Source organism: Ciconia boyciana, chromosome 3, assembly GCF_034638445.1.
Source record: "Ciconia boyciana chromosome 3, ASM3463844v1, whole genome shotgun sequence".
In the NCBI taxonomy this organism is placed as follows: Eukaryota; Metazoa; Chordata; class Aves; order Ciconiiformes; family Ciconiidae; genus Ciconia; species Ciconia boyciana.
In genome coordinates this window covers 6,118,347-6,695,062 of record NC_132936.1, presented here as the reverse complement: position 1 = coordinate 6,695,062, position 576,716 = coordinate 6,118,347, and the positions used below count along the sequence as shown (strand labels likewise).

Genomic DNA, 576,716 nt, shown 5'->3' with positions numbered 1-576,716 from the left:
TCAATGTCATCATCAAAGAATTTTTGGCTACTGATTTTCCTTTAATAATAGTTGAGAAGTTTAATGAAAGGAAAGGTCTGCATAGATTTCTTCCTAAATTGGATTAAATCCTGCCTTTTTACTTTTTTTTTTTTTTTTTTTTTTTGTAATACTTCTGCTCAGAGAAAATTATAGCCTCTGGTGCCAGTGATGTGCTCTGTATGTTTTGTTTATTACAGCGGTTTTAAGTGGAACCATGGGTGAGGGAGTATCATTATAAAATTCTTGATACCCCTGATATATTTGTGCAAACATAGTTGTGGGCACCAAAGGCAGTGGAGGAGATGACATTTTTCAAAGCATTTTCTCCTTATTTTAAGCATCTGCTCAGTCACTCAAATGTGGTACATGCCCACATGCTCTCTAGGCAGAGAGGGACCAAGGTCCTGGCTCAGCCCAGACATCTGACCTCGCTTGTCATACCCCACCTGAGTTGAAGCTGGTCTTCTGCAGCTGCCTCTCCAGCCAAGCCATGGCTCAGTGATGGTACTCAGGTGGCCAACCCCTTCCTGGTGTTTGCCGTCACCGCGGCAGGAGCATTGGGAGAAGATGTCTGGCTTCTCAGCCTGGAGTTGTACAAACCAGGAGTGATTGCAGTTTGTATTAAAAACCTCCCGGGCTCCCATGTAGGTTACACACTGGCAGTGGTTGGGGGGATCAAGTGGTTGTCCCACATTTGTGAATAGCAAGTGTTGGGTCCCAGAGAGCTGCAAATTCATGCCATGTCTGCAGTACCTGTGAAGATGAGCTCTGGAAATCAGGCCTGCTGGTGCTGTCTTCGCAATTATGTATATTTATTTATTTACTGTTTTCTAGCACTGAATTGCTTCTGTCTCCTTGTAGGACTGCAAGAGGTGACAGCTGTGGAGGAGATAAACAAGGAACCGTTCGAAATGCAAGGGGTCAGGTTTTCTATAAAGAGCCAGGAGATGGATTTCTTCCATTTGGTGTCTATAGGCTGGGCCAGCTTTTCCAATGAATTCAGCCAGCAGCACTGGGTGACTCCCACTGGGACACTGTTACCCCACTCTGCAAAAAGCTTCACTCACAAAGATGTTAAACCCTCTTAGAAACCTGGCTGCTGCGAATCACAGGTCTGCTTATTTATTTATATTACTCTGAACCACGAGGATCAATTAGCTAATGGCGATGCAGAGGGGGAGGGAGCTGAGATTTTTACTTATCTTCAGGAACTGCTGTATCAGTAAGGGCTGCGTGTTGCCTCTGCAGAGCCCAGTGCACCTTGGTGTGACCCTGCAAAGTCAGGGGCTCACACCAAACCCTTCAGTGGGCTTGTCCTCATCTAACTTTGGCCACATCAGGCCAAGGTGCCTCTGCCACCAGCGACGTGAGATGAACACCTCCGCGAAGCTGTTTACCTTGCTGGCTGTAGGCACCTCTCTTAGGATGGGAGGAACCACATTCTCTTCCAGAGGACCATCTCAGACTACACATTTAGCTTCAGAATGGCTGAAGATAGGTGAGAATAATATCATGGGGAGATGAATGGGACTACAGGTGGCCAGAACTGAAGCATTGGGCTTGCACACTTCGCTGGATTGGGCAATCAGCAGCTGCTATAACCAACCCTCAAGATCGTCTGTGGTTACGTTCACTGAACCACACCTCTGAAAGGGACAAATTCTGCTCCAGTCCAAGAAAGGCTCCTCTCATTGCAGTGCCATAGGTCAGTGATTAGGAGATATATAACTGAGAACACATTTGTCCTTCCAACGGTAGAGGTAGCTGCCAGCAAAATGTGATGAGTAGGAAGCAAAACAGGCAAGAGCCGTGGGCATCCACCACCGGAGCAAGGGGAAAAGCTCTTCTTGACATCTCTGCAAATCAGGGCTGAGCCAGATGAGGGCTGTGAAGAGAGAGCCCTGTGCACCGTAAGGTTGTGTTGGTCTACAACCAAGGAGGGGAATATTCTGTAGCCTACAAGATCCCTGCTGGGCAGCACAAAGACAAATTTCTCTTTCATCAGCACAACTGGAATTAATCTGGATTTGTTCTAGTGCAAAAAAAGAACTAAATTCACTCTGTACGTTTCCCCTCCTCTCTCCTTTCCCTGCCCGCTGAATATGCATTAAGAATGAGTCCTGACTCCTGCTCTGAAGAAGTGACAACTTGAGGTCCACATGCTGGGAGTGTTTGGGAAATGTTTATATGACAGGGTCATCATCTGAGATAGAGAAGAGGAGGCAGGGGGAAGGAACAAAACTCTCAAGAAAGGAAGGAAATCAATAAAAGACTAGTTACTCAACCCTGGGATAAATTTAGAATAAATAAGTAAGTAAATACCTTGTTGACTCAAGGCATCTTGTTAGGAGGGGCTCTGAAAGTGAAATGTGAATGGAGAATGCAGTGACTTGGGAGAGCCATAGTGGTTTTGACTACTTCAGCTGAACCGTGTCTTTATGTTGCTGCTGCTGCTGCTGCTGGTTTTTTTTTTTTGACCAGAGACACCATGTCTTCGCCTATGCTGATAGATTAAACAGTGTCAAGGAGCACTTTTCAGGTGCAGCCCCTTGGCTGTCTCTGCTGTTAAATTGCCTGAATTTTCCCCAGCATGCTCTGGCCTGATCCCAGCAGGGCCCAGTTGCGAGCTGGGAGCTAGCAGAGAATGGGGACTGTTCCCAGTAGCAGTTTGGATGCAGCTGCCCAGTTTTGGGAGAGTAGTTAGCAGTGTGGACATGGACATTCAGCGAAGGGTTGCTCCCATGTTTAATGTACTGGTATAGATACAGTGTGTGTGTTTATGGTTTAAATAAAGTAAAATATTTAAATATATATCCATCATAAACAACTAGAGGCAGATTTCTGGAAGGTGTTGGGGTGGGAATTCATTGGACAGCTGAGCACCAGGGTCCTGCAGTCCTGCCCCTCCGCTGGGCTGGCTCTACTGCGTGTGACCTCTATGTGAGCCGAGTCACCTCTGTAAAATGGCAGCAAATGGTGCACTTCCACACTTTTTTTTGTTGGATAAATCTTTTGTCACTTTAATGAGCTGAATTAACTCAGCAAAGGGTCAACGAAGAAGGCCTAGGGCAAGAGCTGCAAGGCTGGGACAGAAAGAGAGGAACTGGGGATCCAGCACCACAAAAGGTAACAGGAGGGATCTCCAAGGGTCTCAGTGGGACTCAAGCCTGGTCCACGAATATCCCATTGGTGCTGGTGGGATCCTGCAAACAAGCTTACACACCTTCCTCACCTGGGACTCCCCATTCAGCAGGTCCATTTGTTGTGTATTGCCTTTTCTCTTTCCTCTCACAGTCTATAAAGTATTCTCGTCTCCCCTTTCTCTTCCCTATTGTATCTTGGCCTGTGTTTTCATAGGGAACACGTGTATTTCATGAATGCTCAGTCTTGCACATATGTTGCTCATGCCAAGTATGAGCCCATTCTGTATCAGAAACAGTCATTTATGGGGTAGGGAGTAGTCAAAAGCTTAGTATTAATAGTAACTCCTGGCATTTGGCAGTGAGCGTTCAAAATCTTTGGATGCTGGGAACATATAATTCATTGCAACAGACTCAGACTAGCCCACATGAAGAAATCAAGCTTTAGTACGATACAAAAAAACCTATTCTGAGGTTGCATCCTACTTATCTAAAGGCATTTTTCTGTTCTGAAAGTCCAGTTATGAAAAAAGATAGGAAAAATGCCTATTTTCAGTAGTTTCATAGCCATTTCTTATCACAATGAGGATAGTGCAAGATCAGTGCTTCCCATGAGAAGTAACCAATTCAACAAAAAAATACTAGAGAGGGAAAACCAAACCAAAACAAAAAAAGTCAACCCAATATGTGAGCAATATTCAATACAAAAAAATAGGAATGAAAAAAACAGGAAAATTACTAGGAAATTATAAAAGGTCGGAAAAAGAAGATTAAAAATCAAAGGGAAAAGAAGAAAATAATTTTCTTTAATTCCTTTTTGAGCAACCCCCAGCCAACAATTTTGCAGAACTTTACTCTTTCAGGGCAGTCTTGAAAATTAAATTAAACTTATAAGCATATTTACTAATATTGTATATCACTTCTGTTTCAGAATGTCCTAAATAAACAAGACTGGTTAGTTTTACTGTACTACCTTGCATCTATAGTACTTCAGGATATATTAACGGTCTTTTAAGGGTAAGGGAGCTGAGGCAGAGGGAGACATTAATAAGACAAGCACTGGAATACAGAATATCTAGAGTATATCTCCAGCTTCTTCACTAATGAGTTATCTATGGGACAATACCACCTACTTAAATTTAGACTGTGTTTAAAGATACATCATGGAAATGGAAGTAGATTGAAGGTCACTGGTCTCCTGTTGTGCACTGGTGTTAAGGATCTGACTACTGGCAGAAGCTGAACAAGTTTAAATAAACTAGTACAACTGTGCACAGCGGGTACAGCAAAGCAGTGCATTTGTTTCCATAAGCCATGCAGTGCTGTCACTTATGGATTCAGTTGAAAAAGAGGTATTTTTCTTTGTCCCAGATTTAATGGAAAATGAATAGTCTTCTAGAAATTTTTTAAGAATTTGAAATGTGGACAACGTCAAACCTGTCAGCCAGTCCAAATGTGGAGAAACAGTTTAGAAGGACTTGGTGGCTTAGGAAGCCCAAAATGTCATTCAGTCTTTCACTGTCACTTGGTAGATCTTACTCTACCCCAGGCTGATAGTTTCTACCACACCAGGCATGTTTGCCTGATTTTTATTAAATAAATGCTTTTAAGGAACCTAATGCCTTTACACCATGAACCCTCCAAAAGAAGGTTGTACATCTTGGTTTTCTCTGTGTGTTTTGAAGAAACAAGAACCATGAATTGATGTTCATGCTGGGAACAAATGCCCTGGCCCCATACATTACTTCATCTCCCCCCCCCTCTGCTCCTGCTGCTGTTCCCAAGTGTGGTCACTTTGGCAGGTATGGTAATGCTCCTTGGATTGCTTTGGGTAAAATAAACCCTCATTTTTAATAGCCCTTTAGAAACCCCTTCTTGATATACAATTTCAAGGGCTTTCAATTTCTTCTGGGTGTCGTATCTGTAAAAGTTTCTCTTCAGGGTGCATCTTTGCTAGGAGCAGTTCTTTCAAGGACTGCTTTTTTTTTTGTAGAAAGAAAACATTTCATTGGCAAGGTCTGAGTTAAAAGGGATATTTTTTTCACCCTCCTGGTATCAGGGAATTGATTTGAATAAACATGTTCTGCCTTGAAAGCCAAACCACATGAAAAAGAGGGCAGCATGGGGAAGCAGGAGTTCCACAAACAGCACTGGTGGAACTGGCAGTGATGGGGCCAGGCACGATCGTTCCCAGCTGCCACCCTGCCTCTCTGTTGTGGGTCACTGCCCTGTGCCCTTCTACTCACAGTCTGGTGTCTTCATGCAAACACCAGCAGGATCAGTTCATACACGGGGACGTGATAGAGCTGAGGAGGCAGAAAGTTCATTGGACAATAGCTGTTAGGTGGAGGCTAAGGTGGAAGTGATACAGACCACAGGAGGCGGCATTCCCACTAGCATGTCTCTTTGAGCCCTAGTTTTCCAGCTCTTTCTACCTGCCTTGCTCACTTGCACCAGTGAAAAGAGTCAAAACACGCCTGAATCATTCAGTCAGCTCAGGAGGACATAGCCACACGACATGCGTGTCGATTGCCTCTTGGACATTAAATGTGGTGTTAAAGCTATCTATGAATATGTCATAACAATTTGGCTCAGATCCTTGATGGTCCACTCTCCTCTCAGCGGCTTTATATTCACACCCCTCAAAAATGTGGGGAACTAAAAAATTAGGGAGGTGCGTTGCCTCCAGAGAGAAAGTGTAATGCTCTAGCAATGCACAGCGCTTGTGGTTCTGGCACCAGCAGAGCTGACTGCCGCACTTTCACCAGCGGATCACTCAAGGCAATGGAGAACTCAATTCAGGGAGAATTCAGGGAAATTGCTTTTTTAATAACAGGGCAGGAGTTTTCACCCACCTCTTTCACCCTAGCCTGAATGCTACAGAGAGTAGTTATCTGTATGAATTGGCTTCCTCAGCCAGTCTGAGTCATTTTTCTGAGTCTTAAGTTTTAAGGGATTTTTTGTGGCTACACATTGACTCTGGTTTTGTCCCTGGCATCCCTACAGGAAATTCAGCTCCACAGTTTTGGTGTCAGACTCAGCAAAACAGCCCTAGACTGAGTGGGAAGAGTTAGACCCTCTGGGAGAACAGAGACAGCATGAAGAAGCAGGGTGAGGAGAGGTTGCCCCGTTGCCCTTGTTATTCTAGTTTTGTGGATAACCAGAAGGTTACAGCCTTCAGCACTTCTGCCAGTCAGAGCTATTTTTAATTAAAAATAAAACTAGGAAGTTTTTAATATGGACAAACCAATAACGGGTTGTGTCACTGGCAAGTTCTAAAAATTATACTGCTGAGTCTTTATTAAAAGACAAGACCATTTTGCTTACTTTCTTTTTCTTTTTTTTTTCTTTTTTAAATTTTTACATGTTCAGCCATGGGCCCAAATGTTAAAAAGAACTTTTCTTGCTAAAGACATTACCTATAAACTTGGGCAGAAGCTGACAACCCAGTCTGGGACACTGATACAATACAAACTTTAACTGAGAAGCATATGGTCAGCAGAATGTTCTACACTAAATGACATTGCCCTGTTATTATAGTGTATTTTTATCTTGCTCTACCCTCCAAAAGCCTCACAAGATATCAGAATATATGTGGTAGCCCATCAGTGATCAAATATGAATTAACTGGAAGTTGTGTAAAGAAACAGCTCAATAGAAAGCAAAAATGCATGTGATAAAAGAAATTATGTATGTGGCTGGAAGGAGGTACTAGATAAGTTTTTTTCAAGAATTATGCTTGTCATTAACCATTTCTTAAGAATGAGCATATTTAATATGGTCATTAGTCACTCTAGCACAAAAGGCTGTTGAGATTTGCTGATGACACAAAGAGAAGGACTGGGGTATCGTGCAGGGAAAACTGATGTCCTGAGGGTGAGAAAAGCAGAAATAGGATGATGTTGACTAGATACTGAATAGAGAAAATACAAGGATTTCACTTTAGAATTAATAATGGGAATTTTTGCTGGAGTATCAGAGCCATCAACTGGAAGCAACTGAGGTGGGAAGGGCATTAGTTTATTAGCTGGTAATACATTTATTCGGTGCCACCAATGTAATGGAACCAGAATAACACAAAAATCTTCCCAGGATGGAAGATGTTCGCAGCAAGGAAGATGTTTTAACACTGTTGTAAAAGATCTGCAATATTGCCTACTTTCTGGGTACCCATTGTCATGTGGACAAGCCTGAGCAAATCAGCCCTGTAAGAGCAGACTAAGGGGTACCACTAAATGGGCTAGATTAGGGTGCAGAAACAGCCTCACCATGTTTGCAGAAAATTTTCCTGAAGACAAATTAGCTTTCACCTGGAAGATGACTGGATCTGAAGTACCTCCTGCAGAACTGTGAAAACAAATCTCTTTGTAGGCTCCTCTCCATTAACACCTTTTGCTGGAAACACAGCAGCACCTTTCCAGTGCTGCTGCCCTGCAGTTGTCCACTTCAATGTGCCAGCAACCTCTTCTGAAGCATCTAATACCAGTCACGCTCAGAGACGTGACCATGGTAAGATGAGCAGCTATTTCCAGTTTGGCAGCCTGGCAATTTTTGTTTCCCTGGGAACTGGCAACTGCCCACATACACTCAGCCACTGTGTAGGAATCCATAATTAATGTCACATTTGCTCTACCATCAGTCTAGACACATTTGTCTAAACTATTGTTTTTAAAAAAGAAATAAAAATATAAAAAATGTCAATCCCCAACAGTCAGGGAGTAGAGAGTAAATAAAGCCTGGCAGGCTCTTTTGCCTTTGATCACTTTTGCTACATTCCTAGTTGTCTTTTGAAAGGGTCTGGCACAGATTTGCAAAAAGTTATTTCCTTTACCCTCTTTGGCTTTAGAGTTGCCCTGCATTAGCTGGCATCACACAACTGAAATGCTGTTAGAGTTAAATAAAGTAGCCACCACGTTTAGGGTTTAGCAGGGCTATGTTGTATGTTACTTGGGCACCTTTTGCTGTTGTGTTATTCTGATGCGATTTTCCTCAGCCTGCAAATGTCCAGAAGGTTCAGAAATAGCTTCACTTACCTTTGAAGTTTAGTCATTTGTGAAGTGTCCTACCGAAGGAATATGAGAGAGACTTTTGGATGAGAAGTATATAATCAGATGTATATTAAACATCCAGATGAAAGTACAGGGAAAATTTCAGTTGGTAGGATCCTGATTTGATATCTTGCTTTACAGCAAGTCAGGATTTGTTCTTTAAAAATGCCAGTAAAGAGGACCATATAGTTTCTCAATAAATGATGCTATTTTCTAACAAAAAAGAGAAATCATTCTTCTTTCTCTTTTGTTCTTTCCTTCTTTCCTTCTTATTTCCTTCTTTCCTTCTTTTTCTTTCTTTCTCTCTCTACCCCCCACCCTTCTCCCCTCTCTCTTTCTTTCTCCTTCTCTTTCTCTCATCTTATTGAATTTCAGTCCTCTAAAGCTCTGTGGGTAGCTTAAATCACTCATCTAGGGTTCCTTAGAAGGTAATGGAGTATGACATCCCACCCATTATTTTACAGTTGTCTCTTAGGATGGAATAAGGAACATTGTGAGGGTTCCCACTCCTCTCTATCATTTATACAGGGAACCTAGGCAAGTAACTTAGATGTCACCTTAATTCATAACTTCAAGTGTGTATGGATGTAGATATCTACCTGTGAACTAGTTATCTTGACTCCCATTATAGTTAAAATCGTATTGGTACAGTTAGTGGAGCCTGGGGCACAGATCATCTGACCAGATGTAGGTGTCTACAGCAAGATGAACCTCAGTCTAAATGTCACTAGCTGTTTGGATTAAATCTCCACTGACTATAACATGGGTCTGGATGCCCAGCACACATGTAGACGTGTCCTGAAAGCACTTTGGGCATGATTCATCCCAGCCTTCATGTCTAACTTATAAATAAACCATTTAGGTGAGGACTCCCAACTGTAATATGGATCTGTAAGCTCCCAAGTCACTCTGGAGAAATGACCAACTCTCACTGTTATAACTGTCTATCACACTTTATGTAATCTGTAAAAGTTGCCTGCAGTGAAGTTTTCCTTGAGATGGATGAGTTAGAATGACCTCAAACACATTCTTTAGAGATCATATCTACCTATTTATAACATTTCAAAGTTATTATCAACATATCACCACAAAAGCCTTTTAACTGGAGACAGAGAAGAGCTGGCTTTTGGTTTTAATGCATCCAAGCATTTATGCCACCCTCATTCACATAGCTTCTGAGCATTAGCAAAGGATGCAAACAGTGAACTATGATAGTCTGTGGCTTTACTTTCTCCACTTTTTACTTTCTCTGATAAGAAATATAGCTCTAGAAAGCTACTCTTCTAACTATACTCTTATAAATAAATGGTAAAATTGTTATTAGATTTAAGGAGAAAGATAAACCAACATCAAGTGTCTTGCAAAAACTTGTCTTGAAGTGACTCTAATGCAAATAATGTAAAATTAGGGGGAAATCTATCATAAGCAAAGCTTGTGCACAGTTCGTGTGAGCCATTTTTTTTATTTATTTTGTTGTGTGGTGACAGCCTTTATATATTTCTGTCTGAGTGCATGGGATTTTAGAAAATAAGTGAGCGTAAGAGAAATTTTAATGAATGGAGAGGTGAAGGAAGAAAGTCAGAAGAGTGAGTGAATGGCGAGAAGCACAGTGTATAGAGATAGCATTTTCCCAATGCAAGTAGCCTAGATCATACTAAAAATGAGGCTCAGTTGGAATAAATTAAGTTTTCCCTATTAAAGTAGACATTTTAATAAAAGTAGTGATTCAGTTCTGTTCAAAATTTATATTTTGACTGAAGAGCTCAGAATATTTCTTTAAGGACTGTTTGTAGACTTTGGGGGCATTTTGGGGGAAAAAAGCACCTTCAGTGTGGGCTCAGTTTTGTATAACTGTTGCAAGCAAGTGTTTGGCATCCCTTTCATACCATCTGTCCAAGAGCAAAGCTCAGGGAGTGTACTGAAAGGCCAGGGTCTATCTTCTAAAGTTCAGTACAACACAGGCCTACAAATGTACACAACTTTCATCCAGGCATTTAAATATCTCCCCACTCTTCTACCTTGTGCACACACATGTGCGCTGGACTCCCATTCCCTTTCCCTGAGTGAACATCAGCAAGGAAACAATGACCTGCAAGTCAGTTGAGGAATGAGACATACAATTAGCAGCGAAATAAAAAACAGCTGGTGCAACTGAATAGCTGTTATTCTGAGCACATGAACCTGAAAAGATACTGTTTATTTTATAAGACAAACAAAATTTCCTTTCTGTTTGATCTAGGAGAGCATCTACTATTGGGAGCTGTCCATTTTCATTTTAGTCTTCCTGGTTCCAGGGCCAACTGTGCAGAGTTATAAACAAAGAGCAGAAAGTATCACTTTCCTTGTTAATTTGACAGTAAACAGTACTAATTTGACTGTGCAGCTGTTTATTGATATCACCCCCCCAACAACTTAATATACAAAACAGTAGCCAGTGTACTGGGACGGCACCATTTATAAAATGCCAGGAGCCAGAGTGGCCACAATCTCTTGCTGTAAAGCAAATATCAGTAGGTACTGCGATTTGTGCCTTTTGCCTCGCACCAGGGCTAGCTATGGAAATGCATTACTGAGATCAAGATGAGCAACTTTTTCTTCATAGGTCTCTCAACCATTTCTTATTAGACTTTCTCTGATTTCTGTGAGGTCAATGAGAGCATTACCATCTACTTCCGTAGCGTCTGCTCAACTAGCTTGCAATATCTCGACACTGAAAATAAATAGGTCTTATGTGTTTAATTATAACACATTCTTAGTACTAAAATAGATGAAATGCTGTATTGTATAAAACAGTGACTGGCAATATTTGTGCTGAAAAAAATGAAGCTGACTTTGAAGTTGTTCCAATGTTGTTGTGAGATAAAAATGGAGGAGAGGAATCATGCAGAGGCACATTGATTTGCTTAAATAAACACGTACATCTGGGTTGGTAGGGGCCAGACTGCAGTCTTCACCATCAGCTCCTAAGATGAATGTCCTTAGACCATCCATCATTGAGGGACCATGAAGGCAATCCCTTCACTCATCAGTTGTTTTCTTGCTAAATACCTTCTGTGTAACAAACTCCTTTTGGTAGGATTTTAATCTTGTGCTGAGATGCTGAATCTTCTACTCCATACAATACTCCCAGGTTTCTCATCTGAAGTCTAATAAAATGGTGGCATTAGGCTTGCAGTCAGCAAAAACCTTCTCTTTAGTTTTTCAACATTTCTCCAAGGTTTTATTACTTTACACTTCACACCTGCTGAGTCCAAAGGGTTGTCTGAAAGGTGCTGAGAGATGGATTTGGGAGCCAGCACTATACTAACTACTACGACTCTATGATACTTTATCTGCATTACAGTACCACTTCCCTGAGCCTATCAATTTATAAACAACTCTACATGCTCTTATGTACTAGTAAAAGCTGAGTGCTCTTTGCAGCCTCTCTTCTGTATTTTTAAGGGTAAAAATAAGAGAATCACAGAAAGATTTGTAGTTCCACAGAGAACAAATAGAGGTGAATGATTGTACTGTCTCCCCTTGGTCCAGACCGGTGAGGGACATTGGTCATTATTCCCAGTGCGCTTGCAATTTGCGGACTTAGTTGGAACATATGGATCATGTAGGAGTAACAGATAGTTACTCTTATAAATTTCAAGAGGTCAAGCTCTGCAGGTTTAATTCAGATGACAGAGACAGTGAATGGGGCAGAGAAGTCCTAAAGCAGCAGTTGTCCTTTAATTCTGTGCCTCACTTTCTGGTTTTGAAGATACGAGTGGATCGAGCTGGACTCACAGGGCAATCCTGGATGTAATGCTTTGACTTTAGTAATCAACAGCAATGGTTCTGGGGCCCGTAGTTCACTCCAGCCATCTCTCTTTCCTAGTAAAGTAAACAAGATGTTTATGTGCATAAACCCACAAAACCTTTTTTTTTAATAGGTAGGTGGGCATTTGCCGTTGGTTAATTGGCAACCTTTCTGAAGCAGAAATACTCCAACAGGCTGACTATGTTATAATGTCTTCTTGATAGAGAATGTTTTGTTCCTTGAAGACTGTGGAGAGAGGACAGGAGGATCATAGTGCATTGAGCCAGGGTTGGACTGCCATGACAGACTGGTGGGGCAGAAGAAGTGTGTCTTGGAGAAAGCAAGGAGCCTGCAAGTGTCTATTTGTGTTCCAGGAGAAGACTCAGGCGGCTGGCTCTTCTTGGGGTGTGTCAGTAGGTTGAGGCTCACTTTTCCGTCGGCAGCAGTGGCCATATTAACCACAGGGCCAGGCTGCCACCAAAGGGCATGATGGCAAGGTGGTTGGTCTTGCAGAAAGGCATGTTGGGAGGGTGGGGCTGGCACCAAGGATGCCTTTCCCTCATAGTGGTGGAGGCTGTAGAGGCTCTCCCCAGCCAAGGATAACTTCCACCTTTTCTTCATTTGTGCTTGTGGTTTTGGCCTAGAGCTACCAGATGCTGGCAGAGATCTTCAGCCTCCCCAGGGCAGTAAGGGAGAAATTCCACAGAGATGCCATCTTGCTGGTCTTATTTTCTTAAAAATAATGTAGACATGGCCTTTTTTTTGTGTGGCCATAGCCCTGTGACACACCGCTAGGCTGTAAAGTATTCTGGAGAAAAGTTGATGTCCCCATCCAGAGAATACCCAACCTACATAGATGACGTGCAAAAGTAGACAACATGGGCTGTCATATTTGAGAAGCGAGTGTAATAAAAACAAAGTTAAGACATTCCTTGCCCAATTTGCATGATTTTTAATAAGAGCTTTTTGCTTTTGCCTTTTCTTTTCTCTTACTTACTTTGTTAATGCTTCCTTGGAGTGATGACTGATGCTGTATCAGCCTTTTGGACAAAGGATTGTTTTAAAGATTGTAATGAATGCTTGGAAGAATTCGTACCACTTGATTATGCCAAGTTTTGATTGGAACACTCTCACTTGGCAGAGATGGTGATATCAGCTTTGATTTTTTTTTAAATCACTGTTGCCCAATATTCAAAGTCAACAGTTTGATAATTAAAAATATGTGTATGGTTTTCATTGGGCTGAAAGGGAATTTAAGTGTACACATAATACCCTTATGTGCATTGATGATTTAAGGTGTAGCAGAGAGAGCGAGCTGAAAACTGCTTGCCACCAAATACACAGAATTCAGAAGAACAGTATGGGTGTACCAGCAGAAATACTATGACTCCATTTGCTTCGAGATTTTTCAAAGAAATTGAAATAAAAAAGTATTTAACATCCATATTTTCCCCCCAAAAAAATAAATAAAGAGCCAAATACTTGAAATAACACCCTGACACTCTTCTTGATTCTCACTGCATGCAAAATCAAGAACTGCTCAAATCTGATCTGTGGTGCTCATGGTTGCCTCATGACAGGTAGCTGCTAAGATGGTGCTGAGTTCTGGCAGGTCAGGATATTAAAATGTCACCCCTTGTTGTACAGCTGAGGAGCACTGCCAGTTCTCAGGATGGTGGTATGTTTGCAAACAGGTAGGGATGTACCTCGTATTATACACACCCTGGATATGGTTGAAATAGTGGTTTAAAATCTACAAGCTTTACTGAGAATTGTTCTTCCAAGTGAGCCTGAAAGATGTCTTCTCCTTGCTAAGCTCGGCCAAGCTTATCTTAGCTGGAAAATGTACTTTCCCTCCTCTTCTGGGGTTTGTATTTGGGTGGCACCAATAATGTCCAGTGACAAATCCCATGTCCAGATGGATCCTGAAGTGGCATCACTGAGTTAATTTTGTGGTTTTGTGTTTTCCCTACATGATACCACAACTTCAACAAGGGAGCTTATGTCTGAAAGGCAGAAAGTTGCCTACAGCCAAAAGCTTGCTCCATACTGCTTATTTGCTCTTTTATACCACTTTGCATATTGTTTTGTATCTGCTGGACTGAGATAAGGAGCAGTACCAGGAAAGCCAATGAGTGGTTGTAGCAGTGGTCTGGTAGCGTATCTAACTAAATCACTTGTGGAGCCCAATTAATAACAGTAGGCCAGAAAGAGCAGTCTAGCCCTTCTCTTCAGCAGTCACAGAGCACCCCTTGCACATCACTTTCCACTCATTTTTCTTCTGTGTACATTGGCCTGACTGTTGGCTCCAGATATGAAGACCAGTGCTTGGACTTGGTGAACCTGGCTTTGGTTTCGCTCTCTTTCCAAGCTTTCACAGGAGCCAAGGCCTGTTGAACATTTACATGACCAGGCTCTTAAAGATCTTTGCAAATGATAAATTACATACTTTTCAATACTTTTCTTTTGTTGTTTTGGCCTCAGAACCCAGTTTGCAGGTTTCTTGAGTTCCTGCAGATGGCAACTGCAGGAGAGTTGTCCCTAACTCTAAATTAACATCTAAACTGTGAGATTTAAGCTTCAGGGAGCCAAAAACAGGAAGGGTCCTCCCAGTTGAAACTAATTGGATCCATGCTCTGATATCCGTGCCTGTTTCCAAAAGGGTATAATGATTCCAACCAGACTGTTTGCTCAATGTCAGCCTGAATTTAACTTCATGCTACTTTGCTTTATTTTAATTTGACATTATTTTCATGTTTATTTTACCTAATAAGTGAATCATTTAACTATAAAAGACTCATTTTGGAGGGTTAAGGGTGGAATCTGGAATGGGTGAAGCTTGGAATAACTACTGACCTGCTCGATTATGCTGGAGCAGGCCATGAGCAATGATGTCACGTCAGGGAGGCAAGCCAGACACGTAGGGGTGAACAGGCCTGCCATTCTCCCTTCCTCATCATTGGAAATGTCAGTAGACTTGCTTGAAGGACAGATGCGGTTGAGTTTGTGATAAAGACACCCTGAAGTCTCCACCAATCAGAATGCATTGATATTATTGTTGAATTTCACTTTGAAGAATGGATTTTAAGAGAAAAATAATGGCATTAATACCACAAAAACAGCGTTTCACTCATTCTGTAATATCATGATATAAATGAAATATGAGACTTTGAAGGTCCTACTGATTAAGTAAACCTCACCTGAGGGGCACACAGTCTGTGATTCAAAAATTGCACTGTGAAATGAGGACAAACTGTTTCTGAAAACTGGGCCCTTTCATCATTTCTCAGACTATCTTCCAAAATAAGATGTCAGTTGAATCTGAGATTCTTTAACAGTGAATTGAGTTATTCCTGATATATGCTGTTCTGAAGGTATAATTTAGTAAGAGATATGTTAATGTCTCCTGACTTAAGGGAATTTGTTTCCTTTGTTGTCACTTGAGGTGGGATTCATCTTGTATAACTTTAGAAAGCTACAGTGAGGATATCTACATCTAGGATAGTCACCCCAGGCATCTTCTATAAGTAAAGGAAAGAAATAGGATCTCTTGGGGATTGCTTCATCTAGCTTATTTTTGTTATCTGTATTTGGAAGCGATATATCATGACTTTAAAATGCATTTCTCCTTATTGACTATTGAGAGAGTTGGGGTTGTTCAGCCAGGAGAAGAGAAGGCTCCAGGGAGACCTTATTGTGGCCTTTCAATATATAAAAAGGGCTTATAAGAAAGGTGGAGAAAGACTTTTCACCAGTGCCTGTAGTGACAGGACAAGGGTCAATGGTTTTAAACTGAAAGAGGGTAGATTTAGATTGGACATAAAGAAGAAATTCTTTACTGTGAGGGTGGTGAGACACTGGAACAGGTTGCCCAGAGAAGTTGTGGATGCCCCATCATTGGAAGCATGAAGGATCAGGTTGGACGGGGCTCCGAGCAACCTGATCTTAGTGAAAGATGTCCCTGCCCATGGCAGGGGGATTGGATGGGATGATCATTGAAAGTCACTTCCAACCCAAACCATTCCATGATTCTATGATTCTGTGACTATAAAGAGAGTCCAGAGTGACCATTTCTATGCAGAGGTCTGTATTTTAAGTGTATACCTGTGGTCAGGGGAACTTGGTCCATGTGGTCTAAAACTGAAAACTTTGAAATAATGTGATCTTACCCACTGTACATAACAGACTGCTACAGTTTACTTCACTACCCCTGTCCTGGGTCATGTCTTGCCTGGCCAAAGCATAACTTTCATGTAACTACCCATATTTTCCAGAAAAGCATCTTTTGCTGGTCTGAAGATCTTGTGCACAGTCTGCATTACTTATTTCTAGAGCTATACTTACATCTGTATCTGCTAAAACATCTTTTGTTTGACTGGGATGAGGTTACTGAATGATCCAAATCACTCACTATTGAGGTTCTGTCTTCATTTATTATTTAGCCACCTGGAAAACTTTGTGTAATCTGAAAATTTTATGAGCAGTAATTTTTATACTTGTTTTCAGAACAATGATCAAAGCACTGAATGACATGACACATTACACCAATCCCTGTAGGGGCCCAGTGGATGCATCATATTCAAAACTAATTTCCTGTTGACATTCCTATTTCTGAGATCTGTTAGCTAATAATTTCTTAATCCATTTCACATATGTGCTGTTGAGACTGCAGTGCTCATGGTTGAAGGAGAATGGTGGCACAGTCAACTGACCTTACAAAAACCTATATACCTCATGTATCTCAGAAGATATTATTATAGACCAAATGTGTTGTTTCAAAAGAGAATCAGGTTAATTTGAACTTACCGAGTGGCCCCAATTACACCTTATTTCTAAATTGTTTACTTATTGAATCACTTTTCTGCATTCCTTTAATTTTTTAACTGAAATCATATCAGTCTTAGCAATGTGGTTAGCTATCTGCATCATCTCACTTTTCTGCCTTGAAAACTTGCACATCAGTTTTGATCTTACTTCTGGTATTCTCCTGAGCTTCTATGGTTATTAAAAATGGTTATCAACTCACCAAAATCTCTTTCAGGTAGTTCTTAGGTACAAATTACCAAGATTTGTTGAATTAAAAATTGTTCATTCCTCACAGATTACCAGAGCATGTTTCCTGAAGGCAGTGAGGCTGGAAGCCAAACAGTGTCCCCACCTACAGACCACAGCCACCTGAGTTCAAGGAGAACCTCTTTATATGGGCTTCATACAAGCCTTGACTGAAACATCAGACTACACATGAATTGCTGTTAACAATATGCAGCACTTGTTATCCTGAAAAAAGTTGATGCAAGACCAATATATTTGAGAAACGGCTGACCATGAGATTGTACTACCTGAAAAAAACCTGAAAAAAAAGACCAAGTAGCTGACTTGCACAAATCCATACATTGACCATCTTTCTCCCCTTATCCATACCTCTCAAGCATTGCATACTGAAATCCTTTTGCAGGTCAAGTAATAGAAGGGCAAATCCTGCCTCATTAATACCAATTCAAGCTCACAGAAGCCATTAGCATTGGAATAGTCCAGTTGACTGCTACTTTTAGTCCAACGCTGGTGCTTTTCTGCTTATGCAAAACCTCGTCAATGAGATTTTGGATAACCAAAACCAAATGTGACTAATTTAAGAGAAGGATGGTGTTGTGGTCAAAGCACTGGAGTTGGGTATAGGATACATAAACTCAGTTTCTGGTCATCTCACAGTCTTCCTGTTTGACCATGGGTAAATAGCACTGTAAGGGTAATATACTAATGGATGCTACACATGGGTTTTGGCTAGCTCTGGATCATATTTTACTTGAGCCAATGAGGATCTAAGCGAGCTAATTTTCATTGCACAACCATAACAGACCTGGAAGAGTCTTTCTTTCCACAGAAAGGGAGTTACTCAAAGGACAAAGAGGTTAAAGAGGTAAAGGATAAAAAGCATTAGAGCACAAGCCATGATGTCTTGTCAGTACATGATATCTGAGTAATAAATAGTTGATGGACATTTAGTCATTCATAAAGCATCATTCAAGATTTTTTTACACTGTACCTTCATATCAATAGAAAATTACTATCTCAAGGGAACAAAAGGATTTTGCTACAAGGTCCATTCTGTTGAGCTGGAATACAGCCATATAATTGTCTTGCTATTAAGCGGCAATATTTTCTTATTGACAGGGAAATAAGGCTTTGCGCAATCAGACAACCTGTATCAAATAAACTGAGTTAGACAGATTTGTCTAAAGTTGTCTTGGACTCTCACCCTCTCTCCACCACAGTAATCTGATCCTGCAAAATTTCATAACGAGTTTTTGGCAGTTGTTCCCCTAAGGTCCATGACTCTTCCGATAAAATCCTAGACACTGATCGGAAAAAAAACTTCAAAGCTAGAGAGAGAGCACATTATTACAGTGGTTGACATAATGACATCTGGAGGAAGACATTACCACTCAAAAATTGACCATGGCGGTGTGGTGAGCACTGTGGCTTCTCCTAACTTCAAAGCTCAACATGGTAGTTAACAGATGACAATACCCACTTCCTTGGGCCTTACTGAATTTACTTACTGTGCTTCTTGAAAATTATCTTCTCCACCACATGAGTGACCAAAAAGAAAACCTCTACAGAAAAAAAAGTCATTAGCATCTGTACTATGGAGTCAAATGTGCCCATGTTTATATGGGGCTTTGATGTGTGTGAACAAGTGCTGACTCTAGATTTTGCAAATTTAGTATAACGTGTCCCTAAATGTTTTTAATGTAGTTTTTGAACATCATGAAAATATGAAATCTGTTATCAGATATTTAGCAGGTGAAAGAGAAGCATACCTCTGCTTGTGCTGGTCCACCTATTTAGGAGCTTTTATCTATCTGTCTGTCTTGTTCTTCAGTCTGTCCATCCAGGGAAGCATTAAATGCCCACATGCATAATTTGACACCAGATTTTTTTCTGCTGTGTGTTGAGCAGCTGTATTCGAGACTGTCTAGGGGAGAAGGATGGGATTAGGTAAAGTGTCAGAAGTAGGAAAAAAGACTGGGAGAAGTCAGAGAGGAAGGGGAAGAAGGAATGAGCCCTGGTTTTGTGCCCATTGCAGTCTGGATGACTCCCAGCATTTCTATTGCTCATTATTCCTTTGAAGTTAGTAAATGTCTGTGAAAATTCCTGGTGAAGTTTTCTCACCTCTACCTAGCTCCAGTAGAAGATGACAGTTTACTCCCACTGCTGCTTTCTCTTTTAGCTTTAATAGTGGTTGGTCCATAGTCCGCATCAATAGAGTCCAGTCCTTCCCCTGACCCAGGTGAATGTCAGCATGATGGCACCTGATGAACCATGGAGGGGGTAGGGAGAGTGGGGTGGTTTTTTTGACCTAAGATATTACATTTAAAAATAAATAAATAAATAATCCATCCAACCTGAAAGAACATTTTATAGTTGTAGAATCAAGCATTTAAAAGCTGATAAATGCCAGAGTTAAGGATGTCAATCAACTTCAAAACATTGCCTTCTGGCACTGTAAATTATTATACAGTCTTTAGTTATCTCATCACATACAGTTTTTTCCTCAAGGCTCCTGTCTCTATTAATGCACATGTAACGATGAGGAGCAGAAAAAGAAATGGAAGAGTTGCCTATTAAGTTTGCATCAAATGAAGCAGAGCTGAGTGTAAAAATGAAGCTGCAAAAAAGGAGCTAATAGCTGCAAAATGGGAGTTAAACCACTAATTTTGAGATCATAAATTTTTGACAATTATTGTAGTGTCTTCTTCATCTCTGTATCTGGGGAATTGTTGAATCAGATTATAACCAATCATCTAAGCAGTCATCACTTTGACAAAGTGGTTCCTCTGAGACGTTGCAGATTCTATCTGGTTGTGAAACCATAGATACAGTCTTCACACCCATACAAATTTAGAAAATGTATAGAGACGTACCAGAATTGCTATTGCATCTTTAGTGTTTTGACTGAAACAATACTGATACATGATTAAATCTTTCAAAGATCTTGCCCAGCAAACTGAGCAGTCCTTCTAGTTTCCGTAATCTCATTCATTCCTCTGTTGCTGGTAGAAAAGGCAATTAAAAGTTCTTCTATTTCAGAGGTAATTTTTGTTACAGACAATCAAGCAAAGCTGTGTACTTACACATACAAGTCATGGACATATGCGGTCTTCTTGATCTGTCACAAGGCAAGCACATCCATGGTAGAACTGATGGTCTTCATGCAAGCTCTGCAGAAGGAGACCCAAATCAAAGATCACTTCAGCAAAAGGTCTACAGCCTCTCTTCAATCTCTTTGTATCATTCAAACGCCTTTACTTTCACCATTAGCAGCAAGGAGGTGAAACATGATTACATTTGTATCTACTCCAAAACTGGTCTTAAATCCATCCCACTGTAACAGCTAGCAGAACAAACCTGAGACTGATAGACAAATTAATCTGTTTTGGTAGCAGATCCAGACCAGTCATTGAAAATGCATTGCAAAGGTCAGTTTACCCTTTGATCATCACTCAGGTCTGGAGTAGAAAGAGAGCTGGTATTTAGCTCCCATGTCTGTACACTGTGCTATTATTGCATTATATGTTGCATACAGACAACACCATGCCTGTATCCTGTGTGGATCTGAATTTCAGACACTCACGTATTATCAAAGACAGACAGCTTGGATAGTCCCACCACTGTTACCTACACCAGATTCTGGGTGTGAATTTGTAGTTCTGTATAGAAAAGCTCAGGCTGTATCCTGCAGCAGCCTCCCCAACTCCAAAGTCCTCCTGATAGTTCTCCTCTGTGGACACACTGCTGGGATGGGTGATGCTGGGATGTCTAAGCAGACCTGCTTGCCACAGGAGAATGTCTAAGCCCGAAATATGGACATTCAGGACAAGCTGAGTGCCTCCTTGTAAGACCGTCTGATGAATATTAGTAAAGGACAGAAAAAAGACAAACCAGCCCTGATGCTACTGCTACTACTGAAAATGGCAGACAGGCAATAATAATACTGGCTGTCTCATCATGCACATGTGCAGGGGGCTAAAGACAGGAAAATTACACAGAGAAGCGTAAAGTCTGTTTTTTACGAACATTTTGAAGCCTATAATCTTACTGATGCCTTTCTGACGTAGTTTTATGTGTGTGTGTGACATCTCAGAATTAGAGGAATGTAAGTCTGGAAGTCTGGAAAAGACTTAAAGAAGATATTGAAGACAAGGCTGAACGTCATCTGTGTTGTTCTTGAGATGTTTGCCTGTTCTAAAAAACACCTCGCGATGACAAACTCAAATTCCCAAGCAATATGTTGTCTTAGCTTTAAAAAATTTGTCCTCTTGTCAAACCAAAATTGTTCTTGTTGAATTTTAAGCTCATTACTTCTTGTTTATCTTCCCTTGCTCTTTGTGTGCACCTTGTGTGTCTAAGCCCATAAAAATTCTGCTGTCCAAAGCAGAGTTTTGAATCCCTCTGTCTCCCAAAGGAAGTTTTAACTTCAGTTATGTATTACTGTCTACGAAGACATGGTTAAAGGAATAGAATTTTCAGTTTGATCTTTGAGTGGTTTTTTTTAACCCTGGTTTTCTTGGTTTGAGGCAGCTCTAGGGGAAACTCTGGTATTCTCCGGCTCTGGAGAAGCTTGTCCTCACCAGCATCTCAAAGAGCAGCCACCCACAGCACAGTGAAGAGTTGCTCTTGTGGTGAGGGAGCTGTGCTTTAGTCCTCTCCCATTTACCAGGAGTAATTTCTGAACACCTTTTTTCACCAAGGATCTCAACAGGCAAGTCTTTCTCACACAGTGTCCAAAATAAAAGCTTTTGTCTTTACAATTAGAAAGTACTTCAGACATTGACTGCTTCTTGTGGTGAGAGATACTTGCCTAGAAAACTGCTGTAGTGGAATTCAAAGTGAATATCCAGCACCTACCCCCCTCTGTCACAACTACATTTAATAATTGTGTTCCCTTCCATATTCACTGAGAAATTTCAAGTATGTCCTTATCAAATTTAATGCCATCTCAGAGACAGCTATTTTTGATTCTGTCTGCTGTCTCCATTTCTAAAAATGCTTTTCTATTGCTTGATGGATTTTCATTTTTTTTTATTTTCCATCTAATAACATTACTGAAAAGTGATGTGAAATAGATAAATCTGTCAGTTTCCTCTTTCATTCTCAGACTCGCACACATACAAACCAGAAGGTGTGCATGAAGTGCAGGAAAGAGAAAAAAAATCAGAAAATTCAGGCACATGCCTTTTTACTTCTGCAGTGAATGAAAACTGAATGTCCTGAAGTACCAGAGTCCTACAAGACTTGCAAAGCCGGCATGCTGCTGCCAAGAACATGCTGTCATTTGTGGCTCCTCACACTTCCTTGACCACAAGAGAGCCTGGAGACAGGAATCCACCACTGAGGCTTTGAAAAAGCTGCATTAGGTTATTGAGCAACTGGATTCATGAAACTCTCCTTGTTATCCTATTTGTGGTGTCTCTCAACTTTGCAACCCATAGCAAAATGGTAGTTTCTGAATGCATTTTTACCTAGTATATTGTATATTTTCACACTAGACAGTCTGATGTCTGTGTTAACCCAGACACAAATTAGCTGGGGAAAAAATGTATATTACATACATATGCATGCACACACCCCTCTATGCTTCAAGAACTTTAGGTCACAAAGTCAAGCAAGAAATTAGGAAAAGCCACAGTTTAGGTAGCCTTTGCAACCTCAGTTTTCTTTCCATGTGCAGAAGGTCCATGATAACGTCTCAAATGAAACAATCAGATCCTATCTCTTCCATACATTCTTATCCAATGCTCAGGATCATTAGTCCTGAGGGTGAACGAGAAGTGTAGAGACTGAGGATCTGCTGTATGACAGTACCATACCTGATGTGAGGATGTGGGAACATGGATTAGGGGACTACAGGGGGAGAAAAGAGTGGTGTAAGAGACCCCATCTGCCTTCTTGCTGTGATTCCCACTCTTGGTGCTGCGAACACTTGTGCTCCCCTGGTAATTAGAATTACTTCTTTTCTTCACACTGACAGCACGTAAAACTTGCACAGAAAGTTCATTTTTCATTTAAAAACTATATCAATTACCAACTCCAGTAATTGTGGGAAAAGCCTTAACAGACAGCCCCAGCAGCAACGACCGTCAAAACCCATATTCGAGGGGCTGACTTTTCCCTTGCCCTGCTTATACCCGTCTCCCACCTGCCTGCCGGGTTGCCCATCTCCCTCATGCTGCTCGACTCCAGCAGGAGGAGCAATGGGAGCACACGAGAGGCGTCCCCATCTCCCAGCTCCCCCAGCATTACCAGCACCCCTTCCACAGCCAAGAGCAGCAAATTAGCTGGAAACTCGTATTTGGCTCAGGGCTGGAGGAAACTCCAAAGCTGTTAAACTTGAAAAAAAGTCTCTATGGATTGTGTGCGACCTCAGAGTTCCCAAAGGCTCATTTCATAGGATAATTTCACCGGGTAATTTCAGCGGAGAAGGTTTTCGCAGGAAAAGGCATGTCTCTGACATTAGGGTAAGCCCCTTGCTGAATTCCAAAAACCTGCTCCAGAGAAGAGGGATAGTAGAATTTTTTAATGAAACACCTATTTGGGTTTTGTTGTGTTTTATACTGTAAAACAATGGATTTTTTTTTTCTTGGGCTCTGTTTTGGAAACAAGTGAACCACTTTTGTAAAATTTCAGCCCAAATGTTTAAATTTACAAAGTTATGAAGACCTATAAAAAGAGTGTCATAGTGGGAGGAAGTACAGGCTTCCTTTACTATAGGCCAGGATATGAAAGCCAAGTATATGCTGTAGGACAATGTCCTATAAATAATGGTATAGAGCTAAGGGCTCGTGCATTTCTTCTGCAGGTTAGGATCTGTGCTGCTGCCAGCTTCTTCCCAGTGCTGTCACAGAGAGTATGTGCCACACCAAGCGGTGTTAAAGGAGAGCTAGAGTTTCCTTAACCTCTTCTCCTCCCCACTGGTACGTGTATTCCTGGGTGGATACAGGCGTACACTTAAAAGAGGATTGGAAGGATTTAGAGATGTAGCATGGGTTAAGCTCTTCGCTCTTTAGCAGTGTCAGGAGCAAGGATTTGTGGCAAACTTAGGGAATACAGCTGGTGATGCCTTGGAGGCATCGCCAAGGTTATGTGGGAGGTAAGGCAGGGATTTGGATTTCATAGGAGCTTAGAGGGATAGTGAGGACAAGCTAAGCACCCAAGACCTTTGGTGGCTCTTGCCCTTCCTGTCTGATCACTAATCCCCCAACAGCTGTGCAATGAAGGATATTGTTAAAAATGGGACGTTTGAGCTGGAAACCACTTTTAACAAAGCCAAGAGTAAGGTCTCAAAAAACTCTAGAGAAAGCCAAGCTGTCAGAAAGGAAGAACAAACACTGGTGTAGTCCTCCTGGATTTCTAGCGGTGTGTTTCAAAGATGGAGCAGTGCCATGCAGACGACACGTCCACCTGCAAACTCGGCACCAAGCACTCCAAGAGATCTGTGCATCCGTGATGGAGGGTGATCCGAAGTGCACAGCTCTGACCCTGTAGCAAGTCCTCTCCGGTACACTGCTAATTACCTAGGTGGCCGCAGAGGCGGAGGGCAGCTGGTCATAAATTACCCTGAGATTCCTGAGGCTGGAAAGGGCTGACGGGGCTGAGGTCAAAGTGCAGCACGCTGTGACTCTTCTGGTCTGCTCCACTGGGACAACAGGGAGACCAGCTTGGTACAAGCCACTGTGAAATGGCAGGACATTCTTGTGGTTGGCTCCATTATAATTTGCTTTGGAAATATTTTGGACATCTCTCTTCTTTGTTGGGCAAGGGAGGAGGAAGTGTTTGAACCTTTAAACCCAAGATGTCTGTCTCTGTTCCTACTTACTGCTATGTGAGAGGGTGAAAGCAACATTTGAGCTTAGAGGAAGAGCAGAGCTGGTTGAGTGTTTCATACCTACTAACTGCTTTTGTTAATTTATCTAAGGGGTTTATACCAATGTGTTGTGTTTTCCTGTTTCACTATCTCTGAAGAACAACAGTTCTTGGGACAGCTGGACAGTTTAGAAAAGGTAAATTGACCTCACAAGTGATATTGCTGCATTCAAAATGCTATCCTGCTTTCTTTTCACCTTCTTTCTTTTCTCACAGGGCGTTGGAAGTAAAACAATATTCCAATAACAACAAATTGGTTTTTTTAGCAACCAGCCTAAGTCCTTTATAGACAGATATCATACATACAATATTGAAAGGGCACTGGGGTAGAAAAAGACATGAATTCAGAACCTGATGGTCCAAAATGTGGATTTAACATCATCGGAAAAGCAGTCTGGTGTGCAGGGCATGCAAAACTCAGACTGTGAGTCCTAATACCAGAAATTTCACTTCTCTGTGCCTTGAATTATTAACCTATAAACTAGAGTTAATTATACTTGTCAGCTTTGTAAAATACTTTGAGGATTATTGGCAAAAATGACCATCTAGGAAAAAAGTGTTATTAATATTATTAGGACTGATGACACAAAGTTAAGCTGTTCCAATTTTATCCAACAGCCAAACATGCGCTCCAGTTTTACAAATTATAGTGTGGGCTATCCAATTTCACGAGCACACTTGCCACTCGGTGCCACAGCTTTATACCTCTGGCTCCACAGTTAAGGTGAACAGAGTATAATCACCACAGAATTTATGTCAATTTTGTGGAAATGTTATGATTATTCACAGCTGAGACTTCAAAGACATCTTAAAGCACTTGATAGCCATAGTTTCCTGTCATGAGTCTCATGAGATCTACCTGCTGCACTCGCCACTGAGCCTGGAAATCTGTCCACCGAGCTGAAACCTGCGCCCACACAGGGAGCCCAGCTCCTGTGTTTATGGCAGTGAGCCTGGGACAGCAATATTCACCTTTGTTTCCATTAATTGGCTCAAAATTGATATTTTCTGGGTCTGTGCAGAGGTGAACAGGGGATCGTCCATAGTCAAAGTATAAAAAAGGAGGCTCTCCGGATTATCTCTCTAGGATTATATTTTATTCAATAATATAAACAAGCACAAATCTTCAAAAGCTGGAAAGCTAACCTCTGCTAAACCTCTGCACTCAAGCTCAGCCTGCGTCAGGTATATGTTACTGCAAATATTAGATCAGATTGGTCATTTTTTTAAAAAAAAAGATAAGCACAGCTTAGTGGAAGTATGATGGAGCAACTCTTCCTTAAAATTCCGTCCATAAAAAATATTATTAAGATGAGAAAACAAGGTCATTAACATCATGGGGCTGATTTAAACTCCACCCCATCAGGCATAGGATCGTATCATTAAAAGTGCTCTCCGGCACGCTTTTGATGGATGCCAGTAAGCACTCATCTGGTCTGTACTGGCCAGCTACTGCATGGTGTTCCTGGTAAGCAGTGCAGACAAGGTCACATCGGGGTTTCGGGGAATGAGGGAAAAGAAAACATGGACATGATCTATGCTGTGCCATTTGCCCTCAGGACCAGAGAAAGGGGCCTGACCCCATTTAATTTATTTTTATAAATGTTGCTGTTCTGAGCGGGATCCTTTGGCCCCTCTGGTAGTGTACATCTTTAAAGAGCCATTTCCAGGATGGGAAAATTAGCAAATAGTTTAAAATTAACTAAATAACTGAAAATGATACAGAAAATTGTCTCTCATGGATGTAAGCCATGCTTTTAGAACCAGAAGTATTACAGTTAAAATCTAGTGAAATCACCTTCCCTATAGTAACCAAAATTTCTGCACACAGTCTTGAAATTGAGTGTGTTTTTGTGAAATGTTTTTGTTAATTTGTCTGCAGAAGTGAGAGTTTTCATAATTATTTCTATTAAAAGCTAAGAAAAAATATTTTTGCTGATTTCAATGGGTATCCACAGGGTTAGTAAAAGGGGCTGAGAACCACTAGGACATTTGACAAAATATTTCAAAACAGAGGCAATGCACATAAAACAATGAACCATGTAACTCATATAATTTAGGTAAAACACTTTATGTTTGAGCAGTAACTATCTGCTTTTGATACCATTTTAATACCTATAAGAGAAAAAAAAGTTGTGAAGTTCTGTAGCGTGGGAACTTAATTAAAGTCTCAAAATAATGTGGTTTTTTTCTTTTCTACGGTGAGGAAATGAGAAGTCTGAGTCAAAAATCAAGGTCTTCTTACACTACGTGTTGTACAGAAAGAGAGGAAGAAGCAGGCTCTGGTGCTAAAAGATAACTGTCTGGAGAGATGAGATTACGGGCATTAAAATGCAAGTACTGTTTTCCTTATGTTATAAAAGAGGAACTAAAAACTACATGCATCACGCAGAGGATTGAATATCAACTTTATCTGAGATGAGAAACTTGCAGCTTGGAAAAAAACCTGTTCCAAAGAGTATTAGTCTCTGTAGCCTCTCCAGCAGGGTGTGATCTTGCATTGCAAGGTAGAGGGATCTAGATGGCCTTGCGATTGTATCTGGTCACTGTAGCTCGGACAGTTTGATGCAAAAATGGACACTGGCAGGGATGTCATCTTGTGGCTTTGAGGATGACAGCCAGTTCTGGTTCGGCACTCTGCTTGAGTCTTTCGGTGATGCAGAGGGAAGCAAGCAAGGTGCTGGGCTCCATTTCCTTTTTTTCTTCCAAATGGTTTGCTCAGTGCTCTCTGCTTTCAGCAGCTGCCCTCTGGGGCTTGCAAAACGGAGGGTGCTGCTCCATAAACGAAATGGAACAACCACCTTCTGCTCTGAAATTTGTCTGAAAATGCAAGCTCCAAGCCACCGGGGGATTGCACTCCTCCTCCACCCAGAGGAAGCTCATCTGCAGCACCGAGGTCTGACAGCCTTGCAAGTGGTAGACAAGTCCTGCTTACCTGACACGTCATGGTGCAACTCAGGAACCTCTAGACCGGAAAGCCAAGCTAGAAGTTGTAATAACTCATATCCGCTGCGGGTCGGTAAAAGAGGACCTGAAACTCAGGCGCACCAGTGGCTTGCACAAGCCACACGCTATTCTCAGGGCCAAATTTTGGTCCTTATGCATTATTGGGAGTTTTGTGTTAGAATTAAGGTTTGGTGTTAAGTAAATAAAATGCCTACCTTGTGTCAGGTCTTCAGCTGCATTTTTTTTTTTCTTTTTGGAGCAGTGAAGTGGTGTCTTATGCATTTGCAGCTAAATATGGCTACGAGATTAGGTAAGCATGATAATAAAGGGTTATGGAAATGCACTGACCACAACTCAAAGCGCAAGTCACAGTGTATGAGAATACACATGTTTGGGGGTTAGGTTTATGAGAAATAAAGATCTGAATGATGCTGTGCTTGCGAGTCATGGGCCTCGTGTTTTCTTAATGCCAGGAGTGATTTATTTCTTGTAAACAGTTTTGCTCAATTGGGGCATCCAGTTACTACAGACCTTGTTTGGTATAAAAACTAACAGCATAGAAAAATATTGCTCTAGCAAGGTTTAACTGGTTGTCAGCCCAAGCATGTGGCTGAACATGAATTCCACTGCTTGAAATATCCTCTAGTCGCTCAGCAACATCTTAATGTCAAAAGGAGATTACAGTCAGCATTCCCATTGAGCCATGACTCAGAGGTACTGTATGGAAAGAGGACATTTCCAGCAAAGGCATGATATGGAAACTAAACACAGAAGTGCTGGAAATCTTCCCTTCTGTAGAAAAAAAGAAATGTGAAAGGCTAGCTCTTCTGAAGTGGAAGTTCAGCTGCTGCTGGGAATGTTATGAAAATACACATTACATGCATGGTTCCTCATATATAACTATGTTTCACAGCACGTTTCATCACCCACCTTTGCCCTCCCTTTTTTAATTCAGAAAAGACACAGGAAGAGACCTTGTTTCTCAACAAAAATAAGTGCAAAACCTTGGGAAGGTGACATTTTTGCAAAGCAGGAACTCTGATAACTTGAAACGGTGTAGTTTTGCTTGCGTTGCATAAAAACTGGCTATTAACATACCTTAGATACTTTGAGAGGTATGGAAATGTTTAAAAAAAACATGGACTGAAGAGATTGGCCTCAGTGAAATTTACATTAAAAAAACCCAAGGAGACACTTAAATATTCATAGTTTCCATTTCTAATCTTTCTCCCCATAAGTTTCCTGACATACATAATTCTCAGCTATGTTTGTGAGATGCCCGGCATTCTGAGGTCAGATGCATATTTCTTGTTTGGATCCACATAGGTTATTTTAAAAGTTCTGATCCTGTACAGGCTTGAAAACAAGAGTAACTCTAAAATGATCAGGACTATATGTGGTTTTAAAGCCAGCCACATACTCACATATATATATATATCTAGATAGATATAAACTGTTTGCAGCATCATGTGATATAGAATCTAGGTGAGAAAATAATAATGTGTATGTAATATGTCAGACTTAAAGGGTTGTGATCAGTGGCATGAATACATCTGGAGGCCCGTCACTAGTGGTTTGCACCAGGGGTTTATACTGAAGCCAACAGTGTTTATCATCTCCGCTAGTGACCTGGTTGATGGAACAAAGCAGACCATCAGCAAGTCTGCAGATGATACAAAACTAGGACCAGGGGCTGGTAGACCAGATGGATGTGCTGCTATTCAGAGGGACCTCAACAGGCTGGAGAAATAGGCCAACAGTGACCTCATGAAGTTCAGCAAAGGGAAATGCCGAGTCCTGCCCCTGGGGAGGAACAACCCCATGTACCAGTACAGGCTGGGGGCCACCTGGGTGGAAAGCAGCTTTGCAGATCTGGGGGTCCTGGTGGACACCAAGTTGAACATGAGTCAGAAATGTGCCTTTGCAGCACCCTGGGCTGCATTAGGGAAAGCATTGCCAGCAGGTCGAGGGAGGTGATCCTTCCTCTGTGCACTGGTGAGGCCACACTTGGAATGCTGTGTCCCAGTGCTGGGCATGGCCATGCTGCAGCATCTGTCCCAGAAGGAGAGGCTGAGAGACCTGGGATTGTTCAGCCTGAGGAGGAGAAGGCTTAGGGGGATCTTACCGCTGTGTGTAAATACTTGGTTGGAGGGGGCAGGGGGAAAGAAGATGGAGCCAGACTCATCTCACTGGAGCCCAGTAAAAGAAGAAAAGGCCATGGGCGCAAACTGAAATACAGCAAATTCCACTTATAAGAAAAAGCTTTTTCGCTGGGCGAGTGGTCAGGCACTGGAACAGGTTGTGCAGGGAGGTTGTGGAGTGTCCGTCCTTGGACATATTCAAAACCCAACTGGACACAGTCCTGGGCAACCTGCTCTGGGTGACCCTGCTCTGAGCATGGGCTTGGATTAGGCGATCTCCAGAGGTGCCTTCCAGACTCAGAAGTTCTGTGATTTTGCAATTCTGTTGAAGAGAATACAATTATTTGGATTTATCTGATGAATGATTTCCTCATTTTGCTTAACTTCATAAAAACCCATAAAAGTTTATAAAGAAATGAAATTATGGTCTTTGTTCCAAAAATTAAAAACCTGCTCTGCTCATACATAAGGTTGCTTTCAAATCAAAACTTATTTGGTTAGGTCCTCAGGTATATTTGGTAATCTTATCTAAAAGTAATGAATTTCACAGGTTCGCTATCCAGTGTGTTAAAAGGTTCTTTCCTCTCATGTGTTTGAAAGAGCTTCCTTTCCATTTTCTTTATTCTTTTAGTTCTTACACTATGAGGGAGATGAAATAGGAAAACTTGTTTTTGCCTTTTATCTCAAATATCTTCTCATGAAATAATACTTATGCAAACCCAGCGTGTGATAAATTTTGCTAGCATTGGAATAAAAGTGTGAAAAAATAGGGTGAAGCAGCCTTAAGTGCTGTGAATGGAGTACCCAGGTAATAGTCTTTTGCTGAAAGGGTTGTCTATTAACCTTTTTTTTTGCAGTATTTTTCTTTCACTTGAATATTTTCCAGTTTTCTATGTGCAGTGATTCAGTTCCTAGCAGGGAATGGCCTGGGTCCAGTTATGACACTGACCTTAGAAATCATTTGTAATGAGAATCTGAGCTGAATTTCATAACCAGGAACAAAATTTATGGGTGTTTGAATCCTGAACTGGATATTAATTTTGTGATTGGGGTTGTCTGAAATATTTGTTGTTGTTTTTGCGGGAGACCTGGACCTCACTGTGCTCTCTGCACAAACTCCATTAAAAGTGGCTTCTTCCATTAAAAAGCCAACAGTCTAAAAACCCTGACTTTTCTGCATTCAAAAGCCAACCATTCATCAGAGTAGTCTGAGACTGTCCAGCTCTTAGGTGTACCGATGCAGTGGGAGGTGTCTGGTGTCTGAGGGCTGGAATAAATCATCCAGCGGGATAGAGCTGACCGTGAGCCACCAGCTGCATGAGAATAAGCCAAGAGATAGCCCCAAAGTAAAAGCCACTGAGCCACTTCTGGTCAGTATGATAGGGACTGGGGTAAGATTTTTTTTTTTTCAAGCTGGTCATCTTTAGATAATATGTCAAAGGAGATGTTTAAGAAGGGAACCAAAGTAATGAAAATAGGGTAGGTTTACAGATATTTATGGGAAACTTCTTCCAATCTCAAGGGGCAGCTTGTAAAAATGCATGAAGGTGTGTGTCAGAAGAAATTAGCAAATAGACAACAACGATTAGCTTCATAGGCAGCTCAGAGCCTCTAGTTCCTATTAGGCAAAGGGATACGTCAAAATGATGCTGACTCTTGGAGACCTGTAATTTGATTTCTTCAGCTGGAGTTTGGAAGAGAATCCAGGCTCTGATTACTGTAGCACTAAAGATACCATTACTGCTGGCATCAATGGGAACCTCTTCCAAATACAGATAAGCAGTAAAGGATGCAATAATGAATTATTCTGCCAGTCTAGAATGAAACAGGCTTGAGGCCCACATGTGCATGGCAATGCAGTGAGGTATATCCCACTACTGCTTTCACTATATCTTTTCTGTGGCTAGGAGAGGGCTTCAGTCCTCAGGGCTGTCAGCTGGGCATCTTTCCTGAGCACTAAATTTATTTTAAAAAGTAAATATTGCTGGGCTGATGTGTGCACTTAGCCTTGATGAAGTCATTAATGTGGTTTCCAGCAAACTGTTCATAAAATTCATGGCTGCACTTAATTGCTACCATGTTCTTCCTCCTCACATATTCTTATATTAATAAGAAAAAATGCTGAAAGCCCTAATAAACTGCACACAGAAGAGGAATGCTTGAACTGCTGGTCACATCACCACAGATATGCAGGCCAGTTGTCAAACGGGGGATTATGTGTCACTTAAGGCACTGAATAACGGCACAGCCAGTGAGGTGGCTCAAGCCCAGTTCTCCTGACCCAAATGCCACCAGCAGACGCACATCGCTGGGTGCGATGGGTGGGTGGGGAGCGGAGGGGGGGTGCAGCTTATTTACTCTTAGAGTCGTGTCACCTTTTTGGTTGGCACTCTACTCCTGCATCACTGAGCCATGGATGGGCTCACTGAAGAAGACAACTCACCAATATTCTTCTAGGAAAAGGTAGGGTTGTCCCACCAGGGACAGATTTTTCTTCCTGAGAACTCCTATGTGGTGTTTCTGAACTTACACCTCTACAAAGGGCCAGGACAATGCCTGAGTGCTTCCCAAGCTGCTTACTTTGGGGCTTTTTCTTGGAAAAAGGGGAGCACAAGGCTAATTAATAGCTGATGGGAGTATCAGACCATTTCAGGTACGTGAACTTATTTTTTACCTCTAGCTTTGTGCAGATTTAAAGCGTCAGGTTAATCTCACCTAACTTTAGCTCTTTAAAAGCTAAGCATCTTGTCTAAACGAATTGTTTAGACTCTCTGTATGGTTAACACCTTCAGAGGGCATTGATTCCTCCCTATTTAAGGATATTTTAGCCCTTGGTAATCTCTCCCTACTCCTGATCTTAATCCCTCCCTGATCTTTTCCTCCTGACTGCAGAGGGAATCTCAGTGACTAGCCTAGGTTAGGTCACTAATTTTTGGAGAGCCAGAAGCAGGTGAGATAAGTCCCACTATCTGTGATTGAAGCTCAGACCCCCCCAGCTGCTATCAGACTTCAGCTAGCACATGCCAAGGGGAGCCGTGATGCATGGGGTGGCAGTGCCTTATGCTTGCATTGCTGTTTCTCTAGCTTGAGTCTCCAGGGAAAGTTTGAGCAGCGACTCTGCACTGAGATCAGCATTTCCAGGGCATCACCTTGATACAGATATCCTGTGAGAACAAGATATTTTACTTTGTAGGCATATCACAATGCAGTGAGATCAGTGGAGTTATGCCAAGCAGGCATCCAGCCTGGCGTATCTAATTTATGCCAACGCACAGGTTGTTGGAGGACATTGTCAGAGAGCCAGGATCCTCCTCCAGCCAGGTTAGATGGCTTGTGCTGCAGAGTGGACTGACGTGTGCACTATTCAAACAACTGTGGTGGCTTTCCTTTTAGCAAGTCTTTTGTACTGGCCTGGGGTTTTGGCTTTGTGGACAGCCTAATGACTTGGGTCTTGCCACTCTCTGCTGCAGAAATTATTTGGTCCACTACTGAAATTTGGCTTGGAAAGCATCTGGCTGTACATAATGCTACATACCACCTCTACACAAGACTGAAAATATGTTTTCCCACTAGCCACTGTGGGTGAAACAAGCTGTAAGCAGAGCATAACTATCCTGGGCAGGATTTAGCCAGAAGATGGGGAATGAGGCCTTCAATTTGAAGTCACCCAGCTGTAGCAGAATCAGGACCCCCCTTTGTTCCCATCTCCCTCCAGAAGCTGACATTCAAAGCTTAGCAAGAGGCATCTACAAAATGTTTGAGTGCTAAACGTATCACCATCTGGAATGAGATCGCCAGAAAGAGAGTGAGAGAAAGACTCCTTTTTTGCAAGTAACTTGTTTAATAAAAATAAAATTCCTCTTGCATTTCTGACATGGGACTGTAACCACTCCACCCTAACTCGCTTTGTCATGCTCAGATCTATGAAGTAAGAGGAAATTATAGAAATTTATCATGTCTGGGTTCTCAGGATTGATTATGACTCGCTGCTTTTATCTTCCAAACAGTCACTAAATCTAATTGCCTTGTTGTAATGGATTAACCCCTGTGGTCCACAGTAGCATTTATATTCTGTTCAAAGAGACTGTTACAGAGTTAGGGTACTTTTTTCAGCAATATACTTTCATAACATGTAGGCGCTCTTTGGGCATAACTCACCCTTTGGGGTGAGTCTTGGGGGTCTAATTGGCTCATTGCACTGCCTTTCTGCAGGGGATGAATTTCACATCACTTTGGGAACAAGTATAGATGGGTCAAAGGGCCTTCCACAGCATAACGATTTCTTTTAAATTACAATGCAAGCAGATTTTGAAACCCTGTGTTCAAACATCAGCATCTGTATTGTAATCAAAACCATTCCCTTGCTGATATTCGTGGGATTAGTATTATTATTAGTCATAGTATCTTAGCCCCTGGGAGACCTGAACTTTAGGGTCAGGTCCCCAACAAGGAGCTGTATAAATACAGGCCCTGTGTTAATAAAGTTACCACCTAAGCTGTCTTAACATTGTGTTTGCCGAGGGTTAATGGCTTACACACGGGCCCTCCTGGTGACTCAGCGGGTCCCGGTCACTCTCCAAGCATTGGTAACGAGATCTTGTACTGCAGTGGTAGGTGTGAGGCAAGAAACAACAGATGGCTGTGGACAGCAGTGGCAAGGGAAGGAGACAACTGCTACTCCATGTGACAATCAGTAGTCAAAGTATGCTGACACCCCAAATCCTGACCAGTATCTTTGGAGGCGCAATGGGAGAACAATGTTTTAAGGAGGGATGTGGAAGAGGAAAATGCAGTAAGAATGAGAAGAAAGTGAAAAATTCAGAGGAACGAGGGACAGGATCTGTGAAGACATCATGTGGAGTAGGGCCACCAATGTTAAAGGAGGAACACAAATGTCCCTGTTTGTGTCAGGAGGAAGGAAGGAGAGTGCTGTGAGATAGAAAACAAGCAAAAGAAGTGGCACCAAAGAAATGAGGAAGGTTGTGTTGCACCTTTGAAAGCACTGGTGAGATCTGACTTGGAGAAAGTTCAAGAAGAAAGGGAGATGAAAGGGATGATGGCGAGTCAAATGTGAGGTGGGGGAAAACTGCACTGAAGGGTTGGGTAATATTAGGACGTAAAGTTGTCTGGAAATAGCTAAAAAATATTTAGCTAGAAGGTCAGCAAAGTTACAGGAAGTTGTACTGGGTTAGAGGGAAATCAGCCAAGTCTTGGGCTTGCCACAAGAGTCTCTGCAAGAGTCTTGGGTGAGTGAGAAGCAGCTGAGGGTGACCCCCATACGTGGGAGGCAGGAGAGACCTGACAAGGGGGAGGAGACACAAAAGGGAAGGATAGGAGGGAGGAAGTAGGGACAGAACCCACCACCAAAGCAAAGACCAGCAACAGAGATGCTAGAAAGAGTATGGGTCATGCTTGATGAAACCAAGTCTAATGGGCAACCAGTTGGTAGAGCAGGAGGGGTGGTAAGCCATGAATCTGAGAAGGGATATCAGGACTGCAGGTAGATATGGAGATACGCCTTTGTAAAAAGCCTTATAAACGAGACTTGAATCAGGTTTGAAGTTCATAAAGGGATTTTTAATGGAATTATTTCAGATTCCTTCTAGAGTGAATAGGAAGCAGTTGTGATGCAGGCTCCACAGTCAGAGTAAAGCTAATCTAATACATTTTCTTCTTTCATCACAGAAGACACGATCGCAATCTCAAATCAGTGTAAATGAATGTTAAATAGCTTCAAGCAAAAGAATAGAGCAGGTGAACAAATTTTTTTAAACTGCTTACTTTAAAGAAGAGCAAATTGTCTGATACGTTTTTGTGGGTGCACAATTGCCAATATTATTAGTTTTATTTCACTTTTCACAATGTACTTTTAATTAAAATTATTAGGGAAAAATCTTGTCTTAACCATTAGCAAAATAATTGCTTTTAAAGATCTCATTCACTCCCAAGTTGGTTTTATATCCTAACTGTCATACTGATAAGTGTTTAAATCAGGTGCTCCACAAAAATTGTCATTGGAAAATGGAATCTGTTTAAAGTCTGTTAAATGAAAATACCTTTTAATTGCAGAAATTGCTATGAAATGCTTTCCCACTGTCTGTACAGCTTGAACAGCACAGTTTAGGTTGTGTTGAAATGGCTCAAGCTGAACTTTTGTTTCACCTCTGAGTTTGGTACAATGGTTTTCAGAGGTTAGTTCAGGAGACTGCATTGCTGATCACTAACTCAACATCTTCTGACCCATCTTTAATTCTGATATTTTCCCACTGTAGCAAGTCACGAGGATTCACACGAGCAGGCTGAGATTCCTGTGTCTAGGAATACATTATTACTGTGGGTATAACCATGACATCTTTGCAAACAACAAACCTTTCTTATCTGAGATGAGCTTAACTGTACTACTCAGAATCTGTATTGCAGAATAATTTATAGCAGTTCATTGGGACACAAGCTGATACAGAGAAAGAAAACAACATTTTTACATTTTTATGCACAGTTTCTGCAAGGAGCTGTAGCCTGGGTTAACTGTTTCACTGCCTGTTAAGGAAATTTGTTAATGAGTGTAGACCACAGAAATTTGCCTGTTAAGAATGTAAATTCAGTGCTGCTTTCCCTATGCACGTATTTTTATGCAAGCTAAGGTACTTCTGGATGTTTCTGTGGTGTGCTTCAGCGTCCGTATTTTGAATATTAGTATAACCTTGGTTTCAATTCTATCTAGTGGTGATGAGTTCCCCAAGTTAATTGTGCATAAAGGCTTTTGAGAAGGTATTAGCAATGCTTGAGAAATCTGCTTTCGTTTCAAAGCCCAAGCAATGCTGGGGTTGTGGCTTCTCCGTGGCAGCCCTGGTGAGAGCCCAGAGCCCTGTTATAGCACTTTCGGGTGTGCTCCCACAGTGAACGTGTTCACATCATAGGCAAGTGCATTTATGCAAACCCACCAGCTCGTGTCCTGAGGACCTGACCTTTTCCTTTGCAAGTGGCCATGATGTTGTTTCGTGAACATGTGTGGTGTATGTGTGTGTTTCTGCATGTCAAATGTAGAAGGATGATTCTGGTGAACAGAATAAGAATTAAAAAAAACGAACAGCAAAACAAAACAAAAAAAAATCCAAAGCAAAATAAATGGTTAGACTCAAAATGAATTTGGCACCAGAAGGCTTCTCCCATGTTCAGACATCTGCAGAAGGCCCAGGCACTGGCAAGAGGAGGATTTAAACAACAAACTAAACAGTAGAGTACTGTATTTATGTGGGACCAACATGACAAACTCTATTTAGGTTTTATACCAAAAGCTTAACCTTTTGCAGTCTGTGGGTTTGAGCTGCACTAACAAGAAGCAATTACTGCGGTAGATTTTTTTTTTTTTTTTTTTGCTTACGGTGTAAGGCCCCAGGCTTCTCAGTGTGGCTTCTCTCATAGCTGGCACACAATAACAGGGGTATATGCCAAAGCTGCTCTTACTTCTCCAAGGCAATGAATCAGAAAGAGCTGTGGTGTTCTAAGCCGAACGCTTTCTTTTGCTAAGCTGGAAGTCCATTGCTTTCTTAGAAACCAGACAGACATTGCAATCCCTCCTGCTCTCTCATGTATTCCACCATAGATAGCTCACTGGAGGCATATATACACACATTTTGACTAAGCAGCATGACGGATGAGGAGTCAGGTGACATACAAAGTGCGATTTGCTTTATTTAGATGTCTGCACCTCTCCTGCACCTCTCCACTCTCTTGTAGAGAGTGGATTATAAGGATGGGCAGAGCAATCCTTCCTTTCATGCTGGTTGTTGGCTCCCAAGGTGTCTCAACGTGGAAAACAGCTCCAATCACAGATTCAGGGAAAGGATAAAGGCCAGAGTTGACAAAAGTTCAGATTCAATAAGTTATTAAGAACTCCTAAGTGTGTCTAGGCTCTTCACTTTCCCTTGCAGTCTCAGGGTTGACGTGGGGCCCTGAGATTTCATGATCTTCTGTCAACAATTAGCCAGAAAATTAAAACTCATAACAGCCCAACAGTGTGTCTTTACATGGCAGAAATACCTGCTTGCATGCCAAGAAAGAACATTGGAGATTCTGTGGGAAACACTGCCATTTGAAGACACCTGCATAAAAATATTTATATGCATGTAGATGTGTGTGTGCATGTACCTGTCTCTGTGTATGCATGCATGCGTGTGTGTAGATGCACACATCTACCCATAAAGTGGATTGATGAATATGCTTGATACATTTGAGACAAGACAATGTATTTTCTTCTCCAGATGTCACCTTTATTCAGTTTTTGCAATGCCCTCAGATGATTCATTCAACATATTTTTAAAAATGATTCCTTTGGGTTTGGCTTCATTGCATGGATTGATCATGACCACAACAAACTGAAGGTCTGATCTAATATTCATTCACCTCAAAGGGAAGTTTTCCATTGGAGGTATTGCCTAAATACTAAGGGGACTGGAATGTCAATAATCTGATTGTTGAATGGGTACACATACATGACACCTGGAGTCACAGCTCTTTCATTCAGTAGTAACTGAGTATAACTGAAAAAATAAATAAACAGAGGTTTACATTGTTTTCATGGCGATATAATCAGTTTGAACAGCTGGAAGATTCACTGTAGTTCAAGTCTATCCTGAGACTTCTTTTGTAGGAAAATTAGTTTATTTTATAAGATGTATGTGCTATGTGCAGACTGCAGGCCAATAATTCACAAAAAACATAACCAATAAGTCCTATCTCATTTTTTTTATCCCATGATTCTCTTGAATTTTTTCCATATTCCACATTCATGATTAATTATTAAATCATTTTTGCAAATGATTCTGAACTCAGTGGTCAGTCATGGCCAAGCTTTTAAATGGGAGTGTCCACAATTTACCCAGTTCAGAGTATCTGTTCACATGACATGTTTGTACACTCACTGCTTTAAACAAAGTTATTTGCACAATGGATGCAGTTACAAATACTCATAGCTGATGACGCACGTTATTTTCTTTGAAAACTCTTAGAAGACTTCCTTGTAATTCATGGCACTGGAGAAAATCCCCAGCAATGATTTTTTTTGCTAAAATGTTTTGGATTAATAAAAAATAAACAGAACACAAGCAAACAAAATTTTCATCTGTAGATGAATTGTGTACATGCACGAATATTGTCAGAATATAAATTCAGAATATAAATTCTGTTTGCTCAAGTCTTATTCATGTGACGTGTGCATTCCTCTGTGTGTGCGTGTGTCTTTTTCTGTGTGTTTTATTTAATGCCTCAATCAAATATTTTTACAGCCTATGACACTCCTGCTTTGTCAGAGATCTGACTGAGGCTTCAGAAGCCACCTTTTTGCTACATCAAATATTTTGCTATGAAAATGCAATTTTATTTTTTTTTTTAGCTTTTATTATTAGTGCTAAGGCACTAAGGCTCAGCACAACAGTACGTGGTGCAATGTCAGTGCACATGGTCCTGCAAGCTTCACCTGTTTTACCCTGTTTGGATTTCAAGTTTCGGTGTGGGCAATTTACCTAGTGGCTCACTTTGAACAATGCCGATCGCAATGCACAGTGCAGAGGAAATTCTGTAAATCACAGATACTAATCATAGCCAGTGAACATCAACGACCAATCTAGTTCAAATGTTACACCTGCGGCAGAGACTGGATCCCAGTACCTGTGCTTTTGTGTATTCAGACAGATGCTATTTCAGCTCTGCTACCTACGCAGACCCTTTTAGGAAAGTATATCTTTTATTATAGTTGATTTTACGGCCCTGAAGATGAGCAGTTGCCATTTCCTGGAGATAAATAGTCAATGGATATGCATTTATAGCTCATAGCTGACTACTTTACTGCGATCTTAGTTAAAGGCAAGTAAGAGCTCTTGTAATTTAGCTGGGAAGACACTGCTCCACAGAGGGAAGAAATCATCTACATGATGCCTAAACCCAGACTATTTTGTACACACAGCCAGGGACTAGCCAACTCCTCATCCAGAAGCTGTAAGGCCGTTGGCTGTGGAGAGCCCCGACCTGCTGGCTGACAGGTTTGGAGCTGTCTAAAGGCTTGAGATGAAGAGGTCGATCCCAAATTTGGAGAAGTCCAAGCGAGGAGACCCAGGACTCTTCATGGATGCCTTGGAGTCATCCCTGACAGGGGGCAGGGGGACATGTATTTGCATGTGTTTGCTAAAGAAATAGAGTGAACATGTTTCATGGACACTCATGCAAACAGGAATATATAGAAGATACCTTCAGCAGCTGTTGCAGGTTTATTGTCTTCTTAAAAATTGTTCTTTCAGGTTTTCCTCCCAGGTCAAGATTTCTAGCTGTTCTCCCATCCTTGTGCAAGTTTCACTGCTGTCCTCTGGCTTCTCCCTGATTAGCGTATACTCTTCCTTAAGAGACGTGCCAGAACTGGATGCTGTCTCTCAGCTAGGGACATACTGATACTGAAGACAGCAGGAGGGGTGCTTCATGATCTTGTGGACTACCCTGCTCTTTCTCATGCTCAACTTTTTTTCCCGACAGCATGACAGTGTTGACGTACATTCACTCAATTTCCGATCCACTGTAACACCTTGACCTTTTTCAACAAAACTGCCAGTCATCCTCATCTTGTATTTGTGCAGTTGATTATTCCTACTTCAATCTGGAGTTTTGCATGTGCTGTTATTAGATTACACCCTGTTCTTTCAGACCATTTCTCCACTTTTTTCATCTTGTCCTGATGCCAATCCATTCTTCCAGCATGCATGTAGCCTCTCCCATGCTGTTGCTATCTTTACATTTATGCTGTCCATCATGCAAGTCATTTGTGAAAGTACTGAACAGTGCCAGGCCAGGGCACACCCCTCTGTATGTTTTATTTGCCGAAACCTGAGCTTGATTTTCAGGGAGGAGGTAGAAGAACTTCTGAGTTCAATAGCATTGAACGACCGTCGTGATCTCCTTAAAGAAACACAGCAAGTTTAGCTGAGGACTGGAGTGGGTGTTCAGGGTACAGAATAACTGACAACTGTACGTGCTGGTAGACTGACAAGTACTGCAAAAGAAGGCACACGAGCAAGATAGCGCTGGGCAACTTCTCTTGTTTCTCTCTCTACGTACGCATACTGCCATTAAGTGACCAGATGGGTCCAGAACTTCATCTTGTGCAAGTCTCTACTAGAGTACAGCAGCTGAGCCTCCAGCTTCTTGTCTCCAGAGCTGCAAATCCAAAGCCTTTCACACATACAAAGTTAAGCTGGAAAGCGAGTTTCTTCACTAAAACCCACAGAGGTGTCAATGTGCCCTGGCACTCCGGAGGATTTTGTTCTTTTTGTGTTAGAAAGGTTTAGCTGGATTAAAGAGATTGCTTTGCATAATAAAGTAGAACATTTTCATCTGTGATATTCTTCCTGGGCTGATACTAATATACATTGTACGGTCCAATAAAAAAAATAATTAAAAATCAGGCCGCTAAAAATGATGATGGGAGTATTTGGGGGGTGGGGGGGGAAGCTCCATTTTGGAATTGAAATGAAAGTTTCAAGTAAATGCTGAAGAGTATGTTACATGTAATCCTGAAACACTGTCTATGAAATCTCAGGAATTTTTAGAAATCTATTGATTCGTTATGTCAAGTGATTTATGTAAAGTTATGAACATTACTGTAATTAGGGTCTTTTACTGGTAAAAAAACCCCAACTACAAGAAAACATAGTATAATATATTTATATACATATTTGTGTATTTCATAACCGGTTCATTGTAACATGCAAATTCCTTGGCTCTCAACACAGGTCTACACAGATGGTGAACTTTAGTCAGTTAAATAAGTGCAACATTTCACTTCAAACTTTTCCTTTTATCTTCCACCTTTCTCTGCTGTTTCCCTCCCATCTTTCTGCCAGCTACTCCACAAAGAAGCCTGGGAACGACTATAAGGCAGTCTCCTCAGATTGCTTAATATTACCTCTATGAAGACAGCATGAATTCAAAGGCTCCATGTGAGAGACTGGGAAGATCTTCACTTCTCCCTTGGCAGTGCTTTTATGCTGATAAATAGCAGTTTGCTCTGCATGTTTCAGTTGGAGAGAAGATCTGCACAGGCTGACAGCTTTAACAGCCTCTTCCTAGACTAGTCAAAACCCCCTTTAGCTCATTTAGGGCACCACGTACACAAGCTATACATAGCCTGCATCAGCTTTTAAACTAGATCCATGCAACTCATTTCCAGTATTAACACCATAATCCCTTGACTGCGCCAAAGCACCGCAACCATGTGCTGATTGTGCAAAGATTTGATCAGTGGCTTCATAGATGCTTGAGGCTGGAATGGGGACACTATAGCAGATTAATTGATTCAGCTAATTTAAGGCCAGAAAGGCAATGAAAAGACTTAAAGTGGTGGTGCATCTATCAGATTATCAACAGTAACCTCGCTATAGACTCCAATAATTTTTGTTTGGTAAAGCCATAATTTTATATTGGCTAAAATATACCTTTGACATTTTTATAGCCCCTTGAAAAGATCCACAGGTGAATGTTTCATTGCTTTCTTTGTAGTCTGTGATAATGATTAATCATTTCCATTGTCATATTTCTATTTGTAATTTTTAAGGCTTCCACTCCCATTATCCCTTTCTCTGATTGATTAAAGAGACATTATATGCTGGGTCTTCCCTCCTTGAGAAATGTTCACAGACTCTAATTGCATCACTGTTCAATTATCTTCCTGATAAAGTCCATGGACAGAAAAATTTTGACTCAGATGATTGAGTTTCTCATTGAAAGCCATTTCCAGTAATTTGAGATTTGCCTTCCAATTTTTCAAAATTTCTTTAAATATGGAGTCACTGGGAATGTACGTATGAAATATTCCAGCATTGGTCTCACCAATACTTATCTAAAATTGCCTTGCTGCTTACCACCTTTCTATTCATATTTCAAGTTTGTACTTATCCAATAGTGTCTTCTTGGGAGTCGATGTGAAGTAGCTCCTTTTCTGAGTCATTGCTTTCAAGAAGAGAGTGCCTGACTCTGATCCTAGGTCAGACCTTTGATCCTAGGGAGCCATTTTTGCCTTTACATGTATTAAATCTGAAGCATGAAGTTAATATTTCTGTGAAAGGTCTGTGGAAAAAGGGGGACTGACTTAATGAGAGTTTTGTTGATCTAATCCCACACAGAAGCCATTCACTTCACCTGTCAGACAAAACTGGAGACTTATCTGGTTTCTAATAATGAAAAAAACATCTGTTTTGCTCTCTGCTGCAAAGGAAAGTTTTAAATTGAGATAGGCATAGGCTATGAGCTGGTATTTAGATTTGGACACAAACCTTTGTATGGCCTGAACTAATGGAGATATTTGATGGCCAGTCCACTTGCATTAAGAATTCTTGAACTGCCATACAGTTGAAGGTGAAAGTCTATGAGCTAAATATGTCTGCAAAAGCGTTATTAGCCTGAGTGAGACAACTGGCTATTTCCTCTGGCCTGAAGAGAGCTTGATAGTAGTCAACAATTTCTGTTTTGCAAAATGAATTTTTTTCATTGCATTTTCTTCTTTTTTGCAATAGCCTTGGGTACATTTTCCTATTGCTTTGGCAAATGGTTTAAACTCCTTTTCTTTTACTCCCCTGATTTCAATAGCCTGATTACTACTAGTTGTTTGGTAGCGTAGCATGTGTAATGTTTTATTCCATATACTTTATTGAGCATGATGTTGGACTCTGGCTTCTGGCTGGGACTGACCAGCAGAAGCAAAGGAAGAAAGGTCTGTCTAGTCCATAATGAAAAGATGAAATTTCCAGATGTTGAGGGTTTGTTTGAAAATATGCTCCCTCCTATGTGTGAAATACCCTGATTTAAACCCAAAGTCAAAAAAGAAAGATAACAGACTGGTTTATTTTATAATCTCCTTTTCAATATTGCAATTTTTAATCTTTCTTTTCTTCTTTCTCTAGCTCATGTTAATCCTACAGATGCTCAGGGGAATGGGAGATTCATAGCAAGGTCTATTGATCCTTTCTTTTGCTTTGTTGCAAAGGAGTGCACAGTGAGCTAGGTGGTAACCCTAATTCCTGCCCTCTACTTTCCATTGTTCTCAGGGAAAACCCTCCATTTCATATTTCCCAATCAGATGTGGTATTTCCCTGCTTTTGGATCATTGCCTCTGTCAGTGTACAGGAAAGGCATTCACTGTAACGAGTAAATGCTCTCGATTGAAAAGATGGATGTCCCTGCTTCATTATCACAAAATTCATTATCAGCACATGCTGAAATTAGATAAAAAGTGATGAAGGTTGCAGAAGACATGTAGCCTGGTTCATGCAGTTACATAATGCCCAGGAATGTGACTTTCCACCAGTCTCTGTCCTATCTCCTTGCTATCAGGCTCCATCAGGACACGATCTGAGCCATTTCACCCCAGAGCTCCTATTTTAATTACTCCTGTTTTTGACCAGGCCTCCAGCTCCTTGTCTGATCTTAGCTCCCCTCAACTTACTCTCTATGTGTCTTGCAAGGGTTGAAGCATTTTGATGACGCTTCAAGAGAAAATCAGCTTGAAGGGAGTGCATGGCGTGGAGAAAATTCAGACAAACCTTCAGAGAGAGACAAATGAGCACAGGGTCCTACAATGAAAAATACCATGCAGCATGAAGGCAGGCAGAACAGCTCTAAAAACCTGAAGTCAAAATCTGGTTTATAGGTCCTACAGAAGATAAGGTACAGCTGATCTTCAGGAAATGCTGTGATTCTTCTTTACCATCTCTTCTACTATTGCAAGCAAGATGCTCAAAAGTCCCTGGGCAGTCCCCCTCTACCTGCCTTCTTGGCCAGCCTAAAGTCAAATCTAGTTGCAGAAAGCTAAGAAAAATTCAAAACTCATGAACAAACAAACCGAGACACTATCCTGTCCAAGGTGGATTTTCAAATGTCAGAAGTCACCAAGTCCACAAATACTGCTGTGAAGCCAGTCTGGGGCTAATCTCCTTTAGGTGCTTTGAGAGATACTCTGGTGATGGGCACCAGTATAAGACCCTAAAATTGATAGCCTAGATTTTTATAAATTATGAGAGCTGCACACTGCCTTAAGGTTAGCAGAAGTGCGACGTGCTCAGTTTTATTGATGTTGTGTTTCTTTTCTTTTCTTTTCCAACAGTGAATACTGTTTAAATTAAAGAAGAAACTTCCACTAGTCCTGATAATAGGGGTGGGGGATAAACCTGGCTTGTAGCTCTGAGTAATATATACCCCTTACCCCAACACTGCAAGATATTAGCTCAAGGCTTGTCAGCCTCTTGGGTTTTAATTAATGAAGTTCCTGTTAAGGACATTTTTTTCATCACTTGCTCTATTCCAACACATTTCTTTCATTTGAAACCTGAGCGCTCTGCCAAGCAGGCCCACAATGTCAGAAGGGGAGGGAGAGCCTGTCTAAACTACAGTCGTCTCTCTGTTCAACTTGATTCAATTTAGTAGAATTTCACTTTGTCGAATGACAAGATGCTGTATTTTGACAGTTGCCTATTTATGCTAAAGTCGAGGCATAATAAAATCAGTTTGGCGTCTGGCTCGCTCTATCTGTAGCTTTTACTTAAGAATCTGATGATCCTTTTTTTGGTTTGACTGACATTACTGTTTAGTTTCTGATTTGTTGTGTTGGACTGTTTTCCCATGGTTGGTTTTTGTTTTTTTTGTTTTGTTTGGTTTTTTTGGGTTTGTTTTTTTTTTTGTTAAATAAAAGCTTTCCTAAGAAACTGGCATTCTCTTCCTTGAACACACCCTTCCTCAGCTGCAAATCTAAAAAAGGAGACAGCATTGTTAAAAGGAAAGAATTTTTTGTATATTTTTTTTCCTTTAAAACTTACTGGAAAAAGTGAAATGCAACAACCGAACAAAAAACTGCTACAGTTTTAAAGTAACAAATGCTGAGGCTGTGAGTAAGAGGCATTATGTTACTGAGGCAAAATCCCCCCCGGCTTTGGCATGAAGTTTGTCTGATGATGTGCTAACAGATCGTGTGTTGGTATGTTTGTATGTTCGTATGCTGAGCTCCCCACCATAACGTGTGACCGTCTTCCAGTAGCCCATTCAGAGATGTGACTGGCATTTGTCATCTGCTGTCTGCTCTTTGTCATACTTTCCCCAGGAGATAAATGTGTGCAATAGAGGATTTTGCTTTCCCAAGGAATATTCTGAAGTGCTTGCTGATTGTCCTGTGTTAGAGGAGGCAGCTCAAAGGTAGATGGCTTGCATTTCAGCAGAAGACAGTGAGTTTTGTGATGTTTATTAATTCCTGGGGAATTTAATTCTACTCTTAGCCCAGGAATTGAGAAATCTTGTCCTTACCTTTATTGCAGAAAATTCTCTTGAGCCAGAAAAGTGATTTTTTTGTTGTTTTGATCTTCATCCTGGAGCTTTTTTTAGGATAGGGAACCCCAAGAACACTAAAGCCCTGCATTGCAGCAAGTCACACCTCACATGGTGCACTAACAGCAACCATTTTCCTTCCTCCCCAGATCAGTATTTTTGGCAGAAAGAGACACAACTTTTGATCTCAAGCCCCAGAATGTAACATTCCACATTTAGCCCTATCACAGCATTTGCAATCCCAGCCCAAACCCAGACTTAAAAGGCCACCCAATTTGTGAGCTGAACCAAAGAGCACTTGTGTCAAAAGCATTTCTGTGGTTCTCTACCTGAAGGCAGGAGGATTTTGAGAAGGAAAAATTAGTGACCCTGGTCCTGGGCTCATCTCAAAGTAAGACCTGCCTGCTAAAATAATGGTTTCCACAAGGAAGAACCCAGAAAGGTGGACCACTGAGGAGCTATGATACCCTCTCCTTGTGTCTCTTACCTGGACAATCAGAGCATAGACCTGGGCCCCGAGGCTCTAGTAGGCACCTGCTACTCAGCCTAAGGGCCCTGGGTCTAGCCTTAGTTGCCCCAGTCTAAACCAACCCTTGTCCTGTACAGACCCAGAAAGATTTTAAGGCATTTCTGCAATCCCATCCCTGTGTTCTTCATGCCCAAGGTGGTCTTAGGTGTTGACCTTTCCTCTGGGGTTTTCTGAAGAATCAGTCCCTGTGTTGGTGCACAACAAAAAAACAAAGTAGAAACCCCACACTTAAATCCTTTGGTCAATAACATGCTTTATTTTTAAAAAATAAAGAAGTGTTTTATGATCTGTATATTAGATGCACTGTAAAACTAGATTTTGGGTACCTTCTGAACAAAGTAGTTTGTCGCGGTCCTATTTAATTATGATCACCACAAATCCTTATTCATGCCTGGGCACCCTGTTATCCCAATTATCATCACAAGGTTTTCTTTCAAGCTGAGCACTTAACTGCAGCCCTGTCACCTGGAGGGATGAAAAGCATTGGTCTCCAGCTTGTTTTCATGCCAGCCATGAGGAGGTCCCACCCTCCATCCCTGGCTCCAGCCTTGGTCCTGGAGCTGGGCTCTGCACTGAGCTCTCCCTTGGCTGCACGGCAGCCAGGCACAGCTCTGCACCATGCATCAGTGTCAAAGTCATTAACAGGATGGTGGCTGTTAGAAACTTTAATGGGAGCCTATAATTGCATAAGTATATAATCTATGTTTATTGAGGCCTGCATTAGAATCTCCTTAAAACTTGTGGCTAGTTGTCATTTGTGTAGTTTGTCTTTTCTTACATGCATGTTGCCCAAAAATTACAAGCATAAAGTAATTTCAAGCTCTGACTTCATGCTGAGCCATCTCAGGGATGTCGGACTGGAGGACATCACCTGGATAACCTAATCTACTCCCCTGTGAGTAAAGATGTAACAGATGTTAAGCCTGAGAGGGCCCCCAAGGGCCTTTTCTATGCACAAATCCAAATATCATTGGCTACATTCCCCAACACTCAGCAAAAAAAATCAGATCTATTGCTCAAGAAAGCAAAACAACCTCAAACCCATAGGCACAGGATGAGCCCAGGAGAGACTCAAGTCATCGCCAATGGTTTGGGCACCTTCAATTGCAGGACACTGTCCAGGTGAAAATGTCCAAGGAATCTAGCCAATGCACAAATTTATAGCAAATCTGATATGGAGAAAATTTTCCTGGCCCTGTAACTGGTGAGTGGTTTAAACCTGAGCATAGGAGCAAAAAGAAATCAAGAGGGAAGCAACAGTGCACCTGACCCCATGTCCCATGCCAGACTGCCGCCAATCTCTGATGAATCTGAGAAAAATAGGGAAAAAATAAACACCAAAAATCAGCAGCCAAGTTATTCATCAAAGGTGGGAAAAAAATCTTCCTGGCCTCTCTAGGCATTCAGTGGAAACCCTGAAGCATGGAATTAATTAAATACAAAGAAACATAATTAATTTAATTAAATGCAGTCCTTTTAAAAAGGGTTGCTCTGATTAATGCCTGCTCCTGCAAAAGTTTATGAATATATTTAGCCCCATTCCCAAAGACAACATTTGCAGGATCTTGATTAGAACAGCTAAAAGCGCACTAATATAAGTGCAAGTGAATACCTTGCACTTACGGTGTGAAAGCAGACACAAGAAATGCCATTTTAAACAGCACACTCAGAAAAGAGATCAAAACATCCCTTGGTTTAATATCTTCTGGGGCCAGGAGGCACAATTCAGATCACCTAGACTGATTCTCTGTGTAATGCCAACCACAAAACCTCACTGTGTGATTCTCACATTAGGTCCATCAGACTCTGATCCAGCCAGATCCTGCCATCCGCTTCCATAGCATAACGTTTGGTGGGGGTTTTTTTGGTACATCGATTTCACCCCCTGATAGCACTTGGCAGTGGCTGAGCTCGAATTTATTAAGTCAAACCATTTCCCAATAAAGTGGCAGACCTTACCATAAAGTGGCAGACCTTACCATATCATTGGTCTTAATCAGTTCCCACACAACAAAACCCATTAAATAAAACATCCCAGCTGAAAGCTTTGGAAATGAGTCTCATTCTCAGTCACCTCCAACAGAGTTTGGGAAACTAAGGCTCAAAGACTGACTGTTACCATCGGGTGGTCAGGTATTCCAGGATTTAGTAGATCTGCTGTATTTCCTAACCTTCAAGATCTGGTGGAAATGGTTGCCTTCCCCCGCCTCGCTCCCCCACCAGATGTCTTAGAGGGTTGTTTTCCTAAAAGTCTGGAAGTCTTACTTGGAAAGATGTGTTAGGTTTTTATGGAAGAGTCACCAGCTTGTCACTTGTCATGTATATTTTAGTCTTTAATATTACTAGGTTATCTCCTCAACACAGCTGACGTGCATCATCTGCAACTATCAGATGTTACAGTCCTCTGCATCATCACTTACAGGGCCAGGAAAATTTTCTCCATATCAGATTTGCCCATGAATTTGGGTGTTGTTATTTTAACTGTTGCAAACAGTGGGTATTACTGGAACAGAATTCATAGCATTTCCCCAGTTCACCACTCTTAACACTATGAATACTTTCATTTCTTAAGAATGGGATTAATAAAGTTTCTAAGAATGAGCATTGTGATTCTGTGGAAATATTGCTAGTTGTCCAGTAAGTTTATGTCTCTCTGAGAGACACTATAAATATGAAGAGACTCATTATCTTTAATTCAAGCTCAACTTTTTGGTGTTAATTCTTTTTTTTTTCCTTAGTCAAAAAGTAAAGCAAATGTTAATATCCTCTACCTCCAGATAGGAAGCAGATGCAAGAGATCTTAGCTGTTCTTCCCAAGGCCTGTTATGAGTTTGGGCTCAAATGTCAACATGAGTCAACATTTTACTTTTAGTGACAGGTTGGTTTAGTTTCCTATTTAGTATTGGTTGAAACACTGCAAATCCCCCTTAGAGACAAAACACTGACTCCTTAACAGAAAATTGTTCTAAAAGCCTTAGTGAAATTTTCCTAAGTATTTTGTGCGTTTTCTCTCCATTTCCTTGAAATTGCAGCGAGAAGGAATTTTATCATCAAAGTGAGCAGAACTGGCAAGGCATGAATGAACACAAACCAAAGAGGGTCCCGATCGCGTCTGTCTTTGATGAGATCCATACACTGCACCTATGTGCTCCGTCTGCAGGGAGATCCCAGCTGTCATGTTTGTGTTTCATCTGCAAATTTCAATTCCCCTCCAGACCTTGAAGAAGTGACTAGAACTTGCCCGGACTTCATACAGTTCATTGGGTCACTTTTATGAATTCCTTCAATCTTTTCTTTTTTGCTAAGGGTTATTTTTTGCTTCCTAGCTGGCCGTGTCAGAAGCCGTTGGGTTGTAGGAGGACTAACTTTTACACAGAAACTTGAACAGCAGGGCACCCTGGGCCCTTGCAATTCAAGCTACGTAGATACAACTCTTCCATGAAAAAATCTTGAAGCTTTGCAAAAAATACAAGCAAACAGTTAGGAAGTTTTCCCGAGGGATAGCAAAGTGCAGGTTCCAATCCTGGCTGTGGAGTGGGCAGAGCATGGATTTCAACATGAATTTTGCACAACTGAAGCAGTAGCTGTGAGCACTGGACAGACATAAGTTGCCCTCCCTTAATTGTCATCAAAAGGGACACACATTTTCAAAGCACTTCCATTTTTGCATAGACAGCATTTGCTGATGGAAAAGATACTTGTTGAAAATGGATCAACCAAAATCTTACTTGATCAATGAAATTCTTAACATAACCTCTGCTTGGCAGTGGGGCAAGGAGTGACGCCCTTAACTCAGCCTACATTGTGCCTGTCCCACCTGAATTAAGGTGGTACCAACTCCAGGTATTAGGTCCGGGTACCAAACACATAACATACCAGCAACAGGCTCTAGCAACACCCAACTGGACCATTATAACGTTGCTTAGATCTTCACATTTACATGGCACTGTGTAGTTAAAACTGAGGGGCAGAAAGACGTAGACTATCATCAAGTGGACTTGGGTGTATGAACACCACAACAACACAAATTAACCTCAGATATAAGCTAAAGCGAATTCCCTCTGCCCACTCTTCTCCTCAGCTAGATTTCATTATCTGTCAAGACCCTGATGCCAAAGGCAAAGTTTTGCGTATCTGCCTCTGCTATCTTGTTTCACTTTCCTCTCCCTCCAAATGAGTACCAAATTCTGAACCCTGCTGTTCTTAATTCAGGCATACTTGGGGGCTTCCTTCTTTTTCATTTGTTCCAAAAGGACCTGGCAAACGGCATCGAAGAATTATTTGACTTTGACTTTGACTTCCACAGTCTGCCTTTCCTGCCCACAGGTGACAATAGGGAAGGGGATTTTGTGAGGCTGCGTCACTGAGGCCAACCTGAGCTGAGGATACTCCGTTAATGTCAATGGGGAAGGAGACACAACTGTGCCAAGTGCCCTTTCAGTCACTGCAGGGTGCTCCTGGAAAAGACTGACATAATTTGCCTGCCTGAAGTGCTCAAAGCTTCAATGAGTCTGAGATCAGACACAGGCTTAAAAGAAAAGAGAAATAATTTTCCTTCTAGCTGTCAAAATCCCATATAAACGATCAGGTTGCAGGAAAAGGATCCTGTTACTCTGCTGAATTTGATCACCCCTTCTTATGCTTTTTCCAAAACTCCAAGCTTTAAGTGAATTCTCTTCCCTGGGTTTAAAAACAAAGCAAAGCAGTAAGCTGGACACACACGTGACATGGGGCAATCTTTTCACAAAATACTACAAGGAGCATGGTGTACTATATCACATAGACACTGAAAGCATCACATCAATACCCAGACTTTGCCAAAAGGATGGTAAGAACTTAATTTTGAACTCTAATCTCTAATCTAATGTGATCACAACAAAGAGCAGACTGGTGAACGCACTGAATTTATTTGCCTTCACTATATATTTAGAAGCTTGTCTACACAGGGAAGCTGCTATGAAGTAAACTCAGGTGTGAGTTTACAGCACACACTTTCTTTTCCACCGCCATCTCATCCAGACACACTTTTTACAAGTGAGCGTGAAGTAGGTTGTTTTACTGCACTTTGGGGCATTGGGAAGAGATTTTCAAATTCCCAAAGGCTTTAAACAGCCATATTAGTTGGCCATGTGAACTGCCTAAGAGTTACGCACCTCACTGCTATTTAAGCCAATGAAAATCTGTTCCAAAATCTCTGCTCCATCCCTGCCTGATTTAGTGCTTTTTGAAGACAAGGGAAACATGGGATAAATGGAATAAATAACATAGGACTGCAGTAAAGACTATACTGGGATTAGAAACTTGACATGCTTATCCTATATGAATAAGAATCAGATTTGCCATTGAACTGGCTGTGATGAAAATGCAAGAAAGCTTTTGAGACTATTTGGAAGCTTTTCCCTCACTAATATATAGAAAGCAGATACTGATTCCTAAATAATTACTGAGACAAGAGGTATGTTTCAACTGGAAAGCAGAAAGCATCTGACTGCAAATATGATACATGGGAAGAATGACTCACATACAAAAGGGGTTGATTCAAAATGGAATTATTTACTCTTGAAAAATGTCTGTTTATGGGGTGACTTGAATGAAATATTGAAACTAAGGATTATAATACATTTACACCAAGCAGGAGTTTCAAGGACAGATATTTGAAGGAAGAAGGAACGTATTACGTAGGGGAGGGAAAGCATTGTATTACTGCTAGAACATGGACTTGAAGTCCAGAAAACAAATCATGATTCTGTTTGCTAAGGCTTTGCACTGCTAAGACCGTATGTATCTGTCTTTTGGGTAAAAAGATTTTTTGCTATACCTCAATTTTCCACTCTACCAGGTCAGAAATATAATAATTCTCTGGTTTTTAGGGTTATTGTGAGGATTAATCCATTGATTTCTGTAAGCACATCCTGAATTCCTCAGATGATGTCAGCGTAAGAATTGAAGGAGGCATTGTTTTAGGGAAAGAATAAATAGCCAGGAAGGATTTTGGTTCAAAGGAGCTGGAGGCAAATAGTATGTGCATCCTTAAGCAAAATTTAGATGACTTCACTGCTGATGATAAGGGAGTATTCAACAGTTTTACTCTTGAGAGCAATCAATATGTTAGAGGAAGACAGGACTTTTTCTATTAACCAGAAAACTCTGCTGGGTCAGTGTTAGAAATGACAGTTAATTTTTTAAGCATTTACATTTTTTAAAAAAACAGGTTGCCCTTCTCTAGTATAAAATGTTCAAAGTATTATAGAGATGACAGGATCAGCACCGAGATACTGCAGGCCCAAAGCCCCTAGCTCCTGGTCCTGGTCCTACACAGCCTTGTATCCAGCTTAAATACACACTTTCTGTATGACTTACAGTGGAAAATAGCTTTCAAAGTCATCTTTTCCTTCTTACAGCTGGTGGACAAGGTATTTAATTTACGGCAAAGGTTTCACAAAAGGATAAGCCTTAAGAGGCAATACAGAAGCTAAAGGCAATGGGTCTGAGATGATGTTTCTTATTTTAAATTACAGCATCTTTCATCTCTGCCTATTGTTGGATGTCATTCTCCCTCTCAATCCCCCTTGTATATGTTAAAGTATTAAACTAATCAGAATAGTAAATATTAATAAATCACAGGGCCTGCCATATCTTAAAGGGATTCAGCACTAGGGAAAAATTTATTTCTGTGATAAAATATTGCGTGGCTAGCAAAAGCATTACAGAGCAACTTTAACTTCCTCCAGAGCATTCATTTAGGTCTACTTTGGAGAGACAGTAGCACACGTAGTGATCACTGCTGTAAACCATGTCTCTCAGCTTCTAATTGGCGTTTCAACTGCACAGGTATTATGTAGGTAGGTTCATCCCACCTAAGTGACGTGTTGTATAGAGGTATTGTCCTTCAATGCTTCCTATGTCATCAGTAAAAGAGACATAATCTGTTGACCTTATTAAGGAGCCTAATCTAACTACCTACATACCTTACCTTTGCAGGCTTTAGAGTCAGGTGAGATGTCTGGACCCATGTGCATTGGTTTAATGAAACTCTTACAAAGCCGTATCTATTCTTACAGGGCCTGATCTAGTGACCAATAAAGTCAGTGGAAAATACCTATGCTGACTTAAAAGAACAATCAAAAGCCAGCAGTACCTACAGCTAATACCTAAGGCAAAACCAGGGGCATCAAAGTGGTGGTTATGAAAAACTGAGACTCATCACTTCTATGGCCTAAGGAGCTACTCTAGGTGAGGTACATTTTGGGGTAGTACGTTGTGAAGGATTTATTTCTTTTGAAATGTTGTTTCAGTGCTTTCTGCTCTTTCCTGAAGGATATAGGGGATTCCTGCAACATGCTGTGAGAACAGCCAAGGAAGATTTTGGTTTATCCTGCTGTCTTGTGGTACATGTCCCAAAGATGAGGCTTTTCAATCCAAAACTGTATATGGAAAAAGTTCTGCAAATGTGGGGAAAAAAATCACCCTCATCTTTATTTTTTGAGATGATGTGTCATAGTCTTTCTAGTTAAAGTGCTTTCACTAGCAATCTGCTAAGGAAAATATGAAATTGGAATATTAAAAAGTGGAAATTAGACATTTGCCTTTTTAGATACATAATAAACAGTCAAACTTAATTAGTTTCAAAATAAATGCTAAGTATAATCTGCCTTTACTGCATCCAAAATGAAAAGAAACCACGGAAAAGGTCGGCAGAGCAATGTGTTTGGCATCCGCTCTGCTTCTTGGAGTCACTCTTCATAACTGTTCAGGGCAGGATTTTCTATGACATCTCTTTTTGTTTGCACAGTAATCAGTCACCCACATATGCAATCAGTCCTCAAGAAAAGAGGAATTTCATTTATGCTGTGAACTCCAGATCACATGGAGAAGGACCATATTCAGTTCATCCAAGGAACATGGTTAGATACCAATGTTAAGCTAAGTCATATATATATATATATCCAGTGCGAAAGTCATGTCCTGTTTAATATTATAAAAGTGCATAGCCTTTTGCATTCTGTACTTCTGCCAAGGTCTACAAAAAACCTAGGGTACTATGCCTACAGATAGACCATGGCTTTGTCCTGGCTTGTGGCCTGCATCTTCTGTCTTTGTACTTATTATATTGACTTTGTTGCTATAGTACAATAAAATATTACAATATTCTCTATTGTAATACTGTTAAGTTCCATTTTCAAGAAGGAAAACTGAAGAACTAAGCAATGTAGCCTAAGACACGAACAGTATTATCAAGGAGCTAAAGCTAACCCATTCTGCTGCAACTGGAATTTTTTAATGGAAAAACTATCTTCAAGTGGAAAGAAATACAGCAGTCCTTAGTCTTTATATAAAATTATTATTCAGGATAGTGGGGATTTTAAGGAATAAGGATAGGCTTCTGCTATTCTCCTCATGTTATTTTATAGCCTACCTGATGTCTTACTGTCCCAAGAATAAGGAACTACATAATATGGCTATATGAATGCCTGCATAGAAGAAATCTTTGAATCAAAGGTACTTAGAAGAACAATACAGAGTATAAGCAATTAAAAATTAAGGAAGATTATTGTGGAAAATGGGGTATTTTAATCAAAGTCACACATCAGTAGTAGAAATAAGGATGTTCTTACTCTGCTCCATACATATAGTGCTCTAGTTAACATGCTACACCCTCTCCCCCACTCAAAACTGTAAAAGAAAAGGATGGAAGGAGCCTTGAAAGGTCATCTAGTCTACTGTGGGAAACCAGCCTTAGGTAAGTGATAGCTATAGGATTCCGAACAAATGCTTGTTTTACCTGTTCTTAAACACCTCCTGTGCTGGAGATTCCACAGCCTTGCAAAGCAATCCATCTCAGTACTTAATTACATTTATGTTTACATTTTTCCCCACAGGCTATCCTAAATCTTTCTCGTTGCAATTCAAACCTATTACTTCTTGTTCTACCTGCACTAGATGTGAGGATAGTTTACTCCCTCCCTCTTGACTGCTAATTTCACATATCTGAAGACCATTATCACATCTCCCTGCAATCTTTTTTAAAGAAGAGACTAAATAATCCTAATTCCTTCAATTTGCAGGTCATGTTTTCTAGATTTCTTACCATTCTTGTTCAACTTCTGTGTGTCTTCTGCCGTTGGCCTACATATTTCTCAAATTGAACACAGTAAGTCAATTTCAATTTAGCCAAACCAAGTAGAGCAGAAGGATTACATCACATGTTTTATTAATAAATTTCCCTATTGTTTTGTCAATATTTATTTTGACATCTTATTTTTTGACAAAATAGCATCTTATTTTTTACCAGCCACTTCTTTATTTTGCAGAAAATTAGTTTAATTCTATTCTGGTCCCTGAATATACTTTCAGAATGCACTTTTGGATGCCTGCATAATTCATGATCCATGTATTTAATGAGCTTTCTCTCTCCTCTATCACAAATTCATTCATGAAGGCATTGAATATTACCACAGAAGACTACTACAAAACTCTGCTCATGACATATTTCCTGGTAGAGACTGTAGTATTGGCAACCATTAGTTTCTCAGCAATTTTTTTCTTCCATGTATTATTACTTTGACTTGCTCCTAAGAATGCTGTTTAAAACTATATCAAAAGCTTATTAGAAGCAAGATAAAACATCTATGCTTCTCCTTTATCCAAAAGGTCTGTTGCTGTGCCAGAAAAAGAGTTTAGTTTGGTTTGGCAAGATTTCTTCTAAAAAAATCCACAACAGCAATTTTTCCTCTTGTGCTGTTTTGCAGGCACTGTAATTCTCACTTATCAGCTCTGGACCATAAAGTCACCTGGCTTTAGGATTTTGATGGGAGACCTAAACAGCTTGATTTGCGGAACAAGTTCCTTGCTTTCTTTGCTTCCTGCCCCCCAAACTATCCACCTTGACTTTAATAGTGTAAGCAGACTGGAATCCTGTTATACATTTCCATATTTGTCTAAAGATGACGATATGGTTGTTGTTTCAATACCAACTGCAGCCCAACCTTTGGCTCCCAAATGTAGGATTAAAAAAAAAAAAAATTTTTTAAAGTGTTTTCTGCTTTCCAGCTAGACCTCAGTTATGTAGGGTTGGAAGTAGCAGCTGTGCTACTGTTACCCCAGCAGCTGACCTGGATTATGCATCAGGTTGGGTGCTGCTAACAAGGGGGCTACTGTCCCTGCTCCTACCCCAGGAGCACCAGCTGTGGGGCTTTCTGCACCGGCCTCTGTAGACAGATCTGCAGTTGCTCAGCTGGACATGAGCCAGCTCTGCAGCTTTGTTAGTGCAGTGCTGTGCCTAAACAGATCTGTAAGTCCCGCTGAAAGCGCTGGGCTGCTTTCGGTGAGCTGCTTGCCGCTTTTGGATCAGAGCTGCTTCATCTGCAGCCATGCTGTAGTCCAGATGATGTGAGTGCAGGTCTGCAGTCTGTGAAAGGCCATGCTAACAAATGCACTTTGTAATGCATACTCAAGCACTGGCTGCACCTTCTTTTTGGAGAAAAAGAATCTGTATCCATTATTTCAGTGTATTTAACAGGACTATTTAAAGCACTTTTCAAATGTTATTCTTTCATGTCCCTAAATGTCCTTTTAGGCAACCAACCAAGTGCTACTATCTTTTTTTTTTTACTAGTAGATGAAGACAGTGAGGGGAAATGTGTCTTATATTGAAGGGTGGTTTCCAGTCCTGGTCTCTAGTCACTGGCCCTACAACATGCAACTGGTGGATCGTGGGAGAGATTCAGCTATTGGGATGCTCCCATGTGGTTCCCAGGAGAACGAGAAAGCAGAGGAAGACAGCTCAACTAGCCTGCAGATATGTGCAAATTGGGATATCCTTGGATTTGACCTTTATTTAATGAACACGCCCTAAAAGTCCATGTTACCCAGCACAATAAGCCACTGGTTTCCAAACATCTTGACCCAAAATCCCCAAAGAGCCACCAGATACTTATCGCATACTTTAGAAAGCAGAAAGTACTCTCCAAAAGTCCTTAGGAGGTGGAGAAGCCAATAGCTCCCACATGTCCCATTGCTTCCCTGAAGAATAACCTCAGCTGGGCTCAGCTGGCACTGGGGTTACCCAACAGAGTTGGCTTCAGCTCACCTGCTTCTCCTCAGATCACTATTTTTGGGTCTCTAGGCATCAGTGTAGCAAAGCAGCTGCCTGCCATAGGCAAGGTAGAGGATCCACACCTGGAGAGCTGGCAAATTGTATGTAATTCAGGAGGCTACATTGCCACCAAGACAATGTACAATGTGTCCCTTGGCTCAGCATCATTTCTGAAAGTAACTTCCAGTCTTTGTATTTCACATTCTCAAGTAATATTTTGCTGCTTGACTTGCCACCAAAGCCCAGGAATGGGAGGGTAAGAGACTTCTGTCTGCCATGTAATGGCTAAAGAAGTGGGTCTGCCTTAAACTCCTTATTATTAACCCTGGGACACCTCCTGTTTAATTCTCAGAATGTAAAAAACAGAGAAGATTTAGTTCACAGTACATTTGCAAAAAAGCTCAGACTATACAAATAAGCATCTTGCAGCAACTGCAAGTAGAGGCAAGTTCCAGAAAGGGAAAAAATAGTCTGATGCATGTCATCTTGTGGTTTTTTGCTAGATTAATGAAAAGCCCACACAGCATAATTATGTTTACAATAAGCTTACAGGAGTTTTCCCACAAGGTAGAGGAGAGTCATAGAAGGATCAGGTTAAACCAATTATTTAACCTTTACAGAGCTAAACTTGCAAGTGTTTCAGAGGGAGAGAAAATGGACTATTTTATTGGTTGCTTATGACCATGTATTAAAATAGTGGTCTCCTTTTTTAATCCATCACATTGCAAGAGCATATACCGGCAGATCCAATTCAGATGACCGGGAAACAAATTGTTGGATGCCTAGATGACTTAAATATTCCACTGCTAGCACAAGTTTGCTTTTAAGTACCATGAATGAGTCTCCTCACAAATAACCTAACATGTCTGGTAAGGTTTTTCACAGAACATGGCATCCAGATTGAGGGGTTTTAATGATAGAGTGAACAAATAAATCATCGAGCTTGACTGGGAGTTGTTGCATTCACTAAAGTCAAGATTTCCTTTTCTGGAGCTGGTCTTCTGGGCTTGAAACAAGTGGGCAATGGTGGAAAGCACGGAAAAGAAAACAATATAGTATCATTTATCAGGCCTTTTGCAATGTCAGCTCTCCATTGTTCTTGCTTAAAAAAATTACATACTTCTTGGCTTTCCTAATTCATTAGAGAGACATGCAGTTGTTCTGGTTTAGACATTAGCATTTGTTTTGTTTATTCCAGTTCCAGTGGGCAAAAATCAAGTAAACCTGATTAATTCAATGGTCTACCTACAATTTTTCCAAAGGATATGGCAAGCTATGATAGAGTAGAGCTTGAGAAACACAGATATAACACCCTAGGGGCTATACTCTATGGATGATGTTGACAGAGCATCTGTCTAAATGATCTTCCAGCTAGTACTGGGCAAAATCAATTTTTTTTTTGTTTTGCTGACAATTTGAAAATGTGGGGGGAAAAACCCATTACTGCTGAAAATTCAAACACTTTGGCAAACTGCATCTTGGGGAAAATATTCAGAACACCTCATGTGTTTAATCTGGATTTGAGAGCTTCTTATTTTTCACTGAGATAAAAAAAAGAGATTTTGTAACAAGTTGTCATTTCTGTCAAAAAATACCGAACGATTTCATTAAAAAATGCTGTCTAAACCCCACCCGATTACCAGTTATAAAAGCTGCAGCCAACACCAGGCTTTACACATCAAACAATAATTAGCTGGCATATGAGAAGGAATTTAAAAAATATCCAGATGGTCCACCTGGGGCTCTCCAGCTACTTGCTCCAAAGCCGTTCACGTGTGACTCCCATGCTGGCACTGCACACAGGTTGGGACCCACTGGGAAAGCCACCCCTTTAGCTGCTGAGGAAGCTGTCCAGCACGGGCATGCCATCTTGTGCTAGGATTGAGTACCATGTTCAGAAATGAGTAATAGGACCCCACAGGGAGATGTTAACCTTTTCCACCTGTGAATGCCTCCCGGCACTCCTCTGCTCCCTGTTCTATCTGCTTTGCGTAGGGCAGGTCTCATTTGTATGGTGATTTTGGCAAGTAGCTCACGGGGTCAGGGAGGTGCACTGCCTGGGTGTGCATGGACTGATCCTTCCTCTGTGTCCTACAGCAGGTGACATTTGCTCTTTAGAAGGAATCCTAGTGGCAGCAACAAACAATAAATTAGTTCCTGACCTACCATAGAACTATCTGGCCAAGAGACAGTTCAGTCTTGTCCTGGTTTCAGCTGGGATAGAGTTAATTTTCTTTCTAGTAGCTGATATAGTGCTGTGTTTTGGATTTAGTATGAGAATAATGTTGATAACAGACTGATGTTTTAGCTGTTGCTAAGTAATGCTTACACTAGTCAAGGACTTTTCAGCTTCCCATGCTCTGCCAGGTGCACAAGAAGCTGGGAGGAGGCACAGCCAAACTGCCCAAAGGGCTATTCCATACCATATGGCGTCATGCTCAGTATAGGAACTGGGGGGAGCTGGCCGGGCAGCAGTGATCACTGCTCGGGGATCTGGGCCAGTCACAATGGGCTTAGTCTCCACTCTCCATTAAACATGCAGGCATGAAGCTGTACATCAAACAGTACTCAAATTTCTCATTGGCTTTTGCACAACTTAGATGAGATAATGCACTTCAAGAGCAAGGTCAAACATTTTCAGTCACGGGGTTTCCAGTTCAGCAACTCAGTTCCTATTTCGGTAGCAAAGATGTACAATTTTCCAGTTGTGCTAGTCAAACATGAGGGGTTTGTAATCTTTTCACACCTCTGAAAATTAGGCCAATTATCTAGATACCATAAAGGAATTGGCTGACTCAAGGTCTCATCCAGGAGAGGGAGTGGGAATAGATGGAGTAATGATCTGAGGTTTATCATTGCATATATTCCACTCACCATTTTAACCATAGCAACCAAAGTACTACAAAGTCAAGCAGAGATACTAAGCCACCTGATAAACGGATCGCATTTTCTGATTCACCTGCATTGCTGCAAGCAAACTGTAACAAAGCATAAGCAAAAGGTAATTTCTTGTGACATGTCATCTCTAAGATTATGTCCTGGCTCCAAGTGAAAGAAAAACATATAAACATCCTCTGTCACAATAACTTTCAAGATTGCCCAACAAATACTATTAAAACACTCTAATTTTCAGTTCATTGTGACTTTCCCAAGATTCTGTGTTGGGACTGAAATTTTCCATTTTGGTTGCTAGTTTATAACTGGGGTTTTTTTTCCTTTTTTTTTTTTTTTTGGGGGGGGGGGGGCAATTGAGGGTGAAATGGTTTGCGATTTCCAAGAAGAAGGCTAAATTAATTTTTGGTGTTAAATTCTGGAGACATTTCCTTTGATTTCTAATGGGAAAATCAAATTTTACAGCTGGCTGTCTGCTATGGATGGGATGAGTCTTTTGCATTCCCTGTGGGAATCTGCCCAGAACTGGCAAAGTTTCAGGCTTTTGAAAAACCACAATTCACACAGTTTTAAGATATTAGGCAACCTCCCTAAAGCTTTCCTCTGCCCAGTTATTCTGTTACCTCAAGTGGCAAAAGTCCGAGAAGGTGAAATAGAGGCTCCAGCCCTTCTGATGATCTGTGTGGGTGCCAGGACCATAACTCCTGTGGGGAAGTCTACTTTTTCAGGCTGCCTTCTTAAAAACCCAGGAAACGAAACAAAAAATGTTAACTGCAGGAAGATGCAAAGGTTAGGAATCACCAAATTTAAGAGTGCTTGTGCAACTTCAATTTGGCTTCTTGTGTCTAAGTGATGTTCATGCAGATTTTAATGACTTGATGACTTCCTACATTTCCCACTGACCCCTGCCTCATTCAGTGCAATGAGGCTCTGCTTTGAGAACTGACATTTTGAATGAAGGACACATATTTTCAGTACTGCTAATCTCAGTGCTTTCACAGCCTGGAAAGGGTACGAAAATAATAGAAAATGAAGGTTGCTGGAAAAGAAAGGATGGTCCCTTGATTAAATTAGTTGAGTTGGATTCACTTTTATCCTGGTGTCCGTTAAGCCCATCTTGTCACTTGAAACCAAACTTTTCACACAAGTCATTAACTGTGCATTTCTTTTCTAGATATCTGATAAGATCATAGATTCTGAATTGCAGGAACACTGATTATTCCTGACTGCAGCCAAACTCAGTGTGCAAGATCAGGTCATGTGTCTCATACCATGGCCCCCTGGATCTCACTTTTCATCAGTCTCCCTGTGCCTTGGTTCTCCAACAGACCAACAAGGATGACAGCACCCCCTCCTCTCCGTTTTGGGAAGACTGATGATTGAACGTTTGTGAAGCCCTCGGATCCTGCGGTGGTGAACCCCACAGGAGAAGCCACAAGGAAATTAATAATTCTGTCTTCAGAATGAGATTTGTACTGTAAATAAGGCCTGGGGTCACACTTCAGATAATAAGCAGAGAACAAAATATTGAATTAGGAGAGCACCATCCATTCTGAATGAGGTGGTGGAAAATATACTAGGTGTTCGTTTAATTAAAGACTTATATAATTCATACACACAAGGGAAATGATTTAAGGTTCATTTTTGAGTCAAGAATTGATTTGCAACCTTAATAATGTTCTTTTAAAACAGTGTGTGGGTGGCATGTATGTTTGTTATAGCCTGCCAGCCAGGTAATTCAGGGAAAGAGGGAAGCTTTGAGCTTTCAGCCCCTGGTCATTTCTTATGGATAATTCACTACCTGCACATCCTTCCTGGAAGCTGCTACATGTATGTTACTGATGGCTTATAAAAACAAAACAAAACCAGAAAGATGTAATGCAATATTTATTTAAAATCCCTGTTTTGGGAAATCATTGAATCATGTCTGTCTTGAGGCATTGTGGTTCCTTTTCTAAATACCTCTTACTGAAGATATTTCACCGTAAAACAACCAGTCTTAGGGCTGCCCGTTCCAGGGCCAGGGAAGAATTTTTTGAAAGGCAACTCTCAGCCTTTCAAAATTAGAAATTCTTTGTTAAAACACCCTCTATTTTCTTTAAGATCAAAACCCAAACCTTGTTTGAGAACATGGGTTATTATTTCAAGGGATTTTAAAAATCTGTCCTGAGTAGACCAATGTGGATCACTGGGTTTTTACCTATGAGGGTGGTTTTTTTTTAATTATGACAGCAGGCACCTGGAGTCTGTCAGGGCTTTTGCCTGAACTCAGCTGCATCCTTCACACTGATCCCACTTCCAGCTTCAGACATGGTCCGACACTATGGGAACAGAAAATCGATGCTGCACTGTGAAGCTGGCACACAGGGAAGATTTCCTGGCTAGAACTGGCTGGGTCCCAGTCTGGGGAGACTTGTAGGGGCCTGGGACTGTGATACTGAGCAGAAAGCTCAGGAATTAACCATCGGGGACATTTGGGGACAGGGCTGAAGAAAGCAGAGGAGGAAACTCTGACTGAAGTGTTACTGTGCCGCACAGGTGTGTCATGGGGGGGAAGGGTCAGACACAAGTGACCAGAATGGGACTGCTTAAAATGAGCAAATTTGGCCAATATCTAATAACATGGGTCTCTGGCTACAATTTGCCCTGTATCATACACATAGTGCCAAGCCACTATGGGGGTAGAGACAGACGGGTGGGGGAGCTGAGGTCTTAGGGGTGCAACAAAGAAGTGGATATTGTTGTTCCCAAATCTTGTAATTAACTGTGCACATTTACATGAGGAAATCCCCAAGAAGCACAAGTCAAGAGCACCTCTAGTGTAAGTGCCTGGAAGCCAATGAAATGAAACACATTTTTACTAGTAGGCCATCAATGATTTTTTTTGCAAACACCGGTACCTCCTCTTAAGCACCTACATCTGCTTTGTGAACATCTAAAATTAGAGATGCCTGACAAAGAAAAGCGTTGAGCCTCTGCAGGTCCAACAGAAGTCACTAAAAATCAAGATCTGACCCTGCAACATTTGACTTTTACCACTCATGGCTGTATAATTTGCTCCACAAGGAAGATAACTTTCCTGCCTTAGTGATGGACTTTGAGAACTGCGGCCAAATTTTAGTTTCTAGTGACAGATACAAGCAGTCAGAAGGCACTTTAATAGGGGGAAGAAGCTGGCTTCTCACTTGACACAAAGCGCCCACAAATCCAAGAGCATTGTCCTCTGGCTTTCTGGAGGAGGGGGAAAAGAAATCTCTTCCTCTCTGTCCACTCATTCCTGTCTCTTCTCTCCTTCTTTTCTGTATCTCTCTTTTACTTTCACTAAATAAAAAGACAAGGTTGCTTTCCTGGGCCTCCCAGGAGAGTTTAAAATAATCCTAAAAATGCCGCCAAAAGGACTGTAAACATATCTCTCCCTGAGATTTAATTAGTAGAAGAGCTATGCAACCAAGTGTATATTTAAAGCAATCTAATAGCCTGTGCCATGATGAAGTCTAACATGCCAGTTTGTGTCTGAAAAAGAGAAGGGGTCTGGGCAACACCTTTGCTGTCAAAAAAAATAGCCAGTAAAGGCAATAAGTAATATTTTCTCTGTTGCCAGTTCATCAGTTCTTATTTAACCAGCCAATGCAACAAAAGCTTAATGCAAAAATGTACTGCAACCTTCTTCTACCCCTCCCTCCCTTCTCTGCTCTCTCCCTTCCTCTCTCTCTCTCTCTGGGATTGGCTTATTTAAAAACTATATTTCTGCCTAGGCATTCAAAAATGCTGAATGCCTGAAGCAAACTAGTAGAATAAGCATGTTTCTCTACTGTTTCTTGGCAGGGTCCACCGCCTGAGTCCTGCTTTAAATTAAAGCACATGTGGCTTGAGTTTAGCATTATCATGAAAATGAAATTACCACTTTAGAAAAGTCAAGTTATTTTGGAAGTGAAAACTGCAGGTCAGAGCCCACCAAAATTCCAAAAACTTGCTCGAAAAATGTCTCGTTGACGGTTCAGAGCTGCTGCCGCGGACAGTGCATCCTTTTGGGTCCTGATTTATAGTCTTCCCATTCACGGTTTCCTACATTTGTTATACGCTCTCGGGAAAACCTTACAGACCTTGGCTCTTTGTCACTGGCTCCCTCTGCAGCTCCTCCCCTGGAAAGGGGAGATAAAAAAAAAATATCTGTCAGAAATCAGCTACATTGACCCGAGGCTCATCTTATTGTTTTGAAGTCCTTTTGAAAATTGCCCTGGCACTGGTAAATACAACAAAGCCATGTTGAAGCGCTGGTTGTTTGCTCAGCTAAAACCCCTCAGTACTATTACATTAATTTTCTTGCCGTCAGACGAGGGCTGCGTGGAGAGGAGACAGGATCCCACACTCTCCCGGCTTGGAATGGGTTCTCCTGTGCTCTTTTTCATGCCCAGAGGTTTGAGCGGGTGATAAACCTCATCTGTTGCAGCAACATGGTGGTTTGAACATGGTGGTTTGGGGTTTATGTTTGTGTGTATGTGCTCACACATGTGTGTATATAAGTAAGTATTTTGGTTAGTTAATAACTTATGTTAACTTTATATTTGTCGTTTCTGCTGGGCTTGTTATCATGCAAAACTAGATACATCAGGTCAAAAATAAAAACAAATTGATGTCAAGTCCCACTGCTTCTATCGAGAATGTGACAGAAGTGAATATTGGCTTGTCACATCATGGTAGTAATAAGTCCGTCTAGAGGATGCCACTTGCCAGAATCTGAACTGTACTAAATGAGTGGGTTGTTAAAGAAATATTGTCAGATGGGCTCAATTCTTTTGCTCCACAACACTGATTTTATTTTATTGCAATTCCACTGACTTCAGTGGAGTGAAGCCAGTCTCTGGGAGGGTTGGGGAGGAGGAGTCGTCAACCGTCAACATGCCAAATTGTGCAGCTGAAGTTGGAATGACCAGTGCATTGTATAATCCTGTGGAAACATGTCTGATGATTGTGCAAATGGAGCTGGTAATCTGGCTAAGAAGTCAAGCCACAATAACTCACCCTGTTCCCTACACACACAAGCATATACACTCATACACACAGAGAGGAAACTGTGTCTGGAAGAAAATAATTATTCAGCCAACAACCTCAGAGACAGTTGGAAGGACAGGAGAATGGTGAGTGCCAAGAAAATTTTCCCCAAGCTAAGAATTAGTAATACTGCCTTGCCTGTTGAGGTTTGCCAACATGACTGGAATTGGTGGTGAAGTGACTACTGATTTTCAGAGAATTTGGATCAAGCTTTCATCCCTTTCATGGAGCATATAGAACAGAACAGAACAGAATAGAATAGAATAGAATAGAATAGAATAGAATAGAATAGAATAGAATAGAAGTAGTTCAGTTGGAAGGGACCTACAACAATCATCTAGTTCAACTGCAAGAATCCCTTTGTAGGTACCTACTCCTAACTTTAAGCCAGCCCACGTACAACACAGAATTGGAGCTTGACCAAAGTCCTACTATAATTTGGTAGTCAAGGGTCTAAGTTTCTTTGTGTGAGATACTACTATTGGTCTCATCAGGTGATGCACTTCTCCTGCAGCCAAGGGATTGGTCCTGAGGCTCCTGTAGACCTACTTTCCCCTCAGACACGTTCCTTTTTTTCTCCTACCTGCATCTCTCCCAGAAAGATTTTTGGTAAGAGCAGTCATGACCAGGCTTTCCAAACCATCACAATGAGCAGAAGGGGGATTTTGTTTCTGTAGAGAGATCCAGGGCAAGAGGTATGGTTTGATCAGTCACAGTGCCTCAGGGCCTGAGGGTGAGGAGAAAGGGATGCTGACAGCTTGGGGGTAGAACACACAACTTCAAACCCAGCAAGAAGTGCAGGGGCAGCTCTGGGGCAGCAGCAGGGCTGAGAAGGGAGTGACTGAGGTCAGAAGGTCTAGGGAAAAGTGGTGATGGGCAAGTGGACATTAGTGGATATAGCAACCACCTTACACTCAAGCAAATCATGGCTGTACTTAATTTTGATCAGATCCTGTGAAAGAACACTTCTCTTGAGCTTGGAGGGGATGGGCAGGTGGGGGATCCAGATGTGAGGTCATTTAGGCAGGGTGAGGGTTGGCAGGGAGTGAGGATACAGCTGTTTGTGGGTGGCTGTGAAAGGGCAGGGAGCTTTGCTTTGTGGGGAAGGAAGCACAAGAAGCACTGTGTTGTGGGGCAACAGGGATGAGTACAAGGTAAGGAACAGAGTAGAGGGTCACCACATGACATCCCTCCATCTCCTTTCCTGGGCACTTTTAACCAAACTTGAATTTGTGCTCAAGATCTGCTGCCCCAACATGTCTCCATCCTCTCACATATGACTACCTCCTTCCATCCCATATGCCAGCGTATCCTTTTGTCAGTTGAACATACCTGGTACGCATTAGGTAGTTTTCCAACATAGTGGTTAGTTCAAGCTAGGTGTTACAGGTCTCTTCTCGCCAACAGAGCACTCCTATCTAAGGTCATAGGATACAAAATGTGCAGTGTGTGGCCACCTCTGCTCAGCTGAGCTTCCAACCAAGCATCCTGCTTCTGTAATAAGCAAATAAATTATTACGTAAGGAAGAGGTTTAAGTTCCATATTTGAAAATAGAATTTTCAAAGGTGAAGTAAGGCACCTGCTGAAAAAAAAAAAAAGCTCTTAGTATTCATAAACAATGAGAGGCTCTAAATAAGCTATTGCCAACTCAGGAAAGAAATTCTGGAGTCACTGCAGCTCTTTGAAAATAGGAACAGAGGTAGCAGCAGTTCAAAAAGCAAACACAGAGAGAAAACTTGTTAGCAAAGACTAAACTACAAAGCAGAAAACATCACTATTTAACTATGTGCATGTCTCTTGGGCTCTCTTGGGCTCATTTCTTGAAAACTGTGAGCAGATCTGGTCACCTCATCTCAACAGAAAAAAAGGGGGTATCAGAAAAGGTAAAGAGAATAGTGATCAATGATGATCAGATGTATGTACGATATGGTATCTGCAAAAGGAGAGACTGGAAAAGACACAGCTGATAGAGGGTGGTAGAAAAGGAGTGTTATGGAAAAAGCAAATAGGAAACAATTGCTTTCCATTTTGTAGAAGATGGGAATTGGGAAAGACCATAGGAAATCATCAGTCTGTAGGTTTAGATCAAAAAGAAGTTATTTTTTAATCAAAAATGTAAATAAGCGGGGGAACTCATTGTTGCAGGCTTGTACAGAAGCCGGAGGTGTTAATGGGCTTAAGGTGAGATTCAAAAATCCAGGAATAATAGGTGTACTAGTGAACAGGCTGTAGCCTCTAACTCAAAAAAGTCTCTGCTGAACAGTCTGTGGGACGATGAGTGGGTACACTAGTAAAAAGCCCTCTATCTTCACCTGCTTATCATGAGCTTTACCATTGCTCTATCACAGAAATGATGGGGGAGGGTCCCCTTTAATATAATTATTCCTGGGTTGGTGCACTCAGGGTTAGTGTGGAAAGCCCCACATTTGAATCCTCTCCCTAGCTTTCAACCTAGACCCTTCCTTTTTTTCCTGCAGAGTGCTGCCTATCTGCTGAGCCATCCTCTTCCCTGAGTACATCTACACTGTCATGTCGGCTCATGCCTCAAATTTGCACTCAGCCTTGAACTCTCTGATCATGTGTGCCAGTGTTAGGCTCATTCTCTGACTCATGTCTGCAATGAGCTAACTGGCTCTCCAGGCAGAGGAAATTCAGGAATCCAGGAGCAGGAAGGTAGGTGGGAGATGATCTTGTCTAGTGGTGAGTGCATGCACTTGAAACACCTACTTGCCAGTTCTGGCCCCATATATATACAGGAATATATATGGTTTCTTTTCCTATAATACACACATTTTATAACATACACATGAAAAATATTTGTATTATATATTATTTCTCAAGTATTTTATATATCTAACAAGGAGAGTAATAAACCCAAGGGAAAGCAAGAGTGAGAAACTCTATGTCCTAATATTCTGTAGACCTTTTCTGCAGCAAAAGGGAGTGTTTCAGCTTTGGATTCCCATTTCAGACTATGTAAGATGGCACTAGACCCTCAACAGCTACACTGAGAGGCAGAAATTCAGCCTTACTTCTTTCCCCCATGCTGACCTGACTCAGCCTTCAAAGGCCCCCATAAAGCCACAAGAAGGTCATAGCTCTGCACACAGTCCTTTCTCCTGCAGATGGGCTATGGGTCTGGTACTGGCTCCCTTGAGAAAGCTGTAAATCAGAGGGAGTCACTCAGCTGGTGAGATGCAGGTCTTAGGCTGCCACATGAATCCAGTTCATAGCCCAAAGACCTTGACAATGGTCTAGAAGGTAAAATGTCTGCCAGGCTGGGATACAGGTTCAGATTAAGACATCTAAATGTAGATGACTACCTGCAAGCTGATCTCTAAAGTCCAGGTATAGTTGGTGGAGATCTAGCTGGCAGAATCAGTGAGGTCTAAAGAGTGATTCAGCTGACCAGATCTAGGTGTCTTAAACTGCAATCTGGCTCCCATCCTGGCTTCCCATGGCTGAAATGTAAGAACCTATGTTTCTGAAAGGAGTCTTCATATGTGTCTTCAGAATATTATAATGTATAATTACAATACGCTTAGGCTCTCGAGGATCTAAATTTTGTCTGCAGACCCTAAAAACTTCTTATGTAGGCTCCTTTACTGATTTAACCCTTAGTCTCTCTGTCCTGCAGTTGCCCTATTTTACCTTCTGGCCATCCTTCTGATGACAAGGTTACTTCCTTTCCTCTATGGGATGTAGCAAAGATAAATATAGTAAAGATTTTTAAACTTTCAAATACTATAGTTCAAAGCGAAGTACTTTAAGTAGATATCTGCTAAGTAAATATAGCATATAGCAGTTCTCATTTACAAAGATAAGAAAAATAATTTTTGTTATGAATTTTTTATATATGTCCCAGAATTTCACTGCCCTATCTTTATACTTATTGTATAAGTGTGAGAAAGAAATATATATTTAAAGACTCCAGTATCTCTTATTTGGTTAATGTCCTACAAGTATTTAAATGAGTCATTTGATGGCTCTGCACTTCATGATTGGTTAAGCTATTTAACATACTTTATTGCTTCTGTGATTTATTGCCTGATGAGGACACTCAAGAAAGTCTGAGAACCTCTTTGGGGTTTATTGAGCTGGTACATATTTTATGCTGATTTCAAATAAATCAATGTCTATTACAGCATAAAAAATGGGAGCATTGGAAAGAACATTGAGAAGAAGTATTTCCGGAGCTTTGTGTTCTGCTTCATGCATAAAGCATGAGGGCTTCATTAACATGGAAGTATGTGCATGTGAACCTTTAGGTCCTTATTAATCATTTTGGTGACTAATACATGGAGCTCAATGATTCCCATAAGCTTCTCTGAAAGAAACCATAACATATGCGCTGTGTGAGATGGTTCCCCAAAGGAGTGTGTAACAGTAATGTCTCAGATACCTTGTACATAGGAATCTCTTGGTAGATGCATTGTTCAGCATGTCCTTCCCTGCCCCACTCCTTGCATTTTAAAAAAGCCCATTGAGGAATAAGGCAGAGTATCACTAGTCGTTATCTTGTTCAGCTGGCACCTTGGTCATTCACAGCCCTCAGGAGCTCTGCTATTGATTTAATGAGAGCAGGACTGAATTCTCTGTGAATCAGAAAAAAATGATTTAAGCTTATTGACCCAGGGCTTCACTGTGATGTAAGTACTCCTGCAGATGGAGTGAAGGTTTCAGGATGATTAAGTCACAATTCTTTCTCTTGGCAGCTATCTGTGGGCTAGGAGGTCTTCTCTGGGCACTATCCTGAGGCTGGAGAAAAATAAGACTCCTCGAATCTCTAGTTTGTGATAAACGAGAGTTGGAGGAGCAGGTAGAGAAGTGCTCCCCAGGTGTTTTCTGGGGTGGTCATTCCCAGCAGAGGACAAGAGGATCAATGTCATGGTAGTGCTGAGTACTCTTTCAAGAAGTCCTTTGCAGTCTCTTCCAGCCTTATGCCTTCCACAAATTTAATGTATCTACTCTCCATTTCATGGTCTGGACTGACCTCTGTGGAAATCTCTTGACAAGTTATATCTTCTGATTTTGGCAGATTCCTACCTGCTCAACAGATATAATAATTTGGTCAGTTTTACACCCAAATTAATTTCACGTGGACTATGTCTTTAGTTTGCTTATGAGAATGGCAAGTGAAACAGAATTAATTAAGAAACACTTCAACTTTCCCCAGTCAAAAAGCCCTGTTTTCTTGTTTTGAAAGAATACCAGATTGGTTTATTCTTAGGAAATCCTTACCAGCTGCTACTCATCTCCCTAGTATTTTCCAGGTGTAATAATTTGTTTGCTTGCTCATTCCAGATTTTTTCTGGAGCTAAACTATAAACTGACTGACCTACGGTTCCTTGGCTTCTCTGTTCTCCTCTTCTTATAATGGGCACTATTTCCAGTTTCAGTTTTTTACCTTTCCACCAAAGGCTTGTCAAAGATAATTGCTGACATTTGTAAGGCTGCTTTACCCTGCTTTTTCAGGCTGTGTCTGTTTGTGCAAGCATTGTGGTGCAATAGGAGCAGATCAGTCATAAGAAACAGTTAATCCCAATGGCCACACTCTGCTTGTTTGGGTTTTTCCTCAGACTAGCTCTAGTTTGGTCCCAGGGACTGTAAGCCCATTAGCAACTACTAATTAACACTCCCAAAGTGTGTCTTCCTGTTTAGTTTCATTGTGAAGTCTAAGCCTGCCTGGAAAGCAAACCAGAGCATAGTAGATGGGGGTGATCAGGAGATCCTCTCTAAAAGTATATCCCTCATCCAACTCAAGGGACATGGAGCTGCACCCTCAGCATCCTAGGCTGGAGTTCATCAGTCCCAACCAATCTGAGAACAAGTAAATCAGGGAAGTACTCACTGATGTTGATCATCTTATACCTTTAAATGAAAGATGATGTTGATCATCTTATACCTTTAAATGAAAACTTATTGAAAAGGTGTTAAGCATATCCTTGTTGCCAGCATCATCTGACAATAGTTCTTCCTCTCTGTTGGGTAATAGGCCAGCTTTCCTTGGTTCTCTTCTTACTGCTGATGTATCTACAGAATGATTTCTTGATACACTGTATGTTTATTGCTACTTTAATCCCATTTTGTGTTTTGGCCTCTCTGACTTTATTCCTGACATGTTTCTGCTCTTCTCATACACTAATCCTAGTAATCTGTGCTCATGTCCACTCCCTGTATGCTTCTTGTGCTTGAAGTCTACCCAGAGCTCATGCTTTAGCCAAGCTGTCTGCTCCTGTGTTTCCTATTGTTCCTCTGCACAGGTTAAGAGCTAATACCAGAGCATGAATTTGGACACAGTGATTACTTCAGATCCCTTCCAGCCCTTTGTTTACATGATACTATCATGGTTTTCTTTGTGATACCACAACAATAATTTATTAATATTGCTGGTACATTGTTCCTTGGAGAATCACAATCTGTTCCAGTAAGACTGTTGCTTACATGTGCAAGAAAGGAAGATCATGACCCGTGTCCAGACCTGAACCAAAGACTACCCAGGATATTCAGGTCATTCAGGAAGAAAGCAGGATGGCATGTACAGCCACGAAGCTGTGTTTGCAGAGCAGCACTTCATAGCAGGTCATGAATAGACATGAGTGAAATTTAGCAACTGGTCTGGCTGAGGATTAAAATTTCTATGAGTCAACAGACTGGCTTTTAACCAGAGGGAGTCATGTCTAGCACCCTACAGCAGTTGAAAACCTGCTATAGCCTTGGAAGTATCTAAAATGTTATGCAAAAGCAGGTTTTTTGTCGGTAGTGTGTGTGTTTGGTTTCTTTCCTTTTCTTTTTTCTTTTTCTTTTTTTTTTTTTTTGCACAGAAGTTGTTCTGAGGACACAAAGTTCTCTTCCAGAATCAGAAGTCATGGCTTGTGTTACATGAGTACAGGAGAACTGGCAAGAGACACGGAGCCCATGAGAACAAACTAGCAACACAATGGATTTGCAATATTTAATCAAATTCTTGATGATCACAAATCTTGCAACACATTCCAAAACTACTAAAAACGCTATACAGAAACCAGCTGAGCCAATATTTAAAGCCTTTTTAATTTAACAGAACCCATTTTTTATAGTATCCAGGATATGTTTCTGGCTTTCCTACTTGTCACATGATCTCCTGTCCAGATGTGCTGGTGTATATCTAGTAGTGGACCAGCCAAACCACAGCACTTTCCTCCTGCTTGTAGCACGTTACTGTAATTCAACCATACTTCTCCCAGCTACAGAAGCACTACATTAATATGTGGTATAACAACAATAACACAGGAGGGGATAAAGCTAACCATAACTTTAACTATATATCTAAAAATAATAATAATAACAACGGAGTGACCTGTTCAAAGAGGTTAATTTGTGTGCAGAGTATAAAATCCAAATATGCAGTTGTTTTGAAAACTTCCCCTTTTTCTCACCTGCAACAGAAAATTTGTGCTGAGGAGATGATTTCCTGCAGCTTTCTTCAGGAAATTAGCCTCCCCCTTTGTTTAGATCCCACTGATCGTAGTGTGTGCTCTTAGACAAACCCATGGGCAGCCAGCTCAGGTCTCCTACATTTTTGCAGCCGTTTTTTCTCAGCGGTGGCTGCCATGCAGGCTGAGAAGGGAATTCCAGGCTTGTGGGTTAATTATTAACATGGTTAAGCACTGGCAGCATGCTCAGAATTAGAAAGGAAAGGCCTGAGGGCTGATTCTTCCCTCGTGTTCGCAGGATAACACCACCAGGCTGACTGCGACCTCCCAAGGCAAGGGCCGTATCCACACTCCCCCATGGAAAGTTAGTGGGATTCTTATGAATGGCTCCATTAGGAGCCAGATTGGTTTGATGCCAAAGAAATCAGTGGAGTTGCTTCTGATTTACACGGGGGTAAGCATGCGGGTGTATTAAATCCATAATCCTTGTCCCCACAGCAGCCAGGAACTCAGCAGCTGGAACATGCAAAATGCCACAGAAAACCCTCCGGTGTCAAAAAGCGTCAAGGACCCCGTCCATGTCAAAAAACGTTGAGGATGCTGACATAGCGGCATACCAGGCAGCTCAGCAGATGAGGAAAAGTGAGTTCAGCCAACTCAGTCCTAAAGAGCAATTTCACCTTGTGTGCTTTTGCAGTCTCCATCAGCCCAGGACCTCAGCACTTCATCTTGTAGATCATTACTGTGCCTTTGGAAGGTGGAATGGGGTTATTTTACAGAAAAAGAGGTCCAAGTTCTTCCTGTCTAGCTTCGGACACGCAGCTTAGATGGCAGATAAGTCTAACTGGCTTAAATACCCTCTGCAGTCAGTGCAGAAAGGAGGCCACCAAGACCTCAGCTGCCTTCTGAGGGTGACCTAGAGCTACTACACTTATTTCTGTTCCTTAATTTAAATGGCCTGACCCTAGCCCAGAAAACACAATGCGCATATTTTAAGGGGAGGGATTTCTTGAGAAAGAGTGAAGTACCTAATTCCCGCTGAAAGCTGAGGAAATGATGAGTCAAACCCATTTGGGTGACTTTGAAAATCTCAGCAATCATTTCTTTACTTTTGCAGAACCACCCCCATATCACCTGGCTCTGTCATGGACGTGTCCTTGGCATACTGGGAAGCTGAATGGAGGTCCCTGGATGTCACCCTCACCAGCGATTTGTCCTTGCACAAACACAAAAGACAGCCAGGGGCTCCCACCACCGCTGGGCCCAGAATTCACCCCAGGGTGCAAAAACTCCCATTGTTCCCCCTGAGCCAGCCTAGCACCTCATTGGTTTTGGTGACCGCTCCACTCCAGGTCTTAGTGCTGAAGCTGTCCTGCCATGGATTTGAGCTGCTGCCTACTCACCCTAGGAGCAGTAACATTGGAAAAGCTCTGGGTGTCCATTTCCTCACTAATACATGTGCCTTCTTATCATCAAAGGGGAAGATGAAGCTCTGAAAACCAGGGACCGATGGGTTTCTAAGCCCCATGCACCCCAGAAATACCTACCCACTCCCCACAGCACCTGGCTGCTTCATTTAATTTGTTTTGTTGTGGTTGGTTTTTTTCTTTTCTTTTCTTTTTTCTTCACATCTTGCTCTTCATCTTTCCTGATTGACATCCATCAGAAATCCTTAGTTCTTCAGTCCCAATCAGCTCCTGCCTGAGCACTGATACTGGAAGATTTATTTCTCTTCACAAAAAAATGTATTATTCTTAACACGGATTTGTTCTAAAGCAAAAAAGAAAAACCATACCAGTTTTTTTGTGAAATCACTGTCATTAAAACACCTCCTGGTTCCCATTTATTCCCTTAATAAAACAATTTTTAAAAGTCTTTCACTCACCACACAGCATTAACCTTCAAGCAGGAAGGGGATCGACTGCTTTTATTATTTCAGCAGTGTTTCCTAGCTTGGCTAGGCAGCTAGTGCTAAGAGGGTGTGTGTGTAAATATACATTATAATCACATTACAAATCACTGCCAAACAGAGCAAAGGCAGACTAAAGGATGTCTGCAATCAGAAGAGGGATTGTAGATCGGGTTCCTGCAGTCCTGCAGTCAATGGAAAGGTACTTTCTAACTTCAGTTTACAGCAACTTTTATGGAAAGGTGGCACCTTCAAGGTCAATGTGTCTGCATCCCTGCCATTGTGCTGGCATAGCTATCCCTATCTAGCTGGTAAGTTGTATCCACTTAAGCTGTATTGGTAAAGCAAGCTTTATTGATGCATATGTTACAGAACCAACACAGCCTTGGGAGCATAAACTAAGGTCAATTCTACCTTGTGCATTACCGAATCAAAATTTAAGTTCCTAAATTAGAGTCATGAAGTTCCTCCTTTTATGTAGGAGAAAGCTGCAATGTTATCTGGGTACGGCCAGGATGCCTATACCTAGAGTCATGAGTGAACACTAACAAAGCTCTCCCAGCAGCTGCAATTTTCTTCTTGGTTTCTCCCACTTCAGCAAATATGAGACAGTTGCCAGTAAATGATTGTTACTTGCACAAGGAAAAACCCTGCAACGCTCTGTACCGAGTCTGTTATTTGCTCAGCTCTAGATGCCAGAGAGCTAGATAAAAACAAACACACACACCAAAAGCAAATCAGTATCTGTCTTATTATCTCATTTGCATGCTTGGTATCTGGGCATTAAACCTTTTTGAAGAAAGTGTATAGTGCAAAAAGACATTTTCCACCCTCCCTTTCTTTTCAGACTGAATGGATTTTTTTTAATTATGGGAGTCAACAGGTTATCCATGAACATGTAATGATTTAAGCACAATTTGAGCTCACCATAAGTTCATTCCACAATTCCCAAATTTATTCTTTACATACCCTGGAGGTATTTAAAAGATGTGTAGATGTGGGCATTTAGTGGGACATGTCAGTGTTAGGTTTATGGTTGGACTCAATGATCTGAAAGGTCTTTTCCAACCTAAATGATTCTATGATTCCCAGTGCTAAAATCAGTGTTGTCTCTGTGCCTAGACATCTTATTCTAGATTTCTTTATGTGGAACCATGATGCAAATAATCAGTATGATATACCCATGAAAGCACATGCCTCTGCTGTATCTAGGCTTCCTGAAGCCTATTTTAATATTTCAGTTCATCTGAACCATCTGTATTCTCAGTTGGTTCACACTGCATTAGACATAAAAGGCAGCTAAAATAGAGATAAGAATAGCTCAGATGCACAGAGCACATGTGGTTTCAGGTTGCAGTGAAGATATTTGTCATTGAGAGCCAATGCCATACTAAAAGACCTTTGTTGCTGCTATGTGAAAAGTACTTCACAGAAATAGCTGAAAATACCATCCTTTCCCCAAATAACTGATGGTCCAAAGGAGGGTGTCCACCATGGCTGTGCATTATGGACAGTGTACAGGGAAAAGGGACAGTGGAGAGTACCTTCCAAGACCCTGAATGTATCTTTTAACCATAATTTGTCCAGAGACTGGAATTAAGGCTTTTTTGCACGGCTGGGGTAAGGGAAGGCAGCCTTTTCTGAGATTTTAGGAGACCTTCAGCTCTGCAGAGTAGGGTGGCTTGACACAGCAGGGCTGGGAATAAGGTCAAAGCAGAGGGGCAGCCTGGGAAACAGCATCAGGGAGAGCCTGGACTTTACTGTCATCTGTAGCTGCTTTGGTGAGATGAGGAGGAGGTTACTTCCCGAGAGAAATCCAAAGACCTGCCCATAGAAGCATCAAGATGATTTCTTCAGCTGTGACTTTTATTAGGATACCATTTGCTCATAAATCTAGACAAAGTAAGCATTTTATAAAATTGAATTAACAAAGCCACCTCTCACAAACATGGAAATAAACTCTCGTTTTGTTCCCTGGCCAGGTTCTTTCCCTTCTCCCTTCTCCTCCACGTCTCCACCTCACTCCCAGCTCCACCCCAGCAGACCATCCCCACACTGGATGATGCTCAAATCATCTAATAGCATCTTCCTGACAGTGAGACACAGATAGCGATGCCTTCTCCTGGTGCAGCAGGCTCCTGCAAACAATGCCACTTTTGTTAATGTTATTTTCATTTCCTAGATCCTCTTAGTCTAAAAAAGAGAAGATGGGCCCTAAATGTATTTGGAAGACATCAGTCCTTCAGCAGTATTTCTTTATGTAGCCTGAAGGATAGATCCAGCGAGGGTGTGAACGTCTTTCGAAGGGGCTGAAGCAAGGACATTACGTAAGGTAGGAAAAAGGATACCCCCACAGGATCCCTGACTATTCCCTGAAATCACCGGAGACTGCAATCAGAGGAAGACATCTTTGCAGATGATTTGAGAAACATTTACAAAATCTGACTTAACCTCTTTTAATCCACTTACTTTTTTTTTTTCCCCCCTGTAGCTCAAACTATTTACATGTCGTGATAAACTGCTCAACTAGCATTTCAAAGTGAAATGCAAAATTACACAAGTGAGAGTGCAAAGCTGGACTGGCCAGGCTGCAGACAGGCTCTCTGAAGTACTGAGTCTGTTTTGTTCGGGTGCATGGTTCAGACCCAGAAATGAGAAAAACAAGAGCAAGATCCCAGACCTGCCATGGTTTCGACTTCTGCAACCCTTTGCTCTCTGCAAGTTGTGAGACATGGGGGAATTGTGGCCGCAAGTGTTTGATGCTCTGTTTTACCAATCCAACACAGTAACCAGCAGCCCTCACTAGTTTGTTTTCCTGTTTGTTGAAATCCTAGCTGCCCAAATTTCTGAAAGCTGTTTATAAAGAATTTTGACAAATGCCTTTTGCATGGGAGTCGTTTCGTATTTTTGCGGACATCATCATATACAGAAGTATTTTCTTGATTAAGTGTAATCTTTATCAAGCTCTCTCACAAAATGATATTCCTTCTTCTTCCCCACATTTCTTTTGCAGTATGATCTCACTTTAGATTACTCATGCAGCCAGATGCATCCTGGATAATTTGGCTTCATGCAAAGTGTCGTTTCCCTGCGATCTCTATGTTGATACAGTTGTTGATACAGTTGTTGATACAGTCGTTGATACAGTTCGACATTATCCAATGATTAAAACAGCACCAAATCACATCTTTGCATTTGTGAAGAGCAATTCTGCTCTGAAAGGTCATCATGTACAAAAATGGCTCAATTTTACTCAATTTTGATGACAATGATAACATTCCCAGTTCCTTTTAGGCATGCACAGCTGATGCTGGTGAGAGCTGGCTGGAAAATCCTCCCTGGCACCAGCATGGTTTGAGGAACTCAATCCCATTGACTATGCAGGGTGTACAGAGCTTTACTGACACATTGACAGATGCTCCAAATAAAGAGGAATTTTTAAAAAGTGGTATAGAGTTGTCATAGTGCTGCGATTAAAAAGAAAGGGTAGGGGGAGAGGAAGTGAAAAATTTAGGAAGTGCTAATATCGTGGTATGGCACAGAGTTTCAGTAGGAATCAGAGATTCGTGCTATTACATACAGGTGGACCACAAGCATGCTATCAGTTCTGAACTCACATCTGCAGTGATCTGTGCCTTTTGCCAGAATTTTTACCACTTGCAGTAAACGAAACAGTCGATACCACGGTGAAGTGACTACATAGTTTTTAAATGGCTCTTTCTTCCCTCCTCACTGTACATCATGGATTTGTCTGCAGCCAGAAACACATGTTCTTTTAATTGAATTCAAAGTGGAGAAGGAAGCAGCAAAGGTTTAAATTACAAGTGGAAAAAAAGGAGTTTGCAAAGCGAGGCCAGTTCTGCGACTCTGACAACCCGCTCTCCCAAATCCCCCACTGCCTCAAAAAATGTTCAAGAGGTTCACTTGCCCCAGACTCCGCAAAGTTCAGCCCTTCCTAATTTAATCATTTAAACTCTGCTTAACTGCAAACTCCAGCATATTCACAGCTTTCTGTAGATGGTTATCACATCCCCTTTAGCCATTGTTTAGCCAAGCTGCATGCATGACATTCTTTTAATCCTTGTAAAATCAAGGCAAACCAGCTATCACTTTTGAATGTGCACAGAAATGCATCTTTTCCCAATGCTGTCAGTGACCCACAACCGTTTATTAGCTGTCTTAGCCATCTGCGTAAATCCAGTAGAGGGAGGCATTACACAGATGTGGTTCTTCAGCTGAGGAACTATCTTCAGATATTTAGGGTCAATAAAATGAAGCAAGGTCACAAACAACCAAAGCTCTGTCTGTTTTAGTGGCCAGGTTGGTGGGGAAAAGAGAGAAGGTTTGTAAAGGAAGGGGAAACATGCTTCCTGGGATGGCAAAAATTAATCTCCTAGTGCTCGAGGTGTTTGAGACAGAGATGAAATTACTGTAAAGGGAGGGCACTTGGGGAAAAATAATCTTTGATTTAGACTTTCTAGAAAATATGTGGAATAAAGCTTTTCCATGAAATCCATGCATGAAATCCATAGTGTCTCATGTTGATTTAGCAGATGTAACTCATGTAACTCCACGTTATTTTTTCATCCATTTAGTGGCCTTAAAAAAAAAAAGGTAAAACATAGCCTCGTTACTTATTGAGCCTGTTCTTATTTCTGCTCTACCAGTTTAGTTATAGCTGAAGTAGCAGGAAAAGTTGTTATAAGGCAGGACACTTACCCTGCAACATGTATGCTCCCATTGGGAACCCACAGAATCAAGTTCTCATTATGAACTCTATTTTCACCTCCCACATTGTGAGCATTGGGAAAAAAAAAGGAGGGGGGATGCTGGTCTGTAAGAATATAGAATTTCTTCCTTAGGAGAAGTGAATTGAAAACTAATTTTCAAGGAAGAGAAGCTTTCTATCAGCAGTACCATTATTTCTTATTATTGGTTTGTATGGCTTTAGCACCTGGAACCTCCATCCGTGATGAGGCTTTCACATTGCTGGTTGCTGCAGGCTAATGAAGGGGAAAATCACTCTCTAAATAGGCAAATGATAGGAGCGTGGTTTGCTCCCATTTTACAGATGGAGACCTGGTAAAAGAAGATGTTAAGGCGCTTGTCCACGTTTATGCTGCCAGCAATGGAACACAGATCTCTTGAGTCCAACGCTTTAACCACAAAACCCTCCTCTCTCCAGTTTCAGTGTTGTCTGCAGCTTCCTCTTATCAAGCCACCCTTTCATCAATGATGATATTGTGGTTATTCCCCTGCTATGTGTGTGGCTGTCTTCCAGTTATATTACCAACTCCTGAAATCATGTTCACAAGCGTACAATTTGCTAATCTTTCCCAAGTCCCTTCTTAAATGTGAAGCCAAACTCTGCTTTCAGTGCACACTCATTTTATGCTGCTGAATAATGTAGAGCAGTAATGGTAAAACTTCTTGGGATACATGGATTAGCTGAGGTTTCCCCTACCATCCTTGTTGCCGCCTGAAGTGTGGGGTCTGTCCCTTTCTTCCTATCACCAGTTCAGCACTGTAACCTGTTTTGTAAAGGACTTCGAACATCAAAGGAAAACAGCCTCTTTCCTTCATGCCACTTCTGGCTGAATTGGGAGATAAATGTCACTTGGTCCTGAAGGTTTTTCAGGTATGGGGGTTTTAGTTTTTGTTGCCTATTCTGGCAAATCCCCTTATTCCATAGTTCCATAATATTTATCCCTCTCCTCTGTGAGCATCAAGGGAAGAGCTTTGTAGGGATTGTTTGCCACCTCCATCACTTTCCTCTTGTTAAAACAGGACTAGGTTTAGGATCATGATGCAGACCTGACTCAGGAGCAGTTGTAGACCCTTCCATCAGCTTTGCATCAAGCTGAATACACTACATTGCATGTCAGCAACGTTATTTTTACCGACGTTGCTTGGAGGTGATCAAAACGTACCTCACCATATTATCATAAGTAGCTTTGCTTCATTATTCATCTTATGTTACTTTAATTGTCCTTTTCTTGGATAAAAATGCAGTCTGGGGGTCTGGGAAGAACATGTCTCTGTAACATCTCTAGGTCAAATGAAAAAATAAAATGAGCAAGCTTCATTCCCATGTATGACACACTGTGTGTTCATATGAATGCTTTTGCTTGTAACTGACATTAATTTCACGTGCATTAGCGAGATATTATTTTACATGTTCTGTGATCAAAAAGAAGAAGAAGAGGATTTAAAATTATTGAGTCTCTATAGCTGCTGTATAAATAAATAAAGAAAATAGGCCAAGGCTCGAGTCCAGTGACCAGGGAACATCCCACAATGGCACAGTTCAACTCACCTCCAGAGCAGGGCGGCCATGTCCAAACAGTCTGTTAGGAAAGATCCTTGATCCGCACCAATAACCAGCCCTAAGCACTACCTGGCACAATGCTACTTGGCCTGGAAAAAAGTAATTCTGGATTATGCACTAACAATTTATCAGTCTGGACAGTCATATGCCAGGGCTTCTGCCCATTCCCTGGCTCTTTGAAAAGTACTGACATGGTCCTAGTCTCCGGTCCTAGCCTTACATCAGTCTTCATTTCTTAGCAAGAGTAGGAGAGAGTGGGATACTTGTGGGCCTCAACTCAGCTATGAAGGGTCCTACTCTGTGGACTGTGTGTGCAATAGACGGCTCCTTCTTAGGGTAGCACAAGGTTGAGGAAAATGGTCTCCTTTTGTGTCTCCAGCTCCTGCCTCCAATCACCAAGGCTGAAGTCCCTATGGACTGAGGACAATCTTCAGAGCCCAAAAACATCCACGTCTGTCCTGAAGAAAACCTGCAGGTAGAAGTCCTGAGCAGTGGGAGATGGCACAACAGTTGCAAGATATCCCCAGTGCTGTAATCATTAATGACAAAGTGACAGCACTGTGAATGGGACTCATCTCGCCAAGCTTTTGATGTCTACAATGCAGACATTCCTGTCTTAGAGCTTTCTACAATCAAGAAAGGGAGACAAACACTTGCTACAGCACAAATAATCTGAATTGCTTTAAACATTTACTTTAAGATGAAGTCCACTGTGCTCTAGAAGTATCTCTTTTATTCTCTGTTGATAGCTAGTCTAGGCAATTAACTCAGATGGAGCCATATGCACATGGTCATATGGATTGCTACCCTTGTGCCTGGCTTACACGTAGAGTGGAAGAAGCAAAATGTGCGATACCAAGAGTAAACTAAGATGGGGAGAAGTGAAGAAAGAAAGGGGGCAAGTGACATCCTATGGAGACATTTGTCTACCAGAGATGATTGGAAACCATTCTGAGGGCTCCTGGCCAAGACACTGGGGCATTCAGTGTTTTCTTTATTATGAAAGTGCTGCCAACTCACCACTAGTCATTTTTCCTGAATTAATGCCATTTAATTATTAGATTCACTGTTTATGAATGGGAAATATTGGCCAGGGTACCTATGGGAGGTATTTGGTTTCTTAAGGTTTCTGGGCTATTTTTTCTGAGCAATTTTATCTTGTAATTTTAAGAAAAAAATTTTAGATACACAGTCTGGCCTTCACTGCTGCCAACAACACCTGGCAGCCTGGTTACATATACAGAAAATCTCATCTGTCATCAGTAAAAAGTCAACCCTGCAGTCCATGCTGCGGCAGAATTCCCATTCAAGGCACTGAGAATCCCTCCAGAATAAGGAAGACAGAACTGGGCTCTTATTTTGCCCAGGTTCATCTCTTATTGTGTTTTGGTTTTCATCCCTTTTGACAGAAAATAAAATTTGCTGTAGTTGACCATTTGAGCATCAGCTTGTGTCTAGGTCTGAGACTGGCACACATCCAATGTTTCAGTCAAAGCCAGAAGACAGAGAGAGGGAGAGCGAGAACAGCCCCTGTAAAGACCCTGTCATCCGATTTTGCAATGTTCCAGAGAAGGAAAAACTTACTTACTGACCCCTGTGGTTACCAGCTTATACCTTGAAGCATGAAATTTGATTACCTTTCTCCTCTAACTGGTCATCAGATAATCCTACTTTTTTTTTTTTTATTCCAATCAGAGTATTTGACTTACTGGTCTTCTACAGAGTGAATTCATCAGTCTTGCTTTGTCCTTCATATGGTTTTTGCACTTTGCATCTGTTAAAGTCCCAGTTTAATCTTAATGCACTGCTGCTTGGCAGTGCTCATAACACTCGGGCATGCATTAATTGATCTTTGGACATACTCTCCTTCCCCATCTGCTTCACTGATTTGTTCCATTAAATTTCACCCAACAGTTCTCGCATCAAATTGTGCCGTAATTTCCTCTGCTGAAGTTCAGCACCCTTCATGTTTGACTCCTGGGTCTCTCCATAGTTTTAATTACAAACCTGGAGGATTTAGTTGGAATTTTAATGGTAATATAATATTAAGCTTAGTGCCAAAAAAAGTACTCTGTATTTCGGAACTACCATGAACTGAGGGGCAGATCAGGGAGTGGGCTTTAAATGCAAATGTGCAAAAAACATTTAAGGAGACTTATCCTTAACTTAAATTCTTTCTTTTCCCCTTGACCAACTCACTTTATTAGGGAACGTTTAATTTGTTATATTGAAATGTTCAGACTCTTTAAAGAGAAAAGACTCCAAAAATGTAGTGTGTATTTCATGCCAAAATGTTATTCCAGAGTTTGCCACCCATTTGTGTTTCAGTAGAAATACTTGCCTCCCACTCCTTGGCACTGGCTCAAAACTTTTTCTCAAAGGAGGTGCTGAAAAAGCATCTGAGTATTAATTTGTCTTTTGTGGGAGGTTTTAGTGTTGTTATAAATCACTATAAATCACAAATCAGGCTTTAAATGGGAGACTTCACAAGCCGCTCTCACTGCGTAAGGCTGTGAAAATGAAAAGCTTAAAGCAAATGTTATCTTGATGTGTTATATTTAAATTGTCTCTAGCAGACTTAGTGGTCTGGTTTTGCCAGTGTCTGACCTTCTCTTCCAAACGGTGAAGGGAAGTGTGGCAGACATCTCTTCCTACAGTGATGAACGTGATTCAAAGTTCCATTTGTCAAAGGGAGCTGCTTCAAGTACTACATTCAGATTTGTTGGGTGGACTTTTCCATAGGGATCTCATATCCTTGTAAGCGTTATTGGTAACTTACCCAGTGCACAATCTGAATTTAAGATCTTAAGCACCACAACAGCACTTCTTGTTCTGATATCAAATACATGTGATTCCATACGTGCAGTTCTGAGTGTTTCAAAACCCCAGCTAGAGACCTAGTAATACCCTATATTTACATGACATTTTTCATTCGGAGGTATTTTTCTGAGTCTGATACACCAACCATGTGTAGGTAATTATCAGTAATCATCACTAATTGTTTTTACAATTCTTTTTCCATTTTGGCATCAACTTTGAAATGGCAGCTTAACATGAGCTCATCAAAATGTAGACCTTGTGAAGACATTTCTGAATAGGAGCTGTATAGCGAGTTTAACAAGACAAAGCGTTCCAACTTGGAGCGTGGCCAGGACACCAAAGTCATTGCTAGAAGTCATGGGATCTTTAATGCCCACAAAGTGGTCAGGACCTCCGCTGAGTTTTATGAGTGTAATGTCTCACCCAAAGAACAACTTCTTCAGCAGCACAGTACCCCATTGTATTGCACTGGACTCATTCATGTGCAAGGAGAAGAGTACCATTCAGTGAATTGCTCATGCCAATGCGTCCGGCAAACCAGACTGTCTTAGTGCGTCTTCCAACTCGGCAGACCACCTGTCTTGGTTCACCACATGTGGCTGAAGGCCAGTGGAAGATGGCAAAGCTCTCGGCCTTCTCAGATAAAGACATTTTTGGGGCCTCACGGGATTTGTCCAGCTTTACTGAATTTTGTTCATACCTTCATGCTCCAGCCCAACAGTTTGCAGAGCAGAGGGAAATCCAAACAAGGGCTGGACTGCTCTTCCTTTGGGTCTACAGCAGCTGGGGTTCGCATCTGAGCGCTCTGGGCAGTCCAATGATAGTAGGCTACTGAGAAAATGCATTGAATCAGCACGTCCTAACACTGCCTAGGCAAAACTACCTTTTACCACCTGGGGCCATACATCAGGTGACTTAAATACACTTGAACCGTCTGCTTAGCTGAGAGAAGAAAGCTGTGGACATCACAACTGCTTCCCACCTTTGCCAATATTGCAAGCCTGGTTGTTTCTGTCAATGTGTGAACCCTGCTGTGAGTTTAGTCCAGCAATGCTGAACTGGCACATTTTCCATAGGACAAGAACTGTGTGCAGCCTAACACAGGTTAAAACATGGGCTTTTTCAGTTTCCTCTGCCATTTAGAGCTAGCCACAGGACTCTGATGCTTGCTTCAGTGGCTTTTGAACATTTCTCTGCCCACATCCAACAGGCTTACAGCAGCTCTCTGCAGAAAAGAGGAAGCCAAATTGAAACCTTTAGGTATGTGATGAATCTGTAGACTTGTTTTAGGATGTCAAAGCAACTGCAATAATTATGGGACTATCCCAGATTCACTACTGACAGTTCAACTCATTGTCCCAACCTAGTTCACATAGCTCATCTACGCACACCATCAATTGATGGGGCTAGGAGTGAAGGCTAGGCCATTATTTTCTGCAAAGGAAAAGGTGAAAGATTACCTCATTGTTTAAATAAATCCAACTTTTAAAGCTTCCCTGGGGGTTTAGGCAGAGGTTAGAGGCTTGTGTGCATAACTAAGTCTTCACTGTCGTCCAGCCAGAGACAGGTCCTGGGAGCACACGTATCCGAGCAGCTATAGTTAAGAACCTCAGGAAATTTCAGGATAAAAAGGGAGGTTTTCAATAAATCTAGGTGAGGGCAGTACAAGGCAGACATGAAAAACAAGCAAATTGGATGCTGGCTTGGTCCGAAAGTGGATTTTAGATATCTGAATCCTACCATGGTTGGGATTTAGGCCGATCAAATCCAAGAACACAAGCATCATACAACATGGACTGATCTGGCTTACCAGACATTGCTTCCAGAGAAGATCTAGAAATCACAGAGAATCATCTGAACATGAGCTAAGCATGATGCAACACAGAGAATAGATTCAGAGCTTCGATTTACCTAAGCAAATTGTGAGTAAGAATAGAAAGTCGACTTACTGTGGTATGTGCCACGGTAGAAATATTGTGGGTTGTCATTGACTTTTGTGTTGGGCTCTGGTCTCCAGACTTCCACAGTGAAGTGGAAGAAGATGCAGAAATTTCAAGAAAGAACCATGAGGATTGTTTAAGGATCAGATCAGAAGAATGGTTAAAGGATCAAGACCACTCACAGGACAAGATTATAGGTCATTTGGCAACATGACAGTCAAGTGGTGCCCACATGGAGAAGGGGAATTTGATAGTAGAGAAATCATCAGTGTAACCAGCAAAATCTTACAATAAACAATGTGTGGGAGCGGAGGCAATAAAAGTCAGATGAAATAGAGCATGAAAGCAAAATGTGACATGTAATTAACTTTTAAGACCTGTGATGGAACATCTTCACTGGAAAATCTGACCATTTGGGTACTTATTTTTCCCTGAAAAATCCCTATCTCAAATACAGATCTGCATTAGAAAGAGAAGTAAAAACCCAAGAGGTACCATAGACTGTAGAGACAATTACAGAGATTTCCATGTCCCCAAAATCCATGGAAGAGTGAAGGCTTGGAATTCCCTCTGTTGGATGACCATGAAAAAGGGGATCTGCCTAGGGCACACTGTCAGTGGAGAGCCAATGGTTTGAAAACAGGGCCAAAATTATGTTTTCATAGCATTGACTGAACATCCATGCTGCAGGTTATCCATTTATCCCAGTTTTTGGAAAGAAAGCCTGATAGTTTGTGGGAGGGAGGGAGAGAATAGAGGATGGGGAGAAGAAGGGAGGGAGGGAAGTAAAGTATTGTTAATTTTATTTTTTACTATGGTTTGTTAATTTTGGCATGTGGGAGGTGGAATAGCTCCTGGCTTTTCTTTTATTGTGATTATGCTCTTTAATGTTGGCAAACACACCTGGAGCTGACAATAGGCATTTTTCAGTAGCACATTGTTATGAATAAATGCAAAATAAAATAATGAAGCTAAACACAAAACTGAGTGTGTGGTTATCTTAAAGTGACACCCTAAGGCCTTATTGTTGTACTTGCAAACTGTATAAGCCTGTCACTCTGGCAACAAATAGATAAAAGAACAAAGATACATATTTACCTCTTGGAAATGAGGAAAGCATTTGTAGGGCTAATTCCTGTGGTCTTTCTGCACGTAGAAGTCCTGAGCAGTTTTATCTGAGTAAGATCTAAGTAAAGACATCAGGGTTTAGCCAGACAATATATCCTGGTTCTGTTCTTTCTTCTACCACTTAAACAAAAAGTAAAAATAAATGCCTGTGGAATGATTGCCTGAAATAACGTGCAGGAAGTAAGAGTGTAAAATAAGGAATGCTTTTGGGTGATAAATGTGTTCTTGAATGGTACACATCGACTAAATGCTGACATATATTACATGTTCAGAGATACAACACTAAGGCTACTGTTTTTAATTCCATAAACTTATGTCTTTATAAGAAGCATTTGTATAATAGTTGTCTATACTTTTATTCATATATTCATGCACATGCTAACATACACAAGCATGCACATTAATAAAATGTCATTCCTTAGAAGCAAAGGCATCTTTGCTTAAGGATTTTCAAAGGCAAGAAACTCCTAGTGTTTAACCCATAGATAGATTTGAAAGCGATTTCAAAGACCACATTGTTTTTTGCACTGGTTTGTTAAAATCTGTGGGTCTCAGTTGGTTATTTCATGGTAGTAACTCAAAAAGCAAGACAAAACTGAAGGCAGGGAATAACATGTACTCATTGATTTGGAAGCTGTCCCACACTTGATGAGTATAAAAGGTGAAAGCCACTTTTCTTCTGCTTCCTCTCAGATTACTATTTCTCAAAAAATTCCAGGTTCACTTGTAAGTCCCAGAGATCTGGGGGCACATCAGCTTGACAGACCTGCATGGACTGTGGCAGTGTGGAAGACGTGAGTATTTTCTTTCTGAATCTTTGGTTATTTTTTTTGGTTAGTTAACTTTCTGAAGTTACAAATATGAGGATGGTGGAGAAATACATGCTACCAACTTCCGATGCCGGCTGTCTTTCCCCAATGTGCAAGCCATCACCGTTGCATGGCTTCAGTCATGGCTTCAGCAAGTAATTGATGATATGAAGAAAGGGTTCAGAGCAACACTGGAAGTGGAAGTCAGAATGCAAGACTCCTTAGTCTTTTATGCTTGGGAGGGTCCTGTTTCAGACAGAAAATGGGCCTAAATACACATTGTTAAAGACAAATTTGAAAATTATTTAACTCATGTTCAAACAAAAAATATTTAATATGTGTTCTACTTCCTTAAAATGAATTTTATTTCACTACAGATGAGTAACAGCAGTGGTTAAGCTCCCATAAAGACAAAATTTTTCAGAATTTGGGGGCTCCTGGAAAATGGGCATGCATATTTTTGGTATTTATTGTTTCTCCTTAGGAAATTAATCCTGAAGAAAGACTCTCTCCTTCTGAACAATACCCTGAAGACATGTATCTTTACATTCATTATGAGCAGGTGGCAGCTGGGTGAAGACCACAGGAGAAGAATTTAGCAGGTGGTCTTGTGAGGTGACTCATATCACTTCTGCTTTCTGCTTGTAAGAAGAAGTGAGGGAGGTTCAGCAGAAGAATAGCTCCTACCAAAGGAGGACCGTGCCAACAGAAAGCAGTCCCAGTGACTCAGTGGGTGGCACACTCTCAGTCTGAGCCAGTGCTGCTCCCAGTCATTACCCAAACTGATGGTAGGAGGTTTTGGGTGGGACAGAGATAGCACCTTTCAGACAAGGGGGACAGATCAGAACCTGAGGTCTCATGATCTGTTTTCCTCTAATTATGATTTTTCATTTTTTTTACTATTAAGTTTGGGAACTGGTAGTTCTTAGAATTAGCAGTTCACTGACAAAAACCTGATGAGGTTAACTAAAGGAGTCTGCTAGGCTACACTGTTAAAATATTCCTTTCTATTCAAGAGTCCTCTAGTCTGTATCATGGCTACCTATTTATTAGCAGCTGGATCTACGTTGATATGATACAAGATTGGCTCCGTACATCAAAGATGTCAGAACCGAACCAGCCTCTGAACCAGTCAGAGAAGGCACACATCATTGCATGGCTTGCAATGGGGTGATCAAAAGGGTCTAGCAGAAGAGAATTCTGGGAAATGAAACAAAAAGCAATTAAAACCTAGGTATTTTTATTTTTTTTTAAGCAGCCCCACTAAGCAAGGATGGCTACCCTGCAGTATCTTTCCTAGATGAATGCCAAGTCCACTGTGCTAACCAAAAGCCAGGTAACCTTTGCCTTTTTCTCTTCAATACGTGGCATAGACAGCATCTGGCTCCAATACTCTAAAGCCAGTGGAAGCTCCAGGGAGATGGGATCTCTCAGGCTGAGCCTGGATAGGAACTCAGTTTTTCTTCCCAGAAAAGCACTTTAATCACCAATGTCTTATACAGACCAAAGGCCATCTCTGCCACCCTGTACTGTGAGGATCCTACATCCATTACTGTATGTTAGTTTTGCTCTAGGAGCACCTACCAGCATGGGTCCATGCAGGAACGTGTAGTCTGGGCTGAGGTGTGAGTTAAGCGCCAATCTGCTCAGCCTTGTGAAGACTGGCAATCTGGACATGGGTAGAAGTAGTCTTGAGAGTAATTTTGAAATCTAACAGAAGGTGTGTACAAACTTAAAGTATCAACTAAACAAAGAGTTTCAGCTGTTGGAATGAACACCTCCATTCCACCCACACCTTGTATTGGGTCTGGCCAGAAGTCATTTGCATCATTTGGCTTGGGAAGCTTGTGACAGAGCTAGGAAATGGTCTCTTTAGTCGTGAACCTTAGCTGGCTCCCAAGTTACAATAATAATACCAGGGGTTTTGAGCAGCATTGCTCTTCCAGTTGCTTTGCAAAGTGTTTGCTCCAAGTCGGCCTGCTGGTTGACCTGCAAGAAGAACCTGGACTCCACCAAACTCTACCCTCACCTAAGACAGACACCTGCCTGCTGTTACATCTTGCCTCTTGGGCTGGATTTGCCCCACCTGGCAGCAGGAGTAGTGGGCAGAGTGTTCTGAGATTCCTTAGGAAGTTACTGGATTTATCAGAAGTAGCAGTAGGCCTACAATAGAGTTGTTCTGCATTCAGAAATATAGTTTCTACCTGTTAAGGGCAGGTTATATACACAACACAATGGAAAAATAAAAATATACCCTTCAGTGCCTTGTTGAGATCTCTTACAAGGAGGACATCATATTGAAACGTGTCTTTTCTCCTCCCATTTCATTAACATGGACTTCACTAATGGCCTTTCAGTACTTAAAGGGGGCTTATAAGAAAGATGGGGACAGAATTTTTAATAGGGACTGTACCAATAGGACAAGGGGCAATGGTTTTAAACTAAAAGAGGGTAGATTCAGATTGGACATAAGGAAGAAATATTTTACAATGAGGATGGTGAAACACTGGAACAGGTTGCCCAGAGAGGTGGTAGATGCCCCGTTCAAGGTCAGGCTGGATGGGGCTTTGAGCAACCTGATCTAGTTGAAGATGTCCCTGCTCATCGCAGAGGGGTTGACTAGATGACCTTTAAAGATCCCTTCCAACCCAAACCGTTCTGTGAATCTGTGATTCTATAATTGCTGCTGTAGAGACAAATCCTCTGTGTTCACTGAAATCTCCACTTTAAAGCAATGTAAATGAAGAAATAAGCAACAGAGACAGGGATCCTCTGGGATTTCCAAGAGATACCAAAAACCTCCCAGATCGTATTCTCTGCTGTGAAGTGACAGACCTTCAGGCAGCACAAATTTTCATAGCTTCCTAGAAATCAATACAACTATGGCTAATCTACATCATAGCTGTCTATAGCAATGAATGGAGTATTCAAAGAAACTCAGGGCAATAGCTCACATTTAGCTAACGTAAATTAGATTGGATACCTTGACTTTCGTGCAAACACAATGATTAATACTGGCTAAGGCTATGGGCCAACGCTTTTATTATGCCATTCAGCCATTAAAGATGCTCAAGAAAGAACTTGTAAAAATAGAAATTTTCTTCTAGAGAACAGCGAGTGTAAAAGAAGCCCAGGGATGAAGCTGGCCAAATGGATAGACCTTTACATGATCACAATAAGAAAAAAAAAAAAAAAGAATTATTATGGTGGAACAGCTCCAAGATGTTTTTTTCCCAGAATGGAGATCTGGGATATTTTTGTTCACATCTTGATACTTTTTATTGGGCGATAATTTATAGGCCAGCTGATGTCAGCATAATCAGAGTTTAGTATGATTTCTTCTTCTTTTTGCTCAGCAGTGCTATATTTATTGGCCTGTTAAGTTTCATTTTAGTAAGGTGCAGCCTGAGCCAATAGAACATAACTTTGAAAAACTCCCGCGAACGGTGTCTCTCCATGCACTTTATACTCCTCCTCATGCTTTATATTATCAATGATATATTAAAGGCTTCTAATGTCACCTTCCAAGAAATAGCCAACTTTTGCTCATAAATAATTTGTAACAGTTTTGACTTTTCTGAATATTTGTGGTTTTTATTTTTTTATTCCCACTTTGTCTCACAAAACGACAAGTTCAGGGGCAAAGCTTGATTGACTGACCCACATTAGACATTTCACAACTGTCTAAGCATAGTTCAGATGTCACCAAACACGCTCAAGAGGCCTCTATGGAGTTCAGCAGGTTATCATTTTCCTACTGTTTGATTTGTGGTTTCTCTGCTTCAGTAACTGTAAAGAAATTAGTTCCTGGCTAGACAGGAACTGGTAAAATGAAAGTGGTGTTGATAGAGGTCTTACTGACATGGACTTTTTTTTTCCCCTGTAAGTGATATTTGTCCTGTCTTGTCCCAGTGTGTTTTCTAAAGTTGTTACTTGTTATTTGCTCAGCTGGCTTTTTTTTTTTTTTAACATATAGAAGCAATCAGTTTTTCTAGAAGCCTTTTTCAGCCATTTCTTCTTTCCATTCACATATCTATTTTTTATGGTCTGCAGTCAGCTTTCACTGAATATAGAGCTGGTCTGCTGCCCCTCTTCCATGAAGCTGCTCTTTCGTTGTTAGATGTCAGCGCATTCATGCATGCACCTAGCGCATGGAATTGAGACTACAGCATTAAACACTGCTGAAGGCTGCTGAAAAGAAAAACCAAATCTAACTTGCACAAACGAAATCTATGTCAGAAATTTACACAGCTCCTCCGGCCTTATTCATGGTACACTGAATTTGTCCTATAACACACCTATTATTTTTTCAAAACGTGTGTTTTCAGGGCCAGATTTAAACTAAGAATAAATACAGGCTTTCCAGCACAGGCATAGCAGAAATGGCCCTTCATTATCTTGCCTATGTTTTCAAGCAGCTCCTGCTCAGACAATAAATCAGCCAAAGAGGGATGTATTTTTCTCTTCTATGGAAATGTTGATATTTTGAAGATTTTTTTTTCTTGAAAGGTGATAAAAATACTCAGATACAAAGTTCACTGTAGTTGAGCATATTAAACCATTTTCCTGAGAAGAGAAAAAAAAAAAGAAAAAAAAAAAGTTCAGTTCTCTGAGTTATAGCAGGAGTGCTTTTTGGTTTACTCTCATTAGTTAAAGTTTGAAAAGAAAACCTGCTTTTAAACAAAACAGCCCCACCCCCACCCCCACCCCCCATGATATTTCTTTTTAAAAAAGGCCAAAAGATGCCATTTGGAGTATGATCACTTCAAAATTTTGGGTGAACTTTCCTTGAGAAATGTGATGAAACTGGCCCTTCCCGCAGAAATTTTTGTCTGTGTGCTGGTTTTGGCTGGGATAAAGTTAATTTTCTTCATAGTAGCTAGGAAGGGGCTATGTTTTGGATTTGTGATGAAAACAGTGTTGATGATATAGGGTTGTTTTTGTCACTGCTGAGCAGTGCTTACACAGAGCCAAGGCCTTTTCTGCTCCTCACCCCACCCCACCAGCGAGTAGGCTGGGGGGGCACAAGGAGTTGGGAGGGGACACGGCTGGGACAGCTGACCCCAACTGACCAAAGGGCTATTCCACACCATATGGCGTCATGCTCGGCATATAAAGCTGGGGGAAGAAGAAGGGAGGGGAGGACATTCGGAGTGATGGCGTTTGTCTTCCCAAGTAACCGTTACGCGTGATGGAGCCCTGCTTTCCTGGAGATGGCTGAACACCTGCCTGCCCATGGGAAGGACTGAATGAATTCCTTGTTTTGCTTTGCTTGCACGCACAGCTTTTGCTTTCCCTGTTAAACTGCCTTTATCTCAACCCGTGAGTTTTATCACTTTTACCCTTCCGATTCTTTTCCCCATCCCACTGCGAGGGGAATGAGTGAGCGGCTATGTGGGGCTTAGTCGCTGGTGGAGGTTAAACCATGACAGGCTGTTAGTGAATCAACTTTTATTGAAAGAAGATTTATAAAACAACTTTTGAAGAAGTCTATCAGAAGGCCCCTGATGTTTAAATATACAGGATTCAAGAATCAGAATAACAACTTGTCCTCATTACTAGGGAGTCACATTTGCTTTGACTGAAGTAAAACCATTGATAGCATGCATCCATTCCTTGGCTGGTCCAGTCCAATTCAATAGGGAAAACGAGTACATGACAGTTGCATTGTAAGCTGTTTTGGCATCTTAGATTTAGCTTTTTGTTCTAAAGTCTCCTGGTTCAATCCTGGGTGTCTGCTAATGTTTTAGCTGTCATATGAGTATCACCAGATGCTAAGAAAATCCACCTCTGTGTCAGGTTTCTGTGTAGCTTGAGTTTGCCTCTAAAACTGTGGCCAAGCAAACTTAAACTGATTCTCTTAGAGAAAAATGTGATAGTAACTTAGTGGTTTCTGAGCATGAAAAGCTTTGTTAAACAAGAGGAAGAAGTCAGAAAAAAAAAGCAAAGAAAAGCAAAGCTGAAGAATGAAAAAGGTTCAGTCAAAAATGACCTGAGTTCCTGCACCCTGTGGCCCCTGGGTGAGTGCCATAGGTAGCCAAAGGTCTCAGCAAGAACAGCCTATGCCTGGTAGACCCCAGCAAAGAGGCCTGGAGGTCAGAGCACTGGTGTCTTTTGCATCCTGAGGACTGGCTTTTTGGGAAGTCTTCCCAAAGCAGTACTGATGTGGCAGAGCACAGGAGTCATGTACTCTACAGTGTACCCTTGTAATGGTTGAGTCAGAGAAATTAGAGATGGAAAATGCACTTAAGTCACTTGGTCCATTCCCCAACTGTTTAAAGGTTGCTCCCTACAATGTGTTCTTCATTGCTTTGTCTAGTCAGCTTCCCCCTTTTCCCTGGGGGGACCATTCCACGTAGTAATAGACCTCATTGTTAGGAAAAATTTCCTGATGTGCAGCCTAAATTTTCCTTGGCTCACATTCATCCCACTACTTCAGTTAAAACCTCCTAGTCAGCTCTTAACTCCTCTCCACCTCAGGCCCTTTTCTTCCATCAGAGGAAACAAATGAGTCTGATCGAGTAAAGCCCTGTGTATTTAAAAAATAATGACATCCTTACCTCCTAAGAGTGATAGTTAATATAGAATTAACATAAAATGTGTAAATTGCCTTATTTTATATGGAAGAAATGAATAAGCCCCTGGAAGCTTTTATCACATGTCGGTTGGCATGCCTTGAAAAGTCCAATATCTACCACCATTTACTAAAACACATGGAGTCAGGTCCCATCTGGAACAGATCAAATTGCTCTGGCTGGTCAATCAAAGCTCAAAGTGCCATGGAAATTTATATCACCTAAAAGCCTGTGAGTTCCCTTTCCAATCAAGGTTAGGGAATAGAGCCATATACCACTTCACTGGAGACATATATCATGGACCGTGGGACACCTGACTCTGGTGTCACCAACACTTTCACTACTTTGGAGAATCTGGAAGAAACTGTGGGGTTTGGATTTCAGCTCACAGATAGCCAAGTTAACCTAAGAATTCAGTGTATTCTCCTAGCAGAGCCACATGAGTATCTGATGTTTTGATTCTGCTAATGGGGAGAAGAAATGTCATTTTCTATTGACCCAAAATAAATACTGTCAAAATATTTTGAGGAAATGGATAAAGTAGGAATGCAGAGGAAACAAAATGCTTCAATTAATTCTTGAACTACTGGCATGGTTTTAATATCTTTAATAAAATAAATATTAAGAAATAGAAACAGTCTTTGGCATTTTTCAGACTTTTTTCAGGGGCCTCTTATTTTTGTTTTGTGACAAAAGCAATTTGTTGCCATCTCCATGAATCATCAACTGCTTCAGCTGGAGCAAATCCACATTTTTCTGTTCAAAATATGTTTTGAATGACATTTATAAGCAGTAAAGCTCTTCATGAAGGCTGTTCCAATAAGATCTGTCTCTGAATAAAATGAGATTTTAGCCAAAGTTCAAGATAAATGGGAAATCCAGACTGAGTAGTAGATGGGAATGATGTGGATCAAATCAGATGTCAACATTATACGATGTGCAGCAAGTGTCTGGGAACCACTTCCACAAGCAAAAGCAGTAGTGAGAAGTTACTGTTTCTGCCCAGCTTATTTTAGAGAGAGAGTCTGCAGCAAAACCCAGCAAGAGGTTGTGGTATACTTTTCTGTCTTCAACTTCTACATTACTGAATTCCTCTTCGTTGAGAGGAAGATGTCGGTTTCATGACATTGCTTGCTATTAATAATTACTTGTGCTGTTATGGTGTTTAAAATCCCCTTCCGTGCTAAACTTTGCACGATGGCAGAACAAACACATAGTCCTTGCTCTGCAAATGTACAACAAATGTAAAACAAATGGGGGCAGAGTGCAATCAGGATTATGGAGGAGCAGATAGACAGCATCGCTCAGTGCAGTGGTCCTGGCACACCCAGGAGAAAGGGCAGAGCCTCATCCCTTTATGTAATCTGAAAGCCTGGCCCATAGTATGTCACCTTTATTTCCTTTAAAACCAGTACTAATTGCCTTGTGTCTTACAGCCTAACTCTTTATGGCTAAGTTGAGAACAGAGCTTCAGTGTCTGTCAAGGGGAAAGAAAATTCCATGTGGGAGATGAGCAGAAGCATCCGAGCAAGCACAAAATATTGTGCCTTTTAACTCGCATGTGGAGTCGTGTGAGAGGAAGGTCTCCCAGCTCAGCCACAGGCTGGGAAAGCCCCTGTGTTCAGGCTCATTCAGCTCCTCTGCAATTTGGGAGCAGTGCTGCCTGCCTCGGTGTTTCTCTGGCACAGTGGTCTCCAAACCCAGCTGAGGCCGGACAGACTCTGTATCTCTCTTGCATCTTGTGGGTTATGTGAGCAGAGGGTTTCCCAGCCCATGGGATGGGTATGAAGTATGTGGCTTCAGTCTCTGGCGAGGTGACTCAGTTACCCCCTCTCAAGCGCAGCCATACATCAGCATAACCGCTGTGCCCTGGGATAGGGACAGCCGTGGCCACAGGGTATCCTTACCCACGCTGGTGGCATAGTATCTTCTGCCCCATGACATCCAAAGAGCATCTGTCACCAAGCTGGCAGCTGTGGACTCAGGATATAGCCTTGTGGTTATGGGTGCAACCAATATCCTGACACAGGTGTCCTGGCTAATTGCTTACGGACTGAAATAAATTGAACAGAAACCCAAAGAACTCTGCAAAATGCTGTAGTGAAAGGTCTGGGAGGAAGCTGGAGGCACATAGGCCGTATGGCTTTGTGGGCAGAGATGGGTGTCCACAGGGGCATCTGGCAGAGTACCTGCTTTATGCTTCCCAGACACAGCTATGCTGAATAACCATCTTGTCTGTAGGAGGGAGCTCACTCCCAGGCTCTGCGTGCTGCCAGCTTGCAGCTGGGTGAAATCGAAGGAATGCACTCCCTAGCAATGCTTCTTTATAAATTATTTTTACTGGGGGATTTGAGTGTTGTTGCAGTGAATGTGTGTACAAATTTTGGAAAAACAATGTGCGCTAGAGAAAACAAAGTGAAAAACCACCTGGCTTCCTATTCCTCCTGGGTAAACCTGTTATTTCTCCCACCTTCTTGAGTTGCAGTCTAATACAATATTGTACAGCCTGCTGCCTCCTTAAATAATTCCTGCTGGAGCAGCAGGTACTGAGTACATCACTCAGATCCCATGAAGTTGTTTAGCTTCCAGTTCCACATCCTGAGGACTTAAATCTCTAGGAGAAGGGAATGACCTGGTGCTCTCCTGGTGCAGGATAACTCCTGGACTGGGGCTGGAGCTGGATATTTTGCAGAGTTTTCCAGTTTTATTGTCAGTCCTATTCTCCTGAGCTCCCAGTTCCCCTCTTCCAGCTCCTCACATCTACCAGGACTCAAATAAATGTAATCTATTGATGCTTCACCAGTTTGAAATGAACTGCAATTACCAAACAGCGGATTAATTTCATTTACCTCCAGCCATCTAGAAGTTAAGCATCTGACTTAAACTAGTTGTCTGTAGGCAGGGGAGAGGGATGGACACTGCCAGAAGTCAACTGCCTTCCTACGTATTTTAAATACCTTTCTTAGGCTAGGATCAATCACATGCTGAAAGCCCTTGCCTCCCCATGGCTGCAGAGGAACCTACAAAACCAACTTTTAGATAATTAAGGTGTGGTGACTTGAAACCCACCCTCAATATTTGTTTATAAAGCAGCTGTGAAACATGAGATCGATGTGTTTAGGATTTTGATAGTGGAGCCAGAAGGGGGTGTGACGATCACCCATGGTGACTTTAAGAATAACAACCTGGCCTCTAGCCTTTAAGTTTTGCTCATCCAGAGTGTTTCAGGTTTTTTTAGTTGAAATCCAAAGAAGCATCTGTCAATTATAAAATGAATCTTGCCCTATAAATTGCTGCCTTCGCAAATAACAAGGCTGTAAAAGAAGAGGAAGAAGGAGACACTGAAGATGTCCCAAGAGACAGAAGGCCAGCAGGGGATTTTTAATAATTTAACAGCAACTGGAGTGTGAGCCCAATGAGGTTATTTCTACACAGGACTTTGAACATGCACCAAGACATTATAACTTTCAGCCCCTCGCTCTCTGAGCTGAATCAAAATGAATAATTTAGAGAAGAAAGTCTCTTGAACTGTTTGCCATGGGTTATGAGGCTCTGTTGCATCAGAGGAGCCTGGACATGAAATCTCTGCAGGTGCTGGGAGTCTGCGGGGACATGGTGCAGGGACGGTGTCAGCTGAACCAGGGTTTCTGTCCTTCTTCAGCTGCTCTGCTGCCGGCTTCAGATGCTTTAGGAGACTTTTGTTTGAGAGCTGCACTCCAGCTTTCGACCGGTGGAGTACCAAGTGCGCAGCAGTGGCTCAGCAATGTGAGTAATGCTGCTAAGCAGTCAGAAAGCAGCAGCGGGGCTGGCAGCGCCAAGCCAAATTTGGATGGTTGCAGATGAAAGCCAAGAAGAGCAAACAAAACCTGAGACAGAGGCAGCCTTCTTGCCATCGAAGCAATGCAGTCAGAGCAGCCACTTGTTTCTTGCAGTGCTTAAGTGGTTCAATTAAGTTGAACAAGTAAAATTATTCCTAAGGGACATGAATCTATTGAAAGCACTGAGTAGAGAATAATGCACATTATTGAATGAGATGCCCGTGGGCAGGACCCCTCTTTGCATAGCAGTGAAGCCCTTTTGTGCCATGGTGGGGCTGCCCAGACATACCTGAGCTGGGTTTTAACCAGCTGGCTCAGGCACTGCTAACAGAGCTCAGCCTGGGCTGTGCACAAACCCCGCATGAGAACTTGCAGAAGTGGACCCTGTGGCCGCAGCATTAGCAGAGCTTCGGCCGGGCTCAGGCTGGCTCAGGTCTGTCGGGACTGACATGCTCGCTTTGGCCGGACCCTACCCACAGACAGCCTCTGTCTGTCTTGTCGGCTCTGGAGCCAGTTGCTGCGCCCACGTGAGAGCCAGCAGCGGTTACCAAGTCAATCTGAAAGTTGCTAGTTCTGGCTACAGGCTCTGGTCCTGCTTTGTTGTCAGGATGCTGCAGGACCAGACAGCTTGGAGTCTAGACTGCAACGGTGTTTAGCATCTAATATCTTTGGCTGTGGGACCACAGAAATCTCGTTCCTTTAGGAAGAGGCTCAGGAATAGCGCTTTTCCCTCCCTGCCAGCTGGATCACATTCGTGGCATCTTTGAGAAAGAAGAGCATTGCCTTCACAGCTGAATATCTAATGCTATAGGCAACTTTTTCAGACTTTTTCGGGATTTGCATGCCATGTAAACTGTTCTCAGATCCCTTAGATACCTAAATGAAGCCAGCTCTAAACTCGGTTGATAAAGCATCAGCAGCTGCATAGTCAGATTTTCTGAAGTTATCTGTACAGAGGAATGTGGCTGTGTGTCTTGCTCAACTCTGCTGAGATTTTCATCAATATTAAGCCTCAAAAGGTTACTATTTGAAAACAACAGGATAAATCAAGTAAAATTATCAAGAGTGGGAAAACATGCTATTTATTTACTACCGTGTTAAATTGAAAGATGGAAAGATGGGTAAAAATGAAAAATATTCCTTTTATTTTTGTTAACCATAGAGCTTTCCCCTTTCTTTCCTGTCCTATATTTCCTAATGAAAGGAGGAAAAGTGATAAACTTTTCTTTACACTTGCTTTTTTAGTCTATGGAAACTACAATAGCCAAATCAAAAGCCAAAATGTTTTTAAGACACTCCTTTTATCCCCTTTTATTGAAACACACCAAACTAAAAGGTAGTGAAGGCCATCTATGAAATTTCTTTCTTTTCACCTTTTTTGCTAAACACATCAGAGCCTCATCAGTCCTAGAAAAAAACCCAACATGATTGAACAGGGCAGTTGCTTTGTCTTTCAGGCACAGACTCAAAAATATGGATAGGTTTATATATAAATATATGTACAGTAACCAAAACCTCAAATTCAAATACACCTGAGCTTTGGGGAACTTTGTATATACATTCAATCTTTGTGGCTTAGGCTCATCTGTAACAGAAATATTTGCAAATAGACAGAATACTTCCTCTTTAATCTTATCTAGCGATCTGTCTGTTTGTCTGGGTTTTTCCTAGAGATGGCCTCAGATCCTGATATCTGAGGGCTGTACGGCTAAATTAAGGCGAGATCATACCAAACTTCACAGAGGCTTTTCTTTCCTCTTGTTTGCCACGAGCATTTCTTTCATTTTAATTCATTGGGATGAAAGGCGGAGCAGCCACGTAGCCTGGCTCAGCCTCCGCCGGCCCCGTGCTTGGCCCACCTTTGGGAAAACATCTTATTTTGACTGATGGTTATTTGCTCTATGGGCAGACTGTGGCTGAGATGCACAAAATGGCTCTGCAAGAGCTGCGAGTCCTCTTTCCTGGGGCTCTTCCAGGGTGCTGAGCACATTCCGACCTTTGGCTCCCAGCTCTGGTGCCTCTGCCAGGCCAAGCAGCGTCCAAGGGTACCTCACCAGCTGCTCTTCAGGTCACACATCTCAGAGGGGCGAGTCCTGGATTCATGCCCAAGAGCTCTTTCCCCATCCACAAAGAGGATTGTTCGAGGTTTCACGCTTTCAATGCCACCTTTAGGCAAGCCACTGCAGCTTGGCAATAGGGAAAAGATGGTGAAATGTCAGGATCTATCCGCGTGTGCCTGGCTAATTGCTCTAAATTAGCTTGGCCCATTTATGCCCTTAAAGAACCCCAGGCACCACCGGCAAATAAAACAGATACACTCCAGCTAAGCACTGAGCTGCCTTTGGTTCACGCTCTCTCAGAGGACAAGAGGTTGCTGAGGCTGTTTGGTAGCTGTTCAGACCAAGTACTGCTTAGACAACTACCCTGCATTGTATTCTGAACAATTTATCACCGCCCTTACCTGCGTCAGTAATTGCAATTACCCCTGAGATTTAGTGCACCGGGAAGGGCTCCAATGTCAACAGAGCCATGCCATGCAGTGTGGATGGAGAGAAATAGGAAAATTTTTCAGAGTTTTGTTGTGTTCTTTCCTGTCTGTGTCCCTCCACGTTGCTCAGAGGGGTTTTGTCACCTCCCTGAGCATTTTGTTGTGGGTAACTTCTCACCACTTCAGATTCTCCACATTCACTGTGTGAGACCTCACCAATTCCTACCAGTGCTCATGTGGTTAATGGATGAGAGAAGGGGAGCGAGCACATCTGAAAGGAATGCAAGAAATATAAACAATTTTATTAACAAGACCACAAAACTATTTTTTAATATATGCAGCCATTTACAAGGAGGAAATAAACAAACAAACAGAAAAACCCACTGGGGAGACGTGGTCAGTGTCAGAGAGCACAGCGAACTGGCACAGATGGTACAGGCAGGTTTGGGTAGGGTCCCTTCCCTCCACCCTACCTCCACTGTGGGCTGTCCCCAGCCAAGGCTAGCCCCTGTGAGCAAGCCGAGCCAGTACAGAGCCCGGCACTAAGGAGGTGGGGTGCCACGTGCATCCTGCTGCGGTGCCAGTGACGATGCCAGCTGTGACAGGGCTAGGGCGATGACGGAGAGATGGCTGTTCATTGTCCGCAGCTCTGCCAGGATGTCACTCACGTTTGCCGACGCCTGCTCGGAGCCTGGGGGCATGGCGTGGGCAGCCGGCGGTGAGGAAGCAGCCCCTGGAGCCCTGTCTCCCATGGGTGCCACCTGGGGATTTCCATCATGGTAGGGGTGTGGGGGTGTGCTGCTGCAGCGCTTCATGCCTTCCAGGGAGCCCGTTCTTACGGGTGGCTGGTCTTCCTCCTTCCCTCGAATGGTGGCAAGTGTTGCGGAAGCAAGGAAAGGCAGCCAGTTGATGAGGTGGGTGGCACTGCCAGGTGGGACTACCGGCAAATAAAGTCCAGGGTGCAGGGATGGAGTAGAGGCGGGTGGTGCAGGAAGAGAAGGGAGTCCAGGGTGAACAGTGGCAGCAGAAGCTGATGTTGATGGTGGAATAGGAGGCGGTTTGGGATGTAGGACTGCAACACAGGCAGGTAACGGTGGTGAAAATGATGCAGTACCAGTGTCAGAGGAAGAGGAGGGTGACGCTGGAGCTGTGAAAGGTCCAGGTTCTTCAGAGGTTGGTGGTGAAGTGGCCACAGGCGGAGCATCAGGCGTGCAAGGGTCTGAGTCTGCAAGGAAAACACATCATGAGCCTTGATTCACATGGGTACTTACTTACATAGATGGCAAATTGCTTGCTGTCTCTTCAGTGGGACTAGGCCTTTTTGATGTAAGGGGAATTTCATTAGCTGGTAGGGATACTCTCTGTAGGCCAACTAGAAAAGAACAGACATCCTCAAAGACAAGAGGCTACTGTAGGAAAACATGCAATTTAGCACTACAAATCTAAATTATCCTTCCACTCGCATTCTTCATCAAGCCTGTGGACAGGCCTTAACATTTTTCTGGTTGACGGCTCATGCGTATGCATTAGCTGGTGAATTACCTACTGTGTTTTTCTGGCCAGTCATGGAACGATGGTAATGTCCTAACTGACTCAGATCTCCCGTGGAGATGTGAGAGCTGGATGGCTGCTGCTGGAGCCAAAGTTAATTACTGCTTCATAGAGGGTCCCAGTTTTCAGCATTCTGGTTTGAACGGACAGGTCAACACCAGAAACATCAAGAGCTAGTTGGTGGCTTAAACTCTACAATAATTTTATTTTTTGTGTCGAAGCATGACAGAGTTCACAAAATTAGACTTAGACATAGATCCCTGCCTGCAGATATTTAGCAGCTTCAGCTATGAAAATCAACAAAGAAGACACTGAGAAAAATTGTTGACACTGTGCATCCCGACTTGACACCTATGCCACCTTGCAAGCAGTTCAGTGGACCTCATCCGATGTCCACTAAAGTCGTTAGAAACATGCTTGCTTGGACTGAATTCAACATATACACTGTAGGATGACAGAGCAGCCTCTGGGAATATGCAAAGTCTTGGAGAGTCATGCTATGGGCCAAGGTGCTGTACCCACTGTGCCCAGTTGGTAAATACTGTATGGTAAGGATGAACCTATTTTTACAATAATTCTGAAGCCAGAAACATAATAGGAAATGTTAACCTTTCAACAGCCTCAAAGATCTGCATAAGTGGAATTACTATACCATGCCACAGATCTTTTTTTTAGCATTAGGAAGACATTATACAGAAGGTGGTGAGATGCTACAGGAATGGTCGGTGTAAGACAGATGAATTTTAAAACTACTTTGCTGCAATTAAGTGCAAATTTTAAGGCACTGCTGTGGATACAAAGACACAAATTAATAGATTTATCTAGGTTAAGACAACCTAGAGAAAGCCAAGTATTGAGGTGTTAACACCATACTATTATTATTTCTGGCATCTAAAAAATCTGATGTGAGAAATCCATTTTCATTACTGGCTGGTTTGGTATTCCAGATAGCAAACTGAAACTGTGAGTCAAAAGCAAATGAAGGCTTTTCCCTGTCATTTCTAACACCAAACCAATTGGATATGCAGCTTACAAAAGTCCATCTTTTTTCCACATGGGACCACCACGTTTTCCCTAACCAAACACACATGTTGGTTGGAGGGGATTATGACACAAACTTCAGCATGCTCTTATGTCCTTGAGATTTTTATGGAAAGTTACTGCAGGTTCCTTGAAACTGTTTCCTTCCTTTGTGTATTGGCTTTCTTCCCAACACAAAGTCCCTGCCTACACAGGCGCTCGATCCCTGGTCACTAGAGGTGGGCTGAGGTGCTGGATGTTGGGTTTCCAAAGTGTTATTGATTGGGCTTTGGTTTTTCAAAACAAAAACAAAAATAAAGCACAGTTCAAATACAGGTTCCATTTCCATCCAAACCACCAAAGTTTGCAAAGGGTGAGATGAAAGGTTCAGGTTTGGCTCAACTGTAGCGTTAACCAGAACAGTGTTTATGGTCCATATATAGCATGGCTAATCCCTTTCCACACTGGCCAAACAAACCAAATTAAGTGTAATGTTTTTCCATACATGGGAGAGCAGAGGAAGCTCAACAAACCTTGAGGTAATCTGGTTTAGCACTGTGACAAATAACTGTCACAAATGATTCTTAAATGGTTAAGGAGTAATCGGGGTTAAAATACAAGGAGTGGTAACTAATATAGACAAAAATAGGACAAAAATATGATCACCAAAGGCTCTTCTTTTAGCTGCAAACTTTCCAAACAGCGTGGGTTCCCTATCAGAAGCCACAGCTTTGTCATCTCCCTAATCTCCCCTTAAGATTTATGTGTTTAAAAGGCCATGCAGCCTTTTAAACACATCTTGCTCAGCTTGATCAGGCTCCCATACCTCCATCTAAGAAATTCCACATGGGCGCCTGGGCACCTGTGCAGGGGTCCTGGCATATCCAGGACATGTGGAAGCTGTTGCACTGCTCAGATCAGTGGCCGGGTATGTGCACAGCTGACATAGTGCGGTCTGCGCACCCAGAGCGACTGCTTGTCTGGACAGGATCTGACCCAACTGCTCAATATCCAAAGACCCAAACTGATGACGAAAATTGCAGAATCACAGAATCGCTGAGGTTGGAAGGGACCTCTGCACACCATCTAGTCCGAACCCCTGCTCAAAGCAGGGTCAGCTAGGGTCAATAATTTTTTCTCCATGGAAAAAATTGCTAGGGTGTATTTGAGAAAGCCCAGGAGTATGGAAGTCCTAAGCATGATGAAGTATGGAGCAAGCTACTACAGTTGCTTATCATATACAACAGGATGATTCTGTTTATTTCCTTCCTCTCTAATTTTGTTTATCTGAATGTTGCAACTCATCACAACTCTAGTGCTTGCTTTTTTCCCTTTTTTGTACAGCCCCAGCAGAAAGAGACTCAACTGGAGCATCCAGGTGCACACTCATTCCTGGGGGTGTTAGATCTGCATCTAGACAGAGCTGTAGCTAAGTGGGGTTGGATGGATGCCTGCAGAGAAAAGAGATGTTGAAGACAAGGGGCGCAGACAAGTACAGTGACCTTCCCTAAACATAACAACTCACCTGTGCATGGTCATTTAGCATCCTCCCGTACACCCAGTCTACAGAGGACATGTAGGTACTATAGTGTACTTCCACATGCAAAGATTGACTGTTCAAGGTAAGCTTCTAGCTTAGAAGAAAACTTATTTCACCAGTTAGGGAAGTTAATCCAGCACTCAGAAAACCTGGGTTGGGATCCAATTCGTCTAAACAACTGAACTGTAAGCGCCTAGTGAAGAACTTCACTGAAAGCCTCTGCATTTTCTATGTTGTATGTAGAGGGAAAGCCCCCAAAGGGAAGGCTTAGACACATAGGCTGTATCTCTGAACAGACTCAGAGTCACTTCTTTCTACTGAGTGCATAGGGAGTTTGGCCTCATCCTTTAGGAGAACTGGTTTACTGAGATGGGATTCATGCCACCTTTAGCTTTAGCAGTCTACGGTATAGATATCTACATCTTATCTAATTCCCTACCCTTTCTTCATAGTCAGTGGATTAAATACATCTAGCATCACCTCTTTATTGCTAGAACGAGAAATATGTATCCTCATCTCCTTGCTGGGCATAACGTAAGATAACTAACTCAGATGTGGATGCCATGCACTAAAAATGCCTACATTTCAAAAGAGGAATCCTATACCAAATGCATAAAAATAAGATGGGTACCCAGCTTAGAAACACTGGATGCCTAACATTCACTACCCTCCTGATCTACCACGGATCTCCCAAAGAGAAAGCAGTTGCACATTTTTGTGTTACCTATTTGCAAGTAATAGGGAATACTTCTGCGCTGCCAACTCTGAGAAGACTTGGGGTGTTAAAAACTCACAGGACTGCAAATAGCCCAGGTGATACCAGAATGAAAGAGAGCAAAGGAGCACCTCCAGGAGAGGATTTCCTGGTACATTGCCTGCCCATGATGATGGATGTTACCAAAAGATTAATGAGCTGCCCTGTGAGAATGGGGAAACTAAAGTTATTTTAAATGCATTCATCTGTATGAGAAGAGCATGCCTTTAACTTTTCAGGCAGTCTTGGCTATCTTAGCTGCTTTTGTTTGACTACTGATTTTATCTGCCTTACAGCCCAATGGCTGCAAACTCCGATTTCTTAGTCTTTTGTCAGCTAACAAGGGAAAGGTCTATGAAGGAGAAACCTTGAGGGAAAATCAGGGGCATGACTTTCCACTGGCTAGCACACTGCATGGGATTCAGCTCATCTAACATTAGCCATTTAGTTTCCGTCTAGTGCAGTGCAGTCATCCAGACTCCAGCAGAGAAAGAAGCACCTCTGGGGATAAGCCGTCCCAAGCTATCAGGTCCCTAAGAAGGGTGGGAGGATCATGCTGTGGAGTGTCCCTCCCCTTCCAGCACTTCGTGTAGGAGTAAGGCAACTATCTTAGATGGGCTGACTAACTTCTAAATGGCTGAAGTTGGGTGAGCTGGATTCCTCACCTGATATATAGATGTAGCAAGTAATTTCCTATCAAGTCAGAATAGTAGATGGGTAGTGCTGCCTCTGTGTTCCCATGGAAGGCACAAAACCATGGCGATAAGGTTTAAGGTGCAACAAAGTAGAGACTTAGGCCCCTAGAGTGCTTCCAGAAATGAGCTGATGGTTCAGAAGGTGATAATCTTTCAAGTGAGTCAGCACTGAACAAACAATCTATTTCAATGATAAGGATATTAAAATGTTGAAATGAATAATGCAGTCCCTTCCATGACACAGTAACTTGCAGGAGGCCTTTGTGCACTGTCCTTTCTGCTCGGGTTTATGAAGTTGCTCTAAAGCTAGCAGCATCTGCATGTGAGACCGAGTGCGTGTGTGCACTCCCACTTCATTTTGCAGCTGCTTCCCAAGAAAGTCTAAATATACGGCTGCCTCCTCTTTCTGGTAAGAAGTGAAACTGAAGTCCTAACAGCTTGTGGTAAATGAAAGTCCAATAGCAACGTTTGCGTAAGAGAGGGTGGTACTGCTTTTGCACGGACGAAGTCCATATTTGGGATCTGAATCTGAAGCCATCCCTCCTGTGCTGCTCAGGTTTGATTCAGATGCAGAGTGGCATTGCTCCCCACTGCTGCTCAGCTCTGCAGTCAAGCTTAGAAGGGCTTCAAGCTGTAAATCAAGTTTAGAAAGGATTAAATTACAGCATTGAGCAAAGACACTACTGGACACTACGTTAGAATAGGTCTGAACAAAAACATCAGTGTGAGCACTCCAGGATCAGTGTTTGCATATGTGTGATTTCAGAAACTGAATTTGGTTCTAGATATTGTTCTAGCATCTTTTTTTTTTTTTTTTTTTTTGTAAAATTCTAAACTAGCTCTGGACACTCACGTGCTTTTGGATGAGCAGCTTAGAAATTCATAAAAACATTAGGCAAGCTTATTGTTAAATATTTTTTCATAAAGCAAATGACATTTATATCCCAGGAATTCACTCCTCTCTAGATACACGGAAATATCCCAAAATATCATATATACCAAGGTATTGCAATCTTTAATGATAAAAGTGATTTTATGTAATTAAATAAGCCCACTCAAGATCAGGGGTCTTGCACGAAATATTAATTTGAAAAACCACAACAATAGATCACAGTGTTCAAAATCAGCCCTATTCCTTGAGTTTTCAAACTCAATCTCACCTGTCACTCCCACAATAAAAAAAAAAAAGGGATTTTGGAAATAATTGTAGATTACCAGAACCATACTGTAATGGGGCACGTGGCAAAGTCTGTCCCAGAGTCCAAGACGTTTCACCAAAAATATCCCAACTCTGTCTCTGTGCTGTCAAATTAAAAACCTACTGGTTGAGTCACTTCAGCAAGGCTCCTTCCTCTGGCCTCTTGCTTTTTAAGCAGCCTAATAGCAATCCACGGCCTACTCTACAGATTTTAATTTGCTTACGAGTTTTTCTGACTTCATAAATTTGTGCATGTCTTTGGAATTCTTTTTTTTTTTAATTGTGGTCTGTTTTGGGGTATGTTTCTCTTCTTTCAGGTACAATACACCAGCCTAGCTGGACTGGGCTTTATGTGACTAATCACATTATGACTCCTGTGGAGTTGTGCTCTTTCAAAATTTCTTGAGTAATAGTCTGTTATGAGTACATACTTATTCCCATGTCATGCGAACAAATTTGTTCTCACAGTTTGTCATGGGCCATCTGCTTTTTCATCTTTGTCCCTGGCTTAATTTCAGTGAGATTTTATTCACTTCCTGACAAAATGTGCATTTTTACACTCATTTCGGACCAGATTTTCCAAGAACCTAAGGTCCTTCTTTGACACCTATGGGACAAAGCCAGACTTTTTGAAGTGCTCAGCAGCTCCTGTTATTTTCACCAGAGTCCCTGAGGATGCCCTGACATCTCAGTGTGGAGAGAGAACGGGAAAAGAGGAGGTAGGCACATTGGAGAGGTAATATTGTTGGGCAGCAGGCAATTCCTCATGACAATATTCATTGCCTAAAACATTTTTCCCGCTGTGCTCAAAGTGCTGCACAGACAAGTCTCACACTGGCTGCACTTTATGGGGGCCAGACTGAAACACAGGAAAAATGAAATGCCTTGACAGAAGTCCACAATGGAGCCAGGAGCAAAGGCCACTTTCATCTTCTCCATCAACTGACATTGCCAACGCAGCCCTCTGATGGCTCCTTTACCCTACGCCTCTACTAATGCATCTTCTTAAATTGGGGAAGCCTTCTTTCCCTCCCCTTTCCAGCACAGAAATAAGGCACAGCAGGAAAATCTGTTGTGTTTAAGGAGACTGCCAGCCCAGCCCTCCCCGTGGCCATGCAAGGACATCTCTTCTCCACCCACACGTGCTCCCTTCCCAGCAACTTACTGAGGATGAAGAAGTGGCTGGAGAGACTGTTTACATCCTCTGAAACTAAAATAAGACTGACAGCTACTTCCAGAGAGCCAAAAGAAACAGTAAGAAGAAAGCATTATAATTGATCAGACCACTTTGTCCATTTTGTCTTGTGTTTTGCCTCTGTCAATGGCCAGTAAATGCTGCCTCAAAGGAAGCTAGCAAAAAGTCTTCGATAACAGTTACATCACAGTCTGTTGTAGGAAATTTTCCCGATGTTCTCCTAATGAATCAGGTTTTTGGCCCAGGACAGATGTTTACGGTGTCGACTATCACCTTTTATACAATGCAGGCCAACAAATTTGATTTAAGATCAGGCTCAAAATGGACTGCAACTGTAGGGACTACAACTGAAAGTAGAGCTGGTGCTTTATTACCTCTTTGAATCTGGCCATTAGCTACACCAAAAGCTTTTCCTGTCTTGAAGCAGATAGCCTTTCCAACATGTTTAATTCCTCTGAAAGTCTTGTTTTCTTTCCTTAATAAGTACTATTGTGTTTCTAAATGACTGTATTACATTCTTATTAGCCTTTTAAATATCCTATCCTTTTTAAAAATTATTTTTCTTTTTCTTCTTTCTTTTTTTCTTTTACTTTTTTTCTTTTTCTTCTTTTCTTTTTTTCTTGTTCTTTGGCAAGGTTTTGATCTCAATTAATTCCTATAGCAATGAGTTTCTTAGGTTACTTTTGCATCGTGTGAGGAAGTTTTTCCATTTACACAGCAGATTTTTGATACTCATCAGCCAGACAGCATTTCTCTAAAACCACCTGTGTATCTACTCTTTGTACCTTTCTCAATAGCACTTCCTACCACACATGGCCCTAGAATAAGGCCGTGATCACATGAAATTCAGCTGGTACTAAGAGATACAAAAGAGAAGAGTCAGGACGTATATCTTTTGCCTTTAGCCCAAAGGATGAGGCAACCAGGAACATTATAGAAACAAATCCTGAAGTTCCAGACATTTGGGGTTTTTTTCTCTGCTGGTTTGAGAGTAGTTTAATTTCTTTACATATGTGCCCTGGAGATTTCAAAACAAATTCAGATGTTAATTAAGCAAATATAGTTATATTAACCTGCTCTTTTTTTCCAGGAAAAATACGAGACACACCATGCAATCTTATGGTTTTAGTAGCCAGTGAGTCAAGTCTGGAAATGCAGTACACATGAGTCAACGAGATTTCAGGTTCCTACAGAGTGTCCAGCAAGGATATTGTTTAGCCAGCAGTGGACAGGCCTCCGTTGCTTACACCGCATAGCTCTTCATGGGCTGAATAATGAAACAAACTACATCCAGGCTGGGCTACCCTGAACCTCTGCCATGTTATGCTTTAAAAGGGATTGTCCCTCGCAAGGGCTTGTCACAGCAGTGTTCCCCACTGAAACACAGTGACTGTATCTTTTCCTGGGTATTTACCATCTGACTGCCCCAGCACAAGGCTTCTGCTAAGCCCACATAAGAGTCTTCATAAGAATTTTATACCATAGCAGACCAATGGTCGAGCAATCTTCATCTTGTACCATTTGTCAGGCTCTGGAAACTCAGTACTTAAATGCAAGAGATGATGAAAAAAGAGCGTGGGAAATCTCTTGTCTCATCTTGAGCAGAACCATGGCTGTTGGCCCTCCTTGGTCAGCAATGTTTGGGTGAAAGAGGGAGAGGCTGAGTACGATGCCATGATTAGACATAGCACAAGAGAGTGTCTCTGCAAGATTAGTTTGGCTGTTGCACTGCCTAAGAGTCTGCAGGCCAAAACCTGCTCATCAAGCTAAAGGTGGACACTTTGGCTGTACAATAAAGAGCCCCTAGGTGATCTGAACATGACAAGGGAATGATCTTGCCTTAAGTATGAGAGAAAAGTAAGAACTAACTCATGGATTTCATTAAATTTTCATATATTTCCCAGTATGTTTCATCCCCAGAGGGATGGTTATATTTTTAGGAAAATAATCTTGTACAAAAATCCCCTGAAACTGCACAGCCTGAGGTGCTTTTTCTTGTCTTCATACACTGAGGAACTGCACTGGCTATATCTTTCCTATAGAGTTAATCCCCGTGAGAGACAGCCATATCTGAACACCTGAGTTATGCCAGTCTGGACATGAATTATTTCCCTGAATGACCCTACTGCATCTTTGCTGTTCATTAATTTTCCCAAGTGTGTCGGGAGAGTCGCAGGGGAGGAGGCATATCTTACAATTTTTTGTATTTAGATACCCTGGGATTCTTTCCCAATCTCCTGTGTCAGATGTGGGAGAATTTGTTTACTCCAAGGAAAGGCTTTCGGGAAAGTCCTGAAAGATTCGACTCACTCGTGATCGAATCTGGGTCCTCACTGCTGAGCGGGTGAGTGCCAGCCCATGGCCAGACAGGACGCAGGCTGCTTATCCCCTCCTCGGGGCTCCTGGCCTGAACTGAAACCACCTCCCAAGCCTGAGAGAAATTTTTAACAAATGTGGATTCAGTGCCCTGGAGACGTACCTTTCGTCCTAACTTTCATTTCAACTGCTAGATATGCCCAGGCAATCGTGGCAGGCATTATGGAACTGCTGTCTTCACAAAGACATTTTGTCTCCAATAACATTTTCATTTTACACCCAAGTCTAGCCGGAGGTGAATTCTTTTGTTTAATGAAGAGCCACAGCTCCTTTGGAAAAAAATGTTCTCCTGTAACCCGGGTGAGCCACTGGTTTTATTGAAGAACAGTCCTGCAGACCAAGACAATGCTGTACTTCACTACCCTTTTTGAATTACCACTCTGTCATTTCCCAGAGGAACATGATCGGCCGACCACTAAACTCTGCTTTAAGATCTTATGCCCGATCTAAATGAGACAGAATGAAGCCCTGGAGAGATTTCAACCCTTGCTTTGTTGAAACAACATTGCTTTGTTTGGAATGTATTTGCCTTTGTACTGGGAAATGAAAATGTAACCCAGTGCCCAGTTTTGAAATATATAAATACAGCGCTTTTGGTAATGTAGCATATATAAAGAGATCCATAGTATATGCTCTTTCTTACACAGCCCTTTTTCTTGGAGATCTTCAACCAGTTTTGAAACCTTCAAGCCTTGAGCCTTGTGACAGCTCGGTGAAGGAGGAACATATAATTTCTGTGTTACAGGCTGGCACAGTGACCCAGTTAGGAAATCTGTAGCAGACTTGAAATGAAACCCAGACCTGTGCTTGCAACAGTAAACTCAGCCTTCTCCTATGTCCAGTTTGATTACACTAGCCAGTAGCCACCCAAATGTACATGACAACCACTCACAGCTCCTGTCAGTGGTCACCACTGCTTGGCTCCCAAGTCTTCTCTGTGCTTAGCTTTAATACCCTTAGATCATGATCTGAATTGATCTAGGCATATGATCCAGATCATTTCACCATACAGTTGAATCCAACTATGACAACAGTTGGACAACTGAGACAGTTGGATTTTTTCTTACCCCTTCTCCCAAATTCACTGTTGCTTCAATGCACCTTGGGGCAGAGATTTCACGAACCCTGGCCCTTGCTTTACCATTAACTGTGTATGGCACAACACCTTTATGAGCCGTGTACCAGCAGTCAGAGAATTTGGGGTGCGATGCACGTGACAAAGATGGAGGAACAGCACTAGGAGCTCCCTCGTCCCTCATCCCTACACCTACCTACCCTTCTAACCGCGTGTCCTCCTGAATAACTAATTGGAGGAGACGTTCGCCCACTCGGAGAGCAAACAAACACGTCAGCCCTGCACAAACAGAGGCACTCTTGTCTCTCCGTCTGAGCCCATGTCCTTTGATCACCACAGGTACCAACTCCCATCTGATATTTTGGGCTGTGCAGGGTGGGCTTGGACGCTCGCTGGGTGGAGGGAGACACCTCGGCAGGGCAGGAAGGAGTGATTCAGCCACTCCTCGCTCTGAGTCAATATTTACCCAGTGGCTCTGGGTTTGGGGGAGGGATGGTCTCTCTCCAGGGTCACATTTCCACTCTCCTGAGCGAGGTAGCCGGAGCCGCCAGCCCAAGAGGGTGCTAGCAGCCTTCTCCTGGGAGCATGCCCTCTTTTTTTAGGCTGCATTTTGGATGCAAACTGGTGCGCTGCGGCTGTGTCTCTTTTTCTTGTTTTTTTTCTAATTGTAGTCTGGAGTTTTCCTTAATGGGACAGAGAAGTCTTTGAGACTGGAAATGTGCTCTTCTCTTTGTTTCTGGTAAGACATAACACTGGCCTCATGGGACTGCACTCCAACAGGGATATTTTAGTTCTGCCTGGCTCAACTTCTTGCTGGCCCGCAGTCTGACTGCTATTTGTCACTGGGACTGCAGGCGCTGGGGAACAGAGACTGCCCTCACTGTGGCTGCTCTAGTAGACTGGAGCCCTAAATTTGGCTGGGCTTCCCAAGCATTTCCACGAGGCAAATAGTAACACTAATTTCAGCTGGACACTGTATTCTTTGCTTACATTCCTAAAGGGTCGTGTTGTGCTGCTTTTGCCTTGTTCTCCATGTTAAATGTATTGCTAGATTTCACTCTGGGGGTTGTTGCATCCTGCTGGTGGATGATTATATTCCTCTGTTTGAGAGATTGAAGATGAAAGAGCATTTTGAGATCCCTTTTGATAGACGGAGATATCATTCTGGCCCAGTCCCGGCTACGATTTTGTGAAGGTGTTGAGTACGTCCCATCCTACAGACCTTGGTGTCATATGTACCAGTGTAAAACAGGAATAATTCCATTGGCATCAGTGTCATTATGCCAGTGTAATCATGGGAGAAGGAGAAGAAATGGGCCTGCAGGGATTTTTTTTTTGTTTTTTTAGGGGGGAACCATGCTGACTGTAAAACCACAGCAAAATTATTTTTAAATGAGAAAAATTTCTTTAAGACAGATCAGCCCCTTAAAAAGAGAGACAAATGGAATGAAATGCTGCAGTTCAGAAAGTCCTGCGGTCTTTGGGAAATAGGGCAGTTTGCTGCAAAGGGAGGAGTAAATAGCCAAAGTCAGGAGAGTTGCAGAAAGAGAAAGACCCAGAAAATGAAGTTGCTTATGAATTACATTATCAAAACTTCTCATAGCACAAGAGATGAGATCGTAGAGGCAAGTTTATTCTCAGCACATGCGTGGAAAAATGTAAACCTCAGTAAGAACCACTGAGTAAACCTGAGAAAATAAAATGACTGTGCCTGGAAATGTTTAGGGGATGGTGTTTGTCAATTAATGAAACTAGAGGCCACCGTTTGCAGCTCAGTACACAGCAAAGACATACACAGACTAAGTCCAAAGAAGGAGATTTTTTTTCTTTTTCCCCAGTAAGATGAATGCAGGCAAATTTTGCTCTGTGCTTCATCTGCAATTGATTTTTTTCTTTCATAAAACCTGGTGATTATTGGGAAGAAAAAGTTTCCTCTGTGTGGCTGGGCAGGGGGTCGCAATTATTCATGCCACCAGGTTCCCATTTGCCTTTAGGTTTGTTGATTTTGATGACAAGTCTTTACCACTCGGTTTCTTAGTTGTGTCAGCAGCTTTCCCAACAGCGTAGTGATGCTTTTTGTGTTACGCTGTGCAAACAGGAGAGCAGCTCAAGCCAAAAAGTACACATCGAGATTGTACTCCACTTTAAGCAACCTCATGGTTTGAGTAAGTTTGGATCCAGCCTCATGGTTTGGACTCATCTCTAATAGAAATACACAGATATCTCCAGTAACGTATTTTAATGGAAAGAGGAACCTTTCTAAGGAGACAATACATGCACCTTGTCAGGGAAGGCTCCACTCTATGCCAAGAACCTTCTCTCTTTCCTGGGGGAGCCACTTGCTTTACGTACAGGACTGCCTTAAAAAGGGAGGGAGGAGGATTCTGGCAGCATCCGGAATTTTCAGCACGCCAGGAGCAAGAAAGACCAAAGGGTCAGCTGCCTTGTAAAAGGAAGGCTGCTTGATTAACTTTATGGAAAGAAACTGAGCTGTAAAAAGATGGCGTTTAGTCTTTAGCAAGGACTGTGAGCTGGGTAGTCTGCACCAGCCCAGGACTATTAGGAGACCAAGGTCAGAAGGAGCGCAGATGCCACCAGGAATGTGAGGAGAGACAAGCTGGAGAAGCGGTGATGTGGAAGAGCCAAGATACAGCTGCCGAAGTCCATAAATGAGTCAACGAGCAAACTCACACAGGATCCTGGCTTAGAAAGGAGAGAAATAAGTCTTCCAAGGCAAAAAAAACCCAAGAAACAACACCACCCCCCCCCTCATCCATCTATACATCTGGTCCATAGATGTTGATTATATTGCCACAGAGATAGGGAGCCCATTTTGAGACGACATTGTTGCTCAGTCTCTCTGGGCAGTGTGAAAGTGGATATGCCTTTGGATATGACTGTAAGAACCCCAAATCATCCCTGCATAGCTTGTGCTACAGCTAATGCTTTCAATGTAATAGCAGCAGAGGTTTGGAACAAAATACACAGTCCAACACACTGTGTACAACGTCAGATGGAGGTACTGCACATAGCCAGCCCCTGTGACATTATAATTAGAGATGGGGCTTGAATCAAACATCTAAATGCGGAGCAGTGCTGTGAGTCAGCCGAGATGCACGCACCAACATTGTCATTATCCTGAATTTTGTCATTTATAATGAAATCCAAGCACTGCAATCTGCAGGATGTTCAAAATTTAGGTTGAGAGACAACCCCAAATTTGGTATTTATCCCTGCTCTCCAAGGCCCAAAGTCAGTAAACTGTTTAAACACATAGCTGGGAGACTATGGGATTTTGGGAGCTGCGCTTGTGAAAAAGCTGCCTGAAGTTGAGATTTCCAGAACAGAGATAGATCTCAATTTTTAGGACTCAATTTAGGTGCCCCAAATGAGCACACGTTCCCAATTCAAGCACCTCTAACTTGACCTTAAGGAAAAATAATTTAAGCTCCATGTCTATCTCTGACTAGCATGGCTCTGATGAGAGAAGAAAAGTGAATCTGTCACAGAAAAAAACAGCAAACAAAAATCTCAAAGAAGAAACCGATTAAAGTGATTTAAAAATGCATAGCCACGCCATGGCAGATGCCAGTGAAACCTAGCATTTTGGGGTAAGATCTGCCCATCCTGCTGAGCACATCATGTAGTACAGCTCCCTTCCTCAGGCTGCCAGAGTATTCCCTGCACAGCAGCTTGAGCTAAAGGTGAGATGTGAACTGTCATCTGAAATGTCCTGGTTCATACGAGTTTCTTTGCCGATGCACCATGTGTCAGTGCAGAAAGTATTTTTGTAAGAGAAATGACTGGAGAGCACTACAAAGCAAATGCACCTGATCTTAGAGGACTACAGTAGCATGGAAGCATGTTAGTCTGCCAGGCACAGAGGGGCAGGGAGTTGTGGATCCCCTCTTGCTGGCCAAGGGAGCATTAGTAGGCAATGCTGTTTTGAACACCCAACTCAAGGCCGGGCCTGCTTTGGGAAACCGAAAGTCCAGTGTGATGCCAAGTGTCTATACAGAGCCCAGCAAACCCACTATGAAAGCTCATGCTCTCTCTGCAGGTCAGTTCACCCCTAGACTTCCTGATGCATTGTGAGCATGGTCACTCTCGGAAAACAAGAAAGCCTCACTACCTATTTGCCAAGGAGCTATTCCATTAATGGACAGATTATCCTGAACAGGTGAGAAAGCACTTGAATTTTGCTTGAATTCACAGTTTTGTCTCTTTCTTACATGTGTTCTGTAGAGTTACTGTATGAAATGAGCCATTCTAACAACCATGGCCTGAGAAAACATACTCTACAGACAGTCACATTTTTTTTCTTCCTTCCTTTATCAATAGAGGCAAATAAAATCTGTCAAACTTCACAGTTGCTTACTCCATGTATTGCACATCTTTGGGGCTGATCCCTCTCAGTGCAACTGGGTGCACCAGTGTTTGGTCCCTGCACTTCTTTATCCTGGATTTCACTTCCTCCCAGCAACCTTCAAGTCTAAATGTTCTGTTTGCAAGCACAATTTACTATCTTTTGCCAATATAGCACCCGCACAAGAGATAAGGAGTGCATGCATTCCTTCTTCCAGTGCTGAATTAGATTAATTTAGCAAACTTGCAATTCAATCTAAATGTCTCATAAAATCTACGGAAAGATAGGTTTTTATCCACTGTGCAGTAGAGTGGGATCAGCCCCTAAAGTAACAAATTTTAAGAAAACCCTATGACATATGTCGATAAAAGGTGGACCTGTACTCTTATCTTAGCACCAGTAACCTGAAACAGTGTCTAAGCAGTGGTGCTTCCAGGTTGTGGGGACTAGTTTCTCCACTTCCTAATGCTGTTATTCCTCACAACTGTACCATGATCTGCTGATAGATAAATAGCCTCAGGGCCATACTCTGCCATCAATTATACTTATAAGTTTAAAAAATATGCTAGCAAATCAGAGACGTCAAATTCAGTCAAGAGTCAATGGGACTGAGAGTAGAATTTGGCTTAGAGATATAAGTGAAACATGTTCCTGACATATACAACACAGTACACTTCCCAGGATTTGTTCTTCCTACAGAAGGAATGCATGTTTTCATGGATTTGAGGATGAATTCAGTTGCATTTTTCTCATGATGTGGAAATGCAGGAAGCTTCTCTCTCTTCGATGGTTCGGCTGTATCTTCTATAGATAAAAAACCCCCTATGATCTGCTGCTGATAGTCTTCCACCATTATAACAGAATCTCCTGCCCACCTGGAGTATACTTAAGTATGATATATGATGATGCTAATTTTATTTCACATGAGAAATAGGATGTAGTACCTATTTCTTCTGGAAGAAATAGTGAGGCTGACAGGTGGAAAATCTTGAGTTGTTGCACACTTCAGTGTCAGGAACTGAAGTTCCTGAGTCAGGAACTCTGATTTTAATTCCTGGCTGTCTAATTGATTTGGTTGTATGAACTTGGCTATCTCCATTGGAGCCAGAGTCCTCGAGCCTTTAAGAGCTTTATCTGAATAAGAATTGTGATTTGCTTCATAATTTTGCTGTCTCCCAAATTCTCCCTCCCAAATACAGTAAGAATAATTCTTCCCTCCCACTGGCATGGCAATTCTTAACTCCATGTTTGCAAAACTCATTACAAGTTTGGGATGAAAGGTGTTAGAAAAGTGCAAAACAGATTTGACACCTTTTTTATATAGAGGGCTTTTGAGGTTTCTTGTGATTGTCCACATTTTTGGAGATTAGTCAGCTTTTCAAAAAGATTATGCAAAGTGAAAGCCTGCAATAGCAGGAGGTTGGGATCAGTGACCCAGAAGGTCCTTCCAGTCCTGTGTTCCTGGAGGCTTTTCCAAGTCATACCAAGGATGTTAAAGACTACTTGTGTGGTCTGAACTTAATACCTTCAATACACACTCCCCATTGAAATTTTTTGTGGCATCCTTTTAACAGGGTAGAAGCAGGGGAGGGATAGGGCCTCTGTGTAAAAGTAAGAGAAAGCACTTGCCACCACAATGATGGAGAGCACCATACAAGCTTGCTGACAGCTCAGGAAACTGAAGTGGTCACATGTGTCAAGAAACACCTCAACAGACACAAACAGCCTCATCTCTCTGGTCTCAAGATCTCACCTCTAGAAGCATCACTTGTGTTACCACTGCTCGTTCAGTCCTGGACCTCCCTTCTGAAACCCACCAGCTAGCAGCAGTTATGATGGTGGTTTTGTGGTGTAGACACCTGTCCATATGAAACTAATCTAGGACCACCAAGCTCATTTTCTTGTGGCAATTTACCAGCTTACCATATGGTAATAATTTTTGACAGCCACTGTCTTGGGCTGGATTAAAATTAGTGATCCACTAATGGAAGATGCTTTGGTCATGCTCTTAGCCAAGCCCATACTTTATCTAGCTGGAAAGTGGTGTTGTTCCTCAGTGTTGGGGCAGGTATGTGTTAGAGATGAATTCAGATAGTCTTACACCCCCCCACCTCCAAGCCTATCCCGTCTGAGAAAACCAACAGTTTCTGATGTTCAAATGTGCTTTTCCAGCCAAAATGTCAACCGCATTCCACCTCCGAGAAGGCCACAATTCAGTGGTTGCACATCAGACCAATTGGTCCATATTTATAAAGTGCTTTGATATCCCAGATGAAAGGACGGTATATAAATGCCCCATTCATTTAGCTTACATACAGTAGCAGCAAACAGAAAAATCATTACCCACAGGGTTAGAAAGGCATATTCTTGTTTATTAATTGAAGACCACATAAAGAATGCTTGGTTAAAGTGTTCCTTTTGGAGTGGACATTTCAGTGCCAGTCCAGTGAATGAAAATAATCCTGAAAATTTGCATGGGCAAACAGCATAAACATCAAGTTTGCACAACTCAAAACAAAATTCTCCTTAAAAATGCAGTGAAAAACTTCTTATATGGGACTATCCTTGTTCCCTACACACCAATGGGAAGTGAGGCAATCAGTCCTTTGCTAGGTCAGGACTACCGTGAAATTATTATCCCAGCGAAAAAGACTTTAAGTTAGAAAAAGAATAATTGCTACATGGTGAGCGTCAGCTATTCTGCAACTTAGTATGTGTCACACTAAACCACCTATGAGTTCACTGTACATTTAAGTTTCCTCTCTTTTATGCATATAACTGAGTCTTTGGATTTCTAGATTTGTATTCCTCACTTCTTTCTCTGTGTATCTTTGAGATACATGACTGTCTCAATTTATGTGGAAAGCTATGTTAAATAAAACCTTTTCTGTCTGTCATCTCAGTATTCAAGTGCTGAGTAGATACCCATTCACAGTCCCTGGGAGCGTGCAGTGTCTTTCATATATCATAACAGTAAAAATAAATAAATTACAAAGCAGAAAGGAGATAAGGCACAGGTTTAGGCTGCCTTTTGAAGATTTATTAAAACAAACTGATATTTCTTATAATGTGCATGTAACCAGAATACATAATTGACAATGATAATCATTAACAGGTACTAATGTTATTTCAGAACAGAGGATGGAATGAGACAGACTAAACCTCCATGCATGCAGTAGAGGAAATCCAAACTGCGATAATTAAATGCAAATAAAGCCTGAGGGCAAAAATTCCTGGTCTCTCTAAGATAAGAGAAATGTATTTCTACCATCTATACTTCATTTATTTCTCTTGAAGACTCTAATTTGTTTTTAAGCTAATAGATCAAACATTCTTGTCACAGTTCGTACAACTGTCTCAAATATGTGAGAAGTACCCGCCAGGCGAGGACCACCAGCAATTTTTATGATTTCTTTACACTACAAATATTTGGCAGAACTGAAATCACCCAATAAAATAAACCTGCGGATTCATCTGCAGTTTCAGACTCTCTCCAAGTATTTTTTGGACTCCTTCCCAAAATAACTGATGCTCATGATATTCCAATATCAAATGAAAATATGTCCTAATTTTCATGTCTCACTACCACCATCTGTTATTAAAGAGAAAGTCGTCTTTTCCCTAGCAGGCCAGGTGGCTTGGAGACACCCATGCAGCCATCAGCGAAGCTCTGGTGTGGCAGCGCTTCTGGTCCTTAATGCTTTTGGGTTGGAGGGATTCGGACATAATGCAAAGGCAGAACCATGGAGCAGTGGTGGTGGAATACGATTTCTTCCAGTACCAGCATCGTCTGCCAGCTGGTACCCAAAAAGCCAGCAGCACTGCAACATGGGTGTCCCCATCTCTACAGGGGAGAGGAAGCTTGAATTTAATTATGTGCAAGAATGGCTTTAGGGAAAGGTTCAGGATCCTCTTTGGAAATGCCTTTGGCAAAAGGAATAGATAAAAAAATATCATGTTTGAAAAGTCTGTCCAGCCCTAGTGACATTGCAGAGGTCTTCAATGAAAGCCACTCAGCAATACACAAATGTTGTAGTCACTTTTGTGAGGTTCAGATCGGCTGATACTTCAGAAAGTCAGCAGCTGAGCTTTATAGACATTTAGCTCTTCTTAATCTTACATCCATGCATTAAGTGTAAGACTAAAGTCTTTCTCCTCCAAACCAAAGATGAATTAATTTATAAACCACCCCAACCTTCTACCTCTACCATTGCATTTGACAACCAAACCACGTCACCGTTTATTCACCCCACCAAGGCATCCCAGAGAGCCATTCCTAAACAGCTGACACTACTCTTCCCCATTCCTGCAGATATTTTTCTCTCCAGAGGTCTTGAGCTGTACAGTTTTAGCAAGTGCTACTTGCAGTATGTCTTGTAAATCCTACAAACCACTATAAAATCTGGTGCACAGTGTCAATTTTACATGTTTTCCAGCAGAAAGGAGCATGGCTTTTGTTTCCACCAGCCTCCCGGCTATACAGTGCCTTGCAGGTATTAATTTTTAGGGTTATCGCCCACTCTGACTTTGGTAAAGCACCCTAATTTTATGAGGCTTGTCTCACACCTTGTTAGACTAGCTGGTAGGCTGGGTAATATTGACTAGATGGCAGAAGAAAAACCTCTTTACTAGTGTAATGCTGAATTAAAACATTGCTGTTTCCCGTGGATTGAAATGGTATCCTTTTTGATACAGCAGCGTAGCTCCACAGCATTCACATCAAATCAAGAGAATGGGCAAGTAGAGCCACTCAGAAATTTCCCATTTTGATTTGTCTTTTTTAATGCAAAATTTGTTATGTACAAAGACAGTGTTGCCTCTAGGAAAACCTTGATTTTCCTGAAATGTTTCTATTTTTCCTCAGGACAGCTGAAGGAAAGCATTTAACTTGGGGTCAATGTGATCTGAAAATTGTTCAGGTCAGGTCTAAGCCAATTAAAACTATTTTAGGTCAAGCCAGCCTGACTTGAATCTGCTTTAGCTGGAGTTACACATACATGTTGAGATCTGCATATCTGTTGTGAAGCAATGGAGATTCACTCCAACAAGGAAGCCCAGCCAGCAAGAAAACAAACAGAAGAAAACAACTTCCACAAGGTGAATGGAGATCAACTGTAAATACAGCTTAGTGTTGAAACAGCCCAAACAAACAAAATATTTCAAAATATTTCCCACATTCACAATAAAATATTTTTCTACAAGTATCTCATTCTATTATAAGTTTCCAACAGTTCAGTTTGGGACCCAAATTAAAGATGAAAATGAATGTTTAAAGGCAGGACACAAATCCAGATCCTTGTTCTAGTGACACGTCTGCTCAGAGACATAAAACTATTTTGTTAACTGGCAGGGAATACTGGATCATGGTGGGATTTCCTGTGTTTCATAATCCCCTATATATTAGATGATATCATACACTAGCATTCCCATTCCACAGGTAAGAAACGGGGACTGCATAAGCACTGCTGCATGGGCAATGTAGAAAACAGTGCAAGGGCATTGGAGGGTCTCTAGCTCTTAAAACTAAAAATCTATCAAGAAAAACTCTCTTTGAGGTAAGCTGTCTTCCAGGACAAGACCACAAAGGCACCACAAGAAACTACGAAGTGGAAGATTGAAAAAAAAAAAAGACAGACATGGTTCTTCACAAAATGTGCAGTGAATCTGTGGGGGTTGTGCTGCAAGAGAAGATCGTGAGAAGTCTCACAATTGCTAGCCCTTGTTCTCATAGGGGACTTCAACTTAGCAGATGTCTGCTGAAAATACAATACAGCAGAGAGGAAAGACTCTAGGAGGCTCCTGGAGTGTGCGGAAGAGAACTCCCTGACACAGCTGGTGAGTGAGCCAACTAGCGAAGGTGTCCTGCTGGACCTGCTGTTTGTGAACAGAGAAGGACTTGTGGGTGATGTGACAGCTGGAGGCTGTCTTGGACACAGTGATCACAAAATGATAGTTTTTGATTCTTGGAGAAGTAAGGAGGGGAGTTAGCAGAACTGCCACCTTGGACTTCGAGAGGGCAGACTCTGGCCTGTTTAGGAGACTGGTTGACAGAGTCCCTTGGGAGGCAGTCCTGAAGGGCAAAGGAGTCCAGGAAGGCTGGACATCCTTCAAGAAGGAAATCACAAAGGTGCAGGAGCAGGTTGTCCCCATGTGCCAAAAGATGAGCCAGCGGAGAAGAAGACCAGCCTGGCTGAACAGAGAGCTTTGGCTGGAACTCAGGAAAAAAATGACCTTTGGAAGAAGGGGCAGGCCACTCAGGAGGACTACAAGGATGTTGTGAGGTTATGCAGGGAGAAAATTAGAAGGGACAAAGCCCAGCTAGAACTTAATCTGGCCACTGACATAAAAGATAATAACAAATGTTTCTATAAATAGATTAGCAACAAAAGGAGGGCTAAGGAGAATCTCCATCCTTTATTGGATGCGGAGGAAAACAGTGACAAAGGATGAGGAAAAGGCTGAGGTACTTAATGCCTTCTTTGCCTCAGTCTTTAATGGTAACACCAGTTGTTCTCGGGGTACCCAGCCCCCTGAGCTGGAAGACAGGGATGGGGAGCAGAATGAAGCCCCCATCATCCAAGGGGAAATGGTTAGTGACCTGCGACACCACTTAGACACACACAAGTCTATGGGACCAGATGGGATCCACCCAAGGGTACTGAGGGAGCTGGTGGGAGTGCTCACCAAGCCACTGTCAATCCTTTATCAGCAGTCCTGGCTAACCGGAGAGGTCCCAGTTGACTGGAGGTTAGCAAATGTGACGCCCATCTACAAGAAGGGCCGGAAGGAGGACCCGGGGAACTACAGGGCTGTCGGTCTGACCTCAGTGCTGGGGAAGGTTATGGAGCAGGTCAGCTTGAGTGCCATCACGTGGCATGTACAAGACAAGCAGGTGGTCAGGCTCAGTCCGCATGGGTTGATGAAAGGCAGGTCCTGCTTGACTAACCTCATCACCTTCTGTGACAAGGTGACCCACTTAGTGGATGAGGGAAAAGCTGTGGATGTTGTCTGCCTAGACTTTAGTAAAGCCTTTGACACCAGTTCCCACAGCATTCTCCTGGAGAAACTGGCTGCTCATGGCTTGGACGGGTGTACTCTTCGCTGGGTAAAGAACTGGCTGGATGGCCGGGCCCAAAGAGTTGTGGTGAATGGAGTTAAATCCAGTTGGTGGCCGGTCACAAGTGGTGTTCCCCAGGGCTCTGTGCGGGGGCCAGTTCTGTTCAATATCTTTATCAATGATCTGGATGAGGGGATCGAGTGCAGCCTCAGTCAGTTTGCAGATGACACCAAGTTGTGCGGGAGTGTTGATCTGCTTGAGGGAGGAAGGCTCTACAGAGGGACCTGGACAGGCTGGATCAATGGGCTGGGGCCAATTGTATGAGGTTCAACAAGGCCAAGTGCAAGGTCCTGCACTTGGGCCACAACAACCCCATGCAAGGCTACAGGCTTGGGGAAGAGTGGCTGGAAAGCTGCCCGGCGGAAAAGGACCTGGGGGAGTTGGTCGACAGCCACCTGAATATGAGCCAGCAGTGTGCCCAGGTGGCCAAGAAAGCCAACGGCATCCTGGCTTGTATCGGAAATAGTGTGGCCAGCAGGACTAGGGAAGTGATTGTCCCCCTGTACTCGGCACTGGTGAGGCCGCAGCTTGAATACTGTGTTCAGTTTGGGGCCCCTCACTACAAGAGAGACATTGAGGGGCTGGAGTGTGTCCAGAGAAGGGCAACGAAGCTGGGGAAGGGTCTGGAGCACAAGGCTGATGAGGAGCACCTGAGGGAACTGGGGTTGTTTAGCCTGGAGAAAAGGAGGCTGAGGGGAGACCTTATTGCTCTCTACAACTACCTGAGGTGGCTGTCGGTCTTTCCTCCCAAGTAACAAGCCATAGGACAAGAGGAAATGGTGCTCAGGTTGCGCCAGGGGAGGTTTAGACTGGATATTAGGAAATTTTACTTCACTGAAAGGGTTCTCAAGCATTGGAACAGGCTGCCCAGGGAAGTGGTTGAGTCACCATCCCTGGAGGTATTTAAAAGACGTGTAGATGTGGTGCTTAGGGACATGGTTTAGTGGTGGACTTGGCAGTGCTAGGTTAACGGTTGGACTTGATGATCTTAAAGGTCTTTTCCAACCTAAACAATTCTATGATTCTATGATTCTAAGATGTACAAGAGAAATATTTGCATGAGGTCAAAAAATGATCAGCTATTGGCAGCTTGTGTAAACAGGGGATGAAGAAGAGGGGGGGACGTTTTTTGAAGCCAGGGTGATCATGTCAGCCAGTCATGATCCTCTTTGGCTGAACAAAGGTCCTTTCAGAGAAGGGAAGGCTGTCTGTGACCCCCGTGTCTCTAGATCTGCCCAGTCTCACCATGTCTGCATTGTTCTTGACTCAGGCCACTGGCAGCCAATTGAGTCTTTCTTGTGCTCCTTCTGTGGCACATTTCAGCTGCTACTCTTGATCTTTTATTACTGGTCTGTAGATGGCTATAGGGGGCTGGGAAATGGGATGTGTTGCGGCCTGGGTAGCAAATGTTCTGCAGACACATCTGAACTTACCACCAGTGTACATTTGCCCGCAATATGGAGGACTGCAAGTGATGACCAAAACAATCTCTTCTAAATTTATATTTCTACTCTCATAATCCCACAAATGTGGTGTCATTCACAGAGGTCCACACCAGGCCAGTACTTGCTGCAAAAGTCCTCATGAAATGCTGAAGGACCTACTTCTTAGGGGTTGCTGTTCTTCAGGAAAAAGTCTCTCTGTTCCCTCATCCACTGTCTACACAAGCTGTCTATGTTTTCCCCTCCATGTGACTAGAATAATATATAACAGGAGTTTGACTCTCCACTGCATGCAAAAGCAAATGGGCTTTATGGTAGAGGAGAATCTCAGACATGAAGGGACAGTGCAGAAACACATAAAGAGCTGAGGAAAGGTGAAGATGTACAGAAAGGATCAACATTAGCTAAGTTTCCTGCAGGTCCAGTGCAAAGCAGCCTACACATTCAGTCAAAACAACCTCCCAGTTATTCTACTTAAGTTTTTGAAGAACATTATTTCAGTGCCAGCACCAAGACAGACTGCTCTCCATGACTCAGAAATCTCACTTGGAGACACCTCCACCAAAAGCCCACCTGGACCACCTCAGTGAAGACTGATCTGCAAATTGAACTGAATAGACAAAACCTGGTAAGTGGGAGCTGTGTTAAGTCTCATATACTCTACAAGGATCCAGTAACCCACTCACCATCGGGTTAAGCTCCTATTGAACACGAGCAGAGCTCCTTACATGTTGTGCAACACAATGGAAAATTGAGACCATACCATAGATGAGGACATACGAGTTACGTGGTTTGCCTGAGGCCACACAGTGAGTCAGCGGCTAAATTATAAACTTGGGAGTCCCTGGCTCCAAGTCACTTATTCAATCTATGCTGCCTCTAAGGCATATTACATTGGGGGTATTGTATGGAAATGACATTAACTTTAAAGAGCAGTGTACAGTAGAAGCAAGCAAAATAAGTGGGCTTTATTGTGGGCTGATTTTTTTTTTAAAAAAAAGCATGAAACAAATGACATGAGCAGTTTTGCAAGCATACAGTGTAAATTAATTTTGCACAATTTGATTTCGAAACCTCCCTCCTGGATTAAAAACCTAAACACCAAGTTTCAGGTCATAATGGACCCTTCTTTTCCACTCTTCTTGTTTTCTTCTCTTTTTTTTTCTTTTTCTGGCAATTCTGTTAACCCCCCAAAACAGAGGTTTAATATGGAAATGCTGACAGCTCCTTAAGCAGAGCATCGCATTTGCAACACTGTAATTATGCCTACTTCAAAATGCTCCAAAGAAAACAAGATTTTCTTGTTCAAACAAATCTTCAATGGTTTTAGCCCCAGAATTAAATCATTCAGACCAAAAAGGACTGTGTTAAGCATGCTGAACCAGGGCTGTACCAAGGAGATGTGGAAAGAGATAAATGCTAACTGATTTTACAATATTTACGTAATTAGATCCACATCTCTGCTTTTCTCTCTTGAATGAGTAAAGACCAGATTAACCTTATTATTATTATGTTTATTTGATTGACTTAGGAATTCCATCTGGATAAAAGACAGTCTAGATGTCTTTCTCTATGCGCGCCCAGCGTGAAGCCAATCAACATGCCTCTCTAAGTAACAAATTTGTTTTATGTCATCTATCAGCAAGATACAGTAATATTGAATATAGCTTTAGTTCAATGGATGACTGCTCCTTAAAGACCATGCAGCTTAGAGGTTTCCATCCTGCATTTTTATGTCCCCACAGAAAATTACTTGTCAGATTTTCCACTCTTGTGAAGACGGTTGTAAGTAAATGTGTGGTGCAGAAAGCGTGCATGGCACATTTAAATGAGAACACAATCAGTATCTCAGCACTGCTTTTTTGGTGGAGGATGTTTGCTTATTTTGCAAGACTTTCTTGCATCCCATTTCCGCACTGTAGAACAAAGGCAAAGATGTGCGGAGGTACAGAATTCCTATGCTGGCGATGACAAAGTAAGAGAAAAGGGAGAGATTTCTTCCACTGCTCATAAAGTCTAATTTTGATTGTTTTAACTGCTTCATGCAAATAATCCTTCCTAACAATATTTATTATATCCCCATTTAGCATAAGTAGTATTAGACAAAAAATAGGGAGGAATTTGGTGTCAGTCTCATTGCATTTGTATGGGGAAAAACAATGTTTTGAGTTAATAGAAGTCTCCGCAAATCTATTGTTACTTCCTTTGAAAAACTATTCTACCAGCTAATTAAAAACCACTGTCAGGAACCTTGTCCTGGTAGTTACCCTCACTGTCCACAGAAGAAGGATAATACAGCGGGCTGAGGCAGGGACAGGTTGGATTTATTTCCCAGCTTTACGTAACCAAGACAGAGCCACGCAGTCTATCTTTACCATCTCCGACCCGGACAACAAAAACATTCAATTTTTCTCCATTTTTTATCAGTCTTGTTTACTCAGGTTGCCATCGTTTCTGGGCAGAGTCTTCTTCTGACTACGTGCAAGTATAACACCCAGTTCAGACCGCTCAGTGCTACTCAGGGGAATGCAATTAATCCAAAGATATGGCCGTTTGAATCCAACCAAGAACATTACTATCATCAAAGTGGCCATTCTGTAACTGTAAATGGACATCTTGTGAACATTTCTATTTTATCTGATTTCCCATTTCTTGCTCTAATAGGCATACAGGAATTTGCCATCAGGCTGCAATCTGAAATAGTTATGTTACATGAGACTCTGCGTGTTATCTCGTTTGTAGGCTCCCTTTACCACACGGACTTGCTTTTGACTTCCTCTCATGCATTATCGCAACAGACTCCAACTCACGCGCTTTGCTTTTCTGTTGGGAAAATATTGTGTAACCTACAACACTCACACAGCAACCCTTCCCCCCCAGGGAAGGAAGCCTCCAGCCAAACGAAAGCTTTGATATTAAGAGCACAGCAATGTGTAAACCCATAATAATGCGCTTGGACTGCAGCTCTCCTTTAGGAAAACAACAAAACAAAACACCCCTAATTAAGCTATTGGCTTGGAGGAGGTACCAAGTCCAAAATGATTTTGACTCCATATGGAATTTATATGGAATGCAACATGCAATATAACACCAGCACACCCAGATGTGGATGTTCCCCAGCTGTCTGTCTGCCGCTTTGATGGCAAGCTACAAAGATCCTTCCCTACATAGTCATCTCCGCAGGAAGCAAGAGGTGACTCCTCTTGTGCTCGCGTATCAAATTGAGTAGCGTAAGGGAAATTTTAGAAAAAGAACATGCAAGTTTACAAACGTAAATATTGCACTCAGCTTTATTTTCTGTGTTCAAAACAGTGGGCTCTTAGTGTCTCATGCCTCTCAAACTCAGCGATGGGTCGCACGGTGCCAAGGGAAACTCTCGGGAAGCACAGCCGCCTTCTCCCCAAGGTTTCTGCTTGGAGCTCTCGATGCAGATGTTATTTTTCCCTGCAGCTGTTGGGGGCAGTAGACAATCGATCCTGGGTTTCTGTAACCTGTATGACCTGGATGTGGATCATATACAGGCTGTATACGTGCCCTGATGCCAAACATTTGCAAGCAGCTGGCACATCTGGGAACCTAGGGCAAACATAAGTCCTGCCTTGAGAAATGGTGGTCTTTGAGATATGGACTACTATGCTCCTGATCAGGGCCAAATTCTGCTGTCTTACATTGCAGTATCATTTAGCCAATATCAATTGATTTTGGCCAGAATTTTCCCATTTTCAAGCCATGAGTATACTTATTTTAGAGTTAGCTGCTGAATTTTCAAACAAGTTCCAGGAAATTAATTGTTTAAGTCCCAGGGTCAGGGAAACAGATTTGCTTTGGACACAGGCAGGAGGAAGATTGCAGGCAGAGACCAGCAAGACAAAATTTTGGAGGCTATTTTTACATTAATGCTTACCAAAGATGACTTTTTTTCCCCCAAAAAACACCCTACAGCTGTAAGGTGTGCTGGGCACAGTTACTAGCTGGGCATGTACTAAAATGTGTGTTGGGTTGCATGATGTGGGAAGGCCACAGCACTGATGTACAGCAGGAGCAAGGAGCTGGGTTCAATCCATGCACCGGCCATTAATTATTTCACATTTTAGCACACTGTAGGATTCTCTGCTCTACACTGACATCTGTGATCAACTCTAAAATCATTTCAAAGCCCTAAAGCAGAGGACCCCAGCTCGTCCTCATCCTTAGACCCCAGAAATGAAGAACCTTGTCTCCACTACATACAGTTATTGATGGGGAGGGGGAAACTATCCTAGAGGACAGCTGAGCCCAAAATCTGAAGGCATCAGAAAAAGCGGCTTCTCTTGCTGCACTGCAGAAGGAGCCCAGGCCCCTCAATCAGACTAAAGTCCTTGGAGATAGATGGGGTGAGCCCTGTGCCCTACAGTGTCCTGTGGCAGTGGTTCAGCCACCAGCTCAGAGACGCTGTGGAGCTCCTAATCACAGTCAAGCTGGACTCCTCTGCAGGGGGTTTGGAAGTCACCTCTACCCACCAGGTCTCCAGCATTAGAAAACTGCCTGACTTCCCCTTTTTCTGCCCTTTTCCATCTCTTCTTTTGCTCATGAGCAAGAGGCACCTTTCCATAAAAACAACATGTTATGGACAGTTTGTGGCTTGCTTAAGCAAAGCTCAGGGGAGCTGAGTTAATGTTCTCAGCCCACCCCTGAGACCTCTGATAGTCCCTTCAGGTCCTAGCATGGCCTCTCAGTTGCTGTCCTGAGGGCTTTGCTGTCTGCTGCTGTCTGTTCATGATGTTTCAGGTGCTTCTTCTAACAAGCAGTGAGCTTAATGCAATGAAAAGCAGAGATTTGCAGTGTAGCTGCCTGTACCTGGGCTACTAGTTTAGGCTTAGAGTCAGTGGGGAGAAATAGGCACATTCAGGGCAGGGTACAGCTCACCTTTCCTAAAAGAAATGGCTAAAATACATCAGATTTTGTGTAGTTTTCATGTTTTGTAGGAAGCATTAACTCTGTGTGCCTCGGCTTGACCTTCTACACTCATCTCTCTGTTCAAAAGCTTGGGGATGGGACTTTTTTTTCTCTAGGCTACTCTTATTCTGAAAAATGAGTGCTCTGTGGCATTCTGGTCCCCCACTTTGCCATACTGGGGACCTGCCAGAACAGCCCCAACTGCCTTCTGGGCTGGGTTGGGACAGGGAGGTAGCTGGTGCACACCAGGGTCTTTCCCCACATGGGACTGCGCCGTGGTCAGGTAATTGTAGATGTCTGGTACAACAGGTGCCAGAATGCTACTGTAATAAAATTGTTGCTTTTAATAAGAATAAGAATAAGAATAAGGAGGAATGCCCACTAGCTAAAAGGCTAGGCCTTGATCCTGAAAATACATGCTCACATGAGTAATTATATGCACTTAACCGTCCTCCTACAGTGCTCTGAGAACTTTGGTACGGGCTGCTCCGGTTCCCATGGGCTGCAGCAGGGACAGGACACCCCGAGCTCCGGGGCTGATTTCACCGTGCATGAAGTGACTCACGTTCCTGGGTCTGACTGGGATGAGACCCCCAACCAGAGAGCCGTCCCTCAGATATATTCCTTTTTCAGTAGCAAAAGTGGAGTTCTGTGGGGGGGAAATGCCCAAATCAGGATTTTATTAGTTAACAGGACATGGTTCAAGATTTTCATATCCTGCAGCTTCCTAGTTTTCACTGACCTGTGTGATGCTGTGAGGCTGTTTCTCAGGAGATTTAACAGGGATTAGTGGTTCCCATGTTGGAGCTATAAACACAGTCCTGCCAATCATTTCACCACCCCTATTCATGCCAGGAGAATAATGCAAGGTCCTGCTCACTTTACTCTTAGATTTCACATTCTCATTTAGAATATTTTTCCGTTTTGAAAGACCATCCAGGGATAACGGATAGGGGATTATTTTAACAACTGAGCTCCAATACTGGACCGTTTACATTGCTTGTTTCTAACTGGCCTTGTTTACAACAGACTGAAGTGGTTAATCAAGATTAGTAACATATGATATACCCAGGTGTTTCATACAGTGGCCATATTTTTTTTTCCTGGAATTATTATATTACTACAAACAGCGTTGATATAGTTTAATGCCTGTATCAGAGGACTCCTAGGAATAAAGAGATTTGACTGAAGAAAAATATTCTAACAAAGGTTTTCCTCTATGGGCAATTGCACTCTGACACTAACACAGCTCCTTATAACTTAACATTTTTAATTATGGGTTTGAGAGCAGAGCTATGAAAAGCTCCAGCCTGGAGAGTTAATATTGCAGTGAAGCTCATACGGGTGGTTTCTCTGTTCCACCCTAGAGGTAGCTGCGTTTCCACTCTGTGACTAAGCGGATGATACATACTTGAGGCTAGATGGGTTTATTTTAGAAAATAAAATGCCTTACAATGTCAGAGCAATTCACCAGCCTGCAGCGGAGGTACCATAGAGTACAGGAGAGTAAGTGGCTCTCAGTATGTAAAAGACTTTTTGCTTCAGTTAGTGAACACATACCAATTTATTTGGATATATGTTGCAGCTTGGTCCTTCTGTTTCTCTCCTACAGGTCAAAATAGACTTGGGTTCTGTTTAGCTAAATAGGACATTTTCCTAAATCTTCCTCAATCCTCAGGACGGTGAGGAGATTGATGAGGGAATGTGAGAGCTGTTTGTAAGCTAAATGTACCCTTCCTCTTATTCTCACAGCTTGCTTAATAATCAGCATTTAAAAGCAAGACAAAACAAAATAAACCAAAAATCTCTGAGATACTACAGTGTCCAAGGGGCGTTTGTATAAGTGGAGGATTTGAGTTCACAGATCCCACCTCTCATTTTCCTTATGTCTCAGGTTGCCGGATGGTTGGGAGCAACCCAGATGGGCTCCAGCGCAAGAAGACAACCTTTCCACAAAGAATAATGGTGCGGGCCAAGCGTACAACCAGTTCTACCGCTAATTAGGGCCTGGAGCAGAAACAATCATATGTTTTCATTATGAAAAGCAGGAACTCCTGGCTTGTACCACTCTCAGCTCTGCATGCTGACAGAGAATTCCTCCGGAGAGGCAGCTCATAGCAGCTGTATTTCTTGCACACACATCTTATCCATCTTATAATCGATACCAAGAACAAGTTATCGCTTTAAATAATTTAATTGCCATTTCCAGAGCACCAAGTACCCAGCACGAAGCATTTATCAAGAACAGCAGGCAGTGACCCCTGTGCTTACACTGTGCTTGCCATCCCAGCAAGCGCTTTTCACAGCATCCCTTCCCCATGGGGCTAACTGCTCTCATTGGTGAGGGATGGTTGCCCTCGAGTGAGTACATGTGGGACAGATTTCCAGCTTGCTGCATCTACCTTTATATTTCATCACACCCCTGAGGTTTGCACACACGTCAGCATGCTGCTGAATTGGTGACTACAATGACCACACACTTTTAAGACCCTTCAGCAATCTAGCACAAATCATTTTACGAAAAGTCTTGATATTTAGTAATCTTTTTGTTTGTTTAGTCCCACCTGAGGATTCCTACGGTGTTTCTAAGTCCTCTTTTGGCAAATAGCCATTGCCACATGGCACCGCCTATTGGTTTAAATTTATGCCATGGAATTAATTGACACAAATATTACAGGTATCAGAAAATGGTACCTACAACTTAAGTGCATTGAGTGAAAGGAATAGCAATGGTCCCACTGAACATTCATTATCTTGTTTGGATTTTTCTCTGTAAAAAATCCAGCCTTCATCTCCTTACCCATTCATATCATTTTGTTGGGATTAGCTTGTGCTCCTTCACATTTTTCTGTTCTTGACGTCGAAATTGCCAGTCATCAAAAGTACCATCAGAGAAGCCCTGGTTTATCCTCCTAGCAGGGTTGTAGAAGGGCTGAGCAGAGAGGGCAAGAGAGTGACATGGACCGATACTGCTCCCGCAATAAGCAGATGCAGGACTGGATGGTCCAGAAGGTGCCCTCCAGATCTGTGTTTCTGTGAAGTGTTGGCTGTAAAGCCATTTTTCTACTTGTGGGCTTCTACTCACAGATAAAGCTTGGAGGTAAGGGCCCAAAGTACTGTAGAAAGTCATACCCACAAGGAGGGACAAGCCCTTGTGCCAGGGCAAGATACCTTTGGATTTATTCTACAAACCAAAATTGCCTTTTTCCACTGTTTTACATTGTACAACCATTTCCTAGTCACTCTTAACCACCATTAGGAACTGTTTTAGAACATCAGTGTTTTTTCAGATCTCTCACCCTCCTATTAAATATCTGTGTTTTGGATTGTTATTCCCAGATTTATTAGTTTGCCTTTTTCCAGACAGAATCTCATTCTGTTCCCTACTCATATTTCTAACCTCTGGTTCCATTAGTGTTATTTCTCTGTCTTCACTTGGTTTACCATTCTTTCCAGCGCAGTGTCGTGTGCAGATCTAGTTAATGTACTTGGTTACACCTCCTTCCAGACCATTAATAAAAGTATTAAATAATGTTGCTGCTAGCACAAATCCATGCAGCACCCTGCTGTTCACCTCCATCATCTTGAAGACCACAGCCATCCATCATGTGCACCATTTATCACTGGCAAACAGACTTTGCAAAGTAAAGCTTTTCTGTTTGAATTACGTCGCTAGCTCTGGGTGAGGACAAAAGGGAAGAAATGTCAAGTGTTAGTGGCAGAAGGATGTGAGACCAGGACTGGATGATAACATTGCTCAAACCCACTCCTTATCAACAAATCCAAACGGGCCCATGGAGAGAAACGTAATCCCTCTCTACATCCTACCACGTCCTGTAGCAGAGGTTTCCCCCCTGCACTCTGGTCTGGCACTACCAGGGACCACATACTTGAGGGAGGAACTATATATTATCCCAACATTTGCTCCACCAGCCAATGCACAATGGGAATAGCAGTCACTGGCTGAAGAGAGATACTGTTTTTTTCCACATAATTATTTCCGGTAAGAAATAATCACATATTCAGAGGTGAACTAAAATCAAAGAAGGAGAAGTTCAGAGTGGGCACATTGCCACTCTGCTGGCTGCTGGGATCTGCGATGAGGGATGCTTGTAAAGCTAAATATCAAAAAATCCTGGGCTGGAATTTTTGGGTCAATTATCTGGGGACTTCTATCATTTCTGGGCACCTACACTGAGAGGGGGGTTGGCAGAAAGGCAGGAGAGGTTCTTTCCATCCAGGCTTCCTCTTTAGGAAAGCAACATATTCCCCATGTACTTGTCTAGATGTGTGGCATGTACAGACTGATGTCAGGAACGTAACTGTTGCCACACCGAATTAAGGACCTGAGGTCCAATGAGCCTGAGCTCCTGCCTTAGGCAGTGGTCAGCATCACATACCTCTGGGAGAGGTGTAGCTGTCCCGAGGCACGCAAAGCTGGCACAGCCTCTGTCCTCCTTCTAGGGATTACTATCGAGGCTTCAAGGACAAAAGACTATTTTAATCCCCAAAGCATGAAGTATAACAGTTTTTCAAACTGTTTGATACACTTGTGAGAACTGTGGATTCGCTGGCTAACCACAGAAATGATGTCCCAACCTCATCTGTAGGATAACGAGCCTCCAGAAGTCCAGAAAAAGTCAGTGGGAACTATGGGGGTTAAGCAAGTGAGAAAATCACATCCAAAGACAATACATGTAAACTAGGATGGCTGCTCTGGCCTGACTAGTTAGTTAATATCTGGACTCTAGCAGATCTGTTTCTATTAGATAAAACTTTTCTGTTTCTTGACTGTAATCCTGTTTAACTAAGAAATATGCCCACAAAATCCTGTTTCTTTGAATGCAGTAGAAACAAAGAAAAGCAAGCAGCTGTTTTGCTCTGAAATATCCAAACTTGCTCCTGTAGTTATTTCTGTGCCCAAAAAGCCCTGTTTGTACTCAACAAATCCTTTAACAAATGCAAGTGAAGTACAGAAATGTGGAATTAGGTAGAATTAGAATTATGGAGCTAGACTTCGTCTGGACAGCTGGTAGCAAAAAGCACTTAAAGAGAATACCAAGTAAACCTATCTCTTGAGTGTACACACATCTTTAGTTCTAAGCTGAATACACTGATGAATTTTAAAGAAATTGGTCCATTAGCTTACCAAAGAACTGGGAGTTCAGTTTTGAGCAGCTATGGGAAATAGAAAATATAGGACATACGTAGGAGGAAGTAGGAGGAAAAAATATTGAAATTATTGTGTGTTTTTAATTAAAAATAACAGTTTGAGCAATCTAGTCAACTTACATTTCGCCGCTCAGATATTATAATTACGGTTATAATAAACAAGTCTGAACAGAAAAGCAAAAGAGCAAGACAAGTAGCAGAGCATAAGGTTGAAAAAGGGATAATAAAAATATGAGCTATAGAGAATATTATTTCAGACAGACAAGAACAGATACAATTTCTTAACTAAAACTTCAGAATTGCTGAGCACAGAGCTAGAGACTAGGGTGAACATAATGAATTTTAGCACAACAGTTTCAAACGTATAGATCATTTATCCTGAAGGTTCCCTGCAGCGGGTCAGATTCCTGAATCCACACACGCACTGCTTGAACCAGCCCTTGTTTCTTCCACGGTGCTTGGGTGCTCCTTAACATCGGGTGATCTGTCTGTTTGCAGATCATGTGTTGCGATCGTATCAGGTCCCGTAAACTGGCTGCTTTTGGGTGTGCCACACTACTAACATTTCACTGGAAACTTTTATCCTACATAAGTATGAAGTGGCATTCATCCTCCGGAGTCTGAATGGAGCTTTTGTGCACCCCAGAATGGTGCATCTGATGGCTCGGTGCTGTTGGATTGGGCATGATTGCTTAATAATCAAATAATAATTTTTATCTTTAAATATTTCCTTTGCTCACAATGCTGAGCAGTAATTAAAACAAAAAAGAAGCAACTGTTTTTCTTTCATAATTTTAGATATTGAAACTGCTCATGAGAAAAGGGTGTTAAGTCTGATGCGCTGCCCGAATTCCAGTTGTGTGCTTACATTTGAATTACTTTACATTCCTATGTCATTTAATCTAATAGGGCAATAAATTTCACTTTCTGTCCTAAACTATGGCAGTGTTGCTTTCATGTATTAAATAGCTGCTCGCTGCCTGGGACTCAGGGGAAGTGATCCTTCTGATTTAGGCATACTTCATCCTGTCCCCAGCGCAGACCACCCCGCCAGCGAGGCATCTCCTCGTGGTCCATCTCCCCTTCCCTCTGCAATCACGTAACACATTACGTGGTACTGACAGCCAAGATGCCCGCGATGATGTTGCGCTAGGAAAACACGGAATTTCCTTGCAATGCGGCATTGCGAGAATAAGAAAACCCTGCTCTAGTGAAAGGCGCTGACAGTAACAAGTATTTTGGAGGGTACTAAGTGTCAGCAGTGAAAACACCTGGGTGACTGCAGGTTTAAGCACATCCTCCCTGTCTAACCAAACACGATGGTGAACATTACCTTTTCCCACTCGGTGGAACTGTGTGCAGTATGTTTGGGCACTTTATTTCTCACTTAAGCCAGACAAGACGGTAAAGCCATTAGGGGAGAAGAATTTGCTCCTCTTTCTATATATGTCTGGACTTTGAGACACTCATGGATGAGGTTTATTCCCTGTCACACCGCACAGCAACCCTGCGCTCCGACCTTGCTGCTGACGAAGGCTCCTCCATCTGCCCGACAAGTGTTTACAATTAACTGATGATAAACGCGCCGAGATAGTGAGCCGCTCTCTTAGCCTGCTCTGGGACACTGAAACTGCAAGCGCCAAGAGCAGAGAGAAATCTTTTGTCTTGTTTTTGCATAATACGAAGTCGTAGCTACGGCTTCTCAGTGCTGCTATCGATGATGGGGACAAGAACAACTCTTCAGGAGTGAAACCACTGTGGAATTTAGATGCAAAAGTATTTGCTTGCATTAGGATAGACACCACAGATGGGCAGGCAGGGCAAAATGAGTAAGCGTTTCCTGTATTTTCTGGTGTTTTTCTTTATTTAAACAGGCCAGCACGCAGGTGTAACAAACAACAGCATTTTAGCCACTGACAAAAAGGAAGTGTTTCCTGCTGCCCATCTACCAGGGATCTGGTTTTCTTCCATGCAAAAGCATTGGCAGAATGTGATCGTTTTGTGCAGGGAATCACGGGATGAGCCCACTTCTTCATTCAGATCATGCAAAGGTGTGAAGGGGCCCATGCAGTTGCATGAAGAGAAGGTAAAATAGCATTTCGTAAAGCCAGAAGAAAACCAGTGGTGTCCTCCAACAAGTGTGTCCTTGTCGCTAGCAGGAAAGCCAGGCACACCCTACCCATCCAAAATGAAAAGGTTGTTCAGCCAGCAAGATTGCGTCCTGTTCAATCAGCAGTGCAACGAAAGGAAACTGGATTTTTTTAATGTAGAAAGCCGTCTGGACCTCTTTTTACTGTTAGGAAATGTAAGGAAGGGTGTGAACGCGCAGTCTAATACAGAATTTCCTGTTCTTTTCTTGATTCCCAACACCTTTTGGCAAAAGGCAGGGTTAAGGTTATAAACTGAGACACACCAAAACCTTACGCTGTCTTGAGCAACTGTTTAGCTGCAGCTGACTTGCACTAGTGTGCATACAAATTCTCATTTGCACTATTCACTTTCAATTCACTATGACTACCCAGGAAAATAAATTAATGAGGCATAAGATGCAAGATCTGGCTACCAATATGTATGGTGTTTGCTCCAGCATGCTCCAGAAAGAGTTACACAAGGTTATTTACAAATATACATTATAATTTCTAATCTTAAGGTATACTGTCTTTGAAGTTTTAGAAGCTACACTGGACCAGATCCAGAATTATGTGGGCATCTAATTTCTATTTAGATCCAATTGATATCACTGTAGCTCAATGCCTGGCTGCTACTAAGGTATGAGCCTTAACAGTAGTATTATTAATTCCATAGTAACAAATGGTAGTGTTCATGTTATCTCTTTACAGTGCAATCTTTACCCCTAGTCATCCTAGACCATTTTTTCAGATAGCGGAGAGAAGCTGGCAATGCCCAATTTACCTTATCCTAAAGCAGATAACTAAATTAGGTAGAAAATTCCTTCCAGAAGTGATTGCTTTTTTCCATGGAGCATACAGGCAGCCTGGGATCACCAGCTCAGCTGTGCCGACCTTGCAGACATCTAAAACTAGCATTGCTAGCTCCACGCAGCCTGGTCAGTCCTGCCATCTTCACTCTCAGCAGCGCTGCCCTGGGCTTTGGTAGGCGCCCGTAAATTAAAGAGAAGTCTCATAGGGGAGGTCTGGAGGACCTGCTAGTGAAACAAAGCTCAGGGACAGCACAGGCAATAAATTAAGCTACAGGACAAAAGGGAACCAATATTTAAGCAGAACTTGCTGGGCTTACCTTCAGTAATCAACAAAAACTTTGCTTTTGTGCAATAATCTTGCGTGAGGAATTTCCATCAGAAGTTACATTATTTTAACGACTTCATTAAACCAGTATGAACCCAAATGGAAACTCTTATTTATGTTTAGGTAGGCTAAGAGGATTATGTCAAAGGTAATTATAAATCTGTTTTTGTAATGTAAGTCTAAAAATTCATCCCCGAGCACCTTAAGTTAAGGCAGAATAAACCATAAGAAACATCCACAACTCCATTTTTTAAAAAGCAGGGGTTTTTTTTTAGTGTTGGTACTGCTGTACCGTGCCAACTGATTTCATTCATTTTCTCTGATTTATTTCTTCATATCCCTCCCTCAAGGAGCAACACTCTCTGATCAAACGTAAGTATCAGACTCAAGCTAGGCACCTTCCTGGGCTCTCCATCCGGCCCCGGGAGAGGAATGGGCATGTCAGCAGTGTCGTTCATCTCACCTCAAAAGACCCAGCACTTGATTCAAGCTGACAGCCCCAGTTTCTCTGCAGGGACTGTCTCAGGTGTAGCAGAGATCTAGCGTAGATAAAGCTGCTGAGATGAATCCCATCGTAGGCATCCGGACTGGAGCCCAGCTCAGCCTTTAAATTGATACTGCTAGTCCATACATGAGTGTGTTTAAAACTTTCCCATATTCGTGGGAATGCCGTGTTCGCTCCCGCATTGGGTTAGCAGCGCTGTTCTCTGCTGTCTGGCAGGTTCACTCACTCCTCCTCTAAAACCATTAGAAGCACCTGGGCCCAACTAGACACTTCTTTAGATAAGCCTCAACCTAACATTTCCAGTTTCATATCAGCCTAAGATAGAAAAACTGGTTTTGGAGGAACAACGGTCTCTTTAAATAGCTCCGAAAACGAACATGATGCAAAAGGCTCCCAGAGGTATGTTTGTGTAAATGTAAGCATATGTTTCTGCATTTGTTTTCATATTAATATCATTTTAGTAGCTATTTCATTGCTAGCATTTGACAGGACTTAACAATATACTGATAGGACACGTTACAGTCCTCCCACATGAATTGTTCCCGAACACAGCGATAACACTCTTCCAGCAATTTATGCATCAGAAATATTTATTCATTTGCCTTCATGGGAATATAAGGAAAAGCATATTAAATCAATAGCTATGCAGAGGGTTTTGTTTTTCCGTTAAGTCTCCAAAATAAAACTGTCAAACTGATTAAATGGATCACATCTTGCAGTTTCCAGTCTGTTTTATGGGCTAGTCCATGATATTAATCGAATGCTGAGCCAGAGGAAAACATTGATCATACTCTTTAAGTTCATAGAGAATAATAGAGTCAGGCCCTTCACTGGTGTAAAATGGAATAATTCCATATCTCTATATTGAGTTTATATTGGCTGAATGTCTAGTCCACAGGCTTTACACCGACAGCTCTTTTGAAAAAAAATCTGTGTATTAGACACTACATATTTTCACTTTCCTATTCACATCATAGTAAAAGATTTAGACAGCAAGTTCTTTGAGGCAGGGATTTCCACAGCTGTCTACAATAGGCTGTGTGAATTTATAACTTCCATACATTGGAGGGAAATAGGTTTTCCCACCCCCAAAAGGGTCACTCTTGCTGAAGGCACAAGCCCCTGCACCTGTTTTCCATTGCGCTCTCAGCACGATGTGCTCATCGCTGACCGTAAAAACACGACTCTGAGCTCCTCAGAGCGAAACTGCGCGTCAGAGCTGCGGCCAGGAAGGAATTTCCCAGAGTCCTCAATGTTGGGGCTTTTTTAATATTCTTTTGTGGTAGGTGGCACGGTCTACTTCTAGGATCACCTGAAATTTTGCTAATCTCACCAGCTCACAAGCATTCATGTTCACCCAGCAGCTGTTCCTACCACCCCTGGGTGTCCTAGGACACAAGGCATTACCCCAAAGCCTAAAATATAGAATAAAAACCACAAGAGCAACGCAACAACAAGAAGAGCATAAGAGATATGAGGAGCCCAAGGTACCTACAACAGGTAGGAACTGGTTTTGCAGTCGTGCTTACTTTCATGCCATCTCATCAACAGGATATCTACATCCCTGCTACACCTGTTATCTATAAAACCATAATGCCACAGGCAGACCCCACATGGCTGCAGTATCAAGCAATATATTAAAAAGAAAAAAAAAAAGGCAAGAGAGGGGACCTTTATGGTCCAAGATCACAAGTGCAATCCAGAAGTCTAGATTTCCTCCTGATCCTGACTTCTTTCCCTTTCCTCCCTTTGCCCCTTTTTATAAGCCCTGTGCTTTGCTATTGAATTTGCAGCAGATGCTGCCCATGAGTCCCTGACCTGGGGAGATGACTTTTATATATAGGGCTTATATATAAATGACTAACTGGGTCATGTCTAAGATCCATCTAGTCCAATATCTTACCTCTGACAGTGGCCAGCAGTGGATGCCTAGCATAAGAAAAGGCAATTGCACTGATATTTCCCCAGGATACCCCAGCTCGGGGCTGGTGGGTTGGGACATTTTATTGTAAGGGCAGATGCGGACTGTGAAAGTCCATATAAGCCAGGAACAGCAAAATTTCACAGAATCACAGAATCATAGAATCGTTTAGGTTGGAAAAGACCTTTAAGATCATCGAGTCCAACCGTTAACCTAGCACTGCCAAGACCACCACTACACCATGTCCCTAAGCACCTCATCCAAACGTCTTTTAAATACCTCCAGGGATGGCGACTCAACCACTTCCCTGGGCAGCCTGTTCCAATGCTGGACAACCCCTTCAGTGAAGTAAAATTTCCTAATATCCAGTCTAAACCTCCCCTGGCACAACTTGAGGCCATTTCCTCTTGTCCTATGGCTTGTTACTTGGGAGAAGAGACCGACCCCCACCTCTCTACCACCTCCTTTCAGGCAGTTGTAGAGAGCGATAAGGTCTCCCCTCAGCCTCCTTTTCTCCAGGCTCAACAACCCCAGTTCCCTCAGCCGCTCCTCATCAGCCTTGTGCTCTAGTATTTGGATTGCACCCTTTCATGCCAGGTTACTATTTAACCCTGAGCTAACCACTTCTTATCTCTACTAACTCCCCATCAACCTTTAGCATTGTGGCAATACAAAATAGTTGTAAAAGTTCCAGAAAAGGAACCATTGCTACATGACCCTGAACTCATCCCGCTGAAGGTGCTGGCTGGGACCTGGCAGCAGGCGTGCGGGGACAGTGGCAGAGCAGGGGACAGCAGCAGGGTGAGACAGGCTCCTTGTCACCTCGACTGGACGTTGAATTTCAGGATGCATGCAGCCTCGTGCACAAAGCCAAATGAATTACTGCCTCAAAAGTGTCCTGTGAGTAGTTTTACATAAGCCGTTGCTTATTCTCCTCTTATCTCAGCACAATAGGATACATTCAGCGCAATAATTAGGAAGACAGATTCCCCCTTATAAACATTTTCTGCTCTTGTGTATACTTTTTCCATTTTCGAGCCCTGTGGGACCATTAGCAACAGACCAGTAAATCTTCAAGATGTATTCCCCATATGAGCACGATTCTCTGTAGTTTGCCAGGTTACAAGAAATATAATTAGGACTCCTTCACCTGACAGATTAATGAGTCAAACGGCAAAGGCCAGATAGCAGTAAATTAAACACCTAAACACTGTGATCTCCGCACATAATATAATCGTGAAATAGCACATCTTTTGTAATGGCCTCGGCTGTTTCAACACATAAATTCTTTATAACATATCAGTTTTATGGTACTTTTTAATTGTACCTTGGTGTAAATATTTATACTCATAGCTTGCCTTGCCAGTAAATATTTAGCATTTTGTTCTAAACGGTGACAGCCTCGGGTTCATACACACAAAATGCTGCATGGATTTGTCACGTGAAAGCATTTAATGAGCCACCGAGAATGTGCATTTGGCAATAATCACCTTTTAGAAGAGCTAACAAATGCTCGACAAGCTGCTTGTTAAATCCTGCGCGCCCCCGGACTCGAAAGACAGAGCTCCTGACGTGGTGAAAGCAGACACATCCGTCCGAGGCCAGCGTGTTTGATTAGGTTAGATTAACACGCACTTGTGGAGGAAAGAAAAAAAACAACAAAAAACCAGGTCTCTGCTAAAGTGCTTAATCCTGTTTCAACAAGAAGTAGCGGGATTACATGATTTTAGATGCAAATTTTAAAAGAAAACCTGATCAAGTCGTTTTGTACTTGCAATGAGGTTTTATCCTATTGATGCCATTGCCAAAACATAAGGGTTTTTATTTGGGACTAGATACTGAATTCCTGCTCTCTGTGTAGGAATTCAGAATAAAACAGCATTATTCCTTAATATTTATCATAGTGATGCCTAAAAAAACAGGTTAAGGCATGAGCTGATTTCTCACATATCTTAAAGTTCCCCGATATCTTACCATTTAGGTGTAAAATGAGATGCAACAAGCTGATTCAGTGGATGATCATCAGCAAAGTGCACGGTATGACTATAATAATAAAAAAACCCCTTTCTTGCAACGCTCAGCTTTTCAGTCCTCATCTTTTACAGCTACCCAAAGAGCCCTCAGCCCGGTCACGCTTTGTGTGGGCAAGCTCTCCACAAACACATACTCTAGCAACTCGTTAGCTACCTCGATTTCCTTGGGGTGCGATTCATCTCACCTAATTAGCCATCGCCACGCCAGTGGTCTGCGCAGAGCCTGTCTCGCGGGCTCTCCCCAGCCACGGGAGAGCCGGCCACTTCCCAAGAGTGATTTGTTTTGCCCGAAGATGGAGTGAACGGCCCCGAGAAGGTGCCTCCATCTCCCCAGGGTCGTTAGCAGAAGGCTGAATGACGGGTTTAGACTAGACACCTAGGTTTTAGGCAGCTAAAGTTAGGTGAGAGAAACCCTACCCTGCTAGTGGGAGCTGATCCCACTTCTCTGCGTGGCCACATTGTTCTGCTCAACAAAAGGGTCTTTCTTTGGGGTGAGGCTCAGGTTGGACGTCCCAACAAAGGGAGGCCAGGAGCGCTTCCACTGGAAATTGTTTACAGGAAAAAGACCTTTTCCAACCATTTCACAGGAAAAAGTTCCCTTCAAACTTCTCAAAAAAACCCAAGCTCAAGCACAGCATTTAATTTCCCACCCGCTCAGAGCCAGGCAGCTCAGAGTACGCCTGCCAGCCCCAAGGGCTCCATGAGAAAAATGTTATTTGGTGTTCCTCCACATACAAAGTTCAGCGGTTTACTAAGGTTATCATGCATGTGGTGACAGTGTGTGTTGGGTAGACACACAGCAAAGCAGTTCTTGCAACCCTGCTGATGCTTTTACCATTAATCACTGGATTAAAATAGAGGAATTCTACTAAAAAGCAGGAGGGTTGCACTTGTGTCACCCAGGCATGGTACGAGCTAACATAGAATCATAGAATCACCAAATGGTTTGGGTTGGAAGGGACCTTTAAAGATCATCTAGTCCAACCCCTCTGCCATGGGCAGGGACATCTACTAGATCAGGTTGTTCAAAGTCCCGTCCAACCTGACCTTGAACACTTCCAGGGATGGGCCATCCACAACTTCTCTGGGCAACCTGTTCCAGTGTCTCACCATCCTCATCCTAAAAAATTTCTTCCTTATATCTAGTCTGAATCTATCATTTTTTAGATTAAAACCATTGCCCCTTGTCCTATCGCTACAGGCCCTACTAAAAAGTCCGTCCCCATCTTTCTTATAAGCCCCCATTAAGTATTGAAAGGCTGCAATAAGGTCTCCTCAGAGTTTTCTCTTCTCCAGGCTGAACAACCCCAACTCTCTCAGCCTTTCCTTCATAGGAGAGGTGTTCCAGCCCTCTGACCATTTTCATGGCCCTCCTTTGGACTTGCTCAAGCAGGTCCATGTCTTTCTTGTGCTGGGGACCCCAGAGCTGGGTGCAGTACTGCAGGTGGGGTCTCACCAGAGTGGAGTAGAGGGGGGGAGAATCACCTCCCTTGACCTGCTCGCCACACTTCTTTTTATGTAGCCCAGGATAAGACTGGCTTTCTGGGCTGTGCACATGCACTGCCAACTCGTATCATATCATATCATATCATATCATATCATATCATATCATATCATATCATTTCACATCATGTCATCAGGTGTTATCAACGTAACACCTCTGTAGCTTAATCTAAATTCAGGTTAACCCTAGAACAGCAGGCAGAGAGTGTCACCCCGACATTTAAGGTGACTAAAATAAAACCCCAAACCAGCCCAGCCAAAAATACAATTCAGAGCTACAAGGCTGAACAACACAGTCAATAGTCTTCAGATCTGAATTATCCATCCGGATTTAATTCGATGTAGGAGGCTTCATTTCCTACTATGGACACTTGAGTAATGTCATTAAGTATTCATTAGCTATGGCCACTTTCTGCCTCCATGATGGCCACCCCTTTGCAGCAGGAAAAATAAATGAAACTTGATTTGCAAAGCTTACGAGGCACTTTGAGATAGTGCCAGTGAGAGGGACAATTAAAGCACCTGTGAGCAATTTTTTGTGTGTTTTTTGCCATTTGGGATATGAACTTCAGAAATGGTGTGTTGAGGTAGAGGGCTGTTACCACCATGCGTTCGGTGCCCATAAAGCACTGCAGAAATGCTTTGCAGGAATATGATGGTGTTGGAAGTGGATGGCTCAGGGTTGAATCCCCTCTGGTTCAGGGATGGATGTGCTCCCGTTCCCTGCACACCGAGGCACCGTGCAGCCTCCTAGGTGCTTGCAGCACCCTTTCAGCTCTTACTGCTGCTTTACTGAAGCCTGGGACACCACTTTTGGAGGTGTTTAGGTGCCTGCTGAGGTTGTCTAGCTCAGAAAGCCATCTGGCTCCCCTTGATGCCACTTGGGGCAGTGTCCTACCTCCATCAATGCCGGGTCCGGAGGCCCCCTCGAGGGAAGTGGGTTCCTGTCCCCGGTGCTGCGGGGAGCTCACTAACCACGAGGTGAACCATGTGCTGGAGCCCTCCCAGAGCCGGGAACCATCGTGCCGCAGCTCTGAAGCTGTAACTGGGGGTGTGAAAGGGGCCCCGAAGCCCTGGGAAGGGGGGAGAGGAGAGAAAAGCAAAACTGGAAGAGAAACCCAGTGATTGGGGGAGGCTTGGGATTGGGTATGGGTAAGCGAGCAGGTCTCCTGAGAAACCCCTCAGGCTGGCAGTGCTGGTGGGATGGGGACACCCTACAGCCTGGGGGTGCTCCTGGGGCAGCATCAGTGCCATGCCCCAATGTGCCTCCTCGGGGGGGGGCAGTGGGGATGGGTCCAGGGGGATTCACAGACCCCATGCCACATCTCAAAGACACCACAGCAGCATGCACAGAGCTGCACTGCAGTGCCCTGCTGCTCATCGGCACCAGCAAATGCTTTCTGAGTCAAGCGGTTCAAAAAGGATTGGGCTATCATGAGGAAAGGCCAATGTGGCCACCAGACAGGACAGCCTTGCTGCACCGCATCCCTAATCTGCACCCATGCCCTGCAGAATCCGTTATGAGCATCCCCCGGCACAAAGTTCATTGGACTACCCCCCAAAACAAGAAGGGGAGATTTTTATTGCCACAAGTCATGTTTCTAAGACTGACTTTAAAAACAGCCCCTTTCTCCAGCTGCTAAAATAGCAAAGGGTGACCATCAGGATTTTAACAGTCCTGCAAAACCACGAGTTGACGGAGGGTAAGAGGCTCAGAAGATCCCATTCTTCAGGGAGTGGGATTTATTCCGCATTTTGCTGAGTTCTTGTGAAATAAAACCATCTGATCCCTGGACAGGGGTGTAAGGACTGGCCTCTCCAGCAGCTCCTGGATGAGACAAACACTGCAAAACCCAGAGCAGCTCAGTTTGTATTTTTCTCCCTTTTGATGCCGGGATGTTGGCAGGTTGCGGGGGGCAGGTGGGAAGGACGTGCGAGACTGAAGGGGCCTGTTTTGGCTACATCTGCGTGGGCGTTCGGTGGCGACCGTCGGTTTCGGTTTGTGTGAGCCCGTGTGAGCGTCAAGCCCTGCTTGCGTCGCGGCTGTGCAGGAGCGTGGGTGGCACAGAGTGCCTGTGTGCGACAGATGGTGTGGGTTTGGGGTTGCGCGGCTGTGGTACGGACGAGTTTGTCTGCGAGCATGTCCCGTAAATGCTTCTACTGTTAAAGGGAACCATTTCATAACAACAAGGAAAAAAAAAAAAATAATATGTGTTGTCTGTTGGGGCGGGAGGCTGCAGGCTGGTACCCGGGCGGCTCCCCAGCCTGGTCCGTGCCGCGGCAGAGGCAGAACATTCCCCAGCTTTAAAGATGACCAGAACGTGCAGTTCTTCCTCCCCAAACCAAAAGCTTGTGTTTGGAAACAAGCAGTGCTTTGTTATACCATCCCGGCTTCTGACCTCAGACAACTTTAAACCAAAATGGTTAGTGCACCTTTTTTTTTTCTTTTTTAAAGAAAAAAAATCAAACAAATAAAAATAATTCCATTCTCATTTCCACAAATGTGAGGAAGAATAAATTTTCCCTGCTTTCGCTGCTGTCAATTTCAAGTAACTGTCAAAGCCAAGAGGGTTACTTTGGACGTGCATCAGCGTGACTGATGGGTGAAGTCAACCTCATTTCTCCTGAGCCTGGGGGCAATAAAACCTCTGTGGGCTTTGCTGGGCAAGAGGGGACGAGAAGGGATCTTTTATTTCACGGTGTGCCCAGCTGTTGGGGTGGGATTAAGACATGGATAAGAAGGAGAGGGACAACCCCTCTGAGCTGCAAGCGGGCAAAGAAGGCTTTTCAGGGATGGCTCATCCCCATTTCACTGCCCCAGTAAGCTCTCCCAGTGCTGGCCCTTTTATTCAGTGTGAACGCTGGAAACCCAGTTAATTCATAGGGGCTAAAGAGCAGATCATTGAAACCCCGAGTACTGAAATACGCCTCATTTATCAGCCTATCTCTGTCTCCGTATGATCTACACGATAGGGATGAATATTAACTTCCTTTGAAGAAAATAAAGTGAAGCAGCCACATGTTTTACCTGGCAAACATATGCAGGGGTGATTCATTCCAAGAACGCTCTGAAAAATCCCCACCTCACTTTTACCTCTAGGAAATTCCCTTTTCATGGGAATGAAAATCACAGCTCCCACGCCCACAGATCGCAGGGCTTTGGCACTTCGAAAGGCTAGAGATGCTCTGCCACAGCCTCGCTCGTTGACATCGCTCTCCGACAAGCAAAGCACAAGCAACGCTTTCCCCTAACCGGATCATATATATTTTTTTTTAACCGGCGCATTTTTATGGTGGGCTTAAGCAGCTTCCTATGCTCCTGTTGTTGCTTTTAATTTTTTTCCCTACTTCGGGTGAAACCCCTGCAGGGGGAAGCAAAAAAAAAAAAAGAGAAAGAGAATAAATAAATAATGAAGAAAATGTTTCTCTTTCCCTCTCGATGTCAGGAATGTATGGAAAGCTTTAGGCTGCAGCAGTATTTTGACACTGCGCGCAGTACTGCTCCCCTCCCCTATTCCTTTGAGGTTCATCTTTCAGACCACAGCTCTGTTCCGCTGCCAACTTGTTGGAAGTGTTTAGTGACTGGAGAACTGTTGCCTGCTCTCTTCAGAACTTCACACTTCATTTTTCCAGATCCCTGCGAGCAGCAGCAAATATTTCACCAGCCTGGTTTGCTGGCTACCACCATAAATCAGACTTAGGACCCAAAAAAATATCCAGGCCTGTCAAGGCATTAAGCTTTTATTTTCAGGCTGGATCCAGTGGTAAATGAGGGCTTGTATTTTCCTTTAAAACTGTAAAGGGATTTTAAGGATTGTCGTTGGACAATGGCCAGATTCAAAAGATACAATGCAGAATGTAACTGGTTAGAGGAGATTTGAAAAAGTCTTAAGTATGAAAAATGGCTTTTCTTAAAGGTTTTTCAATGAAATGTGAAGCTGGACTTGAATTTCATAAAGGCTTTGGCATAGGCTGTTTATGAGGATATCAACTGGGAAAGCGAAGAGGACGATGCTCCTCCTGAGCGTTTGAGGGGCTATTTGTCCCAGCCTGCCCCTTCAGAGTCACCGGGCAGAGATCTGCCGTGGATATCATAGGCGCGACAGTGAGGAGAAATGTATCAAACGGTTATTTGCTTGATATTAATCACTTTCAAAATTAGATATAAAACAGGAACCTGTATAAAATTGTGGATTTGGGGAAGTTCGTAAGGCAAAGATGCTCAGAAAACTTGCTCTTCACTGCCCAGGCCAGAATTAGATTGCAGTAGGGTTTTTTTTTAATAACAGCCTCTTGAAGCAAACAACCCCAGTTCCCTCAGTCTGCTCTTCATTACCCTAAACAAGCAATGAATAGAAACTAGGTGGGGAGTCTAGGAGCGGGGCTTGATTGCCAGCATTGTCACAGGCTTGCTCTTCGACCTTGTGCCACTACGATTCAGCAATCTGGTAGCTGTATACAAACGGTCTTTTTTTTTTGCCTGATAATAACGACCAAACTCATTTGCACAATTTAGCTTTAAAACATGCCACAAAGCTTCCAGGCAGCGGCAAGCTGAACATCAGCAGAAATTGCCAACTGAGACACCATCACGTGTCCTATGCCTCAGTTTCCCCCACACCTGAGAAACGAGAAGACTTGACCCAGACAAAGTGATGAGGGGTGGAAATGTTTTTCCCCATTGCTCCCATCCCAGACCACCTTCTGGCCCAGCCCATCTGACCTGGGGAGAGCAGAGGTCTGTTCCCATCTTTGCTGCAGATTTCCAGCGGTATCTGAAGCAGGTTGGTTTCCCCCTACCCTTGGAGGGAAAGTTGTGTCATTCACCATGGCAAGGCGTTTTGAGGACAAGCTTGACACACGCTTGGTGACAAAGCCATGTAAAACTATAATTAAATCAGATCCATTGGAACTTTTTTTTCCCCACTGGGCAAGTATCCCTTCCGCAGCCTCAACGTGAGCCTACACCATCCTGTTTTGCAGCTCCTGAGATAGCAACTCCAGCTCCTGGTCCCAAAGAAATTGAGGATAAGACACCACGTATGCATATCGTGTGCTTTTCCGCTTCCCCCGGTGTCTGCAGCATGGGCTAACCAAGGTGAGTGCCAGCTTTCACAAATGTCAGCTACTCAACCCCCAGAACTGCCTTTCCTTCGCGCCGTTCCGCTCGGAAATGTCAGCATCCTCCTCGTCATGCAGGCAGGGAAAGTTCAAACGCGCGCAGGAGTGACAGCGGCTTAACAAATCGCCTCTCTATCAGCTGAGCCTCCGTAACTGTCTGTGCATGTGCCCTTGGGCCACCTCAAATGGGAATTAATGTGATTTAGCTGAGCGTGTTTTCACCAGGGGTTTAGGCTGTGTTGCCTTGCCGCACAAGCGGAGGCGGACGGAAGCGCGCTCGCTGTTCATCCCTGTCCATCAGCCAGCCGTGAACGAGAAGGGATTAGGCTGCCAGCACTCGATTGCGTGCCTGAATTGTCCCGTTTGCACGACCTGCTCAGGGTTACACACAGACAGGCCCTGAAGAGTGGTTCTGCAAAGGCATTTCGGTAACTTAGGGAGTTCCATGGCATTTCACTGCCCGGCTACTTTTGAAGAGCTGAACCTCAGTAAATGAGGGCAGGCAGAAGTTTTGGCATGCTCTCTGTATCATAGACAACAGGCGCGCTCTGAGAGCTCTTTCTTTCTGTGAAGATTCATAAAATGAGAGCAAAAGAATTGAAGCCATAGGAGAAAAGCCCTTATGGAGCTGCCCCTGGCCCTTGTTCCTTTTTTATCTCGAGGGGCTGACTCCAAGGCAGATGGTGTGCCTTGGAGATAAACTACATAATTTAAGACTTCTTTACACAGCAAAGACGCTGCTCTCTGCACTCACAGAAGATGGTCCTTAGGGTGCTCTTTGCACGTCCTGGCTAGAGGCAAGGGGTCTCTTGAGACCCCCACCTCCCACAGTGAGCCCAGGGCATTCCCCGCCACAGGCATTGCCAGCTCCCCCAGTAAATACCAAAGCCTCCCAAGGTCCCGTTGCCTTGTCTCCCATGGCCGTGTCTGATCTGAATGGTTTCCTTTTACATTTCCCCACCGGTGCCCATATTCTGCTCTGCTTATTGCTTGCTACCTCTCTCGCAAAATTTCCCACCTCCTCTGACCTTGCTACCGCTGCGTCTTGGGTGTTCTGCGTTTGAGGCTGCTTCAGCAGTAGGCTCCGAGTCAATTAATTTTCCAAATCACAGCTAACTCAGCAAGGCATTCATGAGCGGCAAGGTGGGGAGGCCAGCCATACACCAGGAAAAAAAAAAAAAGGAGTTTAGTTTCCCAATTTAGCCTGGTGTGTAGCAGGGGTGGCCAGGAACCAGCGCTGGCTGCGAAGCGGGATAATTTTCCAGGTATGCCGAGAGCGCAGGCACCATGCTCAGGGTAAAACAGAAACAAAAGCACCAGCCCTTTCCCCTGCAGTAGGATCAGACCCCCAGCAAAATTACTTCCTATGCCGGGAGCTGACATAAGACTCCACACTTCCAGGCAAATAAACACCTCTTCATTTCAGTGGCTATCTGACACGGGTGGAACAGAGGGCAGGTCAAAGCTCATAGCTCCTTTATATTTTTAATAGCTATGAACACACTGCTGGTGCTTAAGAAATACGCTCGTTAATAACTGACGAGCTTGAAAGGGCAGCTCAGCGGTTAAGGTGGGCGGTTCAGTAGAGACCAGTTCCACCCTTGCCTCCGCCGCAGTCTTCTAGGGTGATCTGGGGGCAAGTCACTTTGTACGAGCATATAAACAAGTTCCCACAGGGTGAGCTACGGCAGAACCTCCAAGTGAGTCATCTTCGCCATCGCAAGTGTGTTGCTTCGCCCGCCGATGCCCTGGGAGCAGGTTGCTTTTCCGTAGCAGAGAGGATGGGTACCCAGTACCCGACACTCATCATCGGCACCTCGGGGTAACAAGCACGCACAGGTACAGAGTTGGAGGAGAAAGCTCACGCCCTTGTTTACGCCGCAGCAACTTGTTTGTGTGCCCACACTCCCAGCCGAGCACTGGTGTGGTCATAGCGCAGGTAGGTACATCGCCGTTGCTTAGCACGGGTCAAAACCACAGTGAAGACGTGACACCACAGTTTCCACGCTGGGAAGCTAGAAGCTGATTGAAGAAACAGGCATACACTACGTTTTCAAGGTCCTCGCTACGTCTTTACAATGTTTAACCTCGTTAACTTGCCCGGAGCCAGTTTCGTCCGACTGTGCCGCTGTGCGTTGGTGTGCAGACAGCATTCCCTCCGCCTCCGTCCCCCTCGCTTCAATAAGGTTAATAGCTCTCTCCTACATACCAGATGGGTTGCAAAGATAAATACATCATGGACTGGGAAGCACGCAGACACGTTGATGATAGGGTGCAGCTAAATGCTTTGGAAAGATAACAAAATGAATACGCTTGGCCACATCAAAAAAAAAGGACCAGGGCCCATTCTTAGGACAGAAGGCCAACAGGCATGGCTTGGCCATGTCCACGGTATTCAATTTAGCCTCCAGATCAGGGTGGTCATATCCAAACTGCCCACTGGGAACGGTCCCTGGCCTGTGCTGGCTCCTGAGCTGTGCCAGGCATTGTATGGGAGAGCCCGGGCCAAAAGCTTGCTCAGGCCTCTCCTAACGATTGTTAGGGCAAGTCCAGGCTAATAACAGACAATCAATGTGTCCGTTGAACTGTTTAATTTATTAGTATAAATGTCCCCTTTCAGACTGGCTTTCAGTCTGAAATGCCTTTTCTTTGGATAACCATCTTTATTGTCATCTTTTCGTTGCCCATCACGGCTCTGTGCTGTGGACATTTGCAAGAAAATGCGACTTTGTGCTCATATGGCATCAATTATTTTGTGTAATCTCTGCCTTCTCTCCCAGATGGACCACCTCTTTTCCCGTTCTCCCCACCTCCTTCCATAATCTAAGGAAAACAAGAGCGATTTGCATTAGAATATCTGAGAGCCTCCTGCTCCTGTGCCCAGGTTCACCCTTGCTCCACCTGATCATAGTGGAGTGGGTGTAAAAGCAGAAGAACTGAGGTCTGCTTTGAGGGAATTAGCAAGCCTTTTTTGAAGTCTCTGCCAGGGCAGCCCTTGGCAGTTGCAAAGAGTTTAACTGTGCCCGTCTGATTTTGGGAGCCTCAGCACCGAGCCAGCTCACAGCCCAGACCCAGAGCAAGCCAGATCCTTCACACCCGCCCCGTCCACATCATTGTCACAAACTCCAGATGCACAAGTGGCTTAGGGAGGGACAAGGTAAATTTTAACCTGGTTTTCTCCAATTTTCATGACATTGCAGGAAGGGTAAATCAGGTTGAGAGCTTGATTTCTGTTTTCTCTTAATTTTCTCTTAAACTGGTTCACTTGTTGCCTGCAAATGCATTGAATTCCTTTAACATGCCCTGCGCTAGAGGGTTTTTTTCATCTTAGCAAGATCCTTACTTGGTACCATCTCCCCCTGCAGTGGGCTCCTCTGGCTATTGCCTTTACTTTCTCAGAGTTGCCTCTCGCTTTGTCATATGGTTGGGCTGTAGGAGGCATGTCTGGACAGTCATGCCCCTTAAGACTGCAGTCTCCTTTTATCTCACCTTGACTCTATCTGAGCCTCACACACGATCTTATTACCTCTGAAAACCGGCTTTTTCAAGAGTGCCTTGGGAGCTGTGCAAGTGGAGAGGGCAGCAGCCACTGATGGCTTGCATGCCCCAGTGTGGACCTGCCTCTTTCCCATGAATTTATATATATTTATATAGCTCCTCCCTCTCTCCCTGCAAGTTGTTTACCTTTCTTTTATATTCAAATGCACAAATGTAAACAACCTTTTTCGACAATCTCAGGTCAAATTGTTCGCCTAGAGATGTCTCGCTGGGATTTTCCAAAACATCCCATCCCATCCCATCCCATCCCATCCCATCCCATCCCATCCCATCCTTGACTTTTCTCCCAGAGTTAGCAATGGCAACATGTCTTCATCTTCAGGGACTTTGGCAGGTCCCGTCTTCCAGTTGGAAAGTCAAATTCACAAATGGTTTAGGTGGGCCTAGCTCTGTTGAGGCAGGTCATCGATGAGTAGGACATTTCAAGCTTTTCAGCTCTTTCCTGCCCGAGTCCCATCACTTGCCGAGCCTTTTTGCTGCCTCTCTGCTCCCATCCTGGACATGGCCCCTCCTTACAACCAAGCCCCAGCCTGCCTCCTAAATTCAGCATCACCAATGGTAGCTCTGGTTTCTCCAGCACTCCCAGCTCCCAGTAACACAACCCAGTAACACGCCCCGCTAACATGTCCAAGAAAACCCTCGCATGAGGCCAGAAACCAGTGCAGGCTAGTTAACAGCGATGTTGCATTAAGGAGGAGGAGGTGGTGGTGAGGTGGAGTAGACGCGTTCCCATAGCAGGTTGTAACACTGATACATATAAATTGAGTCGCTATAAGCTATAAGCTAAGTCCTGGTAAGGCTTTACTTGTTCCAGTTACTCTGACGTAAATATTGGATTTTGAAGCATTATGACTTGATTTTTGAGATGGAGTGGTGTTGGTCAGCAGTTTTGTCGTAGTACCAGGAAGCCCCAAGGAAGAAGCAAAGCTAGAAGTGGGGAAAAATCCCATGAAACTATGATAAACTATCAGAAACTATGATTCAAATAAACTTTCACTTCCCCCTCGCACCCCTGACAAAGAGACTTTGATGAAAAAAAACGCTTTCCTGAAACAAAAGAATTTCTTTCGGAAAAACTCTGTTTCAGAAGGAAAAAAAAAAAAAAAAGATTTTTGTGTCACACTACAGCTGATCTTTTCTTTAGAATGTATTTGGGTAACTCTGATTTCCTAATGCCTTGGTAGTAGCGTAAATATAACACAGCAGAGAGATGAAGTCATTTGATACTGTGGCAAGATGTTGAATAAGACCTGGTATAGTAGATGAAATAGCCTATTTATTTATTGTATATAATTTCATTTTTTTAAAATAAACATTAAAAGCAGCTGTTAGCACAAACAGCAGAGCTTATCTTATTCCTTAAATCAAAATCTACCCTTTTGGTGATGTCATATAACAGTTTGACTCTGACACGTAGTATTGGTATTTCCTGCAAAATGGAAATAATAAGACTGTGGGTTTTGCTGAGCACTTCCTCCACACATACGTAGACACGTGTTTTTCCTCCTACCTCCCCCCAGTCTGTAATCACTGCTCTGATGAAGTGTGACCAATCCAGAAAAAAATTATCATGTGGGATGGTGGATTCAATGGAAAAACATCATTTATTTTCCACCCAGCAAAATCCTTTTTGTTACTGCTCTTTGATAAACTATGGTTTGTGTTCTTTTCAGAAGCCTCGACAATGGTAGACTGTGCCTTTTCATCACTTGAGCGCTTTTGCTTTCGGTCGCTTGGCTATAAATAGGAAAGTCTTTGTTCTGTCCCCTTCGGATAACAGCTACAAACACGAACCATGGAGGACACTCGAGGCTTTCCATGCTTCTCGGTTGTTCTCCTGCGAGAAGGCAGCCACACAAACAAACAGGCTGCTTTGTTTGTACTTTCTCTGAAGTCACAATTTCTTCCACAAAATGTTTACGCATTCCGAAGTCGAGCAACTTTCCTTGCATCTTGGGAACCCAGTGCTGGTGATTTACGTTACTGTCAGGAAGATTTGGAGATGTATATTTAATGGGTTCAGTTAACAAGTTAATTAGCATGTTTTTTTCTCAAAGCTAAATTTTTGCTAAAATCAAAACATAGCTAGCTTTTCTTTTGGTGCTAATGGGACCATTTTCATAAAAAACAAATTTAGAGCCAGTAGAAGGACCCTGGCTTGGCACATTTTCAGGAGAAGGGCTCGATCTAAAGCCCTTTACAAAGTCACAGGAGTTTTTCCCTCTGTTTCAGCAAGTTTGGAGTCAGCTGCTCAGTTGAGGTGTCGACTGTATAAGAGAGGGCAATCTCCCACGTACGGTCCCCAGTGTCCTCAAGCCTGACCTGAGGGACCTATCTCTAGGCTTCAAAGTCAAAGATAATGTTAAGGGTACCTTCAGTCTCTGGCATCCCAGCACAAGATGCTGCGCTGGGCATGAGCAACAGGCTGAGAGCAGAAGTAGCTCCTGAAAACCCTGATGCCTGGTCATGACTGGCTTGGCCCAAGATTGAACTACAGAGCAAGAGGCAAGAAATCTGTTCGTCACACGTGTCTTCACTGGGTTGCCAGCCTCCTCAGTTACTCATTTGTGAAGCTTTTTATTCCTCTTTCAGCTCAGCATCTTTCTCTTTCCTTTCTTTTTTTTTTTTAGTACAAATGAACTAAATTCTCCAAACCCATCTGCAATGCTATCAGACATTGTTTTTCTAAAAAAACTTGGCATCATTTCTGAAGTTTCCCTATGTACACTTTCCTGTTCGTGTATTTCCGTCATGCAGGTATCATCACTCAATAACCATACTGTGGCCGTAATGCTTTTCACATGGAAGGAATTGTGTTTTATTGATGGCAAATGTTGTAATGCACTTTCATGTCAAGATGAAAATCTGAAAAAGAAACTTTTTATAGTCTATGCTACATGAAACCTCTACACTGAACCAGGCTGGAGAGAGAATATATTCAAGTACGCATATGCTATGACTATATATAGTAAATTAAACAGTCCTGGCATGCGGGAATGGGCACAAGAACACATCCCCGCTGCAAAATTTTTAGTATGGGCACAGTCAAGTAGCACTCTCCCAAGCCATTTCCAGGCATGTTAGCAAAGCCAAGGACCATTCTGAATATGTGGCTGTTCTCTTCTAGGGACTAAGGGTATTTAGTGTTATGGATGTGACGAAAAAAAGCCAAGTGGCTTCAGGACCAGAGCCGGAGCCCAGGCACTGTTTGGTTCATGTAGCTGCAGGGACCAAGCCTACCATGGCCGTGGGCAAGGACATCTCAGGGACGTCGTTCTACTCCCTGCCACCTGATTTCTGTGATCACAATAGGGGCCAAACGCTGTGTGGGTCACTGATGATAGTTTTATTTGGCAAAGGGGTGCCTGGTGAAGCCCCAGCACCTCACAGTGAGGGGTTTGGAGCAACTTGCTTCCACGGAGGGGACAACTGCACGGTGTGTGACAGCAGAGGAAAGCCAGAGCCCCAGGGTCCACTGCCGAGATCTTAGAGCAGAGAGAAATCAGGACAATACTGTCCAAAAAAACTTTGCAAGTAAAATAAAGCCAGTCTTTGCTGGGAACTGCCTGGGAATCAGCGGCCACGGTATTTGGAGGTAGGAGCAAATGCAAGGGCAGCATGGATGCAGCACCAGCCGCAAGAGATCTCTGCTTCCTTGAAACGAGAGAGTTCCCCCTTCCAGCACCACCACCAGAGAGATGCTCATTTCTGAGCGCAGCCGGAGAAAAACCTTCTTCTGGAAGGCACATACGCTGCCTTTGATGGTGGGGACCCGGGTGTGTGGCACAGCCAGCTTGGCATCAAGGGGCCGACTACACGATGCAGCTGGGGACAGCACTGCCTGTAGGTTGTCATTGCCCCACATCCAGCATGACTCTTTGTGCAGCTGATTGATGTCCCCCTTCCTGCTGCTTACGGAACTACGCAGCCTGGCCAGAGCCCTTGGTTGGGTGCCACCTGCACCCAAGCCACGGCTCTTGCTATTGCCAGCGCATGAATCTTTCTCTCATTATTTTTTTAGGTTCCCTCGCTCTGCTCAGGACTAGGAATGATGTGGCTGAAATGCAGAAGACCCATCCCAAGACTGGTTTTTGTCCCAGTTCAGTATCCTGCTGCCACCTGCCATCAGCTCCCCTCCAACTGCCCCAAGATGAGCAAGAGTTGTCCCAGAGCGATTTTAGCCCCATCGGAGCAGGAAGGTTCAGACACCTCTTAGGAAAAGCCTCCTGGGAGGTTTCCAACTTGGTTTAGTTTTCAAATGCAAAATGTTTAGCTACATTTTGGGAAATCATCCTGTTCTATGGCTGAAGGAACCTTGAAGCTTCTTTGAGGTCTGATTGTCTCCCCAGCTCAGTCACCATTTGTGCAGTTATTTAATCTTAGTGAATTTGCACCTGATTTATGTACCAGAGAAGCAAGATTACCACCCAGGAGAAATTGCCCTTTTCCCTCTTTCTTATTTGATTCCTGGAGCACTTTTCTGTTTGCCACTGAGAGGAAAACTAGAAAACTCAACCCAAAGCCCAGCAGCTAATGGTTCGGGTCTCGGGTCTTGCTCATTCCTGTCGCTCACCAAGGCCAATTCAAAGGCTCTCACTATTGCTAATATCTGCTGAGACAGTGTGTGGAGCTGACAATTTTTTATAAAAAACACTTTCCTTTCAAAAATATGGCGCGCTCACTACTTTTATGGACAACCATCAATTTAAAGGATTGAAAAATAATTTGGACTTCAATACGCAGAACTATTTTCCAGTCATGAGGTATATGAAATCTACTGGTAGACTGGCTCCAAGGCCACAGTTTTTTACACCTCCTCATGACCCAGACCTCAGGGAAGATACCTCTGGGCTTCCTTTGCAGTCAGGGGGGAGAAATATGCTTCTAGAGCATAATTTATCTCATCCTAAAGTAGGCAACTAAACCATTTCAGATCAAAGTGCCCCTTTCCCTCTGTCAACTATAAAGTGAGCAAATGTAGGGTAAGTAGCCCAGATGTGGAAGTCTGTCCTGATTTAGGTGAGAGCACCCCTGTCCTGCCTCTTTGGGTTCCAGCACTCGTCCATTTGCAGCAGTTCGTCCCAAACAGCTCATGCCCACCTTGGGCTGGGTTTTGGGGGGATGGCTGCTATGTACAAGCATTAATTAGTCAGTAATAACGGTTCTGGAAAGATTCACACCTGGCAAAACTGAGATGAAAACGCACTCCTGCCTCCTCCCAAGGGAAGATCACTGTTGGTACACCTGCTCTCTTTCCACTTTATTTTCTCCCAGGCTTCATAAATCTCACTTTCCTTTCCACACCGCAGCCCAATGTCAGAAGGTGTGAATGCTCCTGTTTGCTTAGCCAGAAGGGAAAAACTAGAATTCCCGAAGCTTAGCTTTGCTAGGGCAAATGAATCCTGTGTGTTAGGAGGTCAGTACACCAGGCTGGGGGTCCAGGCAGATGTCAGGAGTGCAAAGGACAGGCCAAAAGAAGCCCAAAGTGTGCAAACACATAGCACCTGGACAGGCAATCCTGGTACGAGAAAAGCCTTCTGCAAACAACTAGCAGAGCCAGGAGGAAAGATCTACTCTCACACTGTATTATTTTCCTATCTAGAAGTTTGGGCTACAGCAAAGACCTTTAGAAAGTAGCCAAGCCTAGTTTAACAGTTAGCTGTTTTTTGTGGACGGAAAGAGAGAGCTCAACCTTTTCTCTGAAAACACCCCACCCGAGGTTCCTGGAAGAGGCTGAAGTCTCTGGTTTCTACAGTGGCTGCCTCTTATCAAGGGCTGGTGTATGACTCCAGTTTTAGCTCAAGCCTGAAGAAGATCTGAGTAATAACCCCAGGAGTAGGGCAGGGTGTGCATGGATGCACAACACGGCCATTGCTGGTCCAGGAGTATCACGTTGCCGAGGATATGGAAAGTGGGAACTCAAATTGTTTTAAATGGAGCACCTTCCCATCTTGCTTCCACACTGCTGGGACTTTTCTTTTAAAATCTTAATTCTCTCCTTTTCTGGTTTCTAGGGGTTGAGTGAGAAGAGTCATCCTCTATTTTTTAGATGTTTATGTTCAACATCCTGAGTTTATTCATAAAGCAATGAGCTTGCCTTTAAAAATCAAGGTCAAATCTAGGTCAAATCTGATAAACATTTTATCCTTTGCTCTGCAGAATCGGAGGGCTCAGGCACATGATCGCATCACTGCAGCTCAATGAGTGACACCATGTCAGCTTCACCACACCAACGGGCCATGCATGTTGAGCCACAAGGGTGAGGCCAAAGGCATTAGCTTGAAATGTCTTTTATTGGGCTTTCAGCAAAATGCGTTTTATCTCACATTTGCCGACAGTCACCATTTGAGTTGCATTATTTCAGTGTTTGTGAGCCCAAAGCCTTTTCATGAGCCCTTATTTTTCTATGCAAGAGAATTTATTGCAGTATTTAGAAGAAGGGACGAGGAAACATGGCATGTCTATAGCTGAGCCTATAAATCAGGGCTGGGCAGTGCTGGTTTGCCAGTTGTCCTGTTTGGGGGCCCACTGGTGCACAGAGGGGCCGTCAAGCCTGTATTTCCTTTGAAGGATGTCCAGATGCAGAGGCAAATGGTGCACAGTCCAGTTGACTCCCAGCAAAAGAGTTGGGATACGGCAAGAGTGCACTCAAGCCACAAATATGTTGATGGTTAGAGAGGAAAAGGGCATTATGGAGCTCTTCTATTGCCTATTGCAGACTCAGTCTTTGCTATATTCCAGATGTGAAATTATCTTGTCCTGTGAACACTGAAAAGCTGTTCCAGCCCTCAGTATACTCAAGCACGAGGCAATGAGCTCAGAAGGCTCCTGAAACTATTTTCAACAGAAAACACATACACATGCACATGCGTACACACAGGCACACCCAGGAGCTATGGCTATGTTACCCTCTAGAAGCCAAAGAGCCATCTGAAAATGATGCAGACTTCAGGATAATATATGCTGAAAAAGACATTACACACTTGGATCCTGGGATGAAGTTATTCCATAGACATGATTAAATCCTTTCCTATTACTGTAACAAGCAGTAATGTTTAGTGGCAGTTGTAGGCAGTGGTTCAGTTTGAAGCAATGAGCTACTTAAAGAGAATGGGTGTGACAAGCTTGTTAGGAGGCCTCTGAGTCTCCTGTTGCCTTAGTCTAGGCCTAAGATTTAGGGTCTGTAAAAATATGAAAAGAATAAAAATACTCCCAAAAGTTTTCAGACAAGTCATTGCATGAAGAGCAAACCAGCCTCGTTGATGGGCACAGAGTTTGCTCTTCTGTAGTACAGCATGTCTTGGTTGTCTTCTTTGCTGCATAATAAAGGCTGCATCCAAACCTATGCTTGGACAGAAACATCTCTGCTATCTGGGGAGACGTCATCATGAAATGTGTTTGAATTCAGGAGTTCTGAAGTTGCTGAGTTTCACTGAACTGGGACTGGCCATGGGACAGAAAAGCTACAGGCAAAGGGACAGACAGACATTGCCCTTGTGTCCAAATACAGCACAATCCCAGTAGTTCTGTCTCCGTCCAAAGGGGGCCGAAAATTAAAGCTAAATGCTCCCAAAAGTCTAAGTTAAGCCTTTAAACTGAAAGAAGGACGTACTTCCTTACAAAATTACTCACTTTGTCTACCTGGGCTTCATGTTCATAGAGGTCCCTTCTTATTCATGGAACAGCTTGAAGCGGCAGCGGCTATTCATAGAAGTCGCTTCTACACGAGTCAAACAAGGCAGTCAGGATGCAACAGTGCAGACGAAGTCAGAGCAAGTAAAATGCAAATAAGGAAACTAGATTCATGTGGTTCGGCCCTTTTCCTCTGCTATCTTCAGCATCTCTGTGACACTGCTCTGATGGCTGATAAGAAAACAGGGGGTCAAAGTGTCAAGAAAACAGACGTCGTTTCCTTTGCATCAAATACGAAAAGCAACGCCTCCCAGCTTTCTCATGGCTTAGCCCAACCCAGAGAGTGGCTAAACTTTGCTCAGGTGGGACTGAGAGGTGCTGGCTGCAAGGGGGAGGCATCTGCACAACAACATATCACAGCCATTAGCATGATTCAAAGCCTGGGACACCTCATTTTTCCTGGATGCTCTGCTTTTCTGCATTGAGCAAAAGACTGTATACCATTTCTTCCACTCCGGGAAACATATGCATAAACTTGCCAATAATAGTCAATGCACCAGTTATTCCTGACTTATCTGCTGGGGTGGAAAAGGTCTCTGTGAAAGATCTTCCACCTCTACAAGCAACCCACTGACCGTGCAGTTTGCCATGTTCTTGCTATTATGGGGCTCGGTGCCCAGGCTTCGTACTGAGGAACAAGTACAAGGTCACAGACTTAAAATTCAAGCTGCTGGAGTCTAAGGATGTAAACTTGTTGAAAGAGAAACAGTTAGGCTTGGGGAGGGAGGGCTTTTTGAGGCAGTTGATTAGACCAACTGATAAACTGTGAGCTCCCAAAAGCAACTGCTAAAGGCTACAAGGACAAAAAAAAGATGAACTATGTATGACCTCTAAGTCCTGTAAGAAGACGACCAATGCAAGATGAATCTGAGAACTGAAATTCATAATTGTACTAGCTAGTAACCATCAAGGATACAATAGAAATACTGCTTTTATGGCACTTAATCTTTTCCCTCATCTCTCCCACTGCACGGTGCCTCTCTGCTCTACTTTTATGTCTCAGATAATTTATAAAATTACAGTAAACTCAGAGCAATTTTTCCCAGTTTCTCCAGTTTCTTTTTTTATTTAGAGTCTTAAAAATGACTTGGCCAAGAACTTGTCATTTTTTCCACCTGTGTTAGTCGGTCTACCAAGGATATTGCTTTGTCTCACTGAGATTCACTGAATTGATCTCCAGTCAGCAGTATCAGACACTGGAGTTTACACAGGGGCCGTGGGATACATTACAGCTCAAATGACCAAGGCACTGACCAAAAGAGAAGAAGTCTTTCCCCATCTTCTGAAGTCTTCAAAACTATCTAGAAGCCTCCAGTCCAATCACACATAAATTTTGGGCTCAGGGTGTATGGTCTGGCTGGGGTTCTGCACACAGGGGCATCCCAAAGCACTGCAGCAATGACGAGTATAACATTAACAACCATCAGCATCGCCACTACTTAATTACCCAGATGACCTTCAAATCTGTGTATCTAGAGGCCAAAATTATTTGTTTTCCTAGGAAACAGAAATCCGTTCTGCAAAGAGAACAGGTTTCCCCATGCAAAACCAGAGGCAAATCCCACCCCTTCATTAGCACTCTCTCACCTTCTGTTTTCCTTGGGAGGGCCAATGTGCCCTGGCTTACACATACAGATCCACAAACACAGCTCGGTACAAGGTACTGATCCACTCACATGCACAAAAGCAAAAAACCTTGAAGCCTAAAGGTGCCTTTGAGGATACTTGTCCCAGCAAGGAAGCTGGAGTTTTCTTATTTTCCATTTTTACATATTTAAGTGTCACATAAGTACTACAGTAGTGCATAAATACATATATAGGGGAAAAAAAATCTATAAACTATTGGCCCTAATCCCTAAATCTCAGCAAATTAGCTCTTGATTAAGGGATCACCTTTGAGCACATCTTGGGCCAAATTCTTTTCTCTTGGTCATCTGCACGGTGGAGGATATCCGTTCTGGCATCTAGCTTCGCTTTCTGAATTAACAATCTGTATATCGCTTCTTATATAGTCTGTGAAACCTTTTTAGGGCAATTTAGGGATTAAGTCCCAGCTTTAGGAATGAGTTAGCCATTGTCCCCAGCCCTGAGCTTGCTGGGAGCCATGAGGTGTCGTCTGGCAGGGGAGAAGTCACGAGCCAGGAGGCAATGATATTCCGGGCTCTGCTTTCCGCTGTTACCTTTGCAGAAAACATGCAGATGGCTTTTACCGGCAGGATTCAGTTCTACCATTTATTACCTGAAGCAAGTCATTCCTTTGTCTTTCTTGCTAGTAATGTTTTCAAAACTTTATTGTGAACCCAAAGAGGGCAAAGTAGAGTGAACAACTATAGCATCCGTGGCAGAAAAAAAATTCCTAAAACTCCAACCCCCCTTTTCTTTATAACCGGGATCAGTATTGACCTGTTAAGGAGAAATGTGCTTGCTGGCAAGGTATTGGCCTTTTCCAGAAAAATGGCGCCACAGCCTTTCAATTCTTTGAAATTTGCCTTGTCACAAATATTAACAAATGGGTACATATTTTATGAAGAAATACTGATTTCTTAACAACAGCTGTAAAGCAGCCAAAAACCCTTGGAAGAAAAACAATAACTGCATTTTAAGCTAAAAGCAGTAACCAAATAACAATCACTTTTCCCAAATAAACCAGGCACTGCAGGATTCATAGTAAGATCAGCTCCCCTTGCCCATATATCTTTTTACCCATTTCTGATAATATTTCAAAAGCCACCCCTGACTTAACAAGGTGGTAAATACAGAGGCCAATTCATATTCATATTCATATTCATATTCATATTCATATTCATATTCACATTCATAAATATTTTAATCAATGCCTATCTAAAGCATTACACAACTTTTATTAAGTACCCGTCACTTCTGGGCACATGAGAAGAGAGTGAGCTCGAGAAAACTTTTTCAAAAACGAACTACTTCTCATTCTGGGAGGCAGCTGAAAATTTGATTTCCCCCTTTCTCGTATTGCATGTGGGTGTGGGTGTGTTTCTGAGCTTCACATCTTCCGTCTTTAAGGTTCAATTTCTTACTCGCACTCGTTGTGGCAACTAAAGAAATGACTTTGACATTTCATTCGCAAGGCCTGAGGTCTGTGCCTGCATTCTCATCTCTAGGAGGAGACCTTTGCAAATTCAGTATTATCCTTTTCTCCGTCGGGTGCACATGTTCATGGGTCTTGAGGGACGCTTCAAGGGGCACTAGCTGGAATTTTCCCTCATTTTGGTCTGCAACACCAGTGTGGGGCTGAAAGGACACAATGGGATGGGAGAAGCCCTGCATGCCCCAGTGAAGGACTTGGGCTACACACCTAGGAAAGCGATGGATCCCTTCGTGCAGCCTGTATCAGCTCTCATGGGTCAGGGAGGGTTTATAATTAAAATACTTTAATACGGCAGTAACTGAAATGCCGAAGAGCCAATAGTGACATTAAATCTGGCAGCAACTTCAGCAAGTCTACACTTCCCCAAAGCACAGACTGGATCTGATTTTAGTTTTGCTTTTTGATAGAACGAAAGAGCCAAATGCAAGATCTGAATGCTGACCCTAGATGTCCGAAATCTTCTGGGGGTGCTGGAACAGGGGGTGCCTTCAGGACCCTACTGCTTCCAGAGGAAAGCCAGGATTTGGGCTTGAAGATTTGCCAGGAGAAGACTTTTGTTTATGGGATGCACTCATTTATCCATCTTCATCAGGGTTTCACCCCTCAGCCCCACCGGGATGGGCGTGAGCCCCCACCGACTGGACTTGAACAGACTCGGGGAGGTGCCATCTCCTCTGAACCATGGTCTGTTCAGCTACCAGCGGTTTGTGTTTTCCTGTCTCTAGGCTGTCACGCTGCAGATGACCTAAATTATCTCTCTCTATTTTTTCTTTTCTCCAGATGGCGAGGTCTGATACAGCCAGGTGTGTCTGAGCAGCCGATTGCCCTGGCACGGGGCACACGCACTCAGCCACAAGTGCAGGATCCGCTTTCCATCCTTCACCACTGGTGCTGCCGACACAGCGCGGGCGCAGGGTCTGTCCCTCTGTGCCACAAGTGCCTGGATCAGTAAATCCAAGAGACGATAACCAGGTAACGCAGCAGTTTATCAGCACGTTATCTGTTGGTATTTTCTGTCATGGAGGAGCTGGTGAGCTGCTCCAGGGCAGAAGCCCACAATAAACAAAATGCCAGGCTTAATGTGACTACCCCCCAAAAAGGATCTTCTATAAGTAAATGCAGAGCACAGAAAAAAAATGTCCATGCACCCTGTTAAATGGAGCAATCAAAATGAGTTCCTAATTGGAAACTTATGAAAATAGCAATTGAGGGGATCCTCCTGGTCAGGCAAAGATGGGGAGGTTTGAAACAGCACGTACGAAACCTTCATTCACTGGCAAGCAAAAGGGTTGCACAAGTTCTCCGTAAACATCTTTATCTGCAGTCATTAGCCAGCAATCCTAAACGTTAGATGAGTTCTCCCCATTGTTTCATAACGGGTTTTTTTCTGGTTTCTAAGAACTGTTTTCGAGGACTGCCACTCAGCATATGAGAAAAATGTGTGAACATGATGCACAGTCAGTTCTTTTTTTCTCTTGGACACTGCCCCATTACAGAAATACAAAATATCACCACACCATGTACCCTACTTTTCTCTCACACTTTCCATCCAATACCTATAAGCACATTACAAACGTGAGTGAGTTTACTGTGATTTCAAAGATCCCTGCCTGGAGGGAATTGCAGTTTCTGTGCTGAACATAAGGAAAAGTTGATTGAAGGGGTAGTGTGAGGGGAGTAAGAAGCATCTTTCTTAATGCCCAATACAATGCCTTATAAAACAACAATCTTGCCTCTATCCAGTAGTTTGAATTAATCTCTTCCAGACAAATAAAATAGGCTAAGGAAAGAAAACAGGGTGGCGGAGGAAGTACGAAAAAAGATGGAAAAAAGATGCCATTTTAAATCACTGGCCCCAGCTCAGCATGTCACCATTTTCTATGGCAAGGAGCATGTCAAACAAATTCCTCATCAACTGGTACTTTCTACAGCTCCACGAAAGCCGAAGGCTGTGGATTTTGCAGCTCTTTAAAGTACAGAGGGAAATCCCCGCCAGCGCTGCTCCAAAGCCCTGAGAGGTGCAGGAATCGCCGCTCAACACGCAGCGACCGATCAGCGAAGGGACAGAAGCACAGATTGGATTTTCAGTCCCGACTTTGAGTTCTAGCTGCCAAACGGCATTGCAAAGACAGACCTCTGGAGATTTCTCATACTTTTTTTGGCTTATTCTCCTGGTGTATTCATCTTAACAGAAATCAGCTGTTCTCCTCCTCATTTATACAGTATTTGCAGAAGAGACTTTAGCATCTGGCCTGGCTATTATTAAAAGATGAGAACATCCTGCTCTGTTAGGAGAACACCACTACTGGCAATGAAAGGACAAAGATCCTTCGCATCCAGGTTTCCCGAGATCTATCTGGATTATTTGGGGTTTTTTTCCCTTCTGCCACGGCCTTTCCTTCCTATTTCCTGACGTTTGCTAAACGGCCTCGCACACCCTGGAGCAGCAATACAAATTGTGCTTTCCTGGGAGAAGCTCTCTCGCAGCATTTGGATGCAGCAGCATCATTTTCAGCTACTAAGGACTTCTTTTTCCAGCTGCGGAAATGAAAAAGTAAACAAGCTGGGGGGTGAGGGGCTGCCTTGGTGTTTAGGGTCTGACTTTATTTTTAATAGCGCTCTGAAGTCCCGGCCTGGAGGAATACAAATGAAGGGGTGGAAAGGAGAGGTCACTAAGCACTGGACTCCTATAGATGTGCAACAAGGTTCTAAATCCTTACTGTACCCTGCGTGCCCAAACCCGGAGGTAGGGAAAAACCCAACCCAAGTCCAGAGGCTGGGGGAGAAGTCACCAATGGCACTTTGGGAGGTTGGGGTGGACATTAGGAGAAACACGGGGACGGGATGCTCTGCTGAAGCTCCGGCTTCATCTCCACGCTTGGAAGGCTTCAAGACACACGGGACACAGCCACGCTGAGCAGATCTGGTGGCGGTGGTCCTGCGTCGAGCTCCCTTGGACCAGGAGACCCACAGAGACCCCTTCCAACCAGCATTTCGGTGACCCTTCATTGATAACACCCACATTTACGGGTTGAAAAATGCTGGCGTCCAAAACCGTGGGGCTATTAATAGAGGGACTTCAGCTGATCTCTACTGGCGTAATCACCATCTGAATTTGGCCTCGCGGTGAACATTAATCACTGGCAAGTTGCTGCGGTGTATCGACTTTAACATGGGTTGTTTGCTTTTCTCTAAGTGTTGGGACATCCCGCAAGCTCCAGCTGCTCATCCCGAGCGAGCTGCTGGGAGGGAGCGGCCAAGGGCTGCCTCCACGGATTGCAACGATCTCTGTTTTTCTTCCTGCCCCACCGCAAATCCTGACTAAATCTGTTGAGACAGCACAACTTGGCCTTAACTCCGCATTGTTTTTTGACCAGATCAGCAGTCTGGAAACTGGGTCAATTTTTCTAAACATGTGGTTTAGAAATGTGCTGTTTCAAAGGACACTATCCAATGGTGTGAGACCAAACATTGGATTTGTAGTAAAAAGAGCTAAACAACAACAACAAAAAAAGTTCAAAGCTCTCTATAAACACTGAGTCTGTGGGACACCCTGACAAAGTAGGGAAACAGTAAATTCCCTGTTCTATATTTAGGGAAACTGAGGCGTAAAAAGGAGTCCAAAGCTGCCTGGAGAATCACAGACGATGCTGAAATTTCCCAGCTACAGAACAAAAGCTATTTTGTCTCATCTTTACAAGTTCTTACAAATATGAGTACAAGGATTTTATTTTATTCTCTCACCCGAACCTCAGTAGGGAAATTCAAGTCCACTTGAATTCCCAAGGAGAGAAATGCAAGCCCACTTGTTATTTAGGTAACAGAGTCGACCTTAGAAACGCAGGTTACATCTACCCTAAGTAATATATGCAATTAATCTGCATGAAAGTAGCAGGGCAGGCCTGAGAATTTCAAATTGAAATTATGTCGTAGGTCCCAAGTTACTTTGTTTGCAGTGCATCAGATCACCAGATGCTTTTGGAAGTTTAGGCTTTGTTCTCTTTGTATCTCACAGCCTTATCTGTTACTGGGGCCAACAGCTTCCTATTCTCAGAGGGGCAGATGCTGACGTCCCCCCCTCCAAGGCCATATAAGTATCACAAAGAGACCCCATGGGAACAGCTCCATGCATGCCGGACTGATATCACACCGGTAGATGTACAGGGAAAAGATTATCACTACAGAAGGCCAAAGACAGCCCTTTTGCATGCTAAATATTTATTTTTTTGCTTTAAGCTCATGCTAAAACTTTTCTTCACGATGTTGAGTAGAAATGCTCAACCTGCTCCCAGTATTTTAGCTGCCACAGTCATCCCCATCACCTATCCAAAGATTATGGGTTTCTAGTGGATTTGCTTATAATTTTAACCAGTCCAACAATTATTTCTGGCGAATAATGCTCTTGGGCTGTTCTCTGCAAGTGTTCAGCCAAGTGGTGAGAGGCTGAGCTGCAAAGCTGGTCACCCACACCGCACCGTGCCCTCTCCTACCCAAATACATGATCTGGGTGACCCCCCCCAAGTGCTGCAGAGCACTGCTCTGACTTATGCAGGGGAGGGATTTCACCCCAAAATACCGACTCATTTCCTCCTGACCACGCAGAAGGTAACTAGACAGTACATGTCAATCCTTGGGTATATAATTGAGGTTATTTCCTCCTTTTCCCCACTAAACAGCTTGATGAATTTTTTATTTGGTGCCAGCACAGGGCTTGGTGCTGAACCATAAAGTCAGACCCTGCTCCTTCTCTCCCCCACCTCTCCCCAAGAGCTTGTTTTAGGCACAAAAAAGGCTGATTTAGGCCTGTGGCTGCCAACACATGGCTGCTCCGAGCCCCTCTGGTGTTGCTCACAGCCACAGGAAATTAAAAAGTTAAAACCGAGGCCAACAGGGAGAGGCAGCGCGAGATGCTGCCCGCCGTATGCACGCTGCATGGGACCGGCAAAGGCCTGACTCCAGCCATCCAGAGTTGACCTTCAACCCTCAAAACCCAAAAGCAAGAAGCTATTTACTGACACCGAAAGATGGGGAAGACAATGGTCACCACCCCCTTGTAGGAAGCGTCTTTAAATCTTATCTCCTAAAAGTACTTTGAGTTTGATCTCCCCCCACTGCTCCACGTGTCTCGGTATCGGGCAGTCCTCCACGCCGACCAGTGGTGGTCATTCTGCCTTGAGACTGGTTGGTTTCTGGCTAAGGCAAGAGAACGAGAGTCACCTTCCCAAGCTGCAAAAGGGTAAATGAATCAAAAAAGCAAAAGCAACACCCCCAGCACGATTGCCGTACTGGATCAGAGTGATGGTTTGGCTCTTCCAACCCTTGTGCTGACCATGTCTGCCGTAGATATCCCAGAGAAACGTGCCAGAACCCAACAAAAGATAGAGGGATCACTGTAACTCCTCAGTAACCTGCCGGTGTAAGAATTTAATCCTGTCAAACCTCTTTATTCGGATTGGTTTTAGCTGAATATGCGTTATCTGTACAGTCACACAACCAGTTTTTAGCTTAGACAACAACCTGTAGCAGATAGCTCCTAGCCTGACTCACAGGGCCATGGGATAATTTGGAGGGGACCGAGAGAGGTCTCCAGCCCAACCTTCTGCTCAAGCAGCCTCAGCTCCGGGGTCAGACCAAGTTGCTCCATGCTTTACCCAGGTGGGTCCTGTAAACCTCCAAGAACAGAGGTGGCACAACCTCCCTAGGCCCCTGTTCCATCATTTGACCATACAAAATGGTGAAAAATTGTTTATTTCCCTTTATGAGCATCTGGATTAAGTGACCATGAAAGCAAGAATATAATGAACGTCCCTCTGTGCTCTGACTAGCTGAGATGGGTTAACCTGTGTACCAGAGGGCAGCAGAAAGTCTTAGCACTAATGTTTGTAGCATAAGTCCCCCCCAAACAATTTATATAGCAATTACACCACAGAGCATTGATTGGTTTGCTTGGTTCCTCACTCTTGGATAAAGCTTCCCTAAAATCAGGACTCAGATTATGGGCTGGAATGAAAGCGCCCTTGAAAACCCCCAAACATTATCTCCATCTTCAACCACCACGCAAGAAATGTGCAGGTCCATGGTAAAGCCAACAGAGCTCACAAAATCAGTGTTAGTGACATTTAAACTTCAGAATTAAAGGTTTCTTGAAATGATCAGAACCTCATGCCTCTCAGTGCTACTATTTCTCTTTTGCAGACTCAAGAAATAGCTAAAAAGGAAAAGAACTTACTATGAAACCAGGCACAAGCTTGCAAACAACTCCTGTCCTCTCCTCTCCTCCTGCAGACAGCCTTGGGTGAACTTAACCTCACCTTCATTAGCTGCATCTCCTCCTACCCCTGGCACTAGGCTGGAGGAAAAATAGCCTCCTCCCCCAGTCTCCTCCCTATCCATATATCTTTTGCTGCTTGGAAACTATTCTTGCCTCAGGCCATGCAAATCACAAGATTATCTGTAACTGCATTCCTCAGGTCTGACCGGGAAGAGGTGGGGATAGCACAACCCCCATCCTGGAAAAGCGCCATAAACCCCAATCCCTCCCCCCAGTTTGGAAATCTATCCCAGCTTTTCCTACACTTCAAGCTCTGCCCACAGCGCCGTAGCACCAGAATGTCCGGGCTAATGTCAGTCGTTAGGTTTCAGAGTTAACGACCTAGCAAGATGAATGGAGCCGTTTGCACTCCTCTAAGAACTGCAGGTTCTCAGGAAAAGAAGCAACATTTGAGATCAGATTTAGGTGGTGTCCTTTGCCACCCTGGTGTCCTTTACCACCCTGTCCTTTACCACCAGGCCTGGAAACTTGCTTTTTATATTTAATTGAAAACTTAAGCGCTGGAGAAATGGATGGGGCCACCACGGAAGGGCCGGTACTGTGTCCTACCGTGTACTTACTTTACCCTGCCTGGTGCTAAGAGGAGACAGCGGAAGAAAAAGAAGCGTAGAAGAACATTAACAAAAAAAAAGCCATTTTATTGAAAATTAAATTCAAACTTCAAATTAATATTACAATCATGAGAAAATGCCAAACAATTCAATTTACAGTTGCAACATACAATACAAATAGTCCCTTTGAAGTTGAAGTAAACTGATCCACAATCATCGTCTGTGGCATAAAGCAGAGTGTGTTTGTACAATATGTGCATGAAAAGCAAATCTTGGGTGACAGCATTTGAAAAAATAAAAAATTAAAGCTTGTATTTACACAAAATGCTACAAATATTTTGTTCCAGCGGAAATTCAAGACTGGTAAAGCATATTTAACAACAAAAAAAAATTGGAATGTCACTCATATTACCTAAAACAAAAGTTACTGTAAAAGTATGGTTTTGGCTGATATACTTAAAAGTACTGCATTTAAAAAAAAAGCAAAGAGTTATCTGTAAACATGGAAGTAAACAAACATCTAAAAAAGTTCTCAGAAAATGTTAAAATGAAATGCATTCTATTTAAAAACAACAAGAAATTCAGGGGTTCAGAGAATGGGGCTTCTTGGAGCTCATGGCTGATCCAGGTTTTAATTATTGCTTTTGCTCATGGCTTGTTGGCCGCGTACAGCCCGGCGCGGGGCTGAGCTTCGCTTTGCTAAGTGTGAAAGTGCAAAATTTTCCCCGCTTGAGATGGTACCTGTGGAAAGCGGTAAATCTTTGCTCGGGGGACTGCTGGCAAAAAAGTTCAATGCTAAGAAAGACACAGCAGCTGGTCTTTTAAAAGAAACAATAAACGCCACACGAATGATGCCGTGGGTTAACTAAGTTGCTTTACTCATCCATCCCGACCCGCTGACCCCGATCTGGTTACCCTTAGGAGGAGGGAGAGGAGGATTTAATCCTCCCTTCGGCCAAAGGGACATCGTGCCTGTTGTGCTGGAAGTAAATCTTTGGTAGGATAAGAGAGGTGGAAAGTAAAAAAAGGCCGTTGTTTTATCTTTAAATCTACGACCAGTGCCAAAGATCGCCACTCACCAAAGGGAAGGGCTGTCGTACCTTTGAGAAAACTCCTTTCTGTCGATGCTAAGCACCTCGCAAAACGTCAAATAATCTGATATGATTAACTACATAGCGCCGGTTGGGGGCTTTTTTGGTCTGAAATCCTGATTCAAGAGCATTTCCAAGTGAACTCGGAAGCATTTCCCAAAAGCTTCGATGAGCATTTCTGCCCCAGCCTGTCCAACTCCCCCTGCGACCAGCCTGACGTACCGGGAGAGATTTCCCCAAGGCACCAGGAGGGTCCAGGGGCACGGGGGTCTACTGAAAGTCAAGGGGCTGGTGCTCCTCCGTCCGTAGGTACTTCGAAAATCCTTTCCTTCCTACCTCAAGCAGGCAGAGCCAGAGGCCTGCCCGCACGGCCAGGGAAGCCAAGGGCACGGGTTGGGCACGCGCGCCTCGACCGGGCGGAGAAAACGTTTTCAACGTCTGTCCCTAATGGTCCAGTTGAAAAACCACGGGGACACAAACAGAATCCTGTCGGTACTGAGCAAAACAAAAGTCTGGTCTGTGCTGGATTTATCCAGAAACAAAAACCAAGTGCTTGAATTTTACAACAAAGTCTTAAAAAAAAAAAAAAAAAAAAAAATCTGGGTTGCTGCCTGCAGCCACTCTTAACAACATTTCAACACAAAAGCACCCTAAAAATTACTTAATATGCATACAGTAAACCTTAAAAAGCCCTTCTCAGCAATAACAAATAATGTACAAATATAGTACCTTTTATTAAATAGGAAACAGCTTGCACTGGCAGTACATCTTTTTCTCTTGCTTACTAAACAAAAAACAAAACTGAAATGTGTAACCAGACACTGGCTTTTTAAGTGCTGCTGAGACTAACAAACGTATTTTACAGTTACAAATAAATGGACAGTGGTATGCTTCAAGCTACCACAAACCAACAATAAATAGAATCAATTACAGCTTCCATCTTTGAAGGAAAACTAAGTATTAGAAGAAAAAAAAGTGTCTTACTTATACTTTAAGCATACTTGGTATACAACCTTTAGAAGGCAAAGACTTTATTTATTTATTTTTTTTTAAGAGCACGTCATCACGCGAATCGGAGGGATGTGGCATGCTAATGTCAACTCGTTTAACAGCTTGGCTATTAATGAGCGGTGACGGTGTTGTCGGGCTCTGTATGGCTATGCCCACCGTTGAGTTATTGCGATACTTTGGAGGTAGCCAACGTTCCGCTCAGGAGCGGGGTGGTGGCCGGCAGCCCCCCGAGGAGGCCACGGACAGAGATGGCTAAGGCAGGGGAAGGAGGCAGCACCGGCAAACTCCATCAGCATGTGCCCAACATCCCGCTAAACCAGGCTTAACATCACCTGCTTGGGGACAGCACGGGGAGGGCGGTTCAGCTCCCACCGCATCCAGCCGATGCCGTAGCAGCCCTGGGCTGGGCAAAATTTGGGCCCCTCCACTGGATAGTTTGGCGGCAGACAGGTTGGTTAAGGGGTTTGGGTGCAATTTGCTCTCCCTGTATCATGCCTGGGAGCCCCGGGGTGGCTTTTAAGGTGACTTTTTATCTTCAGGGTTTGCAGAGGTGAGTATTGCTGCCCTTGTGCTTGTCTCTCTAATACGGCGACAGCTTCAAAGTCAACACAGCATCCTTACGGCTCTAGCATTTAATGCTAACGGGCGGTGATGCGCTACCAGGCAGTTTCTGTCTCAAGTTTTGACCCTTTTTATTCCATCGAGTGGGCTGAAATTGCAAGGGGAGGGGAAAAAGTCTCACCGATTCTCCCTTACTCCCATTTCTGAGATATTTAACAACTCATTATTTGTAAAATACGGGCTTTGAAACGGTTTTGATTTTTCTTGGGGGAAAAAATAACCCTGTCGAAATTCAAATTATGCTGTCAAAACAGAACATTTATATATGAATATTTTCAAATTTTGAAGTTCTAAGAAAAATCCTGGGAGAAGAAGAAATTAGGGGAAGGGTGGAAAATATTTCATCCTTCCTACCATTTTTCCAGTGTCTCCACAACTACTGATTAAAAGGCAAGACTGTGTTGAAGGCAACCAGACAGCTAATAAAAATATTTTAAACACAATATTTCCTTCATAAGTTATATAAAAAGATCCTACATCCAAAATCATTTGATGTGGATGCATTTGGGTTGGGTTTGTCATTTTTAAGTCACATTGTAAACTGGTTCACACTGGAACTGCTTTTCAGAGTTGGGTAAAGGTTTGAGGTTTACACCATTGCAGAAATGTCATAAGTAAAAAAAAAAAACAAAAAACAAAAACACTTTTAGAGACCGAAGTCAATATATCATTACATTAAGAAACGTTTAAAGGGTCCAAATGTCATTAAATAATTATAAATATTCTTTTAAAGTTATATGATGATTCATGTTAGCAAACAACCTCAAATTTTACACATTTATAATTTAAAAAAAAATAAAAAAGAACATAGCCAAACACAAATACTATGTATACCATTTTGGCTCTAGTAATATATATTGCCATTTTCATATTTTGCATAAGTAATAACATTTTGCTTCTTGTTTTTAAAGGTTTTGGTTGTTATTTTTGGTTTTTGGCTAATTGAAGGCAAAATGAACGGATACAAAAGCAAAAAGGAAACCCCAGGGTTGTCTAGCCTAACTTGAAGACTCGTTCTCTTTCAGTACCCAAAAACAAACCAAAAAAGCAATGAACACAGAGAAGTTCAACCGTTATCTGCAGCAAGGCTCGGACAGAGTTTTTTGGGACAGCTGTTTTCATCTGAATGTATCATGGCAAAACGGAAGCAACGCGATCTTTGCTTTCCTTTTTATGTGCACCAATACAAGCCGGTTGAATTGCACTACGGGTGTGAAGAGGGTCCCATACGTTGTATGATTGCAACTGTATCTGGAGTTCATGGTTAGGGTTTTTTTATTATTATTTATTAAAAAATAAAAGGGAATGCAGCCTTTGCCTTGCATCACCATGTTTCTCCTGATAGCTGGGGAGTCCGTTCTCTCCTCATTGGCAAAAGAACTCACTAGTTATTATAACACTCTAGACCGAAAAAAAAAAAAAAAAAAGGAAAAAAAAGGACGGGGTGATTTTTTTTTGTGTGTGTAAAAAGTACATTTTAAATATAAAACAAGGTAAAATGGTTCCAAGAAAAAAAAAAATATATGTGCTTTGATCCACATAATCTGAAACATGGGTTGTGGTGTGTTGGTAACTCTTGTGTTATTTATGGCCATTATCATCCCATCTACACAGTTGCACATATCAGTAAAATCTATTTAAAAAAAAAAAAAAAACACAAAAAACAGGCACTTCGTAGTTAGTCGACCGTTTGTTTGGTTTTTTTTTTTTTTGGCTCGCGGAGGTCGGGCCGGCTACAGAAGAAATCTCAGTACGGCCTCCAAACGGACTCATCCATTCTGCCACTAGAATTCAAGACGGTTGGGGAGCTGCTGTGGCTGCCATCCGCCTCCACACCGTCACTCTGGTTGGGCAAGTTAGGGTTTAACAGCGTGCTGCCGTTGGACGTGGTGGTGCACGGAGGAAGCATCCTGGAGGGGGAGCGGTCCCCTCCCGGCACCATGGGGAACTGGTATGATCCTGACGAAGTGCCATAGTAGAGATATGGAGTGCTGCTGGTCTGGAAAGGTCCACTTTGGTTTTGGGAAGAGCCGGGGTAGGGTGGTGGTAGGTAGGTGTGGTAGTGAGTGGTTGCGGACATACCCAGTGACATGCCTGAGGTGACTGGCGGTGTATAGGTAAAGGTGGCTGGATAGTGCATTCGTGGGTTGGAGAAGCGGCTCTCAGTGAGGGATGAAATGCTTGTGAACTGCCTGGGATCTGAAAATGGGCCCAGCTCTGAAGCACCTAAAAAATTATAACAAAAGACGGGGGAAAACAATTCTGTAAATACCATTTTTTGTATCAAGTGATGATAGAATTTTATTTTTCTAAGAAAACCCACTTCTTTTGGCCCCCAAGAGAACAGCAGATCATATAAATAATACATTGCAAGGAACAGAGTCATACACCTGTCTTCTACAAGTGCTGGGCCAAACTCCTCCCTGGTCTAACTCCACCAATGCCAATGGAGGGAGCAGCACTGCCAACCCGAAGCGTTCAAAAGTCACAAGTCAGGCCGGAAAAAAAAAAAGCCATCTCAAAAATCAGGAGATTGAAAAAGAGCCAAAAAGAGAAAGGTGGATTTGGAGTTGATTTGCCTTCTGGTTTCTGAGCTTTGAGGGTCACGTGTCTCTGGGTTTTTGCTATAGCCTCTTGCGAAACTCAGGTCTGGTTGCACACGAAAGCTGAGATTCCCACCTCAGCACACGCCGTCGGGAGCTGGGGTTTCGAGAAAAGCAGAAATTACCGTGCCACTTGTAATAAAACTACAAGAGTTGGCAGCACCGAGTTAGTTGCACCACTGACACCAGGGGAGTTACACCGGGAGTGACTAAGCCCCCACTTCTTGCCTTAAATCAATTTATTTAGGTGAGGATCTGCTCAGCTACTTTCTATGGCAGAAAAATATTATTTGCTGTATCCGAAGGATGGGCAAGGCCACTGAGCTGATAGCAAAGATGCAAATTTTACTTTTCAGTGCAGTCGATGGAAAATTACAAGCCCAACACTCTTTTTGCCATTGAAAAAAGTTGTTTTCATATGTAGTCTGTGCAGTCTGGTTGAAAAAAAGACCACACAGTTTATGGCTACTGTGAATGTCTGGATGGTAATGCTGTGAATTGGAGTCTAACGCAAAACAGGGATGGGTAAACTCATTTTGCCTAATTTCTAATCCCACATCAAACACCCAAAGTTTCGGAGCAGAACTGGAAAGCAAACGTTAGTAGCTTGGTGATCTGCTTAGGAGACTGTGGGATGGACAGGAGCAGAAGAAAAAGATGGCTCACGTTGAGAGCCAGAAAAGTGGAAAACAAAAAGGGTGTGGGAAAAGGGACAGGGGGAAAGAGAAAAAGCCTAATGAAGAAGTACAGTGCAAGGGGGAGGGAAATGCATGGGCCTGTATGCAGTAGATACATATATACATTTTAATAGAGAGAGAGCTGGAAAGAGCAGGGTATAAATAAAGGGGAAAAATCATGAAATCAAATGGGCTCTCCCTGTGTGTCCCAGCAGACACTTCTACAGCTTTACAGTCCTCTAGATCCAAGGGTTCACCCATCTCTTTGCCAATCCACCAAATCTGATTTACCTAAAAGGAAAATACGGCATCTTCTAGATGCCAAACGGACGTGCTAAACACTGAACCACCCTGTGTATCCTCAATGTAAGATGCAGCAATGCTTTTCCTGGTAGACAGGCTTTGGATCTGACCTGCTGACATCGCTTTGTAGAAGAAAGGTCCCTCCAGCCCTTCTGCCCTTGGCCCCCTGTGGCACCCACAACGGTGGTTGCTACCATAAGCCACAGACTGAACAGACCCTGCCAGCTTGTGTGGCACAGTTTGTGATTTAGATGACTATTCGCTCCTGTTCTACCAGCTCATTTAACCCACGCCTTCAATGATATCTAAAAGCGGCAGGGAGGAAAAGCTCAGGCATAGCTTGAGTTCAGGCTGGAGGACCTGGGCCACAGCCAGCCAAGCGTCCGAATCACGCAGCCTGAAACCTGGGGATTATAACCCACCGTTTCAAAAGATATTGAGTACAGAGCTTTAAATGGGCAGTAAAAGCCCGTTTTTAAGTCTGATGACAATGTGATTACTATTATCTTTATCTGGAACTGAATCAGTGACCTACGGGTGAATGGGTCTGTCTCCATCATCAACCCCTCCAACCGCAGCCCCGTGGAATGTAATATAACTTGTACCTTTACAGCAAACACTCTACTACTTGATGCAACTTCTCTCGTTCCCAACTGCAAACAATAGCCAGAGGCGATACCACCCAGATTCAAAGCTGTAATTTTGGAACACTATCCTTTATATTGTGAACAGGTCTGATACGTATCTGGAAATATAAGGTTAGAACATAATTTCCCCAGCTGCTCAAAATACTGAGTTTCAATCTGCTACCGCTTATGCTCCTTTGTTTTTTTTATTGTTATTGCAACTCTCCCAACATGAACAGAGTTGCTCTTAGTTTACCCTGACAGAAGCTAAACAAGACTTTTATAACCAAAGGTAGAATTGGTATGAGTGTAAGGGTGTAGAACAACATCGGCATTTTTTATTTCTTTGCAACCAATACTTTTTTTTTTCCCCTTAATAACAAGCTATCCACACAGTTTTACACATTAAAAGGCCATCTCCCTTTCAGAGCTAGATCCAAATATTATCTGTATGGGTGCCGCCAAGAGATCATGCATGTGTTGAATGACCGGGAATGTGCACACCACACATCGGCATTTCTAATGTGGAGCTACAGACCTCCTTACACACCCTAGTAAATCCACACTTGTTTGTTTTTACTGTTGCTTGTAAAGCACAATCCTATTTACCCAAAGGCCAAATTACCATAACCCTTTCTTATCTCACTCATGGCTGTATCTGCACGGCTCCTGCACACTCACTTCTCCAACCCGCCTTTTGCCCAAATACCTTTTGCTGGCTCTCTAACTCCCCTGGTTGCGATTTGTTCCCAGCCTTCTGTACCTCCATTGTGTGAAGATATTTTTGGAGATCAGAAAAAGTTTTCTGTGATACCGGTTCTAAAGCCTCTTTTCTAAGTGAGTCCAGAAACTTTTTAAAAAGTCATCTCTCAAATTCAGCTTCTTGCCATCCTCACTGCTACGCAATCTCACTGAGGCATTTTCACCCTCCTCCTCCTCCTCTCTCTGTGCTACCTCCTTGTGTTAAGGTCGATTTTGGTTCTAACATGCAAACACCAGATGCATATTCATTTAGATATGTTTAGCTCTTTGCTGGACTGGGAAGATAAATAGCTCTTCTGGTATGGCACCCATCTTTGTATATCCAGTTGCACACAAATAGCGATGTCGATCAGCAATATAGTAACATGACAGTGCAAGTAAATAATTTATTTATTCATCTCCCCAGCAGGATTAAAGATTTATGCTAATTTTTCCTCTGTTGGAGCAAGAAAACAATTTGCATCTGTGAATTCCCACTCTCGTGATAGCTTGTATTAAATGGATGAAGCACAGATCCTCTGCCCTACATCGTGGCCGCATGATTGCGAAACCACGCTTCTGTAAAGAGAAAAGACTTTATTTTGTGCCGCCAGAAAGAGAAACACGGCAACAAGCGCAGCAAGTGATCTTCTTTCCCCTACACAGTCTGATCAGCTCACCGTGCTTGACAACACACACAAAAAGTATATTTAAAAAAAAAAAACCTTTACATCTGAAGGAGCCCAGGTTAAACTGTTTTTAAATCTTCCAAGCTGATTCCTCCCTAACATAACCTGGCACTCAAGTTTTCTGAGAGCTATGCGTTTAGAACAGAAAAATGGTAACGTTAATATGCCAATATATATGCTAACATCCTAGATTCAAGAATACTGCTCCAGTGTGTTTCATATTTAGAATAAGAACAATTAAAATTCCATGTGGTTTCACTTATTTTGATGCAGAAGCCTCATTAAAAACCCTAGACTTGGGCATTTGCCAGCAGCCAACTAAAATGGTTTTGAATGCACGCTTAAAAACCAATTTTACCTGTTGCAGCTTTGCAGCTCTACCGTTTACAGCTGAATGCATACCGTGATCATTTCTCTTTTTCGGTTTACAGATGCCAGCTAATGCCAGTTAATGTTCATTTCTCAATTAATAAGCTGTGCTTGTGGTTTGCAGAAAATAAGGCAACAAATTTCTGCCAGGTTTACGGCACTTTGGCCAATCGCTTCCAATTATTAAAGATCATAATGTACTGTGGATAGATTAACTCCTTGTGGGTATAGACATCTACTTTAAAGGGTTATAGGATAATTTTATAACTTACAAATACTGCAATTTACTTTGTCATTTTATGCTATAAGGCCACGACCAAAAAAAAAAGGTCCCCTTGGCTTATTGCATATGTCTGATAGGGAAACTTCTAGCGTATCAAGTCAATGCATAATCACTGGATGCAAGAAAACAGAGTGGTGCTACATTCAAAAGTCACTGAGTAGTCTGTCTCAAGGAAATTCAGCTACATATAGTTAAGTATATTTACCAGTAGCTCAATGATTCACTTGTGTTTTGGGGAGCTTCAGTGCTAAGACATTTGCTGAAGCAGATACTAGATTTTTGGGGGTTTTGTTCAATAGTTCAATTCAGGCTGGGACATAGCACTAATTGATCTATTAAAATAATTTTTTCCTTCCTTAACATCTACGTCTATGAATTATATGTGCAGCTTGGATTACTTACAGCTGATAATATCGCCTCATATGAAGTATGCCACACACTTCACATGATGAGACCATTTTCAGTCTCTTACAGCTTTGCCAAACTTTAAACGTTCTGGCTGAAATTGTCCATGCTGGGCGTCTGTCTCAGGCTAAATTGTGATTTATGCATTTATTTGTTTTTAAAATTTCAGCTGAAACTCTTCTGCTGCGAAAAATATATTGTTTTACTAATCTTAAACTCTGAGGAGCCTTCCTTTGAAAAGCTGTACCAGTTCCATGCTTTGAAGTAAGGACTTGAACTTTGGAATAGGAGTGGCTTTTGTGTGAGAGACGTTGCCATGAAAATCCAGCCAAATATGAACAAATCATAAGCATTCTGCCTAAAAATGGGCAGAAGAGTCTGTGCCCCTACAAAGACACTTGTCCAGAGACTGGAATGAAATCCAGGAGTCCCAAGTCCCAGCATTTTTTGAAATGTCTGCAAATATTGCTGAAACACGGGGACATCCCCACCCATCCCCATGCCAGTCCTGACCGAGAGTCGGTCCCTCAGTGGCTCCATTCACTGGAACGGCAGAAGCCTGCGTAAAAGGAGCTAAATGATGGTCCACGTGGATGTTCGTACGATATTGCAACGAAAAATGCGGGAAGGTGGGGTTACTTGGGGTTTGCTTTTTTTAGAAATCTGAGAAACTATAAACACAACTAGAGACAACAAAAGGATATTATTAAGGTTACCATGTGAAGAGTGAGAAAGTTAGGAAATACCAGCATTCAAGTTACTCAGCATGCACTACGATACAGCATGCCGTTACAGGAGAAGGTGCTATTCCTTTTACACGAACCCTCCTGCAGGCAGCACACAAGCTGACCTCCTCTGGAGATGTATCAGAGTTGAGGAATAGAGAAGACCATTGTCTATATATCCCCCAAATCCACTGCTGGAAGAAATCAGAAGGGGTGACGCAAACAAGGCAAGGGAGATCCCATTATTTTCCCGAGCAAACTGGATTTTATACGTGTTTCTGCCACACGGCGCCTACGTGACTCAGTTGAAATCTCTCCAAATCACATTTTTGCTTCTCTCCTTTTCTGTGCCCAGCAAAGACATTGGCTTCTGATTTGCACGTGCGCTAAATATTCACAGCTGCAGCTGAAGCCAACAGGAGCTCAGGTCTGAACATAAGGCTAAAGACCGAAAAAAATTCATGATGTAGGTGACACGCAGAAGGTGCACTGAATTACAAGAGACCTTAGAGTCAGTCTCAGTACTCTTTTTAAAGTGGGTTCTTTCTTCCTTGGGAATATTGCACTGCAACGAACTGTATACAAATGCTATGGCAGCAATATTAGAGCAAAGCCCATCAAGAAATTAAGAATTCCTTCTTCAGAGCAGAATTTAATGCTCTGCAATAAGCAAGGCCTGAGGAAATGCAAAGAACAAGAAGAAAACAAAATATTGAAGAGCTGCTCATTAAGTGAGCACTGTCCATCCTGTGCACTGAATGAGACTGGAATCCCGTGGGAAAAGTATCATGTGATCCTGCAATTAAAATCTGTAATATAATGCATAAGCAGAATGAGGCTGATTTAAAGTTGCACAGGCAACGTAAGTACTGACATTTCCCAATTTCTGAGCACTTAGTTTTGCTATTTTAAGGATTCTTTGCAACGTGTTTGGACGGGGGGAGTGATTATTTGCTAGCTGGAACTCTCTTTTCCCCAAGCATCCTTCTGTCTCAGGCTGAGAGTGTTATGTTGCTCTTCATTTTGTTAAATCCTTGTCACCTGCCTCTGCTAGTAAGTGTTTAGTGAATCAAACACAGCACGATCCTTCTCCTGCCTCCTTCCAGGCAAGACTTTCATTCTCCAGAGGTGCCGTACTAGCTTCCCTCTGGATGCTGCTGCAGGATGGAGCCTGGGACTGCAGTTCCCAGGGATCCCAAACCACCTCCTCGTGGGATTCCTTGCTGTAGCCGTTAGGTCCTGATCCTGCAAACCTACGCTGGTGCTCAGCTTCGTGCTGGAGCTCAAGGACACTTCTCGCACACGTCTACCACCAAGCATGTGTCCACGTGCTGCAAGGGCGAGGGTCCTGCAGCGCCGCAGAAATAACGCACAGGGCTTCTCCCTCCCCGGTTCACTTTTGGGATGAGCGCGCATCGTCTGGATACGTGCAACCATTTATCATAGGAAATAGTGTGTTTTCTAACGCCCTTTCCCTCCCTTTAATTCCCTCCCCCAGGAAAAAAAAAAAAAAATCAGGAAAAAAAAAGAAAAAAAGCTTTTTACATCATTCTTTTTTTTTTTTTCCATTTTTTCCCATGTTACCCCAAGCAGGTCTCCTGGCAAACAATAGCAGCAGAAAAGGTGTGAACTGCCCGCCCCCCCCCTCTTTCCTTCACCTCAACAAGGTGTTAACTTCAAGGCCTAGTTGGGACTATTTAAACTGCAACATTATTGAGCACAGCAGTCTCACAAAAGTCAGAGGGAGGAAGGAACATTTTAACCCCTTCAGAGCCAATACGAGCGAGAACCTAATTCTAGTGCATCTCTTCTCGCCCTCCCTCAGCACCCCAGTTCAGACGGTAAACTGCACGCTTGTGCCTTCTGGTATTTAGGTAACAGGGCTTTGGCACCTAAAATACCGCGGATTAATTTGCAGATAGATGTTTTCACTGAATTTATGGCGCAGCACCTAAGCCCTTTGTTGGGAGAAACATCCCATAAATAACATAATTAGCAGCGACCATTAAAGTACCACTCGTGCAAATAAAGGAGAGTGTTTCCCAAGCGGAGCTGTTACATTGCTTAATGGCAAAATCAGGGTCTCTTTGCACTTAGTATATACTCCAGCCCGGGCTCCATCATTACCTGCCCTGCTCCCTCAATAAGACTTTTCTGCTGGACAAACTGCGCTGGAAGAAGGTGATTTTCTTTAGGCACCTAAGTCTTGCTGGGTGCCACTATGCGTCTAAACACAGGTGGCTGCTGGCTGCACCTCAAGAGGTAGCTCATCTTAAATTTAGGAACATCAATGGGTAGGAATTCCTCCCGCTTGCAGAAAAAAGCAACAACAACCCCCTCCTAGATGGACTGTTGGGAGCAGAAATGGAGCTACAAAAACCATCAGTCATCACTGTCTCATTTATAGACGTTGCCTCTCGTGAAGCTGCACTTCTACAGGACTCATAAACCTTTCTAATGAGAACCACAGGAGGGGGACAAATGGTCACATTACAGAAATACGTCCTTGGCTTGCAGTTGTGACCCGCCACCCGTGGATGCCCGTTGACCTGGTGTGATGGGGAGCCTCTTAACTTCTCAGTCTTTGCTATCTCATCTCGGTGGCTTCAGTCTGGAGCTGTCACGAGTGATTCAGGTGGAAAGGAACTGGTAGTATATCAAAATCCCCCTGCTTGTTTAAATTCTCAGGCCATCTACGCGTTACGTTGGAAGCAAAAAGTAAATAACGTTTCCTGGAAATAAGTCTAGCAGCTCTGCAACGCTGCATGGCACAACCACGCACACAGGCGCGTATCGCTCTCTCTTCAGTTTTCCCCAGTTTTTCCTGCCTGAATTTCAGCTGCTGCTGTTTTTCGCCAACCCCAGCCGAAACGCATCAGAAGGAACATTTGAGGCTTTTCTTGGATAGCAACCTCAGCGGCGTTGTATACAGCAAGGGGGTGAAACCGCAGGGCTGGGAGCTGCAACGCATGCACGGCGACGGCGAGCATCAGTACAAGAATCCTGTATAAATCCAGTGAATGGGAAGATAATATACATTGGGGCTAACAGTCTACTTTATTACTTTTTTTTTTTTTTTGCAGAAAAATGTGCCTTAACTATCCAGTATAAATATTTGTTTCCAATGTTGTCATGAATTGTACTTTTCCACTGCATGCTAGCAACTCAGAAATACCATCTGATCCTCAAGGAGACACAAAGAAACTATGTTTTGCAGGGGCGGGGAGGGGGGGGAAGCCCTTGGCATTGCTCTGTAATTTCACTCTTTAAACCCCTCTTTTTTCCTCCCCATCCAAATTTTCCTTTCGAATCTCCTTCAGCTAATACGCATCCCTCCTGAGGACAGAGGATTCCTTGCTGGTTCTTGATTAAGAGTTTTTAAGAAGCCGGGAAGGAAGATATTCTTTGAAACTGGATCTACTGTAGGATGGGAGCCAGCACACAGGACACCGTGTCTTTCAGAGAGGGCCACACACAGTGCCACTCCAGTCATATGACTTCTCTGTCACATCCTGAAGCCATTTCCAGCTCGTGTGCGAGTTTGTACTCCCATTTAGAAAAGGATGGGATATATTGGGAACACACATATGGAAACACTTTCAGGGAATCAGTTTCCATGAAATCCATAATGAGCCAAGTGGCTTCAGATGTGGCAGCGTGCCTCAGATTAGCCAAAAAAAAAAAAAAAAAAGAAAAAATAGAGAAAAATAAAAAGAGAAAAAAAGAAAAAGAAGGACAAATCTACCCTTTCAGCCCTTATTTCAGTTTCAAGGGGGGGAAAAAAGAAAAAAAAATAATTAAAAACCACTAATGACTTATGGCTACCAAAACAGGGAGCCACAAAAAAATACAACTAAGGAGAGCACTTCTCCCTCCCCCAAATACCGGCGCTGCTATCAGCGCTCCCGCGGCTCCCGGGAAGCCCTCCCGGCATCCGCCGATGCACCGAGCTCGTGCGGGGCCGGCAGCGGCGGGGCGGCAGCGGGGCCGTCGCCCTGCCTGCGCCAGCGCGTGTGGGTCGGGCAGGGTGCCCGCCGTGTGAGAACGTGTGCGGGCAATTAAAAGCATTTCCAAAAACTGCAGTTCGGTGATAAACTGTTAAGAAAATCTCCCGAGAAAGGCTGGATTCAGGAGGGACGTCCTCTGGATGGGGTTGACTGTACCTGGGTCGTATTAAAAGCAGGATTTATGACAGGGATGATGTGTTGGGTGTTAGGCGGCGAGGTCACGCAGGGGGTGTACGTCATCTGCCTGACGTGCTCCAGCAGCCAGGAGATGAAGGTCAAGAGCAACCCCCAGGTGCCCTCACTGATGGGTACCAGCAAGCAGGAGCCGGGGAACGCACAGCCCGAGCCCTGCCGATCCCAAAAGGCACGGCAAAGGGCCCGGAGGCCACGTCAGTCCCGGGCAGGAGGGAAGCAGCCAGCTCATCCGAGCTAGTGTGGTGCCGGAATAATTTTTGGATGGCCAAGGAAGCGGGAAGAAGCACGGAGCAAGTGGCAGGAGTTCAAATGGGAACCAAAGAGATGCTACGTGCATCGCTGTGACAGCTAGTCGCATTTTTATCACAAGAAAAGAACCAGGAATTTGGCCACTAATTGGGGCCGTATCCTACAAACCCTACTTTTCCTGACAAACAAATGACTCCACAAATAGTCCCTCTGTTTTCAATAGGGTTATTTGCGGTAGGAGGGACCACCCAACACGAGAGGATCAGGCCCTCTGCTCCCTCACTCTGCAGCTCACTTAAACCTTCCACAGCCAAATCTGAACACAAAAATCCTCACGAACTGCAAAGCCTTTTCCTCGCTGCTGCTGGAAAAGCCCTGGACGAGAAGCTCTGTGGAAAGGTCTCGTGTGCTATTAATACGAAGCTCTCCCCGACTTCCGCCTCTGAAATGGGGATTTGCGATTTCTTTCTCAGGCTGTTTCTTTCCACTCGAGGCTCAGCACAGTAAACTAACTGAAAACTTCTGCATCAAGGAGAAGGTCTCTTTTAAAGTTTTGCTTGGCTTTGCTTTCAAAGAGTTGTCTGTATATTTTAGAATATGTAGAATTTGCCTTTGATTTAAACCTCTCTCTTAACAATAGACAAGAGACGATTTCTCTACTGAGCGATTTAAACAAAAACAAACATATTTTGGTTACCCGGGCCTTGTTCTCAAAACGCCTTTTTTTTTTTTCCCAGAGAAGAATCAAACCCTACGAATTGTTATGCTTCTGGCCAAAAAAACTTAAATTCACAAACGTAGCTAGTCCAATTTTTTTTTTTTTTCCTGAAAAATATTGCACATGGAGGAAGAAAGGGCACCTCCCCAGCCCCCAGACATCCATAAAACACAAACACCCCTCATCTAAACAATTAAAAACACACTTTTCCCCTCCAAAATAACTTCTCCCTTCAACGGACGTTTTCAGCCTAGGTCCCTGTCCACGTCCAGAGCCGTGATGTTGGGTTTTTTTTTTTCTCCTCCCCGGCACGAAGTCCTGTGTCTCCGGAGGGTAAACAGGCACACCTCATCCTCCGGGGAGGCAGCCGAAAGCGGCTGCTTGTGTTCGGACAAGCTCCGCGTGGGAGCCCGCAAGAGCAGCCGCTCCGAAGGGGATGAGGGCGCTTAGCTCACGGAGAACTTCTGGATACTCGAGAAATGAGAGGGGAGATACCGGGGAGGCATTTCCATCTTAGGTTAAGGATTTTAGCAGCAGGCGAAATATAACGCTGTTGGAGTGAAAACAGTGGAAAATAACTCACCCAGCGACGGCCAGTTTTTTCCTTTACAGTGAGAACATAACATTTCCCCCAAGTAACACGAACAGCGGTAACGTCAGGCTGTGATAAAATTGTCAAACACGTCAGCATGACTCAAGACCCACCGGTCAAAAGAATTTCAGGAGGCTCAGGGTGCGAAGGAGCCCTGCGGGGAGACGCGTGGGCAAACACCAAGCCCATCCTCTGCGCACGTCTCATGGGGCAGAGCGAGAGCAGCTCGGGGACATCACGACCCTCGGCATCGCAGGAGCAAAGCCGTGGCTCTCGAGAAGCTGCAGAGCAGGACTCGCCGCTGTGCCACGCGGACGTGCCCCAAGTCACCCCGAGCTTCGGGGAGACGCAGGAAATCTTTGCACGCAACCGCTCGGCTGTTTTCGCTAGAGCTGCTGCTTTTTAGCTAAGAGTCAAAAATACTGACGAGTGCAAAGACCTGCAGAGGTTTCGTTCCATGTATTTAGGCACTCAATGCCTGATTAGATACCAAACTGCCATCAAATTCAGCAGGACACAGATCGCTAAAAACAGTTGTATGCAAGGCTAGAGGCACTGTATTCCTTTTTATATTCAGCATTGCATCACTTTAACAATATATGATTTTCAATCTCATTTAATAAAAGCCGTGTAAAGCCCTCCGTATATTTTTTTTCATTCATTTCAGACCCAACCTGAGTTTCTTATGAAGTTAAGGCAAACTACTGTAAGCTCAGTTTCAATCCATTACAAGCCTGTCCACACAGCATCTCCATTCATCAGCTGAGCTGAAGCTTAAACCAACCCAGCTTTGCACACCTCTAAATAAATGCTTCTTCTCCATAGTGTAAAGTCTGAATATGGTTTTTATCCTCCCAGGAAACTGGTGATGAGAAAGAGAAACAGACTTTGGCCTGTAATAGTCACATCATAAACATGCTTTAGGCTGTTTGCTGTATGGCAACTTAGGCTATACCACTAGCAGCTCAAATCACTATTGATGGTCTAAACTTAAAGTCCAAGTTACCACGTCTCAGATAAACCACAGTAACAGTCACTCGAATGGCCACAGCTCACGGTAAATGTGAGATACTACAATTCTGCAACAGAGGATTAAGTTAAGACTCACTGCCTTGAGCTTGCCATAGGCTGTAGAAATGCACACTCCTACGAAAGTCTAACTAAGCCCGTAGTTAAGTCAGGGTAACCTGACTAGTCTCTGAATTTGCTTTATTTCAAAAGAGAGCTTGGACAACTTCTAACCAGGCTGGTAAAAAATAAATGTATCACGGAGATATTGCACAGGATAATTGCATATTGGCAAAAAAAGCGTTTGTTATTTAGAAGTTTAGAAAACCCGTTTATCCATTAAAGCTGTTAAAAGGGGAAATGTGATGCATTGCTTTCTGGCTGTTGCTAACTGATTTGTTTTGTGACTTTGGGCATATAATTTGATTTTCCTGGCTAAATTTTGCTCACTGTAAGATGGATATTTTAATACTTTGTATTAGCCAAGTGACAAAGGTCAGTAGCACAGTTTGGAAAATACTATGAAATCCTTTGTTGGAAGATGTTGTAAAGTTACAAAGATTAAAGGCAAAACCCATCAGACAGTTTTTATAAGCTCTTCAACAGGTGAAGACACAGAAAAGATGGAAGTCAGACAGAGTAAAGAGAACTCAGCTTAACATAAACTTTCATACGCAAGCCCTGTATCTGAAATAAAAAAGAGGCACACAAAGTCAGCCTGAATTACCGCCTTCAGTTGTCTTCATCTGCTTGAGAAAGCAACAGCTAGAATTGCTTTAAACTGAAAGCCCCTCCAGCGCATCTGCAGAGCAGACCGGTGAGAGCAGAAGCTGGCCCGGCTGAGGACCAGGCGCCGTGCTCCAGCTCCACTGTGGCTGGAACGGTTTCCTCCATGGGCAAGCAGCCTGTCCTCAAAACAGCTCCAAACCAGTCTGGCCCACCTACGTGGGCCAGGCCAAGCTAGGAACTGGTTGGCTTTGGACTACCCTTAAACCCAGCTTCCTATCTAATTTTGGAATCTAATATGATGGCTCCTAATTAGGCTCCGGTGGTACTTAGATCCTCCCCTGCACTCCTTTTCACCCATTAAAAAAAAAAACAACATGGGTTGGCTTTTAGCAGGAATCAAAATGAAAACAAAAACAAACACATAATCTCTTTAGAGGGAGATATTTGAGAGAGGAAGAGGGAAGAAAGGGGGAAGAGAGGTGTCTTTTTCCCATTGCCAGGATTTCTCTGTGGCTCCTCCGGCCATGCCAGCATCCACATCACAGTGCCCGGGGACTTCCTCCGAGGAGCTTTGCGAGACACCTCTTCCAATGAGCCATTTCATCTCAGGCTTATGTTGCAGAGATTTTGGGTCAGCAGCCCTCCTGGTGTTTTTGAGGCACCTGCTTCCCTTCCTATTTGGTAAACCAGTCACCTTTGCAAAAGGTCTAATTTTCGGTCCTCAGTCCCTAGTCCAGATCCCAGCCTTTGCAATCTGTGCCCTAGAGGCTATTTAAATGTTTATGCTCTTTCTCACAGAGGTTTCTACTCTATATCTTCCCTCCGTCAATGCTGACAAGCCCTGTGCAGCTCTAGGTCTATTCACCATGCTGCAGTGATGACTCCCACTTCATATGGCCAGCAGTCTCATTCAGAACCCCGGGGATATTTTGAATGTATTCATAAAGCCCCCATCACTTCTCAAGCATTTATTCACATATTCTTTTATAATGTTAGCTTTGACTTCCTTTGTTTTTAAGTTTATTTTCTAAAAATCTTTTAACTGCACCAAAGTGATCCATTTCAACCTTAATGAAGTTTTTTGGCTGGAATTTCTCCTTCTTTGGGGCATGGTTTTATTTTTGTTTTCAATGGCAGCAATACACATAACTAGTTGGCTACACTTAACAGGAATGACCTGCAGATGTTCGATCCTATTTCTGCACAGAATGGCACAGATCATATGATCTCTTGAGGTCCCTGTCAGTCCTATATGACTATAACACTACAGACCTATAGGAAATAGAAGAATTGATCTAGCAGCCCCTCTGGGGTTATTCCCACCTACCTAAGGGCAAGTAGATTCACAGAGGTCTATCTACAGCTATTAAATACAATGATCCAGATATAAACCTCCAGCTTTGGAAACCCCTACAGCTTGGGAATATATATATTCTGGTTTTGCACTCCAGGGGAACTGAGAGACTGCTTTTGGCCATGCTGAGAAGGCGATGGGTCCTGGATGGACCCTTGGTCTAACCTGGTGGGGCTGATCTTCTGCCCCACTCAGCTTTTCCAATGATGATGCTGATCACCACTGCTTGCCTCTTATTACAAGCTGTAACGAGCAGCTTTGTGCTTGCTTTCTTGCTGCCCCTGAAGCCTGGGAGGAGGAGAAGAGCCACGGAGCTATCTCAGTACCCTCCTTCAAACATCGTCCTTGCACTCCCTTCTGACCCATGCTCCCTACCGCCCTGCCCTAGCGAGGCTGCAATCACTGCTATCACCTCGCTGGCTCTCTTCGTGTTTCCTCAGTTCCCTCTTGTATTCTGTTGTACATCTTGTAACCAGTTGTATTGTATTTAAGAGTGCAAATTCATAGAGGACAGGGCTGACCTCTCTTTTTTCCCTCCTCTTCTTTAATTGTATAGTCCTTAGCACAATGGGATCAGACTTCCAGATACCGCAATACAAACAATATTAGCAGCCGCTGCCTATCGCGTGGTCAGCGGTGATTACAGCAAAGGCCCATTAGCTATTCACAAATACAACCATTACTTTGATCATTGAACTTCATCGCCTGCAGTAGCCAAACTTGGGTGCTCCAGCTAAAGTCAAAACCTCACGCGAAGCCTTGTCAAGGGGACTGGCAAGGGGACTGACCTCCAGTTTGTGGAAATCTCCTTTCAATCCCACATTCAGCTTTCAACACAACACAGAACATAGTTTCAGCACTGAATGAAATACGGCAAGCTGTGTTTTTACAGACGTCTATCACCTAAAAATGTGCCTTATACATTTGGTCCTGTACTTGTGCTGCAATCCTGTTTTCCAAGCAAGTCCATTGTGCAGCCTAATTATATAAACTAAAACAAGGTGGACATACCTTTAGCTGCTGGCTTCATAATAATTCTGCCAGTTCTAGACAGTGCTTGTTTAATAGAAATGGGCATAAAAAAGCACTGATGCCTATGGATCAGACAGCGATAGCCCAGTTAACCATTAAAAATAACCAGTAGAAACCATGCATGTGGCATCACTAGAGCTTGTGTAGGGACTTTTCATCTCAGCTAAATGAAAGAGGCTTTGTGGATACCGCTCCTAATCCAAGCATACCACCTTCCACTTCTCACTGCCAGAGAAATGTGATGTTAAGAGGCAGAAAGATCGACATGAGATGCCCTACCCCTCCATTTTGCTTTCAGAACTGATCCTTGTTTTAAATCCCCTGGGCTGTTTTTCTCTGCTGGTGCTCCCTTTCTCCAAGCACGGCTGCTCCTCTTTCTCACCACAGCCCAAGGAGGCTTTCTCCAGCTGCCTACGCTCAGCACTTCTATATTACAAAATAACATATTACAGCAAACGTTCATGGCTACCACAGGATAAAAGGTCAAGTGGGTGGTTAGAGAGACCTTTGGGAAAAACGACTGGGAAGCTTGGAGGTGGCATGGCCCAGACAGGGCTGAAGACACGGTACGCTGACTGCTCTCCTCCTCCACAAGCACCTTTAAAACACCACAACCCCCCCTGCATTAAGTTATGATACCTCTTTTGCCAGAACTAAACTTGTTCATGCAACGAGAGCATCGCCGGGTCCAAGTAATCCCAAGGGTTTAAGGCAGTTTCAACTCTCTATTCACAAATTTGCCCGTGGAATAATTATGAACATGGAGAGCAGAGAGGTGGCTCCGGCTGGGTGTCTGCTACCCAACGGGGCCACAGCCTGAGCTCTGAGCTGCAGGCTTCTCTTTGCTTTTGACAGAGCAAACGCTAACTACACCTGGAGGAAAAAGCCCCTGTGACTATAGCTGTGTTTCTTAAAATGAAAGGTTAAACAGTGTATGAAAACTAGGGGAGAATGCATATCCTGTTGTCCTATTCCTGTATCTCCATCTAGGGTAGTGGGTGAGGAATTAAATTCATTTTGTTAGAAAAAATGGGAGGGACTGTACAACTGGGCAAATATAAAAGCAGAAAAATTCCTAAAGGAATTGCAGAAGCCCACAAAGTCAGTGAAAAATGCTTTCTCAGTGCGTTTTTTCAGGTGGGTTGGAAAAGTGGAGTCCCACTAGTAAATTCAACCAAAAATAACTCCTTTTCAGCGGATACCGTAGGAGTTTGGCTGATTAGGGAAGGGAACTTCCACTATTTGATAGATCATAGTGAACCCACAGCAAACTTAAATGACCAAAATATTTTTGCACGGTGCCCCTCCAGCCTCCTCGCAAGTCAAACCAGTTCTGCGTCCCGCAACATCCCGTTCCCCGTGGCTTCTGCCATCTCCCTGAGACCCACCACAGCAACCTCCTTTCTTACCCACCTCCTTGTTGTATCTGTCACCGCCACAGGAACCCACTCAAACCTCAGAAATAAAAATTGGTGCTGCAATCTGGCAGACAAAGTTATAGCAAGTTCAAATGAGTGGAAACTAAAGTTAGACAAATTCAGACTAGTAATAAGACCCACATTGCCAAAGCGAGCTTAATTAGCGTCTGCAACCAAAGGTTGTGGTGGATTTTGCTTCCCTGGAAATTTTTAAATGAAGACCAACTGAGTTTTCGGGTGGGTTTTTTTTTTTTCTCAAAGGTTATTCTCAAGTTCAAATGAGAGCTAATTTGGGGAAATCTTACAGCTGGGTTCAAAGCAGATGATCACATGCGCTTCACTGTATTAAGAACTATGAAACTATGTATCTGTGGAAAGCTCCTTGTATCAAATTATTCTCCCCTGAGCTTTCTAGAGGAAGCTCCACCATTGCTAGAAATCCTTGCTGTCCCCAAAAACTCCTTGGACACAGAAGCACGATCGAGCACGGCGTGGGTGCAGGGTCGGGTTCCCCCCAAGGGGACCCTGCACCACCCGCACGCCACTCCTGCGGACATGGGGAACCTGTCCCAAGCTCGGGAAGGCATCGCCTGCTTTGATCCCTTCCCTCACTCTTTTTGAGTCAGTCTGAAAGCAAATATTAAGAGATTTCCAGATTAGCGTCCCCAAATACCCTGCCTTTATGCATATTAAATAGTTCCTTCTCTCTTAATAACATCCTTTATGAGCCACGTGAAGGTGTGCACCTTCATTTTATCTCATTCATCTTCCTCTCCTTCGCTGCCTACGTTGTTTTCTTTCATACAAGCAGAGAAAGCCTGAACCACTTGCACAGCTCTTTTACCTTCTCTTTCAGTCACCAGTATCAGCCCAGTATCACCAATATCAACGCTCTTTTAAATCTCACAACGAAACTGGCATGACGCCAGATCCTCTTCTGCTAAAACATCCCTCGAGAGGGGAGGAGATTTGGGCATCTGTAAAATGGGGCCAACAACTATTACTAAACCACTTCAAAAAGGTGTTGTGAAGCTCTGCTAGGCTCTAATGCTCCCTTCCTGACCAAATTCTGCATGGCCAAATTCTGCCTGGCCAGAAATGGGAGGAAATTGCACCAAAAGTCAAGGCAGCTCCAGCTATTTCTACCAGCAGCAGGTTTTGCCTCTCGAATTGTATTTTTTAGTGTAAGATTTGCAGAATTGGGCCTTTTAAACTATACAGGTCCTGGAGGGCATAAGACACTTTTCTACCTATCTTGTACCACAGTCACAGTCTGAGAAGGACCAAATTCTCCCGCATTTTATGGAACCATTTAATAAATTCAGCTTGTGCAATTAATCAAACCAAATTCAGTTCAACAAAGACTCACGGCCACAGAGAGTTAAGAGCAAAATAGGTGATCCTGATCACCCTATATGTACCAGAGAGCTTCACGTATGGGGTCAGATGCCCTCTCCGTATCAGGACACGCATGGTCCTGCATCAGCCACCACAGCTGGCTCCATCCTAGGTAGAAAACCAACGGCGATTCCACCAAGGGCATGGAGAAATCATCATTCGCCTCTGCACAAGGATGAAACAAAGAGCTCGGTCCCACAGCCTTCCTGTTAGGAGCTTATTGCCTTTCTTGGGAGCACACATCTAGGTAACGGCTCAGGATCTGGCCCTTCGAAAGTCTGGGATCGAGCGCCCGGTTGCCCCATTAACAATTAGCATTCTGTTTACAAAACCCAGCAGAGTCAATAAGAATAATCATTACAAAACATGCTCAGACTGTGATTCCGGTTTAAGTTAATATAATTTTAATGAGTTCTTCAGAAAAGGCCTGGCACTTATGGAAAAATTTCCTTAATTAATATCAGACCCTAAATTAGTAATAAAAAAAAGCCCTGAATATCATTTGGTCTCAAGCTGGAACTAAAGTATGTTTTGGCATCATTACTAACTGTTAGCAGCAAGTTCTGGAAACAGATGCAAATCTTGATATGTGTCCTAAATATAAAACACATTGCAAAAAAAAGCTCAGATAAAAATATATCTATACATCCACATATATTTGAGTGTGCTATTTCCTGCCTGTATCAGCAACAAACTTATTCCATTTAAAAACATTCCACTTGCTTCTTTTTGGTATTTTTTAAATCCCTTATTTCAGGAATAAAAGTCTTTCCCTCTGCCTTCATTTTTCCTGTTTATTTCCTCTCCCGACAGCCGTTTTAAGTAAATGAAAAGGGCTTAAAGACACGCATTATAATATTCAAACGTCTGAAAATCAGCCCGCTTGTTTTACCACCTAAATATGGGTATAGGTGCCTAATTTGAGGCCACCCACGCTAGAAAAATTTGGCCTTCGTCCTTGAGGTAGGGATCATGCAACGCATCTTCTGGACAATTACTCCAATGAGAGATTCTACCCAGCAGAGGCTGCTACTGAAACCCCACAGACGAGTGCCAAGGTGCTGAGATTCCCAGATGGCACCAAGTGGGCAGGAGACTAAAAATGGAAAACCTCTGGTAAACGAAATAAATAGAACCACTGAAAAATAATGAAAAAAAAAAAAAAAAGACAAGTTGCAAGTTTAGGGAGGGCAGCAAAATGAGCGGGTTGTTTCTGAAGACCTGAGCTCTCTGAAGTTCTTTACTTTGCCTTAACTCAGTGTCACCTCGCAGGGAAAGCATTGCAAATTAGCTAGGAGAAATGGAGACAGAGACAACCTTGAGTCTCTCCGCTTCCATTTAAAAAAAAAAGAAGACAGAGTGAAAATTGTTATAGTCACCAAGAAAAACATCGCAGCGTAGTGAGTGCACCAGAAACAGAGCTGGCTTCTTGGGTTTGCCAAGAGCCTGAGACAATATTGCTGAAGCGTGAACTGCTCATTCATTTCAGGGGCTGCTCACACCAAGGCCGTTGCTGGCAATGGCTACAGCATTAACCATTTCTCTGCTCCCCAGAGCATGTAAAGAGGAAAAGAATTGTATTTTGGGGACAGCACTAATGCCTTCTCTTCTTAAGGGTTCCGTCCTGAAATGTGCTTACTACTCAGAGCATTTAATGAAGTTAGTAGGAATTAAGGGATGCAAGAATAGCTACTTCCCATGACCACAGTTTTTATTTAGTGGCTGTAAAGTTTTCTGAGCTCCTTAGAAGAAGATAAATAACTTTTCTTTCTCACAGTTAATATTTTTCAAAGACCAAATCCCCCCCAAAAGGGAAAATCCTTATTATAAAGATCATGCAAGTATATGACATTAAGCAAAATCCAAGGTAATTCATATTCAGGGTTAGAAACCCAAGATGACAACCAGTACAGGACCTCAAGGAAAACCAGCCCATCGCTGTGAGCCACTTTCTCATTAACATACAAACACTAAATCCAGAGGTTCAGCTGGAGCTGCTTCCATTATATGTGGTTTTTTATTTTAAGGTTTGTAGGCTTACAAGAATGAAAATTAAACTGTGTAAAGGAACAGTATTGTCACTGATTAGGGCATGGCTGGCATTTGCAGGGTTGCATTTCTACGTGCCAGCCCTCAGTGAGCTGGGAGAACAGGAATGTTTCCTAAATTCAGTATCTGATGAAGGTCCAGGATGGTCTAAAACGATGCGGTGATAGCTACAGAGCGAGACAAAGTAATGGGAAAGTTTGGCTACACTCAAACTAGCAAACAGCCCAGGGTCAGGGCCCATTCTCTGGCTCTAAATCCAGCCGGGATGGTCTGGCCACAGCTGTAGTATTAAATCCTTTTAGTCTCCGCAACAGGGTGGCTGCCTCCAAGCTGCCCACGGGAATGGGTTCAGGACTCTGCTCATTTCCAAACCACGGCTGGGACCTGCTCGGGAGTGTGCTGGCCAACCCTGCTCAAAACCAACCTTGCTGACAATTTAACAATGCTGGTGTTTAACAGCCCAGGCCCTACCACTGTGTAATTTATTGGTAAAGATATTCCTTTCTAGCCATTTTAGTTCAGAGGGATGGGTTCCCTCATGTATCTCAGCGTGTCCCTCACCTATCTCAACGTGTCCCTGTTCAATGACACAGTAAATATAAAGACAGCAAAATCCACCCTGCACTCTGCGGGGACTCCAGCACGTGGGACGGAGAGTTTGGGCATGGTGGCACGAGGCCAGCATCCCCAGCTGACAACTATCTGCAAAGAGTGTGAGCCCGGGGCTGGAAAAGGTAGGTTTGGTGATTTGTCCTGCTATTTAGATTCAGTTTTAACTTTCTCTTTTGTCATATGGGCATTTGTCCAACATAGTTGTGTAGGACAGGCTCTTCCACAGCCAGCACTGAACACGTTCATGTTACACTTGCAGGGCAGGTCCTCCAGCATCTTAAGACCTTGACCCCGCAAGTCTTTCTCAAAGGTGAAGCAAAAAGCAAGAGACTAGCATTTAGGCAGAAGGGTGGGGAGGTCTAGGAAAAGTGTAGGGGAAGAACAAGTCTTCCCATCTCCCTTCTCAGTATTCTCAACAAAATTAAATTCAAGCTCAAACCCTGCAATCGCAGAGCAGGTAGAGGTCAGGGTGAGACGGACCACGGCAGGCTTAAACCAGGACTGAAGTGTAACAAGGTTGTGATATGGATATGTTTATGGGACAGTTAAATCATCTCTTAAATCGCCTTACCAAAGGCAGACTATCAGATCAGACGTGCCTGTACCTGAACTACTCACCTAGGCTCGCTTTAGAGCCCGTGGAGACAAACAGGCTCTTCCAAGGCACTTGCCAGGGACCAGTACAGCTCACCTGCAGACTTCTGAAGTCCTGCAAATGCCAGTTTGTCCCCACCGGCTCAAAAGGGACCTTCAGGTGACTGTCTCAGATATATATGGATGTCTGTCCTGGGGACATCTACACCCATACCTCCTTCTCCTGCTGTGGAGCAGCCCTCTTGTGACTGCAGTAACAACTCGACCCGTACTCCCTGATCTGAACCTTGCATGTGCTGAGCACTTGCTGGATCAGTCCCAAAGCTTTATGTAAAATGGCTGCGATGTGTATTTATATGAATCATATACATTAATTACATAATAGATACTCATGCTCCTCATCCCACATGCACTTTGGTTATGCATAGGACACAAAGACTGAGTGCATTCACTATGAATCATGCAATAAGACTACGTCCCTCAGGCAAAACTCTCTCTAAAATGACCATCTTCGTATATTCCCATGGTTTCCACTACAATATTATTTAATTAAGAATATTAATCTGCTAGGCCACCAACTTTCACTGTCTTCTGGGGAAGTCTGAGCAGACAGATATTTTAATAAAATATGGGGAATCCTGCTCTTTTTATGACTGAGTTGGTGCAATAAGGTAAGTCAGTTGCATGGCCTTGTGAGCTTATTTTTTATTTATTCTTGATATGAACATAAGACTTATGCACCAGAGAGCTCATTGGTTCAAAAGTTGCATGAGTGATGCCAGATAATCTTTTTTTTGCTTCGCTTTTCAGCTATTGCTGTTGAATACTGCCCACACAGGTGTGACACATCATCAGTTGTACGACACTGCAAATACAGCATCGGTCCCCACTTGGAGAATAAACGATGAGTACTTGAAGTCTGACAGCCGTGGGCACTCATTTGCACGTGCTTGCAGCATGCACGCAAACATTGCAGTTGTGCAAAGAAATCAGTCTAGACACTGACGCGACCAGTTCAGCCACATTACACCAGCCTGCCTGAATAACTCCTCAGGGTTGCAGCCTGCTGCCCTTTTCCCCTCTCCCGTGGGACGGAGAACTGCACGAACTGCTATGGCAGGCCCCCGTCACCTCCTGTCCTACAGCCCCAAACCTCTTCTGATGCTCAGCCTAATCTGTGATGGAAACACAGGCGTCCTTTGTCACCAAGAGAGGTTCCCATCCCAGGAGAGGGGGGACCACCACCGTTTTGGCCATGGGATGGATAAGTTTCTGGTCATGGGAGTACCATCAAAAATAGCTCTTGAGGGCTGCCTCTGACAATACAACCAGGAACCACTCTTTTGAAGGACAAGTTGCTTTATTAGATGGTATATTTTCAACATCTAGGTGAGCACAATTTAAGCAGTTGTCTAGGCAGAGCCATGGAGGCCTGTGGAAAGGCCGGGTGATGTGAAATTATGGCAGGTAGGAAGTCCTGTGCCCGTAGGTGTGACAGCCAAGGCCTGAGGGGGAAGTTTTACCCATTTTTCCTCCTGCATGATGTTAAGCAACAGGCAGTAAATATGGCATTCATTAAAATTACCTTGTATACTTTTAACAGCCTTGATAATCAGATTTCTGCCACTGTATCGGAAAGCAAAGTTTGTTTTTATTCAAGGCCTTGTAAAACTCTAATTTCTCCCTCATGCACTGGAGGTGCCTGAAGTTTTCTAACGTTTTTAGTGATTCGTAGCAGTCATTTTTTTCCCCCATCAAAGCTCTGTTCTCCTCTGAAAGATGTATCGAGTAACTGAGTGGAGATTCGCGTTTCTCCATGTGTGAGGGATAAACTGGTTGCTGTAAGAGGCAGCTTTAAACTTGCATTTCTCTCTCTACTTTATACACAAAAAGGGTCAGATCTGCCCTCTCTCCCTGTGGCACTGCTAGGTAGAAACCCTTGAGAGGAACCGCAGGGTTTGCAGCTGGGGCTGCAACGTGCCTCCTCGCAGCCTGAGCATCAGAGCTCGTCCTCCACCCAGGAACACCACTCTCATTTCTGAACGTCAGCAAACACTGCAGACAACCACTGGCACTTGTGGAAGATCAAAGTCCCCTTTTTCAATCTTGAATCTAACTGGAAGCAAGATCCCCACACTGGGAAAATGTAAGAGCATTGCGGAGGCGTCGGTCGAGCCCCCAAAAGATGAAGGGCAAGAAGCGTGAAGGCAACCGACTGTAGAGTACAGTAGAAAAGTTTAGTCCGTGGCCACATAATGCACACAGCCAGGTCTTTTAGTCATTCTGCCTGTGCCCACATGCCAGGCACTCACGTCTGAATACACACAGACAAGCAAGGGCTGCAGGGCAAGTACGCTGCGGTACAGCTGCCGAGGTCCCAGCCGAGCCTCTCCTGGAGGTATTGCTGGGGGCACAATTGCAAAAATAACCCATTCGACAACACAGATCATCAGGAGGCTCCGACTCAAAGGGAACCTGTTTCAGGCCAAACAAAGCATTTCCTTAGTATCAAGCCCATCGAGTTTTTTGAACGAAGTCAGCGCATTGCACGGAGAGCCCGCAGGAACCTGCTCCACTACCCTCCAACCCTCGGCCCACATGGAGATGTTTGGCATCTCTGAGAAGGCAGAGCGCGCTGGGACCGCAGAGCTTTTTGCAGCTGTTTGTTTGAGAAACAAAGCTTCCCTCCTCCAAGATGAAAGAAATCAAGGAGTCTACGCTAATCAAATCCTACATGCCTGCTGGCTGAAGTTCAGCTTGTCAGTGATGCAGCTCAGCGGAGTGATCAACATTTCCAGCGCTATGAGCTTGGTGGAAGGGGAAAACACGACAGCAAGAAATTCACCTGGCTGCGAGTCAAACAGGTGTATGGCAGCAGCATTCCAGATTACAATAATATCTTGCAAACATGCAAAAAATAGATGTAATAAGACTGATTCCTTGGTTTTCATTAATGAATCATAAAAGTTTTCTTTACATTACACATGCTTCTTTGGCATACGCCGCTAATATTTCCACACTTGCAAGGTTGGAGTTTTAATACTGAGCCTCCCTCCCCTAAGGTTCCTCATTTTTGGCAAGATATACAAGGTGACTGTGTGCCATGACAGGCTCTACCTTACTTTGGGGCAATCAGATTACTTCACACAGATGGTTTTACCACTGAGACCATTAGAGATGAATTGCACAGTATGTAAATGTACATTTGTTTGATAAAAAAAAAAAGTCTCAGTTCCTCGCTGCTGTCTTGTCTATGTTCCTAAACATATTTCCTCTCTCCTGCATCATTCCAAAGCACAATTTGTCCAATCTTTACCCTAAAGTGACTCAGCTAGTTTCTGATAGGCATCTTAAGTACACATTAACTAAGGAAATAGGCTTTCTTGAGCTACTGGATTGAAATGCGGGAGAATGAGCCTTAGCCTTAACTACTGAAGTAATAAAGGCATCTATCTGTCAAGATGCCTAACATCACACATACCACAAAAGTAACGCACCAAAAAATAGAGAATATCACAACTACTTTAAAACATGCAAGTAAACATCCTCTTGTAGGGGGTGAAAAAAAAAAGAGATAATTTGTTCATAGAATCAGGTTCACAATAGCCTGATCTGAAGCGGACCTAGAGACATTCAAATGATACATGCTCAGAGCAACACAGCAGCTCTTCCACTTCGAAGAAAAAGGGACTTTGACCCCCGCCCACCATGCAGTAACCCTGTTAACACCGACTGAGCTTTGCTCTTCTTATTAAGGTTTATCTGAGGCCACGGAGGCAGCCTCTGCCAGTCCTGTTTCTATCTGCATAACTGGTTTAGGCAAAACACGGTCTTTACCTGAGAGGCGTCTGGGCACATCGGTGATGGCTGGAAGTCCTGTGCCTCGAGTGGAGGACAGGGGAGTTGTGGAGTGAATGGACGGTGAAGTCATCTGGCTCAAGTAGGATGGGTAAGACTGGTCATAGGACCATGGCGGGGATGACTGTGCCTGCCTGGGGTCTAGGGAAAAAAAAAAAAAAGTTTTTTTTAAAAAGGAAGAAAAATTGTAGGGCATCAACAGTCTAATTGAAAGAGGTGGGATTGAACATACACCCATCAGTGCTATAAGGAATGAGAATGCAATGAAACACGACCTGCTCCTCTAGGACTCAACCCCTTCAAGTCTCACTCTGTGCTTTTCCCTCCCCATAACAATTTTTTGGGGACATGAATGGAGCAGTGAGCAGAGTTTTAAAAGACCTAGCAGCTCTGCTGCAAATCCCTGACGTCTCTCATCCAGGTCTAACTGTGTTATACCAGGACTCGCCAGTCCTCGTGGATTCAGACAGATAAGCAGACTGTTAAGTATGAGACCCAGGTCTGAGCTTAGGAAGTGGACTTCAGAGGTGGGGAGACTCTACAGTCAGCACTTGGCATGCCGGTCAAGTTGTTCAAACATTACACAGTAGTGTTTTCAGTGCTGAAAATACTATCCAAGAAGGAAAAGGTCATTAATCTTATCAGCATCCGTCCAAAAATGTCACATTTGAATGCTGGCCCAATTACCTACAGTCACCTCAATTACAACAATATGAAATCAAATGGTTTGGAATAACTATTGGAAGCTAACGATGCCTTTTGATGTATTTGGTACAGCTCACTATGGAGGAAATGATTTTAAGGATAAATACAGTTTATTTTTTGCTGAAGCACTGGTGGATTGCACTGAGTGAGAGAGAGGGAGACCTAGTTTTACTCACTGGTGTTTGGATTTATAAACCTCTTGCTCTCAGTTAATAACTGGTGATAAAGATATCACTGAATGCCTCATAAATTATTATTTTTATTTCTTTACATTGATAAAAACAAAGCCCTTTCAAACCCAAAGTGTGTTTTGGGCACTGCATGATAAACAGAAAACTGTCTCTGAACTGGCTTACAGAAATTGTAGCACATCCCTCCAAATCCTTCCCAATATTTTCAGTGAAGCACATCGGGTCCACTCAATTTGGAGAACCTGCTATACCAGAGCACTGTGCTAAGGTCCTAGTTTGTAGACAGCAATGTGATAGCCACATGGCATAAGCAAAGGCACTTTTTCAGGAAATTCAACTTTTTTTTTTCTTTTTTTAACTCCTTTTCCTGCTCTTTCACACAGCAAAAGCTTGTAGTTTCAGCTATTCCTTGTTTATTTTTTCTGTTCAGACATGATTTGTTTGAAGAGATGTCTGGAAAGCAGATACTTCCTTGAAGCAAAACAACTATATAGATATATTAAAAAAACCCCAACTTTCCAATTTAATTTTAAGAGGATTTTCCTGGAGTTTGCCTGTTATATTAGACCTGAGTAATATAAATGGTTAACATAAACTCCTCAGAAATCTGAAGGACACTTGATCATTAAATGTAATGAACTTCTTTGTTTTAACAATTTCAAGGCTAGGGTTGTATAGGTTGGCGCAGGTTCAAATCTCACTGACTGCTCGTTGTTATATCTGATATCGACATATTTCTCTGCCTCATTCCACTACTATAATTCACCATTCAGTCAATGGTAAATGATCTTCAACTGGGAACGGAAAGCCTAGGCTTGCTGGGAAAACAATCTTAAAATTAATGATGTGTCAGGAGCACAATCTCAAATCTGAGCTCCTTCAAACTCCAAGAGCTTTTCAATCTCTGCTTCCGAATCCAAAACAGAGTCCCCTAAAGTTTTGGTTTTAGGTCAGCTCCAGTGCTGGAAGGAAATTGTACAGCAGGTAAAGGCTAGGAAAAAAAATCATGACAGAGGATGTTTTCACAGGATTTTGGTCTAAGATGGTGAAAACCTCAGGAAAGGAGCTGCCTTCTGGAGGTTCATGCCACTTCTCCTAGTGCAATCCTCATGGCACGAGATCTTGAGCGTCTCTGGCACCCTTACCACTTTGAACACCCATGCTAGACTTAGTTTTACATCTAACATCCTTCATCCAACATGGGTGAATGCCTGTGTAGACACAAGAAGGATGAATGGCAATGAGTGGTCTTTCAAAGGCTCATGTGGTCTTTCAAAACAATATCTCATACTGTGCTGTCAGAGGCAGAATATGGGGCTGGACGGACCATCAGTTGACCCAAAAGCCTATCATATATTCTTACGATGACTAGCTTAAATATATACATGGCTTCTATAGCTTATCCCAACCTCAGTGCCGCATTACCATATTTCTTTTTTATATATATATTTGATTTCAGCTCTTCATGAGTCCAATACTGCAAGACTTTAAACTGCAAAGTATTTTAGAGAAAGAGAAAAGAGAGGATGGACTGTTAGTGAAGACATGACTGAGGTCATGATCAAGGCAGGGTGGGGAATTTTGCCCTGGGGCTGACTGGCTTCAAGCATTATCTTTGGCCCGTTAGGAAACCGGAAACTGAAGATATAAAGGAAACTGAGGAGTTTCACCAGATCCTGGAGTAAATGCCCTAAAACCAGCCTCCACACACTGATAGTGGCCAAGGTTTGCACGGATGCGTGAGGAGAATGCAGTGAAACGCCCTCACCTTGCCAAGTCACAGGTGATCTGCTAGCCCACAGCGTAAATGTTGCTGCTCAGCGGCATTGCACAATCCCCAGAATAAAATGCTGCGAGGCAGAGTCCAAAGCCACCCCATCTAGTCCTCGAAGGTGGACATGCAGCTGTGTCTCACGCGGCACCCTTTGGTCCTACGCGGCACCCTTTGGTCCCACCAGCAGATGTTCCCTGCAACACTTCTGGAGCAAACTTCAGCCACCAAGGCCCAACCAGCCCATCTCTTCTGGTCCCACATGCCACCAAACCAAACCTCCTGGGGAGAAGGAGGGTGCCAGGGGTGTCACAGGGAGGTGCCTACCAGTGCTTCTGGGGCAGATCCAAGTGGATGCTTGTGGGGGAAACACAACGATGTCCTTAGGAGGGTCACCTCCTCCTTGCTTGGGCACAGAAGGGGTGGAGCGGCTATTTAGCCATACCAGCAGGGATGAAGCTACGAGTGGATTTGTGAGAGGTTTTCCTTGGTCTGCTACCCCAAAGACCAGCTTCCCCATTTGCTCTGGCTGGAGGGCTCACATGTGTCTACCGGGTCCCTGCGGGCGAGGACCTTTCTGCCATCACCCAAAGCACCACATGCTCTGGCACATCTTCCCAATCACGAAAAGCCCAGAACAGATGAGAAACCCCAAAGCTCTGAGGCAGAGCAAACGTGGATTCCTCCGTAAAGGAATCCCACAAAAAAAAAAAAAAGGGAAAATGCTACTACAAAAATACACTGAACAGCTTGGGCAAAAGTGTCCCACCCTCCCATACAGCAACAATGGGGAAGGGCTAATTCAACAACAGCAAAGGAGGCAGAGGGCCACTTTGAGTTGGCATTTGCACTTGAAAATTTTGGAGTGATTACTAAGAGCAGTCCTCCTTTTGTAAACATTTCTGTTACGCCTGCGTGGGTGTGAAGAAAAGCACAGCTTTCAGCATATTCGTTCACAACGGGGCACATCATGCATATGCTAAGAAAGCCTGGGCACAGCTCAGCTGAAACAAGTCAGCAGAGTGAAGTCTAAACTAATGCGCAAACAGTTCCGTCCCGTTTGCACTGCCAGGTAAACCTCGCCGAAGCAGGAAATATTGAGTATTGCAAATTATTTTGTGTCTAGGTTTTACTGCCACATTTACAGTCAGTGGGAGATATACATGGTTCTTGACCCCTGTGGTCTGTGATTGACTGCATCAATGGACAATGCTTAAAGGACAATAAGTGATTTGAAAAATCAGTCTAAGATTGGATGCACTGTATAAAACTAGAAAAAAAAGAAAGAATGAAAAAAACCCCAGTGACCCGTTCTCCCACTGATTACATCGGCTCTCCAGCAATGACTTTTCTTCCTTCAATGGAAATGTTCTGAAGTGTCAATGGAGAGAAGAAAAAACCCGTAAATAGCCCTGAAGAATGAGGTTTTCAGAATGAGAATGCTTTCGCACTGGATTATGAAGCACACAGATTTACTATAGAAAAAAAATCAATTTCCCATTTCCCAAGCTGAGTTACATGATCAGAGCACGATCACAGGCTGGCAGCTCCTTGGCGTACCACCTATAACACCCCAACATCACATGCGTGGATGCGCTTTGCACAACCACTCTCATTTAAATCCAGCCATCAGCTCGAGCACTGGCTGCTGCTGATTGTCTTAGTGCTACTGCAGATACTAAAAACCAAGCTGTCTGGAGCTATCTTGGTAAACACTTAAAGCAAATATCCTCATTTCTGATCTTAACAAAGCCAAGATGACTTTCTGCATGAGTAACCCGACTATTGTTGTAACACCACCCCCCCAGCAAAACAACAACAACAAAAATGCAACCTCCTTCTCTTCTCTGACTATTTCTTACGCATCTTTAAAAGCCCAGGGCTTGATCTGGATTGCCCAGTTCAATTAATGAAGTCAAATCCAAGGGAGTTACACCCCAATGTACAGAAGAGTAATTGAGACCAGATTTTGGCCTGAAGAACCTCTAAAACCATTTCTCCTCCCACCTCCCCAAGAGTCACATTTCTAAAAGAAAAAAAATAAACTGAACAAGTCATGCCAGTAGGGCAACTAAACTGTAAAGGCGGGGGGGGGGGGGAAATAAAGTTAAAAGAATACTTTAATAGGAGGGACACAATCTTTACCAAATGGAGATTCACAATGGCAACTTGCCAGTTGCCTGAAGGATGCAATCAATTTGCATAAAATACAGCAGACTGCAGCCACCCTTGTGTTCATGGCAGCAGAAATCCCAGCTCCACCACCTCATCCGCTGAGTCTCGCAGCTTTTATTCCATGTTACAGTGAGCTGAAGCCATAATTCACCCCATAAGTCTATTACTTGGGCTGTTTCTAAATTATCTGTTCCAGGCAACCATGTACTTTGCCTGATGCACTCTCAGATTGATGTGCACCAGCTACAAACTGGTGTGTGCTTCAGAGTGCTGCTGGTCCCAGGTAAAACACAGCCAACCCCTGGCAGGGCACTTGCCTAGTGCCAGTCTAAGAACAGCTACACGGTTTCTGTTTCAAACCTGTCCTGCAGCTGATGGTCTCAGAGAACAGACACTGGTCTTTGAGGCAGATGCTGCACAGCTTCATATCCAGCACCCGACAAAGCTGTGATGAGCACGGCTTTCTGCCTTCTCCCTGAGTCTGCAAAAGGGCAGCATCCAGCCCACTGCCTGCAAGTCCTGAACGGGGGAATTAAGGAGGGCCCAGCCGGTACCATCTTCGTCCTCCATCTGAGAGTCAAAGGTGCTTTCTGCCCATGATCTTCGCAGCAGACTCAGTTTACACTGCCCCTGAAACCAGTCCCTGCCTGCCAGTGGAGATGGGTCCCCTCACTAACTTCTAGGTAAACCAGCTCTGAAGCCTTTAAATCTGCTTCCTACAACCCTAAAAATGATGAGAAATGAAAGCGTAACGTCCCTGAAGTGCATGGGGAGGGGAAGAGGAAAAGGAAAAAAAAAAAAGATTTCATGGGACCTGCTTTTGAGTGCTGTTATTTCAGTCATGAAAGTCACAGGTTGCCTATAGATCAGACGGTGCCACAGTGGTGATGGAGCATGAAACCTCACTTAACTCCCACTTCGCAGTCCCCGCAGCTCAGCCGCCGGGGTCCTTGCGCCGACCACATTCCTGCCATTACGCCCGTGGCTTTTCCTGGCCGACAGAAGCTAATCCTTACCATTTGCATCTTAGAAAAACAACAGTTTTCCTCGTTTCGTACTGAAACACTGATGCAACAGCTCAGTGTCTGAACAGGAACGTAATCGGATACATGAGCAAGCTGTGTGAGTGCCGTTAGGGAAAGGGAAAAAAAATAAAAAAGCAAATATACCAGTATCCAAATGTGAACAGACAGGATCCCTGATTTACGGGCAGCAAGCGGGGTTCAAATTGAATCTGCATTGCCTCAGCAAAGGCATCTGCTTATTGGACGATTTGTTTTTTAATGACCCTTCGATGTTGCTTTTGCAGAATCCTAGTTAAAATGCCATGTTGAATAAGGGCAACTCTGTGCCTTGTACTGCCACAGCCCAGTCCTCTGGTAGGTTTAGGACTGTGCTGTGATTTGTAAAACTGGTACTCTGATACTGTAGGAAAATAAACACAACCTAGACAGAGAAAAGAAATATAAGAGTGAGCCCCAAAGTGCTGAGTTCTTTCAGACTCAGGTGTGGGCGAGCCAGGCTTTAAATATTCTTTCTGTTTAATCATGCAATAGCTATGCAAGACCTGAAGTGGAACGAAACAAAAACAGTTTATGGGCTTACTAGCAATAATATGGATTTTGTCATAGGAAACCAGTATTTACTGTTAATGTTATTAGGAATTAATTATTTTCCCTAAATGACTAGGTAAAAAGATTAAGAAACAAAGGTATTTCTAAAGGAATGCGTGGTTAATTCCAATAAAGGTAATAAAAAAATCCTTGTTTTTCAGACAAGGGTCTATTCTCCTTTTAATACATACCCAAGCCATACCAGGCCAGTGACCATGGTAAGAAGCCAGTGGTATTCCCACTGAATATCGCACCACAAGAAGGAAACTGGTGGAGACGGACAGCCCAAGCAGCTCACTCCCTGCTACCACACCAAACAGGTGGACGTTTAGCAATTTCCCATGGTCACCTAACACCCGATCAAAGCGGTGCCTCATCTGCGGCATCGACTTTGTCTCTTGTTGCACGCTTTGTGTGGCAACGAGCATCCATTCACCCCAGAAGAACTCGGAGGCACTGTCCGCAAAAAGCATCCCAACACTTTGGTGGAACATCAAAGCCTGTAGAGCTTTACAGATTGCAATCAACGTCCTGAAGAGCACCAGAAAGCCTTGTGGGGAAGCCAGCACAATTCACAGAGCTCGCACCGATGTAACATGCTCACGCTAATTGCCTTATTAAATGGGAGGGCTACCAGAAAGCTAACGAATAGCCTTTGAGGGCTGGGTGTTTGACTTTTCTAAATTGAGGAGGAGACAAGGGTGGGGAATAACATGGCAAATACTGTATTGGACCACAGTACAGCCCCGTATTCACTGCAAACTTTAATAAGCAGCTGAGTCCTCACTGCTTTGGGAGAAATGAGAACAATTTGGGATTCTAAATTATCCCCCATGACCATGAGTTTATCCGGCAAGAAAAGCACATAATCCACAATAGATGGGAAATTCAGCCTGCCTTCCTTGGTTCGGCTCACCCCTCTCCTGCCCTGCCAGCACCACATCTTCTCTCTCTCGATGAAGTCTCAGCTGGTACTTTGAACTGCTGACTCTTAAATTTGCAGAGAAGACAGCGCATGCCACACAGCTTTGTTTCCAGTCAGGCTTATTTAAAGCTCATCTGAAGTTTTCACCTCCTGGATCTGTAAATGCTGCTGCTGATTCATAACGAGGCAGAGAAGTAGTCTATTAATCAAACCCAGCAGAACATTTTCTACAGGAGGCATTTATGTGAATGAGAGCAGCATATGAGGTTACACTTAGCTAGGAAAAATATTACAAGGGGATCTCAGTTCTTGTGCTTCAGGGCATAAGCTGATCACCAGATGGGGTCAGGAAGAATTCCACCCTCCTTCGTTCCTAGATATAGTGTTGCACAACAGGTAAACTATGGAGGCACAAGGAACAAGGAAAAAGCTGATTATAGCCCCGTTTTTCCCCCCTGCTTTCTTGGGAGCTATGTCCCCAAACACTGCCAGACAGAAGACAGTAGGTTAGAAGAAATATTGGACTTTAGTTTGGCTGTTCTTACCCAGAAAATGTTATGCACAAGAGCCCTGACTTCACATGTCCAACTAACAAAACACTAAGCCCGGCCAAAAAACCTGCTCTGGGAAGCTGGTGGGCAGCAGGTACCTTGTAATGGGTACTATTGACATATTTAATATATTATAAACATTTTACACTAGTTAAAGCTAGACTTCTAGGTCTGGGAGAACTTTGCCACAGCTCATGGGAACAATTTTTTCGTTTCAATTCTCTGAGTGCTTTGGGTTCAAATTAACCCACTTACTTCTCTTTCTTACTGCAAATTAATAAACCAGTGGAACTTAAAAAACAAGAAAAAGAAAGGAGAAGAAAGCCACAACACTTTGTTAAAACCGCTAAGTTTCAGCTGGTATCATGTCAAAACCACTTGAAACATGAAACCAGAAATCTTCCTAGGTTGACTCAAAGACTATGTCTCTACTAGGAGTGCTTTACCAGTGAAGGAATACTGGTATATAAGATTGGCAAAGGTCTCCTGGTATAGATGCAACTACAGCAGCAAAACTGAGTTTTAAACTGGTCTAGTAAATTGAGCCAAGAGTTTTGTTGATGGACTTGCATCTAGGTGAAGTTCTCCAACAGTTCTAGCAAGTGAATCGGTCAGGGGCAACACCTCTTCACATCCTGGATAGACACAAATATCTCAGCACAAGTTTTGAGTGTAGAAATGGCGAAAATTAGATAAAGGTTGTTTTGACACTCTTTTGAAAAAACTAACCAGCTCTGAATTTAGAAAACTGACGAAATCGGTTTATTTTGTAGGCTCCACAGTTTTGTTGCAAACTTCTGGCATAGCTGCAGTTAAACATCTTATTTCGGTCTTATAATCTGTGACATGTGGTACTTTATGATTTCTCTCAGCACAACGAAATCTGTCTCTCAGCATGCAATCATAAATGTTGCATACAACCCTCACAAGCAACCTTTGGAGATTTCTCCGTAACCCAGTTCGTTTATTGTAACAGTGGTCAGCACTGGTGCTAGAGGGAAACTGCCACATGAGAAGATTGTATTATTATTCTGATAGAAAGACTATTAAATGCTGGCCACTTCCCTCAACACCAGTGCAAAATAAAAACGCTGAATAAAAATGTTCATTCTAATACGTACTGTTGCACACACGGAGGACAAGGCAGAGCAACGTGGCAGAATTTCACCAGATTCCTACTCAGTTTACCCAGATTGACTATTTTGGACTATTTTGGACTTTGAGCAAAAAGATATTTTAAAAAAAGAAAGACATTTTCAGCTTCAAACACTATAGAAAAATCCACTTCCCACCTAGCTTTGCTTGGAACACATCTCTCGCTCTGTAACAGCCTCTTTTACTGCAGTTTGAGACACAAATATCCATAAGCAATTACTACCGTTGCCTGTGCAAGTCAAACCTATGGTTCTGTCTCTTACCTGTAATCTGACTCTGTCCTTGTGGATTAAAAGGACTTGGTGCAGAGTTCAGAGAGGGCCGTGGGCTCTGGGTCGGGACCCCTACTCTCATACTGGGATGAGGAATGCGCCCTAAATCACTGAGGCGTTCAGAGAACAAACTAGGTTTAGAGTCATCAAGCTTCTGTCTGTGCCCTGGAAACAGCAAATCATAAAATAAAAGCGTTAATAACAAGATTTAGTAATTTAACACACCCCCAAAAACCCCCAAAATGGCCTCTAAGGACCTGTTATTAGATTTAATGGACTTATAGGTATCTCAGCTACCCCGATAACACAGCGACATCGGTGGGATGATTTGTGTTTTGGGCATGGTTGTGCTGGTGAAAGCCATATCGAGTACAACTGTGCCCATACAGATGTGTAACATGTTGCAATTTGGATCAAAATAAGCACTTAGGAGGATACCCACACAAGGTCTTTCTTGTCTTTTTTTTTTTTTTTTTTGCTGCTTTAACTACACTAGGTAGTTAAAGGGGCAAACTTTCTTTTCCAAAAGCAAGGCTCACATGTAAGTACAAGTTATCAAGTGGGACAATTATTCCATGCCTGGTTTATACGTTGTGGATTTTTGCAAAGAAAATGCAAGCTTTTCTTCTCCCCTTATTTTTTTCCTTTAACTCTGTCACAGTTAGTCATTAACTTTCATTTCTTGGGGAGATTTTCCAAAAAGCAAATAGTCACTGTCATTTGAGGAGAGCAGTATCGCAAGGAAAACCTTCAAAGCTGCTGGCCAAGACTAGGTCCTACACTCCCTTTCATGGTCACCCTTCCTCAGTCCTCCTAGTTCTCTCCCCAAAAACAGGCTAACTGCCCTCGTGCCGTATGGCCGCATTGGGAAAAGTCATTTAGGGGTGCTGGGTTGTCAAAATGTAAAGGGGAAAAATGGCAAAACCAACGGGATGCCCCAACTGGTACTGCTCATGTTGTCATTGAGATGTTTCAAGAGTAAAGGCTTTACTTCTCTAATCATTGTATTTTTGCTCCTAGGTTTAGTTTCTTTCCAAAGTAGTTACAGGATGCTCCTCGCCCAATGGCGCCTTTGAATGTGAGGCGCGGAAGGTGTTATTTCTATCATTCAACAGATGGAGAAACAGGCATGCATAAAGATTAAGGTCAGGACTAATTTTACTTAACTTTAGCCATTCATAAATCAGGCATCTAGTCTAAACTCTTCTAATGTAGACTTCCTCTACAGTTAATGGAAAGAAATAGCTACTTCCAGAGGGCAATTCATCTCATTTGTGTCTGACACCAGTCTTAAAATGGGATGATTCACCTTCTGAATTTGCTTTCTCTTCCTTCTCTGATCAGAGAGGGAGCACACATGACTACTTTAATTAGACACCCTCACCATTAGTCAACATTAAATGGAATGAATCTCACCCTAAGTTACCAACCAAGGGCACACAAAAAGCCTCTGGCAGAGCTGAAACGGGGGCCCAGACCCCCTGATTGCAACCCAGAACGACGTCTGCCTCCATCCCCATAAGCAGTGCCAGGGCACAGGCACAAGCAGTAACTGGGTACAATATTTTTATGCTTTTAACAATAAGAAGGGTCTCTGGTAGGGTTTGGGCTTGAACACTTCCAGATGATCCCAGTGGCTTGAGATAATCTGTGTTGTCCCTCAGCAGTGTGAACACAGCCATCTCTTTGGAGGCTACGGGAGTTCAGTTTTGCAGACACAGTTAGATTTGTCCCATGGGTCTTAGGGCCAGAGAACCAATTCTGGCACCGGTTAATTTATTTTAAAAGTGTAAATGAGGCCATTGAATCTTGAGATTGAACTATCAGACTACCACTCTTAAGGAAAATGCCTTTTACTGGTACCTCTCACCACAGTACTGAAGTACAGGGGTTCACATCATCTAACTGGGACCAGAGTGCCTGCATGACATATAGGCAAAGCGATGTCAGTACTGGACAGCTAAACCCAAACTAGATTCAGAGAAATCATGGTTCTAGATAGAGAAGTGCAGGATTTAGGTTGGGAGATGAGAAGAAACTGGCTGGAATTTAATTTTGGAGAAAATTCTCTAGCAATTTAAAAAAATTAACTAGTTGACCCACTATTTTGTACTTTGACATATGATTTTTCTCCCCCAGGATGACTCAGTCTAAAAGCACGGGGTAGGCAGGAGCTTCCTCCTTAAGGAGAAAGCACTGATCTATGTTAGAGCTGACATGGGTGGCTAGTCCTCTCTTCAGCAGGTATCAATCACTTTAAATGGGGAATGATTTTTGGTGGGCTTGTAGCAACTCTGTAATGACAGCTTAATTAACCGGATAGCATTTAACCTGCTAGTCTTTAGCATTATCTTTTCAATCTGTTTAAATTACAACTTGTACAGGCTGGGTGCTACTAAATCTGGAGAAACGACTTCCACACATACACGCAGTCAGTATTCTCTTGGGATGTCTCCTTCTCCATCTTCTTTTCCTCCACAATTTTTATGTATTTGCTTTTTCCTTTGCCAGTCATATTTTCCACTCTCTTTTTTAAAGGCATCTCCTTCCCCTCCCCTTTTCTCTTCTACTCATTCCTAATCACATTTTGGCAAATTCAAGAGGGCTCAAAATAAGGCAAACCTGATTAGCCTATCTCTGGCCTCACACGCCAGGGCTGACTTTATCGGGGAATGAATCCATCCCCAAAGCTAATTTTATTTTGAATTTTTGTAGAAAAATCCTGTGCTATGTTCATACAGTGCCCTTTTTGCTAAAGAATCACTAACAAACTGCTGCACGAGCTATTTTAACTGTCTTCAGATAACTCAACGAACACTTGTTATATAGCTCAGCACTCCCGCACCAACCTGTGCCCGATAACCCCCTGCTTTGTTTTCATCACGCTCTGTTTGCCCGTGCATAGCTTTGCTAGAAAAGAGTTTATATTTAATTATGTGTATTATTATTATAATGAACTAGGTCTATCACAGAAAGACAAAATTCAGCAGGATAGCAGTGCACTTCAGTGTAGGGAGGGGGGAAAAAAGAAGAAAAAAGGAAAAAAAGGGGGGGGGAGAAATAAGAAGAAAGATTCCCACATCTGGTTGACTTGAAATGATCTAGAGATGTGTGGGTTTGGGTGTTGCCACCTCCCCCCCCCCAAAAAAAAAAATGTAGGGAAAAGAGAGCTGTATGCACATCTGGAAGACCGCAGGCATCAATGGAACTGCAAGTCCCCAGAAACCAGCAAGGGGCCAAAGGCAGACTTGCCTTCTCCTTCTGGACATTGAAAATTTAGGGTTGTAACACGGAGTCATGTTGTGACAAAGAGATCGACCGAAGGAGCCACACTCCCCCAGTGAAATGTCCCAGAGAGATGAGATTACGTTACAGCTTTGCACGTTATGGGTTACTATGCTTTGATAAAAGCTAAGATGTGCTCACATTGAAAGTAAGCAGGAAACTCAACAAAAACTTCACATTCAGGAGGTGCTCACAAAGTGTAGGCAACTTAAATAAATCTCTTGCCCTGATTCCTGTGCAGGAAAAAAAAAAATCCTATTAAGTACAGAGGAGCCATGAGGTATGGGCTGAAAACACTCTAAAAAGGCCTTCTAAGTAGCACATAAGCAGCAGCAATGAAATATGTGATACATGTTTAAAACTCATTCCACAAGCTGCTTTTCATCTCTCATTGATATATGTGTCCGTTGACAGAGAAATTCCTGATCCCAGGGGAGTGTGCTAAGAAAAGCTGTATTCCGTGGTCTCAGTCATGAGGCGTAATTTTATTTCAGGAAAAAAGATTAGGGTAGCAAGTGTGGAGAGCTCAGGGAGAATCTGTGATCTGCTGCAGCAGTGAGTACATTAAAAAGCAATATAAGAGCTACATAAAGAATGGAATAAAATAATGTTGCAGCTGCCCCAATGCCTGCAACACTGCATTTAATGCCGGTTGCTCTGTTACAAAGATGATTTTGTGGAATGGATTGGGCTTGGAGGGGGACAAAATGGTTATGGACACAGGCAGGCTTGGATGCAAAATGGAGTCAAAAAGATTGAGGCTGCCCCATGAGTTACTGAACAAGGATGGGACCCAGCGGCTATTGGAATAGATCTGGTCACCGGCAAGGAGGTGGGAAAGAGATGAGAAAAATGGAGAGTTAACAGACAAAAGCTGTCCAAGCTGTTCTGATTTGTCTGTTGTCGTAGTACAAAACATGTTAGATACTAGAAAGCCATTATTTGCTCCAAAATGACGAGCAATATTTGGTCACTTACTGCTACTCAGCTATTTCAAGCCAAACACCAACCTGAGTATTACTTTCTGGAGACAGAAAGCATTGCTATTAATCCACCCCAGTACCAATTTTGGCCATTTTACATGAACCAAACCAGAAAACAGTAGCGGGAGAGTGCAATAAATTCAATGCAAACTGCAGCCAGCCAGACGGTGCCTGCGCTGCTGCTTCAGCTCGCCAGTCCAGGATGGCCTCGGAACATGTTAAAATGGCCCATAGAAGCTAATGTTCAATTATCACATCCCAGGCATGGCAGAAGATGTGAGGAGGCTTCATCTTCAGCTTAATCGTTTCAGTTTAAACTAAGCGAAGGAATGTATCCCAGATCAAAGCAAGGCAATCTTGAGTATGCTGGATGTGGTAACTGGAAAGGGACGTGAGCTCGTCTCTCATCACTGAACTTCCACCGCTCTGCTGGAGAAGTCAAGATGTAAATCGGGCCTTGCAGAATGTAAATGTGGTGTTGATGCTTGAAGATTTTTACCTCCTCGGGGAGGAGGGGTGTGTGTTTTTATCTTTCAGCTTGTGGGTGTGGAACTGAAAACTAATCAGATTATGCTACACGTGGCCTCACCAGATGCTGACACTCAGGGACTCCCTTTCTTTGTACCGTGTACACCACCCACCAGTTTTTTGTGTGTGTGTGTGTTTTTTTTTCTGGTACCAAGGAGATCTGGTTACCAGATTTTCAACAGATGCTTTTATCACTCTCAAGTGGGTTAGCTATTTTCAGTCATCGCCCAGTTCTATCTTTTTTGCTTTTGCCTTAACAACAAGAAGTATCGTGGGAGTCAGGTGTCTCCGTAAAAGAGCCAAGGGAAGGCAGAAAGGTCATGAAAGTAAGAACCTGGGCTCTAACCTGCTGGGGACACGTTTTCTGGGATGTCCCAAGCAGAATGGAGGGTGATGACCCAACATGAAATACCACCATGGTTTGTGTTTGCTGTATGTTGTAAGTGTGCTCAGCATCAGCTGGTGAAGTTTGGAGAGTCACTCCATGGAGTGACTACAGCTCAAAAGGGCAAACAAAATAAAAATCCTTTGAATGCCAGGGCAAGTGACCAAGGCTTTCTATGGCGCTGGGTTCAGTGCTGAGATTGAAAAAGGAGAAAACTTTAATGGGAAAGGGACTTCCCTTCAGGCTAAGGAGTGGCAGAAAGAAGAAGAATCACCTAGTTTACAAGCTATGAATTTATAGCCTATACATCCCAAGCTTTCCCTGACTTCAAGAGAAGCACATCAGAGCCCAAGAACCCAAGTTTTGATTATTCCCACTGTTCTCCAAAGGTGAAGTGCTTTAAAAAGGTAAAGAACAGGCACATTTTTTCCTACTAACATTATATGTCTTTGAGACAAGCACTCTGATTATGTCTCTTTTAACACTAGCACACTAGTGACATATTTCTGTGTACACGCTGTAGAAGACAATTTCACACCACAAAAAAAGATAGGTTAAGTGTCCTCTGAATTTCATCACAAATTCTCCTTAAATTCTCTTTAGATGTCTTCCTGCATTTCATCCCATTTGGTCCTACAGATCAGATGTAACTGGGAGATACTGATATGGGCTTGACTGTGAATTCAGCTACAGGCTTGTAAAGCTGAAGTCAAGGGAGCCACATTTATGCCATGGTAAAGGAGTTGGGACCTGAGCCTACGGCTTCTTAACAGCTGTTGTGCAGGGACTGAATAATGCTGAGCATTCAGCATGAAGCAAAAATATTCATTGTTCTATTACAGATTTCAGACAATACATCATTGCAGCAAGATGTCACTCCAAAGCAGTGTCAATCTATGCTCTGGAGGTAAAAATAAGAGAGCCATAAATCAGCAAAAGCCCAGAAGACGCACGTCAGCTCTTTGCAAGGGAAAATGTCTGAAGCAAGTCACAAGGGTCCCTCTTGTGTCCCTTGTCTTGTGACAAACTGTCATCCCCGGGCTGGCTTCCCCCCACCCAGTCCTCCCGAACGCACCCAATCCAAAGTTCATGACGAAAAAAAAACAAAACACAAAAGAGCCAAACAATTTTTACCCAGGAAAGGGAAAAGCTTGGAAACCTTCCAGTCTCTTGGGTAAAGACACAATTATGAGAAGAAAAATATAATCCACCCAAGAGACATAATTACATAATTAGGCCATAGGCTGTGCATAGGAAAGGTTCTTATAGTTCATAAAACAAGGAGCTACATAGGTGCAGTAACTGCAGTTAATTCACTCAATGGAGAAAAAAAAAGATGTTTGTTTTTTAAATAGCTGAGGGCACCAGTTTGCATTAGACTGGAGAGCTTATTCTCCCGACTGTACACAGAGCCCTATTAGTGTCAACAGGAGTCACTCAGACGCAGGCAGAAAGCAAGACCCTGTCTCTTTTTGTTCTTAAAAAAGACACCTTTTTTACCCAAAGCAGGTAGGCCCTCTACCTGAAACTACTGCAGAGAAATGGAAGTAAATAAAGACAGAGGAACGTACGCTGTGGATGGGCTCAGTTCCTATACAACGGATCTAACGTGGTCCATTGCCAAAATCCCACTGAGCTCCTCCTCCCTGAGCCCTGCTCTCCCGAAGGTCTGCAGAATACTGGTACGGCTCCAAAAGGGCCAGATCCAGCTCCCAGGGGAACCAGTTAGGCTACTGCCTTCCCAGAGCTCTGGCTCCAACCCGGGGTGAGCAGAAGCAGGGGCAGATTCGAAGCTCAGCGTAGAGGTCAAGCCCGCAGAGCAGCTCTGGTGTCGATGGTCATCTCCCCACTGACTTACTGGGAGCAAAAGCAAATGTCGACTCAGCTCATCTCGCAGGCAGCCCGCCCAGCACGGGTCAAAGTCAGAGCTTCCAGCAGGTCGAAGGGAGGAAGGGGCAGGCAGGGTGAGGGGAAACGATCCCATGGGTGTGTAACCTGTGTCCCTTCGTGCCCATGGGAATGACTCGAACTCAACCGTTGCGAAGCCTTTGAGGATATAAAGTGCTATCAATGTTTTTTAAAATTCAGCTGGGGTCTGTGAAAAGCACGCATCCAGCTGAAGGACAGACCCAGAGGTAGGGGGGGTTTCAGCAAATGGCAACAGCTGCAAAAGAGCCTCTCACTCCCAGAATTTCTCTACATAGAGAGGTGAAAAATGCCTGCCCGGAGCAGGGCTGCAGGCTGCTGCTCCGGCAGGCAAGGGACTGATAAGGGGCATGTGGCAGGGGCTGAGCTGGCCAGGAAGTCTGCACAGGGGAAGCTGTGTTAAAACAGCAAAACCGGAAGATTTAACGAATGAAACCAAAAAGATGCTTCAAGAAACAGGACAAGCAGAGCAGGAAGGGGCTCAAGTGGGCTTGCTTTTGCACCGGTTCTCTCCCACCCTCCAACTCATCCCAGCGTTGCAGGATCCACACTGCCCTCTGCTCTGCCCCTCTCCTGCGGTACAGCCTCGGCTCGCCGGTAAATGAGCAAGGTCTCCCCTTGCTGTAGTGGGTTTTTTTTTTCTTTCTCTTTTCTTTTCGAAAAGCTTTTGAATTCTGACACGGATCTTGAGGCTTGTTCTGCAAAGCTGAGCAACACCCTGTACGAACATCAGCACAAACCGGCCAGGTTGGGGAGGGAGCAGGTGGGACCCCCTTGCGCCACGATGCTCTGCCTTCCCCTTTATCCATCCTCCAGGAACACAAAGGAATCTGTGTGCACGTGTGCCAGGAAACCAGCTAAACATTGCTGGCATCGCCGCTCGGAGACATTAAAGACAACTCATATAAACAGAGACTGTCACGCAAGTCTCGGTCCCTGCCTTAATTCCCTTTGCATGCTGGTGTCTGTTACGCTCTCCCTCTTCTCCTCCCCCTTTTTTTTTAGCAGAAGGGGAGAAGAGGGAGAGCAAGAGCTGTCCCGCAAAAGCGCAAGGGCTCCTCATTCTGACTTGATCATCCTCATCCTAACACAGCAACATCTTTGAGGAATAAGGCTTTTCCCCCCGCCCAAGGTAGCTATCCTATAAAGAGCCCGCCAACTTCTGTTGCTTGCTGCAGCGACTGGCAGTAAAGATCATAGCAAACGAAGGGGGCGAGAGGGGGGGAAGAGAAAAAAAATCTCCTTGAACTGGCCTCCCTCCAGCTGGCAGGAGGGGATGGTTTTCTTAACGCTTGCGAAACCTGATTACTTTAAAAGAACGAAAAGGGAAGGCGATGTAAACACAGCCATTAAACCAGATTTAAGGCGCTTAGTTTAAATCTAGTCTCAGAGCTCTCCGATGCTACGCCGCTCTGCTCTCTAGACATCAATAAGGTGCATTTTCATTTTTGGTTTTGTTTTACACCCCCGAAACCAGGAGCGTATTGCAGGCTGAACGCTGCGGTTACAACGGGAATTCAGGCATGGAAGAAACAACAGTTAAGCAATAATAGATGGATGTGTGCGTGTTTGCACTGTATCTTTCAACAGATTGTTTTCCTGCGTTAGAAGACTACTGTGTTTATATCCATGCAGCAGGTTTTAAGCAGATTGTTTAAACTTGATTAAAGTGGGATATTTCTAAAATAACCTTACTAATAAAATTCAGATGGGTAAAGAAACCTGAAAACATGGTTAAAAATAAAAAAGATGCCATTTCAATCTACACTGGCGGGAGTAACATGATATAAACTCCACAAGAAAACAGTCTTTACAAGTTCGACTTGAAGGATTATCTTATGTATCAGCACCCTCTGTAGCAGAGTAGCATTTATCCACGTATCCACCCATGTTAATGCTGTTGCACAATTTACTACAGCCGTGATAGACAGATAATTGCTTTATCCACCCAAGTGTAATAAACGGAGTCTACTATGTTAATCCTTGTATTCTTATTGTCTGCGAATGCCAAGTAAGGGAGAGACGTACACTGAAAACCCTACCCTCTCCTTCCAAAACTACTGGAGTTTACTCACCCTCAGACCTGCTAAAGTGTTCTTATTGCGTTCCACGCCCCAGCTTGCAGCGCCAAGTATTTTGAGTAGTGTCAAGTTATTGTTATATAAAGGGCACCTACACTCAGGCTATATGGAGGCAGAAGCCAGGATGCAGCAACCTTTAAAAAAAAAACCAACCACCCTCAAACATCTTTTCCTACTCAGTAAGTAAAACAGGCCAAGTATTATTTGTTCCTGGGCATAGAACAGAAAGTAATTAACCTGTCCTTCTAAAACTGGACATCTATTCAGTTTGTGTGGAGTCTGTCTGACTGTTGAGAAATGTAATTTAGCTGCTGGCCCACCAGTGTTTTTCCACAAAAATCTATAAAGATTTTTTATTTTGAATGTCAAAAACAGGCGTATCCTTTAAAAAGTTTACAGATTCCCGGCGGCTCCATGAGCTTAGGTTTGTGGCATCAAATTTGTAATGACAGTTTGATGGATATCTCCCTTTCTTCCTCCTGAAAGGTATAAAGACTTGGTGGTTCCCCCAGTAAAAATTATGTTTAACGTTGTTCTTTGCTCTTGTTTATACACTCAAATGTGTAAAAAAGTCTCGTGCTGCTGGCAACGAGTGGGTTTACTGGGGCAACTTTCACGCTGCAGAAGGTATTCAACTTTCTGTGTAATCAGAGCACTTGCACAAGCACCTACATGATGCGCAAGTTGTGAAGATGGACAGCCTTAAGCGGCACATAAATGATGCAGCTGGGCTTAAGAGAAGAAACGTTGGCCTGAAGATCCTGGCAACAATCCTGGAGGTGAGTCGCAGTTTTGATCCTCTTGTTAAGCTCCACCTCTATCTGCCAACGCCAGCAGAGGCATTTCTGTCTCAGGTGGAAGCTGGGATGGATTAACCTCTGCTAAAACACAGCCACAGGGGATGCATGGATGGGAGTTTGGTGTTACAAGGTTGCCCGCTGACTATCACTAGTGGTATTGAAATGGAATGTATTTTATGCCTCTTCGGCCAATTAATATTTATTATTTTCTTTAATAACTTGGATGATGCAATACAAAGCATGATTATAAAATCTTGAGATGATATCCAGTAGGGAGGAGGCCTCCAGACTTTGGAGAAAGGGGTCAGAATTCAAAACGATCTTAGCAAATTGGCGAAAGGATATTTGACATGTCACTAGCAAAACGGCATGCAGTAAAAGCATTGTACTACACTTTGGAGCAAGAAATCAAATGCTCAAATGCACCACAAGAGCAAACCTATTAGCCAGCAGCAATGTGGAGGAAGATCTGGGGGTAGTAGTGAGTCGCAAGTTGAATGTGAGTCAATAATACGATTCTGTCTTTTTTTTTTTAAAAAAAAAAAAAAAAAGAAGTAAATGCAGTTCTGGGAAAGATTAATGGTTAAGTTGCATAGAAGACATAGAAGGTAACTATTACACCCAGCTCAGAAGTGGTGAGACATCAGCTGGACTGCTTTATCCAGTTTGGGACACCACCCTCTAAGAAAGATACTGACAAATGAGAGAGAATCCAGAGAAGAACAAAGGAGCGATAAGAGATTTAGAAAGCATGACCTACAGGGAAAAGTTGAGGGAGATACATTTGTTTAGTCTAGAAAAGAGACGAGCAGAAAAGGACATGATAAGAGTAAAATGTTTTCTAAAGAAAATGGTAATCAATTGATCTCTGTGTCAGCTGAGAACAGAACAAGAAAAAGCTGGCTTCATTTGAGGTAGAGGAGATTTAAGAGATTAATGTATGATATTAGAAAACTCCTTTTTAAGTATAAAAGACAAAAACACAAAAACCAGACTTGGTAAGTAAGTGGAAGACACAGTACTGGAGGATTTAAGAATTTGGACAGATGTCAGTGATGATCTAAGTATATAATACTTCCTCTAAGGAAAAATGGACTAGGTCGCCTGAGGTTTCTTTTAGCCCTGCTGTTCTAGGACTGAGTGATTGTCTGTGCTTGGTTAAGTCACGTACACAATATTTTTCACATGAGTACATCAAGTCAGGCAGCTCATGCTAACTGAGGGCCTGATGCTGCAAGGCATTCAGCATCTCCAGCTGCCATGCAAGGGCACAGTGAAACGCAGGCTGTGTCTGCTTAGGTATTCCAGACCACAAGGAACCTGAGTTTGGAAACGCTGGTCTTAACCCCTCTGGGCCAGTTTCCTCCAGCTCTAACTTCAGAATAACTGTCATTTCTTTACCTCACAGTGGATATTACAAGATTGATTTCACCATTAATTTAGCAAGCATGACTCTGAGTTTCCACTAGTTTTCAGGGGAGACACGACAAAGTAAAACTAGAATTTCACGCCCAATGCTCCAGAGTGTTCCTGCATCCCCAGATGAAGGTCCAGAAGACCATTAACATGTTACTAGTCCACGACTGGTTTTGGTTGTTGCTTTCTTATTTGTGTGTCTGCTGGTTACTCAAAGAGAGATGAGTAGCCCTGGCCATCCCCTTCTGCTAAAACCTATGTGCTCCTCTCCATGTCAGCGTGAAGAACAAGGGACATCAAAATGACAAACTTCTTGGGGAAAAGAAAAAAAACTAGCCTGGAAGCAAATGTTTTGGACAACATATGTCTTCTATGAGAGCATAGGGAACTCCTCAACGCAGTGAGAGACTATCAAATCCTGGGATTTTCCAACAAAATAGCCTCGTTATTTGCATTATTTGCTCCTGGAAGTGCTTCATTCATAACTATCTCCACTGGATTTTTTTTTTTTCCTTTGGCGGAAAAGAAAAGAAAAGCTACATTCTGCTGTGAGCTACACAAACACAAATCCCATCCTTGCTACAGAAACTCCAGCCCTACATACATTCATCTCACATTAAACCCCCCGAGCCCTAAGGCTGACTGCCTCTACCCTAGACCGGCTGTTTAACAGCATCATGCCCAAAACTCAGCAAAGCGCACAAGTTGCAAGTCGTTGGCCAAAGTTAAGCCTGTCCTCACAGGCTTCACAGGTCGCTAATTCAGTGCCTAAGCCAGGTGTTTAACCTGCTCAGGGGCGATGCCTCGTACGGAAAGCCCCGGGGGGGACAGAAGGGAGTGACACAGCTGCATTTGGCTGCGAGGAATGTAATATTTTTTTGCAGGGCTCTAGCAGGGGGCTGACCCTTTTGCCGACAGTTGTAAAGTTTGTTTAGTAACGGGGAGCCTCCCGTGAACTTAAAAACGATAGGAAAACAAAGTCCTGGAGAATAAATCTCGCCCCCTGCCCCGGGTTGCCTGTGCGTTTGGCTACCAGAAGGTAACAAATCCCCAAGAATGCGGGCAGTGGGGGGGATGCGCCTACAAGACGGAGCTGGAGGGTGGCCAACACAAGCAGCGGGCGATGCCATTCACGGCGTGGCGAACTGCGCTGATGAACACCCGGGGAAAGCCTGGGAAAGGCTGGGGCTACCGCAGGCAAGATGTCCCCTGCAACTGCTCTGGCTGCTTCTGCAGGGAGCTCTTCAGGAGTTCGTCTCACAGAAACCCCAAATACCTCTTCTACTGCTTCTAGTCATACTGAATTTAGTAGAAAGTGGGCATGGCGGAGAAGGTCGGTCCAAACAGGACCTGATTTTTATTTCTGAATTCATGAGTATCCCTTGCCCATACACCAGGGGAGCTCAAAGGCCATTAATTTTTGGTCACTGGACAGGACGTAGCATACGAGACAGGGAAACCTCTGTCTTATGACCAGTCCCCTGAGATGCACAATCTTCCCCCAAGTTCATGTTTTAAAGAAGATGATAGCTCACAGGCTTTGCTTTCACCCTGCTGTAACTACTCCATTATTTCACTGCTAAACAGAAATCCACTTGGGCATTACATTGTGGGTGCAATCTGCTGGCAAAAGGAAAATCAAAGAAACAGAAGCTGTAAATGCCTAGTTATAAAAATCACAAGTCGTTCGAACAGGCAGCTGTGAAGTTAATAGCTTTCAAAGATGTACACAAGCACTTACATACAGCCCTACCTATAGATATGCTTCGAGCTTGGAACGACATTAGAACGCATTGGATCATCACTGGCACGTGCTTCAAATAATCTCTAACTATTTTATTATTATTTTGGTGAGTCATTAAGTTTGGATGCCCACTACAGTGCACCAGTGGAAAACATCTCTGCAATGCAAGAGTGGCAAGGATATTTTATTCTGCTCTCTTAAAACAGGCAGAAATAACCCTAAAGTACTTAAATTCTGGAAATACTCATCATCCCCGTGCTATTAATATCATCTCAATAACTCGTTCTATTTAAAGCAGGTTTCTTTCTTTGGGTTTTATTTTGCGGGTGGCAAATCCTCATTTAATTCACAGGATAAAAAAGTATGAACCTACAACTGGAAAAATGGGATTGTTTGGGGCCCAAGCCATCCGCCAGAACCATGAATAGAGGCTTTGCCACTGTCTTCAATGGGAGGCAGCCTGGCCCTGAAGTCTTTACAGCTTGCACAAATTTGAATTTTATTATTTGCTTTGTTTTTAATGTCATATGACTCATTTTAAGGAATAATATAGCTGCTTCCACTGTAATGCTTACAGTTATGTGTCTGCGAGGGCAAAAATTGATCCCTTGGTTATGGAATTTTAGATACAAGCTGTGTAGTCTACCTTTTAGCCCTACCACTTGCTTTTTTTCCACGGAGAAAATAAGGCACACTCAAGCCATCGGCACCATTTATTGCAGGACAATACATGCATATGAGGGGTTTCCTTTTCCTTTAAGCACAACCTGATTTAATTCCCTCAAAGAATGATGGAAAATAGAACGCAAAGTGCTCGTCCCCTTTTGTCCAAGAAAAGTAAAACAAGCAACGCTGGTGATGCTGAAGAAATTCGATATCTTTTAATGGTGCGTTGCCTTGGGTTTTTTTTACAAGTAAAACTCATCTGTCTTAACCAATTTAAATGAAGTAAAAAGGCAACAACAGAAAAGAGGGATGGAAAACTTTTTCCAGCTTCAACACAGACTGTGAGGAAGTCAAGGCTTAAAAAAAAGAAAGTTATTTTTTCAGTAAAGTCTACAGAGAGCTCAGCACTATGACGAAGGAAGAAATTTGTTTTTTAACTCTTCTCCAGGTAGGACGGATCATTCCTTGTCCTTTTGTTCCAGCTTCCCATGAGGCCCATGGGATTATTCGCCTTTTGGCAGCATAAAAGGAGTTTGGCTGTCAGTGTCCCCATCATTGACCAGTTTTGATGCACAAACAAGTTATTCCTCCCTTGACAAAAGATTCTGTGTGCTAATGATTCCCCTTCATCAAAGGACCAACATTAGACTAGGACTGAACCCAATTTCTAAGCCCTGATGGATTTAGATGCCAAACTACTGCCAAGGGTGATCTGCTGTCAACTCTACCCCCCAGCATCTGGCAGCATTTTCAACACGACACTGGTTTAAAATTATATATCTTGTATAGAGTAGGGAAAATACGCTCCCTTCTCCATGATAGGGATATTTCACTGCATCGTTTGAACAGAACATCTATCACCAACACTCACTCTCTCACCAGGTGTGGTGGTACTTTACTTCCTGCACATCACTCGGATTTGACAGTGAAAAGTGTTTTTTCCGGTTTTGCTTTTCTTTTTGATAAAGTTTTTTGACAGTGTTCGAGAATGGCTGGTATTACTGTTTGCTAATGTTTTTATAATATTTCTTGCTTTCTTGTTGATTGTGGCATAAATCTTCATTAAAATAAATGGAGGCACACTGGTATAAAACTAATATAAGAGAGAATTGTGGCCACTGAATTTAAAGTGAAAGTCAAGGCTGGCTCCCTTGACAGTTAAGATAACTGTACCTCTACCAAGCTCTGTGGTTTTCACACCTTCTTATTTAGCGTTTGGATGTTTCCTTCTCTGCTTTCACAAAAAGAGCGACATGAAAAACTGGTCAAAGGCCTTCTCCTGTAGGAGCAGTTCCCCCAGCCCTGCCAGGCAGGGACGGGTACCCGGCTCCGGATGGCTGCGGGGAGTATGCTGAGCACAGGGAGCCGGGCTCTGCCCACGCCGACCCAGGCGCGGGACCACGGTCCCAGAGCACGGCAGGATCAGAAGCGGCACTGCATTGCCAAAAGGTATCACACCCCCATCATGGCAGACCAGGGCAACCCCACGGCCACCTGTGAAAGCGGCAGGAGATGACGTGCCAGGGAGAGGGATGAGACACACCGTAATTAAAACCTGCCCTTTGTATTTTATTTTGCGTGTGCGTGTGAGTTAAGTGGCCTCGTTTAAAGTCAGGTAACGTCATTTCCACTGGCTGTATGTAGTTTCTAAAAGTACCATTGCTCATCCTAAACTTAAGCATAACTCATGCTGATGGAGTTTCTCTGTCACGCAGTTGTGGTACCTACACATGATGGTACATTCCCCCTGTGTCTCTAATTTTGTTCAGAGGCAGCGTCATTTATTGCTGCTTCAGTACACTGAAAAGCAAGCTTACGTGTGTATGCAAACAAACAGACCAGCACCCTCACACATGCTAAAAATGACATTTTTGTGTCTGCTCCCAAGGAAAAACAAGGATTAATTATGCACAAACATAACAACTTTCTCTAACTCTGCCTGGAGATGTGAAAGAGAAGTGGCCCTGTAATCACGTCTCTTCTGAGAATACTGCCATATGGTTTTAACAGAGGTTTATTTCCTGAAGCAAGAGAGGACTGCAGATTCTCAATCCAACTAAAATAATTATGCAGACAATTTCACTCCATTACTTTCAGTGGAACCCAAGCTGTGTGGTCCTCACGTGCTTGCTGACACCTTTAAAGAGACATTAAACCTTTTTTACATAAAATTCCCTTAACGGGTGGGATCTAGGATGAATTTCCTGGAAGATTAGCACCTGTCGCATTGCATAAGGCTTGCCTCTCACTGCTGCATTAATGCCCTTGGGTTCGTAGACAGCAAAACTGCGATTGAAGCCTCCAGAATACATAGCAGCGAAGCATCAACCATATCTCTACAGAGTGAAACTTCTCTCCTTGCTGAGGTTTCCTATGCAATTATTCTACCTTCCACATTTGACCCTGAAATAGCACGGGACTTAAGTACGGGTGCCCCACATTAAGTACAAGGAAACTGAAACAGAGCCTTAAATTTCAGGGTTGGGTTATGCTACGAGCACAATGCGGAGACTTCACTGAGAACTTTTTTCAGAGCCACGCTGGGCTGCTGATCTTTCCCCTCTACTAGATAGATCACAGTATAAAACTTCCAATCTTTCAATCAACAATGGGTAAAAATCCAGGCAAAATGAAACCGCTTTGACTCGAAATAATAAAATGTGTATTAAAACATCACCTATCCAACTTTGAATGTAAACTCCAGGAATCCTGTAAAAACAGGGATGTTAACCAAGACACACAGTAATTAAAGGATATTTTAAAGGGAGAAGGGAGACCACCCTTAAAGCATGGAAATACCCCCTTTGGACTAAAATGTGATCTGGCTTTTTTTTTGGTAACTGTGTCTGATTTTAGTTACAGTAGCTAGTTTATAGAATTAGCAAACATACTGCATTTCAGACTAGCAAATCCAATTAAATCAGAAGAAAGCATACATATACTTTTAGTGTGCCAATCTGCCTATTGTGTTAGAAAAATATAATTCCTGGTTGCAAAGGGGTGAGTGAAGGGGAAGAAGGTTTGCCACAGGATCGGGGGATTTTTCATAGTGTAAAATGCTAATTTCTTCAGATCAAAAAGGTAAATTTAAAGAAAAAAGCGACCGGGACCATGAGATCAGATCAGAAATCATGCATATACCATCAGCAAACCACAGGGCACAACCAAATGGTGCACAGGGTTGTTTTTCTGATGGTTTGCAAATCTTGGCGCAGCTTGAGGCTACTGCACGAGCACCTTCCTCCGCCGGGCACGGGAGCTCTGCAACGGTTAATGGCACACTCTGCATGTGTGTGGCCTGAGAGGCGAGGAAACTGAGCAGGAAACATGTTTCTAATCTTTTTCTAGTGGCAATTTCAACATTATGCTACAGATAAATTATGGTAATGTAAATAGTAAAATCCAGTTCTCAATTCTTCGGCTCTGCGTCTACCACCACCTTAGGTTTCTGCAGGTGGGACGGGCACAGGATGCTCTGTTACGGGGCGGAGGTTTTGTGCTCAGCTTCTGATGGTGCCATATGCAAGGCAGTCTCCTCTCCGCTTTCCCTCCCATGTTTTATCCCTTTGCATTGTAAGCTCCGTGGAATTTTCTCCCATTTCAAGCCTGGGGAGCACGGTACCGGAAGATCCCTTTCCTAGCTGTGGCGTCGATACGTCTTACTACAAAGCAATTGCACCTCTGATAAAATTGTAAAAGTGTATTGACCATTATCAAAGCTGCCCTTTCAACCAAATAAGGTTGGTTTGTTAAGTCAACAGTACTTTTTCGGTTCCATGCCCGAGCAAAATCCTCTGACTGAGCCTTTCAACACAGTGAAGAAATACTGAAGACGTTAGCAATGGCATTGTCTTTCTGTAATACTCTAAAAAAAGCTACGAACATATTTTTGTCCGAGCTGGATTTAACAATGCTCTCTCTCCCCCCAAATCTTCTGTTTTCAAAACAAAACCTAAATTTCGGGCCAACATTTCCTGTGGTGATCGTTGTGGTTAAACAATATTTGTGAGTTTTGCATGCTTGATAAGGTCTCTCAGCAGAATTGCTTGTCAACTGAGGTGTGGCAAATGGAGATAGAGGTGAAACCCAGCAGAAATGGCCAGATCCAGTTCTCCTCTGAGTTCATGGCAAAACTCTCACTTACTTCAAGAAAAGCAAGTTTTGGGCCGGTACAGCTATTCCAGTTAGCGTTTGGTTTTGTGGGGAGAGGGGCGGCAGCTTTTCTTGTGTTATTCACTGAAACAGGAGGAAAGTGCTCAAAAGGGTAAGAGTGCCGGGGTTTGGCCAGCTGCACCTACTCTTCACGCTACATGCCACAAACGTCTAAAGTGGATCTTGGGGAAATTACCCATAGTGGTTTTGAGGTTTTAAACAAGGACCAAAAAAAAAAAGACAGGAAAACTGCACTCGAACACTGATTCACTCTATAAATTGATCTAACTTTCTGGCAGTTGAACTGAAAGTTCAAAGAGGTAACCTGGTTTATCAAGATGCAACCCTGCTTTGAAATCATTTAGCCAAAATGTCACCTTCTTCCTCGAGAAGATTTTGGCTCTCCAAAAGTATTACCCATTAATTTTGAAGTATTACAAGTAATATATTTAACACACTTTCTTCCCAGTCTGACATGGACAAGTGAGACCAAACCTGCATAGAGACCTGCTCAATAGGCAGGCCCATGAGTATGTATAAGAAGTCAGTCTTAGCTTAGTAATAAAAACAAGCGCCAGTGCTTTACAAATGACCAGCAAGAATTGGTGTCCTTGCCAATGATTAACATCAGGTAATTTGGGGACTTTGCACAAAAGTCAGGAACCCAGCAGTCATATAAAAATGTGCTAATCATATGAAGGAGCAGTGAAAACTCCTGCACGTGTGGTTATAATGGTTGGCATTCGTGGGCCAACATTAATGTGCTGGTGAAAGTACAATGTACTCTGACCACAAATGATAACAACCTTAGTTTTATGCCGCGCCCTGAAGGCAAAACTTTGGAAAACTCCAGTGTTCCCTTGGTCTTTTCAGAAACGGCACAGACTGTTGGTTCCTTATCTTGATGGGGATTTCCACTCATCTTAGTTCTTTAAGATGGAACCTGTAAAGCTTTTTTCCCTGTACCTGAACACACTGGATGCCTGTTTACCTGACTACTATGTGCAGGTTTGGACTCTCTTGTCCATGTCAGACTAGGGAGAAAGTGTGTTAAATACATGACTCATAATACTCCAGAATTAATGGGTAATACTTTTGGAGAGCCAAAATCCTCTCAAGGGGGGAAAGGAGTCTATCTGCCCTGTACCGAGGTCTACAGGAAATTGCCAACACTGAAAATAACAATTTAATGGGACATTTCATCAGTTAATCTTCAAATTATGGGCTTGTTAGACATCATTCCTCTCCCATCAGCACTGCTCAGAGTTTATTAGCAGGTTCTAGAGCACTCTAGGTTATGCTCTGTCCCATGTCTTAGGAATTACTGAACTTAAATGAATGTGATTCATATGATCATTCAAAACATGCTGGATCCTTGGCTTTTAATGGAGCAACTAAGAGCAACTAACAATTTATCAGCTAGCAGCACAAATAAATAGTATTCACATATTTATTTCCCTGCCTTTTTCCATGTTTAATTCCTTACAAACCTAATCCATTTTTTTGTCTTCCTCTTTGTTATTTTCTGGCAGCTTCCTCCAGAAAACAAACCAACAGAGGTGAGTAAACATTTCTTCTTTGATGTCTTCCATTCATCTTATTTTTCCCTCCTTCTCTTAGCATTGGGTACATGTATTTTGCGGTGCTTTTACCTCCTCCCATTCACTAACCTTTCATTGCTTTAGCTGTAATAGCGCTAGACAGTTAAGTCTACTTTCTCAAAAATTACAATTTTAGTAATCTGCTCTGCTTCTCTGTGAACCGTAAGCCTTTAGAGATGGCTATGCTACTGGAGAAGTTAGTTATTTCTCGGCTGTACCGGGTACCCTTAACTCTGTGGTTGCACCCTGGCCAACATGTGTGGAGCAGCAGGAGAGAATTCTATTTCCACAGCTTTTCTTTTCTACCTGAGCTTTTCTACACCAGCACTTCAATGAACGGGAGGGACATGCTGGACAGTAACACACAGAGGAACACACCTGGCATCCCAAATTACTCCCATGTGTTCACTGTTGCTAATGAAAGACGAGGTTAGCAAATATGAAAGGCTCCATTTCAGAAATATTTATATGGGCAGTGTGGAGAAGTGACAGGAAAGTAAGTTATTAATTACAAAAGACAACAAAAAAGATCATTGCAATGCTGTGAGCCAAAGTGAAATGGGATTTCACAGTGACTGCTCTTGCATTTAGAAATGCATCGAGCCAAACTTTTCACAAACAACTTGACAATTTATTACTGTCTGTAATGTAGAAATGAATTGGCCAAACACTGGCAAAAAAAAAAAGTTCTTATTAACGTCAGGCTGCAGAATTCCAGATTAAAGCAGCCTGGAGGCTTTCTCCCCTCTAATAGATCTCAATTATTTTTCCCCCCTTAGGGGAGAAATGACCAACTAGGTCTTGCAGCAGCAGGTTTATGGCTAGTACACTGTCAACGTTTCCAGGACAAGCCTCTGTTTTCAGGGTTTTCTGACACTGTCGTAGAGCTCACTCAGACTAAGATTTTTTTTTCCCTAACAAACTCTATAAATTTTTAAATAACGCTTTAAAAAATAAATCTTGCTTAGGTGCTCAGCTAATGGGAACTGACTTTTTTGGAGTTCACTTTCCATTCCCAAAGCAGAAGCTGATCTTGGCGAGATGTTTAAGTGAAACCTGGTCACTGTCCACTTCGCAGCCCCTCCTGTTCATCACGAAGCTTGGACATGCCATCAGCATGGCAGGTAACCGAGCCCGACACAGTCGGGGCTGTGTTCACACGGCCTCTCCGCGTTGCAGCTGTGCCAGCTGACCAGGCTATCACGCCTGGCCTCTCTCTGCTGGTAATCACTCATCTTCGACCACAGCTACTGCCAGTTTGGAGCAGAACTCTGCTAAGCCAACTCGTTTAGACTGATGCTGCTTAGAGGAGCGCTGGGGAATGGTGTCCTGCCCAGACGGCACAGCCGTGGCTGGAAGAGGATGCCCAAGGAGTCCTCAGGTCTCCCAGCCCCCGGGATTCCTCCTGCTAGAGGATGTGCAAGGCAAAGCAACGTGCCCTCCCTAAGCAGTGTCATGCCAGTCTACAGGGCTTACAGATTTCCCTGGAGACCTGCAGGGAGGCTAAGGTGCTTACTGCAGATGCCTCCACCCTGACACCTTCTGCCTTTCCTACTGTATTTGCAGTAGGTTCTGCTATCAGCTTCCTCCACTGGACATGGCCATGAGAAATGCTGAATGCAAAGTCTGCCTGAGCTCAGGAAGGAGCTCAGGGAAATGCCCCAAGCTGACCCACCTCCTTCTCTTTTCCTCCCTTACAAAAATCTTGTCTTAATCCAGAGGGAAAAGATGGAAGCTTCCCCATGGCCATGCATGTTTATGAACATCCATGGATTGTCCATATTTACATATAATAAGAATCAAATGTTGTTAGGGACACCAAAAGGTTAGTACAGGGACAGACACCACTTGCTAGACCATTGCAGACGGAGTAGAGGAACGGCCCAGAGGATTGCGAGTTAAGGAACTGGAAATCCTGCCTGTTCAAAGGGGCTGCAGAAAGTGGAAAAACCAAACTCACTACTTTCTCAAATCCCTTGTCTAAGGAGGGTTGTAACATGTTAAGGAAGAGCAGATTAAGGATATGTTGTTATAAATCCAGAGGTACAAGTTTAGATAACTCACTCTGAGTTGAAACGACTAAATGAGTTATCATTCACACCAAAAGTCAAAAGCCATGCTAAGCTACGACTTACTGAGCCCAACTGATAGTCTGCCCACACTCACGATGCAGTCTCACTTTCTCGCACGGAGCTCACGATCCTGCTCGTTGCCTATGTCCCAGAGACGTGTTGCAACTTTGCCCTAGTCAGCAAGCAAAGGAGGCCACAGGGGATTTCAGAAGCAAATTTCTTAAATCAGCTCTTGGTTGCTATACACTAAATATTATAGACTGTGGGAATTACAGAGTTCAAGGTAAACAAATGCAAGGTATTGTTCCATATCCAGAATACCTGAAAAGTCAAGACTGGCAAAATTTGGGGCCTAAAATACCTGTCAAAGTCTCTCTAAAGAAGTGTCTCCCCAGCCAGGCTGAGAAATAAAATCATTTCTGTTTTGAATGAGTCCCTCAAAATAACACTAACACAGTTTCCACTGCTTTTGTCTTGTCAGCAATAGTGCTTGTGGGGCTGAGAAAGGAGAACTAGCAAACTATTTTTATGCAAGCCAACAAACCCAGCTATGTTAAGGGATTCAACAACTAATTTTTAAAAGAGAATATAAATGCTGATCAAAAAATTGGCTTGACTATTGCCAGTACAGGACCATACAGACAGATAGCCAGTTCCCGGGGTGGAATGGGTTACCGTGTCCCGGACCTGGATGGTAACCATCTGCGCGTGTGCTCCCTGCCTGTGGCAAGTGTGCCGCGATTCTACTTATCTTAAGCCTCTTTTATTGAGGGCTAAGCTAAATCAAATCAACTTACATTTATGGGGGGCCAAGAACACCTACCAGGCAGCTGCTGTGGCTCAGCTGACATGTGGAAACACAGACATCCCCTGTAACTTGATCATGCGTCTAAGCCCTGAAATTTTCTTGGTATGGACTCAACTGGAGGCTGAAATTAAGTGCAATTTCAGGTCTACCTTCCTTCAGACTGAAGTGGTGCACAGGTCTAGTGTTAACACTTCACAGTAGGGCAAATTCCATGCGTACATACCAAAGCTATAATGATTCTGTAAGTTAAATATAAAGTTTTGTTTGTGTTGAAATATTGAACATCTGTATACAGTGTTTGGAGCCCGAATAATAGACGTATGCTACTGCACAAGAATCAAATGATGATAATTATGGAATGGAAAACAAAACCTCATGATAGGCTGTTTCATAAGCATGCAGTACTATTATGTATATATATGCATATGTAGGCATATAGCATAATAAAAGAAAATACAAAAACCTCAATAAACACCAATAAGAAAAATTTAAATGTTAAAAGTCTGTCTCATTGAATGAGACTGTGGTTGGAAACACAGCAACAGATATTTAAACTCAAGTCTTCAACATTTCAACTCTCTTTGCAATGTAAAAACAATGAAAAACAATGGTGCTCTCATGAAAATGCCAAATTGACAATACAGAGATTGCTCCTCCCCCTCAGGCAGGGTATTAATTATTATTTTAAATGTGCGGAGTCTAAAAAGCTATAAAAGTATTTGAGCGTGGTGTGCATCCTTTTGCTTCTGCACTTACTCATTTTGTTGTTCCATCAAGCAGTTGGCATCAACGGTTTTCTTCATGTGCAGGTGTGAAAGGTGTGTGTACAAATTAAGGAACTATCTTGCTAGCTATTCAGTCTGGAAGAGCACATGAAAGAACCTGATTATAACAACCCAGGGATTCATTTTTATCTGAACTAGGATTTCCAGGCTCCAGAGCTGCTCATGTCCTCTTTGCCCATCCAAGACTCACACTGACTTCTTCTCTGTGCTAGAGAAATGTTCCCTTACTACAGAGGTGGATACAAACAGCTATGTCCGTCTTTTCTATTAGTAATTGTTGTCTGGAAATGTCAAAATGTGTTTGGTGAGATTCATTTTCAAATGAGCTGCACATCCTGTCGGGTGCAAGTGATCTGCTCGAATTTACGTATTTTTCAGTTCAGATAGGGAAATGGCCTTGCTCCCACAAAGTGAGGTTTGCCAAGGCCCATGCCCTCCCCGCAGCTCCAGATGGCTATGACTTCAGTCATATATTCTGGCCAGTAGTCTCAAGGCTGGGGTTAAACAAGCAGTTTGTTCCTCTCTTACATAAGCACCGAAAGACAATACTACATTCGAGCTCATAAAAATATTTTAATTGGTGATGATTTCCAGACAACTATGTCAAAATTAACTCAGAGTTGATGCCCACTTGCTTAAATTTCATTCATCCGGGTTCAAATTATTTGCTTAAAAGAAGAAACATTTCCTTTTATACACACTTTGGTTTCAACCTCCAAAACCATTGCTAGAAATTAGTCCTAACCACCCAGTCGGCTGCCTCAGAAACCAAGCTCAAATCCATCACTTTAATGACATCAATAACAAATACACAACTTTAAACACTATTGTGAACAGTGGCATACCGAGGAGCATGTGTAGCTGTCATCTCGTTAGTCACTAGAAAAACACCAATGAAACCAAAAGAGCCTAACCATGACAAATTATTCAAGAGTTTAACCTGAGACATTAATGAGTGCTAAATAGCTTGTTTTCATGCTTGCTTAAGGAGATTTGTTTAAAATCCCACCAACCTCCCCTGAATGTCGCTTGGCGAAGCCGTTCATTCTTGTCAAGCTGGTTTTCCTATTCCAGCTAAAACAGCAGGTTGCAAATGTTTGGTTAAGGATGCCTGCCTTCCCCACCCCTCAAGACACACGCGCGCACGGAGGCAACCGCACCGGCTGTAAAGCTTTTTTTCCTCCCCTCGGCTGCACAAAAGTGGCTGATTCACTCCCCAAAGTCAGAAAAAGTATGGTTGATAAAGCATATGCATTGCAATCATTCAACAGTCAGTGGTACAAAAGAAATGTGGAAAGAGTATCTATCCATCCAGGAGTTTCACCTTTTCAGACTTTCTGTTTTGTCTGGTTTTCATCTCTCTGGGCTCTACTAGGGTAAAGCCCCTAAGCAGGGACTAGAGGAGTCTGGTACTTGCCATTCTCTGAAAGCAGCACCAGGTATTTAGCTCTGAGTAAGGGCTGATTTAATGAGAGGCTCACTCCTACAAGCCACCTTTACCTCCTGCAATGTCTTCAAGGAATTGAAGGAACTGGGGTCTGGAACAACTACGTATACGTACTACAACTACAAATACGGAGCAGCAATATATGGAGCTCAAAGCTAACAGGACAGAAAAAAAAGCCCACTTCTTTCCTTCTTGAGGATGGAATAATATGAAATAAAATAAAAAAAAAATAGAGATATTTCCATTTATCAAGGGAAACTGAGACTTTCTGACTCATATTGGGATATATGTTGGATGGGAACATGCCTTATAAACATAACTCTGATAAACAAACACCTTTATTTTCACCATCTTCCTATATTGATGTCATCCCTGGGGCAGGGTAGTGCCACTATTCACACTTCACACAAGGGGAACTGAGGCCGAGAGAAAGAGGTACCCAGTTTCCACTGATATCAGTAAGTTTGGACATCTGCTTAGAGGGATTTTCAAATGCACGAACGTCACAAAGATGTCAGAGGCAGATGACACACCTGGAGGACCCACGTTCAAATACATCAGCCACTAAACCATCCTCCTACATCCCTGCCTTACTCATCTGGCCACAGAGAGCTGGTCTTCAAAGCTTTCTGACATGAGAATTAAAGAAAGAAAAAAAAATGGCATAGCGTAGGAGTGTTTTGTTCTCTTTAAAAAGAAACATTTCTTCTAACAGACCGCCTTTATGCTGATGTTCCAGATATGCTAACATTGCTTTTTGCTATATACAGTCTAAATCATCATTCAAACAAGACATGAGCAGGCTTCCAAAACAGGAGCAGTCTCAAATGCACTCCAAAAAACTGCATTGTGCTCTAATGTAAAACTATTCTTCAGTACATATGGGAGATCTCAAGCATTTGCTGAGTCTGGCTTTACTTTTAATGGAATTTATGTTGGAAAAACCATTTTATTTTGACCAGATTGGTTTTTATGCCAAAACTTTCTTTTTTTTTCTTTTAAATTTTGGGCCAAATTTCACTTGACAGTATCCTCTTTGAAGAGATGACCAATCATAGGCAATTGTTCCATGTTGCATATGAGCCCTAAAATCTAATCTCTCCCCAAACTTGTGTCCTTATAAAAATGTGAAGCCTTCTCATAACGTTAAGTTGTTCTGCATACTGAACATAAATTAAGTGAGGGGGTTTGGAATTTTTTTAATAACTCGTAAAGTTGGGAAGTTTTCAGCGTGGATTCTGGAACTGAAGTTCAGGGCACACTGAACTAATTTAAAAATGTAAATGTAAAAAGATATGACCCTTAAGTGATGAATTAAAGAGGGAACGTAAACGGTTTGCAGAGCATGCTGCCCTTCACCGCTGACTGCTTACACAGCGCGGCTACTCCGGGGTCAATATTTTCTGGCAGCGCCAGAGAATAAAAAAAGCATAAACTCGGCGCGTATGGTAAAGCTACTGCGGCTGACATAACTCTAACGCAGAGGCCCAGAGAGGTGACTGAACCCTGGCTCCCAGCTGCATCAATCCCTATTTTAATCACCCTCCTGACAACACTTCTCTTTCAGCTCTCAAGCTGCTTGGCTCCCAAGGATGGGAACACCGGGATAGTAAAAGACACGGGAAAAAGCTTAAACAAAGTTGAAATAGTGAGGGGAATAAAACTGCCTGTGAAGGTGCCTTTTGCCCAGCACTCAAATCTGTCTCTAAAACAGTTTGTTTTAACTTCAAATAATAAAACCATGCAGCAGACCGCTCGGCCCTGAGCCCCGTCCCGGTGAACGGCAAACAACTCGACAAGGCGCGCGCTCCCTGCAGTGCCATTTCTTCAGGCAGCTTCAAATAAGAGAGTGCGTGTTTCGCACAGAAGGAGGGAAAGATTTCTATGCAGGAGCAGATCTACGCAGTTGCAAGTTGTATAACTTGCAACCCTGCCTGCTTCCCATCAGCTCCTCCAATTTACAAACCTGTTAAAACAACTCTCCTCGCTGGTTTTGAATGGGCCCAACATCTCCAGCAGCCCTGAGTCACGTAAAGAAGGAGAAGGTAACAACGAGCGAGCGTTTTTTCACTGGCTGACATCAGAGTATCCAAAACACCGCAGACCGTGCCCCCGGATGCACCTATCACCCAGGTACGCCCAGCTTATTTTGGCAGAAGGACTGGTCATTTGCCCTGCATTTTACACAGCTTCACAGCCTCCCCCGGAGGCTTTTGGGAGCCCAAAGTCTCTTTCTCCACATTCACTGACTCCAGCTGGACCTCAGCAAGGAGACTGGGTCCGGATTTTGCCCACGCTGAGGTTTGGATGGTGCCTGGACACATGTTGTGGCTGCCTGTTACCTCAGCTCAAGGGGACGCAGACAGCAGTGCGTAGCCATGCTGGGAGCCATGCAGGGCAGAGTTTGGGTGTGTGGGGTTCAATGCTAATTTCATGTGGTTGTTGTTCTTAAACACAAGGGGTTTTGGCCTAAAAATACTCCTTTTCAGAAGCACCGTTGCCCACAGTGGCTCTCTCAGTGCGGCAAAAGGGCGCTGAGGTGCAGGAGCGCTCGCAGCGAGGAGGCCAGGCTCCGCACCCCGGGCATGTTGGAGGAGTCCCGCTCTACGGCCCAAACCTCTCGGCTCACACTCCCTGTGTCTTACAGCCGGCAACGTCTGTGCAGACCGTGCCAATTCAGTTGAAGAGTACGCACACCCAATTACCCCTCTGAAGAGGCTAAGGGTGGGGAAGGAGAGTCCTGCCAAACGCTGGTGCCTGGAGGCACGCTGCCTTCTGATCTGCAACGCCTCCAGAGGCCCTGCAGGCCGTGGTGGCCTTTGTTTCATCTTTTACAAAAGGTTGTTGCCTTCTCCAACGCGTCCCCGGCACACAGGTGGGAGTCCCATCGTGCTCTCCTGTGGTGCCGGAGATGGCACCTCACTCATCACCAGCCAAAGACCTGACCTGTTGAAGTGGCCGCCGGAGCTGCTACAGCCCATGAGGAGACTTCTCTGCATGTCCAAAGAAGGACAACGAAGGTGGTGAAGGGTCTGGAGCAGGAGTCCTGTGAGGAGCGGCTGAGGGAACTGGGATTGTTGAGCCTGGAGAAAAGGAGGCTGAGGGAGACCTTACCGCTCTCTACAACTACCTGAAAGGAGGTGGTAGAGAGGTGGGGGTCGGTCTCTTCTCCCAAGTAACAAGAGATAGGATGAGAGGAAATGGCCTCAAGTTGCACCAGGGGAGGTTTAGACTGGATATTAGGAAATTTTACTTCACCGAAAGGGTTATCAAGCATTGGAACAGGCTGCCCAGGGAAGTGGTTGAGTCGCCATCCCTGGAGGTATTTAAAAGATGTTTGGATGAGGTGCTTAGGGACATGGTGTAGTGGTGGTCTTGGTAGTGTTAGGTTTACGGTTGGACTCGATGATCTTAAAGGTCTTTTCCAACCTATACAATTCTGTGATTCTGTGATTCTGTGAGACCCTGCCAACTCCTGAGTTAATTTTCTATGCCACTGAAGCTGATGGATTATTTTTCAGTGCAAATTAATACCATGGTAGATTAACTATGTTAGAGGTGGGGCTGGTAGGACTGCCTATCATTAAAGTTGCCCAATGTTTCCCATTATAAGACCCAATTTTCAGTTGCTTGCAAATTTACAGAACTTTCTTTGCATTCCATTTTTTCTTGCATGAGTAAGGAACACATTTCTTCAGTTTCAACCAAAATGGCTCAGACATTCCTGGAAATGAGTTAGCTCAGGGAAAACATAGCGCCTAGAAAAACATTTTTGGCAATCTTTTCTTGAAGGAGCTTTTTTGTCACTGTATTTTGGAGTGGAGATTTGAAACTTGGCTCAGCAGGTTGGGTCTTTTTTTTCAGAATCTCTATGGAAATCCAGCCAGATTCGGTAAAATTACAAAACTTTGAAAAATAAAATTTCATAGAATGGAAATTCCTTAGATTTTATCAGCTAAAAGCTTTGATTACAGCTTGGCAAAGGTAGCTGATTGCTGGCCCACAGAATTTATGCTCCTGCCACACAATTTTTTGTTGTGACAACAGTTAAGCTGCTTAAAACAAAGTGTTCACAGATCATATTCACTGTGTGTTCATACTTTTCCCAGTGCCTGGTATGAGACCTTGAGATTTATTCTTCAGAAACACTGACCATTCACAACTAACTCAGCCTGAGAGCAGCATTTTTAACATATAAAGCACTATATGTTGTTAGATCTCTAAAAAATAAGAGTAAGTGGGTGTGCTCCATCCCAAAGAACATTGCTGTCTTATGGATAAATCGGCACATGCTCTTACAGTGAAGGACTGTTTTGTCACACACACAAGAGGCATGAATTAAAGCTGCACTGAGAACCATAATCTTGGCATTTCCCCATTCTGAGTGCTCAGACATGGACTCTTCCTACTGTAATTTTTGTCTGCAGCATATGCATAAAGTAGGACTTAGAGCTAGAGGTATCTGCCCTTTAATCAAAAAGATCTATTTCTTCTATGTCAACATATTACTTATCTGATGTGTAAGTATGCCCTTGTTACATACCTTAAATCTACTGTTTATTCCCTTTTCCACCAAGTTACCAGAGAAAAATAGTTCTCATTTTAATTCTTAATGTTGCATGGCATGTATACAGTTAGCGAGGTGTTTACTTTGCATCCCACGCAGAAGTAAACACGCTTCCCAGAAAGCTTCCTTCATCCTTGAGCTGGGTCTAAAGAACAGTCACTGTTATCTGGATTTTGCGAGCACCAAGTCCTTACTGCTCTCTCCTACCTGTCTATAATGAAGACTATCTCTACAAGCCAACTACTATCAGGTTTTGCTTTTGCTGCCATCTTTCAGGAGTAGCAAATATCAAGAAGAGTGAAACTAATAACATAGATCGGTAAGTCTGCATACACGCAAAGCGCAAACCCTCCCTAAATACCGGGTCTGAGTACCCTTCATGTGCTGTAATTCCGCCATCCTAATTCTCAGGGATGCTTACGACTGTGTGTCATACTGCAGGCAATGAATACCGCTGCTTGAGACCTCTTCACGGCACTAATAGGCATACCCTCGGCTCACTCTTCCAAAGCAAAAGATAAAGGCTAATTAAACTGTCTGACTTTGCCGTGAAGCTGATGAGGATCACGTATAAAAGCCAGACTACTGCTGAGCTGTAGGGGCCACAGCCTTTAGGAGAGGAACAGTAACAAGCACATCAGCACGGGGAAAGGCAACATTTTAAACCAGGATGGACATTTCTGCACTGAGTGCCTGAGAGTTTCAACCAAGCAGGCACGGAAGAGGAAAACATAAAAGATCACACACTGGCTATTTATGTCTAACGAGGAGGGGCTCACCAACATCCTAAATTGTAACAAACTTCAGAAAGCAGCCCTTCAATGTGGCTTATGAAAAAGCAGGCACTAAAGCCCCCTTTTAAAAGATTTAAAGAACAATAAAAAGGAGCATAAAGAAGCATTTCAAAGCTGTGTGCTGTTGAGGTTGCCGGTAAGCCAGGTAGCTTATTTAAAGCTGATGCAAGTATCTGCACGGCACTGAGCACCAGCCCTGTGGTCCACGCTGCTCCACGTTCCCTCTGCAGTCAGAGTTCACCGCCACTCACCTCCAGAGATCTGCACACTGACGCTTGTAGATACTTAGGGTGGGATAAACCAGCTTCGACACATGCATACATCTCTCTCTTGACCGCAACGGGCTAGAGATGACTCGCTGAGACACCATATCTAGCTTTTAGACAACTACAGTTAAAAGCAGAGTCAATCCACCCTGCGTGTCTCTGAAAATTTTACCCATATGTCCCTTTACAAAAAGGATTTTCATTTCGACTGCTTAGCTGATGAATTAAAACAGTGAATGATTTACATTCACAGCTCTATCGCTGAGCCCTCTTCTGTCTGGTAGTCAACACTTCCGTCTACAGAGGTGGTAATTTTATTATAGCGCTGGTTGATACACAATTGTTCAAAGACATCAAAAAAAGACCAAAATTAGGAGTGGACCCATAGCCCAGATCATCAAAGCCAAAGAGTGTTCAGTGTGAAAGCAAAAAGTATGTTCCACAAATCTAGAGTTTATGGTGATAAGAGATGCAAGGAACGAAAAATTAAATTATTTTTGGTTTAATTGGTATCCTAGAAACCTGGAACCAACTCTGTCGCACTTCATATGTCTACAGCGCTTGATAAATCCTCTAGATAACTAAATTAATTGAAGTGTATTGTTGTCTAAGAACCTGAATCGGAGTCCTTGATTACGTATGTACACATGCAAAAAAGAAAAGAGTATTCCATGTATAATACGCCCTGTACTCATAACCAGCAGTGTGTACCACAGAGCGACTGTGTATTGTATTTCTAGGTCTCTATTCTTTTCCAGCTTCTATACTACTGAGAAACACAGGTCTGAATTTTCAAAATACAACAAGTACTTGTGAGTACCACCCATTTTTGATGGGTAACCTCTGGATTTCTGATCCTTTTTAAGACAGCCAGTTAAAATTGGGCATGTTTTGCAAATCTAATCTAGGATTTACCATATGTGAACAGACACATACCTGGTACTACATCAGTGCCTGCAAGTGCCTACTCCTTTCCAAGAAGATTCTGCACCAATGTGAAACTGCTGTATGTAATTGTCTACCTGACTCATGACGTGTGAAGCGATGCTATGGAATATAATGAGCTAGAAACCCTGTTTCTAGCAAATTAAACTACAAATGCAACTGCTGGACTCATCCATTTCTTCCACAGCGCACTTCTGTGGTGCTTGTGGAGGTGATGATTTTCCTGTTGAGCTCTAAGAGCAATGAAACGAAACACCGTCAAGTGCCTCCGACTGCACGTGACATTTAAGACTGTGTCTACTACTGCAGGAATGCTAGAATGAGAAAGCATATGAAGATTTAAGGAAGCAGACAACTAATTGGCATTACTCACATGGATTACAGACAGGCAGGAAGCAGATTCTACACTTGTAAGCACCCTGATTAATACCTGTTTGGCATCCTGAATTTAAATTAGCAGGGCTACTAAAGAAGCAGGGTATTATAAAGTGGGAGTAAAGTTCACAAAACGCACATACGAGAGTTGGAAGAGCGATGGAAGCAAAAAACAGTAATGCCGGCAATAATCAGGTAAAACGGTTTGCCTTCCCACGCTGTGGGAAAGATTACATCTCAGAATCAAAGGAGAATGGGCAGCATGTTAAGTCTGGAGAAGGAAGGAACAATTAATATGTTCTGATGTGAAGCAGGAACATTGGAAACATTTCCCAGTATGTATTTCCCAGTGTTAGGAAAATCTTTAAATGTGTTCCCCAATATTCTTCACCTAAAGGTAACACCTATAAAGTGTATTATCACCTTTATATTGTTTCTTATGCAGCTGCAATATTTTAGTTAGTGTGAGAATCTTACTGAATACTATGCCTACAGCTAAATAACCTGAGTTTTCATCTCAGCAGTTCACACAAGTCAAGCTGAGCAGGACCTGAGCGGTACTTGACTACCAAAATCCTGCAAGAAGTGATAATGGTGCCTTAGTAGATCGCATCATTTTTTAAGGTACATCTGTATTGCACTCATTATGGCAGCTGTATAGACACTTCCAAGTCAGCTTTAAACCGTTCCTTACATTGTCAGAAAGGTAGCGTGGACTGTTCATAGTTCAACAGAAGACAAAGCATCCACCCAAGAAGCTGGGCAAACAGTTGGTTAACCCATGAGGAGCTCCATGTTATCTGAGACTGTACTGCTATCACTACCTGAGCTCCCTGCTTTAAAGCTAACTCAGGTTGTCTGACATTCACAGCAGTCATTAGGTACACCTGAGGACTAGAATATCTCTTAACCTCATCTGATTTCAGCCGTCTCAAAAACAGGGTGCCTAGTCTAGGTTAGTCATCTAGCCTCCATTTATAATCAATGGAAAGGGACGGATAGCTCTAAAGGGCAATTCATTGCACTCTTAGATAGGCATTAAGATGGGTGGGATGAATCACTCTCTGCAAGTGCCTGTGTCTCTTCATTCACGTCAGAGGAAACCTACCCTACATGTCTAATTTCTGGAGAGCTGAAAGCCACCCTCAGTCAACAGTGAGCCACTATTGTGCTGAGTAAGCTGGTCTACGGTAGATGAGATATGTAATAGGGGATCTAAGCAGACACACGCATTAAGGAACCCAGTTCTTCATAAGAGTAAGGTTTCCGGTGTTCCGAACATACTGCAGCATGAGATCATTACTAAGTTTCTTCCCCTGAAGTTTCAATTAAGTATGATATTCTTCCTCATTTCCTCTTCTGCATTCCTTGTCTGGTTAAATCAGCATCTGTGTTTCACGTCTGGGATGACCATGTTTCAGTGGAGAATGAAGTTTATATGGAGAATAAAACTAAATTTTACACAAAATTTATACAGAAATTTGGGATTGCCAGCACAGAAGTACTACATAAGTACTCTACTTACACTACTCTGATGCAGCATCTCCCAAACATATTTGCCCCGTATCCTACTTCCCAACCCAATTTAGAAAGTGGAGGGAGAGGTATAAGAGGTGCCACATCGAAGTATGAGAAAGAAATGCTTATATTATTAGCAACAAGCTAAATGCATCACAAAAATGAAGGTGTACAAGAGTTTAAGTTCTCTTGGGAGGAAAGCATGGAACAAAATGGCCTGTGGAAAGCTACTCTAATGCCTTTTTTATACCATCTTCCTCCACAGTACCTTCATGGAGTAGAGTCATAGACTTATAAAAATGGCTTTCACTTTTCCTTTCCTCTTAGTCATGCCATATGGAGATACAGAATGAACCCACTTCCACCGTCAACTTAATTTGTTTAGTTATAACCCCTTTCCCCATCTGTATTTTTAACAGAGACTGTAAGCTATTCAGGGCAAAACTTTCTTGTCCTATGACTATGCAGCACAACTATAGCACAGTGGGGCCATGATTTTATTTGTAGCTTGGAGAGACCTTTTGAATACAAACAGCAATAGCTGCAATATCAAAAAACCACCGTGCTGGTCATCTTAGATGCCAAATGTACTAGGAATAAACTGTTTGGAAGCAGTGTTCCCTCCACAATGGGATGGAAACAATTTGTTCTGTTGACAAATACAAACCGCAACTGCATTACTATCGGTGAGGACATCTTAGGGAATGGTTTTATGCTCAGACTTGCCCATTTGTTTTACATAATCTTCTAAAGGTCTTTTCCTTCTCCCTGTAACAGTGAATACATGGTCACTCTGTCATGTCCCTGGGCAGCAATGTCCTCCTATGGAGAGACTTAGCCAGTGTCACGTAGATCACTGAGATTTCAGAACTGCAGCATATGAATTCAAGCCACGAATGCATTAAGTAGGTTTTGCTTTCATCTTACCCTACGCACTACACCAGCAGATAAAAGTTATCATCACCGGAAGATAAATTGTTTTTACTCTCGTAGTCTGTTCCTCAGACGAGGAGTTTTTAGGCACCAGCCCCTCTCTAGCTGCACTGGAAAAAACCAAGAACTGACTGGTCCTTGGGATGCAGCTACCACCCCCCACAGCCTCCTGGTCACCTTGTTCCAGAGGCATGCATCGTGGTCACAGTAATTGTAAGAAGCCCTGCTCTGTGGGTTACACACCCATCTCAAACATAAACCTAAACCACTGGCATATAGTGTCTGCCACCTTTGATGAGGAACACTTGAATCATCCCACCAGTTTCTTACAGTTTGTGGGAACGCTCAGGAGCTCTAGTCCCCAACTAGTATGGTTTTGTGAAATTACACATTTGGAAAAATAAACCAGCAGCAAATGATAGTGAGGGAAACGATGATGTCTTGCATTTTACACTGGAAAAAGGACCTGGTGTTGTACCACTGAAATCAGAACCACTACAACTCCTTACTGGGGACCTAAGCACAGGAGGTCAGGTCCCAGCCTGTAAGTGGACTGTGGTCACGCTCAAATATGCCGACGATAGTCACAGAGAAAAACCTAAACCCCATAGCACAGCCACGCTGAACATTTCTTTGGCTGCATAATCACATTTTGCCTCATTTCTTACAAAGGGGCATTATAACGCAAACGTTAAGCTTTACAAAGTCATTTAGAGCAACTTGCAAACCACCAGACCGCCCACCCTGCCTTCCTCTGCTCCCACTTACGCTGGGAGAAATCCGGAATAACCCAGCTGATCTCAGTAGAGATTTGTCACTCTGAAAGACACCAGCGCGAGTCACAGATTTTCTAACTTCAGTTTGGATGAAAACCCAGGACTCTTTCATCGTATCTCAGGGTATTTAGCATTGACTTTAATTCAAAACCTCCTCGCCGTGCCAAAACCATGCAGATGCAAACTTCCGTGTTCCGTGCGCAACGCATCACTTGAAAAAACTGCAACGCTACATTTGCAATCTGAGGTTGATGCACAAAGTAGGACCTGCGTGTAAAATTTCCTCTTGTTCTGCAAACTCTCTCTGCACTGCCCCAATTTACCACAATGCAAAAACCCAGTCAAATCAATATATCCTTGGGAAGGAAGGGGGCTGGTAGAGTGGTTTTTGAAGGCAAGCCAGAGAATATTCTAAACGGGGGACACACAGCGTGTTTTAACTGCTGTGATAATTCTGCATAAAGAGATGTTAAGGATCTAGCTCCTTGCTGTAGCATGCCATGTGTCCCTGAATAAAATTACTGCCATGCAGGCTGTTAGCAGAGGAATGCGTAAACAGACAATGTATCCTTGCATCAGTTCCACAAAATGTTGCACAACACAAATGCCTCTCGATGTGTCATTTCCTGCTTGGCCACCAGCCCAGCTCCTGACAGGCAGTCAACAAAAAAAAAAAAAAGAAAAAAAAATTAAAGAAAAAGAAAATTAAAAAAAAACCAACCCTGAAAGATTTAAAGCTGTTCTACTCCAAAGCACATTCCACTAGCCCCAGACTTATCCCTCCACCCTCTCCCTTTGAAAGAAAAGAGGGAGAACTTCCTAAAAACTGGTATGGTTTTAAGTCCAGGAATCTCAAAAATCTCAATCACTTATCTGTGTTTTATAAGCTGGGTCGGCCAAACAGTTAATACAAAGGCTGAGCAGAACGTCTTGCTGGCTTTCACTGGCTTCTGCAGCGTGCACAGACAAAAAGGCGATGTTTGCTCATACCTTTCATCACGTGTGCACCTTGCAAGCTGCAGCAGCCGAGAAATATTCGGGAGCTGAATGAAATAGAGCAGTTTTTCTTCTACCAAAACGCTTCAGTTCAAAGCTCAGAACCACTCTTCCATTCAAGCTGGTAGAGAAAATTGTGGTCGGTGACTTTGGAGACTATCTTTAATTAGAGACGAACTAAAGTCTTTGGAAGCCAGGCAAAATATAAAAATATATAAACTTCTCTCCCTCCTTCCTTATGATTTCCCTCCTGACTGGGTTTCTACCAAAAGCAGCCAGAAAGGACATGTCTCCTACTCTAAAGGTACCACTATGGAAGGGCAAATCATTATTTCTGTATTCATAATGAGGTAAGGCAAAGCATTAAAAGGGGACCGAGGTAAAGGTTTGGGGGGGTTTTGTTCTGTTTTTTTTCTTTTAATTCCTTTACAGACATCTCTTGCTATCCGCCAGTCAGTTATGACCTCACGACAACTTATTTCTCCAGAAAACTTCTTTCAGCCTTCCCAGCTGGAAGGCAGCTCTGCTGGCTAAGATGTGCATATGGCAGAGGTTTTATCCTGGATATGAGGAGAGAAAAATATCTGCAGCATTTCCCAATGATTCCCAAAGATCTTATACAACCCCGTCTCTAGACTCCATCACTCAGAGTGCAACGTGCTGTCTCAATCCAGCACAAGGACTGTGCAACACAGTAGATGGCCCTGGATGGTAATCTAGACAGACTGAAATAGGTAATTAAAAATAAATAGATCTTTCCCAAGGAAAAATCATCAGAAGACCTTTTCTCATATAGAAATGGGCAGGTTTTCCTAACAGAGCAACTTGACATCACTGTCTCTATTAAAATGTTTTAAAATAATAACAGAGAGGCAAGGCAGCAAGCTACTACAAGCATATGTTTAATAAATACGACTAAATGGCACTTACATTTAAGAACCTGACTTTCTGAAGTGCTGAGCATCCAAAACACCAACTGGAGTCACTGCATGCCACGACTGTTCAGCGCTCTTCAAGTCAGGTTCTAAATGATTGTGCTATCTGTCACGGTATTGCTGCTGCTCCTACTGCTGCTGGCAAGCATGCAGCATTTGTTCGCTCGAGTCAACTTGCCAACAGAAGGTCAGAGTGCCTTGCCTGTAAACAAGCCTTACAAATTCACGATCTAAAGCATGATGTCATGTCTTAAAATGATAAGCTGGCAACAAAGTAAATGACATTTTGTAAAGATGTGCATAATTTTATGTTTACGCTACTTAGAATGAAGGTTCTAATAAGTCATCGGTTGTGCTCCTTTAAAGGGAAGTTTTATAACTGAGATGAATCACAACTGCAAAAGATCAAAGTTAAAAAACATCAATGATGCCATGGGGTACTTTTTAATCTTGTAATGAATGATGATCATGTGCTCTTATGAAGTTGGTCCAACTGCCAACGCCAGATGTGTATATTAAGAAAAAAGTTGTTTGTGATGTGACAGCTCTGGTTGAGCTGCCAGAGAGAGGAAAACTAGGGTAACATGCTTGAGATGTCGAAGTGAAATACAGATCTTGGCAGAGAGGGGCACTATTTGCTGATACATAATTTGTTAAGAAAAACACATTTGCTATCAGAGCTGCTTGTTGACTTGAATTCCTTATTGCCCCCAATCACCTAATTTTCCTTACGCAACGTAAATGCCAGATACACTTCTGGAACGATTACTACCAAACAGTAATAAATCTACACGAGTGCAGGGGCTCTCAGAAGGAAGCAGAACTTCAGTGAAACTCCCACAGTTAACCAGGGCTACTCTTTCCCTGAAAATTCAAGTTTAATAACTAGTCGTTCTGGAGGTGTCATAGCCTTGAAAGTATCAGACTACGATAACAGAACTTGCAGAACCAAACTGACCCCAGAGTAGGGCTTCACGAAGTATTTAGCCAAAATATTAAAATTCAAATGGACATTCAAGCTCAAATCTGGCTTTCTTAAAAAAAAAAAAAAAGAAAAAAGATGACGAAAGACACAATAACTCCATCTAGGCTATAAGAACTAAGTTATGAGCATTCCTAGGTTCAGCTATTCAATGAGAACAGCAGACAGGTATCATGTACAGAGGCCTTTCAGGTCTAAACTAAAGAACTCCAGCAGAACTTGGAAATCTTATTGAGTTATAGGAACACAGACTCACTTCTAATCCACTGATCACCAAAATGGTTAGCCCGAATGCAAGCAGGTTCCCTGTCTGTGCTACACAGGGTAGCCCACGCTATTCTCCACATCATTTTCAAACGGCTCTGCTGTTTCACAGCGGTTGTGTCCTCTGCCGGGAGATTTCCTCTTTTCCTCAACACATACATGGACGCAGCCTCCAAATGGGAATGGTTAAATGATACACAACTTATTCCCTGGTTTTTACCCCATGAATGCGGTTTGCCCAGTGTCTCCAGTGTCTACAGGGAGCACCAGATACAGGTGAAAATTAAAAATGGGAACTGATTCAGCTCGGGAGAGAAGACAGAACAAAAATCCCCTCGCTGTGACAGACAGACACCTCAGCTGTGAGCAGGTAGCAACACAAGTATCTACGTAATGAAATTTATCCATAGCTACTTCCTTTTTCTTATCTGTTATTCCAGGTGAAACTCTACAGCCTGGACAGCTCTTACAGAAGGCATTTCAGTTCCCGTCTCTCAGTGTAAGAGGAGGTGACACCGCAGCGTGTATTAGCACGAGAAACACTTAACTGCGTGAATTCTGTCTACGTCTTTCTACTTCTTCTGTCTTTGTGGTATTTTAAACAAAACTCCATGAAAGCTCCTTAAAGGTCTCATTTGTATGTGCAGATCAAAGGCAAAATAATTATTTGAGATGCTTCCATTATAGGGATTTTTTAAATGTGGTTATTCATCAAATAATTCTTAATCTCTAAATGTAATTTAAATACAGCTATACCTGGTTAATCCAATCAATTTAGAAAGAGCCGTTCTAGTTAGATTAAGAGAAACTCCAGAACTGGCTCATCAGTGATACCCATACGATGTGAGACTAGCTAAATGTGCTAGACAGAGACAGCCGTATAAATCATGATAGATTAACCAGACTTGACTGTATCTAAAAATAAGTGCTACCCATAAAACTGCTAGAACATGACAAAACACAATTGTCATAAAAATATAGCCAGTGATCATTGCAAATAGATTCTTAGTAAGTTAGAAAGTGCATTGCTATCAGGTAAACATGCTGAGTGAAAATCTGCTGGACTAGGTTTAAATAAAATGTACGTTCTGTGCACAAATAAGAAACAAAGACCACGCTGTTGATATACTGTTTTTTTATCTTTCTTTGGCCCCCAGGGGTCTATGATGAGTCCATAGCTGAAAACCAATTTCAGGTATGATGAGATTAACCAGGTGCATTAATTATCTGATGGCAAAAGAATTTAAGGGCAAACAAAAAGGCACTATATTATATAATTTCTCTCTGTGCTAGGACTGATCCTGAAAGATCAGTCTCCTATTTTCTTCTAAATGTCTTTAGTTGGAAGCTTACAGGAGTTTAGGGAATTCAGCATGTTGCAGGATTGTATCTATTATGCTTAAATCAGATTATATATAAATATCGTGGGTTTAGTTCTCATTTACACTGGCAGATAATGTATCAAGACCTTGATGTGAATGAGAATCAGGTTCGTGATTGCCCAAATTCAGCCAAGCACTTAAGTGTGTGTTTAATGCAAGTATGTGTGTGGTCCAGTAGACTCCAAATTAAGCATACGCTTCCATATTTTGCTGAGCAAGAACCAATGTTTGACAAAGATACATATTTCATTTATGGGTCTCTGTTAAACAAAATTAAGAAGACATAAGTGCAAAAGTAAGAATATAATACTCACTTCTTGGCTCCCTTGGCCCATCCACTGTAACCTTTATAGCTCTGTGGTATGTAGCGACTTGGGGGGGATTTGTCAGGACAGTTATTGTCAAAGTAAAGCTCTTCCCTACAAAGGGAAAAAAACAACAAGGAATGAGTGATTACAACATGAAAACAGTCACATGCATGTTCAGTGAAGAATCAGAGACGTTTAAAATTATTCCCTGTCGTTACCACAATCGTGAAAATTAAAAACATAACTGACCATAGGAGTTTTCCTCCCCTTCAGTTTTACTCTATGTCAAGAATACGTCCATGTGTTGACAATCTAAATGTTCCTTATTTAATAATGGGTCATCATACAATGACAGAACAAAACTAATTCACTGCTGAGGACAAGCCAAATTCTTTGCTGTATTGAAAGTGGTGTAAATCCAAAGCAAGTCAGACAATTTAAAAATTTACTCCAGTTTTGCAGCTGTGTGACAGAGAGCAGAATGTGGCCACATGTTATTTACTTCACACAGTTTTATCATTTCATTTGTTTGACTTGACTACAATAAGATGAGGAAAGAATATATTTTCCTCCTGGGAGTCACTTTAACAGGGAATCAGTGTCTCCTGTCCTTCGTATGCCAGGGGTAATATGATGATATCATTATTACTGGAACAGACTTTTCTCCCCTACATATATTGCGTCTATGAAATACTAAGAAAGCCCTCAACTTTCCCATGAGGGTGAGAAACTGCTGTGTGCACGTACGTTGCTATCCTAAGTCTGCTTTTTTTTTTTTTAATTTTTCAAAGTTTGAATTCAGGCAGAGATTGCACAAGATCATCCGCAGCCTTTAGCTGAATGAAAACCTTAAAAAGAAATAAATAAAGGGAGCTGCCTGCGTCTGAGCGCACATTCTCATAAGGCGCTGGCCCCCGTTCGGGAGACTCACTGACAGTTGTAATCTGTTAGATATGCAACGGTTAGTCATGTCAGATAGTCAAAACTGAAAACTGTTTCAAGACAGGAAAAGGTGGGCGTACAACAGTGACTCAATAAAACAGTCAGCAATCTTCGGCCTTCATGCTCATTTAAGCTGCTACTTTACCAGACACTTAAAACTCTCTTTTCCCCCCCCCCCTCCCTGTGTGTATACGTGCATTTTTGTTTTTAGGGCTTTTCCTCTTGCTGAACTCCGCATTCAACCAAGACACAAATCTTAAACGATATGTAACAGCCCAAACTTAATGCAGTTTTTTCGAACCTAATATAGAACAGCTTATATATAAGGCATAATACAGAACAGAGCTTTGGCTGTCAAACCTAGTAATTGGTCTTTCTTTCTGGTCCAAGTCGTATATCCCCCAAACCTGCCCGAGACACGCATCATTTATTATCAGGAGTGCAACTTCAAACTGTCTTGGCTATAGTTTCCACAAACTAGAATGTGACGTGGATTTTTTTTTAAGGAAATATAACTGTCATTTAGAGTAAAATGATTTTCCAGGTGTAGCTGTGCTCCAGCTGTGCCCACCTCTCCGAGAGGTGCAAGGTTAGAGGGGAGATCAAGACCCCAGCAAAGGTGCACAAATCTCAGGAGGCTGAATTCTGCCTCGGTGGGGATGCGTGGCTGAAGGTGCCTTTCCCCAGTTTCATTGGGAAACGGATTATTGCTCAGAACTTTTGAGAGGCATCATCACAGGAGGTGATGTAGGTGCATGTAGGACGTCCAGTCCTGCCCGTTCGCCGTTCCCAGAGGTAAACTGTGTGTCCTGCCAGCGTGCAGCGTGTACAGCCTGCAGACATACAGCAACAGCCCTGCTGAAGCACATAGTGCCTCCACGCCTGCTTGGTTAGGGCTGAAAAGGGTCCGTGCCTTTTATCCTTCTCCAAATAGGAATTCAGCCTATTGCTGGGACATATATAAATTCACCAGGGACGGGTTTAAGGCCTCCTTCAGTGCCAGCCTATCGTGGCAAAAAGTTCTGACTACGAAATTGTGTGATGATGCCATTCAGATCACAGATAGCCATATGAAATGGGGAGAATATTTATTAGTAACAAAGATACTAAAGGGATTTTCCATATACTTTTGAATGAAGAATTTCACCTTCCGATGCTATTGTTCTATTTATATGCCATATCAGTATAAAAGTCTATCAGGACTAAGAATTAACAAAATATACTGTTTGTAAGACCCTTTAAAATCACGTCTGCATGATTTTCTTACACTAAATAGATCTTAACAGGATACAGTGGCCAGAAAAAATGCACTCCTTAATATACGAGAGCTACGTTTGGACCTCGCCTGTGAGCACTTCTAAATTGTCACCTCTCAGCCAGCCTCAGCTGAACAGGTAAGCATCTAATTTGAAAGGGAAACTGGTTTTGTTCCCTAACTGGGATTCTGCTAAACGAAAGCATGAATGAAGTAACACTGATTAAGCCCCCTCACACTCATTAAACAACACATCACTTCATCGCAGGGACCTGCATGGCCCTGCCAGCGCACTCAGGTTCCAGAGCTTTCAAGAGATGATTTACATATTACAGGATTAAGAACAAAATACATTTTTAAGGTCCTCTGTTTCAGTGATGCTTATGCCTTCCACAGCTATTTCACAGACATCCCTCCTCAGCTACGAAATCCTTTAATGCACTTTTTATCACCTTTCTTTATGGCCCTTAGTCATTTTAACTATCCCTTTTTAGAGGCTAAAGACTAATTGTAGTTCTCTTTTATTAAACTCCCCAGCCAAGCAGTCATCTGGCACTATTGCTTCAGTGTGTCTAAACTGTGCATTCTTTGTTATTCACACATGTGAGCCGAGCGGACACAGGAGGACGTGATGGACATATGCAGAAGCACAAGGCAAACCCCAGAAAGCTTGAAAGGAGACTCGGCAGCTTGTGTGTGTTGCATATTTTTTCAGTTAGATGCTAATGTGATTAAAGTATCAGGACGCAACAAAATTAAGGTTATGATCCTTTGCTTATTGAAGACAGGAATTCTTTCTTCTCTGTGCTGTGGATCGGGCTCGTAAAAGTGAGCTACCGCCTGAAAACCACATACAAACAACTTCTGCATTCACATAAAGCGTCCCGGTTACTTATTCTTATGAATCCAGCAAAGGTGTTTAAGAGAAATTATACAAACAAGAACGTGAAGCTTCTGTCAGGCAAGCAACATTAATATGTATAAAAATCAAGTTTCTCCATTGAGCCATGGGAAGCAAGAAAAAACGTGGGAGTGGAGGTGAAGTGGTAAGTTGATGATTCAGACTTCACAATCAAATTTAGAGATACAGAGATCAAAGAGCGAGCTGTTTAGAAAGATGTAAATCTAAAGTCAGGAACAGGTGTGGATTAGTTTCTCGCCACTGAAAAATAATTTCTTGATTAGTTTATTTTTCCTGTTCTATTTCAAGACCTGTATCTACTGATATTTGTCTATGTAAGGAGCTTTCTCACTTCTGTTTGCAACTACTGCTTTCTTTCCCTGCTATTTTAAGCAGAGTTCTAAAAATCTATCATTAATGATAACTCTTTCTCCTTCTCTCCCGCTCTCTCTCCCCCTCTCTGTTCTAAGTCTGGAAGACAAGTCTGGACCAATTTCTCCATCCTGCCTCTGGCAGCAGAATGCAGCATTTCAGATCCTCCACCGAGTCCCGGCTGCTTCAAAGGAAAAGCCCTACTTTCTTCCGTTAAGATCATAAGAAATATAGGGGGAGGGGGTCAGCTCTGTTTGGACATAATTACACTTCATCAAAAGAAGCTTTCTTCATCTTCCATGCGTGAAAAGTCTGCAAGCAGTTAAGTCTGTCTTTTTTCTCTCTCCCCCCCCCCCCCTTTTTTTTTAAATATAAAAATTGCTATTTGGGAAACTAGCCAAAACTCAGAAAGCCAATATAGTAAAACAGTGCACACCCTTTGTTTTTCTTTGAAGTCTCTTAAATAAATATGTCGAGGGTTTGAAAAGTACACTATCGCTTTTCCATAGATTCTACCCAGATTGATCAGAGAAAAAGTCTATTCCAAGTCTGCTAGATACAAATATAAATTAAACTCCTGGAACCAAACTTTAGGAGGTTTGTGTTTGTATGTGTCTGTAGCCGTATCTGCTGAGGCTTTAGGCCCTCTATTTCATTTCCTATGCTTTAATAAAAAGTATATATCATAGGTTTCAAATGAAATTCACAGATCAGAGGTAGTACATCACATTTCAGTTCTTTTTCAGCACTACGGGAAGACTGATACACTACTGAACTTTTACTGTAAGGCAGCAGTAGTGGTGGAGCCAGAGAACGTTCAAACTGAATCCATCAGCAGAATAACAAAGCAGACTGGTTTTTTGAAAGAAAGCACGACAAATGGAAGAGATAGGTAACACCTTATCCACAAGGGCAATAAACTCCATACTTATATTGCCTTACTTTTGCGATAGTTATTCTGTATTTCAAGTTATTCTTTATTATCGATACTTTTCAAGTTGTAAAACGATGAAGAGAATTGTTGGCCAGGTCACTAAAATAAAAAATCGCCATTGCAGGCCACGCTTATGGAATCACTTTCACAAAGCACTTGTAATTGTAAAAGTGTGCCGACTGATTTAGTCTATCTAGGCCTCTGTAATATGTTTAATTTTTTTTTTGACAAATACTCTTTCCTTCCTTAAGATGAATTACAACTGCTTTCTAAAGAATATTACTGTAAAATTAGCTTTATTGCTAATTTCCCAACACACTTGTTCAGCTTCTATTGCTTTGTTTCGCCCCATGCAGGGCTAGTTTAAAAAATGAAGAATAACCTCAAAATACATAAAGGAAAAAATACGTAGGTTGAATCAACGACTGATACAACAAACCCCTCTGAAGATTCCTGCAGCAAAAACTGAAGTGCCAGCTTCCTTCAAGCTATCCTTTCAATCATTACCTCAAATTTGAAAGCAGCTACAAGACTCTGAAAGAGGAATTCTTGCAAACTTGCAATGATTACAAAGGCTTTCTATGAGTGCAGTGCAGCTTCCAGATTATAGGAAGCTCCTAAACAGCTGGAAGACAATGAGAGCACTCTACATCTTCAAAAAACCAACCTGAAAGTTACCCTGTCATTTAAAGTAAAGGTTAAATTTAGTTCAAGCCGGAGCTTACCAACAATTCATAAAAAGTCAACCCGTTTACTAAAAAGAAAAGTACGGCTTATTTTTGCAGGTCATATGCAGTTTGATTGTAAAGGGCAGGGAAAGCTTTCTACCAATAGCTGTAAGCCCTTAAAGATGTAAGCCCTTAAAGAATATAACCTATAGCACATGTGATATGCAAAATCCCCTTAATTATAGGTCTTCTACAACTTCAGAAGCAGCTCTACCACTAAAGGGAATTCACCATCTCTCACTGCCATGGCCCGAGATACACTCTCTGACTACACGGAACTCAGATCACCAACACCCCCGTTTCCTTCTACCTTTCCTGTGTGATTAAAATAGGGAAGCACGTATTCTGTGAATCATTTTTCAAAAGCTGTGTCTCATGAAAACATACAGAGACTTGAGGAGTCAGAAAAACTTAAGAGAAACTCTTAACTTGGTTTGCACAAATGCTGAGGTTTGCAAATAAAACATGCATTCATCCCTCCAAACGAAAGGCCGACAGCGATGTATTTACACACTGATCAGCATTTCATTGCAAAGTAAGTTTGACGTCTAGACATTGCTTTTACTTCATTATGGACACGTAAAATGCAGTGGCCTACCTCTTCCGCTTCTGCCCACAAATCGTAAGTCATTAAATCTGGCCACCTGGTTCTTCATCACGGCAGAAGCGTTTCGCAGCTCCGCAGAGTAGTTCTCATCGTTTCCAGCCATGACGGTGACCACTGTCCCATCAGGCACTTCTCCTAAGGCCACCACCTGGTAAAAGGGGAAGACAACCACAACTCGTAAAGCAACACTTTGAAAACGCATGTTTCCGTCCCAGCTTTGCAGGCTGCCATGCTCATTACGAAGCTCTGCGGCAGCTTCTCCAGCCCGCTGTGGTGAAGAGTCATGTATTAGCTGAACACAGAACAAAGTGCCACATCAAACAAAGAAACATCTTGTATTGTCTCCCTTTCTCATAGCCTTTGTTACATTTCTTCAGAAACACTCAACGTCCTTATGTAGAGTGTATGGTTTAATGCTTCCTGAAGGCCAACTTTGTTCTTAGCAACCAGCAAGCAGCGAGAAAACATGAGGCATGGCTCGGATCCATTAATTATACGCGGGAGCGCATTTGAAATGGAAAGTTAGAAATTACTATTAGCAGCCATATCACCCAGATTCAGTTCTACTTCTCTGGTGGTTGCACCCATCACTTTGACCCTGGAGCTCCTCAGACTTCAAGTTAGAGAGAAATCCCCATCTACCCATCCCAGGAGTGGCACCAGGGGCATTAGCAGACAAAGCTCTCCACCCAACACCCTGCTGCGATGGAGCACGTCATGGCTGGAATTCAAACTCTTCAGATGCAATATAAAACAAAAGCTGTATTTCCTCGCAGGCATGTAAATTTTCAGAGCGCTTGCAAGAGCCACATGTGGTTAGCGCTGATACCTCCCTCAGATTCCAGGACGGGTGAACAGAAGATGTTGAAGTATTTCTCCTTACGTTTCAACTAGCTGATAGTCTCACTTTTATGCTTCAGTGGTTGTGTAGTGCTCCAACATCGGATTAGATAAACGCCACCGAGTAGACAGCTCCTGTCTTCTAATTTGAAAACACCAGGGATACCTACAGTGTTACTGCACTGTGACTTTTTAAAGTAAAAATAAACTTAAACAGGAATACTAAGTTACTAAGAAGAAAATATACATGTTTCTTCACATGGGGTAAAAGAAGTCCACAAAAGTATCAAGAAAAGAATTTCCTTTTGCCCAGTTAGCTAATACTGATGCTGGAAATAAATTTATAACAAAAAGAGATTCATAAATATTGCACGGCTGAGCTCTAACTTGACAAAAAATAATCTTGAAATACAAAGTCTGTCCCCTTGCAGTTTCTGCCAGTTTACATGGTCAGATATGACTTTTTATATTATTCAGAGTAATTTATTCTGTCTCCTGAAATATATATTACGTTTGGTCATAAGGCCTGCTTGAAATGTCTTTCCCATAAACGATCCTGTCTGAAACCAATAATTGCAGGTTGCACTTTATTATTAATTAAGTGGGAAGAATGAGGAATTCTGAATATATAGGGAGAGCATTATGTGGCCCAGTGCACTGTACAATGTTTCTCTAAACCAATAAAAATTAATGACAAAGGTATACAAAATCTGAAAATATTTAAAATAGACTATATTACTGAAAATTACAGCTCGTCTTATTTAAAAGAAATATTGAAGAGAAAGAAGAAAGCAAAGCTGAAACGCTGTATAAAAAGGATCTACCCTGGTGCTTTTCTGTTTTTCCATAAAACACCAGGTAATACGACCCAAAACTGTAAACTGACTTTTGCCACAAAATAATGTGAGGTCTCTGTCTATCAAGCAAATATCTTACTTCAAAGTGATATGAACGTCCCTGAACATAAAAACACAGGAACCACCGTTGTGGATATGATCTGAGGTCCCACTAGCTCCCTGCCTTGGGTCTGACAGCAACCAGGTCTGATGGCTTCAAAGCGAGGTGTGAGGAATAATAAATAATAATCAAATAGCAAATAATAATCTGCTGAACGGATTATAGAGCTGACTGACCCTTAATAAGTGGATATTGGCTTAAACTCTAAAGCGTGGGGGCTTGAGACTACTTATAAAACACTCCCTTCCCAATGTGCGATAGACCACGCTACCTCTGGACAGTCTTGTCATGCACATTAGCATCCAGGGGAGGTGCAACCTGTGCTTTTTATATCTCACGAAACAAGCAAACAACAACAACAAAAAATCACGTTAACTCCAGAAATGCAAAGAAGCCGAGAGCACAGGAGGAAGTGCGAGTCTGCCAGGGGCCTCGGAAGAGGGAGCGAAATGACTGCAGCCTCAGCTCACCTCCTTCTCTCTAGGTAACGAGAGCACGGAGCAGGCAGCAGCATCCCGTCACCGTCTCGACCCGTCTCCCGAACACGGGTACAGCTTGCAACACCTGGGCAGGAGGGAGCAAAACCTCTTGAAAGGCCCCCCTGTCCCCCGGTGCTTTTCAGAGGTTTCCTCCCTAGCCTCTCCACTCGCCGCCGTCAGTTCAATTTGTCAGCTTAGACATCAGCCTGAAACTGCACGTGCCGCTGCCAGAGCCAGCGGGCTGATCGCACCTCATCAAGAACTGCATCGTTACTAAAATGCACCGGCTTTTTGATGCCGTATGATGCAACATCGCTACGCGTCTCATTAGGAGAAGGCCGAAGGAAAAGGCAAACTCAAATCAGAGGCGAAAAGAAAAATTTTGGCTAATAAAAGAAAGTCCTATTACATGGGAAGCTCCCCTGCTATGCCACAGGAGTAAAATGCTTGGTTTTTCATAATTTCATACTTTTTTGCCATGAAATACCAGAAGACTATTGCACACACACATAATAGCACTGGTTAGAAAAAAGCTTTGCAAAACAGGTTTGAAACCTGGAGAAATACACATACTTTTGAGGATTTTAAAACGTAACTTTACATACTGAAAGACTGTTGGCATAAACCTTGACTTGGCAATCTGATGCCATGTATCAATCCAAAATTATTTACATATTCTTAGAAAGAGGATTGTGAGTGCACTGTGAAATGAATAAGGACTGCATAAAAAATTAAAGATTAAAAGTACCCACAGTGCACATTCCTTACCTATTCTTCAAACATAAATATCTCTACTATTTCAAAATCTTTATTTTCCATATTAAACTACCTACCCATTTTGTTGATTAAAGGTAGATTTTGCTTTTGCGCCCTTTTTTTTTTCTTAACTAAAGCTCCAAAAGGTACATGAAGTCGGACAAAGCCACAAAATAAAACCAAACCAATTCTTACAAGTTGAAAATAACTATGTATTTTTTGCATAACACAATTCTCGTCTGGTTAGGCAACCTGTTTGCCCAGTTTTGGTCCAGTGGGGTTTGAACTGGCCCAAGTACATACCTTGAAGAAGGAAGTTAGAAGCACGAAGCAAAACTACTCTACAACAGCAGGTACTAAGCCTTTCTGCAGAGTAAAATGCTTGTTTCGAAGAAAAGCTACCGTGCATGCTAAATAGTTCCTCTCAAACATCGATACCTGCCACTTCCACAACTTTTCTTGCGAAACACTGAATTCAAAGAGCCTCTGAATGTAAAATCTTCTGTGTTGAGAAGGCCTTTTCCAGAGTTTGCCAAAAGAGCATCTGATACTATTAAAAATATTTGAATGTTCTGTAACTTAAAACAGAATAGCTGATTTGCGCTACTTTTTGTTTCAAAATATACATCTGGGCTGACAATTTATACAGCAGGTTTCAGCTTGAAGCTATTTAAAACAGCTGAGTTATAAACTCTGAAAATTGGGGTTTGGAGTGGAAATGCTGACAGCCCCTTAACTACTGTGGTGCTACTGGGGAGAGGTTTTAGACTTCACAGCCCCTTTTTTTCCCCTGCCTTTAGGTCCACTAAGGCTCTTTGCTACTATCAGCATCATACAGAAGCCACGTGTAACATCTCACGTGGCAATTTGGGTCTTTACGACTTTCAGTAAAAGCTCCCAGACGGACACATAAAGAGAGGGCCAAATTCTGACGGCTCTACTCGAATAAAGTACCGCTGGCTATTAAGATGAAGAAGTGAATAGGATTTGGACCCGGGTGCGCAATATCTATTTCTTTTTTGCTGGAATATCACTAGATAGTTAGAGCTATATTAATAGGTACAGGTCTAATTAATACTCTTCCCCACAAAACCAGCTTGCGTTAATGATCTGATTAGTTAGTACTCTCAACACGGACTCCCTCCCCAGTGCGTGTAAATACAAATACTTAAAATTCAAATCTAATACTAAGCCAACATTATTTCAAAAAATTATAATCAAACCCAGCACTGTTTATAACATACTTCCTCTCCTGCATATGATTTATATATGTTTTTTTAAATTAAACCAGTGCTATATCGAGAGTACTTTTTAACTAGAGATCTCTGCGAGAGAATTATGACACACTTAACACACCACTCAAAACATTATCATCGACATATTATTTATGGCCAATAAAACTTCAAAAAGTGTGTTGTCTGTGAGCTATTTTACTTTCAAGTTACTGTTCAGCCGAGATTTCTATAGCCCAAATCTGTCTTTTTTTTCCTTTTCAGAGATAATTCCCATTCTGTTACATCACAGTCGAGTGTTTCACTGCATGATACATGCAGCTTCTTTGCTCTAAAAGTACTGGATGGCTGCAGGCAAGTTACATTTGAAAAATGAAATCAATTTTTAAAATGGTCAAAATTATTTCAAACCGAGTTTCAAATTAATTTACCAGTAAATAAGGGCGCATATATCTTCGGCATATTTTAAAAAGTAGGCGTCGCATACTGCATGTGAAAGCACAGAGGCACCCGCAGCAGAAGGGTGCAAGGGGCAATGCGTACTCCTGACGCACCAGTAAATGGGTCAGATCTATACCCCCCCGTCAGCGATCAAATATAGGACCCAAGTATACGACATGAATAAGTAGATGTATATGAACACAAAAAGACTGGGAAATGGTCTAATCCTTTTTCTATCCTTCTATCACATGTAAGTATTCTTATTGTAATAATATTCTGAATACTTTAATATTTAGTTCAGATCTTTCCCTTATTCTAATGAACCGCGACCGCATCCTTTGAATTGCTGTAAGGTAGGAGAATGCTCAGACGCTTCAAATGAAAACTGCAGTGCAAGTACAATAACGTAGGAGCTCTCGTGTCCCTTCTCTAACGAGTAGCTATAATACCAATTTAATCTAATGCTCAATTAAATTATAATCACAATGCTCCGAAAGCTCCTCCTCCTTACCCCGCAGCCCCTGTGAATCAGAACCACCGTGACCCACACCTAGAGAGCCTTTGAGTGCCACGCCGAGTTACGAAAACAGAAGACACCCCATTTTTCTGCCATTTCCACTCAGTCCGACCACCGTGACCCACACAAGCAGGCCCCGTGCAAAGGGTTCCCCTGCAGCTCCAGGCTCTCCAGGCTGCTTCCCCCCCGCAAGAGCGCTTCAGTCAACTCTAATCTGCACCCCTATTACATTTTCAAAGCAAAGCTTCATCACCAGTCACTTTAAGGCCAGCTCATTTAACCGCTTCTCCTAATTTTTCCCCGATAAACAGCCGTGATAACACGGCCAGCAAGTGGGAAACACAAGAACAAGGCGACGTTCTGGAAACGCGCCGGGTGAGACTGTTTCCAAACTCTTCTACCTTTTGAGCGATTTCCAGGCGCGTTAGTTTTCATGTAGCGGGGGTGGGAGCGATGAGCCCCTCGCAGGGCCACCCCACCCTGGCTCCGACCCCGCACCCCGCTCTGGCAGGTGCCCTGGGACCCCCGAGCCATCACCCTCTCCCTACCAAAGGCCACGGGAGAGAAAACTCCAGGGGGAATGCTTTCAAATATTGCTAGGGGAGGAAAATTGTTTTAAAGCACGCGATTATTGTTGTTATTATTACAGTTTTTAAAAAAATCTTCTCCTCTCATTAGCACGCCGTGGGGATGTAGACAGAAAATTAAAAGCAGCATCCCCGGTGCAGATCGGGGTGGTATTTTTATTATTTAAACGTGTGAGCCCTGCCAAGGAGAGCGTCTTCTGGCCAGACACTTCCTCGCTTGTCCACCAGGAGAAGTGAAGGGGCCCCGTCCCCCCCCAGGAGCCCCGTCCCCCCCTTCCCAGCCCCGTCTCAGCCCGGGCTGCCTCTGGGGCAGGGGGCAAAGCCCCGGCCCCCCCTCTCCCACCCCAGCACCCCCAGCCTGACCCTCGGACCCCAGCCCCCCCAGCACGCTTCAAAGCCCCCCCAAATCCCCCAGTCCCACCCCCGGGAGCGGGGAGGGAAGCGGGGGCACCCCCGTGGGTGAGGTACTGAGTTTCTCGGGGGGAGGGGGGATGGCCCACTTCGCACCCCCACCCTGAGCTCCGGCCGATGGGTGAATCCCCCGGGAGGGAAAGCAGTTGGGTTTTTCAAAGAAGGAAAGCCCAGGAGAGGGTCTGCGGGGAGAAGGGGGTGTCTCCGGGCGTGCTGCTGAGGGGGCACCGGGTGCCCACGGCTGCGGGGGGGACAGGCCGGCACTGCCCCGCGGGGATGGAGATAACGGGACGGCTGCCGGGGGTGCGCGCCGTGCCGGCGGGGCGGGCGGGAGAGGGCACGGGGCGCATTGCAACGGGGGGCACCGGGGCCGCTGCAAGGGTGAGGGGGCAGAGCAGGCACGGCGAGGCGGGAGGGCAGAGCGGGCATTTCGGGGGGCACAGGAAGCAGAGCAGGACGCGGGGGCTGGGGCACGGGAGCCACTGCAGGACGGGGCGGGGGCCGGCTACGGGAGGCACTGCGGGGGTGCACAGGGGGCGGTGGGGGCGAGGACGCTTCGCAGGACAGAGGGGGACAGGAGGCACTGCAGGACAGAGGGCACAGAGGCTGCTGCAGGACGGGGGGGCGGAGGCACAGCAGGACGGGGGAGCACTGAGAGAGTGCAGGACGGGGGTACAGCAGGCACAGCAGGACGGGGGAGCACAGGAGGCACAGCAGGACGGGGACGGGATACAGAAGCCACTCCAAGATTTGGGGGGGGGTGGATGGTACAGGAGGCATTGCAGGATGGGGGGCAGAGAAGCCCCTGCGGGCCGGGGGGCACGGGAGGCACAAGAGGATGGGGGCAGAGAAGCCCCTGCGGGCCGGGGGCACGGGAGGCATTGCAGGATGGGGGGGCAGAGGAGGCATTGCAGGACTGGGGGGGGCAGAGAAGCCCCTGCGGGCCGGGGGCACGGGAGGCATTGCAGGATGGGGGGGCAGAGGAGGCATTGCAGGATGGGGGGGGGCAGAGAAGCCCCTGCGGGTCAGGGGGCAGAGGAGGCATTGCAGGACTAAGGGGGGGCAGAGAAGCCCCTGCGGGCCGGGGGCAGAGGAGGCATTGCAGGACTAGGGGGGGGGGGCAGAGAAGCCCCTGCGGGCCGGGGGCAGAGGCGGCTCTGCGGGAGGAAGCGCGGCGCGGGGGGAGGCAGCCCCGGGCAGCGGCGGTGCGGGAGGGGGTGTCTCACCTTGAATGCCACCGGGAGGGTCTTGTTGCAGCGCCAGTGCGAGGGCAGCACGGAGCAGAGGAAGTTGGGGCTGTCGGTGCGGACCAGCTCGGCGGGGTGGTCAGCGATGATCTCCACCATGGTGCGGTTATCGTGGGGGCGCAGCCTGGGCACGGCGGCCGCCGCTTCTTGCTGCTGCTGCTGCTGCTGCTGTTGGGCTACTACGACCGGGCTGACTTCGCTCATCTTGCCGGGCTGCAGGCTGCTGGAGGGGGGGCTGAACCTCCGGCTGGTGCTGGGATCTACGGGAATACGCATCACAACAGCCACAAGTTAGCGAATTGGGGGGCGGGGGGGGGGAGCGGTAGGGGGATCGCTCGAGGAGGCGTGTAGTGGGGGGTGTGGGTTGTAAAAAAATATATATATCTAGCGAAAAAAGGGGTGAATGAAAAAGTGGAGGGGTGAGGGTAAGGGGCAAAAAAGCAAATCAGGCAAAAAAAAAAACCCAACAACAAAAAAAAAAAAACAGGAGAGGATTAAACGCACGAGGAAAAAAAAAAATCTCAGTCTGTTTTTGTTTGGGTTTTTTTTAAAAGAAAGCTGGACGGGGCGGGGGGCGATGCCGGTCCGCGGGCAGCTGCAGCCTGGAGCAGCGAGGAGACAGAGTCTGGCTGTGGGGTCCGGGGCTGCCCCGCTTAGCAAAGCCCGGCTGGAAACTGCATGGTCCCGGCTTCTGCCCAGCTGCAAAACGCTGCTGCTGCTTCTCCTCCTCCTTCCTTCCTTCCTTCTTGCACAGTCTCTCTGCTCTTTTCCCTCCTTCTAGCCACCGCTTCTTCCCTCAAGTGCTTGAATTTCTTTCCTTTTTCTTCCCCTCCCTTCCCCGTCCTCTTTTCCTTTTCGGATTTGCAAAAGGTTGTCTTGGGAGAAGGAAAACTCGCTGCTGGTTCAGCTTCCTGGGCTGCTGCTGTTGGCGGCCGCCAGAAGAGGAGCGTAACTCTCACACCCGGAGAGGGGGTGTTCAGGGGAATGTCCCGATTTCCTCCGAAGAAATCTTCCTCCTCCGGACCAAAAAAAAAAAAAAAAAAAAAAAAAAAAAAGGAGAAAAGGAGCAAACAAGGAGTCTCGCTGGGACAGAGGCGAGGAGCCTCTGGGCTCCCCCGCTTATTGCCTTTGGCTTCAGGAAGCGGAGGGAAGCGGGAGCTCGGGAAGGGGCTTGGGAAAAGTGGGGTGTCCCCCCCCCGCAAAAAAAAAAAAAGGCGCTCCCCAAGCGATTTCGGCGTGGAAAGAGAGTTACTGGGGTTGTTGGGGTGAAGAGGAAAGTCACACGACTAATAATTAAAAGACAGACTTCAGCCGGTTCCTTTGGGAGGATCAGGACTTAGGAAAAGTTGAACTTTCGGATTGCCAGGGAAAAAAAAGCGGGGAGCACAGTTGGAAAAAAAAAACAACACTCCAAAACACCCCTCCTTAGGCTGATTTCTAAAATATGACCAAGTAAATTCTGGGAAAAGGCAGCCTCGGTGCAGTCCGGTCCTTTTAATTAAGTCGCTGCTGGATCCAAGTCCGTTGGGTTGAATAGGCTAACAAAAATCTCTTTTTTTTTCCGCCCTTGATGAACAACAGCAGCAAAAAAATCATTAAAATGTCGGTTTGTTTGAGTTATTTTTCTTTCTGAAAAATCGGGGGTTTTGTTTTTTTTTTTTTTAAAAAAAGAAGCAACAAAACCCAACAAACTTCTTTTGGGTCCCAAGAAGTTGAGGTCGGGGAAGATGAAGGAGCCGAAAAAAAAAAAAAAAACCCAACCAACCAAAAAAAAAAAAAAAAGCCACAGTTTTTTTGTCCTGAATGTGGTTTTTTGGAGGCTGGGATTTCTAATGATTAGGTTTTTGTGGTTTATATATACAGGACTCTCTGGCTAAGGCGATCATTATGCTGATGAGAGTCAGCAGCACGTGGTGTTTCAGTCCTCAGCCTTCAAAATAAATACAACAATGTGCATCCCCCCCGGAGGAGAAACTTCGCTTTAAGTCGCTCTCACCCACGGGGAGGGGGACGGGGACGGGGAGGGGGGGGAGCAGGAGACGCTCTCCGATCTCCACTTCTCTCCGGGTTTTTTCCATTAACACTTTTGAGCTTGTTTGTTTAAAAAAAAAAAAAAAAAAAGAGGCATGAAAAATCTTGTTTGCAAAAAAAAAAAATAATAGTAAGAATAATCTGGTGCCAAGGGTTTTTTGGGTTTTTTTTTGCTAAGTCTCCGGTAGTCTAAAGCCTAAACCATTTCCTTGAATGAATGAAAGCTATAAAACCCCCCTCAGACTATTAAGGTAAAGGGAGTCTGGTTTGTTTTCTCCCTTAAAAAAAAAAAAGGGCAGATCTTATTAAAAACAATTTACATACCCAATGGTAAAATAGTGTAAACGCCTCCCAGCGCAGATAACGACCTATCACAACCCTGCCTCTAATTTCTAAGGCTTTACTTGCTGCTTCCACCTTCTTGTACAAAGTCGGCGCTGCCTGTGCGCTCCTTGCTCGCCGCCTGTGTGTGACTCGGGGCGGTGTCTGTCTGTCTGTCTGTCTGTCTGTGTTGGGGGGGGGGGGGTTTGGGGGGGACGCGTCCTTTTCACAGAGCTTTTACAAACCCTAAGTCCGGCACCCTGCCCCGGCAGAAAAGCCGCGTTTGTCCTGCCTGCCCCTCCGCGGAAAGCACAGCGAAGCAGCCCGGCGGCCCCACGTACATGGGCACGGGGGGGTTGGGGGGGGTGAAGAGACACACACACCTCTCCCCCGGGGCTGCTTCCGCGCCCTGCGGAACCTCCGCGCCCTCCGCCAGCCGGACCGGCAGCGCTGCCCACCGCGCACCCCCGTCCGCCTTCCCGCCCCCCCCCAAATTTCTGCCTCCCCATGAGGGCAAAACCCCCGGCTCCGCCCGGGGGGAAGGTGCGTGCAAAGGCGGCAGCCGGGCTGCAGCGCTGCTCCTTCCGTTTGTGATTTTAAAGAAGAAGAAGAAGAAAAGATCTGACGTTCGGTCACAGGGGAGAGCTCTCGCTCCGCGCACCGCGGCTGCCGCCTCCGCTCCGCTCCGCTCCGCTCCGCTCCGCGCGGCGCGCCGGGCACCGCGCCCTGCAGTCGCGCACCCACTCGGGGCTGTCCCACGGGTAAAATGGGGAGTAACAGCCCCTGACCCGCTGCCTCGCAGGGATCGATGTCCTCTTCTTCCCCCCCCCCTTTTCTTTTCTTTCTCTTCCCCCCCCTTTTTTTCTTCCTCCCCCCCCCCCTTTTTCTTTTTTTTTCCCCCCCTCTTTTTTCTTTTTTTTTTTTCCTTTTCTTTTCCTGGTCCCATGTTGGAGGGACCGTGGAAGCTTTGTGAAAATGCATTTCCCCGTTGTGAAAATGCAGTCGCTGTGGATCACACCGCAAACCCCACCTGAGCTCGCCCCGTTTCTCCGACAACCATAGGGATCTGCTTTTCCCCAAAAGTGACCACAGGCATTTCCAAAGGACAATTACTCGACACCTCTAAAGACCAGTGTATTCAGAAGCTCTGGTTTGCTACAGTTGCCATACAGAAAATATACTTTTCCATAATTATTTTGGTAAAATGTTTATGACCGTAGGTTCTTATGGCTTTTCCCCCCCCTTTAGCCAGAGGGGAAATACATTCCATTAGAGCCATTCCAAAGGTGCTAGAAAGAAGGCAAGAGGTTGTCTTATATCCAAAGACTATATAAGCCTGACAATCTTGATTTATTTTATTTCAAACAAGAAGATACATTTCCACTTTTAATTAGTCACACTAAAAGTTTTACAGTCGCCTCTCTTCCTACTAAAATAAAATAAAAAGTTAATTAGGATAAACTAAAATAAGTTATTGGACACTACCAGTGTAAGGTCACTTAAAATAGTCCACGGTTATTTATAATGTCGAAATAGAATTTTCCACTCAACGCCCTAACAAAGTTTCAGGTATCTGGCACAGCTGATTTTCAGTCTCCGTGCAAAAATATCTTTCTGCTGAACATTTACACATTTAACAGGAACTTACTACAGCCCAGAACAGATCACAGCTCAGAGCACTAGAATTTTATTTAAATGGTTATGGACAAATTAATAAAAGTACCAGTAATGTTTATGGACCTGCATAAAAGCTGGACAGGATTTTTCAGAAATAGTAATTTATGTTATGATATGTATAATCTGGAACTTTGGCATGGATTTGGCTGAAATAGAGAGCAACCCTGCTGCTCGGCTTTCCTCGGGTTTTATTTCAGAACTTCTCGGAATTGCAGCACTGGTTGCAAAATGGGTCATATTTTAAGATGTTAGAGAATTGTAGGAGGTTAGTGAAAAAATGTGCTTGCATGGCAAATTATGTCTCAACAAACACCTTCAGGTCCACTTTACAAACTAAGATTTTCATTAGCACGGCTACATTTGCTGCAATTTCGATTGTCTTTTAGCTTCTTTACTTGAAACTATGTGATGAATACAGCCATAATGAGCTTGCTTTGGGACAAAAAGGTAATGTTTTAAAGAGCACTGAGTTTGTTTACTGTTACACTTATAAAGCATGGGCCCAGCACGCTCCTGGTGTAAGCATGGTCTGCTCAAGGTGAAAAATAATTGCCAAATTTGAAAGATTCTAACCCGGATGATGTTCCCTAAATAAATAGTTTTGATGCCAGTTTGTTGGGCTGGAATGTGCTGTAAATATGATGAATACAGAATTTATTTTGAGCTTCTCTATATATGTAAATAGCCTTTGTGAAACGGGAATAAATGAATGGGTTCGCTGGGTTTGTTATTGTATTGGATATTTTTAGTCAGAGCGACTACAGCAATGTCAGCAATTATTACCATAGTTAAGGACTTGCCAATATTCTCTTTCCAAAATCTACCTTCCCAAAGTTTTTTACTCGCTCGTGAAAATGCGCATCGAGCCAAACCCTGTGAACTTAAGTAAGCTTCGTGCTAGAGAAGGTTTTGCCCGAATTTCCATTCATTTCAGTAGGGGCAAGATAAGCTCCAGTGTCTCTTGGCAGCGCTTTACTTTCGCTTTGGTTGTAAATTGACTCTTTGCCCAGCTATTCTTTGCTTTTTCTGAAGTATGACAAATAGTAACTCTAGATTTGCAGGTTATTTGGTCTGTTAAGTAGGCATGTGGTAATGAGTTCTGTAACTACAGCATTCATAGTCAGACTATGGACTACTATGGTTTGTTTTACTACTCTGTCCCTGCCCTGTTGATTTATGGCCCAGATAAAAGAAGATTCTTTGTGTCCTGACATTAGTCGAAAGCATTTAATATTTCAGCACCATGCACTGGTTTTTAGCGTTTATGGTCCCCGATACAAACATAAGCATAAAGGTTTGAAAGACAGGCTAGAAAATGATTACATTAAAAAATCAATCTTGAGAATATTACTTTTTCCCCCAGTATTTTCAGTAGGAAGTGAGGACCAAGAGCTGAGACTCTTGCGTTCTGCCTCAGGATTTGATGCTGACTTGCTCTGCGACCTCGGACAAGCCTTTTAGCAAGTTTTCCTTCAGTATAAAACGGGGTACTAACTATTACCATATACCTTTTGAGATACAAAGATGTGTGCTTAAATTCTCAGAAGTCCAAAGATTAGCAGGGCTCTGCATCTGCAAAGCATACCAGTAATACCGGGAGAAAAATTCTACAAGCTGGTCAGAAACCTGCCGTGTCACTACTGAAAAATTGTCGGCTTTTCCATGGCACGCAGTGAAACGCACGTTATTCAAACAACAAAGTAAATAGTTCCTGCTGCTGATTTTTTTTCTAAATGATTTATTTTCTGCTTCTCTAATAAGGATGGTGTGCAAGCCTAGGTCTCAGTCCTACCGTAGGGTTCTCCCATTTCCCTCCCTGTCTGCAACCTCTTATGCCCCATTGGAACTGCCTGTATTTCAATGAGGTTTAAAGCAGCAAATGACCATGTCATCATTGCGAAGGAAAGAAACGTGGGCCTACTTGTCATCTTATGACAGCGTTTGAAAGAGAAAGTACGGCCTGTGTTTTCTGGCAGTAAAAACTTGAATGTGTAGTACGATTAGAAAAATGTTTGGCCTTTTTCAAGTAATTTTTTTTTTTTGCTTGCAACATGCAAACTAAAAGTTAACTCCATAAAGTTGTTAGGGTCCCCATAGTTAGGGACAAGCTGTTTTTTTCATGGCAAGATTGACTTTGTCCCTTTCCATTAATCCTCCTCCCAACTTCTGTGTAACTAATTTCAGAATGAGGAGAAAGTAATTTTTTTTTCCTTGAATTATTTCAGATAAAATCAGCACATTGTTTTAGAGATATAAAGGCTAAAATAAGAGAGCTTAAATTTTCTCCCCCCCCCCTTCTTTCAGCATATATAAAACCAGCACGAGCCAGAAACTTCACGGTTATTTTTTCCATTGACCTCAATGAAAACTGGTTCCCTTGACTAACTGTGGGGAAAGTGGGTGGTAGAACTGTTTGTAATTAAAAAGGGTTTATACATTTGGAGCCTTGCAGAGTCCCTAAATTTTGCATGCTGGTTTTTAAGAGACTAATGAAGTGCACTCTGGCCAGATACAAGCTCCATAAAGCTCACACTGAAGATACTACAAGATGTAAGTCAGTCTCGAGTGGGAGAGGTTGTTTTTAATGCTCCCAACCACAAGCACACCACCAGATTCTTGCCTTTACTGTCTCAGTGTTGCAATGGTGAGGATTCCCGCTGTAAATCAATAGCATGAATGGCAGAAAAAAAATTCAGGCAGATTCTTTGTTAATAACATGAGTCTTGAAGCTGAAGCAATAGAAAAACAGCAAATAGTGATAGACTTCTTTGAAAAAGGATGAAAACATACAACATCGAAAGTCTACAGGAGTGCAATAGAAGAAGAAAGCATATGGTAATGGCGAATGTAGAGTAAATGTAATGGACGTAGCAAACCAACTCTTCAAGGAACTATAAAAATTAGTCTATTTTTGTCCTTTATTTCCTGAAAACTCACTCCAATGATGAACTGAGCATAGCAAGGCCAGACCAGAGGATCAAGAACATAATCATATTTACAGTATGACATAACGTAATCCTGAAAATGCTGAGCATCCCGGTCACACTTTGGCATAATATATGTGTGCCCCAATTAGGTGTGGTCTTAAGACCTTGAGTGTGTGGGGCATAACACAGGATCAATCCCTTAATTGACTGTTGTGGAATTAATTGGCAGCCAAGTCACAGGAGACAACAACATCAGTCCAGAAACAAGCCATAAGAGCAGATGACAAAACATTAGACATCACAGGAATGGTTCTCTCTAGTAATAAAAGACAAAGATCTGGCAGAAAAAATATTATAGGTGAAGCTGCCAGCAGTATCTGCAGTTAAGCTTGTCTACCACTTTCCAGTATAAGCCCTTGTTTTCACTCACATAACGTTGCCAATTTTTAACTGTTCAGGATGAGCTTTTCAATCCTGAGCCTGCCTCAAGCTGAATTTTTTGGAAACTTCCAGCAGAAATACTTCTGCTGCTTCTAAGATCGGCATTAAGAGAAAACACATTGTTTCACAACAGTTTAAAATTTCTTAGAATCATCCCAATATCTATTTCAGAGATGGGATGGGAGGTTTTACTAAGGAGGAGAGGAATAAGGCAGAAAAATCAGATAAGTTCCTTTTGTTGCCCTTGACCAAAAGGATCCACCCGAACTTGGCTGAGTTAGAAGTTGCTGAAAATTGTTGAGGTTTTTCTTGCGCGTGCTCAGTACAGATGGAGTAGTTGGCAGCTGAATTTTGCAAAGCCTCCATAGCAGCGCTGGGCTTGCTAGACTGGGTTGGATCTGTAGTCAGTCTAGTCTGACTGTAGGCTGCACTAGATGTTTTAGAGGAAAGGATAAGAAACCCTAGAGTCAGCAGATAGACATGGGATCTATTCCTCCTTTAAGGTCTCATCCTAGTTAATAGTAGCTTATAAAATATGATCAGAATGACTGTCAGCAGTTCAGTTTTAAATTGTGTCTTTTAGAAGTCTATAATTCAACCATAAAAATTCCTTCCAGGCTGAAATCTGGCTTATGCTCTCAGTTCAGAAGTCAAAATTCTCTACAGTTTTTATTTTTTGAATAGTCTGTTTTGAAGTGATAGAAAAAAAGTCATGTACAAATTCTGGACATTTCTTTCATAATGCACTTCATAATTCAGTTATGATAAGTATGATAAGCTTTAAACTATTTGTTTCAAATGCTGGTCAGGCCCTAGAAGGAACACAAGTAATTTAAATCTTCACCATTAACACTAGACATTCAAATGTGAATAAGATTCTCGGACTTCGGGATACTAGGAGTATTATGATATTAGGAGCTTATGTGATGCAATACCAAAACCTGTTATTCTAGTTTATTTTATAAATATTTAGATAATTTCTTAAATGCATACATAGTGAAAAGCAAGGGAGAAATCCTTCTGTCCTTTCGTGGCAAAACTCATCGTGATGTCAGTGAATCAAATATTTAGATAATTTAAGCATAAGAAGAAAGACATAACCTGGAAGCACCCAGGAGGAACAAGTAAGAGGTCCTCAGAGGGGGAAAAGCAGATGCAAAACCTTTCTTGGAAGACCACAGCAGCTCTCATTACTACCAAAGCTTCCCTTTGTAGTAGAGACGATAGAGCAGCTCTTCCCATCCTTGGAATGCTTTCAAACATACTGTGCTTGGCACCCTGAGGTTAGTGTGATTTTTGAGCAGATAAAAGCCCGTTACATGAAAAGGCAGATCCCACCCTCTTTCTTTTTTTTTTTCCCCTTGGTAAGAAAGAAAAGCCTTATTCTGTCTGCAGTGCCACTGATTTCAACGGGAGCCTTCATGGAATAAGGTGCTGCTTCATGTAAGAGAAGCAGAGGCAAGTCTTTAGGTAACTTGCTACTTTGGCTTGCTCTCCTTATCCTTTCACATTTCCATGTCTAAATGCCCATTTTGCTGAAGAATATGTAAAGTCTTTCAGCTCTTCATTTCCACTCCATTTTAAAGAGCTAGAATATTTCATATTTTTAGGCACGGGAAAACCGTCTTCCACTGGTTTTGACAATTGAAGAACACGGACTGAGGGATTCAGAGGAAAGCTCTATTTACTAAACACCACATGTAGATTACCACTGATAGTTTTTCTAAGGAAATTTATGACCTGTGTGGAGTAAATAAACTCCCTTTTTGGTAAAGAATCTGCAAGCCAATCATTCATGCTTGCTTAGAGACGTTACTGTTCGTGTTGCTTTTATGTGGAAGGCTACAGTAAAGGGTGATGTTATGTCTAAAATAGACAGTCGGCAGCTCTGGAAAAAAAAAAAAGCCCTTTCTGACATTACTTATCATGAGATTCTTGCTAGATTATGGCACATTCACTCTGATTCAGGAAAGAAAGAAAAGATAATCATAGGACAATTATAATTCTTGTAACTAATATGTTATCTTCATGCACACACTTGCATGCCTAGCTACATTTACTGGCAAGTTACGGCATTTTACACATCTGAAATAAACAGAGAGCTCTCAGTATGTTCAAAATGTTTAGTAAGCCTGAAAGCTGTTTGCTCTGTATCTCAGAGTAAATGAGAATGGGACAGGCAATTTTCTTCTCCTGGCTGCCTGTCCTGTACTCCTATCATTACGCTCCTTCCCTGCTCCCCTTCCTCTCTCCATTTTGTGCTCTGGATCCAATAGAGACATAACTGTTGAAGGCAATAATGAGAACTAAGTGAGAAGAAGGAACTTTTTAAAGTGTCTGTATATCATGTTTTCAGAAAGATTAGTGTTTTTCATGTACAAGTAACTCAGTGGCTTTTAGTGGTTCCCTCCTTGATTCACACTAGTGTGAGAGGAGAACTGAGCTGTTATTATCTACGAAGTCTGCCTAATTTAATAGATGCATGCAGTATGTGTGCTTATTTTCTTTAAACTATCATATGTGAAATTATCAATACAACCATTAGTAAATACTATTCTACCTATGAAAGCATTCTGCATTTAAAACAAGTGTGTGCCTTTCTGAGTGATGATCCCATGCCCTTAACTCACCCCATTGTACTTCAGCACATACGCCATGTAATGTCAGCGGGGCTTTGTCTTCTCTAGAAAAATGATCTCATTTTGATGAGGGGTGTCAAAAATAGTTTTGCACCCTCAGATCCACTCAAGTAGTAGTAGAAATGGTTGCCTCACTGGTGTGGACAAGGTCAGGTAAGTTCATTGCTTACCGTAGCAAATCATGCCTGTCAAGGGCTCATGGGACAACTTGCCTGCATAGGGTTTGGCTCAGCGCATATAGAAGAATTTGTTACAATAGGTGTTGAACTCGACTGACTTTGTCCACACTGGAAGAGCAGTTGTTTTCAACACTACTCCAAGACGTGCGGAGAGTGGGTGGGCATTTTGATAACAGTTGTGAAAACCATGTCGTTTGTCTGGGGTAGGTGCATACCTACCGAAATATTAACGCTATAAAAGGCCCAATTCAGTAAACCTGGGATAGCGCAAAGCCTGCAGCGTCAGCATGGACTTTCTATGCCAACGTACACTTGCAGGATATCAGATGAGGAACAGGATTTTTAATACATTGTCACTTAACATCTACATAAATACAGGATTCAAAGATGCAAGCCAGTCATCAAAACTGGATGATTTTTAAGACTATGCATTCTAATTTAAAGAAAAGTTGACTTTGATAGAACAGTTAGTGGAAGAAAATACCCATATTATAAAAAAGTGATCAATACCCTTACCACATGAAGCTGATGACAATGCATAACACTGAATCTTGCAGCCGCTTTATACCCTATGTGCTCCTCTGTGCTCTTACGTGAAAAAGCATAAGAAACTATTTTGCCAGACCAGAATCGATAAGGTATCTTTACTTCTTAGATATTCATTATTAATTGCCCAGCTCCATGGAAGAATCAGGAAAGAAGTAGATTGTAACAGAAGTTTTCTTTTCCTATGGTATTTATTTTTGCAATTGCACAAAGAATAAGCTAGCGTATGAGGAAGGAAACTGAAGCAGAAGTTATTTTCAAACCGATAAAAGAAGATGCTATTTTGTACAGAACAACTTCTAGTTGACCTTTGCAATGAATGCCATAAAATATTGTTTTGGCCACAAATGGAACAACATTTTTAGAAGGATTAATGTTTTATCTGTCTGTCTGTCTGTCTATCTGTGCAGAATTTTAAAAAGGCTAAAGGAAGCCAGCAGCTCACTCTCACTTACAATTGCATCTGTAAAACTTTAGAACTGTGCAAGATCTTTCTCTACTGTGCTGGATGCCATTAGCATTAGCATATTACCACAGAAAAAGAATCTAAAGTAGACAGTGAACTTCATAAGAAATCTTCCAAAAGCCTTCCATCCCTCAAAAACTTTAATCCCCAACAAGAACCTGACTTTCACAGAACCCACTAAAATATATGAACTGTTTGTTCAGTATGCTCACAGAGTTGATAACAGTCACAGTATTTTTTGATAATGAGAAAATCCAGAGCTATATTAGATGGGAGAAAGTAATTTTTGAGGAATTTTGAAACCCCAGAGAAATTTCAGAGTGGTCAATCACTGCACTTATACTCCAGGGATTTTTCTTTGTTTTTTTTTTTTTTTGGCATTGGTACAGGTTTCTATCAGACTGTGCGTCCTATGGCATTCACACAAGATTGCATAAGTACCATGCAGTCATTCTTTGTCTTTCCTCATCCTGGATGTTAGGTCAAGGATGTTAGGTAAGCCTTATAAATCAAATGGGCCCTCAAGAACTGACATACTTCACAAATACTTTGTAACAGAGGGATAAAAAAGCTATCAAGAATAGGGAAAGAATCTCTCCAGATTCAACGAGTTCTGTATTGGCACTCTGTAGCAATTCCCAGTAAAAATGCTTTAGCTGATCCCAGTTGTAATATTGGCTCATTGGAAAGGGTGACTGGCTATGTCCTTTGGCTGATCTGAACACATTGCCTATAGTTTAAAATCAACATCTTAAGCTTGCTCATCATTTAAAAAAAAGTATCTAATTCATTAGTCCAAGAGTATTTGAAAATGCTTCTGTATTTTCCATCATGATGCTAAGTCAAAACTGGCAGAATGGAAATTGAAGAGAAGTAGCAAAGAAATAAAAAAGTATCCTGCTCTGTTTCCCAGCTACAGAAATGATCAAAGCTGCCAGAGGAGCACCTTCTACAAAAGGAAGACTGTCTAGAGAAGAGGTAAGAATATTCTCAGCAGCTCTGCTGATCTGAACTTTTCCTCAGCACTGAAGGCAGTGCTTCTTATCCAAAAGAAAGACAGAAACGTGTAATTTTACCCTTCCTTTAAAACTAGGTCCTACCGCTTTCCCATGCGTTACAGATCACACGTTATTTTACACTGGAAGCTTAGTGCTAAAATCTAAAACATAAGGGCCAAGTTCTGCTCTTAGATACACACGCACAACTCCAATGAACTCAAAGAGAGCTGTGTTCATATGTTTAGCAATGGAATTTGGCCCTAAATATTTAAACATTTATTCAGAGAAAAAAAAGCTTCTCTGATACATTTGTATCTCATATCTAATGTACACAGATTACCACCACTGGGCACCCGCATTAAGGGATAAAAAGTTTTGGGGAACCATAAGCTCAGCATTCTACCTGCTCTGCATGGTCAAATAACATGAATTTGTTTCAGGACACTGAGGAAATTAAATCCTTAGCAACCTGTAGCTGATGTTATTTATTCTGCAGTCCAGAAGTAATTTGATGCAAATTCCTGGCACTAGTCCTATATTTCAAGAAATTACTGTTTTGAATGGACTGATTCTGGAAACTTTCATTATATTAATATGCAATCCAAAAAGAACTAATGTTCTCTGCTTATATTTCCCCTGCAGAGGAAAGCTCAGTGTTCTGGTTAATTCATACTTATCTTTTAAAAACTTATGACAGAAGTCTGTAATAACCTAAACATGTCATTTGGAAATGGTTAACCTGAGGATCCCACCTGCTCTCCATGGCAAAATGACCCCAGATGTATTTTTGTTAAAGATACAAAGGATTCAGAAACCTGCAAATTTTCTGCAAGCACCATAATACTCCAATTTGTATATCTAATATAAGTAAACAAAAACTATATATGCATGTTATTTTCCTTGGACAAATGACAGCTGGAGGAGAGCTGGGTTCAGACACCTAAATTTGGTTATCTCCAATGTAAATGTTTACATTTAAGCTAGCTGTTTAAGCTCCCATTATACTCAATAGTGTTCTAAGGCTCAATTCACTTGCCTAAAATTAAGTTTCTAGTGCCATTACCTTGGGCTACCTAAGAAATCACCATGGGGCTGGCACATGCAAGTCAGGACCTATGTGAGGCCCTTTCCTTTTTGCAAAGGCAGATGGAAGCCAGACAACATAGCTCAGAGTATTTGACATAGATAACTAAACTCAGCCCTAGTAAATGCAGTCAGTGGCTTCTAGCGAGCAAGTCTACTGACCAAACGCAGGTGTCTACTTTCAGATGAACTGAATTGGTCTCTTGGCTGCACTGACCATGTTGATTGGGTTTCCATTGACTATAACGGGAACCTAAACACAGCCCACATGTAGACACCTAATTTTAGGCAGCTGCACCTGAAACTGAAACCTACTCCTGATATCGTAGTTGCCAGAATATATCCTGTTATTGCAGTAATCACTATGCTTTTGGTTCAGCCAGGGTTAAGCTACTTTGCTCATGCATTTTGTGCAGTATGGTGATTTCAGTTAAACAGTGGCAAGCTGGTGATTTCTGTTAAACGGTGGCAGGCAGGAGAGCAAGAGTAATGGGCAGGTGTGATTACACGGGTGATGAATCTCTCTTGATGTTTTGCTTCAGTGAGTTCCTTGAGATCCATGTGGACAATGTTTAGCTAAAGCTGCTACCTGCTCCCTAGCTAGAGGAGTCTCTGGCTACTAGTGTCGGCTCTTTCCCTTGCTTGGGAGAACTGGAGCTTTGCTTCCTCTTTACTGCTCTCATTTTTAGCTGACCAAAACATCTAGAATACAAGGTGCTCTTTTCAGAGCTGCATGATTTTGGGGCACAGTCAGCTCCGTAAGAAAGACCCTGCACCAAGACTTAATTTCTGTTGTTAGAGCCTTTTGGCTGGAGCTCTCTAATCATAGAGGCCACCCTTGCATATCTCTGGCTATCGAGGCGCAATGCAGGATGTTGCCAAAATGCTGTGACCATTGTAGGAAGCAGGTAGGAACAAAAGCACGTGCAGATTTGTAAGTTCATTAATAACCATGGCCAGCTGGGCCTTCTATCCAGGTCTTGCATCAGTGCTAACAAGGTAAGTTAAGAATGATCCAGGACCAAGAAATTCTTTGCTGGTACACATCATGATTTTGGTTTGCTCTGGTGGTTATCTTGGTTGAGATCAAACCTCAAGCGTGTCTTAAGATAATAAGTACAATTATTCGAATAAGTTTCCTTGATTGTGTGTGGAAACTCCCAACCTCATTTGTGGAAGCCATGGTTTTGAATAGCGTACAACAAGTTAGGCTTATTTAAGCCATAGTCTCAGTTAGGGCAGTTGATTGGAGAGGCTGAAGGAGTAGGTGGCTGGGAAAAGGACCCCTCTAAATAGTTTTTCTTCAAGTGAATTGAGTCAGATCAGTCAGGAACAAAACTCTGCTTTTATCGTATTTTCTATTCCATTTGTATGCTGCTTACTTAAGGGTCTGCCTATGGTGTTGGCTTCCGAGAGAGTGTTAATACACGTGCAAAATGACTATTACAGATTGAAGCTCTTGGTCACAACTGGATTACACAACACAAATGTCTACCTTCAAGATCACGATGCTACCTAATTCTGTTTCTCCAGGTCTTTAATTTCCAGGCATTGGAATTGCCTTAAATCCATTTTGGCACAGAATACATCATTATTTTCATATTGTGCTAGCCTATTCTCCTGCTTTCATCCGTATGAGCCAGGAGTGAATATGAGTTGGCAACTTTATACTCAACTATTATATTGCAGAGCACACTTTAATCAGCACCCTAATAAACAGCACGCCCAATTAATTGGGACATTTGCCAGCAAACCAATTCACTTCCCTCCACTTCAGTGGCTGTAAATGATGGATAAATAGCATGCTTGTTGTTGTCTGTGAGCGTATTAGTTGTAATTAACAGGTATGATTTGGTGTTCGCTGGCATGTGTTCCCTCAGTAGCACTCTGCTCATTTTTGAGTAGGCTCCCTGTTCCAGTGCAGTTGCTAAAAATAAATAAAGGACAGATTTCCCTTTCAGTATTTGCTTAAATCTATGTAGTGCTTTTGTATTAAAAAAATAATTAATGTAACCTATGTATTTCTATGTGTTGTATTCCTATATGGTTTAGACAATAAAGGTGATAATTTAATTAGCATGTTTCTGTTTTAATTAGTATAGCAAACAGGCCTTTGCCATACCATAGAATAATTTATAATAAAGGGAGGGATTTCTGCTGCAGCTTTCTAAAGCTACCTTTTTTACCAGGGGTTGCATGGTGGTTTGCTTTAAAGTGGTATTTCCTTGAGGGAGACCCGCAGAAGTACAATCTATTTTCTGAAACTGGTATATGCTATGATTTACTGTAGGCACGTGACACTTTCTCTTATTTGGACACCCTTTGCCAAAGAATTAAATAAAATTGAACACAGCAAACCTTTCTAATCCCTGCATTCCTCACCGATTGCTTTAATGGAGACTGAAAAAACTATTGGAAGTAAATGAATATGAAAAGGGAAATGGTACTGGGGCAATCTCAACAAGGGATCTTAAAAACCAGGATGGCTATGGATCAGCAAAGGGTAGAAACATTTGTGTAATTAAAGGAGAACATCATTTGTGGGTTATCTGAAAAAAATTGTCCGTGTTGGCATTTACTTTGACTTGTTGGCAGGAGGAAAAGAAACCGCCCTGTACCACTGCATACGGTTCCTTATTAGTTGTGGCTTCTGCAGAGGCTCCGTCTCTTCTTTGGAGCATGGAGGATTTCTTTCATTACATAATCTGGATACTTTATTTTTTTATAAAAATAGATTAATTTTTTTTTCTCTTGTGTGTGCAAATTCTCTTTGCACCAATGCTTCTATACTGAGGTTATTATGCCAAAGGAATGCAAGCGTCTAGAGTAACAATGGTTCATTTTCCTTTAATGACTTTGTCGACAGGATGGAGACATTTTTGTGGTGTGATGAATTCACTCGGTCTCCCGTTGTGTTTTCTCCACATGCTTTGGAAACTCTCTCCCTCTCTTTCTCTGAGAATTGTGGCCATCCACTCCAGCAAGAGCTTCATTACTTTATATTCATTGTATTTAAATGACACCCCAGTGGTACTGACCTCCTGGGATGATTGATGTAAATTATATGCTATGTAGGGGAAAATAAAATCTTTTTCTGACTTTTTATGTTCTGCAGAGAAATAAAAAGTGAAAACAAATGACGGAGAAAATCAGGCCTATTCAAAGTGAAACTTTGTAAGCATTATGGTTTGAGCAGACTCCAGTTTGTAAAAGTGCTGAGACAGTTTATAATGACCTTATGATCTGAAAGGTGACCTGAAAAGGGAAAATAATTTTGTGTGTGCCCTTTTTTGGTTCTGTATAATGCATAACAAAAACTTGCTCAGTTTTTTTTTTCCTGTCTGTGAAGTATAGTAAGAATTCAGCCTCGAGTAGGGAGCAGCCACTGCACTTTTACCAACAACAACGCACAGTACTAGAAGGGACATTGTGCTCCTGTCCTCTTTCCTCCTGTCTTCTAGTAAATATTTTTTTTATAGATTTAAGATTCCATAGCCAGTAAGTATCTGTCTTGCTCAATTACTCTGCCAGGAATTATCACCTATAGAAGTGGCAACAGAGAGAATGTCCTTTCATCAGCCCAGCTCATCATCAGGCACTAATTTCAGTCACTTCTGAACTGGTAACCTCTCACTGCGGGCATAAGGGTTTTGCACAGCAACCAAATTTGACAGAAATATTCTGTCAGTGCTTTTTCAGGCACCTGACCAAGTCACACTGCCTCTATTCAAGCTCCTGGAAATTATGTAATTCACATTCGACATGCTCAACCACATTATCCCAGTAATTCCCTTATTAAAATTACCATATGGAATTGGCATAGTAATCTCTCTATTTTCTATGTTTTCCTACCAGTTCTGATATGTAAAGATATGCATGGTACATATCATAGAAATGTCAGCAATATGCTGCCTTGCCTTCCTCAGTTTAATGTAAGGTTTTGGCAAGTCACAGAATTTTGGCTAAAAACTTGAGTTGCCTCAAGGAAGACTGCAGTACCTTTCATAACTTGACAGAATGCTTTGATTCGCCTTTTGGCCAGCAAAATGCTTATCAATAACCCTACTTCAGCTGGGGTTGCTCAGGTGTTTTAGAATGTCTAACAGGAAGGAATAGATCAGGCCATCCTCCTCACAGCAATAACTAGACTTTGCTGTGCATGCAAGAATTAGCAGCGTGAAGCCCCGTATTCTCTAGGAGATCATCTTGGCTGCTTGGTGTTTTGCCCTGTTGCTGTCAGTGCTTGGGCTGGTATCGGCTTTACTTTCATAATCGTAAGCAACAGCAGAAGGGAGGGAGGCTGGCAGCACTCGGCAGCGAGCAGCAGAATCGCCTCGTCTTTCTGAAGCTGATGTGGGAGGTGGGAACGGGAAGGATGCAACATGGAGGGGACTGATAGAGTGTTTACATGAAGTCGTAAGAAGGATGGGGAGTGAATGGTAGTGAAAAAAAAAGTAAGGGTAGCAGAAGGAAGCTAAGGGAAAAAGGCAGAAAATAAGATGACTTTCTTATAAGCTGATGGCCCCTAGAGCGTTAAGAACATTGCAGTGGTTGCCAGAGCTTTCTCCTTCCTTCTTTTCTTATCCCTCAGAAAAAGAGAAAAAAAATGCTATGATGTACATAAAATTACGAAGTCTCTAAGCTGTCAGTTTCTTAGAATGAATCGTAGTAGAAATAATATGGATACTGTTCAGTGTACAGGCAGGAATTTGAATTAAAGATGGACTGAGAAGGGCAAAGCAAAAGGCAGACCGTAACTTTGGAAGTTATACACCCTGCAAACCTTCAAGAAAAGCAAGGTTTTTGCATATGTGGTGAAGAAAGCACTAACAGTTACTCCATTTACCTCTACTGGTCACGTTTATTAATTCCAGTCTATACCATGGTACAAATCATCCTATCTCCTAACAAACCTGTGCGTGTACTAGCAGAGGAATGGAATGACGGAACTGAACTCACAAACACCTACAATTAGGAGGTGTTGAAGAAAGAAAAGGTTAAAAGAAGAAAAGAAAGGTAGGTTAAATGCTCCAGCTCGCCTAGTCATGCCCTTCCCCATCACCCTGTTGAGCTGGCAGGACACGGGAAGAGGAAAGCTGCCATTGCTGGGAAAGAGAAGGAAAACATAGGCCCTGCTTATAGATGGAAGGTATTTAACCACCTTGATGCATTTAACCACCCTGTTATGGCTGAAGTAGTACAACTTGCTAGGTTGTAGTAAGGATCCCCTGGTATTCCTAAGGGCAGAAATGTACGCAGATAGCTATTTGATAGTGAGGGGAAGACACTGTACTGTTTTCAAACACCTCTACAGCGCTGTAGCTGCAGAGATGAGGGTGCGCTGGTACGTGCACCGATGCCAGACACCTGTGTAAGTGCACACATCCCCCTGCCACGGGGGACCCGGCCTCGCCTCCCCAAACCTTTCCCGCTTTTTCGCCCTCGGAGCAGCCCTGAGGCCTCTTATCGCCACCCTCCAGCGACGCCCGGCGCTGAGGGGGAAGGGGGACGGCCATGGCCGCCCGGGCCCTCCCCTCAGCCGCCAGGCAGCACCTGCAGGAGGCGGGCCGGGGAGCGCGATCCCGCGGCGGCCTGAGAGGACCGGCGGCGGCTGCGGCGGCTGCGGCGGCGGGGAGGAAGCGGCGGCGAGCACCGCCCTGCCCGGCTCCACCCCTCGCCCTGGGAGGCCGCGGCTGCCACACAGCAGATGGAGGCGGCGGCGCGTCGCGGCCGGTGTGTGGCGGAACCGGCCCCTCCCCTCCGCGGGCGGCGCCATTTTACCCCCCCCTCGCAGCGTGTGCGCCTGAGTGCCGGAGCCGCAGCTGCTGTGGTGGCTGGGGGGGGGGAAGAGAGAGGAGAGAGGGAGAGGCCGCCGTTTTTCGTCCCACTCATTTCTCGCCTCGGTCCAGGCAGCGCGTGGAGGGGAAGGGACGAGGTTCAGTTCCTGCCCCTCGCTTTCCCCTTTCGGATAGCCGCACACGGGGTGGGGGGAACTGGGCACCACCAAGCCAGGCTGCTCCTTCCTTCCTTTCTTTCTTCCTTCCTTCCTTCCTCCCCTGCACACCTCAGCCTCCTCCTCATCCATCCATCCATCCATCCATCCCCGGGGGTGAGCCTTTGAGTGAGTCACCAGCGAGGGCACGCAATTAGCCAATGTGTTGCTGTTAACTAACTTAGCGAGGCTGGTCGTTTTTGGGGCCTTCAGAAATATTAACCTCGCGGCTTCCAGTCAGCGATCCCTGTGAAGCGCTGCTTGGCGGGAGGGGGCGGCGGGGGGTGCCTGTGGGCGCGGGGGCTTCCGCTAACTCCCTCTACGGCCGTGGCTTTGCGGGTTTGCGTTGCGTAGGTCGCGCCGGCCAGACGCGAGCAGCAGCGTGCGAAGCGTAACCGCTGCGGGGGTATGTGGCCAGCAGCCTGGCGAAGGGGCTGCTCCGCATGAGGCGATCCGCCCTGCCATCGAAGCCGAGGTGCTGGGAGGCGGCCCTGCCTTCAACCCAGGCAGCGATGCTGCCTGGTAGCCGGCTGCCAGCTCCACAGCCTCCTAACCCTGCGGTTTGGGGTGGAAGCGCTAGACCTGGGGTTACTCGCTGCTGGGAGGTTGCAGTGAGCAGCTTTTGCCATGATTTTGCTCTTGCGTCGGTTTTCTCGTGACCTGCGGCGTTGTTACACGCGTTGGACCCTGCCCTCTTCCTTTTGTTGTCTTGCAACTAATCTTCAAGGTGTTTCTATAACTTTTTTTTTAATTGTAGACTTAAACTTATGTGACGGAGGCCAGGCTTTGGCCTGCAGTATGCCATGCACTGTTGGGTATTACTGATTTCTTGTTGCTCTGATGCTGTGAAATGTCAGTAGTTTGTAATTTTTCTCTGGAGGAAGTGGATTTTACTTATTTTGCACAAACAGGCGTGGTGGTTTATTAATAGGAATCCTGTAATATTATATATTAATTTAATATTAATCATGATATTAAATACTAGTCGTGAATACTAATTTAATATTATAATAAGAATCCTGTAATAATAGAAATTATTAATCCGTACAGAAACTACTGGTAAATGCTAAAAACCTAGGAATAACAGCTAGTCGAGAAGAATACTTCTCTGCATAGGCTTTAAGTGGGTTTGCCACTTACTAACTATCTCTTTATATGTCTTGTGCACAGATCAACTGCTTATAAGTTCCTAGAAATGATACAAATGAATACTTTGGAGTCTGTGAATGCAAAGCACAATATACATGCCAAATATTTATTACTGTGTATGCGAAGGGGAGGTAAGAACCTGATGTTGCGCACAAGCAAGTTTGCTGTACGGCATGGGTAGTAATGATTTATTGTGAGACATTTGATTTCCTAAGAGTGTCTCTGTTTCAAGGTTTGCAGTAATGTTGGTGGTATGCTTAAATTTTCTTTTGAAGTCTTTGATCTAACTCCTGCATCATCCTCTTTCTTGGTACAGGCCTCTCTTTCCCTTCGGCCTATGGCACTGCTCCCTGTGCAGTGCTAAGTTACTTGGCAGGGTGCAGTGCACCCTCCCTTTCAGCCTTTTTGCATATCTTTCTTCATTGTTGGCCAGATCCAGTGTCAGTCTTTCTGTTAACTTTGGTGGACTTTGCACAGGCTCATATTTGCATGTTATTAATATGCAAATCAGATTTGACTTTATTTTGGTTCCTTTTTCCCCTGTGTATTGTTGCTGTGTAGATGGGAATGCTGATATTGACAGCATTTCTAACTGTAGCACTACTTATTTATGGTTTTCTGAAAGCCCCATCTCTGTGAGTCTTGTCGAAGTGCAAAAATGTTAGGTTTCATTTAGATAAAGAAATTTTTAGCTGTTATGATTCTGAAGAAAAGCTTGAGGTCTAACCAGAATATGCTAAAAAGGCAGGAGGAAAAACTCAAAGTTATGTATCTGAAAAGTAAACAAGAAATCCTTCTGTGCTTTACTGGCATTTTACTTGTGATTTTCAAATATATGGGTTTGGAAACATTGCTTAAGGTTTAACAGGATTCAGTAGCCTTTAGGTTATTTGCTAAGCCTCTGAGTGTCATAACCAACTGAATTACTCTCATGGGCTCAATTTTGAATAATGTAGAATAGAGCTGCCTGAAATTTGATTAGTCAATTAGTAACTTGTCAGCATAAGCAAGCTGTAATTTAGTAAGCTACAAGTGTTTTAAGAGTTACTTACATATAATAGTCTAGAGTAACACTGAACATTGTTCACGTTGTTCTTGCCATTCTGATGTGATGCCCTCAAGCAGCGAGACCAGCTAGACAGTGTCTTTCTGGGTCATTATTGCGAGGGTGTTTTAAGGCATGAGGCCAAACCCAAGCAGTGTAATTATACCATAGAAACTAATTGAGTTGATGCTCTTGTTGCAATTGTGAAATATCCAAATGTGTAGATACACGAACTATGTAAAAAGGAGGGAACTAGTTAGGCCTAGGTTCTCATGGAACCAGGCAGTAGTGACTCGGTTATGAACTTATCCGGAGCTGATCAGAAAACTGCATGTCAAAGGTACTGAAAATGATATTGATTAGATCTGTAATCTGTGTTTCAGATACTTGGCATTCCTAGTGCTACACGTAATCATTATTAATTTGAAGTAATCTTGGTACGTGTTAATTTGCAAGCTAATGCAGAATCAATTTCTATTTATAAATAATCTTTGGCTTTTCTCTACCCCTGTATTTTGCATACGTTTGAAGTATTACATTTGATTACAATCAGATATTCACAGAGTCAACTGCAAAGTTTCTAGTTCACGCAGCTCCTTAAACTGTCATAGAAGAAGTAAGGCTAAAAAGAGGCCAAGAGCTTGTATGGAAGAGGTGATTTGAAGCACCTGGATATTGGCCTAACGCTTGCTAACATCTCTCAGGTAAATCATAAGAATTATCAATAAAGCTCTCCAGTCTTAAGTGCTTTTAAAAATCATGTGCTTAAGTAGCGAAGAAAAATTTGTATTTTCAAGTAAACAAGAATACGTTTTAGCAGAAACTTATTGGACATCGTCTGTGACTGAGATCTCTGAAAGGGGCTGGTGTCCTGAATGTTACTGACTTACTGTTAGACCTACTTCTTAAGAGCTAATGTTCACGATTGTAATTTATATTAAAGCTGTGGCTGTTTTTCCTGTAGTTTTCCTTGTGCTAGGTGTTGTGCAAATAAGCAAAAATGGAGGTAGACGTTTTCTGCTCTAGAGGATTTAGACTTAAAATAGCAAGCAGTGATTTCAGAAAGGACAGGAACAGTTCAACAGTAAGAATTGGAGAAAATTCTTATAATCTCAGCTATGTATTTGGCTAGTCATTCTTGATTAGGAGTTTTTGATACATCCATTGATGCCCTAACTTGAGGGCAGCAGTGGGGCAAAGTATGAAATTCCTGATGTGCCAGAATGTTCAGTTAAGGTCAGGGTGGAGCTGTATTATGAAATGATTGTAATTGTATTTCGAATTCTGAACTAAACACGGCTCAGGGTGATGTGAAGGGAGGAGGATTGATGTAATCAGCGTGATATGTTGGGAAGATAATGCTGTCTTGAAAGGAGTTGAACAGGTGAAGGTCTAGAGAGAGAAATTATGCTCAGGAAAGTATAGTTTAAAGCTAATGGTAAGAAGGGGGTAGACTTGGTTGTGCTTTACAGAGAATCCAACTGCATTAGTGAAACCTTAAAATTTAAGTTACTTTAGATGGAACTGAAGGTAGATGGGAACCATGATGACTAATGGATTTGCTTGTTGGCCAATAAGCAGTAAAGCATACCGGCAGAACTCACTTGACATCTGCATATTCATATAGAAATGTTTTACTCTTCAGAAAAAGCAAAATGCTGAGTAAGTTACAGGTTGGGGTCTGTTAATCTTTGCGTGCTGGAGTCAAGTATGCGAGTTCCTAATGATTTGAAGCTGTTTTTTATCACAAGAGTTGCAAGCACACCTTATATTTCCTTCACTTAAAATGTCAGTGGTTACTGCAGGAAGGTCATGGTCGCTAAATCACATGTCTATACAATTGTTAAATAATTAGTATGGAAGATTCGGAATACTACTAAAATAATGCATTTTGAAAAAATAATTGCTAGTCCAAACAGAGTTGTGGTTACAGGACCTAGATTCTGGAAGCTGTGGAAACTTTGCTGTTAGTTACAGGGTGTCTGGTCTTTACACTGTTTTTGTTTTTTTTTTTTTTAAAGCATTTTTAGGAAGGAAGAAAAAAGTCATTGGTGCTTAATTTGCAGTGCCATTAACTGCCAAACGTGGCATGGAGTTCTGCCAAAAGTGCTGCACATTCAGTTCAGAGGATGGTGGGCATATACATTAGATTCATTTTCCCTGCTTTCTTGGTTAAAAATAAATAAATCACTTCTGGGGAAGGACAGAGCTCTGATCAGACTGGAGTTAGAAACTATGAGAAGTGTTTGTAAACATCTCCAGATGTGGAGGCATACCTCTCATGTAAGGTTATGCTGTATGTTTCTCAATCTCAAATAAAATAGTTACATCTGTGTATTAATATTCTTTCAGTAGTCCAGACCGTTCTGTGGTCTGTTTCACAAGAGGCTTAAATAACTGTCATGTCTAACTCATGGATGGACAAATAATAGCTTAAAATATGAGGACATGCAGAGTAATTTGAAGTAAAATACAGCAGTTGTTATGCAGAATAGAGTCAGAAGGTTATGCTTCAGTCTGTAGTTGGTTAGTGACTTTTCTTTCCCTGCAAATTCAGTGGGAGAGAGTTGTGCTTGTTTACTGCTTTCATTTGAGGTCTTTGGTAAAATTAATGCACAAGGATACTTTCTTATGAGATGTAGAAATGAGCATTAAGCCTTATTTTATCTCCAGGGATGTGGAACAGGACAGTTTTAAAGATAAAATCAGTAAGATGCATTTTATTTCAGTTGTGTTCAGTTGTGTTCAGTTGTGTTCAGTTGTGTTCAGTTGTGTTCAGTTGTGTTCAGTTGTGTTCAGTTGTGTTCAGTTGTGTTCAGTTGTGTTCAGTTGTGTTCGTGTGGGCTTTCCAAGAAAGAGTGTCACGGTTAAAGATGAGATGCTTATTTGTCTGGGTGGCCAAAGCTGGGCTGTGCATTGACAGCTATAAGATGAGTATGTCTTTCTGGCATTCACTTTAAAATAAAACTATCATAAGCCTCTAGTCTATCAGGTAATAAATGGAAGCGGCAGTAGCAGATGTAATGTGTTATCCTTAGCATGAATAGTGCACGCATTCCGCTTTGTGGAATACTTTGTGGAATACTTTGTGATACTTTGTTAATTAATTAAAAAATGAAAGAAAGCTGAGAGTGCATCCCTAGCTTTGAACAATATTATTGTGTGCAGACCTGATGCAGATGTGTCACTGCCTGCCCACAGATTGCTTCTAATCCTGGATTTGGTCTGGCTGTTCCCTGAGAGTTTGTGCCTTTGCTTTATCTGCTTGGCTTTTAAGAGGCCGTATTTATGGAATACAGAAGTTATCTTATTGCCTATAAGCAAAGCCATTTCAATTGTTACACAAGAAGCTGAGTTTTTGGACCTGAACAGGTTAGAGGATGATAAAGGAGTTTAGTTATACATTTTGAACCCTTAATTTGCTGTAAAATCTAGGTCATCCGTGCATCGTGCTTATCTGAGACCCTCTAGAGTGTTTCTAGTTCCAGCCTGCTTGAACAGCTCAGGAGAACTTAAAGACTTAATATTGTAGTGTTTTAATTTTCAGTTATTCCATGCTACTGGGAGAGTGGGTGATCAGCAAAACAATGTATGTACTCCAGTATTTGGTTATGGGTTACTGGGGTTTTTAACTTTTTTTTGGTGATTTTGAGTATACACTTAGAAAGCCAGTCTTGCATGTGTTCAACAGGGTTTATGGTTGTGTTTTTGTTTTTTAAAAGAAGTGCACTAACAAAAAATCTGTATTTCCTGTAGTTAATTAAGTTCTTACATCTCCAGTCGTAGCAGACTTATGTTCTACTCTCTTGTCTGCTGGTGAGGCCATGCATGCAGTAAAATACACAGTGGTAACAGACTAGTTGATCTAATTACTCTGAAATAGAGGGTGTGAAAAAAAGCATTAATTTTAATTTTATGCTAATTCATAGTCATCTTGGCTTTTATTTCCTTCCTGTTTTGTTTGGATTTATATAAATGACAGTATGTCAGTCTTTAGATTTTGCATGATTTCAGGTTATATGCAAAATGTATTTATGAAAGGCAAGAAAAGAGGAGTGATGCAGTAACCACATTAGATGTATGTTTGATGAATTAAGTCACCATAACAGTAAATTCTACTCTAATGTGTTATTTTATGTAAAAATTTATGCAGGGACACTGCTTTTTTGGGGTAATTCTGCACCTTCTTTAGCCTGTAACAGAAACATCAGATAAAGTCTGTGAGACTCCACTTGTGTTTTAAGCTGACCCAGTTTAGACTCATGTCTTTTTTTTTTTGTGTGAAGTGAAAGCTGTAGTAATATTAATGTTTGCTCTTCCTAATTGCGTTTAGATCAACTATTGAACAGATGTATTGCAGGACTGTTCTGTACTGACTGTTTGGATGCACCCTTCTCTTAGATCCTCATGTGACATTTTGGCAATGGTGGTTGGTGAAAGTATTTGAGTAGTATTTCAAAAGATGGAGGTGCTGACTCTGTGTGTCTGTGTGTGTATATATATATATATTTTAAGACTGCTTATGTATGGCCCAAATGATATGAAATAGCTCAGAGACTTGGTGCTGTACAGTTATGGGCTAGGTGTGTAGCCTGTATATTATATTCATGTCTTAGGAGCAGCAGAATTTCAATTCTTACACATCTCTCAACTGGATCTTGGATAAATAGATGGGTTATACAGATGGAGTATTGATTGGACAACCATCAATGGAAGTTAGTATTGCTTGGTAATTTCAGAGTGGTTATGGATATGAAGGATGGCTATGAAATGAAACTTGACGAGAAATGACAGAATCTGTTTCCCTCAGCGGAGAACTCTTTTGTTCTGCGGATTCATGTGGAACAAGTACTGTTTTCTGTTGTGACTCTTTCGTGTAAAAGACATTGAGATTACAGTAGATGCTTTGAAATAGTTATATTAATGATTATATATACCTTTTAATGTATATTTTTTAGTATACATTTGATTGCAATATTTTACTTATGGGAAAAGAATTTGTAAAAGCTGGACCTATTTGGATAGGACCTCATAATTACTAGTCCAAATAGTGTTAATCAGAAATTATCTTCTCCTTGGTAGAGTTCATGATTAAAATATGGCATGTTGAAATAATCTGTGACCTAATCTGAACATCTGAATTCATTTTGTAGAATATGGCCAACAGCTGCATTTCAGTTCAGAGCTAAAACAAATACAGCGTATTGACCCATTGAAGATTACAGTAGGCTTTTCAGTTCCATGCTAGCTGTACTTATTGAACAAAACTGATTTGAGAGTGCTTCTGCTTTTGAATGATTTTTTTTTTTTCTTTTTTCAAATGTCCGGAAGAAAGGAAATAGAACATACAGACGATGAGACTTTGATGTGTAAAGGAGTTAATTATCTAAACCATCAAACAAAACGTGGGCTGTGGAAGTAATTATTGTAAAGGGTCTGATGAAGCCTGACAAGCTGTTGGTTTTTTTTATGTCAAGAAAATGCTGTACACCTGCTTGATTTGAAAGTTAAATCATTTGGTTGCAATAGGAAGACCAAGTTTTTAGTGAGGCAGTAGCTGATAAGCTTTCAGCTCTCAAACCTACTGATAATTTATACAGATGTACAGCCCTCCAAGTTTTTCTTAAACTGTTCTTGTCCAGTTGGAGGGCAGGAACCTTAAAATGTATTTACTCCAAAATAGGACATGCATGAATCACAAATGTTACGCTGTGAGGAGGCAGCTATGGAATTGTGTCCCATGTTTTTTGGGAACTCTGGGAGAATGCTTCATAAATTAGCAGAATAGAACCTCATGGATAAAGCAAAACGTCTGCCCTGGATTAAAAAAAAAGTAGCAATATGTTTTAAATGATGTAGTTAGTTGAAAAAAAAAATTAGACTTCAAAAAACCCTGAAGTCTTTGTATTTTACTCAGTTTTTAAACTTTAAGGCACATATGATTGGTATGTTCCAGGGTTTTTTCTACAGCTATTTTAGAAAGCATTAACTGAGGCGTTCCCCCAACTACTTTCTCTAGGGTCTGGGTAAAATATAGAATTTACGGTGTATTAATTTATATTTAGGAATATTGATACTGTGATATTGGATATAAATGTATAGCTACAAAAATGAATCGTAATCAGTCCCAATCAAATAATGAACAGTAAAACACATAGACATTTCCAAATCTTTGGGCTGTTCCTGCGTACCATTGCAGCTTCCTCTTTGCTCCCTTCCATGTTTATATAGAGCTTTCCCAGAAATACTCTCTGTCACCTTCCTTCATGTTATAGATTTTTTAACTTTTTTTTAACTCACTAATTTGACTGTTTAGATTATATGACTCTTTGGTAACTGCTGATTATGGCAGGATCCTGCCAACACTTAAGCCTGGTGTGTGACTACTTGTGTGATTAAAATCAGACTTCAGTGGGAGTAAACTTGTAATTAAAGTTACACATGTGTATAAGTGCTTGCAGGGTGGGGACCTAAATTAGGCTGTGCTTGAAGATGAGCAGAAGTCTGTGAAAATCTACTTGAAAGCATTAATAAAAAAGTAAACTTGTATCTGAATGCATAAACTTCTTGTTTTTGTTGTTCATCCTTATACTGTTATGTCATTAGCCTTTCAAAACACTAATTCTTTTGTTACTTTTTGAAAGTATCTTACTCTTTGTATTTAGAGTATTACAAGTTTTCTTAAACCAAAGCATAATATTTGTGATTGATCACGATACTTTTAATGCTTTTTAGATTGTTTTTTAGAAAGGAAATCTCTCTTAACTGTAAAATTTAAAAGTGGAGAAGGGTAGGATCTCTTTAGAGGTCTTGCAGCAAAGCAAACTATATTAACATATGGTTTTCATTGTCATTACTACTGCTACTACTAATAGTACAAGAAACGAGCAGTACAACTCAACTGTTACTAGTGTGCAGCAAACAGAATATATTCCCACTACATTCTAGTTTATCAGGACACTTACATAGTGCAGTTCTTTGTTAAAAAAATTCTTGAAGGAAAAAATGAAACTTCCTATTCTACATTTATAGACTTTTCCATAATTAGATAAGCTTTAATTTGTCAGTGTTTTAGTAAATTAAGTTATTGTAAAAAATGACATAATTTAAAGGTATTTGACTTGCCTTTCTATTAGAGGAAAATGTAGATGCATTAGTTAATTCATAAAACAAGAGTAGAACTGTTCTGGGTTTGGTTTGGAGTTTTTAGTGAGAAATTTGTATAGAAAAGCTGTAAAACATTTTGTATAAAGATAGAACATCATCATATAAGTATTATGATGATGTTCAAGTCCCACTCTAACACACTTCCGTTTTGAAGACTTAAGTAATATGTGTACATAAAGCTGGTGTTTTAGAAAGGAAGCTTGTGATCCTGGTGCTCATCAAGTTTTATCTGGCTTTTTCCGAGATTCTGTTTTACTCCTGTTAGTCTCAGTGGAGGCAGTAGGGATGTGATTTACTAGTGCTGAGGGTACCACAGGGATATAAAAGGATGTTTTGGGTATCAAGATACTGGTGTCTAGGAATACCATGTATTCCAGAATAACAGTGTTTTTATCTTAATACTTTTCCATTGGTGCTCCTAGGGTACCTCTAAATGGGTTGCTGAGATGATATTTTTAAAGATAGCACACATTTCCAATACTTTGGTTACAGTAAACGTCAACTCTCTTATGTTTTCTACAGTGTCTCAGATAGGCTTCATTTTGCATGCAGAGTCTTTGCATTCAAGTCTACCCCAAAAAGCTTTTCTTCTCTTTTGAATATCTAGAGTGAAGCATGCATAGGCTATCTTTAAAATAAAATATAAGTATTTTAAGTGCTGTTATTTCTTTGTTTACTCAGATGAGCAGCACTGTTGCTAGCCCGATGTCAACGATTGCCTCTTCAAGCGGTGGAAGAAAATCAACAAGCTTTACGCCTGAATTGCAAAGTATGATGTAAGTAATCAGTCAAAATATTTGGTAATATCTACACTTTGTATGCATCTTTTAGCTGGTTTCTTCAAATGTACGTATAAGGGTGTTGGGGGGGAAAGAAGAGCAGGTATTAGTGATGGAACTGTTAGTATTTTACTTCTGATTTGTAAAACATTCAGATGTGAGTTAGATAAATAAAAAACACTTGCTGTATCGAAAGGAAAGTCCTGCTGAGTAAGGAAATGCATTTTTAATATTACTTTAGAAGTCATTAGAGACCTATATTTCTCAGTCCTTCATCAAAGAAAGCTAAGCTTCCTGTTGTCATATAAGCTTATTTAAATAAATATTTTGATTACCATTTTTCAGTGCTAATACAGAGAGGTAGACTGCTGAGATCTTAATATTGCTGGTGAAATTCAGATATGGAACAGTTGTAAATAACTGAGTTTTGGCAGATAGGAAGTAAAGTTGTTAAAAAGATAAGTTATTTGTTGTTGTAAATTAATAGTGGACTCTTAGAAACCCAGCTCCCAGCCGTGATATTTTATGATTTTGTAGTTTACAACTTCTAAAACCTTGAATGTTATTTAAACAGGTGGGTTTTGTCAGTCTTAAAGATACTTGTGTAATCAGAAGGATTATTTCTGTAGAAGTCTTATCTTGGCTGGTACTACACTGGGCTGACTGCAAATCTTCATTCTGTGGAAAGCAACGCATTCATCAAAATGTTTCACCTGCCACTATACGGCTTTTTTCCCCCTTCAATGTGTATCCAAGACACTGTACTGTCAGGATGGGGGCAGGGTGAAGTAACGAGCTTGTTCCCCTGTGGATTCATGCTCCTGATTTATCAAACAGTTTAAAGAGTATTTCAACCTAGAGCTAAAAGATATCTGACCTCTAAGGCTGCAGAAGGCTTGGCTGTAGTGGCTCATGTCTAAATTGTACATTTTTTAAAAATAAATGGTTATGAATGTTACTTATGGGGAGGGGAGAGGATGCATGTTTGCTGATTGCTGAGGTCAGCTGCACATAAAAGGGAGCTTTGCTTTATGAAATCTCGCAAAAGTGTCTTAAAGGGTTTTTCCCTATGTTCATTTGTCAGAGTTGAAAATGAAACGAAGAAAACTAGTCCCAGAGTACTGAGACGTAAATCCATGGTTTCAAAAGATAGTGGTAATCATTGGCTCTTTTCACTAGTCTTAGCTCTGAAAGACTGTCCAGGATGTTGTTTAAGATAGGATGAAGTGAAGTACGGTGAACTTAACAGGGAATTAATTTTGGGCTACTGATCTTTACTTTGGCAAGATCATTGAAAACACTCAATATTTGAGAGCTTTTTACAGTGTTGTTTTGTAATTTTTAAATTAATTTTTAATCAGCTATATAAAAAATCAAAATAGTTACAGCATCCACTTTCTGACCCACAGATGGGTAACTACGTTTCCGTGACAGGGAAATTTTACTTATTAAAATTATGCATGCATCCTGACTGTTACAATGATACTATCTTTTTGATCATTTTCCTTTGTCATTAATTGTTGAATATCTATTAATTTTTTTGCATGTGTCTTTTAATATATTACCTTGTGTGAGTTAAAATTTTTAGATAGTCTTATCTGAAATGTTCTACTCTCTTCTTCTTCCCCTTTCCATTGTGTTAGAGCTGAAGATTACGACAGGAAGAATGTTAAAGCTTTATTTTTACTTATATATTTATACATATTTATAAATATATATACATTTTTTTTCTGCCAGTTGTCTTCCCTGACCATAGAGAAGTTAAAGTATTTCATGCCTCCACAGATAATAATTATTTACTTGCATAAAACCTGCATTTGGCTTTTTAACATAATGGAAATATTTAACATTTTAGTATTGCTGTATCGCACTAGATATGCTCTTTGTCTTTGCTTCTTTTGTAGTGGTGAATGAATTCATTTAGGAGCGAAAAGGTGTTTTAAGTTGCTTTAGGCTACATTTTGAACTGCCTTTGTTTTGTTTTGGTCAGTTATGGACATGACAATGCAAGTCCCCCGCTTTCCCAGCTCTCTCACACTCAACCTGTTCCTAACAGTCTCCTCTGGCTCCTTGCTGCTACTTTTAGGAGATACAGGATTTTACGCAGATTAAATGATGGTGAGAAGAATGCTGTCTTGCTTGTTCCGTCATATGTTGTAGATTCTCCTTCACTGTCATGTAACATTTTCTGATTTGAATTGCTATATGGGCAGTAGGTATAAAAGGAATTACTTGCCTCTGTTAAATTCTACAAAGAGTTCCCTGTCCAAAAGTTGAAGATGCAATTTGTTTTCAGTTAAATGTCCTTAAGAGACTACTAGATTGTTGGTAAGTGGAGCATGGGATACATTCCACTAGAGTATTTTTCAGTATAATGTAAATGAGATAATGAACTGTTTCCTGTGCATTGGATCTTCTAAAGTAGATGACTACTTTGTTACAAACCCAGTGGTTTACTGTACTGAGTTCTTTTCAGATAGAAAAAATATTAGTTCTCTCCTTCAAGAGACTTCTGTTTAGTTATTGTTCACATGTATTATAGTCACCTACACTGGAAAATATAAGTGTTGTTCTTGGTGGAGAAAAGAACCGTAACTGTGTTTAAGAAACAAAAGAGCAGCTGTGAAGTTTGGAGTCGAAGAAGCCTGTGCATCAATTCGGATCAGTATCTGGGGAGCCTGCGTTTTATTTTATTTGTGGACTTCCTGATAAAGTATTTTGAAACTACCCTCCCCGCCAGTATACACATGATTCTGTCAGAATGTAGAAGTTATTGTTGGCCATATAAATGGAAGAAATGGACATTTTCCTTTTGCTTCAGAACTGGTGCAGTTATACTTTGAAAGCTATGCAAACAGATCTTCTGTGCTTTAGAGTAACAGTTTTCACAGTTTCATTAAACTAGTAGGAACTGAAGAAATTCCTTCAATGTAATGAGCACATTGAAAGCTACATTTTTTTATCGTTTGCGGGGAAAAAAGGAGACTTTTTGAAATGATAAAGTGCCAGGGATGAACCATGTGGAGGAAAAATGACAGCTGTTTCTTTTGGCCAGGACCACAAAATGAAGTTACCACTTTAAAAGAACTTTCCAGGCTCTGACAGAAGTTGACATTTTTTATAAACGACATAATTTAGGAAGTTACAGATTCTCCCATTTAGGCAATCTGTAACAAATCCATGCTGACATCTTAAGATCCTGGGAAATAGTGAAGGCATTTGCATTGTGTTACAGTGCAAAAAAAGTAACAACTTTCTTAAAGAAAACAGAGACTGTATCTATGTAGTTTGTTATTGTGAAGTTGAGTAGGATCACCTATTTCCTATGGATTGCCATCCATATGGAGTACTATGAAGAGTTACTTCAACTTGTCCTGCCTTTCTCAACAAAAAAATGTGTGCAGCAAGAAGATGAACTTGTGAGAAGTGAGTCATATAGGGACATTGGGTGCTAATCCAGAACGGCATTTGGTAGTTTGTGCTGATGTTAAAAAATGGGCTGTTTGCTTGTAGGGACTTAAAAGGCAGAAGGAACGTAGAGGAACTATGTTTTTGGAATAGAATATCAAATCCTGTTATAAGCCAGTAGTGAGATCTGGAAGTCTGTGGATAACAGTGCCTCACAGTCTGAAGGTGGTATTCGTTGATTAGTTTATAATTTATAGCACTTAAGTGTTGAGTCAGGGTTTGATTCCCTGGAATGCTTAAATTTATATGTAATGTTAAGCTTGTGAGTAATCCCATTTAAGGTGAGGAGGTTATTCATATGCTTTGTCTGTTACGTATGCTACACCTATTTTTGAACCACAGCATTAAGGAATGAGCTGAATCCTTTTATAGCATTGTGTTTTTATGATAAGGTCACAAATATTTTTATGATGTATTTGAGAAGGCAGGAAATGGGTAGGAGTCCTGAAATGAAATCCCAAAATACTGCAGAAAAGCTGTCTTAAAATATGTAAAAGTTTTTCATAGTATACATATATTTTTGTTATGAATAAAATGGTTCTGTATTTCCACTGATTAAGAATATTTTAAATATTTACTTGGATTTGAAGAAATTTTTGTTTGTCAGAAAAAAAATCTGTTCTGTATGATGTCTAATGCCTGTGTAAATAGTATTACTGGTGATAGTACTTAATATACTGATTACTTTAAGAGGAATACAGATTTAATTAAAAGTATGACTGTCACAGACCACCCAAACACATGTCAGTTTACAGTGTGCTACCTTTTACATGGATATGTTTGGTTTTTAATTGTTAAGACTTGGAATTATTTTATATTTATCTTATAATCATTTAAAAGAGCATAATGCTATGGAGATTTGCTTTGACTCCCACATCCTTTATTTGTATTTGGATATTTTATTATGTTACCATAGAACTTACAGCAGTAGGTGTTAATAATTTAAAAAATGTTTTCAGCACGTCTAGTGCATTTTGCTGAGGTTTGTTTTACAAAGCTTCATTTAGCTGATCTACAGCCTGTTTCCAAACTAACTGCTAACCTTAAGTCAGTTGCACTTAAATTGCAGTTCTGCCCAGTAGATTCACAACCATGATGATTTCACAGCAGCTGTTAAAATTTGTAATTTGGTTGACATCATCTATTTTGTAATATAAGCACTACTTAAAGAGTGAATTTCTGGAAACCGTGACATTCTAAACACTTGCGTTGAACAATTTGCAGATGGAGAGAGGTTTTTTCCCTCAGTAAAATATATTGATTTTTCTAAGCTATTTTAACTTTTTACAAAAATACTAGTTACTGCGATCTGAAGTTAATTGGGAAGTTATTTTTATTGATTCAGTGTGGTGGGTTTTTTTTCCCCACAAAAACTCATATACAGAAGGAACAGAGGCCATACTTCAGATTAATTTAGGTTATCAACAGAATACTTTTAAAAATCATGTGAGTAAAATTTTCCTATGGCCAACATATATTTAAAACTAATATGAATCAACCACTTCAGTTTCCTACACTCTACAGCTTGATCCTGCAGGTGACCCAGTGTTTAGCTTTGCATGTTTCAGTAATTTTGACAGCTAAACATTTGTAGGATTGGGCTCTAAAGTGATGATAAATCTTTGAATGATATTGTATAAAGTACTAGCTAGTTAAACTCCCATATCAAAGAGTGTGGGTTTTTTTGTGTGCCTCACTGTGCAGCATCGTTGGTAATGGTAGGCTGTATTACCACACTAATGCAAGTTGGTTGAAAATGCTGTTAGCTTGAATTCAGAGCAAAATGCAAATACATGAGAAACTGATTTATTTTTGTTGTTCCTATGGGCTGAAGCCCATAGGTTGAAGACAATCAGTGTGGATGCATGAATGGGCCATGTAAAGCTTTCCTGAAGTCACTGGAATTCCTTTGATGTGCAGGGAAGTAGCTGTGAGGATGCAGCTGTAGGAATAAAACTTTAAATATCTGCTTAAACAAGATGCTTCTCTGATATCAAAATCTTGTAAAAATCCATAGTTCAAGTAAATGGATGGCCATATTTATCTTTCAGGCTTGTGGCAACATGAATCATCAGCTTGATAATACATTACTTAAACTGAATCAAGAGGCTGAACTATTTTCCCAGATAGAGTCTGGTAACATTCTGAATTAAATAAATTAAAAGCTGCTTTTTTTCCTCCCCTTTGTATGTAACTTGAATATATATAATATAAATTAAACCTGGTTTCATAATTAGCTCTTAAGGCAGACTTTGTACCAAAAGTCAAAATTTGATGTTACAAGGTCATAAAGATAAATTTAATGATGGAGGTAGTGGAGAAAACAATGTTTCTGTTGGTTTTATGTAAGACTTTCTGGTTATTCATTATATTTGCTGTAGTTAGTATTAAAATAATAGTATCTGTTGATATAGTATCAGATTTAGTATTGCTACTAATTGATTGTTTCTTTCCAGACAGTGAGAGTCTGTCCAGTTCTTATTTCAAGTGCAGTTCTTATTTCAACTTTCTTCAGCTTGTAGCTTATACCCATCTCTAATATGCTCCAATGGTGTGTTAGTGTGCAATAGAGATCTTAATAAAACCTTCATATTCCCTTTTTATTTATAAATATTTATAATCTATTCTTTCTTTTTTAACATGTAGCAAATTATGGGAGAGACTTGGTGAGAACTGGGGCTAGTTCTTAAACCTTTATTTCATTAAGAGTCCTTAGACATGTCCGCCCAGCTCTTAGGATATTTCCGTGGTCCCTGTTACTGAAATATTTGAATGCTTTCTCAATATTCATAATTTTTCTCCTGTCCTTTACTTCTCCATTGTTACGGACTGGTGTTATCTGTGTATCACAAGAATCAAGTAAGGAAAAACTAAGCGAAGGACTTCAGTTTTGCTAACACACTGTCTGTTTTGTTCTGTTGAATTAACATATTTCATTAAGATAAAGATTACGTATCATCTGTCACCAATCTACTGACAGGTCTGTTTGTTCAGTGTCTCTTTCTCCAGCAAACAGTGGTAGAATGAGCAGTTAATATTGAGCACCGGTATGTTGAGTGTAGGACAAGAAGTTTGGTAAGGAGAACCCAAACTTGGAGTGTTCGGTTTTGGAAAGTGATGAAGAATCATTTTAGACAGGAATTTTATCTCTGAATACTTTCAATGTCTAAACAAGAAGGCATTTCCTAAATTTAATGAAGGCTACATCAGGTGAAGAAGTCATGATTCAGTCATGTTTTTCTATATATACATATGTGTATGTTTGGAGGTACATTTATAGCTATAAGGATAGTGAATGCTATAGCTAACTAGCACCATCTTAAACATTTCTATGTAGAAGGGTATGGATAGGCAATAGATTTGAGTTGAGTAACTTGTATTCCATTTTTTAAGTTTCTTTTTGAGATGCTTATAACTCCCCAAGTTAATTCTGGTGACGAAAAAGTTTCAGTAGTTTGTGCTAAAAGGCAAATTTGATCAAGTTTTTTGTTTCAGTTCAAAGTTATCAGAGCATGGAAAAAACACTTGTATTTGCTTATATTCTTTTTAGAAATGCCTACTGCAATAATTCCAATATAAAGTTAGAAACTAGTTTTGACTGACTGTGTGGATCTATGGCATTGATGTTTAGTGGAGAAGTTGCAGTGCTCTAAGGAAAACTCAAAATCATAGTTCTGTTCTTGCCTTTGTTAATTTTCAGCTTAGAAGCATCACAATTACAGGTAGTTACTCAGAAGCAATAGAGGATACAAAGCTCTTATTGTTTATCTTGCTATTTTTTCCCCTTTTTTCATTTTATCTCTCACAAGTTGTTAAAACAGATTAATAAACCACAAAAACTAACATAAAATACCTTTAGAAATGTGCAAAGCTGATAACTAATGGCTGCCAGTTCTACTGCAGCATGGTGTGTATTTTATTGTACTCAAGAAAAATGGGGGAAAGTGAGTTAGGCTTTGTCTTTGTGTTGCTAGTGTTATTTTGTCTTACTAAGATTAACCTGGTATTTTTGATCTTTCTAATGCTCCCGATTGTGCTGCACAAATTGCTCACAGGAAAGGGATAGAAAATAATCTGTGTGTGTAGAGTGTAAGAAACTAAAACAAATGGAAGACTTCCCTGTTGAGTTTAATACAATGATACGTCTTCTGTTCTTTTTATTTCTTTTTTTACTTTTGCATCAAAATACTTCTGGGAATATAAAATGGAATGTTATGGAGAATAACATCTATGCTGCTGATCATGAAGACTTTCCACTGGAGTACTCTTTCAGTAATAATTTCTTATGCACTGAGGCTTCACTGTGTAATGGAGCCAACTTTCATGATCATTCCCATTGTAATATTTTCAATAATATTTGCCGGCTTAAACTGGCTAGTAGAGAGTGGTTCTAGACCTCTAGTGACTCATGATGGGGTATCTAGGTTGAGGATACTTTTATCTTAGACTCACAGACATTGCATAGTATGAACGTTTATTTTTTTTCTTGCCTATACACGATGTGGTCTTATAAAATCTTCTCTTTTTGTCTGTTGCAACCTTGTCAATCAAATATTTTTAGGGATTAGTGTCCCTAGAACTCTCTTCTACTTATTTAGGATTTCTCATCCATTCTCAGATGACAACATCTTGAGGAGTAACATTCTAAATTTTTGAATGTGAAATGAAATTATCAAAAGTATGATCTCTGAACTAATCTTTTCTCCTGTTGATGTATTTGGATAACCCCTGCTGACTTGAGTTGGATTACAATTTGTTCAGCACTGAATGCCCTGGAAGATCTCACTGATTTCTTCTAGTATCAAATGTTAAATTTATTTTCAAATACAGAAATGGAAATTCTGTTTGATAGTAACAGTGCTTATGTATGCAAAAATAATGTTTTCTTATCATTTAGAAAGTTCTGGGAACTTGTTGCTAGCTGCTGAAGAAATGCACACCATATGTAACACTAAAGAAATGTTGCGATTCATATAGCTGTGCTTTGCCAGATTGGCTTGTGTTTGTGTGTTAATCCAGTTCTGAATATCAGAATAATTATAATCTAAGTCTTTTGAACCATTCAGATTACGTGTTAACTAAAAGAAAAAAATACACAATATGTGTTTTGTGCTGTTTGTAAGACATAATTTACTATTGCATATTTTACCTGAAGTGCTTTATTACATGATTTAATAAGATAACTTTTAAAAGACATTCTCTGTCTGACAAAGACTTCGGACAAGAGCTAGAAATCATTCTGTTTAGCTGTTACAGTCAGACTGCTACTTGGTTTTTGATAAACCTCTAATTTTGTTATCCTAGTCTTCAAAACACAAATGGGTTTTTTTATGTCTCTTTGTGATAATGGTTTTTGTTGCTGGTAAGTCCAGTTTGCAGTTGTTAAACCATGGCCTTGATTATTTTGTGTTTTTGTGATTGATTTTTTTTTTTTCCTGTTATACCCAAATGTATAAGCTTGACTCACCCTTGTGAGGCAGATATGAGCATAAATATGAGAGCAGCCGTTCCCCTCATGCCAAGGTTCCTCACAGGTTTCCCCTCATGCCATGCTCAGTTCTTCCCCGGGAAGAAGAGAGTTTTTTAGAGTGTTGGCTTTTATGTGTCTTAGGTTTCTTGGAATGCAGAGCACATGCAGACCCTGATTCGATTTGAAACAAGTAAATGATTATAGTGACTAGGAAGTTATGCTGAATAGACAGCCTAGACGATTGTTTTTAATAAAGTGGTCCAGAATTTATATATCATGCAACACACAATGAGCATGTGCTTGAGTTGAATATTAATATTAATTTATTTTATCTTGCTGTATGATGAGGTATGGTAGTACTCACGTAACCCTGTTATGACTGTCACCTTATGGCTTCAGTTGGTCGTATGCTTATCCCTCTCTGCTTTGAAGCTGATCAGTAAAATCATCTGACTTTGGATAGTTCATTTGGAATGATAGTGGAAGAAAACAGCAGTAATGACCTGGCTGAGGGAGCACTCTGGTTAACCAAACTGTAATTTGGGATTGTAAAGAATTTCTCTATTCTGTCCCATACTTGTTTACCATATTTGAACCCAGAATTGTGCTGAGATTGCATTGTTCAAAAATAACCAGTTTAGCCTACTGAGCTGAAATCCTGCTCTGCAAATGTGCATAGGAGACTTTTCCGCCTTTAGTAGAGAGAGAACTCTCAGTAGAGAAGGGCAGTGGCAGCCGATGTGGTACTTGTTTATCAGATTGTGTGTTGCCTTTTTTTGTCTACCTCATTAAATACATCAGGCAAGAGTGGTACGAGAGGGAAAACTAGGAGCAGAACTAAGTTTTCCTTTTGTACGTAGGAGCGAGTACAGGAAGGACATTCATGAAAGAGAGAGAAATTACTACAGCTCTTTCAGCTGCTGGTGTGATATTTTTAAACTTTTAAAGGCAGAGTCTCTTCTGTGTACCTGTTCTGTTGCTTAGCGCAACAGGATTTTTCTGAGGAGGCCTGATGGGGTTGGCACAACTGGTAATAAAAGATGCAAGAGCTGAAAATGGAGTGGGTTTTAGAGAACCTATTTGAAAATTCATTCTTTCAGGCTACCACATTTCTGTACTGCATTTTAAAGCGTAGTTATTTGAGACTTCCCTTTTGTAATACTGCAGTTTCATTGTATCTTTTAGTAGCAGAGTTCACTTGAAAGACAGCCTGAGCTTTGGCCTTATTAGTGTCAAGCATAATGTCTGAAATACACTCGTTTTATCTCTTGCTTTGCTCTCTGCTTTGTTTTGTTTTTGTTGTTGTTGAGTATGCTGTCCCTACTTATGAAGGGGGCAAAAGGTGATGGAGGATCTTTATTAACATCTGGAGTAGTACCTGGGCAATCTTTTACATAGAGCAAATAAATTGCTCAGTCTCTTTACAGACTTATGAAGGAACGTTCCTGTAACTAATTTCAAAATTACATTCGTACTCAGAAAGCTTGCAAAAGAAACACATGAAAGATGTTTTTATGAGGAAAGACTGGAGAGATTAATCTGGATAACTGTTTTTACTATAAACAAAATTAACTGAAGTTTAGCATTAGTCTGGGTTATGTGTATCTTGTATTTTTGCTCTAGTAGTACTATATTTTTCTCTTGCCGGTTCAAAGTTAATGTAGGTTTTGCAGTTAATTTGTGAAATCAGTTTTGATAAGTATGAGAAGAGTTCATCTAAGTTATGATGCATACTCAGTTTGTGCTGAGTTGCATACAACTTCTCAAGTAGATCCTGTGTCTGAAATTTTGTTTTGAATTGAAATATTTGTAAGATACATGGTTCCAGGATTCCAAGCTTAGATTACTGAAACTTTCTGGTTTCAGGTTTTGACAAGTTGCTTTAAGGTGTCATCTAATGCCTACGTAAAAGATTTTAAAATTTGGAAATGATCTGTCCTACTTAAAGTGAAGACATGTATGTATTGTAACCAAATACTGGTTAAGCCATAAACTAATACTTTAATCAAGTTCAGCATTTTCTACTTTTTTCCCCAGTGTAATAAATTGTAATACATTAGTTCTAGCAGACTGAACCTGAAAATCCAGTTTAACTATAGCTATGACCATAACTGGCAGATGTGTCTGTTCTTAACTGCTGAAGTCTTTAAACTGCAGCTGCTTGTGTAACTTGCAATCTCAGTTTATTTGTTTTAGTCATGTTTAATTTTACAGTACAGATAGTGTGTGTCAGTGTGCAATGTTGTTACAGAATATTATGCATCCATACAGAACAGTAGGGCGATAGACGCTATAATTGCTATTGGCTCTTTCATTCTTCTGAAGTCATTCCACCTCATGGAATTATTTCCAGTTGCATCAGATAATTTATTGAAAATTTACAGTTAAAATGTACATAAGTGACCAGAGTTAGAAGGAGCAGAAGGAAACTCTGCAGATTGCACTGCCGAACTAACTCAGAGCATCTTTCTCATCTAGGTGCTATTTCTGGCTTATTCAGCTATCTGCTCCATGGCTTTGGAGAGCAATACTTATCTTTATTTATTTTTTTTTTTTCCAAGGCACAAAGGCCGTGTAATCCTTCCCAGGTTTTGCTGGACTGATGCTATAGTCTGCCTCCCCTGGTACATGGCTGTCTCTTCGGAGGTACAAGATAGCCCTTAGCGGTTAGAGAAATGTGTTTATGTGTTTTTCTCTATCATTGTGAGTCCAACATAGTAATTTAGATTATGACGTTCTCCCTAAATTGGTCTGTGAGGTGATTAGTTTATCCTCAAATCCCACACTGGCTCTGGGACTTAACAATAAACCAGCTAAATAATGATAGATGGAGTAACTTGCATAGTTTCTAGCACTTTATAAATAAGGAGCACCATCAATTTTTTTAATATAACTAAGTGTATAAATGGCTCTATCATACTCTTAACTTCCATCAGATTACTCTGCTTACTCTTCCATTTGACTTTGTTATATATATAATAGATATATATAACAAATATATAGATATATATAACAAATATATATCTATTATATATATAATTATGTATCTCTGTTATAGATATAAGATATATATAACAAATATGTATATAGTATACTACATGTTAAATCTCACTGTCTCTCTCTATTGTTTTTAAGTTGATTATAAATCCCATAGACCAGCATTTGATCTTTTTGTGTGTTTCTGTAGGACCTTCTATAATGATGCACTAAGGCGTTGCAGTGATTAGAAGGGAACCCACCCTCCCCTCTGTACCTCCTGTGGCTGTGAAATAACTGAATACGGTTAATTTTAGCTTGGCTGTAGAAATGGTAAATAATGGTTTAGCAGTTGTGATATAACTGGATGGCAGAAATGTCAATAAGACTAATGACTAAGTGGGAGGTGGGTGGAGAAAGGACAAGGAGGAGAATAGTCTAATGGCATGTGTTAGTTTATTCTACAAAATAATATTGGCAGTGTCTTAATATGTTAGCAATGATGAGCTTTTTTAGCTTTAAAAAGAACAACGCTACCCAGAACATGTAGTTTGTGCTTAAAGCTTCTTTTTTTATAAACAGAACATGCTGAGCAAACAACTTATTTGCTCTCCTGATTTGGTGATGGTGACCTTTTTTTTTTTTCTGCTTCAGTTTTCAAACAGAAAGTTATAAGCACTTTATGGTGTTAAAAAGCAGCAGCTTCTGACCTAATGTACCCTTCTCTGAACGATAATGTTTCTTTGTTACTTATTTTTAGCTCAGATTGTTTTTCTCCCCTTTCCCCCAACATGATTTGTACAACCTTTAGAAAATTGAGTAGTTGTGGTTTTGAATCATCCTCCGTTTCTAGACTGAATGAGTGTTTCTGAAGGAGCATTGGGTTGCTTATGAGTGGGTCTTTTTCTTACTTAAAAAGGCAACAGCCATGACACAGTCTTACCCCCTGAAAAAAGAAGATGCAATACTATAGACTGTTAGTAGACTGTATTGTGACCCTGGAAAGGACAATGTGTTAAGTACTCATTTAATTTTGTACCAATGTTATATTGCTAGCAGATGTCCTGTTGTTTTCCTTTAACCATGATTCAGAGTCATTTGGATAAAATATCTTGAAGGAGTATATTTTGGTCCTGAAATAAAGCATGACTATCCATTTTGAAACTATACTAATACTTCGTTATGAATCAGTCTATATTTGACTCCTTGTTTGTGTGTAAAGCCTTCAGTATATCTAGTACAAGTCTAAGTACTGTTATTTGTGCTTTTGGTGAAGTACAGCAAGATAGCATAAACATCTGATGTGTACACACTGATCAAAAAAAAAAAAAAAAAGCCTTACAGGAATAAATTTGAATTCCACAAGGTATAAATAAATATGACTGGCCATTTTGAGTGTGGGAGAAAACAAATAATGTATTTCATGGCAAACTTATTTTTTTTCCTATTAAAAAAGTTAAAACTTTTGTATTAGAAAAAGTTCCTGTTAACTCTACAAATAAGGTGGCTGCCCTCTAAACCAGCCTTGTAGTTTTTAGTTGTTGTGTAGTTTTTATATTCTGAGTTATTCATAGGAAATCAAGAACCTGAGTGGTAGGCTTGTGCTTTTTTTTGTGTGCTCATATTATATGGGTTTTCATTTAAATGAGTACACACACACACGTGCACATACACACTCATTCTCAACAGTTTGGCAGTATTTCTGCACCAGTTAAACAATAATACCATAGAATGGAATAGTAGAAAAATTTAGGTTGGAAGGGACTTCTGGAGGTCATTTGGTCCAACCTACCTGCTTCAGACCTTAGATCAGGTTTCTCCACAACTATATGAGAAAAATGTGTGTTTATTTTATAGTCTACTGTGTTTAACTGCTATAGCCTACAGTAGTAAACTGCTTTTTCCAATATGGCTAAGCTAGTGTAACTACTCTGGAAAAACTTTTAAATGTAGACTAGACCTTAATATTAAGCAGCATCTAAAATTACTAAATAATATTTAATTTTGATTTTCTGGGAAGTCCCTTTCACTAGCCAAGTTAAGAGGAGAAAATATATAGTCCTTATGGAAGGTATGTATCGATGTGGTTTAATATGTGACTTCATACCTATGACTACTTTTTCTGCTAGACCGCAAAGCTACTGCAAATCTATATTTTAAAATGTAGACATCAGAGTCATTCTGCGTATTTCCCTGAAAAAATATAATTTAAAGTTAACACCCAACCCCAAACACTCTGTTATCTGTTTCTAATTTTTGAAGAACTTGTGCAAAAAATTGATAATTACTATTTTACAGACCTGCTTCTGAGTTATGATAAAACATTTTGTGTTACTGTTAAAACCGGAGTTTATTTTATGTAGCTGTTACAGTGCTGAAGGTTGCTATGAAGGAATTTTTCTTTTTTATTTAAAGTAAGAAGTTTGAGCAAACCTGGAGACTTGATAAAGTATTTGGAAAGGATGAAATAATACCCTTCAATTCCTCCCTCTTTTTAGAAAAAAAGTATGCATGTTTTAATTAAAATAAATTCTGTCTATTTCTTTGTATGCATGTGTTTATATATGCTTGTATACAACTGTAACATTTTGCTGACTTCCAGTTAATATTAATCTATTTGTCTAGCTATCTAGGAAGAAACATGGGAATAAAAATGTTAGCATGCAGGAAAGAGGTTGATCTGTGAGAAAGCATTTTCTTAACATCCCTCCACCTCTCAAAAAAGTGACCTAAATTAGTTAGTTGTTTTGTTCCTCTCTTAGTAACTTTAAATTGAAGGCGTAACTGTCTATCTAGTTGGCAGATTTGCTACAGCCAGATCTCTCTTCTACAGCTATGTTTCATCTAATAATTTGGTAAGGCAGTTCAGTCAACAGCAGTGAAGGCTGCTGAATAACTTTTGTTTCTTGATTTACAGTCTCAGTCATGAGGACTTCACTGTAGTACACTGGGTAGTATAAAAAATGATGGTGTGTTATTTTTTGGGTTTTTTTGTAATGTATGCATGTTTGTGTGTGTGTGTTTACAGAGTTTAGAGAAGAAAAAGTGTCTATCAGTTGTGGTGTGCTGATATAAGGGGGTGATTATTGGCTAAGGCTTTAATACATCATCTTTGTAAAGATTGTCTGACCATGGAATTGAGCATGACTTCATAGTACAACCTTTGATGTAAGAGAAAGCAGTTTTCTCTATATTACCTACTAGGAGGGGATGTAAGCTTTTTGAAGATGGTCATGGTAGTCTTTTGCTTTGTTTCTAATGCACAAAAATACTGTTGTTATCTGTTTAACTTCCTAAGCCTCTGCTGATGTGCCAGTAATTCCAATTTTGCTTTTGATAGTGGACAGATCAGTTGTGGAAATCAAATCTTATGTAAGTCTAAAGTATGTAATACAAATCATGTGATTAAATTTAGCTGTATGCAAATTAACTTTAAAAACTGTTGGGGTATAAATGCTGATTGTCTCTGAATGGGATGTATTATGAGAGTTACAGAAATGGTATTGATCCTGGACTAGGCACTTCTAGGTCAGTTTATGCCTACTGAACTGAAATGGCAAGTAAGTAGCCCTATGTAGTGAATACTGAAAAATCTACTAAGCTGAACCAGCTTTAATACATGTTAAACAGGGCTAGCTGCATATCTGGTGACTTGCAAGAGAAAGGCTCTGTAGCTGGTTGGCAAACTTCTGTATTCTCTGTTTCTCTATTAAATGCCAGTTTCATTCCTTCAAGAATGAGACTCTCTTCTTGGAAAGAAACGTATTAAAACAAGCTCTGCCTGTGAGTTTGCGCTGGCAGGATCTTCCGCTCTGCCTGCCCAGGTAGGACCCTTCACATCCCGGTCTAGTTATGTGCCCAGTGCTAACTTTAAAGTGACAACTCAGTATCTGTTGGGTCCTGCTATGGTTCAGATGACTGAAAAGATAAGTGATCAATTTATAGAAGGAGACGTGAAACTCTAGGGGTTCTTTCTAATGAATTATAGAATTATTTTTGAAAAAGCACTGCAGTGTTTGAATAATCAAAGGCAAATACATTTCTGGAGCCAGGGTTAGGATGGCAATATTTATCTTTGAATTCTTAAGACAGATAAAAATCGAAAGCCCAAACCACCAGCTATTTTTTTAATGTTTAGATTAATCCAGAAAAATAGACCAAAATTTTGAAAATGGCTTATTTAAACATGGATTGGGGTACTATATATGGTGCACTTCACTTCTTTCTTAAAAAGACTTCTCTATGTAGCAACATAGGGTTTGAGGGAAAGATATTAATTGATTTATCATTATGATTCTTTTGAAACAGGGAAGTCATAACACTCCTTTATCAATTGAAAATTGAGGCCCTGGACAGAAACTCCTCGACACCATTTAGTCTTAATGGAGACTTTTGTCTTCTCCTTACCTGTCTTAACAAAGCTTTCTCTAGTCTCTTTGATGTAGGCGATAGCGAAATGTGTGTCTGCAAGGATGTCTTGATTTTTCTTTTGGCAACACTACTTCCTCCATTCACACACCAGTGAAGATAGTTGTCTTAATACAAATAAAATAGACTTTTTTTTTTGTATCGTTATTTGCTACATGTAAGCTTGCCATGTGTCTTTCCCTGCGTGCCACATGTTTCTTGTAATAGCTACTCTTATATAATCTACTATTAAAGGCAAGTGTTGGTAGCTAGTATCACTAACAATTCACATGCACTACGGTGAAAAGCTAATGTCATCTCTAGCTGATGATAGCTGTCATTGCTATTGCTGTTTTGGTAGTCTCTTGTTGCTTTGAATGTGAGATGATAAAAGCATGAAGGACAGTTGCTGCTACTTTAATACTGCACCAGAGGTAATATTCATGTGTTTCTCTGTTTTTGTGGTCAGTGAAAGACTCCTTTCTTATTGTAGATGGAAAAAAAGGAAATTAGGAGTATTTTAGTGCTGATTGTAAGAACAGAGCTAGCACTCATGAGCTGAGACATTCAAAGAGCAGTCCACCTATTACAGCCAAAGCTGGAGAAAAAATTTTTCAGGGAGTTTAAACTTCAAAAAACGAAGTAAGAAGGCTTTTTTTTTTTGGACTGAAGGAATGAGTGAGTGTCAGTACACTTTAAAACTCTGCAGTTTAGTTTTTATATATAGTACAGTAGTTATAATTTAAATTTGATTATTGAGGCTTTTCTGATATACTTGCTAATAATTCATGCAACAACATGTGTGAGTGGTCTTTTTTTTTTTTTTGCCAAATGGAAAGGCCGAGTGCTATTTTTTTCTCAAAGAGGTAATGATGAGCTCATGCAGTCTTTCCTTTCACCTTGTCAGTATGTCTCAGTTCTGGTCTTTTGAGACTATTGGTAGAGGGATCTGTATGATTGTCTTTATCTTCTTAATCTCAGGGCTTGGTCTGATCAGTCTTGGATTAAGAACTGGAGTCACATCTTCTAAGTCTTGGACAGGACCTCTATCTTAAAGTAATCCACTTGATTTATAAGCCAAAGTAAAGTGGACTAAATTCAAATCTACTTAGTGTTGAAAGGCTAGAAAGCAATTTATCTGCAAAGGTATCAGCTTTCAGAAATCTATGCTACTTTGTTAAAATTTACAAGGGATAGTCCTTTACCAAGGATGAAATGCACTTTTTTTGGCAGGAGTTTTAAAATTTATCTGAACCAAACCAGCACCACTCTGCAGTGAAGCCCATTAGTTGAGTCCTCTAGCCATTTGTGCCATCTGACTGTAAAAAAATAAAAAGGCAGCTGTAAACATGACTTAACTAGCTAGTTAAACTGTCAGTTCAGCTGTTACCTGTTACTGAAGCAGGACAAAGCCTACCAAGTAACCTTTTGTTGGGTTTTATGCATAATGTAAAAAAAAAAAAAAAGGGGGGGGGGGGCGGAAGGATGTGCACAACCTAATTGTAAGAACATACGGAACAGGGGAAATTTTTTTTTAATTATTTTTTTAGTCAACATGCGGGTGCTTTAAAACTTGAGTGAAGTTTCTTGCAGAAATTTAAATCTTACTCTCAACAGGAAAAAAAATTGTGGAAGTGATTCCTGTTCTTATTTGACTTTTTTGTTGTAACTGCAAATTAAACATGAGTTGTGCATCACATATCAAATTCAGTAATAGGAACTGGAAACATTTTATATGTACTTTACACGTCGAGAACAGACTGAGCAGATTATCTGGACAATTTCAGATTTTGAGCAGGATATTAGCATTGACTTTGTTAGGAATGAGATACAAATAGCTGTGCATGTACTTAAGTGTTTTGGTGAGTAAGGCCTATTTATAAATAAATAAAACCTTTCACTGAAATCTAGAGACCTCAAGACTCATTATACTTTCTGTTACAAATTATTGCTAGGTTTTGGGCATGCAAACAGATTCCCCATAGATAAATTGGGATGTGAATTTGTGTTGCCTTATACACTCTATTGTACTTGCATGTATACATGCTTCTTCCCATACTAAATAGAAAGTTGTTAATTCCCCTTTCATTCAGGGGTACTATAACCAACTGAAGAATGAATGTGTGCACCTGAGCACATCCTTCAGAGTAGCTGAGCCACTGCAAGGTTTCCATCCTACCTTTTCTTGTGAAAAGTTGATTATGTATCAAAGCCCTTACCTTTGTTAATGACTGTTACTTGTTAGTCATTGAATACAAGAGGTATAGGGCTGGGAGGGAACTAAAATAATCTGCTTATTCCAGACCGGGTCACTGAGGCAGGATTCTGTATTACCAAAACCTTCCTGACAGCCAGCTGTCTCAGCTGCTGCAAACTCTCGAGTGAAGGAGATTGTTGGGTAATTTCTACAGAACTTATTTTCTTTTCTGATAATTACTCCTGTGTTTCTCTAGGGAAATGATATCTGTGATAACTTGACATTTTTGTTGTACAAGATTGTAGAGAGAGTACGACTGATCAGTGTTAGTGACTCTGGATACAATGTGAAAATAGGTTGGATGTGGAGGATGTATTTCATCAACTTTCTCATTGTTTAAAAAATAAGTAAGTATTTCAAGACACAAACAGGCTTTAGAAGCTGTGTACATAGGTTTGCAGACCTCAAAGGCCCAGAAAATCCAAGCTGGCAAGTCCTTTTGTGGCATACATGGTACAGTTGCAACCTAGCCATGGAATACTGAATTGTTCAAAATGTCTTCTCCTTTGCTTCTGATTTTCTTTTTGTTTTTAACTGCAAGACCAAGGAAGAGTTGATCACCGCTCACTTTAAACCGACTAACTCGATTTCTTTAACCTTTTCACATTGATATTAATGTCTTATTTTCCACCAGTGTTCTGGGATTTTTTTTTTCTCCTTCTCTCTTAAAAGATGATATCCAAAAGGGAAAAAAAAAAAGAGTAAAAAGGAAAATTTTCTTGTTCAGCTCTTCTCATCAGTGAGATATGCAGAAACCATCTACTTTTTCTGTTTATGGCAGGCCTGATAGCATCTGTGAGAATGCATTGAGTGCCTGCCACCAGTTTAGTCTGCGACCCTTTTTAATTTACAGATTTTCTTCTAAGTTACCATTTTTGAGAAAGTTATTCACCTTTAAATAAACAGTTGATTCTCCAAGTCTGCATTTTTACACTTGTCTGTTTAATGTAATCCTGTTGGTTTTGAGCTTTCTCTAATTGATCAAGACTATCACATTCTCTTCAAATGTCTGAGTGTCCTCCAGCTTGATGTCATAGTAAATTGCAATAAATGTGGTTCCTGTTCTCTCATCTATGCTGAATATATTAACCTCAACAAAACTGGGCATAGCATATCTCTGTGGGACTCTTAAAATATCTTCTATTTTGATAGGGAATCATTGTTATCAACTACAGTTTGTAACACTGTACTGCAACACTTACTCTCTTCTGAGTTTACAGTTCCCTTGCATAATATGTAGGCAGCATCAAATTTTATCTGAAGCCAGATTGCTTTGATTCTACTGCTTAATCTTTACTGATAAAGTCATTTTTTCTGTGAAATTAATCAGTTAGGTTGATATGTAATTATTTGTTCTTGATTAATCCATTTTGGTTGTCTTTTCGCCTTGCTACTCTGCAAGTGTTTATGGGTTGACTATTTCAGTTTGTTCAGAATCTCAGGTGCGGCAGTGGTTTCAATGAAGAGCATTGGTGTATGAGGACTAGATGCAGGACAATACTTTGTATACAGTGTAAACGGTGCTTTTAGGAAACTGGCTGAGAAAGAACACAATAATCGACTCTTTTCAATCAGAATCCTGTATGGTGCTGTTGACACAACCAAGTCGGTCAGTGAGGTTTTTAAAATCATAAATGCTTTGAATTTTTTTCAATTTTTAGTTGCAGCCAAAACCAGTTTTCTAGTTGAAAATACCTTCAGGATCGTATCCAAAGTAGGGAACAGCTATATTTGGTGATGGCACAATTGTTAGCATTGCTATTTTCAGGTTTAAAATATGCTTATGCAAAGAAAATGGATGCATTTTGCTGACAATATTTGCTAAGCATTTTTCCAGCAAGAACCAAAATTACCAAGTCCTGATGATGTGAGTCATCAGTATGTCTTTAAATTTTTTTTTTAGAACAGCCTTCTCAAATATACATCAAAATAAGTTAACCTTGAAGGAGACAGCTTTACTTTGAGTTAAAACAAACAGATGCTCAGCAAGGCTGAACTGATGATGCTGTTTATAAAAGTTCTGCTATCATTATTGATTTATGTTGTCATATAAGGGTCATACTTACGGATCAGTGTTTTTATTATCGTAGGCACTGAACAAATGTATAACAAAAATATAATCTTGAAAATCCCTGCTAAAGAAATGAAGGATACAGTTGTTTTTAAGATGTCTAGAATTTCCAGGTGGCTCTGACTTCTACATGGGACCAGGACCTCTAAAAGACGTAGCAGATAACCATTGCCATGTGAAAATAAGACAGTTGAAAAACCTTTAGACAGGTCGTCGTACTCTTTTTTTTTTTTTTGCTGATTTTGAAAGTAGAATAATATGTTTTATGATCCTAATACATTCAAGTAAGTTTGGAATCAGCTTCTTGTGGGAGCTATGCCCTGCTCTATCAGAAAATAGAGGAGAAAGGTTAGTCTATAAGTGTGAAGATGCTTAGAAACACTTTTAAAAGAGAAGACCAATGGCCAAGAACTGGCATTTGAAAATGGAGCCAGAGTTATACTCCCTGCTTTCAAGACCTGAGATTGAGAAGGTCAGAAGTATGAGAGGTGGGTAGTAAAGTGCTAAGGGACGTTTGCCAGAGTCAAAATATTTGGCTGTGAAACAGCATTCTCTTAGTACTTTCACCATTCGGAAATGTGGGGAGAATCATTAAACCAAAAAATAAACCAAGAAATTAATCCACTGGGAAATATGGAAGAATTGTCAGAATTGCCATGAAAATGAGCTGTGTTACCCAAATTATAGGTTGCCAAAATGTGTGCGTTGTGTGACCTGTAGTGCTCCCATCATCCTAAGCCTCTGGGTATGCCACCAAGGACAAGTACTTTTTGGTGCTCCTCTCTTTGTTGTGTAATACCAGTCACATGTCAGAGCTTTTCCTTATCTGTACAGTTTTCCTGCTTGAGTCTTTATAAAACAGCCTTGCAAAATATGGTTCTGGAGTTTGCTGTCTCCTTAGTTTGTCTTCCCTTATTCAAAACACTGAAATCAAGTTTTAGGGTTCCTGAATTATCATAGTTGCTCCTCTAATAGCATGCAGATTTGAGTAGTCAAGTATGTTGCTTTTTACAGACATATATATATATGGATATATGTGTGTGTATATGTGTGTATATATAAAATCTTTATGAACTGAAAATCTGGAGGCAATTTCTCTGTGGCAAACCTGTGTAGACAGACTTACTCAGAGAGCTGCCACGGCGGCCAGCGCTCTTGAAGGTGAACGTGCACATGTTCTGTTCCATCGGAACAGAGCAAAAGGTTCCCTACGTGAGTTCTTGGAAAGGCTGTGGATCTCCCCTGCTAGGACACTTGTGAGTAGTCAGGAAAGGAAAGAGTTTACAGGTTAAGGGCATGAAGTTAGTTTTCCACTATCTGACCTTTCTCACATGCCAGCACAGAGCAGCTTTTCTGTAGCATCAAAAGATGTTATTGTTTGCCAGAATAACTATGCTAATAAATCCTCTTGTACAAATGTATCTATTATGTTATAAAAAACCCTGTGTGCTACTATAAGTAGTTTTATTAGTGTAACTGCATTTAAACTAGGCCTTTTTCCATCATCACTGTCTGTAAAAATTTGCATTTCTAACATATTCCAGTGCTTTTCAGTATTGCCTAGGACCTTCCTTAAGGTGCACTGTAATAGCAAGTGACAGCAGAATTTCTGTTCTGTAATATAACGGTGGAAGAGAGATACAGCTCTCAGGACGAGGCTGTTCGTTACAGGATTTTCAAACGTGTATCATCCAAAGGATTTTTTTTTCTAAAATCTATAGGTTGTTTTATTTTCCTCTTGCTCCATTAACTTTTATTCTACAAGTACTAAAGTTGAAATCAAGTAAGTATGATTTGATATGCTTCAATGATCTTTCTAGGATCTTGTTTGGAGTTACTAGTTATTCATGGATACTGTTCCTGGTCTGCAGGAGATAACTGATTGTTTGAATGCTCTCACACTACTGCAGTTCAAAGCAAACTGGGTTTACATAAATGCAAGCACTCATCTGATCAGATCCTTGATGTGCCGGCATGAATGAAGGTAGAACTAGGCTGTCCTTAAAAAAAATCCACTGCTGCATGTCACATTAAGGTCTTAGTTTCCTCTGGCATAGCGAAGTGTAAGGCTTGCGTCAAGGGATATTCTATGCGTGGATGTTGTATATTTGGGTAGGGATTCATCTTTAGAATATTTCTCAGAAAAAGTGGAAGAAGAAACAAAATTAGTGGTGTATTTTCTAAAAGACAAGCCAAGCTCTTATTGAAAAAAAGAAAAAAAATATCTGAATTTGCAGATGTATACTTTTTGATATGCCATACATTCTGATTACAGTTCATTGCTTTGATGTGCTAACTTAACTACATTACATGTGTAGATAGGCACTTATCTCACTAATGAATTGTTTTGATATTTTTCTTCCTTTGTAGGATTGCTACATATTTCTTTGTAGATGAGAGACCTTAATATCAGTGGTTTATAGACATTGTTGTCTTCAGAAAAAATGTAGATATAAATCTTATTAAAATAGGTGGTCTGTGTTACAGTGTATTGCCCATCTAAACTGTGCCTGGCTATGCTGCTTCTTTCTGCTGTGAAGAACAACATACTAGAATTTCATGCTAGTAGCTGTTAGGACTAAGAATCATTTTCTTTACCAGGTTTTCTCCATTTATTTATTTTTAAAAAAAAAAAAAACAAACACGGCTCCCATACCCTGATTTCCTTTATAAGTAATATAACTAATGTAATTTGTAACATAAGTGTATTTTCTTTTGTTTAACTCTTCAGTCACTGTATTCACTTCTGCTTTATACTGTTAAGAAGTTTACCATAATGAGCAACTCAAAACAGTTTACTTTCTGAAAAACAAGGGATGCCTGGTAATGCTCAAGTGTGGTTTGTAACATTCCAAAGAACAACAAATACTAAAATACACTATTTTTTTCAGACCTGAGCTTCAAAATAATAGAATATGAATCTGACATCAAGAAATACTGTTTTGAAATACATATGAAATAGATTTCTGATGCAGAGGGAATTTGAGAAGTACTTCTTTAAGAATTCTGGTGAGATACACAAACCACCTTCTGTAAGCTCTCTGAACATAACTAGCATGCTGCTCAGTTTATTCAAAAAGGACTGTAAATTCTGGAAGTTTTAACTTGATATGTTTGCAGGTAACATGATTGATGTGTAACTCTAGAATGAAAGAAGTATTTAGAGTCTGGGCTATCAGTTCACCAGTTCTTATTCCTTAAACAAAGACAGGTCAGATATTAGTCTTGTCCTCTGTAAGTGTTACAGTTTCTGACTTCATCCTATGAATACAGACACATACAAACTCAGAAAATATTCTAATACACGAATGCTTATCGATCATTAAATCAGAAAAAACATAATAGTGGAGGGGGGCTAGCCTATCTGTCATAAGATTTTTTTTTTTTCATAACTTCTCAGAGGTATATCATATTATAAATGCATTAGAAATGTTTTGCTCTGAGGATATGTAGCATTCCTATAAAGGTTAAATCAATAAAAATGATTTGGCCACATTCCTAAGCATGGCTAGAACAGGTAGCCCGTTGTTTAAGGTACCCTTGAATTTCTGGATCAGATTATTATGGTGCAGCAAAAAGGCTTACTAAAGGCTTCTTACTGTCTGCAGACGTTCTGTGTTTCTATGTGAAGATATCGTCAGCCTAAAAAAACCTTCAGATTTTCTGGGCTACTGGAAAAAAAAAAAGTATTTTTATGTATATAGCTCTCAAATGTTGTGCTGTGTGTGCTGTAAGTTTTAAAGGAAGTTTTGCAACAAGAAGGGGTGAAGACACATCAGTAATTGATAACAACCAGGTATGTAAAGAAGAAAAAAAGAGACATCTTTTAAATCAGTGTTGAGGCTAGTAAAATTGTTGCCCATCTCAGTATTTTTGTTAGTTTGTTTAGATTATTCTTATTGTATGCATATCTGATCAAGTGGAATAGCCATTATATTATGTATATTTACTATATCTAGCCAGTTCAGTAAGCAAGTAAGATTATTAAATGTGACGGTAGACAACTTCAAACAATCGTTAATTCAAATTCTTCTAACTTTATACATAGCTGATAAAACTTAGTAGCCATTAAGTAGTATTTATTAAATATATCTGGTTGATTCAGTAGACAGTGTTGAAGTCTGACAGTAGACTATTTTTATAGATTTAGTGCATTTAAAAATCTTTCATGCACGTTGAGGAGCTACTGTATGTTATTGTTACAGGGCAGACTTGTGTCTTACATTGCGTGCATGTGCTATGCATCTACGCTCCTGAAATTTTTATATAGGTTTTATGGAGCACAAGCTTGCTGTAAGAACATGTCACTAAGATTACAGTTCAGATTGTACAGGTATATTAAATTTATTTCACTCAGTCTTACTGTGCCCTTTAAGAATACTGGAACTGAAAACCAGTGCCTTTTTATCTTTTTCTTTGTTTCTTTGTTTTGTTTTTTTTAAAGTGTGAGAAAGAGTTTATACTATTTTTAAGATAAGTCATAAAATGTAAAATGATGATGAGTAATTCTGATGATAAAGTACAAAGCACACACTACTGGTAACTAGGACTATATGTTTCAAGATGTTTTTCAGTTGTGAAAATTTGATCAGTGAATTAACCGCACATCCGGCTACATACATCTTTGATCAGAATTGGAACATTCCAGCTCGTGTCTGTGTGTATGTAAGCTGGCTGCATCAAGTAGATTTTACACATGTGCACTACACATGTGCCTTGAAATTAGTTAGTAAATTAATATTATCATTTAAAGTATCAAAATTACGCTCTTTCAAGCCTTTGTTTTGTACCTAATGAGTATTATAATAATTTATCTTTGTGTCTGGACAAACTCAAGTCTTCATTTATTTTAAGGTGTATTAATACCCATTTAGATGGCTCAGCTGTAATTAAGATTTTGCTTTTGCCTTTAAAGGTAATATTAAAATGTTACTTAAATGAGCTTAGAACCCCAAATTATTATGAGGTCATGGCTAAATTAATTGCTATGCTGAATAACAGAGCATGATTTTAGGTCCTCTTCCTGAAATACAGTAAAATTAAAAGTTGTTCTAGTGTTTGCATATGCAATACACAGTGTCGTGTTAGAATGAAACTGTTCTTGCTACAGTATGAAAACGATTTCTGCTGTGGAAGATATTTCTTCCAATTTGATGCTAAATTAATTTTTTTGTTTTTGCTACCTAGATGGTAGTGTTTTATTATCCACAAATGGCTGGACTTTTTCTGAATGTTGGTTTCTTTAATAAAATGTCAGTATAAAGAGTGTGCCCTCTGAGTTTGTTTTAGTGTTTCTGTTTATGCCTTTTAATCAGAAAGGGGGAAATAAAAATATACTGAATAGCAAGAAAAATATAGCACTTAGTTTTGAATGTACAGAGTTGGATATAAGAGGGGTGGGAAGGAAGCAAAGTGAATGCCCTTTATGCAGAAAATCCTTTTGGGAAAAGAGAACATTTTTACTGGTGTATACTAAGGTACGCCGCCTAAGTAAATAGTTGCTACTTTCTGGTCCTGTCAGTTTTAAATAAACCATTCATTGTTATGGTTTGGTTATTCTGCAAATAACCAAACACAGCGGAGTTAAACTTTGATACTGCTGATTGGAAAAACACAGATGATGAACTCTCTTAATGTGAATTTATACTGGTGGTCTTTACTTAAAGGAAACAAGTTTTGCAGATTGTGTTAGGAAGTAAATATACTGCAGACTTTAAGTACTCTATTACAAAGCTGCTCCTGTGCTTGAGTATTATACAATAGCTAGTAGCATTAATTCATCAAATGCTTGTTAATAGTCACTAAGCTAGATCATATGTGTCCCTTCAGTGTTAAAGAGCAAATGTGACACTTTTTTTTTTTCCTAAAAGTTTTCTATTTAAGGTGGAGGATTCTCAGTTGAATAGATGATGCATTTGAATGAAAGCAGTTACTCGTGGAATTTATACAGATATAAATATTAATAATTAATAATTAATATATTAATATAAATATATTTATATTAATGCAGCAATGGCATAGTTACTGTAGCGGTTCAGTACTATGGCTCACCTAAAAGGCTTTTTGAGACATGATAACCTAAAATAGCAAATTCTGACACAGTCTTCAGAATTAGCTTTTTTGGTCATGTCTTAAAATGTCTTTTAAGTTCTACTGAATCCTAACTGTTTAATCTGTGTGAAATTACTCTTGCTGATTCTGCATGAAGGTTGGTGTTTATAGTAAATTATTGATGTATTTTATAGTATTAATATAAAAATAATGTTGTGAAGTAATATCAATTCTTGGCAGAACAACTCTTCATTTCACCTCAGAATTTACTTTTAATGTAAATATGGTGTGCCCTATTTTTTTTGGTCACTTGCAGAAGAAATATATTGCACTGCGTCAGAAACAGCAGCTGACCTACTAATAAATAAGACACTTTGGCTAAAATGTATGGTTTCACTTTGAAAGTTGAATGAGTTAAGATGGGCCAGTCTAATGTCCACAAAAGCAGTTTCTCTCTTCATGGGACTATGGGAAGAAGCAAGAAGATACCAAGAGACTTACTCCAAAACATCTATTTCCTCAGAAATATTGCCAAGTATTCTAAAATGAGTACTTCTGCCATCTGTTACTTCACTACTAGCACTAACACTTACAATTTATGTAGAACACTATAATAGCACTAATAGACATTCTTCTTTACAAATATTAAGACATGACCCTTGCTGCAAGTTCCTACATCGCATATTAGCAGAGTAAGTAGAGAAATGTGAGGAACTGTAAATGTTCTTTGGATATTCGTACTGCTGGCAAATCTGAATGTGATAGCATGTTCTCTTTTATAACTTCAGTGTTAGGGTAGAAAATACTGTACCAATCGGACGCTTTCTAAATTTACACTATGAATTTTTTTACTTGAATAATTTCAAAATTTTGGAAGTAAGGATTAGTAGGAATTAGAGGTTTGAACTGTATACATGTGCATGTTTGCACATACACAGCTCATTAACATTTCTTGAAAGAAAGAATACCCTGTTCTAATACCACACATGGATACATTAAAATATCATGCTTTTTTAACTCTGTCTTTTCTGATTTGTATTTAAGTGAATTACAGATATTTTGGGGGATTAACACTATCTGGAAGGTAATGCATTTAGGCATAATTCTTTGTCTATACTGTTCTTCCTGGGGGAGGGGGGGGGGAGAACCAACACCCTTCTCTTTTGCTGAAGTGTGTAGGGTCATATATATTAAAGGTATTTGAAGAAATTCAGTTGAACGATTAATAATGACTTGTAATGTCACCCTGCTCTGATTTGTTATACCAGACCCACTTTCAGAAGAACTGTACCCAGCGTATGGTCGTTGGCATATATGTGCGTACATGCATATAGACGCAAACACATCTTATGAATGTTAATTTTCATTGTGATTGAGGCAGGGTCCTTTTCCCCTGAACAATAAAATATTATGTAACTGGCAGTGGCTCTGTCTTTCTGTTTTAGTAAACCACAGAGTGGATTTAGATGTAAGATATCTGACCATGAGGGATAAGTAAACAATGGTTTGGCACACTTATGGTTCAAATAAATTCTGGGGAAAATAAATGTATGTAAGGTCATCAGCTTTTAACTTTCCTTATTCAAGAAAATGAATGATAATAAATTTTAAGTCATTATGAAACACTAGCAATTCTGATGAAATATAATATGTGAAATAAGCTGGTGTCTATCAGAAATATAGTAACCATATTTGAATGAATTCCTGCCAAAATATTTTTGCCACGGGGTTTTTAGCTATAACATATTAAAACTTAAAACTATTGTTAATTCCAGAACTGCCTGACCTTAATGAATATGGCATTTTAAAAGGAGACGGGCAGCAGAAGAAGCTGTTTTTAGCCTTTGCTGTATAAATAAAGGTAGCTTATTAGAGATTAAAAAAAATTCTTAAAGAAAACTGTTAAGGGTACAGTAAATATGAAAATACTTTTTAAAGCACCATGAGTATTTAAAGGAGAATGTAGCCTTTTCCCCTTTTATCTTTTGCTATGCTAAAATTAAATTTTATAAATAAAAAAGTTTAATAAGGAGTAGGTTGCGCAGAATAATTTAATTGCTCTGATTAAAATTACTTCAGCAGTTAAAGTGGGTCAGTAGAAAACCTATGTTTTTTTCCCTCCTGGGGCAAGTTCATACATGAAATAGGAAACTTATAGCTACATGAGGAAGGCTAGAGCAGTACACAGTATGCTAACAAGCAGAATAAAAAATATATACAGGAAACAGATGCATGAATAATGGATTTTTTTATTGGAAGTGTTAAACTGTTTTATGATATAGTAACCGGCGTTTATTTTGTCTTTGTGCTCATCTTTAAAATATTCTCTTTAGGGTGTGCTTTTCAGTATGTTAAGTGGCAGGTCTTATATTTATTTGTAGAAGAGAGCATGTTTATGTAAGGAAACGTACTCTTAGATTTAAGCTTTATTAACTTAAAAACAAAAACACCTGAGAGCAGAAGATAGACCTCCTTGGTCTGTTCCCTATAAGACTTTAGAAGCCAGTTTGAAATGAACGCATACAATAGAAATTACAGCTGTTGTATATAACGTGAGCAAAAATTAATTCTGTTGATAACAGTAGTTTCTTGTGGGTGTTCTGTGGTGGAGGAGGTAGATGTTTTCTGCATTTTGTGGGTATCTGCCGTCTCTGGATGAAAATCTGTGGGTAATTCATAAGTCTGGCAAAATTTAGAAGGAAAATCTTTTTGAAATAGCACACGGTTTACTGATTTGTATTTGAGTTCACTTATCAGAATAAATGTTGTATTTCAGACAAATTAACTTTTTAATATTTAAAATATTTTTATGTTGCAGTTTCTTAACTGGTTGTATGAAACTTGGATTCTCTCAGTGCCGAAGTTAAGACCTTAAAATGCTTCAGGTTTTACCATCTTAAACTCACTATTTATCTTGAGGCTGCCTTAATTAAAATATTATGTACTCTAGGGCATATTAAACATGGCAATTTATTGTAATTCTTATTAATGGAGTGTATTTAATGAGTTTTCAGAACCAACTCCATCACCTACAACACACAATGTTGATTTTTATGAGGTACGTAGAGTGAAACGTACGCATGGTCTAATTTTCAAGAGGTGCCCAGCACTGACAGCTGCCGGTGGCTCCTGGAGGAGCTAAGCAGAAGCGCGGGTGCTCAGCACCTTTGCAGCCTGGCAGGCATGGGATAATTCCTCCCCTCCCTCTCTGCTTTAATTTCCATCGGAGTGTGCTGGACTCGTGCATAAAAGAATGCCAAATGTTGCTTCTATTTTCAGCTTCTTGTGTTAACTTAGAGTTTTAGAAAGTATTTCTTCTGACTTGTTATTAATGCTACCCATTGATGGGTGTGTGCCACGAGGTGTGACACGTTCCTTAAACACAGTTATTATCTAGCTTCTCTTCGCTCTTTTGAACTGTCTGCACTGCATAGTTAGCATCTCTTGCAAGAATGATTTACTGCTTTATTTTTCCCTTTTTACTTAAATGGATACAGTATTAGGTGCTCATTATTTACTTAAGACTGCTTTGAACTTCTTGTTATTTGTAAAAAGTACAACTGTGTTCTGAAAAGCAATCAGGAAAAATCAGGGTATAAGGTGCAATTTTAAGATTAATATTAGTCTGACCATGACCAAGAGCTCACACTGCTTGAGAGGAATTTCAGTATTATTGTTATGCTCTTAATGTGGGGTGGCAGAGCCTTTAAATATTTCTGCTAGAGTAGTTAATACAGCATGGAAGTTTGATATTTGTACAGTTTGTAAAGGAATTTGAGGTGTTACCCTATTTTGACTTCAGTTTTCAAGTATGCACTGGTGCATCATTAATCATAGGAAATGCAAAAATAAATAATATAGTCCCTTTGGATTTTTCATGTGAATACTTACCTTTTCCTTTTTTTGTATATACAGTTGAGGTATTTAGGTAACCCCTAACCTTTTGCTTCAACAAGGAGGTACAGTATAAAAATATTACCACAGTCTTCATATGAGCAGTTCTCTCTAAGAAAACCTCTAGATGAATATTTATTGAAAAAAAGCAAAGTTGCAATACAGAATGACTTAGCTTGGCCTGAATATTATATTTTAGACCACCAGTGAATAAAATTAAAAGCACATGGATTTTGAATAACTAGAAAAGGTTGTAATTGATTAGCACTGCATGAAAGTATTGAAGTGGAGTAAGTTTTGATTTGTGAATGGTTCTATTCAATAGAGATTAATCCTGTATGTTTGATAAAATCTTAGTGCCCCTAATGAGTTTTTTTTTTTCCCTCTCCCCAGTTTATTTAACCATCAGATATTTCGATGTTCTTCTAACAAACTGGAACATTTCGATCTTAGCGAATTTTATATCAGTGTAGTTGATTTAAACAATATTGGCTATTAATAGTTCATTTGAGACAGATCATTAAACAGATCAGTGCATTTTGCCTAAGAATCCTATAAGTGGTGTAGTGCAATTCTGCATGGTTTAGGGGTTTCATATACTGAAAGCCTTAGTGAGAAGTTTGCAGCTTTCTTAATGCACATGAGAATAGCCATTCTTACATAGTTTTCAGTATTTTTTTAAAAGTCCTACTATTTTGAATTATATTTTATGCAAAGGGTAGTGATTCCTGAGATTTTGCTTAGCATTCACAATAATATGAATATGTTAAACAGAGCTGGAACATACGGAAAATTTCTGCTTTATATACATAGATAATCAAAAAAGGTCTGTTCCTCTATTATCAATATCTTAATTAAAATAAAAAAAACAAGATTCCTTACCAAATAGTAAAGCGCTTGAGAATTGAAATTTACAAAAGGTTTGGTTTTTTGAAGAATAAATGAGAAGATACTGAGCAGTATTTTAATATAAGCAGAGTAAATTTTTTGTTGTTAACTTGAAGACTTTCATTTAGATTTACCATGTCTGTCTATTGGGATCAGCTTCCAGAAGTTACATGTGAAATACTTGATTAAATTATCAGCCAAATTTTGATCTGATTTACTTTCTTTAGTGAAATCCTCATATGAAGATGCACAGAACATATTTGAAAATGCCCGTTTTTTTTTTTTGTTTAAATTGTAACTATTGTGGGAGGCATTTCAAAAGTATTTGAATCTCTGAAATACTTTGTATAAACAACATTTACCAAATTTTCTAATAAATATGCTGGGGTTTTTTTTGGCATAGTGTTTATTTTGAGCATTTCATTTTTTTCTTCAAACGATATGGATGTGAATATCCTTTGCTGGTTGAAATGAATGCACTTACATTTAAAAGCTTAAGATGGTTTACATAGGCATGATGCAGTCAAAACCTGTGTATAACTAGCATAGGGTAGAAATACTCTGGATATGAAAACATAGTGTCTAGTTAATTCAAATGTACTAAATTGTAGAGGAATATATATGTTTGCATTAATTAGGAAAGGATCCTTCCTCTTCCTTACTCTTGTTTTCCCTTTCATGTGAAGTCAAAACCACATAGACAAAGATAAGTGAAATAAGAATTTTCAGAAATATGGTTAATGGCATAGATCAGCCACCATGCGAGTTAATCATCATAGCGCTGTTTTCCTTCCCTATTGTTACTTGTCATTATGTTTCATCAGTTAATTCTTGAAGAGAAACAATTAAATTTGGCAGTCCTGAAAGGAATGAAGTGGAGGTGGGAGTAGAGGGAGATATAGACAGTACAGAAAGGAAGAATAGATCGTGCATTCTGACATACTGCTCTGCACCATTGGTAGGAAACGGCGAATTCATGAGTAACCCGGGTCTTCTGGCTTTTGTTCTTTTTAAAATATACTGTTGCCTTTTTATAAAGGTGGGGTTTTTTTAGTTTTGTTTTTAGCTTAAGATATATTGCTTACATATTGATAGAGTTGATGAGATTTTGTAGTTCCTTGCGTCCATTGTTTGTGTCCAAAGGGAAATTTGTGTACCCAACCCTGTTTAGTGAAGTTTGGGGAAAAGTATTATTCACGTTACAGTACTTCTCACTCGCCTTAGGAGTGATCAAAAGGAGATGAATTAAGCAGTCAGCACTCTGTTTTGATAATTTTAGCCAACTAAATTTCTTCTAATCTCTTTTGGAAGTAAAAGCAAAAGAAAGTCCCTATACATGTAAACTGTATTTCCTGTTGTAAACACTGGGATAATGTGGTCTGGCTACGCTTCTGCTGTGCTTCATTAAGACAGCAGTTTCAGTAGAAAAGCTGCTTACCAGTTTTGCGTTAGCATTTCAGCTCAGCGTTTGGTGTATTATAGCTACATGACCAGCCACAGGTTACGTTATCTCTTCTGCTGTCTATAGATCATAAATTAAATTGGTCTCTCTCCTGGAAGAAGCTATTCTTCGTTTCTTTTCCTACGCACAGTCTTAGCTTATTCATGTGCTTATCTGGGAACCAGTCAAAGCGTGTGAAGTAGGAGGGGTAAAAGGAACTCCAGTCATCAGTTCATTACAATACAAGCTTAATCAGGATGTATATACTGAAAATGATTCTAGCATTGTTTTTCTTAGAAGGGGGGCAGGGGAGGAAAAGAAATAGCTTTAGCTACAGTCCCAACATAGTTTCAACATGATGGACACCATTAAGAAAATCTTGTAAGTTTTCAGATTTTGTTTTCTTGATTTTTTTCAGAATTTTCAGTTAGTTTTCCTGATCTGTCTCAGTAAAAGATGCTTTGAAAAAAATTTTGAATATATTTCTTACTACTTGTCAAGGATGACTAGAATAGAGCGTTTTCCAACACGCTTTAAAAGATAACTTTATTTTACTTGCAGATAAATCACTGAAAGTCCTATTCAGTTTTATTTAATATTTTGAGTGAGGTGCTCTGTACTGATTTTAGAACTGTATCTGAGAGGAAGAAGCTTTTCAAAGTAAGCAATGATAGAGGTGCAATTTTATACCGTATTTATGATTTTTATGGGCATGTATGTATGCAGTGCATATAAATAATTACCTCAGTATACATATATGATTTCTTAAAGGAATCTGTGTTTAAAGTTCAGAATATTGAAGTAAATATTTGGCAGTGTTCTACTACAGAGTTTTTTAAATCCCACTTTCAATTAAAGCTTACAATCATCAGCATGTTAAATCATGTATTTTTTTATTTCATAGCTTAATATTTTCATGCATGAATGTTTTGCCTTGTTCATAATAAGTGTAATGAGAAGAATTTGCTTTTACAAATGAATATATTATCAAACATGCTTTGCTGTGAAATGAGGGCAACAAAAGACTAGAGAACTGCAGATTTACACTGATAACTTTGTCTGATATATATATCTCTCTCTCCTTAAAAATAAGATGTCTGGAACAATGATACGGCAATTATGGGTAGGATAGGCTACATGCTACTCATTTTCATCAGGTTTAGAGAATAAGGAGCCTTAAATCATGTAACTTAAGTCTCTTGCAATATCTTTAGTTAACCAGTCATGGTGGATACATCTAAAAGTGTTACGCTTTACACCAGAGTTCTTAATAAGATATTCTGTGCTGTTGTTGATTAACTCACTAAATACTTTATCTTTTTCCCTAAGATAATATTAAGCATTACACTAGATCCCATCAGATTCTTCCAAATTTGTGTAGCTACACCTTGACCCAGGTGACAGCTGAGCACACCTGCTGTCAAACACTAAGGACTAAGCCACCGACTTCATTTTGCTCAGCTTGTCAGCTAACAAATTTGTTCATAAATCTGCAGAAGTTACTTACAGTGACTTCTCCCCCCCCTGCCCCCCCCCAAACCAGGTATGCTATTTTAACACCCTAACATCCCATTCAGCAAGTTTTTGCTTAGATAACTATAACCAGCATTGTTAAAAGTAAGAAAACTCCCGACAATGGAAAACAGAAGCTCAAATATTGCAGTACTTACCCCAAAAGAAGTTTTGCTGACATGGTGTCACTGAACTGAACAGGCTGTTTGATGCCATAGTCCCTCTCGGTTCACGCAGAGCTTTCACCTTCTGGTGTAAATACTTCTTGGATCCTCAAACTGAAAACACAAACCATAGCCAAACCTTGTTTTAATTTTACAGTGTTCCTGGATTGCATAGACTCTATAGTTGGTTTTTTCCCTGTCAAAAAATTGTGTAGCACTGGTAACATGTGAAAAGCAAGGAAACAAAACAAAAAAAAAAGAGAATGAGCAAATATTTGAAGGACCTACTATTACTGCATAGACTGTGGTTAGAGAGCACTTACTGACTCTGTTGGTCTCAGTGGCTGGTAGTGACCTGCGGAGATTAACCATTTAAAAACCAGAGACTTCTTTGCTGTCCTCCTGGAGAAAGTTTGCACCGCACTTGTGGTTCTGTGGTTGTTTGTGAGGCGAATGAAGCATTCACACAATCCAAAAAAGCAAAAGCTTTAAAACTCCTTTTTTTTGCAAGCACTGTTACTGGAGCGAGCGAGTCATGTGGCTGTGACATCAGAGGACTCCAAGTAGGACTGCCTACACTGTGGCTTTTTCTTTCTCTCTCCCTTTTTTTTTTCCCCTTTTCTTTTTTTCCTTTTTTTTTTTTTTTTTTTAATATTTTGACAAAAGGCCCGTGGTAAGGCCCTTCCTGGCATCCAGAAGGATATAGCTTTTTAATTTTTGTGACTCATGAGGATTTGGAGAGAGTACAAAATGCTGTAAGAGCCCAAACTTCTGTACAGTTAAAGCATATGGACAGCAGAACTTTATTTGTACTCTCAGTTCAGGTTCCCCCCACTCTTCTTCCCCCCTCCTTTTTTTTTTCTTTTTTTTTTCCTCCCCTTCCCTCTCCCTACTTCATTATTGTGTCTGTGGAAAAGTGAGCAAAATTGGCACAAGTGGCTGTGTGAAATTCTGAACAACAGTGATGATTTACAATAATTTACATCTTTGGATTGTATCACGATCTTGGGTCTGCTTCATATTTGCTGGGTGGCTGGATTCCTTCTGTTTTACTTTTTCTCCTTGTCTTCCTATACTTGTGAATCTGTAACTCATTGTAAGAAACTTTACCTTTCCTAAGGTCTAGTAGCAGGCTGCTTGTTGGGCTTGTGTTTTTTACTGTAATTGGCTGTCACAGAAGTGTTAGTCTGGGGATTCCTTTGCAAATCTTAAATCATGTCTGCCTTGCTTTACATGCCTTCAAAAGTACTTGGCAGTTCTATGTAATGCAAATTAAGCGCAATTATGTTTCTTTTATATTTGGGGCAAAATATGTCATTTGGATATCATAACTAGTTGTGTACTGCAGCCTAAGTGATGCTTTTGAATACCGATATTTCTGGGATTTAACGTAGATGTTGCATAACAGAATGAACTGTGAGAGTTGGGAGGTTTTGATTGCGCTTACATTAATTGCTTAATATAGTTTCAGTGTTTAAGAGAAATAGAACAGTCTTTAGACTTTTTGGGAGACTATAAATAACTTTATTCACTAGTTAATGTTAACACTTAGTTTTAAAATGAAACATAAATTTGATGCATATGTAAGATTTAAATACTTAATATCATATGTGTGCATGTGTGTATAATATTTTTTATATACTTAACATATTGTAACTTTGACTTTGATTGTGTAATATAAGCCTTTACTGTACCAGTACAGAGTGGGTTAACAAAAGCAGTATTTTTTTGTTTATAATAGAGGCTTTGAAATAAATTGCAAAATGCTGTGTGTAGTAAGGAATAATGTGCACAGACAGTGTGTATTAGTAGTCTTGATTTGCTCACTCAGATTCAGAACAAAATTGGAAACATCTTTGAGAAAGTATCTTATTTTTTGCCTCTTTGGACATTACGTCTAGAACTTTTCTTATTAGCCTGATTGTATCACAGATGCACTGTATTTTCTAGTTTTAGCTGAGTGATTTTTAAATTTCTTTTTTTGTCATTTATATTTTTGGGAGCAGAAGAATTGTGTAAAACATTTTCCAGATATTGTTCAGTTTTTATCTGTAAAATAAAATACATCTCTTTGAAGCTGCCATCCCTCCTATTTTATTTTCCTCTTTGTGCTCAGCACTCCCAGTAAGAAATTGGCCAGGAAAGATGTGGGATGAATTGCTGAAGGTGTGGGTGGAGGGCAGGTTCTCTGTTTTGCGGGGATGGAAGGAAAATGGGAAAGGAGGTTTCAGTAAAAAATACAGATTGTATGTTTTGATTTTCATTATATATTTATCAAAGCAACATAAAGCCCTGTTCATGAAAACTACTTTAATAATATTTATTGTAAGGTAAATGGCATTGTTCTTAATTCAGTACTTTATTATTAGATATCTAAGTTATTAGATATAATAATAACTTAGTTAACTAATATTATTAGATATAACTAAGTTATTATACCTAATAACTTAGATATAATAACAAAATATATCGAATTCTACCTTAAAATGAAAAAGGAGTATTCTGCAAATCACCTATCTCATATAAAAGTAAGGGTGATGTTTAATTCTCCTAATGATGGATTGCTTTGACTTCTTTATATTTTCACAGTATGGTTAAGAACATCAATGGAAAAAAGTTAAAGGTATAAAAATGGTGGAAAGAATGGTAATCTTTTCATATGAACAAAATATGTTTGTGTGCATTAATTTTAATCAACTTTTGATGCAGCAAAAGCTTTTGGAGGTTGCTGCCTCTGTTATTGGTGGACTCTTAATTGTAAGCATAATGTTTCTTCAACTACAGCTATACATTGAAGATATTTATCAACTTTTATTTGATGGTAGGTAGATTCAGTATTTTTATATAATAGATAACTCTTGTCTTGATCTTAAATACATGTTTTCATTCACATGAATGCAGTTGTTTGATTTTTAAAACTCCAGAGTTTATTCTTAGTCACATCTTTAATATTAGAACATTGAATTTCCTACAGAAGTCTGAATTTTAAAATTTATTGCATTGAAATACTGCGCTCAGGCTTTCTCTGGAATGGCTTTTTAATGCTTTCACTTGTGGACACAAAGTTATTCTCTAACTTTGTTACTGTGTTTTGATATGATACCTCTATAAGATTTTTTTTTTTTTTTACTGTACATACTTTTTCACCTGTGCTGTCAAGATCAAGACCACTACAGTGAAGTCTTCATCTAGTAAGGCAAAATCCATTAAAAGCAGAAAAACAAATAGTTCAACTGAGTAATCTAGATGTAGTTTGCAGAAACTATAACTGAAAAAAATGCTATTTTTTTAGTATAGAGACATTATAAAGCTAAACTTTATGCAGACCTAATACCTGTGAAACTGCCGGTGTCTTTCAGTATAGTTTGCACTTCTAATGAAGCAGATGCATGAATCCTGAAAATCCACTGTATAAACCAGTGTCTTGATTGCAGACTTACGCCTGACAAGCCTTTTGTTTAAAAGGTAGATCTACAAAAGTCGAAGTGAACTTATGTGTTCCATAGGGGATGCTTTAAGTCACAATTACACTTACAAAGGAAGTATTATGCTAAGGAATTTCTCTGGTAAACTATGAGCTTGATCTTTGACTACAAATGAAATCTTATTTAAAGTCAATTGTAATGCAACACTAAAAGGTAATTACATCTTTCACTTTTTTTGAAATGTGTTTTGAAACTTTTAAGCCATCCTTTGTTTCCACACATTTTGCCTTATGTCACTCAAAGTTCATACAGCGTATAAACAGTATGATACCCTGCTGAAAGTTTATTTGTACTTAAATGTTTGTTTCTATGCTACAACTGGAGAGATAGAAATATTCTTCTTAATGCAGTATGATAACAAACTTGTTAAATTACACTTACTTACAAGCTTTACAATATATACTATAACAGGATGCTGATTTTTATCATACAGAAAATCCTAATGCAGTTTCCTCAGATGCAGGTATTAACTGTAGGTGTTGTTAACGTATCTGTTTCCACTAGAGCAACATTTTCTTTTTTTTTTTTTTTAGGAGTGAAATGTCTCTCCTTGGCTTTGTTTCTCATAACTTAGAAGTAATTGTAATTTTTAGAGGGATAGTACTGTGTTTTCCGATGGTTCTTAGCTAATATATTTAATGTACTGTTTGATTTTAAATATTTGCACTTTTTATGGAACTTTTGTTGCCTGACTTGGGTATCTTGCAGACTTCTGATTTCCAGCATCTCTGCAACAGCTTCAAGTATGCTGATATCGTGTATATACTAATCTGTTACAGCAAAAGCTGAAGCTGCCTGTTAGTTAAAAAAATTCTAACAGCAAGGGTTTTTTAGCAGTCCTTTATTTTAACATGCTGCTTATTGGCATCTGCAAGGAGTAGCATTGAACATCCGAGTTTTACTGCCGCCTTTTTCTGATGACTTTCTGTTCGCTGCCTTACAACCTTTTTCTAAATAAGATATGGTTTGAAGTAGACAGTGCCTAGGACCGCTAAGCATATAGAGGGGAAAAAAATGCTGTTACATTTCTAGTGTAAACAAATGTTGTGTGTTTTCCGTACAGTGGAATCAGGCTACTGAAGATCAAATTAAACCTTAAACTGAACTGTTATTTAAATTAAAAGGATGGTTATCTTCTGTTAACCAGTGAGTACATCATACAATAGCAAGTAGTAATAAATTGTTTTCATTCGTCTTGAGTTGCCAGCTCTCTCACTTCTTCATAGAATAGAAAAGATATTCTCCATTGAAATAATCTAACCCCTGCTCAGGCTTTGAATAAGGGGCTACATCTTAATGGTCAAGTGTGTTTCATCTTGATTATTCTTGCTGGTCAGACATTGTTTCTGACAAGTGTTACTTTTCTTGTGTTCCTCAAATACATGTCTTGTAGACTGTACAGTAATTGAGAAAGCCCTTTTGATTAGATGCATGCATTCTAAACAGTCAATATATGGTGTTTAAGATCATCCTAACCTTCTAGCTATTTTCTCCTGTCTGTTTTTTTTTCTTTTTTCTTTTTTTTTTTTTTTAAAGTCAACTTGCAGAAAATATGGGAAACTTGTCTCATATAACAGCTGAGGATGTGGCTAGGTTAAGGCAGGAAACTGCTACCCACAATGCAATGTTACATACACTACCACTTAATAAAATTTATTTCAAACATGCTACTGACAAAACCAAAGAAAAATAATATCCTAACTATGCTAGTTAGTACACTAAATATATCTAGGGAGAAGTGAAAGTAATCTCTCCAGAGCCTTTCTTGCTTCTAGGGTACAATGCTACCAGTAGTTAAACCAGAGCAGATCTCAGTAGTTAAAAGCAGTGACCTATTTTTGGAAAATATTCACATCGCTCTGGAAATTAATGATTATATGCTTTTTAATAACAGTCAAAGTTATTTTATATAAACAGAATTCAGAGAAGCTCTCTCCTTAGATTTTTCTGGTCGTCAGAATATCCTCTTATATAGTTTTAAAACTGGCAGCTTTTCTTGCTTCATCCCATTTGCACTGAATCTTACCTTTACTGTAGCCAAACAGCCTTTTACCTCTCCTTCCCACTTAATCTATGTGTAGGTTGGTGTGAAAATATTTTCCATGTCATATGTGGGAAAGGAACTGAGAAGAGGAGAGTTCATCTTCCTAGTTTATATGAAGTTTTAAGGTTTCTAGTTGTTTTATTTGATTGCCTGCAATTTGCAGAGTGTAATAATGAGTGAGAGGTAAATAGTTAACTTTTAAGGTGAATTTAATAGTCTTGAATCTTCAGTGAGTATTTCCAAATATCAGACAGAGATACGTATGAAGTCACTGTTGCTGCTCTGCCATAAATGTCCTGAAAGTCTTGTTCGAGATACATTTTTGTTTCTGTTTGTTTTTTACATGCACGTATATTAAGGGTGATCCTCTTACAGAACATTTTTGAAGCATTTGCCTCTATAGTTAGAGAACACTTATCAAGAACAGCTGCTGTAGTGCTGTGGATCCTATCCATGGACTCATGGTGGTCTGCTGAACAACGTTCTTCAAGTTTGACAGGTGAGACAGAGACTCTCCAGTGCCACTGCTTTTGGATGAATCTAGCTGTGGTTGGAGAAAGTGCATCTTGCCAAAATATATGGGTAAGACCACACACAGTCTTTAAAATAGTTATTGTAAGCTTATTTTTAGGCAATATATGTCTTGACAGTTCTTTTCTTTGCATGCCAGTTTCACTGCTGCTTATAGATTTTTCATTTATTTTAGTAATGGCAATTGCAGATTTAGATCTATGTTTGTAAAGCTTTTGCACAGCATTTACACTGGAAAAATACAGACTTGCTACTTTCAAACCTCAGTCAAGATTAGAGAACAGATTTTAAAAAATACTAAAGCAGAGTATTCACGCTCTTCAGATTTGGTGTCAGTCTTTTCATATTAAACCCCATTTTCAGGGGCATAGTTCAGCAGTAAAAATTTGCTTCTGGTTTTAAAATTATACCAGTTTCAGTAGCTTCTGTGCTTGTATAAGTCTGCAGCAATGTAGATTTAAGACATGAAATTAGTTCAGTAAGTAATAAAAACGAAATGTTTTTTTTTAAATTGTGTAGTTATTAAATACTGAATTTAGAATCTGTATTTGATTTATGTTATAACTCCTGGACAGTATTTTTCGTGCATGTTTTAATGTGTAGAGTATTCTTTGCATTCTAAGTGCCTGCTTCAACAATTGGCTCCATAAAGTGTATTTAAAATACTGTATGTTTAACTGACAGTATAGAAGGGGGTTGTATCCTGTAGAATTTCTGAGTAAACAATACCCATTCGGTAACTTTCAGAACAGATGTTTTTTAAATACCCCAAGAGAAATTAAATATAATACTGAAATGGAATATCATAAACCATTCATTGGGTAATGATGCTTTAAAGTTATGGATTCAGAACGACATGTTTTTTTTCCCTGTTTCTGTATTTTCCAGATTATCTTGCATAATTAATGCATGACTGTTTCTCAACAAAACATTACTAATTTTTTATTACTTAACATTGCATAGTACCGTTGTTTATAGCAGTGGACTTTACAGACAATTAAGGAAATAGTCACTGCCCTGAGGAGTATACAATTAAATATATGCAGCTAGCCATTTAATAAAAGTATGAAAAAGAAGGAGGGGAAAACCCCCATATAATGAACTGTAATAAAAATGAGTGATTTGAAGAATTTCATGGAGAAGGGAGAGTAGTTGGTTGTAATCTTATTACTAACTTTCTCCACACATTCTAGTATGAAGTGTTAGTTATTGGGTGCAATACACAAGTCTTGTTATCTGCTTGAACTTGAGCATGATGCTGGATCATCACAGTTGCTTCTCTATATTTTTTGAAAAAAAATCCAACCCTGTAACCTTTCCTTATGCAATGAATGCAAGTTGAAATATTTGTGCTGTTTATGATGCTCACATTAGTTTGAGATCCTCAGTCCTGTGAATAGTATTTTTTAGAACAAGAAATAGTAAAATGAGATAGTTTCATTCTTTCTCCCATTTATCTCTCCACGTCCTTTTTTCTTTTCTTTTTTTTTTTTTTAAAGTATTTAGTACCTGGGTCTGCTTCTTTTCCACAGCTTGTCAACAGTGTAAGCTTTCCCTTGTAATTAAAAATGTATTGTGGTTTTTTGTTGGAGAAGAGATCTGAAGATCATTCATGAGAAAGAGAGTTGAAAAGAGAATGAGAGGGGAATGGAAGGAATAAAATTGGAAGGAGGAGAGTTAGAAAGAAAATCTTGTTGTTTTTTAAGGAGTTTCTGTTTTACCAGTATGGCTCCCATTTTGTAGAGAAGGAATACTAAAGGTGAGGAGAAATGAAGAAACTGAAATGGGATGAAGAACAAACAAAATGCACCCCTTCTCATGGTGACAGCATACATAGGAGACATAGGAGACAATTGCCCTCCAATCTCCCAGGCAACGTGAAACCCAGTTTGTTCTGAAATAGCCAGTTGAGATACTGGAAGCAGCCTAGCTGTGTCCAGTGTGGTGTTGAGCTCCTTTGGAGTAAATTGGGCTGTCTCTGCATAGCACTTACAATGGCCTATATAGGTATGCCTAAAGAATAATGGAAGAGAATCACACTTAAGTGAGGTTGGGAAGAGTATGGGAGATGTTTGTATTAAACTTCCAACATGTGATGTGTTCTGTGCTGGAGAGTTGGTTGGTTGATTTTTCACATCTACAGGAGAAAGCACGCAGTATTTATAGACAGTCCATTCACCAATATTCAGATAAGCAAGTGTCAATTCTTTTTAAGATTTTTTTTTTTGTCATGCTCTGAGTAACAGACTGCTTAATAACTGAATGGTGGTAATGAAGAAAAAAATATAAAAATGAATTGCAATCATTCCTTCCACTCATACCTCCTCTGGCCTTCCAACCCCAAAAGTGACGAAGCAGGGCTATATATATATGTATATATTCTATTTTTTTTTTAGAGAGACTGTGTGGTTTGGTCACCAGAATCCAGCCGTGTAACTTCTAAGATAAATAATGCAAGCTTTGAGGAAATGTACTGTGTGGATAAGACAGTGTATGCATTATTTTTTTAATACTTAGATATTTTATTACTTTAACCATTTATTTCTGTTCTGTTGAGTTGGCAAAATAATAATTTGTTTTAAGATGATGCACCACCGCGTCTACTTGTTAGCTCCATGAGGGAAGTGTCTAGTAGGCATCCAAAGCAATTAGCTCTGCAGAGTACTGACAGTTGGGTGAACAGGGTGCTTTTAACTTGGAGACCCCGCCTATAATCAAAGTGAGTTGTTGCTTTTCCATTTCAAGAGCAAACCCAGCTTCTGGGTCTGCCACTTGCCTGTGAGGGGTCAAAGGTGCTATTCTGCAGGATGCAATTCTGCATTTTGGCATAAAAAGATGATAGTGGACAGCCTAGAGACTATTGGGTATTGCCTACTGATTACAAGGTGTATGAGGACAGGCCATAGCAATGAATGGGCACTTAGTACCTGAAACGCTTATGGAAGTGTACAGCAAAATTCCTTGTTGGTGATTGGAATAGCAGTATGTTGGAACAAGAGCACTAAAACCCAGTTTTGTTGGAAAATTCAGCAGTGTAGTCAGAAATTAATCCAGGCTGAAACATAAAGTGTTCTTCAGTATTTTCTAAATTCCTTTCCTGAGAGCATTCTGCTTCTGGAGTGGTGTGTTTTAGTTGTTCTGGACCTGAAAAGGCTTTGGACTCAAGGTTATCACTCTGTCTGAAAATGAGTTCAAAAATCAAACAAATCTCTGTTTCACATACTTGCATATCAGAGAGCATGTTGATGGGTTAATATTTGTGTGGAATGATAGAATTTCTTTGTACTTTTAAAGCTTGGTATTTTAAAGAAAGCTGTGTTTTGGGGGTGTGGGACCTACATTATAGATTAATTCCTGTAACATATACTTTGTACCCATATCCATTAGATGAGGTCAGTTATAACAGTTACGTTCCCTGTGACATTCATCTCCTCTGGATTTCTTACTCTGTAACGATGCTGCCAGAGCAGGTCCTTGTAGCCAGGCTTATTCATGTATTTGGGGAACCCGTGGGGATGTACAGACTGGCGCTACCAGATCTTTTTGTAAGATCGAGCAGTGCTCTGGGCAGTTTGCTGCTTTGCTAAAAGCCTCCACGCTAAAGGAGGTGTGGCTTTTCGTGAGCCAGAGTTCATTCTCATGGCATGGGCTTTAAGGTTGGGGCCCTCGGAAATATGTGTATTCTCTGTAAAGTGTAAAATGAGCTAAGCTTTATCTTTCATATTTTGTGCCTTTACGTCTGTATAGGTGGAGTATATCTTATTTTAAAAAGAAACTTCAGTAACTTTTGGGATTTGGGAGTAAGGCAGAATATGCAGAATATGCAATTTTATTTTGTCATCTTTATCCTGCTCATTCCGTAAAATTTGTAATTGTTGTCCTTTCTTCAAAGTATTTTAAAATTATTTTTATTTTTTATGAAAATCTAAATGTTTTCTTCCTTTTTAAGTCCAGTTTTGCCCAGTGTGGGTTTGAAGCAACTCTGCAGCAGAATGTTTATATTTCAGTTTCAGGAAAAATGATACCAGTCTGTTCAGAAATGGAGTATTTGCAGTAGTAAGTGGCATCTTTACAAGCTAAACATAATGATCAAAGAGTAGAAGAAATAACAAATTTAGTTGTCTTTTGGACAAAATTACAATGGAATAGCATTTGGTTTGTCATTTAGCTTCAGTATGATTTATTTTTCTTCTATTTTAATTGAAGAACAAATCCAATTCATAACTGAATGCAATTCAATCTTCTCATTTTCTGATGTGGGTAGAAAATATCTGTTTTATCTGTGTATAGGAGCTACAGTAATTCAAGCTTATTTTTCCTTTTGAATAACTGAAATAAACTGAAAGAGTCAGACATTCATTACATGACATTATTGTGCCCAGACACATTTTTAGAATTAATGAATTTTACAGAACACTGATTCTTTGAGTGCTTTCCTTTTTACTCTCATTAGTGACTATTCCTAGATTGGACATATGACAGATATGCAGCTAAAATAGTAAAGATTTTCTACAAGGTTGCCTGTTAATTTAGAGGTGAAATCTGAAGAACTTGCAAATAGAACTATTCCCAACTGATAGGGGTTTTTTTCTTTTTTTTTTTTTTTTTTCTTAAATCTGTTGTTCCTTGCTAAAAAAGTAAGTTTAGCTAAATTCTGCACTGGAAGAATAAGTTGATTAAAATAGCACAGAAATGCTAGAATTAAGGTTTCCAGTGATCCTTAGTACAGCCCCATTGTATATGGTACATTATAATACAGTGTTAATTGATTGCATTTTTTTTTTTGTCCTCAGAACTCCTGACTCATTCTTTGCATGGAACGAATACTACTCACTTCAGAGTTAGTTATTCAGTGATTTTCTTTTTATCACTGATTGCTCATTATATGGCTGTCTGCCATCTTTCCTGTACAGTATTCAAACTCTATTGTGAAGAAGAATTACTAACTTTCATGTGCTCTTTTGTGGCACATGTCACACTATGAAAGTACTTAACAAATATTAATTATTTTTTTTTTCTTCACAGTACTCTTGGGAGAAATATGTTATTCTCTATATCAGAGATATAGTTTGGTGGAGGTCCAGAGAGAGTAAAATAAAATTTAAAAAAAGATGAATTAAAACCCAAACTTCTCAGTCATTCTGCAGCGCACTTCTAGGGTGTACTTTTTGTGAAAATGCTTAGCTTTATCTGTACATCTTTATACGTTTAAACAGCTCATTTTTTCAGTGATGGATATATGAACTTCTAGAGATCAAATACCATGGTTGAAACAAGGAATGGATAATTATTGATCACTTCCTAAAAGGGGACATGGTTAGATGGAGTGTTGTTCTGATCTAGTATGAGGTTTCTTTATTCTTGTATGTAGATGAGCTTCATTGTGTGTGTTTTCCAAACATAAAATTAACAATTTGGAACCCAGCATGTCCACTTTTATGATCAAGAACATATGCAACTTTTTATAGGTTCCGGTGCGTAGCTTCATGGAGACCAAATGGTTTCATCACAATGCTGGAAGTAATAGATTGAGGCTACAAGTCTCCTTCACCTGAATACCAGAATCTTTGTGTGGCCTAAACTCCTGACACATTGGCCGTGTAGGTTGTTGGATAACTTGCAGGTGGCTCATGGGTAGGAGATGAGAGTGTTCCCTGTGGTCCGCTTCAGTGTAAAACAGGGCAAGGTGAGGTAAGCTGATGGGTCCTGACATGATGTTTCCATTTCAACGGTTTGTATCTTGCTTAAAATAAAATAATTAAGGATTTGCTTATTTTGGCAGCTTTCATGCCAACAATGACCTCTTGATGATCATTTGACATATTTCATGCACAGGAGCTGTGTTTGAATTCAAAGCCGTATGCAGATCAAGAACCAAAAAGATGCTTCACTGTTTAGGACACTGATTTACTGTCAAGAGGCATGGATTCATTTTACCACACTCTTACTTTGAGATGTTTGATTAACAAACTCAAAAGTGTTGGGTTTAGTGAGAAGTAGAGTATTTAAAACACCTCTTAGGGACTCTGATATAGGGGTTTGTTTTTTCATTTGCAAGTTACTAATCTGTGAAATTGGGGTGGGGAGGGGCTAAGGGATTGAGGAAGAATTCTATAAACAGCAAAGCCACTCTTTCTGTGAGATTGTGGAAAGATCATTAAAACATTATATATACTTTTTCTCTTTTTTGCATTTCTTTTGATGGCTGTATAGAAGTCTGTACAACATAATTCTCCTTTTCCAGAATTCTCCTATTTCTATGGAGAGAGGGAGAACCAAGAAAATAAGGAGAAAAATGTTTCTTCTGTATTGCTGCTTTTCACTTTGTTATTGGCTGTTTGTTAAGGGAACTTGCTGTTTTTTATATTTTCAAATATTAATTAATAGCTTCTTCTATCCTCCTTCATGCTTGTTTAGGAGGTAAACAAGTTTATTTCTGTTTTACAAATACGTAAGGGAGACAGACCGATTCTGGGTCTGAATTTGGGAGTTGGTAGTTGGTAGTACTTGTTCCAAAATAAGTACTAGACTTGCTGTTGAAAATGCGTGGTTGTGTTCAGCTCTTAACATGCCTGCAGTCTTTAGTTAAAGTAGAGATAGTATAATAATGAACTAAAGATGAAAAAATATGAAAATGTGTTGATAGAAACTGGCCTTATGTAGCAATATTAAAGAAAGATCTTTATTAGATGTCCAAACATAGGATCTTAGAAGTTTCAATACAAGCTTTGACCAGTATTTTTTTTGTTGGCTTTGGGCTAGTCACTTGAACTTGGCATGCGTCTGTCTTGGCTTGATTATTCCTTTCATTTACCATAAATCAGAGTGATTATGCTGAAGTTACTGCAATTTTATGGAGGTAAAAGTGCTGTAAAAAAGCAGAGACAATGCTACAGTGGGAAAGGGCTGTAGTCTGGTGCTTGAGAGGTGAGTTTAGCTATGGAGCTGAACCACAGACTTCTCTTTGAACCTTCAGGAAGTTAGGTCAAATGTTCTGTCCTTCAGTTTTTCATCTGTAAAATGGGAATGATAGTGTTCTTTTTTGTTTTCTTTTTCGTTTAACTTTAATAAAAGTTAATTTATGTCATTTGAGGGATGTTCAGGTACCAATGATGAAGGTCATAGGAGTACCAACATTGACTGAGTTTGTCTCTGTGGTGTTTAATAGAGTTTTTAGTCCCCTATAACTCTGAGAAAGAGAAGACTGCCTGATATTTTACCATAAAAGTGAAGATTTACACTACTTAAATAGTTGAAGTGCTAAGTAATATTACAATTTTGTTTTCTACTTCATCCACCAGTCAGCATTGTAGAATATTTGTTTAGTAGAGTATGAGCATCCTTCACTTGATTTAACTCCCTTAATGGAATCTCCTACAAGTTTTCTGGTGCCAGGTTTTCTGATGCATTTTGTCCCACTATCAAAGTTAATATCCTGGGAACGGCTTGAGTTAGCTAAAGAAATTGCTAGTGACTATGGTACTTTCATATTTGTAGATTTATGTTGCTACTGAGCCTGTAACCCTAGGGATTTTTTTTTTAAATTTAAGGAGGGTGCAGAACATAAGCAAGTGTTATACTTAATCTTATCTATTAAACATCACCATGCAGTCATCAGAGTACAGTCATTGCCTGTCCCTTGTGCTTTTCTCAGTATAACTTACTGCTTTGTTTTAAAAAAAAATAAAATAAAAAAAAAAATCAGGGCACTTACAAATCTTCTGTAAAACTAGACGTTTCAACTGAGATCAACATTTTGTTGTTCAAAACAGGATAACAGCTGTGACTTTGTAAGCTACTGTTAGTGGTTTTTAGAAGCTAATTTGTCAGCTAGCTGGCACACTGAGCTCATTTGCCGAAAGAAGTTGATGTCATCTCCCATATCGTTCTTTGTCAAAGCTCAGCGTCTCTTTCTTTAACCAGTGATTCTCAAATAGAACGTTACAGAATGGGGCTGTTTGCCAGTGGCATTAGTTTTCTGTTTATGTAACTTCAATTTAGATCATTCATGGCTTAACACAAAATTGAGTCGTCATGTGAGAGTTGGTTACCCTTTTTTTGTATCTTGTATTCATGATATGTAGCTTCTTTTTGTGTGCTTTGAATAAAAAAACTTGAAGAGCAGAAATGTTTATTATTTTCAAGTATTACTACTTAATTTATTCACACAGTATTCAATGTAGTTTATTATTGCTTGTTCCTATTTCCCAAAACTCCTATTTCCCAAAACTTTCCTATTGCTTGTTCCTAATTCCCAAAACTACAGTTGCAACTGTAGTTTATTATTGCTATATTGTGCTCAAACATAATATAGCACAAAATAAGGATTTATTAATGACTATAGCTATTGATTAAAAACAACGTTTCTTGGAAGAATGAATGTCTAAAATCAGTGTTTATCAATTAAATGTCAATATATTGTTTCAACAAAAATTTATTTATAATTTCTGTTGAACATCCTGTCTAAAAAGGAACTGCAAAACTGCATCTTTTCAGGTTCTGTCTTATTGCTAAGAAGTAATTGCAACATTGGCATGGAATTTGGTGGAGCCCCAGTAGTTTTAATCTTTTTAGTAAATTGCTTAGTGGCTTTTTACTAGCTTTAGTGTCTCAGTAGCTTTACAAAGTGTTGTGGGATATGCAGAAGAGATCTTTTTACAAGATATCAGCTAAATAAAAGATGAGAAATTAAAGGTAGGAATAGTTTATTTTCACACTACAGCAAAGTTACTTGTGAGATCTACCAAGGTTCTTGGAGAAGTGAGAAAGCTTGCTAACGGCAAAGGGATTTAGAGTACTGAAATCAAATGCTGAATGTGTAGAGCCACCCAAGGATTTCACAGAATTTAATGGGTGATAAAATAGGTGAAATCCATTGCTGATAAACCCAAAGTCATGTGCATGAACTCTGTGCTGTTTATTTTCATAGAAAAAGAGATCTGAGATTCACAGTGGATAGCTCACAGTGGATAGTTGAGGCTTAGTAGTTGTCAAAAATTGATTAGATTTTAAAGGAATTGAGACTATATGAGGAAAACAGTGTTACTAGTAGTTCTGCTGTTGTGCTCACCCTATTATAAAAACAATATTCTAGAATTAGAAAAGAATTGAATGAATTCTGTACAAGGAGAAACTAAATTGACAGGGTGCTAAAGCCTGGAAAAAGATAACTGGGAGGGGAATGTGATAGAAATCTAGAATTATGAGCAATGTGGAGAAAGTGAATGGGAACAATTATTTCCCTTTTTCATAACAAAAACTAGGGGCACCTAATTAAATTATCAGATGGCAGGCTTAAAATGAACACAAGGAAGTAGGTTTTTTAACAATGTGTAATTAAATTGTTGAATTCATAAATTCATTGCCACAAGGTACTGTAAAAGCCAAAAAATAGTAGCTTAAAAAGGAATAAGAGAAGATCATGGAGGTGAGGTTTATCTATAGCTATAAAACACAGTTGTCTAGTCATAACCTTAGGCTAAACTTTAGGTCTGTTGGAGGGAAAACCAAGTAGGGGCTTTCCCTAAGAATTCAGTACTGGCCTTTATAGACAGTACTTGATCTCTGTACAGATCCCTACTCTGAAGGTTTTGTGTATAGATAGACTGATAACAGTATCTAGATTATAGTGCTACATACTGTGTAACAGTGTATTACTATGGGGAAAAAAGTCACCACGTCTTCAAAGATCTGATGTTAGCATATAAATGAATAACCGGTGTAAAATCAAGATGCAGAACCTTAAGAACTTTATTTGCTTATCCTTATAAAGGTAAGTAGGCTTTACTTCTGCAAAAGTATTTTCAAAAGCATATAACCTCAGTAGTATTAATTTGATTTATAATTTATTGGTCATCCAAGCATTAATATTTCACTGTGAATTTTTAAAACAATAAGGTATTTTCCAGTTTCCTTTTCTCAGGGTAGTCAATCTGAGGTTTTTCAAATCCCCCCCCCCCCAACCATTGTCTTTATTTTTTTAACATTTTTAAGCTTGGTTCTTTGAATGACGAAATTTTGTGCTCCAGTTGTTGATCTTCTTAATGATTTTGCCTGGTCTTTCTGGAAGAACTGGCCTCTTGAAAGCTATATGACTACCCTCAATAGCTGTATGTATTGTAAAAGTGAGGCTTCAAATGGGAAAGGGATTACCACTTTAAAAAGTCTGGAAAATGCTGGTTTTAATAATCTGTGCTTTAATCTTGTAGTCCTTTTCTGAAGGAAATAGCCCCATTGAAAGCTATGTGAATACCCATGGTATTAAGGCTACTAAAATTCTATTAATTTATCTAAAATGACTGACTTTCGGGAGAGATTCACTTGGGTATTTACTATTATCCTACTTTATTTCCTAAAAGTATGCTTTGATGAAACCCTTTGGGCATAAATTTGGTTCCATTTCATCCTTAAATATGAACAAAATTAAGCCTTAAGGTGTGCTTAATAATAAAAAAGCTCCAGTAAAGTTTCAAAATATAACATTGTAGATGATAATTTATAATAACTCTTAATGTGATAGACAGGCAAAATATACTGAAACCATAATGTGTGTATCTGTTATTAAACACTTATTTGAGATTTTTTTTTTTTAAATTTCAGTTTTGAATCCAGCATTTATCATCTTAGATTTCAACCATGCTTTTATATATGCCCGAGGGTGAACTTTATACATCTTTTTATAGATTAGAAACACAAAATGTTATCACACTGCCATCTGGACTGATTTATCCTTATATCGTCACAGATTTATGATTATTATATTCCAACACTTAGTGTTTTCTTTTTTGAACATTTCAACACAGTAGACTAGTAAATCAAAACTTCCTTTTGAAAGATTGATTGGTGCAAATGTATCTAATCACATCCAAAGTATATTCAGAAGTCTATTCAAAAGCGTTGATACCGTGTTTTTGGATTACAGAAGGACCACATGTATTGTAAGTGGTTCTTTAATGGTTGCATAAAACTCGGTCCTATTTTCCCTGGATCCTGATTATTTCCAGAGGTAGTAGGTAAAAATTTCTAACTTCCCCTTCCTCTTTCTCATCCATTAAAGAGTTTTTTGAGGTAACAGTTTTGTGGCCTTGACTGATTTCTGCATCGCCATGTGATTATTTAAAAGCCTACGCCTCTGTCAGTGTGATAACAAGGTAATTGAGCTGCTTTTCCTATCTATATTTCTTAGATTTACTACAGATACTCCTTTTTAAGGCATGTTTAACTGCAGACTTCTCTTCCTCCCCCTGCTGCCTGTGAACACCCTCCATCCCCAAAAAACTTTTTCAGGTGGTCTGTTGATTTTTTTCAAGTGGCACTGAAAATTCAGATCAGCAATTGTCAACTGTATTTTTATGTTTTTAGAAATTGCTTTACAGGGCTGGGTGGTAGGATGAAATTTTCCTTGTATGACAACCTTTTGGGGGGATAGCCTACGCAGTATATATGCATGCTTATCTGTATATTCGGCAAAAGTGGGCTGGCATTACAACGAGGCCGAGGAGGACATTTGAGGTGACATTGTTATCCTTTTCTTGTTTAAAAGGAAAATAACATTTATTTCGATGCATAGACTTTACGGACCTTTTAAGTGTCTGATGTTACTGTAATAGTATAAAGCTAATAACAAACCTCTCTTAAATAGCAAATTCATTTTGATTTTGCCAAAATGCTGTTACATTTTTTTTAATTTGCTTAATTGTTGTATCAGTGTGAATATTTTGAAAGCATGTAGAACTGAAAACACTGTAGCCAGATGTACTTGCTAATCTCTGGAAAAGCCTGGAACATGGGTTGGGCAAGACAAGTAGCATAATATGGGGATATGTGTGGCATCATTAGTAGTTTCAAATAAGTATCATGCAAATGTAAATATGGGTGGTTTGTGGGGTTTTGTTTTTTTTAGAAGTAGCAAGAAAATAATGTTGTTAAAATTTAAACAAAGTGTTTAATCAGGAGGAATTTATGCCTTGTTATAACAAACCCGTATTGAGTCACTTGTTGACGTATTTCAGTATTTTGTCTATAGCAGTGGCCAAATTTGGTTACTTAAGAAGAAAGTATAAGAATTGTGAAAGAGGACAGCTGTGCAATAGCCTGCTCATATGGGGAGGAAAAAACCCACCCGACCATCAGTTAGTGATTTAAGTTTCTGAAATACAAGCATATTTCATAAGTTATTTATAACAGGAATTTACGAATTCTTTAATTCAACTTTAACCTGAGGTATTGTGTTGTATTATGGCCATTGCCACATGTTTTTAGAGAAAGATGAAAGAAAATTTGCAGTAGATATATGGGATAATCAGCTTTCTGAGGTGGTCTTATTGTAATCCTTAATACCAAGATAACATTTTAAACCTCATATCATGAGGTTTGTATTTCTTTCAAAACATGTTTGAATACTAGCTGTCAAGGATCCAAGACATGTTTGAGTACTAACGCATAATTGTTGTCCATGTAAGCATTCAGTTATAAAACCATTGAACAAATTATTCAATGACTTATTTTTCTTGATATTTGAGTCCTACTTTTCTCTTGTCCAGAAGCTCCAGTTCTAGTCTTTACTGCTTTGATTTGGCAAGGGAACTGGATCACAGCTAATTTAAGGCTCTTTTCTTTACACAAGAGTTTATTTTTACAGAACTTCTGCGTCACTGTGTCCTGCATCACTTTACTCATTGGCCCATTTCAGCAAAATTTGACAAAATTAAGAGTGAGGGGAGTGGGAGATGGCTGGTCAGTGCAATTGCATTAAACCTTGTTTCTTAACACTACAAACAGTGCTGGAGAGGGATACTGAGAGATCGGTGAGTTCATCTTCCCTTTTTAAATAGCAAATGTACTTAATATTGGTGGATTTTACACTTGTAAGGCAGGTTAGTGGAAATTTTAGAATCTCCCATTTAGTCTTTTCTAAGGCTGCCCTTGGCTTATCTTTCTGTCTTGCTAACTTGTCTTCAACATCATCAACTGCAAATGAGTTATACAATATAAGTACATTCTGTAGGAAGATTATTTCTTTCAGTTAGTGGATAATCTGAGAGTGGGGCTACATCCTAGAAGGAAACAAGCATTTCCATTCTTTGGAACTCAGTGGAGAGAGTGAAGAGGCTTCATGAAGTCTTTCTGCTTTCCATCAGGGCCATGACATACAGGTGATGTGTGACAATACAGTATCTCATGGTTTTAATGGTATCATCAAAAGATTCTACACTGACAGACGGAATAGTTCTGTAACCCTTTTCCTGTTGACTTATGGCACTTACATCTCATGTTGATTGAATGATTCAGTATTTTACCTGCCACACAGTTGTTTCAGATTGATATCGACAAGTGAGAGATTTGCTTTAAAGGCGTATGATGTTTTCACTCATTAAAAAATATCCACAGGTCAATAGATTTTGTTGTGAATTCCAACAGAAATGTCTTCTGTGTGAGAGCAGGACTTAGCACAATCTTTCCATTGGATGAAGAGAAAGATTTAATGTGTTTCCTCTCCGAATCCTGTTACCCAGAATATTTTAACCCCCTAGAGTTGGATAGACTTTTAAAAATACTGGGGTGGTTCTAGTTCCAAGATCTTTTGGGTCTGTTGGTGAGGACTGCTTTGACTGTCTTGAAGTTCCAGGAAAGTGTATGTCTGAACCTTGCTGGTTCTCATTGTAGCATCCCCTGGATAGAGGATGGGTCTTGTTGAAGTGCATGTCACTCCTTGGTGGGAAACCTCTCATTGGTGGCAGAAACTTCTGTTGTAACTCTTCAGTAGATTTTCTTTTTATTTCTGGTTAACCAGGCATGAATCTTCTCTTCCTGTTCACTTATGGCTAAATAGTTGTTGCAAGAAGGATTCATTTCATTAACTTCACATGTCTTCATTGTCAACGGATGCACCTGAGAAAGTAAGCATAACCTTTCTTTCTATAGCCAGCAGAGAGAAATAAGCAATTTTAGTTAGTGATTCACCTGAAAATAAGTGTCTAAAATCAGACAGCCGAATCATAACACGTTTCTCTTCACTGCCTTTGAAGGAAGCATGGGTTGACTCACTTAGACGTAGGTATTTGGTCCCCCTCAGAAACATCATGCTTCACCCATAGCTTAAGTATTTCTTACTCAAACTGATGGAGAACAGGGCCATGAAGTGCCATCTGTTACTTTGAGGTTCCCGTCAGAATCTTTGCCATAAATGTGTGCTTCTGTACTTGCGCAGTGTATGTCACTGGGGCAGGTCTTTAAAGTACTTTTACATCGTTTTGCGTGAATGGTGTAAAATAGTGTTGTTATTGAATCAAAGCTTCTCTTCTAGGCTGTGTAGCTGGACCTAAATCTCAGATGTGTTTTTTTCTTTTCTGCTTTTTAAACATGCTGACTTAATTGTTTTTTCTTAGAGTACAACAACTTTATTATATTTTAGTTAAAATTGACTGTATACTTCTGTTACATTTCCGTATAATGTTTGTATCATTAAAACTTCTCAAATAAGTATAGCTAAGAATTTTTAATGTTGTTAGGGCAAGTTTTGTCACCATTCTTTTTCCTTCAATAATTAAAAAAACGAAGAAGCAAAACCAATCCATCAGTCAATCCTAAGATCTTATATGACATTCATCACGTTTTATCTTTGAAACAGATCCTACATTCGCTTTTGTAAATCAACATCTTTGCTTGTGGAAACAATTCAGTGAGGCTTGGCTAGGGTAGGATAATCTCCTGTAGGTATTACATTTGTAAGAGCAGCCCATTAAAAAGACTCTTACCCCAGTAGAGAAACTACACCTGACTTCTAGCACTTCAAACTGGTTTGTTGAAACTTCTGATTTTGGGATCAGACCCTAGATGTTTTGAAGTCATGGGTGACTCTAATATTAGTGACAATATTAGTGACTGCAGCTGCAGTTTAACTCCGTCTCTGAGCTAAAGGCAATAACTTACCTTTCCTCTTAAACCTGTCCTCTCGTTTTGACTGTGGATGGTATGTTCCCTGTTCCCCAAGCTTGTGATTTAGATGTCATCTTCAATTTCTCTAAGATTTACCTCAGAGCAATTATGGCATATCTTGCTGTTAAACATTTTGCAAGATAACAGTATTTTCTTCAAACTTTTAAGTCAAAGTTTAATGCCATGTGATTTATTTTAATTAACTCTGAAAGAAGTAGATTTTTTTTTTTTCTTTGGCTTGTGAACTCCTTTGGAAATGTGTCTGCACGGTTTCTTTATACTCTGTGATTGGGGCATGTAAGTAATCTGTGATAACAGAGCTTAAAGGCCATTCAAAGGGGAATGAGAATAGTATGTAAAATAAAATGTATAATCTAAGTTCATTTTTGTGGGCAGATAGTACTTAAAATGAGAAATTCTTTTAGTTGCAGGTATTTGTTTTTTCTGACTTACTATTTCAAGTTGACTTTCGTTTGCATTGAGTTATATTCATAGTCATCTCAGTAGCAATTGAAACGGTGAATATATTCTCACCACCCTACTTGTATTTGTGTTGTTTTTAGAGAGTTTTTCTTCTAGGAAAAAGAAAATAGTTGATGTTAAATATTTTTTCATTTCAGGTTGAACTAAAATAATAATACAAGCAAATCTTAGCTCTAAGCATTGAAGAATATTGTTGAAAAGCAGGAAATTCATATTGGGACAACTTATAATAAACTTAATCAGCAGAATTGCATTCTGTTTAATGGAAAGGCTCTGTTGAGTCATTCTCAGCCAAAGCTGAGAGCAATCACTAGAGTCTGTGCTGCTTAAAAGGACTGATTTTTTTTCTTTCTTTTTTTTTTTTTTTCTCTAAAGAGGAGGTTCATGTGGACTGAATTCCCTTTTACAAAATGGGCATGTTTCCCAGGGAAAACATGATACTTCTTCACTAATCAGGATGGAGCCTTATCCTGCAATGGGACCTACATTTTGGTCTTTTCGCCACATCATTGCTGTTTTCTACATGGACAAAAATAGATATAGAGTAAACCAACCCAAAAAGTCAATTATAGGGTTTTATAGTGATGTACTGTGAAAAATTTGGTCATGTTTTTCATTATACAGAATGTTCTTTCCGAAGACATAAACAGAAAAAAGCACATATGTTTGATTTTAAAAATAACTTTGCTTAGCTGTTTAAAAATGCTGGAGACATTTTGGATAGTTCTAAATGATCAGCATCATAATTATATGATAAAACTTCTGTGTAAAGACCTATCTGGTTTATAATTATTTAACTGTTGGGAGTTTGGGGTTCAAGAGGTATACTTTGAAAAATTTCTCATACATATCTGAAAAGTCTGAGTTATTAATCTTCCTCTCCTCTCTAATCAGGAAGTAACTGTTAAATCTGTGATGTCAGTTTAGGGGGAATGATTTAATTTAAAAAATATTAACATGTGAAAGAAATATTGGAATGAATGAAAACAGTTTGGTCCACTGACATTTAAACCAGTGATTATCCTAGGATAGTGTAGTGTAGGAGAGATGTTGAAGTAATAACTACAATTACAGTATCAAAGCAATAAAAATTAATATGTTATAATAGAATTATAAACGAAAGCCACACTTTTTCAGTTGCGGGTGCCTGAAGTTCAATAGATAAATCCATATTTGGACATCTACAGAAATGTAGTAAGACTTTCATAGGTGTGGAGCTCTGGCACTTCACGGTGTTTTCATGGCAAATTGCAAATGCTCAGCACTTTTGCAAATGAGTCCAAATCTGTTTAGGTTTCTAAATACGGACACTAATATTTGAAAAATGAGAAAGATTTGAAGATGTTAAGAGTTATACAAATTAGAATAGCTGCTTTTTGAATAATAAATGCTGGTGGGTTTTTTAGATAGCTTAATTTGTTAGGTTTAATTCTTGCTAGGTTTAGTTTGGGCCTGATCCAGTTCCTAACAAATTTAGTGGGAACTTTTGAAACCTTTATTTATATGTTTAGTCAGAAAACATGTTAATAATAAATTTGCTTGTTGTTTTGCTTGACACTGAAACTAAGTAAACAGTTGCTTGCTTAGATTTATATGAAAACACCCTTTAATCTTATTCTTTAAAGAAAAAATAATTCATAAAAATTGCTATTTCTTGAGATTATTACATATGCTAAAATTATCAGATGTATAATGTAATGAGATGCTACTAAGTTGGTTACTAATTTTTTTATGATTTCTAAGCAGTCTCTTTCCAGTTTGCAAATACTTTGTGTTTCCAGTACAGTGACCACAGTCAAAAGAGTACCCTTACACACCAGCAGTTCTTGTTGCTTGTGTAGTGTCCTCCTACTTCTCTCCATTGTCAGTCTGCATCATCTTTTTTATTTCTCCACAGAAAGCAGACTGTACCACCACCTTTTCATTTAGTTACCATATTTATGAGGTGCTTCCTTTGCATGTTCTGGGTAACCCAATACATATTTCCTCCTACTTATTTCCTCTGTACAACTTGATTTCCCCAAGCGATACCGTATTTCACTTCCTTGAACTTCAGTATTGCATTCCTTCTGAATGTCTTCTAATTAATCCATGGATCTCTCAGGCTTCCTTATGCTCTAACTCAGCCATTGGGCGTGTCTCCAGTTTATGCATTTAAAGGACAAAAGTGTATTTTAGCTTATCTGGCCTAACCTATTATGTTATCCCTGTTAAAAAGTACTTCCACCTAAAATGTTAGTGAATGTTTGACTAAAACTTTTCTTCCAAAATGTAATCCAGATTGGATTTAAAACATGAAAAGATAATGAATCTACCATGTCTCTTGGTATTCTGTTTAATTAATTAATCAATCACTTAAGAAGTGGTTGTATTAAATCAAATTTGAGTGTGCCTGGTGTTGATTTACAGTCACTTTGGCTGTCTCCACTCTTTTATGCATCTTCCTCCAGGAAATATACTTTTCTTAGGATATTGGGTCACCTCTTGATGCTTTTTTTTGCTAAGCTAGACAAGTTGGATTCTGTCTGTGTTTTGCTTTAAATATATTTTCTAGTCAATAACTTGTTTCTCTGCTTTTAGAAGTGGATCCTGGGACTGGGCACACAATTTCAATATCTGTATCACAAATGAGGCATAAAGAGGTGAAATAACTTTCTGCTCTTGCATATGGTGATCTCATTAAACACTTTTGAGTTATTGTACTGGGCGCTCCTATTAAATTGAATAGCTGCTCTAAATCTTAACTTCTTTTCAGTGTTGTCTTCTAGAGCGTTGTCCATTTTGCAGGTATGGTGTGTATTTTTCTCTGAAATATGTACCTTTACTTGGAGATCTATATCGAATTGTGTTTTGTTGGAGTAGACTCCTATTTGCTAGGTAATCCACATCACGTTAAATGACTTGACTCTTGTACGGGATGGTGCTGGGATGGCGTCCCGTTGTGGGGGCAGCATGGACTGGGGGAAGGTGAGGGGGTGAGCAGCTGTGTGGATGCGTAGCTACTGGCTGGGGTCAACCCACCGCATCTTCTTCAGATTTTCCAGTCTCCCAACTTAAAACCCTTGGCAAAGGTTGAAACAGGTGCATAGACTTGTGTAGATGAAGCAGAGTGAGAGAGAGGATATAGGACAGGAGAAGTTGATGGAAGAATTGAAGAATGGAAAGGAAGGCTGGATGGAAGGGAAGGGAGGTGAATAAAATGTGAAGGGAAAAGGAGAAGGTAAAAAAGGAGAGGTGGAGAAAGGAGCTCTAAGAACAGCCAAAGTTGCCTCATTCCTCAGCAAAAAAAGACCAGAATGCGATGAGGAGGTCTCAGTTGCAGTGTTCCTCAAAACTCTAATGTGAACAGAGATAATAAAAAAAAAAAATATTTTTTTTTTTTTTTAACTAGGTTAAGTTGTCTCAGAAGTAGAACTGCATGAGGTCTTTGGGGTCAAGGTGGTGCAGGAATTCCAAAGACAAATTATTCTGATGTATGTCCATATATATCGCTTCTGGGCTTAATGGAATCAAATTGTGGTTACAATAAAGGGAACTTTGTTTACATTCTCTGGATCCATTTTATGTAGTTAAATCTAAGTAATGTTTCTTTTATAGGGATCATCACATACTTTTAAACCAGGGCCCTGCAATGGAATGCAACAAAATAGTGTGATGAAAGTATCTAGGAAATTAACTGTTAAGTCTGTACTCAACTCTTCTAAATTTCCATAAAACTTAAAGTTTTGATCACAGCTGCATTCACTAATACTATAAGTTAGTCTGGCCACCTGCCTTAATATCAAACTTTCTTTCAGGAAAAGAAAACATTTTCAGATTTCTGACTGCTAGAGAAGGTCAACAAATCTTTATTTTTTGTTCATGTGAATAAATGCATTTCTTGGTGACCAGAAAGTAGACTTCAGATAGTGTACGGCATAGAATTAATTTAAATTATTCCATTTGTATTTTGTACAAGCGAGAGGATGCATTCTGATGCTGCATTTGAACTGGATGAGACGTTGTAAATTGCCTAGAGGTGATTACCCTTGTTTCTAGCTCTTTGAAATATTTTCTTGTTAACATGATGAGAGGTTGTGTCAGTAGGTAGAATTTGTGTTAGCGTGGAAATGAATTTTAGAATGACACATCCAGTTACATGTGCTCACATTTTTGTGTAAAGTCATGTCATGACTGTAACGTTACTGGAATGTCAGAACAAAAGCAAGGTGTAAAGCAAGCTTTTAGAGAAGACCTTTTGGGGTGGCCTCTTGCTGTAGGAAAGTGGTGGTGTAGAGAAAAAACACTTGAAGGGTGAAATAGGACTCTAAGCATAGCTTTCTTCTCTCTGCTACTGGAGAGAGTATGCTCTCTTCTGATGCTTCCTGAGCAATGTAATCTTCAGGCATCGTCTCCTCCAGTATTTTCTGAGCACCGGCTTTTTCTTTTTTCCTTACTTTGAAATTCCTCTATAATGCCACAATTAAATCATTCTCTGTCATTTGTTTTCTAGTTTGGATAATTCTTGGCTTTACAAGTAGATACTGTGTATTAACACCATTGGCCTTTTTTTACTCTAGCACCTTGGGTTTGTGATTATGGACCAGAACACAGTTATTTGGATCTGTGAAGAACAAAATTGCATCCTGTTACTGTCTAAAAGTAAGATGAGAGGTAAAAGAGGTGGATCTAGATGAGTGAACTCAAATACAAATAATCCATACCTCTGCATTTTGCGCACTTACCTGTGACAAAGAGGGGAGGAGCCCTCTACTAGATCATTCATATAGATCATTCATTAGGGTTAAGTGAATCTCTCGAGTTGTTTATTTCTCTCTGCTGAGAATGTAGGACAATTAATGTTAATGTAAATACAGATATCTAACGTTTATCTGCCAAAGCTTGGGCAGGTGAACCAAAACATTTAAATAACTGAATAAAAAGTGATGCCTGCCCCTCCCTTAACATTGGGAGTTCTGTTATTGGATCTCTCTTCTCTGTCTAGCTGCTGATTTTTTTTGTTTGTTTTAACCTAAACTGTAGAAGGACTTAATTTTATTTGGGTCTTTTACCTATTTAATAAGCTGTTAATGAGCTTGTGGTTCACAAGTCATTAAGGAGAGGCTGGCATATAGACAATATGATAATATAAACATGTTTATCATCTCTTTTCTTAGAAAACTAGGCTGAAGACGTTAAAGGTGTAGATCAATGCCAATCTTGAGTCTGAATGTAGGAGCAAGTTGTAGACCAATCTGCAAAGCACTAAAGTTTTGGAAACAACAGTGAAACAGGTAGTCAAAAATTCTCAGAAGAGTTTGGGGAAGGAGATGAAGAATCATCTTCATCTGATCTGGGGATCCAGCAGCATGATCCCTGAAACATACGCTTTTCTGTGGATAGCTGCGTTGGTTAAGTACCATCAAACTGTAAACAGAACTGTTTGTTTGTGAAATGGAATCAATTTGGACTAGTCCTTGAGTTACAACTTAATTTTTCGCTGATGACAAACTCTAAAAATTTGTTGAGATCCATGTTGCCGTGAAGTTGATGTTCAGCTCCTTTAAGAACAGCGTGGGTAATTAATGCTAGCAGAATGTAATTTCATCCAGAGATATTGCACTGAAAATACAGTCCTTCAATTAATCTATATAAGTTCTTCTCTTCAATTAATCTTATATGGGTTCTTCTCTTCATTTGAGTTTTTATTCTGAGGTGCTGCTTGATGCATTGCATTGCTTGTTAACTTACATGACTTACCTCGCAGATTTTGGCTGCTTGTTACTGTTGTAGCATTCTGAGGTTCAGCTGACACCAGGACCATTTTATGGTAGGGACTCTTTGCTGCTGTGGTAATCTGTGAGTATGTAAAAATTAATTATGAAGGGATTGGAAGAGAATTAAATAGGTGTATGGATAAAAAATTGCTATTTTTTTACGATTTAAAGTTTCAGAGTTGCCCATCTGTCCCTTAGTCTATTTGCCAGTGAATGACCCTATGCTTGCTCAGGAACTGGCCCATAAATAGTACTGAGGGAACAGTAATGATGATGTCTTTTGGTAGTAGCATCTAATACTCAAAGTATGTTAGCAGTTGATTTGAATAAAAATCAGATAACACTTCAGGTGAATAAATGGAATAACTTTTTGGATATTATAAGGAAATGATCTACTGAATGAGAGTTGCATACAGGAATGGAAGAGAAGAAGAAGAAAAATGCTGCCAAGACTTTTCAGAATGAAGATCTATGATATATTAGAAGTAAGAGGCAGACCAGGAGAAAGTGATAGTCATCCTTCTATTATTTCTTCCACTTGATATCATTTTATCTCTTCTAACTTGTACACTTTCATATTTCTATGTGCCTGATGAATGTGTTCAAAAGTTCATTCACTTACGGAGCAATCTGGTTCCATTGAACATGTACGTGGGCAATGGCAGAGTTTTAACTCCGTTATTTCCCAAGGACTATCCAGTCTTTGATCTCTATGAAGGGCTGAAACAAAGCCTGTACACAGTCTTTTGTCTTTGAAAACAGAAGAAAGCTTGCTGGAGGTGTTCTTTTTTTGGAATGTTTTTGTAATTTTCCAATGATTTTAAGTCCTTTAAGTCTGAACAAAACAGTGAAAAGGGTACATGATTGTTTTTATGCCAAATTTGCATTCTTTCTGCAATATTGTGTGACATGCAGGTTAATTGAGAACCGCTAACTTTGTAACACGCTGGTTAGGAAAAAATACATGCTTGAGGGAAGGAGGAAAACCTGGAAAAAAGAAATTCTTAGGTCTCAACAGGATGAAGCAAAGAACATCTAATTCCCTCTCCATCTTTAGCTGTCCTTCATGTACTTTTTTTTTTTCATAAACCAAACAGTCACAGGCACAAATTATTTCTTTATTGTTGGGATGTTGCTAAAATGTTAACTGTACATATTCCATAGTAAAATTCCATAGTAAAAATGACAAAGTTTGTACACATGGTATCTATACCCTTGGATCAATAGCAACAGATGGGTTAGTAATTTTAGAATAGGTACACCTATTGGCCCATGCACTGGATTTTGACTGCAGAATTTGGCAAGAAAAAAATAATCATTTATGTAAAGAACAGTATAAACTACCAAGATTTATATTTGACAGTTATGTACATACCAAGAAATACTTTTTAACCTTTGATGTTTTGAGACCGCCAAGCTAATAAAAAGGAGTATGCTTTTCCCTTTAAAGCAGGCGTATCTTTGCATTTTGTCCCAATATGGTACTGCTAGTTGATGTTAATATTTTTCCTTTTGGTTTTCTGAATTCATAGGTGAAACTTTTTGGATTAACTGTTGCCCTATGACTTTCAGAAAGTTTATGGTGGTAGTCACTGCTAATTTAAGGAAGGCAGTATTAAATATTTATATTTATCCTGAAGAGCTTTTGATCATAGCTCCATCCCACTCCATCTCAGAAGCCAGCATTTTTCTCCCGTCTGTATCAACAATCCCAACTTCTTAGAAGTTGGAGATCATAAATAAGTATTTAAAGATATCTTAAATCTATTTAGTTCCAAAAATTCCTCTCTATTACCCTCCTCCATGCCACACACATACATGCAAAGGCAGAGCTTGGTGGCCCATAAAAACTCAATATTGACCCTAAGGCCCTCTGAAAATCCGCTTTGAAATCTTGGTTTTATTTTCTTCAAGTTGTTAATGGTTATAGTTCATATTCCCAAGTATTTAAAAGGTGTGGATCAGCACCTTATCTGCAGTGTTATTTAAAGTCCTTGGTGTTCTCAAATCTGCTCTGAATTTTTTTCATTGGGTTAATTATAGTGGGATTTTTTTTTTTAATCAAAAAGTATTTCTTTGTCCTTATGCCTAAATCTTGAAAATTCCCAGGAGAGAAATTTTCACATTCTGGAGTTTAGGACAGAGTTTTGCAAGACGCCTACTGTGTTTGGCTATTTCCATCTTAATAAGAAGGGCTTTATGTCTACTAAACCACTATTTCTACGTTTTTATGGAATTGGGCAGTGCCCAGTTCCATAAAAAGCCATTGTACCATAGCTGTAGCAGCAGCATTTCTGCAGATCAGCTACGTGAAGCAGTCTGTAGTTATTTGTAAAAGAAGTTAAAAATTGAATATAGAAACTTCAGGAAAAATAGCTTTTCTTAGAGAAAAACTGCAATTAGTTAGGTTTGTTTATGTGATTTACCTGGAGTTTTTTTTATATTCACGGTCACTCAGGCGTCTCACAGAATAAGATAAGGAAAAAAAATCGCCTAGCTGGAACTGTGAATTACTTTAATATTTTCTGAATCACTACTGAAATGCTTTGAAATGTATTTATATTTAGTATAAATTGTTGCTTTATGTTCAGCATAGTATCTTGAAGCTTGTATTTGTAGGCTTCAAGTTTTTTTTTTTCCTGTAGGTTGTGCTTGTCATTCAACAGTTTGTTGTGTTTATAATATTTTTATCCTGAATATTTCCATATTGACTTAAGTGGTAACAAAGGAAGGTTTTTGTGATGCTATTTCAGTGCTGGGAAGTAGTAGTCAGGTAGAATTTGGTAGCTTGGTAGTCCCTTTGGCACCTGTCACATCTCAAAACTCTTCAGTGCTTTAAAAAATTAAAGTCAGTAGCATAGATACCTACCAATATTGCTAATATTATAAGGACTGCTGTGTGCTTAATAATTGCTTCCAGCAATACTGAAGATATTTTAAACTCATAGTTAAATAGTAATTTCTGTCTTGATAATCTCTAAAGATTTTTGAAGTGTTAGGACTTCTCGATTAGAAAGTAGAGGGGTTAATATGAAAAATATGATCTTAATACAAGTGAAGTTTCTTCTTCGGCAGTTTTGTGTTCAATTTATAGTACCTAGAAGAACATCAGGGTATGGACAGAAACTACTCATGTATCAATGTAGTTAAAAATATAACAATATGAGTCCGTTAAGACTAATTTGTTCTTTTGCAGGATTTTTGTACATTACACGTCTAATTTTGCAAGAATGAAATTCTTGTAAAATCTGTTTTATAGAAGTTGGTTTCCTTTAGAAATGTTTTTGATCTGGCTTTATAAATGGTGTTAAATATAAATGCAACATGTGTGGTACTGAAACACTCATGAACGTTTCAGAAAGATTTTGATTTTTGAAGCACTATTTAATACCGTTCCAAATCCTCCGTGTGAGTTTATCTGCAAATCCATAGTGAAGTACGGCATCGTATCTTCCTGTAAATTCAGTGTAGCTGTAGGTAGGATTTGTCAATGTGTTGTTTGTATCCTTGTGTTAGAAGTTAACTGATCTTGGTCCTGTTACACCACTAATCAAACCATATATCTACTGTAAGACTTGAACAGGAGCTGTGCTTTAAAGGAGCTGTGAGCTGGGATGTAAGTCTCCGTATTATCACGCACAGCTTAGACATATTCTAGTGTGTTGATTTACTTGCCATCTGTTTTACAGTAAGCTGGATACCTGAGCTCTCAGCAGAAATTGTAAAATTGGGCAGAGTGTGTATGTATCAAGCACCAAATATATATTGTTAAAGATAGTTTACTTTCTTAACTTCATTATATTTTCCATGGAATTTCATGAATCTTTTTTTTTTTTTTAAGGGTCATAGTTTCAGGATCTTTTAAATGCTGTTTGCTGGAAGAATTTTGATGAAATAACAGAAACGAACTCGTTTTTCATCTCTTAACTTTCAGCGTGGCCTTTTTACTAAGAAAGGCTGACATCAAATACCAATTTCTTGTTAAAAAAAATCACAGTTAATTCCAACATGCAGTTGGTAAAAGACACATTATCACACATAGGTTAATTTTCTCTTTCCACCTCTTGAAATGATATCATATATACTAACTATAGCAGTTAGCCCTGAGAAAGTCAAGTGTTTTTCCTTTCAAGTGTTTTCTATAGGATTGTGGGGTTTTTTGTAATCTCACAATCCTCTGATCATTACTATTGTTTCAACTTAGATAAGATGGAATACATTTTTTAATAATGTATTTTTTCTGAAATATGAAAGTATTTTTGTGCATATAACACAATGTAGCCTTGCCAACATTCTTAAAGGATCCTGCTGAGCTTAAGGAATTGGAGGGCTTGTAATAAACTTTGGTTATTATGGTGAATTTACTAACTGTGTATTTTTATCAACTTAAATATTACTTAATTATTGCAAATTTTGGAGGAGACTCCAAGGAAGATAAAAGGACAGCTTTTATGTACCATCAGATGTAATACTTACGTCATTTAGAGCAGTAATGGTACATTCCTACATTTTCACATTTATCTATGCTTTGTGACTTTTGAGGATGCTGCTGTTTAAACAGAGATATGCTATGTAAAGTTATTTTAGATTTTTTGGATCTAAGATGAGCTAACACCAAATATGCTGTATTTTTTTCCTCTCCTCTCTTTGTGTCATAGGTAGTTGGTAAATGTCAGTGCTAACTGTCGGAATTACAGCAGTAGGAAAAAATGAGGAAAAATCAGAGCACCTTTTAAATATGTGAAAGGTGTATTTCTTATTGCATGACTTTTACTGCAGGTATATACAAGTACTTGGCTTAATAGGCCTTTCTTGGGGACAAGTGTGTTATTGCAAGTCTTGCTGATGAAGATAATTTTTTTTTTTTTCATAATTGAATTGGCTAGGCAGTTTTTCGCTGTCAACTGATGGGCTGTTTATCTCCATCTTGTTGAAAAGGGCTGCTTGGATTCAGTTCTTATTCCACCAAGGTGAACAAATGCTGTTCTGATGTTTGTATGCATCACAAATCCACCTAGTTAAAGTACTCATGAAACATGTATTTTATCATACTGAGTCAGAGTGATGGTCATTCACTGGTCAAGGACAAAAATGTGTTTGAGCTGAACAGACAAACAAAATGAAAGTCACTGTCAGTCAAAGAAAACTTACTCATGAAATATGCTTTCAAACACAACTTCAGGTTTTATTTTCTCTTGCTACCACCAGTTCACTGTGTAAGTGGAAGAGGACTACAGGCTTGGCCACAGGTAACATGATGCCTGACATCTGCCTACTGCCCGCTCAGAGGCTTTGTTGTTGGATAACCCAAGGGCCAGAGTAACAAGAGCTTGCCTTTACTGTCAGCCAGGTGATCATTAAGGAAGATGTTGAACAGAGTCAGACCCAGTATTGATCCCTCGGGTACACCTCTAGTTACTGGCCTCCAACTAGACTTCGTTCCACTGATCACCGCCCTCTGTGCCCAGCCATTCAGACAATTTTCAACCCACCTCACTACTCATCCAGCCCATACTTCATCAACTTCATCTTCCCCTTGTACAGGCAAAGATCAGAAATATTGCCCTATTTGGTCAGCTAGAGTTTGTGAGCGCTGCTGCCTCTGGCTTTGCCCGTCAGATCTGTTCTGTCTTCCCATGCTGCAGACTTCAGGATAATAATGTATTTAGCAGTATTTAATAAAGTATTAAGGAATCTAGAGAATGTGCATCAATGCTTCTTAGCTCCTAATTGTTAGTCACCCTCACCTGTTCCCCTTTTTTAATTTCTTCTCTATTTTAGCCCTTTTTGTTCCATTATTCCTTATTCTTGAAACTTCTTTCATTACTAGATGAATGAAACCTTCCTTTCTCTCTTCAGGATATCCCTAAAGCAAAAACTGTGTTCCAGCAATGTGTATATACACAAACACCCATGTCTATTGGGGCAGGAATATTTTTTTTTTGTCTGGTCTGCTTTCTTACTTTCTTAAATGTAACTTTCTATGCTTAGTAGGAGCATGAATGGACTGTATTCTTCTGTAGTCATGTTTTTTCCTACAAAATTTTCATGCTGTAGAGGGCTTAGTAAGTTAAGGTGTATTCCACTTTTGACCTTGTTGATACAAATTCAGGTATTTAATCACCCTGACTATTACTTGCTTAATTTGTGAGAACCATGAAAAATTAATCATTATGGCACAATATATAGGGCATATGGAGTGTACTTAATGTTTATTTTGGGGAAAAAACCCCACAATTTTTATAGCTTGTGTAAGTGGGATCACAGAAAAGTCGAAGTTGGAAGGAACCTCTGGAGGTCATCTAGTCCAATGAGCCTTTTCAAAGCAGGGTCAGCTAGAGAAGGTTGCTCAGAACTGCATCTAGTTGTGTTTTTAATATCTCCAAGGATGGAGACTACATAAACATCTCTTAGTAACCTGTTCCAGTGGTTGACCACCCTCACAGTAAAAGGGTCTCTTTTTTTTTTCTTATGTTGAAGTGAAATTTCCTGTATTTCAGTCCATGTCCATTGTGTCACCAGATGGGCTTTGGCTTTCCTAACCCCATTGCTTGGACGATGTCTCTCTATTCCTTCTGGGTCACCTGTCCCTGCTTCCACCTCTTCTGTGCTTCCTTTTTATGATTGAGTTAAGTCAGGAGCTCCTTGCTCATCCAAACAAGCTTCCTGCCTTCTTTGCTTGATTTCCTGTTCATCATGATGGACCATTCTTGAGCTTGCAGGAGGTGATCCGTGAAAATTAGCCAGCTCTCCTGGATTCCTCTTCTCTCCAGGACTGTACGCCATGGGATGCCTCTTCAGCCTTGTGTCCTTGAAAAAAAGATTGTGAGCATTGTCCTCACATTCTGTTTTTTGTCCCCAATGTATTTTTAGTTTTTCAGTTATAATTGGCAAGGTTTAAGCTTTCCTTGAAATTTTTTTCAATCATGGATAAGTTTTGGCTTGTTAAATTCATATTGTAAAACTAATGCTGTTTCCCAAGCCTTGGGGATATCCTGCCTGTGTAATTACAGGTTTATGCTGCAGCTATGCAGACGCAATTATTACCAATAGTATGAATAATTGCACCACTTGGCTGGTTTGTGGTCAGCCACTGTCTAGTACCTAGATGTGGAACAGTTAAAATAAAAAATAAAACAGAAAACTGCTGAAGTGCTTGTATGTATTGCTCCTGACTGGCAGTTTTGTTTTCTATGGTTCTGCAGGTATGATGAGATTTAATTGACAATAAATCCCACCAGGTGAAAAGTCCTGGATTTTGTCCTAGTTACTGGAAAGAAGATAATGTGAAGGGAGCATTATACAATTTTGTTCTTAATTTGGAAGCAGTCCTTTCCCACCCCTTCTAGAAATACGAATTCATATAAATGAATGTAGGTGAAGGGCAGTGTATGTTACATTGGAAGTTAGTTCTGATTAAGAAACTACTCGGGAATAGGATAGGTGATTATATGAACATTAACACTTTCATTGCCCTATATTGTTTAATGCTACTTCTTAAACATAAGAAAAGACCCAATTTTTTCACCCATCCCTCCAGCAGAACCTGACTTTGGGGGCTTAAAACAGGGTGATGTTCCTCTGTCTTGTTCCCCTCCTCCCCAGCTGTGACTCTAATGATCTATCATGAACACATGCCTGGAAAGCTTTAAATTTTGAGGTTTCCTTTGCACTCAGGAACTCAGAGAATATAGGAAATTAACAGTAGCTGGAAGTAGGATTAGTACTAGTTAGGAAAGCTGTTGACTGTTAGTATGTAATTTATAATGTATCAATTTTCTTTGAAACTTTTGCCAGATAAGTTTCATTTTTATGTACTTCTTTAGTGACATTTAAAACTAGGTAATTACTATGATGGGGTAAATGATCTTTTGGAAGACAATGTTTATTTCCATATAAAACATACGTTTAAATCACAGTTAGTACTGTGCTTATGGGCTAAGCAGGTGATAATCACAGCTGATTGTGGCTAAGAGAGAAATAGCATTCCCAGTGGGGGAGTGCTAGTGATAAAAGCGAGGTTAAAATACCTTTCTGATTGAAGTAAGGGTTATTAAATATTTGGGTTAGAGAAGAAGAGGAGGTGTTCAGAGGGAGAAGGAAAAGAAATGAATCTGTATAAATACAAGCCCAAAATCTTGGGATGCTAATAAACTGCCACTTGGACCACATAAATCGAGAGAAACCTTTGGTGCAAAAGTAAGTAGCATTTATATGCTTATCTTTCCTTTCATTTTGGTTCCCCTGTTTATTTAATTTTCAGCTTTCTTGCCTGTGTTTAGTTTCTTCAGGGTAAATGGCAAACACCAGTGGATGCTATTGCTGTAAGTACCTTGATCATGATGATATGTATACTAGTGTACTTGAGCAGGGCCCAGCATCTGATTACGTTGCTGTAAGATACTCAAAGGATATTGGGTGTTTTTCCACTTTGCTGCAGAATTTAGTGTTGAAACTAGCAGTAGAGAAATACAGGTGAGAAAAGTTTCTGATGGCTGAGTTATCCATGCAAGCTTCCTTAGAGATTCAGGGTAGTGGGGAGAATACTTGAATCCAAAAGACCATCAGAAAATGTGGCACTATATGTAAAATCAGATCTGAAAATCATTATATGATAACTTAAAGATAAGAAATGTGGTTAAGGTAACAGGTAAGTTAGTGAATGTACAGCTTCAGTAGTTTAGAGTCAGCTCAGTTCTGGAATAGTTTCAGTCCCATGGAAAATAGTCCTTTATTCTTTTTCATGCATTTGCTTTTTCTAAGGAACCCCGTAGCTGTAGTCCTACCAAGAGCAACAGAAGGACCTCTATTTATGAATTCCTGTAAAGCATTTAATGTTTATTGCTCTTATTGTTACAGAATTTCTCCTTGGTAAGGGAATTCCCTCTGTTTCTGAAGAGAATTTGAGGAGAGGAAACTGAGATGGAAAACAGTGATTTGCAGATAAGCAGGAAGGGAAGACTGCAGCTAATAAACGGAAAGTGATGTTCTTGTGAAAATAAATGTAGTAACAAGTAACCATCTTTTTAATCTTCATTTTTGTGGTGTTATACTATTCAATGTTTTAAAAGTAATGTGAAAATCTCAGTTACACATGAATATTTAACTGATATGTGAGCTCTACAGCTTTGGTTTGTGATTTGTCTCCAAAAATGGTACTTTGAAAGAAAGTATTCTAGAGTGGCAGATCACAAGTACACGTTGAAGCTTAAAATGTTTTTCTTTGCCCTTAGTGGTGTTTTCTCATCAGTTATATATCTCGTTAGTTATTTTTGCTAGGAGTTAATTCAATTTAACGTTTGGAGAGAACAGTGCTCTCAGAAATAACAGCCACTTTCTCATGGCTCAATTTTTTTTCTTATTTTAAAAGTAATTTTCAGATTGTAGACATGTTGATGCCATGTGAGAGGAGAGACTGCTGTTTTGCAGGTTCATGTAAGCACAAGTGGAAGGCTAAACAAGGTCAATCACATCGACTCAAGTTCCTGCTGTAGTTGGCATAACCTGCTCCACAAGTATGGAGAGTAAGGAGAAATTATTTAAGCTAGATTAACTGTAAATCGGGTTTTATTTTTCAATTTCTCACTTTTAAAACCCATATTGATACGTTGGGGTGCTAACCTATCCTTTATTACCAGTATTTTCTAATGTCTGGAAGGATTCTTGTATTTAATATGAAGAAGTCTGTTTAAGATCTTTTTTCCAAAACTGGACTGCAAATACTGTGAGCTGTTGGCATTGGAATTCATTCACTTTGTTTAATTCTGTAACAGTTTTCAGAGCTGCAAAGTGTCATGCTCTCAATGCGATGCTCGTTCAGCCTACCTTTAACTCTCTCATCCCTGCCAGGTTGGTATCAACGTCTTGGGTATTTGCAGAGAGTAGCGCTGTTGCTTCTCCCTTGCCCCCAAGCTGATGCATAGGATCGTGCACTGAAGGAAAGGGATCGGTTTAGTACTTTGTCCAGTCATCGGTATCACACCACAATCCTTTCCTGGAGGTCGGATACAAGTGACTTCAGTGAGTGGGTGTCCTAACCCTAACTCTGTTGTGATGTGCTGACATATGTTTTACAGACTTCAAGGAGGTGGTTTTTTTTTTTTTCCTTTCTCCCCATGTATATGGGAAAGCAGCTCATATCTGTAGGCATCCTAGATTTGGAGCTAGCAGATGCGCCTGTAATCCTCAAAGGCCGTTTCCTTAGATCTACAGACTTTTGGTTTTCGACACTACCACACACTTAAGAAATGAGCAGTTCCCTTGACTCAAATCCATAAGACACTCGTATCTCAGTTGAGTAATACTGCGTGTCCCAATAGCTGGGGTTGAAACTGGGCCGACTCTGGTGTTGCAATCACGTTGATTTGTCAGATAAAGCTATAATATGCTTTGATGCTGGTGTTTAGAGAACTCTATATATTGAATAAATGGAAGATTCTGTAGTGTGTTGCAAATGGTTTGAAAGCATTTTAACAAATAGGATTACAGTACAAAAGGGGTTTTGATGCTGGTTTATGAGGTTTGATTAGTTTTGTGTCTACTTCCAAAACACCTTTAAGAATTTTTCTTCTTTGTATAGCATATTAGATTCTTCATTCAAATGCTCAGTAAAGGAATTAGCTAAAGTAATGAATATAAAATGAAAATTTTATTTGGGGAAGGAAAGGCTCTGTTTCTGTGTTCTGATTTTAAACACATTGTTTGGTCGTAATGTGTAATGCAGTAATTCAAAACTCGCAATGTTTTAGGACATTTGGGAGGAGAACCTTAACCAGGGTTGCAGTTTCCTTGCCTCAGTTTATCTGGGTAATGGACCAGTGTAAACTGGGAGACCCAAATATTTCTTGGAAGAAGGTGAAATCCAAATCTGAACTCCAAATTTTACCTGTATTAATGACAGTACATATTCCACAAACTTGGAAAATGTACATAACTCAGCTTTAAAACTTGGCTTCAGTTCTTCATCGTTTAAAAGATGTGATAAATATAAGGGAAACACCAAATAAAAAGACAGAACATAAGGATACATGAGCTTAAGTACACTAAACTAAATCAAACACTGAATTAATCCTGTTTAGAAATACCACTAAAAAGTATAAAACGGTAGTGACCAATTACACAAGAATGGGATAGCCTGTCAACTAGCTTGTATTAAGAATACCTTGTGAGAAAAACTATAGCTTAATAATAGGTTTTAATCCTACCTTAAAAGGTAGGATTAGAAATGTAAAGCTTTATTCCCAAGGCATCCAGACTAAGACTGTTAAACTTTGTGCTAGCATCAGACCAAAGCTTCATTTAACCTGTTATATCATCTCCTGTGCTGGCCAACAGTGGATTTTAAGGAAGGAATATGAGAAAAGGGGAAACATATAGGGATACTTCCACAGGATGCTTTCCTAACCTCTAGCTATGTGTAGTACAGACTCCCTGAGCTAGAGGTGTCTTTGGTTTTAGTAGCTCTCAATGAATGTTTCTTCCATGAGTTTATCCAGCTGCTGTTTGAACCTGTCTAAACTTTTAGTAGTAGCTTGCAGCAAGTCCTTTATTTCTGTAAGTCTCCTCTTCCTGCTTATACAGCATGACTTTTAATGGTTATAAGAATTCCCTGATCTTTGGGTAGGAGGAGTGGTTGGAAAAGTTAATGAGTTTTATCTGTTATTTCTGTAAGATAGTCTAGTAACAACAGTTGGTCTATTTGGTGTATGATAAATAAAGCGACTAGAACTTCAGAGTGGGACCAAAAAAATGGGGTTTTTTTGTCTGTCAGTGGCTGATCAGCTGTACAATCCTGATCAAGTTATGTCACTTTTCTATGAGGCATAATATCCTAGTACTGACTTATGGTGGTGTTAATGCAGGTGAGGGTTTTCTGAACCAGGGCTAACTCATGTCCAGCTGGCTTTGAGCAGAGTAAGTGCAAAACTTCCTGTACTTGTTAATGTGGACATGACTTTATTTCTCCTTCTATAAAATGAAATGGTCATAAACCTCACATTTAGTATGCTAAATCTATGGTCATATACTCTGACAACTATGGATGAAAGTGCTCTGAGAGCTACTTAGTCTTTTTTAGGCCATGTGAAGAAGGTACAGTATGACTGTTACACTTGGTCTGCAGGTCATCCTGTAGATATTTTTAATTATACAAGTCACATCAGCACTGAAGACTTACATTTTTAAAGATTGGAGGACATTGCCAGTAAGCCAAGAATAAAAACTTAATACTTAGAATATATTCTGCTTACCTTCTTATTGTATAAATTCCCTAAAAATATCTGTAATGCTCTAAAGCTCAATGTTGATTTTCAAAAAGCAATTAGCATAAGAAAATATACCTTTTGTAACCTTTTCCTTAAACCCCATGTGTATGCAAAAAAGTACAGTTTTAACCACAAAGCAGAACCTTTGACCAATGCCTTGTAAAGTTGTTCAGTGCCCGTCTACTCCCCCAGTGTAACTCAAGATGCTGTCTTATCACCGGTTGGCTTTATGGAATTTGGCTGAATTTTGAATAAGTTAAGGTTAATCACTTGTATGGCACAGAATTCTATTTATTTTAGTTTAGAAGATGGTTAAATCAAGCAATTTTCTAATTGACCGGATTAAAGGTTTAGTATATCCAAAAGCTTTTGCTCATTGCATAAAAGTTTTATTTTTCTCAGCAGAAGTTTCTGCTCATAATGTGCAAGGTAAGCTAATTTTGTCTGATTTTTATTTTTAAGGAAGTGAAATAGGGCCTCTTATGAACTTCATCTAGTCATGTAAGCTCTAATCTTTATTTTAAAGGTTCTGGAAAGTAATTTCCTTCATTTATCACCTTCCCTCTTTTGGATGACACTAGTTTTTCAGTGAAATAATAGGATTTTCTTTTTCAGCAGAGTATTTAGTATGGAGGCCAGAAAAGCCTACAAGAAAACAGAATTTGAAATGCGTTGTCTTTAGTAGGAATGGGTACATAAAAGGCACAACACAAGAGCAACATACTGCCAATTATGTGAGCTTCAGACCTTTGTACTGCTATGAGCAATGGGTTTCTAAGCTTTGTACCATTATAAGCTTTTCTGGGTTTTAGTCTTCAGTCTTGGACAGCAGTCATGGTGATTAAAGTATGTGGTGATAGATACATGGATCATCGTAGTAAATCCCTGCACATTCTCTGTGCATGGTCCTTCTCAGTGCTCTGGTGCTGAACCATGGAAGCGAGAGCTGGGTGAGGTTGTGATGCCGAAGAGGAGCAACTGGAGAAGAAGGCAGATGGATCTCAGCATGGGACATGGTGCGATGTGATGTGTGCGTTTGGAGAGAATGAACTCTGGGGTAGATGTTATGGGTAAATGCTAGGAAGATAGGAAGGAGAGGAAGAGGAACCTAAAATAGGATAATGTGATGGCAGGTGAGCAATGGGAAAGAAAGGTAAGGGGGCGGGGAATAAAACAGTTACGGATAAGTGTAAAAACTGGGCTGTGAGAAATCAATATTGGGCCTGTAGGCAAGAGATAGGCACTAAACACGGATGGCACCTGGCAATTCTGTGGATCAGAGCAGAAAGGAGTAAACTGATTCCTGAGGTGTCTCTGTTAATGAATTTGGAAATAAGATTAGTTCCACATCTCAGTATTTCTTTGCTTTGTTTTGAACAGCAGTAGGTCCTTCAAGTATCCAAATAGAAAATCTTCAGAGGTAATAAATGACCTTTCATTTTTACCTGGTCCTGCATTAAATCAAGTGATAGATGCTAACTTCTTGACTCTAAAGATTCCAAAATTGCTCATGATTCATGCATGCAGTAAATATTTGCCTTGAGATTAACATATGTGTTTATTATTTTTATTTTGAAAAAAGTATAGCAAATTGCATTTTATGAACTATGTGAAAAGAACATCAATGTTGCAAAATGAAGCATTAAAAATTAGGAAATACTACAATAGAGGTTACCTCTGTAACCTTGCTTTATCTCCTTGTGCAGTGAAGAATGAACTGGTGCTAATTACTGCTTCTGTCTTGTGAGGACGCTGCCCTGGAAAGCTGCAGCAGTTCCTTAGCACTGATTAATACCATCTCACTAACTCACTTACCCAGACATCAGGCCTTTGCTGAAGCCATTTATGGTATCAGGTGCACTGTTGATAAACTTGATACGTGGCTTTCCTCTCTCAAAGGATTTTGCGAATTATCTTCAAACAGTCAGATACTGGAATCTTGTCGTATGTAGTACTGCCAAATCTGGCACCCTAAAAAAAAGTATTGTGCCAAACAGTGAAATGCACTTGTTCTTATTATCTCATAACATGCAAACAATAAGGATTTATTCTAGTTCTCCAAACTGCACTTTTGCAAGAAACAGATACCAAGAATAATGATAGGAATAGGATTTTTTTTAAGACACAATGCTGCCCTTCTTGTACCTGACTGTGTGTGCATTTGTCATCTTTCCCACTTTCCAACCTCAGAAAATGACTTTTAATTCTGGTAAATCTACTTGTGCAGATAGATCTGCCGCTGGCCATTTTACTCTTTCAGTCCCAAATGTTGGAGGTACTGGTTTTCCAAGTTCCTATTCCAGTTTTGGTAGTGCTTAGTTGTTTTTTCTCTTCTTGTCAATGGACTCTAGATAGTCACCAAGCATGGCTACAGCAAATTCTTCTAAAGCACCAGACTCCTTGCTTTGCAAAGACAGACTGGTTTGGCAAAGCCTGTCCCAAATTCTCTGCTAACTGGAATCCATAACCCTCATTCTTTCTGATGAGGAAAACCAGGAAAGAAGCAATGGTTGCTGAATCTTTACCACATGACTGACTAGGATGCTTTATATCAGGTGAAAAGCACAAGTGAAGATGCAGAATTGACATTTATGTAAACTAGGTGCCTTCAGTCCTTCAATACATGATAATATCCTCTGGGGATGTGGTGTTGTCTTGTCATAAATGATTAGTGTTCTTAATACTTGAATGAAAATTCATGCTTGTGATCATCACTTCTTATCAGACACTCTCTATGTGTTTATATTACGCAGTTACTCTGTAGAGGAGTTGCTACAAGTTTATGGCAAAGATTTATTTTAAGCTTGATTGAATTTGTTTTATAACCAGACATAGTTTATTTGAAAAAAACTGAATAAAAGATCCTTTCTTGCAGTGCTTCCCTTTGAAGGCTATGTAAAATCTGTTTTGCTAACTCAGGAGGCTTTATTTAGCATAGCTTGATTACGTTTTTCCATTCTTTTTGTACTGGCTGTTACAGACCATTATATTTTATACATATCAGCATGTTGGTATTTAAAGGCTTATTCAAAATTTCCATTCTTGGATCATTATCTGGAAAACCATTGCTAAATTTCAGTTATTTACATTTTCCTATTCCTTAAATTTTGGCATTCAGTAAAGTCTTAACTAACCTGTAAATAGTCTCCATCAGGATATTTGGAAACCACCCTGTAAGCACTTCCAAGCTTTGTGTTCATTTTGGTAGTTTGAGATAATAAAGAGTGCTACTTTTATTTTTATGATGCTGTTGCATGTTTCAAGGCTGGCATTTATTTTAAGTGGATAATAGTATACCACAGGTTTTTAGTTTTTCCCCTTATGATGCTGAACAGTTGAGTATGTTGGTCAATTGCTGATGGAAATATCTCTTTGATCAAGTCGTGTATGTGGTGAATTTTAAGACAGAGAAGATGTCCCAAAGTAAGAGATTTTTCTTTCCTAAAAGGCCTCCTTCTTAAGACATGAAATGAATCTTGCTGATGAATTATGTGTTAATATTTGTTTTTGAATATGTAGCTCTCCATGACAGAAATGGTTTGGAGCAGAGAGTATTATATATGAGTTAAAAGTTCTATGGCCAGCTCAGGAAGACTGGAGATTGTTTTGAATAAATATTTAATTAAGCAAACACTTCATTTCAGTGATCTGAAATAATAGTTTTTATTTTCATCAAGTTTACCACAAAGTGTAGATGAGTATAAATACCTGCTTTGAGTGAAAATCATTACTTAATAAGCTTGATCTGTTGCTTTTTGTAGCCAATGAAATGAGTCAGCATCGGGAGACTTGAGGAAATTACAAGTAAGAAATGAATTATGGAAAGTTCATTTCTGTAAAACATTGAAAATGACCAGCATTTAATTTCTATTACATTCATGCACTTTCATGGCTGAAAGCTAAATACTTGTACTATTTTTCAAGATTTGGAGACCTTTTGTAACACCTGCATTTCTTGTATTTTTATTGAGGGCATTCTCCTGTTAAGGAAAATAGAGGGTTATTTCATTGTAGCTTAATTCCTTTTACACTTACAAGCATAGAGACAATGCTGACAGAAAAGGGAGATCGTTACATACTTTCTGAGGGCCCTGGCCAATCGAGAAAATGATATGTGATCTATAGTAGCAGAACTCTTATTACTGGTGTATTTTAATGGGAGGTAACCTACCTACCATTAATGCAGGTAACACAAGGCATTTCCATGCATTAGAAAAACAATTCTAAACTAGAAACACATTTTTAAGTGCTTAATATGTATATAAAATGCTCTGCTTACCTGTAGTTAGTGTAATGTTGTTGTAAGACATGTATATAGCTGGAAAAGAAAATGAATGTAGTCCTAACTTCCAAATTACAAGTCTAAAAAAAAAAAGAACGTCATGTGTGTATATGTATAGTTAAAGTATTAGTAAACGCCAACATTGGTGCATTTTTTTTGTACAAGTATAGTACTCTACTTGTGAGACAAATAGTATCCTATTTATAGTATGGATGTATTTTGTTCCATAGCACCATGTAGATCTATAACAATATTTGAGTATTTAATTTTTGCATTAAAAATAGCTGAAGAATATGGTTATATATTCTAATAGGGATGTATATTGTATGTTAAAATAATAGCTTACTAAAAAGCTCTTCTTTATTCATAGTATGTGTAAGATAATTTTATCTATGGTATCTTCATGCTACCCTTCCATTTTACTTGTTTCCTACTGTCATATAAAAATTTGTATTTAAGGTGATAAGTAGATTTTAACAGCACTGGAGAAACAAAGATTAATATACTGTATTGGCCATTAAGAGCTTGCATCCCACACAGATGAGGGCAGATAAAGTATGATTAGAACAGTCAGCAAAATGGTGGCTCTCAGAGAACCTTATTTCTACATAACGAAGGAAATTTAGGTGGAGGAACAGAAGTGTTTTGTGAAACAGGGAAATGTTCCAAGATTTGCAGCAAAAAAGAAAGGATGTCATCTGAAGTGCTAGAAAGCAGCAAAAAGTCAAGGTGAGGATTGTGGATATTTATAAGCATAGTTCTTGGAGAATTTAAATTTCTTTCATTGCCTTAGCTGTAATGCTTAGGGGCCACTGCTGATAGTAATTAGGTAGGTAACAAGACGTGATTACTCCTTGATATTAACAAATCTGCCTGTTTTCCAACTATTTCCATCTACCCATCTGTCTTTTATGGCTGTTTCCTATTATGATTTATCTTAAACTTATGTTGTCGGCCTTTTGGGCTATCCATGTATGGTTGCTTCTCTGCTTGCTTGCGCTTACAACTGTAGCCCATCAGCCCAGAAGGCCAACTGTATCCTGGGCTGCATCAAAAGAAGCGTGGCCAGCAGGTCGAGGGAGGGGATTCTGCCCCTCTGCTCTGCTCTGGTGAGACCCCACCTGCAGTACTGCGTCCAGCTCTGGGGTCCCCTGCCCAGGAAGGACATGGACCTGCTCAAGTGGGTCCAGAGGAGGGCCACAAAAATGGTCAGAAGGATTGAACACCTCTGCTATGAGGAAAGGCTGAGAGAGTTGGGGTTGTTCAGCCTGGAGAAGAGAAGGCTCTGAGGAGACCTTATTGTGGCCTTTCAGTCCTTAAAGAGGGCTTATAAGAAAGGTGAGGACAGACTTTTTAGTAGGGCCTGTTGCGATAGGACAAGGGGTAATGGTTTTAAACTAAAAGAGGATAGATTTACGATTGGATATAAAGACGACTTTTTTTTTTTTAATGAGGGTGGTGAGACACTGGAACAGGTTGCCCAGAGAAGCTGTGGGTGCTCCATCATTGGAAGTGTTCAAGGCCAGGTTGGACGGGGCTCTGAGCAACCTGATCTAGTGAAAAATGTCCCTGCCCATGGCAGGGGGGTTGAACTACATGACCTTTAAAGGTCCCTTCTGACCCTAGCCTTTCTGTGATCCCTTTAAGTCCTCAGGTTGTTACTGCAATACCAAAAAAATCATACTTGGAGATGCTATTTTTGGCATCTTGAGTAACAGCTTTTAAAACTTGTATATCCTACATACAGTACTTCTATCTATGTAGAGTTATCTCAATGGATTTTGAGGCTCATCTGCCTGACATATAGTTAGAATGCATATAATAACTATAGATTTGAATTTCACTTGTAACTAAATTTTGTAATAACATTTCAATCCTTTCAGTGGAGATTTCATTAAAAAGTGAGAAATGCCCTGTTCGTGTGCCCTCATGTTACTGTCCCTTTTTCATGGATGGTTTTTTCTACTCATATTTCAGGCTCTTGGATGTTATCAATTAGGATTTTTTAATAAAACTCATTTATAAACATCTGTTTGTTTAAATTGTTAGACTGTTTTCCTTAATATTTTTCTTTTTTTGCCACACAGCCTGTGTGTGGTCAGAAGGTTTTGAGATTGTTGTAGGAAATAAGTTACTTGCTTCTAAACTTCTCTGTACTTGGGTGGTCATTGAGTGGCTAGATACTGTCACTATGAGCCATGCTGCTCATTTGTACATAGCTTTAGCATTTAAAATCTCTTCCTGAAGTTAATTGCTAATTATATTGACATTTTTCTGGTTTATAAAGGTTTAATTTTCAGGTTTATAAAGTTTTTCACAGTGTGCTCTTGGCTTGCTTAAATTTATTATGGTACAGCAAAATTTAACTTAACAAATTATGTTAAGTAGTATGTATGGCAATATGTTTTTCGTTCATCTTTCTGCACCATCTTTTCAGCAGCCATACTTTTCAAGTGATTAGGAGGGTACATAAAAATATTGCACTGTTATTTAGTGTAGCACTAGATCAGATTGGTATTTTAAATCCTTTTTTTCTGCCCATATATCTGTAGCCTGAAAACCAACCTGAAAAGACACAGGCTTGTCTTCATGCTCCATTCTCTACTAGGATGGACGTGGATGGTCAGGGGCACCTCGTTTGTTTGGTATCTGACTTACCTATTTTTCAAAGCAGGACAGATATACTGGCTTTTATGAACGCTTTCAAATTTATGGTAGGATGTTCTTTATAGGATATAATGTAGGGCTTTTGGTTTAATATATGTTGAGATTTTTTTATATATAAAACTCTTCGGTAAGGTGAGGATCATCCTTTCCTATTAGTTTTGAGCCACAGAATACAATTTGAAAAGGAAAGAAAGTAAAAAATCTCTATATACCATCATCATTTTGGTGAAGCATCCTGTCTCACAGCTTTTATATTATTTATTACTATTATTCGTGTGGTCATTTTAAATACTTACCTAGTAAAAATTGTCCAAACCAGGTGATAAACCTGGTATTTGAATTTTCAGCATGATAAAAGTATACATCCCAACGGATCATTGAGTTTATCTATATTGTTCTCTATAAGCAACGTATCTTTCAGAGGTGCTAAGTGTTAGGTGTTTTTTACTGTTCTTGTCCTCGTCACTGTTTGTCAGCATAATGATGTCTGTTGAAGCTCAGCGCCTCTCTTACATTCCCTATGGTGACTAGCTACAAAGACCTAATAATTTAAGCTAATTTTTCTATTGTACCTTTGTAGTCTATGACATTCTCAGAAAAAAATAAGACATACCTTGTTTTGGAAATCTTACTGTCTAAGCTGACCTAATAGGCAAAAAATCCAGTCACCTATCAAAGAGAAAGTAGCTGAGTAAGTCTGCCACTCATGGAAAGTGTAACACTCTATGGGTAGGAGATTGCAATTTCTTAGTCTTACTGGATCATCTGTATTTGACCTTCCAAAATAAAAACAAATAAAGTGTATGTTCATGAACAAACTGTTTGTTGGACCTAAGGGTATTGTGTAGGAGTCTTCATGGAAATGGTGAGTCCAGAGTGGCCAGGGGGAAGGAAATGATAAAAAGTTTAATACTGGAGAAAGAATAGGACAGGAAGAAGGTGGTGAGCAGGAGGAAACGAGTTGCAAGCTTTTGCAGGAGCATAGTTACAGTGTGAGAGCTAAGTAAAGAAAATTGGAGTTTGAAGGTGAGGGTAAACCATTGGAAAAATCTTTTGCTGAAAGGTTGAAATACCTACGATGCCTTGAAGTGATAGCAACGTACAATGGTTTCATCAGCACTCGGAACACTTTGAGTAACAGAACAAGCCAGAAGAGAAGTTTAAGGATTTTAGGTGGACAATGAATTGCATACGGTGTGCTAGTAGGGATAAAAACAGATGGATTTTGGAATATACAAATTGTTACTATGCTCTATTGGAAATGAAGGTAGAGCATTTCAGATTGCAGCTGGCTTTATAGTTGATGTTTATTTGCAATGGCAAGACGCTGGACTGTTCAAGTAAGTAGGATTCTGTTGATGGCATTCATAAAGAATGCTTGAGGCAGAAAAATGGAAATTTCAATATATGTGAACTTATGGATTGCATTAATGAAAAATTAACCTCAGTATTAGGCAAAATTTAATCAGCCTGAGTTGAGATTTGGACACTGAAATCCACCTAAGGCTCAGACAGCGGTTAAGCCCTATAAGCTTTTGAAGACTACCTAGTCTTTTATATAACTTACATAGTTTACCACCCCCTGTGGGAATTTAAACTGAATGATGATCAGAGGTCCCTTCCAATGTAAATTATTCTATAATTGTATTTAGTATGATAGTTTACAGCATACTTAGCTTTACTTCTTCAACGTATGCTCAAAAATGCCTATTCTGGGGAAGTAGACATCTGTCTTCCATCTGTCCCCTACCTACAAAGGGGTTTAGGAAGTCAGACACTTGAATTCTGCCCCTATATTCCAGATAAAAGTTAAATGTGGTATGGACTATAGTGTTAATAATGCTCATATTTTCAGAGTGCCCTAATGGCATCTGGGAGGAGTTGTAGCCTGGACTGCAGCCAGCTGGATGGGTCTTGCGTCCCAGGGGTTTGCCTTGCATCCAGAGAAATGGGTATCAGGCCCCAGACCCAGAGGGTCTTAGGAGCTGCCCTGTGCCTTGGTCCTATTGAGCTGGACCAAGGTGCCACTAGGGACCAAAGTCATCGGTACCAAACTGAGAACCTGACCCTTCATGATGTGCATGTTTATGGAGAAATTATGGAAAGCTGGAGTGGATACCTATTCATAGAGCTGTTTTTATCCATCTATGGTTTAACGTGAATATATTTGGTAGGGAGGTGGTTTGGAACCAGCTTGTACCCTTTCCCAACTGAATGTCCTACACATCTACGGTGGCGTGGATTGGGAACAGTATTATCTTACTGGTGTGGAATCATCAGAGGACAGAAAATTATTAGAGTAAAAGATAGAATAAATTTAATGAGCAGGTGTGACACTGGAGTATAAGAGGCTACTGTGAAGAATAAAGAGTTTTTTGTAGTTTAATTCTCTATAGAGAGTAATGGCTCCTTGTAAAAGTTGCTCTGTTACTGTTAACTCAAATTTCTTCGGAGATGCTACAATTTAAAAATCATTGGGTAGTGTGTTTCATAGTCAAACATACTGTAATTAATGCTTTTAGTCTGATTTATAACGGCATGTATTTTTCATTTAATTTTAAATTTACCTTGTGCATGGTGTCTCTTTTTTCCTTTTCTCTTTAAATACATGTTTCATTTAGTGTCTACAGATCTTACTTCAGTGCTGACTACGTGAAATCTTACTTGCTATGATTTGAATTGTGGCGTCATAAATTACTGAGAGGTTACCAATTTTATTTTCCTGCCTGGGCAATGTACTGCAGAGAAAGTAAAACAAATTTAACAAATACAGAAATTTAAAATGCATAGGTTTCTGTGCTGTTAACATAATTTTTGAATGTGAGTATTGAATTTGAGACCTTCTCTTCAGTATATTGATGTTGGAAAATGAAGAGTCTGTGTGGTGACTGAATTTCCATTGACACTTTTTTTGCCATTTCTAGCAGTGCTTACTTCAAACATTGAACGTTTAGCCCCTGTTATTTCAACTGGTCCTTGAAAATGGCTATTTCAAATCAATATTAAAGCTACGTGTCTCATGCTGGCCTGTCACATGATAATGTCATTTATTTTCACTTTTAAAATCGCTGATCACAGTGGAAAATAACTTTAAATACATTTTTAGCTATTTTATTATATCTATAGGTATTTTTACAGCTTAACTCTCTTAAGAGGTGCAGAAGAAGAAACTGATTTTTTTCAAGTACTGTTTTATTCTTTGCTTTCAAGTACCATTTTATTCTTTGCTATTCATTTAAATAATGTTTTGCTCAGAAATGCTACTTCTGAGTTTCATGTGTTTTTATTTTAAATGCATTTAAATGAGACTTCATAACAAAACCAGATTTTTTTTTTTGTCTCATAATAGAACCATACTTCAAAGATGGATTAGGAATAGAGTCCATATTGATCCAAATTAAAAAATATAATAGTTGCAATTTTTTCTTTTTAGCTCACTGAGGAGAAAAACGTTGTTTAGTGATTATTACAAGATAGAAAAGCAACATTAAGATTTAGGTTGGCTTTCTAAGATGTTTTTTAACTGTGAATTTTTATATTTTTAAAATGCGATAATTTAGAAAATTTTAGGGAAGTGGTTGAAGCTTAAAATTATTGGAAAAAAAAAAGCTGCTTCTTTGGAATAACTTTTTGGAATTTCAGGGTTCAAGCAGCGTAGATTTTCAGTGATTCGACTTCATTTAACTTATTTCAGCAAGTACCCACGAAATAATTTTTTAATAAATCAAATTCAAACATGTGCTGCAACATTTGCCAAGATTATAGTGTAGTAACAGCTACTGCAGCCTTAGACATAATGCTAAAATTCTGAAGAGAAATTTTATATAACTTTTATTACAGCAGGAAAATATTTTGGGGAAAAATAATACTTAAGCAGTTTATTTTTCATTTTCTAAAAATGTTGGCATGAGGCAGAGACGTAGACTCACTGATCCTTCCATCATTCCCCAGCTGTCACCCTTTCTGCTCATGGAAATAGGTGCCACCTTATGCTTGGAAGTTTCTAAGAATCAGCTTAAATGCTATTGTATGGATACCGTGTGTCAAAAGCTGTTTATTGATTCTCTTTCTATAAAATGAGTATATTTATTGTAAATATTATTTTCTTGGACATATATGAAGCTGCATAGATGAAAGCGCTGAGTTTGGGTAGGCTGGTTTTGTTATGGATCCTGAGAGGCATGATCCCTCTGTTGTGCCAAATGAAACTGGACTGAAGTCACTGCGGAAAGGATACCCCTTGCTTTCGGCATCTGAACATCAGTTTCACGTGTGTTGTGTTGCTGAAAAGTTATACAAAAGGTGGCATAGTTAACTGAAATTATAAATCAATTTAGCAAATAAAATTTTATAAAGATTCTATGTGGGGAAAATCAGAAATGGGATAAATTGATGAAATAATGTTAAAAAGTTATTATCTTTGTGGGCATTTTCCAATCACAACTTAGTAATGAAAGTTGGTTACAGTTGTAAGGTTACTGAACTGAGTAAATACTTGTATAAATTTTTCAAATCAGAAATCAAAGGACTGAAGTGACTTCAGTCAGCTGCAGATGTTTGGGGGAGTGTCCTTTGGTGAAGCCGAGAAGCAGCACATGAGGATGTATGGAATAGCTGAGGAAGCAGCTCTTTGTTATTCTAGAGTTAATTTTAAAATAAGATCACCTTGAAAATCAACTTATTTTGGTGCTTTAATCAGGTTTTCTTTTCTGTAGGCTAGCAGTGTAAACAATACGAAATTGATAATGTTTTAAAAATTAAAATAAGCATCTCTCAGGTGAGGAGCGCCAGTAAAAAACACTGTGCAGCTGTGCATCTTTTAATATTTCTTGGGGTTGTTTTTACTTTACACATTTTAATATGATATAATTCAAACACTGTATCCCCTCTTATAAAATTTTAAATATGGCTTTTGAAATAAGTCTTTTTGATACAGCGCAGAATGTCAGAACAGTGGGACTAAATCACAACTTATTTGAAATCTATTGAAGGCAATAGAACTGCTTCTTTGACAGCTAATTACCCATTTCAGATTGCTGAGAGACTAGGCGTTATGAGTAGGCATTTTTAGGCTGTGCATGATGAACTCGAATAACTTGCATAGTAAAGTGTATATATTGAGGTATGGGAGGAATAGTTCATTTTCCATTGTCAACTGCCAGGCAAGTCAAATTCCGAAAGAAGAATGTTATTAGTTACACGTAATTTTATAGTAGTCTGAAAAGAAGCAGCACTTTTACATGATGTACATGTGAATATAAGTATACGACTTTAAGCAATGTCCTTTTCTGAACGAAATTAAAACAAGAAACTGTAATCTGTTGTAAGTTTAGCTCAAGGCAGCTTGCTAGAAGTTAAATAACATTAATGTTTGAGTTGGAACTCGTGTAGAAGAGGTAGACTTCATTTTTGTTTAAAATAATACAGCTATCTGGTTGTGAATGTCTCTCAATTACAGTGGCGTCCGTGGATCTTGGATCTGAATGAAGATTTGGCTAGAAATTCTCCACATCCTTATTCTGTGTTTTCCTCTGAATAAGAAACAGCATGTGTGAATTACATTTACTATAATCCGCTCCATACAGGAGGATAAAAATTCTATGAGAAATGATTATGCATGGTTTAAAATTATTTTGATTGTAGTGGATAGATTCCTTTTTAGTTGAGCTAGTTAGAAGGTAAAGATATTTTGAGAAGTAATGCTGAATGCTTAACATTTTAATATTTAGCTAAACACAAACCTATGAATAAGAAGTAACTCTGCAGTTGCAGACAATCGCATTCCAATGGTGGTGTAACTTCCTGCATTTAACCGAACATGAAACATTATTCAGTGAAAAGGAAAAATACTCTTTTTCCTGAGTGTGCTACCCAAGCAATTAGAATGAATTGCTACTACTGTAAAGTGGGGAGTTACTGAATGAGATAATCTGTATTTAAGCTTCCCATAATATAAGCCTACGGAATAAAAACATGTTCCTTTATGCATCAACTTAAAATATTTTTACAGTTGTAGCTACCAAGTTTATAAAGAGGTTTCTCCTATTTTCACAAAACCGGAACGTTTTTGCGTGTTATGGAACTAAATTGCAATTTAACTGCTGAAAGTGCTGTGATGCAGACAGCGTTTTCAAGGAGTTACTAGCTCCGAAGAGATACCCAGTTCCTCACTTTCCAGTTTCAGTCAAAACAAAGGAGTTTTTTCCCATTAATGCATGTATATGAGTATTACCAAACCGAAATGATGGCTGCGTGGGTGTTTTCAGGGGAAAAGATGCATCTCAGTGAAAAATGATCTGTTTCTAAAATTTTTGAACTATTAGTAGTTTTTGTAAAATGCAACAACAGGAGTAACTTTCAATACAATACTACTAGTTAGACTAGAATGAATGAGTACAATTAAGACAAAAAAATGAATACTACCTTTTTAGTGCCTCATTTCCAGTTTCTTGTTCTGTAGCATATGATGTGACCTTCATGTGGAAATTCAGTCTAGTATTATAATTAAAAATGGCATTTGCTTGGTTTCTCATTTGGAACTGAGAGAAAGGACTGTGCATCTTGTATAAGTAATATTCTGTATATGTAAACTTTAGATTGGCTTGATTTTTAAAAAATAGACTTTATGAATAAACTAATGCTTGAGTGATAATGTATTTGTAATTCCTGTTACCAAAAAAAAAAAAAAAAATCAAATCTGAATTTGTCTTCATTCATATGGACCCACTTAAGGTAAAGGTGAAATCCAGTTTGTAAGTGTCCGGTTTGGGCTGCTAGCTGAAGAGGTTACTGAAAGAAAAGAAAGTACTATTTAGCTTCAGATTCTAATTCATGCAGAAATGTTCCTTCTCAGATGTTACTTTTGAATTAAAAAGGCTAAATTGCAGCTTTGACTGCAATTATCTGTACATCTTGGCTTCTAGATCAATGAAATCTGTCATGTGTGAGAGACCACTATCTAAGAATTGGAAAATCTCTTGTGAATAAGTACTACATAAACTCATGTAAAAGAAATGCAGAGAGAAAATATTCATACTAGCTAAGAAATATAATTTTCGAGGTGCTGTTTCCATGTCTCCCAGCCAATTAAAGAGGTCAAACTCCTGGCAGCTTGTAAAACAGAAACAATTAGCCCATGGCCTCACATAAAAATGTGGCAAGCTATTGCTTATATTCCACCTTTGCATTTAAACCAAGAACTAACTGCTATTTGTATTTTTAAAAATAGAAGTCTGTTTACTTTGATGAAGCAATCTTGTGAGCTGCAAATATTTTTGACCCTCCCACACCTCTCCCATATTTTTTCTTTTGTCTTCGGTAGAAGTAATGAATCTCATGGATTGTATTTGGACTGTCAGTGGGATATAATATGATTTACTTTACTGACTGGTTCCCTTCCAGACGTCTACATGGGTTGAAAACTGGATTATAGTATTTAAGATACAAACTGTCTGCCCTTACTTGTCACAGAAAAATACTTGTCAGTTAAGCCACAAACTCATATAAATAAGACTTTGGTCTTAGAGCAACATATTTCTTAACTGATCTTTGAAAATATGAGTTCAAAAGCTTCGTTCTGCAGAATTTCTGATTTATATATGCCTTATATGCCTAATAAGTACAAGTATTTTATTTATGGAATTTTAAAAGACAAACAGGGAAAGGGAAATGGGAGATGTGTTATATACTTCACTATTGAAAGAACAACTATAGCATAACTGAGAAGAAATAAGAAATGAGTAAATGTATGAGGGGATTAGTTGAGAGCACTGAAAGTAGTTTTTACTTAACATATACTACGTTAAAGTTGTAATTTTTTAAAAATAGAAAATATTGTGCATACCTTATCTAGGCACTTCTCTTTTAAGATGTTTCTTGAAAACAGGCAGAAATAGAATATTTAAATGATTACATACCTTTATCTTATCTTTTTTGTTTGTTTGTTTTTAATGCTGACTTCTACTTAATTAGAACTGATCCATACTTTTACACTGTATTAGGCATTTAATATGCTCTGTAATTTCTACCACCCTCAAGGAAGCAAAATAAAAACCCAATTTGCTGACCTTACCAACGTTTTAACAAGATACTTATTTGAGAGTATTTCTGCTATTGCATTTATCCTGTGTCTCTGTGGCACTCCTTTCAGGAGGCTTCTCTGCATGGTAGAAGGATGCACATGATTTTAAAATAAGGAAATTAGCCAAACATTAGTTTTGCTTCATCCTGTGAAATAGTTCTTGTCCTTCACATTGGATAGTCCAGCATGTTCTTACTGAACTATGAAATATGTGATTCAACCTTACTTAGGAAATGTGTTGTGTTTGTTGTTAAACGATCTAAAAGAGCGGTAATTCTCAGAACAGAAATACGTAAATGTGTTCATATAAATAACCCAGCCGTGGTGTCAGCATGGCTTTGATCAGCACCGTTGCCTGTTTTCAGGTTCTTTGACCTGCTGTCGTTCCTCTGTTTCAGTAGCCTTGCCACTCTTTAACCATTTGAATTGAAATCTCCCATAGGGAAAGATGTCCCAAAAAGAGACTGGTCGCACGTACTCAATGGAAGGTTTTTAGCTGGGCAGTGAAGTGGTCTCACGGTTGCATCCCTACAGAGCACGCTTGAGCTCAGGGCTGCGGGGCTGTCGCAAATGCTTTTTCTGGCAGCTCGGAGAGGCTGTAAGTGACACCTTTTCTTGGTGCCCCAGGACCAGGGAGGGAGATGAAAATGGTTAGGTTGATTAAAATGGAGAGGATATTAAAAGAAAGTGAGGGCAGGCATCTGCTCAATGAGGAATGGGACCACACTTAAGCAAAGACTTAAGTTACCGGAGCAAAATAAATTGTTTGCAGCAGAACATACTTCCTTTCATGATGTAGGGGAAGAACCCAGGATTTTGGTTTACCCCTGGATTCTCATAATTTCTTTGCCGTAAGCAATTATTTGTGAAAGCTGGAGAGTGCCTGGATGGGGTGAGACATCGATTGGTGGGGCAAGGAGACCACACTTTGCTGGATGAAGGGAATGAAACCGAGATGAGAAGCTGGGCACTGGGAAGATAATGGCATGGCACCAGGGCCCCGATAGCGGGCTGGGACAGAGGCAGGCATTCTTCCAGTAGAAAGGGGAAAAAATAACGCATCGTCTTAAGACAAGCAGTCCATCTTAAGACTGGCATTTCCCAGTTTATGAATGCAGGCTTTTGCAACTCTAAATGCCATTTAATGCAGTTTTTGTGTGTAATTTTATTTGTTTGTGTTGTGGTAGCGCTCAAAGAGCCCAGTCATGATTATGGCGGCTTTATGCAGATAGGAAGACAGACCCTGTTCCAGAAGGTTTGTACCGTAAGGCTTGGCATGTGCCAAATGTTACGTGCAAGAGTAGTTCCTTTTTAAGACGGTGGGTGTGCTTGCATGGCTCAAATTAAGTAAACTCGTACATGTTAGCTGGGTTTTATCCTTAAGAGCAAGCTGAACTTCAACACTTGGAGCTGTGCCAGTAAATTCTAACGGGCTTCTCGTTATTTGCTGTTACAGACCTTTGAAGGACTGGAGGCCAAATTCTTCCACGTTCGAGTATTATAGTGAGGACGACCTTTTTAATATTTAGGGTAGGGTCCTGTTAAAATTAGGAAGTATTTGCCTGCTGCCTGTTGTTCGAATGGTGATGCTATTTCCTTTCGTTTCAGAGGTCAGAACATTGCTAATATTGGGTTGCACATTCAAATTAAGGAAATAATTTATTATGTAGACGTTACACCGATGTTCAGCACCAAAGAGCTCTTCAATGCAATGTATAAATTTCATTTATTCAGCTTTTTTAGATTTAGCTGCAGTGCTGTCCCGCTGCATCTCAAGAATCTGCTCAGGAAATTTTGAAAAGTATTCAAGGAAAACTGTATTACTTTTCTTAAATTGTAAATATTGCTGACATATACTTACTATATCTGGAGAAAGGACCAATTTCTGCTGCTGCCTGTTTGGTTTAAGCAGGCATATTTCTAGAAGCCAAATGTCTGACTATTCCTACAAGAATGAAGATTTCTCTTGGTTTTTCTTTCTTTTTTTTTTTTTTGGTAAATTTATTTAGGGTGATTTGAAGAAAGTAATTGGATTAAATATTTTTCTCCTTTAAAGAAAAAAAAAAAACCAACCAAGACTTAAGTTGAAGAAATTTATGTTTTCCGTTGAGAAAGCCTCCTGGAAAATGGACTGGAAAAGCCAATGGCTTTCCTGTTTGCTCTGTCTCCCCTCTGCCTGTGCTGTCTTCTGTCTCCTTGTACTAGCGTCAACACTCATTCTCCTACCGTACTAGTTCTATACCATATCTCCTCCCCTGCTTCCCAGTAAGAAATAAGGCAGACTTGAAACTTTTTTTTTTCTGTGATATTCCCAGTGGCATTCTACTTCTTAACTCTTCTGCTATGTTATTTATTCTAAACAATATTTTTGTAGTTAAGATAAAGATTTGACGCTTGCTGCACTTTGCTTTTCTCAATATTGCTTTGTGTGAAGTGTATACATTTTTGCACCATGCATATTGAGTGTATAATTTATTTAACTACAGCTTGTAGAATAAAACATTTTCTTGTGTAAGAGTGCAGTATATTATGGTTAGAAGCATAAAATTTTTCTTTCTCTGGGTTCAGTGGGCTTAGGTTGTATCTTTTACTATCTTAAATATTTTTTTTTTTCATAGCATATTAGGTTGTGGTTTACAAATGTAGTTTATCCTTTAAGCCCATATTAACAGATGGGCAAACAGCGTTGATGCTATGTTAAATTTATTTTTTGTGTGCCTTAGCCCTGAAGACGACCTTCAAGAAAATCATGTATTTAAATATTATTCTTAATGTAAGTGCAAAAGTAGGTACTTAAATTCTGAACATGTAGATATTAGTAAACTGGATGGAGTATTTTTTAAAAAGGAATTAAATGATTCCTTTAAATAAATTTAATCAAACATTTATTAGTACTCTTGCCATTATTTGCTCTCTCAAATCATTTTTTCCTTTAAAGTCTATGCATAACATTGCAAAACCCTTTTGGGTGGCAGGTGCAGTTAACCACATCACAGTACTGCAGTTCTATATTTACAACAGGAATTTTCCTAGTTAAAATTATACTTCGCAAACAGTTTAAATTTTAAACTAATATTTTTCTTCTAATGAGCAGTTGGGAAAGGTTTTCCATCACAAAGCATAATATCCAGTGAAAAATACCTGTGTAACACCAAGTTTCTGAAGCAAAGCAATTACTGAGCGTCCCTGCTGCTCTGCCCAGCCAAAAAAATTCCCAATCCCTACAGGTAATTCTATAATAATGCAGAGTGATGTGCACATCAGTTTATTCTTAGTTAATTAAGAGAAGGTTTTATATTTTCTTTTAATCTTTATTTCTGCGGGACATAATTTTCATTCTAAAATATTAATGATAGCTTTAAAAAAAATATGCCAGGCTCTATATATCAACATAAAAAAAATTAAAAATGTAAGGCGCTCTCTATATAAAAGGTCTTCAAGTTAAGCTAAATAACATGGAGAAGTGCCAGTTTGTGATTTCCTTTTAAACTGAGGTTTTTTTCTGTCCTATATTATAAACTAATCTGAGAGCACAAAATTGCTATGGTGCATTCTTAAAAGAAATCCTAACATGCATAGAAAAATATGAAGGAAATTCAGTCATGCTTAACTCACGCCGCCACCTCTTCAGGCAGCGATTGCCAGCCTGAGGACGTGACCTGTTCCGTTTCTGCAGCCAGGATCATTTGCAGGCTCATGATACCAATTTCATTGTTATTTCTAGACTCATGTCTCCTCTTGAGGCTTCAACTCCAAGCTTGGGAATTTTTATTTGGGTCAAGTACCAGTGGGAAATTCAGTACAAGAGCACTCTATCCATTTCCAAATTTTTTGTTGGGGGAAAAAAAAATATTCTGGGACTGTTTTAATCACAGTATCCTACTGACTGTCAGAAACATGTAGTATTTCAGATTTAGCAAATCGGAAAGAAAAAAATGGTCAAGTCAACAGCAAAAATGTATGTAACAGGGTATTTAACACGTGTGGCTTTTATCCAATGTGTTATGGCCTGTTGGACAAATTTTTTAATTTCATAGTCTGACTGTGATCGTCTTATCTCCAGTTTGGTTTTTTATATAATGTACACGGCAAAATCATGCATATATATCTGCAGTTCGCTCAAGGGTACTAGGAAATTGGTTTCTGCAAGTACACAAAATGTCTACTCAGGCAAAAATTCAGAAGTGTATGGAATTGTTTTAAAGAACATAAATATATGCCCATGCCACCTCCAAACTGCGTGGTTAGTAAAGCTTGTAGTAAGTAACCTCTGTACGAAAAGGAATTCCTCCCAAATTATAACAAGTTGTATTTATTTTTAGCTTACCTTTTTAGCTGCAAGTGATTGGAAAAAAAAAAATTTTCTCCATCCTTTGTAAAATATATACACTTTAAAAGATTTTTTTGTGTGTGTGAACTCATGGATTACTGTATTTTTTTAAGACTGTTACTTCTCAAAGGTTAGGGTTTCTAGTGGTATGCCATTGATAGAAACAGTCTATTGCTATAGAAACTGCCAAAATGCTGCTTTTGATTGAAAGGAGTATTACCTGTTTCTGCTTTTAGTTGCATTGATGTCAGGATAAAATAGTTCACAAATAGCACTCTAAATAGATTTGATTTTTTTTTTTTTTGTGAGCTCACTTGAATTCACACATTCCACGGCTGAAATCTCAGCCCCGTTGACTTTAGACTCCCATCAGCTTCCTTGGGATCCGGACTTCTTTCGAGAAGTGTACTTCAGACGAAAAAATATTGACATTTCCTTCAGGTTTTCAGACTTTTGATGTTCATCAAAAGAATGTAATCACATTTGTTAACATGTCTACTGTTACCTTTACCTAGAGGATACTTTGCCATTATGTGCTGTGTTTCTTGAAATAAATCCACGTAAAAATACGATATTATTGGACTACTTTAGCTTTTAATAGCAATATGTACATAAAGCTCCAAATATACGAAAGTATAATTGTGAAGGGTTGGATTATTTTTAAATGACCTGTGAAATTGGGGGAGGGAGAGAATAATTTGTACATCTCATTTACTGATCGCCATTAAAATAATTTTGTCAAAAAGTAATGTGCCTTAGAGTATTTGAAATTAAACACACTAATGCAAGAGGATATCTAAGGTGAAAGATGTTTGTGTAATGCTAAACATAACCAAAGAAACTGTGGTTTTAGCAAAGGTACCATGCTCTATTTTATCAAGTGCCAGAAGTTGCATAATGAAAGTCTTTCAGTTAAAAAAAATATAAGTAAAGAAAACACAAAAATGCCACCCAGCTGGTAGAGATCTTCCTAATTTTTACCTGATTGTATTTCTGAAGAAATATGGCAGGGCCCTCGTAAATTTTCAACATGAACTGCATTTTTGTTGCCAATTTCCATATCCTTTTAAAAGTGCTGAAGCGTGCATTTGCTATTTATGTTTGCAGTAGACTGAGTACACTTTTACTATTTGTGGTTTCAGAAATTGGAAACAACCAAACAGTGGTGCTATGGTCTAAAAAAATAAATTTTAAACAGCTGTGGGACAGTATTTTTAGAATGGTAGGAGTCCTTCTGAAGACAGCCTTGTAACTGTGTGTCTGCACAGGAATGCTGCAGGGGGGCTTCGAAATCCGAATTGTGTTGTCTTCACACCTTCGCCTGTTGTCTGGGGTAATCGAACTCTGGGACAAATAGAGCTACTCGGAGGAATACCTTCACCCCGGTATTCTCATGCTATCCGTAGGGGTATTTGAATTACTTTAAACAGTTCTTATATCAGATTCTGTATATCCAGTTCTCTCTAGCTTAACTATTCCTTGTAAATGTCATACAAGATAAATAATTAACTCTAATCTTATTATAGAGATAAAAGTTGTAGAAGGCCAGAAATCCAGTGTTATAATTCTGGCTTCTTTTGGCATGCCAGTTTTATTTGTTCCCTAAAAGTTGTTCTGTATAGTAAATTATTTCTCCAGATACAGCAGCATTTAATACTTTAAATAATTTGATTAAAATAGAGATGTTTAATTTCTTTGCCATTAAATGGTGAATGTAGTCCTCCCACAGATAATGCCATACTACGTTTTGGATATATTGCTCTGAAAGCAACGAACGATTCCAATTTTCCTTTGTTTACAAAAAAAAGTCTTTTATTTTTGTCTCATAACATTTCAGAAATAGCAGGCATAAGTTTTTCTTTTACTCAGTCCAAGTAATTAATTAAATTACATAATTATTTCAGATTATAAGCCTAGAAAGAGTTCAAAATGCTAACATGCTTTAACCCTCTGTATAACCTTGTCACTATAAGGTGGCAGCTCCTTTGTGGAGGCTGATGAATTTGCTAACTAAATCATAATATGTACCATGGTTCAATAATTTAATTGATTGCTACATTTGATTTTAGTTGTAGCCAGTTTTTGATCTAGGGCTTACGATCTTGCATGTTAACTGTAGTTACTTAATATAAATTTAAATTCAAATGAATTCCGATTTATAACAAGTTTTAAAATTTCAACTCTTTCTAGAACTCGAATTATAACTATATAACCCTTCAAAATTTTGCAAAATCTTTTTCCAATGTACAGAAGAAATACAGTTACGCTTCTGATCTCAGCGATGCCATTGAGTTCTGTTCTGGCCGTGGTACTGTGCTGGCTACATGGAGCTCTTTCTGCCCTCATCCTGCAACCTAGGGGGTTATTTACTTTTTTCTTGTAGTTCTGAGTTGCGCGGAGTCGTTGGCTTTTGGATCCAGCCTTCCAGCTTTGATTTCAGGTGACCATCCTTGCTTGCATGTGAGTTTTACGTAAATAATTGATCTGAACACGTGATCTATTTGTTGTCTTTTGGGATCCACCAGGAAACGTGATCTGTAGTAGCTTTTACAGCATATTCACATTTAATTATGCAAATAGTGAGTCGCAATGGTGTTGAAGTGGTCGTGTGTATGATTACAGTCGGCAAAGAGTAAAAATAAAGCATACCACTGACAGTTACTTTCTGAGGTTGTGAATTACCTTTCTGTAACAAAATACTGTAATTTAAAAAAAAATTATATGCCCTTGTAGTTTTTAAAAGTTGAGGTCAATTTAATATTAGTTTTAAATTCTGACAATGAATGGCACTTTATCTGGGCTCCAAGAAATACACTGTGTGTTCAATATATTTGCTGTCAGTACAAGATGAAAGGATCTGTTGCAATTTTTTGTTTTTTATTTTTAAGTAGCAGAGGAAGATACAGCATGTTCTCATGTGAGTTAGAACACTTGGATAAAGTTACTTTTTTGAAAAGTTTCACTGAGTACTTCTTTGGAAAAAAACAATTATAAGTGTCTGTTCAAAAGCATTTTAACTAGAAAGGGATTATTGTGTTAAGCTGTGAGTAGGGTTAGGTAGCCTCACACTACTATTGGGGTCTCTTTATAACCCACATCTCACTACTAAGCCCTGATAAAATAGTATTTCTGTCTACACGGCCGCCTTCAGGCAGTGCCTGTGATTCTTTGCATCTTCTGCCTATCAAAGAACTCTGCTGCCAAAAATAATGTTGTAGGCATAAACTCAGCAGTTTTGTGTTGAATTCACTTTGTCAATGAACCTCCTAACTCCAGTTCATTAAGTCCTTATTGTTGTCCCCAAAATATTTAAAAAGCCCTCAGTATTTAAAGAATGTATTATCCAGCACAAGATTTAAAAACTGCTAGATGAGAAGTGTATATACGTGTGTACATGTATACAAATACGTATGTATATGTAATTGAGATGTTAGTAACTTCAGATGGAAAGGTGTTGTAACAATACATTAGAAATAAAACATAAGGAATGTTTTTCATTAAAAGGTAATATAAATTATTCACAGATGGAAATTAAATAATAAAAAGACTCCAGAAAACTCTCTTGATAGCAATTAATGTAAATAATGGAAAGGTTTTCCAGAAAAATTGAGACCTTATTTAGTATCAAGGAGATATTTGGTGTACCAGCTTTAGAGCCGTTTTTGACTAAATAATTTTTGCTGCATTTTCAGGAAGTTAATACAATTTTTATGACCTTTCAGATGGTCAAATATAAAAATACAAAAAAACAAGTTTGGGGGAGATTCATTTCAGAACAGCTGAGTTTTGGCTCCTGTTTGAATTATGTTAATTTGTACACAGACTTGAATGCCAAAATCCAGACATTCTTGAATTGTGTGGACTGACAACTAAAGTTGGATCTTGAGTTAAAAGCATGTCATTTAAAAATGGCAACGCTCCTCCAGCATGAAAAGAATAGCTGATAATTGATATTTTTAATAAATAATTCTAACTGGGTTTTTCAGTAGATTGGTATATGCCCCAGCTTAGAAAATTTTTAAAAAAGTTATATACTTGGAAGATAAATATAATAAATATAACCTTTCTGTTGATATGGCATTCCTGTTTCGTTATGCTCTGTTTGACAAGGTCTAGATGATCTTATACACTGTGAAAATCTGATTGTTTTATCATGTCATTGCTTCAAAAGAAAGTCTTACACTAACTCAGTAGACACTCAAGTACTGTTTACATAATATATTCTCTACTCCTAATTATAATTGCCAATTAGTCACATAGCTGGTATTTAGATTTCTGATATTGAGAATTGGTATCTTAATAGGATGTGTATATTTTAGATTAATGTGTGAATATCAGTTATCATTCAAGGTAATGCTTATGATGAATGGATTTTATCCCACTGTTACAGAAAAGGCAGAAGTTTAGCAGTTTGCCAGATGCGTCATCCTGACAGTGACCCTCTACTAGGACTCAGTGTTAAAATTTTTAACTACCTCTGATTGCCACTGAGATATCATGATCCTGTAGTTCTGCTAATCTGCTTTGGTCTGGGTCTGCTTTGAGTTTAAGCACCAAGTGGATCACTACTTCTCTCTTTGTAAAGATAAGAACTGTTGCGGTGATTGAAAATTGATTATCCCAGCGACGTTCAAACGGTTTTAAATTTTGGTCCCAAATCCTGGTCTTTGTCCTAAGACATCTAGTTAATTGCTTCTTTTTAAGGGAATCTTAAATCTGGATCTAGCAAGTCTTGGTGATCTCAAATCACGGTGATCTCAATGTGGACCTTATTTGTGCATTTGTTCCGTGATTTATAGTATGATTTTTGTCATATTCGAATGGGTAGGGTTCAGAAATATCTTTATCCTTGGGACAATCTGATAAATGCTAATCCGTAGGTCAGTTAACTGTAATTTTTAAGGGTTTTTTAAGGGCATTATGTTGGTCCCTACTCACTAAATATAAAGCATTCTATAAAGTCAATAAACTTCTTATCTCTAAATTCAGAAAGGTATTTAAGAATCAATTTAGTCTTGCATCTTAGAAAGGGTCTCAGCTTTAAGGACCTCGGTTAGACCCACCATAGTTTCTTCTGGAAAGAGTGCTGTTTTCTTTGGTCCAGAGGACTTCCTCTTTAAATTTCTGAGCTTTGACCAGTTAAAATGTCTTTGTGTGGTCTGATGCCTGAGGGTTTGGGGAAAGAAGAAAGAAAAAAAAAAAAAGACCTCGCCCTTACTTTTTTCATAGAAATAGCAACTACAGACATCCCTTTTCCATTCCCATCTTTTTAGTTACTTGTACATTTTAGCCAGATACTTGGTCATAGATCAGAGTTTTAGGATCATTTTTAATAGCGAGCAATTCTTCTTTGCTTAAATGAGTACCTGGTATGTTAACAGCAAAAATGAGAGATTGCTTAAAATACAGTGGTGTTTCTATAGCTATATCAGAGCCTCGTTTTAACTTTTGAAACCAAATTGTAATTTGATTTGTGATTGGTTTAGGTGAGATATGATCATATCTTCCTCAGTTCTAAAAACCAAGTGAACCAACCTCCCCGCCCAGCTCTCCTCCACCTCCAAACTTCTCACCGGTGAAAACCCCCGAGCACAACGCACGGTTCGGTAGTGGAGTACAGGAGCAGGGATCGTGCGCTTGGGCAGGGTCCTGATCCTGCACCCAGCTTCCCATGTTGATTAGGCTTCAGACTTAAAAGAACTGGTAATTCATGCACTGAGATAATTAGGTAGCGACAGAGGGCAAGACTGTATGGAAGGAGGAAATAGAAGCTTTTTTTAAAGCAAGTACCTAGGGTCCAGCCAAACTTCACATAAAAAACCTCCTTGACGTCCAGCAATGGAAGCTGTTATGTAGGAGACAAGATGCCATATGGTTGGAGTGTTGGCTTGGGTGTCAGGAGAACAGACACCCAGTCTTTTCAGCGTTGCTGTTGGTGTTACTTGTAATCTTGAGCAAATCTTTCCGCTGTGCTTGTCGCACTTTGCCTGTATCTCTAAAGTAACTTTATATGTACGTGAAAAGCACTATGTACAAATTAGAAGGCATGTAGCACGGATGATGTTTATTACTTATAGATGACATCAAAGTGTGATTGAAGGACAACATTATTTACTTTTATTACTGAATGTTGAAATTCTCTGTCGTGCGTGATGGTCGTAACTAAGGATTTCCATTCTAGCGTGGCACACTAAGAAGAGTTTACACAGTTACACCGTCTTGCTAATGCCAGCTAAAATCAGTGGCATATTTTAACCACATTTAGCTGCGTGAGGAAGATATCAGAGATATTAAATTCCCCCCTCATGGGCACAATGTATGGGCAGCGAGCAGTTTGAAGCTGGAGAGGTCAGCGTGCACCCAGCAGCCGAGCGGCACCTGCTTGCCGGTGGATTCGGTGTGGCGCACGCTGTTTCTTGCCTAGCAGGCAAAAGGTAAGGGGGCATGGGACAGGGATGGATGGATAGATAGCTGCTTATGCAGCTGAGGTGGTGTGGAGTCCACTGAAATATCAGAGAAATAGAAGCACGAGCAAAAACTTCCATGTTGTTTAAAAACTGGGTTTCATCGCTTTCTTGCTTTGCCTCTGAGATTGGTCTCTGTGATGTAAATAAACTTCATGCTCATCTTTTTTCTGTCTTTAGGATGTTTTGTTATATTATTACTAATATATTTATTAAAGACAATGAGTTAATCCTTCTGTAATCTAAAATACTGTCCCAGAAGACTGGTTTCACAAAGGTATTGACCGTAGAATAGAAAGTTACAACGTGTGTCTGTGAGAACTGTGGTATGCTGGGGATGGGTCATGCCTGTTGTATCGTTTATAAGGGCTCCCGGGATCGTGCTAAGAAGTTAAGGTTGTACTCGGCGAGATGCAAATATTGCACATCGTTCAACAAGCGCGTCTTGCTCAGGATCTCCTTCGAGGAGATCTCCTCTCTGGCAGCAGCTACTGCGTCTGCAAGAGCTGGGCGCCAGAGCTGACGAGCTGGGAATCCCTTTCCTCCGCTGTGTTGCAGTGATGGTTTTAACCAGAACATTATTGGGGATGGAAAAAAGAAAGAATGGTTACATAGCAGTAATGGAAAAGGAGTCTTAAGAATTGTTTGTGATTTTATACTGAATTTAGTTTTTTTGCCGTCCCCTAATAGCCTTAATAATTAGTCACAATCATGGCCTATTTCCAAACCTTTGATTGAAATAAATAAGGTGACTGAAGTGATCATTGAGTACTTATAGAGATTGATTTAAGTGAAGCAGGATTTGTAGGGAGAGGTGATTTATTACATAAACTGAGACAGCTGGTTACAAGTGAGACGCTTTTGAGTGCTTAAGCTCTTTTTCAGGACTTCTTCGTAACGTTCTCTGGGTGATGATACATGATGAGCAATGCAGATTATGGGCTGAGGATAAAAATCTCCTTGAGCACCGTTCTGGGTTTGTTATCAGTCTGGGATCAGGCACACAAGCAAGAGATTTCTATCCTTCTTTCCTCCCTTTCCCACTCCAAAGAGTTTGATGCTCTGGTATTTTTCATTCTTCCTAGCCACAGCAAGCTTTACGGATGTGCCTTTACAATATGAACTTCTAAAAATCAAGTGTTAGCATAAACAATTATGAAAAACTTCTCCAAATCTACATCGCTGAACTTCTAAATCTCACGGGCTCTTTCGGGTAGTCAGCAGTTTATAGAGCTGAGTCTCACGCACTGCTCTGGCTGTGGTTGCATGCCTGTAACAGCTCACTAGCACTTTCTTTATGACCCTCCCCTAAGACCATAGCTTTACTTCCTACCCTGCCACTGTTGCAATTTGTGCTACTTTCGTTGCTCTGCATGAGTTTTGCTTTTACAGCAATGATTTGCTGCAGATACAGAAATGGATCTGAAATAGCCAGTGCGTAAGACCTATAACAAAGTCATTTGTTGCCACCCTTGTAGCAATCAAAATCAATAAGGATGGTCGTGGATAAACTGGGAAATTCTGTATTTTGACGAATATGGCTATTCAATCAGGATAGGTACTCTCAAGCAATATTTTATCTTTTGATTTTTTCTGATTATGCCTCTACTCCTCTGAAAACGATGGAAATTATTTAACTAATACTTCCTAGTAGCTGTGAGATTTTAGGAAGATGCCCTTCAAAACTTGAATCCTCAGAAGTCTTGCAATGACTTCTGAAACAATCCAGGGAAATATTCACTGCACTGAAATCAGCAGCCTTAACTGTTGCTTTAAAATAGATCAGGGCAGAGGAAGAAAAGGGAGATTAGCTGTAACCTGTGGGCAGTCCACAGTTTAAGCTTTGTAAGGATTTTGCTGCTCAGGAAAACTTTGGTACAAAAGCATTGCCACTTAGAAATTTGGAACGGTCACTCACTGCTGGGGATACACAGATTCATTTTTAGGCAACGACTGTTACCATCGAGAGTAGAAGCAGCACGTCTCTCTAAGTATAGGTTTGCTTTGGATGTTGACATGGTTCTCTACGGAACAGTTTACTGAGACTTATTTAGACAATAAAGTGTCCCTTTAAAGAAAAATTTTAAATACATTTGATCAAATCTCAACAATATACTGTGAGATAAAAATGGACAGGGATGATGGATCTAAAAATGAGGCAATTACTGGATATGTAATTTTTTTTTTTAAAATATCAACTCTTGAAGCTGGTAGAGACAAAGTATTTTTGAGGTACAGCAAGATGTCATCTTTGTAGTAAATCAGACCTTTGCTATACCTCCTGAACATCATTGCTAACCATTATGATTTATTGTTATTTCCTCTGTTTACAAAAAGGTACATTGATTATTGATTGTTTTATAGGACCTTAATGGCTCTCTGTGTACTGTAAAATAGTATCTTCATCAGAAAAGGAAATCGAATTCTGACTTTCAGTCAACCTTTTTATTGCTCTTTGTCTGTAAACTTTTCCACCAAGGGTGCTCAAATCTTGCAAGTTGTATAGATGCGCTTGCTTTGATTTGTTGAACCTGTGATACTTATGTCTTCATTAAGCACCAGTAGGAGCTTTGCAATTAAGGACTTTATAAGATGCAACTGTACTGAAAAGGGTAAATTCCCCTGTGTCACTCTGATGGTGTGTTTCTCATGAGTAAGCAGTAGAATGTGTCCAGTTTTATTGGTAGCTATCAACTGAGCTATTGAGAGTCTTATGAGCTATTCTGTTCCCTTGATAAATTTTCCATCACAAACTCTGATTCAGTCACAAGCTTGTGTTTGCTGTGGATCCAGGTTTCTTGAAGCCGCCCTTGAAAGTCCCTGTTCTTTGCTTAAAGCAAAACTCTCGCTCTTCTTCCTGGAAGTTTTGCTGAAATTCTGAGTGTAAAAAAGGCCATTAAAAATGTTGTTGGTCTTACGCATGGCGTATGTTTGGCAAAGGAAAAATGTTTTGGAAAATGGCTATTACTTGCAAATTAATTTGTTTTTCTCATTGTTAAGTGATCGTGAAAAAGTAATTTCATTTACTTTCACAGTAGTTTTCCCATACTTCACTGAGGATAATGATTGCTCACCTTTAAGTGATTTCCTAATTTACAAAACATGATTGAAATGTTAGATACAATCATTACTATTTCCTACCCCTATTAAAAAAGAGAGGAGAGAAATTATTTTAAGTACATTACCTTTCCAGTAAAATGCAGTAGTTGCCAAGACTTGTGATTTAAAAAAGAAATTGCTCTATATTGACAAACGTGCAGTGTAAAAATACGAATTGTAGCATCATTTAGAAACTGTAGGAAGCAATCATAAGCTGTTTTAGTTGAATTAATTTTGAAAGTTCCATACAGTGTACTTAAAACTTTGGAAGTTTGTGGAAACTAAACAATTAAATGAAGGATTAGGATTTATAATTAAGACACATGTTTGCCCTTGGTTTTCTACAACAACATTTCCATAGCCTCTGTGTTGAAACCAAATTAATTATTTTATCAGTAGTTGTTTTTATCTTTTTCAGATGCTGTTCCTCTCAGTTGACTTCTAAGAAATGCTAAAATCCCCTCTTCCCCAGGGAAAAAAAACGCAACACAGAAAGACCCAAAAAGCTGTTCATTACTGAAGCTAAATTACAGGCAACAGGAAAACCCACCATAATTCACTTACATATGCAAAAAGTTTTGTTTTCACCACCTAAAATAATATTTTTAGTTTCCAGTTCTGCTATGCTCTGCAAAAACCACCGATTTTGTTCTCATCCATTTTTATAGAAATGCTGTACATCAAGACTTTTGTTTATAGAAATCTGATTTTAGAGTAAATTGGAAGTGCATACTTGGATACGTGAGTTTGCTATCCTTTTTTTCTTTGGCTTAGAACATTTGGTCTATGCTACAAATGTACAATGAATTAAATCATAAGTATACTAAGAACTGAGTTTGTGCTAACCAGGTCATTCCTCGTAAGGGAAGCAAAGCTTAGCACTAGGTTAATTAAGATGGATGTTATCAATTTTTTGTTTTCATGTAAATTTCATCATAATATTGAGGGAAAAAAGCCCATGGACTTCAAGGAAAAAATGGATTTTGAGGAAAAAAAATAAGAAATGTTGATTAAAATTCAGTGTTAAATCTGTTCTGAAAAGTACGAACTGAAGGAAATTTTTTTTCTCTTACGGATGTAGGATGTTGAGAGGCTCTAGATGACAATAGGAGAGTCAGAGGAGACAAAATGACCTGCGTGTAAAAGATGGATCCATGCTGTGATTTTTATCTCTGGATTCAAGCTTAATTCCGCACTTAACACAAAAAGAAGGGGGCTTAAGTAGTTGCATTTGGTGTTCTGGCTTTAGAATATATATCTCTATGTGAAACCTGGGGTTTGATTCCACAGGCTGTGCCATTGGCTCTGTGCTGCTTTCCATCACTTTCCTGCCTAATTACTTAGATTCAAATGCAGCCCATAGGGAGTCTCGTAGGAAGGTGGCAGCAGCCCTGTCCAAGTGGACTTCAGGTAGTGCATGAGCTACAAAACCTCAGCCAGGAATTTGGGATCTTGTTAATAATTGTTTTTCATTATTTTGCATTCCTAAGCATAAAGTAGAAGAAGATTGTGAATGTTGTCATAAGGCTATCAAGAAATGCAGATCTAGGTATTTAAACATGGCAGATGTAAGATTAATCCAGCTCAGAGTCCTGGTGACCATTGTTTAGGAAGAAGCCTGTAATTAAGATTAATTTTGTTCTTCGATTGCAGACCTATGTTCAGTTATGAACAAGTAAGATCTTACGGAGTTTTGAGCTTGCCAATGTCAAATACACAAATTCTGGCCCTTCCCAGAGAGTTGTGTTTGGGGATCGGGGGGAAGTTTTACATCTTTTGGATTTATTTGTGCAAAAAATTCATAAGGAAGTAGATTAACATGTTAAATTTGCAATGCGTGAGTTGGCCAGCGCTACTGTTTGGTGAGGACATTCTTCCCGGGAGGGTCAAGGGAACTGATGTTGAGTGTTAATGGGCTGGAAGTTTCCCTATGGTTTATTGCTCTGCAATTTCTCCAAAAAGACAAGGGAAGAAGCTAGCAGGAGGTTATATTAAAAAGAAGCAAGTGTGTTAAATAACACAGTTGTATGGTGATGTTGCACCATCTAGATCCAGGATTTGGCTGAGATGCAGGTTGTATTTTAGAGGTGTGAGGAATGTTTGTGTTACTGATCTCTATGGTTTCATTAAAGTAATTGTTTAATGAGTTTATAATCTTGTAATTACTTTATCCAGATTAAATTATCCATCAGCATTTTTTTTAAGAAACGTCAGCTCTTTTAATTAGTCGCTTCATATGATCCTGAACACTTCTCAACATTTATGAACGTATAACAGCTCAAAATAAGCATCTGTGAGGTTACATCTATGAATACAGAGATTAGAGATTGATGGGATACTTCTGTACCACAACATGCGGTAACAAGAGCAGGACTTACTCGGAGGAAGCTGCAGGCAGAGGATGACTAGAAATGAAACAACAACAAAATAAATCTTTTCCAGCTGTTTTATTTCTGACAACCCTTCCCAAATATGAAATATGTCTGATTGCAGAGAGATTTCTTTCTGAGTTCGGACCAAAAACCCTATCTGTGTATTTCCAGGTGATGTTTCTTTTGCTGATTGGAATATAAAGATCCATATTAACTGGTTGCTGTGACTGAAGCATGTAAAGAAGGACTAATAGACACTTAACAAATGTTGGTATATATTATCAATGTGAAATAAAGCTTATGTAGTACTATATGTAACCATCAGTACAATTACAAAACGTGTGCATTGAGAAGCTAAGCACACTTAGCTTTGTTGAAAGGAAGTTTGGAAAACTGAATTAGCTAAAAAATAATAAAAAGCCACTTCTCTAATCAATTTTATTCCTTTCCCCACTAACAGGACTGTACAGGTTATTTAAAAAACAAACAAACAAACAAACAACCAAACAAATCCTCATCTTTATTTAGATTTAGCTAAAACTTTTTTAGCATCAAATAGTTTTTTTTTTAAAATGCAATTTTTCCCAATTATTTGCAATTCCTAGTAAGTTCTGATTTTCAAGCTCAAAGTAATGTGCTCCAGAACCTTCATTTTAGAGATGAAATGTCCCAGCCTAATTTTTAAAAATTAGGCTGGATAGGAAGCGAGAGATATCATCTATAGTGGGTACTTCTGCCAAGCAGAAGTCTTGTTCTTGAAAGTTTTTATAGCTTCTCTGAGGGCAAATATAAAAATGAAGGACCTGTGTAGGCCAAGTAAGAAAGTTACTTGATAACATGAAACAAATCAGTGCATTTAATTGTTATTGTTAAATTATTATTTGCTCTCTGACCCAAAGGGTCTGAAGTAAAATAAAGTTCAACCTCTCTTTGGTTTCCTGAGTGGTTTTGAATCTGATTCTTTGACTGCATAACAAAGCGTAACACTTTGCTGTGTTTTGTTTTTGCAAGAAAGTTAACAAAATACTATATATTTTTCAGTAAAACGTGTGAGGGCTGACAGAATTTGCCACCATGAAAACTATTTTTGGCAACTTCTGTTTATAGCCTTTGAAGTAAGAACTAATAACATACTTTATTTGCAAAAGTTCTTCAATCAAGCCAATTAAAAGCAGATTTCTTCCTACATATTTGCCTCTGCATTATTGACTGAAGGAAGATACAATGCTACATATTTATATCGGTGATTTTAAATTTTTGTATCTCATCAGCAGCAAACCAGTAAATTCAGAAGTTAAAGAATCAAGAAGCTAAAAATCAGCCACTTTAGTAGCAGACATTTTTAACCTTCCAGGAGAAAAGATAATGTTGTATCATTTTTCAAGCTAGGTGTGAAGAATAATTTATAATCCTTCGTTAGAGCTCCTAACTATATTTCCCTGATGGGTGAAAGGATGGAAGGAGATTTCATTCATATTTCCTCTTTTAAATATCCTCTTGCTCTTAACATGCGTGCACACTCAAAGCCATCTAGTCCCCCAGCTGTGCCAGCAGGGTTGCCTGAAGAGAATAAAAGATGAGTGTCATTGAGTCTTAAGAACATGTAGTGTATTGAGAAGTCACATCATGAAGTGGTCGTTTGTATTCATTAAATCTATGCTGAAGAAGAGGAGGCGAAACTTGTGCTTTACCCACCTTGACAGTCCCCTTTTTTCAAATGCGATGGTAAGGGTTAGGGAAAGAGCCGCTAATTTTTTTGCATTACCTTTGTTGCAGGAAAGGTCGGGAAGGATGTAGTAATTTTGTTATTTAAAAACACTATACAAATTTTGAGGATGTCCACCTGACATTGGTAAATTTAAAGCACTTTGTCATCCTGTGTGGAGAGCCGGGCCAGGTGCTTGCCGGCCTGCGGCTTCGGATGTGGGTTTCTTTGGGCCGGCTAGGTCCAGAGGCAGGGGAAGCAGGCAGGGCATGCAAAATGGGCAGCAGTTTGGAGCTGCCGGTAGTTGCGCTATGACCTTGCATGCATTTTGGATGTGTGACCTCTGTGGCTTGTCCTCTTGTGCCATGACAACTCGACATTTTCAGGCTCTGTGTCGGTGATATTAGTGGCCAAAATTGAATTCTCTAGAGCGGGTTATAAGAGAAAGTGTAAAGTCTTGGGTTTGAAGCATTTCAAAAAGCCTTTCATAAGTTTTTGTCTTATGAGTATGAACTTATTAATGGTTTGATGTGCTGCTTATTTTCTTTCGCATATGAGGTAGTTGTCTCTCAACAGTCTCATATTAAGTATTTAGTCAGTAGTAACTGTTATATTACAAATAGAATATGCTGATTAAACATCTTCAAACAGCTTTGCCTAAAATTTTAGTGAAATTTTTAGTGACATTTTTCCAGAATGTAGGACGTTATAGGGCAAAATTTTTAGTAGGTATCTCGTCACTTGCCATTTCAGCAGTGGCATATTTGATGGCAGTTTTATTCTGGTTACTCTGTGCCTGGGTGGTTACTCTTTACTTCAGTGTTTTGAAGTGAAAGAATTGAAATGTAGTAAAGAAAAGGCTGCTCTTTGTCCTATCCCTGGGTGTAAACCCCTTTAATAATCATAAAAAGTTTTCGAGCATTTGTAGTGGCATTTTCGGTTGTGTGTGTCGTCGTCCCCCCCCCCATATGCCAGTAATTGGTTTCTGTGGACTAGATGCTGATGAAAACGATTTAATTTCTGACTGTTGTTTAAGGTGAAAAGGGAAAAGAAGAGGGTTGAAATATGAAAGGAAGCGGAAAAAAAAGAAAAGATAGTTTTTGCTTTACTTGAAAGTTGATATTTGAAAAGTTCCATCATTGGAGGCAATGAGAGGACTGCCGTCCCATTGACTGCCTACTGAGAACGATGTCCAAGTCCCAGCATTGCAAGGGGGTATTTTGGTGACGGGATTGCAGCCTGTAGCTCTGGCTGGGACACAAAGGGCTTTCCAGTGATGTTTCCCACTTCCTTTTCCAAACTACAAATTTTCTGCTGCATTTCCCGAAAGTGCGGCACAAACTCTGTTGTCTTACGCCTAGTTATATCGTTACCTGAAAATCTTGTTAAACCTCATTTAGTTTAGCGACGAGAATTCTGCAAATGAACAGATGTGACTCCACGTGGGTTTTCCTTTGCAAATGTTATGTTGGAAAGTGAAATAAACTTTTTTGAATAATCTTAGGAGTCTTCAGAAAGCTGAAAGGGACAGGAGGAGCTTCCTATGCTGAGTAAAGACCAAGCACACACAAATGGTTTTCAGGGCATATTTGCTTAGTGTGTTCTTCGCTGGGGACTTTAAGAGGGGTTTCACAAGAACTTTAACATCTCCCCTGAATCTTATTTGCTGTAAAGCTTTATAAATGGTGCCTGTTCCTCCCTGGTACTCCACCAGAACTTAGTCCTGTGGGTTGTCAGTGTGTTTCCTCTGGTGAAGTGATTATAGGCATTTACACTCTATATTGAATATCTGTTCTTTCTGGCTTTGGTCAACAAGTTAGGATAGTTCTTTTACAACTTTTTGTAGTGCCAGGCATGGGAACAAGGTGCTCGTATATTATAAACTTAAAATCATACAGTATTTTGTGCCAAGGCTTACTTTGCTAGGGCTTGTTGGTTTCTCATATGAAGCTTTTCAACTCTAGCACATGAAAGCCTCCCAGATATTCTAAACACCCTGAATCTCTGCAGAGATGCTAATGAAACAGTAGTTAAGAGATTAAAGGCCTTTGGAGTGTACAAGCTGGATGAAAACCAAGTCAAGAGAGGAACTAAACGGTCCCCTTGTATCCTCATCTAACCTGATTTCTTTTTGCTAGTTGTAAAGGTCGTTGTGATATTTGGAGTTGATGCGTGCTTCGCTCCTGATAAGCATGAGAAACCACAACAGTAATTATAAAAGTTCATTAATTGAGACGATCCACACACCCCCCACCCCCCCCACCCCCCCGTATTCAGTCTAGCAAAGCATATTTTTAAACCGTCTAAGGATGATTTCAGTGATTCTACATTTTTTCTATTTTAAAAACATTTGAACAAATCTAGATTAATACCACTCTTCCAGTTTCTCCGAGCTGTATGCGAACATCTAACACCTGGGTACGACCACGGCAAGTTAATACATTTTTCAATATCTCTTGATTTATATATGCGTGGACTAAAGTTGTAGCGGTAGTCATATTCTTTAAAACACGAGTTGGCATACGTTCAAACATGGTATATTTTTCTAGTTGTAGAAAGTCATCCATCTTAGGTTGCAAGCACTAACATCAGTTGTATCTTAAGTGGCACACTTAAGGGATACTGTCAATGTTTAGAATAGCTGATGCAACGTAGGAAAGGGAGCTTAAAAATATAAGATGACTGTATTAGGAAGAAATAGGAAGTATAGGAGGAATTTGTTTAATTATTACTATGCTAGCTAAAATCCAGCATAATCAGCTGCATTATTTACCAGAAGCATAATCTGTAATGATTTTTTTTTCCTAAACTTATTTATGAAAGCTTTAACTGGTGATTCAAAACGTTCTTTTACTGCATCTAAAATTGCACTGAAATTTCATGGGTTCCCCACATTCAATGTGATAATCCATGCCAGTCTTTCTTTGGGTTTTCAGTCCTTACCTGTGTTGCTGTTCCATTAATTGGAATATAGGAATGTGATAGAAATACAGGGGTGTGGTTGCATGTTAATTGTGCTTGCACATTAATCATTCTCACCAGCAGTACTCTTGTAATTTTTTAGTTGGTGAAAAGGCATCTGAAGTCATTTAACCATATTTCCTACGTAGTGTATTCCCAAGCAAAGTACCTCTGTTTATTTTATTATACAAAGAAATTCAGCATTAAAATCACATGTAAGGACAGTGAAGACTAGATGTTTAACTTGCCCTGCTTACAGCTTTGGAAGAAATGATGAAAAAATTATTTCCATAAAGCTATGGATAAGGTAGGGTGTGTTGTTTCAAGCTTGGGTAACTTGTGTTAAAAATAAAATGACAACATATCTATTATGTCACTCATTGTTACAGGATTCTTTTTCAAGATAAGTTATTTATCAGTGGTTTAGAACAAAGGGCTTTGTATTTTCAGAAGCATTATATGCTAATTGCCTATGCAGTTTGTGATGATACTTTGGTAAGTAAAAGTAACATCCAGAGTCAATCTGAAATCTAAACCATGTAAGAGACTTAAGACACCATCAGGATTTTACCGGTTATAGACAGCTGTGATATATTAAGTGTATTATTTTTCATTAGTGTACATGAGAAGATCAGTGTTAGTGACATCTTCTATATGACTTCTTATGTATTCATCATGCATTATGCAATGTTTGTCATTCATGTTGGTTAAAATGGCTGGCAAAATGCAAATGCTTAAAAACCTGTAGCATTAATTAGGTCATGTTATTTGAAATATCCTTGAAGTATTTAATGTTTTACCATGCTATTAGTTTCTGGCTTTTTGTGTGTGTGTGTGTGTCAACTGTAGTAGTTCAAAGTATAACTGTCAGACTAATTACGTGACATTTACTTTGAATCAAAGGTAACGATAGGGACAGTAGCAGATCTTGATCGTTTGGTGGGTGGACTCATGTGAACCGTCTGGGTTTTTTAATCTAAATATCCCTGTCTGGCTTTTGGGAATAGAGCAGTGTTGTGAAAACAGTGGCAGGAATGATTCCAAATCATACATAGTTTCTTTTACTCTCTCAGTGTGTACTTTATGAAATAAAATGTCAAAAGGTGCTTGGTCAGTGTTAACATGGAAAGTTAAGGTCTGTAATCTCACAGAGAAAGTGATCAAAGTCAGCGTCCAATTCACGTACTGTAGAAGTCTAAAATCCTTTTGTAGTTTGTGCAGCCTAGAGATCTAGTCATATTGCCATAACATTGACCCTACATTTGGTCAGCTGAGTGGCTCTCTGGATTCCAGTGACTGTATGACCTGAATCTCTTGATGATTTTCAGAGCGTTGAATCCCATGTGCATGATAGATACAGATTGGAAAATGAAGCGAGGTAAATTAATACTAAAACCAAAGCATCTTTTTAACAGTGAGATAGTCAATAGAATAGTTCAACAGAGGGAAGCAGTGGTGGGTTCTTCATCTGCCTAATTTTTGTGGTCAAATATGAATATTAATCTCTTCAAAAAGCAGAGCTCAAGAAAATGACACCTGTGACTGTGAGTTGACCCACTTCCATTAGCCTGTGAAACTTTTCCCTTTTCCAGCTAGAGGTGTGCCTGCTTTTCAGGAAAGCTTTCTAGGCTTTCTGTCTTATCAGTGATACCTCAAAAGGGGGAAGGGCAAGTATGAAGGCCGCAAATCTATGGTGTGGGGTTTTTTTGGTTTCAGAGGAAAGGGTTTGGAAGAGTCCCATTTGTCTTCATACTACTGAGACATTTTGTTTCCAGGATTCTTGTGGAAAGTCTGCATGTGCCGTGGTCACCAAAAGATTTCCAGTTGGGCTCGTGCAGCCAAGATCTCTTGGATATTTACAAGACAAGCTAGGGCACAGTTAAAGCTGATTTGGAAATAGTGCCTTTTGCGTTCCTCGCTCCTGGGGTTATTGGTAGCAGGTTGGAGAATGCTCGTCTTCAAGCATTTGTTTGGGTTTTGTTTGTGGGGATTTTTTGAACTGAGGATTTTATTCTAATAAATGTGAGTACATTTAATATAGTAGTTATTCTCAGAGTCTTCAAAAAGTGTAGACGTGAACCTTATTTAATCTTCTGAAAAAGTAGATGAATTAATAAACACCAAGCCCTTCCTCTGAATTGTTCCCTCTAGGACAAAACTACCACTGAAAAATTTAGGAAGTGCCACCAATTTTTAGCTATTCTTCTGTTTCAATACATATAGATTAGTAGTTGATCTGCTGTTATCCTACAAGATCTTCACTAGTAATTCTTCGGCACCTTTGCCAATCAGTCCTGGTAAAGGAACTATGGACAGAGATAGTTCTTGTTAGAGTCCCAGGCCAGCCAACTCGTGATCCAAGTTCTCTGTCTGAGGACTTGTGTTTGTCTTGACTTGTACCCAAAACCTATTTTTGTCTTCAAGTGCATTGGGGAATTTAAAGCAACAATAGTGGGAGCCAAGAGTCAGAACAGGAAAAACAGATAGAAATGATGTCAACAAGAGGATAGCAAAAACCTTGCTAGTACCGTACAAATTAATGATATCAAACCGTAGAAAGGTTTGAGAGTTAAGAGAAAACACTCCTCCATAGGGGGGCTGCATTCAGATATAGGTATTCATATAAATCCATTAGGTGGTTTCAGTGTAAGCCTCACTGGAAAGATATTTGTGTGTCATAAAACCACAGTGTTGTACAGTATTCTGTCTTTGACAAGCCCATAGAAGAACTATGTTATTGTCAGTGCTGAGTGTGGGAGGTTGTCTGTTTTCTGATAGTATTAAAGCCTGCATTTTTTTGCAGAGACCTGTTTATTTTTATAAGCACCTAATTTCCCTACAAAGCCGTTTGAGCTTCCCTTGCTTGGACAGCATCTCAATCAGGTTCTTAAAAGAGAAACCCCCAACCCCCCATTGCCTCCCCACCCAAACGACAGCAGAAAAACTTCTCTTTTCATTTGCTGAAATGCCTGTCTATACCAATAGCTCAAATCTTGACACTGCTTTCTGATAACATGGGTTCTGTAATGTTGCATAATGCACTTTTCATTCATCCTCTCCTTACTTGAGCTTTTATTTCCTTGGCCGAATTTAGAGAGATAGACAAACAAAGAATGCCACAATTTCTCTGCAAAACTTACTGATAGAAATGAGGAGCTGGGGAGCTTGGGGAACCGTGTCTTTTTATTTTCCCTTTTATCCTGTAAGGTATGGTGTCCATTTACTCTTGTGCCTTCTGATTCCAATTCATTTGAATACTTGCATCCAGTTGAAGTTTAAGCAAATAGTTTTCTACAGAAGAGGAAGACCTACTTGTATAATGTGAAAATCTTTCTGCCTCCATAAAATTGACTTTGCGAGCTGCGGTTTACATACACAAGCCATTCACACACATGCAGGAAGTTTTCTTGACTTTTGCTAACGACAGTAAAGTCAATGAAATTAGAGAATAAATGATTGGTTGTAAATATTTAGTGAACTGTGACTAAGCACCTTTTAATAGAAAGTGTCAGTGTTTTAATTCCAGAGGCTAGACTGTTTATGAATAGTTATATTTTATAAGGTACTTTGTCATGGCTCGCAAGATATTTACAGCAAATCTTTTTTTAGTGATTTATTTTTTTTTTAATGAAGAAAACTCATATGAGAATTTCCTGAACGTACCAAGCAGGCTCATGATTGCACAGTATGTCACTGAAAACAACTTTCCTTGCAGTTTGTATTTTCTTCTATCTTGATGGACTGGGGTTTCAAGACTAGTGTTATTACCATACCTACCTTTGTAGATGATGGCTTTGTGGGAAAGGAGAGGGGGGAAAAAGAGAGGAAAATGTTTGTGCAGTTCTAAAAACATACTTATAGTCCCTACTTTTCTGTAACTGTCCGGACAGATGCCAGAGAAAGTTCCTATCAGGATATACGAGTCAGTGTTTTTTGGGTTGGTTTGTTTTGTTTTGGTTTTTTTTGTTTGTTGTTTTTTTTTTTTTTTTAAGAAAAAAACCCACCCCACCTTATTAATATTATTTTTGGTGCTTAATTTTTAAGCATTACCTGCTGCTCCCTGTCAAAGTGATGGAAAAAAAGTAACCATTAGATGATGATTAAGCTTCTGGGGGAAAAAAAGGGAGGAAAACCCTTATACATGGAAGTGATTTTTCCATCCAGCTTTGTGCAATTTTGTGTTTTACTCTGTCAGCCATTGATGAGCAAATTTAGTCTCCTTAAATCCTTCTTAAGCTGAGGTTTAGGAAGGCCCTCAGTTGCAAAGTCTTGGAAAGTGATTCAGCGAGACTGCTCTACTGAAATCTTACAGACGTCTAAAGCCAATAAGGGATTTGGTGTTTTCTAGGCATCAGGCAAAAGCTCTTGTGAATTGTAAAAAATACCTGTCTCTTATCTGGAGGAGGAGGGAGGTGTTAGGAGCCTGAACTCTGCTGCATTTCAGCAGGAGGCAAGGACTCCCTGTAATACATAAAATCCCCATCTCCAGGGACTGTTTTCCTAAATAAGAGTCACTCGTACATAAGCATCGCTGTTAAGAGTAGTTAGCAGAATTCAGAAGCTGAATACTTTGTAATTTCTCTAATATTTTGTATATTTTTCCTTAAAGGTGATATAAAGCATGCTTGCATGATTAGGGATTGACTTCTCTCAGCTGTAGCTTCACAAGCAGATTGGAGTCAGTGTAGTTTCATGGATAATTAAATAAGAATGAAAATAAAAAGTATAAAAAGAGGCTTTTCTTTGTTCAGCAAATGTTCCCCATTTTATATTTTTTTCCATACAATAGTTTTTAAATTGTCTCCAATTGATTTGATGAGTCTCTTTCGATCCGTCAAAGGCAAGATGAAAGTAAATAAACATGGATAAAGGCAGTGGAGGCTAACTGGGAAATTTGTTTGAATCCTAGAAACTTTTCAATTTTTTCAAAAAGAAATGTTAAAATAGCACAATTCTAGCGGGTCATGGCCAAATGTTTTTCAGAAGGCTTTTTCTACTTTTTAGATGGGTGAGTTAACCCTGCAGACATTTCTATTGTACCTGGTAATCTCCAGTTGCATTATAAAGCTAAGATTAAAAAAAAACATATAAACCTGCAAAAATGAAGGCCAGCAACTTCACATATTTTTTAATCCCCTTTATAGCCTATGTCTTTTTTGTAAGCTTAGTCAGGAAAGCAAATGTGACTTCATGGGGTTTTTCTCTTCCTGCTTTTACAAAGCAAAAGGCCAAAACCTGCAACTTGTTTGTTTGTTCCTTCGTCTTCAGTGATAATAATGAATGTGTCAGCAGAATTTTCAGAGGAAAAAAAAATAAAATTGTTCATTCCATTGAATGGAGAAATAGAGATGTTAAGATCGTGGCTCTTGGGTGGGTTCCCCCCACCTCTTAATAAGGAAATTGTCTCGTGGATCTTCTCCCATACATGTCTGTAAAGACCACCTCTTCTCCCACTGGCTGCTGAATATCACTTCTGTTGCCATCCCTGGTAACCACACTAATTGCTTACATGGAAAAGGAATATTAGGAAAATATTAAGTGAAGCTAAAAATACATTAAATATGATATAGCAGCTGGAAACAGGGAAAGCCAGCACCTTCCACCAGCCAGATCTCCATGGACCACCAGCAAAGTGCTCCGGGGGCCACTGCAACCATGCAACCACATAACGTGCTTTGGAACATTTACATCAAATATCACCTCCTGCTTTTTACCTTGACCTCAGAAGACTTCCCCAGCACATGATAAACAATAAACTGACATAGTGTGCCCGAGAGACTTAGGTTCTAAATAAACTCTGTATGATGCCACACATTTTCGAGGAAGCAGAGCTTACCGTAGACCACACAAATCTCAGCCACGAGCACCATTGCTTGTGTGTTGAGTGATGCCAAGCTGGAGCTCTAAGAAGCGACGACTGTGCCTGGGTATAGAAGCATAGTCAGGGTGGTTATTTTTAAAAAAAAAAAAAAAAAAAAAAAAGAGAATACCTCGGCATTTTGTGGCTGCCCCCTCTGTGGCACCCGGGGTACCCCAGAGCCGTGGCTCTTGCTCTTCCTTCTCCAACTCCGAAACTGAAAGGAAGGAAACGAGAAGTGTTCAATAACTGCAGCATGAAGGGAGATGTTAATTACTTTCCTGTAACAGATCATTCCGATACCAAAAATTACATTCGTTTTTGCCTCTGTAGTGTGTGATTCAGTGAAACCGCAGCTTTTCTTGGAGAATTTGGTCTTTGACTCCAACCATTGCTTCCTTGGCTCCTAAGGAGGAAGAGAAAGGGCAAGACGAGATGCTGAATACCGTTCCCTCAAGCACGGCAATTCCTGACTTTTGTCTTGTAGAGATTAATTCTTATTTTGGAAGTTTGGTTCTTTTTAAAAACTGCTCGCCACTGAGCATCTGTCGGTATTGGTTAGGATGCTGCACATGTACTTAATTTCTGCAAGAATTTTTTTCTTCTGCAATCGTAGAAATGTGCTATAAGTAGTTGGAAGCGTTCGTTGGAATGCCTTTTGGACTCTCTGGTACGCTTTTTTATTTTGTCTAGCTTATCTGTTTTGATAAATAAGGGAATTAAGATTTTACCTGATATCATTTCACCTTTTGTTCTGCAGATACAGATAAGAGAGCAAATTACAGTATCCATGATAATGATTTTCTTTGTTAACACATGTACTGGGCATAATGCTGGGTGGACTGTGTATACAAAAAAAAAAAGAATCCCTTTTTAAATGCTTATATTTGATTACTGGTTTTGCCCCTACTTGAGCAGCCTGAAATTTGTAAATTGAAATTATGATTTCATTTGAAGATACTAATTCAATCCAACTATAATTTGATAGTAAATTCTCTCCAAATTGTCAATTATTCAAATCTAAATGCTTGTCAATAAATAGTAATAGTCATGCACATTTCGCCTGAATTAGCACAGCTCACGTTTATCTTTTTTTACTGAGAAAGGTCAGAAAATACAATCTTTTTTTTTTTGAAAGGATGCCAAGTTGTCCTTTACATTGACCCCTTTGAACTACCATCAGTAAAGTGAAATAATTAACTATGCATTTCTTTCATGTGATGTTCTGTTGAGCCCTATGAGAGTGATACTTGTCCCGCTTTTTCATCTTTTATTCTTGACTCATAGCTTGTACGTGCTGCGCTATAACTTCGGATCCTTCTTTTTAGTGTTCTTATTATTATTATTATTATTAAAGAGACAGTGCATGTTTGGGATTGCAATTTTGCTTCTTTGTGAACTAAATATTTTTCATATTTTTGAAAATTAAATTTTTGAGTGAAGATTTTTAAGCGCTCATGCTTCAACCCTAATTTGCTTATGAGGAAATCTTTCTGAAGTCCAGATATTCACATCTTCTGTTTCCTGCTTTCCTCTGAGCCACTTTTCATTGCAAAAAAAGAAAACAGTTTATTTTGAGAAATCTAAGAAAGCTGTTTCTTATTTCCTTTTGGTCACCTCTGTATTCAAAGTGATTATTTAATAATTTTAGTGCACAAGGGGGTCAGTGTAGCCTATTGCTTCTGTGTACACTCCATCCCTAAGTCTTGGGAGGGACCTGGGGTAAAAGAAGAGAGGGCAAGTATCTATACTGTCCTTTGGACAAATGGGAAAACAGAGGTTTGATCTATAGATTGTGTATACAGGAATATCTTTTGCCAGTATATTTTCACCCTTTGGTTTTGGGATTTTTCTGTTGCCTTTTTTTTTTTTTTTTAAAATCCCATATATTTCATTAAACAATATATTGTGTCAGTAATAAAATGAGAAAAATAACTTGTGTTTTTAATGAGGCATTAATTGTCTAAGTCATGATTTAGTGTCTGTGCTCAGTATAACTGCTAGAGAGCACATTTTGGACAAAATGAAAAACTAAAGTGTAATTAGTAGACACGGATGTGGTCATCTTCCAAAGTCCTTGCTTTTGTTTTTGTAGCAAATAGATCAAGACTAGGGTGACTGTAAAACATCAATATTTTATAAAACCCTTCTTTTCTTGTTCCAAAAATTCTGCCAAATTGTACTTAAATGAAGTCTTCTGAGGAAAAAGCCTGTAAGAGTTCTTGACTATAAATACATTTTTGTGATTTTAAGAAGAATGCGGTATTTATAATGGATTGAACCAGAGATTCTCTGCTCTGTGTTATCTTTATAATGTTTGCCATAAAGTGCTTCCAGGCGACATCTTGACTTCTGTAATTTTTTTCTTCCTTTTCATTGGTGCCTGGAACAGATTATTGTGGGTTATAACATTTTAAAACATTTAAGTAATCCATTTGAAAGCAGGAAAAAGAGCGCACCATTGATATGAAATTGCACTGACTTTCCAGAAAAGATTGTATCACAGAACTTCCAGTTTCTTACTCTAGGGAGAAGGCTGCATAGTTTGATTTCTGAAATAAAATACATTTTTAAAGCATTGTCTTTTTCAGTGAAATTGATGTATCTTACGGCAGAATTTTACTTTCAGAAAAAATGAAAGCATTGGTGTGTTCAGTGCATTCTGAAGTATAAACCTAAATTAAAACCAACTCTTCAAAAGAATTATTCCATATTTTAATTGTTGTGCATCTTTTCTTCTTAGTGGATATATTTTATCTGTGCCTAGTGGGGAAATAATTTCTATTTCTATTTTTCACTCACAGGTTCAGTGATAACACGGGGTAACTACTGTAACAGTTCAGAGTGGGTTTGGGTTTTGGTAATTGGGAGGTTGTGGTGCTTCATTAGTTGTCGAAGGCATGAACTGCCATGCCCCTAAATTGTGAACTGTAACTTAGAGCACAGATTTCCAAGCTATGATCTGTGGACCACTGGTGATCCAAAAGTCAAATTGAGTATTTTACGGCAGTTTTGTTATTATATATATATATAATAGCTAAAAAATTATCTAGAAATACTGCAAATATTCATTTCATAGTTAGATTTTGCAGTGTTTGTGAGGAATGCTGACATCTGTAATGTTCTTTTGGTCTCAAATATTTCCATATTTTTCAGATAGGTCATGTTTTTTGACACCTCTATATTTCCCCCCATTATTACAGTGAGTACTGCAACATCTATCTGACACAAGTACTGCAAAGGTGAATAACGAGAATACAGGCTCTCTACATGCATAAGTGGACTTTTCATATCATTTTGTTTTACTATTAAAATTAAATCTAATTTGCTAATTTACTATTAAAATCAATCTAATTTGCAAAGCCTGATTTGTCAGTAGTGCACTTGTTACTACCCGGCAATGGGAAGCATAGGGGGTAACTGTTGCTTTTTCTGCCACGGACCAACTGTGGACAAGTTGCTTTCGTTCTCCAGGCATTGGCTTCAGGAAGGGTAGTAAGGTAAAAGAACTGACGTTATAAAATGTGTTAACATCTGATAAGGAAGTGTGTTGAGAATTGGATGCAATTATCATCATTTAACACCCAAAGATCTCATTCATGAAGTTGTATATGAATTTTTAAAATGAAAAATGGTCTTGACGTTTTGGAGAATATAAAAAGAATAATATTATTTCTTTAAAAATTAGCGTGAAGCATTCATCCTCATTTATATTTTGTATCTTGTGGATTAGTTTAAATTGTCTTGTGGTTTTAATCTAGATTTAAAATAGCTAGGGATTTCCACAGTTGGTTAACGCTTATAATGTGTATATATACACAGTGAAATGATGTTTTGAGTTCCTGCTCTCCTCATCATTTTTTCGCCCTGTCCTCATGAGAGCAGACTGAAAATTCATCTCTCTCAGCTTTGTTAAATTCCATTAGTGTTTGGGTATATTGTTGAGATGAACTTTTTCCTAGAGCAGAAATGACTGATCATAGTCCAGTCTGCATAGTCTAGAAAGACAGTTGTCTCATTTATTTCCTGAAAAACGGAAACCCTTTGTGAATGAGCGAATGGAACAAATTATGTTATACAACTGGAATAAATTATATCTTTTTCCTTTGCCAGTCATAAGGATTTGTAAAATTAATTTAAGACACTTAACTGTTAGAGTTTGGTGTGTTCTGATTAGTATACAATGGTACTGAAAAGGGTTCTTGCCACAGCTTTGTGTTGGGATAAATCTGCTGATTTTCAGCAGTTAGAAAGTGTTTACAATAGTATAAGAGAAAAAAAGAAACCCCAAACAAACCAGGGTGAAGTCTATCGTTTTTTGTTAATGAACAGGACTTTTAAAAGCACCTAGATAACATAGCTGCCCATAGCATTTACTTATTGTACAAAATCACGCTCATTCTCAGCCAATGGGCATTGTACTTACAACAGTTTACAAAGAGTAACCAAGTTAGTTCAGTGAAACCATATGTTTCCCGAAGAGTATTCTGCAGAGCTTTTAGCAAAACTTAGAAAATTAGATTTTGATGGAATTTAAACATATTCACCCTGAAAGATATGTACCTATAAATAGTTTGTTGGAAGTAGACCTGTATAGCATCTTGCATCAAAATTGACAACGCTTTGCATATTGACAGTTCATAAAGTAATAGACCATGGGGGAGGAAAAATATTTTAAAAACAGTTTACTCGAATGCATTTTCTAAGTTGTGTTTTTATATACATGAATTCATTTTTCATGTCTTAACTGTAGTCATAAAAGTTTAAGTATGGATAATCTTACAACACTTTCTGCTTGAAATCAGACTTTAATTTACATATTTATTCTTCCAATAACATAATATACAGTATTCTGCTTTCATTTTATGTGTGATATGGCTCATGAAGAGAAGTCATGGCGACTGGGGGAAGTTCCTTCCTGAGGAGTGGAAGAAAGCAAATGCCATTTCTGTCTCCAAAAAGGACAAGAAAGGAGGATGCAGGGAATGACAGACCAGTCATCCTCACCTTGATCCCTGGGCAGATCATCTAGAAACCATTTCTGAGCCTGTTAAGGATAAGAAGGTGATATGGAGTTGTCGGCATGAATTTACGAAGGGGAAATCATGTGCGACCAACCTGATAGCCTTCTATGATGAAATAACTGGTGTATAAGGGAAGGGAAGAGCAGTGAATGCTGTTTACCTTCACTTTAGCAAGGCTTTTGACCCCGTCTCCTGTAGCACCCTCATATACAAGCTGAGGAATTAGATAAATGGATGGACAGTGAGATAGACTGAAAACTGCCTGAAGGGCTGGGTTCAAAGGGATGAAGGGCTGATATTGGGAGCATGAAGTCCATCTGGAGGCCAGTTACTGGTGGTGTACCCCAGGGGTTGATCCTGGGGTCAATACTGTATAACGTCTTCGTTAGTGACCTGGATGATGAAACACAGTGCACCCACAGCAAGTTTGTTGATGATACAAAACCGGGAGGAGTAATTGATAGGCCAGATGGGTGTGCTGCCATTCAGAGGCACCTCAGCAGACTGGAGAAATGGGCCAACAGGAACCTCATGTAATTCCACAAAGGGAAATCCCAAGTTGTGCCTGTGGGGAGGAATAACCCCAGCCACCAGAACAGGCTGGAGGCTGACCATCTGGAAAGTAGGTTTGCAGAGAAGGCTGGGGGGGGTCCTGGTGGACACCAAGTTGGACATGTGCCAGCAATGTGCTCTTGTGGTAGCATCCTGGGCTGCGTTAGGCAGGCTGTTGCCAGCAGATCGAGGGAAGGGATCCTTCCCCCCTGCTCAGCACTGGTTAGACCCATCTGGAGTGCTGGGTCCATTGCTGGACTCCCCAGTACAAGAGAGACATGGACATACTGGAGAAAGCCAGTGAAGGGCCATTAAGATGATTAAGGGACTGGAGCATCTCTCGTACAAGGAGAGGCTTGAGAGAGCTGAGACAGTTCAGCCTGGAGAAGAGAAGGCTCAGGGAGATCTTATCAATGCCTATAAATACCTGATGGGAGGGAGCGAAGAAGACACAGCCAGGCTTTTTTCAGTGGTGGCCCGTGACAGGACAAGAGGCAGTGAGTACAGATTGAAATACAGGAACTTCCACTTAAACATAAGGAAAAAACTTTTACCGTGAGGTCGGTCAAATGTGTGGGAACAGGCTGTGCAGAGAGGCTGTGGAGTGTCCGTCCTTGGAGATACTCAAAACCCAACTGGACACAGCCCTGAGGAAACTTATTTGAGCAGGGGAATTGGACTACGTATCTCCACATGTCCCTTCCAACCTCAGCTGTTCTGTGTTTCATGGAGTAGCAGTGGTATAGTGGCATCTTCTTTTTTTTCCCTTTTTTTTCCCCCTTCTGTCCTGCAAGACAGTAATTTTCCAGGTATGAATATGAATTTATTAAGGCAAAAATTGGATACAAATTCCTTACTGCATGTATTATAGTGTATTTAAAGAAGCATTAAGAAAAGTTTCCATTTCTAAAGGGAAAACTGAGGATATTTTTGGTTTCTACAAGTTATTAAAACATTCAAGATCAGCTTAAGAACAAGATTCAGAAGGTTCGTGCTTAAACAAAACACTATCGAGTCAAGACAGAGTGACCTCCCATGGAGATGGGAGACTTTAGCATCTCTGAAATTCATTCCCTGAGGATTTTGTGTTATTCTTGATTTATGCTGACGTCACTGAGGACAGGGTTTGTCTTTATGTGAGAAGAATCGGACTTTTTATTTGGCAAGATGTTAGACATTGTTAATCCTGCTGTCTGGCAGACCTCACTATTTAAAAACTCACGGTGTAAACAAGTTACTTCCATTTTTAGGTGAACAAAGTTGCTCTTTCAAAGGTCTTGCCTTGTATAGATCTTAGCTTAGTGGAACAATGAACTTGACTGATGCCTTTGGATGTTGCTTTCCACCATAGTAATTGAGAAGTATCTGTAGTGAAGACCGTTAAGTAAGCATTAATACGTTTTCAATAAGCTCAAAATAATTATTGATTATGAAGTATCTTCCTGGTTTTAGAATTTTAATAATTATAAGCATCAGTGAAGCTTATTTCAGACTCCAAATATAGAGTTCCAACAGCTGTCTGTTAGTTGCAGGTGACATACCATTTTAGAATGTGATCATATCTCATTTTTTAAGTATTTTAAGTTACATAATCAAGATTTCTTTTTGTGTACTTGTTTAACATCACAAGACCCCCCAGTTCTTGGTTAAGCTTAGTTTTCAGCGTTTCCAGCAGTAAAACTTCTGTTCCTTCTGAGATGGTTACAGAGAGGTTTAGCTCTTTTTTTCAAATGTTTTCCTTCTAATTTGCTCTGAATGTCCCTTTTCTAAATTTTATCTCTTTACTTATCACAATGTACTTTTGAATAATTAAATGGTATTATGTAACGTCTCTCCTTGTTGTTGTTTATGCTTTTCCAATATCTGCAGACATCATCACGGCTTAAGTTTATAATGAAAAAAACCCATTTTGTAGCTGACATTTCCATTTCTTCCTGTGCTTGCCATTGTCACTGCCATACACATTTTGGAAAAAGTATTTTCCTTAAGCTGAGTTCCTTTTAGTAAAGATTCAATAATTTAGTAATCAAATTCTTAGAGTTAAAATTATAATATTTAAACAAGTGAATAGGACGTCTCCACTTGCTGAATGAGTAGTTGGTAATTAATTTTAGTAACTTCCTATAGCTTCACTTGGCTTCATGGAAGTAGGAGAGCGGGGAGTTACTGTTGTTGACATCATCAGGGTAGTGAGAGAGATTCCTCAGTTATTAGACAAGAAAATTGTCATGCAAAGTGTAGGTCTAAGAAAGGAAAATGTGTGGTCTCCCTCCAAGAGTTAGAGAAGGTATTGATAACGCTTTCAAGCATTATAGAGACACAGGAATACTACCCAGGGATGATGGGACAGGATGGGACGGACGGACGGACGGAAAAGAGCTGGTAGAGGAAGCAGTGCTGGAAGAGACTTTGAAGTCAGTACTAATGAACTCAACTTTATATGCAAAATAACGTAATGACTGTTACCCAGTTAGCGAAAAACTATATAGCCAGTTATCTATATACCTACCTACATATCTACTTCGATATACAAATTGCCTAGTCTGTGCAGCTGTATACGTATGAGCAAGTTCTAGTCTTGTGTCAGTCATGCTTATTTAAATACATGCAGGGTTAGCAGTTGGGACTATTTTCAGTCAGTGGCAAAGGTGTTAAAAATGCAGGATTTTGGCTGGAATTAAAGCACTGAATTTAGTGCCTGAAATATAGGTACTTCTGCGTGCATCTGCACATCTCCATCAACTATAGGAAATTTAGGTTTTTCTGTGTATTGTTCTGAGACATACCTTGGGGAGCTTAATGATGTAAAACTCAGCAATAGTCGATAGAACAAATCCATGTAGTTTTTCATAGACAGGAGAAAGTACTCAGATTTGGGCGCTGGGGAGTGCTCCCAGGTCCTACAGTTTACATGTAATATATGTAGATGAACATATACCTTCTGGTTTCCAATGTCCTCTGGAGAGGACTGCTTGAAATTGGGAATTGTGGGCTCTGTTGCATTCTCCGTTAATTGTGGACATAAGAGTAACCATATAGATTAGATACGTTCATTTTAAAAGGCAGCGTGATTCACAGTTGGATTCTTGCATCCTCATATGAGAGAATGAGGCTATTCTACTCCTCTCTTCTTCGGTTTCGCAATAGCATGGCTGCATCCTGAAGTGATCAGAGTTAACACGGAGTAGCTCAGTGCAGCTGAAAATAGGGGACCTCATTATTTGTCCTTGCAGCTCTTAAGTTAGCACCAGGAAGAGTGCCATCCTGGAGTAAAACGGATGCTCAAAATATCCAGAGTCTACTTTTTCAGCTGTTCTTTCTGTAAAAAAATCTGTATGCTTTGTTTTTATGCAATTTGGCACTTAAATTTGTTAGTACTTTTCTGTAATGGGCTTAGTGCAACCTCTTAGAAAGTTTACACCACCCCTGTATTGGGGAGAAGCTGTATTTGCCAATGTTAGTGTAGACCTTGCTTGATTATAGAGCATATGGACTGCACAAACTGAAGTCTGTGATATCGCTTAAATCAGCATTTCTGGTTTCCTCTTCACATTTAGGACAACTCCCCTCAGTACTGAGTGGTAAACGCTCCCAACAAGTCAAAAGTCATGGAGAAATGAACTCTCCCATTTGATCCCTTTCTCCTGATAGACCAAATGACGGCTTGGTTTAACTCTCCCAAACACGTCTCGGTCCATGCAGTGCAGTTTGCCTTGGTCTTGCCCAGAGCGGGTGATCTGCTCGGTGGGACTGTAGTCTGTGCACAGCAATTGGAGTTAAGGAGCCCTGGAGCCCGGAGGGTGTAAAGTGCAGGCAGGTTATTTAGAAGTTGCCACACAAGCTTTTTAAAACCACTGTCGGGTGATTACTGATGTACCAAATAGCACAAAACAATCTGAATCTCCAAGAATTGCTTCTTGCAAAATGCTAGTATTTTCTTCCAAGTTTAGCCACTGAAGGTCTTGGCAGAAAAAATTTAGAAAATAACCCTAATTTTTGTAATTTCTGTATTAAAATTGCTGTAGGCTTTGAATGCTTGTTTTTATTGTAACTTAAACATGATTTTTTCTAAACTTTAAAGAAAAAGCTAACGCAGCTACAACTTGCAGTTTGACTTTGTCTCTCTCAGACTAAATCCTGGTAAAGCACTATGTTCAGTGTGACGTATGAAACCTATGTAAACTTAGTTTCATTAATCCAAGCAGATAAATATATTAACCATGAACTCTGATTGGAATTAAGATTACCTTTTCTTTTTACGTGGGCTTTGGTGGAAGTTACCTGGTGAGCAGATAAACATATAAATAGCAATATAAATTCCAGTGCTTTTTCAGGTAGAGCTGGTCGAACGTGCTGGTTAGCTAACATAACTCAATGCTTTAAATTGTTCTCTTTTTCATTAAGCTAAGGCAATAAGCAAGCAAGATTATTTAATTTTTAAATTAATGTCCCTTTGCTAAATTCACTGATGGTATGAGGAAGGAATGATGTCTACATAACAACAATCCGTCACATCATCTCTCTCTGATATAATGTATCGTAACATAAAATAGAAATAATTTTCAGACCTCGTTGTTTATACCTCTTTGCCCTATTGCAATCATCGTTTTACTTTGGGCAATTTCTTCCTCCTGGATTTTGTTCTTTCTTTCCTCTTCCACTCTCCGTACAATGTGTCCTTCTGTGCGTGTCTAATCAATTTTCTGGTTTGGCACCAGTCATCTCTTTCCTTTCAGACTCTACTTCTGCCTAATTTGTTCAGCAACAGCTGTAGCAAACAAAATGGAGAGAGAAGAGCTAGCTTTAGCTTTGGAGACTTTGAAAAAGGTACCGTCCTTATCTTATTTTCTCTGGCGCGTCTATTGCAAGGACAGGCTCATTCCTTTGCTTATCAGAAAGAAACCTTTTTGTGTCATCTAAGGGACCAGATCTCAATATTTTTATATTTGTCTTCAGAGTCAGCCCCTTCTGGCACCAAGCTGAATTACTTCAATGTATTGTATTACTGATTTTCCAAAGTTTGTTGTTATTGATTTTTAGTGATTTGCAGTGCTTGTCCTTCTGGTATTTGAATTGCTGGAACTTTTCTGGATGTTCTTGTGCTCAGTACTGTAAAACTGATTTTCTTTGTCACCACCTGGCTGTCAGGTCTCAATTTATATACTTAGGAGGACACTTGCTTATAGTATGGAAACATCTCTGAGAATTAATATGCTGCATATTCCAAATGCATTCTGGCCAAACAGCTGACAAAAGAAATTTACTGTGTATTCTTACAATACTGAGAAGATGTGAGCCCAGATATTATCCAGTCCAAATGTATCTAGTAGTTGATTTGTCCTCTGTGATTTTATGGGATCCTTGCCTGGTTTTAGATTTGTAACGGTGAGCAATTACGTCTTGATCATATTCTGCTTGGTTGGTCAGGTAAAAATGCAGGGTGGGAATCAGCTTGCTGGTACAGACACCCAGGTTCAGATGTCAGCAAGTAGTTGTCTACGTGTGAGTTAAGTCTAGTCTCTAGGTTCCCATTATGTGTTGGCTGAACACCTTCCAAGCTCCTTTGATTTCTTTTGGATCTCTTCAGTATATTTTTGTGTGTGTTTCTCCATGTGCAAATACTTGCCTTCACAGACGCACCTAGTCCGAGTCTGATACTTCAACAGATGTCCTAAGTTAGGAATTGCTGAATCCAGTAGCCTCAAGCTCAGTCATTCAATGCTGGAGAGCCTCAATCCTCACGGGCAGAGACACACACTCAACAGGTCTCTCGAACAAGCCCCAGGCCCCACAGTCTCCCCAGCAGCTAGTGTGGACCTCCTGGTTCCTCCAGTAGCCAACTCACAGACCCTCTGGTCTCTCCAGTATCTAGCCCAGATTTATGGCCACTTTGATATGTGGATCCCAAACCTCTTATCCTACTCACCGTCTACACTCCCACATACACAATGTGCACCCACTCAGGTCTTTCCCGTTGCTGGCACAGCAGGCACGTGGACCCCTGTGACCCACAGTCCCACTCCAGTTGCAGACAGGAGCAAATAAATATCTCTGTGCTGAGGACAGAAAGAAGTATCTGCTTGCCCTATGTGAGATCTTCAGATGCATAAAAACTCCTCAAGTCTGGAGGTCCCATTTCTGCTGCCGCAAATCCTTCATGTAGAAACAGAAAAGGAAAATTGTTAGGGATTTCTAGAAAAGAAAAGAAAAAAAAGCATATTTCCCACCAGTCTACCTCACTGCTTTTATACTTTTCCTAGGCTAGATTCATCAGATTTATTCAAGGTGGTAAATTCCACATGAGTTGGGGCAGCTTTGTTATGGTATGAACTCAATAGAAGCCCCAGTAAGGGAAACTATTTATTCTAGCTTAGTGCACTCCCAGCCACCCTGGTTATACTTCCTTTCTGGCCAGGACAGCTTTTCAAGGCTGTGGAGGATGGGAGATTGCAGCAGCTTTCTGTCTCCAAAAGTCTGCTCTCCTGGTGGTCTGGCCACCTGGAGAGCTCTGCATCAGGGTTTTTGAAGCAAGCCTGTGCTGTGCCTGGCCCAGTACCTTTCGCAGGCATTTAAAACGCTAAGAAATGGAGCAAAGTAAGTGCTTTATCTATTTCTGTAGCTGCCCAAGATTTTGAGGTTCTTACAAATGTAGGTCTCTGCACCATGGGTAGCCGTTGTACCTTAGCATGTGCCAAGTGTGTGTGTTTACACATAGCATGCCATGATACTTCATGTAGGCATTTAGTGGCTTGGACATTTACCCCTTTTGATGAGCCTGGAAACATCATTACAGGAACTTAAATAAATTAGAAATAGAAGCTAAAAGTAAACAATAAAAGAGCTGCAGCAGTCTTTTTTTTCCTCCATGCTACTATTTTAATCCTCCTGTGAAAATCCGGGTAAGTTGATCACTCCCTTGTAAAAATGTTTCCTTAAAACGGACAAACCTTTGAAACTGGATCTTCTAAGAAGGCTTTGTTGTTGTATGACATGTCTAATGGGTAGATGCTTCTATTATCAGGACAGTTTTCCATATCCTTTTACTGTTTTGATGCGCTGCTAATGATATATTTTGTTATATTTCTTCTTCAGTATTTACCTGTGGGGAAACAGCTCTTTTCTATTTTCAACAGAATTTTTATATGTTTCATAGGAAGACTTATTTATACTTCTAGCGAATGGAAGGTTCTTTAAAAGACTCTCTAATGAACCGTTAAAAGCAAAGCACATGTGAAATGAAATTCGTAAGTTATATTAAAACATCAAGTTCAGGTTCAGTTCCCAGAAGGAAGGGCACCAAATTTTGGTTTCCTTTTTTTTAGGGTTTTCTTTTGGTTCTTAACCTACCTCGTATTCTGCTACTTGGCAAAAATCTGAGCCCCTTGACTCCTAGTTTAGTGTTTATTCTGCTATGCAGAAATACAATGGCAAAGGTGAAGAAGAAAATGGAAGGTTTTACTACTTTAACTGCTTGTGCATTTGTAATTATTACCTCTGGTAGCAGAAAGGGGTAAAAAAAAAGGTTGTGTTTGGTGTCTTACAGAATGTTATCTTCTAAGCATGTTAGAATCTAGAGCTGATGTCAAGAAACATATCAAATGCTATACAAATACGATTAACAAGTATCAAAGCTTTGAAATTTTTTTAGTGTCTTAAAAAAAATCCCGTATCCATTGCAAAGAAAAAGGAAGCGTCTGTGGGTAGGTGTGGTGGTTTTTACTTTTTGCTGAAACCACCGTGCCAGTATCTAGTTTTCTGTGTGTGGGAAAGAAGCTGGCAGAAGTTACGTGGGAAAACAGTGGAGGCAAACTGAGATAGAAATAGCTTTTGAAGGTAGAAAGAGTGTAAGCGAGGGAGGAAGAAAGTAGGTGCACCTGGAACTTGATTTTCTATGTAATCAAGTAGTGCAGTTGATTTTTACATCTCTCTCCTTCATGTTTCAGCATCAACTCTGACATATCCTTTAGCATCAGAATGGAGCAAAAAGATGTGATATCTGTCCCCTCTCAGATCAACGTGCTGCATCTTGGTTGCATCTCTTCTCCTTCTCGTGCCATTTAGGGAGCTGATGGTGACTTGTGAGAGAGACTGCTAGATGCAGGCAGGGAGGGCATCTCAACGTAGAGGCAGCATCCTGCCTCCAAACCAGAGGTTTGTTCTTGTACTTCGTCGTCTTCGGAAAAGAAAACCAAAAACCTTTCATTTGTCTGTGTGGAATGCTTGGTAATAAAACTGTGAACAAAATAAATTTCTGTTCAAGGTGATAATGCTGGCAACCAGGCATTTACTTCTCTCTTACATAATGGTTTTATTTTGCATTTTAAGTCTTAAAAAGAAAGAAAAATTCCTTTTAAATATTAAAAGGCCTGTAAGTAAGAATGAACAACATATTATGGTTGTGATACCTGAATTCTGTTTGGTTTTATATACTTCGTGTGATTAGAAAAAGAAGTAAATTTCCCTGTCAATTTACTACATTTTTTATTAATGCACCTTAACTTAAAAAAAAAGAACTATACTATGTTTTATCCTATATGAGCACTTGTTTTCAATCTGAGATGTCTTAATATTATTTTACATTCCAGTGTAATATGGTAATAAACATTTCTATTTTTATATGTATTTCCTATCTAATATCCAGGTATTTGCAGTTTATAAAATATTTAACAAGAACTGGATTGTTTGCTGTGCTGTGCTTATAGTCCTAGGAAGTAGCTGTCGTCATAATGCATGTACATCTGCACTCCCGCATAACAGGGAGAAAATTGAGTTGTGCTCATTTTAGAGATGTTGTACAACACATTATTAAACACAACCATCTCTTTAAGATGCTGATAGTCTCAACAAGAGAGGCAAATGATAGGGCACAAATACAGAGTGTAATTTCCTCATGCTGTGACTAGTATCGTACAGTGGGTTATGCTCAGATGTTGCCCAAGTAGTTCTTGTTGTGTTCTTACACATATCAAGCTGAAATTTAATATAATTAAAATTTCAAATGGTGTTTGAAAAATACTGGATATAATTTCATTATTAGATTAAAAAAAACCCCTACTATATAACTCTTTAGTTTTTAATAGATAAAATATTGTTTTATTTTATTGCAGGGTAGAAGAATTCTTTTGTAAGGAAATAACTGATATATTCAGTCACCTGTGGAGTTTTGAATCTTGCTAGTAAATAAAATGTCACTATTTTTGTAAGAAACTGTAGTGTTATTTTTAGCCTGTGCTATTTCATTTACAGTTAATATGTTTCACTATACCATTTTTCTTATTTTAAAAACTCATGTTTAGGAGGAGAGAGAACATTTTTTTTAGAAATGCCCTGAGGAAATATTTGAAAGCATAGCAAGCTGTCTTTCGCTGTAATGATATGACTGGAACAGCATTTTTTTTATTTTTATATGCATGTAATGATAAGGTATGTTCAGTGAGCCAACGTTGGGCCCCGTTGACACCATTTTGGAATTAACAGCTTTAAGTTTTAAAAATAATACAGCCAAAAGTCAGATACAGAGGGACCAAAAGTAGAGCAACCAGTAAACCTTTAGAATGGTTAATGACTTTGATTTCATGAGTGCCTTTGATTTCATGAGACTTCCATTGATGGATAATTTTCTTTCAAAAATATTGTGCGTGTTTTAAGATGCTGGAGTGCAAATGCCAGATACTAGATGTGAGCAAGGTTGTTCTGATGGAGAGATTCAACTTTCATGAAAGCTCTGATGTGCAGGTGTCCAGGCAGCTGTAGACCATAGCTCTCCACCAGCCTTGCACTGCATATAGGTGATGTAGGAAGTCAGTTGAGCAAATTTCTTGAAGTAATTTACCCAGACTGGCTGGTTTTTGTTCGCCACAGTTCTGGGAAACCAAGGGGTTTTGCTGTCACAGAGGGAGAGAGGTGTGGATATATGAGGCAACTGATGTGGCAAGAGGAGTATCCCATTTTTCCAGAGCTCTCTTATCACTTCTTTATACCATCACAGTCACATTTCTCTGGTCCTTCACGCATAGGTAGCAGGACAAAATTTTGCATATACTATGAGAAAGCCTGAGTCAGTTCTTGATCCTATTAATCATAACATGGAAAAAAAGATGCCCATCTTTTTTATGTAAATAAAAGAACTGAGATAAGAGAAAGTGAAGGATTTTGGTATTCTTGAATCCTCATCACTTACACAAATGACTGAGTAAATAGGCAAAACCAGTGTTACTTATTAATATCATCCTTCTTGACTAGGTAGTATGGTTGATACATTGAGAAATTGTTTCAAAGTTGTGTGTAGCACAGAGAAATTTGTGAAGGGTTTCAACATATGCATATATATATATATATATATATATATATATATAAAACCAGGAACCATACCTTGAATACCCCATTTCTGCTGTGCGGGACTGAACTGAAAATGTAGGGTTTGGAAGCAAAGAACAGACTGTAGTCAACTAAACCGAACAGCATCTTTTTGCACTTCATGTGATGAAGGGAAGCCACATAGAGTAAGAGACCTTTTCCTTTCTCTAGACTGTAGTTCAACTACCCAGATGAAGGTAGGGCTTAGGGAGGGCTTTAAGCTCTCTAGACTCACTGAGCTGGACTGATTAGGCATGGAGTTTGGTTGCAATCCACAGTCATTTTGGACACTAGAAGACCTTCACTGGGTCTTCAACTGCCCCTCTGAAAGAGTGCAGCTACCAACAAGTAGTAAATCTGTCAGCCCCACTTGGACTGCTTAGATGTTTCAAATTAGGTGCCCCTGTACTCTGCCTGGATGTGGAGCTGAAGCACCCTATCCCAGTCTCCGATGAATAGTTTCACAGGGCTTTTGGGGCATTGTATAGGAAACGCTCAGGCTCTGCAGTGGGTCAGAGGTGCTACAAACTGAAGGTCTAGCATGCACATTTTCTGCGGCGTCTACAGCCCCTTTTAATAGGCTGGTGGTGGCCACTGCCTGTCCCAGATCAAAGGAGCAATCCCAGCTTTAGCTGAATGACTAGCAGTTAAGACAAGTGTAGAGAGCAACTTCTGGTATTTCTTAGAGAAGATAAAGCCTTGCAAAAAGCCCATCATACCAATTTATCATTTAATGATTCCTGTGGCAATGACTTAGCCTTTTGTTTGCGATATTATATGAACACTATCATCTCTTTATGACCTCCTGTCATTTAATCTTGCAGTGTAGACTTTAAGAGCCTCTCATATATTATTATGTATACAATTTTTTACCTTTAATTCATAGTAGTTCCTTACGTATCTTACCACTGGCATCTAGATTTGAGATAAAATACCTGTTAGCATTTTACCTTTTAAAATAGTTACTTGGTAATTTTTTAGGCGAAGAGGGTTGCAAATACAGAATTACTCCTAGTAGTGCACATCCTACCGCTTTGCCTACTCTTTTTTTTTTTTTAAATGTTCCTACAAACTGGATTTTCCTCTGTTTTCCTCAAGTTTTCAGTGTTTCTCACCATGTATTCTAATATACGTTCTTGCAGCAATTTTGTTCCTTCAGTCAGATTATTTTGGTTTATATTGCTTGCACCACACTGGGCGATCCATTTCCATACATATAGATGTATTAAGCTTGTTTTTATTTTTCAGATTTTTTTCTTTTTATTTTGCTGGAGACCACCTACTTTGTTTCTTTTTAACTCGTTTTCATAACCTTGCAATAAACCTTTCTTTCAGGTTTTCCTTAGGAGATGCTCGCAAGCCACTCCATGAAACTGCAATACTGGTGGAAGACATCGTCCACACTCAGCTGATAAATTTGGTAAGAAAATAGCTTATAAAATAATCTTCACTCTAAAACTGCTTGAAACAGCATGAAATTTTCATGATCAAATGACTAAAAACAGATTGTTCTCTTTTTAGAAGCAAATAAAACACAGGAACTGAGGGTGACGTTCTGTCCTCAGTGATCTGTAGAAGCTGCTGTTAGGCTTGCAGATAGAGTGTGTGCACTTTGCTTATGGTTATAAACTGTATTTCTATGATATCTGCAACCCACCTAACCTTGGGAATAAAGCTGGTTTATTTTTTTTGTTGAAAACTTCAAGTTGTTAGAAAGAAAAAACTGGCCAGTCATCTGAAGACCTCATTGCTAATTTTTTTCTGTTCTAGTATTTGTGTTAATGCATTATTTGCTTAATACTTATGTTCTAATATTCTTACTATTTGATGTTTTGATTTCTGTCAAAAAATAATTGCATATTTTCCCTTATTGAAAGCCAATGAAAGTGGTGTATAAATGAGGCTGTTTCAAATCTCATCTGTCAGAAGCAGCTCTAAATTTGAACCTCTCCATAGTTTTTAATTAAAGTTCAACACCACCTCTTAAGCGATCAACGCCGGTATTTTACACTGTGGCATGAATCTGCCATCTGGCATTTTGTACACAGAGGTATACTCTTATATGTCCCCTGTAGCTTGGGTAGCATAACAAATGTGTTTTTCTTATTATAGTGATTCTTCAAATGAAATTACCAGCATGTATGGGTATGCACATTATATGAAACTAATGTATATAAAGAGTACTAATACATAACTAATATTTACATATGATGAATCCCTGGATCAGCTAGAGCTTTGAGCTGCAAGTTCCCAGATCTTTTCTCTATAGTGAGCCCTTTCAGCAATCAGAAGGTTTTTTAAGTTTCAAGCTAGGTTCTGTTACTACATTAACTAGAATGAAAAACTTTTGTAAACTGAGAAAATTCAGAATGGGGCAGACCACATATTATAAATATATGTGTGTGTGTGTATAGAATATATATTTATGTTTTATATACATCCATATATATTTTATACATAATATTTATATAACTATATATAAAATATTTTAAAATAAAAATATAATATAAATAAACCTCCCCCTGCCCACTCTTTGCCTGCAGGCAGGTGCTTTCCTTGAGCTTTGCACTTAATCCAGCAACCGTTCAGTGGCTTCCTGAATGGCAGCAAACACTTTGGAGGCCCTTCCAGCTCCGGGTTAGTCTCTGTCTGCTCATACCTCTGAAGCCCGGCGGTGTATCCCTGTCTCTGCAGTCTCCCAGAGTCTTTGTGCTGTGGCTTCTTTACTTATTGTGCTCCTCTTGGTCTGTCCTGAACGTGCCCTGTGGCTCCTGGGGAGGGGACAACCTCTCTCCCCCCTCCGGAGGTTTCCCACTGGTTAAACATGCTGCTCCGGGCATATATTTGTAATTCTTATTCTAGCTCTAACTGCTACAAAATAACATTTTCTTTTTGTTAATGACCCCCTTAATTTATGCAAAGCGATGGTTGCGGCTTCGCTCTTCCTTTAGCAGTAATGTGGTGAAGAGTCTGTGCTTTTACGTCCCACCGAGGCTTAGCTGAGCTTTACATCAAAACGTGCGTTTTGAGAAAATGCAACCTGCAGCCATGTGGTCTTTGCACTTAAATCAAAGCTGGGCACTTACTTGGGGAATGACCGTGACCCGGGGTTAACCCCGCGTGGGGTGTAGGAGCATGTACGATTTCCTGACAGAAGGAAGAATGGGAACGGAGCGGCAGATAAACAGCTTTTCTAACCTTTCCCCTCTGAGCCCACGACAGCGCTTTATTTCTGAGGAAGTGAAAGTATCTTTAATAGCTCATTGCTTTGACCTCTGACATTCACATGCCGGAACTCTTAAATCAGGAGCTTTTTACATGCTCCGGACTTCTGATAGGGATTTTTGCACATTTGTCATCCTTAATAACGGCACATCCTTATTGAGCTGTTATTATGTATTTATATTAAATTTTCACTTTAGATGTAGGTGTTCGTGTGGGTATATATTCAGTACAAGGAAAAAGCTATTTTTATAATTGAAGCTGACTGCAGATGTAAATTTATTGCTTACTGCCTGGATTTTGTCATATTACTCATCTTAATGGACTACACAGTTCTTATTATGTAATTTAATGATTTCTTCTCAAAATTCATGTCCATTTTGCCATCCATAATACATGTTTAAAGCTAAACTGTGGAAATTACTTTTATGCCTGCAATAAAGCTGGCGCGTTGCATACATCTTTCATAGTAAACATTTGTAAAAAGTGCTTATACTTGTTGATTAAGTCCAGGTTTGAGCTTCTGAATTAAAAAATAAGTTGCCAGCGTGATTACCTTAGGTTGGTTGACTTTTGATATCTCAGGGGTTTATAGTTCCAGCTTCCTATTTTGAAAGTTGATCTGAACTCTATTAAACCAGGGTCTGGTTTGGACAGATTTATACGGTCACTGCTTCAGACCACTATATGCTTCATGAGGTCCGGCTGCTATAGCAGATGACTGCACTAACAAGTCAAATTCTTGAAAAACAGACATTAAGTCTGCATCACATTTTATGATTGATTTTTTTGGTGTGTTTTGAACAATGTGTACACTGCTTTACATTAAGTTAAATTCTGCTAAAAGTGTATACCAACGTATAGAAGGAAATGAGCATCTCCAGAGGATGATTCACATCATCCTAAAATAAGTTTCTGAGTTAGATGAGATGAATCTCTTGAGGAATTTATTTCCTCAGCTAGCTAATAAAGGGATCCTTTGGTGGCTTGCTGGGGTTTGAATATCTAGGGGATAGGCATAGAAGTTGAGAAATAAATTCCATCCAGTTTGTGTCAGACTGCTAACATGAGTTTGAAATTTTTTTTGCATATATTGTAATTATAATAAATGTTTTGTTATTTGCATATCAAGCAATATAAAACCACCGCCCCCAGAATGAGAAAGTTCTGTACATTTTTTGTTCAAGCATAATGTATTTGAAGAGCACAATGAATTTAAGTTTTAATTTGAAATCAAATTCATTGTTGACTGATTGTGTTTGTTTAGTAACTGATCTATATGTATTTATAGACGCCTTAATATCACCCCTAAAACTGTATTTATTTATGTATGCTAAGACTTAGAGGTTCCAATCAAGGCTATATTGTTCTTTATGGTTAAGCACAAGTAGTAGATGTCTGTTACAAGGAAAACTGTGCCTACAAAAAAGGTTCAACAGGGAATGCAAAAAGATGTTAATCGGAAGGGGACAAGCCTTTAAATTACTTACCATTTGAAGTGGAACGAGGCCTCTTTTATTTCGTTCTTTCATCATATCCAATACAATTTTCATGTGCAGTAAGAATGTTTTGAAGCATCATCTGCTATAATAATCTGTTAATATCTATTCAGACCCTTAGAAAGGGAACTCAAAGATCCTGCTTTAGGACAAATCAGTGTTATTCAGCACTTAGTTACGGCCTCTTTTTCTTGACAAAGAGAAATGGAATAGGAATTCTTCTTGGTTATTAAACTACCATTGAGAGGTTTGGCATCAAAATAGCTGAAGTCTTGCACGTACACGGATGTAAAAGCATTTAGAAATCGTTTCATGTAATATTAAAGAAAGAGGAAAAGTCTCTCCTCACCTTGTCCATCTCTGTCCAGAATTTTGTCATAGTGGGCTGGATCATAGGAAAATGTCGTATTATTAGACTAATATTAAAAACTAAAGATCTCTTAGTGTCTTCTCTTGATAGGGTCATAGCTCCATGTTCGTGCTTCAGATGTCATGTTCAAAGGCTAATAGACAATAAGATCATGATGTGCTACTTACATCGAACAGGCTATTAAGGAGTTACCTTCCTTGTGCTGGAAGGTATCAAATGGGCATTTATTATCTGAGTGAACTACCAGCAGTTTACTCTCTAGACATGCTGAATATGGTAGTAGTAGTACAGACGCCTGCTTTCACAGAATCTGATTATTCAATTTAGCGCTCGATCTGAACTTCAGTCCTTTACGTTTTGTTTCTGAGATATCGAATGGCGTCTGGGAAGAGAGTAGATTTTTTTTTCCCCAGTGAAAGACATTTTAGCAGTAGTAGAGTTCAGCAAGGGGATATGAAAATTTACACATACACACACCAAAAATACAAATGTGCTTATAAACAGCAGAGCCCAGAAGTCCCTACCTACTGGTAAGTAACCTTATCTGTCCATGAAAAACTGGCTGCTCAGAGGGAAGGCCACAGCTCATTGCAACAGCCTTGGACCGCATCCTTTAAATGTTTTTTCCGCTGGAATTCTTTGTGAAGTGTGATAAGTCATGGCGGAGACTGTAATGAATGATAGAATTCATGTTAACAGAGTTGTGGTTTACTCCCTGTCAGCTAATGTGTGTCTGCTAGAAGATGGACTCTTGATCTCCTCAATTGATGTCAGATTATTTAAGTCAAACCCACTTGGTTGGCTTTTTTAGAATGCAGTACTGTCAACTTAAAGGAACTTCAGTTGATCAAAATCATGTTGTACGTGATATCTGTTGGGATTTATATGATCACTTACTTTTGTCTTCATATGGAAGAATTTAATTTCATACAACTTGTGCTGCTTCCTAATACTTATTAACATTCCACTCTTGCTTCCTTTGTAGGAGCATGATTTGGGTCTCGTGTTACATATATGCATATGTGAACACTTTGCATATGCACATAGATAATTTAATTTTTTTCTGATTTATTGATATTGGAAATTAATTGTCTTACACAGATAATATAGCTAATTGAGAATCAGTCCTTTGGTCTTAACCGAAGCACAGAACACAGGTCAGCAGGTGAATAATCTATACTGGAATACATATATTTTTTTAAAATGTGGCAGTAATTCATAGGTAGAATGCTTACAGTGAGATGCAGAGACTCAGCAGTATGTCAAGTCCTGAGTAAGTCTATAGTAAATCCATCATGTGGAGTAAATTGCTTTTTATAGTAGGGACTTAAATAAAGATTGGGTAGTCATTTGCCACAACTAGGAAAAGGAATGGTGAAAATACAGAGACAAGCATAAGGATAGGTTTACTGATACGAAATGATAAGTACTTAATCATGATCAGCGTGAATTTTATATTTTCAAAGGGCTGTACATTTTCTGGATGAATGCGGTGTGCTTTCTTCACTTCCCAGCTTTATTCCTGCAGCTGTTAACCATTTTATTGCAGTTTAAAGTGAAAGGAGAAGGAGGAGGGAAAACTCACCTTCACTTGCCCATCCAGAGAAATCTACAATGGCAAGGGGAGAGAGGAGTAAGAAAAAATGAGGATTTAAACAGAAACAGGGATAAAGCCATCGTGGTTCTTTACAGCCTGCTCTTACAGTTTTTTTTTAAAACCAAATCACACTCGTTATTCATTCACAAACTGGATTAGTCATTTTAATGTATGTAACCTCTGTGCTGTTCTGAAATCATACAGTTCCAGGTTTGTTTACTGCGTTTTTGAACTGTTAGACCTGTAACCTTTATATACGTACATGTAGAATTTCTGACATTCCTTTTAAAAAAGAAAGAATTGAAACGAGCGTGTTCGTTAACGAAAATTGCCCACTGATAAAAAGAAACAGTGTGAAGCACTGTTCACTCTTGATCCCAAAGTTACATGCAACTGTCACTTATGCCACCCGAGTAACGGGAAAAGGCCTTGTTTTATGAGTCTGTTTTAAAACAGTAATAAAGTTTCCTGTGCAGGACATTAATTAGAGGGGTTATCAAAATAAGACAAACTAATATAATTTGTGATTGTACAAAATAAAGGAAGTTGAGGGTACCATAGGGACCTAATGAATCACAGGATGGAAACAATCTTCTGGCTAACTAAACATTCAGACTTTGTACTAAGTCATAGGGTGTATATACAACTCAGCAAACCGGAACACGCTGTGTGTTTACATGAATGGGATAAAGGAGTTCACAAAAACCATCTGGGAAAAATCCTTCGACTATTCATTCTGTTCCTACTGTAGAGTAAATTAAACAACATGCATACATTTGCAGCAGATGCATGGCACACCTGCCCTGGAAGAAAATAAGTCTGTAATATAAAAAATTCCTTGTGTACTAGCAATGGGTATTCCCTGGATACCAGCTATGGGACCAGATGGGATCCACCCAAGGGTACTGAGGCAGCTGGTGGAAGTGCTCACCAGGCCACTGTCAATCCTTTATCAGCAGTCCTGGCTAACCGGGGAGGTCCCAGTTGACTGGAGGTTAGCAAATGTGACGCCCATCTACAAGAATGGCTGGAAGGAGGATCTGGGGAACTCCAGGCCTGTCAGTCTGACCTCGGTGCTGGGGAAGGTTATGGAGCAGATCATCTTGAGTGCCATCACACGGCACGTACAGGACAAGCAGGTGGTCAGGCCCAGTCCGCATGGATTTATGAAAGGCAGGTCCTGCTTGACTAACCTGATCTCCCTCTACGACAGGGTGACCTGCCTAGTGGATGAGGGAAAGGCTGTGGATGTTGTCTACCTAGGCTTTAGTAAAGCCTTTGAGACAGTTTCCCAAAGCATTCTCCTGGAGAAACTGGCTGCTCATGGCTTGGATGGGCATACGCTTCCCTGGGTAAAACACTGGCTGGATGGCCGGGCCCAAAGAGCTGTGGTGAATGGAGTTAAATCCAGTTGGCGGCCGGTCACAAGTGGTGTTCCCCAGGGCTGTATGTTGGGGCCAGTTCTGTTTAATATCTTTATCAATGATCTGGATGAAGGGATCGAGTGCAGCCTCAGTAAGTTTGCAGATCACACAAGTTGTGCGGGAGTGTTGATCTGCTTGAGGGAGGAAGGCTCTACAGAGGGACCTGGACAGGCTGGATCGATGGGCTGAGGTCAATTGTATGAGATTCAACAAGGCCAAGTGCTGGGTCCTGTACTTGGGTCACAACAACCCCATGCAAGGCTACAGGCTTGGGGAAGAGTGGCTGGAAAGCTGTCCGGTGGAAAAGGACCTGGGGTGTTGGTCAACAGCTGGCTGAATATGAGGCGGCAGTGTGCCCAGGTAGCCAAGGAGGCCAACAGCATCCTGGCTTGTATCAGAAATAGTGTGGCCAGCAGGAGTAGGGAAGTGATCGTGCCCCTGTACTCGGCACTGGTGAGGCCGCACCTCGAATACTGTGTTCAGTTTTGGGCCCCTCACTACAAGAGAGACATTGAGGTGCTGGAGTGTGTCCAGAGAAGGGCAACGAAGCTGGTGAAGGGTCTGGAGCACAAGGCTGATGGGGAGCGGCTGAGGGAACTGGGGTTGTTGAGCCTGGAGAAAAGGAGGCTGAGGGGAGACCTTATCGCTCTCTACAACTACCTGAAAGGAGGTGGTAGAGAGCTGGGGGTTGGTCTCTTCTCCCAAGTAACGAGCCATAGGACAAGAGGAAATGGCCCCAAGTTGCGCCAGGGGAGGTTTAGACTGGATATTAGGAAAAATCTCTTCACCGAAAGGGTTGTCAAGCATTGGAACAGGCTGCCCAGGGAAGTGGTTGAGTCACCATCCCTGGAGGTATTTAAAAGCCGTGTAGATGTGGTGCTTAGGGACATGGTTTAGTGGTGGACTTGGCAGTGCTGGGTTAACGGTTGGACTCGAAGATCTCAAACCTAAATGTCTCTGTGATTCTATGAATGTGCATTTGTTAGCATTTCCCATGTGTGATGGAAAAGAAGAGAAGGAACTTTATCTCTAGCAGGAGGTTGTTAATTGTTCTCTGTGCGTTTACATCATTTAAATGTGGTCGTTATTTTAATTATGTTATTGCACTGGTAGGAGTAAGTTTTTTCTTTTTTTTCTGGTTTTTTAATGAATTAATATCTTTGACATTAATTTTTGTGGTTGCCATTCTCAAAATTGATTTTGGACGATTTGTATTTTTTAATTTTTTGAAAGATTTTTGTGTGACTCTAAAAGGGTGGGCTCTTTTTTTAAAAAAAAAAGCTTTTTTGTTCTATTTACAGACTAGTAGAGTAGGTTTTGTTGTTTTGAGTATATTTTTTTCTGTACGATGAAAAAATTTGAATAGACTTAACCCATTCACTGCCATTCTAGAGAGATCAGATGCTATTACTCCTACACCAAAGGAGCTCAGTGACAGCGTGGCTATCACTTCTGAGTGAAGGAAAGCACTGGTGCCACATCAGGCACAAGACACTGTTTTCTCAATTTATTGTTAAAAAAAAAAAATCTTTTCTAATATTTCTTGATTGGCAAGGACTTGACTTTAGATTACTTAAGCAAATGGACAGCCTTTCGTCTTTAATATATTAGAGTATTATAGAATGTCTTTTAAGGAGATGGTTTATGGAAAATGTAGATTGGAAATGATGACATCTTTTGTGTGACTTTTGATGAAGTCTTGCCTTTTCTTCGTTGGTAATTTATATGAAAGGTGATGTCCTGAGTTTTCTACTGTAAAGTTAGCTGCGACTTGTTCACCATATTGAGACATATTTATTCTAAGCACAAAATCTACTTCTGGAGACAGTTCAGGAGTCCAGTCAGGGATTCTGGGCTCTCTCTGTGCTTTCTCTTAAGATGAGAAAGCTCTTACTTGGTCAGATGTTTTCTTTCCCATGGATCTTTCTGTAGAGTCAACACGTGCTATGAGACAGAGCTGTTGCTTTTTGCCTGGTCATGCAGAGATGCTGCTCAGGATCCAGTGGTGATGGACTTCACTGATCTAAAAAGTGGAAAGACTAAGTTACTATTATTCAGAAGCCTAAAAAAAAACAAACAGAAGGAAATGAATAATTATGCCCACATAATTGTAGCAACGTGTTCAATAGTGAAGAAAAGAATCCAAACCATTGACTAGATTGAATGGAAAAAGCAATGTGATCAATGGTTAAAGATTGTCTTATAGTGCATATAAAATATGAAGAACGAAGGTAGTGCAGGCAGCTATAATCCCTGTATTTCCTGATTTTCAGTATCAGTCTTTGGGCCTTTGATAGCAATGACATAGATTTATGTGTGTTGTACCTGTATGCGTATATATGTGTCTATATATACAGGCCTGTTTTTTCCACCATTAACACATCAGATTTCTGTTTAGGCTGTTGAGCAAGAGGAGTTAAGGATGTATGAAATTTCATTCTTGGGGGCTTTGGAATCTATGGCATTCTTAAACATATATATACTCAATTACTTTGGCTTCTGGGGCTTTTATGAATCAACTGATAAGCTGATCCCAGCCTGAGTTTCCAAAATACAAATACATCCTCTATTTATTTTTTTATATACTGTTAGGAGTATAGCACAGATTAACAGCTATTGAAATCTTGGATGAGCTGTGATGAGCTGAGACATTCAGTGTACAGATGCACTGTGTCCAGGGTGTGTTGGCTACTTATATTGATATCACGTATTATTTTTTGGAGCCCTATGAAATTTTAGGTGATTAGCTCTTTAGAAAAGAACAAATGAAAAAGTTGAGAAGTTGAAGAGTAATCATTAGATTTTTATTGCACAATATGATGCACTCTGGGGTAAATCAGTATTTTGTCAATGGTTTTACTCTCTAGTCTCCTTAATTGAAAGTGTTTATGACTGAACAGGCTTTTGCCAAGAGTATTTTTGACGTAGCCTAAAAAATGTCTCAAATCATTTAGCTGGGCTGAAATGAAGGAGCAGTCTTTCAGTCTGTGAAAAATCATGATTACATCCCAAGCTTCAGAAGTCAAATGGAAAACTAATATTCAGGGTTTCATTCTTTAACTTGCTTGTATGATGTAAATTGAATATTATAAATATATGAACATGTGCATAAAGTCCATATCTGCATGCAAAGACCCATCTTATCTACTAGTCCGATTCTGGCAGCAATTTGTAAACTAAATGAAAAGTATCTGAAATTTATCATGGTGTGCGACACACGGATATTTGATTAGGAAGATGGACCTCAAGTTAACTTTCAAAAGCATCTGTGTATCTTTGAAATCAGCTCCAGAATCCAATAAACAATGGGGTTTTAATTATTATTTTTATCATTTTACTTGCTTTATTTCAAATAAATGTCCAAATATGTTAACTGTCCGTGCCTGGCAGAGGGTAACATTCCTTCTGCTTTTCCTCTGAGAACCTGAGTGGATTCACTTGAATATACATAAAGGCAAACAAACCTATTTTTCTATACCTGAGATAATGATGCCTGATCATCTTTTGTGTCAGGGGACATAAATGGGCACTTCTAGGATGTGACTCGTCTCCTAAAGTAGTTATTTAACCTTCTGGCCATCCATTTAAAATCTGGACTTCTTAAGTGAAGCGAGAGGCGTCTCACCTCTATGACTTTAGACACTAGCTGTATTTTTTTGATATTTCATTTTTCATTGATTCTGTCAAACAAAACTGTAAACTTTAAGTTGTGAAAGACACAGACTGATTTATGGATATCTGTGGTGAAAAAAAGAGTAGTGTTAAATTCTGCATGCTCTTTAACTCATAAACCTTAAAGGTCATCTCAGAGTGTTTAACAGAGTAAATTCATTGTAGTTTTTAAATCACCTTATCTGATTTCAAGCAAACCTGATAGTTTCAGAATAACATTTTTTAGGAAGGTTGGCTTGTTAACAGTGTTACGCAGTTACAAGGAAATGTGGTCACAGCTGGTTCTGGTTTCTTAGCTAATCCACCTGATTGGAAACAACAGGTTTTTGATATTTTTCCATTTCTTACACTGACACCTAGTGTTCAGAGGTCTTGAGCTTCTAATACTGCACTTTGTTATTAATAGGTAACTGTTGATACTGAAGTTCTCCACCTTTGTCAACATCTTCCATTTCTGTTCTTCTTCAAAAGCAAACAAGAACTGAAGGCAAAGGTGTTACCATCATTCAAAAAAATTTTACTTTGGAAATACAAATAGTACACCACTACTGGAAAACTTGGCAAAACCTATTTTCCTTCTCGAAGCGCTGCAGAATTTGTTTTCTTAATGTTTAAGTGCTTTAGTTTTGGCAAATACAACTCTTTGTCTCTGTAAGTGTCACTGGCCAACAAAAACAGTGATAACAGCAGAAACCCTTAGATCAGTATTTATTTAATTGTGGGGGATGTCAACGCTCTCTATTTCTGTCTTCTTTTATCTTCAAGCCACGAGTTCTACCTGATAGGAGTGTTGATGGCAGCACAGTCCTTGAGTGGATGGAAAATAACTTAGACACAAAACCTAGCACAAACAATCTTTTATCTCAGACTTGCAAATAAATGGAGTAATCCAAGTATGGACTTTAGCCTGTTCCTCACAAAGACGACTGGCAGAGTAAAATTTACTCTCTAACTCTTATACCTGTGATTTTTCTCTATGTTAACTGAAGATCTTTCATCATTTAAGACAACATATTAAGAATTTTGTGTGGCTGTGTCTGAAAGTATCAATGAATTTTTGTGTTTTAGTGATGGGTTCCGTAGAAAAGAGAAACATATTCAGGCAGAGAAAAATAATATTAAACTTATCCTTGATTTGATCATTCTTCCCTTTTTCTTTTCATGACTTTTCTGTAGGTGCACCAAAAAGCTGCGTTTCTGCACCAAGTCGTATGTGTTTTAAGTTTCCTATACACTTAGTCCCTTGCCTTCTCAGAGAACCAGGAGGCAGTGATGATTCACTGAATACCCTCCTAGATGATGATCTCCTCTTGAGGATGCCCTTGATTCTTACCCTATTTCCTAACAGGCCAGAATTTGGCTATAAAAACATTCTCTTCCCATAAACTTTGGTAAACTGTATTAGCCAGATGTGACAGTTTAATTCTACTGCTTCAGGCTGAAGCTTTCCCTCCAGAGGTGTCTCTTTCCCTCCAGATCCATCACTTGCAAAGTCTGTAGATTCTTGTGCTATTAAGACCCAAAATTAAAGGAAAAATAATTGTTTAAGAGAGCAGTCTGGCTGGTTCAAGACTTTTTTGCATGAGGTGATGGAATTAGTGGCTTAGTCAGAAGAAGGCATAAAGGAAATAAATTTGAGAAAACATGTCAGGAGCTCTGTACCAGTTGATACAGAGATGATCCTCTCCCAAAAGTATAAGCTTTACAGTCAAGCTAATTCAGCTGAATTATTTTCAACACAGTTATTAAGTACAGTGGAATCCATGCAGTAGTTGTATTTGTGATTTACATAAATATTCCCAAGCTCAGTTAGATCTGCTTTCATACACTCTTCCTTTAAATTAGAACATATAATCTACCAGCTTAGACTGCCCATTTTCTTATAGCTTGGGTAAAGGCATTGTACTTCTCTGTGTGCACATGGCATATTAGATACTATACTACATCGCTGCCTATCAATAGTTTATATTCCTGTGAACCAGTCGTACTGTGCTTATTGGAGAAATAATCAGAGACAACAGAGAGAAATGTTACTTGTAGCATATCATTTATTTGACTTCTTTCAGGCATTTATTTTCAGGGTGAGGTGAATTTGGACCCAGAAAGTTGATTTGTCTCTAGTTACTACAAAGGATGCCTTGGGTGACCAGCTCAGATGTAGACATCTATGTGTAGTCGGATAACTCCCACCTGAGAGTGAGAGAGTCCCCAAGACAAAAGCCTTGAAGCATTCCCCCAAAAAAGGAGGATAAATGGCACTTCTGTGGTGGCAAAAGGATATGATAACAGTGTCAAAAGCAGCAGAAAAGTCAGAGAAAATAAAGACATACTGGAGACCCAGATTTCTGTCCAGGAAGAGGCACATAGTGTCCCATGTATGAACAGTTTCAAGGGAGGGGATTTATGAAAAGTCAGGCTGGAGCTGATCCAAGACAGAGTTAGAAGAGGGGAAGTCTATACATTAGCTGAAAACTGCATGTACTATGGTTTTTTACAGATGAAGAGAGAAAAAGAAATAGGAAAAGATTTGGAGAGACAGGCTGGACTGAGATACGGGTTCTTTAAAAGAGAATATAGACTGAAGACATCTGCATGCTGTGAGCAAAAGTGCCAGAGAGCAAATAAAAATTGAAAACTAAGTAGGCAGGATATGATGCATCTACTGAGGTGGGTCAGAGTTGGGAAAAAGGCCAGAAATTTATGACAAGAGAAGGTGTTCAGGAACAAAAAACTAAGTGCAGCTTTGTGGGAATGCATATATTCTCTCTTATAGCAGAAAAATTATGGAATAGGAAGCCTGAGATTCAGCAAAGAGTTGTTTAAAGAAGTGGAATAAAGAAAGATTAAAACAAACTTGTAGTGGAAGGAGTTTGGAAGAGGATCTAATGAGCCTCTCTCAAAGTGATCAATAGCAAGAGAACAGGAATAATTGAAATGAGAGGTAGAGAGTTTTGAAAGAGGAACTGTGGCTGGTGCATTGGAGCTTGCAGAAGGTCCGGTTTGGAGAATGAGCTTGGGAAGTGGCTTTACAGGACATTAAGTGCTGATGACAGGGAAGCCATCAAGAAGTAACAAATGGGGTGAGAATCGGCAGATGTGTTGCTCCCAAACTGAATTTCAGATGAGGCCAGAGAAAGTAGGTGGGTAATGATGAAACAGGTGGAACATGGCCCTTGGTGTCACCATGAAGGAGAGCACAGGACTAAGAAGAAAGGGAGAGACAGATTTTACATCCCAGCCAAGAATTCATGGTAAAATGGAAAGTCTTGTGACAAGTGCTTCTTCTGTGGACATCACCATACACGTGGAAGTCTGAATGTGTGCATCTTTGCACTGTCACATACATGCAAGCATATATGCATATATATAGAGATTAATAACGAGCACTTGTATAGTCATACACAGCCTGATGCTAATATATCAACTTCAGTATACTCACAAGATATTGCTCCGAGCAACCATTCTCACCGTACTCAGTAACTACTTATAATGTCTACTTCTTGAATATGTTTTTACATCATTTGCCATTTTCATGTTATGTTCTGCCATCATCATTCCAAATTAGGGGAAAAATTGGATCACTTTACTGATGAGAAATTAAAGTGCAAAGAAGACTAAGTGGATTTTCCCAGTGTCATGAAACAGATGAATGGCAGAGCTTAAAAAAGTCTCCTAGTTGTAGTTGAGAGGGAAGCTGTGCAAAGCTATTTTATATTGATGGTCTATGTCTCAGCCAATTGGATTTTTATTTGACAATCCAAAGGTGTAATAACTTTTATTGTAAGAGGAAGAAAAATACATCAAGGCTAATAAATAACGGAGGACCTACTAGGGATATGCGTAAATGCGTATCCTGTTCCTATGTATATACAAGCTTAATTGTGTCTCTTTTAATTTTGCTGTTTGATTCAACGGGATTGTCAGGTAATCGTCCTATTGAAAGAACAGAAGAGGATAAAATTTCAAATAACTTTGTTAATCTCTTCTGGCTGTTAAAAGAAAAGATTTATTGGTATCAAATTTTATTGCATTCTTAGAATTTAGGGATTGATTGGCTGCTAGTTTAGCTTACTTGTCTCTTCCAGTTAGAAACCCCAACACAACAGAAGAAAGACATTGCATTGAAGCTGACATGCAACAAGTGAGTGAAAGTTCACTTGGCTTTTTCTCTCGGCACCAGGTGCAAAAGTTGGCTAAAAGTGCTGTGGCAGGCAGTTATTTTAAAGCAGTTTCTGGTTTAGTGTTTTATCAAGCCCAGGAGTAAAATATTCTGCAACTACTGCAGTTTCACAAAGCTGCTTTTTAAGGTAGAACTCTGAATTGTTTAACTAATTAAAATGGCCCAGTACAAACATTAATCATACCATAACTGTTAATGAGAGGGTTTGTGGGATTTATGTGGAGGGCTGTATATGGTATTTTAACAGTGTGTATCATTTCTCTGTTAATGCACAATACGCTTGCATTCTCTTGAATATACCAGAGGTTCTTGAAATCTTGAGGAGTATTTCTGATTTTCTACATCCCCTCTTACAAATGTTGGAGGAGGTATATTCATTTCTGGGGAAAGACGACTCTAAGAGTGTCCTGATTAGTGACTTGACTTGATCTGATAGGTTTTTTCTTGAAGAGCTGCTCCATTACAGTTTTATAGTATGCTTTAAAATAATAGTTCTCTAAACTGCAGCTTTCTCAAAGTGGGAAGGTGGTGGCTCAACGATGACATAAGCTCCAGAAGTGTAGAGTTCAAGTGGTTTGCATGTGGGATTGCCAAATAACACGGTTTTGGTTTGTTTTCATTTTATTACACCGATTCTCCTCCCCAGATGTCTTGGATTTCTGTGGTACCCCCCTTCGCCTTTGATTCTTGCTCCTTGTAACTAACAATTTTTATTAGTCATCCCACTAATACTCTGCGTTTTTACTCAGCACCTGTTGTCTTCAAAGCACTTGGCCATAATAACTAGTTAATCCTCACACTAGTCCTGAATTTCACTGTCATTCCTGTTCACATGTGAAAAGAGAGCTCAGTGACTTGCCTGAAATTGTGTAATGGTTTTGACACCTGTATTAGGACTTAGTCTGCCTATTCTGTGTCTGTACTACCCAGGCTGATCCTCGGCCTCTCTACATGCTGAGTTTGTGGCACGCCAGTTCTAAATTGAGCATTTCCTTTTGGTTAATGACACATTTTTACCCAGCTTGCTCTGGAATTTCAGTCCTGAACCTTGGAGGAGAACTATGCTGGAAGGAGCCTCAAGAGGTCATCTGAGCCATATCTCTGATCCTGAACTAATTTCGGCCTTTGTTCAGGAAAGCTCTTAAATATATACATATATATGGATATGTATGTGCCTGTATGTGTATATATGCATATATATACAATTATTTATTGAATCAAGTCCCATTTTTGGAGGAATTATGGATAACTACCTAATCAAAGTTTGATGTAAGCTACCAGCAATTGCTTTGAAATACTTGCACAGAATATCATGATTGATGTTGCTGTGGGAAGTACTAGTACGACAAAGAAATTTATACTGGGAAAGGCGATGCTGTTAAATCTAGTGTTGTGACTTCTGGAAGTATTGCTTCCTTTTTTTTTTTTCTTTTCCTTTTTTTCTTTTTTTTTTTTTTTTTTAATGGACCTGTAGCAAGAAATCTGTTCACTACCTCAAGTAAGGTAGTTATTTTGCTTCTATAATAAACCGTCAGCTAGTATGACTATTCTTGGCCTGTCCATCTGAAAGCTACAACTTTATGGAAACAGAATGAAATAAAGTGTTCTCTAATAGGTCACAAATCATAGTTAAAACTGGAAATCCAGTCTGACACTGTGGTCTTGATTTGTATGGTTTGCCTATCCTTTTTTGTTTCTGCAAAGCGGTATATGTATTTGAAGGCTGGAGTTTCAGCCAGGATTTTCAGTCTTAACTGTGAATTTCCTTCCTTTAACAGGTTTAAAGCAAGCCTTTCAGATTGCTTCAGTATAGCTTTTAGGACTTGAATTTCCTTTGTGTTCATTTTGGTCCTTTTCCAATATTTACCCATACATTTGAAACTCCTTCAAATCTCTGTGTATGGGAGCAGTTACAATAGGAGGTGGTGGCATTTCTATTATATTACTGTTAGAGTTGATTCAAATGATGCCTGATTTTGAACACAGTCAAACACTGCAAGCCTAAAATTCAGGCTCTTGCTCAAGCATTACAGGGTTCCTGTCCTGCTCAGAGGTCTCTATAATTACTGTGTCTGGCTGGAAAACAAGATTCCATTTCCTGAAAAATTTAGAGGTTTTGAAATTTGCTTTTCTTTTTCAGCAGAACAGAACTGAAAGCTTTTAAAAAAATTTTGTAAAAATCTACTGAGATGAAGAAGAATCTATTCTAGCCAGGGGGTCCAGTGGGTAGGACAACAGCGTTGGAGAGGAAAGGCCAGTGTTTAAGTTTCTGCTTGCAAGAAGAATGTAAACCCAAAACTGCGTGTCCCATGTGCTGAGTGCCATAATATAGGACTGATGAATACATCTTTTGATGTTATTATTTCTCTCTATGAACTTAACCATGGACCTGTGAAATATTGCTCAGTACCTATATACAAAATTGTTTGTTTCAAGAAATATGATTTTTCCAACGGAAAAATATTTCATTTCAATGTACTGACCAATGTTCATGGTTAAATTATTCATATATTTCACACGTGCATTTAATCCAAATTAATACTGTTTGTAATTATTTGTAGTTCAAAAATTCAACTTAATTTTTATAAATCTTTTGCTTCAGCTATAGCTGCAGGGTCTCATAAAAGCTTGACTGCTTCATGTTTGTTCATTTTTAATGGTAATTAATTCATATTAGTGGTGAACTTCATTATTAACCAAAAGTTATTTTATACCTTTTGCAGGCTTAAATCTGTTACGTTATTATAATACAATACCAAATGCAGCAAAATGTTGTCTGAACAGATGATATGATTCAACATTAGATATATCTATTGGTAGTCTGATCTAGCGATGGATTTTTTTTTTTTCTTAGCATATGCAATCCTCTGATATTGCTTATAGATAAAGAAGAAGGTTTCCTTGTTTAAGGAGAGCTTTCTTCCCACTCCATTTGTTCTCCACAGTTTCATATTAAGACAGTTCTTGAAAAGGTGATCATAGAGTAAACTTAATCTGAGCAATTTAAATCTGAGGGGAACGATGAATATTCTTTCTTTTCCAAAAAAAATCAGTGGACTTGTTGCATCAATACTACATGTTTGCATGTTTGAAGTCTGTCACAGTTCTCTGCTATATTCTGTTATCACATGTTGGTGACCTCCGTTAAAAAAATGATGTCAATCTCCTCCATTAGCATAAAGTCAGTATTGTAAAGTTTATTTTCTTCTATACATCCTTATGAAGAAAAGGCACTTTAATTCCAAAAAGCAAATGGTGGCTTCTTCCAAATTCTTGCTAAACTTTCCATCTCTTCTAATATCTGCAAGAATGTCCATAGCAGTTGAATTTCTACTATTCACGTTGTACGTTATGTTTGTGTGTGTGTGTCAGTCACTTGCTATCTGTCATCCTGGACTGTAAGCTTTAGGTGACAACGTCCTTCTTTTTCATGTGACTGTGTGATGGCCAACATTGCAATCCTCCGACCCACCAGTATCAGTAGCATATTGTTGTATGCTGCTACGACATAAATAATAAACAACTGAATAAATGTATAATAAAAATGAGTAAATAAATGAAAAAGGGATTTATTGTTTAATTTAAGATCTTTGAAGGTATTAGAATTTCACTTTAAGGACTTCAAATGACTCCAAGTAGGCCCTAGTTGTGATGTTTTGGTATAACTATGGTCTAATATAACTAAGCTGTCTAAGCTACTGAAGACTCTGTCTTGCAGGACTATGCGTGATTGAAACAGCTGCTCAAAGTCATGGTAATGAAAGGTTTACATCTCACCATTATGCATTTTGTATGTATAATATGTATATTTGCAGTCATGAAGATGTATACACACCTGTTTTGGGGAGCAGGATTGGGATATTCCTTGTTCATAGATTTAATTAGTTATTTTGCTCTTATCTGCTAACTACAGCTCCTGCAGACTTTTTTACCCTGTACACACAAAAGATTAGTAAGAGGTATGACTAGTTGGATTTCTGTATCAAATCCTTCTTTATCACATACTTTTGGTTTTGGTTTTTTTTTGGGGGGGTGTTTTATGAGCAGTTAGGCCCTTCAGCAGTTAATCTAACAAAGACTTAACATTATACAAAAGTTATAGATATGGTGCAGTTCTGGAGGATGGTTAACACAGAGTTTACAGTTCATATTCGGAGGGAAATGTATTGCTGTTACGCCGCTGTACGCAGTGCATTTCATTAGTGTTGGAGACAGCAGGAGGCTATTTTGTGGAAATGTTTCTGTCACTGTCAGTAGAAACATGACCGTCTGGTTGAAAAATAGCCTGTGTCTTGCCAGTTCCCTACTTCTAAGCAATTGCAGTAGGAGGATGTTAATCTTAAGCTGTCACAACTCATTTCAAATCTAAATTTTTATTAAACTTCCAAATGCTTCAGTAATATAAGTGTGGGAGACACGACTGTGTTCTTATGCAAGAGCTGCGACCGTTCTCAGATGCAGGAAACATTTTAATTAGTGTTTATTAGTATTTAGTAGTTAGGTGTGCTGGAACTCCCAACCAGGCTCTGCAAAGGGATGTGAACCCCCTAAGGTAGGCTTGAGTCAACTCAAGAGCACTGGATTGCAGATCTCTTTCTGTCTGTTTTGCTGACTGTAGACTAGCAATTGCATGCACTCAAAAAAATAATCTCTAGTGTATTTGTTGTAGATATCCATGCCTTTTTGGAGAAACCCTGAACATATGGGCTCTTATAGTGATGTCAGGACCCTTTCTGGGAAGATCTCATCGCCTAATGGAAAATGTAGTTTCTTACATCCATTTCTTACATACATTTTCTTTAAAAACATATTTGTGTCAGAGGTTTTTCCTGTGACCACAGGTTCCATTTTGATTTTTTGCATTGCAAGCCTGGGCTAATGGTTACAACCTGTGTTTGGTGGATGGGCTGTTGGAAGTGTATTTGGAATGAGATACTTTATGTCCTGCTTGACAGGAGAGGGTATGCATGATTTCATAATGAAGAGAGAAAGGTAGGATTCAGGTGTGGATTCAGATACCTAAATTCAGGTCTATATGTGTGCATCTGTATGTCTGCTATAGATATCTAAGTACCCACTGTAGCCACTGAAGCAGAGTCAACTATTCAACTCCGTAAACATCTACTGTCCAGTCACCTGAATAGCCCCCAGGCTCCTTTTACTGTTTGGGAGCTTAGACACCTACAGACATTATACGTGCATAATTTGAGGTGTCAATCTCCAGCCGAATTCTACCCCCAAATTCCCACTGCAAACCTCTGAAGTGAAGAATAATAGAATCACAGAATGGTTTCGGTTGGAAGGGACCTTAAAGATCATCTAGTTCCAACCCCCCTGCCATGCTCAGGGATACCTTCCTTTAGATCAGGTTGCTCAAAGCCCCGACCAGCCTGGCCTTGAACACTTCCAGTGATGGGCCATCCACAACTTCTCTGGGCAGCCTGTTCCAGTGCGTCACCACCCTCCCAGTAAAGAATTTCTTCTAATATCTAATCTAAATCTACCCTCTTCCAGTTTAAAACCATTACCCCTTGTCCTATCACTACACTCCCTGATAAAGAGTCCCTCCCCATCTTTCCTGTAGGCCCCTTTAAGTACTGGAAGGCTGCTATAAGGTCTCCCTGGGGCCTTCTCTTCTCCAGGCTGAACAACCCCAACTCTCTCAGCCTGTTCTCACTGGGGAAGTGCTCCAGCCCCTGATCATCTCCATGGCCCTCCTCTGGACCCGCTTGAAGCAGGTCCATGTCTGTCTGATGCTGGGGGTCCCAGAGCTGAACACAGTACTCCAGGTGAAGAAGTGTATGTTGAATTGTGACATCTTCATTCTTGGGCTTCTTCGTATTTTATATGCATTGCTGCTGTTGTTATTGAGCAAAAGCTTCTTTTAGCCCTGTGAAACAAGCGGGTATCATTCCTTTATGTTTACAAATATGTGACAGAATTCAATGGTACTTCATAGTGGTAGGACTGAGTTGATGGGACACGCAGGTAGACCCGCATTCCTGAGATAGTTGTTTATGCTCACCTTATTGTCAGTGAGATGGAAATCTCCTCTCATCTTAAGTAAATATCTAAAATATTTATTCCATACAAGTGTGAATTTCTGTTCACTTGAACATATGAGCTCAGGTATTTTAGAGAGAGAAAATAATGAGTAATGCTGAGTTATAGCCATTAAGTTAAACCTGTAGATTTCACTGTTTTCTCTGTAATTGCTGCTCTAATTACAGCCTTGTTCCTGTGTTTTCAGGGAACCAGCCATAAAATGACATGCACAAGCAGTTCTAGCTGTAGCAGTATTAACCTTGAGGTATCCTGTCTTAACCGAGCCCCCTCAGCACTGGTGTGCGGGGTCGTTCTCCCTCTTACTCTCCTTCACATCCAGCGAATATCAAATCCTCGTGTGCAAATGTAGTCTCAGGACAGGGGCGCAGATCTCCCTTCCACAGCCTGCCTTATGGCTCCTGGCTCGAACTCCACCCCAAGGGCTGAGGGTCGGATTTGGATCTCCGCTGGCTGGAGGAAGGAATTGAACCCATCTCTTTGGTGACGGCTCTGATCCCCAGGTGATGACCCATAAGGGACTCACTTTAGAGAGTGTCTTTGTCTGCACATAGATTTTTTAATTGAGGTGACCCTGCTTTTGAATTTTGTGCAGAACTCAGTGCTCCCAATGATTACTGAGGGTATCTAGAGGACTAAATCCTTCCAGGGAGAGAGTTGTTAGGTGAGAAGTGGGACCCTGAACATTTCACTCCTACTAAAATGATGTCATTGTGGCACACAATTTTAGGCAAGCTCATAAAATACAATGGGCATCCCTGGCAAAAATGTAGGTGCTTAAATTCCCCCTATGTTCCACTTGAGGAGCAGTGAGATGTTTATGGGTATGGGCTAAGTCCTTACACCAGACAGATTATAGTCTGCCTGAGTTGTCTCTCTGGAGCGGTTAAAGGAAGATGATGTTGGCTTTCTTTGCGCAAGTCATCAGAGCAAAGGACTACAGGGTGCACTTCTGCCAGAATCACTGGAGTTGTCTGGGCATTTTGGGGCTTTTCCCTTCTAAGTAGATAATACTTGAATGGGGTATTGAGATACTGATGTTCAGCAAATGCATCTTGTGGGGTAACACGCAAGGAATGTTTTCACCACTTAACTGCCATGCCTTAGCTGGTTACCTCTTCTCTGAACTAGTGTTCCTATTTTCTCATGACCGAATAATGAATTTAAGAAGCTCGACGTTTTATTCCTCCCTGTCAAGCAGCATCCAGGCAAGGAAAGCTCATTTCTTGCTGCCAAGAAAGATGTACTTGCTTTACTCATTGCAACAGCATCTTCCTGATGAAATTGCTGTAGACTGAGAAAATTCAGTATGGGATAGGACTGCAGGAATAACCCAGAGATCTAACAGCTGGGAAGTTGTACGATTTGACCAAAGGAAGGAGTTAATAATTAAGATGATATCACTACTGTATTTAGTGTTTGCTAGAGCCGAGCAGTCAACATAAAACTGTCTGAATTCAAGACATTTTTATGCTGTATGTTTTGGGAGTTTTCCACAAGACGTACTGTAGGCAAGCTGGAAAAGATGTGTCGTGCCACTGAATACGAAATGACATGAGAAATTTTTTGCCAAGGTGCTTTTTCTTCACAGCATATTCCTTATGTTATTCCTTATTCCTTATGTTATTAAGCATGATGTTCAGGGAAAACATCCCATCTGGATAGCATTACCTGTAGGATGTGCAGCTTGTATGTATCTTCTGGAGGTTAGCGTCTAATGTTAAACAAAGGAAGCTGATTAAAAACATCTGTAAAACATTTTCATAGTTCATATTTTATACAGCGGGTATTGAATTACCTTGCACATGACTGCATGTCTGAACTAAAAATAATAAGGTAAATCTTTTCCTTTTATTAAAATTAGTATAATATTAATTTTATAGTTAAACTACATTTAACTGTTTCCCTACTTGGCACTAGAATTTAATGCTGCTGACATCACTATGTATTTTACATGCCACTGAGAAATAATTGTTCATTTATTGATGCAGTATGCTACAATAAGCACATTTTAGGTGCAGTCAAAATATAAACATTAGATTGAAATACAATTTCTTATGTAAAACTGTGGCATTTATTAAATGCTGAAGGAGAGACTTGCCAGCTAAATGTGTAATGTTTCTGACCGTTAAATATATTATGTGAAATAGTTATATAGAATATATAAAACGATTGTAGTACTGCCCACTTCGGTATTATGTTGATTTATGAATTCAGTTAGAGTCCCTAGTAAATACCAAAATTGCTGATTCTAGGTCAGTATTTATTAGGTTGGGAAATTTTATGGAGAGGAAGGATTTGTGCATCCCAGAACTGACAGAGAAAGGCGTTATTTATGTAGTTAGAGTGAGAATGCAATTGTAATTTCACAGCTGAGCTGAAAAGGGTTATATACTTTCTTCATATTCTAAATTACTTTCTAAAATAGCTTCTAAAACCATGTGTATTACAATAGTAAATATTATTTAAAGATCTAAAAGGCTAATGCTCAAGATTTACTGTTCAATATCATAAGCAGAAGCTTCGTACCTTTCCAAAGTTACGTGCAACATACTGACTCGCGTGTATCAAAACAGAGAGAGGCAAACATGATTCTCTGGGAAAATATTTTGAAATTCAGCAAGTGTTTTAAAAATTATTATCATTATTGTTTATTGTAAGTGTTCTAAGATTGTGAAAATGAAGTGTGGCTCATAAATACCACGCAGCCTGAATGGCCAAGGGCAGTTCTCATCTCTAACATGCAGACTCCTACCCAAAGCAGTTTCATCCAGTTCGAGTACTTGGTTTTATTATGATTTTACCAAAGTTCATAAAAAAATGCAAGTGGAGCAAACAATACGGTATGTATATACAGTTATTTTTATTCAAGGAGACTGGATCAGCACAAAAACATTTTTTAGAACAACGTAACATGAACAATTTCCATTTCATCAATTAGTGGCCTTATCTGTACTGAGAAGTGTCTGGTATCTTATCTCTGTGCTGAAAAGGCAATGAGGTGTTTTATCATTTGAAAAATAAAAAGACATGTTGTACCATGCTAGTGAGATTTACAGAGTTTATCTTGCTGTCCTGCTTGGGAATGTATGTTTCAGCGCTGATAATATAGCTCATTAAATGACTGAGAACAAATAATGTTCTTTTTTTAACCATATCTTAAGACAAACTGTCTTATGATCGTTTCTTTTGCTCACAGAGAGCTTAATATTTTTGCCTGTGTTATTGCATGAGGTGTTTGGAGTTGACTGATCTCGTAGCCCGAGGGAAGTGAGGCTGCTGCAGCTGCACGTCCCCAGGTCCGGCCAGTACCGAGGCTGAGTGTGGATTCCCACTAGGCACATGCGCGTATACATAGGCACACTCGCACTACATATATAATTATACACACGACCAGCCAGAAAGATCAACACAGGCAGAAAACACAAAATTCATGCAAACACAAACAGCACCTTTGGCCTCATCCTGTTCCCCTCTTTGGCTGATCAGGATGAAAGGATGTTAGTGGGAAATATGCATAAATATGCATACATACACATATACATATGTAAATATGTATGTCTTTATATACATTTATAAACACTATAGATCCCCCCAGCAGCTTGGCTTACATGGTTTCATAATTTTGGAAGATTACTGAAGCACTAACAGGAATGTAAGCAGATAATTATTTTAAAAAACACAATTGGCAAAGTTGTGATCAGATAGTTATTGCATCCCAGGACTGAAATTGTCCCAGATTTCTGTCCTGTGAAGGTTTAGAAGGAAGGATTTTGGGGGTAGGCGGGGAAAAGCAATTTTCAGTAGGTTTGGAACTATATCAATTCACCAACTGTGTGTCTCTGCTGTGTAAATGATATTCCCCCATCACATACTGAACTGGATGATTACTTCAATGGGTGGTTTTATGGCCAAAACCAGCAGCCTGGGGCTCCTGTGTCTTTATCACAAACTGTACTATATGAAGTGCAAAGCTGCAAAGTTTACTTGACAGTTTGAAGCCGGAGTAATTTACTTCCCCGAGACCTTAATGCAAGTCCTTACAGTACATCATCATCATTTGAACAGAAGGGATGTGCTTTAAAGCAGGATTCGGTGGTATCTGCCAGATGGGGCTCCAAACCAAATGCTAGATGAAGAATTGCTGTTCCTGAGTTTGCTTACTTTGTAATTGCAAGTGCATTGGGGATACTGGATGAACTGTTTAAGAATGTTGGAACACCTGCGTATGGCACAGCACCTTTATTTTAACAACCCTATAGGTGCTCATACAGCAAATTATCACCCCAATGAATTCCCTTCATTTTGAGTTGAGTCTTTGCCAAACAAAAGACTCAGCTGATAGAAAGCTGGCTGAGGCACAATTGATTTTGGATTATAACCCTGAATTTAACAGCATGGGTCAATGGATGCCTTTTTTTTTAAAGATGCCATGGTTACAAACCCGTTAAAGCTGAATTAATTTAAGCACAAATTTTGTTTATCAGATCTTTTAGAACTGGACTGGGGTGTGTCCGTGGTGATTCAAAAATGACTGTGCTCATTGTCGCACTGAAAATAATATTAAAATATTAATGTCTTATTTATGTACGTGACTTTTGTATAATGCTTGACCTGTGGAGAGGTTGCCTTACTTATTTATTCACAAGGCATTTTTATCTGTTTGTTCCTGAACTGTATGCCAGCTATATCACAGATAAATTGGACTGAATAGTCTAGAATCATTGCTCAATGTGTTTTTCGAAGAAAGTGTCACTTAGAAATCATGACTGCTAATTAAAATGAATAATGCTTTTAATTAAAAATAAAATCTGTGCAGGGCCCAACAGGGTAAAGATATTACACATATGCTGTGCTTCATCACCACTGTAAGTTAGTTTTTTGTACCTTTTTCTCCATCATGAACTTTCCCATTCTGTTCTCCCTCCGTCCCATTATCCCTGTTTATTATTTCTGGTTTCATTGACAGTCTGATCTCTCAAAGTGCTTGACTGATTGTTGGCTGATGAAAAGACGCTGGCTTTTATCTCAAAATGCTGCACGAAAAGATAAAATTCTCGGATTTAAAATTATTAAGGTAGAGGTTTATTGCTTTATTTGTTCTTGGAAGATATATATCTTTGTAACAATTGAATTCTTATGAAAGAGCCACCAACAAAACTATTTGAGCTATAATGGAAGGGTGGAGACAACTCGCCTGCCTATTGAAGTGCATCTTTCATCATCAGAACAATAGCTGGTTCTTTTCCCTTGTCAACTGACCATCTTTTTTCCTTCCATTAATTAGCTGAGATCTTGAACAATTCTGTCCTTGGCCTTCCGCTGCCTGTTCTGAAAATCCCTCAGGATACTTGGGGTAGGATGACAAATCACAAGAAAAGACGTTCTGATTTTTGTTCCTCTGCCGTTGACACGGAGCTGTGTCTCGTACGTATGGAGATAGAACCAATTTCCAGAATTCTGCACCGGGCTTTGTTAATAATTGATTGTGTAAGTGCACACAAATTACACAGCGGCTCTGAGCTGCATTTCTTTGTCTGTAGAGAGGAATATTTCTATGTCTTTAAAACCATAAATAAAATTTCTGTAAGTGCTATCATGAAGCATCCAGGTAGGAGGAGACACCTAATAGGTCTCTCCCACCAGTCTTTTCGTATGTGCCACTCAGATGGCTGCTCAGGGGGACAGAAGGGCAAGCACTGAGAACATAAGAAAAAAAACTCATTCCCTTTTCGTTTCATATGCCCAGTGCTACATACAGCTGCTGGGGAGAGCTTTTAGGAGAAGAAATTGTAGGGGAAATTCTGTTCAACTATCAGCCCTCTGGGTGCTGCAGATGGAAACTTTGTAGATTTTGCTTCTGAATTCCAAACAATTATCCACAGGCATGTGCAAATGCAGTTTTTTCACAAGGCCAATCAACTACAGCTGGTGGCTGATTTTTCTCAGGTATTGCAAAACCCTTTTTACGAGGGCAACCAATTCAGCAGAATAAAGATGTTTATAATTCTTAAAAAATCAATGCATAAGTTTTTAATGTTTACCAAAAATTTTTTTTTTTCCTTAAACACTGCCAGTAAAGTAGTGAGCTATTTCTGCTGCACTTTATCTTAAGTGTTTTAAAGCAATCAAAATTATACAAAGCACAGCAGGCCTATGCTTAACTGCAGACATCCTTACCTCTGTAGCCTGTAATTTTAACAGATGACAGATAATCCTTTCCGGGCTGTCAATTCAATGATTCATCATTCACACCTCTGCAACTAGAGGTGGCAAAGATCTTGAGGTAATAAAATGGAAGGTGGCAGTAATTTCTAAGAACCCAAGGAAGATTTTGAGAACTTTCCAACCCATGTTGGTAAATGTAGCGATTCAGGAAATGCATATCTATGTGCGTCATTTATTTTTGAGTACCAGATTAGCTGAATGTGCATTTGATGACTCTTGGTGTGAAAAGATGATGCAGAAAAACATCAAAGGTGACTGAACGTATGTATATTGCATATATACGGCATTGCATTAGCGGCAAAAGCTTAGATTTTCATTTCTTCTAGGCCTGACTTATGAACCTAATCAGACAAAATATTGCATTACCTGTAGTATCTGCATTGTCATGAACAGATATTTTTGACTAAACAGACTGTAGGCAAGTTGTTTCTTTTCTGCAAGAGAAAGGAATTCATCCATGTTTCCACTGGAACTTAGTGAGCATCAGGCCTAAAGCTTATGGTATAAGGTTCCAGAACAATAATTATTGTAAGGCTTGAAAAGAGATCTGTCCTGTATTTGAATGAGACTAAAATATCTTGAAGTTTTCTTTGAAATACAGAAGAGAACCTGCTCTACACCAGGGTTCAGTGGTATGCATAGCTGCCTGGCATACACAGGAGGTTGATATTCAAGTTTCTGCCCAATTCAGGAAAGGAAATTTAACTCCAGCTTTCTCTCTCCTAGGTGAGATCCATAAAAGCCTGATTCTCTTTTGTTCATTTTTTTTCCCCCTGTGTGAACCATTTCACTTTTTTGAAGAATTAAATGTCTGTTGGCCAAGTAGAGTGACAGGGACCATGTCCTTATCCCACCGGAGTCTGGTTGTTCATGTATGATGAGTTAAAAAAAAAAAACACGCTTGTTTCCTGATAAAATAAAATAAGGAAGTTTTGATACAAAGAGGAGTCCTTGAAAGAGAGAATGAGAAAGATTGCCCATGCTTCATAGTTGGGTTTCGCCATTCAGTAGTGATGGTTAGTCTCAGTCTCTGGTACGTGTATTTCCTCTGAAAGTTTTGGAGGATCAATATTCTCAAAACAAAATGCGTTTTGTGAGAAAATTGGTAGCAAATTCAACTTATGCTTCATTTGGCCTTTCTGGCTTCATTTTCCCTATTCATTATACCCTACACTTAGTTGCTAATCTGCTTCAGTTTGGCAGTTGTGCAGTCTCATGGCAAAGCTCTTGGTTTTTGCAGTTTTCCAGAATATTGTGAGCCCAACTGTAAGCAGATACTGCTACGACACATGCACTTATATGTATAAGTAGTTCTCCCATTCCTTATGAATTTATCAAAGCCTTGCATTTTGCTTTACTTGCCTTTTTATTCACATGCACTGGAGAGAGATCTCTCTTTGTAGTTAATTCTGAATTGAAGATGGTTGAGAAGAGAATTGGTAATGCTAAAGCATTAGGAAAATGTCGAGTCCTCCTGAATGGATTAAGAGGTGGTGCTGCTTGAACCCACTCACAGCATGATTAAGAGAGTTAGGCGTTACTTTACTAAGAAATGCTGCTGCTTCTCTGATAGAGCCCATTTTCATCCATGCATCTCTATGACTGGTCTTTTAAAGCTAAAACTCCAATGAATGGTGTGAGAGCTTTTCCTGTGTTTTTGCCTTATTCTTTCCACCAGTGGGCAAAAGTGGTATATGTCATTTTTCAGAGTGCCATATTTCACACTTCAGTTTAATTTGGCTGATAATGATTTGTTAAGCAAATGTAAGTATGTAGAGCACATGCTGGCTCTCACACCTAAAGCGTTCAGCCACTTCAGCAGTTCCTTTAAAATCCCACTCCTGCCTTATAAAAGCTGCAGGTGCAAAACAGTTTGCCTCTGTACTAGCTCAAACAGGAGATAAAGGTAATATAGAACTTTATGTTCAGTACGACTCTTTGGCAAGTATAACGCTGTAAGAAGGGGACTGGGTTGGTAGTTTCCATCAGAAATACATGTTCTAATGAATGGGCTTGCTCTTACCCCATGAACTGTTAAAGAGAAAGGACAACTGGTCATGATGTGCACCAAGACTGTGACAACTAGTAAGCATTAGCAATGGAAAATGTGGCTCTTCTCCTTCTTGCATTTGGAGGGAAGAGCTATTTTTGAGACTCTCTTGATCTCCGGTGCCCTAACTATGAAGTGATTCTTCTCATAGGGTTACATAACTTCTAAATCTTATTTTAAAGTGGAGGGTTTTTTTCAGCCTAAGGAGAAACACCATATTCTTCTAATCTTCCTCTCCCTCCACTATGTAATGCAATGTATCTTTCAACAGAATTTTCTTACTTTCTTCGGGCTTCCCACAAATTTCTGTCCTTATCCCATTTCCTTTTCATCAGTGGGCTTTCTAGCCTCATCTGCTTTCAAGGATTCAATATCATCTTCACACTGGTGTTTTGAATATTTCTCTCTCCACTCTCAACTCATCTGTGTTTACCCAGGACTGCATTTTGGCATGTTTCCCCAGAAGGGCTTTTTTATCCACTGAAATTCAGGAAGGACAAAACCAAGCTCCTTATCTTTTCTCCCTTACTCTGTGAGAGCTGATTAACGCTATAATGTTCCTTGTGACCTAGGGCCTTCCACCTATTTTTTTTCTGTATCTTCATTCTGGGCCATATCTAAATCTTGCCACTTTTTCAGCATAATATTTTAGATAGTTATTTTTCGTATCTATATTGCCAAAACTATTGTCTGCTTCCATGTTCGATATGATAGGAGTCATTCCTTTTTATATTTTGAGAGTAGTGTTTGACCATTTTGTAGTTCAAGGAGAATATTAGTGTCGTGATCAAAATCATACTTGCTGCTTTCAGCTCAACAGTATTTTGCATTTACTCTGCATCTCTTTTCTAGCCTCTTAACAAAAACAGTAAAACAGGAAAAAGTGAAACTTTAGAAGAACACTTTTTAAATTGGATTCGTTACTTAGTTTGCTTATTTCTAAATTAATTGAACATTTATTAGTTTTTGGTGATGATTCTTCACTGAAGACTTACTTTTTTTCAAAAGTCATCTTATTTGAGTACATAAAAAACCCATAAGCCTTTTGAAGTAAGAGATTTATTTTTGTCTTGGCTAACTTGAAAATGACCAAGTGCATTTTTCTCACATACTCAAACCGAAACATTTTTCTTAACTGAAATTGGGCATAGAACATGACAAAAGAAAAGCTAATTACAGAAAAACGAGAATAGGTGAGAAAGGGATTTATAGTGAAATTCGCTTTTAAAAACTTAGCAGTACTTTTTGAAAGGTAAAGAGTTTTAGAATATTAAAAAAAATATATAAATGTGGAAGGACATTCAAATTAAGCTGTCATAGGAATCCAGTCACACATAGCTGTGGTTTTTTTGTATTTTCTCTAAGAAGCAGGAGTATGGAATGATTTTGACTAGAGATCATGTTTTACTAGCCAGCATTTGTGCTACTGGAAGAGATGTGTGGAGGATATAGTAGAAAATTTTAAGAATACTCTAAAACACAGATGACCTTTTGAAAATTAATATCTGTATTTTGTGGAAACTGTGCTAGAAACTTGAAGAGCAAGAGGTGAGATGCAAGCCCAGTCCCATTTCCCACACTTCCTCACCAATGACCTCAACCCTGGCTTAGGCTCGAGCGTAACTAGTGCTGTGCTCGTCTGTTCCTGAGCGCAGGATGCCACTGATGTCAACTTGCAGCAAACTATGGACAGGGTATTTTGTGAAGTGGATGGCAGCTAAAGATCAGGTGCTGATTTAATTTAGTATGTTAGATCAGGTTTGAATTGTGGTCCCAGTGGTGAAACGGAAGCGTGCGACTCAGTTTTCCCTTAATCTTACTCATTATGGAAACAGCTGCTGCTGAGGGAGGTGGGAACACGCGTAGGAAAGAAAAGAGGATAGATAAAAATAGCTAGAAGGGGGAGTGCCCTGATTACCTGTTCCCCCATCGAAGTGAACACTGTTTAGATTATTTTCCTTGACAGAGAGGTAAACTGTGTGGCACATTGTTATTCTGGTTTAGATGGATGGAGAGAATGGCACACTTGAAATTATGACGTATAATTATAAAATGGCTGTTCCAACACACCACTGGCTACACCACTATTACAAAAAGTGAACTTGCACTAGAGCACAATCTATCTATCAGAAATAACACCTGCATAAAATAATGGTGCAGAAAATAAATATGAAATAGAAGACCAGGACAGGAGATCATGTCAGTGTCTAGCTCTGCTGAGACCAAGGGGATTCACTTTCTACTAGGTAAGTGTGAGTTCAAGTGCATTGCTGGATTGCAGGAAACTCCTTCTGACATAACTATAAAGCCTGAAAATGAAAGTAATATTTATAGACTTACTTTAAGACTTGGCATTTACACACTGGAAGTAGGAGCAAAAGGAAATTTTGAGAATGAATATATTTAATTTCTAGGATTCATGTATGCATAACTGTACTGAAGCCAGAAATGCCGTTGTCTGCACTGACTGGATAATGCACGCTATTAGTAGAAGCTGCTTTTTAATATTTAGATGAGGAATTTGTCACTTTACATCTAAGATAATATTACTATTACGATCAGATCCACTGCTTTAGTCTGTAGTTGTTAAATGCAGCACTATTTCTACTTAGTTAAAAACCCCTTTCATTATAAGAAGCTCTTAGCAAAAGTACATTGATCTTTTAAGGATACAAATCCACTGAAATTAAGCTAGATTTTCAAACTAGGGACTATTTCATCCTATGTCTGGATATAACGTATGTCAAAGAATTTCCCGTTATTGCTACAACACTCAACTTTGTGTTTGGGCTTAATGTCATCCATCAAAAAATCATTTAGCCTTGCTTTGATTTTGTCAAATATGGTCTTCAAGTGAATAAATGCAGATTCACTAAACAATCTGATGTACATCTTAAACCAGCATCATGATGGATGATGCATTTCACGGAGACACAGGACATGTGAATTCTGTTGGCGAGTCTCTCTCTCTGTTCGCGTTGACTGTGCAAGCCTGAACTTCTACAACTGCCTGAAGGTTAAAGAAATGGGAAGCACCCTGATGCATGTTTCTATGCATTGTGAGATAGTTATGGGAAATTTGCATATCAAATTATCATTTTATATCTGGTTTCTGTCATTAAATGTCATTTAACAAAACATTCAGGGCTCATCAACTGACTATACATTAGATGTCACTAAACTTATCAGTAGGACAACAAACAGTGGACATCACAGCAAAAGATGGACATCATAGAGTGCTTTAAAGAATTATTTGCACAGACTGCCATCGTACTGATTAGACTGAAGATGATTGGAGGGAGATATCTGAAATATGGTTTGTCTCTGAAGACAAGTAGTGGATAAAAGTTAGAAGTATTCTCCGGTGGGTCATACTCAGGAAGGGGACAGGTACTGAAAAGATGACCCAGAATCAGTAAAATGTAAAGTGACCTTAGATGAATTAATTTTTATTTCTGTGTCTCAGGTATTAAATTAGAAAAATGGGGATAATGTTACTGAGTTTCCTTGTAAAGTACTCTGAGACTATTGGAAAAGGGCAGTATAGTATATATGTTTTGTGGTGTTGTCTATTTATTAACAACCTGAAATTTGTCCTGGAGTGGGGGACCTGAGTCTCAGTTCCATCGTCCTTGCCACCAATTTCACTGCAAGTGTCTGTAGAAAGCAGAACCACTCTCTATGTTGCTGCCTTCTCACGAGACAAATGTCCTCTTTCATTCATTATCTGATATATTACAGTTTATTACATCTGTAAGGTATAAAGGGAAATATATCTGAAGAGAATCTAAAAACCCCAGCAACCTTAAGTTTATTAACAATAGTACCTCTGGACTATAAATCACTGTTTACATGAATCCATTAAAAAGGCCTCGATTCTGGAGCTATTCTGTAAAAACTTGTGTTAGGTCTTTAGGATTTAGCCTATAGGGTTTTAAGAAGGCAAATCTTAACTAGACGAAATTATAAAGTTAACCGTGAGGTATGAGCTCAGCCACTCTGCATTTTATTATTAGTTGCAGTATGTGGCTAAGGATGCAGAGCAGAGATACTCACATCTGTAATGAATATTTTTTTCTAAATGAAGCTCAAACATGTATTAGCACAGCCTATTTATCTGAATGAACCAAGGCTGCAAATAATTAAGGAATCTACTCTGGGAATACTTACACCATCATAGAAGCTGATTTTCATTCAACTTGTATCAAAAGAAACCCCAATAACCTTGCTCAACTCGTTTTACACACAACTGCCATTCATCAGCCTAGACTACTTGCTGTGAATGAACCCGTTATTTTTATGTATTTATTCGTTCTTACTGAAGAAGTCAGCAAATTTCATCTTATCCTACGTCTTCTTCAGTGCACAGTGGGACTGCTGGTGTGAAGGAGCAGACCTTATTTCTTTTATTCCTTATTAGCAGTGCCGTGGCAGGCTTTTCCTCGTGATTGATAGATATTGGGGAGCTGGCTACAGCCGACTTTCTGAGTTGCCGGTTGTAGCAGCAGCTCAAAGACGTGGTAAGGTTTGTCTCGCCTCCACCTGTGTTCTCTGTCTTTTGCAGGGTCCTCAGGACTGGCTTTCTACACTTCCACTTTGTTGACACACTATTTTTGATAAGAATTTTAATTTTGGTGTAGCAGTAGATAGGGGACCCTATTCCAAATGGAGGGAAGGGTGACTGTTGTGCTGGAACCTGTACAAACAGAAGTGAACAATTTCCTTTACTCAAAAACTCTGTAAGAATATACAAAATACAGAGGGAAAGGAACAGTCAAACCGCTGGAGACATCTAGTCCAACCCACTCAAAGGAGGACTGTCACTGGTATTAGATCTTGTCAGTCATGGCTTTGTCCAGCTCAGGCTTTGGAAGCTTCACGGAGGAATTTTTGAGAGCCTCTCCTGTTTACCTGCTGCAGTGCTGCTCTATCCTCCCCGTGAGAAAGGCTTTCCTAACATCCTACTCGATCCTTCCAAATTGCAATTTCTGGCTGTCACCCCTCGTTATATCATCTGACACTACCAAGAAGAATTTGGATCCATCATCTTTCTAATAGCTCTTCAAGTATTTGTAGGCAGCAACCTATAATTATTTGATCCCTTTAGCTTCCCAAAACTTAGCTGATTTCTTTGCATATTAATGCCAGCAGCCATTCAGTTATGTTTACAGTTCATTCATATCTGAGATATCCAGTGCTGATGACTGGAGTGCATTAAAATCTTTGAGTTTTACTTCCATTCAGTACATTAGAAATAATTTCTTTCCATATACCTCTTCTATGAGTTGTTGTACCTTTGCTCCCAGGCTCAAAATCGCAGTTCTTCTCAACGCTCAGTGAAAATTATTCTCCTGGTTTGGAACCATGTTTAGATTTTCCATCTCTATTTCATTCTGCACAGATCATCTTTCTTCATACTGTTTTATGTCTGAAGCCTCCTTCGCTTTGCTTCTTAATTTGACTTGCAAAACTAATTAAGCTTTACTTTTGGCAGTTCTTTATTCCTATACTTCTTGACCTCTAATGGTATGTCTTTCCTGCATGCTGCAGATCTTATTCCTCCTCAGAAAGCCACTGATTGAAAAGTGGGTTTTTTTGTGAATGTAAGGATTTACTTTTATAATATTGCAGGTCCAGGTTCTAAACTGCAAACTAGTCACTGTGTTGACATTGTTTATGCTACTGTCTCTTAGCTTTATATTAAAATGACTGATACTATTTGTAAAGCTTTACGGAGGTTTGCAGGTTTTTAGTTTAAATGTTTACTTGGTTTTTGGTTTAAATGTCACTGAGAATTATGATTATATATGATATAAGGCTGGCCCACTTACTCTAAATTAGAAGAGAAATGTATCGGGCACAGTTTTTATGGTTTCTGTGTCTGCTAAATCACCTCTGATTTCACAGCTCTAGGCGCTGGGAAATATTTATAGTTGTTGCTTAGGAGTGCATACAAGTTTAGAAACAAAAACCTCTTAAACCTCTTCTGAGCTTTAACTTGGTTGGGTTTTTTTTATATATTTCTACATTATTTTGCAGATGTTTCCTATTGCATTAGAGAAGAATCGTTAGCAGTGAAGGAGTGCTGCTAATTGGTTGGTGAGAGAGGCAAACAGAGGATTTTTTTTCTCCTGGTCCTGTCTTTGCTCATGTTCAGTGAGTTGTTCTGTGCCTCGTTTTACCTATTTGTACGATGAACGTAGAACAGATATCACTGTCATATGAACGAAAATGTAAAAGACACGTAGGTAACCTAGCTTTTCCACAATAAAGAAATCAACCTTAAAAGCAACCCAAAAAGGGAGCGATCGGTATTAATGGAAAATGTTTTATTTATTACTGTTGGTAATCTTATCCCCTACTTTCTTGACCTGTTAAATCTCCTCAATAATCAGCGTTCCTTCTTAAATCTTCCCCAGCCTTCATCTTTTCTTCCTCCACGCTACACTTCCCTTTGGATCACTCTTTCCTCATGTCTTTTAGAAAAGCATCACCCACTCTGTCATTCTGAGAACAGAGATTTCTTTCTATCTTTGGGATACCTGTATTGATTTTACTCACACTTGTTTTCACTCTTTTTTGGTAATCATAGTTATCGGTTTGAGACTGATATTTGAGTTCACTTTCTTATAAATACATGATAAAAATGGAAGTGTTCCATTGTTTTTGATGAATGAAGGTATTTTTCCACTTGTTTTCCATGTGGTTTTGGGGTGTTTTTTTGTGAGAAATTAATCAATTGCACTTTAGCCTTATATAGTCTTCCCCCTATTTCCATAAACACTGCAGAGAATACCTCTAATAACTAGAGAAATATGTCCCCTTTTGCACACTCTTTAAACTGCGTGCTCGTGCAGAAATATCAGAGTCTCTTCTTGAAGAAATCTCTGCTACCACTTTTTAGGAGCTGAACGATCTGAATCCTGGTGGTTGTGCTGAGGCTCAGCCTTTATCGTGGTCAGAATCACTGTGCTCAGGTGCCGATCTACAGCATGGTTTTCCTGGAGAAAATCAAGATTTTTCTTTCCATCCTTGCTTTTTTGTCCTGAGCCCCTCCTCTCTTCTTGAAGATTTTGGTGATGTTTCTGTCTCTTGAACTCAGACCTTTAGCGCTGACACTTTCCTTTGTGGCTCCCAAAGGATAAAGATAAATGCTGGAAACCCTAGTTTTCTTCCTCCCCACTGGCATCATTGACATTATCTTCTTCTGACTCCTCTGGTACCAGTAATGGATGTCCTGGCTTTGTGCTCAGCCTTAGTAACTTAACACGTGAGCAGTTTCAGTGGGGCTGCATTTAATTATAAGATTGTACAGTTGGATTCCCAAAGCAGAGATCTCCTCGGGGCAGGGGAAATTGTCTTCTCCTAGTGGATGTATATAGGTCCACGGCTTGGACCTGTTGCCCGTTTCCAGAGATTTTTGCAAAAGACCAAATACATCTGTCCCTTGACGTGAATCTCTTGTTTCCTCTATTTGATCAGACTTCTTGCTCAGTCAGTTGATAGTTTTTTGGATTGACTCTGGACTGACTGTCTGCCAAAGCCTTTCTGGATCATAACCCTTTTGAGAACGTGCAAGTTTTAATTGTGAAGCATTGGTAGGTAAAATATTTTAAAAACCACTGAATCCAACCAAATGTCCCCATAGCCAGTTGAACTCTGATGGTAGCCAATAACTTGAGTTTCAAGAGAAGAATAAGAAATACGCCATGTATGATGAGATTCATGGCATATTTTCTTGGTTTCTTACATTCAGCAGGTGAAGCCTGGGCTCTCTGGATACGTTAGGGACAAGTAGCCTCCTGACATTTTCCATTGAAGATCAGACCTCTTTAAATGCAGGAATCATGGAGTTCTGGGAGACAACACATGGCTGAAAGGTTTTCTTTTATGACCGCCTTCATAGACTGTGTTAGAAGTTTAGAATTAGACTGCGCACCAAATTACGAATAGAACACCATGAAAATTTTTGATCTAGAAAATCTCTACAAGCAGCTTTCTCTATCTTGTTTCCTTTATCCCTGCCAAAACCTCTCTGCGTCTTTCCTCAAAAAACTTCATGGCTTATACTCAGCCCCTTCATGTCATCCCTCCTGCAGTCTTGTGAGGTCGGCCTAGTCTCTGATGGGCCTAGGAAATCAGTCTCTGGTGCCTCCAGGATAGCTTTTTCAAAGAAATGCTTTCTCCCATACTGCCCTTAGGCTTAGGAGTAGCTTTCCTGAACACTTCAAAGATATTTTCCATTGTTGTTCAAATTATCTGTGAAATGCCCTCATATTTTAGTGTATTCTACTTTTGAGAAAAGATAGTATTTCCATGAAAGGTTATTTCAGAGCATCTCCACACAAGTCAGTGTGAATTTAAATTATATAAAAGATCACAGCATTTGCACATTCATATCCCAGTTGTGGACTCTATACCAGTTGCCAAGTTATCTGTTCCAACAGTTTAGAATTCAGCCTATCTTTTCATTATAGTTTAAAGCCCTCCCATTTTTTTATGCCAAGAACATACTTAAGAAATAAAATGCTTTAACTTTTCCAACAGTTGCATTCAATTTGAAGGATCTAGTAAACATTACTGAAGCACAGCTAAGGGAAATCCCTTATGGCTAATAAAAGTTTGGTAGTCATAGCAGATAAATTTTGAAGTTTTCATAATAGATTATCTAAACATCTCCAATGCAAAGCATAAAGCAAAGCAGGCACAGAAGCTATTAGATAGTTTTTAAACTATGTTCAGATTCTGCAGAGAATCTGAATAAATGTAATAATTTTCAAACTATTGATGTTCTGGCAGACACGTTGCTACTTTTTTCCCCTATTGTTACCGATATCTCTGTTAAGAATTTCAGAGTACGTTTTATGGGGGTTTTATGTTAGCAAGAAGATCTTCCTACCTCCCAGTGGTTTGATTTTAACCATTTGCACAGTTTCAGTCCATTAAAACTGTCTTTTAGCAAGAGGAAGTGTAATAATTTATCCTTACAGGGATGTTGTGACTCAAACACTCTCTTCTCTTCCTGTTGCTTGATCCAATGTAATTAAATAATAGATGTAATTTCATAACTTTGCAGTAGCAATAAAGAGGAAATTATGTTCAGGAGGCATGTTTATTTTTTTTCCCCAGCCTTTTCATGGCTTAAAAGTGATTCTTTCTCTTCGTGCTAAAGTAATGTGAAACACCCTTTTCAAACTTATGTCCTTGGGAAATGAATGTTAATTAAAGAATGAACATTAAATAAGAGTTAGGAAATCAGTGCCATTTTTCAGACACAAATATCTGTTGTTCAGATTTTACATTTATGCTCCTTTGTGTTGCTTTCTTTTCTTTCTCTGAGTGAGAGCTCCCTCCTTTTTTCTTTCTTCCATCTTCCCAAGAGACAATCCATCATCTTCATGCTATCATCTGAACAATTTACCTTGTATTTTTTGAAGCTCTGAGAGTTGTAGTTCATATAAATAAAAAAGAAAATAAAGCGAACCAACACATGCGTATAAAAATTTGGACTTCCTTTCCTCTTATTTTTACATGAAAATGGGTCTACCTTGGACTGCAACTATTGTTTTCATAAATTTCCCTCCATTTTAATCTTTATCTTGGATTAGAAGATTCTTGGGAGAAAAGTACTATAGATTTAGGATTTTGAAGCCATTTTGAAATGAACTGGAGAGAGATTTCTTGATGAAAGATTACAGAACAGACTGAGACTTCCTCTAGTGTCATAATCTACACTCCACGCATATAGTGGGGTTGAAAAAGCATTAAAACTAAATGTTTTTCACTTCTTTTTTTTCTATTATTGTTTTCTTTTTCTATTGATAATTTGGGTACATCTTGCAAGATGATGCTTACCTGTCTGTCAAAATTCTGCAGGAACTATAATTTACCTTAAGCCCAGACACCCGTATGGCCTGTCTGCCATCCACAGCCATTTAAACTAGTAGTTATTTACATGTATTATGTGTCTCACTGCTTAATCTGAGCGATCCTGTAGCATTTAGTTATAGTCACCATGCAAACTGAGAAGCTCCCACTTGGTCGACATGTGCGTTTGAGCAGATGAGAATAAAAAATAAGAAGAAAAACCAATGATGTGAATCATTTCAGGTAAAATCTTTTAACTTACAAAGTCTTCCACCACTAGCGTAGTATTTCAAAGTACGAACATAATAGTGTATCTCTTCAGGGCTGTGAATAATTGTAGAGCTTTTGAGTGGAAAACGTTGCCATTTTGTATTGTTGATTGAACCTGATTCCTTTTTTTCTCCTTCTGTCTCCTAGTCTAAATTTTAAAAGCAATGTCTTGCTTATGTCCTTTGTGGGATTTAATTTTTTTAAAGTACGTTTTTGTCCTTCATTTTGAGGTGTTTGAAGAAAATTTTTTTCAGACTTTTGGATCAGTTCAGCCAGAGGATCAAGGTCCTGTCTTCTCTATATTCAGTGCACTGATGGTTGCCTGCTCTTCATAGTAATACTTGCTTTGCAGTTCCTTCGTTAGCCTGAGGCTTGCTTGAAAAGCACTTCATCTCTGTGCTTGGAATAGGTAAATATGTCTTATTTTCCCTGTGACAAACGGTGAAGCCTGATTCCAATTTGCTGTCATATGGAAAGGAAGAGTATTTATTTAGTGTCCTGGTGAAACTAATACAAGGCAATTATTATTTTCCTGTGTGAGCACTGTAAGGATGCATGATTTAAACAAATGTTACTCTCTACAGCAATGGGAGAAAGAAACCTGTTTATATTAGATGGTCTCTCAATCAACAAAGAACAGGGTTTTTTTCTGCTTGCAGCATTGGAAAGTGTGTAACAATAATCCTGAATGGTGGTTTCTTCTGGGACTTGAAACCAAAGGACAGGAAGCTGTGGTATAATGTAAACCTCTGCTGGTTTGCATGCCATAGTACTATTGGAGAAAGAAAAGAAATAGAAATAATTGATGGAGAAGAAATAAATCGGAGTTAATAGACTAAAGATTTGGAAATAACATTATCTTCAGTTCTTAAGAAGGGCAATTTCTAATTGTTTGTTTGTTTGTTTGTTTTACTAAAGGAAAGGTGAATGCATTTATTGCTGAAAAGATTGCACGTTCTTATTTTTTCAAAGTAATGTTTAGTACCAAAAAGGCATTCAGAGATGTAACTTAGATGGAAGTAATAGTTATAGTTGAGATTCTCAACTTGGAATAGCTATAGTGATACTGCTGTAAAAATGAAATGGCTCGTTGTGAAAGTTTGAATCAAAATGTAGTTAGTTTTATTATAATTTCCTCCAAAACACCAGCATTTATTTAGTTTAAATACAGGGAAAGTTTGCTGCCAGGGATTTACAGTGGGATGGCACCATTTACCTCAGCCTCTAGAATATCCAGACAATCCTAGAACATCGACAGTCAATAGAAGGCCTCTATGCTGATCTTCTTCAGAAATACAGAGATGTGTCTGCAGAGGTTGGAGTACTTTTGGCTGTGAGGATTTTTCAGTTTCATATTGGCTAATGAATCTTTCATATCTACAAAGTTCACACTTCACAAAGCTTTTTTCACGGTGTCTTGCTTGTTCTAGAGAACGCTACTCCCTCGTTTCCCCTTGGATGATATTTTTTGAGCTTACTTTTTCTCCCCTGTAATAATGATAACTAGAGTAGAAGTTTCCAAGTTTGTTTTCTTGCCTGCTGTTATCATCACCAGCAGTGGGAGAGAGCATCAGCAGTGGCCATTTCCAGCACTACACGAAATCTTGAATTAACAAAGTCTATGTAGTCACCGAATAATTTGGCCATATTAAAACTGTATTCAGTGAGGCTGAATACTTTCCTGCACTTAGAGACTTTATAGTTTTAATGTTGTTGGTATAATTTAATTTTGTTTGGTCAGTCTTGCCTGCTGTAAATGTCAGGTGTGCAATAGGGTTTCTTTTGTTTCATGGAGAGTGGAAGAATTACAGGTACAAAATATTGGCCCAAAATGTTGATTTGGGAATTAGAATTGAAAGAAGGAAAAATAGGAAAAAGTCATGCCTAAAGCTTAAGTTGAAGTGTAGTTATTGTTCATAAATGCATTAAATTCTTTTCCCTGTGTGATAGAAAATGCAACAACAAGCTCTAATTTAAGAAGTTTATCTTAAATTATTCATAAAGAAGAGATTTTAAAAAAAGGACTGATTTAAAGCTCATCTTTTGTAAAATAGCAGTCTTAATTTCACCATTTACTTGGAAATTTGTTTTCCTTATTTAATCTACCCAATATAATTTAAAAAATATCATACAGTGTCTAATAGCTGCAAATCTTCACTTTCAGTAGCAGTGCCGAGGCTTTGAAAATAAGTTACCATTTTTCTAATATTTGTACCCGTTTATATTTTAAACAAGAATGGTTCAGAGTGTCAGCAAATGTGAGGCTCAGCTATGGTTTATGCCTGCTAAAAATAGAAAATAGGGAGCACAAGGATTCAGCTTTCTCTAATCCCGGTTCATGGTGGGACTGCTGCTCTACTGCCTACTGAACTGCAGGAGTTGCTACACCATATCCAAGGAGCTGAACAAACGTGCAGAATCCGTTGTGAAAATTGGATTATTCCACACATGAGAAAAGGCTTTTCACCTATTTTTTCCCCTCCCTTCTCCTATGGAGCAACACTTATGTCTCTTAGACATTGGTAAAGAGTGGAGTAACAAGGCCCATAGGTCTTCATCAGCAACCTGGATGGGTGACGCAGGATATGCTCAACAACTTTGTTGGTAATACTAAACTGGGGGGTGGCTGACAAATGGTAGAGTTTCAATCCAGTGGGAACTTGATAAACTTGAGGATCAGATGGACATAAATCTGGTAAGTGTCCCCATCTGTGGCAGAATAACCCCATGTATGACTGTGGTTTGGGAATCTGCTGCTCTGAGATGCATTGTAGGGTACAGTCTGAAGTCGTCCTGGGTGGCCAAATACAGTCTAGCCTCTTCTGATGTTGTATTTATACTTTCCTTGAAAATAAATGGTATGTGCTTTAACTTAGAATTGTTTCGTAATGTTCAATTTTATGACATTGGTCAGTAGAAAGCCTTCCCCTTCCAGCTGCAGGGTTTTCCAGGAGGGTGAAACCATGGGTACACCACAGGTAAGCTCTAGGAGCACAGCACGTTTTCCTGTTAGCCCATTCTATCACACAGGCTGAGTCCATGTAGTTTTCTAAAGGCTGTGTACATGATTTCGATTTTTTTTTCTTTCTTCGGTATCTTTAGAAGGAACTTGTTCGTAACATGAAGAATATCAGCTCAAGCAAGCTGCAGGATGTTCTGCTCTTGCTATTTTCTCTCCCTATAAGTATGCACCTTCTTTTGTTGCATTTCTTCTATTTGGATTATACTGACTGTGTTGCTAAAAAACAAAAATCAAAACCAACAAAACCCTGCAACCTTTTCTATAATCAAAAGAAGTATATGGGTTGTTAGCAGAATGAAGAGAGATGATGATGTCCAAAATTATATTAAATGTTAAATTTTAACAAATGGGAATAATAACAAGATATCTTTTCATCATCATACTAATCTGTAGGGGTCTTTGATAGCAGTGGTATGGTTAAAAATGTGCAGGCTGAGACGTAGGGCTGTTTATTGTAGTTCGTAGGACTGGTTTTCACACAATTTTAGTCTGAAGGCAGCTGAGGAAGGGGCTGTTTTCTCCTGTGTTTGTTAGAACAGTCTGACTTCATAGAATCACAGAATCACAGAATGGTTTGGGTTGGAAGCGACCTTAAAGATCATCTAGTTTCAACTCCGTTGCCATGGGCAGGGATACCTTCCACTAGATCAGGTTGCTCAAAGCCCCATGCAACCTGGCCTTGAATGTATATCAACTACTTGTCACCTTTGATGTCAAAACCATCGTTGAGTATTGGACCTGTAGACATACTCTTTGTGCTTTCAGAGGGAAGGAGTCCTCATGTAACCTGCTTATTGCTGGAGATGCTTTTGGGATAATTCTTCTCCAGCTGCTAGTAACTGGCTGTAGATTCTCTGTATCCAGATCCAGCTCTTCAGGCTGGCTGAACTGTGGAAACCAAAAGCTGTTGCCACCTGCTAGAAGGCAAGATAAAGCAGTTGAACTTGCTTCAGAGACTAAAGAGTAAGGTTTTTTTGAAGAAACAAATGTAACAAATTATGTACTTGGAAACAAGTTCTCAGTATATGCCAGGGACTGTGGGTATGAACTGATGTTTTCTTATTCTCATGATCTGTATCGACTGAAATTCACTGTATGTCAAGCAAGAAAGTGCTCCTCTTACCACTCTCTACAACTACCTGAAAGGAAGTTGTAGCGAGGTGGGTGTCGGTCTCTTCTCCCAAGTAACAAGTGATAGGACGAGAGAAAATGGCCTCAAGTTGCGCCAGGGGAGGTTTAGACTGGATATTAGGAACGATTTCTTCACCGAAAGGGTTGTCAAGCATTGGCACAGGCTGCCCAGGGAAGTGGTTGAGTCCCCATCCCTGGAGGTATTTAAAAGACGTGTAGATGAGGTGCTTAGGGACGTGGTTTAGCAGTGGACTTGGCAGTGCTAGGTTTATGGTTGGACTCGATGATCTTAAAGGTCTTTCCCAACCGAAATGATTTTATGATTCTATGATTCTCTAAAGCCTCAAAATGTGATGCAGAGCTTTATCTTCTCAAGGTCACACATAATCACCTGGTGTTACATTAAATGGACTTCAGTAGAAAATACTTAGATTTGAAAATGGATACCTAATAAGAAGAAAACGGATTGTCTTTTAATCTACAGATGAAAGTTTTATGTTTTAGACAGCTCGTGACGATTTAGTCATGCTGTTTAACCCTTGGGTGGTGGTCCTAAATCATTACCTATTAGCGTGCTCTAATGGACTCCATAATGTAATTATCTTCCCAGGATGTGCTAACTGCATAAAGCATGGCCCTATACTGACTTGTGGAAACAAATTCTGTATTTTTCCTTTGTGTGTTAGAATTAGAAGCTCAGGTGTCAGCATTAGTAGCATGTGAGATATTATATGGAAAGATTTAAGTGAAAACCTGTATTTACCTTTTCTATTTAATTGCCTTCAAAAAAGTATTGGGATGCTCTGTTTAGAATACATTTACGGCACTGTATCTAAATACAGAATATTCTTTGGTATTTTTATGGTTGCATAATTTTGATCTAGAAAAGATGAAAAAATAGGACATTTTAATGCATATTTAATAACAAAGCAACCTTCCTGCCTCAGAAAAACATTCGGCCAGGTGAACTATGATTTAACTTTCCTCTATAATGAAAACAAAATCATAGCTCCTGAAGCATTATTCTTGGCTCCCAGCAGTTTCAAGGCATGCAAGCATTACCGTTTTGACTCCGTCCTGCAGTTTAACTGGAAGGATTATGTCACAACATAGTATGTTTGTTTTCCAGCTTTTTGTCTGTTTGTCCGTCAAGACGGTTTTGTAGCAGAAGTATCAGTGATTGTTGACTTTGGAGGTAGTGGAAGAAAAAATAATTATGAAAAAAAAAAAGCAGACATTACCATTGAAGTGACTGTGCTTCTGTCATAGGAGAATGAATACTCCTTTCAACAAATCTATAATTTGCAGAAGTTGCAAAAAGAAAATAGCCGTAAGGTGACTGTTAACATACTTTAGTTCATCCTGCCAAGAAAGTTAACTTCATAAAGTCATTAAACCAGTGATTACATTTTAAAATATTATTCCCCAGCCATTTCTTCTTAGACTTGAAAATACAGTTACTGTATATACTACCTTCTTTGTAATGTGAAAAATTGTAAAATACACTTATTTTTCATAAACTCCTAATTATTAACAGAGCTATTTGCGCTCTATAGTTAAAGTCATTTCAACACTTCCGTTATTTAAACTTCACTTTTAGGGGTTCATAATTTGGCTGTAATAAAAAATATATTCAGACTCCGAGGTCTCAAATATTGTTTGCTGGTATTTGGAAATTTAGCCTGTTTTTCTTTAAAAAGCTAAGTAATTTGAATCGTTTGCTTTTCTTCAAGATAATCCCAAACAAAATATTTTGTAATGTGGACTAAATAATTTTAATCATTAAAAAAATTAGGAAAAGACCGTGAGTATGTTGGAACTGCTGCTGCTGCCCCAAATTCTGTGACTGGCCCTGAATGTCACTGAGGCTCGGAGAAGGGAGATGGTGCGAAATTCTTGCCATATCTTCCCTGTTGCCATATAGTTGAGTTGCCATGTAGTTGCCACTTTCGTATATGAAAAGTTATTGCAGGATTTCTATCGCACCTATCATCTGCAGTCACGGGCAGTAGACCTGCTGCTCGCAAAGTAAAAACCCCCCGTGCTTCAACTGCAGCGAGAGGTAAAAGACCTCCTGACTTCAAGGTTGCATAGCTAAAATTGCTTTTCTGGAATGATAAATGCTCGGGTGCTCGGAGATGGATCGTTTCTTTGGTATGGCTTCCTGAAATGCCCCTCCATCATGTAACGCGGCCACGGTAATGACTCAACAAGGCCTTCAGCTCCGGAAATTAAGGAATCGGGGCTTATTGCATATTAATGGCAACTCTGGGACAGTCAAATAAGACAGTTTGTTATAATACTAATTATAGCAAAGCACTCATGTTGTGGTTTGAATGAGTCAATTATGTGTGTGTTAAAACTATAAATACATCTTCCCCCCAACCTCGGCTGTGTGGTACATAATTTTTTTTTAATTGCTTGGATACATATTTACCTGAGCATATCCTGGTTTCCCAGGTAAATATGTGTACCAATGCAGAACTCATTATGGTCTGTTTGGATAAATAATCCATATTTTATAACTGTACAGGAAGCAATTATTTTTGTATTTTGCTTTCTTTAAGCCAAAGAAATTAAATGCTGTGTGTTCATTCCTTAAAATAAAATAGATGCAAAAGTCGAGGCAATACGAGAATAAAGTTTTCATTGTTTTGGTAGAAACCGAGAATATTATTCCAGATTTTGATCTTGTGTTTAGCCCAGAATAACTCCGTTAAAGTAAACAGTGTTATTCAGGATTTACTTAGATGCAAATGGGACGTGACTTTGGCCTCCTCTCCTTACTCTCCCTTTCTTCATTGGGAGGTTCCTGTACGCAGCTTGCACACAATCTTTGCTTTAAATGATGTTGTCACATGTTTATCACTTGGAAAAGTAAGGTATTTCAGCTACACACAGAAAGTAACACATCTGAATTTTATGGTAAGAAAGTTAATGTCTTACAGAGTCAGAGAATGGTTTGGAAGGGGCCTTAAAGATTATGGTTACGGTCCTATGTGTGTTAGGGAACTAGAGCATACTTTCACGTCGGATATTTCTGCCATTGTTGTATATGGTATTTGGAAAAGCTGTGTTGTGTTATCACCGTGCTAAGGTCAGGTTTTGTAACACTTTTAAGCTTAGTGGGGCCAAAGTCAGCCTTGGCATAAATCCATTAACTGCAATAGATTTACACCAGAGATGAATATTGGCTTGTTCTTGGTAAATTTATTTTTATCCAGCTTTTTATATTTTATGTTAGAAATATAAGTAGCTTGCGTGCCCTCAAACTAATCAGAATAAGAAACAGTTTTGCTTATGCCAAAAAATAGAACTATCGTTTTTCACATTCTTACATTTTTCAAGTAAGATTATATTACTGTGACTTCTGAATTCCTGAAATCTCTCTGGTCTCTGTGACTGCAAGGGCCAAGAGAGGGTTTCAAGGGGAAAATCTGAAACTCTTCACGCAGTATGTTTTGTGTTGTGCATACGAGATACAGTTAACGTTTTGTATGCATGTGATTAGTGTGGAAAAAAATTAATGCAGTCCAGTATTATGATTTATGGACTGAATCTTTTGCCCACTGAACACTTGCCAAAATGAAAATCTTTTTCCCCCCCTCTCCTCCTTTGGATATTAGAAACAGCTACTGGTTTTGTTGATCTTTTTAACTTCTGAATAGGCCTATTTCAAGTCATAGCAGCATGGGAGCTCAGATTAAGAATATACTTATTCAGCCAGTGATACTGAGTGAAACCATTGCTAGTGTGAGTATGAAGGGTAGGATTTCTTTAAATTATTTTCAGGTGCATTAATGCATTTCTGAAAGAAGAATATAGATATTTGAAAATAAATTAAATCTCTGTGTATCGATCGTGTTACAGGTGTGTATGAGTTTTAATATCAAGAATTTTTTAAGGTGTCTCTTCTTTTGATAACTTCTGTACTGTGCTCACTGTCAGTCCATCCATCAGATGGTTAACGAGGATAAGAGCAAGGAAATTATGATTAAATCTTGCCTTTCGGGCAATGTTTTTGAATTTAGAGGGTAAGGTGTATTCCATGCTGTGAAGCATCCTTTCTATCCCACCTGCTCTACAATCTCACGCCAGAACCAAAGGCTAGCGAGGTGCAAGGAGCAAATCCCGTAGGCTTCTCTTGCGCGTTTGGGTTGGCCCTCCTTAGCCCAGTACTTGGATAAGCATCAGCTTGCGCAAGTTTGGTTTCTAATCTTGTACTGGTTTTGATATGATCTATTTGTGTATAAACTAGCCCAGTTTTCTGCACCTACTGAAGGTGCATCCAAGGCTGACGTGCTTAGTCCCTTACAAAGAGATTTTTGCTCTTCACAGCACAATTTGAGGAGTTTGGGGCCTTTAGAGGCACTGTCGCAGTGGAGGTGAGGACAGTTCTTTGCCTCACACTCCTTTGGCCAGCTCTTATCAATTTTTGTGGCATTCATTGCCGAAACCCATCTTTATCTCTTTCATATCTGAATGGCCTGGTCTGCTCAATACGGTTTTTCCAATTACTTTATTAAGAGAGTCGGTGTTTCCTATCAATTCATTTTCTTTCTCTCAAATAAAATAAGAGTACGCCTAAAAAAGTCTTCATGCGAGTCTGATTTGTACTAATGATAAGTCAAGCAGGGGTAGAGTTTCTTTCAAAAAATACTTAGGTAAGCTGTTTAAAATTAATATTTGTTATTCTAAAAAAATTTTGAGAAGGATCAGCCCCCCTTCCATAGTTGCAGATAAAGTGCTATGGCAAGAATTTGGCATTTTTACATTGCCTGAGAGAATTATATGTTCATTTTCTGGGCTAATGTAGTGCAAGGAAAGAAAAAAAGGGATGTAGCGCTTTTTAAAAGCAATCATTTTAAATATAAACAAAAAAGCTTTTGCTTGAGATTTGTCAAAAGTCTTTCAGTCTTTTGGTAAAATTGTTATCCACTTCTTGGCTAACAAGAGCTGAGTGAGTGACACCTTTGAGAGTCCCAGCTTGTGTTTTAGTGCATAGCTTGTATTTTGCTATGCACTACCATGCAAAATGTTATTTAAGACAAACCCTAGTGAATAAATTTTTTAACACAGAAACCTCCATCCTAATTTATTAATTTATTTTAGTTGCAGCAAGCAGCTGAAATTTCTCAGCTGAGAGGAGCTCGAGTCATCTCTGCTGAGGATCTCCTGTTCTTAATGCGCAAAGATAAGGTACAGTAATAAAACCAAATTTTCTTACTTAACGTAGTAAGCGGCTTATCGTGTTTTAAAGTGTTTGCTTAACCTATGTGAAAGGGGTCCATCATCATGAATAGCTTTATTTAAAAGTATGGCTTCTCTGCAATTGTATTGTATTGTGCACAGCACAATAATTGCATAACATTTTAATTAAGTCTCGTTTTTGCCAGTAACTTCAAATATGAATACATTTTTTCACTAGCTTTAGGGTGGGTACTGTACCTTAGAGCTCAAAACAATTTCTTAATTACGGTATAAATATTGATCCTTATCCTTTATATCCCTTTTATTAAAAAACAATCATTCTAATTTCCTTCTAGTTATGCAGGGTGTAGATGTGACCTTTGACAGTGCGACCATTACATTTTTGTCATCTAGGCTGTCAGTAAATCCTGTCTTGATTTTTCCTTTATAATATTTTTCCTGTACTTTATCTCACTAAAATCTCCAAATGTAGGGATAGTCTTGCTTTGTCTAGATAATAAGTAGAGCAGGTCAATAATTTAAAAAAAAACCCAATTTTCCATACAAAGATTAAATTCATTTTCTTTCTTCAAATTTCAAAGTTATGAAAAAATTATTATCAACTATTTTATCAACATTATTTATTCTTCCTTATCTCCTTTTCTTCCTTAGTTCCCCCCTTTCCTGCCCCCTTTTCTTTCCCCTTTGTTTTTCTTTCCTCGTTTGATAGGTGAAACCTAATGACCAAAACCATATCAAAATTAAAAAACATTAAAACGTGAAAACCAATTGCAATTTCTTTATCGGATATTATCCATAAGCCTATACTGAAAACAATGGTCAATATGGGTGTCAAAGTTCATGAAAATGTGCATTTGTAGGTTTGAATTTCCAAACTCAGCAAAGATTTTGGAGTGCCCTAAAGAAGCCTGATTTCTGAATTTCTGCTTTCTGAAAGTCAAACCCATTTCTGTCTCACAGTTGGCAAGCAAAGTACCAAGGAGCTCAAATAAATAAAATTTAATGTGGAATTGCTACTGAACCTGATGTACTTTCTATGTACAGATTTTCTGCAGAATCAAAAATTATGAACATTTAAAAAGTTATATTTACTGAGTAGTGTGTTACACATTTGTATGTTTGTGTGTTACAAAGTTAGTCTAAATAAAAAATAACTCTATATAATAGAAATCAATATAAATGTATTTTTTTTTCTCTTAGAAGAAGCTTAGAAGGCTACTTAAATACATGTTTTTTCGAGACTACAAATCTAAAATTGTCAAAGGAATAGAAGAAGATGACCTCCTTGAAGGTAGAAAAAAAATTAATTCATTTGGGGGATGCTTGCTATTTTATAGATGCACTGAACAGCTCAATGCAAAGTATTAATGTCTTGCTTAATAGTTAAAGACACAAAAGTATTGTCTTCAGAGTAATTTGGTTTAAAATCTCTGCTTTTCCATTTGAAATACTTCAAAAGTAAATATTTGCGTCTACCACCCACATGATAAGTAAGACTACTTAATGTCAGAACTCTGTTGAAGTAAGAAACTGGTCCTGATTAAAGACCTAATTGATTTCAGCATGTATAATTTAAATGTGGCAGCTACCACGTGCAATTGAATGGACATTTGTTAAATTATTATTATCAAAGGGTTTTGACATGTTTTACAAAAAAACCCCATAATCTGAAGTCATTGAATACTAATACATGACCTGGGCTTGTTTTCAGTGTGGTTTTAACATTTTATGTTTTGAATCTGTAATTTAAAGAATGGGAAACACTTTTGTTTCCCCATTCCAAGCAAGTCACAGATTTTATAACCAATGCATTTAAAGGAAAAGCTCTTTGAATTAAAAATAAATTAATTTATGCCATATAATTTGCTGGTATAAAGTTTTGTTGATTTATATTAATAGAAGAATTAGCATTTCCTTTGTAAAAAGTTAAGTTAAAACTTATCATAGCAAATCTAAAGCTTGCCATACTTTATAACATCTAGCAATGTCTGTACACAACTTTTTGTATTTAACTTATTTCCTTTCTCAGAGCCTTTTATTTTTTTTTTTCCCTTACAATGAATTCCTTGTGTTTGGTTCCTCTGAGCATCCACATTGATGTTAAGTAAACATTGTACTTCTTGCTTTGACTTAGTCAATCTGTGAATAAGTTTTAGTCAACTCCTTTGAGAATTAATTTGCCTGTGGCATTTTATTTTCACCACACGTGAAAGTATATTGCTTCGTGCAAACAATCTGGCAGTATAGCTTCCTACCTGACAGCTTTGTTTTTTTTCATACTTAAGTCTGTGTCACTATTTAAAACAAATAAACAATTTTTGTAAGCCATTTAGATGCTCATGCAATGCTTCCTAAACACAGTTCATCTGGGAATTAAAGATTGCGTTTTCTGGCAGGCTTTGGTAATTGAAGCCATTAATTTCATTTTGTGAAGCTAATGCCTTTATGGCTGCTGTTCTCTTTAGAACAACAGAGAGCACCTTGCCAGGGTTCTCTAGGTTTTACTGTAGAGCAATGGTCCATCACCTGTGGAGCTGCATCTTTGTGTTATGGTTTGCTTTAGGCTGTAGGTAATGAGGATGTTCTGCGTGCTTTCAGGAAAGAGCATTTCCTCTATATATTCGGTTGGACAAGTGAGGTTTTTGTACAACCAAAGAAGGGTGGTTTCTTCTACAGCTCTGTCTACTGTGGATCCTTCAGTGAGTAATAAGGATATATGAGCAGTAGACTAGGTTCCTCTAGATGATGAAAAAACACTAGGTTATACTAGAAAACACTAAAGGTGATTTTTACTACAGTGCTACTGCAGCACGGCAGTGACATCACTTTGGTCCGGTAGCACACCTTGTATGAGGAGGACATTGAGAACAGGCCTTTTCTGCACAGTGCATCTGATTCTAAAACATGTCCCTCCTGGGGACATTGGTTGATGTTTGGAGAAGCCAAATAACTTAAGTTTGTTGTTCTTTGCTTACCTTTGGGAAGACAAATTCAACAGTAATAACACCAACAAACGGCAGAAGCTTGCTCAAGACTTTCTCAACTCCATTGACCAGACTGGAGAGCTCTTAGCCATGTTTGAAGATGATGAGATTGATGACGTCAAGCAAGAACGAATGGAGGTAATTCTTTTCTTTTACTGATACTCAGCTCCAGCAGAGAAAACTGTGAAATATTTCATACATCATGCTGGTCTGATGCCTTTTTCATGCTGCATTATTATATCGTTACATGTTTTTTTCCTTTTGCCCAGATGGTCTGAAGGAATCCTATTTCCATATTTTTCCTATTCCCTCAAATGTTTCCTGATATCTAAGCAAGCATGCTGAGAAGGAAGATTATGAAAGGGTAGTTATGGATCTTTCTGTCTGCCATGTATTTGTATTTCCTTCCTGTAGAAAGTAGATTATATTTATAAACAGTTCACACACATTTTTCACAATCATATTTTTCTTTTAGAAAAACTTTTTCTAAAAAACCCTTCTTTTTTATTTTCTTTTTCTCTCATTAGAAAATTGTTTCAATAGCATTTGAGAACTCCTTTCATATAACACAGCTTACAGATAAAATTAAAATATTCTGTGCAAACATGCTCCAGTATATGCTCTTCTCTCCCTCCTGCTTTCAAGTCCTATTTTCTGATCTATGTACCTAAGAAAAATTATGTCTACATTACAGAATGGAGTATCATATCACTCTCAAAAAGCTAGGTGAAATCAAGAAGCAGTATAGCTGTGTTAGCATGGAAGTCCGTGGAACGATGGTTTTGATACCAGTTGGTGCTGATACCAGTTTTACTAGGTTTCACTGAGTTTTAGCTATACTGGCACAAGGTATTACATCATAGCAAGTACACCTTATAGTTCTTATCAGCCCTATGTCCTCTCTATCAGTAGAGCATCTCCTTGAATGTCGTTTGCTCTGAAGTATTTATAAGATCCAAAGACTGGGGCCAATTGTATGAGGTTCAACAAGGCCAAGTGCCAGGTCCTGCACTTGGGCCACAGCAACCCCATGCAACGCTACAGGCTTGGGGAAGAGTGGCTGGAAAGCTGCCACGCAGAAAAGGACCTGGGGGAGTTGGTTGACAGCCGCCTGAATATGAGCCAGCAGTGTGCCCAGGTGGCCAAGAAAGCCAATAGCATCCTGGCTTGTATCAAAAATAGTGTGGCCAGCAGGAGTAGGGAAGTGATTGTCCCCCTGTACTTGGCACTGGTGAGGCCGCACCTCGAATACTGTGTTCAGTTTTGGGCCCCTCAGTACAAGAGAGACATGGAGGGGCTGGAGCATGTCCAGAGAAGGGCAACGAAGCTGGTGAAGGGTCTGGAGCACAAGGCTGATGAGGAGCGGCTGAGGGAACTGGGGTTGTTTAGCCTGGAGAAGTGGAGGCTCAGGGGAGACCTTATCGCTCTCTACAACAACCTGAAAGGAGGGTGTAGCAAGGTGGCTGTCGGTCTCTTCTCCCAGGTAACAAGTGATAGGACGAGAGGAAATGGCCTCAAGTTGTGCCAGAGGAGGTTTAGACTGGATATTAGGAAATTTTACTTCACTGAAAGGGTTCTCAAGCATTGGAACAGGCTGCCCAGGGAAGTGGTTGAGTCGCCATCCCTGCAGGTATTTAAAAGACGTTTGGATGAGGTGCTTAGGGACATGGTGTAGTGGTGGTCTTGGTAGTGTTAGGTTTACGGTTGGACTCGATGATCTTAAAGGTCTTTTCCAACCTATACAATTCTGTGGTTCTGTGACTGTATCTGTACTAATTAATAAACTAGGCCAGGGCCGGTTCTCTGGCCCTGAAGGCAGGTGACATGGCCCAGCTTGGGTCCCTATGGGTAAATTTTCTGTGGGTGGAGAGGGCTACCCTGTCTTTTCAGTAGTCCTGTCCATAGTGAATATGGAGAACAGTCCATGGCCTCTCTTTGTGCCCAGTTCCTTCTCGTGTCTTGTGTGGGCAACTGGATGTCAAGGGCAAAACGGTGCCGGGAGCACGCTCACAATTCCACACTAGTGTTTGGGCCAATTTCCATCCTTTTTAGTCAGTAGTACAGTATATGTGGCTGTTGGAAACTTGCTATTTTTGGAGTGTTTTTTATACCCTTTCAGTGGTAGGAGCTGGTTACTTTGGTTTGATTTTCTTTTCTATGCTGAGGTGGCTGATGCATTCAGTAATATTTGTGTATTTAATATTTGAGTATTAGGGCCGCATTTCACTTTCAGGATTTTATGGAAAATTCTAAGAAATAACCCAGTTTTTTTATCCTGCCCTAGTTGTAAGTCTCATTTTTTCTCCTTAATGGAGCCCCTTTTCAGAACTGGGACTTTCCCAGTCCTGTTTCCCCTTCCTTCTCCCCATTACAATTACTCAAAATCTAATCAAGAATCCCTTCTCTCTAAGAATTTGGCTTGTAACAAATCCCATTTCTCCCCAGCTGAGAATCAGTGTTGTAGAACAGTTGTTCCCAACCACTGTTTATGTTTTGGAAACTGATGGTTTCTTTTCTTTTCTTTGCTTTCTTACTTATTTACTTATGCAAAATGTTATGTTTTGCATAAAGGCAGGCAAAGCCTTTGAGCTTGTACGCACAAAAATACATAACAGCACTCTTCTGAGTGAATGGGTTATGTGCTTGACTTTACATTCTCTTCTGTCATTCCAGTATAATATTTTTTTTGTCTAAAAACTACACAAGCTGCTAGAAGTATGAAGTTCCCTGTCCTAGACAAGGACAAATCTAACTTGATGTTTGTCTGTCAGGGAATGTGTTCCTGTAATCAAATATTTATCTTTCATCTGACTACATGTTTTGTTTTTTCTCACTAGACTATAATTCATGAACTGTAGTGTGTGTACATATATCTCTCTCTGTCTATATGTAAAGTAATTCTTCTCTCTAATGCTCTACTTTATTACATTTTGTGAACTCTTGGTCTGTTTCCATGTTAAAAAAAAGAAAAATCGAGATCTACTTATTTTACAAAAGATCCATGAACTGTGTACAGGTGTGAAGTCAGTACTGTGTATTTTCTTTCTTATTAGTTTTTAAAACTAATGACAAAACATGAAAGATTGCTTGAGTTGTGCTATTCAAAATGTTTCACCTATTTTTGGCTTTGTTTTGTTTGGGATTTTGTTGTCACTTTGAGGTGAGTGGAAAGGAATCAAAGATAGTAGGAAATGTGATCCATTCCTAAAGGCAGAGTTGTTAGCGGATGGGCTAATCTCGTGTATCACATTTTCTTTGTGCAGCAGATTGTTTAATCCATGCTAAGTTTTGGAGGAAATCCAATAGACACTTTAAAAATTCTAACAGCGTTCTTTAAGGAATTAGTATACTTAAATCATGAACTGTGATCTAAAGGCAGTGTTCCTTTTAGGTATCAATTACCTCAGAAATGTGTGGTTATCTTGGTTTGGACAACTGTATATGATTTCAGTTCCACTTTGCCTTGGGCCAAAATCATGCTAAGTTGTCCAGAGCAGATGATAAACATATATTTCTGATGTCATTATGGGCTAAACAGGATATGAGTGTTTAGCAGTATGGTTTCAGTTATGATACAAAAAGCAAATATTGTTTATACTCATTTCTTTTAAAACGTTTTATAAAATTAGAGCTAAGACTTCATGAGATCGCTTGCTGTTCTGTGAGGTCTATTCTGTATTTGTACCGTGGAGGAGTAAGCAAAGCTCCAAGCCACTTTGAAACATTACTAAAGGAGAACAAACAATTCTACACTTTTGACTAAAACACACCCACTAATGTTGTCATATTAAAAAGAAAGGGCATTGTACAGGATTGTATATAGAACTTATTGATGTCTCCTGTGGTTTTAATTTGAAGCAAAGGGACTATCTCTAAAACAGTAATAATAGCAATGTGGAAAGGAAAGTGGAATACTCTTAAAATACAGGACAGAAATTAAGAACAACCTTCACATTACTCTCTCATAATACAAGACTATGTTATCGATACATTGTGATTAGATGACTTACTATAAAAACTTCAATAATAGCAATAAATAGTAGCAAACCAGCCAACTGTATTGGCAAAATCAATACGAAATGAAAACTGGAATAGCACCTCTGTCTCACTTTATAACAGTTAGTATTTTGCCCTCCTAAGGTAGCAGTAAAACACCGGTGAGACGCTGCTCCGCAGAGTAAGAACAGTTATAGATGGAATAAACTGTTCTCGTTCATAGATGTAATGGAACTGTGCAGGTGAAGGAGAGCTATCCGGATCATAGAAGTTGTCTTCATAACAGGTGACAGTCTCTTGAGAATAACACATGTAACGGCCATCTACCTAACACCCCTTTTCATTGTACAGGTTAGGCTCTGGAATAACCAGAGCTGGTGGTGCTCGGGAATTCAATTTCCCTTCTATTGCCTGTTGTATGACAATTCACGAGAAAGAAAACCTCGCAAGTGGATTGCAATTTTGCTTTCCTCTGTCTCTTAAAAATCATTTAGAGGGGAGAGTTAGGATTCCTGTGGGATATGGCTGAATTGGTGTGGGAAGAAGGTGCATGCTCATTTAAAATCTTTGCATTTTTCCTTATTTTGCAGTTTGGGTAGAGATGCAGTTTTGGGTGTTTGTGTCCTTATGTTGCTACTCTGAACCTCGCAGGTGACCTGTCCATAGTAAAACTAGCTGCAGGTTTGGCTGTGATTTTGTGAATGGTAACCCCAGTTCTGCTAATTTTTTTTACGAGAGCCACTATCAAATTCTCCATGTCTTGTTATTAAAATCAAGTAAAGCTATTTTAAGACTTCAGTCAACGTCATTGCAAAGCTGCCTTCTCTCTCATTCTGTAAATATCCATTTTTTACCATTTGTTTTCTAGTTCCAATACCTCCCCCACCAGGAACAAGCCTTCCCATCAGAAATCTGAACTGACATAGAAAGGAATGCATAGAGCATCACGCTGTGAATGCTGTGTTTCACTTTTGGTCCCCTAGGATTAAGAGAAACACCATTCATCTGTCACTCTGACTGCTAGTTTAGGGATATATTTCCAACACTCAGATGTTACATGGCAATAATTCAGTTGCAGTAACTACATAATGCTTTCATAGTACATTGCAAGTTTGAATAAACAGTGGAGGGAAAATAACTTCCCTAGAAGAATACACTACCTTGAAAGCAGGCTAGATGCCAGCAAAATGTTAAAACTAAATTACATCCCGACAGAAAGGGATTGGCAGAAGCTTGTGGTTCTTTAAGGTGTATTGTCCTATGAATTACGTTAGGTATTTAAAAGCTACAGATACATATTATTGTTCTAGGAAGTTCATTGTGGATGTGATTTTTCCTGTACTGCTCATTAGTATGCTGCTGTTAGTGGGAAATCTGTTCAAAGCTCACAGAAATGCAATGGGCCCTGTGCAAAATACAGTAGATTGCAGGACAGGGTAGATGTGTTTGGAATATAGCCTTTGTTCACAGGAGGTTAAATTGCTCCCATTTAATTTTGTCTGTGTTCAGATACAATTAATTTGTGTCTGGACAAGACACCCAAACACAGGTAGATGCACCTTGAGGTACAAGAAATCACGCTCTGGAAGTCCACTCTGTTTCAATCATAGAAATAAGGTAGACCTGGCATTTAGTTGCGTCTATAGTAGTAAATTAGACAGTGGCCAGGAAGATTCCTTCCTATTGGAATATGATCACCTATTTTAAAACTTTTGTGTGGTCACGCTTTGGCCTGAGCCAAGTAGCGTTGTCCCAAACAATTCCTGGGCACAGTTTGGGAGTCAGCCTGGGCCAGGAGCTCTCTCCACGGCACGGTTTGGATGTGGCCGCTCTCTTTGGGAGGCTTGGAGAGCAGGTGCACGGACACAGGTTGCTCCACGCTGACTGCCCTTGGAGCTAGGGCATAGACCTGGCGTCTTTTAGTTGAGACGGCTAAAACTTGGTGAGATAATTCAGAAAAAAAACTATGAGCTCTTCTGTTAAGGGAGGATCGGAAAGATGGTGTTGAAGTACTCAAATTCATTGTACTAATTTGGAAAAGATGCACAAAGAAAATAAGCAGGAAATGATTTAGAAACAGCTCTGAGGCCTTTTAGTACTCATTTCTGTGCTCATTTCACTGGTGAAAATTATGCCAGCGTAAGTGCTGTGTGGGGTCATTACTGTTTAGGGAGTATCTGCTCGTGCAGGGTGTATCAATAACAAACTGGGATTTGATTTAAAGCCCATATGGAAAGCTTAGCGCTGTAGTACAGACAACACATACTTAATAGAAACTGCATGCCGGAAGACAAACTAAAAAGTTTTATGTTACTAAGCATGAGGACATTGTTTCTCAGAGCACATCTTTTTTGCTGTATCATTTTTATGATAAAATTATTTTTCTGTTTCTTCAGAAAATTATTTTTAACCTTCTTACTGATTTCAGAATGTATATTTTGGGACAGAATCTTTGCATTTAGTTGAGTGGTGACTTCTGTTATCTCATGATATTGTGCCCAAATCTAATAATTTATTAATTTTTAGAATCACAGTTTGTAAGTTAACCCTTCTTAGATTTTAACAGCTACACCCTATGAAAGAGTATATCTTGGGGTAAGATTTGGCCACAGATGAAAATGTTTAAATTTGTTTTGGGTTTTTGTTGAGTATCTCATCTCCCACTGTAGTTACTGGAGACCCAGGCAGTTTAAACAGTGGAATTTATAGATCTATTCAGCTGATCAAATGTTTGTATCCTCTTTACAGTGAGCTACACGGCTCTGTAGACTCCTCTGGATGTATTTAGCTCGCAGGGAATTTCTCTGTATTGTCAGTGACCGTTCTGCTTCTATCCTGGCCGTCTGTGGGGAGTGGAGTCTCAAAGACTAAGACAAAAAGTATTAGAAGTGGAAAAGGCTTGAGTTTTGGGGAACTGGTAAAGGGATGGAGTAGATACGCCTACAAGTACGTACGGTTGCTCAGTTTCACTTGAGAATAGGAGTGTAATCCCTGTTCCATTTTTGTGCTGTCCTTAAAAATACTCTCACAGATCTACCATCCATTTATCTTGTGCTGGTCCACATCTAGAATTGCAGCTTTCTAATATTATGCCATTTACACCAGCAACTCACGTTATAGCTTTAAATTTAAAGTCATTAAGTTTTGGAAAAAAAGGAGATAGAAAATAAGGTTCCTTATTCTTTATTCAACATTGTCAAAAGTGGGCTAAGGGATCCCAGTGATGGGACACAGAAGGAGAAGCCATAGCATTAAAAACCTTATGTCTGCCAATACATTTATGTATGGACCAAATAATTGCAACCTTAAGTGTAAACCAGTATCGTCCTCACCTGTGTGTCCAGGCCAAATAAGGAGAAGTTGTCTTGAATTTGAAAAGGGACTTATAATGACTAAGTGAAGTACTCAAATAGGAGTGGGAAAGTTCCTGCCCAAGGACACTAGATTCCTGAACAGTGATGAAAAAACCCCAGGATCTCCTTCTCCCACCCGCTTAAGCTGCTTTGAGAGCTCGGTGCATCGCTACCACAAGTTGGGCTGAATTTCACTTAACTGTACCTGCCTAAAAGTTTAAACATCCCAGTAACTTAGGCCAGCTTCTGTACTCAGAAATGAGAGAGAAACAACCCAGGGGGAAGTTCATTTCTTAGATCAGAGAGAAAAATGCTTTTTCTTTGCTTTTTTCCCCCCAAAAAAAACCATTTAAGTCACGTTTGAGTGTAATTCATCAGATGTTAGGAAAAGTACTTCTGGTGCCTCCGGGGTGGTTCTTTTTGGAGACTGAAGTTCTGTGTATGCAGTGGGACCTTGATGACATGAAAAAAAGAGCGTAATGATGATCTCTAATAGACTATAGGGTCAACACCAGCTCCCTATATACTGTCTACTTCTTTTGATATACATAGATGCAAAGATTAAAAAGAACGTAGATGGAACATCAATCAAGAAAAAACCTTTATTCTCCAGGCAGTGTTTTTTCAATATTGCAAAACGTGCCTTACCAAAGTTAGAAATCCAAACATAGAGGGAATTAATTTCACTGCATCACTCCAGTGTTTCCAGATGAGTGCGAAGATAGCACAACTAGTAGCGTCTCAACTGTAAATTAGCTGTCTGGGCATCAAAGTGTTTGTAACCATTATTCAGTATAAAAATAAGCCTGCTGGTATTAATGGTTTCTCTGATTACTCATTGCTTGGGAATGTTTGGGACACTGGGAAAACACTATTTCTCTTGGGTAATGGTTGAATTGGTTAAAAGTAAACAGAAAATAAACAGAAACAGTTTTTCATTATTACCTATACGGCTGTAAATATTGTGTCATTCTCGTCGGAATGGGAAAAAGCTATCAAGTGGGAAAAGTTTCTTGTTATAGCCAATAATATCAATAGACTCTTTACGCTGCGACAAATCTGAGATTTTTCGGGTTTTTTTATGTTGGGGTTGATTGCTATGGTTACAGAAAGTGTGCTATTTGTTTGGGTCTTCAGTCCTGGTGAAACGTTGTTGTCTTTAGAGCATTTAAGTGAAGGTTGCTCATACTGCAAATTTAGGCGGTTTTGCTGGGAGGACAAGGTGTTATTTGCTTTTCTGTCTTTTAGTTCTTTGAGTATTTTTTTGCCACTGTTTGCTTTCTCTGAGGAAGAGGAAGATTCTGGGCTGTTGTATTTCGTATTTTTGACACCCAAATGACTGCGTATTAACTTAACTTTTGGGAGGAAGCTTTATATAGATGTTATTTATATCTATAATTAAATGTAGACACACATACATATAAACAGTATTTCCACAGAGCATTTGATTAGGAGCCAAATGTAAGACTAAAGAAACATTCTCCTAAGTGTATTTTAATACTGTGTTTATTTGTGATCCTGTGTTTAAGATGTTTGTTGCTTAGATATAGTAGTCACCATATATTGGTACTGACAACACGGTTATTGTTTATGTAAACTTTGGAGAATTGGGAACAAGGAATGATGCTGAAGTCTGACAAAGATCCCATTGGCAGTAGGTTATTGAAATTGCTGTCATGCTTTAAAGTAATTAAACAAATCAGCGCTGATAATGATTTGTATTTCTGAGGTTGTGTAGAGATGGGGTAAGACAAATCTTTTCTGCAAGAAAGGATTTAATTCAGATGCTTTGGGGGGGGAAGTTATTTTTTCAGGTCTTTGAACCTTTATGTAGCAAATTACTAATCTTTTAAGCTCCATTAGCCTAATATTTAAGTCCTTTCTGAATGAAGAAAAAATAGCAACAGTTTATTTCTTAGGGTAAGATGTTAACCAGGCCTATACTGAGAACAGTTTTAACATCTCAAACTTTCCTGAAAGAATTAGTCACTTGCATAAAACCATTTTCGAGACTGTTTTGCACAGAATTCACAAATCTCGAAAGAAAAATCCATGGAGTTGTAACACGAATGAAAATTATGTGACAATTTCAAACACAGTATTACTCTATGACATTCCCACTTCTCACCTGTTGCAAGGAAGAGATTTTTCTGACACTATTGTGAAGAGCGAGACTGAAACCTCAGCACGGAGAAGCCGTATTTTTGGCAGAAAGCTTCACAACCACCCGCTTCTCTTGCTCCCACCTGCAAAGCTCCATGGTGCAGGAGCACCTTGGGTCATCAGCCACTGTTTGACCAAGCTTCAGTGTCCGCTTCTGATTTTCTCTCTCCTTCCATTCAAGGATTCATATCACAAGAAGCTTTCTGTGGAGGAGAGTAAGATCTTCTATCAAATGAAGACAATAGAGGAAGGTTCCTTACGGCATGAAATAGAAGGGGGGATGATGGTGTTCTTCTATTTCAACTACTGCAGAAGAGAGGGTTCTGACATTTAACAGGCAAGGTCCTGGATTTAACAGATAGGTGAGAACATTCACAAACCGATATTAAGGAAAGGATTTTTTCCTGTGTCATCCATAGGAGGCTGATGCATGTCTCTCAACCTAAGGCAGTGGCCATTTAATTTATCTGAAGGTTCATTTATCTCCTGTTTCTAGACATGACAGGTATAGTAGAGAAGCTCCTTTTTTCCTCTCCTTACTCTCTATATTGACTAAGGGAATAACAATGCCTTTCTCAGTATTAGACTCCAACCGGAAACCGGCACCTAGTTTTAATCAGCCTCATGGGTTAGCCCTGCAAATACCTTCTACAAAATGACTAAGAATCCCTTTCTTTGAAATTGGCATTTACCCTCTGATAGCAGAGTGAGCAAACTATGTGTCATCACAGCCTCTCCATCCACAGTTTGTAGCATACAGACAATACAGAGGAGCACTGAAAGTAATTTTGAGGCTGCGCTCCAGCTAAATATAGCCAAAATGAGCTCAGATCTATTGAATTGCACAACTTAATGGGAAAAAAAATCTATTGAAGGTTATTGAATACAAAGACGTTGCATTTGGTTAAGGAAGTGCTTGAGCCACAAGTCACCGGGTGCTGTACGACTATTCAGGAAAATAATTATTATAAGCTTGTCTTGTAGTTATACCATTCCCTAAGCCTTCATGGCTAGCTAGTGTTGGAGCCTGGGCTAAATGGAGATTTGTTCTGTCCCTCCTTATGTATATTTGATCTTTGCTTTTCTCCTTTTGTTCTTGATTTGGGGTTTGGTTTTTCCTTTTTCCTTCTCACCACAGGATTAGCCAGGACTAGTGCAATTTTTCTCCTCAGAGAGGTAATTTTGCTAGCTTCTGGTCTCTATTGCCCATGGTATTTAATTGAATTCAGATAGGATTTTGTGAACCTTTGTCACAGACACTTAAGCAAAAAATCGAGAATCACTTGATTCACTCAATAGTCACTATCTGTGTGTCGTCATCTTCCTTTGAGTAAGTTCCAGTCTAAAAGCTAGCATGTCACAAGATCTGATTGTCATTTATTGTCATTTTTCGTTCCCATTTGCAAAGCCACCACCGGCCAAGCCTTCCCACCTACAGTCACGCTAGAGTTCAGATGTCATTAGGAAACCCAATGATCTCTTGCCTAAGGTGAAAGTCATTAAGATAATCTAATAGTAAACACATTGCTTCCTATTGAATTAAGAGGTATATTAGAAATACCAGCATTTTTGGTTTCAGAAATCCTGATCCTGATAGGACTGCACTTGTAACCTGACACTTAGACTATCCCTGAAGTAGGATCCTATGGCAGGTTTTTAGAGGAGATAGTGTTTTAGTACCGAAAGTAAGAATAAGAACACAAATACCATGAAGAATACAAAGTATGCATGTTAAGGGGATTTTAGTTTTACCAGCTTTCCATGTAAATTAACATGCAAGCAATTAAAGTAAGCATAGGGCATCTCTTAACCAGGGTAGTTGCCTCCCCTTGTACTGCATTTTCTTGAAGCATTTCTCTCTCTTTATGCATTCAACTCAGACATGATTAGCAGTTGAATCTTATACACTAAATAAAAGCAGTAATTCATAGCATGGCAAATAAATATTGAGTCATGATACCAGAGCAGTCAAGTCTCTGGAAAGCAGGCCTGCCATTCAGAAGGACCTTGTTGACAGACTGGAGAAATGGGCTGATGGGAACCTTATGAAGTTCAACAAAAGCAAATGTGGGATGCAAAAACCCCGTGCAACAGTACAGCTTGTGGGCCAGCCACATACTGGGCTCTGTTAGCAAGAGGTTAGCCAGCAGGGCAAGGGAAAGAATGCTTCCCCGTTATCTGGCACTTTTGAGACCGCATCTGGAATCTGTGTCCAATTTTGTGCTCCCAAGTACAAGAAGGACTTTGACATACTGAAGCGACTCTGGCAGAGGGTCACCAAGAAGTTTAGGGGGCTGGAGCACCTGACATATGACGAAAGGCTGGGAGACTAGAGCTTGCTCAGCCTGAAAAAGAGGAGGCTAAAGGGAAATTTTATTGCTGTCTACAAATGACTAATGGCAGGATACGGAGGAGGTGGAGCCAGACCCTGCCTGAATGCATGGTAAAGGACAGAATTTGGACCGATACGTAATAGGAAAAAAAAATGCTGATCAAAGATTGAAACTGGTTGGCCAGAGAGGCTGAGGAAGCCTCCAACTTTGGAGATATTCCAAACTTGACTGGTCAAGGTCCTGAGCCACTTGATCTAACTGGACATCTTTTGAGCAGAGAGTCGAACTAGAGATCTCTGGAAAGGTCCCAAACTTTTTCTGGTGTAAATTATCCTACCATCCTATGATTCTGCACTGAAGTTTCCCATTTCAGATATTAAAATGGCAGGTGGGGTAGAAACAGAAGAGCTTTTATAAAACACATAGATGATAAACCATCTCAAATTTCTAAAAACTGTTTAAAAATCTAGGTAGCGTATAATTGGACTTTCCAGCTTCTGCACTTTCTGTAATCTATAACTGCTGGTATTTCCTGGAATAGACGTTTTATGTATACAAGGAACAGGGTTTTCTGTCTTTCATTTTGTCTCAGTCATTGTGGTTTATTTTATCTATAATGTTGCTTGCTGTATTCTTCCGTAAGAATATGATCTGGCTGCTGTGCAAAATTGCACTCGGTGATAGCTTCACACATGTGTCGCAGCTATGGAATCAGAAGCAGTAAGATTTAAGCATCTTAAGTGTCTGTTGAAATGGTAAAGTAGTATAATTAAGCTCTACATGTTGCAAGATGGGAGATGCATCCTTACCCAATCCACTAGAAAACGGACCCACAACGTTCCTAACAGAACAGCGTGGGTAATAAGCTGGCATAGATTCTTAACTTTAAACAAGGTAGCGTGTTTCCATTTGTATGTTTTGCCCCTCAGGCTTTCAATTTTGTCTCCTCTCTTTTCTTCCATTTTGCTTTACCATCTTTGATAAAATTGAGGATACCTAGACAGTTATACACTTTCATTAAATGAATCAGAAAAGGTTATTTTAATTTGGATGCTCAGGAAAAACAGTAACAGTTCTTATTTTCAGATAGCTAGCTTACATAAAGTCCTGATGGAGTCAACATGCAGAGTCTAATCTTACAGATATTATTGAGATCAGCATTTGACCCTTTTGATAATCTAGGGTTCACATTTAGCTAACTTCAACATGGCAAAAATTAGGCATTGCTGCTGCTTTGACTTGACAAAGTACATCCACAACTAGACCTAAATTTTCAAGGAAGACAAGACCATAATACTGTCACTAGAAAAAATACTGATTTTGCATAGAGAATAAATTTTGGTAATTGATTTATGTGAATTCAGTAAGATCTTTATCAAGTGGGGGGCCACAGCTTATTTTTGAGCAAAAAAAATATTCTTCTCAGTTGAATGTGTGGATTTATGACTTAGATGTAGCTCTTTTCATGTTTGTATGCAGGTAGTGGCAGGCTTTTAGAAATTCTTTGGCATAATGGTGTCTGTATCATATCCACTATACTTTTGTTGTTCTAAAAGAGATTTCTTTAAAAGCAATGGCAAGAAAGCAATGTAAAGTGGTAATATAAAAAATACATTGATGCATATATTTTATTCTCAAATAGATGTTAAACATTTTTTCCAGACTCTTGAGTAGCACATGTAAGGGGCAAAGATATGGACTCCTTGGTAGCAGTGTTACGTGCTGTTGAAACTTTGCCTCTGGAACTTCGGAAGCAATCATTAAATTTGGGTTTCCATTTGATCAAATGAAAGAAGGACGGGTAGTCTCTTGTCAGAGGGCTGGATTTTATTTCCCAAGGCTAACAGCCATTTCCAGGACTTTGTCAGACCTACTAAGAGTTTTTTCTACCATTGTCAGATGGTATTATTTAAAATCAGTTCATCCACTTGTGTGGGATTCATATCCTATATCATACAGTGACTCTGACAAGAAGATGCTTTTACTAGGAGTGTTATTCAAAGCGCTGTTGATTTTCTCAGGCTGCAGACATCTGCAGAAAAAGCTTGTAGAACATACAGCATCTGGTATCGAGTCCTAGCTCCTTACACAGACCATATCAAACAGCTTAGAAACGGAACACATACTCTACATCCGCTTGGAAATAATTTTTTTTATGTTTATTGTAGATGTATTAGCTGTCAGCTCATATCATCAGCTAATTATTTTATATCTGAAAATTGTAATAGCATCCTCAGATGTACTAAACTCAGGCAGATTTCCAGCTACTAATCACACCCTTCTTAAAATGGGAGTTAACTCTTGATGTACTCCAAGGCTGGAGATCTGATTTCTAGTTCCAGTATTTAAAGAAATGTATTAGTGAGATGACTGCTGCGTCTGCTCACCTTATTACCTTGAATTGTGTTTTAAAGAAAGAGACAAAAATGCTGCAGAGACATTGGCATCTTTGAGAAATGCTGACTCTGACTCTAAAAATGTCAGAAAAATTCAGAAACCCTGAGGAAGCCAAGCAACCACCACTGAAGAGTACATTTTCTCCAACAGCCTATATGGTGGCATGAGAATCTACAGCAACTTCTAACAGCGCAGTCAAGTGATTGATGCCAAACTGTGGTTTAGTGTTGCTACACTATAAGCACCTTTAATACTAAATAGACTTCAACCCTCAAAGCTGTCCTTCCAAATCTTGTTATTAAAGGTATTGCTCTTTGCATCCCAATTATGTTAAATTGTTAAGTATAATATTTTGAACTGAAGGCATTTTTCCATTATTCTGTGATTACGGCTATGTGATTTTTTTAAACTTTTCTTTTTTTCATAGATCTTTGATTCCCCTTGCCACCCCTCCACCTCCAAAAAAACCCCTGACCCTTCCATTTCAGTCAGTTTGAACCTCCAAGAAAATCTAAATAGAATGAGAGAAATCCTTAGAAATGTGAACGGGTTTTGACATTCCCCAAATTACATTATTTTCATTTTCAGGTTAAATTTGCGAAGCTATCCGTGCCCAGCAATAAGAATATCCACCTGAACTATGGCATATATTCAATACCTTTATAATTGATTTTGAACAGGAATTAGAGCCATGGCTTCCTTTTCAGGAGATTATCCTAGTAGTAGGATTCTGGAGTATCTCTTGCTAAGCTCTTGAATTCAAAGCTTTCTACCTTTTAAAATCATTTGACCAACTGTAGAATAAAAGTAGATTAAAAAAAAGAATTCTTTCTATATTGAAAAATGTTATCCGTTTGCCTCTTTTGTAAGTGACTGAAAATTTTGCATGTTGAATTGAACAGTGCTACCATCTTCGGAAGGTATTGTTTTCATTGCAAGCAGTTTTAAGAACGTGCGCAGGGAATAGTTTCTTGTTAAATTTATTTCTGTGACAGGCTGGATGAATGAATACTGTGTTCAAAAGGTATTATTAATGCAGCATAACAATTTCTGTATTGGGCACTGCAAAGTAAGAAGATTGAAAGTCAGATTCCCCAAACTAGCCCTTTTTGTTAATGTCTTACAGTTGGAATACTCTTTATATCGCTTTTAATTGCTGATTTGAAATAAACAGTGGCTTCTCTCTTATGATGGGACTCAGAGGACCTGTGCTGATTTAGAAGAACTGAAAATCCAAGCAGTTAGTTTAATAGTTCATAGTTAAATTTGCAACTCAGGTTACATTTAAATGAATTCTTTTCAAGTGATTTTAAAATGACACATTTCTACAATGTAGAACTACAGTGAAGACTGGTGGCGTTGCTTTGAATTATTATGGTATTATTATGGCAATTTAGAAATGTTTCAAAATACTTTCTAATTATGCATATCTCTCCAAATGAGATAAAATTAAGCAAAGCATTTTCTTAAAATAAATGTCTTAAAGTACTCCTAGTAATTCAGAATATTGTACCTCAAACTTCATAATAATTTATAATTCTGATACACTGGTAAATTTTATTTTTGTGGGTATGTGCGGCTAATATTAATTTAGATTTATACTCAGAAAGGAAAGTCCAATATCTGCATATTTAGACCGTGCATCAAAAGACTTACTTTTGGAACTAAAACTAGCATCCAGTATCCAGCTCAATTTATGAATTAGTGCTACATTATTAAATATAGTTGAGAATTTCAGGGGTCATTGACATCCAGCATTTAGATACTTTCTGGGCGTATAAAGGTCTGTCTTCGCTGAATTATGTCTTGTTGCAAATTAAAGGAGTTTTAAAGCAATTGCACTCGTGTAATATCGAACAGCAGAAGAGTGCTGTAGGATTTAGCTGAGATAGTGTTAACATTAGCTCATTATATCGATATTTGTAAGATTCAGATTCTCAAGGGTTGTTTCTTTGGAAAGCTGCATATATTCATTATCAGTTTAAACCATCAGTATACGAACTGCCTTTGTCTTGGAAATATAAAGACTTGTCAGTAGAAGATGAAGCCTCTTTACCACTTTACAAGTGAAGGGAATGTGTAACAAAGGCTGTAGAAGTCTCAGCGGAACGTATTACTTTCATGGTGTGTCCTATACTAAAAAACTTAAAAACATTTCACAAAAAATGTTTCTTCTAATGTGTTGTTTTAAATTCTATATTACTTAAGCAAATATTTAAATATTATATTAGCTTTTCTGCATACTTGACATGAATATAATTCTACCTTCCTGCCAAGTATGTCAAAACCCAAATTCACTTTCATTTGCCAGGGTAAATGTTTATTTTGTTTTCCCACATAATGTGCTCTTTAAAGTGTCACCAGGATACCAAATCTGATTGCTTTTTAATGGAGACACGGTGAGGGTTTTTTGCTTTCATTAGGAAACAGGATAAACTATCAGGAAAGCTTATGGTAATGAATATACAGTAGATGCTCTTTGCTCTCCTTCCCCTCATCTCAAGATTTAAAAAAAAAAAAAAAAATCCCATCAAAACTATTGTAATGGTATCTCATTTTGTATCAATGCATGAAGGGTCTGTAGTAGTAAGGGGTGTTGAGAGGCAATCAGTATTGCAGAGCAGGAGACCACGACACGTAGGACCCGTTTCTTCTGTTAAAGGCGATGTAAGCTACGATGACTCAACGAGGCTCCCCAAAACAACTGTGGTGTTTGTTTTGCTGTGAAATGGCTGAGATTATTTAAGATATAATTCACTGGAAAGTCGCTTTAAGAAACTGTGGTTTCAGAAGAACAGAACATCTACGTTTCAGATACTGAAAGCTGCCAGCATACACTTGCATCGTTTTTTCTCAAGTCAATTAGTTTCACTTTGACTTTCAGCCTTGAGAGTCTCAAAGTATTCCCCTGACCTTAGCCGAACTAACAAAATCTGGAAAATTTTGTTCACAAATTAAAATTTTGAATTTTCTGCTCTTAAATGATATATCAGTAAAGTTTCATCTAAAAGTTTCAGTTCTACTTCTTACGCAAAATGAAATGTAACTGCTTTAGGTATTATTGTGAAAGTTTTATGCAATTCAAAAATACATTTTTTGAGATTTCCCTTTTTTTTTTCGGAGAAGGGAGTGGGGATGTTTAATGAGAGAACTCCTCTAGTGGCTATGGATGGTGGTGATTGTTTTGAATTAATGACAGCATATGTTTCTTTGGTTTTATGTAAACGCTTAATAATTTTGTGGTATATTTATCAATAGGCATAGTACAAGGGACTAACTAAATAGATTGTTCCAAATTAGCCGATGGTTCAGATTAGCTTAATTCCAAATGCTAAACCGTTTTGTTAAATCCCGTAATCTTAATGTTTTCCTTTTCCTCTCTAATATTAGAAAGAGAAAAGAGAAAGTAGAGGAAAAAAAGAAGCATCTGCCATTTGCTGATTAAACAAACTGCCTTTGGGAAAATAATCTTTTTATTTCTCATGTATATAGTGGAGATAATGCTCGCAAAGCTACTATGGGGATAAATTTGCTCGTATTTAAAGAAATCAAGAAACAATAATGAATAGCAGTGTAAATATTTTTGCATATTTAAATAAATAGCAAGTGTCACACAGTCATTAGCATTTGACTAATGAAATATTCACACTGGGCCAAATTCTGTTTTCAGTGTCATGAGTGAAGTCCCACTAAAAAAAAAAATTAAATCCTAATGCTTTTGTTCAAAGCCTTTCAGTTCAGACAGTGGTTTTTAGGGTCTCCTTACTCTCCGTACCTGGGCACATTGTACAGTTTTGATTTTGCTTTTTTCTCCCCAGCCTGTGCAAGCTGGGCGTGCACGGCTAGCGTGCGTAATGGCATCACCGCGCACAAACTTTACACTGGTTTAGTATCAGTGCAAATAACCTGATAAGCTTTGCAACAGTTGTGAAACGAGCCTTAAAATGTGATTAATTCAGCCTTCGTTTGCACTTGGTCACGCTCAGATGGCAAATTAGTAGCAGAACCCAGGTAGGAGTTTTGAATATTGAAGTCCTGTTCTTCTGATCGGGAAGCCTGGGCTATTCAAGAGGCAGCAGGCAGCCAAATTCAGCCTGGGAAGCTGAGAGAGACATCTCTCTTATCAATTCTTTTGAGCTTAAAGAGAAATGTACTGTCTTTATAAAAACAAATGCAGAGTATACGTAATGCATACTGGCCACTGTTTTTCTGAGGGAAGCGTTTTCTTTTTAACTCAATGTATGACTCACTTATTCCCTGAATTTCGTGATGTGATTTTTATCTGGAGTTCCATGTCTTGCAATTATCAAATTAGAAAGGCTATTCCAAAAGAATAAAAATCTAACCACAGAATTAGACTCAGTGGCGTAAATGCCACAAGTTGAATGTGAAATGTCTATATGCACACTTCTTGTGTTAAGGAAGCAGGAATACATTTTTGAATCCCATCCTGTATTGTTCTCTGATTATAGTGGACAGAAAAAGTTTTCTAACAGAGAAAGTTAATTCAAGTAACTGGGCACTCTCCAGTCACGTGCCAAGGAGAGCACATCTATGTACATGTAGTACCATGTATATTAATTTTAATTAATTAATTTTAATGCTGTCCTTAGAGACATTCATGAATACACTTCTTACACAAACTCATCATAAAAGTTGCCAGATTTGGATTTGTTGTGGAAAATGACTGAGCTAAATTGCTTTACTCACTTTTATAGTTACTAAGTTACGTGGATTAATGAATTAGTGGCCTTCCTTTCAAAAACCACATCAGTGTCTTGTGCTAGGCGCATCCCGTAGTTCGTAATCTCCCAGTTTGCGTTAACAAAGTGTCTGTATGGCTAAAGGGTGAAGTGCTCGGCTGGCAACCAGACATCTATTTCTATCAGTCATCTACAGTCCTGTGCCTCCAGGGAGAAGGGCGCATCCGGAGGTGACACATTCTCTTACCACGCCTGGACTAGGTGTGATCAGCCTACAGAAGCACCTGTCTTTTCCCGTTGATTATAAAGGGTGCCTAGATCAGGCTAAAACACCCAGCATTGTATGAGGTGAGTCCTAGCCCAAGAGGCAATGCTGTAATGACTTTATGAAAGAACCCAGCCAGCTTAGCAGCAGCTGGAGCGCTCTCTGGAGCCATACTGCCCTGGTTTTCATTCCAAAATACCTTTATGTACAGAGTCTAAGTTGGATTTCTAATCTGCATGTGGGAGCGTTTAGAGAAAAGGCTCTTTCAGGTTCTGTGTCCCTTTTTCACAGAATCACAGAATCGTATAGGTTGGAAAAGACCTTTAAGATCATCAAGTCCAACTGTAAACGTAACACTACCAAGACCAGCACTAAACCACGTCCCTAAGCACCTCATCCAAACGTCTTTTAAATACCTCCAGGGATGGCGACTCAACCACTTCCCTGGGCAGCCTGTGCCAATGCTTGACAACCCTTTTAGTGGAGTAAAATTTCCTAATATCCAGTCTAAACCTCCCCTGGCGCAACTTGAGGCCATTTCCTCTCATCCTATCACTTGTTACTTGGGAGAAGAGACCGACCCCCACCTCTCTACCACCTCCTTTCAGGCAGTTGTAGAGAGCGGTAAGGTCTCCCTCAGCCTCCTTTTCTCCAGGCAGGAGCATTTTGAGAGCCCGTTTCTCTGCTTTCCTTTGACAAGAGGGTGGTAACCGTGTATACTAGGTGCAACCTTAAGTTAGGAGAGATGTTTGTAGGGTAAGATCCTACAGCTATTGAAGTTAATGGAAGCCTTGCTGGGGACACTGTAGAACCAGGATTTCATCTGTAAGTTGTAAGATCGAATTCAGACTTAGGAAGTGGATTGCTATAGTGCACACCAAATTACTTTTACATATAGCAAAAATTTTGTGTCTTGAATTCCTTATTTGTGCATGTATATTCTGCCATTATTTTGGAAGTCAGGCTTTTTTTTTTTTTTAAATACTTTTTCAAGAAACAGCATACCTGAAAAAAACATTTTTAATTATAAACCTTTTTCATTCCACTCTGATTGAAAGGGCATCACCTGCCAAGGATGCCTGCATGGATATGCCTATAGCATTCCAGTACTTGTGAAGCTCCTGTGCAGAATGGTAATTTCTTGTGCAGGATGATGATATCCCAAAGAATGGCAGATACTGTGAGAATTGGGTGTTCCACTGGAAATGCAGATAAGTCTGTTTTACTAAGGGTAAGGGAAAAGACAGAATAATAATATTTACAAATAAGATAACAGGAGTAAAATGAATATGTATTGTTTACATGGCCCGAAACTTCTGCACGTTTCTCCTAGTCAAAATTTTCCTTAGTCTTCTTATGCTCCTCCATTTACGGTGGAGCTCTAGAGGCTTATTCAGGAGGGCATTTCACAGCGTCTGTCAGCAGGCCTGACTCACAGAGAGTTACAGAGATATGCCTTACAGGGTAATGAATTTTATCACAGGTATTGCTTACTAGTATGTACCTTGGCTTCACTTTGCTTTCCTTTTGTTTCAACGTAAAGAGTGTAAGAACGATACTCTTGAGGACTTCCTTCTTCTTCATTTCTCATTTAACATTAAGTAAAACTCTCAAATGTATTTTCAGAAGCATATATTGATGCTGGCTGCAAATAGGACAGAGTTTTATGATGCAAATTTTTAATTTAGGTTTGTTCTCTTACTGGTACTTACCATTTAGAGCCAGTGAATGAGAGGGCAGGTTCCTAGCTGTTCCCAAACTTACCTACTCTTCGGTTTAACCAGCTTTACTGGATGTATTCCTTAACAAGTTGTGGCTGTAAAGTGGCTAATTCTGGACGTATTGTAATTGAGTGAATAGACAGAATATGTCTGGAGCTTCACTGAAGCTAATTGTGTGTAGGATTCATCTCCCACTGGTGAACTTTGGGTTGGAACAGCCCCCCTTGGACAAGTAGGAGCAGGACTGGATCGTCCAACCCTCTTCCACACCCAGGATGGTGAGCAAGGGGGCGAGGCGTGTTGTGCCTGTACCACTCCGAGCCAGCCTCCATCCAAGACCATAAACAGCCTTTGAGCAAAAAGCACTCCCCAAGTTTCTGACCACCCGACCAAAGAGCACATCAGCCTAGCACGGGTGGGATTTCAGTGGAGTGGAAGGAGTGCGGTTTCAGGGAGTCAGATTATTTGTAAGGTAACTCTTTAGTTATTCAGTGCTAAATTTCCTCTCCTGGATGCAAGTGGCTATATCTAAATTGGGTTCAAATCCAAGCTATCTGCAAATAACAATGAGGGAAAATATTATGAGGGTGAGAGGTACTTGAAGATTTTTTGAGATGACACATAATATAATAACTACAAGAAATTTGCATAGAATCCAATATAAATATTACGTAAATACACATTTTTAAGCTGTCTGTCCTTTTATTTATCCAACTCTCCATATCTGTAGTCATAAAGCTAAAAGAAATATTTTAAAAATTTCTCATGGCTTACAATATTTTCCTTTTGCTTACAAGTGAGCGTCTGTAATTATTGTATTATTGTTAAATAGAGTGCGATGGCTGATTTTGACTGCAAATAAGAGAAAAAATGTAAAACTCAGTATGCAAAAGGAAGCCTTCTGCTGCTTATATCTCCCAGATAATGAGTGATGCCTATTTTGATGACCGAAAGCTTTACTTGTGAGATGCTACAGCTGTTTATATTAACCTCATCTATGAACTGACAGAGAGTCAGGATAAGTGCTCAGAAGAATGCTATCCAGAGGCATAAAGGTATCCTAATATCAAGCTGGTATGTGAAGTTTTTCATGTACAGCCAGATGGAAACCACAGAAAGGTGTTTCAGTGTTCTCAAGAAAAGCGAGTGAAGGTCAGTCGTCTTAATATATTAATAAATCCCACATAACTTTTTAAGTTTGGTAGCAGAGTTTATCCAAAATTATTTTATGGTTTTTGGAAAGCACTGGTAGAAGATAGCCATAAATTTAACACATAGTTTTACAAAATTCATGATGATACTTATTATAGCAGAAAAAAATATTTGCCTGTAGAAATCAAAGGTATTCCATGAAATGGAAATGTTTCGTTTGCAGGTTCCAGCTCCACATTTCAGACTAGCAGTAATAAATTTAGACAAGGAATTTGGATATGATATGGAGCTGGTTCAAATAAATACATTATGTGTAGATTTTGCATATGTTCAAGGGCAAAGTATTACAGGGGCAGTGAGTCCCTATCAGGAGGTCAGTTTTATTTATTCCTTAAGCAATGAGATCATGACTGCTGGGAATGAATCCATTCATTTTGTTATTGTCTGTGCAATTTCATTTGCTTTCTTTCTTCATAATTCCCTTGAAATTTTTACATAATCTTAAGTAGACTTGCCAGCTCCCTTCCCCCTACTTATCTGCACATACTTTGTTAGATTACATTTTACATACTTTGAGGAAGATGAATGGAATTAACGCACACCCGGGATACAAAGCTGCCTTTGTGTATACTTGCATTGCTTTGAGATCACAGCAGGAACCAAATTTACTGAGTCATTCTTTAGTCTTGGCTTTTGCTTAGCCCTAAAATGGAAGTTGCCCTATTGATGATGGTGTTGTTCACTCATCACTCATCAGAGCAGGATTCATCTTGCTTTTCTGAGGATGTCTGTACTGGGGACATGTAGACCGAAGCCAGGGTCCCTAGGGCTCCATTGCTGATGTCCACAGTTGATGAACTTCAGACAAATTCATAAATGTGATTCATCTGACCCATTTTCAACATCTAGTTTAGGATGAAGTTGCTCCCTAGAACTGCCTATTATCTTTTTTTACTATAAAGGGACTTTAGGTGACTAATTAGGATACTGCAGATGTCTAACTTGGTCAAGTGAATCCCATCTTTAGTCCCTGGACAGAAAATCACCAATTTTTTATAATGAAAAATTAGAAATGTCTTTAAAATGGCTATTTTGATTTTTATTTGTCATCATCCACAGCTTCCTTTCATGTCATTTACAGTTGTAGATCCTTAGCATCTCTGCAACAGTTAAGATTTTTTAAGCTTCTTAAGGTCTTAAACTATGTTTATTTGGGGGAGTGGGGTTAATATTTTTGTAGAGAAAAAAGCAAAACTATTTTTACTATTTATAACTGTGAAAATACATTAAAATCGAGATCATCTTTGTCTGCCAGAAAAAGACCTCATGTTTTCTTCTAATATTGGGAACTTTGTACTAAACACATGAGCACTCAAAACCAGTATTACATCAAAGGCCTCAAGTTTGCTGTGCAGACTTGTTCAGATTAATGGTTACTGCAGAATGTATGGTATGTTCTATAAGAGGTGGGCAAAAATGATAAAAATTCCCTGTATGTCTGTACTTTATAGTCAAATCAAGTATTACATTACAAAAGCTATTGATCTTTCCCCAAGTGGCATTTTTATTTTCTGTATAAAACTCTGAGTAAGCTTAATCTTTGAAAATGCTTACTCTTAAAACTTTTTTTTTTCTTTGCTTAGTGATTCTCAGGAGAGTAAATACATTTTTCCTTCATGTAACAAAAATCTTCAGATAGTGATAATCCTCAGGTAATTTCCAGATATGGAAGACTAAAAATGTGTTTTCAGCATATTTTGTAAGCTCTTCAATATTGAGCTACCTTGTGCTTTATTTCTTCTTCTTTTTTTTTTTTTTTTTTTAATCTAGGTAATTTTTGACCTACGACCTGAGAGCTGTCAGGTACAGCATACAGCCCCCTGTTATTCTCTAGTCTAAATAAAAAAAAAAAAATATTTAGCATACTTTTTTAGTATTATCAGCCATTGCAGGGCAAGTTTGTTTTTTCCCTAGGGTAGTCACCTAGCTCCTCGAAGCTGTGATAGGTACACAATGAAGAGGTCTTTAGCAAAGGAAATCAGGAAATCACGCCACAATATGAATATGCGAGCAGTTTGGGATGCCAACATCTTCATCGTTAACATTGTTGCCAAACACAGGGGTGTCCAGCCATGCTGCATACGTTTTTCAAATGTTCCAGCTTAGCAGCTACTCGGCACATTTCCTTCAAGCACGAAATAGTTGGTAAGCAAATTAACATTTGGCCTCTTGCCTTCCCCCCACACAAAGAGCTTTGTATGTCAAGTGTGAAAGCTTTAAAATTGAATCAAAATAAGAGTATTTTTCACCCCGAATGATAGGTGACAACATGCAACTCTTTACCTTTTCTTTCCTTTCCTTTTTTAGTCTTCCTTTTTAGTTCTTGATGCTGAAAGAAAGATATAATGCAACGCATTTTTGGAAGACTAAGCATACATTTACCGTGCCAGGTCCTATCTACTGCATCCTTCAGCATGTTCCAAGGAAAGCATGCAAAATATTTTAACTCTGCTCTACGCCACATTACTCAGCTTCTTAACTGCTTAGAGTGACTGGTACTACTATAGAGGGAGTAAAAACTATATATTTTTAATTATTTTGATAAACCAGCGAGGCAGTGTCATTGATGTCATTTATCGTATCTGGTTTCAAGCTGAGATTGCTTCAAGGTGGTGTGTCATTAGGGGTTTCAATGTTTCTTCATGTAGGAAAGATTCCCAGCAAACTTGCTTTTATACCGATGAAAGAGGACTTCAGTCCTGTTGGAATGACTTGCTGCTCCTTCCCAGAACAGAATTTGGAAAAATTCACTTGTATAAAACTGAAGTTGTTTCTTAGTTAAAAAGTCCTGTCTCATTTCTTGTTTTCAAGAAGAAATAGTTGAAAAATGAAGACTGTGAAAAACAGCAAGTGGGTAGACTGTGAAAAAGAGCAAGTGGATATTCTGTAGACTTAAAAGAAAGCATTACTTACAGGTTATAGCATTTTCACAAACTTTCTGTGACTTCCCAAACACTGAATGCTGTTTCCTTTAAACTCTTTTGGCCTGGAGTAACGCTGTGTTCACAGTAATGTGCTCACTCTTTCTTCTCCCTTTTTATCCTGTGTTATTGATTCATTTTGAGTTGATAAAATATACCTTAGAAATGTAGAGATAAGGGAACATTAAAGTTTTCCAAAGCAGGGATGATGTAAGAGAAAATAATTACTGTTTATAATCTTGAGAAGTGAAGAGGAAAGATTATCTGCTGTTGTCTTCTGCTTCACTGTTTCCTTAAAGTTGATATACCTATGCTATCCATCTGTTTATTTCTCCTGCATTTGCTGGTTATTTATAGACTATTCTAAAACTGGTAGGACTGATGGAATGGCTTTTATCTCTTAACTGTGAGTTTCCATGCCATGATGTGGGGGTTTTTTGTTAAAGTGTATTGGGAAGAAAATATAGTCCAGTTATTTATGATAAAAGCTATTTTATTTGGTGGTGGTTTAGAGCATCACTCTAGAATCCACCTTTTAGAAAGGCTTCTTTTAGAGAGGAGAATTGAAGGGAGAAAGCAATTTTATTTCACAGATATGTTGGTAATTTTACTACATAAAACATATTCATACAGAGAAAACGTAAGTGTAAGTATTCATTTAGTATATAAGAGGAAAATTAAGTCCAGGGTTTAGACAACTACTGTAGACAATTTGTAGGGAGAAATGAAGTCCCTATTGGAAAAATCCCTCAGGATTCTTTTACTAAAAGAAAGGAACACCTTTCTTTTAGTAAACCTTTGATTAGTATTTTTTTTGTTTCTTATAAAGAAACTTGCAATGTTTTGATAGTGAACATACCGTGAGGCTTATTGACTAGCCTTTGGCAGTATGCATTTTCAGAGCTTTATAGTGTATTTGCTGAGAGTAGCCATTGCTAAATCATTTAATTTAACATAACTACTCTTGGGATTAATCTGGTTTTGCAGTTTCCGTATTACATTATGGGATGCCTGTAAAAGTTAAAGTATCCTTGTCAAACTTCTAGATGTTTTTTTTCTTTATCATCTCAGGTAAGACTTTGAAGCATACCTCCTCATGTTAGCATTTCATGTCCTTTCGCTTTCCTGTGCCTTCCTGGTTGTTGCAAAGGGTTTTAAATCCCTGGGACTGCTGGATGTGAAGGGTAATAGCAATGGCTTGACATATATGTGGCAACAGGTAAAAACTGAATATCCCGGGGATTGATACTGGGGCCCATATTGTTCGATATCTTCATCAACAATATGGACAAAAATGTGAGCAAAGATATAAAATGCACATTCTGCAAATCTGTTGATGAGAGTAAATTAAGAGTGGCTGGCACACTGATTGACGGAGCTTCAGTCCAGACAGGTCTTGAAAACCTTGAGAGCTGAACCAACAGAAACTTTGTTGAGTTTCTGCATCTGGGACAGGGTAACACCATGCATCAGTACCGGCTGGATACCAACTGTCTGGGTAGCAGGCCTTCTGGAAAGAACCTGGGGGGTGATAATGAACACCAAGTTGAACATGAGTCAACAGGTTGGTCTCATCATATTAAAGCAAAAAATCACAGTTTTGCAGAAATGTGGCTGGCAGACTGAAAGAAGTTGCCATGCCCTTCTACTTGGTGCTGTTGAGCCAAATCTGGAACACTACATCCAGGTTTGGGTCCTTCAGTTCCATGGAAATGCTGAGAAACTGGAAACTTTTAGCTGAAAGCTACTGAGAGCTGAGAGCCCTGGAGCACAGGACCTGTCTGAATAGGCTGAGAGAGATTACTTAGTTTTACCTCATCTGAAGAAGAGGAGGCTAAAGGGTGGTGAGATAGCAGCCTACAACTGCTGAAGGACAGTAACAAAAATGGTAGAGCCAAACTTTTCTTAGTAGTACTGGGTAGAAGAAAGTAAGTCAAGAGCCACAGATTGTTGCTTGGCAGGTTCAAGTAGGACATTAGAAATCTTTTTGACTAGCGCAGCACTGGAGCACGTTACCCAGAAGAGACATAAAATCTCTGTCCTTGGAGGTTTTCAAGACTTAGCTAGAGAAAGCCATAGCTGACTTCATCTAGTGTTGGCAACAGTCCTCTTTTAAGATGGAGGTTCGGCTAGAGACCTCCAGAGGGAGGGTTGTTGGAGGGAGATCTGAAGCAACAGTTCTGCGAGCCTGCACATTTCCATGTGTAAAATTTCAGGAAAATGTTGTCATATTTAGAGAAGCTCAGTCTATTTGATTATCCACCTAAAGTTAAATTATTTCAATATTAGCTGGGTGTGCCCAACTAGTAATTTCTGACTAGCAAACAAAGACACAAATGATTGCAGAATTTAAACCATATTGCATAAAAAGTTAGCATTTTAAATTATTTGAAGAAGTTATCTCTTAATATGTGAAAATGTTAAACCCAAATTAGATGCCTTTCTAAAACATATGGTGAAATTACACAAGAAATTCTAGGACTGCCATTTCTAGGATGTATTATGTGAGAAGTGTCCTGTGCTATGCAGAAGTTCAGATTAGATGATCCTGGTGGTGCCTTCTGTCTTCAAAAGTATGACTGAATTAATTCAGAGGCAAAACAGATCTGTATTATGATTATGCTAGATGAGGATTGAAGTTATGGCATGTATTGTGACAATTATTTTTAAAGGATACAAAATCAGTCTAGGCTTACTCAATGTCTTGATGGAATAGATTGACTGAAAATTTTTACTTTTCTGAAACAGCAGCTCCACAAAATGTAGTCAAGATGCCAGCAGCACGCATGGGAGAAGAACTGAAAAACGCTTAAGTAGAACATTTTCTATCTTGGTGACTAAAAGTAGAAAAAAATACAGTAGAAATGATTGACTGGGTAGAGAAGAAAAGAGAGAAGGAATATCCAGGTCTGTTCCTGGACAGTTGGTGGTTCAGTTCACAACTAAATTGAGCGTGTTGTCTGTCAACAAGATATCATAATTGATGGACTGGACTGTCATAGAAGAGTGACCTAAAAGGTAGAGAATAGAGGAAGAAACTGTGTATTTGAAGTACTGTTGTGGGTTTTTCCCCCCCCCGATCTGAGAAACTGCTAAGGCCAGATGCTGGTTGTATAGCCTGTCTCCAAGTACTCTTATCAACAGCCCTTTCGTTTTCCATTAAATCTGATTAAAGAACTCCGCAATTTCAATTCCATCAGATGTAAAAGTGCTCGGGGAGTCACAGCAAAATTTGTGTGTGTGTGTTTTCTTTCTTTGTTTTTGTCTTTAATGCAAATGCACCTGTACTTTACCTTCTTTGTGCATGGTTTCTTCAGCTGTATGGACTCACTGCAGAAGTAAAGCCTTGGTGCCATCAGCCACTCCTGATACTACTTTACGGTTCTGTTCTTTCCAGGTGTAACGATTTATTCATTGAGTTATTGTTTGGAAGATAGTTATATTCCTTTCCTTGATGTTTAAGACAATCTACTTTGCTTGTCTGAGAGACTTGAGTAAGCTGTCTGCTTCTGAAGAGGATAATTGTTCTCTTTAATCTAACTACCGCTTCCTGCCTCTGATACGCGAAGGATTTAATCTCTTCTACAGACCAGATCCCTACCTTGTGAAAATCAACCCTGCTCCGTTGAAGTAAACAAAACTCAAACCCGTGCTCAAACCTAACCATGAACTTCAATGCTGTTTCAACCATGATTCAATTATGGCATAGTATATATGTGGAGAGGAGGGGGTGTGTAATATTTATGGTTTCGTACCTTGACTTTTTTGAGATATAATCTTTTGGTTTACACTGGACTCTGTGTGAAATATGTTCTTAAATCTAGTAGTGAACATTTTAAGCCTTTTTTCTTGAATGAACTCTAATTCAGTCTAATTTCCTTTCTTCTCCTGTAGGCGTTCAGAAGTATAAAAAAATCAAGCATAGATTAACAGTGAAAAAAAAATGAAACAGGCACATTTACCACTTAATTATTACAGTATATTGAATGTCTATGTGGGAAGGGGCACTTCAGTGCTCCTTTCTGTCTGGTATATCCTCAATGCGATGGAATTTATTCATTTCACTACTGCTAATGCTCCCATTTTAAAAGCAAACGGGTTCAGTACTGCTCAGTGCAGAACACACTGGCCTCGGTCCAAGAGAACGTTTTACTTGTCTGGCCATCTGTGAACACGCAGGCAGACTACTCGTGTGCTTCAGTTTAAACGTGCACCTCGGTCAGGGCAAGAGTGCTCAGCACCTTCTCTAACCCAGCCCTCGTCACTGCCGTAGGCGAGCGGTGTGCAAGCAGACTTTTAAAATAAGAATTGACACGCTCCTCTGGGTAATTTAACTCAGGAGACTAATAACCAATCTGTGGTTTATATTTCTGCATCTTAACTTGTTCAATGCATGTTTTATTTGGGGAGGTTACTTCAAAGTTATGGCAGGGGCGCTTTGCTGCTATAATTTCTGTTGTGGAATGCAGTGCTTGTTGGAATAAGGTACATCATGTACTTCTACTCTTTTGTCAGAGAGCAGAAAGACAAACACGAATGATGGACTCGGTCCAGTATGCAGAATTCTGTGAAAGTCGGCAATTGAGTTTTTGTAAGTATTATAATGGCCGCACTGTATTCAGATGTTCGATTATTATTTCATGTAATAGAGAACACAGCAGAACCTCATGGTTTTTTAAAGCACTTTTGTTTCATCCGCAATAATAAAGCTTTAAATTCTTTGTCCACATAACTCCTGGGAACAGTTAATTTAGCATAGTTTCAGGCTGTCAGGCAGAGTATTTTATTTGAATATTTACCAAGCTTTCTATATGCTCAAATACTGTGCTGGTGGGGACGACTGCAAAGATAGAACTGGCAAAGAGTTAATGGATTAAAACACCCGGACTTGCCTGAAGGCTGTCATGGGGGTGTTATAGTCAGCATATTAGTAAAGTTTTATGGTTGCAGGTTTTTCGGAATGCGTCTAAAATTAGAGAAGAGCAGCAAGTTTTGCTTTTATTTCCCTATCCGCAGACACAAAGAACTTACTAAAGTGTCTTTTCTATTTTAAGCTGTAAGCTCCTGCTGTGGAATTTATTCAGCATTAGCCAAATTCATCAGTATACACCATTCCAACACTAATAACATGATGACAGAATTAGGGCTTTACTAGCACTGAAAACCAACTTACTAGAAGTACTTGTGGGCCACAACTATAATGAGCTGTAAATTAATGGGCTTGATCATGTAGCAAAACATCATTACAGAAGCGGTTAAGTGATGACTAAGGTTTTGGGTCAAATGTCAGAGAAAGTGAGGTGAAGGAGCCAGTAAAAATCATGACAAAACAGCACATGATCCTACAACACAGACTTGAACACAATGGTGTCTTTAAATGAGAGACCTTATCTCGTTCTTCCTTCTAAATTCGAAGAAAGAGTGACTCATTTATGGCAAATAAATGACACATTTGAAATACTGTTCTGTGTCAGCAAATGTAGGAAAACATGTTTTGTAAGCATTTCTTTTCCTGATTCAATATGTTTTGTAAGCTTAGTTATAATTTGGCATCACACATCTGTGAGCCATTAGATAAATGATACTTCAGATTAGGGTGACTTCAGCAAATGAGAGGTTTGTGATAAAGTCATCTTTAAAACCCAAAAATTATCATCTGGAGACAGGACAAATAGAAATCCTAAATTTGCAAAATAAAATTGAATGTTGCTGACCAGGGGATTGTAATCTATAAAAAAGTCTCAACGGTATTTTCACAGTGTTTTTAAATGACCATGTCTCTTCAGTTCTTTTCACTGACTTTTAATGTCATTAAAGAATAAGAGAATTACAGTGCTTAGAAAATAGTAGCAAGAGAGACTCATGCACAAATTCAGTTGCATAATATGAACCCAACTAGATAGCACATACTAAAAGCCATGCAGAACATTTGTTCAAAACTAACACAAAGGCTATTTTTGCTTATTTTCTTATATTTTAGTAAAAAGTGAATGTATTGCTATGTTTAAAGTAGTAAACCCTTTTTACTGTAATATGAGCCCATGAAAACTGTGTCACAAGAGAATAAACCTGGAAGGGACTGCAAGAAGCCTGTTCTAACAATATATATTCATAATTACAGCTCCACATATTTCTGTGCAGTTTTAAAGACAGGCAAAAGAAAAGGTCCATCAAAGACCGAGTACTACACGCTTACAAATTGAAATTCTAGGGAACATTTTGTAGTCCTGCTATCACCTTCACACTTCTTCTCTTGCCTTTTTTTTTTTTTTTTTTGGTCCTCAGCAATCCTGTGTAGCTTTTTCATTCCCTCCTAAAAAATAACCATTATTTACACCTGTTTTCTGTTTGACACCTGACTTCTCTTTAGCTTTTTAGTCCTCATTGAAGACTCTCTTTGAAAGAGCTGTTTCAAATGATTCTCCCACCTTGTGTTTACTTCATTGTCATTGTCCTGTCTTCACAAACAGCCCTCATTAAGAACTCCATATTACTAGCTTCTTTCTGTCCAAGTCTCCACAGCTTTCCGTGATCAGCTTGTCCACCACTGACCTAAGTAAGATTGTCCATTTTTTGGTTCTCCCCTGAATTTCCACGATGCTTTTTCAGTTCCACTTTGGTATCTCTCATTCCTCCTTTTACTCTCTCAGCAAATACCATGTTTCTTTGTCCCATATTTTTCTCTGTACTTTCTCCTAAGTGTTCTTATCCATTAGCAGTGTGAAGTTCTCATATGAATGTTGATCATCTGCATATCTATGTCTGTCCTTGTTTCTTTATATCCAAAGCATAGTTTAAAAACACTCATCTACAAATCATTTTGGCCAGCTTGTCAGCACCTAATCCCTGCACGGTTAACCCAAGGACTTCCTAGTTCTTCTCTCCTTCTTCATTTGTCTTTGCTGTTACACAATTATATCATTTTATCTGGGCCCAGATTTGTGTTGATTTCTTCTAGTGCTTTCTGTCATTCATCAAAGATGAGATGCAATCATAATATTTCTTTTACAATAATATATTCAAAATCAGGCTTGTCCCATCTGCAGTCCTCTGAGGTAGACCCTTCCTTGTTCTGAAATCTGCCATATGATTGATTGTGTGTTTTTCTCTTTACTCCATGCTGCTTATTGGTCTCCAAAATGCTGTCTATGAAATAACAGTCTTTTCCCCACTAATGCCATTTTGGTAATTCCTTCCTTGGCCAATCAAATCACATTTGCACTCCTTGTTTCACATTGGCAGTATTTTCTATGACAGGAAAAAATGCATTATTTTGGCCTACCTGTTGTTAACTTCTCCTTTCCCCTTATGATTTTAACTGACAGCAAAGAAAGCATCCAAGTTTCGTGACTGGTTGGATTGTAGCAGCATGGAAATAAAGCCAAACGCAGTTGCAATGGAGATTTTGGCATATTTAGCGTATGAGACTGTGGCACAGGTAAGGGAGTATACTCTACTGATTGAACTCTAGCTAAACAAAAGGAATCAGTACTCGGATGTACTTCAGCCTCAGGTGACTGTGTTGTAAGCCCCTTCAGAAGCATCCAGTAACTACTTCAGCTAACCAAGCTAACTGGATTCCTGGCTGTCTTTCAATTTACTGTATGACAGATGCGTACTATACCGTATTCATCCATCTGATACACAAATAGAAATGTTTTATAATGGTTACAGAGGCGAGTGGAGTCCAGCACGAACTTTATTCAAGTCCAAACTGAAACCACATACTTTGCTATGTGACCTTTGGCAGTGCGCTGAGGCTCATTCAACCCCATTGCACAATTGGATTAAAAAGTAGGATTTCCTGGAAAACAAAACGTTACCTTACTGCCAAGCCGAGCCCTCTTGGGTAGATAGATTACTCCATATATTTACAGAAGTGGAAAAGAAAGGTTCCTTAGGCTGCAATATCTCTGAATAATTTTGTTTTCAACTGAGAAACACTAAGAATAATCTGCCTCAGCCCACAACTCCTCTCTCTCTTCATTGTTACGATGGCATTTGTAATTAAGTACCAGGTCAGTAAACCTACCTGCTTATTGGCTGTTTTTGCCCCTCCAGTTGGTCGACTTGGCCCTTTTGGTTAAGCAAGACATGGCTCCCAAAGCTGGTGACCCGTTCAGTCATGCCATATCTGCCACCTTCATACAGTATCACAACTCTACTGAGGTAAATCTTGCTTTTTCACATATTAATGCATTCTGTGTTTTACATATATTTGGCAGTTTGTTGCTTTCAAAGTAGATGTTATTGAATCTGGTATTGATATAGACTTCTGTTATGGAGTTTATGAACGTTGACATTATGGATTTAGACGGAAAGACATTAAATTATAGCTCCAAATGTTAAATTCTTAGCAGCATCTTTATATTTAAATGTAAATCCTCTTTTCTTGGGTGGAAATTCCTTCTCTATGTATTGAAGGATCTCTCTATTGCAGATTTGGAGATTAAAATTGTCAACAGCGGCAAGTGCAGTAAGTGCTGTATTGCACGCATTGCTGCGATACAGGTATTATAGTAACCTCTGGAATGAGCAAATTTAATTCTGTATTACAACTCTTCTAACAGCAAATCTAAGAAGGCAATAATTTTGTGTGTGTGTGTGTGATTTGATTATATAATGGCTGCTTGACGTATTGCTTTTGTAGCCACATCTCTTAGGGCAATCTACGAGTGTGAAGACCAGTCTTGACTCTCCTGAAAACACACCACCTCCTACACCCACACCCCCAGCATCAGCAGGACAGCAACATCTTGGCAAAACCCCATCAGGAGCCCTGGGGAATGGTGGAATTGGACAGGACTCTACCAAATCCAAGCAAAGGAAAAGAAAAAAGGTATTTGGTGCACAAGCCTGAAAAAAAAGAAGAAGAAACCTAAATGTCTTCAGGAAATAGCGTGCCTCTTTTTAAATATTAATTTTAACCTATATCACATGTTAACTACCGATGGTTTTGTAGGGCCAAATATGTGGTTTGGTGTTCTTTCCATCAGAACTAGGCTAAAGCTTCTCAGTAATGCCTGCAAACTGAGTTTTGTTGAGGTAACAACTGCTGCTTCTAAGATGAGCTGCTCCTCTACAGCCAAAGCAGTAGACACCATCCCAAATAATCATTCCCTTCTCTGACGGTAGCAGCCAGCACAGGTTTTGAGGGTCAAAGCGTAAGCAAAGTAGGCAAAAAGGTGGCTGTGATTTTCCTGCTGCCAGCAGCCTTAGGCGACTGCCTTCTTTGCCTATAACAACCTTGCCTGACCTGCTTTATTCTTATGCTGGTTGGTTGCATTCAATCTAAATATTTGTTTACTTTGTATAAATTATGGACATCTCATATTCAGAGTGTGAAATGCAAATATTACAATTCCTGTTGTAGATCCTTAGTATTCTATCTGAGAGAGTTATATGTACCTTAAAACCACATGGGAACTAAATTTGATTAAATAAACTGGATAGGAAGCGCTGCGTTAGTCACTTAGGGCTTTTTTGAAAAAATGCGATGGCAGTACTCATTTTCCTGCAAAGCAATGGAGTGACTTGTGATTTTCTCATGTGTGTTATAATTCTCCTACAACAAATACTCATTTTTCACAGAGTTTAACCAGTGATTTTTACAATGACAGATAGAAAAAGAGATATTTTCTCCTTCTAGTGTCGTCAGTGCTGTAGATACTCTAATACATTCACCTTTCTCTCTGCCCTTATATATTCCATTTAGAAAGCCTTTAGTGAATCCTATAAACCTCTCTGAAGGCTTCTGCTTTTTCCTCTTCCTTGTTATGTTACGTTTGATTATGTTTTGTTTCTGTGGATAATTTCCATTCTAGTTCCTAGGAACAAGAATGTAGCTGGAGATGTAGTTTTTGATACATTATATTTCACTAGTTTTATGTGTTTATTTTGAATTCCTAGTGTTTGACTTAATGCCTTTTGAAATAATTATATTCCAAAAAGTGCACCATTTTAATTAAATGTTCCCATGACTTATCCAATTTGGTTAGATATATACTGGATATCACTGAGGCATTGAGACAAATGAGTTAACTTGGTGAAGAATGTTATTCTTAGTCCATGAAGGCCCAGTCCAGATGAAAATATTTGAGTTTCACATTCCCTTTATGAATGTCAATCAGCAAGGGAAGAATCTGCCATCATATTATGAATAATTCTGTGTGTACACCCACAGGCTCCAGTGGACGCAGCACTCTTGAAAATAAAACATTTTGTAAAAACTATCCCAAGTTTGAAAGCTTTAGTATATAGTGTAAATGTATGAGGGGACTGTGTATGTGTGTACATTAAATTTCAGTGTATAATTTAAGTTTTTGTAATTCTTAGTACATTCACTAACATCATTTTCATGAATGTATTACTGAGCAGCCATCATTCTGATAAGTCATCTGAATTCTGGCAAGCAGCTGTGTCTAGATGGAGCCTAAACCAACATTTCAGTTTGACTAGCAAGGAGAAAAGAGTAACTTTTCTTTTCAAATCCTGGGGATATTTTTGTAAAAACAATGCACCAGTAGCAGTGAATTCTTATTTTTCCTGTTTAGGGTTCTTAATGCAAGAAGTCATTTGAAATTTGAAAACATTCCAGTTTGAGGTAATTAAAATATTTTTGCATCCCTCGAACACCATTATGTCACAAGTTTCATCTTCAAATTTCAATCTGATATTACTCAATGGTGATTTTGGTGTCGAATTGCTTTCCACTTTGGGTACTTGTTCAATATTTTCCCCACCCCTTGACATGGTAATGAGAGCCTGAAATGTTTTAAAAATAGTTTCTGTGGTTATTGCAGTATGACTTATATGACCCTTTCATTTTAGTTTGAACATTTTCTGCTCTTTTCAATTGCAACATACAGCAGCACTAGGTGAAAGATTTAAGAGGACAAATATGGTGTTCTTTGGGTCTCTTAAGCAAAGTTCATGTAAAAGTCCTCTTTGATTTGTTAATAGCTTTTTTCTCTAATGTAGTGTGTGGCAGCAATGATGTGTATCCTCAGGAAAAAAAAATTGGTCCATTTTATAAAGGTTTATTTTCATACTTTATGCACTGTAGGTCTGTTGTGTGTTTTTGATTTAGTAACAATTTATGTGTTTTTCTGTTGCAGAGCACTGCAGCCTGTGGTATAGAGGCTCAAAGCGATGCCATCCAGCCCAGCCACATCAGAGAGGCCATTCGACGCTATGGCCACAAGATTGGCCCCCTTTCCCCATTCACAGTACGTAATAACAGAGTTATAAAAAGTTATATTTATAATCTTAAAGAACTTTGATTTTCAAGTGGTCAAATGAAGAAGCTTTGGAATTGTTGAGAGCAATTTGTGGTGACTGTAATTTTCTTTATAAAAGTGGCATAATTCTCTTGGGAAATAAAACTTAGTAATTTCTGTCTCTTTTTGGAAAGACAAAAAAGTTTTTTTTTCTTTTAAATATTATTTTCTTTCAATTACAAATTATGCTTTTTTGTTAGTGCTTGAATTTTCTGTTTTTGCAAAGTTTAGGTTTACAGTTATTTTAAATTATATGTATTCCAATATGGTGAGGAGCACTTTATATTCTAAAATTAGTTGTGTGTCAGATACTGCTCCTATTGGAAGCTGAACTCTCAAGTGACACATTTACGGTTGGAGAAAGAAGAGAATGGTTTCTTTAGACAACTTTGAACCTCCACTAAAATGTAATAGAACTGAGCTTGTGGTAAAACGCTGATGGGTTATGAGGTTTTGCCATCATTTTTTCTATGCAAATTGCAAATCCATTGTTCAGAGCAGCCAAACGAATTCTTTATTTAATTTTCTCAGCTGATAAAAATGTGAAAGTCGTCTGTCTCCAATGTCATAAATTGGGGTCATTTTCTTCTGATATGCTGTTCTATGTGGCATATATCCTTGCTTACCTCAGAATATCTACGTTTAGGAAAGAATGAATGTCAAATAAATCATTATAGGAAAAAAAACAACCAAACACCAACCTAGATCTGAGCTCCTAAAAATCAGGAAGAAATTGTCCATTTTTGGAGATATTTTAAGAAAGGAAAATGATTCCGAATTTGAAGGAAATTCAGCTACATAAAAATTATACAGAAGTATATGAAGACCGTAAATACCAAGGAAATAATGGGACTTGACCTCAGAAGTGAGGAACAAGGAAAAAAAAAGAGTAAATGAGCATGTGAAGTTATAATTTTCCTAGTGTCAAAACTGATCAATGCTTTTATAAATGACACTTAATATTTGGTTTATTAATGATAGTTGAAATGTATTTGCAATGAATTACCTTTACATAATTTTACATCTCTCTTTTGCCACTCACAAATGCTAGATTAATATCATGTAAAGCAGAGGATAGAACTTCTAGTCCAAAATAGAGAAGTGTGTTTAGCAGAAGTTTGCTAAGAGATGTAGCTAAGAACATGGCAATAGCATCTGAAAGCAGAGAATGTATTTAATTTTATTATAAAGAAGCAAAGAGCGTACATAAATAAGTACAGAGAGGTAAGTCTTCCTTCCCTGACCCTCACTGAAAGTGGTTTGGTTAATTATTAACCAAAGTTTGAAATTTCTCTGCAACCACAAGATACAGTAAAGTACTGTGTTTTGGGTTGCTTTTTTTTAATGTCCTGCAATCTTGTAAACTTCCCAAGCAGTACAACTAACTGAACAACTTAATTTGTTGACATTACCTACTGTCAGCGTGGTTGATGAGATGAGCAGATCTTGTTCCCTCTAAACAAACCAAGAAAGAGAGAGGGAATCTTGGGTCATCTTCTAGATACACACAGATCTTGTAGAGCTGTAATACGATTCCCTTTCTAATGAGACAGTTCAGGAAAAGCATTTTGAGAGACACTACAGAGTATGCATTTAGCTCTGCCAATCTGGCCACTTTTCCTGTCAGTGCCCTCATTGGCAGTTTTGGGGACAAACACTGCTGTCCCAGTTGTCGAAAATGACAGTACCCCAAACTTACCGGCGCAGAAAGCATGAAGGCAGATTGATGCTTCCTTTGACCCTACCTTTTCATGTTGAAGACTCTCAAACTGTTGTATTAAAAGTATTCTCTCTAGGCATTTTGAACAGTACTGCGGCAACACTTCTTTTGAATGACTTGTTTATCCTATTGTCAGTGCCTTCACGGTAGTTTCTTTGTGTATCTGTGTGACCTCCTAGGATGACAGAACCAGGAGGAAAGGTGGCTTTGCTCGATGTGCTTCTTGTGATTCTGTGGTGACACTTTAAAACCTGCAGGGAGAGAAATACTGAGTGGGTATCTGTCATTAGATTCAGTGAAGTCATGCTTTCAGCTGTTTCCACCCTTAAAACTAACCTAAAGGTCATATAGAGAAGTTAGGAATATACCTTTGCACATCATCTCTTCCATTTCTCTTAAGCCTGTTGATCATTCTTCCACATCAGATCTGATTTATAGTCAATAGGTGCCCTCAGAGTCTGCTGTAGGTAAGGAGGAAGGATTTTCCTGCATGTCCAGATATTTTACGCTAAGTTTTCTGATGGCAGTTTACTGTTCATGGTAACAGTCCTACTACAGAAGCAAGGAAAAGAATGAGTATAGCTCACTGAAGAAACAACTATTTTTGTGAGCTATATACATGTTCAATTCAGTCCCTAAAATGTATAGATTAGACTGAACTTGAAGTAAAAGACATAGTTCTACATTCTTACAATAGTAACAAGAAAGAAGTGCAAGTGTGCTAATGCCAAAATGCTATATTACTGCGGTATAAGTTTATGATACTTGTACAGGAAGAATGTAGAATCAGTCCTAGAAACCTAACCGTGTACATAACTGTCCCAAAGAACATGATGTGTTAAGAACATACAGGAAATCTCATACCAGGAATAATATGCAAAATAAGTTATTCAAAGTGTTCAACAACAGTTTTTTGAAAAGAAGAGCATGTTACTGCTCTCAAGTGCTGACTATTGAGAAAAGATTGGGGAAAGAAAAAAAAGAATAACTTTAAATGCTTTCCTGTCTTCCAAAGTAATATTACATGAACTCTAGCAGAGTACGGTTATTGGGGTTTAATAAATTATTTTCATTTTGTAGGCCTATGCTAATTCCGAAATTTTCTTGGATATGTGACTATTGAGCAGTAAGGAGAATTTACGGAAGAATTTTACCCTTGGTGTAAATTAGTAAGAAATAATGGACAGCACTGGACTATTTTTTCATTTTAAATAATTTCCATCTCATGCCAGCCAATTATATGAGGCAGAGAGCAAACATTTTCTTTTTTATTTGGGAGATTATTTTTAATTTAGGTAGAGCTGTTTTTTGGCTTTTTGCCATGCTGCCTAGTGTAAGGCATTCGGTAGTCTCCCTGAAATTTTTTCTGTGTATCATTTTTAATGTTTATGATTTAAAAACATTGGTTTTTGAAAGACTTTATCATCTGTACAAATGGATTGAGTTTAAATCAGCAGTACATCTGGAGAAATGAATAAAAATCTGGACCTGCAAAGTATCTGATAGTATTTCCCCATTTAAAATTGCAAGATATTATAAAATCAATGTTCTCTCTATGAAAAATCCTATGCAGATGATTGCATTTTAAACCAAAACCAGACAAGAATATTCTACTGCCCTTGGTATTAAAAGACAGATTTTGTCAATTCCCTTCTTTCTTTTTTTTTTTCCTCCCTGCATTATAGTTTTTAATCTTCTTTTTTTTCTCACCTTCTTATCATTTCTCACCTCTGGTGAGCCAGGACTTCTTAAACTAAAGCTAATTTCTGCACTGTCTGGAAACTCACCCTCAGTGGTGGCAAGACCCTTACATAATTGCAGAGACAGATGAAGCTATAGATATTTGACTAGATTGCCAGCTGGGAAACCATCCTTGTTTTCTCCAGATTCAACATCGCACTCCAAAAATGTGAAAACACCCTACCTTCCTTCTCCTCCATGGGATTACAGGAGGGGATCTGCCTTGCTTTAAGACTCGATTAACATGTTTTTCAGTGATGACTCATTCATATTTGACCCAGGTACTTGCCCGTGCACACCTAAAGCTAAGTCTCCAGTAAGGTCTCTGTGTTTGAGTCACTTGCCATGGAGACTGTGATGTTTGAGGCCTTGATTCTGCTCAACTGAATAAAATTTACTTGTTTCTTTGGCACAGTTCACAAGAGGGTATGAACTGATAGGAGAGTCGTATTCTGGTCTTGTATTTATCCTGCCGGTACACAGCCTTCATTGTGGTGTCGATTGTTTGGCTTTTCCTTAGAGCATTTTTCCATTCCTCAAGGCCATTCTCTGTTGGAAGTGGAACAACCAAGTACACCAGATCAGAGGACCATGAGAACCTTACACATGTAGGTATTGTCTCTGATCTTGTCTTGGTAGTAAAGTGGTGTTTTCATCAAGAAACTTCCGTGTCTGGGGGACTGACTTTGGGATGGATGCATTCAATATAAGGTTTACCCATAGGCAGACTGAGTTCTTCCCCGAGCACCATCAGTCATGGTCTCATATTGAAGCTTGATGTTGGAGAAGACAGAGTGAGTGGATCTCATAGGTTGGTTCCGTATCACGAATTTCCAAAGTCAACCTTTTCATTTTAGATTTAAACAAGAAAGCAGTAGTTCATATCCAGGATCCCTCTCAGATATGTTTCTCTGGTGAAACTGTCTGATGTACGTCTTGCCTTATGTTCCAGGTCTTCATGTTGGATTCAGGATGACAAGTTACCTCATTTTTCCATATGCCATCTCACAGCTTGGGCACCAGGTTGTTCTCTGTGTTAGGGTTCTCATTGCTTTGCTCCATTTCTTACACACTACTGCTCCAAAGGATTAAAAAAAGTTAGTTTAGTTTTCTCTACTCATTTGACTAGCCTTTTTCATTCCTCAAGTCTGTCACTTTGAAAGAGTAACGTTGGGGTGCAATTGGTGGTTGTCTTTCCATGTCACCCATCCTTGTGTAGGATAACATGGCTGTTACGTTTCTTTCTTCTAGTTAGAAAACTCATCCCCTAGTGGTTTTCGTTCAAATACTGACTTTCTGAATACAGCAGGCCCTTGACAACTGCCAGTCTGTTGGTTATTACATTGATCCATAAAAATATCCCTTCTAGTGGCTTCAAAGAGATCAGGCGAGGGTTTAGATCCTTCTGATACAGGTTTTTCCCTCAGACACCATAGAGAATAGCTCAGACTTCTGTCTAACATTATATCAAGGTTTTGCACTACCTAGAAGATAAACATAGCCTATGTCAAATAGTTCCTGTTACTGAGATCTGAAGAAATGGCCATACCTGGTTATATAAAGATCTGCTGTAGGACTGTTAATATATCTCCTCCATGTTTGGTTAGACACATGCCACCAGACCTCTACATCGCTGAAGTGTATTTGTTGTGGAAGTCTTTTTTAATGTAGATTGCAGGGAGCTACTCAGTGCTCCATCTACATTTTTACCAAATTAAGACACAGTGGTCGTTGTTGCATGAAAACTCAAAGGTGTGCTTGTATGTCTGGACAGAGAATTGTGTCACTGGAGCCATGCACTGTGTGAATATGCATGGAAGTAAGCCCTTGAAGGAAAGGTTAATTTGCTGTAATGGATTTGCATATATCTTGGTTGTATATTTTCCCATCTGCCCATCTTTTCTCAGTTTTTTCAGTCTCCCAGGGGGAGAGAAACAAAGGGCTTTTGGGACAGTTTAGGCAATGCAAAAAAATAACCAATTATGGCTGAGAATCCACTTGACTGGGAATAGTAATGGCGTCTCAGTACTTATTCTTAAGTACTTAAGGAGCTATTCCTGAATACACCAAGAGTCATTTTGTACTCATCATCCAGTGTTTAACTGGGTATGAAGCTAAGATTACACTTACTGCGTTAGTGTCCTGGTGTGCTTTGCTTCCTTGTGTGATAGGTTTCCCAGAAGAATTGAGGTGTGTTTCCTAAACACAGTCATAGTGGGCCAGCAACTGTGTAGCCCAGAACCAGTTATGTCACTATCTGAGAATTAATGTAAATTGTTCTAAGTGAATAAATAAATATTTCAAGACTGTTAGGTAACTATTAGTTTTGTTAGATGGATGTTTTTTACAGAAATAGAGATACTGAGTATTTTCAAGCATTAAACCAATTATAGAGGTGAACACTAATAGCAATAATAATTTCCATGACAGTTGGATTTTTATAAGACCTTTGTTATGGACATCTCAAACTGCAAACTGTTTGCTGGTTAACATCAACTGAAACATTCTCTTGATATTAATGGGGTGATATCTGACATGCTGTGTTTGGCAATTTTCTCTGAAAGAATTGCAATGTATTGTATCTTAGGTCTGTGACACCAGAATGAGGGACAAGGGAAAGGCAAGAGCAGAAACAAAGCAGAATTTCTTTGAATATGCATCCCAGGATGCTTACTGACTGTGAGAAACCCCTGCCATACAGAATTCCTCATAGAACCTGTGGCTCATGGACTTGCATGCCAGCTGGCGGGTCATGCTGACTGATTCTGGTGGTGAGGAAACCAAAGCTCATTATGGGATAATGGATGTTCTCTGACTCCAGGCTTCTGCATATATACAAAGGAATTTGGAGCTTGTGCCCAGTGTGGGGAATCCACAGTTTCTAGGTTCTCCACCCTGAAGTCCAGGATATTAATCATAGAATCGTAGAAAGCTTTGGGTTGGTAGGGACCTTTAAAGATCATCTAGTCCAACCTTCCTGCCATGGGCAGGGACATCTTCCACTAGATCAGGTTGCTCAAAGCCCCGTCCAACCTGACCTTGAACACTTCCAGTGATGGGACATCCACAACTTCTCTGGACAACCTGTTCCAGTGTCTCACCATCCTCATCCTGGTAGGACTCCTGCCAGCTTCATTCTTCTAGCTTTGAGAAAGAGTTGGCCTAGGTTGACCTATATTCAAATGGTCAAAATGATTTTGCATTCCGCTGCAGTTTGAGGTGTACGTGCTAGAACCTTGCTATTGCCGAGTTGTACTGATGTGATTCATGTTTTATTTTTGGTTTTTAACTGAATCTTGCTGGTTTTGACTGGTTGAACCTTGATGGATCTCATCAGTTTAAGTTGCCAGATGCAAGCATACTTTCTTTCCAAAATGGCTAGATTTCTGAAGGAAATCATGTGAAGAACGTCTATTTTGTAGAACACTTCAAAATATTAGTGTTACTTCTAAAATGGAAAACCTGAATGTAAGTACAAGTTTTCATCTTTTCTACTGAATAAGTCAGTCCCATACATAGAATTTAGATTTTATTTCTGTTTAAAAAGCAAATATAGGAGAATATTTTATAAAAATAAAACATTATTTTGGGACTATTTTCTTAATGTGGTTAATATGTATTTGTAAAGCACGAACAGTGATGTTTTCTGACATCTTTCCCTTTTTTGCTGTTTCATCATGATTGTCCCTCTCTTCCATCTAATTTGGTGATAAGTGTTCCTAATAAGGCAGTTGTGGAAGAAGAGTTAAGCTGTGTAATTTATTCTTTAGCAGCATTTGATGGATGTTGGTTTGGACAAAAAGAGCACTTTGAATGTTTTATAATCATATGGTAAATGAGAACTAACATTAAACTAGTGAAAATGATCCGTATGCATTTATTTTGACCTTAATAGCTATGTCAAAATGACTAACATAATTAGAGCATTTAGGTTTTGTCTCCAAGTGCAAGCCACAATGGAAAGCAGCAAGTGTACTCTAGATTCTTCTGCATTGTATCATGTCTAAGGTAGTCTAGACATATATTTTATCCATATATTCTCTACTAACAGTATTGGGTGGTACTCAGTATTGCCTGCTTTAAAGCATGGTCCAGACTTTCAAGGACCAGAGACATAAATAACTGATTTAAAAAATAGCGCCATATAATTTTGCAGGACAGGAATGGGAAATATGTAACTTCATCAAGTGGGATGATGCAATTCCATGTGCTGTACCTGAATCTATTTCTCTGTGCTCTGTGCATTTAAGTTAAGGAAGTGAGACATTTTATGTGTATTAATTCATTGCAGGCTAAATGTTGCTTCCGTGATTAAGGAAAATGGGAAATTTGTCTACATAGGATTAACAGACTTTTTATATTGAGAGATGAATTTATATTTGGGTATAAAACTAGTATATATGAATATTCTGATGTTTTTATATAACATCTATTTGTAATTGTACTCTTCCACACACGTTCTTTTCTTATTATTCGTTTAGATAGTTAAGGAGTGGAATAATCCTGAATACCCAGTCTTTAAACGTCAGCTCAGTCTATCCCAGGATCTCAAGTACAGTGATATTGGTATTACAACACTTTACATGGAGACTATAGCCACATGATTAGATCATTTCATGGTTCATGTGGATGAGTGGTCTAACTATTAGACACATTGAAGTGCGACCTAGAATGGAGTAAGAGGATTACTTCTCTTACATGTACAGAATGTGTTGGAGTTCAACGGGAAGTCAGTGGGAAGTCATTTTGAGAAAGACATTTCTCAAATGTTTGTCTCAAATGAAAGTCATTTTGAAAAATTGCCATATCGTGTAGCATCACCTGGGTACATCCCTCTTTCTTCATGAAACTTTGGTTCTGGACTCTTACTGACTTTACAACATGGCAGCATCATTGATTTCAATAAGATTCAGGATTTAAATGGAGTCAAAATCAATACCAAACCAAATTATAACAAGCTCAATCTCTCTACAGACTAGCCAAAAAAGTAAAATAATAATATGTTCAATTTATATGAATCTAAAAAGCTCATCTCTGTAAAATGCATAGTGAAAATTCTCTGCAGTCTTGCCTGGGCCTACGTATAATCCTAATATTCATCTGAATATTATTCTAAATAATAATATTTAGTATGACAAGGTATTCACAAAAATATCAGATGGATATTTCTTACCAGGAATACAAGCATAATGTCTCTAGAGAAATTATTTTAAGTTATTGGAATTGATTGTATTTCTAACAGTTGGAGTAACAAACGAGAAATAATTCTTTAAACATATTTATTCTGTGATCAATATATAGTGATTACCTGAAACCTTGGTATGAACAGTGTAAGTAGTACATGAAGAGTTTGTAAGTAGTACTTGTGACCGTAAGAGAGCAACTCTAGTAAAAAATACAGCTAGCACCCTCTAACCTGAAATGAAAAACAAAGTGGTCAGCTACAACAGTAGAAGACCACAGGCAAAAAGAATAAGAAAACGTTTCCAAAACAGATTCTTTGTCCCCTCTAGTTTATGCCAGTTCTGAAATGAATGTTTTAGATGTTTAGTTAAAGACAAACTGAGTTTATAAATGTAAATTGTAATCCTGCACAGACCTGCAGAAGACAGTGGCCATTATTCAGCAGCATATGCGTGTGTAAATGGAGCACATTGAGTGAAGAGAGGGTATAACCAACTTTTGTTTGGGTATTTACATTTTGGGGAGAATGCTCCTTCAGGCTCCAGATCATTTCAGTACAAAAAGACTTGCTAGTCTAAACCTTCTCTTGTTAAAAATTTCAGTCCCATAAAATTGCTTAAGGATCATAAAACAATGAATATTTACAAAACCATGTTTGTGATACTGCTTGTGACATGCCCTGCACGAAGAACATGTAACACCAGAGAATGCTATTTGGCAGAGACTTACATTATTTGGGCCTTATAAAGCCTGCCTATAGTCTTATAGGTTCTTAAATAATAAATGCAAGTATTCCATCTAGACTTCAATATGTTACATGCACATGTAAATAATAGTTTCACAATCAAATTATATACTTAGTCAGGACCTTTCACCTCTGATGTTTTAAAAGTGCTTGTTATTGATCCTGATTGAGCTCAGCTTTTATGCAAATGCTTAAATCCATTTCTGTTGCAAAAAATACTGAAGTTCGTCACAGTCCTTTAGTAATTTCAATTTAATAAAGATGATATTGACTACTGATTTCCCCTAGAAAACAAAATTTGTGGAAGAGTAGCTGAAGACCTGGCAAAGCTGAGCTTGTGAGAGACTAAACCTGCAGATTCTGGGGGTGGAAAGAAGAGAGGGAACCTTTGAAAATATGAAGGATAGTGTGGCAGTATGGTATTTGTGGAGATAAACAGAACAGAACACTTTGAAAAGCAAGTTTGGTTTAGGTGCCTTAAACTTCAAGACAAATTCAGCTTCACATTTGGTCTGCAACATAGTCTTTCTTAACTGAAAGAAATTTCTTTCTGCGCATTTAAGACCAAAATAGGAGTGAGAAGAAGTTCTGGAATACAATCTTCAATAATTGCCTCAATATGCACAATGTGGATACATTACATCTAATTTTTTCTAAAGCACTTGATTGATAAAAAATTTTGAATGCTGCTTCCGAAAGAAATTAGGTATATAGAAACCAAATAAAAAATCTCTGATATTTAGGGTCCTGTATATTATATACTGCCCCTTTTGATATTCAAAATCAATTGATACTGATTTTGAAGAGGTCAGGATTTCATTCTTAATCGGTTTTCAAAAATGAAATGTATGTATTTATGTCAAAAGGCATTTGAAAACTTTTCCTTCAGTTTCTAATATAGAAAAAGTCAAATTGACATTTTTATTGTTTCTTCTCATTTTGAAACCAAAAGAAGCATTTTATTTCATTAAACAGTTATGTAACGATGTCTTTGTCTATACTTCAAGCTATTGTCTGTAGTTATTTGTTATTCTAGTGTTAACACTGTGCGTTTGAAAAATATGAGTTATTATTCTATAAAACCAGTAGGAAGTCAAATCTCAGTTTGGAAATCTTGTTCCCTTCTCTCCCAACCCCCAACCCGAGGTTCCTCCTTTCAGATTTATGAAAGAAAACATTTCTTTCTGTAAAAGGTTTTTGTATGCCAGCATCTGGAAGTGTTTATTTCAGTGGCGTGTAATCTATCTGTGGATTTAGTTAGCACCAGACCCCCTTTTGTGTACTCCTGACTTAAAATTTTTATAAATGATCTTGTTGAATTTGTGCCAGTGTGCACATGGTTTGGCTGATTGCTGCATATATCCTTTACCTGCCAGTCACCTTTGATTTATATTCCTTCCCCTCTGCTTTTTCCTTCCAAAAATGGTGCCACTGAACTGTCCTCTAAATCATCTTATTGGATAAATTACTCCAAGATGAGATGGTACGCTTTTGGCGGACTCCTCGACAGAAGGCATTCCTATAATCCATCCTTGCCCGCTCTGTGTAGAACCATTCAAAAAAGAAAATGAACAGGGGAAATCGGGCTCCCCCTTCGATCTCAGCACTATTTCTTCCAGTGCTATTCAAAAATGCAAAATCGGACGTTTGATTTATATAGCTCTTAATACCGTCTGAAGACACATAAACTGTTTGAGAATCTTTTGCCTACCCTCTCCTGAAGTGAACTTCTTCATTATGAGAGTTTAATCCCGAGAATATGGTTATACGGTTTTCTCCCAGAAAGATTAAAATGTGAAAGAATAGCATATTTAACAATATTTTAAAGCATTTCATTTGGAATGGATTATACAATATACATGACAGTTCTTTCCATGATAAAAATCCCCATTGGTTTCCTTAAACTAAACAGCTAATAGTCCTTCAGAATAACAACAGTTCTGTAAGCTTTACTTAATGACATTACTAATTTGGAGAGTTTTATGAAGTTTCCTGGAGAAAAGCAGGTGGCTTGGCAGTAATTTAAAAGGTTCACAATTTGTGGTAGCGGTTTCAGGGGGTTTCATATTTCTAAAGAGGGAGACCAAGCTGCATATTGCTTAAGAGTGTCTGACACAATGATGTATCATTTTGGACTAAGTTTCCAGAAGTTCGTTGGTCATTAAATGTGCTGCTTGACTTTATATTGCAGTTTCCCAGCTGTCTCTACTGGGGGTAATCTTAACGCTCAAACAGAATTTATTAATGAAGGCATCAGCTTGCAGTCCTGATGAAACAGTAAGTTGCCCAGATGATTTTATTAAACAGGAACATAGATTTTTAGATAAGACAAAAATGTCATTTAAGTAGATGTGAAAAGAACTGGCTCATTTTCTGCAGAGCACTGGGAAAGTATTTACAAACGGTCTGGATAGTATTTGATATCCTGTGGGGACATTTAAAATTCTTGGATTGCACATACATCAGTGTCTTACTACACAACACAGTACATGAATTGTTGCAAGCAGCGCGCGAGGCTTTCAGGCAGTATAGATGTGGTTCTGTTGAGGTAGGAGATGCTGGCATGAAATGACTCTGCTAATGTCGTTTGCACGCCCGCGTGGAGGGTTGCTGCTCCATTGTGTCGCTGCCTGTTCAAGCATGTGACACTGGAGGTACTGAAAGAAACACGTGCGTCTTGCTAACCACAGGAGCTCACAGTGTAAGATTTTATTACTTTTCACATCTAATAATTAACAAAATTCTGATTTAGCAAGTCAATTTACTAGCTCTGTTAGTGAGAAGATAAGAAGTAAGCTATGAAGTTTGCAATCAGCTGAATCTCATATCCAACAAAGCAACTCCTAATCTCGTAAGCCTTATATAATTATTTTTTTCTAATTGTATGCCCAGATTCAAATACATACTAGAGACATTTTACACGCAGTTGTACTGATGTAAAAGGATCCGAGGGTAAGAATACATTACTTTTTAAATGAAGTGTATGTTCTTATATGCCTCCTGAGAGGCTTAAAAGACCTTAGTATAAAGGAGAATCTGACTTCTGGTACAGATTCAAGGCGATCTAACATGTAATACAGCTATGTAAATACGCATTTCAAGGGCAAAGTGAGCAAATATAATTCTACAGCAGATACTAGGGGAAAAAGGTAACTTAGTTAAGTGCTCCAAGATATTACACAAAGGGGAAGATATATAAACGTACCCGTCTTCAATAATTTACATTAATTTTTGTAAAGATAGTGACATTGCATCCATGTAGCATGTACATTCTGGTGCAAAGGTTAATACATAGAAACTTGATAACTGAAGAATCTTAAGAATGAAATTGAAGAATCTTAAGAACAACATTTTTTTCTTTCTTGTCATTACACGGAATAATAGTGCAGCTCCCTGCAGGTTTCATGTTCTTGTGAGTCTGTTAGATTTTGGACAATATTATGGACTTACACCATTACATAATGCAAGATGAGTTGTTGTAGTTGTGTTCTGTACAATTCTTTCAGGTTTCCCTTGAAAATGAGCATTCATTCATATTCTTCTTCCTGAACGATTTAAAAGTGCTTTATGAACTAAAACGACTCCTATTTGTCTGTTCACCTGTAGCAGGGACTGAGCCAGCTCAGATGTGCAGTGCAGCAGCTGTGTAAGTCTGCAGCAATGCCGCGCAGCTTTGTAGGACAGGATGTGAGCTGTCTAGATGAAACATTATGAGAACTTTAGGATCATGTAATATAACAACTGTTTGAGTTGGAATTAATCTATGGTTGAAGAAAATTGCATGGCACTTAATTTCTCGTGAACGTTTCTCCATTTTAGGTGTTATTTCTACCACTAACACTTGACAGACTTGTCCTATTGCGTTGAGCTTGGATAGAAGCTATACCTGGGGACATCTCTGGCATCACTGACTTGTCACTTTGCAAATAAAGAATGAAAATCTCTAGAATAACAGGGTAAATCTGGAAAGGACCAAAAAATAATCTGGGAACACCAAGACCAAGTGGAAATATTTTTTATATTTTTTTATTTTCCACTCTAGTTGCCTACTCTCTTGTTCATGAAGTCCTATAATAATACTCAAACTTGAGCACCTGTTGAGCTAGGCATTGCACACAGGAGAAGACAAAAGATTTCTGAAGTTTAAACAGGGACTTTTTGTTTTGTTTCTGTCCATTTACCATGCCCCACACAGTGAGGTGTCAGTTCTCATTTAAATCTCTTGATACCACTAACAGCAAAAAAAGTTGTTTAGTGAGCAGTGGTACAGATGATCTTGATTTCCTCTGGTTTGTGTCCTCTGTCCTCTCTATCCCCCATGGCAATGCTGCTCCTTCTCCCCTTATCCTCTGATATGCCTCCAGGCAGCAGAAGGCAACGCTGCTATATGGTTGCTAGAAAATCTCTTTAACACCTAAGTTCTCCTTTTCTCCAAACTAGACCCATTTCAGGGAGCCTGGCTGCGTCCTTGGTAGTGCTTGCAAATATTTGTCCGGCTGAATCAAAGAAAACACCAGACTTGAGGCAACTGAACACATTTTATGGATTTCAGTTTGGGGTTTCTGTATTTCTTCCCTTCCTTGAGGTTTTGCATTATTCCAGCTTTCTGACTTTAACTTCAAGGTCGTGTAAACCTCAATTCAGCAAAGCAATCATCTGCTTAATTTTTAAACTATACCTTCAGTCTGACAAAAGCACATGCTAAATTGAGGCTTTCAGTATTATTAGTAAGAGGTGGTTTGATTCATTTGTTATTTCGACATTCTTTTTTTAAAATGTATTACACATAGGAGAAAAAGATGGAGGAGGATGCTTGGAGGAGGAAAGGATTTTCAGAGATGTAAACAGAGATGCAGAGAAGCATACGTTTATAGTTTATAAATATAGCTATATCTAAATGTATGTTAGTAAACAAAACTAAGAAAATAGTCTTTGTCACGTGAGAAGCTTTAATATTTTTTATTTGTAGATAAAGTGATTCTTCCTGGCATCTTGGTTTCTCTGGACATTTAATTTATGGTAGTTCTTTTGTCTGTGCTGGTGACCTTAAAGGCACCAGGAGTAGATTTGATGAAGACAAGATACTGGCATTTCTGCTGCTGGGATGAAAGGTAGAATGTTTCAAAAATATATTTAGTGGAGAGAGAGGATAGGTTAAGCAAGAGGTGGACTGAAATTTGAGATTCAGTTATTTTTTTCTGTGTCCCATTTCTGAAAATAAACATGGATACTGCTCAGCTGTGGCAGTGCAAATTATGCATCTGTGTGTACTGTAAAGTTAGATGCCAGAATAAGAGAAGATAGCTAAGGGTGCTTAAAAAGTACTAGCAATAAGCATAAAATGGGATGAAATTAAGATCGGATCCTTTTTCTGGCCTTGTAATATTTGCCTCACTGGAAAGTTTTGGAAGATACTTAAAAGGATTTAAACTTAAATAGGATACAGCACTGGGTCAATATTGTGGTGTTAGCAGAACTAGAGAAAAATCACAAAATGGAACGAAATTCTTGAAAGGAATATCAGGCTCTAGAAAATGAAAAAAGTTAATCGGGTACCAGTCACGTTCTTAGTGCTGTGCACTACTGCACTTGTACTTGTGACTGTGATGTCCAGTTTATGATTAAGCTTCCACCAGGACTTTCAGGTACATCTCTTGTATCTGTTCTACGGTGACAAAATTTCACAATCAATCGGGATGGTTTTCTTGCTTTTAAACCAAGAGCTTCTTACTCCTGGTTATATCACCCTGGATAATTCAGTTCCCTTCTCAGTGATTAAGTTCTGTAGTTATTTATTGGTAGAAGTTATGCCCTTCCCTCTGTGCTACTTAGTTACAGGAGAGAGGATATGAGGAGGGATTTTTTCCTTGGCGAGACACTCTTCTGTGTCTCTGCAAGTATTTATGTTAGTTAATATGCACATGGATAAACATGTAAAGCATTAGTCTTTTGTAAAGATCCTGAGCTACTCTGCAAAGCCCTGAGAACACGTGTCAAATAGGTGGTTTCCTTCAGGCTTCAATTGCTGAATGACTATGCAACCTGGAATATACCTGCATGGTTAAAAAACTTCCTGTTCTGTTTTACTGATTTGGAATGAATTCCACAGCTAAGAGCTCTACCTCAGAATTATATGCCTCTACTTTCACACAATTTAAATTCCAATAATGCTAGGAGAATAATCATAAAAATACGAAACAATAATAATAATAAGAAGAATAAGAATAAGAATAAAGAATAAGAAGAAAAATAAGAACAAAATCACAGAATAAATGTTTGCATAGGGTTGCTAACACTGGCATAACAGGTAGGTGAGGAAGAGGCTGGTATCCAGCCTGGAGAACTTGTACTAATGCACCATTTCAGGCTGTGTACTGGCACAGGTCGCTCTTTAAATGTGGTGATGTGCTGACAGGATTGTCATTTTTGATGGTAAAGAATTGAGACAACAGGAAAAAAAATAAGACTCCCTAGAGATCTACGTGTGTTAGTTTTACTGCAGAAGGTGATAAAACTGCTGGAAGCAAGCAGTCTCCATGCAGAATTATTGCAATACAAATGGCCTGGAAGTGAGACACATTAATTTCACTCGGTTAATTTTGTCAGTGGTGAAGGATTTGGGTATTTTTTTTCTTGCAAGGAGGAGGACAAATTATTAATATTTACCATCAAGAAGACTGTAGTTCTAATTGATGTTTTGGTACGATACTTAAATTACTATCAGGAGATATAGTGTAGATTCGGAGTGTAGATTAGGTGCTTCTGAGAAAAAGCATACAGCTTTTTCTGCATCTGTTAACAAGAAAGTTTAAACAATCTCACCATTGTGCGTGGAGGTTTTTTTAAAAAAGAAGCATATGGTACAGAAGAAAGGTATATGCTTGTTGCCACTTTGAGAAACTTGGGATTTAATGGCTTACTAGGTAGATGAGGTCCATCTTTCTCCATAATTTACTCCCGTAATACTTAGGTGATAAAAAGAGATAACTAGGTACAAAAGAGAGAAATTGGATGGCTCAACAAGTTGATAAAAAGCTATTAATCACAGCTCTTTAGAACATGGTGAAAGCCATTCATGTGATCAAGGAATGTTAATTTTGAGACATAATTTTATAACTAGTTCCAAATTCTCAAAAGTGGCTAGATATTTTGAATGCTTAGCCTGAAATATGTAAAACAGTACTGGTTTTATTGGGCTTTTTTAAAGGTGCATGATGGCATTTCCTGAAAGTGGGATTTTTTCTGGAGTCTCAACTTCCATAACAGAAGTAAATTGTCATTTAACTTTTTAAAAGGGGGAAAAAAAATCTTATTGCTAATGCTTTTCAATGTAAGAACATCAGTCAAGATCCAGGCCTCCTCTGTATTTGTATATTATTTGTAATACACAAATGCAAAACAGAAGTTAATGATGGCTCAATAGATTTTGCAATATATATATATATATATATATATAAAAGACAAATTAGAAGATTTGATAAGATAAACAGGGGAGTAAAAGGGAGATAGTGTTGTTTAGCTTGTGAGGAAGTGGTCTCAGTACATAAATGATCCAATTATTATAAGATTTTTTTTTCTTCATAGCACAGAAGAGTTTTAAGAGTTAAGTGACAGTGGGTGATGAAGTTAGTCTGCTGTTTGCTTGTTCCTACCAAAAAGATGAGACAGAAGATGGGCTGGCTTGAACGTTTGATGTGTGCACAGCAAAGGATGGCAAATGCACTGAGCCAGGTTGGAATCTGGTATTTGATAGTAGATGTGCTGCTGCACAGGGTGAGGAGACGTCATGAAGGGAAGTGCAAAGTAGCTTGTAAGGCATGCAGCTGAGAGGAAAATTCAAAGTGATGGGCAGGAGAAATGGCCTCGGCAGGAGCCTTCTGACTTGGTACAAACAAGAAAATGTTGGGTTTTTTCAAAGCTAGATTCGTAAGTGTTTCTGTAACTTCCTCAGTGAGAAGATCAGAATCTGGACGAAGGGTAAGGAAGGCAGTTACGTGCCACTAGGATTGTTATCTGGAAAGAAAAAGATAAAATACAGCTGCAGTCTGAGTGTGAACATAGAGAGCATGCGGTATCAGAGATGACACCCATGTTATACACCTTGAAGGTGGTGGTGGTGGTCACGAGGTTCTTCATGAACAGAGATGGAGGATTTGGAATAGGCGGAAGATGAGGAATTCTAGTTTATCCACATTCAGCCTGAGCTGGCAGCTTGACATGAGAGCTTTCAGAGGGGCATGAAATGAAAAACTAGCCCTGAATTGTTCAGCCAGGAATCTTTATCAGCTGTACTATAGAGTAAGAAACACTTACTGCCATGTCTGTGAGCAAAGGTTACCATGCGTAGTACGATTTGCTTCCCCTAATTTATTACAGACTTCCCAATTCATCAAAGTACAATTTCCTTTAGCTTGCTGAAGCAACCCCTTACACTTCTGATTTTTTCATGGAAAGAATTCATTCCCAACTTCATAAACTTTATTTTTAAGAAATCGAGGTTCAAGGTTTCTAATAATGTCTTTTTCCAAAATAGTAATATTTCACTTTAAACTGATGTGGCAGTATTCAGTTGCCTGTAGTCAGCAGCAACCTTTTGGCTTTAGTACTTACTGACATATACCCCAAGAATAGCACTAGATATTGGGAAGTTCTGACCTTCACCATTATAACTGAGACAGACTTTGTAATACCAAGTCAGAGAAACTTCTCCCAGAGGGACAAACCCAGGCTATCTATCCAGGTTTGGATATCCTCATCTGCAGTAGTTCTTTAACACCATGCCAGGAAGTTTTGCACACTCAAACACCATCATGTATCTTTAAGCCACGTATCAACTGAATTCAACACACACCCTCCTTTACCTGCTATGAAGATGTGGTTCTGCTAGGGTAGCCCCAGCATCTTTATAGATACTTTGAATTGAAGCAGACACGCGGAATAATATTCTGTCTTAGGACCTTTGGACATGTTGTCAGGGTGCAGAAGAAATCTGGAGTCAAGTGTGTGGAACGTAAAGGCAATAAGGCTTTGCTGGTTGGTCTGAGAAGTCCCTGATGCTGCTGTATTTTATATTATAGATATAGGCAGAGTGGCTGGAGCTCTGCATTCATAGCGGGTGTTGCACGTTTGGAAAATTTACATTGCAAACTCTTAAACTTTCCAGTTCTCCAAATGTAGTTTATTTAGGGTCTGGTTTTCTTGTCAAATATTTTTGGAAAAAAGTTAATTGGGGATTGTAAAGTAATGAAGAGGACAAGTTAGTGACAGAGAGTTACTGAATTACCATTTGATAAATGAAGTGTAAGCAAACTATTTTCATTCCAGAAGAGCCAGATGTTAAGTATTTCATCTGTGAATTAAGAAAATGGGCAACTTTTACAGGCTCTGGGGCTGTATCTTGCAAAGTAGCGATTTTGAAAGAGTGTCCTGGAGTCTTGAGGAATCAGTTGAACATGACAGGGCCAAGACAGCGCTGTGGCTGAAGGGGTTGATGCAGTCCTTGGGAAGGCAGGCAGGGGAATAGGAAATAAAAGAGTTTTCTGCCGTACCGGAGCAAGCACAGCTAAAATATCATTCCAGTTTGAGTGTTCGTGTTTTAGTAAAAACCTCAACAATTGGAGAGGGCTCAAAGATCTAGGAGAAATTGTGAAAGACTAGAAAATCCCGACATGGAGATACACACTGTGCTTTATCTGTGGAGTTTATCAAACTGAAGTGTTGTGTAGTCAGTCTTTAAGGATCCACTAAAGGAGCAATCTCTCACGTTTTAAGGTTTTTCAGTCATAGCATTCAAAGTTATAAGGATATTCAGGGTGGGATTCCTCTGGCTAGATACAAACATCTGTATCTGAGCACAATGACTAGATTTCCTTTATAGTCAATTGAGAGAAATAAGCATTTCTGGGCTGTAATTTATCTCTTCCTAAGGTAGATGTTTAAGAGGGGTCAAATGGACCATGCTGTGGAAGTGCCTTTTTCTCTACCTTGACAGGACAATGTGTGTAGGTATTGACATCGCAGAGCTCTAGGTTAGGTGAGGGGAGTCCTTCTCCTAGTATGCAGCTTGACATTTAAGCTAGACAAATTCAAACTAGAAATAAGGCATATATATTTTGAACATAACTAAGTGCTGAAATAACTTAACCAGTGATTGTGACAGATCGTCCATGACTGGAAATTTTAAAATCAGGATGAGATGTTTCTGTAAAATCTATGCTCAAGTTCACCCACAGCTATTAGATCTGGAGAGCCGATTCAAGAAAATTGTGTGGGTTGTGTTAGGCAGCAAAGTTAGATTAGATGGTCCTTTCTATCCCTAAGAGCTATGAATCAGACTTTGCTGGTGCTTCGGTACCCTGTAAATGGAAATCCACTTTGCATGCAGGTCAGCAGCTTCCCCAGTTTGAATTCCTGATGTTCAGGTGCATAGTTTCAGAGGAATCATTTGCAAAATTTGTCTTAATTTGCCTTTCTGAATATAGCAATTTCGCTTCAGAGTTACAATTTTCAATACTTTTTCATTAGTTTTGTGTTACACAACGTAGTCTGATCTTTTTTCTAAAAAAATAAACGTCACAACTATGTAACGTGAGTTTTTGGGAAGAAGCTATTGATTATGTAGTTGTGACATTTCTTTTTAGAAATAAAATTTTGATAATTTGTTATTAGAACAGGTAGGTTAGAAAAAGATCAGCATTGCTCTTAAAAGTCAATGGTTTAACCCTTTTTTCAAACTCAGAAAATTTGGGTCATCATTTCTATATGCAGTATCTCTGTACACTCTTATAAATGTTCATATTACTCATATTGTGAATAAAATGGGCTAAATACACCACCTTAATTAGAGTAGTGGAAATAACAAGTTATTTCCATCCTTTGAATGTCTTTGGCAAATTTCCATTGTGTCAACATAATTAAGATATATTAATATTAATCTGGTAAGTACTGTAACTTTACATAGTGGAAAAATAAAATAAAATGGACCATGGGAACATTTTTCAATATCAGTTTCAATTTTAATACTTTATATTGTTGTGAAAAGTTATAAAAATGTGTTATTATTTTATTACCCCATTAAGAAAACAACGCAGCAACAGATGCTTGTTACCCTGATTTTCTCAGTCTGTTTATGGGGATGTTTTATCAAAATGGGTCTTTTAAAAGTTATAAAGATGTAATACTCTCCTAAATTAGGTCATAAATGCCTAATGTGGAAAACTAATACATTTTATTATTTTTCAAGTATGGGTTTATGTATATTAAAATATGCAGCTGTTAGGAAGTCTGGAGTGTGTATAACAGAAACATATTGCATTACAAGATGTTAGTGTCTCCCTCTGAGTACGTACATTTTTATGCATATACCCACACAAGTTTTTGGCATGTGGAAGAGGCTGCATTACCATTTTGGCTCAGTATTATTTTCTACTATCATGGATTATTTTTTTACGAATAGATGTAAATGCTAAATACACTGAGCACATACATGTATTTTCACTCTGTATTTGCCAAAGTCTTCTCGTACGCAAATTGAGCGAGTAGATCTAAAATGGGTGTATAAACAACATTACATTCCATCACATCAGCAATTGGGTGCTGCATTTCTGAAAAATGGTAGATGTTCCCTCCCTGGGAGAGGTAACAAGGTGATCTCTTAGTTTAAACCTCGTTCTGTCTTCCCTGCTACCCAGCTGGGATGGATTTGTAGCAGAGGAGGAGGAGGGATTCAAACACCTGCTTGTTGCAGGTAGCACAGTGACCATGACTGCTTTAGGAAATGGTACAACCAGAAGGATTTTCAAATTTCTCCGTAATTTGAGGTGAACAGACCAGTTGTCAAAGATGCCCTTGCTGAACCTCATACTTATGTCTTCACTGATGAAAGGTTTTAATGGTCACAAAAACCAGTGTGTAAAGTATACACCAAATTTTGTGGCAACAGTGGGAGTGCAACAGATTAATAGGGGCCTGTTTCCCACACGCATCCCCTTTCTTACTAATTTATGTATGTGGGAAAAATCTATGTATAGAATTATTTTGTTATAAAGGGGAAACGGGGTTTTTTGTCACCTTTTAGTCTAATTTTGCAACATCGCTTGTCCGCTTTTAAAAAAAACAACAACCAAACAAGAATCTTCATGCGATGTTGAGGCCCTCATGCTTGTGAAGAAGTGATAAATATATACAAAACTATCTTACCATCCTTCAAATGCTTCCTTTAAAACACTCCTTTTTTTCCACGATGCTTACAAAAACCTTGTCAGTAATGAGGTTGTCAATGTGCTGATATCAGTCATACTGGAGAACATTTTTTTCTTTGCATTGCCTTTTTTTTTCTGTGTGTACCTTTTGCCCTTCCATGAAGATTGTTAACATCTGAGGAAGACGTTTTATTTTGTTTAATATTCCTCTTGTACTTTAGAAAGCAGGGTCATGGGCTGTGAGTATGGGCTCAGCACCACAGCATTAAAATAAATAATTATAAATGTCATAAAGCAGCAATTTAAATGAAGATAAATTAGTAATAGATACTTTTAATATAAGCACTGTGAAAACTCAACATTGAACCAGGAAAACCAAGTTAATTTTTAATATTTGTAGCTTCATCTTTGGTGTGTCTTACGAGCTCAAAATAGAATATCAACAATCCTGATCCTGCCATGAAGGAAAACTCTTTCTTCTTGCTAGATCTGGTCTCAGTGTGTATGATTTCATATAACATGGGGTATGTGGAATCATTGCAGGCCTTATCATTGCAGACCTCTGTCCACACACACGTGCCTTTAACCTCACTCTCAAGCCTTCTGTTTGCAGGAAGGGCTGAACTGTGGAACCCCATTTCCTCCATATTCTGAGGAATTTTCCATTTGGCGCACTGCAGGCTTGCCTCTGCCTATGAAACCCTTCTTTCTTCAAATCCTTGAGCAGTTGGGTTTAAGTTTTAGTTTGGGTGACATGTGAGTCATGCTGCTTCACTCACTTCTGCGTCTGAAGTTTCCACAAGTTCAGAGATATCTAGCCCAGGGTTTTGCTTTTGGCCTAATTCTTATGCTGGTGATTTTCCATATTCTTTTTTGTAGACTTATTTGCTGTGCGGATTAGAAAGTTTGCTACTTTTTCTTACTAGCCAGCAAATATTGATCCTGTTGTGTTGTGGCTGTGTTTATGTTGACAGAGTTAGTTAGAAAAATCTGCAGCATGGTGGCCTCTCTTATCCATGTTCCATTCACTTACTTGTTTGGGCTAGAGACACCTGGTTGGTATGGCATGATACTGTCCTCAGGGTGGCTTATATTGAGGTTTTCAACCTATGTTGGACTTCGTTGTTGCATGTCGTGTGGGGTCTTTCCACAGGGAAGCATCTGAAAAAGAAGCTTTTGCAAAAAAGGGCCTGGGGGTCCTGGTGGACACCAAGTTGACCATGGGCCAGCAGTGTGCCCTTGTGACAGAGGTGACCAACAGTACCCTGGGCTGCATTAGGCAGGGAGTTGCCAGCAGATCGAGGGAAGGGATCCTTCCCCTCTGCTCAGCACTGGTCAGACCCATCTGGAGTGCTGGGTCCACTGCTGGGCTTCTCAGTACAAGAGACATGGACATACTGGAGCAAGTCCAATGAAGGGCCACTGGGATTAGGGGACTGGAGCATCTCTCATATGAGGAGCGACTGAGAGAGCTGGGACAGTTCAGCCAGGAGAAGAGAAGCCTCAGGGGGACTTTATCAAGATGTATAAATACTTGATTAGGGGGGAGTGAAGAAGACAGAGCCAAACTTTTTTCAGTGGCTCCTTGTGAAAGGACAAGAGGCAGTGGGCGCAGATTGAAATACAGGAAATTGCATTTAAAAAGAAAAAAACTTCTTCACTGTGAGGGTGATCAAACGTGGGAACAGGCTGCCCAGAGAGGCTGTGGAGTCTCCATCCTCGGAGATACTCCAAACCCAAGTGGACACATCCCTGAGCAACCTGCTCTAGGTGATCCTGCTTTGAGCAGGGGTTGGACTAGACAATCTCTAGAGGTGCCTTCCAGCCTCGATGAGTCTGTGAATTGCAGTGTTGTTGAGAGCATGTTTAGGGATTGTGTAAATTCAAGTTTTCTGTCTTCTCATCATTCTCTGGATTCACGATCTGCGTTCAAAAGGCTTTATAGATGTACCCGTTACTGTTAAAATCATGCTGTAACAGATTTGCCTCCCTTCTAACCATGTTAGGAATTGCACATGAAGCCTGCATGCCATATAGTTTTAATTAACCTAATTCATCACAGAGGCTGTGCAGCCAACCACCAAAGTGTTGATAGGACTTCACCGGAAGCTCAGCTAGTCTGTCATCATCTGGTCTCAAAATGTAGTTAAGATGATCCTCTCCTTTCAGAACTGTAGGTTTTTATGAAGTCTGAAATTCAAACCAATGTGCAAAAGGCTGAATATGCTGTCATTTTCTACTTTTCAGGCCTTGCAAATAGGTGACTTACTGGAGTGTCCTGGATGTAATTCCCATTAATGAAGTAGATTCTATAAAGGCAGCATAAAATACACCATGGTTTCATTACCAGGGATCCAAGGTCAACAGAGAGTTTGTCAGTCCTTCTGCCAGCAGTTTGTGCTTCAGAAAAGATCACTCAGAGGTGAACCTTTACAAAACTAAAAACTTGAGACGTGTTTTTCTGAGTGAGTTCCATAAGAGGTTGTTGTTCCTGGTGGCTAGATATGCCTGTTGCTTCATTACAACCTGATAACGTATCTTACGGCCTGCTCCTTGTTGAGGCGTATTTCTTAATTTAGCACTGAGTCAAAGTGTTCGTAACAAAGTGGAGCAAGACTTGGTGAACAGTTGTTTTATGGCTTCAAGGTTATTTTTTGACATACTTTTTCTGGATTAAATATTTCAGAACCAATTTGGTTATCTGCTTGTTGCTTCTTTCTGAACCAAACTAAAAGGCATTAACACTTAGATGTACACTTTTCTAGGCCCTGGCTTCATTAATAGAATTTATCTTCTCTATCTGCCTTCCCCAGAAAAGTGGGAGGAATAATAAGAATAATTCAAGATTCTCTCTGAAAGACATTTTTCTCTGCTGTGCAGCCAGATTAGTTTTGGGTCTCTACACGCTACTAATACCAATCCGAGGACTGTCAGAGGAGAATAATGAAAATGGCATTTTCTGAACTATAAGGTGCGTTGCTTATCCTCAGAAGGCACGATAGCTCATCCGGAAACACATCCCCAAATTGTGCGGTGTTGAGGGTGCTAAACTGGACCAGGCTGCAGGGCCACCCACGTGCTCTTGCTCAACAGGGACCCAGATGGCTGCAGCTGTACCAGTTGGCTCGTGTTATAGGAGGGTGCTGCTGCAGCTAATTTAAACGTTACATACGTTTTAAAAAACAACAATATTTGGGGGTAGCTAAGTGTTGTAGGGTGCACTTGCAGAGGGTGCAGTCCAGTGCCTCAACTTGAGTATGCTATTGCATGGTCCAAGAAGGCCACGACGACAGTTCTCTGCATCCTCGTTATACCCTCAGACTTTATAAATGTAATGTTTTTGTCATCCTACCCACGAATGAAAGGTGTGTGCTTTTCTGAACTGTTCACTTTCCAGTTTGTAAGGTGTGTAAATTCAGAACAGTTGTACTTTGGGAACTTAATTTCTGCTGTTTGTAAAAAGAGATCTGTGAGATCTCTGAGAACTCCTACCTTTAAGCTTCAGTACACTGGGAGGGTTGCTTGTACGACCAGTCATTCTGTTTGACAATATTGCTTACTGAACTTCGCAGTCATTCAAATAAAAAGGAACAACAGTTTCAGGAGTTTCAGTTAACAGTCTGATTTGTTGACAACTGGCTTGATGTTTAAAGGAAGGCAGTAATAATTTATCATTTGATGAAAATGTTCATGATTAGCCACTCCTTTTTTTTTTTTTTTTTTTCCAGAAAGCTCAGTTTTATACAACTAACATGGTTAAAATAACATATATAATCAAATAAATTGTGGAGTTTTATATGGTTAAAATAAAGAAGTTCAGATTTTCCAAAATAGTAAGATTGGAATTCATCTTACCAAATGCAGGCATACAGGAGAAGGCACTTTCACAGATGTATGTCCTTATAAACAGCATATTTCTCATCACTGACTATAAATGGAGATGGGGGTGACTAGCTCAGACTGAGAGATGTCTATGGTCTGAAACGAAAAAAGTTAATTGAGACGAATGCACCTTAAATAAGCAGAAAAGATTTTGGGATATCTTAACTATTAATTCCTGTAGAAGGTGATGAGTTAGCACTGTAATGACTTAACGATAGGATTGTTAATTACAGTACAAATTATGTGTGTTTTATTAAGCCTAAAATATTAATAATTCATCCCATTTTTATATTGAGGATACTACTTTCCAATTTTTGTTGCATGTCTCAGTACTTGTTAGTCATCTTAGAAGAGTTTTTTTCAAACCCCATATGCCTCTGGATTTCCTTACCAGTTTTATGATCACATTTTATTAATTATGTAAATATGTTTTCTTTCTGTTCTCAATGAATAAAATATACAAATACAGATTTAAAAGTAGAGGGTAAGAGGAGAGCTGGAACTTACTATATCAAAAATATTCTCAGATTTATTTAAAAAGTAAAAAAAAAAGATAATTTTTCTCTCTCTTTCAACTGCAGCTATGAGAGATCTCAATTATAACAGTAATTAGTAAAAATGTTTTAAGATAGAAGTTGATTTTTCTGTTGGGTTTTTCCATCTCATGTTAATAGTACGTACTTTAATACTCTACATACACAGAATATTTTATGTTTCTAAGTATATTGTATGAATTTTTAAAGTTTTATTGAACAGCAGCAGACGTTCTGTGTAATGTTATTACGTCCTATCCCTTTAAACAAGTTAAGTGTCGGGAATTACATAGAAAAAGAACTGCATTTTAAATATATGCTTAATAGGAATGAGATTCAGTGTTATGAATAGACAGGTATTTCCTTGCAAGACAAATACCCAAATATAGAAAAACGTGGCACCCAGAAGTTTAAAGTAGTTGATGGATTTGAAAATTCATGTCCACGACAATGATACTGTTGGAGAGTTCTGTAATTTTTTGTCATGTCTGTTAAAATCACACCCCGAGGCTCTTAACTGGAACTTGAAACCTCATTGAGCAAAGTAGCGTATGAATGCAAGTCTCGTTTTAGATGTGTGAAGTGGATTAAAATGAGAAATATTTAGTTGGAGCTGTCAAGGACAATGATGGAGAGGCAGGATCAGACAGAAGAGATGAGAGAGCAGTCCAAAGGCAGATGTAAGCAGTATTGGTGCGCATGTCATTAGCTCAAGCCGGCACAGAAATTGCCTAAAAATAACATAGAAGATAAACAGAAGAAGGCTGAATTACTGTAGGCCCCAGAGAAAAGGACCAAAGAAGTAGGTCTCTTAAAGGGAGGTCCTAAAGGGATGACGAGAAGTGGAAGGCGAGTGGCGAGAGGATAAAGTCACGACTGCTAAAGGAAGCTGTGGTTTTAAGGATATACAGCTGACCGTATCCAAAGCAGCTAAATAAACCAGGACAAGTAGGCTACAAGTGCACCCATTAGTTTTGATCATGAAGCCACCTTTATGCGTCTTGGGGAAGGTGATTGAGAGTTGTAGAGGTGGCAGCGGTTAAACTGAAAGAAATTTCTGACAGAACTGAACATTTAGGTTTGCTGCTAATGGGCTGTACTGATGTGAGTAAGGCTTACTAAATACACAGCCATAACTGTTCTTATTTATATGCATAATATAAATATCACATTGTATAATAGCTCTAAGACAATCCAGAGCATTTCCGGGGGATTATTGCACATCTCGGGTAGTTTAAGTCATCCAGCTTTTTGGCTTCATGCCTTAAAACACTACCAGAGACATGTTATAATCGTCCAGAAATGCACTGCCTGTTGCGAATTACAGCTTAAACCAAAATATTCAGTACATTACACATATGCCCAAAATATACAATTTAACCAGGTAATGTGATGTCCATGTTTTTTAAAAAAAAAAATATCTAAATATGGAAAAGTTCGATATGTTCTTCCACAAGCTGAAGAGAGAATTTACCTACCCATCCAGAACAGCTCATGAAAGTCCTTGCTATTTTGCAATGTCATTTGCTTCTGCGTTTAATGATCTCATTATCGTCATCCTTGACTTTTCTCTCTTTTCCTTTCTTTTTGGCTGCTCCTCTTTGGTGACTCTGCCATGTCTGAATGGGTTATGTGGGCTCTGTGTTGGATCCCATATGCTTTGAAACACTCAAATATGGGATGTAAGTATAGCAATGAAATGTAGAGAATGTCACAAATAGCATTCAAGACTGAACAGAGAAAATGGAAGGAAGAATAAATAATGACTATAACTCCAGTACAATCACTACTATGTTTCTCTAAGTTACACTTCACAGGAAGAGGTTTTTCTATAACAAAACTGTATCTGATCTAAGTATTCATGTAAATACCTGTATTAAACTGTCCCAGTGATAGGATTAAATGTCATAATTTATTTATTTTTTCTATCTTTTCTGGCATGAGAGATGAAATAGGAGATCACTGTTTACCCTCTCTCTGCCTTTTCCTGCTCTTCATCCATTCTCCAAACTCTGCCATCCTAGGCTGTTCTCTCTCTCATCCCGATGAACAGATTTCTCAGCCTAATGTTTTTATTGATCCTGTCTTTATCATCCCTATGATAGTTTGCTCCGAATCAAGCAAAGCATTCCCCACTAGATAGGGTTAAGGAGTTGCTGGCAGCCAGGCACACTTTATGTTGTTTCTTTTTCCCCAACCACCTTGTTTTTGTCAGATAAAATTGCAAGCAAAAAGCAAATTACAATGTTTTCCGATATTAACTGTAATATTATGTCTTCTTCCTTGTAGGCAATTTAGCTCAGGCTGGCAGGCTGCCCATTCTAATGCGCAAGGACACTGCTTTTCTGGGAGGCTGTGTCCGATAAAGCAGTTAGCTTTTCTGAAAGTGAAGGCTATTTTTTTTCCCCTCGTTAGTGGAACAAGACCATATCAGCATATAAACACAGCCTGCACGGCAACACAAAGATACCTGGTTTGCCTCATATTCGACTTCCTCAACAAAGCATATTTCTTGTGTGGATATTAAAATAATAGCTTTTAAGTCAGAAAGTATGCTCGCTTGCACTGCAATTATTAACTACTCAATTAGGACACTTTTCCAGCTATCTGGGCTGAGGTTTTCAGAGGAGCCTAGGGAGTTGACTGCATAAAGCTATGTCTATACCAGGAGATTAACTGTGTCTGTGCTCTCTGACACTGAGGCTAACAAGCATGGAATGGCCTGTGTCCATATTATTCAATTTTCTTTTCCTCCTAAATAGGGTGGCCGTCTCCAAACCGCCTCCTGAGCCTGGGTTCTGGCCCCTGCATACCTCTGAGCTGTGGCCCGGCACTGGGGAATGGTAGTTGCCCTGTGCCAAAAGCATTCCTGGGGCTAGTCGAACAATTTAAGTGTAAAGGGGTTTTTTGAGAGTCCAGGAATATTCCCTGAGACTGTTTTAACTTGAGGTCAAGTCTTAGTGTTGTTGGCTTCTCTAAAGTCTTAAACCCTTGCCCTCAGAGCAGCCACATGCATAGTCTTCATGGTCATACCACATGCTGTTTAATCTACGAAAAAAGGTGCCTTCCACTCAGTAACTTTATGTGTTCAATTGCGTTTTATAAATAAGTCATTCTTAACTATTAAAGTATAGAAAATGCAGTCATCTTTAAGAGCCGCCCAACTCTGTCATGTTAGATCCCCTTCAACAGCATTCAGTATCTGATGCATCTTTTTATATGATGCTTATTAATAACAGTAATAAGAAGAAGGATATCATGGTCTCTCCTTTGGTAGGCTTCAGCATTGTATAAGGTCGCCCTGTCTTACTGCACGCTGCAGATATCACTACTGCTTAGCTCAGGGTTGTGTGAACGACAGGTCTTGATGATGATGCTGTCAGCTTGCCGTTGACAAGTAGAATACAAACAAATAATCTTTTTTTCCATTTTTCTTTCCTGTAAGAATATCTTTTATCTTCTTTAATGCCTTTGGGAGGATTGATGTCAACCCATGCTTTGAGATCCTCCGATCAAACACTCTATAGCTGTAACCGGTATTCTTGCATACCCCAATGTGGTCTGTATATTTGCTATATGTTCCTGATGGTCAGAGACCTGCTCCAAAGCTTCTGGTGGTTTTTGATTCAGGCACTGGATATCTATTGTGTAGACCGGTAATATTTTCACACAATCCTTCTGTGTTCTGTGTACATATAATGAAGTCATAGCACTTGCTGTGTGACATCAAAGCCTGTCGCTATGAGAATGAGCGTAATCTAGCAAACAATGATCACATTGTGTGTGTAAGCAAGGAAAAGAGAAGGCAAGTTATAAAGCAGAACCTTTTTTATTTACCCAGCAATGTTTTAATAACCAGCAGATTTTGGGAAAAGGGCTGGAAAAATAGTAAAAAGATAAATGTCCTTATGTTTCAATGTCACGATTTTTTTTAACAAGTACAAAAGTTCATTTCTATGCATTAAAATAAAAAATACCCTTGAATTTCAGGCAGGATCCTGAGAGAGCTATTGGCATTCCCAATCAATGCTTGTCAGGATATTTTCTTTTTTTTTTTTTTTTCCCCCCCAATCCGTCTATGGTACTATTAATGCTAACCTCCTTAGCTGCACACTTGGAACAGCCCAGTGCGATAGCTTTACTACAAAGGGCTTCTGTGTATTCCAGGAGTCAGGATATAGCACTCTTCTGACAGAAAATGCCCTGTAATGAAGGTGAAGGTTAGACATTATTTATTCCAAATACAGGATCTTTCCATCTGCAAGTTTATAGAGGCTGAGAAATTGTTGAATTTGGAGATTTGCAAATACAAATTACAAGCTCGACTCTGAAAATATTCCCTCCTGGAAAACAAGTCCTATTCCCTCTTGTGAGCATTATCCTTATGCAGCGTGAGAGCGGTACAGAAGGCATTTCTAAGGTGGACAGCTTTGCTCATAAAGACACGGCACCACCCTCTCCTGGAACGAAGCAACTAAAACATTTTGATCCCGCGCTCGGGTACCTGGAGAGAACAGACTGTCACTTGTGTTGAATTACGCAGAATATTTTTTGTGTCTCTTAACCAGGTCCACTTTTTAGGCTGCAGCAGGTTAAAGTTAGAGCTGTGCAAACGTTGAGAAGCCTAAATCCAAATTAAGGCTGGCTCGCTTCCAGAAATGGCTGGAGCTGGCAAATTTAAAACATTTTCAAGTTGGAGCTGTTTTTTTCGGGGTTTTATGTCATCACTTATGAGTTAAAACTGAGGAAATACCTGGTTGTAACCAATTTAACCTGTTTTTGCCTCCTGCCTTGGTCTAGAGTCTTTCTTCCGTATGTGTGACTTGTTTGTTGAGAACTAACCACTGATGGGATTATACAGTGTGTCGAGTCTCTGGAATTGCCTATCTAATAGAGCATGGGATTTTAAAGCTTTTATTTTAAACCTTTATAGAGCAGCAATTGCTGAAGTATCTAGAAGAAAGTGGTTCTTAAAACATTTTCTATAAAATATCTTTCCACTTTATGTTTTTATGCAATACAGGCATTAAATGACAATTTTAAAATTGACTGGCGTTACCAACACATTGGGAGGTGTCATGCTTCTGGCTTAAGATCAGTAATAAATTAAAAGTTTCTTAGCACTTATGTTTTCTGAATTATTCCTGTGGTAGGGGGATAATTTATATACACGATGAGTTTACAGGTGAAATCACTCTGAAGCCCCAAATCAGTGCCTAACTTTATGCATGTGGATGTTTATTATGCATGTGGATGGTTATTATGAACTGATCGGAGAGGCTCTGGAGAAGGGGGCCGTGATCATATCATATATGGGAATCTGAGGAAACAGTTTCCTTCAGTAAAATACAGGTGGCTCGTTAGGACCTGACCTTTTGAAGAGCTGTCCAAACATTTACTCACTCTCACAACACCTTCATGAAGTAGAGGATAAATATTATCTCAATTTTATGGAACAAGAAGGTGAGCACCAAGAGAGTCTGGATTAAAACTCAGGAATTTGCGGCATGCAGTTGCTTGCTTAATCCATTAGACCATGGTGTTTGGTTTGTCAATAGTCCCGTGCTTTATAAACTACACAAAACCTTTAAAATACCAATTAGTTTAGATAGGCGGGAGTTCAGTTCTCTTTGCATAAAACAGAGATGAAGCCATTTCACATCATCACCACCATCATAGCCAAACCTGGTGAAGTTGTTCCGTATTTGTCTCCAAGTGAGGATTGCTCTTGAAGGTGGTAGTGTTATCAAACAAAACCCTTCTTGGGGAGGAAGGGGAGCTCAGAAAAAGGGATGATATTACCATGTTAAATGAAGTAGATCATCACTTTAGCCTTAATTTACCAAAGCACATCACTGGGGAAGCAGTGCTGTACATGTAATTATCTTGGTGAACGGTTCTATCGTGTTTGCATACAACGAGTTTACATTTGGTTTATGCAGAATAGAATTTACAAAGCATTTCTATCATTTACGGCAAGTCCTTGGGATGCTTTCTGTCACACGTCAGTTGAAACAAGGCTGAAAAGCACTGTAGAATTGACAAAGGCTACCACCATCATCTCTTCCAAACTGCAGTGGAACTGAAATGATACAGGACAAGAGGGCAAATGTTGAGAATTGGAAAAATAGAAAAACAGAGCAGCATGAAATGTCAAACCACATTTTTAAGGCGCTTTTTACTATATTTCCATAAATGCATGAGGGAATTATGTTGCAAATACTTGAAACTGTTTATTTTCATTTTTGGCTTGATTTTCTAGCATTGAAAAAACCATGTCTAATGATCTTGAGCATTCTTAAAGAAAAAAATTATATTTTACATAATGGTTTGCATGTGTGAGTTCCCTCTGGCAGGAGCACTATAATTAGCCTGTCGTCTCCCAGAGAAGAGACTATCTGTCTTAAAGATGCAACAGCGAGTCTTGGCTGCTACAGCTAGGAGCAGAACGTTGTGATTTTGTTAAAAGATAAACATTATCCCTTTTCACTTATTCATCTTTCTCCTCTTCCTGCTTCTTTGGCTCAAAGCTAGCCTGGAGAAGCAAAGGACAGCTGAGTACAAACAGTTTTCTTCCTTCCTCATTCAGCAAGCCATGGCGAAAGATCTTGGCTTCTTGACATCAATAACTTTGCTTCAACTCAACTTGGAACTGTTTGGGCAGCCTTTCAAAAATAAAAAGGTACAATAAAAGGGGACTGAACTTCCTGTTTTACTCGTAAAGTAGCAGATTCAGCTAAGGCACACTTTCCTTTGGGATTGTCCATATACTGCCCTGGAGAGTCGAGGATGTGGAATATTATTCCTTTGCACAACTTTATTGTAGCTATTAAAAGACAATCAACTAGAATAGGGTGGTGGCAGACACTGTTGTGTGTTTCAGTCTTTTGCGGTCTTGTTACTAAAGGAGAGTAATTTTGGTAGAAAGGCTTTGCTGCTTTTGGGTAGCCATGTGTGTCCTTGATCAGAGGAGGGGGAAGGAGAGAAGGAAAACTCAAAACCACCACAGAGTCAGAAAAATGTAACTGGTTTGAGCTGGCATAGCAGTGCTGGTGTGTGTTAACTCTTGGTATTATCATGCCTGAGGTTTCATTTCCAGCATCGACAAAGAAAGCTGTAATACAGGAGATGATCACATATGGCATCTTTCCAGGCCCAACTGGTTACATTAGCAGGGACGGGGTAAGAAGGTGAGGTTTCCAGTGGGGACAGGACTCTATTGAATTTCATTTTGAAGACTGTCATGTACATGTGCCAGTCCATCAGGGAATGCTTTGATATGCTGGTGAAACCTAACTGCAGTGGCAAGGACATTTCTCCACAGATAATGATATATGGACCAGGTTCTTTGAACATACCCGTTGTCAAGTTCTTTGACTTGTGCCATGTCCGTTTATTCTTGAGCGTGCTTTGTGATCCTTTTGCTGTTGCTGTCCTTCTGCCCCTCTTCTCTCCTATGTTGTGTACTTTCTCTGAACAGTATAATTTTCTTTTCTTATTCCTTACAACCTTTCCCTCTCCACCCCTCTGCTTTCCTGATACTTTCCTTTGCCAAATAGTCAGAGATTTTCTCAATTCTGAGTTCCTATGTAAGCTATAATTTTATTCTATTATGAGTGAGCACTGCTACTGCAGGCCTGGAACTGATTACTGTTTGCATATATCCAGCATCACCAGCCAAAGAGTCAAAGACCAAAGAGACTTCTCAGAACTTTACAAGGTTTTCAAAATCACCTTGTTATTCTTTTCAGATTCCCCCTTTTGTTGGGAATTTCTTTTTTCTTTCAGTAGCATCTGGAATTCAAAGACCAAGTTTCTCTTTTGAAAAGTTCTTGTAGATATTCGTTACTTTCCCAAACAAGCCAACACCTAAAATCTCATTTTAAATTAGCACCTATTTCCAGTCTTGGACATCCCAAGAAGTCATTGATTAGATCAGCATGAACTCTGTCTGCTCCTTTCTGCATTGTATTTCAGATTTCTGGATTGACAGACCTTTGCTGGGAGGGTAAGAGCAAAGCTTTTGTGTGTTTTATGTTGGTACTTGGCCCTGGTTGGAACAAATACTTTCATTGTTTTTGTAGTATTTCAGTACTTTAGTTCTTCATCCCAGAAAGGAGAAATCACAAAAATAAAACAAAAAATAAATCAGTCCCTTGGAAAGCTGAAAATATTAGAAGCAAAAAGAGGAGAATATTTTTTTTTTTTATGAAAACACCAAAGAGAGGTTTGTACTCTTCTGAAAGTGCCTGCTGAAATTTCTAGTGACTGTTTTTCCCTTTATAAAAGTTATATGCTACTATTGTGTTCTGACAAGATGGGATAATTAGGAATTGTGATGCAGAAGTCATACCCTGTACTCGGCACTGGTGAGGCCGCACCTCGAATACTGTGTTCAGTTTTGGGCCCCTCACTACGAGAGAGACATTGAGGGGCTGGAGCGTGTCCAGAGAAGGGCAACGAAGCTGGTGAAGGGTCTGGAGCACAAGTCTGATGAGGAGCGGCTGAGGGAACTGGCGTTGTTGAGCCTGGAGAAAAGGAGGCTGAGGGGAGACCTTATCGCTCTCTACAACTACCTGAAAGGAGGTGGTAGTGAGGTGGGGGTCGGTCTCTTCTCCCAGGTAACAAGTGATAGGATGAGAGGAAATGGCCTCAAGTTGCGCCAGGGGAGGTTTATACTGGATATTGGGAAATTTTACTTCACTGAAAGGGTTATCAAGCATTGGAACAGGCTGCCCAGGGAAGTGGTTGAGTTGCCATCCCTGGAGCTATTTAAAAGACGTTTGGATGAGGTGCTTAGGGACGTGGTTTAGTGGTGGACTTGGTAGTGTTAGGTTAACGGTTGGACTCGATGATCTTAAAGGTCTTTTCCAACCTATATGATTCTGTGATTCTGTGATACGGCAAATCTGATAGCTCTTCTGCATTTCAACTCCTGGAAATGAATACTCACAGGAGATATGATTTGAAAGATGGAGAAAAACATGATGAACTAAGACTGAAATAGTTCTTACTTCTGCTGTGTCAGTCACTTCCCTAAAGATCTCTGTAATAAATCTTGGTTTGCCATGATCACCCATGCACTGACCTTTATACTCTCCAGGAAGTTTCCTCAACAAAAATAAAAAATATTTTGAAGTGACCATTGATCTAGCCATCTTCTTGCTGCTCTTTCCTCATTTCTTGGTAGATTCTGTTCCACGTAGAAACGCTTTTTTCTGAGAATGGCACTGCTGGTCTGGCAGCCACCAAAACCAACTTTCTTAAGTGGTCTTGTATGGAATTGCTTGTCTCATTTTAAGTCTTCTTTAGCATAAAATGCTTAATTGACCTGTATCTCTGGACTGGGTAAATGGATGCAAGTTCTGAAGATGTGTGCCTATTCTTCTTCCCTTGGACAGTATATTGAATGTCATTGACTGGAAACAAAGAATTAAACCAACTATCCTAATTGTCTCTAAAATTTTGTGGAATAGCCATTTCTGAATCTTGAATTCTGTTATTTATTAGGTCAGATTTGTTGTCCTTTTTCCGTGTCAGTGTCTCCCCATATCTTTCCCTGGCAGTTCTCCTAGAAGCCCTTTGTTTCTGACTTGGTCTTTTCAGGATGAGCCAGGTGAATTAGTTTACAATATTTGTTATTTCCTAAACGTAAGGATACCACTGAAAAAAGGAGCTCTGTTAGCTGTATTACCTTCTGATCACTGCCATTGTTCTTCAGATTATGGATTAATACCCAGCTATTGTTCAACTGAATTAATTCCTCCAGTTACTGTTCTCCTGAAATGATTTGCTAAATCTTTATTTTCTGTTCTCTGCTGCTGGCACAAGGTTCTTTAAAGTCAGGGGGAATTAGGCTGTGACTGCTTTGCAAGTAGCACAAATAGGAGCAGATGTGTAGAAGACAAATGGTTGGTGCTGACCCAACATGCACACGAGGAGCATTTCAGTGGGGTTTACTTTCACTTTAGCACTAGGTCTAGACTGGCCCCGTTGACTGAATGCCTGTTAGTGGTTGGAGTGCATCTTTTGATTTGGTTTTATCCAAAAAGAGTCCAGTTAGTATGCTCTGAAATCATGCCACGGTGCAAACTGATGTGCAGTAAGTGGGGATGAATGGGAGATTTGTTTCAAAACCGCACCCCTGATCCAAACTAAAATGCTTCCATAGATGTAGCCTTTTGTACCTGAGTCAGACATCTCAGTAAATCCAATAATGGGCTTATCTGGATCAGCCGGTGCTTAAATATTTCTGTGCATGTGGCCAAAAGGCTTCTTAACATCCCGACTGGACATGTTCTTTTCACATTAATGTTACCGTTATTGTGGAGACAGTCACAATTGCTGTTCTTATAACTTGTATTTATGTAGAAAAGTAATACAAGAGAGATTCAAGTTAGAAATAAGGCACAAGGAAATTAACAGTGGAACAAACTACCAAGTGAAGTTCTGCATTGTCTAGTTCTTGATGACTCCAAATGGAGGTCAAATGAATTTCTGGAAAATATGCTTTTGTTAAACTGGTTACTGGCCCAAAATAGGGGCAACTGGCTGAAATTCTGTGGTCTGTGGTACACAGGAGGTCAGACCAGATGATCTAATTTTCCCTTCTGGCTTTAAACTGTATGAATGTGAGCAATTCCCCTGATTACAGGACACTTCTGGCCATTGAAAACTTCAGGAGCAAGCTGTCAGTTACCAGTAAAGACCATTTGCTATTCTGCCATCAAATTAAGAAATTAATTTTGGGATTTCACATTGTTGTATCCTGGTTTATGATGCAAAGAGCTTTGTGTAAGGAAGGAAAAAACCCCGCCACCTATAGCATGATTTAGATTAGGGCAACTGTGTATTGTAAACTTAGCCTTTGGTATTGCTTATCACAATTCAGATTCAAAATCAGAGCTGAAATAGGACTTTGTTTTAGAGTTTCAGTGCTAGGAAGGTTAACAGGTTATTGACAGCTTTAGGAATGAAATGTCAGGGAGGAAATTAGAGCAAACATGTATCATAAGCCAGCACACAGCGTGGCTGGTTTTAATAGACACGGCAGATCTTCTGTAGTAATGCCTCCATTAATAGTGCAGTTATCACTGTTTCCAGATGGCATGATCATAAACACACAGAGCTTTTGCAGGGACCTATAATTTATCCTGATCCCTTCCTCCTCTGGATTCACCCAGAAGGAAGGCAAGTGGTACCACAGCCCACCCCAACTGTTTTCTTTTTTTTTTTTTTTGCCAGGAAGTGTGGGGTGGGGGCAGGATTACATCTGGGGGTCGGTGGAGCCCACCAACAGAGACTGCTCCGAGTCTTTGCTGAACGAGAACATCCACTGCCGCTCTTAGCCACTTCCTTCTCACTTCTCTGCTTCACTTGTACTGGGCTGGTCCATGCCCCATATTAGAAGGTAGGTTGCAGCTCCTTTGCACCCATTTTAGACCCTCAATCTGACTCTTCTTTTTTCTCTTTTTTCTTTAAATCAGCGTTTTCTTAACGAAGTACACATTCGTTCTCAATGAGTTTCACTCAACCACTGCAAAATCATCATTACAGATAAAAACTTGGAAAATTAGGAAATGGGAGATGTTTTTAATTGTATCCTTGACAAAGCATATTCCTTGAAAAATTGATCAACTGCTCTAGTCTTCACAGCAAGTATGGGTTTGAACACAGTTGAGAAGTAGAAAAATAAAGGGTGTCTCCTAAAGAAGAAAACTGCAGCAAAAATATGGTTTTTTTCTCTTCCTATCTACTAATATAAAGATGCAGCACTGTGAAAAAGCATGTCTCAAAGTATACTGAAAAGATACAACGTTCTTTCCAGAAATCTCAGTTCTTAATGTTTCTAGGAAGTAGGAGATACAGCTGGCAGTTTTAAAAAATTTCCTCGTTGTAAATGCATTAAGAAATTTTACACTTCTCAGTTTAGACCCCTGGGTTACCTAAGCAAACGTATGTGTGAAAAAGGGTATCTACTTTTGGCCTTTAATTGTACAAAAAGGAACAACATGCATTACCAGTGTGTTTCTTTGCCGCATCTGTCTTATACATTTTGGAGGAAGGAGTCGGAAAAGAAAGAAGGATCCAGCTTCTACTAAGCTCTGTTTGGTTTTGAACTGTTTGGGTATTTCCAAAAGCCAGCTCTGGCACCTTAAATCTTGCTTTCATCAAGAAGATGGTAATTCAAATGATTAACTGAATGTTGGTTAGTATAGCAGCAGGTCTCTTCATATCTCGCATTTTGGTATTTGTAAGTAAACACACATGATTCACAGAATATTTTATTTCAGTTATTTTGACTTTGCCTTTCACCTCTTTGACCTAGAAAATCTGAAGTGCTTTAATAACCAGTGTCCTTGTTAGAAACTTATTATGTGGCTCTTTTTGGAAAGGCAAGTTGAATATGTGGCATAGTGTAAGGAATTTTGATGTAATTTGTTTAGAGAGGCTGTTGCTTGACAAACCTTTTCTGAGCAGGCTACATGGTAACTGAGAAATTGGAAGTCTCGGGGCTGGACTGGATAATGGACAATAGATGCTTTCACTTCTGTTGCCTGTTCAAATCCAATCTGTCAAAGATTGAAAATTGTTCCCTTTTCATGCTGGGCGAGTGGCCTGTGAGTAATTAGTTGGTTGACTCTGCCTGGTGCCTGATTAAAATTTGCCCACAAGACAAAAACGCCACCCCATTTGGCACCCTGGCCGGTCACTTCAAAAGCCAAAGCTGAATCAGCAGCCGTCTTTGCTATGTTCTCTTCCAGATCAGGACTAAGATGTGTTGCTGTGCAGTGTGGACATGCTTAGATTTTGTTGTCCCCAGTTTTGTTCTGTGTAACACCTGTCATAAGTACTACACGTAACATAGCAAAAAAGGGTTGTTTCCTTGGGGATGGATGAATTTCGTGCCCCTACAGAGGGCCCGGATCAATGGTTCACCCCATCAGCAGCTCCCCTTGAGGAATAACTATCACCCCAACACACACTCTGCTCCACAATGTCTCTGCGTTTGCTAAGAGCTATGTGAGACTTAGTCATGCATTTTCAGTTGACTCATGCCCAGCTAAAGACAAAGGGAGGAAATATTACAGCAATTAAGTGACACCAATTTATCAAGGAAAAAGAGAAGCTTGCTAGAAATGACAGCTTGTGAGTTCATCCAGTCTCAGAGCAGGGCAAACCTAGGAGCCACCATTTCTGGGGCAGAAGGCCCAGCCTTTCACAGGGGGAATATTTCCACAGAGGTGAAGTGTCTTTGAGCAATTTCCTCAATGGACTAGGCACAAGCATGCTTCTCTTTGACACGAAGGTGGCGTGTGCCCTTTTTTTTTTTTTCCTCTCCCTCTTGCTTTCTTTTCCTTAAGCAAACTGAATAATTACAGCCAAAAAAAAGAAATCTGCATGCTTCATTTATATTTAATATCCAAGATTGAACTTAAGCTTGTGGGAAGTACGGAAAACTCCCTCAAGCTTTTGAGGGCTCTGCGCCCTGGATGCCAGCTGCTGGCTACTCCAAATTGGCATTTATGGTCCTCCTGCTCCTATACACAAACACTGAATTTCTCTCGCATGCCCAGTGCCCCCTTTCGTATTGCCAGATCTCTTCTGTCCTACAACTATCATAAGCAGTAGATCCAGTTATCTATAGTTTCTGCAACGACTGCTAATACACTTGTAGAGCCAAAAGCTGGCTGGGAGAGGATGAAGTAAGTTTTGAATGGAATTATATCAAGACAGAGAAGCCCTTCACTTCTTTACAGAGGAGATGATGTCAGTAAGAGACAAGGACCTGCAGAAATAAGGTTGGAAAGAAAAACAGCAGAAGAGAGAGATGCTGGGCAAAAGTGAGTGAGAGTGCTGACTTACGGATAGATGGGAGGGCGGGCTGGGAAGCAGGGAGTGGATAAGCTGAACTGAAGGGCAAAGACAGAGATAAATAGAAGCAAAGATTTAATTAAGGTTAAAGAGAATAGAGCTGGTAATGAAGAATTAGAAAAAAATGCTGTCATGAGGAACAGAAAAAGGTGAACAGGAAAATATGTTGAAAGAAGAAAATGAAAAGTTTTCAGGTTATTGGGAATATCTTGTAGATTCTAAGAGATGAGTCAATGGTGGTGCACATTTTAGAAAACTGAGAAGGAAATAAGAATGAAAAAGCAGAGAAGAAAGAAGAAAAGTTGAAGTAGATATAATTTAAGGTTTATTTCTGAGCCTACTTAAAGTTTTAGCCACATAGCTCCTGGTGAAATGACCAGGAGTGAAATAGCTAAGATCACTAGCTGGCTTTCAAAATCTCAACATTAGAATTTATTTTGTAGAAACATTAGAGATTATGTTACTATTATGCAATAATACATAATAACTAATGGCAAAATATGCAAACTAGTCTCTGTGTATGTTACAAATATTGGCTAGCATGAAGAAACATAACAGTCCAGTTACAAATTAAATATAGGTTAACATAGATGGTTCCATGCCTTGTCTAAAACCAAAAGCATAGGGGAACAGGCAAAAAGGATTGTGGTTTTTTTTTAACACAAATTCCATGTTTGTTTGGGTTCTTTTATATTCTGAAGTTTACAGCTTTTGAGATAAGGTAATTACGTGTTTGGGGAAAGGAGTGGTTGAGATGAGGAAATGCCTCCGTTGCACGCTGAACTTTTAGAAAGTCACACCTGCATTCAAGACTCAAGTGTTAGAATAGCTCCGGCATCCAAAAAAAGTATCGGGATTTATGAAAGGACAAAACATCCTGAGTACACCCAGGGTGATGAAGTCTTTTGAACCAGACTCTAAGCATGACAAAAGGGTGCTTTGGAGCTCTAAGATCTTTTGAAGGCATGATTCCCATTGCAGGTGCTGAACATTTGGAAATACAACTCTGCTCTCCTAAAAGTCCAGCTGTGCTTCTAAGTCCATTTTCATTATAGCTGTTATTGCCTGTTGGTAGGAGCAACACAAAATATGGGGCAACAGATCAATTCTTCACCCAAAAGCTATCTGTTATAAAGGTGTACCTGCGATCCTGTGTCTGTGACTATGTACCAATGGCTAAAAAATAGGTCTTATCCCCATTGAGGTGCCTCAGATGCTTCTCCCCTTAAAATCATGGTCTTGTGTGAGAATTTTCCTTCCCACCCATAAGGATTTGAGGGAGAAGGTGTTGAACCCACCAGCTGATGCAGCATGATAATCTGCAGTAATCTCTACTAATTTAATCTATTTCTTACATTTCACCATCTTATCTTGTGAAGCCTAGTCTGGCTTCTCTTGACCACTTACCCCGGAGTATTTGTGCAGTACACTGGTAAAATGGGAAGCGGAAGAGTCAAAATCCTCACCATAAATGGGCTACAGTGGTGCGTATTCCTGCCCTGTACAATGAAAATCAGCTTGTTCATTTACAGTACGTGCTGATGGAGGCTTCTGTGCAATATCATTTACAGCCGTGTTGTCTTTGTAGATGCCTTCTACGATGTGAGAACACTGATGAGTGGAGGGGGAAGGGGCCGACCTTCCACTTACCATATGGAAAACATCTGTAACGGGCAACATAGCGCTCTCTAAAGAAATGTGTTGCTGTTTCATAGTTTCTTCAAAGTGTTACATAGACAAAAGGTATCAACTTGAATTTTTACCAGGGTTTACTGTCCCAGCCTCTAGAGCCGTTTACCATAATACCAAAGTATTCTTTTAAACAAGACAGGCAGTAATGTTTTACACTGTCTCACACAAAAAGAATGCAACATCAACTGGAAAAGTATAGAGTAGTCAAAGTGCTCCAAAAATAAAACAAAAGAAACAATATCATGCCCTTGTATTGTGGCCCCTTAACTCTAGTCCTCTGAGAACAGCGCTGATTGATGTCGGTGATGCAACCTAAAAATTAATGTCAATTACCCAAAACAAAATGCACATGAGCGACATTAAGGGTCTGATTTCAGTCCACAAAAGCCAGGAAATTCAGAGCTACTGGAGAGCCGAAAACCTGGATTTGACATTCCCATCTTACCAACAGCCATTCTGCTGGGGGGAAGAGGAGAAACAAAGAAAAAGGGAGTTACACCATTACAATAAATCATGGGACTGAGACAACACACTCTCTCTTTGCTGAAGTCCGGATCCACTGGGTCCCATTAGCTTTAAGACCAGGAACTGCAATGTGTTCTAGGTTTGGGGCTCAGTAAGTCCCCTACCACCTTTCTGCTTTTTTTTAATATAAACTCTTTTATTGCTTTAGTAACAATAACATTTAATGAGACCTAACTATTCATTTACAGTAATTATTTACTGTTCTTGTATTTCCAGCCATCGGAAGTGGGGGCGTTGCTGTCAGCACGATTAGCGCATGTTATGTATTTGATGCAATAATTGCGCATCCGAACGGGATCGACCCCGCACTCTTTGATAAATGAACATGCAGTAATCGAGCTGTTCTGGTGTCAGCATGCACACAAATCAAAATGTTCTAACATCAAAGGAGTACTTATGAAAAAACTTCCATACAGGATTTAAATATTCCTCAATGTTATTAAAAAAATATGGGCTGCGATATCATGAAAAGCCCTTGATGGAGTTGCAAGCGGGTAATCCATCTCCCTATTCATAAGCCTATATTTAATGACTGAACAATGGCAATCAGCCAGAAGAATCTCATGGCCTGGCCAGTTTGTTTTCAGACAGGTATCAGTTTTATAGATGTGCATATAAATATATGTCTTCTGTACAACTGGATACAAAAGAAAAAGATGAGATGCGGTACTGAAGAAGAGAGAGTTTGATGCGATGGGTCAGACTGCCGAGATATTGTTAATGGCATTGGTCTGTCCTAGCATTTCAAAATAAGTTTCATGTAAGTAAAGTGTGCCATAGCGAGTAATGTGTATAGGTGGGTCTATGGAGAGGGAGTATGGTATGAAAGTTCAGAGTCCACCTAGTTATTTCATTTTCTTCACTAAGTAAATATTATTACCCCCTCCACAGACTGATCAATCAGAAACGACCGAAAGGAATTTTTAGTCAATTCTAGGAAGGACATTTAGGAATTCTGCTATTCTCAGCAGCTATCCGGTGTCACTGGGATGGCCCATGTTGCCAAGATGTCAGGCAGGTAAGGAATAGACAGACAGAAAGACATTTGGAAAGATTATAGATAACTTGAGCCCCACGTTAGAGAGACTAGAAGTCCATCTTGCCTTGTGAACCAGCTTTTCCAACATATGAATGTGGATATAATGTCATTTTAAAAATATAATGTAAAAAAAAGCCTGGCCTTCCTTGGGATCCTGTGTTTCTTGGTACATCCTTGCAGCTCATAACTTGCCTGAAGCTCTTTGAAGGTGCAGCAGGGGCTCTTTTCGGCACAGGCTGCCATCCGCAGGAGCCTGCAAGGCTTTGAGCCATCTTTACATGCTGGCCAATGTGCCATTAGCGCTGTTAATGCTTGTTAGACCACCGTCTAAATACATGAAGGAGTCTGTCTGTCCTGCAGGTAGCTGCTGGTAGGAACTGCTGGGAAGAGACCCAGGTCCTGGGGCAGCAGGACCAGTCCCTGCAGCATGCGTGGGGATTAGGAGACTGCCCTCTTTACGTGTCCCCACTTGCTCCTTTACAACTGAAGCCACCCACAGTCGAGCTCTTCATATGCTCGGCATATTTCAGGGTTGAGATCCTAATTGCAGGCTGTCAGGAGGTAGTGAGCAGGGCCACTATCACACAGACCAAGTCAGGGGATCGAGTATTGTTCACAGATGACCGGATCATTCCTGTTATCAAATTTTTTCCTTCTCGTACTCACTTTGCGTATACTGCAGAAATCTGTTCTTCATACTGCTTTCTTTTCCACATCCTCATCTTTAGGTCTTGCTTGAATGGGATAAATGTGTCATTACTTTGACATGGCTGGCTAATACTAAAATGGATTGTTATTTAAGGGAGGAGCATCTTCCTGTGATTATCACTAATTACAAGTGAAGTGTTAACTGTTCAAAGGAATTAGCTGCTCTGCTTTATATTTCTTACAGGCACATTGCATTCTTTGCATAAGGAGTAGGAGAGCTTGCATATAATTAAAGAATAACCTCTGATTCCCTAAATTATAAGTGCTTCCCGTCATCAAAAATCAAATAACTGTATCAATATATGCCTGGGTTCAGTTCAAATTAGGGATGAAGCTTTGTTTTGAAGGATAAGGGCATTTGGCTTTCATACTTCGTGGACCATTTTTTAAGTTTGGATTTGATCCTGGTCTTCAGAAGTTCAGGAGGCACCAGAAAACGTATTTTGATTCGGGGCTATTTCTAATATAAATGTCATAAAACATGGTAGTGTATAATAATTTATTCTGCCGCTACAGTATTGTTTTAACTGGTTAAACTGCCTCAGCACTTGGATTTTTTCTCCAGCGTGTTGCAGAAATACATGTGAAAGATCGATTGGATGCCATTCTGCAGCCTAATCCTAGGTAATTTATTCAGTTTTACCTGAGAGAAAGGTCCAAATATATGTTCTTCTGGTTTTAATCAGTCCAACTACAATTGATTCAACTTTTGCCTGAATAAGGAGTGAGTAAAAACTGAGCAAGAGCCTCAAGATTTGGCTCTTATTCATTAACCTCAGGGCAGACTTCATTTTGTATGATTTTTAAGCTATTAAACTGTTGGTTGGCTTCCATTTGAGCTCGAATTCCTAATATCGCCGAATAATTATGTGTAGATGATGAAATGAAAAAACAGGCATGTAGTCTCCAAACGCGCATTTCAGTCTGGGTGGCTGAAATGGCTCATAACATTCAATGCATGAAAATGGGGTGGATTGAATAAATTAGCAGAATCACAAAAGGAAACCACTATAGGAAATAGTTTTACACGTGTAATCACTGAAATACTCTAGTGAATGTGTCAATCTGTACTAAATAAATATATTTGTTTATAGACATGCTCTGTATTAGCTTCCACTCTTTCACAGCACTTTGCCAAACAAAATCCCACTAGAAGTAGGATGTTCGCACCCGAGTAGGAGTTTCTTGGATAAATATTTTTTCTATATTGAGACCAAAACCACTTCTACAAATTTCAGACTTTGATTGAAATAGTATATTTCTTTTGCCTTTTTTTTTTTTTTTTTTTTTTTTCTTTTTTCCCCTTCCCATCTCCTCCACTGGCAACCACTGATGCGTTACCTTAATTCCTCTTACCTCCCACCGCTCCGGTGAGCCGGCACCCCGCTGCAGACAGAGTGCATCAGTCAGTAAGGAGCACGGCTAGAAGTGGCCGCACCCGAATGCCGCCACCAGCAAAGGGCCTCGGAGCCTGAGAAAATTCCTCTGTTTACAGCCTGACTCTCTGCCCTGCGTTGTTGGTTGGGTTCTCATTTCCCCGGTGAAATGCAAAGGGGGAACAGAGATGCTATGTCCTCTGCAGGGAGCATTCACAGGATGTTTTCAGGGGGTGGGGGAAGAGAAGTATGTTGTAAAATGTCACTAGATGCTCCTTTTCATTGCAATTTCAACAGTTTCAAGAAAAGAATGTAGGTGAACTGTCTTGTTTTGCCCAAATAATTTAATTTATTTCAAAGTAATACCCGCTCCTCCTATCCAATAACTGCTAGTTTCGGCATCCATTTCTGTACATCTGGTATTTTAGCCATTACAATGGAAGATATAATGTAATGAAAATAATAATTATGGAATAGCATACAGTGTTTTCAAAACATTGTGTATTAGCTCTGTAATCAAGCAATCCTCAAAAAAGGTTTTCAGTGAGTGATAGTATTTCTGTTTCAAAGGCAGGGGAAATTGAAACACAGAGACATTAAGTGGTTTGTCTGAGGCCACACAGCAAGTCAGTGTCAGAGCTGGGAGCAGAGCCCAGCCCTGGCTCCTGCCCTTGTACTCGGACGACTGTACCACACCATATTGTTTCCAAATAAATTCACTAAAAATCATATGTTGAGCTTGTGAGCAGTAGTGACCTGGAGGGGGAATTTAACCGCTTCTGTCACTTCCTACGGAAAAAAAACCTGAGCCTCTACAGCAGTAGGAAACCTCAAAAAGACAAGAAAAGTCGTCCTTGGAGAGAGGGAGCCATCCAGGTTATTTCATGCTGAATTACTCTCAGGTTGAAGGAGTTTTTATTATTAGTGGTATATTTTCGCATAGGAGTGCTGTGACTGTGCAGTGCCCTGAGTCATAAACCAGAGGTTTCAGTATCTAACCATACCTAAAATCTTTTCTTTGTACGTCTCAAGGCTCCTAGCTTTAACTTCATTCTCAGACATCATAAAGTTGCCCACAGGCATTATTGCTGCCGTACAGCTAAAGCAGCAAGTTGAGACACATCAGAAGAGACGTTGGCGTCCGAGCAACTCAAAGTGTTTTGACCAGTTTGACTTAAGGCGGTAAAATTATTAACGAACTAATTGCGATGCTCACGAGGAGATTGCGGATACTCGGGAAGCACTGCATTTCCATTGCGGGGGGGGATTAAGCTTTCCCAATTACACTGGGGTCCAACAGGTCGTGTTCTTCAAGGTCTGGTGCCTCGTGGAGACCTGCCGTGTGCTTTGCCAGTAGCATACCGTGAGTAGACAGGTGTGGGCCATTAGACCCGGGGCAATAATAACTTGCTGGATTTCAGCTTGCTCTGCAGGAGAAGCAGCCTGCTCCCTTGGTCCAGGGAAGGGTGGCGATGGAGCCCAGCTACAGGTTTTGCAGCCTGGGGGAAGGAATTCCTCTCTCTGACTGTGAACCGAGAGCAGCATGAGCATGAAGTAGGGCTCAGAAGAGGAATTTCTATCAGTGTGCTAAGCAGCATCGCTTTTTCTCTGACAATTAAAAAGGGTTTCTTGCTCTCAGACAAATAAAGCCTATTAAAGTTGGTGGCAGTGATGGGAAGAACTTTGCGAAAATATGTTTGTTTTGCAAAGCTGGCTGCCAAGTATTGTTTTATGGTTTCATTTTTTCCTTCTTTCTCCACTGTTTACAGTACCCTCTGAGAAATTTAAAATGATCTCTCTCTCCCTACCAATTTTGTTCTTTTTTTCTTTTGGCAGACGTTGGTACCCCACTCCCACACCCCAGTTCTTGCTGCAACAGAAGCCATGATCCTTTTCCCTTGTTTTTCTTATAATATCAGCCCAGGCCTGCGAACAGCGTTTGCTAGTTAACTGCAGCATCGTGAATTTGGCCAAATGAGCTGAGGGACACAGTACAAGCCCTACATTTTGTTTTCCTTCCGCTGGTGGTATTGCACGAGGTGTCTGAGAAATACGTTTGGTCCTTGTTTTTCAGAGATCCTACGTTTCCATCAGCCTTGGGAATGTCGTTATTCCCAGTAGCAGAGAGCAATAATAAAAAAGTTCGGTAGTTGAGATCTGGACTATGTTCTTTAACAGACTTGGATGATAGACCCTGGATATATTCCTGTTCCTGGACACAGCAACATGGTTTTATGCGATTATTGAGAAAGTTTGCACCGCTGGCAGATAAAAGGTAAACCAAAGCCCAGAACTGACTTTGCTGGAAAGCATTTTGTTACAAGCTGCTGAAGGGTGATTTATTGAGGCAGTGCTTTTATCAAGTGCTTGATGTTTGCGGTCGCCTGCGTAAAGTGTGCCAGTGATCTCGGCCCCCTTCCTGGAGGGCAGGTACTCATGGCGTGGAAGCCGCTGCTGTCGCTGGTGTCTCACTGGGTAGCTGAAGACTCATGGAACAGACCCAAGGAATAAAGTTGTTTCGTTTGTGTTTCTTACACCTAGCCGTGGTTCCTCAGGGGCTAGGTTAAGCACAAATGTGGTTGTGCTTCCAGAGGGACCGTTACTGTATGGATAAATGGATGCATTCAGCACATCGGTCTGGCCCCATCATAAACGAAATCCCTGAGATTTCACGAACACAGCAGGGCAGATCATCTGGAGCGTCGTACGAGTTCGTAATCTACTAAACCTGGGTGTTCATAGATGTATATTTGGGATTTGTTATTCATTATTGACCACGTACTAGACATCATATACAGAAAACGTTTCCTCACCCTCTGAGTAACATCAGACATCTGTGCTTTGGCTACTGATTAAAGATGGGTTGGTAGAACTGGAGCCTTCAGTGCTATTCTTTTAAATTGGAGAGAGAATTATCCATTATATTTCTTTTGTAACATGTATGCACTTTTAATAAGGAGAGTTTATATCCACACAGATTTATTTAGACCTAAACAGAAGCAACTAATTCTAAACAACATATGGATTTTCTTTTTTCAACAATGCTGCTTATACTTTGCCTCCTAAAGTAATTATTATTTTAATCTCTAAAAAAGCTGACACTTGTTTGCATGTGGTATGTCTATGCAGGCTGGGAAAAATTAGGGGAGTAACCTTTTAATCACAGGGGTTTTAATATAGATGGTTTTATGTACAAAGAGCTATGAATCTGTCCAGGATGACTTGTTTGATATTATGGCAGGCTAATGAAATTTCAAAGTTAACATTCCCCAAATAAAATGGAAAGAAGACACAGGGAGAAAAGGAGCAGATTTAAAATTAGAGAATCTTTGTGTTTTATGGGTTCCAGGTTATTTGGAATGGAATGAAAGTCAATGCTACATCCTTTTTTCCATCCTGCCAGCCAGTGTCTGATCCAAGAATGTCTCTTATTTAAAGGGCAGGGCTCCCTCCACTGTTCTTAAATAAAGGCTTTCACTGTCTGAGATCTAATCCTCCCTGATTTTCACAGTAACATTGTAAGACTGCATGAAGAGAGCTATTTAATGAAAAAAGTTTTGCATATGATTCCCCTATCATAAGCCTGTTCAAGTCATATGGTTCGATTTACATTTATGCAAATATCAGAGAATAGAGTAAAATTACCAAAGGAGGAAAGGACCGTGGCATGTCACAAACAAGATGTGCCCATTTGTATTTATGTTTGCTAATGAAGTTCAGCCAGGACTTGCTCTTTGATTTTGATGTCTCTGTCTGCCATTCCACTTCATGCATTGTAGTTAAACCACTTGCCCACACACATACACGAGGACAACAAGAAAGGGAGACTTCAAGTTTTAAAAATGCTGTTCTATGACTTGCTTCTACAGGACCTATAATTCAAGATTTATCATTGCTAAGTGATACAACAGACCTGTGGTATGACATTGTACCTTAGCAGAACTGCAAACTTAAACCCATGGAGGTTTTGGCCCAATAAACTTTGGTGTCTGCGATGCCCGTTGGAGATGTTTTACCCTGGACTTTCCAGATTTTATCCCAAATAAGAATTAAACATCAGCCCACTCAAAAAATCACAGCTGTTTCTCTTGCCAAAATTATTCTTTCTCATCATGCTACAGCTGTGAAATTATGCACTAGTGTAAATTGTTAACTAGAAACTATTTTTACTAAGGTGCCTGTTCAGAAGTCTTAGTTTTCTGATCTGCTGTGTTACCTAATTGAAGAGTACTCACATCTGCAGTTTTGGCTGGGACTTGTTTCTGTAAATCACAGCTTCAGTATATCTTGTGTTAATAAACACACTATTTTCTGCCCCTACATTGGTCCTGTGAACTCTTCAGGAAACTGTTTCATTTCATGGGACCTCCTGTGGGGACAGGAGTTTTGCTGCCCTCTTCATGGGGCGGTTCTTTGTGGGCCTTCGTAATGCGCTACCTCGGGCTACCACTACAGGAGAGACATGGGACCAAAAAAGAGAGTAGGAAATGGATGATTTTTCATGAAATTTGAGGAGTTGTTACTTGACCAAGGCCTTTTGTTCCAGGTTGCCTTTTTTCAGCTGTTAGTTTTCCCTTCTTTCACCAAACTAAGGGCGAAACATGATCTTGCTTTCAGATGACTGACAGCAGTGAACACTGCTCATCTTTTCTGTTTCATTGTACCTCCTTTCAGACTGTTAGGAAAAAAAGCCTACCTTCATTTATTAAATAATGATAGCATTCCCAGAGAAGATCTTTATATCGGAATCCAATGTGCTTTGATAACTTGAAGGAGCAGTGTTTTCAAGGTAGGGTTCCTATACTGTAGGCAGATAGAGGATGCTTGAGAAGCCATGAGAAGGTTCTTCACATGGTGCCTAGATGGGCTGCGGTCAGGACTGGGAAGTAGAGGAGTAAGCAGCAAAATCATCGTGCCTCTCTCCTAAATGGGAGCATGTGCCAAGAGTGGACTGGGCAAGATGAAGGTTGTGTTTCTGCTTTCACTTTGGTCCAGTCTGCTTATCCTCTGGTTGTGGATAGCAGCAATCTGTCCTTTCACCTTTAACAAGGTCAGAGAAGGAGATGAGAAATCTTGTCATATGATAGCAAGGAGCAAGAAGAGGTTCTGTGTGAGCTAGATTGGCCAAATGAGGTTATATCAACTTTTCAGAGCATGGAGTCCATTCTAGGAAGGCGAACTGTGTGATTTTGTGCCAAGCTGGATGATTTTCCATGTCTAAAAGGTGGCCCCTTGACCACCCACGCACATAGCGGGTACAGTAACAGGCTGACGGACCTTCAACCGTGGCAAAGAGTCAGCCCCCAGCAGGAAAAATCAAAGCACAGGCTGGTAGACAGTAAATTTTGAGAGACAGCACACAAAAAATTTGGAAGCAGTAGACACTTTTCCAAAAAGGGCTCCAGGAGGGACCGTGGGCTTACGTTATCTCCCAACACTGGGCTATAGCAAGATGTATCCAGCAAAATGGATACAGCTACGGCTTGCCATTTTAATCCCACATCAAGAGTCTGCATCATCCTCTATCTGTAATTCTGAGCCAAATAATCATATTTAAAAAAAAAAATTGGATACTGCCAAAGTGGCATAAAGTACCCAAAAGTGTCATCCAAACCCTTTACATTATATCAAACCACATTAGATGACTGCCACATACACATACACTCTCTCTCGTGAGGGCACATAGACATGCAAGTTTTATAAAAAACATCTTGCCGTTTCTCTTCACCATTCTTGGCATGTAAAGATATGTCTTTTAGTATCACGAATTGGGCTGTATATATCTTAAAGATATATGGTATAACTGAGAATGATGACTGTAAAATAGTTTTGCTATGCATAAAAGCATTTCGGAGGTTAACCTTTATTATCTAGTAATGTATCAAAAGAAGAACGAAGTGTTATCTTGTTATGGAATGGGATGAATCAGACTCCCTCCTCTGAAATACTGATTTTCAAAACAGTTACCTTTAAGCTGAGGTTGAAGGTAAAGATCGTTTCTGGGTAAAATGCTGCAATTTATGGCTAAATTCCATAATAAAATATGCATATATCAGAATCACTTTCTCTGGCTTGGGAAGGAAAAATGTGTTGTTTTCATTATTGCTGAACTTCAAAATGGCTTAAGGAATTTTGTTGGTCCTTTCCAAAGAAATTGAACTTCAGGCAGAGATTAAAGCAGAGGAAATTTCAGCCCAAGGGCAAATGTTTCAGAAAGTTTAAAGTATGTGAAACAGGGAGTTAAGTAGGAAATAGTTTTCAATCCTAACTATAGCCACACTAGTTATAATATATTGCTAAATATAGACTGGGTGGGTGTGTCCAGCTTTCTGAAGGTGTTATACTCCCTCCTCTGAAACTTGCTTCTAAAATGACCTTTTCAGGGATATAACTAACCGTATAATATTGCCCATGTTGGAAAATGTTGAACTTCATTATTTCCCAGGTGAGCCCAGCCAAGCCCAACTTTGCTTTGCAACCAAAATTCCTTTCGCAAAATTCAACCTTTTCTCTTTCATGTGGATCCAGCTTTATACTCGGGTTCATTTATCTTCAAGCAAACTGCACAATAGCCCTGACTATTTTTTGTTTATGTGTTAAAGGTTGTCACTTGGGTTATAAAGCTCTGTAAAAATCTCGGGGTCAAGGAGCTAAAAACATTACTTTTGCATCGACTTCAAAATGCCAGCCATAATGGTTTGGGCACGCTGCAGATCCAAACTCCCTTGGACTTGCTGCTTGTGGTTGTGGGAATATATTGGATCCTTTCAAAATTATTGGCTAGTCTGTTTTTGTGCATTTCATGCTTGGGTATAGAGTCTTTGGATTTTTTTGTCGTCGTTGTTTGCGGTGCTACTCTCATGTCTGATGACTGGCTGTATATCCCAGAGCTAATATTCTGCTCTTTGACTTTAATGCCATATGCTGCTAGATCTCTATATTGAAGTGTGGTGTTAATGTAAAGGATGCTGTAATGAACATCTTGTACCTATTTCCTTTTGCATATTCAGTGTCTGTAACTGTCTCTCTGAATACATGCTTGCTGTTTTTGAAACTATTTCCTGACAGTTCCGTATAAATGCCATTTATATACACAGTTGTTTGAGGTTATCCTTTGCTCTTAATGATACTCTTCTAATTCTAGTTTAAGAGAGGAGAAATTGATCTTGCTGAAATTAATTAGGAAATTGGTAGAGCCACTAAAATGGTAGTTATATATGGCACTTCCTAAGTGCTTGAACTTAAGAGGTACAAAATAAATCTGACGAAGCACTAACTGTAATGAAGTAGATGACTACATTTTCATTTTCAAAACTGAATGACTGCTGAAGGTGAACCAAATAAAGCAAAAGTATTTAAACTACTTTCCTTTTTGAAGATATCATTAATATCACACACAAAAAAGCAATAAATTTTTAAACTGAGAGTATCCCCTTAAAATATAGGGTTTCCAGTGTGCCTGGGGTAAAAAGGCATAGTTTCCTATATTGATTCAGAAAGAGATGTTAAAAATGCATGAAAGGTATTTTAGTGAGACCGTGTCACAGGATCTTTTACAGTTATTTTCTCAAATGCTGTTTAACTCTTGTGCTTCTTTACCATTGGAAACACTTGATCCCAGGTTACAATACATGGGATATCAATTATTCTGTACTGACCAGAGGGTCTTTAAGATTAAGTTGGTTTTGGGGGGTGGGGATTATACCAGTGTCTGTTTACATAGCTTTAGACTCAGACTATAAATTAGGTTTGGCAAACTGTAATTATTCAGTAATTTATAGACTATTAAGATAGGTTAGAAATGATTCTTGAGCGTAGTGAATAGAGAACACATGCTTATAAAGGACAAACAGTTTCAGCATAATAGTGTATTTTTGGCCTCATGTACTTTGCAGGCAATTAACAAAATAGGATGTTACATTTTTGCATATCTCTCGCTCTCCTGAAATAGAGTCGCTAACCACTTGTTAACCACACTGATTTTTTAATAGACAAAGTGGTTGCTTATAGCTTCCCCACCAGAAATGTTCAGATTAAGCACAATATTAGATTGCAGCCAGAACAGTCTACAAAACAGGAAGAAAGCCTTGCCTTTCTCTCTGCCTTCTTCCCTTGTTTAAGTTGATGTGATAATTCATTACAGATTTTCTCTTTCTTTGACAGAGTGCCTACCGCAGAAACGGGATGACTTTTCTCGCCTGCTAATGTGGATGTGGCTGCAGCAACAGGAAAGGCAGTGTTATATTAAGGTGATTTTCTTTTCCCCTCCATGGAAGGAAAAAAAATACAAGCTCCAATGTCTCCGTGTACCAGTGAGTGGGCTGGTTTGTTGTGACTATCTGCTGGCTGACTCTGTCTCTTTTTCCAGCCCCCTCAATCGTTATTCTTGTTTACTAGCTGGAACATTTAGCTAATTAATGGCAGGATGTTTGGGATAGCGTGTAGGTGGACAAGAATGCAGATCAGACAATGCTGAAGTTTGCAGGGGACTTGCTGCTGTCAGCCTCTTTCTGCAATGCAATATCATTTTTATTTAAGTGTTTGGAAGTCTGTATGTTCTCCTAGAGATGTTTTTTTGTAAAGCAGGATGGGGCAGAAAGAGGCCAGAGATAGGCTGGGTTATATAGATTTAGATAGGTTATGTAAAGGTTAGATAGGTTTTCCTTGTGATTTTTACAAAAAGAAAAACTGTTTTCCACTATTTTCCACTATTTCCCACTCATTTCTCTCAAATAATTTTTAAGTGTTCAGGCAGTGTGACCCAGTTTAATCCAGTAAGGGGCTTTTTGATGAGAGTAATAGCGAGTTCAGATCCAAAGACATTCAGAGAGAAGTTCAGGTAAACTGTACTTTACCAGTTAGAGACTTGTCTTTTTGCAGACCCAAGGACAGGCTAAGTGGTCAGCCCCAAATTCTCAATATTGCCATCTCTATTTTTACTGCATTCCTCTCCTAGGGCTCGAGCCGTCGCTCTCTGAAATCAAGGAAAGCCTTTGCAGTGATTTGGCACTGGATTGGGCCCCTATTCAGAAAAATATATCCTAAAGTATTTAAATAACTGTGTCTGTCTCAGTGGTTCTAGGCAAAGGCTTAACGTTATGTACTTGCTCAGCGTTTGCTGCAGGAAGCAGATGTTGTCTCTGTTGTTGACAAAGGCAGCATTACTGTTGGATTTGGTTAAAGAAGAAATGGGCTCTTTTTTTGCCTTTTTTATATTTTAGTTCACGTTGTTTGTTTTCAGATTTATTTTTTAAATCTCAGTCCCTCCCTCTGTGCTTCTTCCCGTCCCCTGCTCCTCCAGCCTTTGCTGGCCTCACAAACACATTCATTTCTTCCCATAAAAACTGTACAAATATAGAGCTAACCACGATGATGCTTGACCAGAGAAAAGGGCTCGTGCTTCAGCCCGTCATCAGGATCTACAGGCATGTACTGCTTGTCTCCCTGTGGTACCCCACGGGCCCAGGGGTCTGCTTCAGCCGTTCTTAGCCCAGGCTTGAAATCTAACTTAAACCTCAAATTAAGACAGAGCACTCAAGAGATCGAGAGGAGATCAGCAAAATATTACTTTCATATAGCGCAGCCGTCCTCCTCCTTTGTGCTTAGTATGTGAGGTCTTAATTTTTACTCCCACTCTATGCTCTTGTGGCCATTTGTAAGTGGTTTTGTTGCCCTGCTTTCCTGGACCTGCTTGCAAAAACTTTAAATATAAATATATATATTTTAAATGAACAGAAAAATGCCACTTCTCTTTGCAACCAAAATATTGTAAAAGTGAACTTTGTACATCGAATATTACTGCCATTCATAAATTGCTTTTTTCTTTTACCTGCTTACGCTTCTGTTTTCTGGAATTAATCTGTGTGTAAAGGACTAAAAGTAATGTGTACAATGCAGTGTATTAAACGGGAGGGGGGGAAGTTTTCTGATGTTCCATCTGTGCTTCTTGAAATATATGATTAAACTTTTCTTTTTATCATCGCTCTTATTTTTGTTGGCGTCCTTAATCATGGAAAATTATATGCTTGCTGTAAACATCCAGACTTTTTAAAAGGACACCAGCATTTATTGTATTTGGTTTCGATCTGCAGGGATATAGACAGAAGAAACCGTTTCAGGCGCTGGGTACTGGAATCAAAATTCCTTCCGTAGCTGTATCTCTCCCAGATTTTACATTTTAAAATATGCATAAGCAGGAAAAATACTGGCACTTATTTTTTACTGGTCTACTTAAAGTCCCAGAGAATGAAGACTCAACATACATTTCTCTCAGAAATATGACAGATCATGTTTTTGTTGGTCTGCTGTATGTTTGTCTATCTTGAACAGTCTGACAGGCAATTATTTATAAAATCTGGGTTTGCCCAGTAAACCCATATAATAACCTTTCACTTCTCTACATAAGGCAGTGAGCTGAACTTAGAGTAAAACAAGGTAGGTTATGTCTCCCTATCTTGGACTAACCCAGGTTATTCTTATTTTGGGAAGTAATTGTTTTTTTCTCATCTTCAGAGTTTTCTTTAACTCTGATTAAAACAAAAATGAGACCACTAAGACCCGTGCTGCATTCGGAGCGTGTCTTAGCACCACTTTAAGTGCTGCAGAAGCAGAGATGTTTGTTTAAACTGGTACGACACGTTTTATCTTAAACTTTTTTCTTTATTAAATGTATAAAAATCAGTTTGAGATTCAATTAAAGGCTGCGTACAAATAGCTTTGTGCTTGTGTAATTTCAACTCGCAAATCATTTTGATTCTTAGCAAGGATTTCTAGTACCTGAATCAGGTTATGCTGATTATTTAACATGTTATTGGTTACCTGAAGAAGGGAAGCAGAACCAATTTCAGTAGGAATAAGGCTGCATAACATTTAAAGGAGTATGAGATTTTCTCACAGTTCAATGTCTGCCTTGCTGTGTGGTTATATTACCTAGGTTTTTTTTGGTTTCCTTAGTCCAGCCATCCACAAAACAGGGATAATAATTCAGCTTGAAAATTGTCAGAGGTGAGGGAGGCACGATGCAGATTTCTAATTGGGCTTCATTTCATTTCCTGACCTGTCCTTCCTCAGGCTTTCTTCGGAGAAAATAAAGCCCTTTAAAAGGCTCTTGCCTTTGTCTGGAAATCGGGAGAAGCTGACAGTGCTCCATATTTCTCCAGAGACGCTCAGGACCTTGCAGAATTTGCCCCCCCGCCCTGGGTTTTCAGAGTACCCTTCTCTTTGTCAAATGAAGATCTCACTGGGGAAAAAAACCCCTGTTTTCTGGCACTTCTTGAATTTAGATAAACCTTAGCGTTGTATTAACGTTCTGCCATCAGCCAAGTGTAGATCTCATAAAATGTTTTACAGCTTCCCGTCTAGCTCATACAGAATGTTTCATAGTACATAAACACTTCTACTAATAATTTAAGAATAAATAGATAGTGACATTAGTCACAAGTCTAACCTCTAGTTGAAACTTAGATTGTTACAGGGGGGGTTTTTTGCCTAAGTGAATCATCTTGTCCAGGGTCAGGCTTTTTATACCTCTACTATATATCTACACAGAGCGGCGGTGCAGCTGGCGAAGTGCGGTGGTGGCATGCATTAAATCCAGGGCTTTATTCGGAGGGCACAGAGCCAGCGCAAAGCAACAGAGCCATCCCTGAAGGAATTGAATGTAAATTTGATGGTTTAAATAAGGCCAGATGCCTTAAAAAATTATTTCGAAAGCTGTGTCTTTAATGTAGCTCTTAACTTTTTTTTTTTCTGCTTAAGATGATGACGTTGCCTTTACAAAATAAGAAAAAATAGCTCTCATCTATTGTGGGGAGACAAAAATCAGATACTTTGACTTCTATAAATCACTGAAATGTTGGCAACTGAAACAAACTTTTAGAAGGCAGATGACTGCAAATTTGAAGGAAACCTTCATTTTTTACTGTTAAAAGCCTTTTAGCTGTCTAGAGAGCACTCTGAGACACTACATTAATAGCCATTCTCAGTAATCAAGCTCCACTATACTTACATACTATTTTTCCTAAACAAGACAGATTAGTAGTGGAAGAGAGCTGGAAAGATAAATAAGGAAAATCAAGAACTAAAATTATAATAATACAGTTTCATTTTACATTTTATAGCTCTCTTCTCTATTTGTGATTGATAATTCATCTTAATTCCTATCAGACAGAAATATTGGCACAAGAGTCTTATACCAGTATCTGTATCCAGCATTTCTGGACTAGTCTTCATCCAGATGCTTTGCAGATTTTCTTACTGATTTTGTGAAGATGTGATCTGTCAATCTTTGGTACTTGTATGACTTTGATTACTGTAATATCTGAGTGCCTCACAGTCTTCCATGTATTTATGCCTGCAGCACCACTTTGAAATAATAATGTGTTGTTATCTCCGTTTCCTCTGAGGCACGGAAAGGCTAAATGACTGGCCCCATGTTGGGAAACCTGGGATGGTTCAGAAAACCTGGTTTTCCCAAATCCATACTGATGCTCTCAGCTCTGAGTCATCTTCCCTCTGCAGTGAAAATGCTAGGTGTATCAGAAAGCACATAACCCAGCCCTCAGGTTAGGAGAGAAAGTGGCAAAAGCGGTATCCAACTGGATCTACGAGAGGAATTTGAGGAGGAAGAATGCAATCACTCAATTTGGATCCAGTCCAGGACTCAACGCTTTAAAACCTTCCAGCTGAAATGTGCCACAGCCACTTAATGACCTCGTGCAGAAACAGAAATGTTCCATTTCCACCAAAACATGGACTGTGGGACACTTTCCCTCCTCCACGCTCTGCTGGATTTCTGCATCAGGAATCACCACGAGGGACGTACTCATTAAAAAAATCCTACTTTGGCAGTGCCAGAATGTTCTTACCTTGAGCTCCTCCCAACCTGCCTTCGCTTAGTGCATCAGAGCTGCAAGAAATAATAGGAGAAACACAATTAAGAAATGTAAATGCCCTCTTAAATGGGGTAACAGCTGCGACAGGCGTTCACGAAGATAAAGTAAAATGTTAACTTTTAATAAAGGTACTGGGTCTGAGTCTAATAAAGTGCAGCTGAAGCGTGGTGGCTGATCTTCAGCCTATAACTAGACCTGGAAGAAGAGAAGGTGTAAGATACCTGTAACCATAGCGGGATTCAGATAGTCAAGAGTCAATAAAGCAAGTTGGCTCAAACCAGTTCTGTTTAGCTCTCATTTCCATAAGTATTTAATTAATCTGCAAAATAAAAAAAACCAAAGAAACTATTGCCTTTCTTGTACTGACATGATTTCTTCAGATCTGCAAATGAAATGGTAGAAACTGTGTGTCAAGCCTAGGTGAAAACAAATCTGAAACATCGCTGCAGAAGGAGAAAGAAGGCTTTTATAGGAGCAAGGCTCCAGCTGAGCTTCTCTGCCTGAGCTCCCTTGCTCAGATCATTGTGTATCTGCTGATCGTCAGTGCCGAAATCTGCTGCGCATGCACAAATTTTTTTGTAGCTTCAAATAAATGAATTCAGTAAATTAGACATGATCTGTCTAGTGTTCTCCATGTCACCTTGTCCCTACTTTACTATTAAAAGAATTTCTATTCCTCTGTTTTGGAATGTTATCAACATTTTGCTAGTCTTACATTTTTACTGTTCGGCAGAATTTGGTGTAGACAGAACAGAAATAAATTGAAGCAATTATTAAGGGGTGCTTCTAGTACCTGGGAAAGGGTGTCTTTGAAAGTCAGCTTCTTCATGGAAGGTGCTGCTCTTACTCATCCCCTCTGAGATGGCGGCAAAATTGATACATGGCTTCTGTAGGGCTTGAACTTCTACAATGAACAGGTGAGGTCAACCTTGAGGTCTCCCTCAAATTCATATGCATCCCACTTGTCTCCTTACTGTGCAAATTAGACCCAAGCCCAAGAGGAAAAACATGACAGATTCTTCCACTGGAAGATCAAGAACCGCAACACTGAATATGCCAAGGTAAGACAAAATAAAATAACCTTGGTCTGACTGGACTCAGCTAAATGTCACTTGAGAAAATCTTTTTTTTTTTTTCCCTATTTGACAGTTACTTCATGTTTATTTCCACACTTTGGTGATCGGAACCTTGTCCTCGTGTTTGGTAGTGATATAGTTAAGAACAGTTATTTCTCATATGTGGTCAGGTTTCAGAGTCAATGCAGTGGTAAACAGCTCTCTGTCTTTCTGCAGCTGTTGTTTTTGACTGGTGGGTTAAGAACCTTTCACATTTTAAGGGCAAATGTATTTTGGAGCAGAGTCTGAGTCGGTTACTTTTATTCATGGTACCTGAATAGGTGTAGCTAGCTAAGCTAGTCCACATTGCTCTGCTGATGTGTCCAGAAGAGAGAGAATGAGTGAATGTTGTCCCTGCAACAGAAGCATCCAAGAAATGGGCAAAGCTCCATCCACAGATGGGTTCGTGGGAGCAGTATGAAGATTATTCCACCAGGACTCTGGAGTTTAAATACCTGTTAGGCTGTATGCTCCAGTCCCCCATAAACCTCTTTGGACAGGTCTATGAAGCAGAGGACTATATCCTAATGTCTGTGAATGGGGCTTATGTAAGAAATTAATGTCGCCTCGGGATCAAATGTACTCTACTGTCAAACTAAATGAGAAGAAGGAAAGGCTTGGCTATGGACTGTGAGAGGAGGTGTGGCCATGCTTGCAGGTTACAGTCTTCCCAATGTTATGGTAGTGAAGATAAAATTTGGGGTAAGCAGCCAAACTTTTGAATTTTTGGCCAAAGTCCAAACCTTCCCAGTTTTTGCCATGGCTAGTTTTTATATGTGTTTTTTCCGGTGTTGAAGTTGGGCTTGTAGATGATGCTGGATTCATTTTTATTTTGTTGAGGCTTGTTTAATTTGCACTTTGGTATGTATTTGTGGTGCACACTCTGAAGGGATTTTTGCATCTTAGTTGGTTTCTTTGGTGGTCCTAAAGGCAGGGCAAAATTAATGCAGCACTTAAAGAGGCTTTTATTAAAATTTTATTCATAGGTGAGCAGGAGAGGCATAGAAATGTATTTATTTATATGCATATATATTAAATAAAAATGAATATATATATATATATATTCATATTTTTCCAAGAAGACTGAATACCAAAAACCAGCTCTGCTTTTACAAATCCAAAAGCAAACTTGACCCTGTTTTGGTACCTCCCTCTCTCTGCAATGAAAGTCGATTTATCCTTGTAAAGATAAAGATTTTACTTTATGAAAATAATTTGATTGCAACCCTAGGTTTCTTTTCTGTCTGTATTACTCATTTTTCTCTTGCACAAAGTTTAATGTCACACTGTGGATCTTTAAGTGATTGTGAAGCCTCATGAAGTTTTAGAAAAATCATCTTTGACCTCTTGTATGAAAAAGGCATTTTTGAATCTGGAGGTGTGGAGGTTTTGGGGGGGTTTTGGTTGGTTGTTTTAAAGTCCAAGACAATGTTGTTTGAGAGGGAGAGATCTCAACGGGCTGGGAATCAGCCCCCAGTTTATGCATTGAGGGCAACAGCAGGTATTTTTATAGTGCTTGAATGTTGAAGGGAGTTGTCAGAGCTGGACACTGCAGAGATACCTCATTGCTCCCTTAAATGGTGTCTGAAATTTCCTTATATTTTGTAATACATGAGTTGTGCTCTTGGCTGCCATTTCCTTCCTTCGGCCTCCCAAAGGTAAGTGGATTGTGCCCTCTGGGGGCTCTCTACTGCTTTAACTTAGATTTAAGGGTGGTGGGGTTTTGTCTTCTTTCTCTCTCTTTCTTTCTTTCTTTTTTTTTTCTTTCTTTCTTTCTTTCTTTCTTTTCTTTCTTTCTTCCTTTTCTTTCTTTCTTTCTTCCTTTCTTTCTTTCTCTCTTTCTCTCTCTCTCTCTCTTTCTTTCTCTCTTTCGCGTAAAATATCATATTGATTTCCCCCCCCCTCCTTGTGTCTTATGAAGGAAGAAATTTATGGCATTTTTACGTCAGGAAGTCTAGCTTTTCCTGACGTTTTATTGCTTTGAATATTTGAAACATTTCAATCCCAGACAATAAATATTACATGATTATTGTTTTCATATGGATAGGCTATTTCCCCCTGTTTTTCCTATCCAACTTTTTACTAGCAAGTGACACCCAAAAATTTATGGATACTAAAAACATTACTATTAAACTTTGCTGGGAAGGTCAGAGATAGTCCCTCAATTTGCATGCAATATACAGGGAAAAAAAGTTAAAATAATCTCCTGTGTTTTGAATCCTGTAGTGATACAAACTTACCTCAGAAAAGAAGGTACCATTTTTTTCTTTCAAAAAAGTGCTCATATTATAGGTCAAGCCTTGCTTCCACTGAATTAAATGATAGCTCTTGAGGCTTAGGTGGGAGGAGTAGTGAACCCCAGCTGAGCGTTTCCCAGATCAGCAACTGGTAACCTGTAGGTGCAGAGCTTAGGAGTTTACTTGACGTTGGTAGGATGTTTGGGGGTTTTTTAATGAAATTTACCCAGTCATAACTCAAAGTGTAGGTTTTCTGCTCACCCAGGTCAGTATCTTGTTGCTCTCATGGTAGAAAGAATTCCTTGTCAAGTGGGAATCGTGAAATCCAATCTGAGGGTACACTTTTTAACGCTGTCTATTTGGGAGAAGGCAGCTGGCTCCTTGCTGTATGTATGGAGCACCAGTGCTGCAGTACGAGCCATGGCGACCGAGTCTATCTTGCAGTCCCAGTTTTGATTTGACAGCCAGCAGATACAGCAATATGTGAAATCTCTGGTCAAGTAGCTAAGGTTATAGGAATATAAGAGGCACAGGTTCTGCACAGAAGCACTAGATTCTCTAATTTTTGTATAATGCCAGTTTTTCATGGATACCATGCAGGACCCTGCTGCCTGTGCTCCATTAACTGTCATGTTATCAATGACTTCATATTGATCTTGATTGCAGAACTGGGTGCTAGAGAACCAATAAATCTCCCTCTTTCTATCAGTTCAATCAGTCCCTCTATTCAATCAGTTCCTGATTGAATGTTTCACCAAATTCAGTGAATGTCTATATAACTATGAAGACAGTAACCCTAATGTGTTTCAGGAGGAGGCAAGCTGTCAAATTGTGGAGTCACTAAACCTAAGTATGGGTCTTTGGAAGTTTATCTTCAGAGATGCATCTGAGCACTCTCAGGCTGGGGATACCAAAAGTTTGGTATGGGGATAAGAAAACGGACACAACCTGTCCAAGTTTTCAACTGCAGCAATACCCATGACCCGGCCGTGCTTTCTCTCCTTGCCTTGTGCAGACAGAGGGAACAGGAGTCTAAATCCACTCCGAAAGAAACACTAGTAAGTACTTGTTTAAAGTCTTTTTTAAGTGGTGTTGTGTCTTTACCCTCTCTTCTGTCTCAACCTCTTTTGGGAATGTTGAAAATAACATTCAGGTCTGTGCTGCCTTTGTCTGTCCTTTTCCATGTGGTAAACATGGACTTTTCCCTCCCTGTTTCTTACAGACTTTCAGCCAACTCAGCTTTTCCTGTTTACTTCCTTGTCAAAGGCGTCATTGGTGATGTCACTCCAAGTCTAGAAATAAGGTTTTTGCTGCCTTTCCTCGCTGCCTGCTGCTCCATTTGGTATTACATTGTTTTTGCATCACATCAGATTTGGCACGTCTACCGATTCACTTAT

At 40.1% G+C, this 576,716-nt stretch overlaps 2 protein-coding genes across 13 annotated transcripts; one reads left to right on the top strand and one right to left on the bottom strand.

Annotated features, from left to right (window-relative positions):
- Window positions 1-101,505: 101,505 nt before the first annotated feature.
- RUNX2 (RUNX family transcription factor 2) lies at window positions 101,506-327,541 on the bottom strand. Of its 7 annotated transcripts, none has more exons than XM_072858329.1 (7): window positions 327,469-327,541; window positions 263,415-263,695; window positions 255,960-256,116; window positions 250,236-250,340; window positions 210,501-210,674; window positions 201,131-201,292; window positions 101,506-102,384 (listed from the first exon to the last, which is right to left on the bottom strand). In XM_072858329.1, exons 1-7 carry the CDS (start codon window positions 327,524-327,526, stop codon window positions 101,702-101,704), a joined length of 1,620 nt encoding a protein of 539 aa, XP_072714430.1. In that variant the 5' UTR covers window positions 327,527-327,541; the 3' UTR covers window positions 101,506-101,701. The 7 variants fall into 7 exon arrangements, with proteins under 7 accessions (XP_072714430.1, XP_072714434.1, XP_072714433.1 ...); XM_072858333.1 differs by lacking the exon at window positions 327,469-327,541 and adding an exon at window positions 264,885-265,070; XM_072858332.1 differs by lacking the exon at window positions 327,469-327,541 and adding an exon at window positions 263,940-264,440.
- On the top strand, window positions 282,352-569,024 carry SUPT3H (SPT3 homolog, SAGA and STAGA complex component). 6 transcript variants are annotated; one of them, XM_072858342.1, is made up of 13 exons: window positions 282,352-282,476; window positions 292,778-292,872; window positions 426,058-426,142; window positions 474,430-474,516; window positions 475,729-475,819; window positions 477,514-477,650; window positions 507,092-507,167; window positions 509,902-510,014; window positions 510,638-510,745; window positions 511,227-511,415; window positions 513,694-513,804; window positions 551,104-551,269; window positions 567,218-569,024. In XM_072858342.1, the coding sequence occupies exons 2-12, from the start codon at window positions 292,778-292,780 to the stop codon at window positions 551,179-551,181; spliced, it is 1,170 nt and encodes a 389-aa protein (XP_072714443.1). In that variant the 5' UTR covers window positions 282,352-282,476; the 3' UTR covers window positions 551,182-551,269; window positions 567,218-569,024. The 6 variants fall into 6 exon arrangements, with proteins under 6 accessions (XP_072714443.1, XP_072714439.1, XP_072714438.1 ...); XM_072858339.1 differs by lacking the exon at window positions 282,352-282,476 and adding an exon at window positions 282,547-282,678; XM_072858341.1 differs by lacking the exon at window positions 282,352-282,476 and adding an exon at window positions 282,690-282,852.
- The last annotated feature ends 7,692 nt before the right edge of the window (window positions 569,025-576,716 follow it).

Excerpts from the sequence above, each read along its gene's own strand:
- SUPT3H (XM_072858337.1), top strand. The coding sequence starts at position 282,451 with ATGGAGGCGGCGGCGCGTCGCGGCCGGTGTGTGGCGGAACCGGCCCCT. Across the intron at positions 426,143-474,429 it reads ACACTCAGCTGATAAATTTG|TTGCAGCAAGCAGCTGAAAT; the intron begins GTAAGAAAATAG and ends AATTTATTTTAG. Across the intron at positions 507,168-509,901 it reads AAGTCGGCAATTGAGTTTTT|CAAAGAAAGCATCCAAGTTT; the intron begins GTAAGTATTATA and ends TTTAACTGACAG.
- RUNX2 (XM_072858329.1), bottom strand. The coding sequence starts at position 327,526 with ATGGCATCAAACAGCCTGTTCAGTTCAGTGACACCATGTCAGCAAAAC. Across the intron at positions 256,117-263,414 it reads CCCTCCCGGTGGCATTCAAG|GTGGTGGCCTTAGGAGAAGT; the intron begins GTGAGACACCCC and ends CCCTTTTACCAG. Across the intron at positions 201,293-210,500 it reads AGGACAGAGTCAGATTACAG|ACCCCAGGCAGGCACAGTCA; the intron begins GTAAGAGACAGA and ends TTTTTTCCCTAG.